The 576,716-nt window shown below is 37.3% G+C and overlaps 11 protein-coding genes and 1 pseudogene across 12 annotated transcripts in view; 6 read left to right on the forward strand and 6 right to left on the reverse strand.

Moving 5' to 3' along the window:
• Nucleotides 1-76,890: 76,890 nt before the first annotated feature.
• Nucleotides 76,891-78,883, reverse strand: LOC140305205 (uncharacterized). The gene is made up of 6 exons (XM_072383955.1): nt 78,830-78,883; nt 78,274-78,606; nt 78,002-78,166; nt 77,659-77,783; nt 77,536-77,585; nt 76,891-77,341 (listed from the first exon to the last, which is right to left on the reverse strand). The coding sequence occupies exons 1-6, from the start codon at nt 78,864-78,866 to the stop codon at nt 76,957-76,959; spliced, it is 1,095 nt and encodes a 364-aa protein (XP_072240056.1). The 5' UTR covers nt 78,867-78,883; the 3' UTR covers nt 76,891-76,956.
• A 3,655-nt stretch (nt 78,884-82,538) lies between these two features.
• LOC140305622 (zeta-sarcoglycan) lies at nt 82,539-387,616 on the reverse strand. The gene is made up of 8 exons (XM_072384569.1): nt 387,345-387,616; nt 222,437-222,646; nt 177,564-177,665; nt 153,829-153,916; nt 134,870-134,992; nt 131,694-131,766; nt 107,389-107,512; nt 82,539-85,250 (listed from the first exon to the last, which is right to left on the reverse strand). The coding sequence occupies exons 1-8, from the start codon at nt 387,381-387,383 to the stop codon at nt 85,044-85,046; spliced, it is 966 nt and encodes a 321-aa protein (XP_072240670.1). The 5' UTR covers nt 387,384-387,616; the 3' UTR covers nt 82,539-85,043.
• Nucleotides 190,825-196,927, forward strand: LOC140305147 (piggyBac transposable element-derived protein 4-like; annotated as a pseudogene).
• Nucleotides 387,617-395,867: 8,251 nt separating the features above from the next.
• On the forward strand, nt 395,868-454,010 carry LOC140305619 (dolichyl-diphosphooligosaccharide--protein glycosyltransferase subunit TUSC3). The gene is made up of 10 exons (XM_072384566.1): nt 395,868-396,002; nt 417,312-417,481; nt 419,682-419,799; nt 423,095-423,235; nt 426,007-426,147; nt 426,485-426,574; nt 437,318-437,381; nt 440,607-440,681; nt 450,106-450,196; nt 453,770-454,010. Exons 1-10 carry the CDS (start codon nt 395,898-395,900, stop codon nt 453,783-453,785), a joined length of 1,011 nt encoding a protein of 336 aa, XP_072240667.1. The 5' UTR covers nt 395,868-395,897; the 3' UTR covers nt 453,786-454,010.
• Nucleotides 454,011-518,961: 64,951 nt separating this feature from the next.
• On the forward strand, nt 518,962-521,239 carry LOC140305623 (T-cell ecto-ADP-ribosyltransferase 2-like). The gene is made up of 3 exons (XM_072384570.1): nt 518,962-519,020; nt 519,225-519,322; nt 520,381-521,239. Exons 2-3 carry the CDS (start codon nt 519,248-519,250, stop codon nt 521,098-521,100), a joined length of 795 nt encoding a protein of 264 aa, XP_072240671.1. The 5' UTR covers nt 518,962-519,020; nt 519,225-519,247; the 3' UTR covers nt 521,101-521,239.
• Nucleotides 521,240-524,209: 2,970 nt separating this feature from the next.
• Nucleotides 524,210-526,521, reverse strand: cbln18 (cerebellin 18). Its single transcript, XM_072383956.1, has 4 exons — nt 526,440-526,521; nt 525,789-525,968; nt 524,626-524,757; nt 524,210-524,511 (listed from the first exon to the last, which is right to left on the reverse strand). Exons 1-4 carry the CDS (start codon nt 526,519-526,521, stop codon nt 524,210-524,212), a joined length of 696 nt encoding a protein of 231 aa, XP_072240057.1.
• A 2,250-nt stretch (nt 526,522-528,771) lies between these two features.
• On the reverse strand, nt 528,772-532,532 carry tppp2 (tubulin polymerization-promoting protein family member 2). Its single transcript, XM_072383787.1, has 4 exons — nt 532,412-532,532; nt 531,264-531,455; nt 530,751-530,904; nt 528,772-529,522 (listed from the first exon to the last, which is right to left on the reverse strand). The coding sequence occupies exons 2-4, from the start codon at nt 531,452-531,454 to the stop codon at nt 529,331-529,333; spliced, it is 537 nt and encodes a 178-aa protein (XP_072239888.1). The 5' UTR covers nt 531,455; nt 532,412-532,532; the 3' UTR covers nt 528,772-529,330.
• Nucleotides 532,533-535,143: 2,611 nt separating this feature from the next.
• ftr84 (finTRIM family, member 84) lies at nt 535,144-538,906 on the forward strand. Its single transcript, XM_072384567.1, has 7 exons — nt 535,144-535,897; nt 536,015-536,110; nt 536,223-536,456; nt 536,744-536,900; nt 536,985-537,041; nt 537,150-537,203; nt 537,370-538,906. Exons 1-7 carry the CDS (start codon nt 535,325-535,327, stop codon nt 537,912-537,914), a joined length of 1,716 nt encoding a protein of 571 aa, XP_072240668.1. The 5' UTR covers nt 535,144-535,324; the 3' UTR covers nt 537,915-538,906.
• Nucleotides 538,907-543,911: 5,005 nt separating this feature from the next.
• On the reverse strand, nt 543,912-544,812 carry LOC140305207 (GPI-linked NAD(P)(+)--arginine ADP-ribosyltransferase 1-like). Its single transcript, XM_072383957.1, has 2 exons — nt 544,759-544,812; nt 543,912-544,649 (listed from the first exon to the last, which is right to left on the reverse strand). Exons 1-2 carry the CDS (start codon nt 544,810-544,812, stop codon nt 543,912-543,914), a joined length of 792 nt encoding a protein of 263 aa, XP_072240058.1.
• A 2,023-nt stretch (nt 544,813-546,835) lies between these two features.
• LOC140305002 (ecto-ADP-ribosyltransferase 4-like) lies at nt 546,836-549,059 on the reverse strand. 2 transcript variants are annotated; one of them, XM_072383789.1, is made up of 3 exons: nt 549,000-549,059; nt 547,932-548,071; nt 546,836-547,751 (listed from the first exon to the last, which is right to left on the reverse strand). In XM_072383789.1, exons 2-3 carry the CDS (start codon nt 548,067-548,069, stop codon nt 546,864-546,866), a joined length of 1,026 nt encoding a protein of 341 aa, XP_072239890.1. In that variant the 5' UTR covers nt 548,070-548,071; nt 549,000-549,059; the 3' UTR covers nt 546,836-546,863. The 2 variants fall into 2 exon arrangements, with proteins under 2 accessions (XP_072239890.1, XP_072239889.1); XM_072383788.1 differs by lacking the exon at nt 549,000-549,059 and having other exon boundaries at nt 547,932-548,184.
• A 4,195-nt stretch (nt 549,060-553,254) lies between these two features.
• Nucleotides 553,255-563,912, forward strand: LOC140305208 (von Willebrand factor A domain-containing protein 7-like). Its single transcript, XM_072383958.1, has 17 exons — nt 553,255-553,678; nt 553,923-554,118; nt 554,827-554,912; nt 554,997-555,090; nt 557,634-557,762; nt 557,861-558,047; nt 558,375-558,544; nt 558,629-558,741; nt 559,014-559,130; nt 559,283-559,483; nt 559,562-559,697; nt 559,819-559,971; nt 560,096-560,185; nt 560,415-560,528; nt 560,835-560,995; nt 561,826-562,149; nt 562,932-563,912. The coding sequence occupies exons 1-17, from the start codon at nt 553,475-553,477 to the stop codon at nt 563,910-563,912; spliced, it is 3,456 nt and encodes a 1,151-aa protein (XP_072240059.1). The 5' UTR covers nt 553,255-553,474.
• Nucleotides 563,913-565,911: 1,999 nt separating this feature from the next.
• LOC140305621 (von Willebrand factor A domain-containing protein 7-like) overlaps nt 565,912-576,716 on the forward strand; it is an 11,124-nt gene continuing 319 nt past the window's right edge. Inside the window, exons 1-18 of the mRNA XM_072384568.1 lie at nt 565,912-565,978; nt 567,319-567,536; nt 567,783-567,987; nt 569,132-569,217; nt 569,335-569,428; nt 569,891-570,019; nt 570,100-570,286; nt 571,098-571,267; nt 571,352-571,464; nt 571,714-571,830; nt 571,985-572,185; nt 572,264-572,399; nt 572,521-572,673; nt 572,791-572,883; nt 573,498-573,611; nt 574,793-574,953; nt 575,883-576,206; nt 576,443-576,716. The exon at nt 576,443-576,716 is cut by the window's right edge and continues 319 nt beyond it. Coding sequence (XP_072240669.1) covers nt 567,330-567,536; nt 567,783-567,987; nt 569,132-569,217; nt 569,335-569,428; nt 569,891-570,019; nt 570,100-570,286; nt 571,098-571,267; nt 571,352-571,464; nt 571,714-571,830; nt 571,985-572,185; nt 572,264-572,399; nt 572,521-572,673; nt 572,791-572,883; nt 573,498-573,611; nt 574,793-574,953; nt 575,883-576,206; nt 576,443-576,716 — 2,764 coding nt within the window. The 5' untranslated portion in view covers nt 565,912-565,978; nt 567,319-567,329. The remainder of the gene's footprint in view (nt 565,979-567,318; nt 567,537-567,782; nt 567,988-569,131; nt 569,218-569,334; nt 569,429-569,890; nt 570,020-570,099; nt 570,287-571,097; nt 571,268-571,351; nt 571,465-571,713; nt 571,831-571,984; nt 572,186-572,263; nt 572,400-572,520; nt 572,674-572,790; nt 572,884-573,497; nt 573,612-574,792; nt 574,954-575,882; nt 576,207-576,442) is intronic.

Consider the following 576,716-nt stretch of genomic DNA (forward strand, 5'->3'; position numbering starts at 1 on the left):
ACACAACCCAGTTGAGCCACAAGTCTTTGCTTCTATTTTCCATAAAACTGATGAGCTTTATTTGAGAAATATTATCAAATAATAATCAAAGAATACAATTGTTTGAATTCAAGATGTTTATTTTACTGATTTCCTTTGTCTGCTGTTTGCACTTAAACATTAAGTTTCTGTTTTAGACAAAACAGGAAAATGTGCCTTTATTGCTTTCGAGTATAACTTGTATAAAGCAATGTGGTTTGATTAGATTAGTCCACATTTTCTTCCCAGTACAATTAAGTAGACTCCATTAGAAGAAAGTGCAAAGTGAGTGAATAACATGGATACTTCACTTTTGAAAAGCAGATATCATCTCTTTTAAAATCAGTTGTACCAGCTGTTTCCCTTGAAACAATGAGCAATTAAACAGTTTTTGTAATGCAAACTGATATCAGTATATAAAGAATCCAAAATACGACATATCCTGTTTAGCAATGCCTGTCAGTTGTCTTGCGTAAGTCCAAAATTAACTCTGTTCTCCTTTTTCTTGGTGCCTGCTAACAGACACTGCCACAAATCCTTCATCTTCACTTATTATGGTTAAACAGCTGGACCACTCCACTGTCCAATAGTTCCCAGCTCTGGGGCAACTGCAAACACTGCTCGGCGTCTTAATGCTGCGTACGTTTGAGGGGCAGCTTGCCAGTGACAGCTGAGCTAAAAGTTGGTGTAGGGGAAGACCTTGTTAGCAAAATTTCTGTTCTGTTCTGCACTTTCTGTTCCTTTCAATGAATATGGGGTCAGGAGGGTGAAGGGCTGCGAAGCCAAAACAGCATTCCTTGTGTTACACTTTGACAGTATTTACTGGTGCGTCTGATATAACCGGTTCAATTTGCTGAAGGTTGGAATTTATTTAAATGTATCACTGGTGAAGGCGAGTGCCTTATTTATTTATTTTTTTGTGTGTATTTCTGCCATTAAGTTTTACACAAAACATGCCAGAAATCCTATTGGGAAGGTTCAGTATGGTTAATTGTCTAAAATAACTTCAATAAAACAAACTTAGACTTAGACATATATTAATTATTACTCAGGTACCATGGAGTTCATTCTTTGATGTAATAAAGCTTGACTGACTGGACCTTTAAATCTGTCGCTGCCCTTCAGTATCCTGAAGGTTTCATACCATTTAACTTTAGAAAGAAGAGAACATAACATGTTCCACTTAACTTTACATTATAATAGAAACAACTTAAACAAGGCATAACTAGATTTAGAAATGTTCTTTAACGCTGTGAAGGGGTACACCATATTGGGGTCTCTCTGCACGGGCTTAAACTAAAACAAGATCCTCAATTAGATAGATTAGTCATTTAATCCATCAAATAGCCCCAAGAACCACCTGCATTATTAAGAAGGACAATAATCATCCAAGACTGAATAATTCTATTATAACTCTTTTGCTCCCTGAAAAAATGGGCAAAGTGGGCCAAAGTGTAGTAGGTTTACATGGGAACTAAAATGTGTTCATGACCAAAACATCAACACATTACAGTGAGTAACTTTATTTTAAGGAATACTTTTTCTAATAATACTTAAATAACCTCTTTGTATTGTTTAGTACAGATAGGATAAAGAATGCCAGTTTTCCAATAATCATCTCAGTGGTAAAATCTAATCAAGTGATTAGATACAAATCAGGCATTTAAAAGCTTCATAATGATAACAAAATGTGACATAAAAAATGTTATCATTTAAGTTGTACACAACAAAGGAAGGGACATTTATTGATTTGAATATATTTATGAACAGTAAAATCAGAATCTGTTCATGAAAGCTTTTATTCTTTATTTCTGCCTTTTCTTCTTCAAAGGGTCAAAGGTCACCATCCAATAGCAGCAATCTTATGGAACAACTTGACTTTTAGAAAAAATAAAAACATTTTATGGGCCTGATAATCTGTGAATTGAGTAGAACGAACATCTTTTTTGGATTTTCATTCTTTTTAATGGCTTGGACTTGAACTTGAATTAATTAGATTTAATTGTGTAATAAAGAATATAAATGGTAGGATTGAATTGGAATGTATTCGATTCAGCTTGAAGTGAACTTGTTTAGTTTCTCTTTATAGTGCCTTAATAAAATTTATTGGTGCTATAATAAACTGAATTTATTTTTTTACTCTGAGAAAGTGAAAAATAATACAGAATATATTTGAAAACAAAGCTTTAATAAATGCATATAACTAATTACCATTTGAAAGTAATATTTATATGGTTGGATATCACTGATGATATTACTTTTACAGAAGGTGCAGTTGTACAACTGTTTTTAAAAATATTTCATGCTGATTTTTTGTATATCACAATATCTGACAGCTGTAATGGTGTGCCCTTATTATAATTTGGAACTGACTGATCATGATGTATAATACACCCAACATTAGTGATGGTGTTACAAAAATGGCTGTTAGTGTTCCAGGGTTAAGGTGTTCAGCTTCACTCATTCCAGAGCAAAGGTTCAGATGGAGAATAGATTGGCATAAAAATACACCTTTATTAAACAAATGCTGGAATGATACAGAAAAATCAAAGGCTATTGGGCCAGTTGTATCAAAATGGACAACAACGAAAATCTCTCATTTATAATAAAGGAGTCCAGCAGATCAGGACTCATTCATTGTGGCTATGTGCAGAGAGTTGTCAGGCGCTATTACTCCCAGTGGCTGGAGAACAATGGTTTGTTATGGCTAACACAGCGTGAGCTAGCTTAAATACTTGGGCTGATGGGATCCTTAAATAAAAGCCTCTTAGGATGCTAAAATGCTTTTGATTCTCTTGGACCTGTAGAAGTGAAGACAGGACAACATAAAGCATGAAGTTTTGTTTGAAGAATTTTTTCACCTGTCCAAAGTAAGTTGAAGTAACAATGGTAGTATATAAACCCTTATTTACATTGCTCCACTCAAACTCAAAGTTCTCTCTCTCACACATACAGTGAAATGAAACAATATAATAAAGGTGATACACTCAAACAAAGAGCACATGAGAAATACTATTTTGTTGAAATCTTATGTCTGAATATAAATATCTCAGTCTGCATTAGTCACATATTTAAATCCAATTTCACTTCACTTAAATTGAACTTATTAATAATGCACCAGCTCACCACAAAAGTAGTCCCAGGGCATTTTAAAAACCAACCAAACAAGCTCAGTTTAAGCTGAAATGAATATAGTCAGTTTAATTCTTGTTCAGTTCAATGAAGTCCCGCTTAGCAAGACAGTTTTCATTTTTCTAAAATGTAAAGTCGAAAAAAGTTTACTAGTTCAGGAAGCCAACAGTTTCCCTTGAATTGTAACAACAATTTAATACTCAAAAATACTGCTGAGCACACACAGGGCGGGTGAGCAACAGTGGAGATGAAAATGTCAAGGGCCCGATACCAAGAATTACACGATATTCTGTTGCACATTTAGTTGTTATTATGGCACTCATCCATCATGGCATCGTTTCAATAAGTTTATGCAATGTCACAAAATGAATTTCCATCCAGAGTTGCGTTCATTTTTCACCAACATCTTGTGTTAATGACAGGAGTGTCCAACCACTGTGTAAAGTATTCTTCAGCATGTCCCAGATTCTTTGTGGGATTAAGGTCTCGACTCTGAGGAGGCAAATCCAGGAGCAAAAACTGTGTCTCATACTCTCTGAGCCACTTTGGCAGAATCTTAACCTGATGAACCCTGGAATCCATCTATCTATCCATTTTCTATACCGTCAATCCGTCGATCGGGTAGCGGGTGGGCTGGAGCCTATCCCAGCAGTCATTGGGCGAAAGGCGGTGTACACCCTGGACAGGTCGCCAGTCCATCACAGGGCCACATAGAGACATACGAGACAAACAACCATGCACGCTCACACTCACTCCTACGGACAATTTAGAGTCACCAATTAACCTGACATGCATGTTTTTGGATGGTGGGAGGAAGCCGGAGTACCCGGAGAGAACCCACCCATACACGGGGAGAACATGCAAACTCCACACAGAAAGGCCAACCCTGGAATTGTCATCTTGAAATATGCTCATGCCAGAGAGAAATAAAAATAAATATTGATGGAAAAACCTGGTCATTCAGCATGTTCAGCTAGTCAGCTGACCCCATTTTTAGGCACATAACTTTGCTGAACCTAAACCTGGCCAGCTGAAGCAATCATAACGCTGCACCAACAGGCTTGTACAGTAGTCGCTAAGCATGATGGGTGCAAAGCTTCATCCACTGCTCTTCTTCCACCAATGCGCACATTATTTGGAACTGGGTGAATCTGGAATCTGGACCTTTTTTTCCATTGCCTTGGGGGTCTTTATGTTAAACTAGTAATATGAAACTGTTTTGATTATTCTCACTGATTTCTGACTAAACAGTTGTTAAGTCCTGATATATGGAATTTTCTTCATATTGTGTGCATGAAAATGCTCTTATTTTGACTGTTGAACATTGGTGGGAATTCTACAGTTGAATTTTTAATAATATTTATCTCAGTAGGCATTTAAGTGATCTCTCATCCCAAGCCTTCAAGATTTTCCTCCAACCACATTTCTTCATCTAAGATGATGGTTCATCCCTTTCCCTCAAGCTTTTAACAATGTTGCCCAGTTTTTAAACCAATTTGAGTAGCTTCAGCAATGCTTCTTATTTGTTTTGCTTGCTTGATGCAGGCCAATAGTTTGACCCTTCTGAAATAGTCACATGTTTTCCACAGTCACAGGATGTGTCTTCAGACATGGTTTTTTAATAAGAAAAGAAGCTTCTCACTGCACCTCTCACTAAACATTTTAATTTACTCAGTTAAACAGTCATGGAGTAAACGAGAGACACTGCTTTACAAGGCAAATATATTTCAACTTAGCCAAACAATAGCCAGTTTTATAAACTTTCTGAGCAGGATCACTCCTTCTGGTCAATTAACCCGTTTTGAGTAACTGACATATGGCTTTGTAACTGTGGACTTGTCTGTGTACAGTAAGATAATTACGGGTTTGGCTTGAGAAAGGATAAAGAAGAAGAACCAGTACTCTGTAAAAAATCTGTAATCTCTTTCAGGTAATAGCTACCTATCTAAGGATCTTTTCTGGTAACAAAAGCTTTATTTTGTTGAAACTTCAAATTATAGGATGTTGTGACTTAATTTAAATGCTTAAAAAAATCATGTATAACCTATTTCATTCTTAAGCATGAGCAAAGGGGAACAGCCTCCTCATTTTCACTTTGACCTACAGTAACTCTGGTAGAAGCAGTGAGACTGTACAACTGGAGTTAATTACTGGACTGTATTACTGAAGTGCCTTGAGATGACATTTGTTGTAATTCGGTGCTATATAAATAAAACTGAATTGAATTGAATTGAATTAAACTGCAGCACATTTCATAATTCTACTGCCAAGTCCCGAAATCTGCGTGTGGCGGAAATAGATCCATTTATTTTGTTTTATAAACTATGCGGGTGCAGCCAAGCATGACTAATGAAAAGAAGCCGAGAAGGATGGAAGATTTTGCCCGATAGTAACCCCGGCGCGGAGATCGAAGGAGGCGGAGAGGTTTGTCCGATAGTAACCCCATCAGAGTATGATGAAGGCAAGCAGCATAGGAGGGGGTTGGTGAACACATTACCTATATTTAACTGCGCACTGCAAAAATATGTCACATCTGTTTGGTACACTAAAAAACTGACTGACTGTCCTCACAGCGCATCCGTGTTGGAACCATATCGGTGTCATATGGGTATTTTAGACAAAGCGGTGTGAGGAGTGACACTTACGACTTTAGTTTTCTATGCTCTTATGTTATATTTTTTTGGTGATATGCTGTGCATATTGCAGAAAACACTGAAATCAACGGACACTGGAAACATTTTGCCCGCAACTATCATGTTACTAACAGAAAGCACAACTCTGTACGCAGGCGGCAAGTGTTTGGTAAACGCTTAGCGAGCTCCTCTTGCCTGCAAAGTCTGGACTTATGTGGCATTCGAGTGCTGTCGGAAGTATGGGAAAGACCCTTGGCGAGGTAAACAGATATTTGTAAACGGGCCAAAATCAGGAAACACACTGACTTTTATTTGTTATTATGCAGCACCTTTAGTAGGCCTCTGTCGTTCATGCAGAATAACCTTGGATTATACATCAAAGCATGATCAAAGTTAAATTGGGTTGTGCTGTAAGAAAGATAAAAATGGGGAAAATGATAAAGAATATGGATTTGAAAATCCAAATTCCTGTCAAATTATACGTGGAATAGACTAACATCTGGATAGACTGCTTTGTCAATCTTCCTTTTATCAAATTTATTTACGACAAAAGGAGGCTTCACTAATCCTGCCAAGGTATTTTGATTGTTGGAACAATGTAGGATAGCTTGAAGGCACCGCGATTTGACCGTGAGTTACCTCGAGCTGCAGCCTTCAGAGAACTGGGTGAAAGGGGAATGATGTCACTGCCTGGCAGAGTACAATAAAGACACGGAAGCTACTGGAAGTGGTTACTGGGCAGAAAGCGACGCAGAAGGGAATCTGCATGTCTGAACACTTAAAAAAAAAAGGAAGAAAAAAAATTATCTTGTGATTCTCAACCTCAATCTGGGTCAAATGTAACAGACACTTATTTTAAAGAGTTCTCCTAAAGAACTTAATAACACAGGTTATTTTCCTCTTCTTCTTTTTCTAAGTGGCTACAATATTGATAGAAAGATATACAAAAAGGTATTTTGAGAATAAACAGCATTGAGTTGCATGTCATAAATAAGGCAAATATTGTGATTTTTTCAAATATTCACAGCTGAAGCTTTCTGGTTATCATAAACTGTATATAGTGCGTCTTTATACAGTGCAGTCTTAAATATTGTAAACTCATTCCTCAGAAATAATTGCATAAAAACTATTAGTATAATCAGATTGACCAGAGTTGTTGCACCCCGAATCCTTTGATTTGGCTAAATAAAAAGTAGAAGCACAAAATATACATTGGGTACAATTTTACACTTTTAATTTTTACCCTTTTGAATAATCTAGTAACATTGTGCTTAATCCTCAGTGTTTGCATGACCTGAATTAAGCGATAAATGCACAAAAAGGAAGAGCCGGACTGTCTCTCACAGTGGTGAAGTGATATGTTATGAACAAAATGTATGTCAACTCCAATATTTTTCTATTTGTTTTGAAACCTTTATTAATGAAATTAATGTTAACACCATTTTTAATCATTGTAGAACTGTTAAGATGTCTCCAGAATATAGAGTTCAGAAGAAACTGAATTAGAGAAGTCTGTGAAGCTTGGTCGGGATTGGGAGAAAAAAACGAAAAAGAATCATAGTCAAATATCTAATGGAGTCCAGGCTGACCTGAAACAATTTCATGTGGGAGTTTTTTGTCCCGACCCTGTGCGCCACATTTAGCCAAGTGGGAGCTTCGTGGGCTAAGGCCCAAAAGGACAGAACTATTAAAAAAACAGCACTGGGGCTTATCTGCTGAGTTTGCGAGTTTTCTTGGTATCTTCATGTTTTTTTTTACTGGTGCTCCTGTGCCTGTTTCCTCCAACAGTCCAAAAACATGTTTTTGTGTTTCTAAAGTGCTCTCGTATTTCTAAATTGAGACGATAGTGCAAGGGTGTCTGTTGGCCCTGGGATGGCCCGGTGACTTGTCCACGGTGCATTCCCTCCTCCTGTCCAATGACAGCTTGGATAGATGGTGCAAACTGTGAGCGTATAAACTGTGTGTATAAAATGGATGGGATGGCTTATTCTAGTGTTCGTCTCACTTACGCACTGTACACATACACGTTGTTCCATAAACAGTGCTATTGCATAAACAACCAGTCACACTGAATAATTATTTCCAGTGTAGCTGCAATGAATCTTCCTTCCCTCTTCAAGCGACCTACATAGTCACAGTTCTTGAATGAGGCCATTGTTGCAGCGCTGGGTTTCAGATATTCTTTTTTTCTGGGAACAATCTTATGAGAATTTCTTCTCCAAAGTCATGTCCTTGTTTAATTTGCATGCTATAATGCTTACACAATGTTCTACTCTATTTTTTGTTTCTAAAAACAAATTTTGGTGAATAAACATAAGCGTTTGTGACCAACGACAGAAAAGAGCTTGTAGAAAATTACAAAATGTTCATTCATACCACTTTATCAGTTTTTTGGTGCATGTGAAAACTCATTAGCTTCATGCAGTGCTTATAGTATGTTTACTAAACTTCGTGATTAGGCCACAGTGTCCACTTTTAAAAGCCCATTTTTGAAAACAACCAAAATGTAATATACAATTCATATGCTAAGTCATTTCCAGAGCTTTTAATGGGTCCATTTGCTTGTGAATTTTCCACTTTCTGTCCCTCACTCTTCCTCTCAGGTTTTGGTTCGAAGCTGAAGGCTCAAGGCTAGACCAGCTACGACTTGGATAGCAAACCCTAATTTCTAAATAATAACGATTAAAAGTTTACTGTTTAATTGTATCCAAGCCAAGGATAAATTTTTTTTAGCCCACAATACATATGATAGCTTATTTTTGTATTTTCTTCACTTCTCAGTAAGAATAGGCCTTTTCCTATCCTTTACCATTTTGATGTGGTGTATTAACAAAGTCAAACATTAATTGAGAGCTGGAAGAGAGTTTTCTAGATGAGAAAAACAACAATCTCACAGTGGAGTCAAAGTCAGGACTCCTAGGCAAAGGTCAGCAGAGTTATCCAAGTCCCCCCAGTCTCAGACTGCCATCTGTTTTATCAAGCTCTTGAACAATAAATAGACTGTACTGATATAGCGCTTTCTCTAATCTAGTTGACCACTCAAAGCACTTTAATGCTACAAGTGATTGGTGGAGAGGCAGGGTACACCCTGAACAGGTCACCAGTCCATCACAGGGCTACAAAGAGACAAACAACCATCCACACTCACACTCGCACCTAGGCTCAGTTTTTTAGTAACCAATTAACCTGCCATGCATGTTTTTTGGGCTGTGGGAGGAAGCCAGGATTTGAACCAGGAACCCTCCTTCCATGAGGCAACAGTGTTAACCACCACACAGGGCATGCAGCCCTCACAAGAACTTGATTAGCATAAAATGTGAGACCACACATGAGACTTGAATTGTGTAAGAAAAATGGAGATTATAAAGATGAATATCATTTATAATTTAGTGACATCCCACTGTTGTTTGTATAGTTCTATTCATAAACATCACCAATTTCTAATGTGGCTAAAATGTTTCAGTGTATAAAACCTACTGAACACATATTACATGAACATAAATGAATAATAGAAGAGAGCTCCATATAATACAGAGTTTAGTGTAGGTGAATGTTGTTAGTTGAATCCAGTGTTGTTGCATAATGTTTGCACACCGGGCTGTTAGTGGGTGGCTACTGTAAACCTATTACCGAGCAGGTCACTGCGTGTGTGCGCATGTGTGTTTGTGTGTATTTGGGATTTACAGTTAATCTTTGGATAGTGTCAGTTTTCCTTAGTTAACTAGCAATGGAAACCAGGTGTTGTGTGTTTTGGTTTTCCTTTTTTTGGTTCCATGTCCTGTTTTATTTTGGTAGATCCGAACCTTTTGTTCACATTTTTTTATGTAATTTACTCAGTGTCCCAACTTTTTTGGAAACTGAGAAAATATTACATTACAGCTGCCAGTTTCTTCTGAATTTTGATCACGAGCATGTCATTCTTTCTAAAACTTCTCTGTGTGCAAATGTGTCAAAGTGCTGACTAACCATCTGCTGCCCTCTGTTCCATATAATACTCAATTCATTTCCAACAGCTGGTGGTCACACTGACCTCTGCCTTTTCTCTCTCTAACTCTCTGTCTGTGGTTCTTTTCTCATCCTGATTATTGAAACTGTAGAAATGTTTTTCAAACTCAATAATTTAGGTGAATTCTAAGATATTAATAATAATAATAATAATAATAATAATAATAATAATAATAATAATAATAATAATAATAATAATAATAATAATGATAATCCTTTTTTTTCTTACTTTGGGAAACATTTATCATCTTTTTGTGGACTTGGAGAAGTTCTGATAACTAGAAACAACCTTGAAAATTCATACCAGTTTAATTCTGCTCTCTGATATTTAGTTTGTTATCACTTGAGAAAAAATACATTTTATTTTCTGAGTTAAAATTACACAAATTCAAGAAATGAACGTGTGTATTTACTTGCTTCTTGTAGTCTCACTGAACAGAATGATCTGATGGGTGGATATCTGTGTGAGTTGCAGTTGTGTTGCTGTGTTTACCTGATAACGTTTGCTCATTGTTTCTGTCTGTTGCAAAAACGACTAAATAAACTACATCAAACCAAAAAAAAGCTTGTTTGCAACACCAGATGTGACCTTGATACACGGATGAGTGGACATGTGGGAATGTTACATGGTGCAATCAAGGATAAAATGTAACAATCTACCAATGTAAAAAAAATGAAGCAGCTGAAACAAATTTATGATGACAGAGGGAGAGTGAGTCTGCCAGTAGAAGCACATTTTAATAATGTTTGAGCTTATCAGGCCTTTTGAAATACTCACCTGTTGTTCTTTTATGCAATAATGCATGATATAGAAATAAAACAGTCAAAATCCTCTTTTTACTGAATTTATAAAAACATCAAATCCTCATTTTTATGGTAACTTTAATGTTTGGTAAGTCTTTCATGTCTGGCCTCAAATGTGTATCTTCGACAGTTTCACCATCTGCCCTAAAACTTTAAGACATTTATGATCTGTGATTGGAAGTAGGTAACATTGCGTTATCCCGTCGTGTCCAAACTCTTTCTTTTGTTCTATTTTCTGCCTCCCACCCCACCATCTGGAATAGTTGTACTACATTTTTCTTTCTCGCTTTCTGCTGCTGCAGTTGTTTTCTCATGCGCGGGCCTCTTTCTGCCTCTGCTGATGAAGCAACATTTTATGTCCAGTGCAAGTTATTCATGCACACACATCAGCAGAACACTGGGAGCCTCATCAACACACCCTTAATGATTTGCTCAGAAATCCCCCTGAGAAGTTAAATGAAAACTTGACCAAATGAATAGTTTCCTAACAGGTTATGGTTGCAGCTCCGGCACTGCTTTTGTAGATGCTGAAACGCTGTTCACTGCTGGTTTTCTTGTAACCTTAAAGCCATGCCACTGTGACGTAAATGTCTCTTGCTGTTAAAATTAGGCCACTGGGTCCTGAACAGACAACATATCTGTTGTTTTTCAATGGTTTAATGTTACATTAAAGCATTTTGAATGTGAATTACACAGCTTAGTTCTTTGACGGTCGGAGACTTCGTCTGCTAATGGGAGTTTTGCCTGAGCAGGCACATACACACACACCAATAAGCACACACTTAGAGCACTCTCTCACACACACAGATTATTACAGAAAAGCTCTGTTGTGGCTCCCGAAGAAAAATCCGTGGCTATTTTGGGCAGTGGGGACGACTTAATACTTAGTGAGAGAGGTAAGAGAGGGGAAAAGGCACCAGAAATGCTCTCCAGACTAAAAGAGAGCCAGGACTGTTGATGACATGGCAAAGACAAATAAGAAATGTTTGAGGAATAATATTTTTATCAGTAGATATTTTTCATGAAAACATGGAAAATTGGAAGAAAAAAACTTAAAAAAACTTAAATAAAAATGATGTTGACTAATTCCTTTAAAATTGTTTCACCGTGTCTGTTAAGATGTTATCAGGGACAAATCCCAGTTGGTATAAGACGTCTCTGTTAATCATAACGAGACATTGCCCTACAGTTTAAACCACTAAAACCAGTTGTATTGTAATATATGCTTTTGAAATAAATGAAATGTTTCTGAGTTGCTCCAGTATTTCTATGAAAAGATTTGAATTTTTTGTAATGCATACTGAGTCACTGTTTAGCTCTGGCAAACAAAGTTTAGCAAGAACATTCACACATTAAAAAGGCAAAGGTGTGTGAGTTTTCTCTCTTAAGGCAATTCAGAAGAAGATTAAGAAAAATAGGGGTGAAGACCCTCGGTGTGCCAACCTGAAAAGGAAAAATAAAACAGATCTAAAAAGCAAAGAGAAGACGAAAAGAAAAGAAAAGTATGACAGATGAGTGAAGCTGGGGAGAGATGACAGAGACAGGGTGTAGCAAACGAGTGTGTCTGCCCCAATAAAGAAGAGATGAGCCTCTTTTACATCCCCCCTCATGTTGCTCCTGCTGCATCCACGTGAGAGGGGAGGGGATAGAGGGAGGAGGCAGGGAAGCTGAGTGGAGGAAAACGAAGAGCACCGTTGAACACTGCTGCATGGCTTGCCTGCGTTTTCCCGAAAAACAGCATCACCTAATATTTCTGGCTTGTACAAAATTGAACTCCATTTGAACATTGGACATAAACGCTTAATTTGACGGAAGGAATGGGAGGAAACCGGCATGTTTGAATACAAACTTCAACCAATAGGAGGGAGGACATTCTTTATAGTTTTTTATGTATTGTATGTTTCATATATAATTTAGTGTAATTTGCATAAACAGAAATGAGAAGATTCAAGAGTATGTCAGTGGTAACATTGTCAAGTGAGTCTCTCAGCTACAGGCTGTAGAAGATGTCGACGAGGGAAGCTCATATCTGGCCTTGCTTTCCTTATAACACGTGTTCTTCTAAGAATTATATGTCATTACTTGACTCTAAAACCAAATCTTCAGATGTCAAGAAATCTAGGATCCCCTACATTTTCAGGTCTTAAAAACATTCATGATGAGACTTATGCTGTTTCCTTTGAGTGAAGTGCTTCCCCCACAGAAAATAACCGCTTGCATGACTCCTAGAGTAATGAGTCACACTGCAGGACTGCTGGTAACTGCAAAAACGTTATACCCATGTCTGTGCATGAATCAGTCACATTCACATTCTCAAATATGACTAAGTTTCATGAGAAGAATTCAATCCAATTTGTGTTGAATTAAAAGAATGTACCAATCAAATGCTTTTCCTTCAGTCAAAACTGAAAATAAGCAGAATTCCATACATATCTATGTGTTCCTTCAGTAAAAATTATGTGGATCAATTATGCAACTTAAGAACTGTTCCTCTGATTTTATGGAGACAGCCTGACTAAATCATGCTGGAATACTGCAGCTGATTTCCCGATTCCCAAAGCCAAGGCCATCACATGACAGATTTATTTATATCCAACTTACAGGATTTGAAAATCACCAATCCAGCTTAATTTGGTTCTCAATAAAACCCAGAGTCCAAGTACATGTGTTTGGATGCATTTTTTTGGAAGCATGTGTGTGCATGTTTGTTTCGTGCCTGGAAACCTGGTGTTCACTTTGTATCTAATTTGTTTTTACCTTTTAGGGCCCAGGAAATATGTTTGTGAAGTTTTGGTTATATTATACAAATGGAATTGAAAGTAGATGGCCTTTAGCTACCTGGGTCTAAGCACGAACAAAAAAAGAAAAGAAAAAATAAATCATCAGTGAACAAATGAAACGTTAAAGTTTTAGGATTTGTTTATCTTTCCCTTGTTTCAACATCATCCGTATTGTTGCCCTCCCTTGGTGTGTAAATGGTTTCCTAAGGTTTTGCTGATTAAGTCTTCCTTTTCCTGTTAGTCAGATGATCATGTGCTCTCACTTTAGAAGTGTTTCACATCCTCCTGAAGCATGTTCTTCTTACAACCTGCAATTTTATCATACTGTTGGTCCACAGTAAAACTCTATCATGCTGTTTCTCTTACAACCTGTAAATGTTCAGTCTGTGTTTACTTCCCATGCTGAAAGTATTTTAGAGTTTTAATTAAAGTTTTAAAGACAGGGACTGTACAGTTTGCTAAGCAACCATAGTATTTTTTTAAATTCAATATGTTATATATATGTGATGGACTGGCGACCTGTCCAGGGTGTACCCCGCCTTTCGCCCGATGACTGCTGGGATAGGATCCAGCCCCCCCGCTACCCAACCGACGGAGTGACGGTATAGAAAATGGATGGATGGATGTGATATTTATCAATCTTGATTCAACAGAAGCCTTCAGTTCAACAGTGAATGTTTTGATAAGTAATCAAGAAATCTGTTGTTTCATTTAAATACACCAAAATCCTCCAGTATACAACATGTACTAACTACACATCCGAATTCCTTTGATCAACCACATTGCATGCTAATCAATTGTTTTAAGACATTTCTTGAATGTTCTGTTACGAAATTAACATTCTTTGACTTACAACAAAATCCTTAACATTGCAAGCACCACCGCCCAAGCCAAGAATAATGATCTCATACAAAAATAACTGAGTATAATCCTTTTCTCCATCTGTGTCTAATGTCTTCTCTCTGCACTGCCCAAAGTAACATCTTAATCCTGTCAAAGCTCTGGCAGTCTTTCCCAACAGTGCTGCTCTAGTATTATGGCCACAATGTCTTTATCTGTTTATCCAGTTTCAGTGCCAGAGGGGCATCAAATCTTCTGTCTGTGAAGAGCAATATTACCAGTCAGAGTGTATACGATTTGGAGTCACTCATTCTGATCTCAATGCGCAGCTATGAGTACAGCAGCATCCACAGGTGCAGTATAAGTACAGCAGCTGGTCTCCACCACCATCTAGTGTACAAACGATGGAAATGCACTTCTGCAAGCCAAAACACAATCAGTTTTCAATTACTTGCTTGGTAAAATAAAAGATTCTAAATATTTTCAACATTTGTCTTTTTGTTGAATTTAAAGCTCACTTGGATGGGTAATGCCTAAAACCTTAGAGGTGCAGGTTGGGACTGGAAACTCACTGATTTGTTTATCAGAAATGTAGGGGGAAAAAAAGTCCCTAAAAATCTGCTGTTGTACTATACACATCTGACTTGCCCCTGAGCAAGGCCTCCACTGCTCTATTCACCCCCTCTTGCACCTGTTTAATTGCTCATGGCTTGTAAGTGTTTGTCACTTACAGATGGGTTAAATTCAGAGGTAAAATTGCTGTCCACGTGTAAAGGGTTCTTCCCCATCCACTCTTCTTTGAATCTGAATGGTCGCCACTTGATTTAGAGAAAACATGGAATTGAAATCAATAGAAAAAAATGTTTCTGCTGGGCTGAGGGAGTTGAGTTGCATGAAGGTGCTGGCTGTTTCAGAATTATTCAATTCAACTATTCAATTCAACACAGACAACTAAAATACACAAAATCAGTAATTTCACTTTTACAAGAATATTTTTCATAAAAAGGCAACACAGTTGCTGACAGTTCAGTGTTATAATGACCAATTTGTTGTGTTAAAAAATGTCTGATCTTCCTGTAGAACCCATAACTCTTTTTTCATTGTGCATCATGCAGCTTAATGCAATCCAATATAGCCAATAACTCCAGCAAATGTCTTATTTTAATGAAGCCTTTAATGTTTTGTTTGTATTGACACAGATAGATTGATTCACATCATGCCATCAATAACTTTATAATACAAGGCATCAAGGAAAACTTCATTATCCCCTAGAGGCAATTTGTTGCACAGGCAGCAGTATAAAACAGCCATCAAACATGAACAATAACGCAACACAACAAACAGATAAATTGATTTATTTTAATTCTTTTTTTAGGCACTAAATACGAAATGGCAAACACATAGACCCTCAAAGGGTTTTTATCTAAGAACAAAATGATGTTTTTAAACTGTTGGTCCAAAAAACAAAAAAAAAAACAAACAAAAGGTTTAATTGAAAGAGAAATAACTGCTGAAGTACTGAAAATTAATTGAATCTATTTACTTAGAGCTGTGCACATCAACAGTCTGAGCAGAATGAAAGCCATTGTTAACCCCTCCAGAGTGGGCAGAAAACAGATGAACATGGAAATTGTAGAATGTTTAATAGATCTTTATTCTGAAGTCTTTTAGTCATGAATAAATAGATAGATAAATGCCCAACAGCATAATGAATAAGTAGGCTTTTTATGGAAGAGCTGCAATTTTCTGAAAGTGTCGACTCACGGCATAAAGATGGACATCTTTCTACCCTCCAGATGAAGACCTATTACCACACATCAGTTTTTAAATTGTAGCTGTGCCACTGAACAACACTTGCAGCTGCTCAACCTTTAGTCTTTAACTGTGAATGAAAACACTTTCCATCTTTGTGACTCTGAAAATAATAGTGTTGTGTGAGGTAGATTACTTATCTTATACCAGAACTCGTTCATTAAAGCTGAGTCTGCTGAGAAGCATTAAAACAGGTAAGACATAATGGAACAGAAAGACTGAACTTTGATATGTTTAACAAAAGATTAACATATTATATTAGTCATTTAAGACTAAATTGTGGCTTGAATTTGGGATTTAGAATTTACAAGCATGTGGTTTCGCAGCTTTTGGTAGTAGTGATATATTTGCACATGCAAATGGTGTGGTTATTTAGCAGATTTCTATTTAAAAAGATGGGCATCCCCATTCATTTGAACCAAAAAATAGAAAAAGTAGAGCTCAAATTGTAGACGACAAAGACAGACAGAACAGTTACGGCCTGAGAAATTTATATCCACTCAGTCTGCAGCAACTAAGTTTGTTATAAGAAGAGCATCACAAGAAGGCACTTTCTGATTTCGTCTCCAGTTTGACTAAAAGTAGACATCTGGTCAAGATGTCGACCAGAGAACCGACAACTTTTGAGTGCCTAAATCCTAAAAAGGTAATCTGTGAAACCTGTGTGGAGTGTGGTTTGACCTGTAGTTTATTACTATTGCATCTGTATATCCTCTGTTAGTGTTATAACATTCAATATGGCTGCCATCACAAGTCATGGGATTGAGAGTACAACAGCTGAATATCACCTTAATGGGAATCCTTGTGACCTAAAGAGTCAGAGGACCACAGACATAAACATATGGCCAGAAATAGGCTTTCCTGATATTCATATGTGCCTTGTTTCTATGCCAGGAAAAGTCACAAAGCAAAACCTGAAGGCTTGTAAAGCCTGGATGGGAAAAAGAAGAAGAAAAATTGAATGTGCAGAAATGAATTTTTCTAAAATATGGTACCTGAAATTACATTGAACAAATTCTTATCTCTCATCTATTGCCCTTTTTGTTCTGAGTTTTCTTTTAGACGTCCTTCTGTAGATGCACCCTCTCAAAATGACTATCAGCTTCAAGAACTATTGTCTATTTGCTGCCATCAATCCTTCATGTGATGATATCGCTGGCATTGACAAGGCAAATCTGGTCTTTGTGGTCTTCTGGTGTTTAAACTCTGTAAAGACAGGTGTGGTAAATGTGGCTCAGCTTTGTCAGATTAAATCCAGCCTTGTCTAGAAAACCTGTCTTTCCAGGTCAATAGATTTTTGTTTCATTGCTATCATCTGACAGGCAATTTGTCAGCTTAGCAGAAGCCACGAACATCACATGTCAGGGATATTTATGAGCTATACAAGTGTTGGACAGATTTTAATAGTTGATTGCATTTTGGATGGGATGTCTGAACAATAGTGTGGAAATTTAATTTTATTAGTTTTCACAAATCAAGTGATGTGCAAAAGGTTATTGTGAATAATCAGAATGTGATGACTGTCAAATTCAAACTTGTTGTGAAAAAAATTAGACTTGAACTTATACTTTAAATAAAAATAATTGTCATTCAGCCAAAGCACATGAAGATCAAAACAAACTTATTAGACTGAAAACATTTAATTAATCAAAATCAGTGATGCGGTTAATTGTTTTTTAGTTGAGCATAGACACTGTAAAACATGAAATAAAACAGAATGCGTACAGGAGAATAGCTAAAATGACAAATCTACAAGAGAAAGCTAATGTACAAAAAATCATTATATCAACATTTTAAATCATATAGAGTATGATCAAATATAGAATTAAAGCACAAATACTGAATTCTACTTGTCATTTATTTTCTCAAACATTAAAAAAAAATGCTTGTTTTTGTTTGAAACTTTTAGTCATATGATACATGATAAATTATTCCTCTTTCAGGAAATGGTTTGAATTTCTTAGCACAAGGTCTGTCAATCTATTTATGTGCAAACTATTTGAGGATATAAATTTAAAAAAGATATGTAAAAAACCCTCTTTTGTTCAGTAACAGAAAGTTTTAGATAAGCAAGATGAACATCTGCAGATAGAAATAGATCACAAATTGTTTCTTTCCTAGCATAAATAAAAAAAAGTGGACAGTTTGGAAATTATGCTCCCTTTAATACAATGCATTGTTTCAGAATGTACTGTATTTCCATTTGTATTACTAAGCTTAATATTGGTTTTCATGCAAAAATGTCCTTTTTCAGTTTGTTTTGGAAATTAAACCCATAAATAAAATTTTAGATTAGGAAAGAGAAAAACTCTGACGTACATTGATGGGATGTCAGTCACTCAGTTCATTTTTGCATAGATACTATTTGTCTAGTTTGTCTCATTTGTCTCTGTGTGGCCCTGTGATGGACTGGCAACCTGTCCAGGGTGTACCCTGTCTCTCGCCCAATGACCGCTGGGATGGGCTCCAGCCCCCCCACGACCCGACCGACGGATTAAGCGGGCATAGAAAATGGATGGATGGATGGACTATTTGTCTAAATTAAATCATATCCCAAGTAAACAGTCTGGATATAAAAATGTCCCCAAGTTTTGGGCTTTGTGCCACAGCTATGATAGATGACTCTGGATGAAAAAGCACTATCACATAAGCTCCACAGCTATCATTGTTTAATTATCCATCTAATCATCTTAGCAGTGGCCTTCATCTCCAAATTAGAGGGTGTTTCACAAAACAAGGGGGAGATGACAGAGGCCAAAACATCCACCTCAACTCTTTTGTGCCTCATAAATTAATTAAACAGATACAGAACATCTATTCTCAGTTGATTTTGGATGCTTTATTATAGATAATGAGCAGGATGTTGGATGGCCTCACCTTTATGAAACATGCTGTAAAGTCAGAGCTGTTAAAGGATATTTATAAATGGACTGTTACAACTGAGGGCAGACACCCCAAATACACTATGTGGACTGTTTGGATGAACCAGCACCAACCAATCCGACCGTTTTTGGTGTGGGGGCTGACTAAGTTAGATGTGGTTCTGGCAAGCTATTGGAAAAGTAAGCACAATGAGAGTGGAGAATCAAGTGGGTTTGTTTTTCTATGGTGTCTAAATTGGCAGATGTGACATGTTCTCTTTGAGACTGCGATAGCAGAAAATCAGACTCTGTTACTCTTTATATCTTCATCCAAAGATGTAAAGCTACAGGAGTGGAGTCAGTTTTCAGTTTGGATATTTTAGTGTCCATAATTTTTCCCAGAGTGGACACAGGTGTATTTATGGGTCACATATGTGACCCAAATGAATAGCTGGGTTTTGCAACCTAACTAATTATATTGTGCAAGGTGGTTCCAGCCATTTGTCTGTGAAACACCACGAGCGGGCTTGGAATAGACAGATAAGTCTATTACTTCGTTATGTGTTTTCTAGCAAGACATTAGGACAGATAGCCCTCTGCTGGCTGAGGTTCCCTGCTGCGAGTCACCAGTTCTGGCTGACTGGGTCAACAGGGAAGAGCAGTGACTTCCTCTGGGAGAAAAAGCTCTTGTGCAGGGCAGTGACTCCTCTCTACCAAGCTCTTGAATTTGACCAAAGAGCTACTGGGTTTGCCACTAAACTTATTATGAAGACTGACACTATTCAAGCCATTTAAGTGAAAGACATTGTGGGTATATGCACTGCGGTAAAAGGATTTTTTCTAATGTGTTTTCTCTCTGTCCCAAAATTGTTCACGATTCACACCACCAGGGAAAAAAAGTCATGACCAATGTTGCCAACTGCTCGGTGGCAAACAGCCCGGTGGCAAACTGCTTGTTTTCCCAGACTGTATGTGCTTTTTTCTCATCTATCTGTGGCTCAAGGTTAAAAAATGTATGGAGAAGCAGGCTTTGTCTGATATGGTGGACATGCACTGTATGCGACTTTTCCCACAGCCACCTCTGGAGTGATGAGTCCAGGGCAGACCCTCTCAAGGATGTTACTAACAATGCTGGCATGGCCCAAGTGCAAGCAGTTGCTGCATCTTAAGTGAAAAGCCCGTTATTGTAGGGCTCAGCGAGTAAGACTTAGTAGTCCTGTCATTATTTTATGGCTGTTTGTTCTTCAGAATACAAGAGTAGCAAAGTGAGATTTGCAGAATGGTAGGAGACTTTGAAGAAATGCTTAGAGGCTGAGATGAGGGAAGAAGTCATTAGCATATTCATAGATCCCCACTAACTGGATGAGGGATAAATTGGAGACTCGTGCCCCAAGTATTATCAAGGCAATGCGAGGTGTTTTCATGGGAAAAAACTTTAACTTATACGATTTTAGGGAAAACAGATGAGTTGTTACATTATCTGGAACTGTTGGAGCAAGGCTTTAAAAGTAAATAACCCATAATCTATTTTCGTCTGATGATGGCAATGCCAGGGTATCATTTGGCTCTGTTTCGTCGAGGGGTAGTAAAAGAGGGCTGGTTGATGTGGGCTCATCTCTACAGACAGAGCTTTGTTACAGTCTAAATGGGATATTTGGGGTGTGTATTACTTGCAGCAAGGAGGTAACAGTGCCGTGTAGCAAAATGATTTAACACATTCATGGTTTTAATGATTATTTTTGTCATTGGACTGGAACTGTGTGAAAAGGTTGAGATTTAAGCACAGAACCATGTGTAATATTACATTTTCATGCTAATAGGACATTTTTAAACAGAGCACTGAATGTAATTGTTGAGGATTCAGTTCAACAATAACATAAGAGTGGAGTATTTGTGAATATGGTTGCTGATTTTAACAACACAGAGCTGGATTTTTTCTCCAATTACTGTGCAGTTTAAGACTTAGTTTAACAGTCAAGTCATACAGGGTTGGACTTGACAGTCACCGGTTTGAACTCACATTACTGCAGCCAAAAGTTGGACTGAAGAGTTTGCTTAAGTGAAACTGTCATTGCTGTAATGGTATCCTCAGAGTGATGCTGTACCACTACTGCAGCTCATTATAGTCAACTGTGAAAGAATGCGATGTTCCAAGCTTGTGGATCTATAAACAGCCCTCATCTTAACAACATGTTGCTGGTTGATAAAGAATTTTCTAAACTAATCTGTTGCAGACATGAGCTGTTTTGCAAACACAATTATTACTTATTTCTTCAGAGAATTGTCTGTTTATACCAGTTCTTAAACTGATACCAATTATATTTCATGTGAAACTTTAAAGAGAAAACAACATTTGTCTGTGTGGCTCTGTGGATGTCAACACTACTGATGCAAACATTGAATTTCCTTTGTCAGTGAACTGATTTTTGTTTCTGTTACATATTATTCATCAGTGTCAGTCACCATGAAAATGGTGTACATCCACACAAACCTCAAAGCTCCATCAAATATTGTCATTCTGTTGTTTCCCCGTAGATGAAACAGCACTGCACATGCAGGTAGAGGTCACTGTTTCTCTATTTTTGAGAAGCAAGAGGGAGCTATAAATATTTAAGAAAGAGTAGATGGTGAAAATATAGCATTCCTAAACTGTTTTATAAACAATCAAGTGTTTTTCCCTGCAGTATGAAAAAGAACCATTACTGAAATTCTGTCTCACACAGAAGTCCAAAAACATCACGGACGTCTGCCCTTCCGATCATGTCCCTCCAGGTTACTTTGTCATTGCTCATATGGCCATTGAAGTCTCCCAGGAGGTGAGCACAACAACATCGACTGTAGTTGGTACTGATCCACCTAACACACCAGATTGGGCTTTTTTCCAGCCAGCAACATGAGGTCCCATGTCCCAAGAACCAGTTTGTGACGCAGGGATTTGGCATGTCAAGGTCGCCACAAAAACAGACCTAAAGCTTCTTTGAGCTGAATCTGGCCGAGCACCAGAAGCCAAAACTCCCTGGTCTCAGGATCATAGAGGGGCTCTTTACATAGCCTGCATGTGTTCAGTGCAAAATATCTAAAGTCAGAGTCAACTTTTTAGAGGAAGTTAGAAAATAGTGCAGATGAACTATAGTAAATCTTGAATGAAATTACAAAAACTGAAATGACTAAGTGATTTTACATATGATATCATAATGAAAATGAGCAGCCAAATAATTTTCTTGTTATCTCCATTTGATAAATTTGCCTTTCAAAGATAGTTAATCAATCTTTGAGAGTAATTTTAACATTAACATGGTATTAAAAGTTGGAACAACACAGATTTCTTAACAGTGTTTGCTGTAGGGACTGCATGCTGGTATGGTGGTGGGCAATGTTGCTTCAAAGGCAACAAGGTTTTTGGCTCAAATCTCAGCTGTGGACTTTGCATGTTCTCCCCATGACAGTACGAGTTCTCTTTGGTTTCCTCCCACAGTCCAAAAACATGCATGTTAGGCTAATTGGTGATTCTATACTGACCGTAGGGATGAGTGTGCATAGTTGTTTGTCTCTGTGAAGGACTGGCTCCTCTCCAGGATGCACGTTCCCTCTTTCTATCTATTAGATGTAATTGGTCCTCCTGCAACCCTTAATAAGTTAGTTAGCATGGAAAACAAATGAAAGTTGCTGTCTGGGTTGTATTTACATTGTTTATCCTAGGAATCAATATCATATGTTATTTGAAAATGCGCACAGGCAGCTGAAGCTGGCCTCTATAATAGCCATTCAACACACAGAAAGTACTCCATTCTGTTACATTTAGCAACCAGCCTGGGCTGCATAAGCTGCATTTTATAGACAAACTGCTGTCCTGAGGGTCCAGCAGGTCAATATTTACCTCAGTATCTCTTGTGCTCTGGTGGCTCATAAACCATCAGCAGCAAGCACTGATCAGAACACTAAAGAAAACCTAGCTGGAGAAATATTGACCAGCCATAACATTATTACAAACTTGCTTATATGAATAGGTCCTCCTCATGCTGTCAAAAATGCTCTGACCAGTCAGGATGTGGACAAAAACATCTGAAGGTGCCCTGAAGTGTTTGATACTAGGGTGTATGAAATAGATCCTTTGAGCTTTGTGGATTTTGAGTTGGGGTCTTTGTGAAATGGGTTTACCTCCCACAGATGCCATCAGATGCTGGGGGAATATCCCAGGCGCTGTTATGCTGTGTGTAAATGATGGAAAAGGCAAGAGGTGTGTTCATATTAAAACGAATGTTGAAATTTCACCCCCACTAAGCAGCACAAAATGAAAGAGTCATGACAAAACAGCAAGTCTGCATAGAAATGGTAAAAATATGAGAAACCGAAACCATTGCTTTTTAGAATAACTTATTTTTCATAAGTGTGCATCCCACTTGGGGTGGGGAAGCACATACATTGTGGAATGTATGGATTATTTTCGCATCTCCTCATCTATTGTCATTAGACAATAATTACATTTCTTTAGGAAATGCTACTTTTTAGCACTGCTCCCTTCTTTACTCTTTCTTATCTGTTTGTTATAAAACAGGCTTTTGGCATAATTTGTTTTTTAGTTGAAGGTTGACATGATGACAGAACATGCACTTGTGTTTACTCATTTTGGGAATGAAATACTCCTCTGTCTTTGCAGAGGATTTAGAAGTTTAACAATCATGTCCAAACACACATGCATTCAGTCTCTCCTTCTGCCACTTCCCCTTTAATTAGTTCAACTCTCTTGTTCTTTTCATCTCTTTCAGTTAGTTTCTCTATGTTCTTTTGCTGCCTGTCCTGCTTTCAAACATTTACTCTGGAACAAATTAGATTTCTCACAGTTTCAGCCTGAAAAAGTTGACTAATCAAGGCATTAATCTTAGCTCATTAATTCATTGGTGTATTGTTGTCTTTTGCCTTTTTCCCAGATCTATTTCTGGGTTTATGTCACTCGATCCCGCAGTGGAAATTACAGTGTACATTTCAGGGATTGGTTTTATTTGCCCCTGTGGTCAGAACTTATGCAGGCAAAAGTACCTTTAGGGTTAATTTGAGCTTCATAATGACTAAAATTCAACAGATTTAGATTTTGATGAATGACGTTGACAGATTTTGTAAAAAAAAGTGCCTCAACGTCATTCAGTAATTTCTCAAGTGTTGCCATAAGGTATTGAAATTTACATTTTTAGCTATTGCTAAAGCCCTCGTGCTGGAAATATTATATCCTTTTTTTGGCCAGGGAACTCAAAGGTCACTGCTTGGTCAGCTGCTGGCAGGTGGAGATGTGGGTGGAGTCTGATTAGCATATTCATAGATCCCGTTTCATTGAATGAGGAAGAAGGAGAGTTGCACCCCGAACAATTTTAAAAGGCTCAAGAGGTTTTTTAATACTTGTAAAATGTGTAATTTGGAGGTACACTAATGAGTTTTTAGAGGATTTATAACTGCTGGAGAGGGACTAAATATACATTTTGTCTGATCATTTTTCAGAATTTTATTCTTTTGTCTTATTATTACCTAGATTTTGATTTACTTGTGGAACCATTCTTTTTTTCTTCAATAATCAAGCAGGCACACAAACATCATCATCATTGTATTACCACTGTCATCATAATAGTTTCCATCATCGCTGACCTTCAGAACGGACTTGGGAACATCTAAAATATGCATATAATAGCCTGCACTCATACACCCACACCCCCACACACAGTATGTCTCCACAAAGTGCACCCAGGTTAGCAGCTGTGGAACACATTGCTTTAAATATTTTACAGGGTATATGCATTCTGTCACCAGCCCGCCTATATTACTGGTTCACTGAGAGGTATTCTAACCAAAAAAGAAGTTCATGATTTAATAATGCATCAGGAGAGGATGCCAGATAATGAATTATGGAAGGAAATGATAAGGATTTGCACACATGATGGGATAATTATTTTGCTTATTAAGATTACATTTGTTGGTGAGTTTGACTGCTTAATTCAGGTTGTGGAGTTTCTTCAATAAACCGATAAACATCTCGCAAGATTTCAGGTCATTTGCTCAAACACATGCTTATTGATGATGTCTCTTTCCCACTTACTTTTATGTACAAATTCTAAATACATTTGGCTTTTTTTTACTTTTGGATATTGGCTAACACAACCAGGACAGAAAAAATACGGACAAGTCCAATGTCTGAGTGTTTCTTGGTGGCAGAAAAGATGAAACCTCCCTATGGTTAATCTGCTAGTTTTTTTCTTTTTTTTTAATTATCTTACATTCAGATTAAGTCACCAGGTTGAAATGGAGAAATTTGCGCTTTAAAGTTATGTATTCCATCTGTGGAGTTAACTGTGTGTGGTGTTACACAATTAAATACATTTCATTAGTAGTACCAGCACATACTATAAAAAGAACTTGGCTTAACCCATTCATTTAGATGCAGCTAATTAGAAGAGCTGTCTGGGGAGAAGGTCCTCACAGGGCCATTTGTATAGTGTATATATGTGTATGTCTGTGGTAGGAGTGTTGCAAGTTTTTCATGAGATAAATGAATGCCGCTTAACAGAGCAGTAAATACAGAGGACTCACAAGAGTATTACAACTCCTGCTCTCTTTGTTTCCTATGTAACTCTCTAACACACACGTTCACTCTAATTAATCCTTTAACTCTTGCTGGCTGTCTCATTTTAGTTTATCAGATAGTCTCAGAGAGATTATTTCAAGATTTGAATTTATTTTCAAATGTCAAACTAATTAACTCCAGTCATTTCTAGTTTAATCAGCAGATGAAAATTAAGTAAAATGGACCAAAAGTAACACTGGCAGACAACATGAAAAGAGTTGTGAAAAGGCTTTAAGATGTGAGTTTATCGATGCAGACACTGTTCACACTGCTCTAAAACTAACTCAATTAATGTAAGAGTTAGTTTTGCAGGGGAAATGGTTTGCACTTTTGTTAATCTTCTGGTTTTGTTTAGTCTTTTGATGCCATATACTTTCATTTACCTCATCACTCTACATCATTGTCATCCATAGCTGTAGGGAGTGGAAGTAAAATGGAGTAGAAACATCTACTGTTATTGACAATGAGAACTTGGATGTTCATAAAGCAAGTAAATCTGTACCAACAGCCCAAACACAAAAATTAAGCCATTAATCAGTGAGATTTGTGTTTGTATTCATTTTAGTCTGCCACTTTAAAAGCTGCCAAAGTTGACAAAGCACTGTGTGAATATAAGCAGCAGTGTCAAGATAAAATGAGTCCTAACGGGGTGTGAAAAAGGGGAAAAAGGAAAAGAAAAACACAAGGTAGAAAATGTGATTTTACTCTTCAATCGAAATGGCAGTCACTTCCTATTTTAATGCTGGGAACAATGTCTACTCACTTTAGTTTCCCATTAAAAATGCAATTGTGCCATCAGATGAGTGACTCAATCAAAACTTCAAAATCAAAACTAAAACTAAATGAAGGGGATTGGAGCCTGTTCTCAGAAAGTGTTCTGAGAACAGGCTCTTTTACACACATATAGAAATTATTTTCTCGCCAGTCCTACTCCTTCAGTTTCATTTTCTTAAGTCAGTAAGCCATTATTTTCATGATTGTGAATCATCAGGGACATGGCACATTCTCAGGTCAACTTGTGTGTTCTGTGAGGAAATTTGGTTGTACAGAAAGAAAGGGCTACAAATGCAACCGAGAGTTTGTCAAGCACATCACTTGCTTTTTGAGCTTGTTAAAAGTTAGGGTTTGCTTTGAATCAGTTGGGATCTGAAATTATTACTGCTGGCAGCTTGCCACAATCAACACTGCAGAAGCTCTTCAGGGAGAAGGTGTTCCATCTAAAGGTGCAATCTGTAAAGTACTGCCTATGCCCACTGTGACTGTAATTTAACACAGAGAAATGTGGTGCTGATCAATGTCAGTAACTCCTCTGTTAGTGGTTGCTGAGATTTCAAGATTTTGGAACAGGCACAAGCTTAAAAGCTTCCCATTTATTGATAAAGACAAAATTCCCCCACACGCGACAAAATGATCTTTTACACTTTAATGTGTAGTATGTTGAAGGTGGAGTAAGGGACAGACCTTTCTGATTAAAACTTTATAAGCTATTTCTTATCAATTGATATTACCTTTACAAATAAAGAATAATGACCTTCTGGCTGAATTGCTGTCCTTTATCTCATGATGAGTTTGTGTCCCAGAGAATCTATGCAACTAAAGAATGATGCTTCGATTCTATACCAGGATTAGGTTATTTTATTAGTATATGTCTAAGTACTTAAAGCACCTAGCAGTAATGTAAACTAAGCATATTGGCAATAAAAATGATTTATTTGAAAAATGATTGTAGTTGATAAGGTTGATGACAGAACAATCTCTGTTGGCATGCATTTGTTTTTTAAACTACCTTTATTGAATTCTGGGGAAGTCCTGATCAAGATGCAAACTACCCACCATAAGAACAATACACCTCCAGTGTGTGTCGCCTTGATGACCACAATGAAGATAGCTTTTGATTGGAAGCTTTTAATATTGCAGTTAAGGTAACAGACATAGCCTTCTTCTGACTTTCCCCTTGTCAGCCCAATGGGAAGCCAACTGTAGCATCATGCTTTCATAGCTGCTGCAGCCTAAACAAGAGGAAAGAGTAGGCTAGAAAAAAGAAGTCAGTGCATAAATTGATTAGCTCATCAATATGACTGACACACCACTACACAATGAGCAATTTGACAATTTATGATTGTGTATTTTATCAAACTGATGTCTATTCATCTGTTTTTTTAATATTCTAATATGGATTTAATGGATATTGTAAATGTTGGGACATAATTTTACACAATTTGGTGAGCATGATACACTACACTCATATATTGTTTTGAAACTATAAAGTCTTTCACAGTTCATTGATCAAAACAACATTAATTTAAAATCTGTAAAACTCAACAGGCACAAGCTTTAGACTAATCAGTCTCTGTTTTAGGTAATATTAACATTTTCCTCTACTGAGAAATCTTTTATGAAAATAAATCTCAGTGAAAGCTAAATGCTACAGTTAAGCTCAGAGCAAGTGATTCTTTACACTGTCCACACAGCAAACAGTTTTATCATTTATTGGTCAGGAGGCAGTGCTTTTGTGTTTTGCTTTCTCATCTTGAAAATTAAGCAACGTCGCCTCACAGCAAAGGTGTTCTGGTTCGATTCCCGTCTGGGGCTTCTCTGTGTGGTTTTCATGTTCACAAGCTTTTACTCTTTTGTGTTTTTGAGTTGTTATGTTTAACATTCTTCAGCTCAGAGAGATATCTACATCCTCACTGCGTATGGCTTGAAAGTTTCTCTTTTGTCCAGACAGAGGGTCCCTTTGTTGAGGTTGTTACCTTGGCTAAGAATATTATTGGAATGAATTTGGTAGCTACTGAAGAAAGTCGTGTGTTTGAAATCAACAGCTTTCTTTAAGAACGTGGTACTCCATCTTTAAATGAAAAAAAAAACTTTCCAAAAGATACCATATTCCAAAATAGCCATATTTTGTGGACAGCGCCTGAGTTTTACACCAGCTACAGTCCATTCCATAACTCAATCTTGTGACCCCTTCGTGGCTTTTCCAATCTTTTGACAACAGACAGCCCTGCTTAGTCCTCCCTTTGACTGACAGGAATTGCAGATAAATATAGATATGACAAGTTGTGATGTGTGCAAGTGAATTGATTGTAACAGTGTGAGACAGCTCCCGGTGGACATAAAGTGGACAGAATTGGACAGCAGCATGGATCAAACATGTTTCCGAAAAATACTGGGGAGACCCAACACCCCCCAGGGAATGCAGCCAGACACTTGGGGGAGATTCATGTCAGAATAGTGTGGCCACATTTTAGAGAGCAGGAATAGTAACTCACTGAGCAGCCAAAGCACTATTGCATTGAATTAGACCGTTCATCTCATTAGATATAAAGCACCACATTCTTAAATAAATCTGAGACAATGCACTTACTGAAATTAAGCTTTAATGATGTGCATAGTCATTGAGAGTTTTAGAAAATAGTGAACATTAATTATCATGTTAGTGTTTTCAGCACTGTCTTTTAGTATTTCTTTTAAATAATTGACTTCAAAACTTCTTCAGTTAAACTTAGAGGGATGGGTGCAAAGGTCCCTTGTTAAATAATATCACAAGGGGAGTGTATGACAGACATTAGAAATTCAAACCTTCTGCAAGTTCCAAGGGCAAATTATGAATTTTTTGATCCTTTTTTCTTTTCCTCTTTTCTGTTAATGCCGTAGTTCTCATTGCAGTATGATTTGTCCAGTCAAACTACATCATTGTCATTCAACTCTGTAAAGAGTGAATAGAGTGGCGTGTACAGATTGTTTCAAAAAGACAGAAAAATGGAGTAATAAAAATCTTTTTTTTAATGCCACCCTTTGCCGCAACTTCCCAAGCAATGTATATCAGTAGGATGTCTAATTTGTGTATCCAACAAGTTTTGTGTGTTTGGCTAGGATCTGGAACTCCTCAAGAAAATTATATTTTAATACAATAAATCATCTCAGTTGGGTCATGATGACTTCCTGACCTTTTTTTTTTTAATAGCTAACCTTAACCAAGTAGAATAGTTTGTCATGTGTTAAACAGCAACAACAACGACAAAAAAAGTTAGTAAAAGGGCAATGAAACAACTGAATGCATCAAAGTAACATTACATGACAGCGGTCAACATGAGAATCAGTCGTTGTTCTTTCACTTGCAAGTTCTGTGTGTAGCACTATACGAACCCTTCCAACATTCACAATTGGACTTTTTTTCTCTGTTAAAGTTGATGCAATAGTCGACATTTCACTTTTTGATGAAAGGCTGTCACATTGTGCTCCTCTATGTATCCATTTTTGTGTACAGAAGCATGAAACAGCAATCCATAGATTTGATAATAACCAGAGTTGTAATGATTGCTTATGTGGCACATCCAGCAACTCCACTGAGGTGGGTTAAAGTTAAAGGACAGACAAAGCCACCCTGGGAATTTCACCGAGAGAATATTCTTTAATAAAACTGTGATTAGACCGTAAGCATAAAAAAGTCCCTTAGGTTTGTTTTACTTTGGACAGGAGATGTGTTCCATCCAAGAATATATTTTATTCAGCAAAAAACAACTAATCAAAACTGCTAAAAATATAGCTGAGGCTAACTCGTGGGGAGGCAGGATAAAAGGTAGGAGACATCTCAAATCACTGTATGGAAAACATAGAATACCCACAAGCAACCCAAACCTGAGGTGCAAAACATGCATCACACTGGAAGGAGACGCCGCCACCAGAAATGCTCCGACCACCACCGCTGGGAGCTGGCAGTGGAGCTGGTCAAAGCTGCCAATGGGCGAGAGGCAGTTACAACCTGGATGGGTCGCTAGTCCATCACAGAGCCCCTAAAAGACAAACAGCCGTGTACTCTCACACTCGGGTCTATTTAGAATCATCATTTAACCTAACATGCATGTTTCTGGATGATGGGAGGATGCCGGATTACCCAGAGAGAACCCGTGCAAGCACAGGAATAACATGCATACTCTACACAGAAAGAAAAAGGATTCAAGCAGGAACCTTAGAAAAATCCTGGTAAATGGTCCTGATAAAAACTTGTACGTATTTTGGAAGTAATGGGTTTGTTTAAACAGGAATTACTCTCTGTTTTATTTTGTTTGTCTGCATTTCTGAATCCAAAACTGCTCTTTTATTCCAGGCCAGTACCCTGAAAATGTGTGCACCTGTGTGTCTGGGTATAGAAATATTACACTGCTTATACAATAGGTCTGCCAGGCAAAGTCTAATAAGGCATGCCTTGGTAATTCAGATGACTATGCCACATTATTGCTCTGCCTAGTTGACATTCAGATTGTCAGGAGATATCCTGAAAATGCTGCAGAGAATGTAACCTGAGTCATTGTTACAGGACCTGGATGTAAAGTCGATTAGGAGACTGGAAGAGAGGTGGGATTGGAGGTTGCCTCTGGGTTGATCTGTCAAGGAGGACCTTTAAAGAGAAGGCTTTGAATATTTTTCTTCTCCTTATTACACTGCTCCAGTTTTCTCTCTTCTCTTGCAGTAATACAAGACTCATTCAGTTGGCATCAATAATCTCTTATTTAACACTGATGCAGTCACCTTTTTTTATTGTTGTACATGTTTTTTGCATGCATGAGCAAAAAAATTGAGAAGAATCTTAAAAGTCCACCAAACCTAATCATCTCATCTAATGTCTTGAAATAGTTTCATGATTTAATCTAAACCCTAAACAGCCCTAAATGGCCCTAAACCCCGCTAACAACATGCAAACTAATCTTATTTCATCCATCATCTTTTGAAATATATAGTGCATCTAAGCCAGTTCCTTCTACAGTTTTCAGACCCTATAAAAGTTTTTTAAAATGTTATTTTTCTACAATACACTTTCCACCTCCAGGCTAGGCAATTGTTGTAACTCAAAGCATCTTACTCACATAGAAGAGCTGTCACAAGTATTTTCAGTCAATCCACTGCAAAACCCTCATTCCTCCCTGTCTATCTCCATCTCTTTTTCCTTGATGGAACATTAAATGAACATTAATCAGTGGATAACAAAGCAATGGTAGCTGAAAACTCCAATTCATGCTCTGTGGAGCTGAAAATGATAGCTTGAGTTAAAATTCACTAGTCACTAGTGGTAATGGAGCGACTTCATGTTACAAAAACGTGAACCCAGGATTTTTTTTCCGTCCCATTCGTCAAAGATGGGAATAGAATCAATGAGTCATCCTGCTGCTGGAAATTATCATGAGGGAAAATTCTTCCAAATGACCAAACTCTGATTATGTTGTCGGTAAAGTTTGAGGTTTCTTATCTCCCTTTAATGCAGAATTTTTTTGTCCATTAAGTTGCACATATTTACTACTTTCTACCACAGTATCTGTCATTAGGGGTAAAATAATGAAAAAATCTCACGATCCAATACTATCCAGCATTTTAAAATGCAGTCGATATTGCATATGGTTCACTGGTCACAGTGGTTGAAAACATAATGCAGATGAATAATAATAAATCTGGTGTTTCTTTTTTATATTCATACCCTGAGTATACTTGTTCTGTAATTTGCATATTTTCATACAACTTGAGAATATTTGAAAGCAACAAGATAGAAAGCCAATGACTTCGGAGTATAAACAATAGACACAATAGACAGCATCATTATCATTAGGACTTGAGCTCTTTTCCACCATCTTCACATTATCATTCCTCTCTCTTATGCGCTTTAACTTCTCTTTTGTCTTTCCCTCACATTCAACACAAACTTTTAAATATTTAATGTGTGCCTCTTTCTCCGGCACATATTTCTTTGTTATAAACTCCAACCTCTGGGTCAATAATAAAACATAATTAGATAGAGTAAAAAAACGTCAGTATCAACACCAATATCAATTTAAATTTTGAAGAAAATAAATAGGTCTATTCACTTGTATTATAATCAAGATGTAAAAAGTAGATTATCAGTTGTTGGTAAAGTGGATGACATGAAGAACAGCAGGATTGTAGAGATTTATTAAGGAGCCGGAGGATAACGTGTAAGATAAGGATAGAAAGGATAAAAATGTTCATAGCATATGAACAATATATATAATAAAATGTAAATAGTCCATATGATACATTATTTTGAGCATGGCTGCTTTGAGTGACAGGTGAGTTACGGAACGGAAATTCAAAGTGCCCGGAGGTTCTCACTGCGATCCATCCAAGACCAAGATGAAAACGACTAAATTCTGAACTCAAAGCTTGCAGTTTACAAACCAAATGGCAGAGGTGGGCTGTCAGGGCCGGCAACACCAAGAATTAGAAAATTAAACATGTCACTCACATATTTTCACTGAACCATTTGCATATTTTACATAGTTCGTTTCAGTCAGCCTGTTGAAAATATTTCATTGCTGCTCTCCTGGTAGTTGTAATGCCTCCAGTGCAGCAAAAATAAATTAGAGGTTTTGTCCAGTCAGATTTCTTTTTTTTTAACCTGCACTTGCTTTGGGTGAAGAAATCTTCCCTAAGGCCCTAGATTTTCAACTGAATCCTCTCTGCTATTAAAATAAATGGAGACAACATTGTTAAATATCTGATTATAGGCAGATATTAAGGATATTCTTTGACATGCTGGTGCCTTCCAGCTGGTCTTGTTGCCTACATTTACACTGCATAGTGGTTCAGCAATTCAGCTGAGCAACGTAGTGAGCACATCACACAGAATATTGTTTCTTTAGCTGTAGCTGTGTAGATTTTGGCTTTTGTTTCTACTTAGCCTTATTGTTTTTGAATATACAGTGGGCATGCAGCTGTGAAGAGTTCAGCAAAATCCCTCAATTCTACTTAATAAATGGTTACTGTCTTTGTAAAGATTAGTTGGTTAACTTAAACGATAAAAGCATATAGTCCCAGCATTGTAACTAGGGGATTTAAGGCCCTTTTTAATTACAGGGAGGGTAGCACAAAAGGCCTGGTTGTAATTACACAGCTCACTACTACCAAACAGTGAAGCTACATCCATATTTTAGGTTACATCCATATTTTACATTGTTCTAACAGCACATCTGCTAAAACACGCTAAGTGTTGTGTGGAGACATGTCAGGCGACAGTTTAGGTTAGTCTTTGCAGTCTTTGCTTGTGGCCCATGATATTTTCACACAACTTGAATGGGTTGAATCTTGGAAAACAAAAATGAAAAGAGAAGTAAAGTAAAGAAAAAAAACAGTATAACATTATTAGCTTTTCTTGAACCAGAGTGGTAGCTTCAGTTCGCCTATTTTTTCTGCATCTTCAGGCCTTCACAAGTGTAGAATTTGAGAATTTTCTTTCATAATGTTTTACCTGCAGCCATTTGGGGATTATAAAGTTACCACAGAAGAATACATAACACACACAGTAACATTTAATCAATCTCCGTTTCTTTATTATTTTTTCTTTATTGTTTTGCCGTAACTCTCTCTTCTTTCAATCAGTCGATCAAGCTATCAGACACTACATCTAGTTCAGACAATAAACTGGCTGAAGAGCTGCTAAAAGCAGAGTAGTAAAACCCTGTTTGTCTGTGCACACACGAGCAGGTGGGGGATGGTGGGGCGCGGTGTGGACCACAACAGCATCAGCTATCTACCAGCCTCTTGAGCAGCCCAGTAAACTCGACCTTCTCTCCTCTACAGTATGTCTAGATCATTGCCAACGACTGCAGGAATCTACAGTTTCCTGTAATGAAATCCAATCTCCACATGAAACCTTTTTCTGTCTCCCCTCTTCTTTCTCATTTATCTTTCCCTTTTCACACCATCGTCTCTCGTTTGTCTTTTTTCCTTTACAGTATGCTACAAGTATACCTAGCTTTTCCCCTAGTCTCTCTGTCCCTCTGCTCCTCAGTTGTTGTCAATCCATGTTATCTTCTAACTTCCATTTTTTTTTCGCTTCTGGGATCCTCTTTCAAATCTCTTTTCCCTCTTTCTTTTATATCACTGTAAGGCCCATGCCCATAGTATTATTTGCTTTTTTTTTCTCTTTGATAAAACATTCCACACCACTGAGCTTGAAAATATAAACAGCCTTTTTCTTTTTTCTTTTTTTTTACTTACCAATATGACTTGTCTGATCAAACATGCATGTGATCATTGGTGATGAGGTGATTGTGCTGCCTGTTAGTTTGGAATATTGACTAAATTCTTTTGCAACATGTCAAAGATTCACTATCTATTATTTTGATATTTGCAGTATCTCAAATTACAGTGAAGTGTGATAAACAACATCATTCAATTATTATCTCTCTCAACTGTTGCAGAATTTATTTACAAGTCTTTCAACTTGTTGTGTGTCAAGTGTCACTATTTCCAGAAATGCTCATGAACCCTCTTAGCATTAAAGAACAAACAGATAAAGTTATGCATTACAGGAGCATGTAATGTTTAGATCAGTTTAGTTCAACGGTTGGACACACCATTAACTCCAATGGTTTCTGTAAAACTCTCTGTTGTGGAGATTTCATTAGCTCCGATGAATTACTTCTGTCACTTTCAACCCCTGCAGAAGGGCATTTTTTTCAATGCAGACAGACAGACAGCCTTCTAAAAAGTTAACAGTGTTTAGACTATAGGCAAGGTCAAGCCAGGAGGGGCAGACAAAAATTGATTTCATTACGAGGAGGATTATGGATCAAAACTGTTAATGAGCAAAGAAGTCCAAGTGGAAAGATAACAACTGCACTGGACAATCACAGTTTTGGTGCAGTTACACTGCAGATGTTGTTTTACGTGGTCCCTTGTTTACTGATTCTTGCTACTTATATAAGATTTTAAAGCTAACAACTCTTACATTGATTTGTAGTCGTGGCCTTGTGCTAGTATTGTGCAAGGGAGGCACACTGCAATTGCTAGAAGATTCACATTAAAGGGCTGCATTTGGTTTGGGATCTTGGGGATCCCATGCAGGGCTCTACTGGAGAATCCAATGTAACCAGCATGTGCAAGGAGCTGCTTTTTTCTGTCGATAAAACAAAATCAACCACTTTTTAAACAACAGTAATCTTGTAACAAGCTTTACAAGTATCATTACCCAACACTATTTCAGTCACCAGCTTTAGTAAAGACATACTAATCTTCTTTTCCCAACAAAGCTGTTAAAAAGCTGATTGTGCATCACGTTCATCAAGATGACTTGTCAAGGTGACATTTGCAGAGTTGAGTTGATTGTGGCTCAGGGCCAGCATTAGAATTGGACCTGTGACCCGAATTTGATAATGTGTCTAAATAGTCAGTAAAGGGTCATTTATCTCAATAAAGACAGCCCTCCAGAAACATTCTTGCTTTGAGACAAGAGAGGAGGTATTATTATTTATTTCTGACTTGATCTTTGCTGAGTGAAAAAGTTGATTAGGTAGATATAAGCTTTTCGAATTACCTGAGAGATAGTAGAGTGGTGTGACTCTGAAATGAAAGAAAGCAGACTTGATAATAGAGTGCATGTGCATGTGTAAAACTTTGCATTGTTTTAAATCTTCAAGCTTGCACACATTTTATTGAACCAGAATGCCAGAGATATGTTCCAAAATTTCCAGCTCTCAGCTTCATATGCTTCTGTTGAAATAAATTAAAATGAACTTTGCTGCTAACACTCCCACACAAACAGAACCACACACAGACTGTGACAAACACAGTGAGAAGGCAAAACTAGTTAGCTGGCAGCAAAAAAGATTCCACATGGACAATGCGCACACAACAGGGGGCATTTTTCATCTAACATGCTGTCATGGATCTAAACTTTCACAGGCAACAATGTGACAGTATATGTGAAACAGAGGAAAATTGTGGGTGTTGTGCTTGGCCCACAGGCGTTTGCATGAGCAGCACTTTATGAAAAGTGAAAAGACACAAACACATTAAAAAATAAAATGTATGAGTAGACTTGGAGTGCAATTTCTGGATTCTTTTAATCTTCTAGTTTTATAAAGCCATCGCAAATCCTTTTCAGATCACAAAGGAAGATGATATGAGGGACTTACAAATACTGCATCACACACAGCTGACACTGATCACACTAAAGTGGCAGCAACATGATGAGCTTGTCAGTTGTCAACCTGCGTATATGAGGGCAAAAGCAGGCCTGCCAGTCATTACAGACAGGTCCTTAGATTTTATTTTTATTTTTCTGAACATCAATCAGCCGGCTGAATACATTAACCCTGACCACTTTGGGGAAGAAAGTCACAAATTCTTACCTTGAGCTTGAGCAGCTTGAACCATAAAAAGCAGGCTTTCTCCTTCATGTCATCCCTTGAGAACACTACTCAATATGGCCGAGCAGTTGTCCTTTTGTCCAGAGTCTCTTTTCCGTTTATAGCATTCACTAACACACAGATCATCTGACACGACATCAATTCTAACCATGAATTCTGTCAGAATAGCCCTGTGGTCTTTTTCATTGCTTTGCTTTTTGTTTGGCTGTAAAATGTGACTGTGTAGAGACAGCAGATAGGCATCAAAACACACACGACTTGAAGGTGAATTAAGTTTGAGTCAGATTCAATATCTTATTATCTCTGTGGCAACACTTTGCTTACAAAACTGCCACAGCAAAGATCGAACCTGCAGGAGACAAATGACAAATACATCAGTGTTAAAGAGTCAAAGGCATACTGCAGTACATCATATGCACAAGGATAATGACTTTGAGCCTGAGGCTCCTTTAGAGTAACAAATTGCAAGTTTATGCAATAAGTAATGACTCAAAGGACGTGCAGCACCTAAGAGTGTAACCTCTCCTTTATGGTCTATCCATCCAGATTGCTCAGTGTGTTTGCGTGTGCTACTTTTGAAAAGAGAACCACAGGGCTGTTATCTGTCCCACCTCAGACTTAAAAGGCTGAGACTTTCCATTTAAAATGAGTGGATCCAAAAGCCTATCTTTTAAAAAAGCAAGGTGGAGTTCTGGTTCAAACATTTGCAAAAGGAAGGAACTGTTCCAGGTGAAGAACTGAGCACATAGGATGAGTTAAACCTCAATAGAAAATCTTTTGGCTCAGTAACAAAGTTTTAGAGACAGTCATCAGGAGATGTCTTTTGATGTGCAGCATATGAAGTCAGTTCTTCACTCCAAGTATTAATAAGGCAGATGGAATTTTTTTCTGAAGGATTTAGAGGTGTTGAAAATATGCAAAGCTAAGCTGTGGGTAAAAAGGGACACTTGTGTTAAAATTATGCAAATTTTAGATCAAATGTTCACAGTGATGGAAAGTGTGTTTGACTGACTTCCATGTACAGTATCCTTATCTAACTTCAGTCTGTTTCATTAGAGAGAAAGAAAAAGAATGATGGAGATAAAACTGATTCTCTCCACAATCTTTGATGGATCTCCTTTTTAACATACTGAAAACAAATTGAGCTGAAACTGTAAATGCAGAAAGTGAAGAGGAGGCATACAGAAGTTAGTATTTGCCAAAGTGCTTGCAGTGTTGGCCTAAGTGAAGTAAGTGTAACAAATAAGGGAGCCATATATCCCACCCTATGACCATTATGGGTGTAAATTTTGTTTTAGTAGTATATTGTGGAACATTGTGAGTCAGTATCAGCCAAAGCCAGAGTGACACAGTAAGGTAGAACCCCACTGCAGCAGAGGTGATTAGATTACTTTACTCAGCTATAAAAAGTTATATAGGATAAAACTGATCTGAATGTTGCCCACCTTGGTCACTGGCTCAGAGTGGAAATAAAGGCAGTTAAATTCATAGTGACAACACTGCAGATGTGGTCCACGTTGTAAAAGGACGTTACCGGCCATGAACCAGGCTTTAGCAAAGGGAGGTTTCACCTACAGGGTTGGTTCAGGGGCTGTGGACTTGGGCAAGTTAAAAGTGCTTCATAAGATCAGGCGATTTTAATAATACCATTAATTTGCTGGAGGATGAGGACATCCATTGTCTTCATCTCATATTATGAAGATCCACAGGTGCTGATCTTGGATATGTACTTGGCTGGCATGTACAGCGCCTGCCTTCTGCCAGCTGTGGAAAACATAAAAATAATATAGAAAATAGAAAAAAAAAAAGAATACCATGGAAAGCCTTTCTCTTAGTCTAAAAACTGTACTCAGAGTTCTTGTGTATGGGTTGATAATCTGTGTTCTTAGATTTAAAAAATGCACCCACATATTTGCATTCTTTGCTCCCAAACAAAGAAGTCCTTTTCGCAGATATAACAAAACTAAGTGCACAGATTGGAAACCCATAGACATGTGTTGCAGCACTGAAGGCAAGATTCATAATCTGAGAGTTTATGAACTTTGACAGGCTTTATATTCATGGATGTTCATAGAGACAAAGTTGTACATTACCACCGCCTTCTGGAGCTATGATTAGGAATCTATGTATTGTGCTGCGTTAAGAGTAGTTGTTGTTTATCTTTATTTTTGTATTTGGAGTATTTTGACATCACTAATAAATACATTCTGATAGGATTTGTTTAGCCTTTACATTTTTTACCCAATGATTAAACTTAGCATTGGTTTGTATTTTTATTTTCTAGCGAATTTACTTAAAATGTTTTGTTCAACAGGAAGTTTAACCAAAAATGACATGATTGTATTCCTTCTTTTCTTGTTGTTTTTATACTGTGGAAGAATATTTCTGAATAACAGGATTTCAGTATTTGTTTCAGCATTACGCATCTTTAATCTGTGATTTGAAACAAAAGCCCAATGAGAGCAGTTTGGCTATTTCAGTTTTGTCCAGCTTGAACAAAAGCAGCGCGTCTGTGTTTTCTCTGACAGTCAAAGTGATCTATTTGATGAGAGCGCTTGTTACTGTGTGTTCTGAGCTCATTATTTTCTGACCCCTTTTTAGTCACCAATTGCTCAAATCCAAGTGACGCATCTGCCTCGTCATGCTGTATTACCTCTGATGGCCATGAGGTGGCAACACAAACTCAAATATTGTGTGACGCTTCTTATCAGGGCCATTTCCTCCTATCTCCCCAGTCTTTTGGTGTCCATGTGTCCTTTGACAGTGTGTCAAAGGACACATGGACTGGTTCATGGACTGGTTCATTTTCATTTGACCAAAAATCCACTCATTCAGCTTGAAAAAACAAAACAAAACAATAATTCAATTCTGATGTTATGGATTAAACCCTAGAATGAAGGCCTTTTATTGAATGCAGTTTCAAAGCTCAAAATCAGATAAAGTGTTTCTCTGAATCCAAAGACCATTAAGCAGGAATAAAGACCATAAATTAGGACACTTGCATGTTTAAGAACATATCCGTTAGTTTAAACTGTTTAGTTCATGGTGGTTTTTCTGATGAAAAGACAATACATATAATAAAAAAAGTCAAAATAAGGAAGATGCTAATGTCTGTGTACACTTACTAATTCAGATTAAAGGAAATGCTTTTCTATATCTGGCTATTGTAGAGGAAAGGTCATCATGCGACCACTGAAACCAAATTTATTGAGGTCATCCAAAGATATTTTGCCACCTCAGTTGAACTGCAGGGAAGGTGATGACACTGAAACTTTCTGTGAGCTGCAGTGTCAGCTTTCCATATAAGACATCTGACAAACACTATAAACATCAAATGCTTACCCCACCAAATATGCAGCGAAAACATATGAAAGTCCCCTCATCGCAGGATTGATTCATAGTAGCTTCTTTATGTTGCTTAGCACCTGCAGCTTTAATCTCCATCTGCAAATTTGAAGAAGATGTTGATCGACATATCCTTAGTGAATTACTCCTACTCACTCCCACATGTGCTCTGCAAACAATCACACCTGACACACCAGATATGTATTTTTTGGAGTCTCATTGGAGCTCAATAAAAAGTCTTCTGTTCCAAAGCCGTTTTCTTTCTTTTTCTCTCCTTTGTGGCAGATTTAATGTCTTGTATGACAGGAAACCAACCTGTAGACACAATACACATCTGCTTTGCAAAGCCATACATATATTTATATTCTCACAGCATTCTCACAATATGTTAATCTCTTAGTCATGTATCCAGTGCATATCCAGTGTTATAAATACACAATAAGTTAACTCAACAGAGGAATTCTGCACCAGATAATAGTTTAAACCCAGTTCAGCAGTGCTGAATTTTTTTTCTTTTGTAAGGGACTTTAACGATGGCTAGTTTTCCTTTATAAACTCTTTACAAAATACCCACCAGCTGAAAAAGTTATATTAAAAAGTCAGCACAGAGAGTATCCACTGCCACAGAGAGTTCAAAGTTTAGAAATGAGGAAATGCAAAACTGGATATGATGAGTCGCAGATGTGGTCACCACATGCTTGTCTAATTTCTGCCTCCTTGCCTTCTCTTTCCTGGTGTCTATCCTTCATTCCTCTGCTCGCATCTTTGGTGGGAGGGACTAAGACACAAATGGAGGACCTGAATGGAGGAATTGAGATAAGGGGCAGGCATATCCACACCTTCACAGATGCAGCCAATCAGAACAACAAAAACACTGCAACTTTGCAAAAGCTCATCTCATTTGTACGATTTCAGTCTCCTCATCTCTTCTGTCCTCTGTTCTCCAGCATGGGATTCAGAAATCACCCACAAACAACTATTCTGATATGTCACTATTCCAAAAATGCATCCAAACAAGAGAGAGAAAGCTTGCTGGAGAAGTTATAGGTGCAGATACACCAGTATATCCTTTATGGAAAGTATTTTCAGCACCTGTGACACCTGTAGCATGTTAAAGGTAAATGCATACTTTTTCACAAGCACATTTAATGCTCATCTAACAGAAATATTTAAAAACAGCTGTGTACTGCAACAAAACAACCACTGAATGATGCAGCTGTGTCACAAGTCATAATAATTCATTAACGTTGGTTTAGAATTACAATCTCAAAGAAAGGGCATTTTGATAAATACCTCTCACCCCTGCTCCTCTCTGCTCATGTCTGTTCTCGACTCCTCTGCTCGCATCTTAGGCGGTAGAGACTAAGATGTAAACAAAGGAGTTGAGTGGAGGAATCAAATGTGTGCAAATTGGGAAATGAGATTAGGGGCAAGACTCCTGCACAGCCAGTGTAATACCAATGCAGATACAGAGAGGCATAGCTGGAATGAAGGTGTGCACAAAGGGATCAAAATGTAAAATTCTTTTATTATTTTGCTCAGTTCCACTTATGCCATAATAACTGTAATATTGAAACATTTGCAGCTTTTTCTAGCTGCAAAACCTTTTCTCACTTGCATTATATTTCTTGTTCTACCCTTTCCTGGACAATCCTCTCTTTTGCTTATTTGTTATTCTCACAAATAAGTATAATTTTCACATATAATGTGCCCTCATAGGCCAACTTTTTCCCTTGCTGAGGTCTTACTTTTTGCCTTATCCATCCTCCGTTGTGTGGTCATGTACAACATGCACAACAACAAAGCACCAGAAGTGGCAAAATAAACAAATTGCAGCCATTATTGATGTAATTAATTAAAACATAAAATGTTCCGCTGCCACAATAAAGGTCACATCACTTATACAAAGAATGATCATTAAATGCATGGGATTTATGCACACGTACACAAACAACAGACCTGCAGTTTGAGTAAGCAAACTTACAGTTATTTCTGTAAATGTATAATCAATTACAATACCTTTTTGTCTGCTACTTATTTGTACTCCATTGACAAGTTGGCATGTAAATGCTCTGCAAACTGAATATCTAAACAGATTCCAGTCTTTAGTGTTGTGAAGGCTGTAGCTATAGAAAATGAAGAAAATTAAAATAAAAAATAAATCCATGTTTTAATAGATTAAACAAAATAACTGGTGAGGGTTTGAAAATAGTTTATTCTGTTTTTTAAAAAAAATTAGCGTCTACGTTCTCTCCAAGGTCTAATCATACAAAATTAATAACATTTCTTTTTCTTCTTCTTTTCAAAGACATGCATACTTTGATGCTCACAAAGACACTCAATACAACCAGTTCCATGTTAACTTGTTCAAGTGATGCCATGTATCTACTATTCCTCAGCCCAAAATAGTTTTTTCAATGTTATTTTATTTCTGTCTATAACCATCCGGTAACCCCCAGACTTTTTTGTGGACCCCCACTGGGGTCTTGCCCCTAAGCTTGAAAATTATTGCTTCAAAAATAAAAACCCAGGATCCTTGATGTGACATTGCTTCATTATCCTGCTTCCGAGGCTTGAGGCTCCGCTGTGAAATGACACAAATATACTCAACACTTATCCTGCCACCCTCACCAACTCCCCACCCCAGTTCTCCCAATTCTTTTTGGGGATCCACATCAGTGAAAGATGTTTCAGATCCCAGTATCTGTAGATACACACATGTATATTACTTAGATTATTCAGAGTAATCATACTAAACTATCATTTTTTGGAAGCTGTAATTTTACATTAAATTTAGTATGTAATCACGAATATAAACGCATAAAACATACCATATGAAATTCTACATTTTCCCTTCTTGTTATCTGTGTTAAATGTGTCCAGATGTTTATGACTCATTTATCTATGTAATTGTAAAATTTTCATGGTGACAGTATGACTCCAGCATTCCTGTTGAGCACAATCTTTTATTTGACACTGTGTGTGAAGGGGGCGGCAGCTAATGTAAAGTGTGCATATGTTTTTTTGCTGTCAACTAATATTCAACCATTTGATTTGAACTGCCAGTCAATCAGGAAGGTTTTAATTGGGGACAGACCTACAATATTTAATAATTCCTAATTGTATGTACTATGAAATTAACTTTGTCATGGGAAATCAAATCTGCATTTGTGATGATGCATATGAGACATGTCTAATTATTAAGGGTCAGAGTCAAACATATTTGGAATTAACTGATTTCCACTGCAAAGCCTATTTTTGGGGGAAAATTGAGAGTGAGCTGGATCTTTCTATATTTTAACTGGAAGCTCATTCTCAGTTGCTCATTTTCAGATTTTTTGTTTTCTTTCTCTACTCCCTCAGAGGCATTTTATGCACATTCCTGTTGCCTTCATTACAAATCTCAGCAAGAGCTGAACTTCTTTTTGATCACTTTTCAGCCAAATCTGTGTCCAATGTGCATTATAGCAGGGATTTGTTTATGCACACCTGTTTCTGAAAGACTGCACTGTTACTGCTTCTCTGTTGGTTGTTCTTCATTTAAACAGGCTCCCATTCCCTTACCGAACCCTAAGAATGATGAATGAAAATGGTCTTAGCCCAAACAGTGTATGTTTATCTGTGTATTTTTTGTCATGTAGGCCCACTGATTTCCATTTTGTAATGTGTTTGTGAATAATTTAAGTGTACTGAGTGTATTTCAAGTGAACGTCTCCTTTTCTGTTGTGACATTTCTCTATGAACAGAGTAAAAGAGAGATAAATAGAAAAGGGAGTGTGAGATGCTGATGGATAGAAATGACAAGTGCCAAATGTCTTCATTAAATTCTCATTTTGAGAGTGTTTCATTCTGTCTACCTCTCTAAACTTTTAATGGCATTTACTGAGTCTCTGCATCTCTGTCTCTGCCATCCACTATCATTTTCTCCATCTGTATCCCCAGAGTATTCTTCAGACTTTCTAAACTTTGTTTCCATGTCTGTCTCCCTGGTCACAGAAACTCTTTTCAGGCCTTTCTGTCACACTGTTTTCAGTTTAGTTTCACTTCTTTTTTATGACAAAGTAGCTAATCATGGAGATAAAACAGTGTTAATAATTTATTTGCAAAGAGAGCCCCTTTAACCGATCAACTCAATAAAGTGTACTTTAGTTTTTCTTGTGGTGCCTACACACATATGCTAGAACAGATGGTCAGACTTAGATATACAGTTTTATACACCAGTTTTATACACCAAAGATGACCATCTTACTCAAAATGAGTGCTTCTACAGTTTTCTGAGTAATTTGTACAGACGGTTGAAATTATAAATAAAGTATATGTTATTTCAGAAGGAGGCCATGAAGCAAAGCTCTGTTCATGTCAAGTACAGTTATATAAAAAGTAATATTCTAATATCTAAATCGATACTGTCCTAACAATGAAATGCACAGCTTTTTTGGTTTATTTGGATACCTCAGATGACCTGTATCTATCAGACAAGTGTCTTTGGTTGGACTGTCAGTTATAATCTGGAATTAAGGCAAAAGTATAGTGTGAAATCTGTCCAGAGAAGGTTGGGTTAGCTAGAGGGTACAACAAAAAGCAACGTCTTTACTTGTTTCTGTATTTATAAGTAACAGGCAGCTTTTTCCCTTAACCCGTCATTATCTTGGTCTAATCTTTACTTGGTAGATTTGAAACCCAAGTCATGCTTTATTATTTACATATTATATATATTTTTTGCTTTAATGAAACCAAACAGTTTTTGTTGTCAAATGCAACAAAATCTCAACCACAGCAGCGGCAGATCAATCACTGCATTACACTATCCATCGACAAATGGAGATGGACAGTTTGCTTTGATCAAGTAAAACAAAGTAAAACTTTTAGTAAAATATTTTAAAAAACATCATTTCCAGCTCCACATCTATCTGCTCACAAAGTGTGATATATTTTCTTTTGGATGTTTGACAGAACTTACTCAAACTATAACCAGCAGTCAGTCAAAAGATTATGGCTGTGACAAATTACGGTTGGCCTCATAAAAGCCGTGGAATACAAAACAAGGGTGGATTAACTCCTGACTCTTGTCATATGTTAAACATAACGTACATTTCTGCTGCTTTGTATTAATGAAATATAATAATTCTATTGTTATCACTGTCACTCTGGTTTGTCTTATAGAGTTCAAAGTGACGGAGAGCTGGCATTTGATTAATTCTCATCTACTTTGATTTATTATTCTGTAATCAACTTATGCTATTTCATAAAAAGAATCCCTATGTCACAGTAAAAAAAATACTCAGAAGTGAAGGGGAAAAAGGACAGGGCTATAGTCCTAAAACGGTTACAGTGGGTTTTGAGTTTGTAATAACAATGTCATGCAGTAACTAAATTATTTATGGAAAGTAGGGGTGAATTAGAATTAGGATTCATACAAAAATATAACCAGTTATGCCCAGTTTGATAAAGGCCTTAGCCATTGTTTCATCAATCCATTTTCTATACCCACTTAATTCAGTTCAGGGTCGTGGAGAGCTTTAATACTATCCCAGCTCCCAGCTGCCATTAGGCAAAAGGCAAAGTACACTCTGGATGGGCTGCTAGTCTATCCAGGGAGGAACACAGCATCACATTGAGACAAACAATCACACATACTCACATAGGTCAATTTAGAATCACCAATTAATCTAGCATGCATATTTTTGGATGGTGGGAGAATGGTAGTGTATCTGAAGAGAACTCACGCATACACGAGGAGAACATACAAACTCTACACAGAAAGGCCCCAGCCGGGATTTCAACCAATGTTTGAAGAAGTGAAATATGTAAGACTTATCTCATTTGTCTACTTGGCATTTTAATTTAATTGTTCAATTACAGACAGTATCGATTCTAGTGGTATGGTTTTTACATTCAGTCATCCATTCAGTGTGACCATTGCCTAACAGTTTCAATGCATTAACTCTCTTCCAGCCCTTCTTCACCAGATGTGTCACCTGACCTTCCTGACCTATACATTCAATACCCATTAGCCAGGTTGTTTTTTCGTGACTTATCATTCAACTCTTCTATTTGCATTTATTAGCTTGTATTTTTCTCAGCCTGCTTTTGGAAATCTCCATGGTTTCCTGGGGCCTAATTTCTACAACAGATTTATGATGAATTTTATCTTAACAGATATCCATATTGTTCAAAGAACATTTAAAACACCAAAAATACAACCACAGCTATCAACAAAATTGGAAAAAGCAAGACCTTTATTGAAAGAAAACACATACAACTGAGGAACTTTACAGGACAGTATTTTCCTGCAATGCTAATTTCTGTCACCACAGTGTCGAGTCTGCTGTCGAGTCAACAGAAGAAGAGGAGAAAACAGTAGCCAGCGCTGGCAGTAGAAAAAGAACAAACTGCCTTGGGGGGGGGCTGGAGCCTATCCCAACTGCCACTGGAGGCGGGATACACCCTGGACAGGTCACAAGTCCATCACAGGGCCACAGAGAGACAAACAACTATCCACACTCACAGTCACTCCTAGGGACAATTTAGAGTCATCAATTAACAAGACATGCATACGTTTGGGTGGTGGGAGGAAGCCGGAGTACCTGGAGAGAACATGCAAACTCCACACAGAAAGACCCCAGCTGGGATCGTAGCATCGTCATCCGAAAAGGAGCTGTCGCATTTGTTTAGTTTAAAACAATACCAAGACATGTCAAGTTTTAAATGCTTTTATAAATTATTTTTTTATCATATTCACAATTGTTTATTCCATGCAAGAAATTTGGACACACATGGGGAAATCCCTACCTTAAGAGTAAAACCAGCTTTAAATGATTTGAATAGTTTAATTGGATTCTCTAGGTCAAGATCCTGTCATTCTTTAGCCTTGCACTTTTTATGCATGGTAGCAAGATTTTAAGTCAGGAAATAGCCACTGCAGGCAAATACTCCTGCAGAAATTCTAGCACTCCCTCATTGTTGCTAATACTTGTGTAACTTCAATTTGAATGATTTCAAGGGTGAACTCATTTTAATTGTGTATGATTTTCAACGGGTTCTGGAAACTCTCAAACATGCAAGACTATTTCAGAGTTTTGCAGCTCAGCAGGTGGAACAAATTTGCATTGTGATTTGTTGGGTAAATCTATTTAATGTATCTAATTTTCCTACTGTGTACTCCACTATCACAGAACAGTAATTAATGCATGCCCAAATTGACAAAACTGTTTCCATATTGTTCTTTTCTTCACATGGCTTCACCAATTATATTTGTATTCACCCTACTTAATGCAAATGTATTAAATTTCACCATTGCAGCATTCCACACCTTTTAATAACACATAAGGCTTTTACAGCCACACACAAATCCACTGCCTAATTGACAGACCATCGTCACAGACACTCGCTCTTCTCTTTGTTAGCGATCAATAGACTAAATTAAACAACAATTCAGGGGATTAGAAACTGAATGCGGGAGGAAAAGAGCGACAAGAAGGGCACACATACATACACCATCATGATTTCCACACTGCAACATACTGTACCCACTTTGAACGCTCACAAAGAACCATCAACTTGTCTAAGCCTCACAGTTATCTTTATTTTGCTGCGGGCAACAAACACACTCTCGTCACACTTGCAAATGGAATAGCATTAAAATGTACACACAGACACAAGCTTGCACAGTTCCCTTCTCTTTCAGGCTAACACACACACCCACACACACTAATGGCCTAGTTTTAAACTGCTGAATTAAGGAGTTTAGTGACTTACAGTCTCTGTTTTGTTGCTTTGTTAGACAGCTGTGTGAGAGCAGATGATCTCTATTCAAAATGTTCTTTCTCTTCCTTTTTTAGTCTGACATGTCCTGTTCAAGTAATTAGAGGAAAAATAGAACCTGACTTATTATTAGCCTCACTGTTGTCAAGACTGCCCTAATTTGGCATCACACCTTCAAGCTACTTTCGGAAAGCAAAATGACATCTTTTTCTATCCTGCTTTCAGTTTAAGAGTATTCTTAATATCTCTGCACAATTCAGTCCTGGGTCTCCTGGGTTCCTGAGGCCTTCTCCTGATGGCAGAAACTCCTCCTCAGGGTGATGTCCAAAAGGCCTCCTGACCACATGCCTGAACCACCTCCACTGGCTCACCCTATCCCTAAGTGTAAGCCCAGTCGCCCTCCAGAGGAAGTTAATTTCCGCTGCATGTACTCACAATATCATTTTTTGGTCACAACTCACAGACTATCTGTGGGCTTAGAGTGACAGCTTTGCCTTCTGACTCAGCTTTCTTTTTGCAGTAGGTCACTCTGTTACTCCTTGCTCCCAAGCTGGAGAAAGCAATCCATAAAAATTGTTGCAAAGAGCAATCAGAATGCCATCACCATCGCAACTTGATTTGATCGCATTAAAAGCACTGATAAGAAAGTTTCTCCTAAAAGCAGCGCTCCTTGTGACTATATGTGTCATTTGTTTTGGGACAAACGGGAAGACATTTACTGAGAAATTATCTTAACATCCTGAGACAAATGCATTTGAAACTCAAAATCAATATTTCAGTGAGACTTTGAGATACTTATGAAGACTGGGGGAAAAACTGGCCTGTGGAAAAAGTTATATTTTTATAATAATTCTTTATAAAAAAAATAAATAAATAAAAAAAACAAAAAGAGCAATCAAGCAGATAATGACTAATGGGGTGCTTTCAATCCAGTGGTACATCCAAAAGTTACAAGCATGATTGCGACTGTGACATGTTCGTACTCATGTGGTCAAAGCACAGATAAATTGGAAAGAATCAGGGGAATATACCCAATGATTGTGCCAAATTCCAATGCATTTTACAATGGAGTTTTAGGGGCTGCCGTAGTCTCCAATGGCAGCAGAAGATGAAGGAGAAAAGGCAAATAGATTATGGCTGCCTAAGCAGCTTTACTGCATGCCCCAGTGTAATATAAACTGCATGTAAAGGAGCCAAGAGTTGTTCTCCTGGGGGTACATTAAGTAGATGCAGGCCAATTCATTCATAGTTATCATTTTTTTACTACTTCATACAGGAAAATATTATATGGCTCACTTAAACATATGGCTCACTGTACTTTACCTCAACAACTAATCTATTTTACTTGAGAAATTATTTTCACTGTGGATACTGATTCATTTGTGCACTGCTATGATAAAACCGATAATAAATGCTGTAATATAGTGCTTATCAACAGTTAATATGAATAGACACCTGAGTCTCATGTCTCATGACTTGTTATCAAATCCAACCTTGACACTGTTATGCTTCGCTTCCTTTTTGTCATTATTTTTGACTCCCTTAGATATACTACGTTAGCCCGTTGTTTGGAAATAAAAGAACTTGGTTTAAGTCAGGAAGTCATCATGGGTGGCCATTAAGATATATAGTAAAATACATTGCAATAGTTATTTATTGCACAACTGTTCTTTTGTCAGCTAAGGAAGCACTGTACGTCCAAAGTGGGAGCTTTGAGGCTTTCTGTTGAGCTTTCTTCTGAGTGGGAACAGGTTGTTTAAAACCTAACATACTAAATATGAAGCTAAAGTCTGACAAAGTCATTTGTCATTTTATGCAACATGGCGAGTGTAATTCTTAAGATGGGTTTGATGAAACAGAGTCAACGAAAACTGAGAATTCAACAAAGGTGTTATTCTATCTTATCATGTTGCACTGGTGGCAACCTGCTGCTCTTTGTTACCCTTCTGCAGACATGGTCTTTGATAGAGGGCAGGCAGAGACAAACAACCCTCTCAGCTGTTCAAACTGAGAGCCGCCAAAGACTGCGATAAAAGATTGCAAAGAGTTCTCATTGATGGATTTGGAACAGGATGTGTTGTGAGACATTACACAGGGTTGCTGACACAGAAATCCCATTCCTTGATACAAACGCACACCACATATACACTCATGTATTCATGGATGCACAGAGTGAAAATGACACCAGCAACCCAGTGCCTTGTCTATCTTGACCGTTAGCTGGAATGGGGAAAAAAATAATAATCTCTGTATATTTTCTCCAAACCAGTGGGCACACCTACAAACTTGAGTGTTTGAGAATCTCTCAAACACAATCCCATACCATCAGGTCGTAACAACACAGCTGTCAACTCAACAATAAAAGCCTCCCTCTGCCTTTTTGATTTGTTTGGATACCATCTGAGCCCGTTATATAAAGCTCTCCTGGCATTTTTCTTTTCAGCTGCTGTCATCTCAGTCTCACCTGCAGGCATTTCCTCAAAGAACAGCGCTGACTGTAGAGGGAATAACCACATCAGACAGATTTTCTCTGTTTTTTTTTAAACAAAAGAAAATGAAAAAACAGCGAGAAAGTTTAAAAAAAAAAGCAACTCTGGGAGTGGTTTGCTTGATCTACTTTTTCATTTACTTTGGAGACCAGTAGAGCAACACCCAAGTGTAAACTCCTTATCTTAAGACTGAATTAGGAACACCCCTCATTTGTCTTTTAAAATGTCCGAAGTCAGGCATTTAAATTAATGTTTTTTACGTAATATTAAAATGGTAAATAGGAAACATATTTTCAACGTTAACAATCAAAACAAAAGCAAGTTAAGTTTCCAATTATTTTAATTGTGAGACACAGCATATTGTTTGAGATGTTGAGACACGTACCTTCATTAGAAAAGACAAGTTTATTTTCAGTCAGTCCTGTCATGGTCTGTGTTTTTGTTACCGCAGCCTTCTCGTTTCCTGTTTTATTTCGTAGAATCTTCCTCCCTGTGTATTAACTGTTAAATTTAACTTCCTTTCAGTGTCACACCTTAGCACTCACCTGTCTTTGATTCCCTCGTCACTCCCTCAGTACATATATTCATTTGTTCTCCGCTGTCAGATCATTGCTTCTTGTTTGCTATTTGCCATCCATGTCCCGGTCACCAATGATCTCTTGTGTTCTGCCATTTCTGTGAATAAAACCTTCAAGGATTCAAGGAAACCTTCTTAGTCTGATATTTGTTTATATTTTCTCAATACAATGAAGTTTCTCAGTGAACACACTAAAATGTATTTATTTGGGATAGTGTCTGTTAAATAAAGATTCAAATGAAGTAGCCCTTAAAAGACCAACAGCCCACTTGCTGGCCAGCGGCTGTTTTCTATACAATTTTGCTTTATTAAGTAGTAAAAGTAAGTGCACATGCTTAATTTTTGTTATTCAGTGGATGTGAAGTATTTTACAATACAGTGATCATATTGGGTACAATCAATGCCAAAAAATAATCAAAAAATCATTTTTGGTTTGACAAGGGTCCTGAAAACCAGTTCAGTGCAACTTTTAGCTAAAAAAAAAAGGTTTCTTTAGCGTACAATTAGAAAATCCCTGAATTACATATTTATATCAAACCCCAGCCACATAGTTTTAAGCCAAAAGTATGTCTGATAAGTTTTAAAAGTAGAAAAACGTTTCTGTTACATGAACATCAGTATTTTCACCAACAGATGTAGGAATTCATTTAAAACTCATTGATTTAATTTATCTGAATATGTATCCTTTGCTCAATTCAAAGACGTACCTCCAAACAAATTAACTAAAAAAGGAACAGAAGAATAAATGGTATGTATGGATTCACTAAAATTAAATATCACTCAATGTGAATAGTTGATTCACAGGAGAATAAATATTTGACAAAAGTAAAGAATGTCTGAAAGCTTTCTTTGCATAATTTTTAATTATATCTTTATTCCTCCGCTGTCTGAATCTTGTGACATTTTCATTGTGAAATGATGCAGAGGAGCTCCTAATTAGTGCCCAGAAATTCACCAGAATGCAGAAAATGAAACGTTGGATACTTATCATTTTATGGTGGTGAGCCCTCAGACGCTACTTAACATTTTTCCACCGGTGATCGAACAATTTACTCATAAATATAGCAGCAAACAACTGTGTGGCATCCTTGTCAGAAAATGAAGTAACACACTGTGTGCATATTACAGTCAGAGATCCTCTGTTCTATTTTGGCTGTTTGGCAACTGTTACATATTAGATCATTTGAGCCGCTCCTATGCTTCTGGAGTCATCTCAAGTCAATCTTCTTTGATTTTTCTCCACCAAATAAATCCTATTTAGACAGAGAGAATGAACATGGGTCTGACTTTGCTGAAGTGGACAACATTACAAACTGGTTAAAGGCTCCAATCTCGGTATTACATTCCTTCATGGTTCTGTTTCTTTTGGCTTGAGATGCTGATACGTCATTGCAATGTCTAAAGATCATCTTATTTGCCTAATTTTAGCCTCCTCATCTCCTCTCTCCTGTGTCATCATGCATGTGACCTGGAAATGGTTTACAGAAATAAGTCTCAGTTCCTAAAATGCACCCCGAGAAGAGAGGATTGAGGTGAGAGGACACTTGCGAGAGTAAGTATAAATGAGAATTCACCAATGCATCATTTACAGAAGTTATTTCAACATCTGTGGTGTCTGGAGAGGATGTGGCATGTTATACCCACATTGTTAACTGAATTTAAAGTAAATATTTACATTACCATCAGCAGATTTTATGTTCATCTGACATATATGATTAAGTAGTGCAGCACAAAAACAATACAGTGATTTGATGATACAGCTGTGTCACTGCTCATATTTAGTTGATGCTGTTTTAAAATGACAACCGAGGCTAAGATTTCTCATTTTGTAAAACGCCTCTTTTTGTCTCCTCTCTCCTTGTGTCTGTTCTCGCCTCTTAAATTTGATTCTCTGGAGAGAGAAACGAAGATGTTACAGGTCCCAGTGCACATACACAGAAAAACAGAAATAAAGAAAAAGGATTGTCTTTTGTGTAATGGTTGGTTGCGCCTTTCTTGCTCATTGAGGTTCAACGGTATTACAATGAAAGCAACATCTCAAAGGGAAAAATGTGTCTTAACACAGCATGTCAGTACCTTCGAGCTCCCCTGTTGAGCAGTTAAATGAAATATGCAAGCTACAAGACCTGATAAGACCCTGAAGTTCCATTTCTGCCACTGATTATGCCCATATAAACTCATCCTATTTAATCAAAATTACATATTTAAAAGTTTTGCCAGGAAAATGTTCCCATCATGACTTTAAATGACTAAGACAGAACTCTACACCTTTGCGTAATTTAGTTTGCTGAAATCTATAAATATGCAAATATTCACTGCCTCTGTGTCTACTGCTTACCTGGTGCAGGAGCATACTGCTTACCTTTGACTCTGCCCAAACTCAAACCTTATATAAAAGTTATAAAAGTAATCCAGTCCTATACAGAAGAACAATTTTTCACTGAAATACTAGCTTTTTATGTGCTGATAATTTAAAATAAACCTTGCTCCCTAAGATCTTGCATTTTGGCTGTTTGTATTATTGCTTTTATGACGTTGTTGTCATCTGTGGCTCCAGGGGGAAAGTGACTATTTGCGTACCGACTGCATATTTTACTAATGTCGTCTGGCACATGAAGTACATCAAATTAACATGTTAATTTTAAAGCATGTTAAAGAACTTGATTATTGGACGTTTTTACAGTTACACTTAGTCAAATTTATATGCTTTAGAGAGAAATATTGATGGAGATGTGTCTTATAAGAACATGCTGGTGAAAATCTGAACAGAATCAAACTGAATTTATTTCAGATGAAAATCAGACATATGCAAACCAGTAAAGTATAAAACACTTTTTTTCTGGACAAAAATGAAATAAAAACATGACTTAACTGCACAATGTGCAAATCAGTAAATTAAAAAAAGGACAAATGCAATATATATAAAATTCAGATGTTTTCAAATCATGAGTGCTAATTTTAAATTTGATGACAGAAGCAGGTTTCGGAAAAATTTGGAAAGGCTATATGCTTAAATAAATGTACAAATATAAGTATCTATGATTGTATGGGGACTCTGATATCCATGGCACGGTTAATTTCCTCATCTGTGATGGTACCATTACTGCTGAAATGAGTTTTTTTTTATATGGTACAGTCCTGATTGATTATTTTTCTTTTTTTTTTTTTTCTTTTTAGCAAGACAGTGCCAAACCACATATCTGCACATATTGCGACTGTATAGTTCTTCAAAAAAAGAGTCTGAGCAGATAACTATCCTGCCTACTATTACAGACCCATTACATGGCGTTGAGAGTTGTGAAGGGAAAATGTGAAGCTAGTGATAAACATATATCTACCCCAACTTTTAAGCTCATATTCGTAACTTAATTCATACTGTATACAAATATCTTGTCTTTATACTATTTGCAGTCAAAGACAAGGTTCAAATTACTTGCAAACCATTGCATTCATTTCAGAGGATCTCACATAGAGTTTGAACAACAAATACCCTTTGTTTCAGGGGATCCTACAGTGCAGAGGACTGCCCAAACATCTGCTGCCGAACTTTTATCACTGCACCATTGAGACCACATTTACATATTACTGTACAGAGAAGTATTCCAGCTGCACTATGACACACAGGAAGAATGTGAAGAGAGTAATTAAAACAGCACAGTGGGTCATTAGACCTCCTCTTCCAACATCCACTTGACCCGTAGCTAGAGACACCCAGGAGCATCCTCAGATGCTCGGATGTTGTTGTATTTAAGTTGTGTTGACTTTTTAGAACTTATTTTCCAATTCCTGTTGACTGTAATTACCATCAGGTAAAAACAGGCATGAGTTAGCTGGAGAAGATCCAGTCAAAGTAACATCTTTATCTTCAATTCTTTCCTCTCCTCTAACTTTGTTATTTGGGTGACATAAGTTTTCTCAACAGAGTTGTGGAAACGTGGAAGTTTATATTAGAGTCACATTAAATCTGCGGTTGAGAATTACTGCCCCTCTAATGAGCCTTCAATGTCAAACTGTGTGAAATTCAGTCTCTCTCACTAAGTGGGAGGGCTGTTGACAATCTGCCGCCCCATCAGAAAATCCCCCGACTCTATCTCTCATTTCAGAATGTGCAACAGATTCAATAAAAAGTCAGAAAATCGTATTTAGGTAGCCTCTTTAGTAAGTGAGATTGTGAGGATATCCAAGAAAATGAGATTAGTGTCCTCAGCCGTTACATACATCAGTTTCTGCTCATCGTGTTATGCAAACATATTTAAAATTATCCAAGGGCCAAAGATAAAATGCTCCTAATCACATTGCTGTGACAAAAGTGTTTAGCTCTCAGAATAAAATTATGCTCACAGACTCTTTATTTGTGTCTTCCTTTCTAAGAACAAGCAAAAGGGTTTTTGTCATTTTGGTGCCTTTACATGTTCAGCATGATCCCTGGACAAAAACCTTTTTATACTCACAGTTGGTGTAGCTGTGGGCTTGAACACCAGTGAAAACAGGGAATGTGTTCTTTTATCTCCTATGTGTGTGTGTCAACAAGGTTGTAATTAAACCAAAATCCATTACATTACAGTGGGGAGTGTTTTTTTTTGGGGGGGGGGGGGGTGGGGGGTTCATCTCTACAAAGGCACAGCTTACACTTCCTCCTCCCTTTTAATTTGATGGATATGTTTATCCATGTTTCAGATAAACTGCACACAATACATCCCTAGTGCATGCACAAATGAAAACTGTAATTAAAAGTGACGCAGAGGGTTTGACTATTCATGACAGCATCTTGTGCCATTTTTTTTTTCACACTAATGTCTGACCCGAGTCAGAGCTGACAGAAGACATTAGTGTCCAGCACTCGTTTTAGTTGAGATTCACCCCAAAGATAACTTGCTTCCTACCAGCCTGACTTTTATGTAGAAACCACACATATAAGCTACATTAACAGGAATTAGACATGATACTCTCCATGTAAATTTAATTCTAAGTAATTTTTCAATTGCAATTAATGTTCCATAAAGAAAATATCCCTATGAATAAATAGAAAAAAAGTCAGAATGTACTCAACTTCAATATCACTGCCACAATACATCGGTGCTCACTGACAACATGGAAGGATGCTCATAATTGCACCCTGTAAAGTATTGCCCCCATTCACGGTAGGACGGAAATAAGCCTCTCCATGTCGGAGCAGATGTCATTCTCAAGTGTTCTGTTTAAGAAGCCACAAAGTCCCCATAAAAAGGAATGGGGTATGGGCTGATGGCAGAGCTATGCACAGCACTTAGAACCATGCACCTTTGTGTGAAATGAGATCATGACATATACCATTTTGCTGGTTGCTTTGGTTACATGTAAACAAATCATGTTACAATGAAACTTCCTGGCTGTCTTTAGGCAGATACCTTTTATGAATTGGTTAGGTTTAGGTATTAAAAGAGCTTAGGTAGGGTTAAAAAGTGACTGTGGTTCATGCTAAAATACATTCTTTACAATGCATCATCCTTATGGATGCCACACTTAAAGGGGTATTTTTAAACCTAGACCTTATTGCTGGCATGAAATACGTTCATCTACTCACCGAGAGCAGTTTGGTGAAAGTTGGCAGCAGCAGCGCGCGTCGATGACGTCATCCCAGTAGACGAGTGTGTGGAAAGCCCTCTATAAGCCCCCCGATAGCCGCCAATAATAACAACATTGCAGCTATGAACTAACAGTGCAATAGTACTCGTTCATTCATTCATTCGTCTTAAAGTATTGGTGAAATAATTATTTAGAGGCTGCATCGTTTATGCCCCAGGGAAAGTTGTGGGAAAGTTGTGTGCTGTTATATGGATCTCGAGGAATTTATTCCGAAGGATGCCGACTTTCACCAAACTGTTCTCGGTGAGTAGATAAACGTATTTCATGCCAGAAATAAGGTCTAGGTTTAAAAATAACGGAGTTCTCCTTTTAAGTTCACATTGGAGTTGCTTTCATGACCACAAGAGGCTTTAAATTATTTTAACATAAGTATAGGTAATTATATATATATATATATATATATATATATATATATATATATATATAATTACCTATACTTATGTTTATATCTAGTAGCAGATATAAAATCATATCTGCTACTAGAAGATATTCATTAAGTTAATAAAGTTACTCAAAATTCTGAGCTCTGAATACATCAACAGTTGAATTCTTCCCAAATAAAATGGGTTTGGAATTAAGCCAAAGTGTGACTATCTGTAACATAATTTTATAGCCTCACATCTGAAAATATCTTAGAAATTTGAGGGTGTGGTTGGTGAAGAAAAAGAAATTACAAGGTAATAAAGCCGGCGTCACAGTTGGAAATGTGGGGCTACAGTGCAAATGGCCCCACTGGAAATATATGATGAAGAACATAAATAAGATAAATCCTTTTGACATGAGGGTGTTTTTAGCTTTTCAGTATTCTCCATTTACATCTCTGAATGTATCCCTTTTTAAATGCGTTACAATGTCATGGAAAATCTGATTATGATTAATTCTGTCTTTTATCTTTTGAATTTATACACTAACAACCATTTGCATGCAATTGGCACCTGCCTGCTATAAAGTAGCAGTTGTTCCTCATTCTTTATTTGGTTTCACTTTTCATCTTTGACAACAAAACTTATCACATGTTGACATATAGATTAAGAGGACATCTGTTGCATGTAAATCCTCTTTATTGTTTATGTTTTCCTAAAAGAAAAATCTTGTTTGCCAACTTCCATGTCAATTTATTAAAGTGAATCTCAAGGAGTCAAGCAAAGGATCATCTGCAGTGTGGAGAAAAAATTAGACAGCAGGGGATAGACATACAATTTTGTGTAGTTTCATGACTAAAACTCAGAAGAAATACAAAAATAAGTACTAACTATTTTCACCAGATTTACAAAGCCATAGATATTTCAGGTTTACTTTTATAAATCTCAGTCATCGTGATACTATCTACACGTGCACAAACCGGATTCCCACTTCATTTTTGACTATGACTGAATGCGGACACTCCTCAAATGAACCTGACCTCGGATAAGTGGAAGATGATGGATGGATAGAAAACATGAAGAAAAGAGAGCATCGGGCCTAAGGACTACAATGAACACTCTTGTGTGGAAATGTTGAGGAGGGACACTGATTATGGACAGATTAAGGTATCTTTGCTGTTTCTATAAAATATTCTTGGACACCTCTATCAGAATTTGAGCTAATCTTCTGCCAGAAAATCTAAACAATCTTGTTCATGTTGTGAGCCTCATTAGCAAGGTGTTGAGCAGCCATTACACACGGCCATGATTGCATGGCTACAGATATTTGCCGCACCAAAAATTTAATTAGAGCATTTAATAAATTTGAACAATTAGAAACAAAATCAGGGGAAAAAAAGACAGAACAGAACAGAACAACTCCATGAAATTGTCATAATAATTATTTTCTAAAATGTGCAACTTTGAACTGCTCTGAAAATGTGTGTAAGCATGGTCTGAAAAATGTACCTTGTTACCACACGTTCTGTCTTTATTATTACCAGTTTGTGTCCAGGAAAAGGCGTACAGGTTTTTTGTGTGGGTGAATCATTTATGCATCTGGCCCTAAGGCTTTAACAAGCAGAGTGGAAACCAGCAAATTGGCTTATGTAATCCCGTTGCCTCTCATCTTCATGATGTCACACTGAGCACAGATCATATTGCATAGACAAAGGTACTGGAGGCTATACTGCATGTTCATATTCAGCATGAATGAACATGATAATAACTATCCTTGGTTACATTTCCATCCATTTATTTTTCTGTGCATCTGTATTTCAAACAATTTGATGGTTGTTAAATAAACCTGCTTCTTCTAGTGCAGAAATAAAATTCCAGTTCCACTTACCATGGACATTGAAAGTACAGAATAAAAAAAGAGTGTGAACGCAAGTAATGGAGTGCTCAAGCATGTGTACGGAAAATAATTGCAATATCCCCTCTGTGGCCAAGGATCTTTTCTTACATCACCCCCATCCTTATTCCCACATTAACTAAGAGAACAACATACTGCATTTCTAAAACATTTTACTCTGTGATAAACAACCACTACCTGCACTGACGAAGCAGTTCACATTTTTATCAGATCATGTTCAGCGTAATCTTCGAGGTAGGGTCTTGCATGGAAGCAGTTAATGGAAGGTAGAAAAAACAGTTTTGATAGAAAAATGACAAACATAGAGAAGGAAGGATGTGTGAGACTGAGACGCAGGTCTTATCTGTAAAGCAGAAATAAATAAAAAAATCTGAATTTGTCACTTCACATAACCCATTAAAAAAATACAATTTACCCTTGAAATAAAAGGAAATTAAACTGTGGTTTCTGTTCTCAGATGCAGGGGGCGTGTGCACACAACAGCCTGGATGACAGCCGTCAGAACTGCTAGAATTAATCACAAGAGTTTATTTTAACTCAAGCAAACTGCTTAGATGTGAAATCCAGAACACGTCCTGCAGATATTAAACAATTTGGCCATCTTCCAGCTGTGGACTAGCTTATCAACACTGTTAAATTATGAAACTTACATTCTCACGGTGGGTGGGCTGCTATAGCAACTAGAACATACCATTCTAGCAGCTAGAATTTATATATATCAGCGTAGCATAAGTGTGCCAGCAGGGGATTGAGAGCCCAACAGTCACAGCATTTTTTCACAGAAAATCTATCCATAGTGTCCACTGACCCCAGCAACTGAAACTTAGGTTCTCTGACGAGGTGTGCTGCCCTCAGACCTCCGCTGTGCACTGCTAACAGTGCTGTACAATGAGGCAATGCCACATTTAACCTTCACTCTTTTCAAATTGAATCAGAATTTTCTGGTTATCATCATTTCTCTGCAATTTAAGTAGACTGTTAGTTCTTTAAATTCTAGATGAATGTGGAACAGTAAGTTAACTTGTCCCTAATCCAAGCCTAATGCAATATAGTAGGCCTCTTTATAATGTTTGAATGTTACGGGCAGGGTTGGCTTTTGGATCCCTTATATACTCAGTACCACTGAATCATGTATTTGTAAATTTAGAGTTGCCCTGAAGATACTGTGTGGGAAAACTGATCAAGATTCAGAAATCAGAATCAGAATCTGAATACAGAACACTAATGCTTAAAAAGTTTCACAGTCCAGCTCCCCAATTGACTTAAACTGAGTGACCATATTACTTGTTTCTATGCAAATATCTGAATTTGCTTTACTCAGACAGATATCAAAGTAAGATGAATCCTTAGTTTAAAATATCTGCCTTAGTTTAGTAATGAAATTATTATACACTGGATTAGAACATGTTAGACTGAACATGCTTTTGCCATGGTAAGCTTCTTGAAATGCCTAACTCTACATAAATGGCCTCAGACTGAAATTATGTGTTTTATGTACCTTTATTTTCTGTACTTCGTTCATTGTAATACTGTTTATTACTATTTATTACTGTTGTGCTGTGACTTTTAAAAACAATAATTTCATGGCTTTAAGCAATACCTTCACTTCACATCTCCATGCTTACAATGTCAGGGAATTAGAAGATTAAAAAAGTTCAAAGTTTGTAGTTGGAAAATGATGTATGACATTGTCAAAGTTGCTGTTGAGATTAGTGTCCTCAGCAACCGCTGTCACATACATGTTTGGATATGTGATCAGAAGTCAGACACATATATGTGTACATAGACACAAACTCAAATTGAGTAAACTTTGTAAGGTAAACATAGTCACATCACTGCACTTGCATTTGGGAATGCACTAACTCCCCTGCACTAACATGCACACTGTCCATCCATACCCAAATCCGCTCTGACTTGTTTGGACAACCCACTGCTTTCCAGTAAATCCTAACTAAGCTAATCCCAGAACATCGACAAATGCAATTTTCAGCTTAGTATAAAACACATGCAAACGGAAGACAACTTATCTGTGCCCTCAATGTGAGACTATGTGAGCAACTGAAAATGTGCTTTATGATGCTGCAGGTATACAACCTGTTCAGATGCTGTTTTTATTGTGGTAAAAAATTTCACTAATAATTTAAACCCTACATAAAATTGAGAGTAAACAATGCTTATTTCTAATCAGATGCCTAACTGCAACATGCTTCAAAGTAGTTGAGACAAGGATTATAAAAGATAGGGAAAGTTGTGTGCTGTTAAAAGAAATACGAAGAAAAAAAAACACCTGGAACATCTCACAATACATAAGCTTATTTAGCCAAAGGTCAATAACATGATGTTTCAGATAACATACTAAAAAAAGCCTTCCAAAGAGAAGTAAAAGATGAGGAGACATTCAAACTCTCCAAAGGTGTTAGTTTGTGGTGAGAATCCAGACATAGATTCAATCGAGGTACTTGCTTTAAAAGAGTTTATTCATAAAAACATAGTAAGTGTCATGGAAGGGACTAACTGGGGCTTGGCAGTCAACAATCTCATAGCGTGTGGAGGCAGCAGGCAGGTGTTTATGGAAGTAGTTACTGAATTGCAGCTGACATCAGATGCACACGTATCAGTGATTGTTTCTGCAATTGAAACACTTGAAAAAGAGAGGGGAGCAGGGAGAGAAAATTGTCTAGGATGAGACAGGAACCATAACAAAAAGACTGATACATTGTGCAACTGTTAAAGAATGATGTTTCAAAAATTTTCCAAAAATTTGGTCATCGACGTGTATTTCATGAAACTATACAAGAAATTGTGAGGGTTCAGAGAATACTTGGTATACAGGGACAAGAGCAAAAACCAACATTAAATGAATGTGTTCCTCATGCCCTGAAGCAACAAAAAAGCTGAAAACATACAAAAATTGTTCAGAATATCATTTTGTTGGTTAAGCAACACTTTTGAAACCATTTGTGAGTGAGACAAAATTCAACTATGGAAAGAAAAAAAACATAAACCATATTCTCTCTCCGGCCCATTATTTTAGATTTTTTTTTTAGAAATCTTAGAAACTGTGATTCAGATTACAGAGGAGAGTGACCAACCAGCTTGTTAACAGCACAGAATTCAAAAGCCAGTATATGTGATGGTAATGAGTGCAAATTAGTGAATAGGACATGAATACAAATGTGTGAGGCCACAACTTTATGCTGTTGGCTATGGAGAAACATATGCTGCCCTCAGGTGATATCTCTTAGAGGGAAGGCTTTGTGTATATAAACTTTTTACTTATTTAGCTCATTTAATTTCAAAGGAAGAAAAAAATACAATAAAGGAGGTCCAAACTGTTTACCAGCTAAGAACTTTATCAAGCAAAAATTTAAAACTTTTTTGCTTTTAAAACTACACCAAATGGTCTTGTCAATTCCCAAACCACAAACTGTGTTTACAAAGTGGTCACTGCCCACAAGCCTGAGAACTATACTGATGTTTAAACATATTCAGCCTGCATTCACAAATCCAAATTACAACTAAAACCACGACAAGTTTGCTAGAGAGAGGCTGAGATGTGAATATAAAAGAAATAAGTCAATTTTAAGCAGACAGTGTCCCAAAATGACAGTAATAGAGAGCTAAATGATGCTATCACATCATTTCTGTTGCCTAAAGCCAATTTTACACATGAATGTTGGAGACTTTTAGGAGAATGCATGGACAATTTGGTCTGGACTGTTTTTGAATTTGCTGCTGACAGCAGGAGGCTTTCTGCTGGACACAGCACAGGATTATTCATATATTTACTAAGGAGTGAGAGAAAAGGTAGATGTAGGTGAGTATAAAGGAGAATAAAGAAGCAGCTCTCTCCAGCACACACACTCACAGGCAGTTAGTGCTTCTAAAAATTTGTTGAAATAGTCATATGCTATTGCTCCAGATTATCTCTTAAGCATTTAAGGATGGCAGTGGATGTGTAAAAACAATTTTACTGTTCTCATATTTTTCTTTTTAAAAACATTAGGATCAGTGTGAGGTCACAGAATGATTTAGGAGGCGTGTTTTAGGGGAGGAGGCCGGAGCATGCATGGGGAGGACACACAAACTCCACTCTGAATGGCCCCTGCTGAGATTTTAACTAGGAAACTTCTCGTAGTGACGATGCTAACCACCACACCACTGTCCCGCCCCTCAAAATAAACAGCTATGATCAACGTGTTAATTGAATCACTACTTTATCAAATTTCTTAACACACAGTGTGGTCTTGCTCCAAAATCCAGTGTAAAATTTTTTTCATGTTTATTCCTATCAAAATTAATAGACTTAATAGACTTAATTAATACTTGTTTGTAAAAACGAGCTGTTAAGACTAATTAATTAACTATGACAAGTAAATAAATACATTTATTTTTAAATAAATTTGTTTTCAAGTTGCCAAGAATTTAAGAGCATTTCCAAAGCTACAGTCTTTGGAGGGCAGCTCTTGCTGGATGTCATCATTGGTTAACTATCTAAATTGCTCTCAAATGGGTGGCACCAATTTGTTAAGAAAATCAAGGTGAATGCAGGAGTCGAATGTAAAATCTGAACATAAAACAAGCTGCTGTATGCTGGTCGTAGAGACTGATATCAGACAACACATGGAGGATAAATGAACTCCAGCAGTTAATGTTAAAATTCAAAGATAATTTAAAATGTAGCAAATGACATTTCCTTCTGTCTTCCAGGCCACAGCATATAGGAGGTTTTGTTTTTGCATTGCTTCTATCCTGTAGTCGGCATTTCATTCCCAAACAAAAACTGAAGAAAATCACATTTCATTTGGACTCCCTGGTTGCTACACTCTGTGGCTGAAAAAAAATATTTTCACCCAGGAGAACAAGTATGTACCAAGGTATGAGCTTCAATATCTGCCCAGATTATATCTACGTGTGTCTGGAAACCTGTGTGCCTGTGCTCCAGTTCTGGTAAACATTAATCATTAGCTTCACTATATGGTGTCCTCACTGATCAAATTCCCCCGACAGGTGGGACTGCAAATTCCACAAAGAAAATACATGTGTCCATGTGAGGGCAAAAACTCTCACACATACTCACACACATTCAAGCACACACACACACAATGGAACTCACAGAATCCTAAAGTCTAACAAGAAATTCAATCTGTAACACAGCTTTCCCTCGCTGCCACCTTTGGTTCGTGTTTGTCTGCAGATGTGTTTTTCCTACTGTCAACAATTTGCAACAAAAAAAGAACAAAAACTAGAGTTGATGTTTCTTTTCCTGAGAAAATGGCTTTGTGCTTTCTGCATATATTGGGTAAGAAAATATTGTACACTGGAAGAAAAATGTCAGTGGAAAATATAAAGTGAATTAATTGAGTGTAGGGGTCACATACAGACTCCTCAGAAAGTATTCACACCCCACTGACTATATTTCATCTACTTTTCTTTTTTCCTAGTCAATATGGAGAGCAAGGATAAGGTTTATACTTATGATACACTTAAACCTGTTTCTAGAAAATAGTAGGTTATGGTTTGTCTCAAACAGTAGATCTGTGTGTGAAGCTCAATTCAGTTTAGTTTTACCTATATAGCGCCAAATCACAACAGTGTAATCTCAAGGATCAATTTCCTTGTCATACAGTCATAATTCCATTTCAGCTCTGCGACGGACTGGCGACCTGTCCAGGATGTTCCCCTACTCTCGCCCAAAGGCAGCTGGGATAGGCTCCAGCCCTCCAAGTCCCCTTAATTGAATTATGCAGGTTTAGAAAATGGATGGATCGATGAATGGATTGTTTCAATTTCAGATCAGCTCCAGGATCCTAGATGAAGATGATGGAGGATCATACATATTATGTAAGACAAGAATAGGCAACAGTTCATAAATTGATTCAGTCAAAAATAAAATAAAGAAAAATATTAGGATGCAAATAAGCTAATTTGGGATAGCAAAGTCTTAAAAAACAGGAAAGATCACTTGTGTGGCTTTTTACCTATGGAAATCTTCAGATTGATGGTAGAGCTGCTTCTTTTCTCTTTGACTGGTAATTTAGCTGTTTACATGTAATTTGTTGCTAAATTGTGGGTGGATGGCATTTGTGATAGTGTGCTCAAATTGACAGCTCGATGTTGCAACTGTTGCACACTGTTCTTTTAAAGCAACACTAGAGGAGGTTGTAATTCTAAAACTTTATGAATGAATTATTAATTTTGGCAAAAGTTTTGGTTTTGTGTAGTTCCTGTTGTGAAAAGGAGAACGTCAATTAATTACAGAAATACAGTAACCTCAAATATCATTAGAAAATCTTTACCCACTTCAGAATTTCTCTATGTACACTTTTAGTCCAAAGTTCACAAGATTTTCCAAAAAGAATTTAAATTTCTGATTAATCTGAACACAGAACTACTTCTACAACACACTCTACTATATATGACTTTGGCCCAAAGAAGACAGTTGCATGTCTGGTTCGGGTTCACATATGGCTTCTTCTCTGTATGATAGAGCTTTAACCTACATTATAGATGATGATTTCTGTTGTGTTCCTGAGCCCATGCAATGATTTTGCATCGCCTGAGGGCCTCCAGTCATGGACATCCATTTTCAGCGTTGTTCTCAATTTTATCTGAAATTCTTTTTGATATTGTGTTCTGTAGATCATGATAAAACTTTGAGTGTTCACAATTTATACTGAAGAACATTATGCTGTTTGGACATTTCACACAGCATTCCAACTCGTTTAGAACTGCGGTTGCATAACGATACATGCATTTGCGAAAGCATAAGAAAAATAAGAGAAAACTTCAATAATTTCCAGACACTAAACCATTTCTCATTTTCTTCATGGGGAAAAACATCTCTTCCACTTTTACACTCACCGCTCACATTTTTAGAGGTGTAGAAAATGCTGCGCTAGTTTCCTGGTGCCTTGTCACAAGTCAAAGCTACTCTGTGTGCGAAAGATGCAGTATAACAAAGTAATGTACATTTTCCTAATGAATCGAATGTTAAAAAGTGCATATTATCATAAAAGAATTAGTCAGTAGTAGACGAGTAACACACATGGTGACCCAAGCTTGAAGACCAGCCGATACCAAATTATAAGAAAAAAAATTCCTAAGTGGAATGGTTTGATGTGGCACATCTCCACCAAGAAAAATCATATCAACCACAAGTATGTTGTAAATGTATTTTAATATGTAATATTAATATTTTATATCAATTATGGACGGTGCTGATTGATAAAGTGAGTCGTGGCAATAAGATAGCATATACAATATAACCTCAAACTAAATGAACTTAATGGAGGGAAGCGGTTTTATAGTTTTAGGTTGCAGCTGTGCTTTTCATGATGTGTGGTCTGTTGAGCAATATGTAAGTGAGCTTTTTTTATGTAAGAGTTTAGTCATTAATTATATCAGATTTTCCATTTGCTGTGATCATAGAAAGTATAGAAAGCATGGCTCCAAGCACGATGATGTCACTCACTGGTTTGTGGACTTCTGTTATGAAATCTCAAATTGAGTTCTTTGTCATTGCCATTGCAGTCCAGTACAATATTTTGCCAGGGTTCAGGGATTGTTTTGAGTTTTCATACAGCGGGTATTTGTTGAGACAGATGCTGTATGCTGTGTCCGACTCTTTCAAATAAATATTATGTCAAAGCTTCACCCACAGGCCTTGTATATCTCAGACATTGTGTCGTCTTTTCTTTCCAATTTCATTTTATTTCATTCGTTATCCATAACAATTACTGTAGCTTTAAACTTTCCATTCTGGGATTAATGAAGTATGATTGAAATGAGCTGAACTGAATCCCAGATCAGAACTTAGCACACGCTGAGAGGCTCTGTAGAATTCACTAGTAAAATCTGAAATCACCTTTCATACCTATTATAAACCACCTATTTCTGAAGGAAATGTTCCAGCAAGAGTTATCAAAAGACTGTGTATGTGCAGCAACCATTTTCATTGGACTCTTTCAACAACCTGGTTCAGTTCAATCCTGGACCGAAGAAACTGAGCCACAAAAGGGCTTCATTCAAACTCTCAGAGCCTGAACTTCAGATGAGAGAAATGTGAGTATTGTGAAATAATTTGTCAGGGTTTACTTATCTATTTAATTTATCGTTTAGCTGTAGCTATAGCTAACGGTTTTAGTAATGTAGATGACGAACACCAACCTCTGAAGAGCTATTGCTGTCACTTTTATGAAGATTAACATTACTGTTCTACCATCTCTTTCTTAATTGACTGTTAGTTGAACGGCTATGATTCCATAATTTGGACAGCCTGCAGCTGTGTGGGTAAGGTGTTTCCAGGTCTTTTCCAACACTGGTCCTCTACACTCGTTGCGTTGAACAACGTGTACTGCTTTCAGTGTGTTAACATCACATTATTGGCATGTTTCTGGTAAAGATGCAGGCCTCCGAGTACAAATATATAATAACATTAGTATGTAGAAAATAGTTAAAGACAGTAATTAAAAGTACACATGTATTACTATTAGTTACACTAGGTACTCCGGCTTGGTCAATTACTGTTGATAAGAAAGAATTGTTGAATACCATCAGTTGCTAATTTACAGCTCCTCTGCTAAACAGTTTCCTTTCATCAATAGAGTATCTATCTATCTATCTATCTATCTATCTATCTATCTATCTATCTATCTATCTATCTATCTATCTATCTATCTATCTATCTATCTATCTATCTATCTATCTATCTATCTATCTATCTATCTATCTATCTATCTATCTATCTATCTATCTATCTATCTATCTATCTATCTATCTATCTATCTATCTATCTATCTATCAGCAAAGATGAACAAAGGTGTCATAAAAGTCAAACATTTTCTCAACATTTTTTTTACTCAACATGTAAGCAGTTATATTCTGTTTTCATTGTGCAACAAAGAATAAATATCTGTGTGTTTGCGTGAGCATACAGAACATGCAGAGTCTGTGAGTCACTGCAGGGGTGGAATTACAGATGTATTTGCGAGTTTCTGTAAGTCTTAAACCACAAGAAAGAGAAATCTGTAATTTTTATATTGAGCTAAGGTGCATCTGAAATTAGTTGTATGTGTGTGTGTACAAGCATGTATTTGCATAGGTGTGATTCGTCATGAATCTTGGAAATGCACAAGTGCATTTGTGGCCTGGCCTCTACCCAGGATTAGTTCAACAGAAATAGCTACAAGAGCAATAACATCCCCAGCTAAGCGGCAAGGGATTCAATCCCCAAGTCATTTTACAAAAGCGTGGTGTGATTGAGTCAGTCTGCCCATTGAATTCAGTATTTAATTTCCTTAAGGTCTCAAGAGTCGTGTCTCCGTTTCCAATTTATCTTCCTCATGAGATCAGGATGGGAAACTAAATGAAGGGTTTTTGCTTTCTTTTCTTTCCTTTTTCACTCCATGGTTTCCTTTTTATTGTAAAACGCTGAATGCTCAGTGTTGGATAGGAGAGGACAGGTTAATGAGTGTCCTTGCTGTAGCAACACTTCCCATTATCACCATTTTTCTCTCCCCCTTTCCTTTACTGCATTTATCAACTTAAATCTTTTTTTTTATTCTCTTCTGGTATATCTCACTCACTGCCGTTTCTTTCATTTTTTTTTTTATATTTGCACATGATAAGTAATGCTTCTCTTGTCACCTGTTAATGATGGCAAAAAATGGTAAAGAATAGCAATATCTTGGCAATTCATGTAGATTTCTTTGAAAAGCTTGAGTATATTTCCACCATTGTGCCACGTAAAATATAAATAAAAAAAGAAAGAATAGAAAATATAAATAAATCATGCTCTATCTAAAATTGTTTCAAATGTCTGATTCAGAAGCGGCACAAAAATCCGATCTCCATCATCAGTAGCCTCCAGTTCTTCACAGCTTCAGTTGTGTACCTGTTATCATTAAAACCACAAATATCAAAGACTAAACCAACTGCTGTCTTAGAGTGGCACTTTATAATAACATTACACCATAAGGTACATTTATATTCTACAGGGTTGTCTTTACCATGGTTTGCTAGCAACCTGATCAAAGAAATATGTATATTTCAAATAGTTTTCCTACTTTCTTTGACATTCTCTTCCTCAGATGCAAGACAAGGATGAATTACGTCAAGAGTAGTAAGGGAGCCCAAAGAAAAGATTGTTGACAAAGTTGTAAAAGCAGGTCATCTAGACACAGATTTGGAGGAGAGGCATTTTTATCTGTGATGTCTTATCATCACAGTTGACCTAACCACTAAATATGAAGCTGAGATATCCAAAAATACCCCAACTTTCAAAAAATAACCCAGAAACGCAGTCAACCAGTTCAGCCCTGCCTTTGAGCTGGATTTGTATGCCTTTAATGAGGTAAAACTCCACAGTCAGCACATTTACATGACACTAGAAAGTGCCTGGGCACTCTGTGGATGCTTTAAAGTTCCATCTTTTAAAAACAGTCAAATATAGATGCATGTTAATACAGCTGAGGTCCCAAAAAAGATGCTGTCTTTAAAAAATGTATCTGTATTTGCCAGATGGTTCATCTAAATTTGCGACTGACACGCAGCTCATTAAGTGTCAACTTGCTGTCACTCAAAGCATCCCAAAATGTTGCTCTTCTCTTCTAAAATCCTGATTTTATAGCAAAATCACCATTCAAGTATCATAGGAAAATGTAGAGCTCTTTGTGCCGGACAGCCACAATTATGCCATAATTATGAACAACATGAGTGTCAGACATCTTTTGCTGACTAATCATTAATGTGTTAAGAAATGTAATGTGTTTATTTTGTTTTCATTTAAAGCATGTTTTACAGGACAGAGGACAGCACACAGATAAACAAACATTTTTGTCTTTATTGAGGAAGGTGTTCTGTGTGCCCCTGGTCGATGGTATTGACCAATTGCCTGATGACTGCTAATGAACTAAAGATGAAAACAAATCACTATTTAGTCACCAGAGGGTGTACTTACAATGAATCACAAACACTTTTACATAGCCAGCAAAATTGATTCAAACTCCTTGGGATACACCTTAAAGTCATTACCAATCCATACACAAGCACATATAATTGGTATTCAGTTGTAATTGGTAGCAACTGAGTTACAAGTGCCACAGAGCCAATTATAACTACATTAAAACCCATGAACAGAGGCCCAAACAAACCCCTTGCTTGGTGAGTAAGTGAATAAGATTTTAATAGCTTTTGCTTTTTAATATCACTTTCATTGTTCTGCTGCTTCGGCACCTGAGAGAAAAGAATACACTGTCACAAAAAAGTAAGCACACTTTGGGCTGTTTGGTTCAGAGCCAATCCCTATTTTATCTTTTATATGACCACCAAGATAGAGAAATCATTCATAAGGAGATAAGAATGTTGGCACAATTTACCCTGCAACCTCTGGGGCGAGTCATTGGGCAAGCCCAGTACTTTTGTATTTTGAAAGACAAAAGTACCAGTCCAATGACAAAATGGATGGATTATTAAATTTTCTACACCAACATGGATTTTTGTTGTAGGGGTCTGTGGTTTCAACCAGCTGCATTAGAATATTGCAACAATAATCAAAGAAAATGAAAAGAAGACCTAAGCTGCTTCCCATGAGCAGTGCTGCATCATTTCTTTTCCACCAGCTGGGAAACAGCAGGTGCTCGCTTGTTCTGTATGCAAATATGAGAAAGAAATGTGAATATAATAAAATAAAGTTGGTTTTGCTCAGCACAGTTATGAATATGTACACTAAAGTTTGTAATTTATGTGGCTCAGGGTACAGAATTTTACCACAATTGTGAAAATGGCCAGTGATGTTTTTGATTATTGTGTGACTGTAATTATTGTAGAGTCTGTAGTGGAAAGATGTCTCCATTGTTTAACACAGCCTGCATAAAGCAGAGAATGTTGAAGAATTTATGAGGCTTTTAAATCATGAGCTTGGGTGTAAAAATACAAAAAAAAAGTGTTTGGAATGGGAAGGTGTGTGGCAACGTATCCAGCTGTGACTCACAATTCTGCTCGTAAATAATCTAAAATGCCAACTACAAGACAGAAAAAATGGCTGAAAAGCCTTCAAAAGCACAAACATTTACCACCTTTTAAATCTTTTCAAAAGCACTGCCCAGCAGTTTGCCATCCAAGTCTGACTCATACAGTGATGGCACCACCTTAAAAAAAGATATACTGTGTAAAATTCACCAGCTTTAACGAACAGATGGCAAAAATGTTCCTTTCTGTGCTCTGTTCCAGGGGGAGCTCTTGGTATAACTTCCTGATCAGAATTCCTCCCTCATTTTCCAAAGGGAGAGCGCACTGACTGAAAAAAGAAAAAAAACACAACGCTTTTAACAGGCAATAAAATGTTTATATTAAACAGGGATTGATATCACAGTTATGACATTAATGCTTTGTCAGTGTATGGCTCCTTTAAATAACCATGTGTTATGTTTATTTTAGAACATGGTTAGCATTTTACACAGTCCATGAGAACATGCAGTTACTTTCTATTTTACACCAGCTCAAAGGAATTCCGCAAGAGGATTTTTTTTATAAAACTGCTACCAATACAGGAAAGCTTATGCTGAAACTAAGCAACCTTCTCTTTGTTATATTACTTTAGTGAAGGTGAGATTAAAAAGCTGGATTAGTTGAGAGAGGACATTCCTTGGGGCAGGCTCATTCTGCAGAAGTTGAAGGGAACCACATTGAGGCTTTGATAGCTCCAAGGATTTGTGTGCATGCATAAAAAAAAAAAAAGAAAAAAAAAATATGAAAGAACAGAAAAAAAAAATCAACCATGTATGAAATGTATAATTGGCTAATGTGTCTCCACAATGTTGAGACAAGGTAATTGGTTAATATGACTTTGAAAACAGTGGGAGCATCAGAAGTGCTACCCAGGGCAGCTTGTTTGTAATTGCTTCCTTTGACTTTAAAGACATGGGCAAGGAGCAGAAACTAATTAGCTTAAGGTGTTTAGATATGGTTGTAACCTGGTCAATTTGATTTCAGAGCAGAGATTGGAAAGGTTTTTAATTGGATAATTGGCCTGTCCTAGTCCATGTGAAGTGCTGTATGACCACATTTTAAGACACAAGTACTCGTCAAAGTGGTGAGATGAAATTTTAAACACATTATTTAAAAAAACACTAAAAAATTTCCCACAGACAGAAAAATATTCCTAGCATATTTCAGCACAGTTTGGGTTGAGCTTTCCATTTATACAGTCAATGGTCTATTATCACAATAGTTAACATGCTGTTATGATGTCAAACTGATTCAATCTAAATTGTAATAATTAATATTTCCTTTGCAGTGACATGTTGTTCAGTCTGTTCTTTACAGAGTTGAAATATACTGATTTGCTTGAGTATGACATAGACTGCAAACAAATGGATTGACTACAGGCAGATGAGTTTTCTGTGCAGTTGAAATAGATTCATTTTGCAGAGTGGTTGTATTCTAGGAGACATTTTTGCAGGTAATAACATAATAAGATCCATTTCATGAGGGAAAAATTGAGGAACTGATGAGGTATAGCATAATCAAACACATACTCACTCCTGAAAAGGCCCAGCTTCTCCCAAATGCTCCAGCACTGTCATAATAGAGCTACCCATGCGGTGTTGCATGTAAAAGAATTATCACACAGAGGAACATTTTGTTCCACCATACGGTACCTGAAATGCTGAGAGTGAGTGTCTGCAGTAAAGCACACCAAACCAGAGTACCTCTACATTTATTAAACACAGTTTGAAAAACCTCCCGCAAAGAACCATGAACTGCTTGAGTTAGTTGCATCTTGGCTCTTAAATTCTACACTGTACTCCACTACAGAGAGTGCTAAAGCCTTATGGGCATGATATCCCGTAGGCTATGTATCAGCCTGATATCTGTGTTTATATTTTGAAGTGTTTCCATTTTATTACTTCAGATAAGTTAATATGGGGATTTATTTTGTGTGATCGAAGCAAGGGGAAGGGAAGCTCCGGCTTGTAAGGGGTAAGCCTCCTTCAAAGGAAAGTGCTTCGAGCAAACTCTTAATGCTCGTTTTCAAGAGCTGTGTTTGTACATACAGTATATGATCAAATTTTCCAGTTTCAGTTCATCAAACAGATGTTAATGGCTGTCATAGTGCACCCGCAGATGTGCTTTCACTTCTTATTAGGTTTTATCTCTTAGGACTGTTTGGGTGTTCTTAACTGAGATCTCACTAATATTACTGTCAGTTCTTTTCAGCGCGTTGTAAAACAAAATTTACTCTGGCGACGTATTGCCAACACATTTGAGAATTACAGCACTTTTTCAAATTAATTGTAACACTTTGAAAAAGGGTCATTCACACATATAGAGAAAATATACTTTCAAGTGCATGTGTAGAGAAAACACATTTACTTTGTCCAGAATGAATAATGATAAAATGATGATCGTTCAACTCTGACTGAACTTTTCACGACTTTACTCATCTCCGTTGAACCGTGTTGCTCTAACAAAAAAAGCAACATCCAACATTATTCTGCAAACTGTGTCAGTGTTGATTATTATTGATGCACCAAATGTGAAAATCAGGGCCAATATCTATATCAAATACAGTAATGTCCAATAGCCAATACCAATTGTTTTTGTCATTTATTTTCCCTTTGATGCTAGGGAAACAATTCAAATATTTTGTGAGAAATAATTGAGAAGTTGAGAAGAAGTATTTCAGCCCTTCATCACTTTATCTTTGAACGAGTACAGATTCATCCATACAAAATGTGTCAAAAATCAGAACTTTTGAAATGATTTAATCTGTAGGCTACATAAATCTTTGATGAATATGTCCAGATGTCTTTTCTGACCAAATAATGATGCTTCCCTTTGTTTCAGGGTTAGTTGTGGGATTTTTTAAATACCTTGTTCAAGTGTCAGACCACTCGATACATTCTACTTCCGGTCACTCCAGGTAGGTTGCAGCTCTTGAACATGGTTTTATTTTTTATTAGTCTTTTGCAGTTACAGTACACTTTTTATTTTCTTCTTTGAGTAACCCCATGACTGCAGGAGGTTGTACCGTGGGTATGTACTAAATTGAAATCTTAGTGTTTTGTGTCTTTTAGTTGAGATCAGCATGAAGTAAAGCTCATAGGTTCACATATAAGATGCTTACACCACTAGTGCATTAACTTTTATAATCGTTTTCCATCTATCCATATTTACTATACCCACTTTATTCAATTTAGGGTTGTTGGGGGCTGGAGCCTATCTCAACTGCCACTGGGTGAGAGGCAAGTCAGACTCTGGCCAAATTGCCAGTCTATCACAGGGCCACACAGAGACAAACACGACAAACAACCACATATGCAATAATTAATCCATCCATCCATCCTTTTTCTACATCCACTTAATCTAGTTCAGGGTTGTGGGGAGCTGGAGCCTATCCCAAGTGCCATTAGGTGAGAGGCGGGGTACACCCTGGACAAGTCCCCAGTCTATCACAGGGCCGCACAGAGACAAACGAGACAAACAATTATGTGCGCTATAATTTTGCTCCATATTTCTCGAAACTTCAAAGAAGCAAACCCAGGCCATGAATGTAGACATGTGCATGTGTATTTATTTGTGTGTTCATGAAAGCAAAAGAGAGAAAGATATGGTTAATCCTTTTCATTTTGCTGCAGAGTGTCATTGACTATCATTGACAACAGAGCAAACACCCGAGGCCAGCACGCTCTTCCCCTAGTGGCTGATGTACACAATGACAGTGACAACAATAGCAACAACATCAAGCTGTTCTCACTCTGAGAGCTTAACAAGAACAGTTTCCGGGGGGCTTTCCTGCTGCCAAAGTCACCTCTGCTGTCTATGTGTGTGTGTGTGTGTGTGTGTGTCTGTGTGACTGTGTGGAGAGATATAGTATAGAAAGACATGAATTAACAGAAGAGCAGAAAACTAACACATTCTAACACTAAAATGTGCATTACTACATGCATCAATCAGTTTCTTAATTTGTATCATTTCATATTATTTTATGACAAGTGACGATTGCATGCAAGAATCTCCACCTCATCCTAAATGGACATCAGTACATCATCAAATGATCCACAGTACGTTTATGCATGGGACTGTGCTCATAAACACATTTACAAAACTTTTTCAATGCAAAATAAACTTGGCCTTCATCAGCAGGTCAAGTTGTGAGATAAAGGGTGGTTTTATTTGGAAGGATGCTTATACCCCTGAGTGCTTTTTAAACTACCATGTTATGAAAAACAAAAAAAATTAATAAAATAACATTTGCAAAGAGTAGTTGTGACTGGTGGTGAGGTTGATCACTAGAACAGCTCATATTGGTGTTCTTGTAAGTCTTCTTCCAGACACAATGGTCAAAGAGGTTTCCCGTCTGTCTCTGTCAAAAAGCTTAGACAGACACTAGGACTCATAACATCCAAAGTCATTCGAAGATGATCACGTTATTTTGCATTGGATTGTTAAACGTGATCATGACCTTGTTATACATTTGGATGTGTCCTGCTTGTAGGATTGAGTCACAATCCAAGCCATGAAATGGCATTCCTCTCCCCTAACACAACTTTCTGTGTATTTCTGTTCACGTGTCTGTGAACTGTCAGTTTAAATGTTAATCTGAGCTGCTGTCACTACAATAACTTCATGCTAAGACACATGCCTGTTTAAGATGAGTACTGACATAATCATCTTGTATGTGGAATTAATGCAGAAAATGACATATTTTGCTCTGTTCATATCAAAGTCTTATGTCCTAACAGATGTGCTCTTACTGCAAAACATGACATGACACAAATTTACATTTAGTAATTCAGCGGATTTTTTTATGAAGAGTGACTTACAAGCGAGTAAAAATGACAGTGAATTACATAAAAAAGCATGCCTCTCATAGTTACCTTTAATGCATTTTATACAGATCCAACACAAAGAAAACAGACTTAATAACACGTCAAACAAACCTTTAATGTTACCAGGTTGTGAGGAAAGTTTTAAAAAAGACATGACCCAAAAACCTCTAATAGATCTGTGCCTTCTTAAACAATAGGTCATCAAAGTAGAACAGTTTAGTTTGTGCTTTTGAGGAAGTAGTTTCTTGCAAACCTCGAAAAATGTATTCAATAAGAAAAAAAGTTGTGAAGAGGTCACCCCGCCTCTCCCCTAACCGGCCCACACACAACAGTTTTTTGGCTTTAGCTGTGATGGCTGCAAATAAACTCCAGATATATATTTCTGACATTTCTGTAATTGAGTTTTGTTTAACTCGTTTGCAACTTTTCTTCCACTCATCTCAGTTTGGCTCATTTCTGGACATTGATAGGGCCTCTCCCAAGCCAACTGTACACCTAAAAAAAATGTCTGTCTTACCATTAAGAGGAAAACTTCTCTCCTACAGTCAGAGAGCTGGATTCCCTCAGTTATGACAAGTTAAGCTTTAACAGTACAGCTGTCCCACCTCCACAATTGGATGTGAAATTAAATATTCTGGGATATTTTATGTTTAATGTCTACCACATATAACGGTATCCTTTTTCAGAACAGTTAAATATAAGAGCAGCATTGAGGGTTTGAGATGTAATGTATTCAAAATTCAGGTAAGTCTTAATGTTTGTCTGGGTCTGCTGATTTTTGACCTTTGCACTCTCTCATTGTCTCTTTTATTGTGGAGTCATGAACAGTCAGCACAGTTACCTACACATTTGATCCAAGCTACGATTAAAGTTTAACCGAGTCATTTACCGCCTTGCTTACAGTGCTTGTCCCAGAGCATGTACTGATGGGCGGAATTGGGTAAAATATTGAAGTATGTCCAACGCTGCAATGCTGTGGGCTGTATGTGAAAACTTTCAGGACATTCTGCCGATTCGATCTTTCTCTGTGAGAGATAAACCACATATTTAAATATAGTACAAATCCCTGCACAGACGTAATCTTTCATTTACTTTAATGGTGAGTTTGTTTGATGATGCTGGGGTTATAAAATCAGGATTTTTTGGGGGCTGAGCGACATTCTGGAAATAGTTTAGGTGACCGGTTGACATGTATTCTTGATTCCGTGATTTTTTTACTCACATTGTTTAACATATTTAGTCATCTGAAAATAATAATAAACAATAATAAGTTATATATAATAATATATGAATGAGAGCCATTTTATTGGAAATTCAACTGTATTAATGCACTGTACGGTTTAGAACATGTGTGCAGTAAGTGGGCCCATTTCAGTCTAGTTGAACGTAGTCAAGCCAAGGAATATAAAAAGTCATTTTCAATGCTGATTGGCTGCATTAGGAATGATTTCCCTCTGTCTTCACGCTCCCCTTTAGGAGGTTGAGCAAAAGAGTACACTGTGTAGCTTAAATGATCTGTGACTCTGGTGTCTGCACATGCACCTTCCTGGACAAAGTCGTAGACGGAAGCTAAAGTTTGGAGATCGGAATAATTTGCATAGGTACTATCTTGGCCAATATCAGTGTTGGCTGTAGAGAGGTGGACAGCTTGGTCAGGTACAGTTTGGCTATGCATGTGCTGGTCTTCAAGTCTGTTATCCTTGTGTTCAGGATCCTTGAAATAGAAAACAATGAGAAAAAAGACATGTTGTGTAAAGTACATAATACAGTCATGTCTATAAAAAACATTTAAAAGTAAAGTGTGAACAGTGTCTCCTTGATGAGGCTGAAACCAAGATTTCTGCCATGCAACTTAGCAATGTTTAAAATGTCATAAAGACATCTGTGTGGTTGGTCTTGCTGAGATCAATTACTCAAAGCAGCTTTGTAAAAAAAAGAAGGTAAGAATAAAAGTAAAAAACAAACTTACAACATGCAGACTGTCATGTGAAGAAACAGCTGGACAACTGGATGCCATTTCTGAAAACATATAGAAGGACAACATTTGTTAATTTTGTTTGTCTGCAGGCAGTTTTCAGATGCAGCTACGTACTGTAAGGGTGGTGTCCCCGGTGGTGTGAGTCTTACTTGGGCGTCTCTTCAAAGTCCTCATAAACTTCAACATGACTATCAGTGAGGTTATGACAATGAAACTCACAACCAGGTATGGCACATATCCTGTCCGAGTGAAAGAGAAAGGAAAAGCAGTGTAAAAGTTAAGCACAATGCATCATCTTTGCTGTTGCAGATCCTCTGATGAACTACGAGTAGTTCTACTAGAGAAAATAAAGACAAAAATCAATTATTAAAAATCATTATTAAAATGTATCTTTCAGCCAAAAAATGTACTAACATAATGACTATAAAGATAATGAGCACATGAGTGCACATCTTACCAGCTCCTTGCTGTGTCGGTGCAGCAGGCGTCGTATAAAGGGTGCTGTACGACATGAACGAATCAGCAGGGATATCCAGCCTTGAAGACGTGGTGCTTGTAACTGGAGCACCATATGTCACTGTAGATATAACTTTGACTGTTTCAACAATTGTCTTGGGGCCTGCTGATTGCAGATCAATATAAGGTACATTATTTACTCACAGGGATATTGTTATTCCTCGACAAAGGAATGATAGTCTGTTGAAATGAAAATGAAGAGCAGGAACTTACCATCAATAACTTGGAGATCCACCTCTTCAAATGAATCCCAACCAAGTCTTTCAACCCCACAATAATATTTTTTGGAGTCTGACATTTTGAGATCAGTGAAAGTCACTAATAAAGCATCACCTCGGTTAGTTATCTGAATTCTGTCCTTACGTTCAGTCTTTTGAAATGCTGCTTTGACGATAATGTGTTTATCTGTAGTGCATGGTGCGTTACAAAGATACTTAATATTTTTTCTTACACTATTCCAAGTTTCAAAGTTTGAACATTCAACCTGTACAGTTTCACCAACACGGCCACTTGCTATTCGAGTCTTCGTCTCCACCATGCTCAGAGCTACAAGCAAAATAAAAATGAACATTTTTAATTAGATTAGATTCCTTCCAGAATGTATTTATTTGATTAATTACACTGTAAAATCTTTATTCAAAAGGTAAACCACTCCAAGAATCACAGAGCGAAACAAAACAAAAAAAATCAAAGAAAGTTGCACAGTATATAAAAGCTACATAGTTTAAAATGGGTGTAAATATGATAAATTAAGAGAACAATGACTCACCGAGGAGAAGATTAGTCCACACACATATTTTGATCATGTTGAAATGAGAAGGAAATGTCATATATTAAAAGAGCAGCAGTTGTTAGGTGACTTTAACTTCCTCTTCTTTTCTCTCTCGAACAGTTAGAAATAGACACTCCTCCTTTTCTCAGAAACACAAGCTGAAAACATAAACCACACAAGTAAACCAAGATAAAAAATGAGAAAAGTATGAGAAGCCTATCCCAGCTGTAAAATGCTAACCAAATATTCAGTCTGTAATTTCTTAAAGCTCTGTTACACTATGTGGTTTTGACATATCATAAAGATATTTGGGATATTACAGGGAGTGACTGTGATAGACCAGATTTCTATCCTCCACTGACAGAGTGATTGGAAGACAAACGACCCATAGTCTGCAGGAAAAGTCATGTTTTATATCTGTTAAATCAAGAAAATAATGACATTAAAAAAGCAGGTCATGGTAACAGAGGGAAACAATAAAAAACAGTAACAGTGAAAGTAAAAGAAACACTGAATAGGACAGAACTATTATGGGCAAACTATCACAGGAAACTTTGTGGTTTGTATGTACTTAGCATGCGTCACAGTTGAGAGTCGAGAGAACCACTCAATTTATTGACTTTAAATGTAACAAGTGAGTTTATTGGATATTAAGTTTGTATTTTTTATGTATCATCTAATTTAATCTTCTGTTCTTTATTTTTGAATATTCTAAAGAAAGGATCCCAAATACCTCACATTGATCCTCTTTGAGTAAATCCTCTGACAACAACACTTCACAAGTCCTTTCTGTCTGTGGCCATCAGACTGTTTAATTCATGTACCTCAGGTCTAGAGAGGGTCAGTGGAAACACTGTGTCCTGAGGCCAAATGCCGAATGTCACTTTACCCAATGCCACTTTATACAATGACACTTTCTCCATATCACTTGTTTTTATGTATTGTTGTTTATTGAGGCTGCTAATTTGCATACTGTACATATTGTATTCAGTTACTTATCTTATTTTATGTTAGCTTTATTTTATTTTAGTACTTTCCCTCTTGTACCATAACTGTTACACAGCATTTTCCCTCGGGATAAATAAAGCTTCTTGAATCTTGAAACTTTGTGGTTTGTATGTACTTAGCATGCTTCACAGTTCAGTTGTGAGAACCACTCAAGATTTTTGACTTTTTAACTATTACAAATGTGACAATTAAGTTTATTAGATATTAAGTTTGTATTTTTTATGTTTAATCTAATTGAATCATCTGTTATTTTGAATACACCTCACATTGCTCCTCTTTGAGTAAATCCTCAGTTCCTTCTGTTTCTTACAAGACAACATTCTCAAAGTGCCATATATCAAACGTGAAATATTACTTAGGCCACTAATTTGAATTTATTTTGATTATGTAAAAGCAAATATGTGCACATGTCGCCGGTGTTAACTTTTCGCTGTGCATTTTTCCTGTGTGTTGTGTGGGAATGAAAAACAGGGACTCGGACACAATTCAACAGGTTTACTGTCAACAGAAATGAAAACAGTGAGCTCCGTGTGTGGGTTTGTGGCTCAACATCAGACACTAAAATGAAGCAAAGGGCCTCATGTTAAAATACTCACTACACCCCTACATTATCAACAAGCAGGAAAAAAGAATCCAATAAAGAATAATAAAACTGGAGTGTTTTGTTGAAATGAAAATAACATTTTTTGTTTTGTTTATTTTTTATAAACTACTACAAACTGTCCACAATTCAAACTGTAAATCAGGGATTTCTGAACACCAAACAGCACTATTTGAGCTATGTTCCCATAAAGAATGAATTACACATGTTGCCACATCTATGCAATGACAATAAGAATTAATATCTCACATCCCAACACGCTCAACGCTTTACTCGATGCAGTAAATGTTACTTTCTGCTTGTGGTAATGGTAAAGTCACAATACTTGCACTGATTTAGTCTTTGCGAAAATGAATTAGTAAACATATAATATAACGACTGAACAATAACAACAATGACATGTGCAGTCTTACTGAGATCAATAGATGTATGCAGCTTAGTATTTACTTCTATTACTAATTAAATTTTCCAACTTAAGCATATATAAAAAAAAAAAACACTCCAAGAGGGTGTAGATTCTAACTTTTTGTTTCTATCAGAGAGAAAATTCATGGAATCATTCCACTTTGTCACTGATGTGCCATCAAGTACAGCAGCTTTAGAACCTGTTTTGAAATCAGATCCGTTTTTGTCCAGTCCATCTCTCTGAGCTTACAACAATATATTTATCTGAACCATCAATGTGTATTTTAGACCCAATCCTAACCTGGCTGTTTAAGGAAATTTTCCTCTCAGGTCAACACTTTCATATTGGAATTGGAATCTCACATCCCAACTCACTCAGTAAACTGAGTCAGTAAACATGTCATCAGAATGCCGAAATGGATGAAACCACACGTCAGGGGAAAATCACTGAATTGCTGAATCTGCTAAGAGTGGACAAAAATAAATCGATAGATTAAAAGATAATTACAGGAAAGTAATGTGTTATAAACTAAAAAATGTCATACTACCGTGAACTACGTGTGAACATGGGCTGTATTAACTTAGAAAAATAATCTAAAACAAAATTGTGATGACATAGATCTTAGCAAACTTTTATTTATGGTATGCTAACATAGATAGATCGATAGATAGATAGATTGATAGATCGATAGATAGATAGATAGATACTTTATTGATCCTGAAGGAAATTCAAGATATGCTGGTCTTAGTATACAAATTGAGGTACATAAAGTCTCACATGCTGTATCTTCCCCATTAACCTTTGAGTCACTGAAGCTCCTATTGATGTGTTATAGAAATGGATCACTTCTTTTATTATGTGACAACAATATGCCTGTAAACAGAATCAAAGGACTATTACATTTCCATTGAAAATATATTTGGTAAACTATTTTAACAACATCTCATTGACATGTCTAGAGGGCATGTTTGATATGTAAAGCTCTCCAGAGATTGTTGGTATTAGACTGCTGAAAACAGTTTTACACTGTCAACAGATGAAAGAAAACTGATCTGCAATATTTGTGTCTGCTTCATGTGGAGCTTTTTCTTGAATTATATCAGTGGAGCAACCGCTTCTGCAAATTTTCGACAAGTAATTTATGAACTCAGTAAAAAACAAAAAAAACACCCCCCAAAAAAACACAGGGTGATTTGGCCTCAAAACTTACCTGATCCCAATATGATCAAGCATCACAAGATGACACCAGCAACTCCCTTCCCCAGGTCCATACCCTAATGAGTCAGAGTGGTTTTAGCAGGGTAACATATGACAGCAAAATGTTAGAAATTGTCAGTTTTAATCTTGTGACTGATCAGATAACCACAGCGTGATGGATGATTTATTGAATCCAGTGTCAACACGAACAGAAATTGATAAACGTTTAATGTTTCAGTCTGTGGAATATCATATTTGCTAAAAAACAAACAAAACAAATAGATATATGCGAATAAGCTAAATATAAAACAATGAAATGAAATGTGGCATTATCAGTGACATCCATGAAGTAAATTCACAAGTGGATATCTGTATTTCCATTGGAGGTTAAAGAAACATAAAAACTGTAAAATGATAAATAATTAGCACACAGGTTGCAGAGATTATCTTTAAAAACAATATTGTTTTATTTTATCTTGTATTTTATTGGTATTGTTATATACATGGCATATTTTGTGCTTTTTTATTATCAAGAATAAACCAGAAGGGAACACATCAGAAAATTAAACTTTAAACCAGGATTGTTTTTTTTTCAAGTGGATATACTGAGAGACCAATAAAACAATGAAAAAAGAAGGGTTGTTGGGAGGGGGGACAGAAAACTAAATACATTTGTAGGTAGGTAAATTGATAATAGATAATTCAGAGACACTTGCAGATGGTCCACTGAGGGTAGTGTGAATCTTCAAACTATTATGTGCTTTTACCAACAGTAGCAAAGGCACCTGTGTTTAGATTTATTTGAATAAAAGAAAAAAAAAAAGAAAGAACGCCTCAGTACCTTATATTAGTAGAGTTCATACACATTCAACCAAAATCCATCCACAGTTTCTTCCAAGGGGATTTGTACCTCACAAATATGCTGATTTCCTATTATTTTCACCAACTGCAGATGTTGGGTGCAAGGATAGCCAGCTCGAGGCCATTTACACGGAACCCTGTGATTAGAATAATGTTTTGGGTCTTCTTACTTTACATGTTGGGCTTCAGGGTATTTGGAAGGTTTGGTGTAAGAATACTGGACAGATATCCTGACATTTAAGTATAGGATGGCAAGACAAGAATAAAGAATGAGGCTATAACAAAAAGGATATGGAAACATCAAGATATGGCATTTGGTTAGTGATGGGTATCAGATGAAAGACGAGATAAGAGGGCAAGACAATGCTTAACTGTTGGAAATAGTGAGGGAAGAAAATCAAAGTGAGTTAAGATGTAAATTTACAGTTGGCATTAACAATTTAATAAGCAATTGGAGACACATAAAGAAATATAAAAAATGAGATACCACAAAGAGCAAAAAGACTGTTTGAAACAGAAGAGCAAAAGTTTGGCAGAAAGAGACAAAGGTCTTTCAAAGATATGAAAATTGTAAGTCTTCTCGACAAGAAACTGAAGGAAACTTTTACGACTTTTATGATTTAAAAAGTCTCTTATCTAGACTGAATTAAGTATGTTGTCTGGCTGCCGCCTCTGCCTGATGGGAAAAGTAGACAAATAGCAAGAATTTACTTTAGCAGTCACCTGAACCTTAATTTAACACACGTTTTATATCTCACATTCCTCTTTATTTTCTTTTATTTGATCTGACATCTTAGCAAAGAAAAGCATCATATTCCCTGATCATGATGCTTGAACTTTTTGAAAATTGCAAACAGAGAGTGAGAATGGGGAAAACCCTGTAGCAAGTTAAAAAAAGATTGGCCCAATCCACTTGAAAGAACTGAAGATTACTGTTTTCTGGATATTTTTATTTTCAAACTTCACTGGTGAAAAAAAAAAATGTATAGGAATAGTGACCTTTTCTTTTTAGTCCAGTGCAAATAGACAGAATAGACAGAAGAAAATGACTGGAGTAGAGAGGAAAGATATAAAATACGAAATGATAATTGAGTATAAAACCTCTGAAGAATAAAGAAGTGAAAAATATAAGCAAAAGGTGTGATCTGAAGGAAAGAAATGTAAAAAGAAGAGCTGTGAAAAATCAAAAAACATATGATGGGGAAAAAGCTGGTGAATACAAGGATGAAGCCCGTTTATTTGCATTTTTTATCTTATGAAAGTGGGGTTGAAGGACATTGTAACTATCAGGTGCAGACAAATGCAGAAGGGTTACATAACAGTGTATAGGTTGAAAGACTGAAGGGCAAGAGGGAGAGGAAGGCCTTTCTGGTATAAATTGGTCCGTTAGGTAGCCTTAGCTTCCCACAAGACAAAACAGTTGTCTGATTTACTTATTAGCTACCCATCGGGCTAAGCCAATGTCCTCACCGATGTCTGTTATCCAACTGACAGGTTAACTAGGAGTTAAGTCCATGCTCCTGGTGGACGTTGCAGTCCATGATAATATCTGTTTGTTCGAACAAAATACAAGAGCATGTTTTCCAGTAAAACTCGGTCATACTGTGAACACACAAAGCAACCCCCAAGAGTAATCCTTGTGGTTTTCAGACACCATTGTGACAGCAACTAAAAAGGGGAAAAACAACCAACTAGGGCCTCAGACTTAGACGTCACATTTATGTCTATGAGAGGTCTCGTTATCAACCCGCTTTTTGCATCTTGTCAAGTCATTTATCTTCTACTGGCATTGACCACTGACCAATCCTTATTCATTTGGTTGGTGAGCTGGCAATAGCCTCACAGGCTCCAGTCTATGTTGATTCAGTCCTTCACTTGGCATTAGTTTCATACCAAGCTACTGTCCATGTTAGTTTGGTCTGTTGGCAACTACTAGCTTCCTGCCAAGCTGTTATCCATGTTATTTGATTACTGAATGTACATAGACTTCCTGCCATGCTTCAGTCCATGTTGATTGGGCCTGTTAGGTTGCATCAGCTTTCATCCAAGCCATAATCCATGTTGATTCGGTCCACTGGCTAGCATTAGCTTCAAACTCGATAGTCCATATGTCCTGTGTGTTTGTCTGCCTCCCATCTTCAGCTCCAGAGACAAAAATTACTGGTGGTTTGGCAAGTAGAGCCTTTCTCAGCTGGGGACAGGTAGAGCTTGCCGTTAGCGCAGGCACACAGCTCATACACAGTCTGTTTGGTGTAGGTAGTCCCTGCAGGTGCCCCTTCCAGTGGGTCTACAGCACTACCGAGGGGGATGTTGCCAAGCTTGATAGTGTTGGCATCTAGAAAGATCTGTGAACACAAAATACAGATGATTAAAATAAGTTTAATTCAACATCCATATCATATGGCTATTAATACATAGAAGCTCATGTTACAGCTGTAGGGATTGAGCTCACAGGGATTGTCCATGCGCCTACAATAACGCCCAAATAAATGGCAATGACAAGGGTAAAGCTATGTTTAAAGGAAGTAAAAATGAGAAAAAACTGGTTCTTGATAAAGAGGGAGTATCGAGTAGATTGCTGTGGGGAATGACAGTTTTCTGTGGTGGACTTGGGGTGTCATCAAGAAAGATCTATGGAGTCAGAAAGGGAATTTCTATTTAGAAAGAGTCTGTTTTGATGAAGAGGGGGAGTGGGAGTGAAGGAGGTAGAGGGCAAACTAGGTGAAGAGGAAAAGAGGGGAATCAGTGGGACTAAGGGGAGGATGCAGAGGCAACTAGAAAAGACACAAGAAAAAAGATGCAGCATGGAAAATTACAAAGGCGACAACAACAAATTGTACATATTAATTTAGTTTGTTTTTGTTTTTAGATTAATATATTTATTTTAGAAATACAGTCAAATGGAGGAGATAATTTTACATGTCCACATTAATTCAATTTGTTGATTTGATAACCATTGATAAAACAACAATCAAGTACCATTGATGATACATTTTATAACGACTGAGTTTGAGTTATTAAAGCTGATGTCAAACCTAAAACTTAGAAATGTTGCAGATGATCATATTTACTTTGAGCAAGGCGAGTGAATTTGACAGATCATGCACCCAGACAGCTTTCTAACAAAATGTGAAGTACACAGTAACATCTTAAGAAGGACAATTTAAATATATTTCAGCAGCGATTGTCCACAAAAATAGTGTGTGTGGGATTTAAATTCTTATTAAATCTTAGATTGATGGTAGATGATGAAGTAAACCGGTGACATTACAAAGTAGTTTATTCACATTGATGGATAATCTTTGGCTAAATAAAAAGATCAGTGAGTTCAATAACACGGTGTTGTGGTGGTTAGCACCGTCTCCTCACAACGAGAGGGTTCCAGGTTCAACTCCCAGCTGGGGCCTTTCAGTGTAGACTTTTCATGTTCTCCCAATGTATACATGGGTTCTCTCCGGATTCTCCGGCTTCCTCCCACCTTCCAAAACATGCATGTTAGGTTAAGTGGTGTCTCTAAAATTGTCCTTAGGAGTGAGTGTGAGTGTGACCGTGTATGTGGTTGTTTGTCTCTGTGTGGCCCTGTGATGGACTGGCAACCTGTCCAGGGTGTACCTTGCCTCTCTACCGATGACCACTGGGATATGCTCCAGCCTCCCCGCGACCCGACCGATGGATTAAGTGGGCATAGAAAATGGATGGATGAGTACATCTCATGTCAAGCTACTTGTCAGCAATGTCATCCACTTACTTATGCACTTACATATTTACTCTTTAGTGTTCAATTAAATTCTGCTCATATTTTCTTATATTTCTTTCTATTGCTCTTTTTCTCACCCACCCAAAGGCTTGAAGGAAATCTCACCAGACATCTGCATGCCCATTATTCATGTTATTCAATTTAGAGATGAGGAGAGTGGAAGTGAAAATGTGAGAGGAAAGTAGCTTTGAGAGAAAAAAGGCAGGAAGGAGAGAGGGAGAGGAAGATCAGAAGGAGGAATGAGAGCAGATGATAGAGAGGAACTGTCATATCAAGTGGTTGACAGAAAACGGTCAGCATACAGAGAGGGAGATTAGATGACTTAAGTAAAAAGGAGGGAGAGGAATGAGTGGTTCAGATAATCCAACAGTTAGGAATCAATTAGTGTAGCTAATGATTTTGCATTTACTGACAGGAAAAATCTCCTTCAGTGTAAAGACCACAGACAAACACACCTTTACATTCAAGTTGCCTTCAAAGATTTTAGCTGGACAATAGCAAAAGAGTAATATAGAAGTGAGCAGAGCCTTTAAAGCAGATTGATGTAACCTTAAGGAGGATGGTGACTCCTCCAAAACTACCTCTGCCACTGTTAGAACTGCTGCTACTTTGTGTTTATTTTATATATTAAAGTTAACTCTTGCACTGCTAGTTTTATTACCTATCAATCAAAACATAGGTATCAGACATCTTAGTAAAAAGACTAAGATGTCTTTTGTCAATATGATGCTCTAACTCCTCTCTATGTGGAGTTTGCATGTTCTCTCTGTGCATATGTGGGTTAATTCCAGTAATCCAGTTTATTCCCACAGTCCACAAACATACAATATGACCCTCGGAGAGAATGTGAATTTTTTTGATGGTTTGTCTCTGTGTTGGCCCTGTGATGGACTGGCAATCTGTCTAGGTGTACCCCTCATTTTGCCTAATGGCAGCTGGAATAGTTGGTTTAGAAAATTGATGTATGGAAGGATGAGGCATTTAGACAGCTAATTAACTTGTGGGCCAACCCCTAGTAAAATAAGCTTTAACTGATAATAAAAATCTTAATCTGCCAAATTTTTACGGGAGGGTGGTGGTACTTTGCCATGCATTTTTTGCATATGATTCATATTTTATCTTATTGTTATGGTATTAGAAGGATTTAATGCCTTCATTTCCCTCTACCCTCACACATTCCATCATTCATTAATTTGTTTAAAATAAAATAAAAAATTCTAAGTCAGTAAATCTAGCTGACAGTGACAGTGTGATCCAATGAGCATTCCTCCATGAATGGTCGCATATTAATCCAATGTGTGCGTGTGTGAGAGAGAAGGGTGAAGGATGAATGTGTGGTGAATATCTGTTGTGAGATTTTTTACTTATTTGATGTGACTCCACTCAAGCATCTGAGTTTCCTTGTTTTCTGACTCTTCAAGTTACACGAAAAAAGAAAAAAAACATTCTGTAAGAAGCAGCTTCCAAAGTATAATTTCCAGAAAAGTTCTTGCTTATTTCTTGTGTATATTTCTGCAGCAACTGTGAACAAAGCAGCTATGAGAACAGGATCAAACCAACTTCTGTACTCCACCTCAAAACCCATGTTTGAAAGGTTGTGACTCTAATCAGACACAAAGCCTTAGATCATTAACTTTTAGTCTTAAATTCCCCATGTTACAAAATCTGTATTGGTCCTTTTATCTTAAAAGCCATATCACCAAATTACTGTCCATTCCAGGTCTAGCGGGAACTTTGTTTCATGAGTAAATGACAAATGGAAGCAAATTAGTCTCTTCTAATACTGCAAAGTCACAAGAACACTTAGTATGTGAAAAATAAAGCAATGATATTTTCATTAACTTTACAGATGAGACAGGCAACTGTAATCGTGGTAACTGTATTTCAAACTGTCATTAAACCAACATTGAAAATACATGAAATCAACACTGGGAAACAGAAATACTGGAATAATTTTGGAACTTTCTTGATACATGTGTACAGTGTTTGTATTCAACTGAATGAACTCTTTATTTCACTGCCAACATCTCTTCAAGAAAATCTTTAACAGATGATGTAATTGAAAGGTATCAATATAACAGTCCTGTTTCAACACAAGATTCAGAAAAAAAGTACAGAAAAATGGGCAAAGCAGTTTCTTTGTGTACATTGGTGTCACAAGGCTGCCATGTCACAGATTTTAACGACATGTCATGACAGCAACAAAAAGGCACTTTAAGAGCTAGGGGAAAACGCAGGTTTGTACATTTCCCTAAGTACAGAGCACAGAAAAATACCACAGTACATCTCAAAATGTGAGGGTATGTCTTTAACAGGTCCCTGGTGATCACCTGTCATCTTCCCTTTTGCTTTCCTAAAAGCTGCAGATCTCCATTATTCTTACAAGAGAAAAACTCAGTCATAGTTGGCGACATAACCCAAATCTGATTTGAAGAATCTGCTACAATAGTAACAGATACCTGAAATTAACTTGATAAAATGGCAAGATGAATTTTGGTTTTTCCCTTTTTTTGGAGAAAAACAAAAAGGCAGGATGAGGGCACTGATTATGAGACTGCAAAGAAGAGAGGGTGATACTGATAACAGTTCAGAATCAGGATATAGCAATCAATGTAAAGGAGATAAGAGGAGGGTGGATGGAAGTGGAAATAGGAATGTATGGTTTTATAACAATAATGACAATACTGGTTGGAGGCGGTCGGACAGACAGATGAGTGGATGGAAAGAGGGAGGAAGAGAGGTGAAAGTAATTTCTTGAAGCTTAAGTTCGGATTAGCAATGACATTCATCTCATATGAAACTGTCTGTAAGCATTAGGTTGGCTTGTTGTTTGCTGTGTACATTGGATTCTGAGCTTGTGACTGTGTTTTTGAAATCAAGGGTCTGTTCTGAAAGATGTCATTTTTTATTTATTGATTTATTTATTTTTAATATAATCAAAAGGTCTGCACTGTAACTGCATGGATGAGTGTTGTTTATATTTGAGGCATATTTTATCATTATACAGTTTATTGTGTTTTTCTACAACTTTCATCTCTACTTTATGAGCCAAGGAAAAAGAAGAAAAGTTGTTTTGGTTTTTGCTAAGATGATAGACCTGGCATGTTCTCTTTATGAAACTGGACTATGTAAGCTTTCATGTCTTGTCCGAAGATTTTAAACTAATGCAGAAGTGGAATCATTTTACTTGGAAACACTGCTGTGTCCCATCAAAAAAAAAAAAGCGTGGACAAAGGCCTGGAGTGCTCATTTCTCAGAAAAGCTGCTTCATAAATTTGACCCATAAATGTATGAAAAGTGCTTTATAAAAAAAATCTGATTGATTGATTGATAAACAGCATGGCTTTGCCACTACAATATATATACAATGCTGTTCTAACCAGTTATCTGAGAGACCCTACAAGAATGAGCAAGCATTTCCCATAAATGCATTTCTTCTGATGTGTTTTAATTTAAGACCCTGGCACAGAGAGCTGTCCACCAAGAAGAACTGCTACACTCATAATGTACTAACCAATAAAATAATGAACATGGCTGCTAACTCTCACTCACTGAGTGCAAAAATCATAGTTTTTTTACATAAGAGGCAGGAACCACTTGTTCAATTTCTGCAACATGTTATTGTACAGTAGTATATTCTTGGGGGGAAGACAGCTCTCCAGCAGAGCAGCTACCCGTCTCTACATGGTTCCAAATTTGACCCACAAAAACAGCTGTATTTTCCACGAAAGTTATTATGAAAATTGAGACACCACAAGCTTGAGAGGGGATCTCTACACCATGTTCTTGTTTATCATTTCTTTCGTTGCTGGAAAATCCATTAACGGCACTGCCAGTAGCCTGGCTGCAGTTTCCTAGCAGTGTCCACCATGTCACCGATTAAGCGCACATTGTGTTCATCACACACAACTAAAAAAACCTGCTGCAGAAGCAGCAGCTGGCTGCGCCCACAACTTCCATGGTATGCCTCTCAAGCCCTGAGTTCTGAACAGATACTGTCTCTTTCATTGGTAGACTGTTGACCCTTGTAGCCCTGCAGTGTATCACTGAAAATTGTCAGATCAGACTTTAGCCTCTTGAACATATTGGTTGTGTGTTACAAGCAAAACAAAAGACGTCCTTGTTAACCCACTGCTTTTCCACATCGTAATTCACACATGTGAAACAGAGGGGTCTCAGCCTCGCATCATTGTGTCCTTACACACATCAAGCCTTGTTTCTAAATCAACTGAGTGGCGACATCATTGTCTTTAGTGTGAAGAGTTCTGCAATGTCAGCTTGATTTGTGTAAGCACACACGTGGCAGGCTTTTTGCCTCTGTTTCTTTCTCTTTTGCTACCTCCGAGGCGATCAACTTTGACCCCTTGTTCTGCAACTGGACTTTCACACCTGACATGATGCTTCATAAAGGTGCATCCATCCCAGCTTAAAAGACATATGTGAAAGAGACTTTTGAGGAAGTATTTAGCGGTTAGGATATGAGTGGCCCCACATTAGTATATTCATACATCCCCATTCACTGAAAAAGGAAGAAGTTAAAGTGTTACATTCAGATCATGAGCATTGCATTTTTTTCATTGCAAAAACTTTAAAGTAAAGAGTTTCTAGAGCATGATTTAATTTTTTTGCACTAAAGTGCTCCTGACTTTGGCTCTCAGCTTTGTGCTGCCTATTGCTTCACAGTCAAATGAAAGAAATTCCTGTCTTGAACACAAGTGCATAGATGCATAGAGAGACTAAGAAACCACACCAGAGAAATGAAAGTCATCTTACTGGCATCAAATCTTCACAGAAAAAATACAGACTTGTCTCAAGTCCAGTCAATCTAATGTATGATAATGTTATCTTCTGATCCATAACCTTGCATTACACATTAAATACCACACTGCTCCCTGTGTACACTCCAGATGAACAGGGCACAATGCATTTGACTGAAATCTCTGTAGCGACTCTGGGTTCAATGAAAAAAAAAACATAACATGTTTTAGTATAACATGTCATAGGTTTTAAACATGTGTTTAAAACCTATATTCCTCCATGAATAAGGCACAATAGACTAGCACAATAATAAAATGGTATAAAATTACTGTATTCTTTGGATCATAAGGCGCACTTAAAATCGCACAAAAATCAACAATGCGCCTTAAAATGCGGTGCGCCTAATGTATGAATTAATTCTGGTTGTACTTTCTGACCTAGAACCGATTTTATGTGGTACACGGTGCTCAAAAATCTGTCAAAATGTTTTAGCACGGCCTTGGTAAGCTACCAACCTGCACTGCTTGATGGTTTGAGCATTACGGCCACCGTAGTCAGGAGCCTCGTGGAGTAATATGATCTGTGCTTCAACATTAAGGTGTGTGCATTCATTCATTCATTTTCTGTACCTGCTGCCCTAAAAATGGCTCCTGTTAAGAGACATGCTGACAAAGCGGATTTCAAACTCAACGCTATCAGTCACACAGTGCAACAAGTGAGTTGAATAAAGTTTGACTTATCTGTTTCATTTAATGCGCCTTATAACCCGGTGCGCTTAATGTATGAAAATAAACCTGTTAGCTGTCAATCGTTGATATTGCGGCTTATAACCCGGTGCGCTTTATAGCCCGAAAAATACGGTATTAGAGGTTATTTTCTAAAACATCAATCAAAACTGTAACAACATAGAATAAATTTGACTGAATAAAATTTAAGTAATCAATTAAATTAATTTCAGTTTTATTTATATAGTGCGAAATCATAACAAATGCCATCTCAAGGCACTACAAAGACACCGCCCAATTCAAGCCAATAACAATCCAGTTCATCGTAATACCGTCATAATTCAATTCTTTCAAATTCATCAAATTCCAAATTAGTCAAATTCATACAAAGCCAATTCAATGTTGCCTAGCTAAGGAAACCAACAAATTCCACCGAAACATAACTCCCGTCCCAAAAATGTGCGAGGTGATGGTGGACAGAGAAAACTCCCCTTTAACAGGAAGAAACCTCTAGCAGAACGAGAATCAGGAAAAGCAGACATCTGCCTTGACTGGCTAAGAGGACAGGAAAGAGGGGACAAGAAGTACCATAACATCAAGTCAGCGATACGTGCTGATAAAAAGAAATACAAGTTAATTGAAAGTAAAAGAGCAGAATGAGAAAAGGTGCGTCATGTGAGATAATAGCCCAAGCCTATAGCAGCATAACTATGGGATGTTTCAGGGTCACCTGAGCCAACTTTCTATTTTTAGATTATCAATCAGATTTTGGAAGACTTTATGAAGCCATAGGGTTATTATTAAAAATTGATGTATCAAAGAAATTACAGATTCTATTAAAAATCCAGAAAGTAAACTTTTTTTTTTAATGCATGTGAACCTTCAGTTTACAGCAATAATCAAATTGAGTTTTCCTGCTTTTAAAAAGGGCATTTACAAATATATGCTGTAGGCAGTGTTCATGTTTTTAAGAAATTATAGAGACAAGTTGATTTATTATAATTGGATCAACCATCACCGTTTTGTGAGGGTCCAGACGAACAGTGAATATACATACATATAAAATTGAAAAGTAAAACAAAAATCAACAAATTAATTTTGTTTCCTGATAATGATCAGTTAGTTTAATTTTGCGATTCATTCCTAAACAGTTAATTGGAGGAAAACTACAATGGATAGTTCATGTTATTTTGTGTGCTCTCTGCAATTATATAGTCAAATAGGAAATTATTTCGCCTTTGTTTGTCTTATAAGAATGTGTCCCGTTGTCATTTGCATAAATGCACAATCCTGTGTGTTTGTGCCTGAAAGTATGCATAAAGCACAGGTTTTTATGTCTGAACCAATCTCTCTCCAACAGCAGTTTGGCAACCACATGCCTCTGGCACCAAGGAGAGGGGAAACATGTGGGGAGTGGCAATTATGGAGGGTCAAAACATTTTTCATGGATGATTTCCTTTGGCACGGTCAAGAAACGCAAAAGAGGGAAATGGGTGAATAGTGAGAAAGGATGTGAGGACAGTGGTGAAAGGCTAACATTTCCTTCGATTGAAAGGTGGAATGAGGTGGAAGGAGGAAGACCAAAACAAACAACAAATGAAGAATGTTTAAAGTGCGTGGTAGGTGAGGAGAAAAAACAACAATGAGTTTGCAGAAGACTTGTTTCAAAGGAAAAAGGAAAGTATGAAAGTGTCCTAGAGAACAGCAGGAAGAGAAAAAAAAGAAAGTGTAGTTTTTCAAAAACACTTTTTCAAATAATTTTAGTCATGTCTCATTGACTAAATTTAACCTTAAGCACTTTTTACAAATAGTAAATGCCAGAGGCGTGAACTTAAATAACATATCACGGTCTCAAGTCAGACTTCAGTCACAACGTTGATGACTTCAGTCTTCAAAAAATTAAACAAGACTCAACTTGTACTTTAAGATTTGGACTGACTTGTTACTTCACTTGGACTTGAGTTTCATAACTGAAAGATATTTGATACCCTTTGCCAGAGGACCTGAACCACCAGGCCGAGGATAAAAATAAATCAATCAGTTAAATATCTTGAATAACAGCCAATAGCAACAGACAATAATTCTGACACTAAATGTTGTCTATCAGTGTAGCTGTACTGGGCTAATTAGAAGCCACCTAGCTTCACCGTCCACAAAATATTACTTCCAAACAGCAGATGACCAAGGGAGTACAAATGAATGAAGGGGGGCTTGGGTGCAGAGATCCTGAGTCTGCAGTGGGGCAAGCAGGCAGGTAGGTATGGTTAGCAGATAGCTGTGGTGTCAACAAGGAATGCTGAGACGAAGTCTTGGAAGCCAGAGCAAGTAAAACAACAGGGAGGACAGCACAATATGAAGTGAGACAATCTGGCGAAGACTGGTTACTCCTGCAGGCTTTTAAGAAGAAGCTTTGATGAGGACAGACGAGGAACAGGTGAGAGAGCAGGAGCTAATCAGATTCTGACCCAAACTTCCTGGAACACGCTCAACCCTACCTAAGGCTCAGGAACCAAAACAAACAACACAGCAAAGCATGATCGTGACAGGTACTACATGGATACTGAAGGGCAGACAGCCTGCGATGTGTTTTTTAACTTGAAAAACAAAAAACTAGGTCGTTTTTAGAAACTCTAACAACAACATATTCAAACAGATAAAAACTGCACTGGTGAACAGGGCCTAATAAACTTTCTCATTTACTGGCTGTCATCCTCTCATCCTGCACCACCTGCAGCACATGTTTCCAGTGAGTCTACATTTCTTGCCTTGTGTTCCTAGTTTATCACTGTAGGATAATGTAGAAGAAATACTTAAGATTGCACCAATACAGCACGTAAAGAAATGCTAAAAGTAAAATTATCTTTGTGAAAAATATCTGAAGTTCCACAGTGAAATATAAGTCTCTTAAAAAAAAATCTCAGGTGAGTTTGTTAGATGTTTGTAAGTTGACAGATGTGAGAGTGTTTCTGATCTCCACAGCTACCACTCCCCAGAGAAAGCGAACAAGCATATTTCCCAATGTCAAAATCTACCAACTCTCTTTGAGATGAGAGCCAGGAACTGAAAAAGACTAGGAAGTGTCAAGTCTTTAAGTGAGAGGTTGGAGGAGTTGAGGAATGAAGGGAGAGACGTATGATGGAGGTTGAAAGGACAGTAAGAGTATTTCAGGGCACACAAGCACATGGTATTTTGTCCACACAAATACACACAGTTCAACTTTTTTGCCTATCTAGCCTTAGCTAACCTTGTCTCCCATTCTTCGTTTCTTGTCCTCTCTCACTGCCCCCGTACTCACACATGGAACACACACGTACACACTTCAGCAACACGAAAAGGTGGGTGGCTGCGAAGCTATCTGAGTGTATTACACACATCATTAGGTTTGTTGAATGGACAGACAATGGAATGGCAGCCGGCAATGGACTAAATGACAGAGGCTGAGGAGAGACTGAGAATGTAACAACCGGCGTGTAGTGTACACATACAGTGTGGACACATGTGGGCACGGACAAACACATTCATAAAAACATGCAGGAAGGCTAGAAAGGAGATTAACAGTCATACAAATACAATAGAACAATAATTGGGGGGAGGGGGGTGGGTTCAGAGTCTAGCACCAAAAAAAAACCAAAAAAAAAACCAACCAGATCAACTATTATGGTGTTAATGCCATGTTTAGGTAAGGACAAAAAGTCAAAGAAGCAGTGGATGAATGTGAGCTCTGTGTTTCTCTCATTTACCTGCTGTTTATGTTTTAAATCAGCCGTTGCATCTGTTGCAAAATATGCCTTATTGAGTGACATTCACAATCACAGTTTGCAGTGGAATTTTTAAAGTGTTTGCATCTATTTTGATTAACATTAAAGATAACTGACAAATATACCCAAAAGTATAAATCCCATTTATGCTGTCCTTAATAAATACTGGTTGGCATTTGGAATAACTTGTTGGTGCTGCAAGGAGTTTACACAAACACTAATGGTTATTCAAAACAACATTACAAAATGATTCCAGTTCTACTATACTTTCATTTGCTGGGGCAAAAAATACAAACTCTCCCTGCTATGTTGTCCTCTACACAAAAAGAAATGAGAGGGAGGGTCAAACATATATTGGGAAAGACATTTAAAATGATGTAACATGTGACTATGTCATGGCTCCGAGGCGCTGGAACAGCAAACCAGTTATTAGGCAGAAACGGCATAGAACTGGCTGTGGCACCGGCCCTGAACCAGCACAGGAACCGCTTTGGTCAAAAAGGGGTAATAGAAAGTGACAGTGCTGTGACAGAATAACAAAGATAAGAGAAAATCTATAAATCTCCCACACATCTGGAGTCTGATGCAGAACTATATCACAAACACATACATCTAGCACTAATGCCTCAGGGAATGTGAAGTATAGGATAATACCTTTTCTGACATAAATCACAGCTTTTGGAAAGTATCCACATCTCCAAGCTATTGGAGAGCATTTGCTAATCTGTTATCTCTTGTTTATGAACACATGCATCGAGATAAAGTCTGAAAAGGTGGAGCTGGATGATGAAAAAAAAGTTTTGGAGATAAACAAAACGGCTCTGGAGACTGAGAGAGAAGGGCGGCTGCTGATGTGTGCTCTGAGTTAACACTATGGAAGTGTGTGTGTGTATGTGTGTTCGTGCACGTGTGAGTGTGTGTGTGCATCTTTGAATAAACATATTAGTGCTTTGTGTGTCTGTGTTTTTAGATAGTTAAGCTTGGTTTGTGTGCAAGTTAGTACATGCGTCTGGAGGCATATGGTGCTTGGAGAGTTGAGTCTGTACTCGTGGATACACTGTGTGTGTGGGTGATTTTGATTACTTACATTTTGCAGGGAGTTCTTAATACTATATGTGAATTTAGATATTAGCATCAGCAAGTAGGACAGGGAGTTACCCCCTGCCAGTTTTCTAATTTACTTACCATTTTGCCTTACCCACAGGTAAAACAGCAAGCAGTGAGGAAAAAACAAAACAGTCCCAGTATACCAGCCTATAACACCTCCAGGCTATGAAGTCTTAATAAACCCTAGCATTGTGTCAACAAACAACAAAAGTCCATTGTAACCTAACTTTGTGAAAAAGTATGTACTTACCCTGATTTCTCTTCAATGAAGTCAGTTGCATTGTGAGGTAAGCACGTATTAGATTATTTTAAAAAGTGCCATAGCTTCAAAGGGGATATTCAGGCCTTTGGTGTGTTCTTTCTAAGTATGGGAAGCATTTAAGTTGGCAGTAACACCTTGTCAAACACTAAGGGTGAAAAAACTGGGTAAACAATATGTATATATGTGTATCTATATAAAAAATATTTCTATATATATTTGTTCTGAATCTCAGCTGTGGTCTTTCCGTGTGGAATTTACATGTTCTCATGCTAGGTTAACTGGCAATTCTAAATTGACGCTAGTAGTGAGTGTGCATGGTTATTTCTCTCATTTGTCTCTGTGTGAGCCCTGTGATGGACTGGTGCTCTGCCTCAGCGCGATGGCAGCTGGCATAGGCTCCAGCCCCCCCCTTGGCCCTGAAGTGGATTGGGTGGATGGAATTTTCTAAGTAAGTTATTGATTTACTTGCTGCTGTTTATTTAGAAAAAAGAGGCTGACTTCAGTCTGACAGAAACATCTTAGAACATCTGTAATATACTGTCATTAGACTCACTGGTAAGGCATTTTGCAAATACAGTAGGGTACAGTACAGAAGTGCAGGCTTTTTTTTTTTGTATGACCTCAGTTGAGGTTCTAAACAAGCAAGGCTGATAATATCTGGTGATGTAGACTACTGATTGGTCAGAGAAAATCCCCTGTGGGCATACACAAAAATAACTGTTACACTGGGTTGCTGTGTTGCTGCTTCTTCAGACTTTCTGCGATAACAAACAAATGATCCCACCTACATCAAGTTGATACTGTCTGTGGATATATTATCTAATTGTTTTGGCTATTATGCATGAATTCAACTACAAAACGGTGGCAAAGGAGTGGCAAGAGGTTTTGATAAGTGGTGTGGGAGGGCCTCAAGTGATCACGTCAAAAAGAATAAAAACCACTATAGGTGAACAGTTTCAACAAAAGAGCTGTACCAACCTCCTTAATGACCATAAGAGCAAACAGAAATACATTACAACTACTGGCTCTGCACAACTCTGCAAGTCATTTATGAGCACATTTTTCTAAGATGACTCAAAGCTGCAGCTGCAGCCTAAGCACACTCATGAACATGTAATTATCAAAAACATTAGAGCCACACTAAAGGTCCAAATGTGTGAGACATTTTATGTTGCCTGAGATAGAAAAGTAAAAAACGCTGGGTCAGATGGGGTTCAAATCCTAGTCTGTTGCACGACAGTCTTCAGTGTTGTAACCACAAGTGTTTCTGTGAATGTTTAAAGTGGAACAGATGAATTATAAAAAAGTTTCATGCAAAATGTAGACATATTTGTAATGATTGTAAAGGCTTGAAAATAATGTACATAATGTAATGTACATTTACAATCTTCAGGATCAATAGTCTCCTTGCCTTGATCTGTCTATGAATCTGCCCTCTTTCTCTTTCCCATTTTGATTTCTTCCTTTTGTTTTATTCTTCTCTTCTTCTCTTTATTTTCATTTTGATTTAAACGGTTAGCCAGTAAAACAACTCTGACACAGAACTGTTAATGCTTGAGGAGATCTGATTAACCATTCATGATATATTGTATTGACTACTGTTTGTTGACTACTATACATGTTTCAGCTTGAGGAAGGCATTTTTTTTTCAGAGATAACTTTTAGATATCAGCGGTGAGTCGGCCACATGTACTCCCCCGATGAATGGACACACAAATCAGTGAGTGATGTTCATATATTTCTGGAAAACTGCAGGTAACTCGAGTGGATAAGATGAGGCAAGATGAATGGTTAGACTTATTAGAAATGTAAATATGAACCAGATTAATACATAGATGGTAACATAATAAAGGTACTCATGAGACTCTTGTTTCCTTCTCCTTGTGTCCTACCGTCTCCCAGCAGGGATGAAGGTCGGATCTACAAAGAACAACACCTATTCAATCGCTTTATCTCTTGGTTAGCTGGACTGAGTGAACCATAAAGGGGCAATCAACCTAGAGAAACATGAATGGTAGAGACATATTTGTAGTTTTGTTCTCACTAACAAGTTAAAAAAATAGGGACCTAAACTAGAAGAATGGAAACCACCCAGAGAGTGAATGAATGTAGAATAGAGATAAAGGCTGATGGAGAGAAAGAAAATAGGAATAGATGATAATAAAAAAAGAGGTAGGAGTACTGTGGGAATCTTGAGAGGACCTGTCAGCTCTTGTTGGCTTTGATTTTAATGGAAGCCAGTGCTACCCTACCTCTAACCCATTTGGCCCTAATTTCACCACTGCTTTCCAAACTTTTTAAACTTTAATGGCCCCTTCTTAAGTGCCAGCTGCTGACAACATTGATTTGGCTTTAAGCCTTGCTGTCCTGCGTGCCTTTATTTTCTCCTGCAAAATCGACTGAAACATCTATTTTCTGCCATCCTTCTCCACCTCCCTCTCATCCGATCCTCCTTCTATCCTGCCTTCATCTGCTTGTCTCTGTTCAATTGAAGGTGTCAGCGGTCAAGGACAGCGCCAATGAAAATTGACGAAAATGAAAAAAGTGACTCTGACCCCTAGTAAATGTTACATGTAAAAATAAAGCATATTTTAATAGAAATATTTGTGTTGTTTGACTCCACTTATAAAATATAAACAATTCCAACATAAAATGTCAAAATTATGGCAATCGTATTATATTCAATTAAATCTAACTCGAACAAATTACGTTCATCCTGATTTGCCCATAACATCCTGTTTGGGCTTTGAACTTCGCGCATGCGCACACACCTACCGCCATTTCATGACCTTGGGGCGCACGGGAAGGTTACCCTACTCACTAGCGTTGGGAAGTTCGACGCTTTTTACTGACTCGGATATTTTACTCTCGGACAGTAAATTGAACGAGTCATTTAGTTAATTTCTCCAGCAGGTGGCGCTGTAGCCATACTGTGGGCGTTGCACAAAAAGGCCATGGTTCTAAACACTTAACACTGAAGGCAACATAGCTTTATTTCAGCTGAGCTGACAAAGTACAAAATCCAAAATGCCACAAACAATTCAAACCATGTGAAAACTTGGGAAAGCAAATACACAGTAAGGTGACTTGTGTCTGTATCCTCCCTGCCATTGTTGTTTAAAGCACAGTGACTTGGTAGCTGTTACGTGATAAATTAATGAACGGGAACGATCTGTTCAGACCTGTCACTGCCCGCAGCAAAGTTCACATCGCCTGCTCCCAATGCAGCCTGTAGTCCACAGCCCCGTAGCTGAGCTGCAGTCACATGACAAATGAACGAAACAACGATCCGCATGAATGATCCGGTTTGTGAACTAACTGTTGTGCCTACTGCTCTTCAGCCTGTCACGTGACAAATGAACGAGGACCCGAGGAATTGAGTCGTGAACGAATCAATACTGTTTCCTGTCTGAGGACCCAAGGAGTTGAGTGAGTCATGAACGAATCAATACTGTTTCCTGTCTGAGGACCCGAGGAGTTGAGTGAGTCATGAACAAATCAATACTGTTTCCTGTCTGAGGACCCGAGGAGTTGAGTGAGTTGTGAATGAATCAATTCTGTTTCCTGTCCTGCTGACTGAGCGTATGCAGCTGCCGCCTGCCATGTGGCGAGGGTGGGTACTGCATGAAAATGAACAAATCACTCACTGAGACTACTTGTTACTCCTGAGTCACATAAAAGATTAGTGCATAACGAACGAAACGTTCGCAAACGACAGATTACTACTACTCACTGTGGACACCTGCCAGGTGAGGTGTTTTAGGTATATGCTAACTACTAAAAAGACAATATCATAGTTCATTAACACCTTAATGAAATATGCAGCTTGTTGCACCAAACAATTATTTAACTGTGTAGTAAACACAAAAATAAATAATTAAGGTTTTTTTTTTTTTCTTTCCTTCATTTGTCTTTGGCATCAAACATAGCTGCATTTAAATCAAATGAGGTAGGCACCTTAAACTAAGGAATTATTCACAAAAAGTTTTGGTCTCACTGACTCAAATATAACACCAACATATTCAGTATGGACTCAGTCAGGACATTTTCTTGCTGAGGTGTGCATGTAGCTAGCTTTGTAACAAAGCCGTCCATTGAAGATGAACGTACTTTTTTAGCACTGAAACGGAACGTTAGAAAACATTAGCATTCCTATTCAAACACATCACTGTTATAATGTTACAAAATACACATGAATAATGTGTGCTAAGGCTAATTAATCAAATCATCATCGCTAATGTTAACGTTTACAACTATCAATATGAGTAAGTAGCAAGTAAACTCTCTGTTTACTAGCCAGTTAGCTTACCAAGAGGACAGTCCCTCTTCACAATCAGCTACAGCAACATGCTTCCTTTTCAGGTGCTCGTGCATCATCGTTGTGCTGCCGTGGAAGGCAAGTTCTGCCTTGCAGATATTGCATTGCACACATTTGTCTTTAGTTTTATTAAAACACTCCCATACTTTTCATGGCCACACTTTTGCCGGGTAGACATGATACCAGAGCCTGTCTGGTTTAACTTTCTGTGACATCACGGCTGACACCGGTTACCACTACTGCGCATGTGTGTCAAGGACAGAAACACAGACGCAGCAGTGGAAGGTGCCGCAGCAGCTTTGAGAGAAAAACAAAGTAAAAAAAAAAAAAAAAAGAATTGTCGACTATTAAATTAGTCGTCGACGATTTTGATCGTCGACATACTCGTGTCTAGTCGACTAATCGTGGCAGCCCTACTTGACATGTCATGCTTCTAGTGCTGCTTGACTGGTCAAGTCAATGGTAAAATGTTTTATTTGTGTCGATTACAGTATATGATAGATCCCAGCATGGAGTCAAAGCACATTACATAATTCCCATAAAACAACTTGATGCAAAAATGTAGTTTGTGTGGATAAATTATTCAAATGTTTCCCTTTTCTCCTATTTACTTAAAATATGCAGGACATCGAAGGAAATTACTTCCAGACAGGCACGCAGAGGTGCACCATTGGCATTTATGTCATCAGCAAGGAGAATGGAGATCCTGGACATTATGATGACATTGGAATTTTGGTTTAAGGAGTGCTCATCTTGGACAACATTGGATCGGAAGCCCAGGCCTGTGCAGTGACGCTTGGACTGATCTACGCACTGCACCTGGCCTACCCCAAAGAACTGAGACACTAATACGAATTCATTCAAAAAGTACTCATGCAAATGGATGGGGAAAAGCTCTCCTCCAGGGTCCTCGGCCTAAAGAACAAAATCATTGTTGGACTGTAGGAATTCTTCAGCCATACTTGTAATTACTTGATGTGGTTGCTTGTTTATTCTGTTAATTGTGAAGGGATGTCTAGTATGATCTCAAGTGCAACTGCAGTAAGTGTTCCACGAAGATGAAAAAATGTTTGTGTACAGGATAGAAGTATTCACACAGCCAGTGGTGAGGACATTAAACCCAACACACTAACTTACTGCTTCTTCCGAGTGTTCTGGCTGTAATGAAGGATGACAGGATATTCACTTCAAATTAATCTTCAAACAAAGCCACTTGTTTTATTATATCTGTTCCTATGAACCTTTTCAGTTTCCATAATGTTCTGACCACAGAGTTAGGCAACCTGTGTTTGTTTCCCAGATGTGGACCACTCTGGTATGGTGTGTTATGTTAAGTCATGGTTATGAAAAGGTCCTAGAGCCCTTGAGACATCTTGTGAAAGTCAAGGTATTTTTATTGCACAGCTTAGAGATTTAGTAAAAGGCTCTGTACAGTGTGTTTGCACATGACTTATTTGAAGGCATAGTACCAGTTGAGTTGGCACAGTGTCTGCATCATTTAATGTCCAAAAAATATTTCACACGAGAAAGTCTCATTGACTCCACCTCTCTTGTCTGCTCCAGGCCAATATTCAACAGAGTGACGGTATTCACTTGAATTCATCTTCTTACACCATCTTATTCCATCCTAATGGTTATGGTTATAATTATGGTTGACAGAATCTGAACAGCGAGTTTCTGCTTTCTCATGTTTTATCTCTTTTAGTAGAGGCTTTTAGAAGATAAGTGTTAAAGTTCAAACATGTATTGTGGTTTGTGCACTTTGCATTTTACAGGTTCTTTACACTTTTACACATTGTACATGTTGGGAGCAAAAGTTGCCTCCTGTCTTGCCTCTGAGCAGGAGACTCCACTTACAATGTATCAGAGTTTGTTGTCTTTCTTAATGGTCATTTACAGAATCAGAGGTTTTTTTTTGTTTCTTTTTTACAAATATATTCATGTATCTGTTACTGTCTATCTCTGCACTTAATGGTGTATTGTGCAATCACCTGTGTTTACAGGTGATTATTGGGTCATTACACTGCTCTGGAATCAGATGTCAAGAATTTTTATCATATTAAAGTTTGTTGTCTAAACACATTTTGTTGTTCTGTGTGGTGTATAATGCTCAGTATTATGTATATATATATTAAAAGTTTAATATATTATTGCTAAAACAATTAATTAGAATAAACTGAATAAAAAGGTTTAGTTTTAAACAATTGAATTGGTTTGAAATAGTACAAAAAATTGAAAAAGCATACATAATGTATTTAAGTACATTCAAAATGGGTTTAATTGGACTTACTGAGGAAATTTAAGTGAAATGTACTCAAAGTAATTGAGGTAACATTATTAATATATTTTATTTGAGTCAACATAAATACTATATCTAGCTTCAGATAATATTATTTCGTGCAAAAACTTGACGAAATAAAATGATGTTCGTTCAACAAAAGATTTTTTTCAGTGAAAGTTATTTGGATAAAGTGTTTTTTGGACAAAAGAATGTATATTTTATATATTTTGTTCTCCCTTTAAACATACTGGGTTGGCACTCAGACAAGTGAACCATTCAAATGTTTTTTGCATGGATTAATGCAATGGTATTTGGTGTTGAATGTGCAAGACAGAGTGGAAATAAGGTACCATGGCTTGGAATAATACTGTCTTGACCTCTCAGGTCTCTTATGCTAAATGTTCAAATTGTTGAACTTGCAAAGACCACAAGATTGTAAAGATACTAAATAAAACAGCATGCCATTATGGCTTTTTTTCTTTGAATATCCAGCTAAAGATCATTCAGAGATTCTGTTGGGTGATCAGTCAACTGTTTTCCACCTGAAAACTTCTATGATGTTAATGTCCATAATAGAAGCTGATGTATAAAAACAAAAACAGCTGCATGCGAAATGCAAATGCTATTTGTAATGACTTAGTGTTACATAAAGCAGGGAAAGGACATAGAGTTATGAATAAAGTGATTGTTAAATGCCAAGGATCAAAAAAAAAAAAAAATCATACGTGCGATGGATTGATGTGGATGTGAGTGTGTCACTGAGGTGATGGATTTTATTTTAACACATTTTCTCTATTTTAAAATGGACGATGCATGATACGGTCACCATGCTAAACATTACATCATCGACCACTACCGTGTTAAAATAACTTCGACATATGGTATGATTTTTTACATTGGCTCTACCCAAGCCACGTTCAGGCAGGAAACAGGAAGGAAGAGACCAGGATGCACCAACATTGTCATCTAGTGTCAAAACTATGCAACATCAAAAGAACCTGCTGCTGACTAGATGCATGTCACATACTAAATTTACCACAACATATCTTTAACAAAATAGAATCAATAGCAAACTGTGTTGTCTTAAAGAACAAAGTAACAGACCATCTTTTACCAGTTGTGAACACCTTAAGAAAGTACCTATATGTGATATAGAATTAACAATTTACCGCCTGGCTACAGAACTTTTGTAGTCTTCTCTATTGTTCTTTTGTACTCTTAGGGTATGCTTGGCACATCTAGTGACTGGAGTTGTTGCCTATTCTTCAGGATGAAACTGCTCCAGCACCTTCAAATTGGATGGGTTGAGCTGGAGTAGGGCATCATTTAATTGATAGATTCTCCACAGACTCTCATTTGGTTTAAGGTCTTTTCTTTCTCAAGCCGTACAGAGGCATACACATGTCCCCTCATAGTCTCACTCCAGCAGTAATTAATCCCCTGAAAACTTGTCCATGTCCCTTAAAATTGCACATTTTCTGCCATGTAAAGAGCTCCTGTTGCCTTAAAATTGCTAAGGAAATGACCATATCTTTTTTACTATGAAATGAGTGAATGGGGATCTGTGAATATGCTAATATGGCCCTGCCCATCTGTCTGCCCACCAGCAGATGACATCACCTGCCCATAAAGTAAGAATCAATTAAAAAAGAAAAAGATTTTCCTTATTTCTATGACAAAATAATCAGTCTGGCATGGAGTCATGTTCTGCCCTCAACACCTTTCCTGAAATAAGATTATATAATAATGCCAGTAATCTTTTCTATGTTGGTCTTGTTCATTTCTGTATTTGGTTCATTTGGGTTTGTCTGAATACATTTGCTCATGCTGATAAGACTTTTCTGGCATTTATGAAGCTGTACCTCAGTGAACAGAGGATTTTCTTTCTGTGCTGGGCTGATGAGTGCTGCAGTAAAGGGTGCAGAGGTTGAGAAGCAGTGCACCATAAATCCTTAATTTTCTCATGCCTTTCATGGTATCAAGCCTTGCTAAAGGCCCACACCGCAAACCCTTGTTACACTGAGCTTCGTCCTAATGTTCTTCATCAAATGGGAGACGTCTATTTGTGCAGAAATGACAGAGAGAGGAAGACAGAAACAGAGAGAGATAATGGATGAACAAAGACCAATGAGACAAAAGCGCATGAAAACAGAGGGAGAGAAAGGAGGAGATGACAGAAAGAGGTAAAAATTATAATTCCCCTCCCCTCTCCTTGTGAAGTGACATCCACATTGATGTATAACCCTGGCAGTGGAAAGTTAATTAGATAAGCTGGGTTACATAGAGATGAAGGACTGAGAGGCTGAGAAGGCAAGAAGGCAGGACGAGTACAAGAAGAAGATGTAGAAGAAGAAAGCTGCACAAAACAATTAAACAGAGTAGGAGCAGGAATGAGATAAAGGCACTTGGACTTAATTTATATAGATTCAGTCTTGTTGACTATGCTATCAGCTACATTCCCGTTACACTTTTTTCCTCTTCTTTTACACACACTCATACACAGATGAAGACATCAGGAGCAATGTAGGGTTTCACATCTTGCCCAAGGATGCCTCAATGCATGGACCAGGGAAGCAGGGGATCAAAATACTGTCCTTTCAAATGACAAACACCCTCCCAGTGTCCATCTGTCAAAACCATTTAGAGTTATATAGGTGTATTTTACTCATTTTACCAGGAAAGTCAGACAGGTTTTGTGATTCCTAGCTAAAAGAAACTTATTGACATGATGAAAGTTTATGAAGAGTTTAAATTTGGCATTCATCTGTATACTTTTGGGCATAAATGTAGTTCCCTATTGCAATACTGTGTATGGAAATGTGAGAGTGTATTTGTGACAATGTGTGTGTGTGACTGACAATGACAGTGAGTGCAGCTGGGGGGGGTGTCATTCTTCTGTTAATTACGAAGTTAATGACACACTATGCTCCAGTGGACAAGCAATATGGCAGACTGACACACACGTACATGCACACACTTACAAACACCCAAAGAGATAATGGCAAAGTCTGGTTTGGTGCTCGCAAAATGTGGCAGGATGCTATGCAAAGAGCTTGACAGTGAGATAACAGGCTAACAATGACACACACATACCAACAAACGCACACACCGCTACAGCAACAACTGACAAGGAACCTCATCAAACCAGCTTTAATGAAGTCACTTCTCTCAAATAGAAAAGACGAAGAAAATAGTGATGAGAGGAGGAGGGGAGAAAAGGGGGACAAGGTCGCCTGGATTGATGACGCTCATTAGCCTAATAAGGTACTTTAATGAAGCTGGCCCAACACTATAGAGTGCCAGAGTGTCTAAAGCCCCCACACACAGTAACACAAACACTCCACTGTATTTTCATATCAACACTACTGTTTTCGGCACCTTCCCCCCCCCATGTAATTCTCTCCCCTATACCCATATAAACCCACCACACAAAAAAAGATAGCAATCATCAAGTCCACACAAATTTCACACAAACACCACAAGGAGCAACACACACAGTAAATAAACAAACACTGACCTCTCCGTCTGAGGACTGCAAGAGGAGATCTTCCCTACAAGACGCTGTGAAGTCACCCACTCCAGCATTGACCTCCACCCCTCTGGGAGCCTCCAGAGTCAGGGTCCGAGTTGGGGACTCCAACCTGAGAACAATGAAAAAAACATTGTAGTCATGTTAAAAGTAGCGGAAGCACTGGAGGAACACACCTGCACAAACAGGTATCGTGAACAGTGGTTTTAGGTCTAAATTATTTTCTGTCTCAATACCTGCAGCCGCTATTGTGATCAGAACTCATAGATGGCTAGGTGATTCAATTTCAAAAGCTCTGAACACCATAACTTTTTGGGCCAAAAACCTTGTGAAACATCTGGCACAAGATGTAAAATTGAAAATGGTAGATTCAAGGCTCTTTTTTGTTATTATCGAACCAGAGGATATCAAAATTCAAGGTGCAAATTCAAAAATTCAAATTCAAGGTGCAAACCCATGTCCTGCTGATGTAGAAAAGGGAGTGTGTTTTTGTCTTCTTTTTTCTAAAGTCAACAATCATTTCTTTGGCTTTGTGGACGTGGAGCTGCTGGCTCGGTGGCATGTTCACAGTTCTCTTGAAAGTTTTTTGGTGCAGAATTTTGCGCTATGGTGACCACTGTATCAAACCTTTTATGCAGACAGTTCAAAATGCATGCAATGCAATTCCTGCTAAACTTAAGTTCAAACCAGCCTTCAAACAGAAGCAAGTCATGAGGTCTTGTTGGATTTGTTCTTAATGTCTTGTCTTACACTGAGAGACGTAGAGGTAAGTATTATATGTTAGTCTACTAATGCTGTATTACTTCATGCGACCGTTGTTGTCCCAGTAATAGCAGCTTTCAATTAACCCTGTTGACAAAAGCAGTTAACTGTGGTTAGAGAAAACAGTTCCAAAGTGTGCCTCGCTGTATTTTGAGGAAACAGATGTCAGTAAATCATCAATTGTTAGTAAATCAATAATTTTACTTTCATTTTGAAAGTCATGACACAGCTATGAAGTGCTCTGGTGGTGGTTGGTGTCTCCGCCCCTGGAGCACAAAGGGTCACTAGCTTAGTCCTTGACTCAGAGTTGAAAACAAAATGGGATGATTAAACAGCTTGGTGGTGTTAGATAAGCACAGGGCTTTGCTCAAGGGCGTGCTGCGAAATGAAATTAAACAAAGAGCTCTTTCAGCAAAGCATACAGAATTACAATTTATGAAGTGGTTATAACACTCAAAACAATGATCAAATAATATAATGCATAGATTGAGGCCGGGCACTTTTCAAAACACTCTTTACCCAGAGAGGATGAGGGGAGAAAAAAATTCAAGCTAGAGGGTACAGCTATTAAAGTCCTGACATGAGTTTAGTCTGTGGCCAAAGAAACACAGAGACAAGCACCAAAGGCAATTTGGCTCAGAGTGACAGCACACAGCTTCCTCTTTTAATGTCCCTCAATAGACTAGAGTCCAACCATACTCTTCACAAACGTTTTTGAGAAGAATTCTACATTTTAGGATTTATTTCTGAAGAGCTATATATTTTGCTAACAAAAAAAAAAAGAAAGAAAGAAAAAGAGAAAAAAAGATTCAGGGTGTGCTGCTCTAGGACAAAAATTCTTTACTGGGAGAAGCCATTTATGTCACTTATAATTGAGACAATTCTATTACTCTTAAATGCAAACTCATTGGACTTTATACACTTATCATGTGACAGAGCAATGAAGCAACTTGTATTGACGTGTCCCTTCACTGAAAAAATAAATGCTTAAAACAGGCTGGTTTGAGAATTAAGTAATTCCCCCTCTGTTAGCCATTGTGGTTTTTGTGAGAACGGTGGAGTCTTTTTCAGACTAAATGGCTTCCTTTTCCATGTGCTTTAATGTTATCAAGCTTTTACTTGCAATTTGGGCTTGCAGAGTGGGATTTGATTTATTCAGTTATCCATTTGATTGTACTTTTTATTAATGTAACCCATTTACAACTGACTTCAATCTATCAGTAGGAAGCAATAGACGTCACCTAGATTAAACTGTGTTTAAATCATAAACTGTGTTTATTCTGGGTTTAAAGTAGACGTGCTGGAGGTGTAAAGGAGTTCTGAGGCGGATTAAGGGTGATGGAAGGTTTGCTGCTGTGCTGTGCTGAGCATCCAAGTGATATCATAAGTGTTCCAAGCAGACACTTCACTTTGCCTCTGACTTATTGATCTGTAAAAACAGTTCATGTTGCTGCAGTCAGAGGTTAAGAACGGGAGAAACAAAAATGGGGACAAGCAGTCAAGCAAACAGATTGACAGACATGTAGATGGTGATATATGATGCAGTTCTGCATATGCGTAAGGAGACAGAGAGTGAGCAGGAGACAGAAAGGAGAGAGAGAGCTTACTGTCCTCGTCAAATGCAGAGATGTGAGGATTCTTCTGCTGGTTTGACAGCTGAGGCAATTAAAGTGGAGCTGCTGCACACTTAAACCAGTTCTGATGGACAAGCACACACATACTTCTGGACTATCTATCACTCTGTGTCTATTGCTCCCTCTCTTTCTGTCAGCGTCACGCTTCCTGTTTGCTTCCACTAATTTAACTCACTTCCCTTGTTTTTTTTTCCTAAAAGAAAAATAAAGCCATATATTTTCTTTCAGTTTTTCTAAATTTAAGTGACCTGTATAGAAACATGGAATCACTGCAAACTATCAGGTGGAAGACTCACATCTCCTGCAGCAGAAGTTTTTTGTCTTCAAACAGGGCTGTAACACTATGTATGTTCGTATGCAGAATACACAGTTAAAAAACTGTCTCTTGTGATGTGGGATCAAACCTAACAAATCTGCATGTGGTGAAAGGGAAATGTGGCTCATATGTAACTCAGTAGAAGACCTATCTAGACATCTTCACACACAGGCAAATCAAGTTTCTGGTCAGGCCTCTGCAAGGTTGTGTTTTTTCATGGTGTAGATAGCAGGAGTCTGCAGCTGAGCTGTTATCTTTTCAATTCAATATTATTATGGAAAATGTCTCCTCTCCCCCTGTGTCTCTGATTCTTACATCCCTCCCCACTCTTCGCTCTCGCATGCCAACAATCCATAGCACTCCCTCTCGCTCATAGATTCGTTTTGACCTTCAGTTGCAACAAGGCCACTTCATACAACATCCATATTTGTCCACACTTACAAGATAAGCAAGATGGTAATACATCAACATGAAATGTTTTTTATCTTAATATATGTCTGGCTAAATCACAGAGGGAGAGGGTGCATTGGTAAGGGTAGGTGGTGGGTAAGAGGGGTATTTAGAAATATTTTCATGTTAACGATTTATGATGTTTTCTGTTCCACTCAGTTGAGAAGCTCTCAGGGTTAGATTTTTTTTTTAATATTGAAAAGCTCTCTAGATTTAATAAGTATGTTTGTGCAAATGATATACAGAAGGCCTCAAGCATGGACAGGATCTTACTCAATATAAAAAAAAAATATATATATATATATATATATATATATATATATATATATATATAATTTTTGGATATAAAGATTGAAAAGATTTAATTGCTATAGAGGTCAGTGATTCCTTTTTTTTTTTAGTTCTGTCTTTGCTCTGCTAATAATAAAATAAAAAAATAAAAAACTTAATTTGGTATTGTTTTTTTTAAAGTTCAGCTGAAAGTTGGGATGTTGAAAATGTTCAAGTTTGGGGTTTTTAGTATGATTTATATTTCCTAGATGACTTGGCTGACATTCATCCTGCCCTTTTCCTTTTCGGCAGTGTTGAAGGCCCCACCACCTTATCGCCTTCCTGCCATTTAGGACGCAAACTTTTAACCTTTTCTCACTAAATGCTCCATCATCTGCTTCAATGCTCCAGTTTCCATCAGGCAATGCCATCCAAGAAACACTTAAAAAAGTTTTAAATATTAAAAAGTGGTGCTGAGTGATGCATTGAGTCATGGCTCAAGACAGAGCAAGTGGCAATCTTTGACTTTTGGAGAGGTAAACCGAGACAAAATGTAGAAAGGTGGCATTTCTAAAACCTTTTGACTTCTGCAGCATGACTGTGTCTGGATGAGTGAGGGTGATGCAGCCTGTTGAAATCGCCCCATGAATCCTATAGGTATGGGGAAAAAAGAGGAGGAAAAAAAGCCTTGGGCTGTTTTAAAAAGTTATATATGAAAAAAAAAATTCTCTGAGTTACTGAGGTGGGACCAGAGAAAGTTAAGGTACATTAGAAATCTGTCTTTGTACAAAGAATGTGTGAGAGTGTGTCTTTGTGTGAGAAAAAAAAAAGAATATTGAACAAGAAAATTCTGTGGAAAACTATAATTTTTTTTTCAATATGTGTCTATGAACACAAATGTAGTATAAATCATAGTATTTTTAGCTTCAGCTGTTACTATTTCAGTTGTCACATATTGACTTCATAAGCAGACACTTCATCCACTTGTTCATGTAAGCTTAAAAAAGGAATAATAAGACCATAAAAAAGTGAAACACAAAATACAGGGACTCAGAATGTGTGTGCTTCCTGCTTTTAATAATTGACCTACACCCTGAAATGATCAAGTTAGACTGACAATATACCCTACAGATCAAAATGTAAATAAAACGAAGCACATCAAATCTGTGATTAATGATTTTATATTTGCTTCTGTGCTTAATTAACTGACTTATACTCATAGATTTTCTATTATCTCCATTTTTTAATTAAGTGTTTGTCTTTGCACATGCATGTTAAAGATCACTGAGCAGTGCTTCAAACAGAACAGCACTGACAGTGTGTTCGAAAAAGCACAATATCACATTTTGTGGGACTCTCTGTCAGCTCCATAGTTATGCTAGGTTAAATTATGCATTTATACAAGATATACTACAATAATAAATGTCCAGATGCTTGGTCAGGAGACCACTATGTATGGAATGTAGAGGACACCCCCATCCCCCATCCTGTAGTAGGCAACAGCAGTAGAATGAATGTAGTCAAGATAAAGAAAAATATTAGTAAAAATATTCCTTGTGTAACTGATACTAAAGGTGTCCATTTCTTTGTGTTTTGTTTAGGATTTTACTGGCTAACATGAACATTAATTATTGTTCATATGGCCAGTATTTCAGCATTGGTTGTTTTTTAAATAGCATTGTACTAATGGTACATTTAGTGACAAATGGGACATCAGAAATTCTAACTTCTGATGAGTATGGAGATTAAAGTCTCTTTGAGCTCTATACCAATAAAGATAAGTAGCCAGGTGAGGTAGAAGTAAGGAACTATGACTCTAACACATGACTTTCGGTCAGGAGCTGGTAGTTTGAGTCCTGTTTGAAAGTCTTTCTGTTGTCATTCTTTCATTTTATTTGCAGGAATTATTTTCAGTTTTCATTGTGATCTCATGTACACACCAGAAAAGAAAATGTTCATAGTTAGGGTTAATAGACACTTTTATACCATTAACCACCTAATCTTAGTCTTTTTGTAAGGAAACTTCTGGTCTCTGTATTTGTTTCCCAAAACAAAACCACAGCTCACCGTTTAGTGACTTAGTAGAATACCCCCAAGAGTATGGTACTGCTTCATCAACTTGTTCCTAGAGGTTTGAGTGTTTGCACGCTTGGCTTTTCATGACATTCAACATCCGATGCGTCCATCCATCTTTACACAACACATTGCCTGAAGAATCCAGAGGTAAGTCATGAAAATGATTTTCCGAAACTCTTGCTTTCCTCCTTGCTGTGAAACGTAACTGAGGAAATGACTAATGGCAAAGTGCACAATGAGAAAAATGTCAAGCAATTTCATGCCTTGGTGCCTTCAATGGAGTTCCAAGCTGATAATTTAATCAGTAGCGAAAGACTAGCTTCACTCTTCCAAACTTCAGCCATTCCATAGTTCACTGACTTGTTTTTGTGAAGAAATAATTTCAGAAAAAAAGAAATTTACATAAAAAGATAAAAGATATAAAGGACATTGCAGGCTGGGTAGAATTTCCAGGTGAGAGGAAAGAAAAGTGTATGTGATGTGAATTTAGCAACATCATGTCTGGTCCAGTGATTAATTTCACTGCACCTTTGGTCACAAAATTACACTTTAATACTTCTGTTCATCTTCTTGATTTATTTCTTGAAATCCCAGCATTTGTAACTCAAAATGGTCTCCTTGTTTTTTTTTTCTCTTAACAATCTTTTGAAACACAATATTCATTGATTTTTTTTTTAAATCAGAAGATATTCAACTTCTAAAGGGTCAACAGAAAATACCACAAATGCTTTTTAGAAAGACAATCAGAAAGTTAGATTACTCTGAGAAACTCTTTTGAAGAAAGAAATGAGAAAAATAAGTTGCTGAATTGTCAAACTCGTCTGACAGATCATTGCAGAGTTTCCAGAGAACAACCACTCTTCCAAAACAAGAAGAAAACACTGAAGTGGGCCAATGACTATTTATGATCAACCGAAGACGGTCAACAACATGCAAACAAAAAAGCAAAAGGACAAACACAGAGAGGTCCATCCAACAAGATGAATGTGCATTTGTGTGTATTTGCTGTGCTTTTAATTTCACACGTAAAATCAGAACCACAACAGGATAGTATTTGCTTTATTAGCATTATGTCTGTATTCAACAAAAGGGCTTGACAGGAAACAGAACCAACCAGAGGAAGAGTAGTGACAACGGTGCATTCAACCCCATCTGTGGTTCACTCAATCTGCCCAGTCTTCTGATGGCATTTTGGCAGTGTACAGAAAACTGAAAAGATTAATAAACTTTTTCCTAGGTGCAACATATAATTTACATTTGAATGAAAGAAGCTTGACATACAGTCGGATGATAGTCATCAGATTTAAAAAAAACAAAAAACTAACACCTGTTGCATTTCATCACCACCAACGATTGCATCAATTTATTTTATTAGTAGTAGTTTAGTTTAGTTCACAGTCTAAGGATAATAGTATATATAGTATAATACAGAGCATAAAGTGTGACCCAACATTTTTGGAATAGTGTTGGAGGTGAAACAGTTATTAAACTGGTACAATTATTTAAGTAACAATCAGCCATCTTTGAAGACTCAAGGCTTGGACAGACAGAGTAATACAACACCCTCTTAAAGAACAATTAATTGCTTAAGTATATTTATATTATCTGTCTCCCATAATAAGACACCTTAACACCAAAAGCTGGCACACACATTTATAAAAGTAGTTTTGGAGTTATTATTCATTTTTTTGCAATTCAGAATTATAAAGATTGTGAATGACTCGTTCTGAAATCGAGGAAGCGTACTAATTTTGGGCCTTCGAGAATATGGAATTTCAGTATAACTGATATGTAACCCATCCTAAGTCCAACTGAAGAAAGTTAAAAATTTTAGGAGCAGCAACCTAAACAGCACAGCCTCCTTTAGTTCTAGGCCTGCCAACAAACCGTGATCAGAAGACCTCAGAGTCTTTGTTTTTATAGCGCTGCAGTAGATCTTTAACATATGAAGGGGTTTAATTATGCAAGGCTCTGAATGTGAGAACAACTTTGAACTGGATTCTGAACCAGACCGGGAGCCGATGTAAAGAAATCAGAACTAGCCTTTTGGATATTTTGTGAGCAGCCAGGCAGCTGGTTCAGAGCAGCACTGCTTAAACAGAACAGAATGAGATAAAACCATGTATAATTATTTCCATCACCACTTGAAAAACAACAGACCTGATTTTGGCAATATTCCTAAACTGATAAAAACACAATTGAACTACACTACATTTATTTAATTTTGATCGAGGCACAAATACTGGCTCATAAAAACACCAAGATTACGTGAAGTAGGTTTGACTAAAGAAGACAGAAAATCCAGACTCTCTCTCACCTTTGGGCTAAAACCAGCTGGAGCAGAAAAAATTACCTGTTTTATCTGTGTTTGGCTGACGATCGTTCTCTGACATCCAGTCTTTTATGGACTTTATGGAGCTCAGAAGCACAGATATCTTAGAAATATCATGAGGCTTAAAATAAACATATAATTTAATCTCATCTGCGTAATGATGGTAGGATACATCTTTAAATGTACTTATCATATAACACAAATGAAGCAAGTATGGAGCAAATAGCACTGGGCCCAAAGTTTCAGACGTGAAATTACTAACATTTGCTGAGAAAGACCATTCAGAAAGATATGAAGAGAGACACTTAAGAGCAGTTCCTGATATATACACCCGCTGCCTGAGCCTATAAACCAACAGAATGTGATCTATAGAATCAAATGCAGAAATGTGGTCAAGAAGCACTGGCACAGAGCAATCTCTGCTTGCATCAAAAGGTCATTAGTAACTCTAAGAAGAGCTGTTTCAGTTGAATGCAGATTAAGGAAGCCAGACTGAAATCTATCAAAGATATTATACTCTGCTGTTTATAAGTGTATATAAGCTGTTTAGTAAACACTTTTTTCTAAAATATTTGCAATAAAAGGTTATTTGGTGATGGGCCTGTCCTTCAGTGACAAGAAATGATCTGGACTGGGTTTCTTGAGAAGGGTTGAGCAGCAGCATGCTTGAAAAAAGCAGAGACAGAACCAGATGTCAAGTAGTTCATTTTATTGAAAGAACATGAGGACCGATAGTATCAAAGAATAGTGTCTTCTTCCTTTTAGTGTCTTGCTTTAAATAAGGAAGCGAGTATGATGTCAAGTGGATTCAGAGCTTTTTGCTTGATACACTTGGAAATTTTCCACAGCTTCCACAGCTACGCTCCCCTAAAGTGACCACAGCCACCCTCTGCATTGATGACATAACTGAGTTGCAGTCTTGCTCTTAAATGTGCCTTGAACTGTTATCTTTATTCTTTCTTTTTTTTCAAAAGATCGGATGGAACTTTAATCATCTATCTGGGAATCTACACCACAGAATAAGATATAGATAAGAACAGAAAAAGATACACAGTAATGAGAATGATTTGATAAGTAATTGCCACAGCACAAGACCCTGGGATCAAGACAACTGATATAAAACGAGTAGATAGCTGTTTTCACTGATAGATTTACAGGTTAAAAGTGTATCAGCAAGTAAGTGCACAGAGCTATTCACATTACTGGTTATATAAATGGAAGAACATATGTTGGGATATTAGACTGTGAATGTTACTCTGCTCCTATAAAAACTGATGAAATGCTGCTGGGAATAGCACCTTGACCCCACCGTTCCACTGTAATCCTCTGCAATCACTGTCTTGACCATACACAGAGTTTATAAAAGAACAAAGCATTGCAGCATTAAGAGTACACTAAAGTCTGCATCGGGCAGCGGGTGATGATGTAAATCATGAAAGAAATAAATCATCGATGGGGAAAATAAAGTAATGAATAACATAGAGGATATAGTGAGTGGGGTCCAGTACCAGGTCTGAGAAAAGTTTTCTCCCTTAATATTATTTTACACTTACAACTAATATTATGTAAAAAAAAACAATTTGAGGACAGTTTGATAGCTTCTCTTTGCTTTTTGGCATTTGTAGCACCTCATATTCTGTGACTGTAAAAATAATAACTTCCATTTGGGCTTAAATCAAGTTTTATTTTGTTCAAGGACAGCTGGGTAAAGGCAAAATTTTGAAAGGTGAAGACAAACAGTTTCTTTATTGCCTGCATTTGTAAACAATAAAAATAAAAACAAAACAAGTTCTAGGGAGCTCTGACTTACTATAATTGTTGATTCAGAGCTTTAACTAACACTTAATAGAGAGAGGCCTTTAGACTGGATACAGATATAAAAATGTTGAAAGATACAATGCTAAGTGAAGGACTGAAGGGTGGAAAAAACAACAATGGGCTGAGAGAAAAATCCACAATTTTTCTGAATCCTCTTAAGAGAATTAAGGAGAGAAAGTAAACAACAAATCAATTCAGACATAAAAGTTAATCTTGTGGACAAAAGGTGGAAACATGAAAGAAAAATTGCTTGAGGAGTGAGACTATGGGGAAGAGACAGTGCTTTAAAAGGTGAGAAACAAAAGCCTGAATAGAGACAACGATCATAAGATCAACAACTGTGCTTCTTTTCATTTCTCTGCCTCATTGCCTGCCCTCCTACAGTCATCCTATCAGTGCTTCTCTCATCCCACCTCCCTGTGTCTTGCCTCCTGGGTGGATTCTTGCTGTGCCCACTTCTCTCTCCCAGCTGACAAAATACAAACAGAGACGTCCTGGAGTTGAAAATACAACAACTTCCCATCTCTGCTGTTTCTTTCAAATGTGGCTGTGTTTACCATGTTCACAACAAGAGTCCTTATGAACACTATGGTCTTGTAGTATCAACAGCTTCATAAGTTTTGAAAGCAGGGGCTCAGAAGTCATGTACAGAGAAGAACAACTGTTCTGTTTCAAGGAAGCATTTATATGCCTTTCTTCCTCTTTTACATATCTCTTTCAAACTTTCTTCACTAACTGCAACATTTCATTGGATATTTTTTTTCCTTTTCTGTTTCTCTTAAAGGAGACATACAGTATTGTGAAGAAAAAAAGCTTGACGCCATGCATTTTTATGTCTGTAGTGACTATCAATTCAAAAACTCTGGAAAAACACACTTTGTTTGGGCCAACTGGTGAGCCAGTAGGTTTTGCAGGGTAATGTTACATCACAGTACCAACTCAGAATGATGAGAGTAAAAATGTCCAGCTTCCCCGTCTTTATCTCCACCCATAGCCTCACATCATGCTGGATTTACTGTACTGTGGAAGCAAAAAGTCAGAACTGTTTGCTATTGATTATTTTTGCATTGCTAATAAACAGCAAATCCTCATCAGCAGTAATAGTGTACTGTACAAGTACTTTCTCCTGTGTTTCATATCATGAATATGACACAAATTACCAGTCAAGTATTCAGGTGTGTGATAGTGTCAGCTCAGTTAACTGTGTATGCTACTCTGATTGTTCATACTATTTTCTGTATATTGAATTGTACTATAGACCTCAAAAAAGGCAGCCTATTTTAAGGGCTGGAGGAAGGAGCTTGTCCCCTCTCCAAAACCTAAAACCTACGATTAATAAAAAAAAAGGGTGAAGACAAGGCTAAAAAGGGAGCAGTGTACCTTTAATCCTGTGATATTTTGACCAAAGCATGTCACTGGAAAATAAAAGGAAGTTGTTAGGCTGTTTGCTACTTTATCTAACCAGTTTCCTGGAGAGTAATCAGAGTAATATTGCTCCAGTTCAAGTTCACAGAAAAAGTTGCACATTTTCAATATACTTATGAGCAAAACAAATTTATGAGCAGAAACTAAATGAATAAACAATAAAAAACTGAAAACCTGTTAGAGATGGAATAACACTGCCATAGGAATGAATGGACAGCTGGTTGACATTCATTTAAAAACATAGGTAGAACTGGTGCACAAGTCATACTAATAACAATGAGAATCAGAAATAAAGGTCATCTTCTAATGACAGCCTGGTACCATAAGCAATTAAACTAAATAAAACGTCTGCCTTTGTTTGAGTAGATATGATAATTTAATCTCCTGTGAGTTTTCTCCCTCTCCAGCCTCATCAAAATAAAAATGTTCTCAAAAAAGCTAAAAAAATACTCCTTGAGGATTTTCTCTACATATCAGTCACTGAATATATTTAACTTAGAAGCCTGAAAATACAGGAAAAAATGTGCAGTGTTCTAAACTGAATCGATAAAATGTGTTTGCAGTAATACCGTTTGTACAAAAAAGTCTTGCCCCAGCAGTTTAAGGTCCATTGGTACTCAGTAACTACAATTAATTCCCATAAAACTGCAATTACAAAGCAGCAGTTTCTCCAAGGAACAATACCATGACTTAATTATTACCCAAAGTTCTAGTACAACTTTTTATTTTACTGATAACAATCTCTGGAACTTAATAAAAACTTTAGTAGCTAACCTTACTCCCATATCAGGATGATTAACTGTACACAGTCCCCGAGGCAGATCATTGTCATTGTAATTTTAATGCATTCTGCAGTGTTTTTTTCAGGAGCTTCAATTTCATGAATTCTCACCATAAATCATTCTTTAAATAATGCTATACAGCTGCTCAACCTTTTGTTTTCATACAAAGCATGAGAGTGTATGGACTTGACTTTGTGTAGTTATATGTGAGTGAGTTTGATGTTTTATTTATCTACTGCGATTCCACTTCCCAAGCCAAAAACAGCCTCTGGCCATTATAATAGTCTTTATCAACAGAGGCAAATTTGGCTCTGGTGAACAGCCTGATATCAACAGTCTTCTATATTTGCAGTCAACTCACACAAACACAAACACTTCCACACATACGCAACTTCCCAAAAATAACAGATGTGTGGCAGTATGGCACGACTGTTTAATATTCACTTGTTCTTGTTGCTTACACATATTACGCCTGAAGATGACTACATTGTGAACCGATGATAAACAGCATGTGATAAATTAAAATAAACAGTAATCAGCAAAGAAAAACATTGACTGAACAGCAACATATGCAGCTTACTGAGGCAAAGAAAGATTATGTCTATAAAATCATATTGCAGATCACCCAATATTAATAATAAACATAAAGAACCATAATAGAACATTGATTACAGCTAATGTAAAGCCAATTTGGTAAGTGTAGCCTAGGTTATTTTCTGTAGTTGGAATTCAGGGAAGTTCTCTTACTTCATATGGAAACTATGGACAAAAAATAAGATATATTTACTAAACCAAAATGCCTCACACAGTGAGTTAGTAAGTGCGGGCAAATAAACAGATATAATGAACTGTGTGTAACTGCTAATAAACATAAAAAGAATAAGGAGAGCTTTAAAGGCAGAATCAATCCTGACAATGGCAGTAGGTAATTATTGAAAGGGCAAGTCACTTCTTATTTGTTGATTTTAACCATGGCCCAAAAGAAGAGGAAAAAAATTCTACTGCATGGATGACAGGCAATTAGACATAAACAAATCTGCCAAAATATAGGTAGCAATGCATTTACTGAGGTCCATTCAGGATACTGTAGGTATCATCAGGGTTGTGTCTGCATAGATATCAGTACTGTACAACTTATTTATCATTATTAACATTGAAATTATTTTCTATAATTTGGTGAATAACAAAAACGTGACATGTTGGGCATTGAAGTGAATGCATGGCAGTATGAGTTTGAACTCCAACGACATAACCTCAAAAACACAAGCTACTTTATTTTTAATATACTTTCATTGAACCTTTAATTGTCCAGGCAAGTCATTAAGAACAAATTCTTATTAACAATGGCGACCTGGCAATGGTGGCGTAATTCCTCAGTTCTCAGTTGTTTTTGAAGCACTGATCTCACTCAGTGAACTGATTGACACTGACTACACTGTTCACTACACTTTGCACTTTGTATTTTCATATGAACCGACACTACTATTCAAAAACCTCCCAATGCTCAGTTCACCTGTCTCCTGCTGTGGCTTCAGCCAACATTGTGCTTGGAATGTACACGTACATGCACTGTTGTAACATCATCACAAAGCCAACTTGTAATCAGTCCAACATAATGTGCAATAATCCATTCATCCATTTTCCATTCCCGCTTAATCTAACTGAGCGTCACCTCATTATAATTTAAATGGGACTGCCATCAGACTTCAGTATGAACAGTCTATGGCGCTGAAATGACCCGCCTGCGCAGAAGTAGACGTGACATCACACGTGGCATGCTGTGTTTATGAAAGTAAATATGGATGCTACACATGTCAGTGTGTCTGTATCACTTCTGAAGTTGTTTTGCAATCGGGGCAAAATTATAAAGATTTTAACCAGGTCTTTCTTTCCACTGACTAGTTTCATCAAGGGTGTCTGCCATGCTTGTTCCGTCCATTGTTTATATTTGATCTTGCAGCGCAGAATTGTGACATCTGTCTCACTTCAATGACGTAAAAAGTCAGATGAAATGCGACATGACCATTCTGACTTTTTCTCAGAACTTAATGTTCTACCATGTTTGTAGTTCATAGGATCATATAGCACTATTTTGATAATAGTAGTGATTTTAATTGATAATGAAACCTGTTCCAATAGCCAAATTAGCTAATATGTGATGTGTTCAGTGGTCAAAGACTTTGCTTCAGTTTGATGTAATGGGCATTTTCCCTGAATGAGAAAGACAGCAATGTTGGCTTCAAGCAGAAAAGACAGCGATGAAAATTTATTAAAACTCTGTGCTTCAAAGTGGCTCCAGTGCCAGCAAATGAATGATGGGCACCTTTCTATGTCCATTTTTATGAAACAGTCTCTTGCGGAAACTAACGAGGAATAAGAAGTTTGACCATTACACCAGGAAATTAATTATCACATCAGACTGTCTCACTGACATTTGTAACGCTTATTTCCAGAGTCATTATCAGGAAGAAAAAATACTGCTTCCGTTTATACAACCAGACTATGTAACACACAAAAACACACGCTGAAGTTCTTATACATTATGGATTGTTCCCATAACCACGCTTGCTTGTTATTTGGCATGCTTTCCCTTACTCTCTTTGTTCTCAATGATTTCCCTCTGTGTCTAATCAATAAGAGACGAAACAGAGCAGGGCAGGGTTGAATGTCCTTGTTGTACCAGAGAAAAGAAAAGCGTATCCAAAATCCAATCACAGGACAGCAAATTCTGAGTTAATGCGCTTTTTTAGGGGCTTAAAGGTTTTGATTCACCTTATGGGTGACAAACTTTAGCGTTTGATAGTTGTCTATATATTGACTCAAAACTAGTCTACATCGTCCTACAATGTGGCTCACAACAGGTCAGCACTTCTGCGATAGAATAGACTTCAAAGGATTCTGATCAAGATAAAGACAACTCCCTGTAGTCATCAAGGTCAAAGACATGAAAAGAAAAGACAAAACATGGAAACAAAGTTTTTCTTTCTGCCACACTTTAAACTGATCCTTGCACAGTGTGAAATAAATAAATAAATAGAAATAAAAGTCAGCATCTGAGATTGTGGCTGAATCAGAATTTCAATGATTATCCAATTATTTTCACCAAAAACTTTTTCATTGAAAAAAAAAAAAAAAAAGAAGAAAGAATTAAAACAAAACAAACAAAAAATATGCCAGGGGCAGACTATTACTTTAGTTTTTTGGCACTAATTAGGTCATGTACTTTGCCATCTTACATCATGTATCTCTTACTGCATTTCTCACAGAAAAACCTTGTATAATCTGGTCTGCGCCATCATAAAAAAATTGCATGATAAGTGGGCCTAATTCAGATCACGCTGCTGTTTCTACCAGAGGACTGTAACCTCAATTACAAGAGAGACATGGAGTGAATATCTCGAATGTGAAAGTTCAAGACAGCGTGGATTATTTCTTCAACCTCTGACTTTGATCTATTGGTCCAAGTTATCACAATAATGCGTGTGTCATGTGGTGGGAACTGATTGTTGATTGCTCTTATTTTCACAATGTACAGATTTTTTGCTAATTCAAATGTGATTTCTATGTCCATATTTGCCACAAAAATGAGAAAACTAAGTAATTCAATTTATTTCCTGACCTCAACATAATCTTGAGTTGTAAGGAAACTAATTTGAGGGCGAGTTAACTGTTGGGAGTATGTTTGAGTGAGCTGAGCAAAACGAAGACCATGGGGGGAATTATTTCCATATCCCCTACTCGAGAGACATGTAAAAATTTACAGACTGTAATTAGCTTAACCTGGAAAAAACCCAAGAACCTGAGGCCACTAAATCCTATTAGAACTTGCCTGTGGATAAATATGTATTACAACTTTTGGTGGCAAAAATGAATGACGTTATTAAAGCTATACATTTAGTAGATACAGCAATGATATAATACACATAGGTATAAAGACTGAAAAGATCTTAGTTCCGTCTCAAATCTACAATAGGTTGCTCTTGATTTGGTTTCTTCTCTATGTGTGTGTTTGGGATCAAGAACCAACATATTCATTATTCTTATGTTCTTGAAATTTAATCAGAAGTTTTACAAGCAGAATGTGAAATATTTAACTACAACAAAACACCAAAAATGCAATACACTACAAAAAAACTAAAACTAAAGCTATAAAACACTAAAATACTTTTCCGAAGACATATATTTTTATTTTTTTGCCCAGTCTAATGCCAATCTATTCTTATTAGACCTTGCTTATGGGGATTTATTAACTTATATTTTGTTGTGTGGAAACTGGTGTGTCTGTTTATCTTTTTTTTACCTTTACCCGGTACTTTATCTGAGGAACTTGCTGCTCAAGCCCTGTTTTACAATTGTTTGCACCCTATCCTACCTAACCTCTGTAAGCCATTCAAATAAAATCCTTTCCCATGCTCTGAGTCTCAAAGGGCTGTAGGTTTCTCTGCAATCCACTTTAACTTTCTTAGATGGAGGCATAGGTAGATATATCAAACTAGAGTGACAGAGTGGAAGAAAGGGCACAGAGCCCAAATCCCCTCTCTTATGCCCTCGTCTAACTGAGGACTAACTCTCCCCAAGGACACTTGACCCCCTGGGCTTGGATAGAGGCAAAAAAGGCACATGGGGAGGGATAAGAGGATGAAAGGGTGGATAAAAACAAGGCAATATTGACTGAAGAAGGCTCTTCCTCTCTGTTGTGTAGCCAATCAGATGATGCTGAAGACATGTGAAGTAACCCAGTGTTATAGCATCAGAATGCTGATTTTGCTATGTTTTTTGATGAGTTAAATGTTGGTTGATTTTTTCCCCTCTCAGTAAAAGTAATGCTCTGATTTGAAAATAGCTGTGCAATGTGTGCAGGACTTGGTGCAAATATCATAGGTGTTTGTGGTATAGATTACTTTTGGCATTACTAGCTTAAATAAATTAAAAAATTAAAAAAGAGCAAAAAGAAAGGAGACCTTAAACTCAAACATCAGAAAATCCAAGAAGAAATATGTCACACGATTGTTTTTAAAGGACAACTGTTGTGGACAATATTTCATTTGGAAATAATGTGACAAAATACCAGAGCTAAACATTGAAGAGAATTTTAGGAATTAGTACCAACATATAACCCACATAGGAATGGCGTAAGGGAAGGTTTCCCATCTGCCAGTTAATCGATTGTCTCTTTGCTACCCTTTCTTCTGAGAATTCAGAAACAAAATTGACAACTCTACCATTGTTGCTAGGTTGCCAACAATGGCACAATGATCAAACAACTGTAAGAAACAAAGAGAGTAGCTCCAAAGTATGAGGTGAGAGAAGCTAGAAATTAATATTTCTTTTTCATGTCTTATTAAAAGGAGTCAAAGTCCAGTAGAGAGCTATCATTTTAGGTTCCTTTTCACAGTGGTCATACAAACACACACACACACATGCACAGAGAATTGAGAAAACACTTTCTAATCAGTGGCTTTTTAATATTTCAAAGACAGGCAAAATATTTTGATTGTCTGTTTATGGCTTGATTTGTCTTTGATTTGGTCACAATATACCAATTAAAAATCCTGATGGATGGGGATTTTGATTAAGACTTATTCAGGCCAACAATAGTACCTCAAAAACATGAAGGGTCCTCATTCACAGTTGGCTCTGTGTGTAGAGTTTTTACAATCCTGTCTGAAATAAGTAGAGACTACTTTGCAGTGTTCAGCAATCATGTCTCATAATCACAAATCAAGGTACGGCGTAACGCACCATTCAGAAAAGGTGCAGAAAAAGCAGTTTTTTCCAAAAAAGGACAACCGAGAGATCAGCTGCTACGTTTTTAATGGTTAATTTATTTCAAACTTTCTCAATTGAAACACACACATTTTCTGAAGAGTGACATTTCTATTAAGACAAATAAATCGGTGACAAAATAAATTCTGATACCGTTATTCAAATTTGTTAAGTAAAAATTTTAATATTATGCTACAGTCCTCTGGATGAGGACGAAAATGAAAATATATGAAAATATAATGAAAATATAATGAAAATATTCAACAATTAGCATATGGTTGGGGTAATCAACTAGAGGGCCTCGCTTATTCATTTTACATATTTATATCGGCAGTGGTCAAATCGGCAGTAGCAAATTTAATCAAAATTGAAAATGAATGGAAACAATTTTCACCTGTCTGATGCAGTATATTGTTGCGGCCTTTGTTGTTGAAATGCTTGTACAGCTGCACGTTGTACTGATAATGAAAATCCGTTTTGTTATCACAATGCCTCTCTGCTTGCATTGGGAAAAAAAAAACAACTCTTAAGTCCCACAATATAATGTGCTACTATCAGTATCTACAGCATATAGCTATCATTTTCTGTTTGTTGTTGTTGTAGTCAGCGTAATACTAAATTGTCTATTTTCCATGCTATGTTTCATAAACGCTTTTATAAGATATTGAGGAAAGCTTCTTAAAGAGATGCCAGGCACAGCACTTTTCCAAAAGTGACTGCATGTGTGTTGCAGCTGCACCCCACATGCTTGAGGGCATTTTGAAAAAGGCAGTAGTGTGAACATGGATCACAGCGATGATAACACTTGAGGCTTTGAAAATGCACCGCAAAAATTTCCTGGAATGGCAAGCAGGCTGCTGAGCATTTTGTTTCTTTATAAAATGGAACTTAACTTCATTCTATCTATGTGATTGCAATGCCTCGACCTTAAATCCATTAACAGTTATTCATTGTTTTAAGAAATATAACTATGAGGTAGAACTTCGGGTCTGGATTCTTTGAATTGTCAATTATTTGCTTAGACATTCAACAAATTTGTCCGTCACCTTTCCTAAGAATAAGCTGAAGTCGGATCAACTTAGAAATGTCAGTGAGGGATAATGAAATGCATTCAAAAGTATTAACTTGTAGAAGTTATATACCCAATAAGTTTAGGTAGAGTATCTTTATTGACAACAATTTCTTGACCTGTACTTTATGCGTACCACTTATCTTCATAAGTTTTCTTCTTTTGCTCTCTCGCAGCCAACTGTTAAACTGTAGGATAGATCATTAGCTTTAAATGGATTTCAGTCCGCTCATTACATGTCCCATTTACTTTCACTGCAAAATGCTCATCTTTTCATAATTAGACTGATAAAGAGGGGGAGAAGAGGATGGAAAGAAGGATTGTACATGTGGGAAGACCTAAACAGAATGATCATGAAAAACAGGAAAGTCAATGTAAAATAATAAGAAAGGTTGTCAACAGAGATTTATACATTTATAGTGGAAAAAAGAAAGACAGCTCCGAAATAAAAAGATTAGAATTTTGGTTAAAAAAAAAAGTACAGAGCCTCCAGTTTCTTTTTGTCAAGAGACCACATCAACAAGTTTAATTTAAAATATCTTAAAATGAATAAACCTCCATTAAAGACATAATTATTACAGCTATATCATTCAATTCACCTATTCATTCAGCTAATTGCAAAATAGAGTATTTGAAGCATGTAATCACCTTTTCTATCAGCATTTGTTTTTCTAATTTTCATTTACCCATCACTGGATGTAATGAATAGGTGAGGGTAATGTCTGTATGTACTGGGTTCACTTTATGCATGAAGATTCCTGTTCTTGAGGTACATTTATAGTTGTACTGATAGTACAGTTGGCTTCATTGTGCAATGAAGCCAACTTCTATCACTAAGTTGTTCAAGAAGTCTCAAGGTAAATGTCCTTTACCATCTTGCCCTTTTGACATAAGATAAGATGAGCAAGTAATGAGTCCAACTGAGGACTACAGATACTGTGCACTCACCAATTTAATGCACACCCTTCTTTATCAGCCATTTCTTTGTAAGTGGCACCATGATTCATAAAATAGACACTGTGTTGTTTTAACTGCTTTATACCTTAGCTATGTCCTTCTTAAAAAATATCCTCAAAAGACATCTCCAATTAATTTGATATATAAGATTACCTTAAAGTTATCTGTTTTAAAATTCCATTTAAATTATAATCAGTTTGTTTAAATTCAGTTGAATTCATTAAAATTGTTCAATTCAATGAAATAGTCGTATCCAATCCAGTCCAACTCAATCCCCTCCAATCAGATGTCCAATCCAATAAATTCAATTAAATTCAAATGGAAAAGCCCACAGTAAGTATACTCGATATATTATAGCAAAAAGGAAGCAAAACAAATTATACAGTCAAACTTCTACCATACAACCTTTTTCATCTGAAGTTTCTAAGAATGGAAACCTTCAACATGTTGTGTTGCTTCTGTGTTCATAGCACAAGTAGCTAGACCTATTAAAGGGGATTTCAAGGTTACTGTATATGTGTTAACAAACTTTCTTGTGCTTATGGTTGTAGGCTCATGGAAGGTTGACTGTTTTCAATATGCAGTCGTTTTTTATTTCTCAGATATGAAAGTGTTTTTTTGTTGTTGTGGCACTACTGATAACCATATAATTTCAAGCAACACTGGTGCATTGGGTGGTATTTAACAGAAATGATGTGCAAGAATTTTTATGTCTCTCCACAAGCCTGTTTATTCTATTAAATGTTTTGAAACTGGTCAAAATACTGTGATTTGTTGTGCTGAATGTTAAGTAGCAGTTATTAGAGTGCTTTTTATCCTCTTTCTTCACCATAGGCATTCACCACAGGGTTCATCGCCTTGCTTATCTCCTCTGACCCATTCATTAACCCAGTGTTCCTACTCCACTATCGTTCCACCCCCATCTAGGCACACAGCTACTTCCATCACTTCTCGGTCTGCATCAAATAATTCCATCTTGTTTTCCTTTGATCCCTGAGCATATATGTTGTTCTATTTATTCTATAACAAATTTTGATTTGCTCTTAGTTATTGTCATATTTTTCTTGGTACCGCTACCTCATACCTCTTTGCAATACTCCTAGAATACCTCCAGTAAATTCAATATTACCCAGTTTCATAGCCATGTCTCAAAGACTTCTCCTTCTTCGCTTCTTTAATTGTAAAAGTGCAAATGGATCGAAAATGAAAATAATTTTAAAAAGTCATTTGTAGAAATATAGAAATATATAACTTAGGATTTGGCAATAACAATATATGAGCATAGGATCACTAAGCCCAGGGGGAACAATTAAGTCAGAATTACATTGAACCTGATTACTTACAAATGCAAGAATTGAGGTGGTGGAAAAATGTGCAAGCCAAAAAAAGAAAAAAAAATGGAGCAATTTAAAATGTTCTGGTTCATGCAGTACTAACCTTGATAAATAACCACTTTTGGATGCTGAAATTCAACCTGAAGAGTGCAATAAACTAAAAAGAATAGTTGCTTCAAGTGGAACTCTCTTGAGACACCAGTGACTGTTTTAGTGCTTCCTGATTAAATGCAGGATTGCTTAGGAAAAATACAAAGCAAACAGACATGCATGTCACATGGCGAGACACTACAGGTATACATATACAATAAGGTAACATTTTAAAATAATAGATATCACCATGAAACTTCCTCAGTTGATTACTCACACAAGTATGAAAAAAAATGTATTTCAAGTTTTTGAAATTTGTATATTTAATTATGCAAATTAGGCATTATCTCATTAAGTGTGCGCAAATTTGCATATATTTCCGGTTGATAGTCCTGAACATATGAAAAAGCCAAGTGCAAAAATCTTTTTTCATTTTGTTTACACACCAGATGAAAAGAAAATTATAGAAGGATTTCACGATATCTGCTTTCATTATCTAGCAAATCAAAATATACTGTCAATAGCCTTAAAAACATCAATTTTCGCCATCTTTTTTGATTATAATGTCACATAAATCAGACCAGGAATGATTTATTAAGGAATCCTTCTGTAAATATCTTCAAAATACTGCTAAGTGTATAACTGGAAGGTTTGGTGTGAGTAGGTGCTACATAGGCTGACATATTGATACTGGAAAAATACAAAAAAAAATGATTTTGAGAAAACGGCATTTAAAGATTATAAATTATAAAGAAGATAAATAGGGGAACTTACATTAGTATTGGAAACAATTACTGAAAAACAGAATAAATGTTGAGGCCCTCAGTAATAGTAATATAGAATATTATTAATATAGAATAATAATATAGAATACAAGCTCAATACAAGATTGCGTATCAATTCATTGAGACGTGCGACATGTATGATCGCCCACTGCTGTGTTGCACAGTCAGTGGCACTGCCATTAACTCCCCCTCGGTTTCCCTTGTGGTCAAATGTGTTGCTTCCCGATGGTTTATCAGCTAATCTAATATATTTTCTTTTACTGAATCTTGCAAAGGGCAATTTTTGCTTTCTTTTCTTTGAAAGTTGCAATGTTAGGGGCATCTTCGGAGATTCCGCGAAAGCTACACATGGAAGTGTCACAGTCTTCCACGTCATGCTTCTGAGCGAATCACGTTAGCAGAAACGAGCAGTAGCCAATGAGATTTTGTCATTAGCTATAAATCCGCCTTTAGACATTCACGATTGGTTACTGATAGATAGGAAGTGCCATTATTTGCCTTACATATCCTTGTGCAGGAGAGTCAGAGCTGTACAACGATACCGCTCTTGACAGACTTCAGTAAACAGACGAAGCTCGGCATGGCGCGTTGGTACGCTAACTTCTTGATAAATTCGGGTGAAACGTACTGCCACAAGTAAACAAAATGTAATAAAATAAACATTTTAATGTATATTTTCAAAGTTTTCTTTATAGCAGGTTGAAAGAACACATATTGACAGAGTAGACTGGCCCAAAATCTCAAAATTGACCAAAAAGAAAATCACTTTTTTTGCCTGCCATGTCTCGCTTTAAACACACTCAAAAACACAACATGTGAGGGGATGAAGACTACCATTACAGAGAAAATCGGTGTAATTTTCTTAATAAAAGCCAGTTACCAAATAAAGTTAAAACAACACAACATTCTATCAAACATTTAATTTAAATCATCATTGCTCAGACAGAAAACAATGGATTTGACTGGCTGAAAAAAAATTAAGACAAACTGTGCAATGCAATTTTGTAAAGACAACAGCACCCTCAGCTGTTTGTGAACTATTGTGCTTTTATAAAAATAGTTCATGTTTTCTCTTTCCACATAGCATGTTACACAAAGTCATGATTGGGTTATTGGGAGGCAATAGGAGGAGGAAAATGATGCAAAATGATCATAATAATAATGATGATAATTACAATGATATCAAATCAATTATTTTCTAAAAGTAATCATGTTTTTATTTAAACTTTAATGCTTCTTGTTTTTCAACAAGATAAATGCTAATACAAAACGTACAAATTGTACAAAAAGCAGGTAGTTGTGCATATCTTAGAGATTAAGGTAATGGGCCATGGGCATTTATATGGGAATTTATAGCAAGGTTAAGCTATGCATGCAGACCTTCTCAATGCGGCAGAGATTATTTATTAAGTTACAATGTTTTGATCCAAATTGGATCTATCAGGTCAAAAATGTGAACAATAGATAACGTGCCCATATTTATATCCACTGGAAACTGTCCTCTGCTCAAATACATCCCAATAGAGCGCTTGTTTATGTCAGCCAAAGCATCCTATAAGAGCTTATAGATGCTCATTAAACATGCACTCTCTAATAGCTATGAAAGCAACTACTTGTGAATTGTAAAAGGGGCATGCATGAAAATGACAGTAGCATTGTAATAAGAATGTATTTTCTCTATAACCATGCTCTTTTCTTACCATAACCAACTAGTGTTCGTGCCTAAACACCTGTTACCATCTCTATTTCCCTCTTGCTTCTTGTGGGGTCGGTACTTTATGGGCTATATTTAAGGATATGAACCAACTACCTATACGATCATATCAATGAGATACAAATACAAACACAGAATATATACACTATTCAGCATACATACATAATAATCTGTAACGTATGTGATTCAGCAGGACCCAGTCCATTATAGCAGTAACAGTATGATATACAACAGTGTAACTAATCTTCCAGTAATGGAAACAAATAGTATGTAAAAAAAGAGAGCTTTTCTATCCTGTACTACATGTGTTCAGTGCATGTATCAGTGGAAGTCTCCACTTGGTAACAGGCTAACCATTGTACACAGAAGCCCAAAAAGCTTTTGTTACCTTCTGTCAGGCCTGTCACACTGCCAGTCTCTACCACATGTGTCTCTGTTGTGTGCTGATAACAAGTCGAGAGTTTCCTGTCTGTGGGACTGGCCCATACCTTACAAAGCAACTTTTTTTTTTTTTACATGTCTATGCATTTTTTTCCTCACCAAAAATTTGTGGTGTCATTGTGAAATTACTTACAATAATAATTTGACAATGACACTTTCTAGTTAATCAATAGAAACTGAAAAAATACCAAGAGGAATTTTTCAGTAGAATATGCCTAATGTGCCAGATTCCCATCTACATCCACGCTAGAAAAATTATTTGGTGTACTTACTTTAGGTCCTGGAAAGGTTCTGCCCTTACATGTGATGTTTCTACAGAATGGCTGAACACCACTCCTTCATTTCCTGTGGAGAGGGTAAAAGGACATTAAAGGAAGAAAAGAGAGCATTAAAAACTTTACCGTAAAACACATCACATTCTTATAAGACACTTATAGGGCTTGAAACAGACGTTCAGATGAACTGTGAAAAGTGTTCACATTTTGTATTTACAGTGAAAGCATGGCAGCTTGTAGTGTTGATGTTAATGTGTTCGTATGAAAACGCGTAATATAGGGGAGGCAAATAGGCCTTTTTCACCTTTGTAACCACAGGTTTACTTTTTTGTTGTGTTTGTAGTATAAGTACGTTTTGACTTGTTATTCTAAATATTTAATCAAGGTCACAAACTAACAGTATTCAGAGTGGTTAAACATATTCATTATTCATGTTGCTAATGTATCTTCATAAAAGCTGTCTCCTGGACCACATTATCTTTCTCTCCAAAATAAATGTTCCTACTTATCTTAAAAAACTGGCTCAGATATGATGTGTTTGACTACCCACAAGCAGCAGCCGCCTCTGAAGCTGTAAACAGATGCTTGGCTCTGTCTCGTGCTATGACTTTAGAGGGTATGTTGAAAGCTCAACACCACAACAAATTTAATACTGTATGAGGGAGTGTAACTCATTGTCAAGCCCACAGATAACAAGCCTACTGTCTGAATTCTGTCTGGTTTAAAACTAAAGCATCAAGTGACAAGTTTGAGTCCAATAGATTTAAGGAGGTCCTTGAAAGCTCTCAGTTCTTTAAAAAAAAAGGATGAATATGTTAGTCAAGGCTCGGCCTTGTTGCATGTTGCATTGTTTATTTGCAACCCTGCACAATGCTGCTTATCTCTCTAACAACCATATGGCATGCCTTTTCCAGCTTGCTTTTGGGTTTCGACGCTACTCTGTTTACAACTGTTGTTTGCATGAAATCTTTATGAGCTTGTCATCCTCTGTTTGGTGACACCTGTCCTAGTACACAATGCCCCAGGAGTTTTCAAAGCAGAGCCAATGCACTGAATTTTTGCTTTCCATCAAAAATTGTGTGGTAATGCCATTCATTTTAAAAATATCATTCTGCAGATGTGTAACATAAACAGCAGCATAGCATGAATAGAGCAGACATCAGTGCATGATCTGAATGACAGTGCTCAAATTTTAATTTGTTTTACTGCCCACACTCTCTTCTTTCACCTCCAGCACACACTAAACGATAGAAACAATCACCTCTAGACCTACAACTCTTTGCCCTCATTTCTTCAGTGTCTCTGATGGACAAATCTCCCAAATTGCATTGAGCTCAATGTGAGTACAAAGTTCACCTTGATTGTTGAATTTGTGTGGTTCGTATGAATACATATTTCTTTTAAAGTTGTGAACAGTAACAGAACTAGACTTATTCGAACAAAAAAAGTTAAAAGTTAAGGCCTTCTAAGCCTCCACTTAATTCTCTCACTTTCACTCAGTGACTTAGAGAATTAATATATCAGATCAAAAAATCATTCTATTCTTTTCATATAATTGCTTTTTGTTTATTTTTCTTATTAAGATTTCTTACATTTTTTATCTTGTATTTATTTTCTCTGGTCCTCACATAACCTTGATACTCAAACGAGATTGTGTGCAGAAACTTTTCACACAAGTAAGTTATTCCCGCTTTGTTGCATTGTACTCGTCAAGATAGATTTTTTTTTCTTCCTTATCGATGTACAAACAATATTCAGCAGTGAAAAAGTAATGGTTTTGGAGTTTAGTTTCACAAATGAAAGACTAAAATACCACATTTAGGTACTTGAAGTATTCAAAAATGTTGTGATGCTAATTATGTTCATCCTACTTCCCCGCAGTGGTCCTTGAGATGCCTCTAGAACCTAATTTGAGTCCATCTGTCTCTAAATGAATTTATAGGGCATAACTGGACATACACATGTGTATCAGAGTGAAAGTAAAGCTTTGAGACTGAGAAAGGTGTTCACTGACTGGCATGACAGGATTGTGCTAACACACAGATTTGCGAAAGGACAGAAGAAAACTCTCAGCAATGCAAGTTCCCAAGAACAGTCTTCATCATTCTGATATGGAAGTGGTTTTTCTCTACTAACAGTTTTCTTAGATCTGCCTTTGCAGACATCCTGAGCAACTGTGAATAAAGGTCCTTGGTCAGTTATCTAAAAACCCAACAGTCACTATATGATTAAGATCCAGTATTCCTGTGTGGATATGAGAGAAATACAACAATTGGTGCACTACTGCATCAATCAGGCCTTTATGGCAGTGTTCAAATAAAATATATCTCACTAAGTGCCACATGACAGTCTACAAGAAACATCCTACCTCAGAGTGATGCAGAAAACCTACTGCATGCATTTGTTACTTCAAGGTTGGACAACTGTAATTCTTTATTATTTCGCTATCCCAAAGATTCTCTTAAAAGTTCCTCAAATTCTGATGAGAAGCAGCAGGAGAGAACATACTTCATCAGTTTTGGCTTCTCTTCTTTGGCTCCCCGTTAAATCGACAATAGAATTTATTCCTACCTCTCCTCATATAAACAGCTCCATTGTACCTAAAGACCTCATAGTTTGGTATTTTCCAAATGGAGTTATTTGCTCTCATACTGCAGGCCTATCTGTGGCTCCTAGAGTTTTTAAAAGTAGAATGGGAGGTAAAGCCCTCAATTATCAGGCCCCTCTCTTGTAAAACCAGCTGCCAATGTGGGTTCTGCTTATAATATATATTACAATGATATTTGATATAGTTTAAATATTTTTCAGTAATATGAAAAATAAGCTGTAATTTGTTTCCTTAGCTCAACAAGGAAACTGATTATTTTAACATACTATTATATATATGTGAGCTGTGATACAGTGCTGAGTGAAGAGAAATAACATGTCAATAAATGGTATCCCTTTGGTTTTGATTGTTAATAAATCAATTAAAATATCAAAACAATCTATTCTTATTATGTTTTGTTAAGTATTGCTGACATGAAAAGATGACTCTTAAACATGAATTTGAAAATGATTTTTGGTGTCTATTACAAAAGAAAAAAATGCTATCATAGCTATTATAAAGCAGTTATAGTCATAAAGCTAAAATTTCTATTACTGCTTGACATTTTAAGAGAAAAAAAAGGTACCTGTGACTTTAAGTTTCTCAGTACCGATGCTGATCTCTTCTTCATCTGCAGAGAATAGAACTGTCTCACCATCAGCACTCCTCACTTCAAACCTCTGACACTGAGCCTCCACCATTTCTGAACCTGAATCAATAGAGAGAAAGAGAGGAGTTCACAGAGTTAGAATGTATTGGTAACATCATTAACAGCACATAAAAGTTTCCATCTAGAAGCTCTTGTTATCCAAAGCCTCTTACAGAGCCATTAATGCTTGAATATTTAGCTTTAAAAACCACAGAGGGATCTCTGCTCTCATAGGCATCTCTAAGTTTTGTCACGCAGTGACACCAGAACCATAACAGTACAGATATTAGGAGCTGTGTATAAGACTGTAGTCCAAAACTAACCCAATCCAAGCTGCTATGACATGTAATCACAAATGTAAGGAAAAGGCATGTCCCACTTACTTTGGATCATTTTGTGATTGTTTAAAATCTTTCTACTAAAGAAAGACATATATGAAAAAAAAATACAGTCTGGTTAACACTTCAGCCTCTAATATTTGAAAAACTCAATTTGAAAAGTGTGAAAATCTAACAATGATTTACTCATAATTTACATTATATGCAGTATGTACTGAGAGAAAATTGTGTCCAAGCGTTGTGCACATACCCACTTTGATGGTGTTTAAACCTTAGAGGTGAATTGTCATTAACTAAGTTGAATTCCTTGTGCTTGGATAATTTTTGTCTTACAACTAAAATCATATCTCCTTTCCCTTTCTTTTAGGGAAAAAAATGTTCTTTGAAAAAAATAAATATGTAGGATGTGAGGACACAAATTTGGAAGGTGTTTAAAACAATACTATTGACCAACTAACATATTTAACAAAAAAGAAGAAAAATAAAGGTATGCATCTGCAAAACAAACGGAAAGTTTTAGTTTAATTTCTTGGCTGAATGTTGTGACAAAGTGGGGAGTGACACCATTTGTCACCAAAGGCATTAAACCTAATTCTGTCTTGACTGAAGTATTTTAGTGTTATTGTATCAGTGGTCAGAGAACATGTTTGTGTTGTTCTTCCTACTTGACCTTTTTTTTTTAGTTAAAATACATTAACATCTGTTAAATCAAGACTCACAAGTATTTAGATAACCGTCTTTATTGTTTTACATTTTGTTTGGTCATATGTGAACTCACCTTGTGTTCCAGGGTCAAAAAAGGAAGAACAAAGGAATCACTTCCTGTTTTATCACCATCATGGAAGAGACTAAGTAGAAGGGTATTTAAATGCTGGACTATTGATCTAAAGAGGGGTTGTGACCACGTGGCTGGGTGCATGTGGTTGTAGTCTTGTTATATTTAGTTGACCAAATTAAGCTTTCAGTTATGCTGTTTGTTTGTAAGTTTGTTTTGTGTGTGTTGCAACATGCATTTAAGAATAAACACCATGGGCCAAGGAAGACATCTGACTGCTGCCGTTTGATTTCCCACTCCGGCTTCACAACTATCTTCCAAATGTGAAGATATTTTAACAGTTTTCCTTCTCCATTAAGTTATCCTTTAACATTGGTAACATAATACAATAACTTAACACAATAGTTGCCTAAGTTGGATAAGCATTTTGACCTTGGAAATATAGCGCAGCTCAAGATATTTGTTTTCTAATTAATGACTGAAGAAGGACTTGTATGTGCCTTCTTAAACTGAACACAAACCAACCATGACGCTTTGTGTTCCATGCTGCCCTCAATTTGATCCAAAACACTTCAGGTACCTCTTTTCACCATTGGAAATAGTTCTCTCTCAAGAGTTGATTTATTTTCTGCAATTGCTTAAATTGTTCAGGCACTTGTCCAAGCAGCAATAAATGTTTTTTTTGTGTAATATCAGTGTTTTATGTGTTCACTCAAACTTTTGATTTGTCAGTAAATGTGTTATTACTTCTGTCAACATGTACAACGTGTGTGGTTGGCAGCCACTGGTTTAAAGCAAGATTCCTTCAACGTTAGCTGTCAAACGTTAATAAGTGCTGAAACAGACAAAACACTGACATTGTTAAGAGAGTTGGAAAGTCTCTTTATATTTATTGCTGATCACTTTTTAAAAGAAAACGGTTATCAGCACTATTTGAAAAGTTGACAAAGCTGCTGCGCAGATAAATTAACCACCACAGTGGTCAAAACTGCAGTTCAAGTTGTTTCTCTTGTTTTGTAATTTGAACAGCGATGTGCTGCTTTTCCATCCCTGTTGAACCTAAAAAAGTCTTTCTTTTGGTCTCCCTATTTCCTTCTCTTACTATTTGGGTTCTCAAGCAATTACAAGAGTCAATTAACAAGCCAAAGAGCCTTGTCAGTCACGATCAAACTTTATTAGCAGAGATCAGTCCTAGAATAAACTCCCTTTTTCTCACGTCTCTCTTTCTTTCTTATTCTGCCAAAGTCTATCCCCTTTCACCCCTCATTCCTACTCACTGTGAAAAAAAAGTAGTTGAGATTTGTGTTGTTAGACATAAATTGCAGTTTGACAGTTGTGAGAAATGTTCATAAAAAGAAGGGACGATAGAGGGTTTAAGTTTTAGAAGGAAATCAGGAGACATAGTGAAGCTGGATTAAATTGGAGTAAATTGCTGTATCAGATTTTTGGCTAATGCTGTTAACTTCTTCAGTTCTTGTCCTATAATACAGCTTGTATTGCCGATTTGCAACATGTGTGAAGATCAGCATATATACAAAGATGTGTACTTTATTCATGTACATTTCTCAACATATCTGCTCAATCACAAAGGTATTCTGAAAGTGCAGAAAATTCTGCATGTGCAGTGCCTGACATATTCTAGACACACTAAAATGTACAGATACACTGCCAACAAGATGTTTTCAGATCACTTTTAGTTTTACAAAAAGTATTGTCCAAAGTGTGAAAAATCTCAAGTAAATGTGAAAGTTCACATTACATTAAGCTCACATAACATGTCATTTTAACCAAACAGATAACAAGTAACCACCACAGTGGGAGGTAATCTGGGTTCAGCATTTTGCTTAAGGATATTTCAGCATGTAGAGTGGGAAGTTGAGGATTAAACAAGCAACCACTCTGCATTCTGAGCTACAGCCATCCTCATTATTATTATTATTGTTATTATAATACCTTTCAATAGCAGAGGGGCATCCAAAAGTCCTTGCTTGATGTTGCCAGAGTCTAGACCTGACACCAAAAGACCTAAAAACAGCTGAGCATCAACACTTCCTGTCTAATCCGGCTGAGCTTCAACATCTTCACCAGGTAGAAAGGGAAAAAAAAGAAAGTTGTTCCAAACTTGTAGGATCATCCCCAAGAAAGCTGCCAATGGCTTTTTAACCAAGAACTAAGTGAAGGGTCTGGATACTTGTTTATATTTACTTGCATGCATTTCAGTTCAATTTCAGTAGGCTAACAAATTCTTGCAAGCATTGTTTTACTTTCTCATTTTGAAGTATTTTGTATCAACTCATTAAAAACATATATATTTTTAGATAGATCTAAAACAATAAAATGTGGACAACTTTAAGCTGTTTATAATTTAAGGTGCATCTTGAGAAACAAAACAAATGATTCTAAGAAATGGGCAATATCAGACATTTCTTTAAGTATTAATATCAGATGGAGGCTAATGCAGCAAACCTTAAGAGTATTAGATTACTGGCATAGAGTGGATTGGAGAAAAAGTTTAAGAAATAGCGAGAAGTAATCATATTAGGGGAGTATTCACATGACCTGCAAGAACATCGCCAGGGGAGTCTAGACAGTTGTGATGATGTTGGTGATAGGTTGAAAAGCTGTCTAAAAAAGTGATGGATGAGATGTGATGCAACACTTATGACTGGACCAAAGTGACATGCACTGAAATGACAGCTGACAGCCGCTAAGAAGGGAACATTTTTTTGACAGCTGCAGGCTTCTGGGCTTGCAGAGATGGTGGCAAAATGCGACTGGTTTAAGTGAAGAACGAGCCCAAATGCACCATAGAAAACTGATTGAGCTTGAATCTGGAAAAGGAAGACACACAGGAAGAGACAGTGTGTGATATATATATATATATATATATATATATATATATATATATATATATATATAAAAGGGAATAAGTATGCAGTTAATCATTTATTATAAAGGAATGAATAAAAACATTTAGTCTTTAAGTAAACCCAGGGATAAAAAAAAGGTAAACATAGAAATTGAGAGCTCTTCGGGATCATCCCAGCAGCAACAACATCAGGAAATGGGAGCCAGAAGAGAACTGCAGAGTGATTGCTGGTGGAAAAAGCTGAGCACTTTTCCTAATGCAATTGAACAGCAATACAGAGTAGCATTGGAAAATGAAGCAGTGGGTGTGCTAAATTTAAACTTTTTTTTAAATTTAAAAGTTTTAATTGAAGTGTCAGAAATCATCTGAACTGTGAAATGCTAGAGATCCATTTGAAAGCTGTGTTTTTTACATGTCAGTTGTTATCTATCAAAATTGACAGCTGTAAAGACAATGCGTTTAAAAGGCATGAAATGACCCTCTGGGGACTCCCATTCTGTATTCATTTTCAAAGTGATACAATTTCTTTCAACATAGGGACAGGGATATTTAAACATGTATGCTGCTGTAAAGCCACATATCAATAGTTATAAAGAAAACCTTAATCTAAGTTTATGTAAATATGTTGCATTTTTGTTTTCCCACAATGTCCACATGTTTCAGTCAGTGACCGGCAGTAACTGAGAGATGATCTGGTAGCCCAAAACACAAAGAAAGGCTCTGTCCAGAAATGACTCTTTCCTTATTTGTTCAGCTTAGTGACCTGCGGGTGGCTAATGTTAATTCTGTGTAAATTTAGTGCTTTTGGACAATTAATTGCCTCCCAGAATTGTCTCTTCCACTGATCACACTTAAGTAATTCTGCTGCCACCAATAACAGTAGGACTCCTCGTTAAGTAGACATAATAACTGATACACTCATTTAAATAATCACTTCCTGACAGGATTTCCTCTGTATTCACAAGTGCCTCCCTCTGCAGGATCCTCCAGCAATAATGATGCTTCAGGAATACCTCACTGATGAGGTGAGGTGCTGGAGGATGGAATGGTGTGAAAAAAATATCACAGTACAGCACACTGCATATGAGTGAGGTTCTGAATCATATCTGGATATTTGACATGAGCCTCAGTCTGCTGAACAAATGTAGTTCCTTGCTACATTTCAGTGCAACAGGGGTGGCCTTGGTTATATCATGATTGTATGCCACTGTATGAATCAAGCTAGACAATACGACTGTATCTGAAATTAGAATAAAAGATATGTCTGTTATATCAGATTTCATCTCAGTGCACAACACAAATATCTATCTAGCCTATGTAATTTGAAGGGTGTTTATTTAAAGCTGCAGAGATCAAGAGTTTTCTACTAACAGTGGGTTCGAAGAACACGTGAAATAGTTGGCTGTAATGATAAACCTGCTTAATGTGTTCACCTGGCTGCAGTTGTCTGCAGTGCTTCAGGGCTTTATAGTTGGATTTGAGGAACACAACTTCAGTGGTCTCACCATCTGTATCTCATCAATGTCAGTTCAAAAGAAGGCTATTTTTTCTTATCACCGAGAGGCAGACAAAGTGAGCAACTAGCTGGTATATACAGGATTAATATATGTGAAATTTATACTTCTTCACAAGAGATCTAAAAAGACCTTCAAGGAGAGAGATTATTGAATTTAAGTAGCAAGAAACATATCTTAGAATGAAGTTGATATAAATTGTACTATGTATGCTGGCTTTAAAGTAAATGTGTAATTATTTATCATGTTTTACAAGCTCATGCTCAGTAGAAGTGCAAGGAATGATGTGGTGTGGTGTTATATAAAGAGTGTATGTTGCCCCTTACCTGAACTTTTTTAAATCCAAGCACATACTTTACACTACTTTTATTAACTAAACACAACTAAGAAATGGAAAAAGTGTCATAATGACATGGTTGGAGGTGAAAACAGTGACTTAGTAAAGTGCGGTATTATTAGTACTATTGTTCATAACCTGGAAGTTTAAAAGGAGCTGTTGGATCTTGCTTTGATGTACTATAACGTATATCAGGCCTGTTTGAAGGAGAACTAAACATGCTACAATATGTATTTAAGAAAATGAACAATTAAAGCCTTTGATTTTATGGATGTAAGTACTTGTTGTTTCTCTGATAGTTGCTTGTGCATTTGTAGGTTTATTTCATAAAATTTTCAATTTAGCCATGCTTTCTTTCAACTGAAGTCCTGATGTGGCAAAAACTTGGAATTCCGTTAAAATTCTAACTTAAACAGGATTTCCAATTTATATTCTGCAATTAACGAATTGCCTATTAAAGAAGTGCCAAAGTAACTTTTACTACTGCACATTAAAGCATAATAAAAGTGAGTGGGTATGCTCTCGCTGAGTTTAATTCAAGGCTTTAAATTAAGGCTTCTAGCAATGAGGGGACATGATGGAAGAAGACACTGTAAAAGGATTGAGGGGTAGGTACAATGAGGAGTGTGGCTAAGCCAAGTAAACACTTCATGCATGGTTGATTTTTCCAAACAGGTCAAGATGAAATTTTAATTAAAATTAGCTTCAGTGCATTTTGTCATTATGCCTCCCTACACCTTCAGTTCTCTGGCTCTCACTATCTTTCACTTACATTCCTGGAGATTAGAGATCATGGGAGTTGCTTAAACAGTATGTGACATTCATGTAAATATTTCTCCTCCAGATGTGTCTTTGGTCTTGCTTATACCGTAAGCTCGCATCTACAGCCATGCATATTTGCATGTGTGAATACTAATACACTCTTGAGCTATGAAACACATCTAAATTTAGGCTGGTCTTGTCCTTTGGCTATGTAGAGAAAGTCAAACATTTTCTGTCTCATTTAAGTCACTCTCCAGTTTTCCTTAGGTTAAAATTCTGGCAATATGCTAAATGCAGCATTAAGGCTTTTAACTAAAAAATGAGGTTATGTAAGTCAAACTTTAGTGCCCATCTGCTGTTTAAATGCAGATTTTATGAATACCTTTTTTTTCTGAAAGTATCTAATACTTGGCTGCTTTTGCTATTTGCTAAATTACTTTTCACTTTTTATGGATTGGAGTACAACATGGTGTCTCCGCCCTTGGCCCATTCACAGTCTAGAGCCCAACATGGATAAAAGTTACTTTCTACAACTGGAGTCACATCAGCTGACTCAAAAGGATTTCTCTAAAATATTGAGTTCTCGGAAAACATATTATTATTTCTAATAACTCTTCAAAAGATGGATGTGTGTGTGACAAATGCTGATTTAGATGACATGTGATATTAAAACCCTCTGGAGTCTAAGACAGCGCTGGCGTATCCAAATCATGTGACCGATTTAAGATGAGCTAGCAGCAAGACACTGTTAATAGGCCAAGGCCAAGTAAAGCCAGACTTATGGTAAATAATTCATGCCATGCTTTCTCCTGAATACTGTTGTCACATTCGATGCAGGAAGAAATGGTAAAAACGGTCTATTCTAAGGAAAATGCTCGCTGTGGTTTTCACAGTAAAAAGATCTTTTTTTTCACAACTTTTTCTTACTCGGATTTTATGGGGTTTTTTTGTATGATTTTAGGTCCAATGTGTTAATACAGTATGTCAAAATGAAAAAGAAAAATACTGTAAAGTCATACATGTGCCGATAAAACATTTCAGTTGTGCTGAAAAAAAATAACACCAAACAAGGCACGGTAAACAGTTTTTAAGGTTAAATATAAAGGTGAAATCAAAAGTAGTCAAAAACATTATGCTCTTAACCCCACAGAGTTAAAATATGTACTGACAGTCTTTGTCAGGTATTTATATTAATAGCTGTCACAAATGGCTATTAAAGTCATTATCTATAAAATCTAGTGTTTAAAAAATCTAATTCTATTACATTTAATCAAAGGACGTCACCCCACAGTGGTTAACTACAGGGTGAGTGCACTCATAATCACAGTGGGGGCTTTCATAACAGCTCTTTGAGCCTCTTTGACACAAACTCCTTTTAAAGACTAAATTGTTTCCTGACATAGAATCCATTATGTAAGTTTAAAGAGTCAACATCTTTGCTATTTGTTTAAGTTTCACATTGGCAATGTTCCTGTGCTCATCCAACTTGTATGTGTTCATACAAATAAACTATCGTTCTTGTTGACCACAAGAATAGTAGTTGGAAACCACTGTATGTGTGTATATCTATGCGTTATATTTAATAGAATAATGAAAAAGCAATGATAAATGCAGTTTAAAAGATAGAAAGAGATCCTTGAATTGTATAGTCATAATAGTCGTGAAAAAAAAGGAAAAGAAAATGAGCTCTACCTCATCTTGGCTCATTTTCCTCACCATGACCAGAGGTTAATAATGCTGCTGAATTACTCAGCTCTTAATTGAGCTCATGTCTGCATAGCATGTCTTCCATCCACCATACTTATTTGATCTAACCTGACTGATACCCTCTGAAAGTGGTCACCAGTCTCAGAGCTGCTGAGAGGGGCAGTGCAATCCTTCTCTTCCTCTTTTTTCCTTCTAATCAAACAAGTTGAACACTGTACATAAGCCAAGTAGTGGATGTGCACCAAGTAACCATCTGTTGAAGAAGCCTTTTCTGTACATGTTGGTGTTTGCCATGCATCTCTCTGGGACCCATTTTATACACCAGCTAATAGCTGATTAGCCATACTGCAGTCCTGTCTTCGCTGGCATTTTCTTTGGTCCCATCTGATTGAATGTTAGTGTTTTTCAGCTTAGAGTACATTTTCAGAGTGGATTACATTTTCACTTCATGACACTTGGAAAATGCCAAAATATATCTGCTTTTTGCTCCATTAAAATGGAAAGGAGTCTCACCTAATTTTTATTTAATTGGACATTCTATTTTTAATAAATTTGTTGAAATTCAAAATTAAAGACGTTTTCCTTCTCTCTTTTTCTTAAATTCTCTGGACTCAAGAAAAAACTTGAGTTATCAATATTAAAGCTAAAGTTTAAACAAAATGCATGTTATGCCTTGGTGCTGCATTAACTGGATGGTGTTCTAAGTAAACCAGTGTAATACTTTTCAAGAAGAAGAGAAGGGAGCAAAGAAAAAACAACTATTTATCTTTTACCCTTTCGACTAAAGAGCAGACAGTATGTCTGTGATGCAATCATAGGAAACAACATAGTCTCAACATCATTTGAAGTATTGCTACCAGTCAAAGAGACAAGAAGGCCTCCTCTTGGCAACATATCTTTAGCCCCCTAAAACATTTTCATCCTAAAATAAACAGATGATGACAAATAAGGAACAACATGTAAAAGAAAAAGCACAGGGGGAATACGGGGGGAAGTGGGAGAAACTGCACTGCCAAGCACATTTTAATTAAACTTTTGAGGTTGCCACAGGTGGGAGTTTGAGATTTGTGCACTTAGGGACAGAAATGGTTTATTTAGCGTTGATTATAGTCATTAATATAGTAAGGGAGGAGAGAAAGAGACAGAGTGAGAGATAAATGAGTGCCATTTGTTATCCACATTAATCAACACCAGCTCTGGTGTCAGTGTTGTGGGATGCAGGAAAGATGAAATGCTGGAATGGCTGATGAAGAGACACACAAATGTGTTTCTATATATATATATCTGTATAATTGAAAGCTACAAACACAGCAAAAAGCTGCAGTCCGCTTTACTTCAATTACTGATTTTGCAGCTTGTGGCACACGCTCAGAGGAAAAAAGAAAATCTTTACTCTATCAGCTGAAAAACAGCTGATTCTTTATGGATATATTTTTAATTTTTGTCATGAGTCAAATCAGTCTAATCTTGTGCATTCTCAGGAATAATTTGAACACTTATTTTCTAGTTTTACCATCTGAGTGAATGCTGTCACTGTGCTTGCATACTACTTTTGATTTAGCATGTGTATGTAAAAACCAGATATGGTCTGGGAACTACTTAAACACACATACAAGAAGAGAGAGCACTGACCTTTTTTTTTCTTTGCAGTGTCTAGTGTTTTAAAAACAACAGCTTGCATCAGTCAAATACATTTGATACTTGCTGTAACAGTGCACATCAGGGATTACAGCTCAGTTGCCAGAATAAAATGTTACCTTTCTGCAAACTATGAACAGGTGTCCACTAAGAGTTTCTGAACAAAGGCGGCCCGGTCTCACTACAAACTTATGAAATACTGACACTTAAACAATGATGTACAAGGCTGTAAAAGGCAGAAACTTGAATAAACAAAGATATTTTTCCCCAATTCATACTATTGAGCATTGTTGATAGTCATGTGTTACAAAGTGCATCTTTTAACTTGCATTTTAACTTGTTTGTTTGGCTTACTGTTTTGTTTTTTTTTACTTCCATCCTTTAGACAAATTTTGTCATGTTAACATAAGTACTCAACGTGTTTTTTAGGTGTAGGTCATGGATATCTGGTGAAACTGGCACGCTGCTTTCAATAAAAGCTCTGTACAATAAAACAGTAGTCAAAGGCATAGACTGGCTGGCGAACACTCCAAAGCATCTAGCATCTTAAGAGTGAGCTATCATCTTAGAAAATGGTAGAGAACAAAATCAGCCTTAAAGAAAAGAGTTAAATTCATCAGGTGGTCGGAAAAATCACCACATATGAACAGTAACGATGCTCTGTTGCTGCTGTGCAACCGCTTGCTAAGATCTTTGCCCTGGCAGCTTTTGTTGATACAGTATGTTAATACTTTCTAAGCAACTTTTCAAAATGGACCAACATGCCATTGTTGTTGTGAGGCTCTCAGACTCTTAAAACCAAGTACTTTTCTTGTTTTACCTGTATATTCCATGCTATAATAACATAAATATGCAGAAATAAAAGAGAGCCTCAAAAGGTTTCTTAATCACATACAGTACATAAAATAGTATAAAAAATATTTCATGTATATTTTGTGAAAAGTTGAGAGACTCATTTATCAGATCTTTACGGCTGTTTTAGAGACTTACATGCGTCTGTGAACATAATTACATTAATATCCCGGAGTCACTTCAAAGTGAAGCAGCATGAGATAATAATCTTGTATTCAAATATGACTTAGTGAGCCTTAACTGATACATTTCATTAACTGACCTTTTACATCAGCAGGAAAATGTCTGGTTGCCATCTTAATGTACTTGCTTATCGGCAGTGTAGTGTCCACGTAACGGGTTATTTCTACTTTTAGTTTTTTAAACACAACATAAATGTCTCACAAAACTTAGCACAGAACATGAATGTTTGTGAAACTTGCAAATGAAAAGATTTGTAAACATTAACATATTCTGCTGTTTGGACTTCTTGAAAATCCAAAAGAAAACAGAGCCAGCTTGGTGTCAGTAAACATTACATGGCAATCGTGCCTTAAGGAGTGTAGTGGTGATCAAAAATTTGAATGCCAATGTAAAGGGGAGCTTGAACATTCTACTCTGTTATCTAAAATGCAAATTTACCGTTTTGTTACAAATACTGAGTTTACAAACAAGCTCAGAGCAATATTGCATCATCTGTCTGACCTTGTGGCAGATTATGTATAATTTCAGACACATGGGCAACACTGCTCTACTATGGTTTGTGTCACCCAGCTGCATATTTCTGAAGTATATTTCTAATATATACAGCTTTATTCAATATCTAATAAAAAAGGCCTTTATTATAGTTGTATAGTTGGATTGTATATCTCCTATTCAAGATTGCTAGGTTTATCAGGTAAAACATAATACAGCCCCCATGATGCGATGCAGCGACAAAGCATGAGCTATGTGAACCTTGTGTTATAACGCCATCCAACAAAGCACCACCACAAACTCTAACATGCAGATTACTAGAACTCTGACTTAGAGCCACTTGGACAATGTCTGAAGAAAGAAAAAAGCTTGAAGATATCAAGATGTCATAGTTTTGTCCAAGGGCTTAACCTTCTATTTTCGTTGCATTAGAACAGATTGAGACAACAGAAAGAGAGACAATCAAGAGTCTGAGAGATATATTTAGATCAACACTGGTGATGGGCACTTGTTTAACAGTTGAAAGTGATTTTATCATTAAACACTTTTATCAAATTACAAAAATTGCTCTTCCTTAATGTAATCATAAGTTCCCAACCTATGAAAGACATTCTTTATTAAGGATGCCTGTAACTCTGGGGGGGAGGAGAGTGATCTCATAGTAATATTACCATACATCTGTCATTTCATTAGTGTCCAACCACAAGCAAACAACATGACGCCAGTTGCTCTCTGGTGCAGAAGAATGACTTTGCATGGTCCATTTAATCTCCTCCTTAGAGCAACGTATGTCTACACATATGAGCAAGTAATAAAAACAGCATTTTCCATAATATGGGCCAAACTATATGTAGACAATTAGCCATGTGCAATTAAAGTGCCATGAAAAGGATCAATGACAACAATCCCAGCAAATCTATGCCTTTATTGAGTCTGCAATGGCCCCCTAAGTGCATTCAAGTTTGTTAATGCACAGCTTCATGTATTTTTAAGTGCCTCATTATAACCATTGATTTGATATTCAAGCTGCAACATAAAATGTGAGAGATATGTCTGAACTTTGCAAGTTGGATGAGGGAGAGACATGTAGAATCATACTACGTAGTATCGCTGTGTTTCTCTAAGCCAGGGAGATCTGATATCAGCTTAAAATATGATCACAGTTAAATATGACTGTTATGTACATCATTTGTTTCTCAGAGGGGGATTTGAAGAAATGTAGATTTATAATTACACTGCGTGTAATGGAAAAAATTTAATTTGGCTTCGCAAGTTCTCACACGAACACTAATCAGAAACCAATTTTAGCTGACATTCAGCTGTTTAACTGCTACAGCAACGCCATGTTTGTGTGAATGAAGGAAAACAAATTATATTTAAATCTCCCATATTTTTACATTTCTACATCCATACCCCAGGAAATGAAGATTCTTAAGTACAGCAGATGAACAAATTTGACTTTATATTGGAAAATCTGTCCCACTTTAAATCAGCCACTATTAACAGTAGCTATTCTTTGTGGACTTTGCTTTTCACTCCCTTAATCTCGTTTCTGTGATAAAACACTTTTTCTTTTTTTTTCTTTAGCTAAATCAGCCAAATGCCAGAGGGATGAAATGGGTGATTCTACTTAGATAAAGGACAACATAATTACTGTGAGGAGGTAAAGATAATGAAGTGATAAATGTTGGCCTGAGTTTAGGAGAAGGTAAGAAAGTCAGCAGACGATGTACTTGTTTAACAGAAAATGGGGTCAATGGAAAGTATGAGTAAAAGATTGCAACAGTATACAAATCAGAGGAAGTTGAGATGGTATGAAAAAAAATGCAAAAATTTTCTTTGACTTTTACTTCATGCAGACAATTCAAACCCCCTTAATATTTATTTAACATACTAATATATATCCAATTTGGAATTTCAGGCCTGCAAAACAAAATAAGCTTAAGAATAAGCTGTTATGACTGTGTAACATTGCACTTCCTTTTAACACACTTAAAAGCATTCTGGCATTGACAATGCAAAGCATGAAGGTTACCGCACCATCCAGATGATCTTTTATCATCTATGTGCTCACACACTAATGACAGAAGATAGAATTTTTTCAACAATGACACAAGATAGCAACTTGAATAAAACACTTCCCAAAATCTCTTTTTGAATCAATTGTCGAAAGCATACAAAACAACTTCTTATTTGTCGCTGAGTGTTTGCTGGTTAAAAATGTCATCGCAGCTTCACTGAAGCTTTAGCTCGCTGTTTCATGCTCCCTTCAGGTCACTGTTGCTCTGCCTATAACTGACAGTTAGTGACAGAACAAATAACTCTGTAACAAAGTGGAAAGCAATATACAGACAAGTATTTAAGATCTTGTAAGCTTCAATCCTTGTAAATTCAAGCTCTTAAAGTTATGATTCAGAAAGGCGTAAGATTATAAATAAATCTTAAGATTTAAGACATTTAAGCAAGGAAGTGGGGCAGAGATGATGCTCTTCCATGAGGAATTTGTGATTAAATCTAAACATTTGTGGGGGCAATACCATTACCAGTATCCATCCTCTTTGGGCTAATTTGTGTCTGTGCAACAAATCTATACAAATAATTTACATTAGCACAATTTTGTTCTTTTCTTGATTCTTTGTTTTCTTGGTCCTTTTACTGATTAAATACAAAATAATAATCATATCTCCACTCCTGTTACACAGCATACCATTTCAGGCAGAGAAAAACCATTTAGATACCATTTCACTGCCTTTAATGCTGAAACGTCATCACCTAGGCGGGTGAAAGGCTATGGCTTAAAAACTCTAACTTCACTCATCATCTTTATGGTCGGCCATTCAGAAGACAAAGATGACAGGTTCTCACTCATTTTAACGAGCTGACAGCAACACAGAAGAAGAGAGGGGGTGAAGGGATGAAAGAAGGAGGGCAATAAAACTGAGATGAGAGGCCCAAGGCCAACACATGCACTCAGAACTTTTCTCTCTGAGATGAGCCCTCAGTAGGACACAAGGTGACGGTGAAGAAGTTGTGAGTGTTTTCTGCAGCATGTACTTAAAATTCAGTGGAAGGCAGAGTGTGTGCTGTACCAATATGTGGAATTTTCATCATGACTGTATGGATCGAAAAGATGCAAATTAGTTCTGTATGCAGCTGATATTTTAGTGGTGTATTCATAGCAAGTGATGCTAAATGATAATATATTTGTGTCTTTTCTGACCTTTAAGATGTTATCTAGACAGTGGTCTGTTCTTTTTGCAGATCCTGTGGTTTTAACACAGCTCTGAGTCAGACTTTACCTTCTGTTGTCCTCTACAGCTCAAAACAGAATTTATTTTAATGTCCAATGTTAAAAGGTGTCAGCGCTCCTGTGTCATGCTGTTCTGTGTCAATGCACTAATTCATACGTTTGTGGGCATTTCACCTTTCCGTACCACTTATCGCGATGATCCTGTGTCTCTTGTACAAGCTAAAGAAACGTGTTACTCTGTTGAGTTTCATTAATGAATACTAATAAGGGGCTTACTGAGGTGGAACTTTTCTGCCTCTGATATAGCAAGTGTCTGGTGAGGAGAAATAACTGCCTTTTTTAAAGGTTTCTGAGATTCTGTGAGAATAGTGAAGGTTAGAGGGAACATCTGAATTTTACATGTCTGCATTCATTCTGGAGCTGACTCAGCACAGGTGGAACAGGGAGAGATAAAGGGAACATGAGAGTTCTGATGTCTGACAGATGAATCTCCTCTAAATGTCATGATCCGTGTTGTTTTGATGTTTTTTGATGTTTTCCATTCTGTTTCTTGTTTGGGTTCTGTCCCTTCCTCACTTGTTCCCTCAGTCTCTCTTCAGTACAGTCATCAGCTCCACTCCCCTCACCAGTGTTCACTTATCCTCAGCTGCACTCATTCACCAATCACCTTCTTCTGTATTTAAACTCTCTTTGCCAAATCCTCACCGTTACTCTCTGTCGTGCTGCTCCTAGCTCCTTCTTTCTTCCTTCTATTTTGGTCAGTCTTCTAGTTATTCTGAGTTTTGATTCTGTTTTCCATGTTTTAGTTTTATGTATTTCCAGCTTTGCCTAGCCTTTGTTTAAAAATAAATAGTTTAGTTTCATTTTTGCCTCCTGGCTCTCGGTCACCTGGGTCCTCCTTCCTTGCCACCACCTGCATGTGACACTAAAGGAGATGTCCTGTCCCATTTCATTTAGTTTCATTCATTCCTGTGTGATGCCAGTCACTGAGGTTTTCAGTGTGTTTATTTTGTTAAAGGTTGTACTTAATGGAGCTCTCACTTCCATGCTTCATTGTCTGAGGAATCTTAAGTCATAGTCATGGCTGCTATGTTGGTCTGTGACTATGTAAGCGTGTAACAAAAATTTGTGTGTAGTTTCTTTTTCTGCACGTGTACAAGTTCAAATGTTTGTCGCCAGTGTATGGCTCAGTTAAATGCAAGAATATATCTGACCAAACAAGTCAGGTCACACAGCACTCTTTATGTCATGCTGTTGCAGTATAACAGGCTTTGCTAGCAGTAAGCGGTCTGGCCATCAAATTTCAGAACAGAATGATTCTGCTGAATGCAAGATAGGCATGCAGGCACAATCATTCATACACACACAAGAATTGAAGTACTTTTCTTGGTGAGGGAAGCAGCTTCGGGGGGTTTTAACAGCAGGAGGTGAGCTGTCAGGGATTTCAAAACTTCAGTGTCAGAGAGTGAAAGTGTGTGAGTAAAGACTCCAGATGTGTCTGGCTAGGAAATGAATATTTACTTATGTGCTGCATTCACAGACCTTTGATAGAGCCCTCGACCAGAAAATACAATTTATGTCACCTGTAGGGTTTTTGTTGCTATCAGGCAAAGACCTATCTCTGAAACATCTTAAAAATACTTACACAGTACAAAGTCCATGCAAGAAGGCTTTTTTGTTTTATTCCGGTCAAAAAATGTCAATGGAAGTGAATTTTTCAATCAATTTCTCCATCCGTTCTCTATCCTACACATACATTTGCAAGAGTTTTTACTAATACATAAGGAAATGCTTAAAAATACAAAAAAACTGTTTCTGTTTCTGGCAGGATTTTGTCCCAAAAAAATATAGGCCATTTACAAAACCAAAGGCTTTCACTGTCCCAGAAAAGCAAGAAAGATGTTCCTTTTATGTCAGAAAACTATTCTGTCTACCTGGGATCTGTGCTTGATCATTTTTGCATGTTTGCATGTCAGAGCTCATAACACACAATAAGAAATTAATATTAAAATATAAGTAATAATTGATTCAATTAATTTAGAAGTAAATTAAGATATAACTGAGGTGAAGCAACTAATTTTTGGGGAGAAACATGTACATTTTTAAACTTGATAGCCCAGTTCTTCCCTCCAGTGCTCCTTCTGAAATCAAAACCTTCAGATTAAGGGATGTGTATCAACATGGCAGTAGAACGAGCGATCTATCTCGTCAAAAGAAAATCATTCCAGCCTTATATGGGGAGTCACTTTTTCAAAATCTAAGCAAAAGTTACATGAGAACAACAAATGCCATCAAATGAACGACATGCAAATGCACTGAGAACCCAAAACACAATAGCGTAAAAAAGTAAAGATAAGTAAAATGAAGAAAAGATTCATTTTAGAAGACTCTCATAAAAAGGTTAATGTCACAGAGCATGACATTTAGAATAAAGCTTCAATCAAAAATTGGTTATGCTTCAGGTTCTATATCTTTGGAGCTTTAAACCACTTCCAAAAGACTTTATAAACTAATACTGTAACAGGAACAACACAGCAAATGACTTTTCCTTTATCTATATGTCAACTCACTGGTTTCAGCTGAATCAATGTGATGATGCCCCTGTTGGGAACCTGTCAGACCTACTGCAGGTGAGAACCACCAACACAGAAAATTTCATATGATCCTGATCACAACAGTGTGACTGATCAGTCCACCCACTGGAACCACAGGGAGAGGTACTCTTGTTAATCTGATGTACCACATGATTCAGCATAAAACCATGTGCTAAGTCCTCCACTGAAATATTCAATGAAGCATTAAATAGAAAGCTGGTGTGTAAAAGGAAACAGCCATTGTTGACTCATACCTGAAATCTGTTCACAGTACAGGCCTTGGTTTGGTCTCAACCTTTTTGTTTTGGTCACAAACGTACAGTTTGGAGCCCAGCATGATAGATTCATGGATTTGATCTCACAAATCTTGCTGGAATCCTATTGCATCACAGGGTAAAGTATCTCATAAATGCTGAGGGTCCTAGTGGAGTTCTGAGAATCCTCTGAATTCACCTTCAATATATAAGCATTCATAGGGCTGTCCTGTGCACACATCCAAATCACTTTGCTTTCTTCCCAGACAGCAGATCATGACAAGAGTGAATTACTGACTCAACCATCAACCCGGATTCATTATTTACCAGCATTATCTGTGCTGCCATCTGATAAGTAAAATTAGGTCTGAAAATGTTCTTGCTCCTGATAACAAATTCAGCAGCAAACATCCCTCCAGCATAACCTTTTTCACTGGGTAACAGCTCAGCATTACCATATGTTGACTCATTCTTGTCATACAAGCATTATATTTCTGCACTTTTGAAAACATTCATATATTGTCCTCCAGTATGTGTATTGCTTTATCGCCTTGTTGTTGAAAAGGGCTGAACAAATAAAATGTTACACGTTCCTCTATTTCCTGAATGTCAAAGATTCAAAGGAATATGTGGGACTTTAAGTTACAGAGATTATCTGCTACAATATGTGTAATATTTGTATCATAATAATAACTATATTTATTGCTATTTGAGTTTATTTCAGTGAATATGTCTGGACGTATTTTGAACCTTTGATTGTGATTATGTGACTGTAAAAAACAATTAAAACCTCTTATTTAGCTAGCTGAACAATGATAACACAAAAATAACTTGGTAGTCCTGAATACTAATATTTTTTTACAATGGATTCACTTATTTTACACAACTAATTCCAACGTGCAAATTTGAATATATGTGATAAAACAACATTCTATTAATATTTCTAATTTTATTTAGAAATATTAGAAATATTTTATTTAGAAATAGGTTTATTTAGCCCTCTAAAATAACTCATCCAATACATCACATGTCCTTTCAGAGACGTATTCTGTTGGACACTGAGCTCTCACTAATCAAATAAGAGCTCGAAAAACATGATTTAGTGAAGAAAACAACAGGGCTGTCAGCCTCACTGAGATACACTAATGAAAACAGATCGCATTTAGCTTGGTAATCACAAAGAGGGGAAATGCATTTAGGAATTTAAGTACAAAGAAAGCCATATATCTAAATGTCTCAGAAATTATTTGGTTTGGAGGTTGTTTCAAAAGAAAATGGTATTGCTTATCTAGTACGTGAGGGCATTTCCTTGCATGGTGCACATGCCTTACCGACAATTAGCTGACCAGTCAGCTGACCCTGATCATTCCGAGCATTGACAGTCACGTTTCTGTCTGACTGGAGAATCAGTGGACTGTCCTATGGAGAGGGAGAAAAGGGAGAAACGTTAATACCAAATGGCAAATTGTTTATTTTTCCTGTTACAAACAAATAATGGACTATAAAATTGCCTTATACTTTCTATCAACACATGCATTTGTGCACTCCAGATCAACATTTCTGTGACTGTGCACAACAAACCAACTATAAGATGCCATGGTTTCCCAAGAGCATAGCTGCAATTATGACAATTTCCTTAATGTTTATATTTTATTCTATTGTTTCAAAATAACTAAAAAGTGAAAGGGCACCAGGCACAGACCCTGCATGAGCAGCACTCCCTTTGGCAAGGATCATAACTTGTACATGTTATTAATAACCAGCTAGAAGTCTTTCAGTTCTTGCTTGGAGAATTTTCTCATTCTGGCTGCGAAATGTCAATATTCTCATGGTTTTGCATGAACTGAACTTGAACAGATTTTTGTTGTATGGATTTTCCTGATGTCTCTTTCAGTTGGTGCCAAGTGGAACAGTAAAAACACATGGAACTTTTCCGAAGGTCTTTGGCAATCATAGGGCTGTTTCATCTGTCTCTGAAGTAGTTTTATAAGCACACATATCTTACAATTGGATATCATAAAATCGCTTGCATGGTTCTTGCATTTTCTTCACTCTAAAATTGTAAAAACCAAAAAACCCACCAAACTTGTTTAAAATATCTAAATCCATCCATCCATTTTCTATACCTGCTTAATCCAACTGTCAGGTCGCGGGGGGGGCTGGAGCCAATCCCAGTGGTCAAATATCTAAATTTTTATCTCAAACTTTAGGCATTTTAGAGATAAGATTCTGCACAAATATTTAACCAGAGGCAAACAAACTTTTCCATACAACTGTGCGGTTAGTTCTCTGCTGTCTTCTCTTTTAACTCTGCACACTATCATCAATTCAGTCAATACTCCATTAACCCGAAAACCAAGACTGTCTTAACTTGCAGTCACTGTCACAGTTCATGCTCGACTCCTTCTATTCTGTGAACCCAACATACTTTGCGACCAATTTGCATAATCTATTCAAAACAAGATTCTGCCGAGAGTGTTTTCTTGTGTGAAATTGTGTGTTTGTGTGTATCTGTACACAAAAAGGCAATCATTCTCAACCTAAATGAACTAAATGCAACTGTGACCCTGACCTCCGCTCTCCTCTTTAAAGTCTGATTGAGCCTCACACTGCCGACATTAGTTTACATTCATTGGATATGCGTTGCCATGAATGCAAACTCGGTCTCTGTCATTTTTATTAGTGACCAAAGTCAATTTAACAACCCACTCCTTCTGTCCCTCTCACAGCCACCTTTCCCTGTCATCTGTCTCTTTGTTTTGACAGCATACATCACTCTACTTATCACTTCTCCTCTTCTTTTTCATTATCGCTTTGTGCTTATATAATTTTCTCTTTATGCTTCTCGTCTTCTTCTCTCTCCCTTCTTCCTCTTAAATTACTTATTTGTTTTGTCTGCATGAAATTAACAGCCCACAGGTGACCCAATTTCTCTGTTGATTTCCCCAAATTAATATCTTGCCGCATTCCCGTCTGAATTCTAAATGAGAATTGTGTTAAAATTGGAAAGTCGTTGATCCGTTGAAATGGAGAAATCCTTTTCCACCCCTTCTCCATCCACTTCACTTGCCCTCTCTCCTCTGCTGTGGAGCTATTTGTTATGGATGGATATTTTCTAGTCTGCTTATGCAAGTGGAGAAAAATTTTCAAATATATCACACCTGTCTGTGCTCTATTTAGGAGCATCCAGTAGACTCCTGGGACAGTGGCCACAAACAAACACATTCCAAGCGTGATGGACAAATACAAGCATGGACACACACATACAAATACAAACTAAATAGATATTCACACACACACACACATATGGAAAAAAAAATTACATAAGACAAACAGGGCGTTAACATTTCTAGATGCAAAAACTCACTCTAAAGTCTAAAGTCACTCTAAAGAGCGCTCAGGTTCAGGTTCACATGCAATCCAGCCACTGTTTTCCAACACAGACACATACCATTCACTCACTGCCAGGTATAGAGCGCCACACAGTTTATTGTGCAAACCTTCTCCCTTCTGTTTCGTAAGGATGTTTGTAGGATTAATCATTTTCAACGGGGCGTGTGATAGGCTTTTCTGTATTGTTTTTCCATTTTGTTTAAAGCAATGGGTGCTTTGTAAAGTATGACAGATATAATGTGCTTCGAATCCTTCCAGCTCAATGGACAGTGTGCATTTGCAAGCCTGATCACATTCACTTAATGCAGGACTCACATGTATTAGCACGACTATAGATGCAAAGTCATATTTGATTAAGCAATAATATGCAAATGCATTGAAATAAGGGTTCTAAATAATTGTTGCAAATTAAACAGTTGTGTTCATCTTCGGTATAGAAATGTTAATTGAAGCCAAACAGTGCCATCGAAAACAATAATGGCTTTTCCATCTTGATGAGAAAGATGTCCAGTATATCTGAAGCCTATAAGCAGTAATCATAGATTCCAAATAAATAGCTCCTTTTATCTTTGGCTGCCACCTTTCATTAAAATAACGTGCTGTGTTCAATCATGCTGGAACAAAATACTTCAAAGAAATCCATCCTGCACATGGTGTAGTAGGATCATTTTAACCGTGCAGTCATCACCATAACTGTGGAGAACAAGGTGATAGATTTAATGATGCACACTACTTCAATAGTGTGTATTTAGTCCAGGACTAAATATTTAGTCCAACTATTGCTATTCATAAATACCTTTATTAAGTTTTATCTTCTATTAAAAAAAACATTGCAAAATTTAGTGATGGTTCAATAAAAAATAAAACCCTTACAAGGATCAAAGCTCATAGTCACTGTATTGAAAAATTCAATGGCGTAGTGATACACTGATTAGCGTATCGCTTGAAAGCATGAATGTCCTGAGTTTGTGTGGGGTTTACGTTCCCAGATGCTCTGGTTTTCTCCTACAGCCTATAGACCTGTGAGAAGTCTTTGGCTTCGGTTTCTGTAAGGTCAGCTGGATCTTTTGAGACATCAGTAAGACACCTGGCATCGATCAGTTTTGATATCCCCAAATTATGGATGTCATGAGTACACAACACAAATCGACGTAACAAAGATGAGTTTTGTTTTTACAGGAAATGTATCATGTAAAAAAGCAGGGCAGAGGTTAAAAAGGACATATCCTACATATTTTAGGCTAACAAATGTACTTTTGTTACACGTTTGTCTTTTCAGAAAATGTATGTTATATGTATGTTGTATGTGCCTCTGTGTCATGGTGTGTTTAATGTACTTTTGGGCTCTTTGAAGTTAGTTTTTGGATTTCAGGTGAGGGGAGCAGCCGTCTGTATGACTGATTAGTGGCTTGCTCTCACTTTTGTTTGTTTTAGCTGGGGATACCCTCTCCTTTATGGGTTTTTGGTTTGTCAAGTATTTATTTGTATTGAACTTCTTTTGAATTGTTGTCGCTTTATGGTGGTCTTATATGTCAAGTTTCCTTTGATTTATTTTTGGGACCAGAACAATGTGTTTCTTGTCAAATTCAATGTTATTCTACACTAACAACATTACAATGTCTCTAAAATTGAATGGAACTTTACTCTCCACAAAAGCACTTTTCCTAGCTATTGAGACGATGATTTTGGTAATTAATACAATCATTGGTCAGCTGAAAAAAATAATTTAGTATGTTCTATGAGAACATTTTATTTATATATCATTTTTTTTGTTTGTTTGTTTAAACTGGTACTCTTTGTTTGGATAATTTCATTATTAATCAAAATTCTAAAGTTAAGTTTAATCGCTTTAAAAAACACATTTGACAGTCTGATTGAAATATTTTAGTAATCAGACCATTCTTGCTACGCCGGTGTGTTATGCATATCACTAAATCAGGCACTGGCCTTGTCCCTGTGTAGGATATAGAAGCGCAAATCACAAAATTATTTGTGCACCATGTGCTTGGCAGTACGATATAATTATAAAAATTGAAAAACATGTGCACATAGTCCATAGTCCTTTCCATCCATCATTTCCCTGTGGCTCTTGTGTTTGCTTTCTCTTTCATAAATATACCATCATCATGCAAAATATGCACTGACAAATAATAAAATCGCACACACGCATCATGGTCCCTCTAGTGAGCTGACACAACATATACTACTGCATCATTAATTTAGTTAATAGTTTAATTTCGCTTTGATAATAAATACTGGCACAGGGCTGCCAGCCTGAGGTAGCCAATGTAATTAGTCAGGTAATAATAAGCTGCAGACTGGTAGCTCATCATTCCAGCCTCAAGTCAGCGGTGCAGATGGGTCCTAAAAACAGTTCCCAGCTCTCCTGTTTCATTGGGTGTGTCACAGTTTGACCAAGTCGGACAATTTTGCCCTAGAGTCAACGATCACATGTGATGCAATTGATTTTTTTTTTCTTTTTTAAAAATCGTTATTACTGTAATAACAACTTTCTGCTTTCTGCAGCTGTCTGTCTCACTCAGACAGCTGCATACATTTTTTCCTAATTCATAATTTCCATCAGCATAATAACAGCTTTTAACTCTACTGACTGTATCTGAGTGATTGCCTTTCTCATCAGCTGACTCTCTAAATGGCTGTGGACATGTGCCTAAAAAGAGATGCATAAAGCTGTCAGTTTGATAAAAAATCTTCCAGTTCCCCATTTCCATTCCTTTACTACCCGGAAAGGCTCCACTTCACCACCTTCCCAGTCTGATTCTCTGCCTAAAGTCAGATTTTTTTTTTCATGACAAATTTAGCAGTTCAATAAAAGACAAGCATGTAACAAAGAAAGACAAATGATAGAAAATAATCAATACTAGAAGGCGTTTGAGAGAAGATTAAAATCAAATTTTGTACGTAAGCGTACGTCATCAAATTCGGTGCTTCTGTCTGTGAAAATTTGAAAGGAAATACCACGGAGAAGAGTGTTGCATGAGTTAGCAAGTAAAGGATTTGAAAAAGGCAGAGAAAGTTGTTTCAGTTTATTGGTATTGTCAACTACATTGTATACTGTGCAGGCTAAAACAGAATACCAATCAAACAGTGTGTGATTAAGTGCCTTTGGGGCTCCTCCATTTCACTTTCAACTTTAATTTAGCTAATTAGCAAGGACTGTTAAATAAGTGATGTGTTTGTTGGTGTATGCTGCTAATTTGTTGTTTTCAATCCCCACAGCCATATAACAACTGAAAATAAACTATGTTGCCCGAGAGAGTACTCGCTGGGTAGTTGGATTTAATATGTTTAAGAGTCTTTATGTGCAGTCAAGGGCCTAATCATATATTTAACATGTGATAAGTGTCCTTTGCAAGCCCTGAGACAACAGATTTTGAGATGAACTAATTTCATTAAAATCTCAAGGTGACAGCTGGAATGAGACTGAAGCAGCGAAGACATGTCAGATGAGTGTGTGCCGATTTCTGTGTATAGTATTGCTAATTTTGAAAGAGGTCAGGTCTCTTCCTGAAATGCTGCAATTATTCTCAGAAATATAACTCAATCACAACACTGCCACAATAAAATGCAGAATAATATTTTATAACAGAGCAAGTACATACGTCACATGGATTTTCTTTTTTTTTTCTTTTGACATCTTAGGAAGAGCAACAAATTGAAACTCTTTGAAATATTGCAAATCAATAATCAAAAATCAATTTTGTATTAATCTGTTGCTTTCTGATGCAGCTATTTAGCAAGACACTAAAAAATATTTAAATAGCTGTTCTGATAGTGTTTTGGAGGATTAAAGAACCCACTTTGTTAGTGCCAATGCCAGAACAACAATATAAGATAGATTTGTACGAGAGTGGTTTAAAGGTGTAAACAAGTATACATATAAAGAAAAAGAAAGAGAGCTGGAAGGGTTGAGTCTGTGTGTTTGGAGTCAAAAGAAGCTACAAGGAAAACTGTGTTACACAAAGGGCAACATAAAGTGGTAGAGGTAGGAGGGGAACTCAAGAGTGATAAATCCTTAAGAGGAGAAAGGGGGGATAGAGATTAAGGCCAGACAAGGGTAAACCACAGAATTTTGTTTAACAGATAGATTAACAGACAGATCCATATACGGAAGCTGTCATGTCAGCCATCCACTTCATGCTTCTTCATCATAAGGTACAGAAAAGTGCTTCAGGGACCAGTAAACTCTGTCACACCGGGCAAGGAAAAATACCAATACTCCTAAGCCATTTTCACACATGAACACCAGAGATGTTCAGGAGACTGTGTGAGAAATTTGATCCAGACTTTTTCCACAGTTGCTGTTCACACAAGCACTTCACAGCAGGAGGCTCTCTGCAGGAGATGGGCTCTCCCGGGGACAGGGTGTGGGAGAACAGGTGTCCAGAGCCCACAGGAAGCAGAACGTGATGTGGACATTATGTTGTGTAAATGTCTGTGTTTTCTTTACAGCACTGAAAAGAGCACAGGAGGCTCCTTTTTGTGTTGATATGAGTGCTGCATGTCTCTACACTTATCCACAATAGCTGGGATCGAGTGGGAAGCAGCATACACGCATGCTCACTTTCTCAGCCACCTCAAATGCTCCATAGTATTTGCTGACACATTCACACATTCGCATTGTCTCTCCCACTGATGTCTCACAGATATTAAAAAGGGGACTGGTGGAAAATCTCCACAAGAGGTCCAGAGCACATGTTGCAGACATTTGCATTGTCACTTGCCACTGCTCCGGAGCGTCTCTAAAATATTTCCGGACTCCAGCACATGCGTGGAAGTGGCTCATGAGATTTAAGTTAAACGAGCTTCGTTTAAAATTGCTTCACAAACTGCAGATTATGTATGTCATTGATGCCTCAGCTGGCTGATACAGGAGGTGGCTACATCCAGATTATTTGATTTGTCTTGTTCTGCCCTGAATCTGAATGATTTCTGATTCTGAAACAAATACATTTATGTATGAAATTAGATTTTTGATTAAGTCTTGTGGTAAATCGCTTGGAGTTTCTTCCTAATTATTTTCAGTTTTTTTTCAAACAATACCTTAGACCTAAGACTTGACATTAAATTCATCAGATTTTTCACATAACATTTTAGCTATGGAATCCATCTCCATATAATGATCTTAAAAATGAGCACACAGTTATTTGTTCAGTGCTAATGACAAAAAGCTTCTCCAAATACTCTGAATGTGGGCTGAGTGATCTGATCTTAATGTGTCCTCAAGCATAAATGGGTAAAAATGGGTTTACATCTTTATTTAAAGCTGTCAACGTCTGATCAGATAACATGTTAATGTGAGGTGTAAACAGTGTCCATGTGTTGTGTTTGGAATGAGTATGTGCTGTATCTAAAGAGAGCTTTGGAATGGAATGGTTAGATGCTTATGAATCCCAGACTGTGGTCTTTATCATGGACAACTTATCTTTTTATTCTTTTGAAATAATATGTAGTGCACATTGGTCTGCAGAGCACATGCGCTCACAGTCAAGGTCATAACACTTACACATGCAACATCATTGCATATCCATACAGGTCATTCAGTAACAAGTATGAAAAAACAGAATTATAATCCTCATTTTAACACAGTGATGTCAGCATGGACAAATACATTCCAGACATATTTTTCCTGTTTGCTGTGGCACAGTTGAGATGAGCAAAAGAGATAAGATAAGTAGAGAGGACCAAGGTGGAGAGCCAAGCATAACAGATAAAGCTGCAATGCTCCATTTGGTGTGAAATACTCCCCCATGGTACAAATACTTGAGAAGAAGAATAAGTTAACTCTGGAGAAGTTTGTGTGTGAGTGTATAAGATCTGGAAGGACACTGCCCTTTGCCTTGAACAATATGCGTATGTCATTTATGCGCATCTTCGGTGATTTGACCTTGTTCACTTGGACATCTCTGAATGTATATATACATGCGCATGTTATTTGTTTAAGTGTATTTATGCCTGCCCACATGAACGGGTCTTGCAACTAATAGATTATTGATCGTGGTCAGCCACTGTGACCTGTGGTGGCACACACAAAACACACAATTTACTGACTTTCACACTCCTGAAACTTTTCATTGGAAACAACTCAAGACAACTACTATCCAAACAGAGTATTGTCTTGTCTTTAATGCGTTTTACTCATTTACTCATCACTCTTAACATGACTGACGCTTTAACAGTTATTATTTGGTCCAAATAGGAATCTTTGGAATGATACTGTAATTCAAAATCTATTTACCATTTGATGCTGTTTGTTACACCTACCATGCTGCTGTGGCATCCCCCTCTCTTCTTATCCTTTTTCTTGCTGTCTCTGTTCAAACCAATTCTATAGGGGTTTATAAGAGATCATTTTTCACTGCTGAGGAATCCATGGGTGTGTGTGCATAAAACTTTTTTTTAACAGCTATACAGACTTTTCTGATTAACCTTATCACTTCTCCAAAGTCAGGACAATCCATCCCATCAAAGCAACATAGATCAGATAGCTATTACAGATACCAGATACAAATAACACTTACATTACTAGCTGCTTCTGGCTAAGGGCTGCAGGTTCCAGCACTAATCTAGATCAGTTATTACTGCAGGGAAATATATGACACAAAAATGTAGCTGTTCATCCATTGCCTTAAAGTTATCAGTTCCGTCTCTGATCTACATCACAGAAACAGTACAGTTGCAGATATTTGGTCATTACACTTCTGACAAAGATGTGGCTTTGAACCCATGTCATTTTTTTCTACCAGTTGCTGATGCACAATGGAAACAACGTGTGGAATTTTGAGAGGCTTAATATACCAACATGAATCCAGTCTAATTCTTCTTCCCCTCCCCCTCACTTGTATCCAGCTCAGCCTTACTTGCATGTTTTATTCCCTTCCCTTATGTTATTTTGAACATTATTTAGTGGGACAACCTTTGTGTCTGCATTTGGTTTTCCAATGGAGGCTTTAATCAAAGCTACTCTGAGCTAATTTGGCTCATTTTCTCACAGTTCAGTATGTCTTTTGGTTTGTTAGAGTCTCTTTGCTGTGACAAGGATTCCCTGGTGTTGGCCTCTCCGCAGAGCTTTCAACCATGTGATGAAATCCCCAGTTGAGTAGCTACCTTCATAATTACTGTGAACGGTTTACAAGGATGGAACATGAGAGACATGAAGTTAATTCCCTTGATTGCAAAACACTGCCTAAAATGAGACGTGGGGATGGTTTACAATGATGAGAGGAGATTCTGAGAGAAACAAGAGGGGACTGGTGCAAGGGATGAGAGATAATGGAGATATATAAAAAAAAGGGACAGGATATGATTTCAACACATGGAGACAAATAAAACCGCCTGGGTCATTCATTATCTTGAATGTGAAATATACATTGTATCATTATGTAGAAGAAAAAGGTAGACCACAGTGAATTTCTGTTTGACATCAAACGACATCAACCAAGAGACCTGCAAGTACAGACTCAGATATCATTCACCCATGATGATGGTTTTGAGTGTGAAGATTTGAAAGAGATTAAAATTATCTATGGGCAGGTCCTTAGTCTGCATTTGTATATAGTGAAACAAACAAACAAATATATGGAAAATACAAAAAAACACTCACAGAACATAAGAGATGAGAATTGGCAAGAAAGGCATGTGTCTTGGAAATAATTATAAATTAAAAAAAAGAAAAAAATGTGGTATTTGATTGAGAGCACCTTCATTAGAAATTTGGCTGAATAAATATAGACTTACACTTTACTTTTTTCACAAACAAATATTAAAAGATAGAAGTTGGAGCAAGTGTGGAGAACCTAGGCCGATTTGAGTCTAGCTGAGCGTATAGATTCAGGACTTATTCAGCACCAGACCTCATTATCTGGGTGTGTTTGTTTAGCTTTGAGAAATTTCATTTTGAACGAGTTCAGGCTCGCTAATATGTTAACATACATTTCAAAAGTCTTGTTTTGGTCTTACGAACACAAAAATCTCTTCTTCTTTTCTTCTGTCACGTAAACATGCTGAGAAACGAAATGTTGAATGTTGTCCAGATGCAAATAATCTCTGTTGCCTCAGTGTAGCCTAAGAAGTTAAACCTTCCTAATCATGGATGGATCTGATATTCCACTTCATTCAGCAATCCATACATGTTCTCCAGATATCACTGTAGAGATGGATACTGAAATGATGGATTCAGTGGAACAATCTCACACACATTAGTGTGTGTGTGTGTATTAGTATTAGTCCCTTTCTGTGCTGCCACATTCTAAAAATACAATACAAAGTGACACTTCTTTCTTCTTTTCATTTTTCTGTCATCGCATTTTCCTTTATTACCTTTTATTGATTTCTACTTTAGGTGCCCTTTCTTCAGCTGAATTTGAAATTTCATCCATCCAGGCAACTGATGAGCCTCTGCTTATTTACATTCTTGTTTCATCTTGCTTTGATCTCCTTTACCTTAATCTTACTTTCTTCTGCTAAGCTACTCACTTTCTACCCTTCACTGTCTATGTATCTGTACCTCTTTGGGAACTGTGCTGGGTTTTTTCATCACACAAGGCATCTCTGTACAATATTGATTACATACACATAAATATGTATCAAATGCATCAACGACTCTTTGTAAATGCTGACTGTTGGACTGTCAACAGTCAGGTTTCTCTCACCGTGGTAATTCTTTTCTCTCTTCTTATAAGAAGTGCACGTTATGTCAGTTATTTTTGGTTCATGTTTTCAGTCTATATTCTATAGTGGTTTAATAGTTGTCTTTAGGTGTTTTGGTTGCCTTGTGACATTCTTAACAAATATGCTTGCCTCTTACACTGTTTATGACAAAATGCAGCCTTTACTCTCAACTACTCTCCTTTAAGAAATATAATTTTGAGCTATTCTTTTTTACATATCAATTCAATCTTCTTTTCAAGCCTCTTTTGTATAGATATAATTCTGTTTTGGAGGTCTTATATCTCTTGTATACTGAAAAGCCTTATGGAACAGATTAAGAATTAGACGCTGCATGCAGACTCAATTTCTCTTGCATTAACACATATGCACATTGAAGAACCATTTGGGTATTGATAATTAAATCTGATGTCTAAACCAGCCACAAGGGAATGTTGCAGAATTCAATCAAATATTAACATGTGCCTTGTAGGCTTTGAAGGGTTGCATTTTAATATCAAGAGCCTCTCTGGCCTCTGATGTCAGAGCACAAGTTAGAAGATCTGTGTGTTGGTGCATATGGAAGGATTGCTAACATAAGCTACCAGTTTTCAGTTTAATCTTCAGCAGGATATTGTCAGTCGGGATGCTGAATTTCCTGAATATCAGCTTAAGAGCCTGATGCTCATAAAAGCTTCCTGTTGCTTTGGTATGATAATTCAGTTTTCTTTTCTCTAGCTGTGCCAAGCTCCAACATCTCAGGGAGAGGAGAGCTTCAGTCACCCACTCATTTGTATCTGTCTGGCATTTGAGAACAGCACTGGATTCCCTTAGAAGCAGATCTATTGCCATGTTTACCTGTGGATGCTCCGTTATGTCAGTGGGGTGTCCTCTCACTGACATATTGTCGCAGATTCTGTTAAGAATAAGTGTGTCTTTGAGCAATCATGTTGCTTAAAACATTCTCTAGTTCCTACTTTTCATTAAAGTTTTGCCACTTATGTTTAAATGAAAGAAATAAATGTCCTAACTCTCAGCATTTCCAGTGTGATCAACAGGATCATGTACATAATGATTTAAGTTAAAAAGTTAAATGTGTCAAAGGACTATCGGACAATTCTGTACATGTAGTGGAGAAGACGATATACGTCAGATTTCTGTTTTTGCAGGAAAACAGGGTCACGGTTTAAATGTATTGTAAATGCTACAAATCTTAACAGAGTCAGGCTGCAATTTCCAAACTTTTTTCAGTACCATCTTTCAAGCCCAAAGGGGTGTACTGAAATTTAAGGTGTTTTGCTGAATGTTTCAGTCTATTAGGCTTGAGTAGTGACATTTCAGCTGGGCTAGCATATGCTATTTTTTTCTTGCATTAATCTGAATAAAAGACAACTGATCCACTTGAATTAACTTTTTTGTCATCGCTCTCTCTCTCTCTCTCTCTCTCACACACACACACACGGACAAATGTGGAGGAGCTGTGCAATATGTAATTAAGGATGATCCACATTGTACCAATGATCTGCACACTGGTTATTTAATCTGTGTGTGTCTCGGTGCAAGCACATGTGCCCTTAAATTCATGTGTGTGAGTGTTGAATGTCATAAGGCCAGAGCAGTGTAATGTCACACTCCTGTCCGGTTAATTAATTCAAATGTCCACCTATAATTAATTTCACACAGAAGATAGTGACCGTTCCCCTGGTAACAAACCCTGAATGCATAATACCTTCAGGTACAGAGTATGTGCTGGGATATTAAAATGCTCAGTGTATTTCAAGATAAATATAGAATTTAAAGTTGTATAAAGGCAGATAATTATACACGAGAAGGAAAAGTATCGCAGTATAGTAGTAAAAGTAGAGCTTTTAAATGTGTTTTTTTACTTCCAATTGAGTGATCTGTTCGCTTATTAATATTCTTATTATCCAGCAATCTGTGTCAGAATCCCTGAATGTTAGAATTAAAAGAGACCTTAATGGACTGGTAGCTGAAAAAAGCACATGGGGTAATCCTAAACTCTCAGCCAAATTTCAAAAACCACGTTAAAATTACCTCTAATAAGAAGCTGTTTGACACTCGACCGACTCTGGCTGTTTTGAAATAAAGTTATATTTTTATATTTATCATAGCTTGAGAGTTTATTCTTAAACCAGCCAGTCTACAATGAAATATATTCAGAGCATTTACAAGCAAACGATAAAAAGCTAATAAGGTATCACGATAAGCACGTTTTAAGTAAATATGAGATTTTAATGTCCATTACATAAAGTTTGCATCAAAATGTTTAAATGAACTTGCTCCTCCACCTCTATGTGAAAATAAAAATAAACTACAGAACTGAAGTAGATCTACTGAGGGAACTTCATGTGGCAATCGTAAAGTCATTTTTTGTGAAACATATTATTCTCAGACTGTTTATTTAACATTTCTATATACTTAAACTTGTTTAAGTGTGATTTTGCATCGTGTTTTATTTCATTTAAGTTATTTTTATATCCTGTAATAACTGTACATTCAGAGGTTGTAAGTTTGTGTCCATAACTATAGGTAAATTCCACCTCCTTACTGTATCTATCTATCTATACTATCAGCAGGAGGTTAGAAAGAAAGAGATTTGAGTGTGTATAGAAAAGAGATTTCATCATAACAGATTAACTTCTCCTTACTAAGCTGTCATCATGCTGTAATGCCATGTGCAGGCCTCCTTCTCATGTCAGAGGAAATATTGTGGATATTTTGTTCAACAAAGTGATTACACTGAACAATTCTTTATGGCAGTTCAGTAATTTATCCATCCACCAATGGGAAGATACACCTCTTTCTTGATTGTCCATTTACCTTGTATTAGCCCTCATTTTCCCACTAATGATATAATTCAAATTAGATGTTGGCTAAAAGATAAATGTCTCTGTGTAAAGCTATCTGCTCCCTGATCACCCACATGGGTGGTAGTCAAAGTTTAATATACAGCTCTTCATACTTTAAATGAAGACCTTACAATGCTTCTTTATGCAAAGATCACAGCTGCCATGTGATAACAGAGGTCTTGAATGTTTCAGAAGGAGATAAGAAGCATAGAGCTAACTTTAGCTTTTGGTAATAAAGTCTAAAATACAACAGCACTCAAGAAGAAACTCAGCCAACTTTGACTGACCCTGAGAGCCTATTGTCCACTAAATCAAATGTTAACTAGAGTGCTGGCACACAGCTTATGGCCTCTTCCTCAGTGGTTACTACAGTTCTATGCCAACATAACAGCATTTATGGATGTGAAGAGTTATGCTGTCTTGAGCCAGGAGTAGTTATGAGGATGGGAGAGAGCAGGTGTTGCTCTTTCAAAATTAGTTTATTAAAGTCAGCATATATTCTCATGGACATCAGTGTGGGGTGGTGTACTAAATGATAGTGAAATAACAATTCTATCCTTCTTTTGTAAGTCTGGCTTAAAGCAATATGCTGGAAAACATAAAGTGAAGGAAACTTCCAATAAGTAAGTGAAGAACTGAGTAATTCAACATGCATCTGTGAGTGTGTGTTGGTGTGTGTGTGTGTGTGTGTGTGTGTGTATAACTTGGTAACTACCTGCTAAAGTAAAACCTATCACCTCCACTTACAAATAGACCCAATTTGATATATGACATCAATTTAAACATTAACTGATGTTCCAGGAGAGCCTTGAACAGCACCAAGGATTTAAAAAAAAATCTAAATAGAAAAGGTGCTGCCTATCTCAGCTTAGTGACTGCAAACCTGGACTGCCTTCAATCATCTCAGGTGTATAAGCACTATACTTTTAGATATACAATGTTTAGAACATCTTAATAATAATACATATTATTATTATTATTATTATTATTATTATTGCTATGCCAATCATGGCTGGATAACAAATGCTTCGGGATGGTTGTGTATCCCTGGGTACATGGTTTTTGGACGTCGCCAAGCTTTACTTTAAGCAGCATACTTCCCATAGAGTGAGTTACTAAACTAAGACTATGTGAAAAACAACCCTTAGCTAGCTATTAACTTTTACCTTAAGGTGGCTTTAACAACATTTTATTATAGATTATCTATTTGAAATGATTTCACATTTATTTCAGTTTTATTGAGGTCCTAATTGCTGTTGAAACTAGTTCCCAACACTGAAGTTATCTCATTTTGTAGAACTCAGAAAACAAAATAAAACAAAAAAAACAACTGTTTTATATCTATCATAAACTGTATCATTAGTAAAATGTATTCATCATTTAATGAATCTTCAAGATTGTATATTGTACGGTGATATCTTTTTCCACCGTGCATGATTTTGCATTCCTATAAAATATTTGGATGGTATAGCTGCACATTTTTATGGCAGGGTTTTTAGTTCTGTGCCTAAATGTCAAACAGGCAGAAGCAGTACTTAATAAGGAGGGTGGAGGAGTATTGTGATGGAGTTCAGGTCAAGCTATATCCATTTTAATGACAGCGTTATTTTTACAATTTTGAATTTAACATGAAGCGACATTATGTGCCCTTTTTCCCCAGTCAAGTTTTGTGATGAGAGGATTTGTTGTGGCTTTCAGATGATGTGACCTCTGAGACAGCAGCTTGAGGGAGAGATGGGATGATCTTTAAGAACAAGGGATTAATATTCCTATTCATTTTGTCTCGTTTCATATCTCCTCACAAGGGCCAATGTGACTTTCATTCTCGTGACATTCTGAAAAATGCTGTTAAATGTTAATGGAGACTATTTTTACATGGGTCGTGACCACACCTGGCACACACTTACATGCCAGACACCCACCAACCAGACATGCAGGAATTTAGAGATCGAGCCATACAGTAAGGACAGACAAAACTTACACACACATGGACATCCTTTCCAGGCCACAGCACAAAACTAACCTTTCACCTTTGACTGGTAACTTACAAAGATAATGTAATCCGATGAAAAAGAAAGAAAAAAGGACTTAATAATAAAAATAAAATAATAAAAATTATTATTTTTAACTCTATATATATTCTTGTCTGAAGGGCTGGCAAAAGTACCAGAGAATAAAGGTTGTGAATTCACAGCTCATGAGAGAGAGAAAAAAAGAAAAGATTGATAGTAAGAAAAGTTAACTGGATGTAGCCTGTGTGAGGCAGCTGCATCTGGAAGAGAGAAATCTTTCTCATCCAGCCTCCTTTGAACAAGGGGCACAACTAAGCACCAGTTAACCTGATCAGGAGCACTTGACAGCAAAGAGGTGAGAAAAGCCCTCCAAAAATTTAGAAAAATGTATATCAAATGATTCACACTTTGACTTGACCCTACTAAGCAAACTTTACTCAGAGAAACCTTTAGTTCTTCCCTCTTAATTTAAGTTTAATTTTACCTTCAGTTGCCGCATCGATTCGTATTTGATCTAACAAGCCCTCTGCATGTGTCTGCATGCAGCTGTTATCATCTGAGAGTTTTCACAGCCTGTTGGCTGGAGAAATTCTCACGCAGAGCACATCACTTGCTGCAGAGAGCCTGCTGTTGAAATCAAATGCACTTTACATTTGTTGTACAAGGAGATGTCACACAGAGAGTGTGTTCTTTAACGGCAGACTGGTGCACCTGCCTTTTATGAGCAATAGGAGATAGAAAATTAATTTTTGTGAAATACCGCTGCAGTTCAGATTGTGCTCATGAACGCTGAGAAAATAAGCTGGTTGTGAACATGTATTAACTATTACAATTCACTGTGACTTCAGGACAACACCAGTGAGACCAGTTATGAATTAAACACATTAACTTTGGATAGATGTTGTAAGGTCTTTCAAAAAATTAATTCCCCAATGCAAGTACAATGATTCACCACACATCTAATAATACTTACTGTAATTGCACCTGAATCACTCTTATTTACATGGCATATCACATCGATTGAGGTTGACATCTAAATCGAATAAAATGCGCCTCACAGTTGGATGTCCTCTTGACATTATGTTCAAATTATAGGTTTTTTTTTTTCCTTGTTCATGAAAGGCATCACCTTGACAGGGCAGGATTATATAAAGACAGAGTGCTCTGAACATAAAAATATGCCACTCTTTATCCTTGATGCAACAACAAATAAAACCAGATGACGTAAAAAAAAAAAAATTTTATTCTGCAAAGAAACCACTATTGTGAGCCATCGGTGACATGCAATTAAAATCTAATAAGCTTAACAGTTTGACTCTGGAATACTTCATTACAAACTAGACAGAGTTGAAAGCCAAATAAATAAGTAAATAATCTTATTCTGTCGAGAAACTTAGAAGCAGGAGCCTTCCTTAAAAATATGCTATGAAAGTTCAACAAAACTACTAGAGTGAGGGTGGTGTTTAAAATTTTGTGAACCCTTCAGTATACATATCGATGCAAGTCTTAAGAGTAGATTACGCAAGATCAATCAAACAAACAAGGGAAAGTATAATAATTTATCATTACCAGTCAGTGAGAGGCATATAGGCAGTGCAAATTACTTCCAGCATTTTACTGAGTGTCTGCTGATGAGATTTGGAAGTGGTTATGCTCTGTGATGGCTGAAACATATGTGGGTATGCTCCATAAACCAGCATAGACTCTGCACTACACCACTGCTTATTGGGTAGCCATTACATGGGATTTGTGGCTTCAGAGACTTATATACAGTATTTACTGCACTGAAGTGGGTCAGACTCTTGTATTGGAAAGATGCAGCTTTTTTTATTTAAAATAGTATCATTTCCTAAAGTTCTGCATGAAAGGGAATTCAAACTGATTTGACTGCTCTGTACTTACTTATGAAAAAGCTGATGTGTGTATTTATATCATAGAATCCAGTTCATTAAGAGGCATCACAATGCATCTTTAGAGGCCTGTCAAGATTCTCAGCTCTACAAACTAAGACACTCCTCCACGGTTCAGTCACATATAATGCCCCTAATCTACACTAAGTTGTGTTTGGGTCTCATCTCTCCACAAAGCACAGATTTTTCCCTCACACCCCAGCCATGCATGATATTGTTGTTCAGTGTTCAGTGATGGTGGCAATAAACATTAACATAGACCTTAGAAGTTGCTCTGGTTTCTTTTCTGAACCCTTTTTTTGTGGTTATCTTCATGGGGAAGATACAGATCCATCCATCTGTATTCATTTGTAACTGTAACTGTGGATTAATTAAAACTGTTTTGAACTTTTGAAGTCCAGAATTGGTTTTTCACACTTTTGGTGTAAAAATCTGTCACTATTTTAAGTAATGTCTATGCAGGAATATTGAAAAGAGTGTCACAAATTTTAAGGCACCACTACACTTACCAGAGCGCAACTGTCTCCCAGCAGTCCAGGAATTAGAACCAGTACAAAGGTGTGCATCTGTTCAGTTACATTAAACTCAGACTGTTTACAGTCCTGCAAAGTCAAAATCAATAGGGTCTGCCAAGACAGGAAGAGCCTAATGTTCCATTAGAACTCTCTGCTATTGAATTACAGCTCCAGAGCTGGAGAAGTTTCAGCTAGCTCAGGTCCCCAGAGGAGAAACACTGAGAAACTATGAGGGAGACAGAAGGAGTAATAAATCTAAAACTGACAAATATAAAGTTATGGCATCCGCCTTCTTTCACTCACCCCCATATTTTTCAGTCTTCTTTGAAAACAAAAAGCAAGATATTGATGGGACAAATTCTGTAACATTTGTTTCTTTTCTTTTTTCTCGTTTGTTTTTTAGTTTCATGTGGTCAACACTATTAATCAATCACCTCCCTCTTTTACAATTTTTCATCCGCTGACTCCACCCACTATTTATTTCAAAGCTGCCATATGATGGAACAATAACCTTTTTTTCTGTTCTTGGGAGCATAAAGTCACAAGCAAGTGTAAGACTCCCCTAAAACATAACCCTGGTATTTTTTTTTAGTTCTCCTTTGTTTGAAAGTTTGTCATTTAATGAGCCAAATCTGATTTTTATTCCAAAAGTAAGTCACCAATTAAGTTTCCTCCACCTCCCCTACCCGCTCACATCCTCCCTGCTAGACTGATGAAGCCAGCTTCTGGTGGAAATGTTCTGATGTTGGCTGTACTGAGGAGCAGGCATCTTACATCTACTCCCAGCTTCAGAGGATATAAGAGCACAGAGGGTAAACTCTATTTAGGGGTTCTATTCTAGAAAGAGTCAGCTAAAGACTGTGTATATGCAGCAACCACTTTTTACTTTTTGACTGTTTTAGAATCTTGACTCAGTTCAACACTGTACTGAAGAAAGTGTGCTGCAAAGATGGAACAGTTCCAGCTCTCAGTGTGTGAACTTCATACAAGGGAAATATAAGTATCTGATAAATAATTCATCAGGGTTTCATCAGTTTGTCAATTTCTTTCATTTACCAGTAGCTAATGCTAATGGCTTAGATAATGAGGTTGGTACACACCAACTTTAAAGGTTTTGGTGTTACTTTTTAAAAGAATAACATTTTTGTTAAGACATTACTTTTTTTTTTATGCTTTCTAGCTGAAAAGACATCTCAACACAGTGCAATATGTGCATCTCAATAAGACCTCAGAAGATAGTATGAGATTGTTAAAAAGGCACAATATGACACCTTTAAATTTTAAATTCCTTATCTTTTAACACATTATAACATACTATCTAAAAGTACCATATCTCTCGTGTGTGTGTAATGTATCATTTTTATTTTTTGTCTCTTCAGGAAGTGAAGCTCATATCTAAGCTCTCTGCAACACATAACTTTGCCTGTCTTCAGGGAGTTAGTATCCCTACAGGACTAATAGAGCAAGATAGACCAAAAGCAACATAGAGAGAAGGCTAGGGTGAGAGAGGAAGAAATGTCATAGACAGGGGGTATAGGGAGAAAAGACCTGATAAAAGACAAAAGAGCTACATGAAAAGAAAATTCAAATCAAAAGATAGAGAGACAGCAAGAGAGCGGAATAATTGAAGTTGTCTTTGGGCCTCCTGTGGTGGTGATAGGTCGTCACAGGGTCCCTGTGGGGACAATTACAGGGCCTAGTAGCAAGAGTCAGTGTTTGTGTGTGTGTAGGCGGACGCCTGCCATCTTGTATGTGTCACCAAGGAAGGGCCTTTTGTGGGAGAGGAAGGCACAAGATGGGATACAGGAGGAGCATAAATGAAAATCCACCAGTCCACCATGAGATACTCGACGAAACCTTATGCTCCTAAAAAGAAAAAATCTGCTTCTGACTTGCAAGTCATCCATCTTCCAAAAAAAAGCATACTTTTATATGCAGTCTATACACTGTGAACATATCTTCCTAATACTGGCTCTAAAGACAAACAAAATAAGATAGAACAAAAAACAATAAAAAGTTGAGCTGTAGAATGCCACAGGCAGCTTTTGAAGGTCATATCATACCTGTCCACCAGGTGTCACTGAATTACCCTCCTCTCTAAATGACCCAACATAATCTGGAAGCACCTCTCTGCACAGTTCACTTGCAAATCTGCCTGATAAAGGATGTTGGAGCCCCCAAAATAATTTATGTTTATGTTGAAATGACTGTGAAAGGAAGTATGGTAGCAGGTCATCGTGAATTTATTTTGAAAACACATGAAAACAACCTGTGCAGGATATCTCAGAATCAAGGCCACCGTATTAAATACGTAAAACACATTCAAAATTCTGAAAAACAAAAAACGCTCAAACTGTACATATTGGGATGAAAAGTCTACCTTTCACTAGTTTGACTACTTCTCTCTCATTGCTTTTTTAAAATATTTTTTCCTGTGCATGTACATCGACTTTTTCTTTTATCTGTTTATTTTTTTCAACAAACCATAAACCCATAAAGAGGATTTATGTTTTACTCTCTTTCTCTTCATAATTACTGTCTTCTTGCCTGCATACCATCTTATCCAACCCACATTGCCATTCCAATTTCTCATTGCCACCGTTGTTGTTTGTTGATGGTTTATATGCAGTGTTCTGTATTTAGCTCTCACTGGGAGTCACACTGTTCCATTTACCTTTCCCATAACGCACTGCTTGGGAATGGCTCCAATTATGCTAAATGTGCATGTTTGTGAGTATGTAATGTTTCTGAGTAAGACATAATACAACAGTGTGGGAAGGGATGTCATTTTCATACTCTTCCTATTTTTCTACATCTCCTATATACTAATATTTGTTTTTTCAAAAATTAAGAGCTTCTTTTGAGAGGATTATCAAAATGCACTTTCAGTCCTGCCATCAGGGATACTAATGTCACAGCATAGTGCTAATTTGCGTCACACATCTGACACTCATGTGACACACTTGCACATTTGTTTGGCAGTTAGGTATGATAATTATAATAAGAATAATGATAATAGAATAATCATTCTCAAATTGATTATTACAAGTAGATTTCCTACTTGCATTCTGCATAATATCACAGACAACTTAATATCTATCAGCAAGTTGCTGTGGCTGAATGTTCCCGTCTTTACTTGCACTTTGATTCTCGTATGTTTCTATATTTCTTTACCTGCCAGTACAATTGTGTAAGAGCCGTTTGTTTTTAGCTCATGATAGAAAGCATTTAATTTAATATGCTCTTTTTACACAACACTCACCATGGAAACATTTTAAAACAAGGGTGCAGCCTTTAATACAAGGGGATTGAATAATTCCCCACTGCAAGAAGCAGCGTGTTTACCTTCAGCATGCTGAAGGCTATGCATGAAGTTTTATTTAGTTTGGATTTTTTTTTTTCTACAAGAACGCAGTAATCAGCCTTCCGCAGGTGGACTGAGAGTGAGTTGACAGCTGCCATGCAGGCATGGGAAATCTGTGAAACACCTCACTTTGTGTGCAAGTTGGTGCTGTTAGTTCCAGAGACACCATGTGAGTCGATCCATCCAAGGATGAAACTATAAATTATTCAATTAGAAGTTTAATTACCAATGCTTCAAGCCTTTTTTGGGTAATCAATTTCAACATCTATTTATTGTCAAGTTTGGGATGCTCATTTAGCTTTTTGCTCGCTGCAGTTTTTTTCCCCTCGAGTTTTACTTAATTTGTCAATACATATGAATCCATTTTTTCAGTTCAAGTCTGTAACACATTCCAAAAAGAGCTGGGATAGTACAGTAATGGAGGTTTTTATCGTGCAAATAAACGTTAAGTGATGAGTCAGTAATTTTTTATTCATTTTCAAGTTACGTCAGTAACCACATTGACATTGCTCTAGACGAAAAAAAGTATTGTACTGGTGTTGCAATTAAAATATTTCAGGATTACACAGCATATGACTTGCATTACTCATTTGTTGTCAAACCACTTAATGTAAGAACCAGTAATAAAAACCTTTGCTAGAAATGGTGGCCTGCATTATGAGATATGAATTCACATTTTGCATATTTCATGAGACAACTCAGAGATAAGTCGCTGATATATAACTTAAATAAACTGAAATCTGTAAACACAACTTCCATGTGCATGAGGGTTTGACAATGCTTTTGCTTTTTTCTCTTTAATGCTACAGAGAAAAGACACTTGATGTGTCAGCTGTACCAGGAGGACAGATGTTTAAAAAGGTTTCAGTTCTACTAGACAGGAGACAGATATTGACCCCTCAAAAGTACTGGGCTGAGTTGACCATATCTATACTTCAACACACAGCCTTCGGTGTCCTGAAACAAAGGTCTCACTTGTCTCCCATTTTTAAGCTTGCACCTGCCTTCCAAATCACCTCTGACTGACAAATGGCAGCAATGAGTTTCCCGCTGCTTCGCTTGGCCCCACACACAACTACTCACATCTCCAGATTGCACTAAAAAAAAGAAAGAAAAAAATCACAAAGGGACAAGCTGACAAGTGCTGTTAACATCACTTTGCTTTCACTAACAGCTGTGTCCCACTTCACTTCTGTTGCCTCAGAGACATTCTGAGTGACAAATAACGGCAAAGGTCCAAAGCTTCCTCACAATTGTGTTTTTCTGCTTGCCTCACCGCCGTTGCCCCGCTCATTCTTGTTGAAGGAAATGAAATAAATCTCCAACGTTAGGTCTAAAGGGTAGATGAGGGAAATAGTCTTGAAAAGGCCCAGTTTTAAGATGAAGGCGCTTCGGTTTCACCTGGAAAAGCCATATAAAAATCTTTGACTTTTTGGATGTTGGAGAAATATTTGGTGTTTTTCCTCTGTCAAGTGAATTTGTAGCAAATAGTTGAAATTTCTAAGAGAAAATTGGTATCAGCCACATTTCCATTACCTGATTTTGAGCAATTATTAAAGTGTGAGTAGTGTTGTTAGATATCCATAGCTGTATTAAAACAACAGAAATCACTGACATCAATGACAACAAAACTCCCAAGAAAAATCATTCAAACAAAACCTGATTCCAGGGACACACATCTTTGGGAACTTCTTTCAGTTTTGCACTTTTGGTAATTTTCTAATGTACTTTAATATTTGCCATATTTGTTTTGTAAAAGCAAGGATAGGTCATAACCTAATAACTACATAGAAACGTCAGTTTGTCCTGTTCTCCCTTTCTTGCCTACCCTTTTTGTTAATTTCTTCATGGTTTTAAGTATCTCTTCTCCAAAGAAACAGTGTAGAAGTGGATCTGTCAATTTATGAAACTTAATTTCTGACACTATCATGAATTCAGAATTTCATTTGGTTTTATTTTGTTTGGTGGCGGGATATGAGAATGCTTTAGATGTAATGTAATCTATTTTGCAACTAATTATTTTGAACTTAATGGCAATGAATTATGACCTTTGTGACAACATCAACAAAAACTGTGAATAAAACAGCTTCAGATTTAGTTCTGAGGCCCAAAAATTGCATTTGCAGTAAATTAAGTCCCACTGACTTATTAGAAGTTTTCCAAGTAAGATCAATACATGAAAAGAGAGTTAGGTTACATATCATGGACTGGCCTATGATGAAAACAATCAAACTGGAAAAATCCAACAGCCCATTATTCAGGATCATTTTCTAACCACTGACACTGGCATATATAAACATTGCGAACTTAAGTACATATTGGCACGTGTTCTTACCCTCCGTGACTGGATCTCTTTGACATATAAAGGCAATAAGAATTCTGACACGCCCTCCAGTCTTACTCCTTCCTTGGTCACCCGCAGAGTCCCCATACCATCCTAAAAAAAAATAGATAAATAAAAAAAAAAAGTAAAAGACAGAGAGAAATACATAGAGTGATTATTCTGGAATAATGTCAAGTTGAATGAAAATGAAAAATCTTCATCTGTTTTTAAAATGAAGGCTTTTCAGATATCCCCAGGATAAGAAAATTAATAGATTTTTCTTTCTTATTTCTAAATCTAAGTCTTCTTTTAGTTATAGTGGTACAAAAATCTGTTACCAAAGACCCCCCTTTTATTGCACCTAGAAACATTCAAGACAACAATGACAGAATTAAACTGCGAAGGTACACAACATTCACAGGGCCAGTTTATCTCTTATATTGTTTTAAGATGGATTAAAAGAAGAAATAGATTTTATTCCCACAATTTTTTTTTCCACTTTTGTCACAGTATTGATTTTAAATTCTTGGTGTAATAAATGAACATATTGATATGTATATATTTCTCTAATCTATTTGAATTTGGACACTAGGATAAAATGAATAATGAATAAAATAAAAAATAAAAATTAATTAATTAAATAAGGATTTACACTGTGGGTCATTTATTGATTCAAAATTTATCAATTTGTATAAATAAACAAATTAACGTATAGATAGATTTAGTATAGTATAGGGCAGAGTTACATAAGTTCTGTGTTTGTAAAGAAAGATGCTACAAAATAAGATCCTGACAATGGAGAACAAAAACAGAAAAAAATGCTTTTAAGGTAGGCTTTATGATCTAACAAAAGGTTTCAGAAATGAGATGCAAATATTTTGGTTTCTTAACTCGACTGAAACTGAACGACATCTAAGATATATTTGAAAATGCAGTGTCAAAGCACCGATGCCATATTATCTCCTGCTGAGATCCTGTAGGGAAACACATCATCACAGCCTGACTTAGGCATAACTAAAGCAAAGCAGCCAGACCTTAAAAATAGAAAAAGAAGAAAGAAAAGGAGGAGGAGAAAAATCATATTCAGCAAGATGAAAATTGGAAAAATTAAATGAAGACTAAAAATAATAAATTTTAGTATTTACCAATCAAATCTTAATTGAATTAAGTGTGTATATATATATATATATAATTCAGAGCAATGATGCTTGTCTACAATGGTTCAGGAAATTAACCATGTTTAAGGGGCTTGAATGATACAATGAGCATGTAAGTCAGTACTTTAGAGACTCACACATTTTAGGTTCTCAAGTTTAACAATCTAAGGTATGTTCAGGCCCTTTAAAGAGCCCAAGACACCAAGTGCTTATTAATCATTGATAGGTATTGTAATATTGATGTAAGATGGGAATATCATGTATTCATACAGGACCACTTCATCCGCTGTCAGATCCTATTTCATAGAATACATTTTTTAAAATGCTTTACCAGAAATAAATTTTTAATGTTAGCATCAGGTTATTATCATCATACAAGAACTGAACAACAAAAAAAAGTGAAGTAAATGAAAAGTGATGTTTGAGATATAAATTCCACTAACTTGATGTTCAGCAACTAAATATCCCAAATCACAGCTCACCTACCAATGTCTCAGCTTTATAATGTTTACAAAAGAGTTATCTTTGTCAAAACAGCAATATCCTGAAACCTTAGAGAACCATTTAGCTTAAAATGCAGACAGAAACCCGAGTAACACATTCAGGCTTGACAAAATGACAGATAAAAGAAAATCCTGTTGACTAAAAGACTAATACATATTAAAAGAATACTATTAATAAAATCTGCAAAAATTTTAAGCATTGTAAAGTTATAAATGCATACATTTAGGTTGTGTCCTTTATATCAAATGGACATTTGTAATATACTGCTTTGATCTGTGTGATAAAAATGGCTTTGTGGTGCTTTGTGATCACTTCTGAAGCATTTTACAGATTCCACATGAGTGGATGCTCAAAAGATTGTTGGATCAGACTAACGTGGTAAGATTGAATTCCTTTCAAACAGCCTTGTAGGGCATTTTGATAGTGGAGGCTCTTACAGAGCAAAGAGGCAGCTACTGTACCATGTCAAATCGGTGCTTAGGAGAGTGACAGAGGAGAGAGCATAGAGGTGTAGCAGCTGCTCTGATCATGGGCTTTGTCAGTGTTCTGTTAGGCTTCTGGAGAATCTAGTAGGCTTCAAAAAAAAAAACAAAAAACATTTATTAAACTTGGGTGGACACAGATTTTAGATATACAGCTTACAAAATATAAGACTAAATCATAAAAAAAGAACGAGTTAGACAGTTAACATTAAGACAAATATAACATAAACAAAGAAATAAAATACGTTCACCTAACCTTTACCTAACTCAACACGCCACCCAGCTCCTGGTCTTCCATCAGCCGAAAAGAGCACATGCCCCCCCTTCGGTTCATTGAACTCCACTGGCTCCCGCCCGCATCAAATTCAGTTTTATGGCACAATCACAAGAAAAATCTGGGACGTGTAAAAATATGTAATTATAACAGTATCAGTGCTATCTTTTTTTAAATTTGTATTGTTGAAAAAAATACTACTGAAAAAAAGATGGCATGGTGGTTCGAATAATTTTCCCTCCGGTAAACATTTTCAGGTTCGAAAAGTTGACACAGGTGCATGGTACTTCTTCATCACTGAAACCAAAAACCGCTTGTGTTAAACCTAAATGCTTTCAGCTGGAATATATGTTGCTCAATGAAAGCAGATTAGTCGTGCTTCCCTAGTTCCCAGCTTTGTTTTCATGATCACAAATATTGATGAAACTGTCCTTGAGGACAGTAATTCTGTGTGGAGTGCTGCAGCTAATTATCATTAATTGTTCAATGCAACAAACCAACAGAGCCTTTCAAAGTGAAATAGAGAAAGAGACAATGAGACAGTGGGGGAGGAGAAAATGGGAGAATAGTATATTGTGAAAACCAGGAGTGGCCATGGGAACATAGTTGCTCACCCACACTTATAACACCAGGGAGGTGGCTGAGGGTGTTCCTGACAAAAACTCCAATGGCAAAGACAAAGCCATAAAGAACTACTCTCTCTTCAACAAGGGAAACAAGAATGAAAGACCTTTGATGGCAGAGTCATGGCAGAGTCAGTCCAGGATTACATCAACATATACAGATCTTAGTCCGGCTACACTACGTAATAGTCAGGTTAGCCTTTGAGTGTCATTTTTTTAACATGAAGAAGAGTCTAATTGACCTTAAATGATTGCTTGAAACAGGTGTTTTGGGACTATAGCCAAATGCTCCCACATAATGAAGGGAAACCTTGCTTCATGAGAGAGAAATGTTGCCCTCCAAAATATGGTTATCATTATGAAAGTGTATCATTCAACACAAACCACAGCTTTCCTAAACTGGAGCATGTGGTTAAGCTTAAGTAAATGGCAACTGAAAAAAACAAAAAGATCAGCTGAAAGTTAAACTTGACATTACTCAGTTCCCCTGGTGAGAGGCACTGTGTTTTATTTCTCTACCACCAAACTCCTTTAAAATTCCAAATCTAAACTTTGCTGTTTGTCAACCAGCAAGATAGAGAGGCAGGTCAGTGTCCTGTACATTGAAAAATTAAGCTAAAGTACATTAAAAGAACACTAATGTCTTCAGTCGACGCAACATTAACAAGTATTTCAAATTGGAATTAGGGTTAGGATGAGTGAGTGACGATTTCTCCAATCTATGTGGTCTATTTCAGGATATTAGTAACCAAAGGGGAAGCAGAGACACTCAAGGCCTCTCTGACTCGAACAACTTCCTCTAACTTTTTTGTAAGGGATCTAAGCTGCTCCCAGGTCAACTGGGAGTATTTATCCCTGAGGCCTCTGCTATACTGACTGTATACTGTAAGCTTTCCTGGAGGCTCCCTTATCACGTACCAGAAACTCCTTAACTGGCTGGAGCAAATGGGTCCACTCTAAAGTCAGATTTATAAACTTCTTACCTGATGTCGATGAGTAAGCTCATTTTAGCAGCTTGTATTCATAATTAATTTGGTCATTACTTAAAGTTTATGGCCTTTGAAGAGGGTCAGGATGCAGGATAAGACAATTAAGAGTTTTGGCTGATGGTTTATTTTCCATTGCTCCACAGTGTTAAAGTACAGTGACAGCATTACGAGTGGATCACACTCAACAGTCTGTATCATGGTCCATTTTAGTTGTGAATAAACCCGACTTCCCGTTGTCCTCATGAGATGGATTCTTCCCTGTTACCTGAGGGCCTCAGAATTGGAGGTGCTGATCTGCATTCCAGCTCACACTCAGTCAGTAACTACTGAAGTGCACACAGAGGCCTACAAGGTATCAGGAGAAAAAAATATCGTCTACAAGAAGGGTGGACGTGTCCTGTTCCTATGCAGAAAATGCTTTTCAGCTATACCTTGATTTATTTTTCCTGTAAGCTAAACTTCCTTTTATAAAATTGGTGCCACAATGGTGACTGTTAAGGATCCACTAGATCAAAAAATCTTTGATTTGACTTTTATCAGATCTCACGGTAATGCAATTTTCTTAGTAAAATGTTTAAGGAAACAAAACATAAACTTCTGAAGTGGTGCACACATACACTTTGGGAGTAAAAAAGTGTGCCAGATCATACAAGGTTTTCAGTATCGTTGCATGTATATTCATTGCACTGGCTAGAGTTGAGCGTGGAGCTTATTCAGTAAGCAAAAAAGAGACGGGTATACATGAGTTATTTTGACCAAAATCCCACTCACTACAAAGCCTGCAATGCCTCTCAAGTCTTTTCCTTTCTCCTTCACTTACTTACTTTGTCTCTCAATTCTGAAAACATGAAGGCGATGATGTTAAAATTAATCAGGTGGTTTTATTCCATCTCACTGCTCCACGGTCCAAGCCTCATTCTGATTGAACACGACAGCATGCACTTCCTCCTTCTCCGTATCTCATACACTGCTCATCTTTTTGTCTCACTTTTAATCTAGCGTGCGTTACTGGAATGAATGGTACATTAACAATGTTGCCCAGAAAACAATTGGAATCTTTCAACAACCACAAAAAGAAAGTCTCTTCATTCATTCACTTATGTGTTTCTTTTTTTTGTTGTTATTTACCTCACTCTCTCCTTTAATACGTTTAATACGTTTATTTATGTCTGTCTATTTCATTCAATCATTTGTGGGAAAAAAGTTTAGATGATGAAATGCAACTAATGTGTGTTCTTCTGGAGGCAGATTTATGAGTTCAGAAAGAAGTGTTTATGAGGTTTTTGATTGTTCATACTTAAATGTTGTAAAGTAACCAAAGTCCAGTACAGCCGCCTTGACCTTTTTTTTTAAGATCATTTCAAAGAGGCCCAGGCATACGTTTTTTCAAAAAGTCTAATCATTTGGTGCTCCCAGCCATATTATTCTAATTATTTTTGCCTTAGTATTTGGTTATATATTTCACTTGCTCAAATTCTTCTTTGAAAGCTTTGCTCTCTACTTTAAGCATTAGAATTACCCATAATTACCCTCCATTACCCATTAGGCAGCCTTAGAATAAAGAGTATGAACATGTTCACTGCAGTGGAGGTACAGACAGTGAATTCAGAAACTCGGACACTGTCCAACAATCCCAAGCCTCACTATTTATTTCATTTGAACTGATATAGCCTTTACTGACATGCTTCTTTAGATTATGTATTGACTGAAAATGCATTCATTTTACCATGGGTTCTGCTTTCATACCACCATCACTCAGAGTTGCTAACCACACACTTTGGAATGATCATACTGCATTTGTTTTTATATTTGCAAAAATAAAATCTTGAATCCTGTGGAAAAATATGAAAACAATATCTAACTGCAAGGGCACATGGAACATCCTGTACTCTCATAATCTTTGCAAAAAAGTTTACTTATCTCAAGGAGGAGAGAGAATCAAAATCTATCTTTTAAGGACAAACATCTTGTTTACATTTTAGTATAAATGGCTTGGGGAAAGATGAACTGACAGAACATAATGTTATAAGTCTCTCCTGATATGCTGTATCACTTCTCCACCAAGTACCTGCACCGAAGGTATCATTTAAGATGACTTTGGTCTCGCAATACTCATAACAACACTAACACATTAACACAGACAGTATCATGATCGTTCCGGTACGGCTACAGTCTTACAACAAAATCCATAGATGGCTGTATGTAATGAACTCCTAACTGCTTATATCGCAGACCACGTGACTGTGCTCACACTAAAACTACTTACATAAGTGCAATAGTGAGACCTGTGAGGGCAAGTATATGCAAACTGCTCATTATATACCATTTTTGCACCAATTGTTTAAATGCATGTCCACCACTAAAGCAAGCCTATTAAATCCTTTTTCATAGCCATTAGTAGCGTATTTAACCTTGGGGCTACAAGTTAACAGTCCAGCATACCTCTGCCTCCCAGGGGGCACTAACATTAGGGATGACATTAAACTGTATCCAACAGACTATGTTTCTAATAATCACAGATCTCTGAGATAATTAGGTTTCTATTATATTTGACTGAACCATAGATGACAGCCCCACAGAGTGTGACAGAGAATAAGCTGCAAGCTGTCTTAGTGATAAGTAAAAATGATCTATTTGTTCATAAGCTGCTGCTGTCTGTTTAAGAGGCACCATGTGAGAAGTCATGGTTGGTTGATATGTGTTTTTGTAAAGTAAACGTAAGCCACGCTCATGCTTCTAGCGTCAACCACAGCCCCCTCAGTGGCAATTAAAATATGCACCTGGGTGTTGTGTTCCTATCAGTGCCGTGCCAACCTGGAACCGATAAAAACTTCTGTCTACTCTACAGTCATTTGATGTGGGACTGAATGCTGATTAAACATTTTCCTGTTGTATTCAACAGCCAGCTGTTAGTGGGTGTAAATGCTTTTTTCCCCACCAGTGTACAAAGGGTGATAGCCAACATTTACCAGCACAAACTTTCTTGACATTGCATTTACTGTACTTTGGAATAACAGATATGGTTTAACTTTTAGTTACAGAAAAGACTTTGTTGTCAAAAATGCCATGTAAACCATACCCACTACAAATTTATCGTAACTTAATCACCTCAAGGCAGCATCCGGATGAGACGTCATGTCACACCAATTCTAAAAAAGTGTGCTTGTGTGTCTGCGAGTTCAATTTGTGCAAGGTCAAAAGAGTGTATGTGCTTGTGGATGTCCTCTTCAATGTAGTAGTTGTAGAGATAATGATGGATTCTCTCATCATGGTGAGGTTAACTGCCAAACCATCACATTAGGTGAAAGCATGCCATATGCAAGGTTATGCACACAGAACAGCCACACCAATCAAAATATAAAGCACGGACGTGTTTATCACTATGACTTTTAGGTGTTCACACATGCATACTCATGCACACAGACACACAACAGGCCTGTGTGTCCCAGTGGTGATGGATAGTATTTTGCAGGCACTCTAATATTCAGGACTGTTGTAATTTTTCACATAACCTTTTGTGTCAGCCAGCAGGCCAAGAGAGAAAGAGTGAGAAATAGAGAAAAACAGAAAGTCTGAGTGGTGTCACATTTGTCAAAGTAAATAAATAGATAAATAATAATAATAATACATGGGGGGGGGTTAAAGAGGTGCACAGTTTAGGAAACTCTAAAACGGCTTTCATGGTCTTTCACCTTTTTGACAATTGTAAGGCAACAAAGGTGGGTCTTTTAGAGAGCAGTGGATGCAAAGTTTAGCTGAAACGTTTTCCTAATAGTGGATAAGTTTACAGTGTACACCTGAAAAAGTAACGGGCTAACATGCATAATAACAAAAACAATCATTTCAAAAGGGGCTACTGCACTTGAAATAGTAATTTTAGAAATTTGATAACTATAATAAGTTATAATAATTGAATATTAGACTGAAACATGGCAGCTTGTGTCAAACTATGTGATCTTTTTCTCAGAGCCAGACCCTAGAGCCAGGCCTGGGGGAGAGGCTATGCGGAGTGTGCCTGGTAGTCGAACCTAGCCAAGCTACATGGGACCACCTTTCTGTGGATCCACCGACTGCAAGAGGTGCTATAAGGGTCCAGTGTGTAATATACTGGGCTGCAGTTAAAGGCAGGGGCCTTGGCGGTCAGATCCCCAGTTGCAGAAACTAGGGACATGGAATACACAGTCTACCGCTAATAGAAAAGAAGACAAGCTGGCATAGAACCAAGGCCAGTTAGCTTTGGCATACCAAAGCAGTAAAAGATTTAGCAATTTGTCAGCCTATGTATGATGGTTACTAGCTTCTCAATGTCTATGTTCAGCCTCTCCATGCTAATGCCCAGCTGTGTTACCATTCTATTCATAAGGTCACCACCTTAGAGATGGTAGTGGTTAGCTAATGCACTCAGGGACATTAGGGGATCTGATGAGCAGATGCTTGAGATGAGTTACCACCCAGGTTGAATGAGATGTCATTCCCTCATTTCCAAACAGGGGTCACTTAGTAAGCAGTGTCCGTTATCATTGGTAGGATCAGTTGCCTCCCATGGCAGGGACATAGCTTCCTGCTATGTGTATATAGTCTTTACGTTTCTTACATTTGTCTCTTTTATCGCACCATAACACCAAAGGGTTTGAAATATACTGATAATACAGAGATTATCTGCTGTTTGGAAAAATCTAAAAATGGTGATTCTTGAAAAAATACCATGCAGCAAATTTAATTTAAAGTAAAGCTGTAATACCCTACATTTCTCAAAGTCTCCAAGCAGTGTGATAATAGAAGAGCATACCAGGTAGTAATTACCTTGTGAGGACACCAGAGTTACTGTCCTTGCTGTGCATTAAATACTAGCTATGGTTGTTGAACTGATAAGGAAACAGGTTTATCTCCAAGTACAGTCCTTTATTTGCTGATTATCCATAGAATGATATTCAGGACTGGCACTTATTGTAAGAATTTTATTCATGACAGAGAAAACATGCACAAAACTCAACAGAAACCTTTAAAAATACAAACAATATCAAAAATGATAAATCAAAATAAAATAAAATGAAAAGGGACACAGTCGTAAAAGCTCTTAGCTAGTTGGGAATCACTTCCATCTTTTTATCAGCAACTTACTTTGGAAGGATCCATTTGAGCCAGCCCAAACACTGAATGGAACAGCCAACTAACACAAAAAAATTAAATAAAAAATAGTAGAAACATTGTTGTTAGACATTGTTGACCTGCTACCATATGCCATGTTAATTTACTGCTGCGGCCATTTACTGATAATGTAAACTCAGCACAGCCACCATCTGTTCCATATTAAAACACTGAGCAGTTCATAGGGCAGAGTTCCCAGTCAAGTGTTGCGTGTGAAATATGAACAATTATAAGCATATCAACAAAAGTATTACAATTCTTAAGCTTCAAACTATGAGTGAGTAAAATCACATTTAAAATATTTGCAAATATTTCATAATTTCACTACAATAAATTAATCCATATTTGGGGATTAGTGCATGAAATGAGCACTCACTTCTAACAGTTATTATGGCCAGAGACTGGGAATAATTTCCCCATATCAAAACTTTTGCAAGGCTCCTTGTCAGCATGGAGATAGAATATCAAAGAGAAGTCTGATCTGTGGCGAGGTGTATGTAATTTGTACCCAGTGTCTCAGACCTTTGAAGCCCCTCGTATCTTCCTGAAGTTTAAGATTTGCATTACTCTGTCAAAGTCTAACAAACGTGTCTACTTAAGTGTCACATTTTTTTAATAACTATCTTAACTGAAATGTTTGTTTATGTGTGGCTAAATTCTGATGCTACTGAGAAGAGATACATGATGTTTCAGTTATCCTAGGAGACAGATATCAACATGTCAAAAGTACCGGGCTGTTTTGACCACATCTACACATGAACACACAGTCCTCAGCGTCCTAAAACAGAGACCTCACTTGTCTTGAATGTTTAAGCCAGTACCTGCCACCCAAATCACCTCTGTCTGACAAATGACAACAATGAGTTTCCTGCTGCTTCACTTGCCCAACACAAACCACTCACCCACTCAAATTGCACACAAAGTCACAAAGGGACAGGTTGACAAGTGCTGTTAACATCACCTTGCTTTTACGAACAGCTGTGTCCTAATTCACCTCTGGAGCCTTTGAGACATTCTGAGTGACAAATAACGGCAAAGGTCCAAAGCCTCCTCACACTTGTGTTTATCTGCTTGCTTTACTGCTGTCACCCTGCTCTAGTACTAGAAAATAAAATTAAACTGCAATGTTAGGTTAAAATTGTCCTGAAAGGCCCAGTGGGCAGATAAAGGCTATTCAGCTTCACCTGGAAAAGTAGTTTAAACAATCATCTAAGATGATGGATGTATGTTCAAGCACCTTAACTCAATTCATGCAAAGGATATTTTTTCTGTCACAACAACTTTTACAGTAAAATCATTATAGAGATGCACAAAGCTGGAATAAAGAGTGAGCGTTCGGCAAAGATCAGAGCAAGAGTACAACATGCATTCCTGAAAGCATGAAAAAAAACAAAAAAACAAAGGAACCTTCATCCTGCTTCAAAACGTCGACCATGTGTTAACTGTTAAGAAAAAAAATGTGGCAAACAAAACCACTGTACTCCAAAAAAAACATTTAAGCAGTGGAGCATGTCTGAAGTTTGTAAAAGAATGTTCCACTGAAAGGACAGTCGAGATGGACAGATGAGATGAATGTTTTACCTTCTGCGGAAAAAAAAAGCACAACACTGTTTGAAGGAAAAACAAAGAAAAAAGAAGTAAAATGTGAAACATGGTGGAGGGAGCATAGTAGTTTCAGGCTGTTTTTGCTACCTGTTGTTTAAGGAAAAATTGTCAGAGTTAAAAGAGCATTAAGTTCTGGGTCAAATGACTCTGCAGTACTTGTGGAGTTTTATTGGCTCGACTGGCACAAGCACAACATTGATAGGAATATAACACCCGTGCTAATGCTCAGTGCTACAAAAGTGGGCACAGATCACGTTTTATACAGAAGCAAATGTCTGTGATCATAACATTTTGCATGGAAGCTTTGAAACTGACAGCAATGACTCTTTGAGAAAAGAAGATGAGATTGAACGATGTTACCTTCTGTTAGATAGCTGGCAGGTCACCATCAGTTCCACTGTGTGGGGCTGACATCTGCAGTCCAATGAAAAAAAATGATAAACTAGCCTAAATATTGTAGATAGTTGTGATTATCAGAAACTGTGGTCCAACGTATGTGATACCATGTCATGCCATCCCTTTGTAGTTACAGGCTTGTCAACTGGGCGGTAGTGCTAAAGGCTACTGGACCAGTAAGTTGTAACCCTCACAACACTGGGAATAAACACACTACTAAAAGCAAAAGGAAAAGATTTATTCATTCAGTTTTATCACATAAAAACAAGCAAGCAAAAAAAAAGTTTAAACATGCTTATTTTGGTGCAAAGACAACAGAGGATAGATAGCTGCTGTATGATGTGGAAAAGTATTTTCAATCAATAAATCCCAGAAATATTGACCTGAAACACTTTTGATGGAAGAAATGGTCCAAAATGAAGTAACTTACAAGGAACATACAAGAAACAGTAAAGGTTGTCGCTACATGAAGTTGACTAACTATGTCTGTTTATCATCATATCATTGAGTATTTGAATTTATACGAGTCGATATCGGTTCCACAAACTGGAACAATTTTGAAACACGATTATAAGCACATAAGTTTGATACATTGTGGATCAAATCTCTTGAATTCTTCACTGCAACAACCCACTTTGTATGGATGAAAAATAAATAAATCAATAGAAGACAGCCGTACTGTTGGATGGGCCATAGAGAGGTGTAAAAATGAAAAGATACTGAGTTTATTGTTTTGTATCGATCTAGATTTGTATTGACAGTAATCATGTATTTTTCTACGTGTCACATGATGCAAAGTAGAGTAACATAATGGCAGAATTTGTAGCAATTTTAAGGTATTAAGAATGACTTCCGTCATTTATTCGCCTTCCGAACATGAATCTATAAGGAATTCTTGTAACTGAAAATTGTGTGCAGTGTGTTACACATACTGAAAATAAATTAAACATGAAACATTCTCATGTCGGTTTATTCTCCGTTGGTTTGCAACATCCCATCCAATTCATACATTACATCAATCCATCAGAAAAAAAGATATAACAATAATTACATTTTACTGGGGAAAGAAAATGACAAACTTTCTTTGAAGTGTAATACATTTCCTGCAGCTCTGATTCAAAGTGGGGGTAGTATATTGTGTGATACAGAGTGATGTTTTGCACTGTTGCCTCAAAGCACAAAGATCCAGATTGACACCTTAGCAGGGTTTGCATGACAGTTTGCATGTTCCCACTGTGCATCGGTGGACTTTTTTCTGGGTACACGCAGTAACTCTGATGCAACATATTAGTAAAAAATAAAGTCATCCAGCATTTAAAAAAAAAAAAAAGGCTGATACATTGTTTGTAGATGATCTGCCTGACTTTCAGATTAAAATTTTATACATCAGTCAGTTTTGTAAGTGTTGATAAGTCTGACTTTTATCTCTGTGCTGCTGTCTTGTCCAGGACACTCTTGAAAAAGAGATTTTTTTTTACCTCAATGAGGCTTTTTCTGGTTAAATAAAGGTTTAAAAAAATAGTAAAGCACTAACAATGGTTTGAGGGCACCTCATGTCTATGGCTGGGTCCCGAACTTTGGTTCTTTTAATGCCTCGTCTTTCGGTGTCAAGATTCGGTACCCAGAGGTTAATCACGTGATTAAGAACTGATAATGCTACCCATTGTTGGGGTTTACGTGTATCTGTGTTGGGAACTGTAGTTGTGTGTGTGTGGTTGAGCTGCTAAATAATGCCACCGAGGTCAAAAGCGTGGCTCCATTTCAGCAAAACTGATGCCAATAATGCACGATACAATATATGTCAAAAAGTATAGGTATACTCAGAGACATGACAACTATACTATGCATTTTTGTCTTGCAGGATTAGAGCATCAGGCAGTTCCTGGAGGAGGGCACAGCCTTAAACCCAAGATTCAAGACAAAAGTGGCCGATGAAGTGTGGACCAGACTAGAAGAGCAGCTGATAAGTTCAATCTCACAACAGGTGTTTATTGTTATTGATAATATTTTATTCCTCTTCCATTGTAGATCAGTTTATATGGCTCCCATAATCCACTGAATACAGAATAAAGGTGTGATGACTCAGGCTCAGTAGATGGGGCAGGAGCTTGAGGAGACAGCTGATGACCGTGATGACAACTCGTCTGATGAAGACTATAAAGCTGCAGTAGCAACACTGGTAAGATAAAAATATACAAAGACATCCCCCAGCCCCCATTTAATTTTCGTAACAAAATTAACTTGTTGACATGTATCCTGATTGCCTTTTTTCTTCTTCTTTTTCTTCTTGTTTCCAGAAGAAGCCAAAGCTCTCTGCCCTTGAGGAGCTATTAGCTGATGAGGACATGGCAGTTGAAGAAAGACAAGAGAACACACTCAGCACCACAGAGAAGATTCAGGAAGAGATACAGCAGTACAGAGGTCTGCCATCTCCCCTAACCTCAGTCAATCCAGTGACCTGGTGGTGGAATGTGAGGGACACTTTGCCAATGCTATCAAACTTGGCAACCAGGTATCTCTGTGTGCAAGCATCATCCACACCCTCAGAGCGTACATTTTCTACTGCTGGAGACACCATCAGCCAGGAGCTCTGTCCTGAGAAAGCAGACGTTAATTTTTCTGAAGAAAAACTGCTGAGGGGAAAGTATCCTCAGTATGTTGGATAGTGTTAGACACCAACCTGTCACTTGTTTGCAATTATTTGTTGTTATTTTTTTCTGTAAGAAAACTGCTTGTATTGGATAAATACTGAGCTGAAAAATAAAAGTGAAGATTAGCACTGTTATGTGTAATGTAATTTCCTTTTTGTTACAATTGATATTATAAAATCGGTATCGAAAAAAGTATCGTTCAGGAACCGGTATCAAAATGAAGATTGATACCCAGCCCTACTCGTGTCTGAACGGGTCAGGTGGTAAATTGACTGTAAGTGTGGTTGTGCATGACCGTTTCTCTCATTTTGTGTCCGAGCAAGTTGAATGATTTTTATTTTTCTAATTATTTTATTATATTTTTATTTGATAACTTTTTTATTTAACGGTTTAGTCGTTGAACATGACAGTCATAGTTTCAAGCACTGCTTAACACTAGATAAGTGTTACAAGAAGCCTTTTCAAAATAAGATAAGTGGGCAGCTTGTTCTTTTTTTTTTTTTATTTGGTTGCTTTCTGTCTTGATGTCTTCACCAAACAAAAAAAACAAACAAGCTTGGCACTGATTTTTGCTTAGTCTCAATATGTATCTGGAGCATGCTCAGCTTTAGTCGACAGTGAAAACATCAAGGAGAATGGCTAAGCAGGGGCAGTACCTACTCTTGAATCTGTTGGCATAACATCACTCCATCTCCTCTAACACTCGTGGAGACTAATAACATTTTCAGCAGAGTTTGCCCCGGAGATGATGCCTCGGGGTCAAAATACTGCAGACAATGCTAATCAAAAAGTGAAAACACATGACCACAGACCAGCAGAGCTTGTGGTTAAAGCATGTCAACTTACTGTAGTAAGCTTGTTTGTAAGTGAGTGGAACCTTATCTAAGTCAAAGTATATTAAATGTCTCCAAAAAACTAAGTTGCATGGATGAGACAACCCATAGTAGATCTGACAACCAAACTCTATGTAGTCTCCCTATTATGTATGAAGACACAACCTGTGTACACACAAAAAAATGTATATCCTATAAAAAAAGTCAAGTTGCTTTTGTTTAAAGTTGCAATAATTTTTCAATGAGGACCATCGAGTCATTTCAACGCCAACAATCCAAAAGTTCATATCACAAAATGCCTTTTGCTAAATCCTCCAATGCAGACTCTCCTGACTTAAAAGAAAAATGTTAAAAATGACTAAAAAAAAAAAAAAAAAAGATTCCTGCATTACTTTTTAAGTAACATTATATCATTAACTAGCCACTTAGTGTAGAGTCACTGTTCGCGCTTCACTTCATTTCGTCTTCACATTCCTCTTGCGAACGTGGTTTATATGATGAAATATGTCATTTCATCCATCCATTGCCAGGAGGTGCAGAGATATCTTCTTCTTACAGTCAAACTCTTAGTCAAATCCAATCAAGTCTGTCACTCACTCACAATGGCAAAGGCAGAGTATGGAGATAAAACGTGTTTGTAATTTAACTTCCTGGTCTCGAGTCATGCTTCAGATAGTGAGAGGTATTACTAGCTCAAAGCCACTGTATTAGGCAGGTAAAAAGGGGACAGCATATTGTCCATTTTTTGCCTGTCTTTTAAAATACTGTTCAGTGTTTGCCACATAATTTGAATCTGTTCATGGCAATAACTGCCAAGAGAGTGTAATGGGGGTGGTGGTGGAAAGACACGTCAAAGTTTCCTTTCTTCCGTTCTGCCATGTAACATTTAAGACAATCTGTCGGTGCTAGTGTTGGAAATGTGATATGATACTGATTTTTTTTCATTAGCATAGTACCACATGAAAACAAAAGCTGCATTTTGATTATTATTTGCTTATACATACGGCACACATCCACTTCTGGTTTGCTATGGTTCTGTACAATAGTTTTGAATGGACAAACCAAATACTGGTCCTGCTTGCAATTACCATTTTTATCAGCCACTGTGGTTCCGCCTTGACACTTTGAAGGTGAGAGAACTCTAAACAAATCGTAGTCTGCAAAATCTTTTTACCTCGATGTCACTAAACCCCACACGCTGGACCTTTATGTAACTTAGAAGGGGAAATATTATGACTTAATAGCCTTTGGTTGAGTCACTAAAATTACAACCACCTGAAAGTCTCTTAAAAACAAAAAAAAAAAGTGGGGAAGTGGGAAGTTAAAACTATTTTGTAATTGCGTTTTACGTTGCTATTAACATCAAATTATCATCAGCTGTAATTTATTTTACTGAACTTAAGAAGGAAATGAGTTTACAATACTCTGCCGGTACTGTGTGTAATGTTTCACAGCCCAAAGAGGAAATATGACTTCTTGAGAATGTTCTTAAATTTTTTTCCCTGTAAGAAGTTGAAGAATCTTAAGAATCTGAATGTAGTCTGAGTGTTCTGCCAATACAAAAATAAACATCAGTTCAAGTTTGCTCATGTGAAGAACAGTTCTTAAGATAATCCTTTTAAAAACTTAAACAAAACTCTGAGGAATGAACTGATAGCAAACTACAGTTTATCAAGTTGGTATGTGACGGAGGAATAACAAGGTGGTTTTTGACTGGGGTATTAAGCAGCCAGCTGGCCCTTATGTTACTCTGTATAGTGTTTAATAAACTCGGCCAGTTAAACAGATGACTCGCAACACGATTGTGCCTTAAAGAGGAATCAGTACCAGCTGTCAGTGGTTAAAGTGCAGACATAGGAAATGCAAGTATTTTTCCATCACGTTCGATCCACCTTTTGTCTGAAAACCTGTTTGTATATCTCTTGGAAGATGTGCTGATTGCTTATTTTGCTTTCAGCTCTCACTCGTGCTCTAAAACCGAAGGCCTCCAAGAAGTTTTTCCATCACTGCTTCCAGTCTTTGGAACAGTCCTTTGTTGCAAAAGTAGTTCCACCATTGGTAATTTCAAATGTAATTGAAAAGTTAATCTTCTTCCTCTTGCCTTTACTTGCGTGTGATGATGTACTTTTGTTAAGTTGACTATTATATCTCTTAACAGAATGGCAGTTTTTATTCAGCTTTGTCATTTTAATTGATCATCTTTAATATATTTCAGTTATTTTCCACTTTGGTTTTATAAGCCACTCTCTTGTTTTTACTTCAATGTGTTTTGATTTTCATCTGACTAAATTAATTTTTCAATATATTTTTCATTGCAGTAAATAGAAAGCCCTTTGTGACATTTTATTTTTTGCAGAATATGCTGGTAATATTTACATTTGTCAATAAATGTTCAGTATTAATGGAATTTAGTCTATCGAATCAGTATTTACTCAATTGTGCTCAATACATCCAACATGAGTGCATGAAAATACAAGTATCTTATGTGACAATGCCTTTCATGACTCACAAGTGACTGTTGACATTTCTTAAACTCCAGGCCAACTACTTGGTCACTTGTCTGCCTGGAACTGATATGACCTGAATATCAAGCAGAGGGGAAACTATGACAGACTGCTGACAGATAAATTCAACTGTGAGTGTGTGTCTGCCCATGTTAAGATCAGGGTGCAATATCTGTGGATTGTGTACTGTTCGTCTTTAGGTAAGGAAAGATAAGAGGCTGCTTAAACTGACAAAATTCTGTCCATCCCAGATCAGGTCAAAATAGAAAATGTTTGTGTCCAGCTTGTTTGACAAATGCACAACCGAACAAACTGAAAGAGTCAAAGACTGTTGTGGTAAAGATTTTCCATTACCCCTGTTTTTCTTTTTCTATTAGTGGGAGACTTGAAATAGTTAAAGAAGATCTATCAAAAATCTTTGAGGATTATGACAGGATTTTCTAGTCTTGGACTGGGGAACCCCATGGATTACATTCTTTTAGATGTCTCCCTGCTCCAACACACCAGATTCAAATGGATGAGTGATAATCTGGCTTCTGTAGGGCTGAATTTTGTCCCAACTCCTCTTCTCTCTCTGCCCCCCAACCTATGATCCAGAAATAAATATTTCAGTGTGTCATCATGAAGTAAGTCTCTAATATCTAATATGCATCTGGAAGAGAGAGGGAGAGTTTGCTGGAGGAGCTAAGTGTGGGAATTCCAAGGTTTGTGCCCTGCAGAAGTAAAAAAGGTCCCTGCAAAATGATGGATAGTTCACACAACATATGGATGAAGCAAACTTAGAAAAGCTTGCACTGCAGCCTTCTAAACCATTTCTCTCGGTGCTCAGTGTGCTCTCTTTCAACTGAAAATGACTTCTCAGGAAAAGTTTTCTGTCAATGAGGTGTTGCCACATCTCTTTGACCATGAAAGTGACACAGAGGAGAATATGTTTGAGAGGTAGAGGATGATGTTGAAGAGGACAATGATCATGAGACATCCTCCTCTGATAGAATGAGACCCTCAGTGTTGACCTCTTGTTGACTCTCAACCACCAGCACACACACTACCTTACAAAAGTGGAAAGTTATTACGCTCCGTCTCCACACTTGAACAACAGGGTAGTGCAGTTATTGTTATCAAAATGGTTCCAGGCCCCAACAGGTATGCTGTCAGCCGTGTCCAAGACATAAAATCAGCATTTGAGCTCTTCATAACACCATCAATCAAAAAGGATATACTTGAGATGATAAATTTAGAGGGGAGGCACATCTATGGGGACAGGTGGAAAGACTTGGATGTCACCCACTTGCAAGCTTACACGGGGGTTGCTCATTTTGGCAGGAGTGTACAAATCAAAAGCATCAGCAAGCTTTTGGGTTACTGACACTGGAAAGGCAATATTTCCAGCCACCATGTCTCTAAACTCATTCCACGTTTTCTCCCTTGTCATATGCTTTAATGACAGAGAAACAAGGCAGGGCCGATAAGAGTGAGACAAACTAACCGCAATATGGGATGTATGGGACAAGTGAGTTAAGCAATTACCCTTTCTTTACTGTCCAGGGCCCCATGTGACTGCGTGAATGTCTGTTGGCATTTTGGTGGCGCTGTTCCTTCAAAAAATACATGCCAAGCAAACCAGCCAAACACGGTATCAAAATACGGGCAGCATGCGATGCCCAGTCCAGCCATCCCTGGAATCTGCAGGTACACTGGTAAATCCCCTGGGGAATCACCTGAAAAAAAATCAGGGGATTATGGGTGGTACTTGACATGGCTCTGGGCTTGACATGTGATCTTTGTTTTTTTACATCGTACGCCCTGGGTGAATAACTGCGACAAAGGAAGGTTACCATGTTGAGTACAGTGAGAAAAAACAAGCCAGAGCTTCTCTCAGAGCTGCTTGTAATGAAGAACAGGAAGGTGACATCTTCAATGTTGCCTTCACTGACAGAGCCGCTGTCGTCTCCTATTGTCCCAAGAAAGGGACAAAGTTCCTGCTGATGAGCACCAGAGAAGACAAAAAAACGCAAATGGTTTTGGACCACAACGAAACAAAGTGAGGGGTTGATAGCGAGGACAAGGTCACAGCCACATACAGCTGCCGATGCATGACTCCCTGTTGGGCTCATGTCATTTTCTTCAACATCAGTGATGTGAGAACCAACAATGCCTTCGTAATATGGAGTGATAATTGTAATAATAAGGACTGGAATGGCAGAAAATAGCAGCTGGGTTACGCGTTGGTGAAACCGCACATCGAGAGAAGACAGTCCCTTCACAAATGACTCCAAGACCAGCAACACCTGTGTGGAATGCAAGAAATATGTCTGCATGCATGCACTCTCTGCCCATCATGTGTACAGAAGTCCAGATGAAAGGCTGGAATGTACCTTCAGGTGCCCTGAAGGAAAAATAATATAAATAATCATTTTAATGACTTTTTGTTTTTTACTATCTCACACAAACATATTTGCATTTAAGTAGTCAACAAACCAACAGTAAGTACCTGACACATAAACTTGGGTAACTATTTGAATCAAAATCATTTTCTGGACGTTTAGATTGCTGGATGGCACGGATAAAAGATGTTTGTAAATGACACGAAACATTAAGAGGCTATGTATTTTCAATTGAAAATGAAACTTCTTGACATGCATGGTAAAAGAACGCGTGATTTTTTTCACTGCATCAGAAAAGCATTGACTGTTCAACACTTATTGATATCAGGTGGTAAAGTACAGCTATCAGGCAAAGTGTCTGTAACAGCATACTGAGCTCTGCCAGATGGAGTGCATGCATGTGTGTGTGGACTTTTCAACAGAAGTGTTTATTGCATGTGACTTATGTAGAAGTCTTTATTAGTTTGCATTTTTTTGTGTGTGTGTGAGTACATGTGGGTTGTGTGTGTGTGTGTGTGTGTGTGTGTGTGTGTGTGTGTGTATGCCTAAAGCCAATCCATCAGCACAGTGTGTGCATGACAGCGTTTAGGCAGATAGGGAAAACTGTGTTTGAGTTATAGATCAGTGTTTTTGCTGTTGCCAAGGCAGTGACTTGCTGTGTGCAAAATTTTACATATCGATTTAAATGTGTGTGTGAGTCCATATGCACATTTAAAGAAATGGCTTGAGTAATCATCTTGGTAAGTGAGACTGTGTGAGTTTGCGTTTGTGTTTGCCTCTGTATCACTTCCCGAAACTCTTGTTTGTATGCTGTCACTCACCGCAGACAGCCACTGGCAAAACAAAACAAGAGGGAGCAATTGAGGGTGCAGAAAAAAGTGAAAGGAAGGAAGATGAGATGAAAGGAAACAGGGAGATATACACATGGGAGTAAAGAGGAAGAAAAACAGAGAACGGAAGTGGGAGACAGGGAGCTGCAGGGAGACAGAGAGAAGGGCACCAATGGTAGGGTGTACCAGAGCAAAAAAACAGAAAGGAAGGAAGACGAGGAGTATAGGAAAAGGGGCTTCTCAAGGGTGCACGCTGTACAATATGAAGGATGACTCATGAGTGTTAAAAAGAAACACACGCACACACATACACTCAGTCACACAAATGTAGAGTCACCTTGGTGCTGTAAGCTTCTTTCCCCAAGGTCTACATGTCACTTTACAAGTGGTAAGCTTTAGTGTAAAGCTGTCCCAAAAGCTGTTTCAAGTCAGCAGTAACTTAGAAAATAGTGCAACAAACTCAGATTTGAAACATTATGAAGAAAAACTACACACACTGTTGAAGAGTGCAGTGTCACAATGCTCCATCTCACAGTTTTACAGGCATCTGGGTCCACATCAGTGTTTAAGTGGTTCTCCAAATTTGTTTTTCTTTCAAAGGGGATTTTGACTTCCACTGGATATTAAAACAAGATTATTGAGAAAAAGCAATCACTGTGCTTCATTCCATCTCACAGTGTTGCTAGTATTTTTTTTTATTGGGGCATAAATCTAGTACACTCCTGGAACATACCGCAGGTATTGCTTTCATCCCACCATAAAAGCCTAAATCTGACTTTATCGTCTTTAGTTCAGCTTGAACTGAAATTATCAAAAGGGAACATCCAATAAACAACAAAAGTGGAAAGGAGCAATTCAACCGCTTGGTAACAATTTGTCCATGTGGTCTAACTTGGTCACGCAACAACTAATTAAAAATTCATGGACACAAAGTATGTGTGGTAGCAGCCTCCCCAAAGAGGAGACTGTATCCCACGTCACCAGAAAAACAAGAACTGAAAAAATGGGTCAAAGAAGTGAAATCTTCAGCATCTCTCTCTCACTGAGAATCTATTGGATGTGTTACAGCAAGTCGAGTCCATTGAGCCCCCACCATTCAATCTACAGTGACCAAAGAGTATGACGGTAATGTCCCTGTGCCAGATATTACAGGACAAGAGGTTCTATGTCCCTCCCATCCCAACCTAAACAATGTTAATCAAGTTCAATGTTGGTAAAGTTGTAACTATAAATGATTAATATTGTAAAATGTGGGTCGACTCCAGAATATTCCAGCATGATAACAATCCACAACATGGTGCCAAAATAGTTTCTAAAGAAAAACTAAACTATGACCTGGCCAGGTATGTCACCTAAGTAGAATCTAATACAATATTTCTGGGGTGTTTTCTGTAAAAAGGTACAGTGACACAACCCTTTAGCTGAAAATAGCTGAAAAAAAATCAATCAAAATAAGCAAAAAATAAGGTTTATAGTTCAAATTGTCTCGTATTTTCTCATGCTTCTCTCTGCATGGTTAGGCAAGCTGGATTATAGTATCATTTAGCATTTACCTCATGACAAGTTTCTGGCTTTATTAAACTGGGCCTCCAAGGCTGTTCAGATGTTTTTGTTCCATTCAACTTGAAATGCTTGAGAATGTAGCTTAATTTCAGCAAAAAATCCTTCAACACTGACGGTATCATCACAAGAAAAAAGTATTATAGCGAATGTCACTTCTCTTAATTGCAGTTAAGCTATATCATAGCCAGAATCAATCCCTCACTTTCAAAAGAACCGAATTGAACTATATCTCATATCATTTTGAAGTGTCTTTACTTGCTTACAACAAGCTTCGGTCGCCTTACTTATGACAGACAAAACAAAACTGATCTTTTCTGTTCCGCTCCCCAGGTACTATAGAATGATTAAATCTTTTGGAATACACAGTCGGGTGAACATAGGAGATTTCTCGAACACAAAACGGTGGCAGACTGTAATTTCGATGTTGGAGGCAGTGTGATCCAGCCTGGTGTCAGTTTTCAGTCACAATGAAACGACATGACAATTACAGCGACCTTTGGAGCAGTAATAAGGAGGGTATTCATAAAGGAGGCGAGAGACACGAGTTTCTCTCTAATGGCTCTCACTGCCTCTCCTTTGCACACAAACAATCTGGCACATAAACGCAGATCGACTGATGGTTATCAGCATACTATAGGCAGAGTTAGAAGCTCCATTTGACCTTAACATCTTCAGTAAGCCTGCAGTATCCCGGCTACATGAATGGAACTGCTTGAATTCTGATGTTCTACATTGTATTGTGAGTGAGGGGATCATCTTAGCATAGTGGCTGTTTTTATGAAAAACCTGATTCAGGGGAAAGAAAGTACACAGGATTCACAGAACCTAAATTAAAGGAAATTTTCCCACATGTATCGTAAAATGAAATTCAAATTCATAAACAGATTTTGCATTTTTAAGATGTGATTCTGTTTTAAGGATAGATTTTAATCACAACCAAAATTCCTAAATACTGTATTTGTGCAGTTTTAACAAAAGGGAGTTTTTCCACTCCACCATGTTTCATGAAATTCAATTTGGTAGTTTTTCCTAATCTTGCTAACAGACCAACACAGGGGCAACTGTCATATTCTTCTACCTTGGTACTCACCTTGGCTGAAGAACTAAGAAAGCTTTGGCAGAGGTAATCGAACAAAACATCTCTCTGCAAACCTGTGCAGACAACAGCCCAGTGGGACCATTCAAAAGACATGTAACTTTCATTTTTCACTGATTGATGTGGGGAAGAATGACAGACTTAAGGCTTTTGCAGAACAAGTTTCTTTTTTTCCCATTTAATTTTGTTGCATGCTAAACATGATGTCAAATTATGTCAGTCCCATTTATATATAGACTCCAAAGCATTTGTCCATCGTTAAAGATGGATGAAAATGTTTGATTTTCTGGCCCAAAGCTCTTTGAGACTTGTTTGACTGCTCATGCAAACATAACTTTCCAAAATGGCATTTGAGAAACTGATTCACTTTGTTTCTTGGGAGAAGACACAAAAAATACAGGGATGAAGAATTTAACAATAGATCGTGGCAGATTATTAAAAAAACTGGAACTTTAAAGGACCGGTAGGCTACTGATCACATAAGAAAGGATGCACAGTTTAGACAGTAGTGATCGCTAACTAAGAGCTATCTAATTCCCTTGTTTTGTATTATGAAAGTTGAGGCCATGAAGAAAATGTCTTGTACTGTATAAGACAAGTAAAGAAGTGAAAGGACCACAAAATTGTCATCCCTGTTTGATGATTGATTATTATTAATAACAGTAGTATTTGCAATATGTGCGACTGATTGATTAATACATTTCAACTACAAACTTTTGTGCAAACTTTTGTAAAATGGTGGATTCAATAATATATGATATATGAACGCATATATATTTGTTCATATATAAATATGTGAACCATAAAGGCTTGGTGTGCACACAGCCTTTAGAAAATGGGAACTTGAGTTACGGACTACGCTGCAATGCTTATTTATTCAGTTCCTTGGGGTCATTTACTCATTCTTTTGGTTTAAATCTGTCTTTTACCTGCAGTTTGGTTTAGGTGACCTGAATAGGTTCAGCTATATATCACAGTCAGGTTTTGATCAGCCATACATGTTTCAAAGAGGAGCAATTTCTCACTCAGATACATTGAAAAGCAAATCATTTTCGTGGAATGCACTTACTATTTTACGTGCCTACCTAATAAGTTCACCACTGATCATGTCTAACTTGAAGATTAAAGTGTTGGTTACTGTGAACGTTACAGTGAATGCACCTAAATTAACTGGTGATGTATACTGTATTTTTCTAACAAATGGGAAACTCGTAAATGATTAAATTACTGTAAACATCGTAAGTGAACAGTAACAAAATACTAAAATAATTCAGTAAATTCTAAAAGAAAATGGATGCTGTGAGAAAATATGCAGCTTTGCAGGCTGAAGAGAATGTGCTCTCAGACCGAACAGGAAAGGTTGTTTTTTTTTTCCACTTCTGCTGCTGTGACTCCTCTCATAGGCACATAATACAGATTGATGACACCAAAGTTTATAAAGCTGTTCATGACTACTGCAGCATAACATCGCTCTTTTTTCCACACTTTTATCTGTCACTCCTCACTAGCTACTGATGAATAATTGTGAAAGAAAGTGATACGTAGAAGATTCATATTTTCACCTCTCATAAAGCTGCAGAGCATGCAGCCAGTGAAGATATGCATTCCTTCTTCTTGGTGGGCATTTCTTTGAGGATCAGTGGTTGTTGTGTCTAAATTAGTATCTCTTGATTTATTTTAGGTATGGATAGTATTCAATAATAATTGTCTTTAAAGACAAACAACAGGTGTATGGCATATGAATATCAAATATAAGATGTTGGTGAAACAGAGCCTATACCAGGGGATGCATTATATGACTGATGATTCCTTGAGAAATACTTAATATTTAGAGTGTATGAAACTAAGGGATTCTCCATGCTATTATATAAGTACTTTGTCAGAAACATAAAGCCTGCATTAAGTCGTGTGCCATTTGCAGTTCACTTGAGTTAATTAAGTTTATTACGTTAGGAACAAAGGCTTCCAGCTGGGTCTGCCGGAAATCCACTGGAAGTTCGTCTTAATCCCTGTTTGTTTTTCCACACTATGCCCCTCTATCTGACAAATAAGCAAAAAGGAAAATAAAGATGATATCAGGAGAGATTCTCCATTGCTTTTCTCTTTCTTGTCTATGTCACAGGGCTTTTTTATCAAAATAATCTGTAACTGTCGCCTGGAAATGCCTGGTTCCAAAGGTCCTTTCCAGTTGGTGAACATTTGGTATGTCCTATAATGTATTACTCTTCAGCAAAGTTAGGATGCCACAGACTATCTTAGGGCCAGATCATTACGGGCTAACTCAAATATTTCACACAGTGAAGATGCTCCGCTGCATCTGGTTCTTATCCGTGCTTTTGAAACAATGAAAGTCCTCTGCCAGAGGATATTAATGTGCGTACAGGCTGATCAGCGGCAGTAAAAGGTCAGGTAGATAAGCAGGTGAGAGGCCATGAAGGGCCCTAAAAGTAAAAAGTAATATCTTAAAATCAGCTCTATAAAATACTGTGAGCTAAAAAATGGTTGTGATGTGCTCATGTCTTTTGATTAGAAGTCTGGCAGCTGAGCTCTGTACATTATGAATCACCAGAATTTGTCTGTTCACTCATTTGCCTCTCAGGGCTTCCATATTATGTAATTAGGGTTTAGTTCCTCATTGACTGAGTGATACGTAAGGTAACCACATAAAGCAGATGAGAAGTCGAGTGGAGGGCATTTCATGCACTGTTTTAAAAGCTTTGGGTTCTCTTCACTTGTTAACTGGGCTTTGGAGTGTGATCACTTTCTGCCTGGGTTTACAAAGAGGCCCATGTAAGACTACTTTTAGAAATTAGTTTCACACACATGGGAAAACTTAGTAATGGTAATAATAAGCTGTAAATCCGCAGTATGCATCTGTGGAGCTGTGTGCGTATTGTATGGGCCTGGTTTTGTGAGCAATACAAAGAAAGCAAAGAGGAAAATGAATACTAAGTGAGTCCAAATCAAATGCTTTGAAACCTCTTCTCTGGATTTGTTCCACTGATACAATAGATGCAATGAGATCAGTTTTACAACTGTTTTTTGCCTGCCCCACTTATCGTTTCACCTTGTATTGTACAGGCATCTTCATTTCCTCTTTTTTAACTCACCCACCAATTACCATTTCCTCTATTCATTGAAATCATTCTCCATGTTTTGATTCTCTTTTCTTTGAGTTAACTCTCTTCTTTCTTTCTCATCTTCCCTTCAATCATGAATTCAATCCTTTTCTTTTTTACTCCTACTTCTCTTTTTTATAGTCTGATCTTTTCTCCTTGCCTTTTATTGTCCTCTCAAAATGCACTCCATTACCTGGGGCCCCTCATCTTTCAGTCATCTTCTCCACCATGAAGAGGACATCTTACAGGGAAACACTCCCATCTCCTCCTCCTTCTTATACACACACACAAAAGACAAGAATGTAGATGGGGATGAATAGCACAGAGAAGAAGATGAAAGACAACAAAAGATTAAGTGTGAAAAAAGGGGGTGCATGAGGGTGCTGGAGGGGAAGCGGGAGGATGAGAAAAAAAGAAGATGAGTGAAACTGGGAAGGGAAATAACTAAGATATGAAGCAAAAGATAGGAGGGTGGAATGCTCCAGGAGGCAAGAGGAGGGATGAAGAATAAACATTTAAGAAACAGCAGATAGCAAAGGGCATTTCAACAAATCGAGCATTGAAAAAAGAAGAAATAAATCATAACCACCGCTTTTGTTTTACACATGGAATCGATGATTCTCTCTTTGCTTAGGTACAAATTCATGAAACGGCAGTTATTACCCTATGGACGGTAGCAGCGCCTTTACTTCTGGTGTATTATGCCACAATGTCATGGAAACCATCGCTGTGCAGAGCAAGCTTAACCACCGTGCAGACTTTTTTTTTTAATCAATCAGTGGCAGTCATCTTTACAGCCAAGTTGCCCACTTAACTGTGCCTCTAATTGTGTTTTGTCAGCCAGGGCCACTTGAGAAGAAAAAGGCTTTATGGGAGGGGAAATGACCTTTTCAGTGTTGTGGACTTCTTCATAACAGGAGTGTTTCTCCTTCAAAGTGTCGAACCACCACTAAAATAATGAAATATATGGCAATGACTTTTTTACTTTTGTCAGCTTAAAGGTTCTGCTTTAAGAATTACTGTGTGTTCATGATAATTGTTAACTTGGGGTTGAGTTTCCCTTTGTTTGAATTACTGAAATGTCTTTGCCTCGTATGGTGCAGCTGTTGTGAATGTTTGCTCTATACCTTAAATTATTGGGGCAATTGAGGGCATTGTTAATTAAATTTGCATGGCGACTGATCTGAGAACCATTCCAACTGTATGTGATCAGAGAGATCTATTGGTCCTTGAACTTGCAGCTCAGAATTCATCTTATATTTGGTTGAAACTCAAATATAGATTTTTGAACTTTTTGAAACAGAATTTATGGGAAAGCTCCTGCAAACAGGCCCTCATAAATGATGTTCCCTTTAAATGCACAATGCAATGTTAGTGATGGTGTGAAGAGACTATTACTAATTGAACAGGCAGGACTACAAATATAAGTTTATGTCAATCTCAGAGCCAAAAAAAACTTCAAATGAATTTCTGTGGCAACCACAGTATTTTATGTACTATATTGTCAGACAGAAAATTAAAAACCAATACACTTTTGGCTTACAAAACATAGTTAAAATCAAGAGTTAAAATCAAAATGACACATTTACTGGATTATCAAAAGTGATAAAAGTGATAAAAGATAAAAGTGCATCAAACACTGATGTAATTTGCAGAACTACAGTAGGTTTGATATCCTGTGGACAAGCTGAAATGTACATTTATCGGAACGCAGAAAAAAAAACTTACAAGTGAGAAACACATTTTGCAGCACTGTGGGGTTCAGTACATTCACCAAAGATACTTCAACATGTGAACTCAGAAAGTTGGCCATTGAACCAGCAACCTCCATCCATCCATTTTCTGTACTCGCTTAATCCAATGTAGTGAAACGAGGGGGCTGGAGCTTATTTCAGGGTTTGCAGTCCATCGCAGAGACAACACAGAGACAAACTAACACTCACTCTTAGGGTCAGCTAACATCATGTCTTTGGACAGTGGGAGGAAGCCAGAGCATCAGGAGAAATGCCACGCATATGGAGAGAACTTTCAAACTCTTCGCAGAAATCCACAGCCGAGCTTAGAGGACAGAACCTTCCTGCTGTCAGGCGACAGCACTAACCACAACACCATACAACCCGTGAACCGGCACCATTCACAATGATTCTCAGTCCACATGAGAACTCATACACTGTGCATCCAGTTTTTTGACAGGACTGACAGGTAATCACATAACCTGACCTTCAGGTAATCTCCACACTTAACCTTTGGTGCATTGCTACTCAACAAAATTCTCGTTGCTCTTCAGCAAAAAAAGTCTTGTTCCCATCAGAGTTGTCCCATCATCTCAAGGTCAGACTGGGTCTGGTCCAAAACTGGTGATGCTGGTTTAAGGTTTTGTGTCAATGGACGATTGTATTATGTAACAGTGTACTCCATAACACTTTCTGTGCCTGCGTTTCTCTATTCGCTTGTAGCTATACATTTATTCTCAAACATGTAAAAGTCCTATTAGCAGGGTACAGCGCTGGCTTGGGAGAGGGTCACATACTTTTATGTTACACTAAAGACACAGTGGCACAGTCTGACGTTTCAAGCGTCAAACCCCAGTTTTCTTGTCCAGACTAAAATGTTAGACTTAGTCAGTGAAAATCTTTCTAAATTGTCTTTTTCAGTACCCAAAATCTGCGATTACATGAGAACAACAGACACACACTCACCTTGTTTGTGTATACAAATTGTGTTGTTTTGCAATTTGGGTTAAGTTATTAATCCCTAAAATGAGTATATCACAACTTTTACCAACTATCAAATAAATCACTCCCACAAAGTAGTCCTACCTCCAGCCTCTCTGTTCAGCAGTTTATGTTTTAGAAATGAATGTGTGAATACTCAGTGGTAAGTGGTGGAGAAAGGGTGATGAATAATCGATAAGAAAATCAAAGTCTCGACTTTCCTTCTGCTCATTTGCAGTAAGAACAAAATGTGCTTTCTTGAAAGCTCGCATGATAAGTACTAACTCATGTGATCAAAGTTCTCACTCTACAAATTTGATGATTTAATTTAAATTTCTCATTCCTTAACATCTTTTCATCCAACTCATCCTTACCAAATAAAAAAGTAGGGCTGTGTATAGATTCCATTACCCCTGAAATCAAATGTACACGGAAAGCTTTCATGGTTTCTAAAACATTTGCATACTTCTACAAACTGTTGGCAATGAAAGATTTACTTTGACTAACAACACAACTAAGGGTATTTGCCAATTTGACAACAGACATTTTCAATCGATGCCCTCAGCCTATCTAAGCATCAAAGTATCTTTCTGTAAAAAGAAAAAAAAAATCAAAGAAAGTAAAAAAAAAAAAAAGGATTACAAATCATAAACTTGCCAGAGAGTCAGACCTTTTTTCAGTGATCATACTAAGTCTCCTTATTGCACTGGAACAAAGAGAGAAATCAAAGGACATAATGAATAAAATATTATGCAGAGTGAGACATGAAAGAAATATAAAACTACTGAATCTGCCAGTGCATTAAGTTGTTCATTCATTTTAAGAATCCCAACATCCAACCTAACTTTGCACCACCACTAATACAGCAGAAATTCAAATGCAGAAATGACTGGCATCGAGCTGAAGTAAGCTACATTAAAGTTTAAACTTTAATATTTTTCAGCATTTCAGCACAATTCGTAATACTGATGACCATTTGCTCTGAAGTGTTGGTTTTCATTGAATGCTTTTATAGACTTCAATATTAACCAGAATTTAATTCTTATGACAGCTGAATATCAGTAGCAAGCCTTTCACAATATAAATGAACACCTATACCGATTAGAAACAAAAGAGAGGAGGAGAATTCAACACGAAATTATAAAAGACAAATTATTGAATGTTGAAATACTTAACAAGTAAATTTTTTTCACAATATTTTACTTTGCTTGTACTGAGCTATATTGCAGGAGCCTTTGGACCATTCTGATTCACACCAAGCTGCGTTCAACCCAGTCAGTAGAATTATTTAGACTGTACATATTTAAACTTGCATGATGTGTGTATTGCGAGAGATGCTTTGATATATATATATATATTTTTTATCATCTTGGAGGTTTGCCCTCAGTAAAAACATGCGAATGATGTGATGTTGATTACGAAATAGACAGATCAGCATCTCGTTATCGTGTTTTTTTGTTAGCCAATTATAGTTTCAGCCCTACACCTGATTTCATACTGCATTTATTTTCATATACATTTTATAGTTTGCCAGCAAATTCGTATAATTTTACAAATCATTGCTTAGTATGTTGAGGTCTTGTATTTCTCTTCTCTGAGTTTCATATCCCATCATTTGCTGATTCCTGGTTATATATTTTCTTATCTGCTGCTGCAACTATCTGGTTTCCCACAAGACATTATGGTCATCTTGTGTTCTCTTTGTGTGTGCATGTGTATTTTTTTTTCTATATACATAAGGATCCTAAAACGAGGAGCTCATGTTATCTGGATAAATTCCAGACTTAAAATTCAGTCATTTATAAGTTACTGTAATGGTAATGCACTGTGAACACATAACAAATGTTAATATTCTAGTTCACTGTCCAGTGTTACTGTAATTTCTAAAGTTAAATAACACGTTTCCCATTCAACTTACTGTTATTGTAAATAGAATTAATATTATGTAAATCTTGAGAATTTTTATGAACATAACTTTGGTGTAATTTATTGTAAACACAATGATTATAAAAACTATAGTAAAATATTTGTCTTTACAGTAATTCTTCTAGTTGAATACCACAAATTTTCCAGAAGACCTATACATTTCTACAGCTAGAAACTGTGTGCTGTGCATCATGGGTGAATTCTGCGTAGGACAGCGATTTAATTACGTGAATAATGGGCCACCATGAGAAAGGTTTCTTTGCTAGTTGGTGATGTTTTGTCAGTGTGACTGTGTGAGAAACAAATCTAAATGCTCATAAAAATTACCTTACTGATGTTGACTGGCCTGGAAGTGTTAATTGAAATACAATCTTCATACCTGGCTTCATCGTTCCGACATTCTTGCTAAACTATTTTAGGTTTCTGGATAAAAACATGTTTTGCAATGACAACAAATAATTGTAAACTCGATGTGCCACTGTCCTTTTCATCTGCTATGATTATTTATAAAAATGCCGACAGATACATAACAAGTCTCAGAGGAGGGTGTTTTTTTCAAGCATTAGCTCTCACCTGACCAATTAAATTTCTATGGATGAGTACTGACTGTGTAAAAGATAATATTAATTGTTGATTCTGTCAGATGATTCATATCTGATTAGACAATTAATAGAATATAACTAGTAGCAATTAAATGATACAGTTAAGTTTTGCAACTAATGAAAAACAATTACTCCGAAGAGTTTTTTATGTTAATATGAATACATTATAATTGTTGTTATTGTTCTCATCATTAATATTGTTTGTGCTTATGTTACATTGATGGGCCAACTCATCTCCCGTACAACATGTATATATTTTCTTTTGCAGAAACTGCTAAATCACAAATAGCAGGTTACCGGAGCACACTCGATGCGTGCTTCATCACGTACTGACTACTTATTCTGCCATTGTACAATAACAGTAACACCATATACTTGTACTGTAAAACACAATACCACAGCAGTGAAACAGTTCCTATTGTAACCAATAACATAACTTTCTCCAAATTCATACCGTTCTATATCCACATACATCACTTTCACGAACTGACTAAATCACAAAAATGCATTGTCCTACATGAACAAATCCCATAATGAACTCGGATTACAGTTTTATAGTGCTTTTAACAACTGTTTTTAACCACTATTTTATCCTTTTGATCAATCACTTCTATCAAACTAAACCCTTTTTAAATAAATGCTTTCCAACATATTCAATCTTAATTAAATAAACAGAAAGTAGTTTACACTTTCTCTGATCACCCAGATAATATATAATACTGGTCTAACCCAAAAATACCTGTTCGGACACGGTTCATTACCGCAATCGCCACGGACTCTGAGTCCGCCATTTTAACTACACACTGCAGCAAATCACCTGTACACGCCCTTACACTTCCGAATTCAATCTTTAGCTTGACATCTATTACATTGTAAGGCACTGGTGTTCTATTGCTACTGTTGTCTATCTATTATTTACAACACAGCTTACCTGCAAAATCACAAAGAAAAGTAGGTTACCGGAGCGTAATCGATGCGTGCTTCATCGCGTACGAACGACTTCTTCTGCCGGCCGGGGCGTCACCAACTGATGCATACGACATCGAGCGCCATCTGCTGGCGGCGAAACTTGTACTACACTTTAAAATAGCAAAATCGATATTAACAGTAGTTTCTCCAAATTAAAGTGACATCAAACCAAAAAATAAAATGGGTGGCTACTATTTGTATGTATTAATTTTTACCGTAGTAAATAATTTTTATTACACAACTTAATTTGGCAAAATGGTGATGAAGGACATATTTAAGATATCTTGTGTTCAGCCAGGCACGTTATCATGGAAAAAAAAAATCCTTTGTCATACAATATTAGTTGTTTCAATCCATCAGTTTCAGTATTTCTGTGAAATGCTTCTTTTGCCAGTTTTTAGCTTGCAATCAAATGATGGATATGTGTGCTTGTTATTACGTGCTGTAAATTCCTTAATGGTTATTATTCAATAATGTAACAATAAATACCTGTGTTGTTGTGCTCAGATCAATTACTCATTACTGTTTCAATTCACAAAAAATACAGATTTGAGGGTTACTGGGAAACACTGTAGTGGTATTGCAGAACAGCAGTTCTGCTTTAAGACCTAATTAGTATTGAGTATCAATACTAGAAAACAAATTTACAGTCTCTATTTGCAAGACACGAGTACAGTATCATACCGCAACACATAATTACAATTGTGCATACAGTATGTACTAAAGTAGCATTGTGTTACTGTGGCTCATTGTAGTAGTGAAACTAAAGGCAGCAATTTTCCCTGAAAATGACTGTAAAAAGGTAACAACTGAAACATAGAAAAATTAAATTTAAAGAAAAATCATAAAAAGAAGTATAGGTCACTCTCTCAGGTCACTCTGATCTAAATATTTAAGGCTTGCATTGCACATGTGCTCTTGATTCTTGACAGGTTGCTTGGATACCAATAGGATGGGTGTTTTCGCCGATCTGAAAAAACACACTTTACCCATATCATTGTTTATATATTTGATAGAATACCAGCCATGATTAACGAGCCTAAAACAGCTGGCTCATGCCAACAGTAAATGTAACATCTCCATCTGAGTGCGGAGACACACAGAGACTTTGGGCTAATGGAGCTGTACAGACAGGCAGCAGTTTTGTTGTTTGTGAGTTTTTGTGTGCATGGTCCTTATTTATCATTGTTTGACATATTGCCAGTGGAAATAATAGGAGTAAAGTGCTGACTGATTCAGATTTAGGTGTCACATATACACCCAGGCTCTTCTTCGTTGTCTTACACACAAAAAAAAAATACCCCTGGGTCCATGCATAAAAAAACCACATCAAAGTGATTTAATGTTAAAGATCTGGCCTCTTACAGAGTTTAAACTGAAAATGCTGCTGACCCTCTAAAAAGACATCTTTGTTCTGTGAAGTGAGATTTAAAGCGGCAATCAAGGCAAGTCATTTTCCCTTTTTTCAGCATATCTGGTGCTGTGCTTTCATTCCTGAAATGGTTTGGGGCCTGTTTTTCTCAGGAATTGTCTGGCCAAGATTGTAAGTGTATTGCTTTATGTGCAGTTAAAATTTGGGTTTGAAGGCCATGCTTCTACAATATATTTGTTCAGGCAATTTGAGAATCACTGGCCCTATAATCTTGTTGATTTCAATTTCAGTTTCAGGGCTCAGAGGAGATTTAAACTTACAGGTGACCTTGATGCTACCTTCACAGTCAGTTTAGGGGTCTGTATATTTTGTCTGTTATATGAAGACTTAATGTAGCATGTAAGTACCTGTACTCATGTTTACAGGATGCCACAGCTATTAATGATTTGAGATCACATAACTTAAAGGTTAAATAGATTTGTAGTTGATTAAAGATGTTACATATTTTGATTCAAATTGTTTTGGAATCTGCTTTGTTAGCATTTTTTCATTACCCTCTAACAGCCTGTTGCCACTATCTGCATTCACCAAACATGTAATCTGTCATCCAAATGTTTCCAGAAGACACTACAGAACTCCTTATCCCTGTACATTTTTGGATTGATAGCCTGTCTGTATATTGTCTCACTTTTGTAAAATGTATCTACCAAAGTTTTTGATCCGTAACACTTTTTCCATTGTGTTTGTGCAATGCATTGTAATGCCATGGTAAGAAGGCAGCCCAGTCTCAAACTATTGCAGTGAGGATAATAATTACAGAAAACATAGTCAAAGTTATTTTACGTTACAGTAGAGCTTAGTTATTAAAACTGTCAAACAAAATCCGTTATATAAACCAGGTTAATCAAGTGGCAACGGAAAATTCCTTTTTCCCAATGCTTAAGCTATAAGAAAATAAAAACGAGTTAATCATTGACAGCTCTCAATATAACATCTAATGTATTTTTTTTCTGAACAGGAAAAGTTATTTTTAAGGCAACTTTGTATCAATCCCAAGTAATTACCTGATTTAATCAAATCTGTTTTCACCTCCAAACACACAGTATAGTGAAATAGTGGACATTCATGTGTGATGGTTAAGTTTAGAGTAAGGGGCTAGGGAATGCTTTGTGTCAAGGAGAATCTCCAGGGGGATATAAAAACAATAGTATGTGTCCGTATGTGTGTGTGCGTGTATGTGTGTACTCTTGTGCTGGTTACCCTGTAAAGAACTTTATTTATATATAAGCACTGATCTTGTCAAAACTGGTCATCCTTATGGGGACCAAAGACAAGGCAGAACAACATTTTTGAGGTTACGGTTAAGGCTATGGTAAGGGTTATGCATGAAATAGTGATGGCTTGTGTTTAGTTTAGGCTGTACACATTCAATGGAAGCCTTTGAAATGATAACATGGACAACTATACAAGTTTGCACTTTTGTGTGTGTGTGTGTTTGCGAAACAGGAGATACAGAGCATTTCATGCTGGACTTCCCCATTACCTGAGGTCAGCACAGTTAGTGACAAAGTAAGAAAAATTGTGTGTAGGCATGTGTGTCTGTATGAGCGATAAACCACACAGTGCAGGTGTGAAAAGCCATAATGATAGTGGCTGGTCTACACAAAGAGCTGAGTGCAGCAAGTTTGGTAGCTCAACGTGGCACATTTTTTACTTCATGCACATATAAATACACACTGTGGTACAGCAATAAACAAAAACACAGTCTGAGAAAACAGCAACCATGAAAACTGTTATGTTCTTTTACCGCAGAGAATGACTTATGGTGGAATTTACAATGCAGTTAAAAATCATTTATTGCTAGTTATAATACACTTAGGAGCATTTACATTTTTGGGGCTGGGGTGGGATGGGGGTGTGGAGGTATTGCCCATTAACCTCTAAATAGTCACTGATCTCATATGAAGCACACAGTAATGTAGGCTTAGAATACAAATTTCCTTTCATTATACAATAAATAACTCTATATGTTACCACTTGTCAACGTGGAATGATGCATTTAATGAAAGGTTTAAACACTGCTAACAAATAGATTTCCAGACTCCTTTTAATTATGTTTTTTTTCCCTAGTTTATTCTTTTTTGATGTGCTTAGGACATTTTGGGTAGCATTCTTTGGCCACTGCATGTGTAGCCACCAGCCAGAGTGTCAGGACAACCGGACAATCAAAACTTGCCAATCATGTCAAATCCCTCTCTTCTCTCTCCACTTTACCATAAATTTGTGAGCGACCAGGAAAGGATGTGGACATGTTTATTCTATAAACTGTAAAGACGAAGTTGATGTTTCTTTCTTGAAATGTTCCATTGAATTTCAAGCTGTCATTCATAAAGATTTGTCTCTACTGATCTTCTTTGAGGCAGAACTGACTATTTGTGGAACTGGAGAGTGGTAATTGTAACCTGATAGGAACTAGTTCATTCAGTCAGCTTGTGCTGTAAAACAAGCCATCAATGAGTTCAACTTTGTGTCACAAATGGAGACACAACTCTGGCTTTGGTGATACAGGGACCTAAAAGTCAGGAACAGCGACTCTGGTACCCAAACCTAAACCTACATAAGCCTTTTCCAAGTTTCCACAAAACACCTGGGGCCTCATGTACAAAGGTTTTTTTTTTTTTAATGTCAACGATCAGATGTATCAAGAGCAAAATGACCATGGAAATGTACGGTGCCTCACGCCAACTTCAGGGCTGTCATATGCACTTTTCTACAGCTATTGATTCTTTGGCAACACTGTTGGGAAACTGTTATAATAAATACATGTGAACACAATTTGTCCTCAGAATGAGTGATGTGCACATTTGAGACACATGAACAATCAACACACCCATGTGTCTGTGGATATAAAAACATGCACAAAGTGTTGCAATGCATACCATCAAAAACAATGGCTGCTTTAGCGGTACTGGAAGACATTGTAAATAGTGCAAATTGGAAGAAAGCGTGTGTTAAGAGACAGAGAGGATTTGCTGGGACATGATGACAACTGGCCCATCAGCCATTTTGAGGGCAATCCTCCTGGAACTGTGTCCAGACCTGCAGCCGGCATTGGAGCGCAACACAGCGAGGAGCCATGCGCTGCTTGTGCCACAGGTGATGTGCACACTGGGGTTTAAGCAACCGGGGCATTCCAGGGGGAGCTGGCCAACTGATTGGGACAGTGCCAGTCGACCCTGAGCAGAGCCATGCCAGCCGAGTGGGACAGAATTATCTGCATCTCAGCAGGTATATCAAATTCCCACAATGCAGTTGAACAGGCCAACATTGAAGTGCAATTTGAAGCGAGAGCCGGTTTTCCTAATGTAATCGGAACTATCGACTGCACACACAGTGCTATAACTGCGCCATCGCATGATGAATTTGTATATCAACAGGAAACATTTTCATTCCATCAATGTACAGATCGTATGGGATGAGCAAATGCTTTGTGGGGGTGGCCTGGTACAACGCACGATTCATACATTCTGAGTAACAGCGTTGTTGGGAACAGACTACAAGCTGGCACTGTACGCGATGGGTGGCTTCTTGGTGAGTAACTTTATTCGTGTAATTGTCCTAATATTATTCCCCGTGACGTGCATTGAGCATGTGCGCCCCCAATTTCTATCCTGTCTTCACAGCATCATAGTTGGTGGTTAAAGTTAGTAACTTGCTGTTTTTTGCTATGTTTTTTGCAAATGTTAATAACCTCATGCGTAAAGTGTGAAATGTCTTAATCAGCCTCACCTTTTCTTCTGCACTAGGTTACTGGATGGACACGTTTGTTGTGAGTTACACAAATATAGGTATTTACCTTGGGGGTAATCAGAGTCACCCACACTCCCACACCCTGAGAGAGCAGTGTCACCCATAGTTGTGCCGAGTCTCTGTTCAAACAGCCTCCCCCGCCTGTTTTTGCCACACTTCGGCGGTGGGCAGTCAGTCTCCGCTTCACATCCACCTTAATACACTTCTTTTTCACCTCTACTTGTGTGCACTTCTCAGACGCCACAGCATTAAAGGCCACGCTCATGCTCTCCCACCCACTCCTCTTACGTTTTCTGCTTATAATGTAGGACAGTGTGCCAAAGAGCACCTTTTTGCAGGCCTCCACTTCAGAAAGTAGCACCTCCATCTCGCTTTCCGTTAAGTTTTTTTTTTTCTCCATCTTATTCATTCTTTTTTCTTTATTTTATGATGTGCAGAGAGAGGAATTGCAGGTGCAAGGCTCATTTAAATGTTATTTGCATATTTAAGTAGGGGCATGGACAGGGAGGACTCGGGTACTCCGACATGTGCGCTCAATTCCACGTTGATTGGAATGTACAAATGAAATGTGCTTGGATTCATGTGTCTTCTGGGCAAAAACTACACTACTCCTCCTTAATCCAAGATTCGAGGATCTGTCTAGATTTTAACTTCTCCATGCAAATTCCAGCAAGACAAGAGGTCAAACAAATGCTTCTGTATTTCAGGACATGTATATCATTAATCTCAATCAAGTAGTTAGAGCAAGTGCAGCACTGAAGCCTAATGTAATAACATTATATGAATTTAGTTTTAATGCATAAACAGTACACAGTAATGTGCACAGTAATTCATCCCTTTTGACAATTAGACACACAACTTTACCCACGACTGAAAACTAGCTCTAAATGTCTGTTACCTGTCTCCTAGAATACAAACAGTAAGTATTGGTGCTGGCCCTTGAAAAAAGAAAAGGCATATTGGTCAGCGCAATCCCTAATGAACACTGTTACACTCAAAAAGCCACACTTCAAACTACACACTACGCCTATCTCTGGCAGCCCATCATCCACTCATTTCCAGTCCACGAGGCAGTGAAACAGACACCTCTCCAACTCCCTAAGGACCCCATAGGCAGAGTAACACAGAGACAGGAGGGAGTAGCTGAGAGTGGATGATGGGACACTATTTAATCCACACACACACATACACACACACACTTGGTGCTATCTCTCTGTCTCCCTCTTTTTTTCCTATCTGTCCTTTTCCATGCATCACTCAACTATCTCTCCTGCTCACCTTTCTCACTCTAACCTCAGTTTCCTCACTTCTCTCACCCCAACCAATGATCTCTCCATATAGTTTACGTGAAAGAAATGTAAAGCTACATCAGACAAGTTTTTAGCAAAAAGGGCAGTGTATTATTAGAAGAAGGGGCTATGTTGATGCAATGGGTAAAAACGTCCTTAAAAAAATACCTTTAAACGGAAACACTTCTTTCAGTTTGCTTTCCCTACTGACTACCAAAGTGTGCTTTATACCACAGCAAGAGTCATACTCACAAATGTACTGTTCTAAATCCTATCAGAAATCATGGTGCTCATAAAGGTTCAGTCCATATCCAACATTCAAAAAGAGCCATTATTCATTTAGCATTTTTCTATTCACATTCATAAGGATGTTCAGAAATCCCTTTTGGAGACAATGACCTGTGGTCATGACGATTATCTTTGTCTCTACACCCCCTTTTATGAGCTCCTCATCGGCTGGATTAGTTTTTTTCCTTTTATATTCTCTATCTCTCTTGTCTCAATCGTTTTATGCTGCTACAATCATAATTGGTAATTAATGTCAGTTATTTTTATAGATCCCTCAGTTGTTGTTTAATCACCTTTTAAAGCACCCTGTAACTCAGATTTAAAAAGTATAACAAAAGTAAAGTTTTATTTTATGCCCTCACTTATTGGCAGCCGATAAGTGACTTGAAATTTGAAAAAAACACACAAGTGTTTGAAGCCAGTGAAATTTTACCAGCATGCACACAACGCCACTGGCAGCTTTAGTGATATTTATCTATTATGTATCATTACTTTATTGCCGTCGCAGATTAGGATTGCACAAAGCGACAGCACAAAGTTTAACACAGGATTCTCTATTCCCTGGAGTTTAGATTGCTCTATAAACACAAATGCTGCTACTTCAACACAGCCTTTGAGAGAAGTTTGACACCTATTTGGTAATAGAGCTGGAATGCAATTCCGAGTGGTGATAAATCACCTTTGCTTCATGATTTCAGTGCGCAACAAATGCCTTTTAAAATTTGTGATTAAGGCACCATGTGATGATTTATACTACAAATCCTGTTTGGAAGAGACAAAACATTGTAAACTGAGCAGGTGTTGAGATGAACCACACACATTGCACACTCTAACACACTCACACACAGACATGGTAGTCAAGTCCAAACCAGGAATTAGGCAGACTGATTGGTGAGTGACAACTGAAATTGAATTTCTCTGCAGAGAGGGCCCAAAGGACTCGGTGAGGACACACACACAAAAGCACAAATGTGGATTTGGGTGCACACAAGTGTGAAAAAGGAATGCGCAGTGAAACATACACACAGATCAGTATAAACAGTTGCTGAATAATTGCTAGCTTGCGCACAAACACCTACACAAAGACAATCTCAGCTTTTCTTCTTCTTGTTCTAACTCTCTCACAATCACACACACACACTCACTTCTATCCTTCATTCCCCACAAGTCCCTGCTCTCCAATTTACTGCCAAAGCTGTCTCTTCAAAAGCAATAACAATGAGAATCTCATCTAGCATCTCCAAACAAAACAAAAAAGTTTGAGAAAGCCTTTCATTATACTGCAGAAAGTTAGATGTGATTTGAATTATGTTGATGGAAATGACAGTCGTGGAGCTGGATTTGAAGTGATTAAAAGGGGAATTTCTGAATTTGTGTTTATGTGTTTGAATGAAGTGACCAATGTTTTAAAGAAGAAAAAAACAGTTTTATGTAGAAACACCATACCTTAAGGATGTAATAACTTCAGTACAGTTCACTAATATAACAGAGAATTAACATAGCTGGATGGTGTTCAATATGTCAGCTCTATGGATGTCAACACTAACTGACCTGAAAAAGATAACAAACTGCAAGTTCACTGAAACTACAGAAGTCCAATGAATGTTCCACAAAAAATACTCTAGATACTCTGTCCATATATTACATAATATGTAATATAACTATATGTTAATATAACACTGTGACAGTTGTGGCCGCAAGGAATTGTGGCATTGAATGAACTGCTCTCTTTCATAAAGGATGGTCCAGATCTCAAAGGAAGAATTGGTACTACTCTCCATAGTATTTGAAGCTAAATGGAATTTTTAAATGGCTGCCAGTTAGATACTTCCAGGTCATTTCACTCAGGTAAAAAGATACCAAAAGCAAAATGGACAAATCTACCCTAGGATGCTGAAATTAGATAAATGAGATTAACCGCCTCTCTTTGTATGAGTGCTTGTGTGTGAAGTTGGTATGATCTGCAGCTTTTGATAGGACATCGTCCACACCTGAGTTTTCCCAAGCTGATAAATTAGCAATTTATCTACTGTGGTTTCTCCTTTACCAATTGCCAAATTATTGTCAAAGCCACTCTGGTAACGCACCAACAGCCAAGTCTTTTTCTGCATGAAGTTTAAGGTTTTTCCTCTTTGAGCTCTGCCTTACCTGATTCATCTTGTTCTCCCTGTCTCCTGAAAAACCTGCCTCTGCTGATCTGTCAACACTGCCTGTCTTCACTCTACATACCCAGTAAATCTATCTGTCAGTCCACCTGCAACCTTTTAGCTCAATATATCAAAGTTACTCAGACTTTGAGTAACTTTTGCATATCTGTAATAGGTCCTTTTAAACCTTCCAGCTGAATCTGAGATCTATTTTGAGCCCTCTTTTCCAGTTCTCAACAATTTCTTCCATTCATTAACTATTTGTGTTGGATCCATACTGTAACATTGCACTGTATCTATTTTGCATTTGTTTACTTCTTCAGATCATAATCATACATGGATATAAGCCTAAAGTGGCTGGGAAAGAGGATCTTGGATAGCTTTTAGTTTTGTGAACAAGACTCCAAGCTAGCTACTGGCAGTGGACTCAGTAAATTGTTACAAAACCAATTTAACTCATTCAGATTTAGGGGACAAGTACATGACCCATGCTTTCAATCCATTATATTCCGTGTTATCCTTATCCTGCGTTTTACCCTCTGACTGGCAATGAATTTAGCAAATATTCAACTACAGATCCTACACTTTTTCATTGTACAATACTGTGCTATACTAAGACAGTAAGAGCATGATGTGTTAACCTTAACCTTTCCAGCTTTTATTGCTAGCAATACACTGCTCTCAGGGCTGTCACACCGTCACTGTCGTTCAAGGTCAATCACAAACTCAACATCTGACCTGAGCTATAAAGAACAGCATCAAGTCATGCATATAATGTCCAGCATCTAATGTGAAGTCACAGTGGGTTTTTCTGGGTGCACACACTGGTCTTTCAAACCTACTGTAAATATTTTGAATACAAACATCCATTTATGTGTTTTTTGGTCATGTATCATATGTTACTGTTTACGTTTTTGATTTTCTCTGAGTTACTCAAAACTAATTAAAGGAGATTTTCTTGTTGTAAATACTGGATATGCTGTATACTGTGTGGTCTAAAAAAACTACAGATTTTATGGTGAGGTGGCATTTGGGAAAATACTTGTATTATTGAACTGCTCTTATACTATTGTTAAATCTGGGTGGGAAGTGTGATCTTTATGTTAGGAAATTTACCAATTCATAACAATTATTCAAAACACAAACGGCCACAATGCCTTTGCCTAAATAACAGCATATTCTCTATCTGGGCTCTGAATGAAAAGAAAGTACACGTGAATAAATATTTTGAGTAATTCTCATGTTTATGTATCAGACTCCAGACTGTATTTGTCAGCTCAATATCCTCTGACTTTGCCTCCATGGAGCAGTGAAATAGAAGGCTTGCTGAGTCTCTAGGAACCTAAAGAGCAGAGGACAGGAGGGAGAAGTTGAGTGTCAGTGTTCAAACAGAACATCTATACCAGATATAGACAGAAAACCACTCAACCATGTCAAACTCTTATTTTCCACTTTAATCACTCTCTTTCTCCACTCTGTTCCTCTTTCCCACAGGCTTCTGTCTTGTCTTTCCCAATCTTTCTCTTAATGTTTTTAACTCCTAATACTATGTTGAGAATACAAATACTTTTTTTTGCTCTGCCATGGGTAGAGTACCAATCAAAAGTTTGAGCATGCCCACCCACCCATTTTAAACAACTAGGTTTAGAAATAATAGTTAAGTATGTCAAAACTTTTGAATACTGAGCTGAATTTTAGGAACCTTGGAGTATGGTTGAGCATATCTATCAAATCTAGGTGTGGATCAGTACCATTTTGGTTAAAAAGTTCACAAAAGAGCACAACCCTTGCCATGGTCAAGGTGGTATTCTCTTCTTGTTTGGTTACACATAAAAGCCAAAAACCTTCCTCAACTGGTCTTAAACTAGATTAAAAATGTAGCTAGTTTGGCCAAGAGGATAGTTTTACATGTGGTTTTCAGTGTATTATTGATCTTTTTGTAGGAACTCTTGTTGAACTTTAAATTAAGCATCTTGAAGTTGAAGTAGCAAAAGCATATTCTTGAGAAAATGCTAGTCTTTTTTTATTTGGACTGTTTTACTGTGTAATCCATTCACTCACCTTTTAACTTTGAGCATTTTGTGATATATTCATGGGATGTTCTTTAATGGTAGATTTTTTTACCTGTTATTCTTTGATATATTACACTCATTCAATTGCAATACATTGAATAAAAACCTGCGGTGCAGTTAAACATTTAATCTTTATTTCCCTCTCAACTTTTCTGGCCTTTAGCCTCTCCTGGTCTGTTTTTCACACGGTACTACATAACATATAAGATATCTTCTTGTCTCTTATGCATAGTAATGGCTGGCTTTCCTTAGGCGTATTCTTTAACCATCCAACCCCCACCCTTCACTTCCATTCTCTCCATATTTTATAGTGAAGTTGAATATAGAAATTATATCAAGATGCTTTATCAGAGGTTTACAGGGTTCAAAATCTTTCTCATTTGCATTCATACTATTACGGTATATTCTCTTCAAGCCGGGGCCAGTGCAACAAGTTATAGTGGATGTATGGATGATATGATGTAATAAACAAATGCATACAGCGATGGGCTTTACTAACATTAATATAAGTGTAAAAATTCAAAATCCAGTGTAAGAGACAGTTTTTTTAATTACTTTTTTTGTTTGACTGATTAACCTGTTATAGGCTACTTTGCAATTATAGGGCTGATAGTCCCCTTAATCATCTGTCTTAGAATGTAGACTCATTGAATAAAAAAAAAAAAAAAATTCTCAATCATTATTGATTAAACACTAGTAATGTAGGGTGGACACTACCCTCTCGCTCTATTTTCCTATTTCTACCCTATTTTGCTACACTCTGGACAGTTTGGGCAGCAACTTTATGGCACCCCAGTACACAGACAGTCTTCTTTATTAGTCTGTTAAGTTTCCTTAAATCATTGGCTCTGATGCTGCTGCTTCAACAGATGGCTGCAAAGATTGCACTCTCAACCACAGTCACCACTTGTAGAAAATATGCAACATTTTGGTGCAGACACTAAATGACCTTAGCTTCCTCAAGAAGCAAATAAAAAAATAAAGCTACAGCTCCTTGAATAGACATCTGAGGTTAGCTCCAATAATGAGTCAATCCCTGCAGAATACTTGATTAATAAATTGATTAATAAATATCGTTTCACTGGAGAAATCAGCAAGCCTGTAACCTCATTCATTTATGGTTTTGATCTCTGTAGAGAATGTGTCCCTTTATGACCATGATAGAGAGATAATCTTAAATTGCATGACTTATAATTGGCTTGTTTTAGCCAAAAAAAGAACATTTAAAATACTGAGCCATTGATATGAAGTCTGTATGACACATGACTTGACAGACAAGCTATAACAATTTTATCTGTAACTGCAAAATGCAATCAAAACTTGATATTTATCAAGAAACCAGAAGACATTAATGATGGAATGAGATTTGACTTAAACTTGAAAAAAATCAACTTGCTATTTCTTATCACATGCATTCTTGTTAAACCCGCGTTAATTTTATCAACACTCACAAGTTTCAATCACTGCCAACTTTTTAAACCATTTCTACCAGCTTTTTCCCCACAAACCCAAGTAACACACACACGGACGCCTCTTACCGGAGTGAAGTTCATGACTTTGAGGATCCAGATGGTCAGCGCCAGATTGACAATCATAGTGACAAGAAGCAGGAGGATGAAGAAGTATAAACATCTCTTCCTCCAGCCGTAGATGCCCACTGCTGGATAAACCTGTGCACCACACACTGATGCCGCTCGCTGGTGGAGGGGATTGGGCTGGGCTGCAAGGATATACTGTTCCTGTGTCATCTGAAAGGAACAGAAAAATAAAAACATTTTGAATGACCAATTTACATGAACTTACATTCACATGAGATTTTCCATAATTCTGAAATATATCCTGTATATCGTTGATCGATTTCTAATATTGAGGCTTAAGTCACAACTTATTTTAGTATGTAGATATGTAGATAGTTTATCTAAGTCATAGCCTGTGGTATTTGGGAAAATGGTCATCATGCATGCTCAGCTTAAAACAACTGTTAAAATAACTGTTTTCCAAATAAAACATCTGCTTTAATATGCTGGTGTTCCAATCTAATGTCAGTTATCAGTGAATAATGTGTTTACTTGAATGTGATTATTGGTTACTGTTGCTTGGCTTGTGTACACTCTCATACTGTGTGAACTTAGATGTAATCACAATGCTTTTGGTGTGTTTGGATGTTATGCATTTTGCCCGCAGCTCTTTTTTGGACCTGGAGTGGTTGAAGACGACCTTTTGCTGTTGGACAGTTATATAAAAGGACAGTAGCGAGGTTTTTTTTTTCTCTGCTTTTTTTTTTCCCAATGACGAAGGAATACAGGTCAGAAGACCAAGGTCTGGGTGTCAGTTTACTACTGCTATTAACTGATTAAAAATGGCAGATAAAGAGGTCTCTCTTGTAATTCAACAACTGTAACTGTTGTAAAATATTATACTGAAAACAAAGACTTCTACACGGACAGGTGGGTGGCTCGCATATGGCATCAAAATATCCTAAAACTTTACTGCATGCACAAAGACAAAGATCTAAGAGAAAGAGGAGAGGGTGAACTTTAGAGTTTTTGGTCATGGATGAAAAAGATGAGAAGCAAAACAATATAGAAAATGAGAGAGCAATTGAGAGTTTTGAGAGTGAGATAGCAGGGGAGAGAAACAGAAAGACCAAAGCGTGATAAAAATGAGATTAAGGTGGAGCCATTAAGTGGAAAGATAGCACAGCTTTGAGTACAGAGAGATAGGAAAGAAGGATGGAGAAAGGGAGAAAGGCCAGATAAGGCAGTTGAGGAGGACAGAGTCCATTAGTTGTAGTGCAGCTGGTGGAGTCATTCGTGGCAAGAGATATGGAGACTGGCTGCAAGGCACTGCTATCTCTGTCCATCTGAATCTACCTCTTTCACTCTCTTTACCTTGCTCTGTGTACCTCAAAGTCTCCCTCCTGCCTCCCAGTATTCTTCCTAATTCACTTCCTATCTTACTTTGGCACTTCTCTCTCTTTATCAGTCTGTCTTTCTCTCTATTTCTCTCTCTAACATGCACACACACACACACACACACATTATGTCTTTATTTGCTGAGATTGCATGACCTTAGCACCTCACCTACTGTTGATTCTTCTTTCCTCCTGCAATGTTTTTCTCCATATTGTGTCACATGATGATACCAGCAAGCATTAATGGGAAACAAAAATGCTGAGTCTCACATTGCCTGCAGGCAGGGAATAAAAAAAGGAAATGCATACTTGGCCTGTTTTTTAGTTTTTTATTCTAAGGGAGAGTCTGAATCAAATATCAAGCTATTATCTCAGTTTCAGTCTCCAGGGGTTTCTAGCTTCCTGTTTCTTATACACAAAATCCAAAGGCTTTGTCTAACCATCAACAACCTGGATCAGACTCCTGTAGATCGAAACATGGTCTTACATCCCCAAATGTTGCTACTAGTCATCCAATGTGAGGGAATTTGCATTATTCATTTGGCAGTTTTCAGATTGGCTGGAGGTGTGGCCCCCAGTTCACCCCAAACCATTAAGAATAGGTGTTCATGAATAATGCAAATATTATGTAAATAGCTTTCAAACAGTCTGGTGGGGCACAGAGAGGAATTTGTAATGTAGGGAAAGAGATAGGAAGCTCTTATAACCTTTGCTGGATTACATGACATAGATCAACTATATTTATTATTATTTATTTATTATATTCCTTATTTGTAAGGAAAAAGTTAAAAAAAACATATCTCCAGTACTAGTTCTCTAACTTTTGAGTTTTGAGAGTTTTGAGATTGTAGTTGAAAGATAAACTGTATTCATCCATCATTCTATCCATGCATTTTTTTAACCAAGTTCGACCTGTCAAGGCAGGAGAAGAAGTTGGTGCCTATCTCAGCTATCTCTGGACAAAAGACCGGATATACGAGACAGATTGCCGGTCATGAAAAATGTAGCAATGAAAGCCAAAAACAGCTTTTAGCAAAAATCCATATCTTAAAATGATCTCAGCCTTTCATTGAAATCTAACTATACCAGTTTAAAGGACTTTACAAACTTATTGTGTTTCAAAAAATGAACTTTTTTTCCCTTTATATACCAAGAGCCAATTCTCACCTGAATTAACTAAGATACCGGGTGACTGAGCTACGATAAGACGAAGATAAAACACATCAAGTCAAGGCGGAAATGCACACAAGATTCATTGAAGGCCTAATCAACCGGAACCTATGCAAAGGAGCATGGTAATATGTTTGGCTGCATTAACAATGAAGCATGAATCCAATCAGTATATCCCATGTGCAATAATTATTAAAACTTAAAAAGAGCAGTGCAGCTGGTAAAATGGACATAAATATCAGATTGAAACAAGCAAATGAGTAGATGTGGTATGTACTGCAATCTGTTTCTTTGCAAAGGAAAGATAAAGCTACTTTAAATGTGCATGTACAACAAGCTTTTTGATTTTTTGATCCAAATGTAATCCAACTAATTCATATGTGAGCACAATCTGGATATGGGACGCATGCTAATCCCAAGTGGAAAGGGGGCCTAATGCTTGTCAAGTAGGCTAATGGAATAATGGTGTTTTTCCCATTCACAGTTAACGTACACTTCTACAGCAATCTCAAAACGATTTATCTGTTTTATTTTCTTAGGGGTATCTGATCACTCTGTGCAGATACAAAGCAAATGAATCAATAGCAGAGCTGTTAAATAGTAGGGCACTGGAATGAGCTGCTGATCATTTTGTCTCTGTATTCAGAGTCCACACTCAATCAATAGTAGAGTTTGTGTCGCTATGCTGACATGTTTGCAGAGTGTGTACTGGAGTTTACTGTGGTGAACTAGAATGCTCATCACTTCCCTGCATGCATCAACAGAGGGAATCAATAGGTGCACACACATATGTTTGTGGGTGTGTTTATGTCATTTTTTGCATTGGTGTTTTTAAAAGGCAACAATGTGAACTGGTCAAAAAAACAAAGATACCAAACCTACAGGTTTGCAGAGGTTTATCTATTTGCTGTGTTTTTTTTTCTCTGTGTGGGTTTCCTACAGGTGCTTCAGATTTAACAGTTCAGTTCATATGTATGTTAAGTGTGGGTGTGCACTGCTGTCTGTCTCTTCTGTTAGCACTGACAGGTAACCTGTCTGTAATGTACCCTGCCTCTTGCCCCAGCTCCACTGACTGAAGTGGCCAGCATGAATAATAAAGATGCTGGATGGATGGAAAAACTTTATATGTATACTCTGAATTAATTGTTAATATGTGTTATGTCACCATCAATTTAATTAAGAATGAACAATTATGGAGTTGCAAAGGTTCCCACATTCTTTCACACAATTTCCTCTCCTGCTTTCTTGACTCTTACTTCATTTCTGTCTTCTTTTCCTCCCTTTGTTTTTAACCAATCCATTTTCCTCCCTCCTTTCATCTGTCTTACACCAATCCTTCCCTCTCTCTTCCAGTGCATTTCTTAGATTGAACTGACAACAGAGTCATCAATCAATCCCATGGTGCACCACAGCCTGGAGGCCCTGCACAGCATGACCTAACTGTATTAACATCATAATGCCTTGACAGCCATAAAAACAAGGCCTACTCGAACCACATTGCTATGGATACCAGCATATAAGCTTTATAGCTCTAGTCATTTCTGTAATTTCAAGGAGTCTACTGAAAGAAAAGTTCTTAATACTGAACTGAAATTAACTAAACAATACTTTATTATTACCTAAGGAGAACATATTTTGTTTCATTATGCAAGAAAAAGTATAGGTAAATGAGAGGAATGAAGACAGAAATATATGACTACATGTGATAACTCCAAAATATGAACAGCTTTCAAACAAAAAGACTTCAAGTCTTGAGTTTTTTTCTTGAGATAATAGATCATGATGTGATTCAAGCTAAACTATATCTAAGATAATGTTATTTTAATGTTGCCAAACACCAGGATTTCAGTTTTCTTTGCATTTACTTTTTTGAATAAAATTTCTCTGCAGGTATGGAAAACTGATAAGCAGTGTCACCGTCGCTCATTATCAACTTAAATAGATGTTATTGCAAGTAGGACATGAATTTGTGAATAACAGGTTAAGTCAGACTCAGCTTGGTGGAATCACCCAAACATGTGTGCTGCCCGACAAGGAATGAGAAAAATAAATGGACAGAATAGTAGATAAGGTTCGATTTGACATGGATGCAAGGGTGGATTATAAAAAGAGGTCTAAACAGATGGACTTTAGTCTTTACATTATTTTTCTTGGTATCATGCTAATGTTGGCTTTACTGAGAACTTTCCTTTTACATTCATCAGTCAGTTTTTCTGTGGTACACCCAGAGTTTATTTATTTATTCATTTTAGATTTTTTTTTCTTTCTCTGAATTTCCCTTTCAGCAGTTCTAAGTCACCAAACAACACAGGTGATTTAATTGTCCAACAATTTTCATTAGATTTAATATCTTAAACTTGATGTTGGCTTAAATTCTACTGTCAAAGTGATCAATCAAACTCTTCCAAGCAATTGCATAGTTAGTGTATCTTTGTTTCACGATAACAGTTGTGTCGTGATTAAAGACATGTCTTACATTTTTCTGTCCTTATTTTCTCTGCTTTATTTTCTTGTAAATACCCTAAACGTGTACCCTTTTTTAATCATGTTTTTTTGGAAATCCCATTTCTATATATACCTTGTATTAGTAGTATTTATGGAGACAGTCTGGCCAAGTATATGTTTAGCTACAAATAAAATCCCGAATAAAAAAGCAGCAACACTGAAAGATGGCAGATTTGCTTACGCATGCTTGGCAACTAACTGAGGGTTTACAAGCCAAATACTTACACATGTAATAAACTCTTGGTGTTTTCATGCATGTATATTTGTTTTTCTTATGTTGGTGTGAGTGAATTTGAGCCAGAGTGATAAAACACCAAGCCATCTGAATTGGAAGTGCCCTCTGTTGGCTGTAGGTTGTTGGTTTAGACAGCCTGCCATTCCTCTATGTCACTGTGGGCATTCAGGTGTTCAGCTAGTGGATGGATCAAATGTGCACGCACACACATACAAACACGCTCACAAAAACATTACAATGAACTCAGGCACACATGGATAACAAACAAAAAAGGCCACAAAAACACGTGTATGGGCAGACAATCACAAAATCACAGTGCGCTTCATGCCCCAGCAAACACACAGGGACTCATAAATACTGAGTTTGCACTTAAACATTTGCAGAAACACACACAAACAGGGCTCCGGTGCAGGGAGGTGTTCACTTTTTGAGTTCATTTACATCATTCTTTGGCAAGTCTGTTGTAAAAAGAGAAGACAACTCTTACTCTGTCTCACACACACACAACAAACACCCACACACCCACATACACGAACTAATAGAAATGGAAAGACAGTACAAAGTAACCTCAGGGAGTTACTTTGAAATGAAGGGATTGTAAAAAGTACCACATGTTGTGTTTTGGCTGTATAGTTTAGTATGGCGGCCTGAGATACATTCAATTAAACACATTTCTCCATTTTAGAATCCTGTAAAAAAACATTCAGCTTAACCAAAATTAGATAGGATAAATGTGCACGTAATATGAAATGATGAAATAAATATGATAATAAGATGAATGTGCACATAAATGTGTAAATAATAGTATGACACTTCGAATAAGCAACAACAACTCAAATAAAGTTGAAGCTCATTCACTTTTGAAGGTGAGTGCAGTCACACCCATGATCCAAAAATAATATCTTTATAGGCTATTTAAACAAGTAAACTCTCATTTTTAGTATAGCCTCTTTAATCAGTCTGTTTTCCTGATCATTTGATGTTTGTGTTTATTAAAAGTCTTCATTGGTACAAAAGGGACTGCCTTACTATCACATCTATTTATAGATGCTCCAGAAAAGTTGTTCTCATTTGTCTCTGTCTAGATTCATCTCCAGTCACTGATGTCTTCCGTTTGTTCTGGACCCACGAGACTAATTAGTGGATGATGGAAATGGAGAGAAAAAATTATGGAAGCAAGACAAGAGTGAGATGCAGTGGAAAAGTGAGGGGAATAGCAGGTTAGGAAAATGAAAAACAGAAATCTTCTCCTGATGTTTCTCAGTCTGGTCAATAGGGACGTTTCCCCACTTTGGAGCAGGTGTCACCTAATGCCATTATCCAATCACATGCAGCTTCAAAGGATATTTGGCTTAGTGGGTAGATGAGGGATGAGCATGCTTAGTGGCTTGAAATAGTTTTAAAATTGATGTCATTTTTTGCCACTCTCCCACAGAGATCACAGAGAAAAGAGGAGCAACTAAAACATTAGGTACACATTAAAGACATGTTCTAGAGTCAGTTTTACTTTTATAAGAGACAGGACTAAGACAAAGCATATAAATGCAAGACAATATAACTGAGTTTAAAATTTTTCAGAACTAAAGTTTATTTTACGTGTGTCCGATGTTCACCTATTTCAGCAGGTCTTTATGGACCTTGTGTCATAGAATCAGACTTGGGTACCCACTAGCCTATCTTTTTATTTGTTAAGATCACCTCCATTTGGATTTTTTCTTTTTTCAAACAACATATGGTAACTTCATTTGCCTGGCTGTGAAATCAATAAAATACCAACACATAATGCTTTGGAGTTTGGTTTTGTCCTATCAATGCCGCAGCATCTGCTAAGGAATAACTAATGAATTATTTTTTTCTAAAATGAGAAGAAATTAAAGGAAACTGATATCTGCATGAGGCAACAGTGCCTTGACAAGCAGTAGCAATGAATTCTAGGTCAACAATAATGACGCTCTTGTGAATTGGTGGCTGGGAAAGAGGCTGACACATTCAAGACCTATTCATCATCAGACTTTATTGAACCTATTGTTGAACAATCATGATAACATTGATCATTTATAATCTCTTTTAATGTCTTTAATCATTTTAGATTATACTGTCAGTGTAAATCATTTAAGTTATTTTGATAGATCCACCAAGTAATAGCCTTGTTTAACAGCCATAAGAATGAAATCTCAATGTCTAGCGTGTTATTTCAGCACCATGGACAGCTCTATAATTTTACACAGTGGTGGGCAGTAAACAGCTTAGAGAAATGCTAAAAAATGATCTATTGCTGGAGACTGAATGTGAGAGATATGCCCAATGTAGTTTCTGACTGTGTGATCATTTAGAAGTTGAATCCCCTATTGTGTTCTTAAGTTAAGTATGTTAGTTTATGTGTTATGCATGGACCTTTCTTAATAAGATGTGCACAGTGCACCCCTGTCTTTTGGTTCCTCTTTCAGCACCATACTCTTTCAGTATTGCTTATGTCTTCACTTTCCCTGCCTTTCTGTCTCTCTGGCAAGCAGACTCCCACTGAGTCTGCGTCTGTCAATCAAAACACAGACACTGTTAAACATCACCAACACCAATAACAGAGCTGAGCTTGTTTTTTTGCTCCTCATGAAGACATAGACAGAAAAAATCATGGAAAGAGTTTGCTGGCGATGCAGTCTTTTTCACCTCTTTCAAAATCACAACAAAAGCTGATTAGAGATTGTTTTGTTTTCTGGTGAGTTGACTGGTCCCAGATTAAATCACACAGCAAGAGAAGGCTCTTCCATGCTAGAAAATCCAGGATAACTTTCCTGAAATGCATGTTTTTAGTTTTTTTTAGTTGAATAAAAAGGTAGCATACTATTTGCTTAGTTAAAAATCAGAAGTGAGCATCTTCTCTTATTTGTATGTGATCAGTCATATGAGAAGTAATTTAATTAAGCTGAATTGCATTAAATTAAGCCGAATAGTACTCTACTAATCCTAAAGAGAAATAGAGAAACTGTGATGTAGTGTCTAACAAAAGAATAAATAAAGGTAAGGTAAGTCATTCATTTCTTCCTAAAAGAGTCCCAGAGAGTCCTTATAAAAGGATATCGCAATAGTGTGGCATGACCTTCTGTAGTGGTTGTTATTGTAGAGGAGGTGAAGAACTGTCCATCTGAAAATACTGGTATTTCATCAGAAAATTGGGCAGAGGGTCTATAGGCTTCTCTATTATGTTTAGCAGCTTGCACTACATTCTTCTCTCTTGAATCAGCCATGGTGACTCCAGAACAGCCCCCAGCACAGAGCCTGCCTTTTTTATCAGTTTGTGCCGTTTCTTTGAGTCACTGGTTCTGATGCAGATTGCACTCCTCATCACAGACTTATAGAAGATATGCATACATCTTACTGCAAAAACTAAATGACCTTAGCCTCATTATCACTGCAGCTGTGACTGATTTAGTTATGAATGTATGAATGTGCTATTTGTGTTTTTTGTGACTGTTGTGTAAAATGCTTTATGGTCAAGGAAAAAAAAAAAAGCACAATATAAATATACTCCATTCACCACTTAACATGCTTGAATGGTAGTGCAGTCTCACTCTTCTCTTGTTATTTGTCAGACATGTAACCCTCTTTGAAGTTTCTTGATCATCTCCCAAATACAAGCCTTTTCATCTTAGCTATACAACCAGTTCACAACCACAAAAACATGTCACCTCACATCTTTTGCTGTCAAGAGCAGTCTCCTCTCGTAGGTTTATTCTTAAACATTAGGTGCTCAAAAGAAGTCTTCAGTGTGCTTTATCACTGTAGAAAGAAAGCAACTGAAGTGCTGACAGTGTTTTTAAAAGGGACACCATACCGCCAAACAGATCAGGAACACAGTGTCAAACAGAGAGGACTACAATGAGTGTGAGGACAGAAGTTTAAACTACACTGAGTAGTTTTTATGACTGTGTGTGTGTGTGTAAGCGGGGGTTACAGTACTGATAAATGTTGTGACTTTGAGAAAGGGACAAGAAAATATCTGGTTCTCCTTCCCGCTGTGTTGTTTCTCAGAAAGGGTATAACAACATTGTAACCCACACTCTGTGTGTGTGTGTTGATATGTATTTCTGAGTACATATGAGATAGTGACACCCAGGAGAGGCTAATACAGGGAGGAATCACATGAAGGCGAGAAAGACAATTTCCAAGGGCAGTCACACTGTGCGGGATGTGATGGACGCCTGCTGTAAGTGCATAACATGCCTGCATATGTGTGTGTGTATGACAGAGAGATAGAGAGGGAGGGTAAATCTTTCCTTATGACAGAATGAGCACAGAGACTTTATGACCCTGCTTAGTGAGCTGGCCTCCTCTATCATCTCCAGCCTGACCCCACCCTCAGTACATATTAATGCACACAACACATTTGCCTAATTTATTTTTGTCTCCATGCTGGCTCTTTGGGTATGTTGGGTCTGTTCTGTTCTGGCACAACATTTACTTTCAAAATTTTGTTTCTGCAAAAAAGCATTCGCTGCACCTTAGAATTAGGAAGTTGAAACTCTTGCTTTTACTTTTATATTAACAGAAATCTTTTTTCAATATTTTTTAGTTTACTTCATTTGGAACTGAGCTAATTATGCCCCATCATTAGTTTGTTTAATGTTTTATATCAAAAGACTAAATCTGACTTCTTATTGGTGTTTATTAATTTTTTTTCTCCCAGTCGGAAGGGAAGAAATCTTAAACTGAATTTCCCCATCTGTTGCCAAATGCACCATCTGTGGCACAACAGCATCCTGCAATTACAAAACCAAACACTAGTTGTAAGGAAGTATAAGGAACAGGAATAGTTCTTAACACTGAGATTTCTGATTTCCAATTTGTCATGACTGCTCCACCTTTCACCATTTAAAACACAAACATTAGTTAAAAGTAACACTTCAACATCTAAATATATAATTTTTTTTTTTGTGAATACGATATCTGATACAGGAGTGACAACATGATTTTTGAATAGATTATAAGCCTGCTCACCCTCTTCAGCCCATTTATCTGTGGTGCTGTGTTTTGACATCCTGGGCCAGTGACTTGTGACACAAGCTTATGCCTAAAAGAGTAATTGCAGCTGTTTCTGGTCAATTGCAAAGCAGGGAAATTAAAGTATTTGAGAATAAAAGTTGGCAGTCAAGTATTTCTTTATGATATTCTTTTTTGGTGTGTGGAGGTGTAAGCTTGGTTTGCTGTCTGTGCTAGTATTTGCTCTCAGGCAAAGAATTGTATCCTTTTTGTAAGGTAATGATGGGCCTCGACAGTTACTTAGTGCAATTTGTGTCTAATTTACATTGGCGCTCAGGTTGGAGTGGGGTAAAGTTGTTCATTCCACATCCTAAAATGAGTTGCCATAAAAAGAGCTGTATTGAAAGCAGAGGTTGCAAAGTCTACCTGTCATATTTTAACAAAAGCATGCTACAGGCATTTCATTAAGACCTCAGGGAATTGTCAAGTTATGGCTCAAGCTCAAATTCATAAACTGAAACTGTATACGACTGAACACAGGATATCGTTTGTGCTAAAATGGAAGGAAGAAACTTTCTCTGATCGAGCTTCTCCTTTCTCTACTTTTTCTACTATTACTGAATTGCATTCTCTCCTCCTTTCTTTTCGCTCATTTCGGTTGCCATTATTCACTGTACTTTCATTTCCCTCTGACCTCTATCCTAATTGAATTGTGTGTTGTCAGCCCAGCAGCCATACTCGAAGCCCCCTTTCGTGGTTCTGACCAAAGAGTATGCGTGAATGATGTATGTGATGTATGTCCAGCAGTCTCTCATGCCCAAGTTGCTGTATGGAGCACTCATATATCAACCTCTGAGCCTTGCACCATATAATGGAATGAGGAGTGACTGGCTGACAAAGTGGGTATGAAGGAGAGTAAGAGAAAAGTGTCAAGAGATAAGAAAATTACTGATGGAAAGACAGGCAATTGACTGTGTGCCTCATATCATGACTTTCATTTCTTTATCATTCTTTCTGCCATTGTTACCACACAGATTCAGTCCAAAAAGCATTTCTGAAAGGCCTCTGCTACTCTTATCACTTGTTATCCTTGCTATATATTCAGCAACTCCCTGAGATGCTCTACTTCTTTTATTTTTAAAGGCTAAATGCTATCAGTATTTTTTTTAATCGTTGTAGTCTCTCTTTTCATTTTTCATTTACAATTCAAATTTCTAGAAATGCCAGCATCATCTGTGAAGTACAATTGATAACAGAAAAAATATATACACTAATTATACACGCACACATACATAGCGACTACACACACACACACACAAATATATATTCATATATAATTATATTTATATTCAACACAGATGCAACATATGCATTGCAGTCGCCAGCATTCCCATCACAAAGAGAAGTCAGTCAATCTTTAGAATAAAATGCTATTTTGATAAGTGTATTCATAGTCATCCAAACACAAACTGCACCATAGACGATGTGTTATATAATACAATCTTGGACCACTACTCTTTTTTTCTCCTTTCTCCAAACTCACTTGTCCTGATCAGTATAATGGGTGAGGAGCTGGGGCCTACCATAGCTATCGTAAAGTGATAAGCAGGGACACAAGGCTAACACAGAAGCAGAAAGTCATGCATGCTCATGCCCATTCCTACACAAAGAATCACAGATTAACCTAACTAGCATGCAACTTGACTATGTGAGGACTTGAGGACAAAGGTAAAACTCATGCAGGCAAAGAGAGAATGTAAAAAAGACATGCTTAATATAAATTGTAGTCATAAATTACATGGAAATAAGTTCTATTATTAAATGAAAATAAATGTTCAAATTACAATTGACCCTCTGGAGTAAGTTTAAGCTAAACCGGCATGGCTTATTTGAGAGCAATTGGCTCAAGACATTATTGTATGAGTTGAACTTCAAACTGGTATGTAAATTGAAACTCTAGAAAATCTAAGAGGGTATAAACAAAACTGGATTCAACTGAGCCAGTCTTAAAGTTTGTAAGATCCACATCAACTTTACAGCTAGCAGTTTTATATCAACAACTACCCTTATCATACTGACAAGCTTTTATTTACTTTTGAACATTTTTACATATATTTTTTGAAGGAAGTCTAACATATGTGTTAGTTTTGTATATCTTGATATACATATTCAAAATATGGGCATCGAGTCAATTATGGTTGCAGTTGTGTTTATCTAAAACCCATATTTCTGAATTATGCTTCTGCTCGCTTGAAGTTCTGAAACAAATCTGAGAAAGTTTGACAAAACCTGTCCCTGATCTCACAAGCCTTGCTTCCAGACGCTGGGAAACACAACTTTAATTAACATGAGCCATTAACAAAATCAAAGAAACTTTCTCTATTCAAATATATACTAACTCAGCTGGGGAAGTGGAGATAATTAGATTTCTAAAAGTGGGCAACAGTGCAGCAGTAGATTCAAAAAGCACACCATAATTGCAGGCAAACTGAATAGGTTGAAAATATCTATATGAGCTTCTTTTGGTGAGAGATAAGTAATCAGCATATATCCCTTGATCGTGCATGGAAACTAGATTATATGAATGATAAGAAAATGTAGATTATCATACAACTTCCTGCCATAAATATCGGCCAGGCTGAATTGTATTGATAGAATCTGTTATTATTTGAAACTGCAATTTACATTCAGATTTCAAGTGTGATGACTTCATATCTTTATGTGTGAACAATGTTTTCTGTGACTTTACTGAGTGCCACATGGAGCACGCAATGATGATAGTATACTATCCACTTATTCCAAAGCACACTGTGCAGCTGAGCAGTAAGCAAACAGCACAAATACTTTAGTACTATATTTGATTATCTAATTTGACATAGTTTCATTATAGATAAAACCTAAAGATTTATAAGAATTTCCCAAGTACAGGTACTGAGTAGCTAAATCTACTGTAACACCCACTGACACACATGTATTCACACACATTCAAAACGAAATGTATTATTTATCAAAGATAACAAACATATACCTCTTCGCCAGCATGCAGCACTGACCTATGCCAGCTGTTACCATGGTGATGTGGTTTATTAATTAGTCTGCCTTTTGATTGGCCTATTAAAGGACAAATCTAATGAGGTATTGTAGATGAGAGAGAGAGAGAAGGATGTGATTTATCACTGATGCCAATCACCCCTCACTCAGACAAACATAGATGAGATAAGCTGTGCCTGTGGAGATGAAGAAACACACACACACACACGCAAAGGCACAAAAGCAATACCATCAAACTGTTGACCCTGATCAAAGCTGATTTGTTCTGTCTGAATGTAAAATCACAGCAGGTGCCCCAGGTTTGTATCTATTACAACAAGATCTGGCTCCATAAGGCCCATCATTTTTTAAAATTAATTAAGCAATAATGCCTGACAGAGGGAAATAATGATCTTCAACAATGTAACATTTCTGAACAAAGGCGGTCTTTTGGACTGTGTGAAGTTTTTGTGTGAGTGGTGCACAGGTTGCTGTTTGCATCACTCATGAGTCTGTTATCTATTTTCTAGTCTCTAATTTGGCAGAATTTGACAATTAAGATAATTAAGCTTTTTTATGTTGAAAATTGAACTGTGGTACTCGCAACGTAAGTTTGGCTGAGGACAGTGTTTTAATTGGGTTGATAATGTGCCACCATGAGATTATGACCCTCTGCACGATTCTTACAAATCACTCGTGTCATTGTTCCACATTCAGTTGGGGGAATGTAAATGTTAGCTGAGGTGAATGACAGAGGTTATGGAGTGGGTTGATTGCAGAAATGTTTGTTTTAAGTAAAAGTTCAGGTTGTTATACAGCTGTATACCAAGCCATAGAGCTTGATGGGCCAAATTAATGAGAGTAAAAAGGGAAGAGTCAGCTATGCAAGATGAAAGACAAGAACTTAGTTTAATTCTACTCCAGCACTGTCAGGGTAGAAATTGCGAGTGTGGCTGTGTGTTTGTGTGACCATGTCAGCCATGTGATCTAAGTTTTTCTGTGTCACTACTCTGCCTCAGCTCTGATAGCAACCCATTCATCATCTCAGCATCTGGTGCCCTTGCAACAACAAACACGCATATGCACTCACACACCAATACACAAATATACAAACAAACTTAAACCTCATCCACATGGAGCTATTTTTGCCTGATTACTATCCTGGTACCATTTATTCCTCCATCCCATCTTTGTTGATTAAACATTATTTTTTCAGTTTTTTTCAGTTTTCTTGTATCTCAATATTTTCTTCTTTGTACTATTTTGTTGATGCTATACATTTATCTTTTCTCCACACCAATGAAACCCAAATTCCCCTTCTAGACATCCTTCTCATCTTTCTTGCCAGCTTCTCTCCATCTTATCATCAATAATCTTACGATAGAGCACAACTTGTCATACCACACAAATAAATTCACACATGCTGAGATACATGAATATACAAACTCCTGGAAGGAAGACGTCCATGCACAAATGGGAAAAAAAAACAATATTGAAGATGACAATAATTACAATTACAATAATAATTACATTTTTTATTCATTAATTCATTAATTCATTTATTCATTCATTCGTCACCTTGAGCAAATTGACAGCAGTATCATCAAATACAGCAGTGTGTGTGGAATCATTTATTTTGTCTTGGTGAAATGTCAGTAACTGGGACACGCACTTGTCTTACTTCAAGAACCCTGCTGTGTTTCTCTATTTGTGTATCTTTTTCAGACAAAAAAAATGCGACATCTTAAAAATGATTTTGTAACCACCCTGGATGTTTCTCAATTATACCTTTCATTTTGCTTTGAATAACAAAAAATTTATGAGATAAAAAATCTAAACATTTGTTTGTGTGCTTAAGCATGATGAGGCATAGAGTTGTAAAGGCTGATTGTGATTAAATTGTACCAATGTGAGATGACGCTGCACGTTTAGCACATGTTTTATGAAAATTAATTTAGGCTCTTACATAACTTTTAATAAGTTTAACAGGATTTTAGACTTTGTTGGTTAGCTACACAGTTACACAAAGGCGTCCACAAAGTGAGGAAATGTTTCACATATGTCTTCCCAAATTAAAAAATCCAGAGGATATCTTCCACACCATTTAATTTTATGAGGTGGAGGCACGAGATTATCATTTATTTTGAAGTTCTCATTTTTCCAACGGGAAAATTAAATGGGAAGATATGTAACTTGAAGCAAAGGGGTCCTTTTGTTCTGAAAATAAGATAGATAATTTCATCCAGACAGTCACACAATGCCGTTTCAAGACATTACAAACTGCTATCAGCTCTATTATATTAAGTAGAAGTACTTTCTTAATGTGCAAATTCATAGGTTATCAATGCCTGTAAGTCACTGCAGTGAGTCTAAATATGACTTTCATGAGAAATAAAAAAAAACAGCTTTTAGGTATCTGTCCCATCTGTCATTCAGTAGTATAAAAAAGACAAGAGTTTGAAAAGTATGCCAAAGTTCTAAAACACATACAAGTGAAGACACACACACACATACACACTCATCGTTTATTGAATGTTGAGAAAACATCATAGAGAGATCTTTATATTTGACAGACACAAGATGCACACATACAAATGTTGCATGATGTGTGTTTCAGTGCAAGCTGGTTGTCAGGGATTCATACATTGTTAATTGTAAGAAATGTATTTTATATTTATCTGAAGTTTAACTTTAAAAAAAACACTTTATAAGCACATAAACCGCAGGATAGCCAGCTCTTCAGGTTTTGGTGCGTGTGTGACAGAGGTTTTCCTGAGACCTTATACCTTTTCATCTGAGGTCTGACGCTGAAGCCTGATCCTGAGGATGTCCTAAAATGTACACCGTACTCAGCATTTCATATGCATTTCAAATAGAAGGAACACTCTCTTGAGAACATCAATGCACACACTTTGAACAGAGAAGACAGATGGTTTAAGAGAGGAGTCAAAGACGCTATCCATGTTACCCTGGAAAGACATCTTTGAACAGAGGTGCTGGTCTCAGGTATCACCTTGCAAGCCCCTACAATACAGCCTTGACTCTCCTCCCCAAGCAGTTTCACAACCATTCACATTTTGGTGTATAGGTCAGTGTGACCAAAACCTGTTCAGGCAGGTAAACAACTCACTGATGAGAATGACTACAACAACACACACAATGGGCAGGTGAGTCTGTGACACACATGTGACCTTAAAGACCCACCTTGTGTAAATGGGCATTCAGCTACTTAAGCCAGAACTCCCCACCAACAAGTTTAGAAGTGAAGAAGTCTTTTGGATGAGAGGTAAAACAGCTTCACGAATTAAGAAAAAAAAAATATTCTCATCTATGTGCCTCATCTTATATGCCTTTATACTACAAGTTTTCCAAGAGGTCAAATCACCATATCTGTTTGATAGGTGCTTGAAAAAGCAGAGGCATGGAGATAAATTATGGAGAGACTTCTTCGTCCACTGCTGTGTTAAAAAGAGATGGATCAGACACTGTAATGGTCATCTGAATTCATTTCAGTTTTATCTTCTTTATTTATTTTTATACAGCATAAAATCACATCTAATGTCATCTGAAGGCACTGCAAAGACACAATTGTTAGAAGCACTATTGAAAAATCACATAATTTTACAATTAACTGGCCCTTTTTTGACACTTGCAAGGCCTTTAAGCCCTTCACTGCAACAGACAATCCCATCGCTGGCCTAAATTACATTTAGGTCAAAACAAGGAACGTCTCAATGAGATCTCAAGTGTCGGAGCAGGGTTCCAATTAGTGTGTTTCGATTGATCAGTGTTAGGGTCAGTGAGTACTTCTCAACTCCTGATCTCTGTTGTTTAACATCAGCCAAGACAGCTGTGTTCAATGCCAGGTAATTAGCACAAGGCGATTAGCATATAATTGCTAACAAACTACTGTAGCTATTTCTTAACCCTTGTGGGTATATTTATATGACATCTGATAATATACAAATGGCACACATTTCCCTCAACACCTTCTCTGAAGGGACACGCTCAAAGATAATATTTGTCTTGTCAATTTTTACTTTTTGACTCTTATTCCACTTTGTATTTTTATCTAAATGATGTTTATGCTTTTTTTAAATAGGTGTATTTACACATATGTATATATGTTGATCTCAATTAGATTTCTTCTGGTTAGATAAAGATGACAGTAAAGTAAGTAATAATAAAGTAAGTAACATGCTGTCAAATAGTCATAATCACCAATTTATTGTCTCACAGTATTTTACACTGGTGAGATGCTTGTAATTAAATATTTTTTTCTATCAGTTCTTAAGATTACTGAAGTACTAAATTAATTCCGAAGAGGATCTGTACATGCAAATTCTAAACATTGCAATCATTGTTTGAAACATTTATAACTGAGGATAAAAGTCCTTCATTTGCTTTTCACTTGCACTGGAAGAGAGTATTTGATAATAATCAACATTAATAAATGCTTCAGTGTGATGCACAAAGCATAACTTGATTAAAATGAGCAGTAATTTTTACTCTTCAAATAATACAAAGAAAACTGGGTTGTATTGTTATCACTATGAACCAGCTTTGCTTGGAAATTCCTGACTAAACAGCAAAAGACAACATATAATTACTTACAAAATGCCTCCTTTACAGTGAAAAGCAAAGACAATATCCAGTCCCACTGCCCCTCAGCCCTGCTCCACATGAACATTGTTAATAATGAGCCCTGACATTGACCCATTGTCTTGGTGTTAGAAAGAGCTTAAAGCATCCTTTTTCTATCTAAACATGATCTTTTATTACCATTAAACATCTGTTTTGCCAATAAAACAATATGCTAGAGGCCAGTGCAAAGCTAGTCAGACTAGTTTCTGCATTGTCAGATACCAGTATGGCAGAGAGATGGCCCTACTACAAGATAGGAGTATTTATAGCAGTGTAGATATTATGGTCTATGAGTTTTATTGTCTTATGGTTTACTTTTTGCTGTTTGATATATTTGTTTCCTGTTTTATTTTGTAGAGTTTACTACTTTGTGTATTCAGTTATCTTTACTTTCTGTGCACGCCTGGTCTTCAATTCTGATTGCCACACCTGAACCTCATCTCTTATCACCTCCCTCAGTATATATTCCCCTTGATTTATCTCAGTGCTTGTCAGATCCTCGCTGTACTTTCCTAGTGGTTATTCCCTGTTGCTCTGTTCATTGTGTGCCAGTTTTAGCCAGTTGGCTCATTTTGTATTTAGTTTTGTTTTCATGGTTTAGTTAATGGACTTCCGGCCCAGCTGTGATTTTGGTTTAATAAACTCCAAGTTAAGTCCACTTCTGCCTCTAGTCCGCTGTCTCACATATGGGTCCTCATCTTACCACCCTCCAATCGAAACAATAGAATGACAATTAGTGCTCTGAAAGATGTAAGAATATATAGTGGCAGAGAGGCAGAGATATAGAATGGATTTCACTTACACTTGTAGATACACACATACATACACTCAAACACAGTTGTCCAATGTTCCAGCTCATTTCAACATAACATCATCTCTCTCATACAGGCTTCACAGCAATAAGAGACAAAATCAAAAGAGCAATTTCTTGCAACTGTCCCCTGAAACATAAACCTTTTGTGTATGTGGGAGAGAAAAAGGACATCAGGCCATAATCATAGTAATGACCTCATAACATGTTAGAAGAGCCTTGCAAGGTCCATCTTGTTTGCTTTTAAAGTTTTTTTGTGTGAGCACAATTCAGTAGAGATTTCTGAATGCTTTCATCCAAAAAAAGAAAAAATCAATGAGCCTGTTTTCAGTGTAAGGTGAAACAGCGACCTTGTCTTTAAAATGACTTATTTTACTTACGTATTTTATCTGCAGGATATGTCCTCTTTCTTGTTGTGTACATTTGTAAAACCTTACTGCAACTACCTTGTATCAACTTCCAGGTGCTTTGTTACAACTTCATTATCTTCATCCTTTCATTCTGAATACCAAAGAGTATCCAGAACTCTTTCTCCTCTTCCCTATGCCTCAGTATATGCTTAATATTCTTTCATGATATTTTTTCAATATTCTTTCATGATGAGAATAATTATGTGTTATTGATCAAATGTGGCTTAACATCTTTCATATTCATGTGTATATTTTCTCTCTAAATCATTAAATGGGGTACAGCAATGTTTTACTCAGTTTTAATAGCATAATAGATAAAAAAAAATGGAAATGTTATCAGTGTCTAGGCAGAATTGCTCTGATCATCATTCTACTTGGAAAAATATTTTTTTGGGGGTAATTAAAGCTACTAAAAGCTAATAAGAATTTGGCATCACATTAAGGAAGGCACAGATAAAAATCCTTAATGAGAGGAGCATAAACAAAGCTATGTCTAACACGTCCGTCTTCCAAATATGTCCCCGTGGGGCATTTAGTCACACTGACCTATAAACAAGTTTGAGGGATATGTGGCTTCTAGTGGTTGCGACAGCAGCTGCATGCTTTTAACCCTGGTCAAGTAGTTTTGATTTCCAGTCCTAACAAAGAGAAGTCTTTGGTAAACTCAGTCAGGAAGTGACCCAGTGTCATTGTAATGTGTTGTGGTCACATGTTACTGAGGGAAACCAGCAAAGTGGCATCCACAAAGGTAACAGCGGCATTGTAAATGAATATGTATTTTTGCTCTAACCATGATCTTTGTTTAACCTCATTCGAGTAATGCCTAAACCCAAACCCAAAATGACAAAGGTGCTTTAGTACAATGTTGTTAACTGAGTGTAAGTCAGAAGTGAAAACCCATAATCATATATTGGTCTTGAACTTGCATCATAAACACAAAAACGACTGAAAGCAGTGCACATTACCAAACTATTCAACCTGGACAGTGCTTTACAGGATGCCAATATGGATTGTATTTAAGGGTATGAGCAAACTACCTATATGATGTTTCAGTTGGAGGACAAAATAGAAAAAAATGACTTCTTAAGGCGCCCCTGCAGTGAAAATTATGATGGAACGTAACAGCTGTACAATGTACTGTGGTATAGTCTCAATAATGAATCAAAGTTCTGGAACAGTAAGAAGTCAAGATAGACCAAGATCAAGATTAAAGATCATACTTTTTTGTGTGTACTCTTGGTAAAATTGCCTTTTGGCTGCAACATATTCGGCAGTTTGATTCCCACCAATGGGAAATGTGTTTGAATAGCATCTGCAGCAACTACAAAACTAAAATGTTTATTCATAGATTAATTTTCACAACCGATTTATCCTTCCAGAGAGAGCACAGCTTTTCACACAAGTGACTAATGTAACCGAATGAAGATGTGATCTCCCATTCATTTGCATCCTCTCTGTTTTCACTATCTTATTGCAAAAAATCAAAAAGTCTCAAAGCTTGGCTGACAGGAGAGAAGGTAGGACCACATGGGTTGCAGCCGGTACCCTGGATGAGGATGGGGCACAAGACAAAAAAGAAGCAGAGAAGAGACATTGAGACAGAACAGAAACTAGTAGATGGACAGATGGAGGGCAAAATGAAATAGTGGCTAAAGGGGGAGAGAGGGATAATGATGATGAGACTTCAGCTGGGCAGAATAGAGCTACTGGCTGGATAGAAGTGAAACTGATTGGGCTGAGAGAGTTATGGAGGGTGAAAACAGGGAGAGAGAAAGAGAAATTGATGGAAGGGATAGGCAACAGATGGGTACTCCCCTGTTACCCTCAGCTGACCACTCATTTTTTTTATCAAACAGAGATTCTTAGGCACAAAAGAGGGACAGAGATGGACAAAAAGTGAAGGGATGGGAAGCAACTATTCACTCTGTCTACACCTCTTTTCCTCCCTATTCTTTTATGTTTATGTGCATTATGGACTCATTAAAACTGTCAACTGCATGTTGAACAGTGTAGTGACACTTTTGAGAAATTTTTAAGATGATTGCCTCTGTTTTATTCAAGGTGGACGAAAAACATTACTTCTTAATACACATTTACTTAAAGAGTTGAGCTGCATGAGGCAGCTCACAATTCCCTTAGAAAGCATTCACAATGTGTAATTTTGGGACATCTCTGTTGGTACACTTGCATGTCTGTCCACATCATGAATTTTGTAAAATAGGTAACATTTGAAGGTTCGTATTTCATATCATTCAACATGGCAATTTGGGCACTTACCAAAAATGGCAGTCACAACTGTTGATCATACTTTTCATACACAGGTTATCTACAACAAGTTAAATTATTTATTATACATCAAGAAAACATGAAATGTCACTGCCTGATGAAATCTGGAGAAAGCAAAAAAGTTTGCATGCTTTCATATGAATAGCCATTTAGATACTACTGCACTGATTGTAGCTATACTTGTCAATGGTAATGCACAGAAAAAGTAGTTCAAATATCCAAAGATTGATTAATTGCCACCTCAATAATAGATAAATGAATAAATATGGAGATGATTCTATCAAATATTAGGTCGGAAAATTACAGCTGGACTCAATTATTCAGTTGTGTTGTGATGTAGTCTCAACCAGAAGGCAATAGTTTTGGGCATCAGAACTAAACTTTTTGGAAAACGCCTTCCAAAGTGAAGATTTTCACTTGCTCTGACAGCAACATTTATATGTGGAGTGCAAAGCTTCTATAGACATTAAGTAGGTGGGACAGCTTTGAGAATGAGATGGTTTTGGCTGTCCAGCTTCTTCTGAGCATTGCAGTGCAGGAAACTGGTATGAGATCACTCAACAGTCTTTCAAAAAATGTTATATGCAGTGTACTAGTTAGCTTCAGTTGTGTCTTCCTATTGGAAATCTGGTGTGTGTGTTTGTACCTGTTGCATCTTGGCTGCATGTATGTATTCACACCACTGACCTTTCCATTGCGGAGATGCTACTCTGCTACCTGCTCTGTAGTTCCTTCTTTTTTTTTTTTTTAACAAATCAATGCCTCTGATTATGGCCACAAACAGTCCGAATTTTGTGCAATCCACTGATGGTATGACTCTAAAAGTGTAACTGACTGTAACTTTAAAAAAAGTAACTTGCAATTGCCAAAATGAACTGAAAATCATTAATTATCATCATCATTTATCATCATAATATTTCAGCTGTATTCCAAATGTCTGTGGCATATTGTCTGCACGGAGAAAGGTACATCATATGAAAAATGTGCCTCTGTGGATGCTATAATTCTTTAACATGGAAGCTAAAATGAAAATCATGCTGTTCAGCACCAACCACATGCATGCCAAGATCTCTGTGTGGAGCTGCACTTAGATTTGTCTGATTGGCGGACGTTCCTTTATTTGAAACTGCTGATGGTCTTTTACCGATCTGACAAGTACTCAATTATCTAAAAAATTCAGCAGCCTTGCAAAAGTGGAAACATTAAGATAAGAGGCAAGACAAATTAGAAATATTAACATTTTGCCATTGTGTCAGGAAAAAAATAAAACTTTGGATGTTTGAAGTCCAATTTCTTCTATTTTTCTATCCATCAAAAAATACTAAATGTGTTACCAAGACAGTTTAAGTTCCCTGTTTTATACTTGGAACAATTGGTTGTATCTATTTTGAGATACACTAAGGAATCAAACTTTCTCTAAAGAGTATTTCTCAGGTAAGACTTCTCTTTGTACCATACAGTCACTTCCAGCTGTTCACACAAACACACACTCACCCTCCCTTTTCAGATGTGTGTATTTGGCAGTTGTCCTGAACGTCTCTCTTTCTTTGGTGAAAATGTGCCAGACTTGACGAGCTCAACCTGTCCCAGGGTCAGCAGCAAACACCTGTACAATACATCACAAACCCCTCTCTATCTCCTTTTCTGTGCTTTATCAGCGCTTGTGCTCCCTTCATCTATCTTGTCCAACCGCTGTCTCCACCTTCCTCCTTTCTGTATCTTTGACTATCTGCTCTACATCACCTCTTTCCCTGTCTGCCCCTCTCTCTCTCTGACTGACTTCTCTCACGCTCGTCCCATCTCTGCTCTTTATTCTTGTTGTTTTGTGTAATCATTCCCTTTGGTTTCCCACTTGTTTCTTGCTTCTTGTTGTTTTTCTCACTTCACCTGGAGTGGCTTCCATCTTACCTCTCTTGCTTAACTCCATTTCTCCCTTTCCTTCTCCTTCTGCTCTTCCCTTTTGCCAGCAGAGCCCCGGGGTTAAAACATGCTGGCATCCACTGGTCTGACAGGTGTGTTTGTGTGTGTGTGTGTGTGTGTGTTTGTATATAGTGAAAGGGGTTACTTCATTACACAGTTGACATCTGCAGTTGATGTGCATGTTATTTCTGTGTCTGATTCATTCAAATGTCATTGACCATATGAGAGATGCCAATAGGCCAGCTGTAAGTTCTCTTCATGGCAAACATGTTGTGTTTGTGTGTATGTGTGTGCATAAATGAGTGCAGCTATGTCATTATGCTTTCAAGATTCAGTCCCCCTTTTGTTTTTATCTCGAACAAGGGTGTAAATATGCATGAAGATGCTCATTCATCCACCTGCACCAAAGATTGACTGATTTACCGATGGCCGGTTGTTTCACTGATCAGCTGTTAGAGTAATAAATCATTGAGAGTTACAATGCACCAGTAAAGGTAAAGAAAGAAAGAAGACTGTCATTGACATAACAATGCAGGTTACACATTTTTAATAAAAATATGCTACCATATATTTTATGTACAGGAAGGAAATCTATTTCAAAGCATAAGCTCACACGTTTTTCATGACTTTTTGACAAATATGACGATTTTCTGATTTCTTCTTTTTTTTATGTTTGACACTTTTTATATTTGAAATGCATTGCTAATACAACCTATTACTCTCGATTTTCAATAGTCAATTTTTTCACCAATTTTTTTAATATTTTTAAAAACTCAAGTCACATAATTTGAGTGCTTGAAACATTTGTTTTTCTAATTATTTGAAGTTTATTTATTCAATGTCCCTTCTCCCCTGAAAAATGATTCTGTACACAAGGCCTAAAAAACTATTCGAGCATCATAGTCACACATGTGTGTTCTCACTTCCAAAGTGTTGCAAACCATCATTTTGTCAAAAACACCCTGGAATCACAAATCAAAGCAGAGAGTAAACACAGTAAAACAGTACATGTCTATATAGGAAGGAATGTGTGATAGGACAAATTTGAATCTCTTCTTCATCAAGTTATTGTGGTGGAAGAAACCTAAGCAAGCAGTTTATGGCTTAAACCTAACTGAAAACTGGTGGTCTCACGATCCAAAGTCCTGTGAACGTGTTGATTTTTAATAAGCAAATATTTTAGTAGGAACATTTACTGTGGGTGGGCATATGGCTGCAGCGGGCAAATCGCAGCATAAACACCTAAGAACACCCTGTGTGTACAACAGCGATGCCTCAGGCTTTGTTTAAATGGCAGCATTTGATGCCCTAGGTTGAGAACAGGTTGAACAAGCAGTCCTTTTGCCTGAGTACAGGAAATGTAAACATGACATGATAAATCAAGATAGTTTTCTTCTCCTGAGTTTATTGGTTTACCAGTTAAAACCTCACTGTGTGTATGCAATAGTGTGTATTTAATTGTGTGCTTTGGTGTTTATTATTGGCCATCACTAGTCGATACGTGCAACATTAACTTACTTATGGCACTCTAGCAGGCATCTGATACAGAACTGTTTGATTATTTAATCATATTTCATTTTTAATGGTCACTGCTTTCATTCCAGGCGTGATAGTCATAACCAAGCAGACATGCTCAATGTCACTGTGGAAACAACAATTCTGAAGCATTCAAAAACACATTAAACTGCTTAATGAATACCATGTCTAAACAATATAATACAGCTCTTACACTGTCAGTCAAGCCAGTTCAGACTGAACTAACAGCTGCCAAATTGGCATCTTTTACTCGTTAATGATCACAAACAGACATGTATCTGCCATCGAAAACTTATTGATACTTTAAAAAGAAAAGACTTTGTTTTTCTACATCAAGAAAAATGTCTCCTTGTGTTAAAACTCTGCCATTGTAAAATAGCCATAAAACCATGTCATGACACACAAACGTAAGGGTAAGCAGACTTTTTACCCAGGTTAAACATTCATTCTCCACACACATATATACTAAAATGCTCTGGTACGCACACCCTTTCACACATGCACATCGTGATTAAAGACCAAGGCCATCTGGCGCAGTAAAATGAGAGAAGGGAAGCACCCTTGTGGATGCTGATGCAAGCCTCGAGACATGTCCTTTATGTCCTCCTCTTCCTTCCTCTGCTCTCTGTTTCCTGTTTGCTCCCTCTCTCTGTGCCTTTCTGCCTTTGTTTGCCCTTCCCTGATTAAACACCACATTAACACCAAATTATCCAGATTTCCTCAAGCTTCGGAGTAAATGTGTGAGATAACCTGTGTACCCAGCAGGTACTGATCTTTCATCCAGCAGCACCAAGCAGATGCTCAGGGAGACTGTTGGTAACAGCTCATGCTGTTGCATTGAGACTGGTTGAAAATATGTGTGAAGCACTCTTTGTGTGAAACAGCCTTTTTACTGAAGTAGCATCCATCGCTGACATGAAACTGTTTTTATTCATATTTGACATGAAAATAACGTGAAATTATTGAAATGTGAGTCTAGTCAAAATATTCTGAAAAAGTAAAGCTTTTAGCTTTAGAACCAGGCACCCCAAAGGTAATGAGTTTATAATCATCATTATTATCATTATTATTATCATTATTATCTCTGTCAACATTTATTTATTTTTTGATAGTAATCATAATTATTTTTTTCAAAATCTCCTCCTAATAGCTGTTTGAGTTCCACTGTAAATAGAAAAAACATAAAAATCCCAGTTCAACTTAGGATGTTTTGTGTCGGCTCAGAAAAATCAATGACTGAATAAGCCAAAATATCTTTCCCTCGATTTACTAAAAGCCAGATACTGACATACTGTTTTTGTCAATGATGAAGAAAGGCCAAAAGTTTGTGCCTAGTGTGAGTCCCCAAAGCTAAAACTCAAGGTAAAAACTTTTGGATTCAGTTCTGTATTCAGGTTTTCACAGCTGAATGAGAGAAAGAAACAACCTTGCTCCCTTCTTTAAATGTAGCCAATTTAGAAAAGCTTATTCCAAGAGTAAACTCATCCTCTACACTCCACAGCACATGTAGTCATCACATGTACCACGACTCACTAGTGATCAAATATAGTTTAGCTTATGTACAACACTGTCATTAAAGCAGAGAATGGGTGTAACACAAGAGTTCAACAAGGAAGAATAGGATTTATCCAACAGCTGTACATTTAAGTTTCAAGACACTGAGAAGATGATTCAACTTTAGCATTCCCCACAAGATAAGACATTGATTTGATCAATTTATTCAAAAACTTTATCCCCAAAAGATTTATGCTCCGAGGACCATTACGTTTGTGTTTCTACCAGTTATGATTCATGTAAGAATAAGAATTCGCATGATTTTAAATGATTTATGAAATCTACAAGATTAAATAAGATTGTACATAGAAAAGATTGTTATTTATGATGTGTTAAAGCTTGTCGTTGTGGTGTCCTGTTTTAAGGGAGTCGAAAGTTGTCAATGCCAATGATCAGAAATCAAACTTATGGGATAGCCATTGTGTCACACCTGCACACACAAACAGTGGATGAGCATCATCTATTTAAGATGACTGTTGAGCGATGGCCCTTTTCTCAACACTCTGATGAAGGCTCGTGAGAGCTGAAAATGTTAGTTTTGAGCTACTTATGACTGAAAAATGTTGATGCTAAGCAAAACCTGTGTGGGGGTCTTTTCCTTGATTTGAAACTATATAGTTTTGGGTTGGAAAGTAGATTGCTTAAATACAATTAAGAATTCTTACAAAACTGTCTTTTTCTTTTCCATTGACATATACTATCAAAATGATCTAAAAATCAAAGTTAATTTCAAGGAGATGTTACTGCACAGATATCACATCTCTAAGTCTGCCACAAAGTGTGTTAAATCTTGACTGGTGTGATTTAAAAAAGCCATTTCAGGGAGGAACCAAAATTGGAGCAGTTCTAAAATACTTACACTCACTTCATATTGTTTCCTATTTTATAATCAACACACAGTATGCTGTATGAAATAAGGATTATAATGTACATGGATAGATGCATCATTTTATATTTTTACTCACATAATTGAAGTCTAAATGAAATCTTCCTATGACTCAATTCATTGTTCACAATATTCTACAATTTTCTGAAAAAAAACATGAATGACAATTATTGATCAATATTTTTTCATATTATATATATATATATATGTATGTGTGTGTGTGTGTGTGTGTGTGTGTACTCTTGTGTTTTCATTGTTTTGTCACTAAAACAAAACTGCCTCAACTGCTACAGCTGAAACTTTTCAATAAGTTAGTTTTTGAGTATGTCCAACAGACATAAGAGCTGCTGAGACAGGATCCAGTTTTGTAAAATAGAAAATTGATTAAATGACAGAACTATTTAGGTACCTTTTGTTGAGATAACAAAAAGACAAATAACTAACTGAAACGTGTCTTTTGTGAGTTCCGGGACTGACAAGAAGCATTTCAGTAAGGCAATCCTCATGTGAATTTTAATAAACTTTTAAGAATATGATTGACATTTGGCATCTAGACTAAGATCTCATCACCCCCTGTGCATACATTTTCTCGGTTTGATTTAGGAATGATAAGTGAAATACTTTTTTGCCTCGGTGCCTATAGGTGGACACAGGAGTGGTGGGGGTACTCAAAAGCAGGCAGTGTGCTGTGTTGAAGGGTAGCAGCAGGGCAGCAGCAGGGCTGGCAGTAGCAAGGATGAGGAAGAGAGCTTTTCAGCTTAAATAGACCACCAAGATTGGAGGGGTGTGTTTGATAAGTGGCATGCAGAGTGTGAGACAGATCACGTGGAAGGCAACAGAGCAGCTGGAGTTGCCTCTGTGAACTAGCTCACAGGAGTTGCTCCATAACTAATAGGAATGTTTTCCATTGTTCTGCTGAGACTATATGAAGCTTAATAAGATGAGGTGCAATATATTACACAGGCCAGGGCATGCATCAGTAAATAAATGAGAAAAACAGTAACAAAAGAAGTCTCTTATGTGTTCAGTTTTGTGTTTCTATTAATCTTGAAGCAATAGGATAAAGAAAAACTTTATTTTCGATGCTTAAAGACCTTTTAGCTAATCTTGTAAATCTGTGTATGAATACTGAGGATGGCTGTCAAAACTATGCTTGAAGGCAGTGACATCTTGTCATCTTGCCTGTTATATTCCTTATATTTCCAGGGTTCCTCACTACAGAATGATGATGTATGTGTGTGACTTAAGGTTTGCAGGCCCATTTCAGACTTCACACTCAAGTCAGTAATGATTTATTATTTGATGACAGAGACGTTTTAGATCAACACATATTCTTTAAGATGGTACTTTGGTGGTCTTTAGGGGTATTTTTATGCTCCTTGTTTCAACTTCAGTAAAACAACTAAATTATTTTATCTTATAAAATCTTATTTTGTCATTTGTGTTGAGGGAGAACACAGTAGACAAACAAGAAAAATGCCTGCTTTGTAGACTGTAAAGATAACTTATTTCTCCCATTCATTAAAACCTTCTCCAGTAGTATCACTAGTCATACTCCCCAAAAGAAGAAAATAGACTATATAAGAGTTATACCACACTACTGTATGTCTGACTAATCTTGGGTACAGTGCTTTTTGATATGCCAACGCCATGCTAATTACCAGGAATGGGATGCCGAACACCTACTTAAATGCAAACCTAGGAACCCTCCATCTGTCCCTGGGGTGAAAGAGGAGGATGTAATTTACATGATTAATTACCAAGCAGTGGCTTGTTGGGGGCTCCCAGGGTTCCTCACTACCGAATGATGATGTATGTGTGTGAGTTAAGGTTTGCAGGCCCCTTTCAGACTTCACACTCAAGTCAGTAATGATCTGTTATTAATGATGGTGTTGAATATTGTGTTCTATGATTTAAAGGAACATTTTCTTTAATCTACACCCACAGTATTCTACCCCCCACACCTCATATAATATTTTCCCTAATTAGCATTCAAGGAAAATATGAAAAGTTTCTTCTTTATAATTGAATTTTTGGTTGTTAGCCTTTAACACTTGAGATCACTTTTCACCCAGATTTAAATCTGGACAGGTTTACAAGCTAGATTTTGAGAAGGAACGGATACATCCAAGGAAATGTGAGTGCATTTAATAATATGGATATCGCGCGGTGTGTGGGTAGATTATGTGATAAATATATTTTAATCTAACTACCATGAAACTGAATATTGAAACAGAAGCTTCAAACTTGCCCCTATAGCTGTAAAGCAGGGTCTAAAGACATATAAGTGTATATGGCCAAATGGTGGCGCTGTAATTATCCCTCGCACACCATCAATGTGTCAACATTTGATGCTCATAGTCTAGGGAAAAAGTATCAAGCAAAATTTGAAATACCAATAATGTACGCCTTTGTACGTGCAGTCTATTCATCATCTTACATCATTGTATGCATTGGATGCTGGATTTTTCAACAACAATTTCATGTTATGCATTGAAGACATATGCTCCACAGGCCAAATACTTGTGATGATGGGAAAGACGAATGTACAAAGAACACAAAAGATGTTTTTTAAGCTATCTGAGCTTCAGGAAATAGTGCAGTTTCCGGTGATATAAAGGACTTTACAGGCCGAAAAGAACTTGGTCTACAATGAATGAAGAGGTGTAAAGAGCAAAAAAAAGTAAAAAAGAAAAGAGGGTTCAGAGGGTTAAAGTAACAAGTCATTCAAACTGTATATTGTGTATATTTTCAAATATAACTAAAGCAGCCGACGATAATAACCAAAGTTACTTCAAAGGGCATTCATCAACACTGTTGCTGACAATCTTTTGAAGCTCGGGACATTCCTTCACTCAATTTTGAAAATCTTTAAAAATCTGAAAAAAAGCTTTGTGGCAAAAAAAAAAAAAGATATATTAAAAAAAAATAGATCACCCTCAGGAAACAGAGCCATGCATATTAGCAGCTTACACAAGGCATGGCCAATGGCACACATTTGTGTGAATATGAGAGTGGATGAGCGGTTTCATGTATGCATTAGACTACTTTAGGTCTCCATATGTGTCCGCCTCCACTCATAAACTTGTGTGCATGTTTGTAATGGACTTCACCACAATGTCAGTATTGTGATTAGGCAGCAATCAGAGGCAGACAAGCTTTGGATAACGCACATCAACACATAAGTTCCCTTGAGGACACACTGTTATATGTACTCATTGAGATGGAATAACATGTTTGCACTGATTCAAATTCATCATAAATCATGTCCATTCATTAACACTCATGCACACTGGCACACATTCATAAGCACATGCTGGGAATAAGCTGTCCAGTCCTGTTCTGTCAAGTCCAGTCAGTGCATGTGAAGAGGATGACAGGAAATAGAAGGAAAACATTGACGAATATTTTATAGGAAATCAATTCTAATTGATTCATTCTTTGCGGTCTGTTGGGAAAATACTAAGGCAAACCACAGAGATCCATATTTAGCTTGAAGCTTTGTTGCAGCAGGAATAGTGGTAATTTGAGGATTTTCAAAAAAAGTAAAATTAAAGAAAATTTGAAGAAAAGGGGTTGATAACTGTATAAATTAAGTGACTAGAGCGAAGAAACTTAAAATCACTGATATATTTCTAGTGAAATTAGCATATGGTTCTCAGTGTTCTGATGGAATCGGGCAATCACGTTGCAATGTGTTAAGTGATATGCAAGATGTCACTGAATTCCACTTGTACTACAACTTTACAAACATTGTGGTATGAGCTGGAAACATCTCATAATGGCGAGATGTTTCGTCCACTGGAGTGCTTTAAAATAAATAAATTCCCTAAGTTGGCCTTACAGTATTATGCATACAGAATTGATTGCGTTATAAAGAGAGTCCATTCCAGCATGTGTGGCGCTACAGGCTGTTTAACATTAAGAAAAATTATAAACACCCCCCCCCAAAAAAAAACCTTCACAGCTTCAAATCTTCATAGTGTGACTGATAGGCCGTAAGATACAACAGCGTACAATGTGCTGTTGCCTTCCACCTTTAGAGTCTACACCATACCTATTTCCTTTATGAATTACCATCAGCTGACACTGAAATCTAGTCAGCTCTCATTGTCTCACTACAGTAAAAAGGCACAGAGAGAGAAAGACAATAAATACAGGTCTCAAGTTGCTGTGTGGGAGTGTGTAAGAGAAGATTGAGACCATACATCATAGAAAATGCAGGTAAGACTGACTTAATACAGTCCCAATACTACAAAGAGATTTATAGGCAGTCTCTTTCATTTCAGTCTAACAAAATATACAAGCAGGAACACCAAACATAAATGTGCAAAAAGTGGAACCCTAAATTCTGAACAACATAAAAAAGGTGTTATTTAAAGACTGAATATAAATACAGCAAGAATATAACCTGTAATAATGAAACAAATGCATGTTGCAAGTTTTATGAAAAATCTGAAATTAGATCCTGGAGACACGATGTGGAAAAACAGATGAGCTATAGTGAATCAATGGCTGCATGCAAAACTGCGTGTATGGGTGAGTAATAAGAGCATGTTGAGTGTTTGGTATGGATTCCTCAAGCCCTGCCAAGCATTAGACCTTGTATTTCTGCCAGTGCCTGCTGTCAGCTCCACCTGTGCCATGAAAAGAAACGCGAAGGCACACGCAGCTTTGCAGCTGTCTCACCTCAGTACCAATGTTGAGGAAAAGCTAAAGCGTGAAGGGTTGAAATTTATTTAAGGCAGGGTTTAATATCATGTGCAGATGGAGAGAAACAGAACTCTTAAATCAGAATGTAGTTCAATGAAAGTATGAATGGTAACTTTTGGGAGTTTTGAAGAGAAATGCCCAGTAATGTTTCTCTTAGTGCCTTTCTTTGTCTTCTTCTTTCTCTGTAAGGAACTCAGATATGCAGATAAGTCTGGGAAACTAAAGCAAAATAATGTACAGGTCTGAACATTCCTCAACGCTATCTCGCCTTATACTGTCTATCTGTCTCATTCTCTGCCTCTCCATTTACCTTGCATCCACAATAACACGTTACTATTCTCTTCTAAACACCCCACTATATCATGTGTGAGAGTGAGGTGCCACTGCATAAAAACATCAAGAAAAACAATTACTTCAGCCTGGCACTGAATCTTGAAGGGAGTGAAACTTTTTTCTCAAGAATCTCTTTTAAAGATTTGAATCTACCAATAAATATATTGTAGTCATGTTTTTGTTGTTGTTGTGTCTCTATTACACATATGAAACACTGTCTCACGTACTTGCATTTCCTTTTAAAACTAGATGACACATTCATATGGACAGGATTTTTGGTATGACACTACCTCCTCAGTTTGACAGGTAATCAATATCCATCTCCTTGGCAAATGCAATAACACACTTACCTTTTGTTTATCCTCATTAGTGTTTCCTCCATAAAGTAATTCATTGTGAGAGATAACTTGTAAAAATCCATTAAGCTAAATCCATTAAGCTTCTGAGCTAAATTGAATATAGTCTTGTTAAACCATGTATACACAAGGCTCTTTTTCAATACACTGACATCTACAGGCACAGATCTGTTTTCTACAAAACATATACCTTAGATCCTGTGTAAACCTTCATTAATACAGTCATGGTATAATCTGATTTAAAATACCCTATTGATGTGCTGTATGAATGAAGTTGGATTGGATTGGATTTCTCCAAGACAACACATTCTAAACGCTCACCGTGGGCTTTAACTGTGACTGAAGATGCTGTTAAGAATGATGAAAATCCACATTCACCCATGACAGAAATGTAACATGATGTTCATTACTATGTTTACATTTGTGTGGAATCTGATGGAAATGTGTTTCAGTTGTCTTAGAAAGATCATTTTACATGTACTGGTTCAAAAAACAGCAATGTTTGATTGTGATGATTCTACTTTGGTTTTGTAAGCCAAACAATTAGCTTAAGAGGCAGACTTTTGTTTACAGTCATACTTACTGTGTATGGATTTGGGAAACCACTGTAAACTATGAAGTTCAAACACAAAAGTGCCCATTGAAAACAGTTTCATCAGTTGTTGAAATGTAATTGTGTCCAGATTTACAAATTTACAGAGAGAGAGGGAGACAGACAGAGAGATGTAATGTGCATCTGTTTTTGTGACTGGTTGTTTGTATGTAAAAAAAGGACAGGTTTATGAGACAGATTTTGATTTTGGAAAGAATCTGGAGCATGCTTGCTGAATAACAGTGCACTTTCCCCAGAGGTGTTGAAGCAAGATGGCTGACTACAGCTGACCTGTTTTGGAGTTCACTAAAGTTTTACATGCCAGCAGAAAGATAAAATCTCGTAGGAAGTTAAATGAATAAATATGATCTAGCTTTCATGTTTGGCTACTATGGTTACGAAAACAAACGTATCTGTTCATGTGACTATTTTTGTTCTACTTCCTTAGGCTGGCACTATCAGTACACAGGGATTTACAGCATTAATTAATTCAGCCTTTCTGTAAGTGTAGTGCCAAAACAGGTGAAAAAGGAGACATATATATAGAAAAAATGTCAGTGGACAAGGATGACAGGATGAGTGATGAAAACAAAGATGACGAGCCTTTGGTCAAAACAGGAATCAAGAGCCGAATACATTTTAATGCAATTTCTGATTTGGTCATTACTTCTGTATATAGTACCCTTCTCATACAATTAGTTCTCGTACATGTCAAATCTGATATATTACACAATAACACTGCAGTAGCAAGTGCAAGTGTTGGTTCCAATATTTTCCATTTGTATCTTCAACAAAAATATGTAGTAGCTCCAAAACTTTGACCACAACGGGTTTGCATCTGTTAACTATACCAAGCAAAAGGAATGCGATTAAATAGATAATTGTATCTAGAATTATGTTGCTGATAAAGCTAATCAAGCTAACTAATCAGCTTGAAATTAGTTAAATTGTTTTTGCCATGATAACAGACATGGAAAAAACTGAAGAATACTGCACATGGTATAAGTCAGCTTAGTTTAAAGGAATGCTTCCTCACAGCATGGTGGAACTAAATGTGAACTCAGAAACATCTTGGAAATTGATGAGCTTTAGAGTTTTCCTCACATCATTTCACAGTATGCTGAGCAACCCAGCCAGGAATTTCTTGTAAAGTCGATATGATAGTTAAGTGCTTGCATCATCAATGCAGTCAAACTGAACAACTTACTCAAAAGCAACTTTCCAATTTATCCTCCAGGCTTGGTAGCCCAGCTCCAAACCATTATCAGCATGGTTTTAGGCTATTCTCTGGACATTTTTGGCCATATAAAAGAAATAGTACCTATAAAAATAGCAGCTTATATTTTGACGTATACTTCTCTGTGCTGTATGATCTTCACTTTGGACACCATCATTACGTAAAGAGGAAATTTAAAAAAAGAAAAAGAAAAGGAAGAATGAAACAAAAGAAAAAAAGCACATTTTTAGAAACTAGTAGAGGGAATGAGTGTTGATCACCAAAATTATTAAAGGGGAGTTAAAGACACTTAAGACAAATAGAAAGTGAGACAGGATGGGCAACAAAACCAGACTCCGATCACCATGGCAACAGCCAGCTGCTGTGCTAGCATCTAAAGTTAGTCAATACCACCAATGTTCACACTTTACAATATATTGTTCGTTTACATTTGATTTCACCCCAAATGCTACACATAGTGCTTCTGAGGCATTTTTTCTCTGGAACATTCATGTTTAACTGAAGAGTAAGGGCTATTTCTGTCATATCATTTTCTTATTCTATCAAAACACATACACTTGTATAATAAGTGCATTCTGCTTTTCTCACTGCAGTAAGCTTAATCCTGTCTCATAGAATACATTGGATGGTAAAAGTAAGGAAGTTTCATTGCTCCCCAAATTTACATGTTGCGGACATAATTTTTGGTTAGGTAAGAAATGTCAGAACCTTTACCTTTGTGGACTTTAGTCCTCAACCCTGTCTTTGCCACAATGCAGCGTTCAGGCTGTCAAAGGACAACCATTCAAAGCAATGCATTTCTCAAAAGCTTCCAGTTTTCAAGTGACATTTTTAGCTTTAATAAGTTATGCTGTTGTTTTTCAGAAATGTCTTAAAAGTCCAGGATTAAAATTGATCTATTAGGGTAGATCAATTAAAAAACAAATGCATCTGCACAGAAAAAACACTAAAAAAAAACCTAAAAAATTACTATTTTCTGTGCATCAATTAAATCCCATATAACTAAACTGTTCAGCTAATTTGAAGTCTTCAACCCTTTTCATTTTTTTAAGGTTGTCTCCTCTAATAGTAATTCCCTCCTTACCACAGGTCAACTTATCAAAAAAAAAAGAAAAAAGAAGGCCATTTTATACACATTTGATGCTTTGTAAAACTCTGTAAAGACTGAAAACCGTCAACAGGTAAGACACACACTAACGTGTTGATGAAGTCAGAAGTAATAACTGAGTTCAATTACGACATGTATAAAAGGTAACACATAAAGCACACCTGTGGGCTTTGCTTCTTTTCACCACTTTTAATTGTTTAATAACCGAAATTGCTCTTTCACCAGATTAAGTCTCAACAGTTCATCTGATCAGAGAGAAAAGAAGACGATAGAGAGAGAAAGAGCAAGAGAGGATTAATGGTAGCTCCACATTGCTAAGTTGCTCTTTATCTCTCTCTATTGTTGCTTTCAGGCCAGCATGAAATGCACACGTAACACATAATGCATGTATGCAAGAACAGACATCCACTCACACACATCTGTCTAAAGACACCATTGAGGATGGTAAGTGAGTCGGCTGCTGCCAAAATGGCTGCCTTTTGTTTACAAATCTCATTATCCTCTTCAGTTCATGGTGGGCGTGATGAGTAATTACTCCACCAGTGTACAAGTCACACGGCTGGTGTAAAATTCACACTCTAGTAGGATGGATAATAGCTCCTTGTAAATACACACCACTTGTTTATGATGAGGCTATCACTCACAATGGAAAGCAGTATGGGTGCAAGAATCCAACCAGTGAATGCAAACGCATATGCAGAGAAAAGTTATTGAATGTGAGCAGTAGTTTTGTGTTAACATCTTGCAGTTATGCAAAATTCTTGCTATGTCTATGAAAAAGATACAGAACGTATACAATTTGAGTATATTCAGTTTCTGAATTCAGTTGGTCCGGAGAGATTAACTAGATCGGCTGTTGTAAGAATGATGTTGCTAGAATACACCCGCTTGGGTATTTAAAGTATGGATTGTTGATACTCATTTCCCAACTGACATTTCCAGAGGTAGTCTGAGGATTTAAACTGGTGGCTTTGTCCAGATTACATCCATCCATTTATTAGACATTTGTATTCAGATAAAGTATATATTTCAGTGCAGGTGGCACCCTGTGGAGATTAACCTTCTAACACTGACAGTGCTAAATCCGTGCTCTGAGCTATAATTGTTCAGGGAATACAAAATGGGATAAATTCACACTTGTTAATCATGTATTTGCAAAGTAAACTCATAATTCTACTCAGTGAGTGTGGAGTGTGGAGTGCCGATCAGCAAACTGATCGAGTGATACCAAAATTCTTGTATCACCCCGACCCTTTAGATTTGCAGTGTCAGTTTATAGTATAATGACTATGTATGGGTGGTCCATTACAGTGTTCTGTCTGGCACTCTTTGCAGTGAATTTATTCACAAAAACAAATTATTTCTGCAAATCAGAGATGTCAAAAACAATAAATGAAGGCTTGTGTCAGTGTGGGTAAAAGTGTAGGTAAAAGAATGACTTGACTAATGAGTGAAGACGGGGTGTTACAGATTGTGCGGTGTGTATGTAAACGCAGCCTGTGTAAAGAACAAAGTTAACGTGACAGCTTGTGTATTTGTTCCATCAGCATAAGTTTGAATAATGTCTCCAGTGCAATCAGCTTATCTGTATAGTCCATTGATGTTTCACAGTATAATGTGCCACTTAATGCACAGTAAGTGGTGCAAAAAAACTCTTCTCTAAATATCTTCTGTTGATGGAATTTCTGTGCAGTAACAGGTGAGAAAATATAATTTAGGCTTAAAGGACATGTCTTTCTGATTATACCTAAAGGGATTACTAACTGTGAATCCCACTGTGTTGTGAATAGAAAATTGAAGCAACTTCAGAGATGCTAAGACACAAATTATGCATAAGCTTGATCTGTAGGTGGTGTGAGAAATTTAAACAGGTACCTGATTTGATCCACATCTGATGCCACAGTCTATCTGTGCCATCAGATGAAATCTTTGCTCTTAAAGATCATAATGTATATTTTCATTTTAACAGGCAATGACCAGTTCTAATCTCAAGCCTTCCTGCATGTATTTTTAACTTGTACAGGGAAGTTTTAATAAGATGAAATGCTACAGAAAAAAAATCTGATTTAGACTTGGACCTAAATTAGTTAGATCTTAAGAGTATTTGATTTTATGTGATCTAAGATATCACTAAAGCACATAGAACCTATTTGAATAAGAATATGAATACAATTTTACCCAAGCTAGCAATGTAGCTCTAGGCATAGCTTTGTCTCTCTATCAGTCAGCTGGTTCATTGCTGTGGTCTAGATTGAAATACCATAAAATCTGTCAGGTGGACTGCAATGAAATCCTGTGATAATATTCATGTTGCCCAGAGGGTGAAAACATCATGACTATGGCGACCATTAGCATACCACCACCAGCAGGTAGAAATATTGTTTCCCTTTGATACTTTGGTTTATGACCACATTACCTGCAAAATTATTGACATTACTATCAGCTGCACCTGTTGGCTCCACAATATTCGAAAAAGCAAACAAACCAAAAATTTTTAATGATAAATAAAAAAATTAAATGTCAGAATGTTCTATTTTTTCTGTAATTATAATTGTACAGAACAATTTGAGTAGACCGCACCACTGCGGACCAAGTACCAGTGCTGTCTGCAGATGAAATATATCCATACAAGTGATATCTTGTTTCTATTGACCAGCAAAACTTCCTTTTGTAATGTATTTTGGTGCTGTGCTTGCAGAGTATTTATTATTCACCACAACCAGTTCATCGCTTCTCTAATAGATTAGTCGTATAACTTGAGGGGAATTTAAGCTTTTAGATTAAGAGGCAAAAAGTTTTAGAATGTGTTTTGTTAAATGTGTTTGTTGCTTTGTTAATTTTGTTACTACTTCATGCATACACATTATAATTTTGATGATAAAACACTATACTGTAAAATGTTAGAGGCAGGCTAATCAAATTTCAGTCTTTTAGTTGCTATTATGTTCAAGGTATTTACTATACCACTAGTGGCTGCTTAGACTCACTTAGCAGGCATCCTCTAATAGTAAGGTGGGTGGTTTGATCCCTGGCTTCCTCAGAAAACAGTTCTACATTGTTCCTGATCCTTTCATCAGTGTGAGAAGTCCTATATAGACTAAAATAAGGGTCTAGAATAGAAAGCCCTTTATGAATATGTGTGTGAAATCCTGAATGTGGAATGGCCATCATTTTGGAGATGGAGTGGTAGTCTTTCCACAGGGTGGTAGTTGGTTTGATTCTCAACTTCCCCAATCTACATCACCCGCGGCGCTACTATTGGGCCCATTTTAGGCCCGGACCCACCCATTAGTTTTCATTCTAGCTGTTCATCCAATACGCAGCCTGAGGAAAGCTTTGAGTCAAAGCTTCTCAACCAATCAGTGGCTTCTACCCCACTTGTGGCGCCTGCCCACAGGCTGCATTGTCACCGGCAAGTGATCCAATGAAATGAATGACAATGGCGCACAAGCTTTTTAAGCAAGCAATGAATGAGACAGACACAGACTATAGCTAATATGACACGTAAGCACTTTTCATATGGCTTCACAAAGAAACACAAGGAAACTCCCGACATATTGAGTACGGTTACGAGTGACGACGAGCTACCATTACGATCCAGCTCGGCCGCCCTCTTCCCATCAAGTCCCCCCCTGGCCACCCCCTCACACCAGCAAGCCAAGTAACAGTTAACATTAACGTTAGTATCTGGCTGTCTGTATGCACATTTTCTGGAGGGAAAAATAATATTGGCAGTAGAACTTATGGTATAAGGTAACTTATGATAGCGTTTTGTGAGTTATAGTCGCTGTCCTCAGTACCGCAGAAAAGCTTTGAAACGGACATGAAGGGGAACCCATTTTTTTTCTGGCTTATTTTAACCGGAGCATCCAGGCACACCCACAATCAAATTCCTGGCGCCGCTAGTGGTCGACATATTGAGGTATTCTTGGGCAAGACACCGAATCCCATTCTGCCATCTCCTGTAAGTCGCTTTGGAAAAATGCATCTGCGTGAACGTGGCTTTTATGATAAAGACCTTTAATGGGACAAAAAAGTCCTATATAAATGCACTGTTTATACGTAAAGCCATTTAAGACTCCTAAGTCTTGAAATTCAAATGAGTCTAAGTTTTTTAGTGTGTGTATGTGATTTCAGCTCATCCAATTTAAGTGTGCTACTTGCACCCTCTTGAAGCTGTCCTGGCTAACATTTCATGCATGACAAAGAGCAAAAAAAAAGAAAAAAGGGACACTTCTGCTCCTTTAGTTTTTTCAACACTTTAACACAGCATCACAGTAACGGAACATTATTACTACTATTCAAAAAAGGCACCTGTGAGCAGAGTTAATGTGAATGACAGCTAATACAACTGATAAAATGTACATGCCTAGCTGTTAAACTGCCAGGGGAAGTAATTAAATAAAGTAACTTCCTACTAGGCAGTGATGCTGGGATGGAGGCATGGGCGGTAAGAGAGGAGGATAAAAGGAAAGTGAGAAACAATATGGAATAGAAAGTAACAACACTATAGGGCATTAGGATGCATATGTGATTCTCAAACAAACACCAATGCACCTCCCATACTAAAAGCATTTGTGCATCTTTAAATCTCATTATATATTTTCTTTGTACTGCATGTGTATGAATTCATTCCTTTGTGTACGTTTGTGTCTGTTGTGTGTGCGTGTTTCCCATCGGTGCCTTCACCATCTCCCGACACTGGGTTGCATTATTGTATTGATTAATTGTCATTGATAACTGATGGCTGCAATGACTTGCTCTCTTGTTCTGTGTAGCGAGTGGAGATCTACTAGAAAATGAAATATGTCTTCAGTAATTGGTTTTAAATGGAAACGCTGACTTGGGTGGTTTGAGAAGTTTACTGCATTAGTGTGGAGGTTATTTTGTGTGTTGGAGTGATTAGTGTATGGGTGTTTGTGTGTGTGTGTGCGCCCTGTATGTCTCATCTTAGGTGGAGTTGAGGCACTCATTAATTGCCTGAGGACTCCATTAGCCAGGCTGATTACCCCTGCATCAAACTGACAGGGTTGAGGCCTGCACACACACAGAGAGACACACACACATGGTAGCTGTGACAATTTCATGGAAGAAATTATATCACAGAAAGTTAGTGTTCTGACTGAGAGACAAGTTAAATGCGCTAGAATTCAACCAAAACTCTTTTCAGCGGGGGGGTCAAAAGGACGAAAAGATTGTGGCAAACCCTTTAAAGAAACACACACAAGCGGAAGAGGACAGGTGGCAGAAAAAGGATGTTAGGAAAAGGATGATAGAGAAGGAAGAGGTCAGAAAGTCATAAACACAGACATTTAATATCAAGAGTACTACCAAAAAGTTTTAAAAAACATGCATTTTTTAAAAAATATCTTTTTACATATTTTGATAAGAAACCGTTAACATTTCTATGAAAAAATCAAAATCCAAGAAAAAGGAGTAACTGCTCAACTTTCCCGGGTGTCAAATACTACTTAACTGTTAAAGGTACCAGGAACACATGTCTGTCAGAGACACCTGACAGAAGAAGACTCTGATTCAAGAAAAACAGCTGAAACTTGTCTATCCTTTCTGTCAACATAAAAGGTTGACTGAAAAGTAGCAACAGTGACACCATCACATTTCTGAAAACATTCAACTTAAAATCAGTAGGGCCAAAGTTTTCACACTCTGAAGAAAGACTGGTTTCAGGTATTATCTTCAGCTGGCAAGTTCACTCTTTACTTATTACAAGTTACAAGCCTTTTTTTCTCTCTCTCTATCTCTTCTGATCACATCCAATTGCCAAGCTGTCCATCAGGAAAGCTCCTGCAGCTCTGAAGTTGCTAATCCAGTACTGTGGCATAGTGAGGTCAGGCTGGAATAGGGATATTTTATACTTCTTTTTTTGATCAACTGAATGTCGCTTTTGTGTAATTTTGAAAAGCTACCAGTAATAAAAGTGAATCTTCTTACTAAAGTGGTGCATGTTTCAGTGATAAGACACATAAAGCAATAACAAAGCAGATACTGATTAACATCATGTCTCCATGGGCTTTTGAATAATTTCTGCAACAGTGACAAATTGAAGAAAATTAAGCTGCATAGCACCAGTTCCTCCTCCCACCATGCTGTGACAAAGCAGCCAATGGAAAACAAATATCCTCAAGAAAATCAGTTCACACACGGCAAGCATACAAACAACATGGGAGACAGGTGCACCATCTTTCCAAACGATTCCAGTTATTTTTATCATCTATCTTTGTCTACCTATCTGTTTCAGAAAAGAAGACAGAAAAAAAAATAGATAAACACTATAAAGACCCAATGTCTAGCTCTCACTAAAAGGAAGCTAGTGAGAGCGAGATATCATTAACTGCATACTAATTAGCCATTAGATACAGGCTAAAAAAATGACAGCAAATCAGCCTGAAACCGACTGACACCAGCTGTGAGCATGTATGTGACTGTTAACTTCCTCGTATAAGTGTCCTGCAGAGGCAGATGATGAACAAATGCATGAGTGAATATGGTGGTCTGCATGAGTGTGGGTGGAAGGATAAGAGCGTGTGTAGACTATATATCCATCTACAGCTATCAGTTATGGACAGCCCATCAGGAATCAACATCAGTCAGTTCTGATACAAATCGTCTCAGACATTGTATTTATTTCCCTCTGTCAAGTTTATCTTTCTATGCCAAACCTTTCCTTTTCTCTCACCACAGGAATGCATAACCTGATAATGGCCATTTTGTGCTTGGTGGCACTGACCCATGAGACTAAGCTCACCTGTGGAGTTGTTAAGCACAAGCTTAGTCGTGGTTCAGACTAAATAGATTTGGACGGCTATTGTATATATATGATTTTTTTCTTTTTCTTCTTTGGGCCGTACTCTTTTGGTTTCATTAAAGTGCAAATCTCGGTTTCTGTTGAGCAGATCTGAGTCAATATTGTAAGAGCTATAGCTATAGAGCTATAGCTCTGTAGCCTTTTTTTTTACAGCATTGTTTCATAATTAAGTAATCACAGTTACTGAGTTAATTGAGAGTTGCCATTTAGAGTTAACTGGAGTTGTCATTCAATATGAGCAATAAAGAGATGGGCAAAACAGAAGCATCTATGAAAACACAAAATGTGGCTGGTTTGTAAAGGCAAACACTGGTTATTTTCAAAGCACCATACATTAAGATGAACACTAAATGCTAGACATGAGAGAAAATGGCACAATCATAATCCCACATAATTCACCACAAGAATCAACCATGTGGTACCACTCAAGAAAAGCTGATAAAGTTCTCCAGAACAAAAGGTTTATATTATAAAACATGATATGTGTTTGAATCTGGTTGTAAAGTAATGTAGGAGGTAACATTTTTAAAGAAGAGAGAAGAAGAAGGGGAGTTCTCATTGCATAAGGAATGAAGTGAAAATTGAGAAGCACAATTTTACACATATAGAAGAAAGCTGAGGAAGACACAGCAAAGAAGGATGTTTACAGGATTTGTCTACAGCTATTCATAGCTTTGATGTATATGCTGCAATTACAGCCTTAATCAGACAAGAAACAAAGCAAATGACTGAACCAACAATATTTAAAACATTATTGATGACAGTGAAATTTTTGTTTGCCCTTTAAATCCCTAACTCATTTTATTTTCCATTGAAATACATCCACTTCAAGCCCACAGCAACAGATCACAAAGGCTTTCTTCAACTTTCTTTTAGAATATAATTACTCATTACACTGCCACCGTCTTGATTTATTGAGCCTGACCTGACTCAATTTGACTTTCCATTGGTAAGAAATCAAATCCACTGCCATAATAACACCTCAGTACATGCTCACTTATTGAATCTACTAATTAAAACTTGCACCGACTTCAGATGCAAGTAAAATAGATAAATGTTTCACTGACTTCTTTTAAGCTATCATACAATTAGCTTGGATTGTGGATTTTTCTCTGTGAGACAAGTCCCTTTCAGTTGTACTGTAACAAGGCCTCAGTCACTGCCTGCTTCCACACTGACACAGAACAAGAATGGGGTGAAAAAAAAGATGGCTTTCCTATTCAGGGATCTACTATAGGGAACAAGATTTGATCTCTTTTTGGAACAAGATTGATATGATGAGCAACTCTATCTTGCAAAGTGGCACTTTGTTGAAAGTACATTTCTTCCCAACAGATGAGAGAAGAATGAGACACGAATTTTCAAAATCTTGTAAAGCAAGAGAAATAGAGGGAGAGGTTGGATCAGACTAATTGATGGATGTATACAAGGAAGTGATGGAAAGAGTAAAAAGTCAAGGAAAGGCAGTAAGGAGTGAGGATAAAATTGAACAGATTTAGAGAGAAAGAAAATGCAATTTGAGGTGTTGCCTCAAGGCAAGCCTGCAATTAGTAGGTTAAGCTCCTCAATTCTTCAGTTGCAAGACCGGTCTCTAAACACCACATACACGCACGCACACACACCACATACACACACCTTTCTGTCTCTAATACCGATACAAACCAAAAGACAGGAAAATCAACATGGGCTTGACTCCCATAGTCTCTCCAGTCATATACTGTGACTGCTGAAGTTGCCAGGTAGGGAGAGTGAAAGAAAAATGGATTCCTGTTTTATTAAACCTTATTTCAGTGTGTATGTCTGCTTGTTTTTCTACATGCACAAGGTCCAAAGACACTTATTATGCTAAAACATTAATCCCCTTATAATATGCATACATACTTGTATTGATGTGATTGTTTAAACTTCCCATTCTAAATGTGAATATTTTAATGGTGAGACAAATAAGACTGTGTATCAAGTGCAGAGTATGTGTGAACTTCTGATACACTGTAAGTGTGTCTAGTTCAGCAATATCATATCACACATTTTCTAAGCATCTGTGAAACATTTCTGTGAGATTTTTGATTCAGTATAAATGTTTTAAATTTTCTTTAATAATTCAAAGGAAAGAACATGAGGCGCTGCTCTCATTAGCAAGATCTAGTGGGGTCCATAGTCCTTGTCCACAGTTGTTCAATAAGCAAGCAGTCTTTTTGGTTGATTTTGCTGTATTTTTTATTATTTGCATGTAAATGACTTGAAGCTCTGTTGATACATTTCTGCATGTGATTTTGAAGTGGGACATTTAAAACTATTTTGGATGGATGTATACCTATTACTTAACATAGAGTATCACTATTTTGTCACACTGCGTAAATGTTAAATGACAACACATCAAATGAACAATATATAAAGCTTATTAGTATGTATCGTTGAGTGTTACATAGTTAATACTTTTAACTATACTGATGTAAGCACACTATGCATGCATTAGGAACACCAGTGCTGTTCCATGTGTGGCAGTGTCTGACTGAAAAATCATGAAAAGACAGTGGTCCCTCCTAGAAGCCCCCCTCTTCAATTCTCTACCCATGGCAATTTCCCTAAATACTTAAAACGTTCCCTCCCTCTTGCTACATATCTCCTTCTCTCTATTGGTGCTGTTTCAGGCAGAGGAGAAAATGTTTTGAAATAATTTCACGCTAATTTTCCACAGCTGGTGTCACTCGATTCACAATCAATAAATGGAGAATAAGAAGTCTCATCTTGATTTTGGGTACTGTTGCCAAATGTATTGCTAAAGAATTGGATTGACAAAGCACTGAGGCAAAGGGTCAGATGGGGAAGTTTAACTGTGTGGATCCATACTGATGAGGGCCTGTCCTAAGGTGATTTGTTCCAGTTTAACAAGGACAAAGCTGTTTGCCCTTCTGGTTGCAGGAGAGGCAACAGTAAAAGAAACAATCTCGCAACCACAACAACTTGTACTGAGCAGGTGTGTGCATTGGTTATAGACTGCACAGTGTGGGCATGGGTTTAAAATGGCAATAAGCCCTACCATCCCTACGGTGATTTGTAGTTTTGTCATGCTTAACCTTAAAGAAACTGTTACGGTCTTTCGCTTTTGGAGATCTTATTTCTATTCCCATTCTATTTTTTCTTCCAAATGGCTTCCGACCAGTTTAGTAACTGGTGCTGGCGTAACTTCCCTAAGGGACTGTTGCTCATCTTGCATTCCCACAGTTATGAGTAGAATGATTTAAATATGCCCCAAGTCACGACAAGCAAACAAGCAGTTTCACTTTTTTTTTCACTGGAACCACAAAATAAAGCACAGATTTTTTTACAGACGACCTCTTGTTTTGGCCAGCCACAAAGGCAAACTTCTAAGATGGGCATTTTTTCAAAATATATTCATTTATCTTTTAATATGCATGAGTTAAATAAATGAGTGAAACTGAAATTAGACTAACAGAGGGACATGTAGGTAAATTCCCAGAGACTAACCAGTGTAGACAGCTGGTAATGGAAACAAGCATACCTCAGAGAGTTTAAAGAGCCACAGTGTACACTTGAGAAGTGTGTCTAATACTTTATGCTTAGGGACTGTTTGTACCTGTTTTAAGCATTAAACTGTGGCATTCAGTGTGACACGTCTTTGAAAGTGAGTATGGTTTTAGAAGGACGTAATAGTTTATTTATAGAACGTACATCTATCCAAGCATAAGTATGTCAATAGGAGAGTAATATAGTGCAGGACTATCTGCAGAACATTTTGTGTCTGTAAATGATTGTCTGAAGGATACTGAGATTAAAAGTTTCCTTTCTTGTGATTACCTCAACAAATGTAAAATAGACAACTTAAGGGGAATAGGAACACCGCCCCGCTTGCCCTCACTGCATTGTTAAACTGATGATAGTGATGCATTTAGAGGTGTGTAAAAATCTGTGTACATTGATCTGTCTGTGTGCTTCAAGTTCTCTTTAGCAGACAGCTATACGTAGCCATGATGGGAAGACACACACATACAAAGGCAGAGGCAGTAAATGAACACTTTGTGTTAACGGTCACAGTTGAGTCATGAGGCTAGTTGCTCTGTGGGTTAAAACATATTGGGGTCTATGGGTCAGCTGGCTCAGCTGGCTCTCTATCAAGGATACCTGTTTGAATGTGATTTAACCAACTTCTGAACAAAAGTAAGGGAATGAAAGACAAAAAAGCAGAAGTATAAAGAGTACATTTAAGTGTAAATTCAAGTCTATTGTGAGGCTATGTTTTGGTTTAACATTTCACAAATGGCTTGAATGTGAGACAACACCATACATTGAAGATTGTAAAAATAAATGTCTCATCTTAGCTAGGTCTGAAATGTCTGACAACCAACTTTTAATGCAGTTAATGCATGATTATCCTTTTATCCTATTCAAGAACGTATCAAACGTCTCCTGGTCTTTATAAGGGATATTCTATATCTTGCTCACCTCTCTTGTCCAGTAGCTAGTTTAGCATTTTCAGTTTTTATTTGTATTCAGGAGATGTGAATGAGAAAAAAATGAACGGAAACAGTAAACACTGAATAAACTTTCACTAATGTGTAAAATAGTGTATATAGTTGCTTAAGGTGTTTTTGTCAGTTTTGAAGGAGATTTAATGCATGGAAAAAACTTTCATATGTAATTTCCAATCTGACAAAGATTGAAATGGCATTGCCCACCAGCTGTTTCCCGTCTCAATCAGCACAAAGCAATCTTGTGCCACTTCCTACATATAATGGCCCAGATATTCTAAGATATTCCAAGAGATGAAAGTTATTTTTAAGGAGGAGCTATCTCCTCTCGCCTGGTCTATGTCCATTAATGTTGTTGTTGCTTTTTCCACCCTGCGATTTGTTTCTGATTTGATCAGTTTCTTCTTCCTCTGAAATACAGCTACTAGCCGACGAGCAACACAGCCAGTATCACCACCCTGTAATTATACTACTCAGCCAAGTTTATTTGCTTTAAACAAACAAACGGAAGCATGGTCCGAGTATGATTTCCTTCCGGTTTGCAAAAAAATATGCCAAAAAAAATGACATTTCAGATAAAACATGGGAATGCCATTTCTAAAACATTATATTTGGTCTGTTTGAGATGAGCATTATCACTTTTACCACTTTCATCCGCACAAGGATTTCCCTGTCATGATGAACTAATAACTAACAGCGTCTTTTCTTAGTGAGACCTCCTACTTTCTGGGACACAGAGTCTCAAATTCTCTCCAAAATGCTGGTGCATCTTCTAAAATTCAATTCACTTTTGAACTTACTTCAAAGATCTTGCATTCACAATGCTTTTGGTGTATAACTGCATGCCTTATGATCTTTCTTTCCAAATTATATGTACGATTATGTGAGTGCTAAATGTCAATAACATAAAATGAGCTATTCAAATTTTTTAGTTGATTACAGCGATGCAGGTAATATTCTGTTGGAACAGCTAACTTCAATACCCTGTAGTGTGATCAAATCAAATTCTTTGTAACAGAAAACGACTTTTTCTGCATTGCCTGTGCGTAACGGCCTCTTGTTGTTTTGTCCACCAACTGTAAATAAAACATACCATAGTCATTAAGTACCATCCGTGCCGCATCTGCTGAGACCAACTGCTGCGTCTGTCTTTGGCTTTGATTAATTTTTACCCAGACAGACACAGTTCACTGATAGACAGTCACACCGCATTACATCATGTCAACACTTTGATAACAAAGTCATCTGTGTTTTGACAAGACCGTCCTACTGTGTGGCTGTGCCTGCTCAGGAGGGAGAAATGATGATGAGCACGAGCGGTGTGTTTTCCTCTAATAAGCATGGCAGCTTGACAAACAACTCAAAAGGAATCCAGCTTGATTTGCAGCGGTAACTGTATCCTGTATAATGCATTAAATTTTTCTTGATGTTGCCATACCATCTATCATACGGTACCACCAAAATTCAGAGTTACTTCTCCATGTGGTCTGCTATCTATTGATAATCGGGAGAAAAATATGTACAGAAAGGCACACCGAGATCACAGGTTCCAGCATGCTAAGTGTATTTCCTCAAATAAAAAACAGAATTCTATTAAAAGTGAGGCCTCTTCGGATGTAGGCACAACTGACACTAAACAAATAAAGGCCAGGCAACTTACCTTGCCTGTCATTACAATTTGAGTGCCAAAGACAAAGAAATTCAAGTATTTTTGACATGTTGTTGTACTCAATTAAGCATTTGTCAGCATCATATTATATTTCAACCGGCATTGTCTGATTCATTCTTTGTGAAGCACTCTGGGTCAGTCTGCTGTTGCATGTTGTATGCACACATATCTTGGCTAACAAACTACTAGGCTTGTAGTTTGTTTGCCTGTTCGCATCTTTGTTTTTCCTAATCCAGTGCATGTGCATACATACACACACATACACATTATATATATATATATATATATATATATATATATATATGTTTGTATATAAATATATTTGGCAAATGTTTGCAAACCCTGTCAATATTAATGAGAGTTTCAATTGGAGTGAATGAACTTCTGATTGATTTGCATATGAATACACAGGTATGCAGAAACAAGGCGTAAGTGCTTGTGAGTATCATTACAGTTTTAGTTTTGAGGCATTAAGAGAAGGCATTGTAAAATCTAAAAAGACATTATGATAACAGGGAAGATTTATGACAATTCTTAGTAACTATAATGAGCTTTAGAAATATGGTCCTACTCCAAATACAACTCCAGTACTCTGGGCAGGTGAAGTTAAAAAAAGACCTTAGCCATTTTCTAAGGAAGCGTAGTAGTTACCATCTGTTTTTTGTAATAAACAAGATTGGATGCATAAATAATTGAGGATGGTTTGCAGCATTTGTATGAATTAAGAGGCCAGACTAAATTAATTTCCTTCATCATCATCTGCTAATCACAAACATTTCCAGGAATGGATTTCCTGTCTAATTATTTTTGGTCTAAATAAGTAGGACAAGAATAATTTATCAACCCTTAGTCACTCTGACAGCGTCACACACTGTTGTTTTGCTAAAACCTTTTTAACGTCAGCTGTAAAGGTGCTGGGTAAACATAAGGAAACAAGGTGTGTCCACATCTTCATAACAACACAAAGCCGTGTATTCTGCACTAGAACACAAGCCTTTCCTAACCTGAGGAAATTTTCATGAGCCTTGGTTTGAATAATTAATTCACACCAAAGTCTGATGTATCAAACAGTGCAATGTCTTTTTGTGGAGTTTAACATTTGCATTATACAACCAACATCTCACTATATTTCCAACTTCTCTTATGTTTAATACTCATTCAGTATTCACTTTGTGCCTCTAGTGAGTTAATAATATATGCTGCCTTTGGTAGCTGCAACTTTAGAATTCATATTTGGATTGATTTTAAATGTGCTGTGCATTCACTGATACAATGTTTTACCTCATTCATGCTCACTCAGATTTGCTTCAGCTGATGTCAAATGACTCCAGATGTGTCAGACAATGTCTGTCATAAAGTACAATTAAAAATACTAACATACCCAAAACGTAAGTCACAGATTTATGGATGAAACACCGTACACAAAAAATGGCTTTATAATGATTGGACTGCTTTTGTAATTTAGTTTATAACTCATTTTAGTATGTTAGCATATCACTGAGAGATCTTCCACAGCATAGATCTGTGGCTTTACAGATCCGTCTGCACAACTGTCTGTCCTGTTCAAACAGAAAATGCATCCAGATGAACAGATCAATAATTTATCACACCACTGTCATGTAAGGAGTGTGCTATTTTATGAAATTCTAAAGGGAACTGGATGCATAGAAAAGTCACCAGCTACACTTACTTGTCACTCTTGAATAATTGATTTTGACATTTCATCATTTTGTTGTCATCTGCATAGTTGAGGGATCTACATTTATGTTATATCATAAATATTTTTTGACACTCCCCAGACAGTCCTTGCTTGTTTTCCTGGAAGTTAGTGATCTGTGCAATGTTTGACACTGTTTACGTGAGGTATTTATGTTATATTTATATTTCATATTCACACATTTCTTGATTTATGTAGGTAAACTCTGATGACAAGAGAGTTAAAAATAGGATATGTGATTTGTAAAAAAATCGACCAAAATTGTAGTTGTAACAGAGCACACCAGACCAACGCACCTTAACCATTTATCTTTTGCAGATATCCATCCCCTTTCTTAAGCACCAAAAAAGGAAGTAAACAAGTAGATTTTGTTCTAATAATTGTATCTGAAAGGTAAAAAGATGCCATTTTTCACTGATGCACGGGATGCTTAGCCAGGATGGTAATTGTTTGATGCATACCATATTTGAGTGCAGGAAATGAGTCAGCACAATTAACTTTGCCATGCTACATTGCCAGTAGTTCGTTGTTGCTATGTCTCACTACTTCCGATTGATGTGGTTGAAACTACATGTTGCAACATTTTCAATCATATGCACTTAAAATTCAATTCAGTACATTTAAATAAAAAATGTAATGTATTAATCACTAAAGGGAAATTATGTGAATGCAGCTGAAATCGTTGTTAAAGATGTACAATTGTTATGGGTATACAACAAAATGAATATAATGAAACAGCTGCTAAACATTTAGTAAGTTAAAGTGTGGTAGAGAGAGGTTTGGTAGAAATCTTTAGATATCATCATGCATGGATTTCGGTTTTGTTTTTGAGGCTAGGCCACAATTTAGTTGATCATTTCCAACTCAGAGACGGTAGATAACACAGATGAACTCTCTCATTAGACAGTGTGGAAAGGAACTTACAGCTCATCAACTGGGGTGCATGACGCTCCTCCTCAGCAACACATTCTGGACCACACCATCTGCTGTAAACAAACACCGTACCCCCCACCACCACCACCACACACACACACACACACACCTCACCTACTTTTGTTACCTCTCATTCTACAGTCTCCCTCTGCCCACATTGAACAAAAAAAAAAAAACTACCTTCCTGATGTTCCGGCTGTGTCCTCATTAGGGCTCCAAGCCCGTCCATTCTACCCAACAGTGAGCTCCCTGCCCATGATTATCAAGGGAAATAACTGGTTAAACTTGCAGGTTTTTGTTCATTTTGTTCCTGCTTTGCATTCTAAATATCACCTCTTTGACTTATCTTGATTTGGGGTATCATTTTAGGCATTACTCAGGCTTTGACAAGCTCAATCTTTCCTGTTGCCATGGTTATACATTATAAAAATTGCAAAAAATAGAATAGAGTCAAATATACTGAGTGAATAATAGTTACTAGCAAAACTAATTCCATCTGCACAGCATCTAAATGAGCATAAAAATGTTTTTCAAAAACAGCTTTTCACAGGTAAAAGCTCAGTAGAAAATCTCAAGAAGATGCAAAGAAAGACATTATGTCCAGCGCTACTGCAGCAGGCTGCTTCCAGTGCAGCATCATTTTAAAACAAACTCCGTATTTCAGAGACTAAAGTTTTGAACAACAATGATAACTGGAATAAATCAGATAATATCATAAATCGACCCTGTGATGAATTGGCGACCTATCCAGAGTGTACCCCGCCTCTCGTCAAGTGGCAACTGGGTTAGGCTCCAGCCCCCCGTCACAGTGGATTGGACGAAGAGGGTATAGAAAATGGATGGATGGATATCATAAGTCTTTAAACCAAGAGCCTTGCTCTTTTTGATCATTGAAAAATGGGGTTAAAGTGAAAAAAAGGAAAGTCTTAGTCATTGTCGATGGCTATGTTTCTATACCTGTTGACTACATGGACCAAATTGTTATGAGAGAAATATAAGAAATGGTCTTCTTGAACACTGCTGTAAATACTGGCACTGTAGCAAATGATTTCAACATATTTCTTTACACATATTCTTTTGTTTAGCAGACCTTATATATAAGGACTAACCTCAGCAAATAATACTACTTGGTTTATGGTTTTCAGGTGAAAGACGTGCTGTTATGATGTTATCAAGATTACTTAGAGTCAGACTTCTTATCCTGGGTACCAAGCAACTGGAAGACAAGCTTCGTTCATGTAGTCTTGACTTATTTTGTGCCTCTACAGCATAGTTAAAAGATATCTAATGATCATTTAACATATTTCTGTCAGGTTCCTATGGACTGGACAGTTCTTCACTCTATTGTGTCGCTTGTGTGCTGAGTGCATTCCCTGGCACCGATATCATCGTGCACCTGAAATGAAATTGAGCAAACAGAGTGAAACTAATGGAACAAGGCACTAAAACCAGTGGGATAAACGGGAAGCTATGAATGGTGTTGACGCTTCAGTTTGTTATCCAAACTGATCTGCTAGGGCACTTGTAAGGGCTTACTAAAGAAGAATGTGAGAGAGTCATGACTGTACAGGTCCTGTCCCCTGGTGATTGTTGGATAGACTGCATCTTTGTTTGTCTATTTGCTAGAGAATACAGTACTGAGCTCCAGAAAAACAGATGAGACAGGTCAGGTGAAACCCAGACAACACCAAGAGAGACAGACAGGCGCTGTCTATGAAGTGTCCTTCAATAACGAAACTTTAACCTTCAACATTTTCTTGTCTCTTTATCTCAGGATCATTAATACAATTAATTAACTGAAATGTTTATCTGATACTTCCTTTTAATCTTGAATGTATGTAGTTGTGTATCACCTCGGTGAGGATTTAAGAAAAAAGCTCAAGTACACATCAAACATTTACTTCCACATAAAGTACAACTCCAGCATACTATAGTGTTTTGCAAGCTGATGATCTGCATGACAAAGCACATTTAACAGCACAGTGTTTAATCTTTAATGCTCTATCATGGTTTCTTAAGTTCAAATTGTGTATGCATTTCAAAATGTTTTATTCAATCTGTTGCATCAATGTGGACACAGAGAAAAGCAGAATGAAATTTTCTTTTTTGAATGAAAAGAAACCACGGCAGCAGTGTTATAAGCATCTAATGTATCTAATGTAAATGTATCTGAATGCATGACAGTAACAAGCATTGCTTGAAAGTACACTGAGTTGGCTCACCGTGAATAACGTTTAATAAGTATCACCTACTTGAACTTCAAGGAAATCTTCAACAATGTCAATTTCACATAAGCTTGCACACATAAAAAGTATCCAAGACAAATAGTGAAGATCAGTGATGGGTTCTATACACCAGCTGTATGATTAAAGCTCTTAGACCTTACTCACCCCCATAAAGTATCCAGGGCAATTACAGGAAGCTATTATTTCACACCTATACAGTGGAAAGTGCCAAAGGCTTCAAGCAGACTTTTTGGGACCCCCTCCAGCTTTTCATTACAGACACTCTTGTCCCTAATGGCTACCCTGGGAGCATTTCACAGTGGCATGCAAAAGTTAAAGAGTTAGGACAACTTAGTTTCTTCACTTGACTCACTGAAAATCTCTGGAACAAATGATTAAGTAGCATTGGATAGTTTGAAAGGCATGTAATCATGGGTATTTATTGTCCTTCATGTAAAGTTACTGTAAATCAAACATATACAGTACTACTTAAAGATTTATTTAAAAGTCTGCAGTCCTGCCATGTTCGGTGTAAGTCAACAGAACACAGTAGTTTCTGCTTACTGACATATTTCTTCCAAAGAAGTTAGAAAGCAGGATTGCAAAAATGTCTGTTGGAGTATGATTTGATATGCAATGTGTGGGATTTAAACAGAGATGAGAGAAACGTGTAAAAAGTAACACGTTTTGAAACTAAGGTTTAGGTTCCAACAAATAACATGTTAGCTTTCCAACCAGTCAATGTTTTTTTCTTACTTTATAAAAGAAGACGTAAGTGTCCCTTTTCTAAAATAAAAAAATAAAGAAAAGAAAGATAGAGAAGAACATTCTTGGCTCATGTTTTAGTCTGAGGTTTGTGTATGTTTTCATATGTAACTGAACATGAGTACAGCCATTACTTAATACAAGGGTATTTTTTAGCATTTGAGGGTTAAAAGGATAAGAACAACATCATGGTGGCAAGTAATCTATGTGTGACCACTAGTAAGCGTTAATGGACTGTGAAGAGCTATACTGATGTGAAGAAACTGTTGTAATTTAACTGCAGGTCCACAATACTGATGGCAAGGTCCAGTGAGAGGGAGATGCCATCCTGAGACAACAATGGCAATCTCTGAGTTTAGCTAAGGCTTTCATTGGGATGGATTCATTCAACACACAAGGCATAAGGGGTGATGATTACAAAAGTATATCTATTGTAGGCAATGTTGTAATTCAAAGGTTGATTTAAAGTTAAGTAAAGATGTATCGTAATACAGTTTGTATCAATGCCAATGTTAAAATATGCAAACAGGCGAAACAAAGCTGGGTATGAAGAATCAAATTGAAGTCTACATGCAAACACACAGCATTTTATAGTTATGTTTCAGTGTTTAATGAGTGCATAGCTGAGACAAGAGGAAATGTCATTATCTGTGCTATGCTATTGTAATCACAACTACAGGAGGAATATCTTCACCCTGTCACAAACATGAATACACATGCATATTTACACACAAATATACTGTGTGTCCAAATATACAGAAGCAGAAAAACACATAGTTACACACGTACTAATTAAAATCCTATCAAACACCCACGCCGCACAGTGATGTGGATACCATTACAGGTTCACTACACCACCAGGCTGATATGAGCATACTCAAAGCTATGTACCCGTTTTCTTTCTGGCATCTGGATTAAAATTTGATACTGTGTGTGTGTGTCTTCTAATCAGTGTAGCCCCATAAACCTCTCAGTGTCTCAGTGGGTGTATTCTAACACCAGATGTGCTTCCTTCATTCATATTCCATCAACCATTCAGTCCCTCCTCCAGTGAACTCTGGGATATTATGAGCAGATTTCTTTCCCTCTCTATATTTTTTCTTTTTATAACGGCACCCACTGATAATTTAATAAGGAGGACAGGGAGAAGGTTAAATATCATTTCTAAACACATTTTGGCCTCAAAGATAACAAGGACCTGCATGTCGTTTTATATTGCGTTTTGTTGTTCTATTTATTTATTTTTTACACTGGCAACAACGTAATCTCGCTCATAGACTTAATCATTCACAACAGTACATGTATTTTACTACTGAACTGTGTCAACATTGTCTCTATAAATGATTTCCAACTTCAAACTACATGGAATTTAATGCATATTAAACTTAATTACTTCAAGAAGTATATCTGTAAAATAGGGGAATTATATGAAGGCATCCACCTAAAATCTCATCTTCTATGACCGATTTTTACTGACATGAATAGATTTTAGGTATCTGACATAAGAATTATTTAATAGATAAAGATTAGGTCACAAAGATTTGGAGTGCATTCAAGCATGGACTTGATAAAAAAGACATGAATGCTCCCAGGATAAGTTGGCTGTTGTCGGTCAAATCTCACATACACAAAAATAGAAAGTCCTTCACACTATGAGTTGCACTTGTGGTTAAATCATTTCCTTTAGTTCACTCGACTTGCATGTGTTCAGACCATGTGAAGGATCTGGACCTCTAAACCTATATACATGAAATTAATATAGAATTTTCAAAACGAGCAGGCTTTACTTGTTGTGGGAAGTTAGCCACAAGAGCCAAAGGATATTCTTAGAAAATCCAAATATGAAGCCATCAGTGCCCACAACTAGGTGAGCAATAAAATAGACAGTAACATTTGCTCAAGTTCCCAAGCAGCAGCTTTTCCTATTTAATATGTATCAGATTGCACATATAAACCGCAAACAGATGACTGCTGTAACATGCAAATACGATTTGCGTCTCTGAGTTACTGACCTACAAGGACATAAGATACTGTACATTACCCACGGATGGGCTGATGCAGAACCATACAGCATATAGAAGCACAGATGATGACGAAAAATGCTTCTCTCTGGACAGTTTTTTCTGCACGCCTCACTGCTATCATCCTTTTTCTGGTCTTTTAAACACCAGTGATGTCATGAGCCAAGTAGAGTCATTGCAGCAGAGAGAGCTTTGAAGCTGTACAGCTGGTCCCAGTGCCTGCTCCCAGTTCTCTAGTTAGACAATAAAAGCGCACAGTAGCCCATTTACAGCAGAAACTAAGGAATATGGTAATATACTTTGGTCATAATGTGACATCTCAGTCTGCTTATGTGTCCATATATGTGAGCTGATGCAAGTATATTTATGTTCTGTTTTCACTGCCTGCACTTGAGCTTTGAGTATGCTTAATATCTCTGGTATGGTAACCTGAAAATCACATATGGATTATTACCGTCAACTGGACATCTTTATATGTCTAGAGGGGAACAGAAAAGCCAGTCCAAAAGTTTGTGGAACACATGAACACACACAAAACACATACAGAAAGACAAACATTCATCTGCACACTCTCATACCAAAATGCCCTGTCAGTTGCCATTACAAATCCAACAAATGCAAGTTACCAAAAAGCCAGTTTCATAGCAGGATGCTCTCATGAGTGAGTTTGCATATAAACACAAGAAAAAACCCCCAAAGAACTTAAATATGTTTGTCTCTCTCTCTTTCAAACACACACAAGCAAATACACCATGTGTGATCAGTCCCTAACCAGCTCTTAAGTAGTTGTGTTTTTCTAGGAACACAATCCATTAGTTTCCAGAGAAACGCAGCTCAAGTGTGTAAAAATGTGTGAGTATGTGTGTGTTGTAAGACAGGAGAAGCAAAAAAGAGCATTAGCACTGTGTTACAGCGATAATGGCGGTGTGTTAAGGCCATAACGGTGTCTCGGTTGCATAGCCAGCCATGCTATGTGCCAGCTACTGTTGGAAACTGTTTGGTTCAGGGACACAGGGAGAGGCCATTACTAAATCCCTTTAGTAAAATATGGACAAGAAGTAGCGCAGTAGAAAAGAGGAAAATACCCTTAGGCTCAATTTACTGTTTCAGGGACATTCAGAAATTGGCCAAAAATAAGTTGGCACTTTAAAGACAGACAAGGGAAAAACACAGACTTTGAACAAAATATATTTAAGAATGTACCTTGTGGCTTTGGATTAAAATGTTTATGTATGTTTAGAATTTGTGTGCAAGGATTAAAGACTTGAAGGTGCAACAGCTCAGTGTGACAATATGGAAAATGTAATGTGTAGACGTGTTGATTCTGCTTTTGGTGCACTTGTTGGTGCTGTAGTTTTTGAGAGATATCTAAGATCCACTAAATTAACCTAGTGGGGACAATATTATTCCCCCAAAAGAACAGCTGGCTTCTCCCATCAGGTTGCTGTCAAAGAAGCAGCAAATGACTTCTATTACACTGACCTGATAATCAGCTCAAAAAATTCCTCCTCAGGCAATGCTAACAAGCAAAGGTCAGATATTTCACATGCACTTTAAAGACGGCAAGTAGCAATGTCTCATATTGTTTTTAAGGTAACTCACATCTTTTCCTAAACTTAATCTTTTTTTTTTCCTCCACCTTAGCCTTACCAAACACAATCCACCTAAATGTAGCCAAACAGTGACTGAAAAAAGAAATAATCTCCAAACCAAACAAACAACTGTGCAAGAACTGAACCAGGGTCTCTTGAGCCTTTGTAGAAGTTCACTTTAACAAAGAAATTTGTGTTGGCTAAGACAAGAAACGATGTGTCCCACATGAGCAGACAATATGTGCTCATTTTAACCAAACCACTGACTGCTGTTTCCATGGTGCTTGCATCAGATTTGAACACATAATGTACCACCTCCAGGTAATGTGTTATAAAAAGTTTGTGTTCATTTCATGTACTTCACATCAATATGCCAACAAGCATATTGGACCTGTCTTTTCATTTTTTTCTGAAGACTGAAGACCGCTACTATGTAGCAGCAAGCGAACTGCAATCAAACGTTTTGCAAAGTAACTTCTTTATAGCTAATAGCTGAACATAGCTAGTTTGACACAGAGCTATTACTGTATTTTCCTTTTAAAGTCAATGAAATTGGATTGTATTTCCGATAGTCTGTTTCAGTTTGAGAGGTTTCTGATCAATTTGTCATTCACTCTCACCCGCATGAGTGTTGATTAGATTGGACATTCTCGTATATATATATATATATATATAAATGTCATGAATGTCATAAATGTCATGAACATATAACTTACAAAAAAGTATTAGAGGAATCAAGGCACTTTACAGTTCAAGAGATTCTTGTCGTTTGAAATATTCAGTTGAGATGATGAAGAAAAATGAGCCGTTTGGATTTCAAATTATGCATTTGGTTGTCACAACTGTTTACTGCTATCTTCCTATCATTACTTTAGTATTTATAAGTTCATACTCAAAGGCTTACTGTTCACCTAAAATATTCAAACATCTAATTACCTGTGAGTTTTTGATGTGGAGAGTGATGGAGTGTGTGTCTGTGCCAAGCCTTTGGATCTCTCATCTCTTTGATAACTTATGGAAGTGAAGGACAGTTTGTCATACTTTTTTTTTTCATTTCCTCTTTGATTATTTTCAAGGTTTACTTTAACTGCCCTCTTTTTTTTGTCTGACGGTTCTAATGTAACCGGTTTAATCAGATGAAACACATTTAAATAATGTGTGCGTGGGTGAGTGTGTGAGTGTGTGTGTTAATTTCAAATCAAATTAGAATGCAGAAATATAATAAACCCATAGTTGATTCACAATAGAACATAGTAAACTTATCAAATATGAATTTTATGGTAACAATACATCTCATAAAGCTAGGACAGAATGATATTCTTCTTTTAACAACAAAGCCAGACTCTTCAACTACAAATCCATGTCGTTGTTATTGATACAGTATGCAGTTGAGTATTGTCTTTCTGAAATATGCAAGTCATTCCCATAAAAATATTAAATTAGGCGCATGTGTTTCTCTAAAACCTGGGTATATCTTTTAGCATTGATGGTGTCTGTCCAGATATACAAGTTGTCAGTTAGATGAGGCATCTGTGATTTATAAAACAAATTCTATGTGTCATGTGCTTTGGCTGAGAGAATACGTTGGCATTAACTCCATTAACTCTAAACAGTTTTAGATGTGAATTGTGTTTACATAGAACTTTTTCATGGCTTAACTTTTGCCCATCTTTACTTCTCAGAGACTCTGCCTTTCTACGATGCTCTGTTTATACCCAATAATGTTACTGTATTGCCACTTAATGTATTACCTAATTAGCTGAAACATGTTCATTCAGCTGTATCTTTTCAGCACCACTTTTCCAGCTTTTAGTTCCCAACATTTTGAGATGTGTTGCTTCCCTCAAATTAAAAATGAGCAACTATTTTTCATGTAATGGGAAAATATCTTACATTCAACATCTAACATGTTTTATATTGTGAATATCATTGTTGATTTATTAGATTTGCACATAATTGAATTACATTTTACACTGTGTCCCAAAATTTTCTTTAAAATTGACGCTTGTTTGACCTACTGAACATCTTCATTGTTATTTGTATGTGTGTAATAATTAAATCAATGTTCAAGTACAACATGAAACCACATATGTCTGAAATGAAAAAGTCCTAATTAAACTTGAATGCATATAAATCTGTTTTTGGAAGATTATCATAAAAGCTTCTTATGGTGGAAAAGCGTTCCATTCTGCTGTGTTAATAAGGTGCTTTTTGTGTTTCTCAGATTATCATAGACTGTAATATTGGATTTAAAGACACAATAGAAACCTTTTACTTTTATTCTTAGAATTTTGAGGCAGCAGCCCACAGCTTCCAAAGTAATTTTCAAAGTTATCAGTGGCACTCATTATTTTTGGAGCTTTGATCCCAATGCTGTGTTAAAAGTAATGATGAGAAACAAATATTAAAGCATTTTCCTGTCCTTAAGTGCTGATAGTGCAGCACACGTTCTGAAGTAGACTGTAACTGTATAGAGAATAGAGAAGAATAAATAGAAAAGAAAAAAGCCTGGATTCTGTGTTTTTATAGGTGTTTGTATAAATCAAAATAAAGGAAATAAGATGGCACTCAACACATCTTTTAAAATATTTTTTCAAATATGTCTATAAAAATGGGGAATTTAGAGTTTCCCGACAAAAACAGAAACAACAAGTAAAATAAATCAAAACAAATGGTTTGTGTTCTTCTGAGACAGTTCAGACTTGTCCCAGATATGCTTGGACAGAAGCCCCCGGATGTCACATTTTATCTACTGGGTTTTAGGTAATTCCTGAAGAGGTTAGTGTAGATTATGTAGCAGTAACAGTTATATCACAACTAAAGGGTATTACTTTATTGAATGAACAGCAAAGAACAACACCCCTTATGAAAATATTGATTATCTTTACTGCATGTTGATCAGTGCACATTTTCAGGAAAGTTTGGATATTTGCTTGATTTAATGTGATGGGCTGGTCTATATCATTTTATTTTCTTACTTATCTGTTGTTTTTTTGTTTTTTTTTGGCCCAGTCCACTCATGAACCCAAGTAAGGTCCAGTAAGAAGGTAATACCATGTGCTTTTGTATTAGTTGTCCAACAAGTATGTCTATTTTAAGTTAGCATTGCATATACTTAAATTCAATATGCACCCACAGCAGAATCTCCACATCCAGCTTAAACTTGTGTAAAAGAGAAAACATACACTGCAGCATTTATTTCTCACAACTGTCAATTTACTGGTAAGAAATAAATTCTATACTGTAGAAAACTAAATTAACCTTATCCACCCTGGAGACACTCATACAGAATATTGGTCATATGTGTTATAAAAGCACAGTTGAATCCATTTATTGAAGGTTTCTAAGCCTGTCTCTTTTAAAGGAGAGATTGGCTGGGGCTGTTGCAATTTCTGTTTGCAACAAACATTTGCAACAAACATACTAACAAACTAAGAATTTTTAAAACAGGTTGAGTAACAGTAGTATCACTGACATAATGTTATGAAAATGCTTTTTATTCGCTGCCTTACTCCTTTACATTTGATTTGTTTGGCCTTTTTCACATAGAGAGTGGACTACTGTAATGTCATTTTAGCTGGAAGTGCAAACATTTCTCTGGAAATCTGGTCTAATGTTGTGGAATCCTGTGGAAAGTATAAAGCATGGTGCAAACAATAAAAACTGTGTTTCTCCTATGTTTGCCTCTCCACATAAGCTTCCTGTAAAATTTAAAATTTAAATTTAAATTAAATTTAAAAACCAGTCAACTTATTTCATAGTCTATGGGTTCTTTGTTTTATTATTGGTGTTGTGTTTAGGATTTACATGTCTTTTGTTGTGTTTTTGTTAATCTTTTTCTTTGAATTTACATGTTGTGTTTCTTTGGATTTCTGTCCAGCAGTCTCTGAATCATGTTTTTTTTTTGCAATCCTGTTTTTTTTTTTTGGAAACCCTGAATTTGCATCCTCTCTGGTTTTTAAAAATGAAAATATTTTAATTCCCTCATCTTGCTCGGCCTTAGTTGTGCCTGCATGTGTGTACTCCATCCATCTCTGTCAACCTTGACACTTTTCAGTTTAAGGATTCAGTAGCATAACCGCACTTTGTCACAGTGGCACTCAAACATTTTTATGTTGTCATAGTGTAATGACAGTGTAAGAAGTAAAAAAAGAAATGTATTTCAAACTAACTTCTTAAATGCTTTCAGAGGTTATTCTTCTGTGAAAAGAAAGCCTGTGGAACCACCATAAGGGTCAACATACACAAAGATTTTATGGATAAGTCCAGAATTGTAGAAATTAGATATTAAGCATATTTAATTAAAGCAGAATGAAATTAAATTATATCTTCAGTATTAAATGGGATTTAACATCCCCACTGCAGCTAAATGAAGTCGGGTGGCCCAGTGATTAAAGAGAATCTCTTTAAAGGATACATGTTCAAAGTCTTGAGTGCCAACCCCCCTCTGTAGTGTCTCTTAACCATCCTTGTGTTGCATCAGACACACTGGACACATGGGAACTCCCTCCAATGTTCTGATCATTAGCTAACCATGATCTCAAATCTTTTTATAATGGGAAACAAATTTCACACAGAAAAATAGAAGACAATATCAGACAGAAAAGCAAAATTGTCATTAAAAATATGAAAATAAAAACCACAACTAAGATAAAAAGGAACCATATGATACTGCTATTTAAGTGCTTCAGTTTATTTTCAGACTTATTTTCAAAATGGTCTTATATCCAAAGTGTGAATTGCTAGCTGTTAAACTTTCTCTAATAAGTGCTCTAAAAAGCTGGTTTCAATAATGAATTTGAAAGCTGAAATTCTAAATTAGATTATGAGGTGAGAGATATATATGTTCATATGTTTCATAAAGGTTTTAATCAAATTGTAAGTCCGCTTTAGCTTATCTGTTGTTTTCTGGGTTCTACATGTATTTCTCAGATGATAAAATCTTAAAATTAATATGCAGTTTGTGGGCTCTGATGGCTAGTGACTCATAGTTGAGAGATGATAGGAGAGTAGGCAGAGAGGGTGAATGACATGGATTCAGACCCGTGCTGATGTAACAAAGACTTTTCAACTACTCTGTGACTGATCCATGGATGGATCTGCTGGCAGAAAAGCAATGTGATGTTTAGAACGGGGATTTGTTAAAGAATCATGCGAAAAATAATCATTGTCGTGTTTTTAAAAGCATAGGAAATGCATTTTATATCCAAAGATAACCCTTCCCTGTCATTTTTTACTACCATGTTACTACACTGACCAGGAGGAAACATGTCAAACATTCGGTCCTAGAGCAGATTACATGAGACTAGGCATATGGATGGCATTTAGCTGGTTGCAAAAGGGATGAATATGTAATTTGATATTTTCTATAGTTGCTTTCTTTTTTTTTTTTTTTGCATTTTGTTGAAGACATGGTAAATACAGAGAAAGCATACTGTATTAAGTAAGAATCTAATTTTCTACTCATCCTGTATAATACAGTGCTTCATTCTTTGTACATTCAACATGCATTTTGTGGCAAGAACCAATATATGTTGTTACAAAAGTGTTATATAGAATACAGCCGGGCCCAAAGATCACTTCCTGAGCAAATTCTGCGTGAGTACATCAACCCCAACACTGATTTTGCTTTAGGCCTATCATTAAACAGACCGCACCATGTAGACCAGTGAAAACAATTTGATGCTGCTTTACTTGGCATTTAAGCAACAGTTCTTGCCTGTTTAGCTCCTTCCTTGTAACTGTAAAAGTCCAAACTACTTACTGACTAAGAATATGTTCCCTTGCAATGCCTTTAAATCCCAATCAAGGGAGCTTTCACTTTTTTCCCAGATAGACGCGTGTACAAAATACAAATACAAACAATTAGTTAAAAACTCCCATGGTGCAATTGAGATTTGATTATGCCATCAATTACCTTACTGAGTTGAATCAACAGGTGCAGTGTATATATAACTATATGTAATTCCATATATGTACATATGTATGGATGTATTTGTTTGCTTGAAAAGTGATCTACTGTATATATACTGTATATTTTTAATTTGATGACCATTGAAGTTCTCATACTGTTGAATAACTATGAAAACAATTTAAGACTTCACCCAAAAAAAAGGCTTGGACTCATTAAGGAACGATGCGTGCAGGTCATTTATAAAGACATGAGATAGGTTCCATAGCAACGATCAATATCCACTGCAGATAAAACGCAAACACACCCAAGCAATCATGGTGAATGAATCATTTTGTTCTAACAAAGGACAGTAAATAAATATACAGTGATAACATGTGAAGTTGATCTCTATTACTGTATGATGTGGACTGAGATGGATGATTACATCTTGCAAAGAAGATTATGTTTCCTCCCAAGTGGCATGTATCATGTCAGTGCTTGACTTCAGTTGCCACTGAGCTTCAAAAAAGTGTAGGAAGCAAGACGTTTGCTTAATTTTCTTCCTTTGTTAATCATCATCCAATTATTCCTACTTGTTTTTTTTTCCCTTTTTTAAAATCATGATTACACATTTTCTTTTTAAAAGTAATTTACACATATCAACTGTCTAAGTGAGCTATAAGCAGAAACATAGCTAAAAGCTGAATTTGACAACCCAAGTGATAACATTTACTGTAATCAATATTACCCAAGCAACATCAGGGAAAACACTACAACCAGTAAGGGAGTGTCACAAACTGTACATTATGATATATTTTACCCACAACCACATTGTCTTTCAGTGTTTAAGTTCCAAAAATGTCTATGCAAGAACTTTTGTCTTTTGTGAATTTATGTGCCTGTGTGTGTGAGTGATCCAAATGATAGCTGAATACATTGTGGATTCCTTCCTGTGAACATGGTGAATACACCCAAACATAGAAAAAGACACGGAGAGAGTGTGTTCAGATTAATTTAGCTGAACAGCAGGAACTGCGAAAGTCAATCATTCCAAAGTTTATTCACTTATACAACAGCCTCATGCACTGAACTTCAGCATTCTTCAAACATGGTTCAGTGGGGAAACTTAAACCTACAAACTAGGCCTCTGAGTTTGCATTAGGACAATATGTTGTTCTTACCTAGGTTAGTTTTTTGTGTGAATTGCAATAAATTTGCTGTTTTGTGACTGTGGCTATGTATGTGTGTTTGTGTCTTTTAAGTGATTAATAACTTTTTTCCTTATTACCCTGGATACGGCATGGTGCTTCCAAGCTTCGCTCACAGGAGTTCAATTACTGAGTTCCCTCTGGCTCGCCTTTTATCACTGAATAAGTATCTCCCCGATAAGTTGTGCGTGTGTCTATGTGTGTGAACGTGTGGTCAAAGGCGCTTTGTGGCGTAAGAATGTGCAACAACATGCTGTGAGGTTTTGACACTCAGCATGTCTAAAAACAGCCAGGCCTGAATGCCTGCAGACACATAGGTTTGTGACGAGGTTTCTAGGGGCATGTTTATGAGCATAAAAGCACAAATATCAATGGTATAGATGCACAAACACATGTACAAAATCTAAGTGAACAAATCAGATTTTTCTTTTCTTTTTCTCAGTTGGTAAAAAATATTAAGACATGTAAGCACGAGGTATTGCAATGCCTTTCAACTAGTTCAACCATAGACATGGGTCATCAAATCTACTATAAATACCTGCAAAAAATATATACTATGTCTTGGTTGTTTTTCCCCATTGTGAAGGTGGAATGTTGATTTTCTCTGAAATAAAAATAAAAATCGGTTTAACTAAGCCACCTGCTGGGAAGAAGTAATTGGAAGAGCCAGCAGTACAAAAGACAGAAAAAGGCTTGTGGTGACTGACATTTATAGTTCCATTTGTCTGACTATTAAGAGTTTGAAACCATTTTCACCTAAGTGAAGTATTTGTCTTGTAAAGTAGCAGCAAGATTTAACATTTCAAAGGATTCACTCTATGAATGACATTTATTGCAATGTCTGTGATCTAAGAAAATGTCAAGCAATTGAAGAAAGCCAAACTTTTATATTTGTCTTTTACTTCAAATGCTGTTGACGTAGCATAGTCAAATTAAAAAATGACTCACTGATTGGAAATACAAACAATGAATTAGGTTTTAAATCATGTCTAACACTAGTGTTCACTGAGTAATGAGAATTCACTCCGTCATATACTTCAGCAATTACTAACAACTTTAAATCAAACTATAATGGGGATGCAAATTTTGAGCAGGAGTTCCGATGTTCAAATCAAATACTGACACCCTTTTTTTCAAGTATTTTGATGAAAAAACAAAGAAAAAACAGTACAAACACAGCTTATACAACTCACAATGACCAAAGTTAATTGTATCCATGGAAGTATATGGCAGTGATCATTACCCAAGGATTAAGCATGTAATTTGCCTGTCAGGCTAAGATATTTAATAAGGTACGAGACAACAAAACAGACAGATAAGGGGGTGATAACAATTAACAGTTAACAGCCCAGTATAAAAATGCAACAACTAATGCAAATTCTGAAAAAAAATGTGTCTGTGCTGGTTTAATGAGCAATGCAGAGGTTTCTGGGGAAGTTTGATGCTACCAGTGTATGGCTAGGCGGTAAAAGTATGAGTTGCTGGTGCTAATAGTTCAACTATGATTAGAATATTATTGGATTGATTTCAAAGTTGATTTAAAAAAAAATATTGATTTTTTTTTTCTTTACTGTGAAGATTTTTCTTTGAGTGCATATGTTTGAAATAGTGTTTTCTCATATTCTAATATCTAATGTGGGTTTTTCTTGGCAATATGCATGTTATAGACTTTCTGGGAGTTTCCACTCCAAACACTGTGTTGGTCCAACTTTGTGCTCTAGCATGTGCTCAGCAAGCAAATCGTTCTGCTATCAACATACATTACCTATACATGAAACGTGCACAATTACATAGTAGAGGACACTAAAAGAAAACTCAGGAGTAGAATCAGGCAGATTGGGAACAGAGGGATGAACTGGTAGGACTGCAGAGAAGGGAAGGTGACAGAGCAGAAGAAAGGAGGTTAAAGAAAGACAAATGAGAACAGATTTCTAAGAAAAGAACCGTTCTGATTCATGTCAGTCAGGCTGCTCTGCATCATCCTATATTCACTAGTTCATGATTTACCACTGCCTTAGACAAATGTGTGTCTTTGTATGCGTGTGTGTTTATGTGTTTAGAAACATGTGCACTTTATATTGTGTCTCTCTGAGAAAATGGTGCCAAGGACTGGATAAGAATACGGTTAACGACAGGTAGATGGGATTGTAAATCACTCTTGCAACGCACACAAACACACAGAGGAACCTCACAATTTGACCTTGACTTCTGCAGCATCCCTCCACCTCTCATGAACATGTCGTGTATTACTCTCCCCCTCCTCCCACCGGTAAAAAAAGCGGTGCTTATCTACTTTACAGCAGATAACAGAGAACATTTGAGAGTGTAAAAGAGAGAAAGGGATGGAGTGATAAGAAAAGATGATGAGATATACAGTGTGAGAGAGAGAATGAGCGGTGTAGAGACAGAGAAATGAAAACGAGAAGGGTCTGAATAATAGATAGAATATCCAAATAATAGATACAAAGACAAGCAAAAGAGGTGCTTCTGCAGGTGTCCATTATTTTTCTTGTATTTTTCTTGAGAGGTTAGACACACATGGCAATCTGATCTATGTACAGTAGGTTTGTGGTATGTATGAGCTGGTGTTTTCTGGTATCAGAATCATCAACTCTGTTCTACCTTCAGTCTGACATGTCCACGCTGAGCAGTTTCCAAATACATTCATTTTTTGTTAAACAATCACTAAATTTAACATGATTCTAAACTGATTAAAGGAACAAGCTTGAACTTGCATGCATGTTTGTCTCATTTGTCTGTGTGTTGGCCCTGCAATGAATTGGCAACCTGTCTAGTGCATACCCTGTCTCTCTCCCAGTGGCAGCTGGGATAGGCTCCGGCCCTGTGTGACCCTGAATAAGATTAAGTGGATTTGCTAAATGGATGGATAGATTAATATAACATCATTTTGATTTAGTGCAGATGCTTTTCCATGGAAACACACTGGTTTTGCTCAAAGAGTGGACAGGACTGCATTGTTTAATTGTGGCAAAATTAAAGTAATTATTTACAAATAAGGAAGGCAGATTATAGAGATTTAATGACACATTTAACCTAAATCTGTCATTTTATTTATTTCATTAAGACCAAAGTGAAACAAATCGACTAATGAGTAATTTAACGTCTGAAGTAATGCTAAAATCACATATCTGCGATTAGAAAACATTGTGCTGACTTTGTCTGCTTTCACAACCAAAACAAAGTGACCAAGTAGTCTGGTCGACAGGGGACCAAGTTCCACTTTTTCAACTGGCACTAGATCAATGTAATCATCTAATCAATGTAAAAAGGCAGGTGGTGGTGTTACATTAGGTTACATGGCTGTAAGAAACAGACAATGGGTTTCTAACTGAAAACAAAACTCCAAGGAACAAAACCAATCACTAAGCAAGTCAAAATTGCAAAGTTGTACGACAAGAGCCTTGTCCCAGCACATCACGTTGTGAAGGGATACATTTCACACCAAAGCGGGATCTTTTCCTCACCCTTACCAAGTAGTTTTGATGACTAACCAGACCATTCCTGCAACCATAACTGCCTACACCTAACCTAATTTACTTAGAGTCTTTTTTTAAAATATATGTCCTAGGTGGCAGTTGGAAGTTGACTTTGTGGTGTGCTCAAGTGGTATTTTATTTCCCATGATGCTGTCTATGTGGGTAGACACCACAGGGTTTCTCTCATTGCCGCTGGTTCTGCACCTCAATTTGTTGTATAAGAGACTGTATAAGTGCCAGCCATTTAGATATCCGCATATATTACAGTTTATGTTACAGCTTATATTACACAAAGGTCTGACTACTTTGGCCATGTTGCTGAGATTTTCTTGGATATGTAAAACCAATTTGCTGAATTGTGAATCTATGTCTATTTTTAGATAGTTTTATCGATGAAGATTTTTGCAGGTCAGCCCTGTGTAACACTAACTTTGTGGAACTGAGCTTTTTGTTCATCAAAAATAAAAGCTTTGGTTTCAAATCATCCATCCATCCATTTTCTATACCGTCAATCGGGTAGTGGGTGGGCTGGAGCCTATCCCAGCAGTCATCGGGCAAAAGGCGGGGTACACCCTGGACAGGTCGCCAGTCCATCACAGGGCCACATAGAGACAAACGAGACAAACAACCATGCACGCTCACACTCACTCCTACGGACAATTTAGAGTCACCAATTAACCTAACATGCATGTTTTTGGATGGTAGGAGGAAGGCAGAGTACTCGGAGAGAACCCACACATAGACGGGGAGAACATGCAAACTCCACACAGAAAGGCCCCAGGCAGGGATTGAACCTGGAACCCTCTTGCTGTGAGGTGACGGTGCTAACCACCACACCACCGTGCAGCCATGTTTCAAATCATAGCATTTTAAATTATATATATATATATATGCCAATTATATCTTGATTTTTGTTTATTTTACTTTAGTTGTTTAGAAAGGCAACTACAATTTTTACAATATGTATAGCTTGTGTCCTCCGAGTGTCCTCCCAATGGCATCATCGACAACCCCTGCCTTCTTACACTCTGCTCTATTAATCACTGCTACACTGGTCCCAGAGCCCTCTTGTTTTATCCAACCCAGAAGACAGGACATTAGTGTGAAGTAAAATGTAAAAGTCAATGTGTCCTTGAGAAAGACACAGAAGCATCATGTAGGATTCTCCCCCATACCTTAAAATACATTTTTACTGTTGTTTCTTGAAGTAAGGGCATTTCTATCACTCTGCATGTCTATTCTGCTTCTAATATAAATATTTGGATAGGTTTCGATAGGCACTGCTGTGTTAACTCAGTGTCATTTAAGAGTATTCATATAAGTACCCAATTATGTGAAATATGAAGTTACTTCCCCTGAGCATGAAACAACCATCAGATGTATTTGACTTGTGCTAGCTCTGTTGTATATCTGTATGTGTGCATGTGTATGTGACTAACCACCTCCTACACCAGCTCTATTATTGAAAGCTTTATCTATTGTGACTCATTCTAGCACCAACTCTGGTGAACTGAATCATACAAATCACACTCACTGAGTAGAAGTTGTCTCACACTTCTAAATATTAACATCTTATTTTGACCTTGTGCAATAGTCCCTGGGCTGAATGTGCAGATGGTTTTCTCAAATAAAGTGGGATTAATTCATCAAAAAAGCAACAGTCCCTTGGCTAATGTAAACTGGGGATGCTCATAGATATACTGATTTCTGTGGAGTTTAGCAGTCTCTTGACCAAATCAGTAGTGCTTTTTTTCTCAAAATACAATTGTGCAGCTCATTAGGACTTCAAAAAGCTCTTGGCTAAAGTTTCCTTACGATTATTGTCTCAACTGAAATGACTAATTCATTCAGATTAGATAGTCCTTTTTAATCCTGTTTTACTAATTGTTTCAAGGTGAAAATTTTCATATTAACTGCATGGACAATTATGTGTGCACAAAAAAATGACAAAGACACAACTAAAATGCATACACACAAACTATGTGTTGCTGACTCTTGGAGATTAGAGGAGAATAATAATCCAATTATCCTGTTGTCTTTCCCCATGTCTTCTATTTCACTTGACAAGAGCTGAATGGAAGTGTTAATGTGTGTGAGTGCTGTGATAGGGAAAAGGAAAAGCATATGAGGTGGATCAGTGTTTCTTTTCTAAAAAATTTTCTTCAACCAAGGGTTTGCAGTATTAACAATCCAATGACGGAATGATGGCAATAAGTTTTAAAAGCAACAGACAAAAGCTAACAGAACAAGCTTTTAGCCACTGACAATGTTTACCATAACAGCAAGAAATGGATAAAGAACAGATAAAATCAAATACAGCAAACACTGATTTACTTAACTAGCAAGTAATAATTACACAAAATAATAAAAGGACTGAGTTTCCAGTCCTGGCTGAGATTTGCTGCGATTGGATTGACATATTTAGAGGCCATGAATTAGAAACTACTAGATGTGCTGAACATATATAGAAAATAAAGTCTGACAGTTTTCTTTCACCAGAAAAGCTGTAGCATTTGTGACCAAGGTTACCCAAGTCTCATCTCAATAAACTTAAAAATCGTTTAGAAATAATACTTCTGAAATACAGTGAGGGAGAATGTAGCTGATACCATTGATCAATTTTCTCATGAATGTTTTGGAAACAAGGTCAATTTAAGTCTTAATGGTCCCTTAGAATCTAACAGTGAGCTCTGAAAAGAGAAGTCTGTGCAGAAGTGTCTTATTGGCACACAGGGAAAACATAGTCAGAGTCAGAGTGCAGCTCAGTATCTTTAGGTTCTCAATCAAACGCCCTTAAAATCAAGATAATGTCTGAAACTTCACACTTAACGGTCTATACATAATATTATGTGCATCTTTTTATATTCAGTGTAGACATGATTGTGATTATAGTGGTTCTCTGTTATCTGGCTTCTTACTGCATTAACTCAGCCACAAACTTCAGCATTAGCATAATTGCTAGCTAAACTACAGACATGTCTTATCACATACTAACAGCCTCACAACGTTACATTTTCTATCAACACAAATACCGCACCACAGCAAACAGAGACACGTAAGAGTCAAACTTTTTCCTACAAGTTTATGACTTCTCAGCAACCACACCTGTAAGTAAATGTCATTAAAGAGTGATAGGATCCATTTACAGTGGTGACACTACCAAGAAGGTTTTGATAGAAAATCTATAATGCTTTTGCCCCCGGTGTAAAAAAGCTGCAAGCATACACCTCGCCAAATTACATCAACTGAATCCCAAACAAGCATGACATGTGCAGAAACATAATGTTCACGTTTTGCCAGGAATATCTCAAGTTCTTCAACTTGCAGTTGGGTTTACTTTACTTTCATGAGTCCATGCATGTTTGGCCTAGGTGCTAATGGTTTAATGGTTGTAGATGAATGTATAGGGGCCATAATGTCCATTAGAGTCAATGGAAAATCAATAGTTGTCATATAATATACTTTTCATGGAATGTTGGCTCTAAATGCTTTAAAATGTCCCACACTCTCACCTCTTAGGTCCAGTCCTTCCCTCTCTAACCTTCATGTCTCACCCTCAGTCTTTTCAATTTGCTATTCATCAGTTCTATGTCTTATCCTGCTCCTCTCGTGGTCTCTGTATTGTCTATTTACTTTTGCAGCTGTATAGTCGTTTGTTAATGAGCCTCGTCCCACCCGTCATAAAACAATCCCTATCTTTTTCTCCAGCCTTACCTCTCTTTTTTTCTTCCATCATCAAGGTCTTTATCTCTGTTCACTACTTGGTGTCCACCAGCAAAACATCATCAATAGGCCTTTAAAATATATGGATGGGGCACAGGCATTAATGGCAGCTAAATTGCCTCATTTTGCAAACTCTCTCTCTCCCTCACACACACACACATATCCAGGCACAAAACAATTACCCTGGAAGGTGCAGGTGGTGATGGCCCAATACTTGACACTTGAAGCTAAGTGTTGACCTATTGCCCTCAAGCGTATAGCTGTTTCTTAATGACTTTTCCTTTCTTTGCAATTTCTCTGCTTCCCCTACCTTTTCTCTTAATCCATCACTTCTTTCTCCTTCCTTTTCTTTGTGTCTCTTGTGCTGTCTGCTGTCATCAGTTCTGACACTATCTCCCATTCTCTTAGTTTTTATTTCCATCCACGGAGCAGTATTTCTCTTTTTGCAAACACCTGCAAAAAACCAAAGCAATTACCAAATGTCACCAGATTTCTTTCTCTGAATGTCCATACATATACTGCAGATTTACTAGCTACACACAAGGCTACACACTGTGAATCAAAATGCATCCATCCACAAATCCACCTATAAACTGCCTGTCAGGTCAAATTTGCACGCATACTTTGGAGATACTTAAAGTTATTTTCTCTGCTTCACCAGAGTTAGTTGAAGTTTGGGAAGTGCAGTGTATGCTGATCAGCTGGTCTGGGTAGTTTTGCTGGAGTGCAATACTTATTTCACTAACATTCATGTAATGGTACTGGGGTTTGAAACCTTTACAAAACGAGGCACCTTCATCATATGAATCCAATTTCCTTTGTGTATTTCATGTTATGTTTTGATTTATTTTTCAAATGAATATACTTTAATGTTCATATATATAGATTATTTTAATTTTGGTATTTGCATATTTATTCTGAATCACAGACAAGAATTTTAATTTTTATGTAACTTACACTTGCTGCTATTCCTGATTGTTACCTGTGGACAGATGTAAAGGGTGACCAACAGAACTAATGAGAAAATTAATGCAATGAAAAATATTACCATCTCATGAAACCTGTGCCTTTTTTATGTCACTATACGATCTGGCCATGTGAAAAAATAAACCTGTTACAAGTCATCTCATGAAGCTGGGCTGGGCAGGATGTACCATGTTTGTTTCTTCCAGCTTCTCCTTATCTGTTTTAATGGCTGGTAATAGTGATTACTCATGTTTTGATTTCAATATATGAGGGAGTAAATGTATTTATATATATATTGATTGTTTTGAATGGTTTGGACTGTGTAAAAGCATGTGTTTACTTTATGCATCATACTGTAGACTGAGTCTATTATAGAGAAAACACGTGGTGGGTAGCAATCCCTACCTCTGAGACAGACAGCAAACATGCATCTGCCGAGTAAACATCAGGTCGCTGGGGCAAACATGCTGTGGTTGTCAAGGTAACTCATCCATATGGGATGTTGGAAATCAGTGACCATATATTAAATAACAGATATTTTTAGTTGTACTGTTGTAATAGATGATTGGTAACTTGACTGTATCAAAAGGCAACACTCATGTGTGTGTATGTATGCTCATGAATTAGTGCAACTGTTTACAGCACGTAAAAATAATTCATTTCAGAGTGCATGTCTGGATGAGGTTATACCTCATCTAATCTATCTGCATTTTTGTGACATTTGAACTCCAGGTATCTAGGGACAGAACTACAGTTTGGATGAACTGTAACTCTGCAGACTTTCCGTTTCCTTCCTACATAAAGTACAGACAGCAGAAAAACTGGGCCAGGGCTACAGGGGCAGAGCAGATGGACTGTCAAGGCACAAACTATACTTTCCTAAAGTTGCTCTTCTTTATAAGTATATATTTTAAATGAGTGCTAATGACAAGGAGTAAAACACCTTAAAGTATTGTAATAAAAATTGATGACTTATATGGAAAACAGAGTGAATAGAATATAAAAAAAGTTTTTATTTGCATATTTCTACAAGGTGCTGTGTTATATATAATTAGACTTAGAAATGTGATGACTGCCAGACTGCTTTATAGAAAGAGAATGCAAGGAGGAGAGGTAGTAATGTGATGTTTGGAAACCAATTATCAACAAACAGTGGTTCCCCTTGAGACAACTTAAAAACTAGTATAGATAGTTGTGTGTTTCTGTATTCATTTGTGCAGGTCTGAAACTGTTTCTCAACAGGGCAGCGGAGACGGTTTAAGTTTCACGCTTCTTATGCTGACCTGTTTTAAAGATTAAGTCAGGGAAGAGAAGAGCTTAAATTAGTTTCAGTGAATACAGGCTGTCAGGTTTCAGAAAGTTAAGATATTCCTTTAAAAGATCGAAACAAAAACTGAAGAATTCACTTTTTTAAAATTTTTATCAGTCTTGCACATGATCTGGGCGAATTCTAGCTTCTGGTAATTTCCATGTTTCTTTCTATTTTGCTGTGTTCAGGGCATTTTTGGTCAACTTTGTGCAGTAGAAATGAGCCAATGACAGCATTGGGGACTAGAAAACAGGGATCAGTTTTTTGGGTGTGGTCGGATCATTGCATTGATCTAATTTCTTGTGTTTCCTAACTTTATTGGCATTAACAATTTCTTTCTGAGGTTGTTAGAAATCTTTTTGTGTGTGGTGACGATCTGACTTTATCTGATTTAAAAAAAAAATAAGACATCCAATCACTCCATTTATTTCAGAGGTCACTCCCAGATATACAGAATGAGATTCTTTTCCTTAAATAAATAACTCTTTAAATCCTTTGGTTGAGTTCTCTTGGTGATTTTTAGATCACCGTTTATTCAGACAGATAAATAATTATAATGGGCTCACAAACTTTCACGCACCACTGTACTACCAGTTTCTTGGCTTTCGTCATCATCTTGTTAGTATTGCTGTACACTAAGCTTTCTTATGGAATTAAATGTGCAACAATAAAAATACATAGACAAAAAGTATTCCTATACAACAACTTTACAGCTAAAGCTATGGATTTTTATGGTGATAAACTTTTTTAACGTAAGCCATAAAAAAGCACCTTAGATGGAAAAACCTAACTTTGCAGTTACGTTTCATTGAGAATGGTATGATGTGATGATGTTTACACAAAGTTTCACGGCTTTATTGACAATCTGTAGTTGTGAGCAGAGGACACAGAGTACCAAACAAAGTCAGCTATATTGGCCAAATAAAATCTGTTTATGAGCTCTATAAACTGACTTGAAAATAAAGCTGAGAGATGATGGAGAAGGTTTCTGTCTGAGCACAAAGTCAACTCGTTGTGTGTATGAGAAACAGGAGGTGGTTTTATTTGTTTGTGCATTAGAACAGTTAAGTGCAACTGTGTGTGTTAAAGATTATGTCTTTGATTATACGTGTGTGCTGGTGTGACACAGTAAATCAAATAAAAACAGAGCTCTGTGTGTGCATCTGTGTATCCATGTGTCAAGATAAGCATAAACGCAAGCAGTAAAGTCCATCCCCGCAACTACTTTGTTGTTTACTGCAACTGCAATTAAAAGGGGTGTGGAGGGATCCCTGAATGGAAGAAAGAGAAGTTTAGGGAAATTAGTGACATAGATACATCAATTTTGCAAAATTTTACAAACAAGACCCATGGGAAAATTGATTTTAGCATAGAATTTCACTAGATGTTAAATTATGGCAACATTATAAATTGTCTTTTACATGGAAACTGTAAATGTCTAGTGTTTTTATAGATGAAAGGCAGTGACTCTGTCGTTAGTCTAGGCTTTTGATTTAAAAATAGCACATCACAACTCTGGATTAGCTTCATGAAATGGTAAATGGACTAAGTAGTTTTCTAGTCTGGTTAACTAAAACTGAACTGAAAGCATTTTTACATTACAAGCAACATTCACCCACTGACACACACTCAGAAAAAAATAACAACATCAACAATACAATACAGCAGCTATGCAGAGCTTTTTTTGTCACAATGATGGACACATCAGAGGCAACATCAGCTTCAGTGTTGTCCCCAAGGAGACTTTGACATGTGGTCTGGGGAATCTGAAATCAAACCACCAACCTTCTGAATGGCAGACGACTGCTCTTCCACCTGAGCTACAGCTGCCCCAATGAGTCTGAACTGAGTCAGAATGAGTCTGTGCCCTCTCACACCCACTGCTTATCATTTGTAATATCCAGAAATTTACATGATGAATTTCACAGTACTTTCTTTCACTGTCCCATCTGACCCGGTCTCACTACCTGCTCAAAACATACAGACACTTAGTCAGCACCTTTTCCCATCCATTTTGAATACACAAAGATCATTTGCAATATTTCCAAGACACTGAATCCCACATTGTACCTAAAGTGCTCATTAGTATGTGTCTATATGTGAAAGATAAAAAAAAGCACAGTAGGTATAGAATAATAAGGAGAGCATGACTAGGTGACTGAGGAAAAACATTGTACAGCACTTTAGAACTCAGCCTAAGTTAATAGTTGCATTATAAGTTATGACAATGAGGAATTTATATATGTTGTCTGAACTTCACAAAGTTCTATTACCTAAACCTAACCAAACAGCAACTAAAAAAGAAAAATAAGAAATATTTTACAATAATAAAGATTTTAAGGCCAGCTGCAAGCCTTAAACTTGAGTCTCATTATTGGAAGAACCACGGCTCATTCCTCCATCACCTGTCTGAATGCAAATGTTGTTGGTCATTGAAAGCATTAACTAGGCAAGCTCTACATAATCAGAGCAGTTGAAAGAAACCAAGCTGAATGGATACCCAGTGCAATTCAAATGTGACTACATGTGGCACCTGTCCAAAAGTCGTATAGTCAGTTGCAGTAACTAATCAAGTGATAGATTTATTTTCAGTGAGTGTTTAAGTTCCATTGAAGTTGCCTGCTTCTCTGTGTGTCAACTTCATGAGTCATTTTACAGATTTTAACAGGCTCATTGATACATTTGCATGTGAGAGGCCAGACAGAGGAACTCAGCTGTCTTCACAGTTGGATTTACTTGTCTTGACATTACTCTTTTCGTCTGTTGACTTGTCAAGCACTTTTTACACTTAATACACTTTTTTACACTTTATAAAGCCTTGAAGTCCTAATGTTTGTTAATTTGCAAGTCTTTCATGCATGGAAAACAAAATACTGTCTTCAGGGAAGACATTAACATCACGATTAATCAGACTGAAGGCAGAGTATAGTCATTTAGAATTCAGGCAATTCGTTGTGTCTTTAAACAATTGCTGTAGCTGAATTTTTAAAATGCATGTGTCAACCGGTAATTGTATGTATGTAAATCAATGACGTTCCATCACATTTATCCATCTTTAAGTATCCGTCTGTGTATTGACCATATCTTATATGAGTGAACATCTACTGAGTTTGTCAGTTTCTGACTGTAGGACTTCATGTTTACTAAAAGAAACTGAGGTAACAGGATTTACAAATGCAACTGTAAACATTGCAGAGGTGTTACGAAGACGTGGATCAGGGTCTCTTGATGTTAAGCCTCAAGTCCTCATCATTGACCTGCCAGTTTTTCACAAATGTGTTTGAAATATGTATGTGCTCTGTGTTCATTTCAATGGAAGGACAATTTATTCATGTGGATATAAACAGACACATGAGTGGGTTAAAAGACTTAATCGCTGATAAGGGGCCAGAACGGGGAAGGAATACAGGTACACTCAAAAGTACAGCTTTTTGTCAGAAAATGTGTGTGAGAGGTGTGGGCAGGGTTTGATTATCATTAAGTTAATAATAGCTCATGTGTCTTTGTTTGAATATCTGTCTGGCAACAGGCACCATAGCCAGGTTGGAATAAATTAGTATCACCCACATGAATTCATTTATGCATAAATCAAGTAAGAATTGTTGGTGGTTGCTAGGAGGAAAAGCTATTTGTAATTTAAATGCTCATATTTTTCAGAGTAAAGGAATTAATTTGTTTTTATTTCTGCTTCTTTTGTTTCTGTTACCAACAGAACAGTACATGTACAAAAGACTGCCTATTATGTTTTATTTATTTTCACATCTGACTGTCACCAACTTATAAGTTATCTGCCCATTAAACTGGTATAATCAGCTTTTGTCAGCCCTTCTCAATGTAAATTAGGTTATATAAAATGTGTGCTGGATGTATAGTGTCAAAAATTGAATTTTTCAGTTTGAAATGTTATTATTGGCTTTGTTCTTAGATATTATGTATTCATATTCTATATTTCACTAAATAATCTATGTTCCTATCTTGTGCTTTTGCACACTACTCATACTACATGATGTATGTCCTTGAATGGTCCAAGACTTTGAGACAGCACAACTAGACTAAATAACTGGTTCAGATAAAGCGTCTCTATCAGGTCAGATAGGTCTGGTACATTAGATACACGCCTGAAACAACACACACACACGTTGTTTATCACATCCAAACAACATGATGTGGACGGTGGTTGGCCTGCTCATGTCTCTAATAATTGGCCAGTTATACTCAATTATGCTCGCGTGTAAGTACAACCTCTGTAAGATAAACGTGAAGAAGATAAATATGAAATATTTCCAGATATCGGGGCTTGGGCTGACGGCTTTCCTGCGGGAGCTCTGTCCCTGCGAGTACAGCGCTGCCATACTTTACCTGTGACCACTAACAAATACTTTGTTTAACTTAAGATTTCTCCAGCTTGTTCTTGGGCTTCCAATGAAAGAATTGGGCTAGCAGAAATATGTTCTCCTTCGAATCAAGATGATACTCAAAACTATCCAGTGACTGAAAACAGAGTGTAAAACAAAGGTAGAACAAAAGAAAAACAAAAGCAATATGAAATTCCCCAAATAACAGGCAGTCTCCTGAGTGAAAATGTGAACTTAATAAAGTTATGTTGTTGACGGAAACAAACCAAAAAGCATGTGAAATAGAAAACTAAAATAAATCAGAGCTCTAAATAACCATGGTTCTGTATAGCTGAGAACCTATCCTGTTTGGTGGTTTATGGGGTAAACATGTTGTGGTACACAAGCACAACTCCACACACTGACTTTCTGTACTTGCATGTGATAACTGCCCATTCAACACCTTTTCAGTTAAAGAATGACAGCTCTTGGTCACATTTATGGCAGCTGTTTAATAACATCTTAACGATGTGATAGATAATATGCTGGGGAACTAGGACAAAGCTCTCGTATATCTCATATATCTGTTTCTCCTTTGTTTGTTTCTCCTTCTCATATCTAAGGTATTGATAAAGCTAACCTTTTGTTGAAAAGCTTTGATTAAATATTTGTGCAGTATATGTCTTATTACTATATATTTATATTATTCCAGACTGCATTCGGAGTCAAAGTACCTGCATGTATCTGTATATTTGTACTTTTGAAAGGAACCACTATGGTAGCCTTTTCAGAAATAATATCAAAGCAATAGCAGTCAGAGACTGCATAACTATAGGAAGGTTAATGTAAAATTAGAAAAAAGGTTCTGCATCCATACGCAGCTCAGGATCAACTCCGAAGTTAATCACTTCTGAGATAGTTCATGTCCCACATCTGGTAGCACTTATCAACGATCAATAAATCTCGAGTGATCCTACCGACTGACAAATAAACAATTAAAAACATTAAATTACATGTCCCTGTTGGACATCTTAGATTCCATTCATTTCAGCTAATACTTAAAACCTATTTACTCTGTTGGCATGATTTAAGTTGGTAATATGAGTTAAAAAATTAAATCAATTTAGATTATTCCTCTGATATCAATATTAGTTTCAGCTGAGGCGTTCAGATTGCTTGCATTGACGCGATTGGATCAGCAGCTAAATCGCAATGAGATTTAAACGAAAACAAACCCCAAAACTCCTGAGTCTATATTGTATTTGAATGAAAGGAGCCCTCGGAGTTGTTACAAAGTCACAATTTGGAGGTGGGCCCAAACCAGCCTCCCTACTGGCTTGAAAAGAGACACAAACCATAAAAAAGCCAGTTGTCAAGTAATGGAATACAGGTTTGCCACATCTGATATGATCTCCCGTAATTTTTTAATAAATGCTTACAGATAAAACTGTGATAATAAAGCTTAATTACAGTGAAGCTGTTATCTTTCATCTCCTGTTAGTGCTACTGCTGGTGCAAACATTTCTATAAACTCAGTGGCATTTCCTGGCTTGCCTGTAACACAGATGTTTATAGGCTGTCATATTTGGCTTCATTTAGGAAGCCCTGCATGTTGGTAACAATCTCGCCTTCCATTTGTTTATCCATCTGTCATTGACTTGAGCTCTGTGTGCTTCTTTAGGACTCCACTCTGTGTTCTCCTGTGTCAGGATCTTATGTAATTTTTCAAAGGATCAGACAAATGTCCCAGAGGTAAATGTTGCAATGATTTTTTTTTTAAATTATTTCAAAATTCTACATTGATCACCTATTTCTGTAAAGCAGATGTGTGTTTGGAAGCATTGCTGTTATATAATGACAATAGACACACAGGTCTCAGCCTCACAATGACTACCCAGAAAGAGACAGAATAACATTTTATATTACTATATTGACATCTATATATACACATGTATATATAAATCTATATGAAGAATCAATATTAATAATCAGTAAATATTTATTGTTCATCCAAAAAGGACATTTTCTTTTCTTGTTTCATCAAACACAGAACAACAACATAAGGAAGAGACAAGCAATTAGAAATAGATCCAAACTCAATGTTAGATAAGGCATTAAAAGAGTTCATGTGAATTCCTGTGGTCTAAACTCCCCCACGATCTATTGTGAATACTTAGAGACTTCTAAATACTTTCAGGAGTTTAAAGACTCCAACTGGCAGAAGAAAGGATAGAAGCTAATGCTCATCTTGTGTTTCATCCTTTCAATGAAAATGTTGGTGTTTGTCTTCCTCTTGGGGCTACAGGCTAGATTTTTACACAAAGACTTGTGCAGAGACCACTGAGGTAAACTTTGGAAACTGTCCAATTTGGCTACCATGCACTGTTTTAAACCGAGCCGCCTTCAGGAAAAGCTTGATAACAATGGACCTGCCAGAAAATGTTAAGCCATGTCAAGCGGGTTGGGCCATTTGCATATAATCAAGGCTAGATCTGTGATCCTGAAAGATGAAGAGCATTTTTGAATGTTCACGTACTGATGTACATTTGACAAAAGGCTTGTGTCTCTACGGGTCTGTCTATGTGTATCAGCTTGTTTCTGATTTGTCTTCTGAAGAGACTAGGATTGTTACCACACAGTATACCCACACATCCACATGCAGAGATGATGAGAAACTGATTTACCCACACACACAGACACACACACACTCAGCGTCATACAAAGTTGCCTGGAGTCCTCCAATTATAGCAGATGGTTTTTACTCCACCTGTCCTTCCCTTTCTCGTTGTTTCTCTCTTACACACTCCCCTAATGTCTTTCCTGCTTTTCTCACTCTCTGTTTTCTTTAGTTTGCCCATCTGGTGCTGTGTGTTCACCCAAGTAATCTTTCTTTCTTATCTACTCTCTTCTCTTTCACTCCCAAGCCCCTATTTCCTCCAAATATCACTCTATCTTGCTGTTTTCTCTCTTTCTCCTGCATATGATTTGTGCTTTGGGGACTCTGTGTGTTTCCTGTGGGAGGTTACTTGAGTTGACAAGGCCACTAGCAGTGCCATGCCATGCCACCTTGATGCTGTGCCAGTGCGTGTATTTTTGTGTATGTGTGTGCCCTCTGGACTATGCAAACATGAGAGGTGTGTGTGTCCATCGGAGTGTGTGTGTGTGTGTATAATCAATTTGACAGGGTTGGCAGTAGGCCCTTGGCACCTTATGTATATGATAGCTTTGTGTATGGGGCTTAGCCTCTTTCAGTGTATCATTTTCAGGCAGGGAATTGATAAAGCTGAATTTGATATGAAGTCTATCTATCTATCTATCTATCTATCTATCTATCTATCTATCTATCTATCTATCTATCTATCTGTTTCTTTTTTTCTTTAGTAATCTTCTCCTAACTTCTAGCAATTTCATCATTCTCATGGTGAAAAAATTCTACAATTGTTTCAAATGCCTAAAAGATTGAAGCACAGCAGCAGAAAATATTGGAAAATGAGGTGTTAAATGCTGGAGCTAGCGCCTCGACTGCTGTACTGTCAAACTGCATTTTCTCTGCTCTCACATTCTGTCTTGTCACGCTTTCCTAAAATATAACACAAGGAGTGAACCAACCAAAATGGCTCCGAGCTATGGAAAAAAAAAACTCTGAGGCTTCTTCTTTTCCTCTGCCACTTTATTCCCTATCTGCCTCCCACCCCCCTGCTTTTTCATCTCTTCTTCCTTAAAACTCCCCTCTTTCAATCTACCCACCTTTTTCTTTTCTCCCTGTATCTTTGCCTCCTCCTTTCTTTCCCACCTGGCATCTTTTCTCCCTATCTTCCCTATTCATCCTTTTCATCCTCCCTCTGAATCATTAATGCCTGCCATGTCATGATGTGTGTGGATGTGAGCTGCGTTCAGAATGATTATTCCTTCTTACTATGTTCTCTTGATCTCCAACTTGCAGCTGCATACAGCCTGCACACTCTCAACTTTTGACTCAGTTTATCATCAGATATTCCCTAAAAGCCTCAACTTAACCCTATAATGGCATAAAGTTGTACATAATTGGTGGTGTTGCACAGATTTTCTTATTGTTTCTATCTTGCTCTTTTCACTTTTAGAATCATATCGCAGGTATTCTGTGCAAAAACTTAACCCTAACCTTCACTTCATTTTTAAGTTCTTGTGTGCATCTTTAATCCTTGCCAAAGCTGAACCATTTTTAGTTTTACACTGCAGCACATTATGCAAAAGATAGCCCACATTCTCTGAACTAACTTTTCAAATCAAACAATCTCTCCTCTCTCACTCCTGGTTGCAGCAGTGCAAAGTATTTGATAGTCTACAGTACATTTATACACAACATTGCACTAAAATATTCTACTCTGGATATGAACTCAATATACCAGCAACCTTAAACAATTTACAAAGACTACTTCACAAAAGCAGTTATGCTGCTAGCCTCTTTAATTAATTATAGTGGAGGTTTTGTGTTGCTGCAGTTTAGTGTAGCTACAGCTTTACTCATTACTTTACTTATTAAAATGACCAGTGATACAGCAGTTAGACAGGAATATCTGCAGCTAATTAATAACAATTATTAATGTGCTCACCAGGTCGCTGACTGAACAATCAATGTCACTGAAAAAATTAATCGCTCTGCCAGTTGTTTTTCAACAGTGTAAATACTCTTTTCTTGATCAGCTGACAAGCTTCAGCACATAAAGTCCTAGTTAAATTTATAGGAAACTATAGGAAACTTTTCTGACCATCTTCATTCGTCAAACTCAGCCCTTTAGTTTAAAAGTCACTAATCGGGGGCTAAGATTATATGGATGAAGTAGTTTCTGACAAATCAACTAGGAAATTCAGTCAACTTTTGTTATTTTAGTCATGAAAATCTGTTGTACTCAATAACAGTACATTTCCAGATTATTGCAGCAGGTTGTGCAGATTAATTGGCTCAACCTATTTAATGGCGATGTTGATTATTTGAATAGTTACAATGATAAACTACAGGAATTCCCTCGGAAACAGTTGGTCAGGAATTTAAAATGAATGAATGATGACATCTAAACTTGATTCATTAAGACCCTTTTAATAAGCACGTAAAACAGGAAGTGGAGTAAAATGGTAATTGGACTGTATTTACATAGTGCCTTTTTATTCTAGTTAATCACTCAAAGCACTTTTACACCACAAGCCACATTCATCCATTCACACACAATCACAAAGCACATCTTCATATTTATAATGTTAGATGCTACACAATGCTTTTTCCTTCATCACACACCCCAATAGTGGCATCTGTGAGACTGAACGTTAGGTTGAGTGTCTGAGCATTTATACATGTGTTCCAGGGAAGCCAGAGTTGAATCGTTGACTTTCCGATTGACAGACAATTGCTCTTCTCTGGATATTAAAATTTGACAGGAAAAAAAAAAAAAGAAATACAAACTTACACTGAGAAAGGTCTATAAATGCACAAAATGAACAATCACTTGTTCATCCATTTCAAAGCCAACTGTTCAACAATCATAATTTCTGTATTTTTATTTTATCCTGTTCTCTCTCAGTTTAAGCTGATGAGCTAATAAGGCTACATGTGAATTTTGAAGCAGCTTCTTCACCTGTATGATGTGAATAGGCTGTAGTGTTTGACAGGTTTGGCTCCTTAATAAACAATATCCATGCAACAGTAATGTTAAGATTGCTAATAGGTCATGGCAGGAATGTTCGTTCAAATCTGCTATTGCACACATGAACATATGCACACACTTCCACAAGTCGGGTTGAGCTGCAGTCTTACATAAGACATAAAAACATCTAAAAGAAACCTCTGCATTGTGCTGCCGAGTGGCTGGTGAAGATAGAGGAAAAGAAATCAGAATTAAGGAGGAGAGAAAGGGGCATGTATGAAGCTGAGGGACTAAGGGGGAGAAATGACAATGTGGTCATTCAAGCAAATAAATAAAGTGGTAAGATGAGGAGTTAAAATCTCACGTTACATTTTAGTAGGATGCTAATTCTTGATGGTTACCATCTTGATAGAGATGGTAAAAAAAATTGCTGACACAGAACAAATTATTAGTGTTTTTTTGGTAATGTCATCCAGTTTTTTAAATGAACTAGTCTTGCCTGCAAAACCCTGAACATTCACTTTTCTTAACCACAGAAATAGAAAGCTAAGGTGAGTCTTTGTGTCCGCCATAGCCTTCATTCTACTGTTGACAGCTTTCCACATCAGGTAAATATCCCAACATCTTCAAATACAATGTGAATGCAACATTGGTGAGAGTCATAAATAAAACAGAGAACCATGGTGTGGGTAAAGGAAGGAGTAAGGGTGGACAGAGATGAGAAACAGGGGTAACTGGAAAAAGTAAAGAAAAAAAAATGGCGGGACAAAGACCAAGGCTGGGGATGAGTCATTAGTGTGGAAAAACTTTTACTACAAAGAATAAGGGAAGGAAGTGAATGAGAAAGGTGTTTGGAAAGTTTAAAATAGAGAAGAAGAAAGACAGCAAAAGACCATTTAAAAGGTCTTTAGTCTTTGGTTGATTAGGCTTAGGTTTTCACTACTGAAGGGGGGTGGTACTGATCACCTCCTCATTGTTTTAGAAGAAGTCCCTTATTTTACACATTCATTTTGGGTGCACTCTATGGTCTGCTATCTTAAAGGAGCAGTGTGTAATAATAATGTAATAATTTATTTATTAACAGAAATGGAATATAATACATATAACTATGTTTTTAGTGCTATATAGTCACCATATGAAATAAGATGTTATATTTTTATTACCTTAAATTTCCCCTTTCTATTTACATATACCGCGGTCCGCTCTACACAAAGGGTTACCCGCAAGGACACCACTTGCAACGCCATATTGATTACGGTGGCTTAGAAGGGACAAATGGTGGCACAAGTGCGAGTTGCTGCTACTTTGCAGATGATCAGCTGATCTGATTAAACAAACGTAACGTTTTCTCCGTGTCCCTGTTGAAAACTGTTGATTCACGTGAGTTTATGCAACAAAACTACCAAGTAGCTTTGTTAGCTGGACAGAAATTATACAGCTTCATGTTACGGAATTCAGAAGATTTGAATCAAAGTATAACGTGATACTAAGAGGCTTTGAAGATAATGTCAGCCAGATACAACGTGTTGCCTGCTGATGCTATCCCTCTATCAGATTAAATACAAACAGCCCTTAGTCTTACGTAGCTAATATTAGCTTTTATTACCACGCAGGTCCACAAAACACCAATAGAATGCAGAACAACTAACAGTGACATTCACTGTTAGTTATCTTTTCACAGAATATCTAACCAAATGTAACATCTATTTTTAATTTATATCTCTAAAAGTAACCTCAGAACTTGAGAAGGTGGTTTCACTCAATGGAGAAGACATTGTGACACATTTGAGTGATGGGTGTGTTGACTAGTTTTGGGTAGTGTGCTGTACACAGCGTCAGGCCACCGTAGTTTCTCCGAAGCGTGACAGAATCTAATGAATACCATTGAAATGCACTTGGAATCTGACGAACAACAGACAATTACACAATGCTCCTTTAAGTACCGCAGCTTAAAAATTGATTTTTGGCCCATTGAAAAGTTGTGCTCAGTGACTTTTATAGTCTTTCCAGTGTATTTTCAGATTTCAGCTGGGTGTTGGCTTGATGAGTTACTTCATGAGAAAAAAATATGGAAAAAATGCCTTAACAATAGTAATAACATTTTAGGGCGCTTTGTGTGTTGAATGAATGTGTTTTCCTCTGACTGACATCCAATGAAGCTGCTCATTTATTAGCTGGTCTTAGAGTCTACTATACCTTCAAACTTCCTATAACATTTTATATACCGTCACTTGTTTGACTCAAGACAGCAGCTAACAAGAAATCTTGTTTCCACGTTCTTTCTAGCTTTTGGATCACATTTTTCTCAGTCTCTACACAACTTCGATATACATATTTAAATCACTTGTTGTGCTCTGTTTTACATGATGACAGCATTTTGCATTGTGTCCTCTTTTTTTCCCAATATCTCTCTGTGAAGATGATAAATATTTTCAAAATTAGTGCCACCGTCAAGTTAACACCATCCTTTATTAAAAGGCGGCCTCTCTTGTAAACCGCTTCATCTGAAACCCTTATTTACACACTGTTGTCAAAACAGATCTTCAGACTGAAAATTTAGTGCATTCAAAACCATTCTGTTGCACCACAGCTGGTTTGTTGTCCCTTAGGCTTTTTATCATGAAACCCAACCTAACTTTTTCATTATTATTGATTTTTTCACTCTGGTTCCCTTTTGAGATTATCACAAATGACAACCAATTACTAAATTAGGGCAGTCAAACAATTTCTAATCATAATAAATTACATGACTGTATATTGTACTTAATCATGGTTACAAATATATATTATGTTGTAATCTCTCGATATTTAAATATATAATTACTGGCAGAGCCCTCCACTAAAGATAATTGTATAGTGGCGTTGTTTTCATGGGGAAGTCATCGTCATAGGGAGTATAGCAAATGCATGCTAACAGAAGGGATTAGATTTCCATATTTATTAGCAAGTTAAATTAAAGATTGGCCCAGGTTCCTAAATAACGTATTGTGTTCAGTGCCCCCAGCATAATCTTAATTTTACCTTGTCACATATTGACATTTGGTCTTTTTTCAGCCCTTTACCATCACTTTGAGGTGCATGAGGAAAGTTAGTTATCCCTCTGCATGTGTAACCACTGGCTCCACTAATAGAAAACAGCAATAGGGAAATGTAATTCACTGCTGGATTATCAACAATCTGCACAGACCATGTAAAAAGATCAGAGAGAAGAGGGCTGATAGACTCTGACCTCCCGAGCATGGGACTGTTTGACTTTTAATTTTAACATTGCCATTTTTCACTTTCATTTGTTTCTGTCTTGATTTTGTCTTTCTATGCTCTACTGATGTACTATAATGTTATGCAGAAAAAAATCAAAGTTATGATTAAAAAATAAGTTGATTAGGTCTCAAAATACATAATGACTTACATCTGATAGAAGAAAGCTTTGCCAGTATTTTCTTGTTTCCATAACAACATGTCCAAAACCTGTTACGATACCAGCTTTGGAAACCCTGCATGTCAAAAAGTGACACTTTGGGTGCATCCCTTTATGTTCAACACCAATAAAAGGGACTCCTTACCCAGAGTCAGAATGTGAGAAGTTGAGTGCAAGAATGGGTTGTTCTCTCAGAAGTAGAAATGAAGATGTGGTTTCTGCAAGATTACACAGCTTTCACTCTGCCCCCTTACCAACTGCAGTTGGTCAAAAGAGTAAAAGCAGCTAGTTAGCCACAAAGCTATTTTTGTCCCAAGTGTTAGAGGAGTATTCTTCCGGGAACAGCAGGAACAGCGACTAGGAACAGCAGTTTTTGCAAAGATTGCAGTACTTAACAGTATCAGGTATTGTACCTGGAGCCTTACTCTTAGTTTGACCATGAAGGTTGACCATGACCATAGTCTGTTGCATATTACCAGGATTAAGTCCTGGTGTTTGATGTGTGCTCAGCTGACATGCAATATCCTATATACTTTAGTGATAGCTAAACTCACAGATTTAAATGGTGTAGAGAGTTTTATTTCTGTCTGATAAGTGTGTTGACTGGCAAACAGTGCTGCAATATGTATGGTCACAGACTTTTCATCATGAATCTAATTATACCCCTCTGTTGTGTTACTGGCAATATTTGTTTCCCAGGGAGTTAAAGTGAGATTGCATTAATGTATTATTAACTCATTAAATCTGACAGCCCACATCTAAATCCCAAATATGGCAGCACATATTGTGAAACGATCTGTCTCTCTGAGTATAGCTTTGAAAGATGTAAGGAGGGTACATATAATCTGTTAGGCTAATTATTTTCCCCCAAAAAAATTGTTCAACCTATTAAGATTTCACCAAACACTGAACTAACATTAAAAAGGAGCAAACTTTTGCACCATCTCCATTTAGATGTTACTTCTAGATGTTACTGTGTGCCTGCCCACAAACTTACTTGGCTTCAGATGCAGTCATGTTTGTTTCACTAAACTACTGATACAGTCATCAGCAACTCATTCTTACCTCATGTTACTCATCCCCACTTCAAGCACATATCACAGTTCAAGTCTACCAACTCAATTGCACAATCATTGTGACTCCTTTTCACTGGCTCTCCTTGCTCACTCACAAAGGCCAATTTATGGTTTTAGCTCCATCACCAAGAATTTACTTCCTTTTTCACTCTTGTTGCCTTTCTTTTGCTTGAACCTTTCACTATTTTCTTTCATATCAGAGCTCTCTTATAATCTGATTGTTGTGCATTCATGTGACAGGTTACTATTCTCACAGAGTTGTGTCTACTCAACTGTACAATATGCGAGATAATGGCCAGGTTTGAATCTTTCAAAGAGGATTAACTGATCTTCTTTAGTCCTTCTAATTTATTTATTCACTCTGTGACCTCGATATTTCCTATTAACACTCTCATACAAATAAAATACATTGCCAGTCACTTGACAGAAAATGAAAATGAGTCCTAAAGATCCACCAAGGATCATTAAGAGGAGAGTTAAATTAGAGACATTTTTCCACTACATTTATGTCACTGGAGGCAGATGTCTTGTGCACCAGTTGGCTATCTGGAGATGGGTTTATAAATTATCAATCCTATAGGAATACACATATGTAGAAAAGAGACATTAACCCTGAAATTCTGGAGCTGATAATTGTAAAACTTTAGCTTTTTGTCTCATATCAACAACTAAAAAAACACAGAATCATAATTATGTAAAAAAAAAAGAGAGAGAGGTATAAAATGTTGGGTGTGTATATTACAGCACCTAACTTTAGCCTTGACATAGACATATACCAAATGTGATGTCATACTTTTATTGAGCTATTGTGATACAAAGGGAACAGAAGGTGTTTTTGACTTGTATACCAAATGTCTACCTGCTATTATGACACTTCACTGTTCCTGTTAGAAGCCGAATGCAAACAGAAAAAAATTCTTTGAATGTATGCATTATCCTCATAGAGGGCTCCTAGAACTCTTTCTTCTAAAGTACCTGCAGTGTTTGCAGGCACTTTTACAGAGGTAAGTAAGATTAAGTGACACTCAGTACTTTGAAGTATTAAACAAGACCATTTCTCACATGTACTAATTTCCATTACTCTGCTGGCAACTGTTGGTGTAATGTGTGAATTACCCCCCCTGGAGCTTTAACATTTTATCATGACAGTCTGACTAGATCAGGTCTGGTTAACACGTACATAATATTTTCCACACTTCGCAAGTCTGAGCTCCTTAACACACATTAAATCACATTAACAGACAGACACATACAGCAATAGCGAAATTATTACACTTTTTGTCAGCTGTTTAGATGTCTTCAACATAGCGAATGATTTAAAAAAATTAATAGATAAACAAAGCTATGTCTATGTGGAGGTTTACCCACCTGAAGTAAATTTCATGTTTTCTCAAGACGACGACAATCATATCAATGTTAACACCTGCTCAGCAAGTTTAAACATGTACAAAAGGGTTATTTTCAGCTGCTTCCATTCATTAATATCCAAATTCAGCGTGATACAGCCGGTTGTGAGAAAAATCTGACTCTGTAAAGACTATTATATTAGACCTGACTTGATGTTCTCTCAAATTCATCATCAGTGGCATATAGCACAAGCACATTGGACTCTTCCCATTACTTTCACAGGCACATCTGAATGAATCTTGAGGAACATTTAGTGAAAAGTGACCAAAGTCTGAATGACTGAATGCCATCACTTTAACTAGCTGAAGTGTGTTTTGGGCAAATGGGATAACATTATTATACATTTAGAGTACGTTTTGTGTCTGAAGATGTTTGCTCAGCAGCTCATTATTTGGGGCTTCATACCTGCAGCTCCTAAACCTCAAAGTCTCTTCAACTCAGCTTCACTTTGTCTCCTAATGTGTTTCTGAAGAGGTCCCACCCTTTGTATATACATTTTTTCCGATTCTGTGCAGTCATTTTCTTTGCAAACTATCACAGCACTATGTTAATATATATCAGGTATGAGATTATTTGTTATATTATTGGTTTTTTGCTTGTTTTAGCGCTAATCTCAAGCGTCAACTGTTTGATCATGATGTCATTCTTAGGTGTGACTGTCCTGTCCCGATATGGAACACGCCATGAGTGAAGACCATGGACATTCAACCAGATGGTTCTTGATAATTACAGCATTGCAAATTGAAGGTAAATTCCAGAAATTGTACACATGATGAGACATAACTCTGTGCTGCCTGATGTCAAATAATCTCCTCTGTCATCACCCCTCAGTCTTTCCTCCTGTGCAAGAGAACTGTCTCAGCTGGAAAGGGATCATCAGGAGGTAAATAGTTGTGCAGCTTTAGCAAAAGATTTTTGGCTCAGCTGCTGTCCAGCCAGAAGAGATCATTTTTGTGTGCAGTTCATTGCAGTCAGCACTGAGGAAGGGTTCACAAAATCACCCATATGGTCAGTTTCAGAAAACTGTGCTCAAATCAAAATAAAGTGAACTGTTAACTCACCTTCGAAAGTACTTCTAATAGAAGTCAAGTGCATAATGTGGAAAGTAGTGAGTGTGTGTATCTTGACATCTCTTGCTGTGTCAGGGGCCCCTGCTCTGATCCCCTTCTTCCTTCTTCGAGGGAGCAAGGGAAGGATCACGCCTTCTTCAAAGTTTCCCTTTCATCTATAGCCCATCACACTATCCTCTGAGGCAGGAGAGGGGGAGTGGCACAAGCAGACAGTACTGGCTCTTTCTACTTTCCCCTTCTTCTCATCCACCGTTCATCTGCATGTTTATGAGGGATTGTATAATTTAGTTTTCAGTGCTTTCTCCTTGGGCTGCACAGTGGTGTGGTGGTTAGTACCGTTGCCTTGAAGCAACTTCAAGCAGGTTGAAGCAGTATGAATCCTGGGGCCTTCCTGTGAGGAGTTGGCATGTTCTTCCAGTGTATTTTCTCTGTGGGTACTACGGGTTCCTCTCACAGTCCAAAAACACGCATGTCAGGTTGTTTGCCTTATTTGTCTCTGTCTCTGTGTGGAGCTGTGATGCTGTATCCTGCCTCTCGCCAAATGATACCTGGGATAGACTCCAGCCAACCTGTTACCCTAAACTGGATTAAGCAGGTATACAAAATGAATGGGTAGATGGATGTTTTCTCCTCTTACAGTGCGGGAACTTTGCTCTCCATCTTCCCTGTCTAATCGTCACACATGGCGGATTCAGCATTAAAACCCATAAACTTGAAGAAAACAGTCTAATTACCTGCTGTATATGCTGTATTTGCTTATCCACAAAATGATTAGTTATATTGATTATTATATTCAAAAGCCTTGTAGCATTGTTCCCAGCATTAATTACTTTTGATTATTTGGGCAAGTAGCAGTATTTAGCAATAACACCTGTTTAATCACTTCATTTTTAATAACATCTTGTCTCTGGAGTATTATTTTGCATCCAGACACAATTACTGTACATTTTTATGAATTTACGATTCAGATGAAATTTCAAAGACTCAATGCTTTGGTCTCAGGGTAAGCAATGCTGGAGACATGTTGGTCTAACACATAACAAGAAACACTGCAAAGTATGGATGGCAAGCTATTCTCTAGAGCCTCCTCCCTTGATGACTGAGCTGTACATGCTTCCAGTCCCCCCACCCTCAACACATCATCCTTCCAGCCTTGTTTCCCTTGCTTGCCACCCCTTGGGGCTGAATAAATGTGCTGCTTTTAGTTCCCAGGAGTTTGCAAAATGTTGTTCCAACAGACCGCAGGGATGGTTAACGCGCAACTCTGGGATTTACACACTGCATGACCCCTTTACCACACAGATTATACACACACTCACGTGGCTGTGAGATGGTGCCAGTCTCCTTGTTCTCCAAAGGGATTTGACTGGGATTAGTGTGTAAAAGCCAACATCCAGTTTATAATGGTTTATACCTTTTTATGGCTATTCTGTTCTCACTGTCTTGATGTGGGAGAGTGTGTCCATGTCCTTTTGTGTCACTTTTTATTTTGGCCACCAGTCAAAGAAGGTACTTTGTTATCTGCAAGCTACCTTTCATGTCATGGAAATCTCATTTAGCTCTCACGTTCTACTTTGATAATGTTGTTTCCACTTTCTTAGACTGACTGTTTATGGTTCTCAATGAGTAATTAGATTTTTTTGTATTTCTCGGATGTATATCTATTATAAACTGTTAAAAGACAAGATTTGAAAGAAGATAAATGCAACATCTTATTATATATTGTATTATACCTGAAACTGAACTATTTGGCAACTAGTTATCCTTTAGTCATTCCATGAAAAATGATCGTTCAGTCAGAGCTGACACATATCTGAAGATTACTACAGGCAATTTTCGGCAATTTATATCCATTCTTCAAGGTGAATCGATTGAATAAAAATAGTAGAAAAAAAAATGAGAGTATTTAATCATACCAAAATTGTCTTATAGATATGGAAATGATCAATATGAATGTACAATGAGCACAATTTGTTGAACATACAAAACAGAAATGAAAAATAGGAAATTAGCTTATCATAATGCCTTTTTAAACATTGCGTTTCAGCTGAGATTTATCCACCTTCATTGTGATTTGGTGTCATGTGTGAAAGTATATAAGTGGAATGGGAGTCAGAGTTGATCCACCACTGATAGTCCCCTGAGCTGAGAGGGGAGAGAGTCATAGAGTTGCAATGGTCTATGTGTGTAGGGAAAAGTGGCATCACAGAACACATTGCTCTAATCATTGAAGCTGTTATCACTCAACTGTCTCTGCCACGCTGGATTGCTTAGCGTAAGCACACACCGATGCAGCTGATTTGGCTGTTTGGTAAGTGTGAGTTCTACAGGAGGGTTAACATGGATGTCGTCTTCGTACAAATACCAATGAGTAAAAATGCCTGTTGATTAGATTAATCATATTTGAAGCTCTTTAACTTATACTTTATCAGACCACTAATTTTAATACAGTTAGCTACAAAGATAATCAAACTATGATACTTTCACTGATATAATTCTTATTAGTTTCAGAAATCTGATGTTTGATAGCCTCCTTGTCCACATTCACAAGAGTGCTGTGGTGAGGGAGGCTCAGTCTGGAATTACAAAATGTAGAAAACAAATAGGACACTCTGTCCTTAAATTCTATCATATATTTTGGCCCTTTTAAACAAGCAGTTTGTCATATAATCTTCATTGTGGATGTTAGGAGTAGAGAAAAATGCTATGTTTATGTATCAATGGTTACTACTGAATAGAGCTATTCAAAATCTTATAATGTCATCTATCCTCAGAAGCTGGTAGTTTTGTGAAGCAATTTACTCAATAAACTATTCATCAAGAACCTTACATATTGAAACTACTTCTTGTATCAGGTTCAGTCCTTGCCCAATATTTAACAGGTTTTAATGCCATTAAGTGTTTGATGATAACACTTGTAAAGGCTGTGCATGAGCCACATATTCTTCATGGCCACAAAAATCACTAACAATTATTCTCTTCATTAATTGTGCACTGAAACCTAAAAAAAAAAAACATGTCTTTCAAATCTTGAAAACAAGACATTTTGAATGAATCACAGTTGAGTCATTTTTCGTTAATTCTATCTTGCCAAGAGGCTTCTGCATCAGCCAAATATGAAAACTTATTATCTGTTGTTTGCAAAAAACAATGAACTGCATCTGAAGTCTGGGTGTAAATGACATCAGATGTCGCTGTTGTTTCTCTTGTGAACTGTTGAGACCCAACCAAGACAAAAAAACTTTGTGAAAACACAGGTTGGTTGATGGAAAATTCAAGTATAGATAGTATAATGTAACCAAGCTGTCATTTTAGAGATCCCAAAATTTCTGTGGCTGAAAAACAAATCTCATTAATTTATTGGAGCGCCTTTTAATGTAAAAAGACTGCCTTTCATGAAACCCACCAATTTACCCTCACACAAGCACAAGTTATTTTAATTTCCACTAGGATGTCTTGCCAAGGTGCATCATGTCTGTCTGCCTCTTTCATCGTTTGGGATTGTGCTTTCCACAGGTAAGCCAAAGCCAAGGGCTGTGCTTTAAATTCATTATCAGCTGTCTTAAAGATGAGAAGCCAATCTGTCTGAGAGGTGTCTAGAAGGCTGTGTAACACCGTCATAACAGAATGAGCTGTAGTGAAATGCCAATACACTCCCTGGAGTGTGCTGTGTGTGTCTCTGTATGAGTGTGTTTACGAGTACGAGACACAGACAGCAGTATGAGTATGAGGGCAAGAACTTATTGTGCGACAGTCCGTTTGAGTTGTGTGATGAGTTTTTAATGTCAATGTTATAGCTTTGGCAATGTCAAGAAAAGCAATATTTTGACTGCTAATAAACAATAAAACTGAACAAATTGAGAAGCTAGGCACAAGATTACAACAGTTGTACTTCATGTCATAAACAGTGCACACACTGTGTTAATACAGTTCACCCTGTACACATTTTGCTCTTCAGGTACAACACGTTCAGTTTGAAACGGAGTCATATACTGTTTATTGTAAGTATACATTGTTTATTCGCCATGTCTTAGTATTAACTGCATTAGTTTTACATTAGTGTTGAAAGACCTGTTCCTTTATACAATAACCCACTGAAACGTAAGTCAAACATCAGTGTATGTGGCTGCTTTCAACTGTTGAACAGCTATTGGCCATATGCAAGCTTTTTGAAACAGAACACAGGTGCCCACACATGATATTGGTGTGTAATATAGTGCTGTTTTCAGACAACCTATATCTTCCATGTTGTTCTTTCTGTCGTGTTATCACACAAACTGTGATAAAGCACAAAACCTACTATAAGATTTTTTTTTTCTGGTTTCACTTTGAAAGAGTTTATGGATATACAGAAGGTCCAGTTTGGTTTTGGAAGTCTCCACAATGACTTAAATAACCCAGCTGTGTCTAAAAGTACCTGAAAGGTAGCCATGATAAGAGCTAGTCAAATGCTCTAAATTCTAAAAAGAATTAGCCTTCTTAGATTTCTTTGTTATCTCCTTTAGCAGAGGAAGCAACAAACTATACTTTTTGGAAGAAAAATAGTTGATTCTGTCACAGCATTCTTTACCGAAGACTTACAATGATGCTTAATTGCTTTGTATGCAGTCGTACCTACTGGGATTCATATGAATAAGTAAAAGACAGGAGGGGGTTGTGAGCAGCCAGTGACATCTTTCACTTTAGTTGCTTTTTCTTTCTTTTTTGAATGACCAACTTTAATTATAAACTATATTTAATCTTTTTATCCTTCCATACTAAGTTTTATTTAATAAAGCCACTGTGAAACAAAGTGATAAGAAGGCATTAGCCAAAGTACTTAATACTCTTTTTGTGGAATACTTTGAATTTTGAACAGCTGTAGGTTAATATTGTAGACCCACAGCTCAGGATAAGTGTGGTCGGATTCTTGCAGCATTGTGGTCATCTTTTCTTAATCCCTTATGAAGTAAATTTAGAACTGAGGACCACCCTTGTTTACCCTCTTGACATTTTCAAACAACCTCAAGGAAAAGTGCTTCGGAAAACCTAATAGGATATTATTCTTTTGACTATTGAGTAATGGCACTAACTTGCCAAGACTCAAACATGGGTATAACCCCCCTCAAAGCCTGAAATCAAATGTTGCATACATTATAGCATTAACATTTAAGATTAGTATGTTATGTAAACATTTGCCTTTAAAAGTATATCATATTTAAATTTTTTACTTTTAAAATCGAAGCTACGTGGCCCATAATATCTCTTGAAAAGTGCTCATTGTATGATCAAAGTAAATCCAGCTACTTGTCGTCCTTAATAGTTATAGTTCTATCATGCTCTTTATGTTGCACCAATTTAGGGCACGGCTTGTTGGGAATGAATGTACCCCATTTTTTCACATAAAACACGATTCCAGGAAGATGAAAATCATGCCTATCCTTCAGACAGTTATAGATTAATCTAAAAAGAGGGGATAAATATGTGTATTGAACATATGCAACATAAACAAAGCAGACAGAAATTAAATGTCACAAATTCAGTTGATTTAGCAGTGACTTTAAGTGCAGTATCACAAACAGCCTCCAAGAACTGAAACATCTTTGGTTTTAATAGACCTATTAAAAAAAACATCAAACTCTGTCGTTATATATTCAATTAATAATTCTTTCCAAACAATTTCATGGTGTCATAAGCAAGATTTGCTCCTGATCAGTTTGCAGGTGGTCTTTCCAATGCCTTTAAATATTTGTCCTCAAAGAAACTTACTATTGTTTAAATAATATTGCCAAAGTGAAGGCATCATCGGTTAGAAGTTCACAAGTTAAAGGGTGACATTACACTTGTCCACAATTAATTTTAAGTTTATGTCACTCCATTCTTTCCTTTGTATTTTACAGCTCTTGTACACCAAGCTGACAATCAATCTTTATGAACATCTGGTCGCTTGTGAATGTCTGTCTAACTTGTCCATGTGTAAAATGCTGCTCTTTTTTTCATCCAGTTTATAAAGCTGAATTTGCACCGGGTCTGTCAATGAAAAAGATAGTCCAGACTCACTGTTCAGCATAGGTGGCAAATCTATAATTTCATCCACTTAGTGCTATTTCAACTTATTTTTCATCGGTGCCTCCTACTATCCTCTTCTACAATCAACGGGTCAGACGTTGCCAACGTCACTTCCGCAATAAAGTCCTCTGTAACCATATCCTTGAATTATACATCAAGCTTCTATGATTAGCTAAAAAGAATTGTAAAGAACACTGCTTTGTTTAGGATTTTTTTATGCTGTCTTCCAGTTTCCGTTGTTGAATACCACAAGACTAAGTGCTGAAGAGTTATGTCCTGTTGTGCAGACAGATTTGGTACGTCCGAGATGGCAGCTGGACATGATCCCATGTGTGCTAAAGAATGCTTTGTTTACCCACATGAGACCTATCAGGGGGCCCTTTCATTCAAGTAAGCACTCAATTAGCTGTAAACCAACTTTCATGTTTAAATCAACCAGTTTTGGTGAAAATGCTTTGAACTTTGTGACATAGACTGACACCAGTCCATTGTACAGGTGGTTCAAAAACCCATTGTTATACTGATGTCTGTGATACTTTGGATTGCTCATTCATGCCTTCAATCATCATTAATTTTATCTTGCTGGAAATCTAGTCCTTCCATCCTGTTAACAGTTTACCTCTGCTTTCTCTCTCTCATATATTTTACCGCAGCCATCAATCCCTCTGCATGCAGTGATTCATTAGTCTTTCAGCAGGGTAAAAAGGGGAGAAAGAGAGTGAGTGGGAGAGAGACACAGCAGGCAAAATGACAACTGGCTGACAAAATGACACTCTCAAGGGACAAAGAGAAAGGGGGATTGAGACACGTAAAGAACGACAGGCATAGTGTAATAAGAGACTGACAGGGCATGGAGGGAGGGGAAGAATATCGAGGAAACAATGAGGTGCAGAACAAAAGAGGGAGAAAGATAAAAAAATGAATAAAAAGAGAGATTTGTCACTTAAAAAGTGTTTTTATTTTTCTGTTTGAAACAAACAGCATTATGGAACTGTAATAACACCATAAAAACAGCCTTTCACAGCATGATAGTTGATTGTGTCATACTGTGAGTGTGTGTTCTCAGCGTATTTGTTTCTGCAAGTAATTAGGCCTATGTCTCGCTAAGCGAATGTGTTTGTTGGTATTTCAGTCTTCTAGCACTTTCATGGCCTTTCACTGAACACACACAATTGGCATCACTCATGTAGTGTTTTGGAAGATAGAGGATTTGCAGGGTTGTGTCTTTCTTGTGTGTCCATTCACATAGTTTAACTTGGGTTAGAAGAAGGCGCAAGCTGTCCAGGGACATGAGGCATTCTGAAACTGTAATGTTGTAAAGGAAATGCAGTGGTCTGTTCACTGAAATTGAAATAGATAATCTAGAATTATTTAAACTGTCATCGTGTGTTTAATTATGTCTTTTTCTGAAATCTAATTAAAGATGCATGACTATGCTCAGCAAAAAGATGTGTACTCTAAAATTAGGACGTAGACGCCTCTAATGAGATTAGACTGATTCATTTTGTCAGTACCAGTACCTTAAAAGACTGGTATGAGGGCCAGTAAAAGACAACATATTGATGCATGTGGACCTGATAAGATTGAAAACTTATTTCCCATTGTGTTCCATTTAATTCCATTTGACGAACCTTTTATAAATTGACATGATCCATGACTTGCAGCAGTGAGGCATGTGTTTCTTGAAGTTAATGAGCTGCTAAAATCCACACTGGTGTCTGCAGTGTGGGATTAGTTAAAATTGGAAAATTAGATCAGTCCAAACAGCCACCTGCAGTGTATACAATGCCAAGACTGATCAGATGACATTAACAGCTAGAATTTTATACAGAGATTGCAAAGTCTTTTCGGAGATTTTAACTATTAGATATCAAGATGTGCACAAAAATTTGGGTAATTTGTTAATGTTGGCGTAACACTACATTGCAATGCATGATGCGAGTTGCTCCTGGTTTTTCTGACTGATTTGCTCAGCTGGTTGTTAAAGAAAACTGGCATTTTCCCTCAGCAGCTTCTCTCTTTCTACTCTGTAATGTTATTGTACGCTGGAAACACTAAAGAGTTATGGCTGTTCTTAGCAACATTAAACATTCACCTCAGCATCCTGAGCCTACTGATAGGATTTCAAAGATGTGTTTCAAAGATGACCTTTTTGAAAATATCAAACATGCAAGTTATTTAGTCAGAGACTGAGACATATCTGCAAACCTTTCAGGTCACACTTTGGAGACTTCACACATAGTGATTAGTGACTGTCTGAGATTATTTGTCTCACATGGAAATTGGACTTAAAAAAAAGACCCAGGATTTACTTAAAAATGTTGCAGAAATGTTTGAGTAGGACATGGTTGACATACAAAATGGACATTGTGTGGGTTTATATGAACCCACAACATTGTTACATGCTCAGCTGAGATGAATTTTGGTTAGCGCTTGAGTTGGCCATCAATTGGACCATCATTCTTCTCCTAGCATACATGCGCTGGGGAGCCACAATCACAAGTACCATTCTCTAAGCTTGATAATCAAGCACCACCATGGTACACCAGAAACATTCTCTTATATGTATTTTATACTAACTAGTATAAAATCTCCATATGAATTACTGGAATAATGAAGAATTCTTTGCAACAGTCGTGCTACATTTAGTGAATTTCAAAACAGCAGTTTTACTTTGGAGCTGCTCCTTTTCAGAAACTATTGAGATAAGAAAAGCATTTTTGTGGTGAGTCACCTGAATTACCTTGAATTTCAATGAGATTCAATATATGAGGTTAGACAATGGGAAAATATGGTAGAATATTGTGACGATTGATAATGCATACACCCACACACACACACGCACACACCCGTCCTTACAAATACACACTAACTGCAGAGAACTTACTACACACTCCTGAATCCGCCACCTTTACTAATGCAGAGTGTATGACGAAGAAGGGAATGCACACTTTGCTTTCTTTCACCCCAAGGTGGAGAGGACATACCTTTTTATACCCGGTTAGCTTTTGTATACGTACACATACAGACCAACATACAAACACACTTGGGAAGTCATACTCACAACTTGAAATGAAGTGAGTGGAGAATATCGAAAAAGATCCTGTAATGTCAGGTTTCTTTGCGGAGAAGATGAAAGAAGGAAGATCAAACAAGCAGTGAAACGTGATATAGGAAATGTCACCCCCACAGACACACACACACACACACACAAAACAAAACTTAAGCATGGACAGACATATGAACACCAGCAAAAAAGATGATGTTGGAATATCTGCAGGTCCACTTGAGAGCAAATATGTGTCAGCTAATCCATGTTTGTGCACACGCTTGCAAATGTGTATCCATCCAAAGTTTAATGTCATTTAATGTCATGCATGTTGTCTTTGTAGTAATTAATCAGCAAACACTCAAAGCAGCTAAATAGGATAGCTTCAGCAGTCCATAGGACTATTGGGACCCGAAACAAGGTCACAACAATAGAAAAAATAATTCTTTGATTGCGCAGTCAAAACACTGCACTAAAGAAAAACAGTTATAGACTATATAACCCAATTTTATGGCGAAATATACATACAAATATTTTCACTGGCATATTTTGCCCCACTCTACATTTCAGAACAGGGGTCAAAATAAAAAGACCCTATAAAGGAAGTCAATATGTTTTAATGTAGTGACTGTTTGCTCTTGAAAGTGATTTTGACAAACACTCAACCTTGAGAATTCCCTTACCAATTACCTACAGGATGAGGCACATAAAAGGAGAGATGTGTTGCTATCATCAAAGAAAGAACACAGATGGTTTCAAATACTTACAGGCAATGGAATGGGTTGTAGCCACTACTTCATTAGAAGTTCCAGTGAAATGGTTGGTGTATAATTGCTTCCTTAAATTAATGTGTTTACTGTATAAACAGAAGCTAGGAGGGTAACCTCCCTACCGAAAAGCACAGTCTCAACTGGTATCTGAGCTCCACAGGCCTGAGCAGGTGCTATTCACCAACCAGGATCAACTTTGCTGTTGTTGTACAAAGTATATTGCTCAAAATAATAATTTTGATAATAGAATTTTGCACGGATATAAATGCAGCTCTTGCAGACAGTCAATGAAGCATTTGATCCATGTGTTAAACATAGACTATTGCATTACAGCACCAGTGTCAAAGGTGTGAATCTCAAACACATTTTTTTTTTCAATTATCAGTACCACCCTTTTTGAGGAGAACCAAGCGACTCTTCTGTAACCATACAAGAAATAAATCTCCAATGAGATGCTGTTCTATGGGCTAAAAATGTTCATGGCTTGCTCTAAATGAAAAATTAACTTGAGGTGTCCATATAATTGTTCAGAAATGAGGATCTAAATTAAATATGTAGGTGAAAAAGTAACACGGAAGTCTATGATGAAAAGCACTTTATGCGTTGGCAAATAAAACAGTTTTTTAGATTGAAAAGTGTACAATTTGTACCTTCTGAAGGATTTTTAGTAGATGCTTTAAAGGAACTTTACCATATTTTCTAGAGTTAGATTGCTCACACTTTCATTATATATATTATACAAAGGATACCTGGTTTATCTGTTGTTGCATATTTTGCTTTTCAAACCACTTGGGGAAAAAAATTTTTTTTTTTCAATTTAGTGTTTTGCAGTGTGTGCATGTAAATGCAGCACACATCTCATTTAGTGAGCTTAACCTGCCCATTATATAACTGAATTTTACCCTGAGGCTTTGTTTAATCAATGTCACCCACCTTCTTCATTTGATGAATTAATCACATCTGCTTTGTTTGTTGAATGTATCTCTCCTCCTTTGTTAGATACATTTCTAGCTCTAGACATGCCATAACCACACAACTTCCACTATGCAATCACCAAATCACACATGGCTTTCCATTATAAATGGCCTTCTTTGGGAACAGGTAGGGGGTTGGAGCACTTGACTCTCTTGACTTACTTTGACTCTGAACATGAACATATGGTAAAGTTACCTTGAATAGTGAAGGAGCACATACATCCTTAAGCATTACCCCTGCAGTCACTCAAGGTCACATGCACAACCAAAAACAATTACAGCTTCATACTCATACTCCATGTGGCATGTGTCTATGGTTATATGTACGAAGTGTCAAAGTCAAAGTGTCAGGTAGTCTCATTCAGCATATTAGAGTTGTTTTCAGTGCTGAGAGGAGAGAGGAAGATGATCTCGCAAGCACAAAACAGTTCTTTACATGAAAAGGATTCTTATCAAAATTATGTATAATAATTAAAGAATAAGTTATGCCAAAGCTTTTTCTTTTATTGGCATCAGACTGTGATTTTCAGATGTATTCCTTTAGACAGGCAAAACATTCAATTTAAATTAAATTAAATCAAATTTATTTCTATTGCTGGCCAAATTCCTTCTCTACACGAAGTCCCTGAAAGCTAGAGTATAGTATACTGTGGGTAACAATATTTCAGGAAAAAAAAACTAATGCTTTTCATGGTTACTGAACAATGTGAGTGAAACAAATAAAATTTGATTCACCTCCACTGGATTGATTTAGTAGCAGAAAAAAAACCATCTGAAAATATAGACATGTACCAAGGTGGCATACAATGGGATGTTAGGTAAGTATATAGTAATGAGTTAAATTACAGAAAACAATCTTAAGGATACAAATAAAGAAAGAGGAGGAGTCAGACATCACAAATGTGATCAAAATGGCCTTCTCTCATACTCGTGCTAATCTGTGTCCTTTAAAATTAGAATCAGCAAAGTATGATAAATGATCATTCAATGGCAGTTGAGTCACTGCAGCTTGAAAAGGTCGCCCCGATCTCTTTTTAAGTGCAAGAATGTTCTGCTCATATCTTGATTGTGAATTCTTTCTGTCATTTAAAAGCCATTGTACTCACTGTCCTGTATAGCTTCTGTGCCACATATGCAGAGTTTACTGTGTTAGGTCTAGTCTGAATTATCAAGGCCAGCTCTTTGACTAAAAAGACTAAAATGAAAGCTGTGCATTCAGTTTGCTCAGATCATGAGATAGCTGTCCTGACCTTTTCTTTTGGATCGATAAGCACTTTCACATGGCACGAGAGAAATATGAATTATTGGGTTGAACCAACTAAAACTTGACTTTTAAGTTTAATCTGACTGTTATTGTACAAGCTTCTCCGCTACTACCTGGACAATCCGAATAAAAGTTTTATCTTTTTGCATCTTTTTGTAAAAACAGTCAAATTTAAGTACGTATTGATGCGGCCAAATTCCCAAAAAGATTACTTTATTCACACATTTTTCAGTTTAATTTGTCAGACAGCAAAACAAATAATGGCTGGAAAGTAGCCTTTTAACACTATGTGGCACCGTGCTTGTCACTCTGCTCTGATAAAATCTTGAATGATGACTTTGCAGTGAATTTGGCCATAGTTACAATTATGATGATATCCCATAGAAAGAGTTAGTCGCAACAAAATGTCCTCTGTGTTTTCTCACACTGTCAACATAATTCAGTAAATAACTCACTTCTGTTCTGTTGCATGTACACAGTTAGAAGCAAGGTGCTCAAGTTAAATGGTCCTATTGTGCTGTAAATGTGACAATACTGGGGGTTGAACATCAGCATTACGAACAGCTGGTGATCCCACACTATAAGTATTGCTGACTCTTGTGTATTTGTCCTGGTCTGGCAATTACTTTGTATGCATATTTATCCATGGTATGTAAGAGCTTTTAGGTTGATAAATACTTGAATTGCAGCTTTGCTCATCAGCATTAGAAAAAACACAGACACGTATCTACAAATATATACTGTATATACAAACACAAAATCTCATGCCGTCAGGGGTAAAAAGTAACTTCTGTTTCTGACTATGTGAGATGAAGCACCAGGCACATCATTGTTATTATTGGTTTGTGTGTGGTCATGTGCGAAGCCACATCCCATGGAATCAATGAGATACATAACAATAATGGGCTCATGTGTTTTCTGGTTTCTTCACAGAAATATTTGACAATCTCGATACATTTTAAAGCAACTTAGGGTAGTGCTTTTAATCTTTGGCTATCTTCAAATTCATTTCAATCTGTTTAGCTGCTGACTGACCTAATCCCACCTGTTTTCTACTGATGCAAGAAAATCTTTCAGGTTTCATGTTCCAAGTTTCCAAACCGTATGAGCATGATTTTGAGGTTTTCACCATGAGGCTTTGTTGGCAGCAAAGCTTTAAAGGTAATATAACAATTAAGCCATGTTACCGCTCTGCTTCTAACTATGTTTTCTACATGTTGTCTTCCATTTGACTTATTGTTCTCATAATAGGCTATTACTTGACAAATATCATTGACATGGTCAGCTGGTGAATATCCCATAATAAGGAACACAGTTAGCAATATAGTTATGCTAGGTGGCTAATTTCTGTTTTAACCATCATTCACATAACAATCTAAGTTAGCAAAACAAGCACTTTAACACTGATGCCGAGATTCTTATCCTATGTTTAGATCTCACCTATTAATTGGATGGTAATTGCAGTTTTCTCTCTCAGTATGGCATAATTTTTGTTTCTACTGGTAATTTGGACACAACAAGATGGTAAAATACTAGCAGAGGTTTAAAAATGTCATAATATTCCCTTTGAAGAGTCATTCATTTTAAGGCAATTTGTTTAAGATTTTAAAAAAGAGCATTATCACCTTTACCTCCTGAGAGGCCACCACTGGTTTTGAGGATTTGTTGGAGCAAAAAGGGATAGGTTCAGTTGATGGCATAATTTTGACTGATGAGTATTGTGGATTTATTGGGAAATCTTTTACGTTAGTGAGTAAAATCTCCGTATAGTTTCTGTGGTTTCATGTTGCTATTTCTGTCCCTTTTCATTACATTGTATCTTTATTTCTGTAATTGGAAAAGGCCCATGTTAATAAATACTCTGATGGAGGCCAAAATTAAAATATGGGCATAGCTGTAGTGCCATTACATCACATCTGGCACCCTCTACTACCAGCCATTCATCATTTGACATTGACAAGGCAAGGGGAAGAGGGAGAGGCTGGAAAAGCAAAAGAGAGTTTATAGTTGTGTTTTATTAATTGTTGAGGCTGGTGGCTAAAAGGATTGCAGTGGTTGAAAAAAAAAAGAAACAACCGAAGAGTGGATGTGTGATGAGGGGGATTTATTTAAATGTAAACTGGCAGGCTTGGCCGGTGGCAAGGACTTCTGGTAAGGGGCAAGAAAATGGATGGGGAATGGAGAGGTGAATAAAATGAAAGGAAAATTTAGAAGAAGACGAGGGGACCATTGTTGAGAAAGATGCGGAGGTAACAAGGAGAGAGGCAAGGCTGATAGTGAGACAGTAAAAAAAATCAATAAATGAAAGAGAGAATGGATACAGGAGAGGAAAATGTGAGAGGATAAATGAGGGAACAGGTAGGGGGATGGGAGCATGTGCTGGCAAGATAAACAGAGATTGCTAAATAAGCAGATAAAGCATTTGGGAGACAAGACAGAGGGTAAGAATGAGAGAGATGTGAGAATGGATGAATCAAAATCAGTTTTTGAACACACGGGGTACCTCCGAAGCATTACTTTTTGATATGCAGGGTCTCTTGAGGTTGTAATGTAACTGTCGGACGGGTTGCCATGGAAACATGGAAAAAGTCAGCAAAGCTTTATGCAAAGATAATGTGTTTTATTGTGTTGGCTATTTTAAATCTGAGCCATGATGTTGTCATAACCTTACCCAAATATTTTTAATGCGCAATGAAGAATCACAGCAGTTTAGAAAAGACGTGAAATTAAAAACAGGAAGCTTGGGCTCAAACACAAGTATCATGCTTGGTAGTCGAGTATCTATTCCCCTACTCTCCTTAGAGCTCCTTCCACGGTCCATACTGCCATTGTCATTTACATTTAATGCACATAGAGCTGCAGAAAGAAAAGTGACTTTTGTGTAACACCCTGAAAAGAGGTTACATCACTTATCACATATGCAGCTGTAGAGAAGTTCCCTCTATATCACAGAGTGAGAGTAAAGGGGTACTTTGTATGTTGAAAACTCACGTGAAAAGCTCTTGACCAAAAGTCAGAATGCAATGAGTTGAAAACTAGAACATTGAGGGAAAATGAGGCCTAAAGAAGGTTAGCGATATCAAGGCAAAGACTGAGAGGAGCAAAGGAAAAGGACAGAAACTTTTGAGGGTGGGTGATAGGTTCAGTTTTTTTTTTCCAGGTAAAAAAGCAAGACTGACTGACATAATCAGTTATGTAGCTCAGTCTGTCTTTCCTGTCGAGGGGTCAACAATCTCAAATTTATAAGATTTATAAGAACTAACACATAATGGGAAAAAAACAACGAGTCTAACATTGATTTACCTCCAACAGTGTGAAATCAGGTCTCATGTGTCCAGACATTAAATCTCAATCTAGTAGAAAAGGGGATTATCATGATCATCATTAATAAGCAAAATGCCAGGAACACTAAGACTCCTTCCATCTAATAAATCCTCCCTGATCCACACAGGAGCGTAATTAATATGGACGGCAGGGGGTAGGAGGTTAGTGTCGACTGAGCATGAGTTGATAACAAGGTAGTGAAGGAGGTCTGAAACTCTCCCTCCTCCAATTTGAGCTTTTTCTATTCTGAGATACTGAAATGTAACATTGCATTGAGTAAACAGTATGACCCAGTGGTATTCATTGACTGTCCATTGTACCTCCTAAAGGAAAAGAAATGGCTGTTGATTGGAACATTTCAATTTGAGAGATTATTTCTAGATCTTGGTCTTAAGTGACAAAATAGTTTCATCTTCCACAAGGACCAGGGGAACTGGAACTGTTTCGTGCACAACTGACTGGGATGAACCAGAGAATGGAAAAGGGCCATTTCAAAATGTTAATTGCACAAGACCAAAGGGAAAAAAAAGAATGGCACAGCTTGCAAATTATTCCTCTTGGCAACCTTGATGGAAGAATAATTGTATTTTGTGCAAGGATGTGCATATGTTTGAGTTCAACTTGTGCATGCCCAAGTGCATAAGAATCAGAAATAAAGTAATGTGTGTTAACTGATATTTGATGCAGTTTAATAAACAATAGTAGTTAATTGCCAGTAGTTAATTTAAAATGGATTGTAGTCCATTTAAAAAAAAATTACTACAGTATTTAGTCATAATGAACCAAGAACAATTTGAAATTTGGAAGAAATAGGTAGATATGTTGAGCCATTATATTCTACATTTGTAAAATACACATATACATATCTTTTCATGCAACGGCAAGTATATTACATCTGATATATTAGTGTCCATTTCCTTTGAACGTACTTCAGTAATGTAAATCTTAAGGACAGCCCATCCAAGACTCAAGAGGTGCTACATATAAAGAAGAACTCTTGAGTAAATGCACTTCATTCCATATTTCCTGGAGAGAGATTATCTGATTAATTTTAGTCCTTTTTTAAAAAAAGAGAAAAAAACATCCACACTGTAGTGTTGACTTTGACACATTTAAAGATTCTTTGGTAGTGAAGTCCACACTCTTTGATTGAAATCTCTACTTGAGTAAGTTGTCCCACATTTTAGCAGAGCTGAAAGCAAAGGTGAAGTTGCTCTCTGTATTTTAAGGTTAAAAGCTTGTTGTATTAGGTTTGGACAATAGGGGTCACTTTTGAATATTTCATGTATTTTGTTACACAGTTTTAGATTTTCAAAGTTTAATTGAAAAAATATATATATTAACGTCTCATGACACTTTAACTTTATCGTTCATGCATTTTAGCAAGTGCTACTTCACCCTCCGATAAGTGCATCAGCAGAATAAACATGAACGCTTACAGTAGATACTGAGGTTTCACATCAGAAACTCATCAGCTATATTTATATATTATCAGATACTGTTGCTTTAGGTGTATCTTAGTGATGGGAGAATATGGTAGGGGTTAGGGATGCTGCCTGTGACAATGGTGCTGACAGGCTGTCAGTTAAACAAAGTGGTTTAATGGGTCTCATGAAAGTAACGCCTGGGCTACATACATTTTAAAGGGGAACTCTGGTATTTTTAAACCTAGACCTTGTTTCTGGCATGGAATACGTTTATCTACTCACCGAGAACAGTTTGGCGAAAGTCGGCGTCCTTCGCGTCCTGAACGGGGCAATGATGATGCAGCCTCTAAATATGGCATTATCTGTCTGAAGATAAACATTCTTGTTACAATTAATTAATTAATCGAATTAAACCTACTGTGCTGTATCTTTGCAGAGCAATTATTTGATGCTATATTAATGGTCACTATCTTGTAAAAGTTTTTTGCTGTAATGGTGATAGAGAAGTCCTTTAAGTCTGGTCAAGTCTTTCAAAAAAGAATGTAATGTAAAGAATGTAAACTCTGAGTGACAACAGAATGGGAGCCAGTCATATCTTCTTTCCAATGCCTCGTATTTCCAGGTCTGTAGTCTAAATTTCACAGATTGCTGATGCTAAATAGAAAGAAAAAGTTACAGGAACATTTTCCTGTAAGCACTGACAGTGCAAACTTTGTGATTTCAGTGCAGTATGATGTTACTTCACATACTGTAAGTACTGTGCCAGCTCAGCATCGCCAATTGAGTTATATATTTCCAAACACCATGGGCACAAGCTCGGTACAGCAGCACGGTATTTAGTGAGGGATATAAGTGCTGCCTCTATGAACATCTGACAGTGTTTATCTTTAAACGCGCATGGATATAGAGTGTCAAGCTTTGTGCTTAATAATCATAAATATCCACTAAGTGCTCAAGGGTTTACTACAGCTAAATGGAACAGGAGGAACAAGAAGTAAACAAGACTTTAGACAACAAAACATGACCAAATGTAACCCTTATTGTGTTATAACTTAAGCAAATCTTGTTTCTTCATAAAATAATTCCAAAATAAAGTGAATGCATGTAAAAATGTATAACTCCTAAATATTGGAAAAAAAAACAAGTAATATTCTACACAATGTAATAATTATCACTTATATCATGTGAAACATTTATGGTTATAGCAAAATGATTTGCAGAAGAAGCAGATAAAAATCAATGCATTTTTTTTTCTATTAAACAATATAAAAGGTAAGAGGAGAGGTCAGATAGAGTTTGTTAGAAAAAAATTGGTTTTCAGTCTACTGTGGTGGGCCCTGGAGAAGATCCCAAACATGCATATGTCTTGGAACTATTAGTATTGAACCAGCCCGACACAGTAATCTTTTCTCTCCCAAAGAGCCAATCTTGGGTCACACAGGACTATTTGCTTCTTTATCACTAGTGAGAGAAGTCGTAATGTTTCATCACAATACCCCAGACTCTATTGCCAATAACCTGCACCCACATGCACAAACACTCACCTCTACAAACCCACCTGGCTCACTGAGAGCCTTGATTAAAATTTCCTCCATGTTTCTGCTTCAATTGGTGGCATGGTGACTGATGCATGTCCACACACAGATGGAGCTGTCTCACAGAGACACACACAAAAAACACACAAACATACACTGACACACATGAGACAGAAATCTTTAGGTGAGTCAAAGTCCTCATTTGCATGAGAAAATAGGAAAATACCTTCAATGAAAATGTCTTCTGTTGTCTACTGAGCTGTACAGAGACTATGGAAATCAGCTTTTTTTTTTTTCACAGACCAGTTGGAGGGAGAAAAGAAAGATGACTTTTGTCCGCTTCATGTTATGATGAGTTTTAAAAAGCATCATGGTAGACTAGAAAAGCATGGCCATGAAATGGGAAAAAAAGCAAATGTGCTAATGTACCACCAAAATTACTTTGGGAGGCAAGGAAAAGGATGATTGTAAGTTTAAGATTAAATTACCTTAACGAGGGAGGAAAGCTTGGACTATGCTCTTGTTTTTTTAAGTCAAGAGTTATGATAAAAAAAAGAAAAGGGTTTGGAGATTCCATGTGTAATGATTAAAGGAAAGTAACTGAAAAATATCTATTACCAGTTTGCTGTGAGCTAGGAATCAGGGCAACAGAAATCCCAGAGGACAAAAATGTTCAAAAAGGTGTAAACACTGTGTTAACTGAGCAATGTGGAGAAATCAACCATAAATGCTGAGAAAAAAAAGAAAGACATAAAATAGAATGTTGAGACATATAAGCAAATGACAAGTAAATTGTGTGGCGTGGTGGTGAGGAAGGACCCGGATGTAGATATTTCAAAGAAAACACTTGATTTATTCCAAAATAATCTAAACAAAAAGCACGGCTGAGCCAGAATACAAAACCTAAACTATGAAAAAACTTAACAAAACAAAACCTGACTATGACTGTGAGAATCTGAAAAAGACAACATGGACAAACCTGATACACATGAGTGACAGTGGCATGGATGGCAGTGAGAATCTGGCCATGAACATGAACTAACCTGGAGACTAAATACTGAAGAGAGTGATTATTGTGTAGCTGAGGGGAACACACCTGAGGGGAAAAACACAGGTGACATGAGTGAAGCTGATGGCCGGTCAGAAGAAACTGATGAAAACATGGCAAACACTGAAAACAAATCGGGAACATAAAACATGACAAAACCACAGACATGACACAAACATTGTTTTGTATGTTTTTAATCTTTCTAAATATATATATATATATATATATATTTGTGCATATGTACCTTCTATAGCAGAGCTGGCTATTGGAAGTTGCCATGAGCAATTGTTTCGCCAATGATGAGACACAGCAGGGGTGTCTGCTTATGCCAGTTGTTCTTGGCACACTAAGCCCTCAGGCTCCGTTGGTACAAGTATACTCAGATGTTGAACAAGTCCTTTTTAGTTCAACTTCATAAAAGAAATCTCAGTCGCATCATCTTCAGACTACTTAAAGTACATGCATTTTGCTTGTGGTGTGCTATAAGCTGTCTTCTCTCTGTAGGTTGTTTTTTCACTGATGATAATCTTTGTTTTTTAATTTTTTTTTATTGCAGTTGTTTTTAAGCATATTGTTTACTCAAAGTGTTTTTTTTAATAGTTGCTAGAATCCAATACAAGTTACAAGTTTTTTTTGGGTGGGGGGGGTCTTCGAAAGCAATTTCTAGCTCAGTCACACAGAATAGGGAAATATAAATTAATAAACAAGCAAAGAAATAAAAGGAACATTTGTCCACATCATGATTCGGAGTCAAATATTTGTTGAAATGTTGAGCTTTCATTATTAACTGCTATATTTGAAGTCAAGGAGAAACGTGCTGGTGGCTCAGCTGGTATAGAAGTCTTTTTACAACTGGAATGTCAGCGGTTCAATCCTCAGCGTGTCCATATGTTTTTGAGTAAGACATTAAAGCCCACATTTCTCTCAATATGTTAGTCCGTGTGTTTCAGAAAAAAAAAACCTGTACATAGAGTGCATATAGTATATAATAAGAAGAGCTTTATGAGTGTCTTTGTGAATGAGTTACACACGGAAAACTCTTTGAAGAACCTTGATAAGATTTTAAAAGGCACTATATTCTGGATCTTTTATGACACATTCTTGATCGAGACTGTGTTGGAAATTTCTTTGAGACATTCTTTTGCTTTGGTATTTTTTATTTCATTAAATAAGGAATTCATTTATTAGTTATGTGGCTTCTGATTTGATTGTTGCACCTTTCACTGTGACTACAAGAGATGATCTGCTTTAGACATTAAGAAGATTATCAGACTAGCAGAGCTCAGAGTACACGATTTTATCTATGATTTTTCTCACCTTGACGAACCCTCTGATTGTGGGCAAATCTCTATAAGGGTCGAAAAGGTAAAAGAATGCAAAAAAAAAGTTTTGATTTCATTAGATTCTATTGCTTGGATTTTTTAGGAAATTTCTCATCAGGCATGTGGGTGTAAGTATCGCTTAAAGTTTCCCTCCCACTTGTATTTAGTGCATCCCATCTGCACTTAGTTCTGTATTTTACCAAAATGTCATGAAGTTATATGATACGTGACAGCTGGCTGAGGTTAGCGTTACATCTCTGTGGTTGTATTTTATGTCAGATATGAAAATGAATGGAGCCTCTGTAAAGGATGTATCAGCAGATCAGGCACAAAGCTGGATGAAAAGGGAGGGAAAAGAATGATTGGCTGAAGAGTTTCAGATGAGCTTTCATGTTCTATTTCTCTGTGTATGTCATAATCCCTCTATGTGTCACGTCCTACCTTCTCATTGAGTAAGTTTCATTCTAAAGTAATTGCAGTAGCTTCACTGCCCATGTTGCATTCATGTTGTGCTACATTAGGCAGATTTCATCCATTCTCAGAGCATGTTCAATGTCAGCTCGTGTAAGCCAGGCTAATATAATATTTAAGTCAATAAAAAGTGGGAAAAAAAACTTGAAATGATGTTACAGTGTATCATAAACCAACTGAAGCTATATTGTAATATTCCCAATAGCTAAAGGAAGAGCAGTTAGCCAGATAATATTCACTGCAGTAGATCTAATGCCTCATCATGAGGCAACTCATAACATGCAGATACAGAGGCTGCAATCATTAGATAACATTTCTATTAATGGATTTCCTCTGCTTCGCCTTCACTTTCTTTTCCTCTGTCTGTTGTTACTAAGGGATAGAGTCAAACTCCCTCATCCCTCTGCCCCTTCACTCATTTTTTTTCTCTCTGATTATTACTATTCAAGTCACAACCACAAATTCTGCATGCCTCTGATCATTTTGAAGGAATATCTGTCTTCCAAAAGCAACTTCACACAGGAATACAGCAATGCTGTTTAGTTAAGCTTCAGAATCTAAAGAGTAGGTCTAAATTAAAGTTTATACTTAAAAAACAGTATTTGGAAGGTTTGGGATTCAGATATGTTGAATTTGCAAAAAAAGATTTTACAGTTCAAATACATTTAAAGTATGATAATGCTCTGCTCAAATTCAATGAGTTTTATGCCTACCTCACTATTTACATAGAGAAATACCTGAAAAACCACATGAAAAGGTGCTTTTAAATCTGATTGAGACTTGATTTCTAAAGATGTATCTCATTCCAGATGGTCTCTTTCATCCGCATCACTTGTAATATGGCCTGGTTTTATGAAAAATGTATTAGTAACACTGAAAGCCATATAGTTTTGCAGATTTTTTATGTAGGATTTGATATAAATAACCTATTTTGCATCTTTGTTTAAATTGTAATAAATATATTGTGAAGGGGTGAATCTCTTCTCTGTACTTTTACCGTAAACATAGTCAAATGGTGTATCATGTAAATTCAATTAAAAGCATGGATACAAAACTTAAGATGTATATAAATCACTGACAAACTGTGCAAGAAAAAGCATGCTCTTTCAGCGCAATGCCACGAGAATGCAATGAGATATTCAGCAGTAATATGAAATCCAGAGCAGTGGCAGTGCTGTCTATTATGGAGGACAATAAAGGGAACAACAAACTATGGACAGACTGTGAAATACACCTTCTGCTTGCTCACAACGTGTTTTGGTAAGAAAAGAATGAATAGGCAAAGCTGTAAGGAACCTTACAATTAGACAGCAATTTCACCAGCATAGCTCCATAATTATTCTCACCTATTTTACTAAAGCAAGCCATACAATTGGATTGGTGGTGTCTTGATACACAAATCCTAGAAAGGTTACTTGTCAGTAGTTTTTATGACCGCTTCTCTCAACCCATGTTCATTTCATATTTATTTTTGGTTTTAAGATTTTTTTTCAAATGGTTTTATTCTTTGGTAAAAGGTTCCTTCTTTGCATCATCTATTAAACCTATGCACCATATGTCCTTGTTTCAGGAAGTTTATTTTTTTCATTATATTTTTTTCTAAAGCCTGTGTGGACAAGATTTAGCAGCAAACATATTTCATGGTAACCTGTTGGTTCGTTTGAGAAGGCACCGCTTTTGTGCTGAGCTTCCTCAAGGTTAGTAAATATTTAGTCCCGTGATTCTGCAACACAATTGCTTAGAAAACGAGAAATACTTAGTCAGGTTTCCCTCAGTATAGTGCAGATCATGGCAACTGCCAATAATTTAACTCGAAGCTTCAAAATAGCAGTTTCATTCATTTATATAGTCTGGGTAAATATGTAACATGCCTATATCAAAACAAGTAACATTCCAGTTGATGGATACACAAGGGGAATACAATCCGAATTTTCTTTCTGAGTGAGTGGATGTGTTGAAAATAAAGATGGAAGTACAGTACTTGGAGAATTGAATGATGTTAAACAGAAATTATCTGAGCCAGAAAAGCAGCTCCACTACTTTCTGTTTTCATTGCTCCATCAAATTTTTACCATCCAGGAAGCATTTAAGCACACACACTTACACTGAAACCACAGTATGAGATTAGTTTACCCTAAAAGTAGCTGCCATTAGTTTATCTCACGACACGCACAAACACACACGCACTGTGAGTCACAGATTACTGCCTTACTGAGGCGTATAAGAGTACATCTCTATCCTCCCACCCAGTTAGTTGGCATACCGTTGCACATCACAACAGCCCGTGTCAAAACCACAGAAAGGCCTCGAGCTGCCTTATAGCACAATAATTCCTGTATGTGTGTGTGTGCTCACTGCTTGCTGACGCTTTAACTGTGTCACTGCTGGCACAGCAGCTATCAGTGCTCGATCACAGCGTGCAGTTGAGCTTTTTGTGTGAAGGATGATAATTGTGTTAAACTGAATGCTGAGTTTAACAGCCCCCTTTCAGGGCATCCTGCCACCAAACATCAGTTAATGTTAATAAACTTCAGAAACAGAAAAGAACACCTGAGTAAAAAATAGACATAACATCACAAGCATCAAATCGTCATGTGACAGGAGTGGAAATGGTACTGGTAGTACAATGGGAACTTTAGAGCACTGATGAAGGGAACTGTAGTCATTTTATATCTTTTAGGCTTATTATGAAACTGCAAAATACTGTGTCATGGATCAACATAGATATATCACAATCTGACATGAGATTGCATTCCCAGTTTCCTTCTGAAGTCCATGGACATGCAAGTTAGATGAATTAGTGAGCCTTACTAGTGTTCGTGTTGGCCCTGTGATGGACTGCAACCTGTTATCAGGTCCCATCTGGCCCTGAACAGTGTAAAGTGGATTTAGAAAAAGGGTAGATGGGCTTGGCTAGAGTGAGATTTGGGTTCAGGGTAACCAAAACATTAAGTGGGAGTATGGACAGGGAAATGGTTAGAAAAATATGGTTGTGGCTATAATTTGATATAGTGGAATCAGGATGGTTTGTGTGAGTGTCTTTATCTAGATCCAACCATATGTTTTGGCAATTATCCATTCTGATAAAATGTCCTTGTACAAAACACTAAGCCAGTTACAGCTGCCTGCGGGGTGCTGCCCTGCAGCAGATCTTGACTCTTGACCTTCTCGCTGAGGTGTGCAAATGAAAACATAATTTGTTTATTAATTTTCCTGTAGGGATTTATGTAGAAAGACATTCATCACTCTAATGGCATCTGTGCAGAGTTAAACCTTTGAAACCATTTGTGATTCCCACTAGTCAATCTGGTAAAAAATAAAGTAACAAAGACACAAAAACCATGCACGTGATATTGTTGCTGTGCTTCACAGGTGTTGCAGCTTTACGACTGCCACTTTTGACAGTGGGCATTGCACACAGCTGTAAATCTGGGGAGCTTCTGTGGGACTTGATTTTATTTTATGGTCTCTAAAGTTTTCAAGGGTATATGTGCAAAGTTTAACAATTAGAGAGCTGATCTGAAACACACAGCACACAAATTCCTGTTGCCAATAAAGTGAATAGTTTCAAAATGCTTGAGGATATTTAATAGCCAAAGCACATTCCATCTCACTTCAGTTTAAGATGAAAGCATGCGGTATGTATGTTTTTGAGTTGGTCATATTCCTTTAAGTGACATTTTGGGTTAAATTCATAACATATAAAACAATCTAGGAGCATTCTTAAAAGGTTGAATGTACCATGCAAGTGTGATAAATCCTTTCACTTTCCTAAGAATTGCAAATGATTCATGAAAAAATTATATTGCAGAATTCTGACAAAATATGGGAAATCTGTTTAAACCTACGCCTTCAAAACTTTTGATGATGAAGGAAAAGGTAGCTAATTATTGCCCATTACAAGAGCTGTTACTGAGGTAAAAACTTTGACAAATACCACTAAACTCATCTTTTCTCTGACTCTACTTCAGATGGTAAAATATGACAGGATTGAACTCACTTAAAACAGGTGATTTTATTGAAGATATAAATTGTTTTGATTCAAAGTAAAACACACAAAATGGAACCTTTCAAATGTCCCTTATTTGAGGGGTCAAGATCAAAACACTCTTATGTTTGGGACAAAATGGTAATCAGTGAATTCCAATCCCGAGTGGCTGGAATGTTTCAGTTAAAACTGACATCATAATGACAAAACAAATTGGCAGCATTCCTCAATGATGTTGAAACTATTGTAATCAGAGCAATGCAATATACCCTTAGATATAGAAGAATTTTAATGTAGTATAACCTTCCAGCTCTACCTGCTGCGAGCCCATCTACCTCACAGCTTCCATGTTGTCAGTGATTAGTGCTTTCCATGTTTGTTGCCAGCAAAGACGGCTGGTTACTAAGAAGTCCAGCAGAGGGAAACATCTGGAGCTGGGTTTCCAGGACGACATGGGAGTGCAGATCAGGACTTCTGCAGCAGTGGCATTGACACAGACAGGCATTCACAGACCACAGAAGGAAGTGTGTGCTAAATTTCTCAAAACATCCTTGTATTGATCAAACACAATGTGATACCACTTTAAGGAATAATGCCTTCCTTTCCTTTCGTCACAGTGGTCTAGTCACTGTTAGCAAGTAAGAGGACATAAAGTGAATGCCTGAAGGCCAGCATGTAGAAACACAGTCATTAAAACATAGCTGTAGGAAGCAAAGTGGTACTCAGTCCATGACATGGGCAGTGTCCCTGGGGTGTGTTTAAGGAAGTAACAGAAATAAAGTGAAGCAAAGCAAGAGATGATGGAGAATAATAGCAAACTTCTACTGCAATCTAGAACTCTAAATTCATCCATCCATTTTCTATACGCGCATAATCCATTGGTCAGGTCACGGGGGGGCTGGAGCCTATCCCAACGGTCATCGGGCAACTGGCGGGGTACACCCTGAACAGGTCGCCAGCCCATCACAGGGCCACCCAGAGACAAACAAGACAAACAACCACACACGCTCACACTCACTCCTAAGGAAAATCTAGAGCTACCAATCAACCTAACATGCATGTTTTTGGATGGTGGAAGTAAGCCGGAGAACCCGGAGAGAGTACGTGGGAGAACATGCAAACTCCACACAGAAAGGCCCCAGCTGGGAGTTGGAACTCTAAATTCATGGCGCCATATTAAGAGATCTGAATTTGATTCTGGGAAGCTGTAGCTCAAGCCCCCTTCCAGTGAGGCTTGGCACATTGATTTTCATTTTCTGCTTAAGAGACCAATATGTACATTTTTTGAAAGGCAAACCGGGAGGACATTTAGAGCTTTACCGTCAAATTCCACTACAGCCAGTGAGCAAATACTTACTGTGAGACTCCTCACTCCTTAAAGGCTGTCACTCTGCCCATTCCACCGTGTCAAGAGGAAGCCTCCAAACTCAAGTGATGGCAGACGGAAATTTGAGAGTTGACAGACTCTCTTCCTCATGTAGAGCATTTAATAAGTGTGAAATTGGGAAGCAAAAACCTCAGTAAAAAACTGCATGGTTCTCCAAGGTAGTGCCTTATTTTTACAAGAAAACAAAATAGAAATATGATAAAGATCTGGTGTGGAGTCCCTGTCTTGATAAGATTGAGCATTTTTTTCTAAAAGTTAGTCATGGGGAAAGTTGCATTATTGGTTTGTCCAATATAGTGGACCATTACAAAATCTATCAATAGCTCTTTTTTTTAGAACTCACACAGGCAAAAATTAAGAGAAAAGTGATTTCAAGACATAAGTTCTTTGTACAGTCTCATCCAAAAGGATCATTTATGTCATTCTCACCTGGGAGGTTTTTACCTGTCTCAAAGAACATGTTTTGTTCACAGGATCCAAGGTGCGAATGGTTGTGAAACTGCCCGGGGAGGAGAGACAATACTACATTGTAAGTCCTGGGAAGGTGATACCTGGGACCACCTCTTCTGTTCAAAGATGTTTTTTCCAGTTCAACATAGGAAGATCACAGACATCCAGTACTGACATCCACAGATATGTTGCCAGATTCTCTGAACCTTTTCATAACATGCACTGTAGGCCAAATGATGGAATGTTTGAAGTATTCTCAATAGCGTTTAGGAACATTATTCCAAAATAAAATCTCGACACCTTTTTTTTTTCTCAGGTTGTTGAACCTTAGGTCGTCTCAAACGAGACTTTCTTTGGTTCTTTTTTCACACCGAACCACATCACTGACCTGTTACCAGTTAATTATTATCTGATTACTTGCAACATGTTCCTCCAGCCATTTATTATCAGTAGCAATTACTTTTCCTTCCTTTAGTTGCTGTGGTGACGACTTTTAAATATGTGTTGCTGTCATGAAATTCAAGATGAGTTATTATTTTCATGAAACAGTCAGTATAAGTGTGTCTTACTTTCAACATTTAAATTTTTTTCTAAATGTTCTTCTGTTGATAAAATATTGGTTCATGAGACTTTGGCTGTATGTCAATAAATATTCTTGATTTAATATGTTATATTCAGAGGATATCAAAGTTTTTGGAACCTTTTGTAGAATTTTTTGAATTTTACAATCTTGAAGAATCCATAATATGCCATTTCTCCATCTCCCCACTCAGTTTTACAATGTTCACTACAGTAGTTCTGTAGTTTCTCAACAAGACAGATTGCCCTCATCCCAAGAACATCCCCAACGGGCATTTGTTCATACAGAATGATGAAAAATTCATTTTAGTTCTAACCTCGATGCTATAATTTAAGCCTAATCAAGTTGTGTTCTCTTTTCTAATCCTAAAGAAGTGATGTTGTAAACTCAGTTCAACCAGGAAGTAACAAAGTTTTCCCCTAACAAAATGTGTTTAGTTGTTGCTATGGCAACCAGTTTACGTGTAACTAAGGCAAGAAAAATAGTGTCTGTGAAGGTGATGGTCCCTTTTTCACAAACCTAGGCTTTCCAACCCCCTCACATTTTTCATATCTAATATTTTTGTCATTGCTGCAGTAACACACTAATCCCACAGGACTAGGTTAGGTACCATCTGATTAGTGTAAGACCTATTTGGGACACTCTAAACAGTATGACAAATTAGAGGTGATTATTTTCTTAAAAGGGGCCCATAATGAAAATCTTTGTTCTTTGTTCTTAAAACATCTACAGTTTACCCATATAAACTGACCACCTGTGATATACCTGAATGTCTTAATCCAGACACAAAAGGAGCCTCTGAGGACAACATACCTCTCTCAACACAGGATGTAACCAATTATGTTCATTAGACATCTACAGGTCACTCAAAGAGTAGGCCCAGAGGGGTGGGATGTATGGGATGTGAGAGAAGAGAAGAAAATGATAGTGAGGTGGGGATATTAGTTGGCTTATGTGTCTCAAAAGAGGTGTCTGAGGAGATGAGGTCATCTCACAAGTTGCAAAGCAAGAGAGGGGCGGGGAAGGAGGACTGTGAACAGGAATCCATTATGCCATTCAGTAAGCTTTACTCTCTTCTCTGCTTTCTGTTGGACTCTTCCCCTGACACATACACACACCAACTGACACACTCCAACATTGTAACTTTCCCTGAGGATTCAGTAGACCAATTCTCTGTATTGATTTTGATAGAGACGTGAGCAGCTGCTAAGAAAGACTCACTTTGGACCAAGTGGACCTAAGCTTTAACACAGGCAGACATGCAGAGTTCGCTCTGTGTCTTTGTGTCAGGGTAAATACAAAAGAGGAGAAATCAGAGGCTTCTGTCCTGTGTGTGCGTGTCAGCACATTTGTGTGCGTTTGTGGGTTTGTAATTTCTCTCCTGACACACAGCGACAATTGTATTAAAGTAGAAGAGGAACCCAACAGTGTCTCTGTGTTAAGTGAAGTCAGTGCCATTTAAACAGGCAGATGTGACATTTGATACAGGGTGGAGGGGGGCACAAGTAGGCAAACAGACACACACTTGTAAGCTTCCCTCAACACAGACTGCAGACAGGAGTATTTGCACATTTACAAATGTGACATTTATATGAGCGTTAGGAATGAATGGAAACAGATATAAACTACAAGGGAAATATTATTCAGCAAAGGAAACACAAATGATTCCCCACAATGCAATGTTTTTTGTTTTGTTTTTTAGATGAAAGCACCAATTTGGGGATATTTCTTAAAAACATAACTTTAAACAGATAAAGACAGATGCAAAGTCATGCAGTGTGCTCACACATGTGAAGTGTCCAACTAATGGCCTGGTAAATTATCCAAATGTATGGTATGTTCACTGGTTTCCATGATATACACCTAAATTTGCAAGCTGAAGTTGAACTCCCTCATGTGAAAGATTTAGCATTTCCAGGAAGGACAAGTATTCACAGATTGTGAAAAGTTGTGGAAGACTTAATATAGTGAAAATTCAAGGGAAAATTATTCTGAAGAGGATAAACTAAAGACAGTGAAATGATTAAGACAAAAAGGCTAAAGAAAATCTTAAAAACTGCCTCACTTGAGGTCACAAATATGTATGCAGTTCACTCAGACAACACAGTCGCCATTTTATCTTTGTTGTACCCAAAAAACGCACTGTTAATTTACACATTCCAGACAAAGGCACTTCACCTCTTTTTTTTTTTTTTCCAAAATAGTTGTACAATTTCTGCACCCTTTCTGTGCCTTTTTCCTGTTTCTTTTTTATTTTGAGAACACATGCATTCCTGACTTTGAGCTCAACAACCAAACCTCAAAAACAAGCAGCTATTAGAAGGTCAACAGGAGTGTCCTGTCACTGCCATATATTCCTTTTATTTATTTATCTATTTTTTTCTTCTCCTATTTTTAGGGTTATTATTAGAAAGTTAAACACCTGTTTACAAAAGGAAATAAAATACCTGGTCATGGTTGGAGAAAAACACGTCTTGATGTTAAATCCCAGTCTTGTCACAAGGAAAGAAGGCAGTAGGCGTTTAAAAATATATACACAACCCATCCAAAACACACATGGGATATATTTTTAATATTGAGAAACTCATAAAGGCAATCTGCTATCCTGATGACTGGGCTAAGTCCGGACACTATGTGAGATTTACTCCAGCATGCCTATTCCAATGATCCTTGTGGGCCTCTCTGGAATAAACTGAGCAGGCTTAACACAGACTGCTCTGAAAAGATGGGGAAAGCTGGGGCTCAGGAGGTAAAGCAGTCGACTGCCAGTCATAAGGTCAGCGTTTTGATGCCTGACTTCCTCATTCCACATGTCTAAGCATCCATGGGCAGGACACTGAACCCTACATTGCCAGTGACACATTCAGAATTTATATAGAGAATATATTAAGAAATGTTGTGTGAATGACTAAATGTGGCTTTTAGTTTAAAAATGCTTCGTGCACAACAAGAATAAAATGTCACTACATAAGTGTAGTCTGTTCACTATCACAACCTGAGAGCTTGAGATTTTTCTCTTCTTTTTCCTTTCCTTAGCAGTGAAGTCAGAAATGCACTCAGGTAGATGCCTTATTACAATACAAACCAATTTACTAAATGTAAATCAAGATAATGTCCAAGAAAGAAAAATTGGCCAATGAAGGAGGAGGCAAAAATAGGAGAGCAAATGGCAAATGGATTGTATTCATATTGTGCTTTTCTACTCTTATCCAAGTCTAACACGTATGTTGCTCCGACCTCTTCTAAACTTTTCTCTATCCTGTTATCCCCCAAAAAAGTTCCAACTAAGATACTACTTACTAACATGACTTTGATAAGATTACTAGTTAGCTATCTGTTCACATGTGATTTTACCATGAACACATTTTAAGTACCTATCACACTATATGGTGGCACAGAGAAGTCAGGTGTTACAGTGAGTTCTGATGAGAGAAAGCCAAGCTATTGAGCCAGCTGGCCTAAAAGCAAAGTCTGACTTTAACTATCATTTACAACACGTGACTTAATCCAAGCAAATAAATGTATCAAACAGAACACATTTGCTTCATGGGTACAGTAATGTTATAAACTGAGGGAGACGTCGAGTCAAAACCTTGTAACTACGCTTGTTAAGATTTTGGGAAATGCTTATTGAGTTTGTGGTCATTTTAATATTACTGAGAATATAATTAGAATACTTGAATGGACATTAGCTTTATAGACATCAATGCAGTAATGAACATGGAGGGATTTACTGAAATAGAAGCTCAAATTAGTAGCAGATAAAAAAGTATATTTGTACCGTTATTTAAACCCTTAAAACTCTGGTGATTTTATGTGGTTCTTTAAAGTGGTTTAATAACTTTTAAGAGCTCACTCAGCTTTTCCCATTTTCTGTTCTGTCATCTCCTGCAAAATGTAAGACAGTTTTTACTACCGATCACCAGTCTAACAGCAGTATAGGAAGCAGTGTAGTTCTACCAACCAGGCAAACTCAAAGCGCACCGATATACGGCAACTGTTAAACATGGGAAACAAGTGTCAGTATAGCATAATGTTAAAGACAATGTTTAAACTACTGTACAGCTAGCAGGAGCTGAAAATCCTTAGCCATTTAACAGATACTAATACAAAAACTAAGGTTTGGTAAAAGTTATGTTGGCTTAAAACAGTACATAAATTAAATGAGAATACTATAAAGTGAAACACATGAGGTAAAGATACCAGTGACATGCATCTAACTCTATAAAAGCTGAACTGACACAAAGCTTATTTAGGTTTTGATGTAACTTGCGACAAATAAAAGTCAATGAAATTGAAAGTGAGCAAAAAATTAAAAAAAATAAAAATGTATTCTGTATCTCAGTGACAACTTTTTTTAACCAACAACACTGTGATTGGCGTGAGGTTGAACCAAAGAATAGCACAGATTGGGACTGGTGGAACAGTTGTACAAGCCAAAGCTGAACACAGTAGTCCACAACCTGAACCGGCCAAAATCAGTCCTTCTTAGAAGCAGAAACCTTCAGGCATTGAAGCCGAGCGACCAGGAACCAGACAAGCGACGAGCAGGGAGAGCTGTCAGGCGCAGGCAGGGTCGAAACCAACAACACAATCCAGAGAAAACTACTAGAAAGCTTTGCATGGAGCTAATACAATCAGGCAAAGACTGAGTGAAAGGAGTGGGTATATATCTGGTGAGGGCGCACAGGTGAAGCTGATTGCACTGATGAGGTGGGAGTGGCAGGCAGGTGAGTGGAAAAGTACTGGTGAAACTGGCAGTAGGAAAAGAAAGCTAGGAATGGATCATGACAAACAGTTGTCTCTAAATGCATGTCAAAGCTAATTCAATATACTCAAAACTAAGGGTGGGACTTTGCCAGAATAAGAAAAAAAAATACAGGTGGCCTCAAGTTGGATGAACCTCAGATGGAGTTTTTCCGTCATCGCTGAGAGAAAGAAAAAGACCTCAAAGCGCACCATCATTTCCAGCTGGTGTTTCATGTTTCAACTAAGCACCTTGAAACAAGCGAGTAAGTGTAAGCTGACAAGAGAGGACTGTCGTTCATTTTCTGAGACACCCTGCAATGATCATGACAGCCAATGAATGTCCGCATTCACCTCTGGGACAACCAATCATACACTCCACCCTGGGTCTCAAAGGGGGCAATGGGCCTCTAAAGAGCCAGGTATCAATAAAGTTGCAAGGCGGCCTCAGGGTGAGTGATTGTAGTGGTGATTAATGAGATCGCCCTTTAATGTGTTACTGACAGACTATTGGCTGAGCGTCAGAGAGGAACTCACCAATCACTGTGGAGGTTTGTGGGTACTTAGTCTCATTTGTGACCCTGATAAGACAGGGGTCGGAGAGATAGTGGCAGTGATTAAAACTCAGACTGTTTTAAAATACTCAAACAGTAGCGTTTGAATTTAAGCTCTGAGTTCTACACCAAATATAACGAAAAAGGACGAATATGATTCCAGTGCACACAAGGTGATAAAAGATAAATCATGTGTCTCTGCAGTACACAGAGACATGCATGCTTATATGAGAATTCATCTTCATTCCTCGGCTTACATTGAGCTCACACTTTCCTAATTTCTTGTGAAAAGTTCATACAGTCTGTATGAGCAGAGTCTGCCTCTCTGCACGGATCTGTGTACAGTTGCTGTGTTGATTGTACATGCAGTGTGTGTCTGTTACTGTAACGCTTCCATGTGTGTTTGTGGTCCCAGTTTAACTGGCCGTTGTCTTGTATTCTATTTGAAGTTGTTTACGCTGCCTGGTTAAAGTTTGATGAGACCTCTAAATGAACATAGTAAGGGATTGGGAGAGAGACGCATTGCGGAAAATACATCAAGTATGTCTGTGTGTTTGTATGTCTGTGCATGTGTGTCCACCATGATGTCAAGTTTTGCCCCAACTTTAAAACAAGCTGAACACAGGTTAGTCATTGGTGTGGAATAAGTTCTCATGTGGCACATGTGTGCATCTGGGCATGAGCAATTATGCATTTTGTCTATGAACCCAGCATAGGTACAGTATAGAAGTGTGTTTGTGTGTGTTTTTGTATGTCGATGGAGGAAATGAGAGTGTGAGATTGGCATGTAATTATCAGACTGTCAGCTCAGTGATACTCTACAGGGTCATTCATCCTCTGTCTGTCATCACTCCACATCCTCTTGTAGCTATTCTGAGAGTTAGAGTGTGTGTGTGTGTACACTCGAGCATGTGTTTGTGAACGTAAGAGATACATTCCTCTACTCTACAATTCCAATGAGGGACGAGAGGAGAAAAAGAAAAAAAAAAACATTATTGGTGAAGTCAATCATTACTTCAAAGCTTCCAATGTGCTCGTGTGAAAAAAATTGTTGAAGAGTCTTTTGACTCGCATTAGAAAGTAAACACGACAAAGTCTGTGAAGTCACAACACACTGAATAGGAAATGATGTACCATTCTTAAGCAAATATGTTGCAGCATGAAAAAAACCATCAGTTACAGTTTGAGAAAAACAATTTTCTCTCTTAGAAATACGTTAAATCATAGAATGACTTAACTTGTACATTAACTTAATTGGACTTCAACTGGAAGTTTGCACTCACCAGGCATGGGAAATTCCAGTCAGCTTCCATCCTTTTAAGTAAGACGTTGTCCTTGAATTCAGGAAAGTTTATCATGTTTTTGTTTTAGCTCTTCTGGCTAAGAACATCCCCATAAATCGTAAAACTAAAGTGGATGAAACTGGATGTAACCCAAAGCTCCATACATTTTAAACAAATGAAAAAAAAAAAATCTGCCAGAATGAATTCTACCTTATTAGTATTTCTAAGCAGTGCATCGACTTCCAAAAACTTCCATTACTTCAACTCCCTTCCTAAAAGCAATCATTGCAAATACAATCAGGTCAAAAGGACACAGAGTCACATCTATTGGTAATCAGTGTTAGTTATTTGGTTATTACAATTGCTATAATTGCATTCTAAAAGAACAACTCGAAGGAGATATGCTATACCTTTCTCTGCCTGGCATTATCTGGAAATCTATTTGGAAAATGTGTCCTCACTCTCCATTTTGTTCTTGTCTAAGTTGCACTTTCCAGTGAATACTATAAAATAAAACAAAATCAACATTTATACAGTCATCGGACATGACAACCACACTGAATCTTTCATTCTGCCAGATTGAAAAATGTCATACATTGATTTTAGATGGATTCTAGAGGTCTTATAGGATCTTAGTATTAAGTTTCTGCACAACACAGTCATGAGCACGCATCAGCAACTCAACCGTCTACAATCGATTGTATAAAAACTGCAAAAACATCATAAAGCTGCAATAATAAAATACATTGATGAAGAGACACTGTATGTAATTTGCTTTTCTGCTGCAGAGAGATGTGTAATCACAATGTGAATCCGACTCCATCAAGTATGAAATCAGGTGATCAGCAGGAATCCTAAAGAAGCAGATAAGGCTTGTTTTCTTATTTTCCATCACATCTGTACAAAAATAAAACATATTTAATTCACAGAGAAGATGAACTGTAAAAAAAAAAAGAAGAAACAACATAACACCAGCATCAGTGTTTGGTCATTATAATTATCATATCTAACATTTCATGTTCCAACCATCAACTAACATGCACACTATCTGGTACTGTGAACTGTGATGAATGAGTATTTACATGAAAAATGTTGAGGTATCCATAAGAAAGATAAACATATTTGTTGATCTGCCAAATAAGAAATGGCATCATCAGCCATTGTGAGAAATAAACACTTAACAATGACAAAAGTAGCTTTTGACATTAAGATATTTACAAGTTCATTAACAAGTGATTTAGTTTCTAGAATACAAACTACAGCAGAAGTGTAAACGTTGCAGAATAATAATTAACTATAAAAAAATCACAAAAAATGCCAGCTGGTCTGTATAATCAAGCATGAATGAAAGGTCGTCAGCTTTCTTTCATTTAAATCATCAATTTTATTAGCTGGTGTTTCAAATGTAGTCACACGAAGCAAAATTGTTGTCATGCTCAATGAACAGTAAAGAAAAACTAAGCAGAAATAGAGCAAAGTTTCAGTTAGCTGACTCTTCTGTCTTATGTGTATTATTCAAGAGTTCTTAGACCTACAGTATGTAATGATATTTGATGTCGAGAGCTACCTAAGAAAAAAAAAATTCTATTCCTCTGTGTCCTAAATCACAAGTGTTTCAAATAAAACTCTTTAAGTCTCAGCAAGAAAATAAGTCAGATGGGGGCAGAAAGGATCTGAGTAAAAGGCAATGAAACTTAGAAAGAAGGCAAAAACATCAAAGATATTATAAGAGAGAAAAGAAAGAGGTTGAGACATGGCAGCCATACACCACATATCCCAGTCCACTGGTTGATTCAAAGCTGTCCAAAGCAAGAGAAAAAAATAGATATCGGACGAAAGTATTAGTTGTTAAACTTGGTAAATGTTTATTTGTAGTGAAGGATATGAGGATGTTCACTGAGGCTGATATTTCTACTTTTGTAAATCACGCCTGCTCGGAGTTCATGCATGAGGAGGATGTAAACACCTCAGACAAACAGCTTCTGCTCATTAGGAAAGGGAGTAATCATTTTGGAGGATAGCTTCATATTTTATGAGAACTCTCCACACATAACCTCAGTGTTTAATAAAGCATGTGTGTCCACAGTCATGTACCTTCTGTATCTTTCTGTATTTTGTCCTTTTAGCCTTAAAAGGCAGGCATGTTTTTCATGTATTTAGGATCGATGTGTTATTGCAATTGTGTGTCAATTAAATATCCTGCTTTTGCTACTGTCAAATCTTTCATTTGTGAGATTTATAGAGTATCCAGATCCGGCGGCCTTAGAGATATGTTAATTCACAATTATTCTGCTATTTCTCGCAGCAACCTTTCATGCCATCTTCCCCTTTAACAACATAATCACTGTGTTTGAATTTGTGCTTTGACACTTTAATTGTTGCGAGCAAAATATAATAATAATAATAATACAAATAACAACTTACAAACATCCTGAGAAGAGTTTTTTTCTCAATATTTTTCATGAATGAGTGTCAGTAACTTAAAATGAAGCCACATATTTAAATCAATTTAAAGCAGGAACATAACTCTACTGAGCCATTAACAAGAAAAACCTTTGGTAGGAACATGTTAGCTTAGTGGAGTATACTAATTATCTTCTAGAATGCTGTGTATGCCAAAATGATGGCAATCAATACCAAGCAAAAAAAAAAAGAAAGGCTTTGGCAGAGATAACTGTAGCTGCAAAGCAATAGAGTGCAAACACACTGCGTATTACTCCCATCTCTTTAGAGGACACCACCTTGGCTTGCATTATTTGCATGGAGACTTCCACTAACCATAACAGCCACTTAGCTGACCCCAACTCAAAAACTAATACCAAGCTTTACCCAAGCCTTACTCAAACTTCTTCCAAATCTTTAACTTGAAAAGGATTTACATCTCAGAGCACAGTATGATCATGTAAACAGATTGATGCCCCCACACCGAGCATGCAAAAATTGTGATTTGCACACTCACACACCCGAGTGAAAGGATGTTTATGGTTAATGTGTCAGAGTAGCAGTGACTCGTTCTTCCATTATAAACCATCCCTAACATCAGCATCAATAGGCCACACAGTGATTTATCTCTGCTTGCGTCCATTTTAAATAATGCTGGAAACTGATGGCAGGTAAGGGTACAGATGACAGAGGATGAGAAATGTGATTAAAATAAACAGGTGAAAAAGGAAAGAGGAAAATGAAGGTCAGACAATGTGGAAAAAATGTTCTTGCTTCTTTCCTTGTAGTCTTTCATATAATCCTCTGTGTTATCCTTCCTCTACTCGTCTGTATCTCCTCTCCCTCTCAATTAAACACTACTGCTGCAGTTGCTCTATCTCAGCGTGCGCTCTCCTCCCCACACCCCCCTTCTCTCTGTATCCTCTCTTCTATTCTCCTCATGTCCCTCTCCTCCCCCCTCAATCCACCTCTCTTCGACTCTCCTTTCCTCACTGCCTCTCCTCTCTGTCTCATCTAATCTCCTTCCATTGCTCCTCTCCTTCTCCCTTCACCTCTCACTGCAATTAATGACAAGCTTGGCAGGGAGGTTTATGCCTGACTTCAGGGTGTTTTTAGTGAAATTAACTTTCTGTACTGGCAGATCACATTGCTCATCTTAATGAATTTACCACATTGTATGTCAGCGCCTGAAATAATCAACAGGAAAACACATTTGTTTGAAGTGGGATACTGCAGCTCAGGTTTGTAAATCCGAACATGTAATTTTCAAAAATAACTTAGTTAGATTAAAGAAATATTTCTATCAAAAATGTTTTGTATCTTTCTAAACAGCACTACATATGTGGATGTTAATTTACACGTACCATCCTCGAAGCCTTGCAGCCCAACCCTACCTCAACTGGAATGACTGATTAGAAACAGCTTGAGGAACATGACAAAGTGCCCAAGGCGTTGACCCAGCCTTCAAATGCCTCACCTCCCAATCCAAACTGAAACAAGCCCAATCCATGGAGGCTCTAGCCACAACCCACAGGATTCAAAGGAGATGCTGCAAATATCATGGTGCCAGACATCACAGAGCACTCCAAGAGGTGCACCAGTAAATTGGAGTTGTTCTGATTGCAGGCGGGAGACCCACAAAGTATCAGCTCATGGTTTTAGCTTTCTCTCTCAGAATCTTTATCTTATCAGTGCAAAACAGATTTTTTTTTAAATAGTCTTTGACTATGTGAGAGTCAAATCTGACTAGGGCAGGGCTCTACCTAGTTTCAAATACTACACTTAGTTTCTTATCAAACGCTGTCATCAACCAATTTGTTTTAACAATGAGGAGAGGAAGCTCTGTTTCGAAAGAAAATATTTAATGTATCGAGTATCGGGTGTCCACATGTTCAAAATGTTGTTGTTTTAATTAAGGTCGCCGAAATTGTGAGACGGTAATATTTTTGTGCCTGTTGTTTTGTGTAAGTGTTTAAGTGATGTTATGCCAACCCGTAACTGGGTACATTTTCATATTCAAGTCAAACGCTATGTTCCCTCCTTATAACTGTTTTTAACATGTTGAACATGTCATTACTTTTGCAATATTTTTTTTGTAATGCAAAACATAACCACTACAATTTGCAAGCCAAATTTTGGCACGTAGCGTTAAAATATGAGTTTACAATTTTTTTTTTAGCAAATGTGACACTTGTGGTCATGGTTATGATTGTGAAAGGCAGACATTTGGATAGATTGACATTGTAGTCCAGAGGGTGTGGTCATTTTTACCATTTTTGAGCCTTGCTCTTGACCAATGATGCACCGTCGACCAATGTAGTTTTTTCACTTTCTGGTATAAGACTGCCATGGAAATGGAGTAGTGATGGCATATTCTCCAACTTCAAAACAACTTTTAGTATGTAATTTAGAAACATTCAGCAGTGCATACAGGCAAAGTAACTAAATCTGCTCTAGTATAGACTTAAGGGATTTACAGTCAGTGTGGAACAAATCTATTCCAGTCTCATCCTGCACATACCCCCCCCTGTCCCATTTCTTTTTCCCTTCATCATTTGTTCTCCACTCAGCAAAAAGGGCAAAATCCTGGCTGGCCTTTGCTGTGCTTGGCCAGTTATGGTTTCCTGCCACAAAGTGAAAACTAGAGTGGGTATCGCCACTCTTTTCAGGGATGTCGAGCTATGAGCTTCGCCAGTCTAACTCCGTTCGCCTATTTTTTTTTTTTTTGCTTCCCACTTTCCTCCCATCTCACTGTTATTCAGCAGCCTTCTAGTCCAGGCAGTATAATCAATAGAAGAGTTCTTACTGGAGATCTTATTGATGCACTGAGGCTCACTCTGCTCATCAATAGGACCAATGATCACTGGGGGGCAGGGAGATGGAGTGAGAGAAACAGAGAAGATACTTTCTAGAATCTTAAGGTTTTTGTTTATTCTTTCTTTTCTTTTGAGTACAACCTTGGTTTTGAAAAATGCAGCTTTGTTTACCTGATCGGATAATTATACTTCTTCCCAGTCTGGCTGAAAGTTTCTAATTGCCTTATAAAAGCAGAGGATGGAAATTGTTTACTCAAGAAGTAGAAGTCAAGTGGAAATATGATACCCAACTAGCCGTGTACAATCTAATTCATACAAAGGGAAGGGAGTGCAAGAAGTAGATTGATAATTCTATCATTGATGCTAGTCTTGTCCTTGCCAATACTGATGAATGAGCCTTAAAATAACTGTTTTTCAGTTTATCACTTGGTCAATACTCAAAGTATAGGAACCAGATTAATCTATCAATAAAAACAAGATACAATGGCCATAGCTAAACTGGTCTGAAAATACTTGTTTTCTGATGCTGCTCGTATTAAGAACAACAATCTTTGTTAACATGTCTCCCTAACTTGGCTACATACACATATGCCTACAATATAATCACTCACAGCCTCAACAAACGTCCGCAGTAACACTTTTCTTTGTTAATGTAAAAATCTAAATGATGTCCCTTCCAAAAGAAATGCTTCACTCCAGTCGTATCCAGACATATCCGTTAAGCAAGCAGCATGTTTAGGGCTTACTTGCTCCATAATAAAAGAGGCCTGTGTGTAAGTGAACGTGAAGACTAGTTACTAGTGGACAATACTGGACATTTCTTAATAAAACTTATTATCTGTCAAATTCCTACCAATTTATTGCAAAGAGAACTTCATCTAATACTAGTACAAGGGCAATCTTTTAAAAAAATATTTAATTTAATTCTTCCTTCTTACAACATTTGCATGTTGAATCACACAGGACAAGAAAGAGGTCACCCAACAAACAATTTAGTCCGGAGCAGCAAAGGTTCATGATCGGCAGGTAAATGAAGGAGGAACATGAGATTTAGAAAATATTGCACTAAACTTCTTATAAGGAAGGTTTCCATTGCCATTTTATAATCGCATCAATAGTCATGTTTCCATCCAAAAGTGATTCAAATCATTGGGGAATGTGCATTAAAAGAAATTCGAATCATGTGTGTTTCCATCAAAAGTATGGACTTTGGTGAAAACTACTAACTCGCGAGTTTTCCGCAGATTGGCATGACAACCAGCCTGTAAACGTTTTACTGGCTTCCCGACCCGGGGTTCTTGGTATATGCTGGCATTTCTCTGCTGTTTACTGTCAAGGATAGCGGTTATTTGTTTCTCCTTAATTAAAGTTAAAAACGCCACAACTTCTTCCTCCGTCCACACAAACCTTCCGTTGTCAGCCATGTTTGTCTTATGAGACTTGATGCGAACACAGCTGTTTCTATCCCTTTCGAAGCAACCCAAACCCAGTGCCAGCGAGCGTATTTTCATTGTGCGAATCAGGGGATTTTTATTCGAATTATGGCGTTTCCATCATAATTTTCTGATGCGATACTTCTCGATGTGCATCTAAACATGCTGATAGAAACGCACCTAATAAGATGTGAAAAAGAAAAGGTGAATGAAAACTGTAAAAACTGGCAAAAGCTTCCAATGTACAAAAAGGTTTATATGCTGGTTTGAAGGGATTTGTTTTGTCATCTTCAAGAAGAATTTATGGGGGGCGTGGAAACACTTTCTGTTCATGCCTTACCTGCCAAAGACCAAAATCACATGACCTACTAACTCTTCCACGTATGAGCTTAGAAACAATGACCTGAGCGGCCTCCACCCAGGTATCACAGATATTTCCAGAAATTTAAGTAATTCCTGAAAAGGGGCTTTCTCCATATCCCTTATGTGGATGTACACCACAGTGTTGATGATTTTTTCCTCCTTATGTTTTGTCTCTTGAACAACTACTTCTACTATTGAATTACTACTATGAGCACTGCAGCCTAGTTTATTTACTTCAAACCAAGACATGGAAAAGTATCTGATGTAAATCTGTATTAATGTAATGAACTATTTTTTTTTTTTTTTACACACAAGCATGTACAGACTAACTATAATTAAAAGATATATGACTATATAGATAAATGACAGCAACATGTTTTTAGCCCTTTTCCTTTAGCTTGAAGAGAAGTGCAATCAAAATCTCCTGATGAAATGTATGATCAAGTTTTGCAAGTCAGAGTAAAAGCGAAAGGATATACACTGCATGTGTGCAAGCAAGAGAAAGCTTAACCAAGGGCTCATTTCAAAGAAAACATATAGAAAACCTGCATCAATGCTCAGAGTCCAAGAGCTGATTGCCACATCAAACACACAGACATGCTCAAACACTCTGGATCCATATACAGTGTAGCAAGCTGTCACCAGTAGACTGTAAGTAATATGCTGAAGCTGAAACCAAACAATAGTTGCATAGTTTTGTGTGTGTTTCGTATTACTGAGTAGCCTGTAGAGGCCGAGGCATTTGCCCAGTCCACTGCTCTTTCTTCCAGTCTGGCAGGCAGACAAGGAGAAGTGAAAGAGATAAGTTAAAAGGAAAAGTTCCTGGAGTCAGCGTATGGGCAGGATATGGTCTGATTAGGATAGACACAGACTGATTACTATTTGGACTCAGCTTACATCATCAAGTCAGTCTCTGTCTGCGGTCAATTCAATCAATCTGAAATACAAATAAATTGCCACATAGGTAGGAAATGATAAATAGTCAACTTTCAAAAAGAGATACATTGAGTGTGACAAGACAGGCAAATGATCATAATGAAGTCAAGTATGAATCTTATCAAACATCATTTTCAGACTGACTGTAACCCTGATGAAATGTATTTGGTTGCTTTTTGACAATCTGTTTGATACTAGAGTGCATCAACAACCAGACACCTGTTACACTAATAAGATTGAGGGTATGGACGAATCCACAGCCTTTACGAAGTTTGCTGTGTGGAAGTCTACACAGCTGATACATAGCAAAAAATTACCGTAATCATTGCCCAATGAATTTTCTTTGGAAGCCATTTGATGTCACGTGACTTGTTTGTCCTTTTTTGTGTCCTTTTCATGACAGATGTGACACTGCATAACTACTATATACAGTTACATTCTAAAATCTTTCTCCTAATTACTTTGCATGTGGGCCTTGAGCCAGTAGTCGAGGTTGTGATTCAGACATTCACATATTTCATTGGCATTTTCTGAACGGTGAGTAATTTAAACTAATGAGGCAAGTAGGCTGAGCTCATTGGAAGGAACCACATGAGGGCATGTTCCGGGTTGCTTACTGAGTCACGTAAAAATCATGGGGCCCAAAAAAAGACGTTTTTTTTGTAGTCCTAATAGCATGATTCTGAATTCATGCATATTTTAACTGAGATATGAATTCTTCAAAAAGTAGTTTCAAGTTGCATTTATTTATCTCTTTATTTCTTGTAATGGGAATCTGAGCTGAATTAGATTGAATTAGCAATTTCTTTATATGCCTTTTGGAGTATTTTTGCAACAGGGCAGGAAGGAAGATTATACTTATACTTTACACAATTAAAACAGGACCATATCTTCAAAGAAAATTTATTAGTATAACAATTGTATGTCCAGGTGCTTGACTGCAGACACATTTGGGAATGTACAGTGAATAAGCATATAGTGTTCAGCAGTGTGTCATGATGGGGATAAATATACATAATTTTTGTTTGCTTGGAAGTCTTTTCTACGGTATGATTCGTGTTGACAGAAAAGGCAGCAGTGGTGTGAATTCATCAGCTAAACTGTGGAAAAAAACAGTATGAGTAAGTGAGCCCACGGGTGCTGTGTGATCAGTGACGGGTGAAAGTCTATAATCTGCAATACATACAGATGAACTCACAGAAAAACAGACAGACAATTTTAGAGGCATTACCATATGTGAATATTCAAGCACACATGCAAACAATATTAAACCAAAGACATGCAAACACACCTGGCTGCATAACTCTAAAAACCTTAACATTGTAATAACACACACACGCATTCCAAATACATTACTTGCACACAACTAACTACAGACACACGTTTAATTTCACACTGAAACTATGCAGTCTAAAAATCAAGACTCACACATCACACATTGAGAAGAGCCCAGTTCTGAAGTTCCCACTCCAGTGTTCCACACGTACGGGCTGGGAGGGGGGTTGGGGTCTTTTCATGTTTCACATTCTCCTACAGAGCAGATCAATTCTGAGGTTCCACATCTTTCATCTTTTAGGAAAAAGTCAAGTCCCAGTGAAAGAAAGTGGTCCAAGAAATAGTTCATGAAAGCAACGTAAAATGGAAAAAGACATTCCTCTTTTCATTCAGCAAGTTTTCTTTTTTGTCAGTGTTGTTTTCTCGTTCACCTTCTACAACAGTATTGTGTGCAGATGTGTGGGGAAAAACCAAGGGATTAAACATGACAAATGTTTAAAGCAGAGCTGATCTAACTGACTCATTCATTTTTAATTTTTTTTGCAACAACATTCATTTGGAAGTGCTTTGTTTGTTTCGTATAAAGCAAGAAAGATGTCAAGCAAGAAAGATTCAGTATTTGAATGTCATAGATCAGATCATGTTGGAAGTCAACATGATAAAAATCAATTTAAAAAAGATAAAGGTATTTGTTTTCCTCCGTCGTTGTGGGTGGAGGGCCTTGATCCTATTTTAAGTGGGAGAGGATGAGAAGGACTGTAGTCCAGGCACGAAAGTAGGAGGAATGTAGAGGTGAATAATGGAATAGAAACGACGAAAACAGCCTCACGAGCAGGAAAAAAATGAAACCTTCTATGACGCATGCTGCTATCAAGTGACTACTTCCTTCCAGTGTGGAGGGAAGTCGTTTAAACGAAATATGGGTTCACTTTATCATTTGAAGCCATATCCTTCTTCATTATCCCTCAAACAGCACTCCACAGACTACATTGAACCCATTTTCACAAACAAATTTATCCTTTTGTCATCAGATGCTTAAAATTAGTTTGACAATGAAAAAAAAGACAAAAAAAAGAAGTGATTGAGGCGTTGGCTGTGCTCCGTTTCCTCTAACAAAACAACCTGCAACAAAAGCATGCTGACATGCAGTTTGCACAGTTAATTAAAAAAGAAGGCATTTCGTGATGAATGTACTCACTACCTCATGAACTATCTCCGAAGGACTCTGAATTAATGTGTCCTCCTTAAAGCTGAAGACCTTAGTCAGCAGCTGAGTTACACTGTTCCCCTGTGTCCCCTTTTACACCACAGACTCGGCTGTCTTAATCAGGTGAAGGCCGGAGAGGAAGCTGCATCTTCCATGTCAACATACAATCCCTAAAGAATGCCAATTTTGGACCACAGCTTGATGTAGGTAGTTTGAGTGAGGTAGTTCACTGCATCAAAAGGAATTCTATCTTTCCCAGCTTTAAATGTAAAACAGATGTCCTACTTTAGAAATAACAGTGAAAGTTATAATTGCAAGTTTATCCAAATATGCTCCAACCTATCAAGGCACCCTGCATGTTACTTATATTTCTTAAAAATTAGACACTCCGAAAGGAATGTAATGTACAAAATACTGCAAACATGAAGTTTTCCAGATTTTGCGGCTTTTAAGGAAAAACACCCTTTCTTTAAAGGTGTTGAAAAATATGTTTAAAACATAAAAAATTAAACTACAACAATCACTCGACATGGGGTTGACATCAACTTTGTACAACTAGACGGGACAAACACTCTCAGCTTTATTTACCGTGCCTTAGCTCATCAGTGTGTTTAGTTTTTTAGAGTTTTGTGTTGTATTTTTTATGTATGAGCTTGGATTTTCTGTTTTGGTCTATACAAAGGATAGAGCCGAGGTGGTTATATGTTTTGTATGTTTTCAGCAGTACTTTTTTGTTTGTATATCTTTTCAGCAAGATTACACAAAAGCTAGTGGACCATTTTCTATTGATAAATGATGGAGAGGTGGAACATGGGCTAAGAACTTCTTAAAATTCAGGGTACATTTATTTTTCTTGATCTCTATTTTTTTTTTTTTTTTAAAAAAGCACCACGGAACATCCCCACCGTTTTTTTTTATTTTTGTTGTTGTTTACAAAATAAATAAACTAACAAGCCAAAAAATGTATGCTGAAAATATTTTAAAAATATTTCCCTTTAAGTTACTTTTTATTCACAATGTATGACAGGAGGACTAATGAATTCTGAAAACATTGCTTGAGGCTTATTGTAATTAAAAAGCATACTTACAGAAATGAGAGGTAGAAGCTCTGTCCCAGAGGAACAGAGGGAGACGGAAGAGAATGAGGAGAAAAGGGAGATGAAAGCCAATATGGATGAGAGGCTGGCCCTTGAGATGCCAAATTTCAGACTTGATGATTATGGTCTCATGTGACACACACACACACACACACACACACACACTCACACACACACACGTGCAAATACAAATACACACAGTGTCAAGGTGTACAAATGTGTCCTTGTTTGCGTGCTGTTGTCAAGATGACATCATCACCAGCAGACAAAGAAAAAAAAGGGGAGGGGCTGAAGGAGCAAGAATGCCTTAGGCTAATCTTTGAATCTTTCTTTAACAAGGAAGGAATGAAAAAAAGACTATGGGATGCAGAAGCTTCAGCGCCTTGCATGAGTGTATGTGCATGGGAAAGTGCCAGCATACGTGCATGTACCAGTCATCAATAATTTGGAACGTCATGTCTTATTTCAACAATCGCCTTGATCAAACAGCTCATCTTTTCCTCAAAAGCGTCTTTAATGGAGGTCTGCAGCAAAGAGGAGAGTCAGGAGAGAATAAGGTCAAGAATAACAAAGGGCAAGATGTTTGATGTTTTCAACAACATAAAGCTACAGGGTGGAAATGCTGTAAAAACAAAGCACTCTTCCATAAAAAGTAAGTGTAACTATTGAACATACTTAAGTGACGGTCTTTGTTTCCAATCTTCACAGAATTCTCTGACTGGTCACATTAGCTTAGAATGTGTTCCTAATGAAACACCCACATCATCAATGTTAAATCGTCTATTAAAGAAGAGTTTGCACTCACGTTAACAATTAAATAGAACATTACACAATTTTTGCAGCAGCTCCTGTCATAAAGTGTGAATTTTATCACCATTTTATTTCAATTTTGACCCTTTGAACTCATGGAGGTGCTTTTGAGTTATTCTTAACTTTTCTGATTAGGTTTACAGGTTGAGTGCTGACAATTTATGCCAAAGGTATTGGTCTGAACTGTTTTCATTCCCTAATGTAACAGTGTTTATATCTCAGATTAACCAGATTCTCTTTTCTTTTTTGATGTTACGAGAAAAAAAACCTTAAAAACCTTAAAGCAAAAGGCTGGATATTTATCTTATAACTACAAAACTCTTTTAATTGTGTAACCACTGTTGTGTTCATAAATAACAGTAAAATATTAGGTTGACTTGTAGCTAACTATTAGTCTTCCAGAGTTGACATGTTCACTTGTAAAATATATCTTATATTATAAGTATTCAAATTGGAACATATTTATTTAAATATCTGCCATGTCTTCAACAATTGTTATCTACATTCACCTGAAAGAGAACAAAATGAAAAATCATTATTTAGCACCACATATTGTCTCATCTGTTTTATTTTTTTTTAGCTGTTAAGTTTTATGTATATTCTTATATATACTCTCTTTATTTTTTCATTTTGTTTCATTCATTTAATACGATTCATGCTGAATCATGCCAGTTTAGGGATCTATTTTATGTTTTGCTTGCTTATTCTTTTTGTATCCACACATCATGCTGTGCAGCATGTGTAAATACAGATTAATGACAATAAAAGAGCTTGCTTTGACAGTTGTTAAGAACAAATATGTCTGAAAATGAAAAGCTAATTGGAGGAAGGAAGAAGAAAATCATGCAGTTGAGTATAGAAGAGAATTAAACAGAGAGTAATCACTTATTAATGTCATTACAATGTCAATACTGTGGACATACAAGTCCTCTGAACTAAATAAACAAATAGATTGTTTGTAATTACCCACATGAAGCATGAGAATATTTGTCATTCCTCACCAAATAAGAATTTGTATGGCTGTTTGATTAATCTGTCATGTGTTGTCAATGTTTAATTGAAGAAAGAAAAAAAACTGTTGCAAGAAAAAGAAATGTGAGCTACTGTCCTCCGTGTTCAGATCAGTCTTTGTTTTAGTCTTGAGTTTGTCTTGTGGACTTTTTTGTTTTGGTTATACTTTCTGTTGTAGCTTGAAATTGATTTTCTTGTGCATTCTGTTGAGTTTTTTTCTTTCCGTTCTCATTTCTCACCAGTTCCTCTGAGCTAATTGCCACAACTGCACACTGATTGTCATCATCCCCTTCAGTATCTTTAGTATCACACATCCTTTGTTCGGTGCCATTCCATGTCTTTATTTCCAACTTCAGTTTTTGTTTCTACCAAGCCATTCTTTGTATTTTCTATCTATCTTTACAATACTTCTAGCCACTAGAACGTATTTAGTTTCAGTTGCAAAAAAAAACAAAAAGTAATTTATTTTCCTTAGTTGCATGCCTCCTGCCCATAAATCTATATTTGGGTCTTTCTGATTGTCAAGGTTAGTCACACAGCTGCAACAAGTGATTTCAAAGATAAATACAGACAGTTTGAATCATTTGAACTAATGGTCACATCCTTTTGTCAAAACTAGTTGCAGTGTCCAAACACATTATATGTGAGACAGATGTGTGATTTGCTCACACAGTAGCCATTTGATAAGTCAATTTTCCAAAATTCATGAACTCTTGCCTCAGTCATACTCCACCACCTGAACATCACTTTACATTTTCTGAATGCTATTCCGTTTAAGTGACTCAACTGTACAAGCTTTACATATAGTTATAAGATATCTTCCTGTTTATATTGCAATTTTCTTTTTTCTTAATTTAATTTACATGCAATAAAATAGGAAAATAAACTAAAATGATGCAAAATTCTGCATTTTTGAGTAGTTCATCTTACATGTTGTTAAACTAAGTGGGAAAAAAGGGATATTCTGTGATAAATTTGTGATTTGAATAATGATATTCTCCAAAGATAAAAGCCAATAATTTATCTTCTCAGTTGCTGAGATTTGAGGTATTGTGGAGATTGGAGTGATATTTTGAGATGATATTAAATATTTGTCCAAAATATGTGTCCTAAACCCTGACTGAGCAGTTTTGAAAATGTGGCTTTGGTACTGAACTCTGTTGAAGTGAACTGTAAACAAGAGATATTGACAGAAAAGATGAGCAAAGAACCTAAAGGCAGCCTCAGCTAAACAATCATGCCAGTGACATTGTAGAAGTGAATGCTGAGGGGAAAGACTAAGAAAAAAGTTGAATACATCTTTTTGCCAGAGGACGGCAATGAAAAATTAGAAATACCTAGAAATAGACTCCTGCCTTTGAGAGAGAAAGTGGGTGTGAGGAGGAAAAAGGGAGACAGGCCATCTCAGTAGGATGTGAACGAGAGATGGAGGTGACAGGAGGTGATGAAGACAGTGATTTAGAGTGAGAAAAATAAATTCACCAAATGGCGAGTGGCCATGGGGGAGGAATATTGGGAAGGGAGCTAGCACCAAAGATAAGTAAAGGAAGGAGAGAGGGGGGTAGGGCTTGATTTACAGACTGAGAGGTGGATTTGAAAAATGTTAGAACAGAGAAAAAGAGGGGAGAGAACATGAAAGCGTAACAACAAATGCAGGATGCAGTAAGGAAAAGATGGCGGTGGAAAGCATAAAGGTGTGATGAGGCAGAAGAAAAGTGAGTGAGACGGAGAACAATTGTGCACTACCGACATATTGATCTCTACAGCGACCACCCCCTTCTCCTTCCAAGGATCCCAGCATGGATTACAGTGACAGGCTTCAAAACACACAGGTTACTGTTCACTCAAACACTACAGCACACTGTAACACATGTGTATACACACAAAGTTGACAGGAAATATGTTAGATGCACTTGTTTGGGCAGTTCAAACAAGAAGCGCACGCACACACACGCACACACATACTCGAACTGATTTCTAGGGGCAGTGTGGGACACCATTCTTTGTGTTCATTGATCCAGAGCAAGAAAAGTCAGACCACTCAAACTGTGAAAGAAGCTTGGCTTGCACACACACATATATATATCACACACGCACATTCTTGGCCCTCCAGTCACATCTCTGTATGTTCGTGTGCTGTGAGCAGGGTGGGGGTGGGAAGACAAATGGATGACAGGCAGGCAGCAAGGTGGTGGAATGAAAGAGAGAGGTGGAGGAGAGGGCCAGCAGGTAGAGAGGGCTGGGGTGCAAAGGCAGACACAAGGATGAACTAGAGGGGAATAGGAATAATAAAGTCCACAATGGATGAAGGGAGTGCTATCTGAGAAATGGAGAGCTGGAATGGACAGAATAGTAAATGAGAGAATGGAGCAAGAGAGGAGCACTGCCTGACATATTTATAGGATAAGACAAAATCGTCTGTCATGTCTAAATGCATGCTAGATTAAAGTGGGACCTTCTGTGTGTGTGTGTGTGTGTGTGTGTGTACAGTCAAACAGCAATCCCTACTCAAGGCCAAACCTATATAGATCATATCCCAATCATCATATTATTGCCTTCAGCTGAAGTTAGAAGAAAGAGAGAGAGATATGAATTCAACAGTTTAACTGCCTCACACGTACACACACACACACACTATTTACGTTTAATCTTTTTATCAGCTGTCTTCTTTGTATCCTCCTGCACTTTCTTATTTTTTATTGATGACTGTAAATCCAAACATTTGAGTCCTTTTAAGAAGTTGAGCTAAAATTCAACCCTTTGCAAAACTCACCGTAATAAAAAATAATAACACAGGTGCTTTATAAAAGCAGGAGGAAGCACACAATGGTTGATGAATGGGATGATTTTTATCTTTGTACCGGTTGTGTTAGAAAAGAATTTCATTAACCAACAATAAAGAATATAGGATGAAGATGAAGGCAATTTCACAGGAATTCACACAAGATAAAGCATCTTTATTGAAGAACTATGTGTAAAAAACAAACATATTTCACATATTTGCCATATCTATTATTGTCAGAATTTTGAAAAAGCTTTTTTTACAGTTTCTCTGCAATTTGTATGGGGTTTGTGATACATTTATGGTATTCTTCCTTTTGCATTTTCTCACATTTATGTATTAAATAAATCTAAAATCTTGCTTTAAAAAAAGAAGGAGACATTATGTAATGTCTGTGTATGCCCTCTGGAACAGCATGTAGAAACACCTTCAGATGTCTTAAGTCCTTTTCACATATGAAATATATAACATGATATATATATAGTGATAGTAAAGTGTAACTGTCAAGTAAAGCATCGTCGTGGCATATGATATAACAGTCTTTGCAAAGCCACTGTTTTCTCCCAACAACATGACATAATCATCTTAACATCAGCATGATGAGTGTGCAGTGGTCATGTAGAACATAGCTGAGATAGATGGAACTGTAATATAAGTGTTATACTTGTAAGGGGTGCACTGCAGTAACAGAGTAGTTATTGAAACTCAAGAAAAACGTGATGTTTATTTTGCTTGAGGACAGTTTCTGCACCCTAATGCTGGTCGTCAGCTATGAGGCAGAAGCACCACAGAAAACTGTCAGTCCTAAAGAAACAGGATTCTCAGAGTAACATGTTGTTCAGCCTCAATAATTCACACCACACTATCAAACTGCATTGTGCTGAGCAGTGTTGGAATGGAGCAGATGAAAATATTCACATATATTCAGACAGAAAGCAGAAGCTTCAGCTCAAAAAGACATAAACTATTTCTCTCATTTTTGCACATATGATGTGAGAAAAAGTGCTGCACCTATAACACAGCTGTTATTTATTTAATAATGTCATCTGTCAGATTCCTCTGAATAGCTGATCACATATCAAATGAATCCGCCACCGCTGTATATGACTGCTGCAGTTCACACTTGCGTCATCTTGATGAGTGTTATGGAAACACAGCCGTAGTAATTCACTCATGACAAAAACACTCTCAGTTGCCACCTGATTAATGGAAATCAGTGGATGTGTGAAATGAACTTTATAGAATGGCACAATTTCTCTGTGCCCTCCAAGACTGTTACAATTCAGTTAAGAAGATAAAAAATATTAAATATATTCTATGCCCAGACAAGGTTATAGAGGTGGTCCAGAATGACTTGGATATATTGAGAAAAACATCATAGTTCAGTTAAATAATTGAATTCAAGTTAATGTAGCTTTATTTCATATACTGAAGCGTGATCTTCTGTTGACCCTATCATTCCCTCACATTTTCCCTCTCTGGGTTTTGCTCTTTAATATCATCACCTGACTTCCTCCTCTGCTGCTACCATAAAGATTATGGCTATAAGAAGGTTCTATCACTTGAACATAAAAAATATTTGTCATTTTGGGGCTCTTCCTCAAATACCTGATGCTGTTAATCTTCTTGGCACTTTAAAGTAATCAGGCATATGGCCCCAGAGGGTGACACACAACAGTGGTTGATAGCATATCAAAACAGCCAGGCATGTTGCTGCTGTGTAGGCTCACACACCAGCGGTGTCTTAATACGGCTTGATATGCTTCAACACACCAGGATATGCCATCAGCTGAGATCAAACAAGGACTGACGTGCTCAGGATGGTATGGCTGTAAGGAAGGATATGTCGTATCTGTGTCCTGACATCAGTGTCGTTCAGTTATTTAGGAAAGCAGCAGATGTATTTGTGGTTCATCTCAGCTACTTTACTGGCACTCTTTCTGTCTGAATGATCAGAGAAAAACTGAGAAAAACAATTTACTTTCTTTTCTTTCTTTTTTTTGCTTCCTCTTCCCAATAATGAACTCCAACAGTTTCATTTCCCGAAGAATACATGCCTCTATTACGAGCCAGTTATCCCTTAGATAGCATTGATTGACAGAGGTTCCAGGGATTTAGAGTTTTATGCTTTCTGTGGGTAATGTCACCCAACATATTTACAAGAGTAATAATTGGCTATTTATACCATGAACCATGAAATATAAACATGTAATTTCAACATCTTCTGAGAAAACCAGCAAATAACTGTCTGGTATGAGGTTGGCTAGATCACTGGACTTTTGTTCTAGAGACCTGGGTTAAACTCTGGTGTGACATGTTTGGTTTTTCATCTTACACATCGTGGTTGGAGTCTCTTGGGAGTTACGTCAGTTTTTAAACTGCACAAATTTCAGTTAGAATTAGAAAAAGATCATGACTTATGATGAAATACATCCTTTCAAAAGCTTTTATGTTCCACATAAAGCATCACTTATGCCAGAGTGGGGAAACTGGCTCATTGGGCTGAGAAACACAGAGATGATCTGTATCCAAAAATAGAATAGAAACTTTTTACTGCCAACACTGGACCAAATAAGACATAGAGCTTAACAATTTGGCTGAGACATAAACAGTTAGCTTCCTCTTCTCCTTGCTGTCAGTGAGGAAGCAACTTGACTTTGTGACTACTGCTTAAAAAATATCATATAAGTCATAGAGTATGTAAGTGGCATTGGAAAATAAAAGTAAGTTATATCAATGGATATGGCAAAAAGAGAAGGGTGACATGTTTGCATCAGTTTCTCCATCAGGTTTCAGCCTACAGGTGAAAAGTTCCTATTTGCTTTTTAGTGTATCTAACAGTTTTTCGGTTTCACGTTCTGTGTTACAGTAAACAAACACGATGTTCATGACATCGTGTTGTTCACGTCATGTTCGCTGGTCAGTAATTGTCAAGTTGTAACCCAGAGTTGGCCTACAAAGGAAATCATGCCAAGAGGCACCAAAAGACTACAGCTGGTCCTGCCAAACCTTCTTTTCTTTTTCTCTCGCCTCCTATGGTGACACCAACTGTCTCATAGCAACAGGATGACACTGTTCCTTACCGTCTGGCAACAGACACAGGGCATTATGTTTGCATGTATGCAGCTCCTGAAGACTTACTCTGACCTTTGCCGTGACTACTACCTCCTTAAGACTAACTCCTAAACAGAACATGTCATGACCTTAAAACTAAATGATTATGTGTGGAGAGCTTCCCTTTTTGTCCCAATATGAAAAATAAGTCCCACCACATGAATAATGCACACACACATAAATTTGTGTTTACATCCATTACTGACTAATGCCTTACATACATTTTATGTAAACTTATCTAATCCATGACCACTACTTACCTTTTTACTTTGTGAGGCAGAAGGATTCTCAGTGATGTCAGTGATGACAGCTTCTTGAGAATTTAGTGTAAATGCTGCCACAGTATATTTGAAAAAGAGAAAGTGTTTCTCCTTTAAAAGAGACTCAATGTAAAACAAAAACATATTTTCTTTGTGAAAAAGATTCCTTCATTCCTCTCCTGGACTGACTTCAGCAAAGGTTTGGTTTTATCAACAGGCTCCAAGATGATGGTCTGATTGATCAAAGCTAGCCAGAGAGAGCTGGTAATGCAAAAATCATTCAGTCATTTACTAAGTATTAATCTTTTTTCATGATCTTTCTAGTGAAGAATTCATAAATAGTTCTGTGTAACAAACCCTCTAGCTGTCATAAATAAACACTTGCATGTGTGTATGAACATCAAAATAGTATACCTTTATAAACTATAGTGTAGGGTAAATGTCTATGGATTTACCAAAATTATCGACATCTATAGCTTATAGAGAATTAAGTGCCACCTCGGAGCAGAATACTATGTCTGAGCTTGATGAATTTTCATGTATGCTTTGTGTGTGCTATTGGCTTTAAAAAAGACAAATGAATTCACTCAGCTACAATCACAGGGTAATGAGGCTTTTTACTTTGATTTTCTATCCTCTTCACACATCTAGTCATCAGCACTGTTCTGTACCCAGACCTTGGCCCCTGAGTGGCGAGTAAAGCTTGCCGCTATGATCAATGCTCCTTCGTGACAGCCAAAGTTGAAATAAATAAATAAATAGAAAGAAGCCTTTTTAGGCTTGTTCAAAGAAGCCACTTCCTTTCTTGTGGCATTACTTTCAAATGGAAGGAAAACGGTGAAGACACCCTCTTTACGTGAAATCAAATAAGGCTGTTTCCGTGATAGACAGAAGAATCAGGAAGTGGTGCATGCATGAGGCATGTAATGCATGTATATCGAAAGACATACACTGTAAATGCACATTTTCAAATCAAGTTTTACACAGCATCAAGTCTTTTTGGAAATACAGCTGTGTTTGAAACTGACAGTGAAATAAATAAAAGGGGAAATTAGTGCAGAAAAGTTATGGCAAGAAGAACTTCCTTACTTAAGATTACTTTTTTGTATAAATTATGTCTTTGTTTCGTCAAATGTAAAAATATTTTCTTTATTAGTTAATGTTTCTCTAAACTCATGTTTAAAAAGTTTGTTTCTTGTTGGTTTTCATATAATGTGACACTGTTTCTGAAAAGAGCTGACCTAAGTTGACCGTGCACACATTGACTGTTAAATTCACCATAGAAAACCAGGCCAATTTTTCATTTTTTCACTAGAGGCTAATAGAAAATTGTCATCATTAGCCAGATTTGGATTGTAACAAGGATAATATGGAAAATGATAGCGTGAAATCCATAAGCTCCTTCCCACGCTAGTGTCTGTGTGATAGTGGTGGCGGGAAATAAATAAAATGGAGGAGACATATAGAGAAAAAATATATGTCATCAAGTGCAAGTATACTGTCATCCTGTGCAAACGCAGCTTGCTGTTTATACTAAGGATTTTCTGTCTTTTGAATTCTCTGGTTCAGTTCACCACAATATGTTCTGTCTTGAATTGTAATGTCTAAGTATAATTTTCCTCTAAGTGATACTTGTTTGCTGCTGAGAAGAAAAATTATGTGGTTAAGGTTAAAATGACTGTGTGATGAAGAGGGCTACAGTGGTAGCGTTCTTCACTGCTGAACACACATAGTGACTGCTCGCACATTTTGATATGAGAATACCTGCTGCTAAAATTTGTTTGTGGTTTGCAAGGAAAGGATGGAAAGGTCATCAGACATAATGAAAAAAAAAGAAAAAAGCCAATTTATACTCAACCTAACAAACAACTGACATCAAGCCATTCAGATACAGGTAGGCTGTCTTCTCACAAATTCAAAAACACACATACACGTAGTTTCACACTGTCACACACAGCTACACACTGTATGGACAAATGCATCAAAAGAAGGTCTGAGGACAAGATCAAGAGAATTTCTACATTAAAATTAAATAGCATCCCAACACAATATCAAAATAAGTCTCTTTCATGTCAAGAGGAAAAGGGAATAAGTTATTTTTGCCACAACACACTTTTCATTTTTTGTAATGAAAGGCACATGAGCTACCCATCTCCTTTTATGGCACCAACAATATGTAAAGCTGTTTCAAAGCAAACAAGTGAAGAAGTAACGCACTTGAGCCGCCGCACGTGGATCAGCCTTCTTGCATCTTCACAAACACTTCTCAATACACTGAATGAGCTTCTGAACTGTTTTTTTAAAAAAAAAAGAATTTTATGTCAGACTTTAATGATGTATTGAGGGAAAATGTATAACCATAAATCTTTACACACACGCGTTCTGCACTCTATGAAGTTGCTAAGTTGTGGGTACACTTGTTCTCAATTAGACCCCTACATCATCACTCATGTCCCAAATATAGATATGAAAGAAAAAAGAATATAACGAGACTAAGCACATGCCAGTGCTTTGCGCAGCTGCAATTACAGGCACAGGAGTGGCCTTTAGCTTATGGCCTGACTGAAAATGCTGACGTTAAGTAGAGAAAGTGTTTACCGCCTGTCTTATGTGCTGGCTTGCTAATATGTTCCAATTAGCATCAAATACAAGGTACAGATTGGGACCATCATTTTTTATTTTTTTTGGCAAACACTGTGTGCGTAAAATATAACTAATTTAATGATGATGCTACAGGAGGAGTCAAGCAGCCTCCAAAGGACTTTCAACTCATGGAATGAGGGACATGAATGTTAGTCAAAAATGACTATGCCAATCCATTTGAAAGTTTAGATATTTGCAGCCCTGGTTCCCCAGAAAATCTACCATGTGTTTGTTAATTGTAAGATGGTAAAATAGTTGTTTCTGTCTGGCAGCATTAATGTAAAATGGTAACTCTATTGATGCATTAGTATCAAAATGTGTAAGTCATAACCATCTAAATTTTTTTAGCTGTCAAATCATGAATTTGTAACATATAGATCAAACTTTGTACTTTTATTATCAAACCATTGGCAGTCTCAGGTAAGACTGCAGTGAAAAAATAACAGCTGAACACATCGTGCAGAACTAGTCTCAAGCTGTTGATATCTTGCACAAACGTCTGTACTCGAACTTGAGCGCCTCCTGTCATCCACTCCTTTCTCCTTAGAAGTGTCCAGTAAACATCAGTCAGATGTGAGAATCGGTTATCAAATTAAAACAGATATTTAGACACAGTCAATCGACATGCCAATGAAGAAAATTAACATGCTGAAAAATTCTAACTAAAGCCACATTTATGTAGATTAGGAGTAACAAAGTAATTGCATATTTTCTAAGCATTTGTTGTGGCACTGCACCATTTTGCACAGTGGACCAAATTAGGTATTTCAAATTTGTCACAAGTTAAGTGTTTTAGTTTTAAAAAAAAAAAAAACTGTTGATTTAATGTTAGGTTGGTATGGGCTCTACTCCCTGAACAGCACATGCAAAATGAATGCTGACTGTTAATGGTCAAACTAGCATTTTTGTATTTTTAACAAGCTAATTAATATGCTTGTTTGTAGTAAGAAGAATTTCATGCTTATATTGAAAAATAATAAAGAGACGCAAGAAGAAGTTACCACAGTGCCATTCGAATATATGTCACTGCCATGCATTAAATCCTAATCATAGGTCATGTGATATGCCTTGTTATGTAATTTGATTTGCATGTGAAATGTAATTAGTTAACTATGAAAACAGATAAATTAATTAATATAATTCCATCAAGTTGTTACAAGTATGTAATCTCAGTCCTCCAGTTCAAGGTTGTCGGATCTGTTGCCCAGATTGTGTCCTCGCTGTGTTCCCTTTTGTGGTAAAATATGGCCTTCTGGGTAGAAGGCTCAATCTGAAATTTTCCAGCAACAAAATAACCCCTGCATCTGTTCATATCAGTCATCACCCTTTCCCTCATCTACAGACATGCAAGTGTTATGTATGTACTTTCTCTTTTCGCCTTCAAGAGACCATTTAAGAAGGAATCTGCCATTTCCCCAACCTACTGACAGCATAATTCTTGCTAAAATAAACTTTGATGACACCCAAATCCACCCGCTGCAGCATCAACTTGACAAATCATATTCCAAGACCAAATAGAAACAAAATGCATTTTGGTCACAGTAATAAGTATGGTTTAAGACACTTGCTTATGCTACCTGTCAGTTTACAATGTCTCGGTCAATTTACCTGATAAAATCAACCTTCTGTCTGGCATGCTGCCCGGGATGTTTTTGCAAACCTCCATCGTTTAGGTCAGAATGATGAAAGCAGCCAATTCTGTGGCAGCTTAATAGTTTTGCAAGTTTGATCCTTTTATATTTTCACTGTTGTGGACCTCTACTCTATTGTGGTCATTGTGACCTTTACTTTCTTATTGTCTTAAACACCTATTAAGGAACTCAACTCTGACTTTCTATAAGCGTTCTACAAGCTGTTCTGTACGCTGAGCTTATCTAATTCACCCTTTCTTTTGCTGTTTTCTTGCTTCCTCTCTCCTCCTCTCTCTGCCCTCTCTCTGTTGCTGCATTATCATCACTCTCCATCTGCGACTCTCTGAGGCGAAACACAGTTCTCTGTCCTCCTCTTCATCACTCCATCTCTATCTATCCTTCACTCTCTCACCTCTGAATTACGGGGACTTGCAGTGACAGGAACCTTGCCTCATTCTGGTCCATTTCTCTAACACAATCACTCTGCCTCTTTGTGAGGATTTTTTTCCCTCTTCTTGTCCTCTTCTGGTCTGATAGTTCATATCTTCATTTCCTTTACCCCTGTGTCAACCTTTTTATTCAGAAATAATTTACAGTCTTGTTGATTACCCTATATTCCTAAGCAGATATAAATTCATCTAAAATGCTTTAATCACAGGTTTGTTTTTCCACATAAAGTTCCGAGTCTCTGTACAGACTGCATCAATATATATCAATATTCATGTGTGGTAGCACAGTGGTTAGCACCGTTGCCTCACAGCATGAAGGTTTGAAATTGCTGATTGGCTGGAGGCTTTTGTCTTTGGAGTTTGCACATCCTTCTTGTGCTTGTTTGGGTTTTCTCTAGTTCAGCCATAAGTGTGAACAGTTGTCCGCTGGAATTGAGCAAAAGGTAGGGGACCCTGTGACCCTAAAGAAGATACAGTGAGTGGCTTTAATATATTCAAAATTAAGTAACATGGGAAAGCACCAGACTTCACAATGCTGCATGTGTGAGCCATTTTAAATGTGTTCCTCATCACTTTTATGGGATGTGACTTACATACACAAGAAAAAGAAAATCCAGTTATAATTAGTTTAGTTGAGGCATGTTTTAATGTCAGTGGATAATGTAATCCAGCTCAATTAAAGGCAAAATGTGACATATATAGCATAAGAAGAGGCAAAAAGTATTTTTGTTTTACTCTGTTTCTGCAGTCTGACTCACATTCTCTGTAAAGGAAATGATTGTCTCTCCTAGGCAGACTGTGACAGGCTGATGCACAGATAGCCTGTTTATACTCAGTTATACACAGAGCTGTAGTTGTTCTTATTATAGTCCTCTGCAGGACCAATATAACAGCATCAATACAAAGAGATATTACACTTATGTGCACTTCAATTCAAGTCAACGGATATGTCTGTGCAGTCATGACAACAGGTTATCTACATAGACTCCTTAGGCAGAACCTCTGATGACATTTATATCACATGTACCCCACTATGCTCTCACGTCCTAAAGGATTTACTAGAGTGAGTTTGATCATTTCTGTGCTATTTATAAAGATCTAACACAACAGTTTTCTTAATTTCATTCCCTACGTTTTAATGCCCCCCACAACTTTTTTTTTTCCTTTCGTCTCCTTCTCATTTTGACTCTCAACATCACTATGAGCCCTTGTCATGCCCCTGAAATCTGACACCCACTCGCCTCAGTGGTGTATAGCTCCCCTCATCCTCCTCCACCTTGCTCTGGTGTTCCGCTCCATCCATCCCTCTATTTCTCTTCTTTTCTTCCTCTTCTCCTTGCCACTCTTGCTTCATTTGCCTCATGATGAGATGACTCCGTTCTGTCCTTGAGTGGGCGAGAATCCCCTCTGACAAAAAGTGTTTGTTTGTGCGTGAGGGATTCCGGCATGTGTGTAATATGACTGCATGTCCCTGCATGGAGTTGTATGAGTGCATGCATGTGCGAGTGTGTTCAGTATGTGTGTGGCCTAGGATGCCCTGTAGAAGTGACAGACTTTAGAATTGTGCTGTCACAGCAGGTGAAGAGATGATTTACTTGTCAGGGGGTTGAGGGACAGGAAGGCAGATACAGCTTACAGATAAATGTACTCTGCTGCTAGTGGAATACTGTAAAAGATGCTTGCAGATACTGTTGGGACATATATAGAGTGCAGCTTAAAAGGACTTGTGGTGCAGAGTGAGTTGAGCCTTCATTGTCTGCCTGCGACATTCATTTTTGTTTCCAATCATTATTCATATTACTCTGCAGCTGTCTCAACATGATTTCTAACTGTCCTTCACTTTCCAACCTGTGGGGGTAAACTTTTATATGATTCTGTGATAACGCGTGACAATGTAAAACAAAGCCGAAGTATCATTTGTCATCAAATGTATACATTTGGTCTGTGTTTTTAGCATTGGGATCATCCGTCAAAATTGATAATTGTATGCTATTCAGTAGCAGAGGTTCCTTCGGTTCATTTTATGTTGTATGCTGGATGAGAGCATTTAATGGGAGGCATGCTCCCTCAAGTCACCATGCTCAGACTAAAAACATTTAAACAAAAAAATTACATTGAACTTGTTGGAGAAGCTGAGAAACATGGTCCAACAGATAAGAATGAGACTCAAAACAAGTGGAAATTGTGTAAAACTACTCAAGATCTGTTTGGTTAAAATCACCAGATAGAACAAAATTCCATCCAGTTTTGACATGAGATGGTTGTGTTATCATACAGTTTATTTTGAACATTTTAGGCGAACACTGTCCAACCACCCTGTCCACGTTTGAGCACCAAATATCACTGATGTAAATGCAGAGTCCTTCCTCATCCCACTAGAGTCCCAGGTTGTATCAGCATCAAACACATCAGACCATCGATAAGTTGGAGCCAGGTCTCCACACAGATGTGGGGTGAACAATCTCTGAGTCTCATTTCATCCATTCTATTCTCCTGCTATCAGACATCTGACAGCAGAAGGCTGGATAGAGGAATAGTCGAGCTGATAGCTCAATTGGCTCTCTTCTTCTCTCTAGTCTGGATAATTAGAGAAGACTGGGAGCTGAGGTCATGTGATGGTCTGCTGCACTTAATTCAGTCCCTGTGTCACCTTTTCCAATGCTGATGCATGTACCTCTGTCTTAATGGTGTACATTATATGCAATGCATGATTAAGTAATCCTCAAAGAATAGCAACACATTTATTTATAGTAAATGAATAAATGATATAAACATGTACCAAGATTGTACCACGGTTGCACCAACACCTATTTTTGGAATGGCAGAGCAACATTATCTTGGGATTTTGGTGACCATTGCTCTTAAAAAAGAAGATCCTCCTGAGGCTAATAATGATGAAAATTTTATTTTTGTTCAGTAAAAGCAGAGCTTAAAAGTAATCAAGCTGGCTCAGATGACATGACACCAACAGGACACCATTCAAATAACAGCTCCCATGGCAAGTTAGGACCGAGGAGGGAAATGAAATAAATACCCAAACATCCTCCACTCTACAAATAGTTTTACAGGGTTACACCTGAAAGTAGGTCAGATCTGTCCTGAAAAAATCTCTATGGAGAAAAGGAAGCCCATCATGACTTTCTGAAAGCTAGTGCATGCGCTTTGGTTTGTATAGAGACAGAACTGCTTCAGCTGAAGAAAGAACACAAAAATACTCCTACATATACATAATCTATCTATCCACTGAGAGGTGCTCACGGTCAGCACATATGACCGGAAGCAAGTTGCTATGCCAACTATTCTGGGTTTGGTAGAGTCATTCCATAAAATGCTGATCTTCATTTAAGGCAGTAACAGTACTAAAATGAGATAGGTTATAATAAGAATACTAAAAAAAAGCTTTTTTTTCTAAATTCCATAAACTTTATGAGAGATTTGATATTTTTGTGTCTGCCACGCTTAAGTAAATGATCGGAGGTATGCTGAAAATGTATGAAAAACTGAAACAGGACTGGATACTCTACAGCTACACCTATTTAAAATCTTGCATGAACCGTTAACAATGCAAACACTTGTGGCTCAAAATCCTCTCATCTTAATATTTCCTTCCAATTTGATCTTGGGTAAAGTATATGTCATAAGTGCAAGCAGTCTGTGCTTTGGGAGGTAACAGACAGGACAGGAAGGGCTTCTGAAAAGTTGAATATTAGCCTGTCATTCCAGTGTCACTTTCAAAGTCTCCGGAAATGATATCCGGGATGTGGCACATCACAGCTGGTATCTGGAGGGAAATGATAAATATACTGCTACTGGGATGGAAAGGTTTTACCACATGTGAGAATTAGAATTAGGTGACAACACATTTATCTTCTTAAAATGTATTGAACATTTACTGTGTTTACATCTGTGTATTATTAGACTAAAGGTGTACAAAAGTAAAACAGTTTCTTATCTCCTATTCAAAGTGCCTTGAAATAAATTGGTTTAGTATTTGGACATTGTAACTTAATAACCTAAATCTAAATGTGCCCCTGTAGCTAAAAACATTCACTTGCATTTATAATCAGTGTTAGATTTGTTGCAACAGCTCTAGAGTCTAATCTACAGCCACAATAAAGAGGCAGTGATTTGTGCAATGGACAAAAACACAGGGGATCATTAGCCTGTCCTAGCTGGATCAGGGAATAATTACCAGGTCCTTATTACCTTGTCATTGTTGCATAATTCAATTTTGAATGAAACTGGTGTTGACAAAGCGAGTCATATTGCAATAATCTCCAAGTGATAATGCCAATTTGTGGAGGAGAATTAAATGAATGGGGCCAGTAACAAATGTGAGTCCTGTTTTGGCCCCACTGTACAAAGCTCTCTCTTAAATTGTCATTGCTGGACAAAAGGGTATCACCCACAGCAGTAGACATGATGATGGATATAATCATTCTTTCAGGGTGGGATACAGCTCATATTGAAATTTTATATTTTAATGATGGACAGGCTTGTCGCAAGGACAGACATTTAGACTGCAGCTGATATCATTTTAATCTTAAGGTTAGAACAAATCTATCAGCATTTGTCATTGGTATATACTTCTGAGGGGGCTAATGTGGCAGGAAGAGGAAAATGCTCATGTCAGGGAAATCCAGCAGTACAAATGCATATCCTTTATCTGTAGCTTTAAGGGAGTTTTAGGAGTGAGAAAAACCATCTGGGTTATACACATAGCAGGCTAGCTGACATAAGCATTTGCACATCAATGGCAGAATCAGAGCAATTAATCACAACAAGACCAAATAATCAAGTAATTTGACACATCAAGGATAAGTTTTACCATAAACCTTGGGGTGGAGTACTGATTGTTCTAAATTTAGCATAGATATGTTACATTATGATATAGTATTTGGCCATAGATACTGGATGCTGTTGCCGTATTTCTTATTTGCAGCATCCATAGATTATACCATTTGTAGTTACTGTATGTTAACAATTCACGCAGGTACATTGTGTTATGTGATGCTTGAGTTTTTTACACACCAGCTACATGCATGTGTCACTCAGTTTGTGTACGTCTTTACTTAATGCTAAAACTAATAACCTATCATCCGATGGACTGACAATAAAGTTTGAACAGATTCCACCCAGAGGATAAATCCTAATGACTTTGACAATGACTTCCCTTTTCTTTCTGCAATGATCCACTGAAATTTTCAGCATTTTACTTCATAAACAAGCTCAACTATTTGTTTACAAATGACGTATTCTTATAACTTCGGTTTTCCCTCCGCTTTCTATCATAGAAGTTTAGGTTGGGGCTGGTTATCACTGTCACCTCACAGCAATAAGGTTCCTGGTTCAAATCTCGGCTGTGATTTTTCTGTGTGGAATTTGCATGTAATCCCCATGCATGGGTACTCTCAGGGTATTCCTCCTTCCTCCCACCATACTTTACTGATTATTTAGAGACATTTATATAAGTCTGAGTGTCATTCCTGAAACAATGCATTTATCTTTTTGTCATTGAAAAAAAAAACATACTGGATTAAAACATATACCTCTAAGTAATATCAGCACTTATGTGCCTTAAAACTACAAAGGAATGTTGGTCTCGGTAAACTTCAGTCAACACAGGAGACATAAAAAATCATTAAAAATTACCAGATGTAATGTTGCTTACCCATGCTCATCTGTTTCGGGTGCTTGCTCACTATTGCAAGCAAAGTGACAGATAATATTTTACTCTCAAGTTTTTATTCATTCAGCTGTTCTGAGTTGCAGTACTACATTGTGATTTACGTGGGCAAGATGGCTCTGGTTGTACATCAAAATCTTGCCTACTGTAGCTACCACATTTCTTCATGCCAAGCTGAAATGACCGATTTGGGTAACTTGTTTATTCAAGCAACAATAAATATACCTGCAGCAGATATTTCAATGAGACAATGAGAGGAAATTGCTCCTTCTCCTTCCAAATGTGTAAAATGGATTATCACATTTGTAGTTATTATAAGATAAGATAAGATAAGATAAGATAAGATAAGATAAGATAAGATAAGATAAGATAAGATAAGATAAGATAAGATAAGAGCAGAGCAACTTTATTGATCCCACAGTTGGGAAAGTTCACTGTTACAGCAACTCAAAGAGACAGGGGTATGAGAGCAGTTTAGATTTTAAATGGTATATACAATATAATTGTACAAAACAAAAGATGCACTACAAAAATTATGCAAAAGATGACATGAAATCAACATGAAATTTGGACAGATTATTGCATGTATGTATGGTTACATTATACAGTCTGATTGACGATGGAGGAATTGACAATAGATTATGCTGTCAGCTGGGAGATACACATTGAAGGTATGTTTGCTACGAGTCCATATACGTATAATACATAGACTTCCTGAACTTTCTGACAGTAGGGAAAGTCAAAGAAGAACTCAATGCAGATAGGAAGACGAAAAATCATATAGCAAAAAGAGAACACTCTTTCCCCAGTGGGTGCATTATCTGGGCTCTAATGCTTCTGCATCAATAAGCAGAGCAATTTAATTAGTAGTTTGATTACTGTATATACTGTAAATGGAGACATGGCCATACGCTGAGTCCGTGGAGCCACACATTTTTTCACTCCTCCTCATACACATACAAACATCAAAATGACTGCAGAGCAAGAGGGAAGATGTAGTTGCAGGAGCAGAGCATGAAATGGACAAAGTATTCCCTCATGTCAGGGTTGGCAAACATTGGAACTAAAAGTCACACACAACAGGCAGAAACACACATCGACACTGTTTGCCACGCACCCTAAGGCTTACAGGTTGAGTGGCAAGTAGCGAGGTAAAGCATCAGTCATTGTTAAGACTGATCGCTCGTTGGGGAGATTCAGGTTCCGTGGCGATTGATGTGTGTTTGCGTGATTACTGTCATGAGTGGTGATCAGGGGCCAAAGCACAGAGTAAATACAGCTGAGGCAAATGCATTTGTATTCACCGCTGTAACTTTCCACGAACACGAAGGGTTATATGTTAATGTATACACACATTTCTCCATGTAAGTTATTATTAGCAGTAAGTGATGGTCTGCAGGGCTGCAGAAGTGTGTCCTGGTATGTGTGTGCAATTATTATGACTGTACACTGTTGTGGACCCTAGAGTCTCCCAAGGGCTAAGTTCAACTCCATCATGTTTTCTCTCAGCTCACAAAGCACCCCTGCATTCCACTCAGTCTTTACTTCCCCAGGTAACTGCTCCGAAGCATTGTGTGTGCACACCTTCCCTTGTCAAGAATTTCTTTCCTTTGGGTTTGAAAAATACCTCTGTCAGTATTTGTCACTCAGAGTATAGTCCATGTGTCCCTGAAACATTTTGGATGCTTGAATAAATTATACTTGAATGTGGTCAGTGTTCTCCATGTAATTTCATGCAGAGTGTGCTTAGCTTGCAACACCATTTGCTTGCAGAGCACACAGCTTAACTGGCAGCATTTATTAGGTTCTGTGAAAACACTTGCTTGGTAGTGCCAGTACCTCTAAAAATAATGAAATTTGCTCTATTTAGTAAGCAGCTCAGTAACCTTGAATTTAACCCCCAAATCTGCCAAGTTATACTAATAATGGCAATATAGATAGCATGAAAGTTAACATTCTTCATGAGTTTTTTTTCTTTTTTTTGTCTTTATAGAATCACACTCACCTATGGAGTTATGTTTAACCTGCCTGGACTCATAGGCTTTTTACAGCACTGTTTTGGAAACAGTTAACTGTACCAAGCCTTAGGAACTATATCCTGAGGCGTGCCATTCATAAATGCATGTTATTCATATGTGGATCTGGATGGATCGTATTAGATCAGGATCCAAAATGACCAGTTGGCCTCTCCCTTCTCTATTCAGCTCAAGCTAGCTTTTAAACTAATAAAAGTTAGATAAACAATAGACATGCAACATTATCTTTAAAGCTTATGTTAGCTTTTTTTTTAAGAGGGCTCAACTTTCCATCTGTGGGTGCTGAGATCAATGCCGACACCATGAAGATATAAAACAGTCAAAAAAGTGAAGCCATTTCGGAATTACATCAAAGTGCAATACCATTGATGACGGCCAGGCACTGGCTACAGAACATTTCTAGCTTTAATGGACAGCCATTCAGAAAGCCTCAACTTATATCATGAAAGTGATTGACACAAGACATTGCCTTTACAGCTCATTTCATTCCTTTTCATCAGTATGCTTGTGATATATATACACACCGGTCAGCCATAACATTATGACCACAGAATGTGCTCTCCTCATCCTGCCAAAAGAACTCTGACCAGTCAAGGTATGGTCAAAGAACATCTGAAGGTGTCCTGGAGTGTCTTGTGCCAGGACCGTAGCAAGGGACCCTTTGGGCCCTGTGGGTTGTGGGAAAGAGATCTTCATGCATTGGGTTGCCTCCCGCAGATGCTGTCAGATGCCATCAGAATAGTATCTGGAGACTTTAAAGGACAGGGGAACACCTCAGACTCTTCAACATGCTTTTTAGCTCTTCCTAAGCTGTTTTTGCAAGACTCAGTGCTGTCCTTCTGCAGAAAGCTGCTCTTTAGAGAAGTGATGTTGCCATACTGTGTGGGGTGATTGGTCTGCAGAAATGTTTAGGTGGGTGTCAAAATGAAACCCATGTGGGTCCCAGGATGCAGATTTCCCCAGCAGAATATTGCATCAAATCAAGATGAGAAGTGTTGCTAACTTTACCTGTCGGTAGTTTTATTGTCATGGCTGATCGGCGTATGTACTCCACTGGGAGTGACTAACATTCTCTTCAGGGAAAAATGAGTAGCATGCCAATTCTTTTGACTGGAATTTTGTAATGAATACCCAGTCAGCAGTAATGATCTCTAGTGTTTTGTAGAGAAGCAAAGCATACAGCATGCCGGTTATTATCATAATTAAAGTGAATTATGGATGCATCCTGCTAGCCAAGGTAGTGCTACTGTAAACTGATAACTTAGATCTCCTAGGTCTCATAAAAATGGTTATAAATCCAAGATGACCACAACCAAATGTCTACACCATTGCACAAAGGTCTTGAGCCACCCCTCATTTGTTTGCTTTGACATTTGCTGCTTTTCAATACATTTCGAGTACAGTCTTTTTATCTGTCCATTTTCGGAGGCCTGTGCTTTTTTTGTTCCTTATGCCACTTAAAACTGACCTATGAATAATTCAAGCACAAAAAAGGCTCCTAAAAAAAGGGGTGAACCATCATTGTGTTTACATGTATCAGACAACTTAGCAAAGAACCACTTAATTCTGGCAATATACAGAAAAGCACTGGCTCCTGACTTTTCGCATAGTACTCTGTATGTATTCTTTAAATTCTGCTGTGTACAATACAACTGGTTAAGTTTACCTTCAGCCACCTCATTAAGTGGAGTGGTGGGGCGCTCGTATGTAGACAAAAAGGCACGCTCACACAACTGCAAGCAATGTGAAGGTGAGAAGGTTCAGCAGAGTGAATTACTTTACTCTGCAGCTCAGCAAACATAACAAAACGGCCCTCACAAACATGAATATGTATGCACACACAGAGACACACATACACACACACAGTCTAAATACTGGAATTTAACCTTTAAAAGGCCAACAGTAGCCCCTTGGCTATTAAACCGTTAAACACTGCTACTTAAGATGAGCACACAAAAATGCACTCATAAATACAGGGAAGAAGCAGTCACAAGTAGAGTTATTATTCTTTGTTTTTTCCATCGAACACTAACAGACACAAACACATACACACACATACTTAAACACACTTTATAATGGAGGCGGACTATCTACAAGAACAGATAATTAACTGTAAAACTGACAACTGGACTGGGTAAATTACATTAAGTACAGCATTCCCATGCCCCAAGGTCTGTGCAAGTGTGTGTTTATGTGAGTATGATAAAGTAAATGATAAGCATGCAGTTGTGAAAGAAGAATAGAAAGTCCAGAGGTAAGTGGTATGATAGCCAAATACTGTGAAAGAGTTACAATTTTCTCTCTTTCACCATTTTCTTTGCTTACTACAGAAAGCAAAAGGGGAGACAAACTTTTATTTGTAAATCAGACATGTTTAAGTTCAGTATCGAATAAGAATAACTAGGATGTTGTTTTCATTGTGCATTCAAAGAGCATACTCAGTATTTCATAAGAGACAAGATCAAGACAAGATTTCAACAGTGAATACCAGCTAGTTGGTAAAGCATTTCCACTGTTACAGTTTCAGGTGATTTCCAGTATCAATATTCTTGTGTTGATTGAAATGAAAGCATAGTAGTAAATTATAAATTTGCCATCACTGGTCATCACATTAGTCACAATTGATGTCTTGTCAGTCAATGTCAAATTAGTCAATAATTTGTCAATATCTAAGTCAAATGTTTCGAAATAAGTTACCTTGAATTCTCAGATTGTTGAGTCCCAGCATTATTTCTCAGTTAATCGTAGCGACATTGGACATGCATCAGTGTGTCAGCAATATGTAGTCCCATCTCACATCTTGAGAAACTGCCATGTAGTCAAATTCACATGCAGCTATCAATACTTTCATTTGGCAAACAGCGAAGGCTCAGTTATCAATTCAGTGCTGCACTCAGTTATCTTAATGCATCACAGCATATCAGTTATGGATTCAAAAATTTAATGAGCATGCATGCAAATGTTTGGGAAATCTCCACTATAATAAGAATCAAATCTATTTGTCTCAAAGTGAGCCACCCACTTTTAAAATTCTGCAGCTGTCACTTTGACGGCTTCAACAAACATGACTCCCAGTGCAATATGATGTTTTTCACCCTGGAGCACATTAAATTATCACTTTGCATGTGTTTTTTATACTTGTGCCATAGATTAGCTGAACTGATGATACACAGATGAGGAATCGCGCTTGCTTGAAGGTTAGAGAAGCAGGCGTGGGGGCAGGCTGGCTTAAATGAATGAGTAATGTTCTTCCATCCCTCAGCACCTACTGTTGAAGTGCCCTTGGAAAAGCCACTGAACCCCAAACTGCAAAGATCAGGCTGCTCTGTGGCCAGAAATGCAAAACTGTTACTGCACTGGTTGGTTACCAAATGTAGTTGAGGATGAGAAAACAGTCACCCTGCAAATGCAGGTGCCAAGTATTGTACCACCGTGCCAGCCCGTTTGGCAGGTAACTTACCTTCATTTGAAAGTTCTCATTTATCTTGGAAAACTAGCTGGCCTGGAAAATAGTGGAAGGATTTAATAAACAAGTCTAGACTGGAAACTATAAGCTAGCCAACTATGATTTAGAGGCCTTAGTCTAATTTTAAGTCTTTTTGTTGGTTGGAATCATAATTCAAGTGCCCTGTTGTTTACCATATGTCTGGCTGTCACGATGACTCATCAGTGCAATTTTTCATATCTTAAATTATAAGAATATGGTGACATAGGATTCAGTTGATTTGACCCTGCCTAGTTATATTACAGTTTTTGTATTCTCTTGCACTTTCAAAGTTAATCTACTCTTTGCTTTTCTAATGTATGCTCCAGTTACAAGTCAAAAGCCTCTGATCTAGAGGGTCAAATTCAATCTGACCGCCTTTATTATACTGCATACAATTTATGGTGCAGCTATTACTACAGATCAATAGCACTTAAGCTGCTCCATTGATATTGAAACCTGCACTGATTTACAAGCACTTCTTTTGGTAAAATCCAAACAAACACACATGAAGGAACAAACAAAAATATATATACCGCAGTCTGTCCAGTGTCTTTTCAAAGGTCCAATGTTGTCCTTGTATGGTTTTGATTATTGGGATTGTTCTTTGAGACCCGCACTTGCACACTCTTAAATATAAGACACACACTTATATAACTGAAAAAAAAGCTTTTTATTAGATTGGACTGCTGAGTATATACCTCTTTGTCACCAGTTTATTTTCATTTTCAAGGTCTGAAACACACATGCACACAATAGGTTGTGAATTATTGGTTTTCACCAGGATAGATAAACATGTTTATATACACACACAAACAAACAAAAAAAACAAAACAATCAAACACACACACACTCCTGAACCTCACTACAAATAGAGAACACAAAGTGTGTGTGTACTGTAGAGTGCCTACAACTGATGCACTCAAACCTCCTGGATTGTCTGCGCTTTCAAGGATATGACTCCAGCTCTTCGGAGAACAACTACCAGATGGATGAAGAGATAGACTAGCGGCTGAGAGTAAAAATCCTGTAAACTAAATGGTCAGAGGGATGCAATGCAATAATAACATCAAGGAAGAGGTTTGATTGGAAACCATAAAGGGCTGTCATTTGGTTGGGGGCCGGGAGTGAAGTCGTAAGAAGCGTTGCTGTTTTATGTTTCTAGAAATCAGGGACTTATATCATCTCAGCATTTCTAGTTAGAAGATCACAGAGTCTCTCACATCCAATTACATTTTGATGTTTGGTAAGGGACAAACAGTATTTTGAAAGGCTGCATTATTACCCAAATAATTTCCTAACCAACTATGTAAATTAACAGGGTTGAGGGGACAGATCTCAAAAAGAGTTTTTCTTTTTTTTTTCTTTTTTGGACTATCATCCTCTCCTAGATGTACACCACCTCTCACCCAGTGTCATCTGGGAATCTGAGATTCCCAGATGACTCATGAACCTGAGTTAGATAAACTGGGCATAGCGAATGGATGGATATGCTGTTAGTAAGATGCAGATTGTCTTTTTGGAACAAGTCAACAGACAAGCAACACCAGACAAGTTTGTGAACCTTAAAATAATGTACTCCGGTCTCGTTTTGAAGTACATTTACTTTTAGAATACATATTCCAGGTCCTGAAGCTGCCCTGGAGCACCAGGGGCTGAGATACCATGTTCACAACTCTGGCTACCAGCCCCACACTGTGCTGTTTTGCTAAAAAGAAACATTGGATTAACATTACAGAAATGTGTTTTATTTAGTGAATAAAACATTTGCAACTAATTCTCAATGAACCCGTGATTTTGGAGGCTACTGGTTATTTTCAAGGGAAAATATAAAATTCAGTGGCTACGGATAATGACAGATAAATAACAAATAATTGTCTATACATGTATGCACAGAATGGATGCTTTTCACCTTGGCTAGCATGGCCAAATATTTCATATTTATTTATTCTTTTATGTTTAATCAGAATTTAACAAGACTGAAATGTAGAACATTCATCTGCGTGATTTTTTTTTTTTCGTCCTGTACTGGCCTTCACAGTTATTTCCTGGCACACACCTTCCTTTTTTAAAGATATTTTCTGTAGCAAAGTTAGAATAATAAAAAAATTCAAATTCTAGTTTAAAAATCTTTTAGAAAACAGGGTCCAATTACAGCAGAATGAACTTTGTCACAGAAGTATAGAAATCATGCTAATCTCTAAGGAGATTTGTTTTTTTAACGTAACCAGGCAGCCACCAACACTTATGATACAGCCTGTATGACACAAATCAGAAATGTTTCTGTTTGTTGCAGGAGGTAGCTGTTTTTTTTTTTTTAATTCTGATGTCATTTTCGTTACTGCGGCTATTCTGACTACAATATGGGGGAATACTGGGTTTCAAAGTTTGTTGTTATTGTCTCTATAGGGTACGCCTATATAGTTTTTTTTGTGTGTGTGGTTATACTTTCTGATACAGATTATCAGTGCACACTATGTGGCAAGCAAGTTGTATCAGACATAAATATGTTCAGAAAGAAACAAATATTCTGCACTGGCCACAGTTCTGCAGGTCAGCTTCACTGGCTAGCATTGGATTTTCATTCATTATTAAAACAGAATGTCAATTTCCATCTTTTGAATCTGCAACCAGCCAGTGAAGTGAAAGTCATTTTTGTGCTCAGTTTCAACGCACCATCAAGGTCCCCTTCCAAGAAATGTGATCACATAAAATGCAACTTCAAATGTCAAATCACTAGGGAATCTCATTGATTTGCCGATTTATTCAATCACTGGTTAAGAGTAGCACATAGAAAAGAGACATTTCTACTTACAATTCCTGTTCATGTTACTTGCTCTATTGAAAAGTCAGTGTGACAGACTCGCAATACACGTGGTACAGGGACCTTTCCTATCTGTTTGACTCATGTCACTTAAAAAGGCCACATGTGATCCAGACTATGAAGTTAAAGCAGTTTTGCTGAGGTATGCTTCTTTTATTTTGCCCCTAAAAAGTGTGTCCATAAATTCTTTGAATGGCTTCAAGTGAAAACATAGTGGAAAAGGTGTGTAAGCAGCGACCCAGATCTCCCACAGTTCACATGGACTCTCAGAAAACTGACTCATATAGACACATAGCCTGCACACATATGGACACAAACGCACCTAGGTAGAATACTTAATTCTTCTGTTGGCATTTTGGAAATGTGGACTTTTAAACCGGTAAGAGTCAATGATGTGGCGTTAAGAATTGAAATGAACTCCACAGACGTGGCAGACAGGTGATAGATGCAATGACAGGTCAACATCGTCCTGTTTCCCCCTTTTCTGAAAGACCCCTCTGCACAGTGGATGCTGCACCGTCAGACAAGATTAGTTCCGTTGATGTAGTGTCCCACTAACGCCCACAACAAGTCTCCGTGAAAGCAAGGCACAGTGAATTTTGCCACACACAGACATAAACTGTCGATTCCATTTCCTTAACCGACATTGTCTGTGCTTAAAGCCTACATGTGCATATGAGACAGAAAAGAAACGGACAGCTGAAAAGGTTGCCTCATGACGTTAAAGACCGAGTTTCCCTCCCAGCATCCAAAAGAACCCGTAATTACCCAGAAAGCCTACCAGCGTCACCCTTCACCTTCCATCAGCCATCCACTTGCGGATTAATCCAACCAACCACCCGAGACACCAGTCACTCATCATCCCCAGTCACCCAACGTGCCACCCATCCAGAGGGGTGCTGCAACTCACTCTGCCAGAGTAAGTGCGCGTCTCCCGCCTGTGAGCGTCTTACCTTGAGCGCTTCTATATCCAAAGACGTCGATCGGTCCATGACTGATACTGAGGGGCTGCAAATCAAACAGAAGTCCCACAGGCGGAGAGGATGAGAGGGGAATAAGATTAGAAACGGAACCTCAAAAAAGTTAGGAGCTCTCTAGAGTCCCAAACTCTGCTGCAGCGTCCCCTGGGTTGCTGTGAGAATTGGGATATTAATATTCCAGTAGGTCGACGGATTTTCTCAGTTTCAAGCCTCCCGGTGGGTCGCTTGGTAAAATCAGGACTCCACACCATTGAAGCCCCCCACCCCACCCCACCCCACAACCTCCAGTCCCCGGTCTGTCCGTGCAGGGAACGGAGAGAATAGAAAATGGAAAGAAAGAGAGCACGATTACCCGTGCGTAATGTTTCAAAGCTGCGGCTTTTTGCGCACTTGACGTCCGGTTAGGTGTTTTGGTGTTGTTACATCTGAGTGAGAAATATCCCCCCCTCTGGTGGAATGAAGCCGAGATTTAGACTCTCTATCACTGCCGGTCAGCGGATAGATGCCGTTGTGTCCCGTTGAATCCCGGCAAATCTGAGTGTGATGTTGTGTCTGCTCTCGCAGTGGAATGGCAACTGGAGAGAAGAGGTCCGGATCAGAGAGATGATATTCAGCCTAGCCTGGGCGACTTCCATGCGGCAAACCGCCAGAGATGTCAGCTCCCCCCGAAAGAAAAAGAGAGAGAGAGAGACAGAGAGAGAGAGAGAGAGAGAGAGAGAGAGAGAGAGAGCGAGAGCAGCTGGAGTTGAGACGGGAGAGGAGAAGGAAGGAAGGTTGCTGTATATTATTTGAATGACTGACGTACCAGTGTGTGTTCGTGTAAGCTGTGCGTGTTTGTGTGCGTGTGCTCGTGTGTATGTGACAGGGAGGGGGTGCGCTCTAATCAAGTAGATGAATCGACAATGCTGCTTTGCCACTGAAGTCAGGAGAGAGATTTAAATGCAGGGGCTGTTGGGAGAAGGATTTTGCTGAAAGTCAGGGGTTGCTGTACTGCGTGTGCGAGCGCGCGCACATGAGAGAAAGAGAGAGAAAGTGACATTGCTTTCATAAACACGTTTTAGAGGCAGTAAAGTGGCAAGTTTGCCTCCGTGAATATTAGAGCTGTGATCTTGCGCCAGTATTTTGGATAAGAAAAAAAGATGAGCAGATTAATCATATTTAGCAATCAACAAAACTTTTATTTTATCCTTTCGTCTTTGTCATGACTCAAACTGTCCTAATCCTTCTCCTGCATAATAGTGTCGCCGCCTGCCGACCACCTTGGCTTTTCATTATCTATAACACATCTTTTGAATAATGTGTGTGAAGTGTAATATGAAGTGTAATGTGGAGACAAAGTAATAAAAAAACGAGACCAAAGAAGATTAATAGGGGAGGAGGTGTAAGAAAAGAGTGGAAGGAAAGTAATGATACTAAATACATGATGTGATGTGATTTGATACCTTTGGTGACAGGAAAAATATATCGCTAGATGTTTTACATCTGTGTTCAATGTTTACAGAATAAATTTTACCGATATAAGACTGGAGGCAAGGAGGGGGCATTGTAGAAGGTTTTCATGGAGTCAAACCAACATGGTGCCACAAAACACAAAATAGAGTCATGTGAAAAAGAGAGTACACCTCAGATATAAGGCTTAACCTAGAGTATAATCCAAAAAAAAAAAAAAAAAAGATCTTTACAAAGTGTTAGAATTAGGTATATACAACCTCAGATTGACAACAACATATCAAATATTACAACAAGTCATCAATTAGTTAACTAAAACTACATAAAAATGCACAAGCAATGTGTGAAAAACTATTCACACCCTTACTCCTTCCACAGCACTTAAGGGGGGTAAATAGCAGCCAGGTGCTGCCACAGCAAATACACTTGATAATGAGCAAATTTGAGAACCTCTATCAAAGGAGAAGTTTTGGCATTTTGCTGTTTCGGCCATTCAGGTTTATGTTAACAAAATGCCACGGAGGAAAGACATCAACAATGATCAGTCTGTAAGGTTTTTAAGGTAATTTTCAAACTGTTTGGAGTCTATCATTTCAAAGTGAGAAAGATTATTCACAAGTGAAAAACATTCAAGGCAGTTGCCAGTCTAAACAGCAGTGGACATCCCAGCAAGTTCATCCCAAGTTCCGAATGTGCAATGCTCAGGCAAACTTCAAAAAACCTACATCTCACATCTACAAAGAGCTACATCTCAGACTCTACAGGCCTCAGTTATATTGAATGCGAAATGTCTTGACAGAATAATTACAGAAAGGCTGAACACGTTTGGTGTTTTCAGAAGAGTTTCAAGGAGAAAAAGAATATGGCAGCATTAATCTGAACAAACCACAAGACCTTTGGAACAATGTCTTTTAAACATAGGAGACCAAAGTGGAAATGTTCGATCACAATGCATAGCATCAAGTTGAAAGAAAATCAATTACAGCATATCAACACTAACACCTGATACCAACTGTCAAGCACACTTATTGTGTGTGAGGCCATCTGTCCAACAGCTATGATATTGGGTTATATAACGGGACAATGAGCCCAAACTCATAAGAAAATCTACAACAGATTAGTTGTAAATAAAAAGAGTCAAAGCGTTACAATGACTCAAAGTCCAAACCTCAATTCATGCTGAGGCTGGACTTCGAGAAAACTGTGCATAAATTAAAGCTACATACCTCCAAGGGGTTGTACAAGCTTTTGAATTATGGGGCAATCTCAATTTTTGCACTTTGCTTCTACAGTTTGCCTTACTTTTTGTCAGTTGAATAATCTCATGGTAAGATATGTCAAGTGTTGCTGTTGGTTTTATTTATCTAATAGCAAGACCTGGTAAAGACCGGATGATTTAGTATTATATCCTGAGCCTTAGAATTAAAAGAGGGTGTGCATTTTTTCAATAGTTTTATACATAATTTTAATTCAACAAAGAATATTCGAGAGAAGCTCTAAACCAACACAGAATGGTTGTGATCTTCAATGTGGTTGTTGGTTAATCACTGCATATACTGATTAGAATTACAGAAAACTTTTGTTTGTGAACACAGTTGCTTCATACAATGTGTCACATTCTGCCTCATCTTCCTGCTTGCCAAGGCAGTCTCTCCCTTTCCCCTTCCCCTGTCTCTTTGTTTATTTAAAGATGTGGTTCTGGTGTGAGGGTGTTGGTTTCCAGCTCCATTTACCCCTACTGTATGTGTTGCTGGTAGATTGCATATTCAAGTTATTCAGTTAGTGACATGGCAGCCAGCGCACTTTGATTTATTCACCATGTCATATGTTTTGCCTAACCTATTTTTCTGTCACTCTCAACCAGCCAGATGCTTTGGCTCATTCTAGATTCCCCTTACCAGTGTCTTGAAATCTCTGGCTTTTTTTATTTAGTGGGGCTGGAAACCTCAGCCCTGCTCTCTGTTCCAGAGGGCTGTACTGCAAAGTAAGAGACTTCACAAGCTATGTTTAGCTGAAAGTCTGAATTTTCAGTGTCACCATGGCGATTTAGGCAATCAATGTACCAAACATAGATGTCAAAATTTAGCAGTTTAACAGCCAGATTTAATAAAAAATACAATGTTGATTTGATATACAGTTTTTCATTATTTAATGTATGAAATATTTGATCCACAATAAATTTCAACTAAAAATCAGTCCTTTTGACCAGAGCTCATTAATAAATTGCAATGTAGATCCTCAGCTGAAGAAGCAGTCTACGATAAACATCCAGCTTTGGCTTTGGCCTTAGAGTAAAAAAATGTAAACATTGGGACGTTACCATGGAAACCGTGGTTTCAGTTGGGGAATCTGAGTGGGTAATATATGTTTTTGTGTCTTACCCCGATAGTCTGCTGCTGACATCTAATTAAACACAAATAAGGAAACAGATGAGTCCAGGCCACCATTTCAGAGAATACTTCATTAAAAAAAGTTAACAGTTTGAAAGCTTTATGGGTAGCTTTCATGATATCAACTGAAGACATGTATGAACTTACTAATTTGCGCAATCAAGAATTTTCTGTTAGCAGTCCCCAATTGTCTTTATTGCAGCAAATGTTTTTTTATTTGATCATTTTTGTATTTTTTACAAGTCCCCATTGATAAAACTTGCTTTTCTTTTAATTGAAGTATTTTGGCGTAATTTGTGCAGAAGAAACAAAAAAAACCCACATTTTTGTGAGTGTGTATAGAGCTTGAATGTAAAAGCCTGGGTTAACTAAGAAAGTATATGACTGTCGTTGTAGTACTTGTTTCTATGTTTTGTCAAACCTACTAACAATAAGAAAGTGTGATAATATATAATAACCCTTTCAGATCTTGGATTTAGCATTATCTTCAACTCAAATCTGATCAAGTGGAAGTTAAAATTCTGCCATTCAAAGAAAAATATATGAAAAAGACAAAAAAGAGATACTTGGCCTTCTCCATGTCTTCTCCATGTCCCAGCAAATTCTAGATGAATTGATGTAAAATGGGAAACTGTGCTCTAATTTGACAGATTTAAATTTTAAGATCATATCATAAATAATGGACACTGTATCCTCTAGCCTGGTGAGCAGAGGATCCACCCAGCTTGTTATCAGTACAGAGTTCAAAAACTCAAACACAGAATAGTTTGCAGTTGTTTTTCTGCACACAGCTGGGTGACTTGCTTACAATAACATACATATTATACAACTTTTTAGGGTATGGGAAAAAGTGTCTACTCATTTTGGTGGACAAATCTACTCAGAAACAAACTGTAAGTACATTTTCAGACTACATTCAGCCAGTTTAAATCAAAACCCACTTGCCTTAAACAGTCAGCCTGCGCACAGTAGATCTGCACTTTAAAACATTTTCAGTATTTAAGAGCCCCTATAATTCACAATATTGTAATGATGAAAAGGTTTGAAGTGCAGCAGGCTTGTGTTCAGTTTAATGGATTTGTCTATGACAGTAACGCGTACACATGTATGCAGTCTGGCTACTTGATGAACACCTACTCTTAAGCAAACACACACAAACTCTTTATCTTTTTCTCTCTCTCAAACACACACACACTTAGAGCCATAGACCCGATGAATGGCACACGAGAGAACACAGGAACACTTGTTGAGGGAGCGGGTCAGTGATAACGAACATCACTTTAATGAATGCCTCTCATTCTCTGCTCCTCATTCTCCGTTTGTCTGAATCTTTTCTTCCTCTGCTCTCTCCACAAATGCCACCTTCTTAAACTTCTATGCATCCTCCTTGCATGACTCTTAGCCTACAGTTCTAGTCTGTATCTTCTCCATAACCACAGATTGTCTAACCCCCCCCCCTACAACCATCACTGCCCCTCTTTCTTTCTATAAACTTTGTGTTGTCATAATCATTTTTCTTGTGGCTTCTTATTTTTAATAGGGGAGTGTCTGACCTCAGATATGGGCACCCGGTACAGAGCTTGCTGGAGATGACATCACCCACCTCTCCTCTCTTTCTTTCTCTCTGCCTCCGGTCAACATAAATAGTTTTCTCAACCTCCTTTAAGGTTAATAGAGTTAGGCACTGAACTAAATTTTCATTACAAAATTGTATACTAGATTTTCACATAACATTTCCTATAGTGTATCTTTCAGATAGGCACATGCTCTTTTTCACATTTTACCCTTTTGGTTCTGTGAAGCTCCCTTGAGTTCTTAATCAAGATCAGTTGACTACACCAAAGTCCATCAAAGTATGTCAAGTGGAAGCATACCTTCCCCACCATAAGGAACCATTTTGTGTCTTGCTTTTTTCCATCTTTCCCTGTCCCTCTGCACACTCTATTTTAAAATGCTCCTCTGGGTTGCGATCAGCTTTATTCTTTCACCTAAATGCAAGGCACAGCTGTTTGGTTTACTCGCTGCAGAGAAGGCAAAAGCTCATGGGAGGGTCACTTTATTTTTGCTGCCACAGTGCACAAAGTTTGACAGTACCTCACTTTTCTTAAGTACCCTGAACAACAGATGAGTTGTATAACACCATTACCTTAGAAACACTCTCATATTTGATTTTATTTATAGGCCTTTTATTAACCGCCTTGAAGATAACGTGTTGCTATTTTATTGACTGCTTTGCGATTCACTTTGACTTGAAGAGGAATGTGTTGTATTCCATTCATGGCATAAATTCTTCTCTTCTTTCATTGCCAGTCTTACCAACTCATCCACCAAATACGGTATGTTGCTGCATCAAAAATACTGTTAGGTTTGCACATCTTCTCTTCTGCCTGCAAAACACACAAACTAGAGTTACATCTTAAAATGGATACCCACATGCATTCAGCCATGCTGTGTCTTCATTTATTGACAGCAAAATGCTATAAGTCTTTGCTTGAGGCAATATGCAGTGCCGCTTATATATCCATAAAAACTTGAGAAATTGCTGCTCTACACAATAGCAACGTATTGTAAGTCCATGGGATTCGTTTTACAACCAACCCTACAAAGTATTGGAATTCTTCCACAATTGAGCAGAGGGAATGAGCTGTAGTTTAACAGGACTGCAACATGTCCTGACTGTTTCATGGTGCATTACTTTTAATATTCCAACATGGATTTCATTTCATTAGTAAGGTGTGTGTGTGTGTGTGTTTGGGGGCGATGCATGAGAGAAAGAGAGACAGAAAGAGATATAGAACATATACACAGAATGGACAAGTAGACATCCTTATTTATACATTGTTAAATTAATTGATAATATTTGTGTTGATGACATGCTTTACTTAATTTAGCATGCTATTTCACTTCACTCTAAATGCACTGCTATCATTAGAAGTTAGTTTTTAGAGCATTTCATACCTGTTGGTTAGGTTTAGAAAGAATCAAATACAATACAATACTTGATTTAGTTTAAGATGAATAGGTAAATTAGTTCACTTTCAAAGCTGTTTACCTCCTGAAAGCACCTCCTGAAAGCACCTCCTACACTGTCAAACTGTCAGTGGTACACCTGAATAATGAATGCAGGTAAACTGGATTAACCACTCCCTCCACCTTTCCTCTGGATAGGAGAATTACATTAAGTGGCAAGAAAATTTAAGGCATGTTTTCAGTGTAATACAATTGACATAACTAATCAATCTATTTGTTTATTTGTTTGTTTATTCATTTATTTGTGGAAACTTGTTAAGGTAATGGGGCTCTACTGTCCTGCAGTGTTTTATTGGGTTGCTAAAAACTGATTTGTTAATAGCACCTGCCTGCATACAGTATGTCAGCTGCAGTGTCTAAAGTAGGACATGCATTCACTACAGCTCCATGAAGTTTCATGTTTTCACAGAAACGATATTTATTGCAAGACTAATGCATTGCATTACATTAGTCAGAAAGTGCTCAGGTGTAATTTCATCAGTAGACAGGGAGACATGCTACCCCTAGCGATTTCACATAAATCCTTTCCCCCCTCAATTAACTTTATCAAGTGGCCGCAGCAGTTTCCCTCCACCCATAAGACACAAAAGAGAGACTGCAGTGAGACCAACTCTGCAGACTGAGGTTCTGACATCATATGCTTTCATATTTTTGAGAAATGGCAGGTTAAGATGCGTGAGGAATATTTCACTCAGCTGTTCAGCCATCTGACTATTTTAAAGTGTTCTGTGAAATAAACACTTTCCCAGTTGAGAAATGACCAGACAGAATAAAAAAAACCCATATAATTAGATTATGGTTATATTTAGTTCCTGTATTGTGACTGGCAGCAGTAGTTAAGGGATAGAAAGAGCTATCTATATGTTCTCTATCTGTACCTCCATGGGTTTGCTCTTGGGATCTCTAACCTCTGATATTCTCCCACAGTCCAAAAACATGCATCTAAAGCTTACTGAGGATTATCAATTGTCTATAAGTATGAGCGCATGCTTGGTTTTCTGTCTCTCTGTGTTAGCACTGTGTTGGGTTGGTGACCTGTGACCTGAGTGTAGCCTGCTAGTAGCTCTGTGATACAGTCCCGATGGCATGGGCGTAATTGGAGGCCGTGCTGTGCTGGGATAGGCTCCTGTCCCAGTGATATCCTAAAAGGGAAACAGCAGACATAGAAAATTATTAGATTTGTCTGTTTTCTTTTAATCCAATACACTTTCATGCAGAGACTGCTATTATAGTCACTAGATTTGAGCACAGTTTTAAACCTTTGAATATATTTAATTCCCAAATACTTTTTTTTTTGCATGTAGGCTAGCCTTTGTCCATTTGATTGCTCATTCATTATAGGCCTACCAATACACAGCATAAAACATAATTCAACAAACATCTTCCCTGTGAGCAGCTCCATGGAAAAATGTTAAGGCAAGTGCCAGAGTACAAGATACAAGTAATTAGGACTAAATCCAATAATCAATAAAGACATAGCTTTTTGGCAATGCCTCTCTAATGTTAATATAACAATAGAACTAGAAATGTAGTCTGACCAACTCGAAAACTACAAAACCCATAAACCTCCGTATTCAAATCCCTTAACGCTGATTGGTGAATTTGGAAACCAATCTCTTGGCAGAGACGTGTCTCGCTACCAGAGCATCCTTCCGTCATGGCGTCTGTTTGGGCTAAATCTCATGTTAACCTGCAAATCTTTTGTGTTGTATTCCTTCTGGTGCTATGTCTGCCATCCGGAGGAGGACAAAAAAAGAAAGAGGTAACACTTCAATAATCAAAGTGTACTGTAACATCAATATTGCCGTCTTCTTTGTGAAAGGTGGTTCGCAGGTTGAATGTACCGGTGCTTTTAAGCTAGTGATTATTAATGTCTGAGAGAAGATTTGGTGAATCAGTCATGTTATCGTGCCATAAGTAGCTGTTGCATGGTGTAAATGAAAGTTATAATACATTTAGTAATGTCTGGTGTACGTTTCGTAGAGGACGTTGTCTTGACAGAACCAGCTAGCTTCGGCTTATAGCAAACGCATTTAAGCAAGCTAATGCAGTGAATTTAGACTGGGGTGATGCAGTATTCAGTAAAAAGCTAACTTGGTCAGGAAGTAGCACTAAACTACCCTCTGTATTAGCGCTAATGCTCTGTGATACGTTGAGTTTTTTCCTAGCTACAGCTAAACACTCCCGCTGTTTCGCAAGCATGGACTTTATTTTGGAGATCGTGAGTGAGGAAGTCTTTATGCTTCACTTTTGCAAAGCTTAACAAAATGAGGAAGTAGTTGAGTATGAGGTGCACCGGATCGGTCGTGTACCGCTGCTCCTCGTCCATGGTTTTGCTGCCATGCTGTTATTTTGATAAGCCATTCACAGAGAAAAGGAAGTGAGGAGGACATCATGGCTTATTTGCAGTGATTTGTCACTGCGTTCATAGGTTGATGATCTTGATTTCCAAGATGGTCATCAGCTGTGTATTTATTATGCTTAAGTGATTCATAGTCACTTGGCTATACTGATAATACTTTATTTTATAATAGTAATAATAACGCATACATATGTGTTCTTGTTATGATTACTTGTAGCTTTCTAACATTGACAGGGGAGCAAACATTTTTATATTAAGGCCTAAAAGAAATCTCTAGTCATCCCAGTTGAAGCACAGTTTGATCTACCCCTCTGTCTTTTTAAGAAATATTCTGGGGGCCCATCAATGGTCCGGTGACTTTGCATCTGGATACCTCTCCTGAACGGTCACTGCCAGAGGTGGTGGCTGAAATGGTCATTGTATCGGCTGTGAGGAAATGCAGAAATAGGTGTCGGCTCATGAGTAGTTTGGCTTGTCAACAATACCGGAGCTGTGGTACCGTGGTAAAAAAAAAAAAAAAGTGTGAGGAAAAAGTAAGTCACACATCAAAACGTTTTGTATCCCATCCGTTTTCGTGTCATTAATAGTTAGGTTTGCAGTGAAATAACTTAGAATTTCCAGCATTTTCAGTCAACCAGTGCATTCCCTGTTCAAACTGAGCTAAGTACATAGCCTCTAGTTTTATCAGACCCTGTTTGGCCCTAACCCTAACAGAAAAGCGTAACCTCACGTTCAAAAAGGTTTCTGTGAGACACTGTGAGATTATTGGCAGTGTGGTATTTCAAGTCCTCTCTCTGAGCTTGAGTTCAGATAATCATCAAGAAATGATTCACTTGCTGCATCTATGCCACGTAATTTGATTTTCCACCATTCTTACTCGCATACTTTTACTGTTTGAGCAAAAAGAGCTGATAAAGACAACTGAATACTGGGAACATAAATTACTTTTTACATGGCTGCAATGGTACCCTTTAATAAAAGAAATATGTACTCTTTCAAACAGCATGAATGAGTTATTGTGTTACAGCTTGCATTATACATACATAAATAAATATATTTTACTTTAGATGCACAGACTTTTAGAAAATACTATCTTTATTCTATTACTAGGGGCATCAGAGCAACTTTAAAGATATGTTAGTTTTTAAAATTGCCATTATGTATGTGATAAACCATCAGGATGAAGAGTTACTGTGACATCCTCGTCATTGTGACAGCCTGGGGTGGTTTTGTCCAGGGTGTCCTCTCCCTTTCTTCCTGTTGCTGTTAAGCACTCTTACTCTTTCATTGCCATTTGAAGTGTTAGTTACGTTTTCAAAAGTACCTTCAGAACCTCTTATGAGGGTACACAACCGATTTCTCAAAAAGCGCAAGAAAAGGGACACACACTGTGTGCCATGTTTGCCAAAAAGAAAATAAGAAAAGTGGCACACACAGTGCTTGTGGCTGTAATGTTAGAGAGAAATGATCAGTCTTTACTGCACTTTCCTCTCTCAGTGGAGCCCAATATTTGTTGAAAAACTAGTTTGCTCAACTTTGCTCAACTAGTTTGCTCAACTTCAAACTAAACACAAAACAATGTGTTATTATGAATGCAGTGCTAAATTTTGTGCCGGTGCTTTCAGTAGCAGCTTCTTTTACTAGCAGCCCCACTGCCACTAGAGGCACTGCCACGACTGCTAATTTGTGGAAAAAGTTTATTCAGAGCCTTATTATTATGGACTGGGGACTTAGTCAGAGGGCTCTTGTAAGTCTATTGATGTACCATCTTATCGCCTTTCTTTTGGGGTGACTTTGCATATGAATTAAAAATTAATTGAACAGATTAATTGTGGAGGGAGTGAAAGAATGGATGTATGGAAAAACATGACAAGTGAACAGGTATTTGAATGAGCAAAGAACTGAACGTGTCAACAAAAGGATGATCAAAAAGCTGACCAAGCAGAGGATTAAATGATGAACAAATAGACAGATTAACTGCTGATTGAATAGCATATGAATAAATGAGCAATTTTATGAATAATTGAGAGTTACATATTTGCCCTTTTCTGTTATCTGAGAGACACGCAACCATGTGACCTATTATGAAAGTCAGTCTGCACTGAAAAAACAGGAAACGTGTTAATAAACCGCAGGAACCTGATATGACCTCCAAGTAATGGTTAAGTGCAGTGTGGACATTGCAGGTTAATTTTGGCAGTCGCATTGCTTGCTCAGGTCCCAGGTTACACAACACATCTGTTAAAGCAACTGCATCTGGGGCGATCCTTGCCTAAAATATTTTTAGTTATGTATGCAGTTTGGTCTTTCATGCCTTTTCAGCAGCACCGACGCTAGAGAATAATCAGCTTGGCACTTTGATTATGTGTGGGACGCATAGTGTTCGATACACTTTAGAACTGAGAATTTAAAGTTTAGAGAGTATCAGAGAATAAGCTGTAACTGAAACAAAAAGGAACAGAAAGACAGACGGAGGAGGTGGGAGACTGATTAGCAATTACGAACTATAGCATACAAGTTTTCTGTAAGTTATTCACAATGATACACTGTCCTTGTTATTCTGACAGATGCTTTGCTGCTTTTCTGGACCTTATGCTAATGTGATTTCAACGATGCCATACTTTTTCCTTAACTACATCGAGGAGCTGCACATCAAAGCCACAGTCTCCCATTAAAGCCACAGACGGTGCAGTTTTGGTCATCTTCTAAGTTCACTGCAAGTCACACTGTGCAACAGGCAGTGACCTTGGCTACGATGTCATCTTTTATGAGCTGAAAGACTGCATTGTCTACTACCATGTATTCGTTAGTTTGCTGGTTACAATCAAAGAGAGCACCGCAGTTCTGTAAAGTTTGTCATCTTTTCTCTGGGACTGCCGAAAATCAAAGGGTGTAGCTCTCTTTTGGCGCTGACTAATTCAGGGACACCTCCTTCTTACCTAATGATTGACACAGGATCATTCACACACCTAGCTAAAATGTGTCCAGCTGTTATTCATCTGTTTCTCTGATATTCAAGCACAGCTCTATGAAATATTATGGAAAATCTGAGGTTGAATACGGACCAAATAGTGAAAATGGGGAAACTGCACACACATGCGCGCGCACACAAAATCTCACAGCCAGCCAGCTATATTGAAGGGTTATAATGTGAGAAATGTACTCTCACAGTTGCCTGCCTGGGGCCACGACAGAGGAGGTGGAGGAGACAGAGGGAGATCTTATTTTGCTGGAAATGGACAAAATGGTGATGCAGCACTTTGTATTCATCTCAGCAGTTTCTTCTCTCCCTCGATGCCCTTTTGTCTGGCGGTGGCTAGTGTACGCTTTGACTTGAACAACAGGGATGGGTAACACTTAATGCTAAGTAAAGATATTCTTAAACCTTTCGAAATTTGAATGTCTTTTTGACTGATAAAAAAAGAGAGAGAGGACACAAGGACTGTAGTGCCCTTTTAGATAAATGGATGCTCATCTGAATCAGTAAAACGTTTTCTTTACACAGAAAAACGCAAAATTTTTGTTTTGACTGCTGTCTGGTAGTTTGGCATTTGCCCTTGATTTCTTAAGTGGCCTTGTAGTAGCCTTACATTTCTCATAACAAGATCTACTTTATTTACTGAAAGCCTAAATCTGAACAGCTCGTAAAAGGATATGTAATCATAAACAAAACTTAAATATATATTTTTTTAATTTCCTGAAAAATGTCATTTCTGGACTACAAGATTTCCATCTGACCGTGACTGCATGCAGTTACCCATTCCCAGCCCCTGGAAACGCTGTTGGCCCTAACACACACACTTGCTCACTTCTTTACCTGATACTGTAACTTTCAGAAAGCCCTCTTTATCGTGTTGGAAGTGTTTGGGGAGGGCCTCCCCGTAGCTATTCTTTGGACTGACCTTAAATCTTGCAAAATACTGCTTTTGTCAGAAAGGAAAATAGAAAAATTCATGAGAAAGCTGAAAGAATGACAGAAATCAGAGTAAATTATGTTGCTATATGCCCCTTAGGCAAAAAGAAAACCCCTTCAATATGCCCTCGTACGTCACCTCAGCTATTCTAGATATTATAGGTATTACTGTGTTTCTGTCTTAAGGCTGACCACTGCACAAAGAAAGAGTCCATGTAAGCACTTCCTGTACCTAGGCATGTGGAGTCATGGGAAGTCTGGGACTGTAGGTTTGAAGCAAGAAGAGTAATATCCAGAGAGTTATATGTCCAGAGAGATCTAGAGATTGCAAAGAGGTGTGCTTGGTCCCACCAAGGGATCTGTCTAATAAGTGGATCCAAATAATAAAAGCTGCCTACCTCTGCACACAGAGGCCCAATAAAATAATGTGATAAGCCCCTAAGGGCCACCTGCAGACTGGGGCCCATGAAGCTAAACACTGTGTAAGCACTTTTGACTCGTGGGGTTTCTTACCGACCACTTCATCTGAGAATAAACCATCGCTCAGTGATTTTGTATTCTGCAATGCATCTTTGTAGAATACCAAAAAAAAAAAAAAGAACAGATTTCCACCAGTATTTCTCTATATTTATTTTTGACTTCTAAATGCATGCGCTGTGCTCATCTTAAATGGATAAAACTCACTTCATGAAATGGTGAAAAAAGAAACGGCAAAGGGGGAAAACTTGTTGCTGATCGTCATTGCCGAGATATCAGTCACTTTTACTTTAGGACTTCCAACCCATACTTGCTAAAGATGTTCCTGTACACTATTCCAGCACCTTGATGATGTTGGTCTTGTCTGCATCTTACACCCTGCTGCAATCAGCTGGACTGTCTCAGCGGCCTCTCTGAACAGCCTGCATCTTGTCTTGTGTGGTAGACCCCGGCCTCTGATGGGCCTGTGCTCAGTGCCTGTTCTTGTGTTGCCATGAGAAGTAGCTCAGTATTGTCTAAAAGCATTTTCTCGCCACAGATAGCGCTTGTTAATATCAGCCACTTCCTTAGTCTGTCGATGGTCCATGCTGTGCAGGGGCTTATCCTTCCATAATGGTCCCTCCTCTCCTTCACTGGGTTTCAGCTGCCTGAGGCATTCGCTCAGCAGCTCATCACTGGGTCCATCTTCCTGATGTATGATAGCTGTAGCAAGTATGTGTTGGAAGCCCGGATAATGGGCCTCTATGTTTGGAAAAAAGTTGGCATTCTGTTATATTTCAAGTTTCCACAGTATGCCAACTTTTTTTACAATTTTGGTTGTACAAGATATTCACCGATCATCTCCTGATAGGAAAAAAAAAAAAAAGACTGGAGGAAAGAAATTATGTTAAATACAGAATACAACCTTTAATTTCCGACTGATAACCACACTGTAAATGGTGTCCGTTTCCGTGCTGTGAAGTGAACATGGATTTAGTTTCAGTCTTGCTGGTGAGGCGCTGGTGTCACTGTGTGAAGTTTAACAAAGTTAATTGTGTGTGAATGCATATTTGTAGAAGTTTGTCAGAATCGTTTATCCAATTCCAGAGACCACGCTGAGTTTGATTTAGGCATCGTGGAGTCGTCATCTGCATACGTCTGTTGTGCTCCCGCTGTTTGTCACAACCTCACAAAGATAACAAAGTTTCCTTTTTCAACCTTGTTACCAGTCTTTTTTTTCTCACATCACAGTATTTGTTCATTTATTTGTCAAGAATCCTTTTGGTAAAACTTCCCCCCCTTTCACTGTTATCTTATGCATGCACATATTCCAGAGCTCAGTCTTGGGTGATAGTGCACGTGTTTCCCAGATGAAGAGAAATTAAATTTTTCTCCGATCCCCCTTACGCCACTTAAACCCCAGCTGTGGCTAAAAGCTATACTTTGCACAGGAAATGTTTCACTGTTCTCCCAGTAAATTCAGGGGGTGATTTGTTTGGATCTTGCTCATTAACCGTGGTTATCTGAATTATTGATGCACTTGTGTCAGGCCTGCTTTCCCATTGACTGATGGCCTGTGTTTCTGTGTCATTTTCCTTCTCTGTTATTCCTCCCTTTCCTCCTCCTTTTCTCCTCCCCTTTTTATAATCTATAACTAGTTTTCTGAGTGACAAAGGGATTTCCATCTCGTGCTCCCCATACCCTAAACCAACCCTTTCCCCTCGTATGTCAGTTCTCCTTTATTTATTTTTTTAATGAACAACCGTGTGACATTTAGATGATTATGTGTTGACGTGAAATAATTTCTCTCTTCCATGTTCTTGGGGCTTTCCTTGTCCCTGCCTCCTAATTATCCTGTAAGGTTCCTGGCATTTTTGTAGCTAATTCCTTGGCTAGTCTTTTTAGATTTGAGAGGTGTAGGGCATTTTACTTGTTATAGTAATGTTTGTTTCTCAGTGCCATTAATCACAGATATAGGCATTTTCTGAAATTTGTTTTTCTTCTCTTTCAGTGAGTCATGTGTTTTCCCATAAATCTCTGTTATCGAAGCAGTAACACACCAACTATTCAGTCAGATACGCACAGCTTTCCATGAATGGGGTGGCAGCTGAACGGCATTTGTTGATTTTACACATGCTCATCTGTCCAGAGGTGCGATTGCATCATTGGATAATATTTTCTCACTTTTGGGTGTTGCTTATGATAATTAGCTCCAGCACCCAGTTGTTTTTCACAGCATCTGAGCCAAATGAAGTTTAAAAGTGTCCAAACTCTAGCTGAAGCTTGTCCGCTCTGTCTAATTATACAGCATATCAATATTTTCAATAAGCTCCATCCACTACTTTTTTAACATAATGCTGAGTGTTTGTTGCCTTTTTGTGTTGTGAAATGTGAGAAAATTGACTCGGTGTAGAAATGGGCTTCGCTTGATTTACTGTCCTTTCTGACGTGAATGGAAAATACCTCGAGCACAACTTGGCAATCTCAGTCTCTTTCACAGGTATGTCTGAATGAAGCTATGAGGAACATTAATGGAGAAGCAGCCAGTGTCTTAAAGACTTAATGACTTATGAAGCCATTATTGGTGATTTGAAAAGGACTTGGCATTACGTCTTACTGTAGTTGGATGCAATGTCCGCGGTATGTTGTGTCAACCAGGAACAAATCTTCACTTTCACTTTTTTCAAATGATAACTTTGCAAGGTGGAAATATCCTACCTGTATAATAAAAATAGGGTTTATAGTACAGATGCTCAGCCTTAATTTGAGGTTATATACATTTATATTGGCTGATGAGTTTTTGAACAACGATTCTGAATATATAGACTTATTTTTAAGCGGCTCAAATTTAAGTATCACCTGTGCTTGGAGATAAATAATGTACTCATCCTGTTCCTCAGCCTTGGGTTGGGTTATTTTTTTTCTCTGGGGTAGTTCTCACCTGGACACGGCAGGCAAAGTGGTGCAGTGGTTAGCGCTAGTCTTTTTCTGGCTTGATAGCTTTTTTCGAAGTTCCCTGTAATTGACCATTGGTATGACTGCAAGCATACACGGTCATCTGTCTCTTTGTAAGACCTGTCAGGGACTGACTGACTGATCCATTTGAAGATATAAAAACTGCGTCACCTGGGACAAAAAATCAGGAATTCAGGAAAACTAGTGCTGATAGTAGGACCTTTTGCATACCAGACAGACTTTTCAGCAGCTAATGTACCTGTTCTGTCATTCATCCCTGAGTTCCTTCCTCAGTCGTTATCTTAACATGGCAATGTTGTCATGGAAGTCATCTCTCCTTTCCCTCCACCCTCATCATCTTTGTCGTCTGTGTCAACCGTCCTCTCATTCCATCTTTCATTCTCTTTATTCCTCAACCCCCCCACATCCCTACTTCTCTTCCTTCCCCCCTCAGTCACAGGCTATATAAACAATGTGAGGTGGCATATTATCACACTGTGCGTGTGGGTCTCTGGGCTTGCAAATATGCGTTTTTCTGGCTTGTGGCTGATAAGGTGTCACGCTCTTATCCTCGCAGACAGACCTGTGTCACAATAACTGTTCAAAGGCTACATATACATTCACTTGGAGATGCATTCATATACGAGCTGTGACTCTTTGTTTGCCTCGCGATTCGATAACGAAACTATGCAATACATTTAAAGATGTTTCCTTTTACGATGAAAGTGTCAGAGGATGGGACTCCTTTGAGATGAAATACATAATCTGCCTTTTCGTTTGTTCTTTTTATGTTCATTTTTATTAAAACTGCAAGAATATGATTTACCTTTGGTATTGATAAAGTACTCAATTCAGTCTCAGTGCGTCTTTGAGTTATTCTCTTATTCAAGTTATTCATAGATATAAGCAGTTTGAATTGCCTTTTTATTTCGTTCGACCTCTGCACTGTGCATACAGTATGTTACATAAGCCTCTGAAGTCCACAAATACCTCTGTATACCTGGACGCTAATTTGGCTCCAGAGTGCAGGTAGAGTCGTGTCTGTCATCTCTTCTGCATTTCAGCTTCACTGAGGTGACCTCAGATGTCTGCTTTAAATGTTTTTTTCCTCCACTTTATCACCCAAAACGTCACAAAATTCTGGCACAATTTTCTTTTCCTCTTTGGTGTTTTACTACATTTGACTGAAACCTCACGGTGCATTCGACTTTATAGTTCTGCCGAGGCCAGAAAGTTACCTTTTATAAGTTATAATTTTGTGCAGCTTTAAATTTCTGATCATGTTCCGTCTCTCTACATCATTGCAGAATCGTTCACGTGAGCATCAAGATGCACCTTTTAAATTTTTTTTTTCACATAGTTTGTGAGATGGAGGACCTTTTCCTAATGCTGGGGACCTGTGGCTGTCAGAGATATCAAATTATTCTGTATCTTTATTATTAAACTCTTTCTGCTTCACTGGTGGAAAGCTCAAACAGCGTATGTGTACAGAATAGAAACGGCCATAGTCGCTTATCATAAGAAGGTGTGCATATGAGAAACAGACTGAGGCAAATTTCTGTTTTTGTTTTGCCTTATTTGACTTGAGGGCAGCAGGCTATTCCCACGACCAAAGTCCTTGTTAGGTAAAACTTAGGAAAATCAAACCGTTCATGAATTATTGAATTATGTTAACCTAGCCTTTTCAAAGCATTTATTTGTCCAGGGATTGTCAAGAAATCACCATATATCCCTCTGGCACTTCTGCTGCTTATCATTTTCTCAGTCACACCTGGGAGTCTTTGGAGCAATATTGTAAATGCAGCTGGAGGAAGATGCGGTGGGTGTGGTTGCGGGTCAGGCGTTGACTTCAGTGATTATTAGAATTCATGTGAAAGTGAGACTGCGGAGAGGAAAAAGATAGAAAACTGCTTATTTCCCTCTACCCAGATGCATTGTGATTTATTAGGAACTGCAGTTGTGTCAAAGCTTGCAACTCCAACTTTTAGGTTATTTATGGCCCAAAAATAAGTTATTAGCCACACACATTCACACACACACACGCATGCTGACACGCAGCATAATACCTTAATATAATGTGATGAACTGACACAGTTTAGCATAAAGCTGTAGTCAGGATAAATGCTAAATGCCATCAAGTGTCAGACTTGGTCCCTTCCATCCTTTTTCAAATTTTACCTTTTTATGGGTTTTCCACTTTTAACCCGCTTTTCTTTTTTTTGTCTTTGCTGTTTAAATTCTTTTGGAAAGTAACAAATTGGGACTTTAGGTATCTACGATATCTACGGTTACCACAGCTATTATCCAAGCTTACAGTCCAATGCCATCCAATACTTGATCAACATTGGGATGATACAGGAGCAGGAAACTGTAAATCCACTGGATGTGTGGTACACAAAGCTGCAGCTGGGATGCAGAAGCTTATGAAAGCTTGTCTTTAAAAAAAGAAGAGAGTATGGGAGAAATCCTTGCACTGTGACCGACGGCTCATATCTAATGAAGAGTTTGATTTGTGTTGATTGTTGCATCCCTTGAATCACCTGAGCAACTGGTGGTCACTCCTCTTCCCAGCTGTTCATATTATCGACCAGCCAATTAGTCTCACCAGCTGAGCTCGGAGCACGGTCTGCTCAGTGCAGTTAGCTTACCATCTCCCTCATGAGACTGACACCACCACTTTGCAGTTGGCTGTAGGACAGCTGTAGCTTACTGGGCTATGAGAAGGACACCTAGATTGTTTTACATTTTGAATTCAGAGAAAGTGAACGGAGAATAAAGCTTTATTAAATGCATTTATTCAAGGCTTTGGAAAAAGGTTCTGGACTGCAAGTTTTATCTAGTGGCATGAAGAACAGAAATCCTAACAAAAGCGATGCTAAATTTCAGTGACAGCTTTGATTAAAGCAGAAGTCATCTTTTCCTTCTTTAGATTCGATTTTGCAAGAAATTACGTAGTAGAAATATCTTTTCAGCCTGGGTTTTTTTCTATTTGCACCCCTCACGTTGTCCTTGCTGACCTGGTGACCTCAGTCACAGTTCTTTTTTAATGATGTGTGAGCAACCAGTGTTTACCTTACATCCTGAAGCTTTTTATACCCCCTCGCTGTGGGGGTGAGAAAAACTTGGTTCTGTGAGGCATTGTGCTAATTCAGTGTGTCATTGATCAGTTGTAGCTTGCTTGTAAATGGAATGATTATCATCAATTAGATTATTTACAATGTCACAAAAAAGTACAGGTAGACTTTGAAATAAAGCTAAGTAAATACAAACAGAAAATACAAAGAGAGAGTATGAATCCTGCCAAAAAGCAGCTTTTTTTTCTGGATGCTCATACTTCCACAAATTAAATAAATTATAAAATCTGATGTCTACACATAGCAGTCTCTTTATTGTGAAGGTAATTCTAATTCTATTGAAAGGAAATCTAGCTGGAGTAAATTTCCATTTCAATGTAACTTAAAGTACTGAGATGGTTAACCACAGTAACTCGCGTGTCCCTGTGATATTTTTGTTTTCAGAAATGCTCTCAAACCTGCTGTATCTGCAAGTGTAATGGGTTTGTTGAGACTGACATAAAAACTGCTTAGCTAAGCAAATGCAAATAACAAATTGGAGTAGCTTATGAGGCCAATTTAGGAGCACATTATCCTCTCAGTTATTAAGTGCTAATACTGGCGTTTGCCTGCAAAGGCTAATGGGGTAGCATACTAGGCCAATTACACTTGTTTTTCCAATATGATTCTCTGTTTATCATGTTCTTGACCCTGAGTGCAACTATGAAAAAATAAAAACGGCTGAAATATTGGCATTGTCTGCATGCTGGACAAGTACATAGAGTTAGAGGACACAGAGAGAAGAGCAAATGGCAGCTTTAGAGGTACTAAAGGTCACACGCTACACCTGGGAAGCAGAGAAGAGAAAGACGACTGACCTGATTGTCAGACAGGCTTGCAACTTCATGACCTTTAGTTTGCCCACACTTCTCACTTGCACATTTTTCTTGTCTTTTGCCATACACATAAGCCAAAAGTTGGTTCTTTTGTCTCTCTCCTGTAAAAGTCTGACTCACCAGAATTCCGTTGGTATGAGCCTGTCAGCCAATTGGCTGCTCATTTCAGCAACCCTCTCCTTCCACCATCTGAGTGTAAATGTTATCAAATTTTCCTTAGCTGCAGAAATAAAGAGCCACAGAGCTTGAATTTATGTGCTGAAGATGGCAAATTATGATTGCATGATACAGCTGGCGTAGCTGTTCATTTTTCATGGAGATCCACGAAAATTGTATCTGAATTCGCAGTCTAACAGTTACACTTTTTCCCACCAAGTTCCTCTTGAGATGGGTGTGTCTGGCTTTATTTTCACTCTTTACCCCAGAATCACAAGGTGGTTTAGACAAACCATTCACCATTGCTCACACAGTGCTGTAGAGCTGGATCTCATCAAGTGAAACTACACCATTCCCTTTAAAACATGAACACGTATCTGTTGCCACATAAATGTTTCACCTTTACATGTTTTTTACTCTTGAATAAAAGTGACCAGGTGTGTAAGTTTGTTAGATAGGCACAAAAGAAATATTTCTCCGATCATCACACACGCTTTTGTTTGACATGTTGAAGTAAGGAAACCCTGACATTATTCTTTATATTCGACTTGATGCAGTCCTTAGCTTCATAGTATCCACTTCAATGTGAATGGTACATTTTGTGTGCTGTGACTGTCACCGCATATGTCTGAATGAAGCTAAGAGGGGCATTAACATAACTATGCCCGAATGATAGCATGCAGTCACTTAAACAGACTCATGAAGCCATCAGTCAGCACAGTTACACGCACAGCTGTGTCAATCTACAGTTGCAGCTCAACTTGGCAATTAAATCTAACCACCATCCTTGACCCACAGAAGCAAAATCAAGATATTGACTGTAGTGTGTTCAACACTGATGCTGTTGACTGTGAGTAAATGTGCAAGACATTCTACGGCTTGTAATGTGCTCTATAGGAGATCATCATTATTATAGGTGTAGCCAAAATTCACTGCAAAGATGTAATCTCCAACTTACTTAAATGATGATGATTTTGTCAGATGAAGCTGTAGTTATAAAATCAGGATTTTATTAGAGCAGAGCGACAGTCAGAACGACCGAAAGTTGAAACAGTCTTATTGTGATGAAAAATATGTGCTTGAGAACAGCTTGAATGGTAATTTTTCTGTGTTGATTTACATATACACTTTTCGGTTTTTGCAAAAGACAGAATTTTGGAGCATTTGTGGTGAGCCGAGGCCCATTTGAGTCTACATGATCTTGGCTCAGTTTAATATTTTGATATTTTTGTCACTTTTGTCTTAATCCATCTCTCAACCCCCTTAAATGACCAAATATTTGTCATGCCCCTTCAGTGTTCAACTTGTCCTTCTTCGTCTCTGGTGCACTTTTAGAGGGTCAGATGGTAATGGCATCCTTTAAGCACTCCAAAACCTTTTAAGTTAATCACCTTTGTCGTCCTGCGTGCAGAGTAATTCCGACTCTTACATACTCTGAGTACATTTTTTTTATCCAAGTAAAAAGTATATAGAAGAGTCTGTTAGAAGAGTCATATAGTCTGTTGATGAAATTTTGGTCCGTTTTTTCTTAATTGTTCTGTTTTTTGCTTAATCAAACCTTGAGACCACCCACAGCTGAAATAACCGAGTTAGCACATTTAAAAACTTCGTATTTTTTTCCTACTTTGAATCATTTAGTCATTTCATCACAAAACACATAAATGTTTGAAACAGCCACAGTGAAAGTGTGATTACTCAAAAGCTCATTGATCATTTTGTATTAAAGGTTTTTTTTTTATTTTAGAAAATCAAGAAGAGTATTCTTAACCAAAGATAAGAAGGCACAGAAAGACTTGATGGTGGTATGTTCCGTACATCGTGATAAAGTAGCTAACTGCTAGAGAGATGAAGAGATTTGATCTGCTGCCGAGGGATCTGTTGATTTGTTGTTCATTTGTATTATTCCCAGTGGTTTCCAGACTTGTTTTAGAATATTATTTCTTTATTGACATTAATGCCCTGGAGTTGCTTTAGATAGTTTTATTTCCATCTCCAGGTTTAGACTGACTCAAGGTGTATGTGCGTCCTTGGAGCTCGTCTAGATTTCTTCTTTCCTTTTTATGATAATAGGGAAAAAAAGTGACAATTTGTATTTCCTCTTAAGTCTTTGTAATCCTTTAAACCATGTAAGACCTTCACCATTGGCCTTTTTTTCTTTGTATTTCCAACCCAGACGGACAGGCATACAGCTAACAATGCATAAGCTCTATAGGAGACGCTATTCATTGATAACTACAGCAACGTCATTACAAAAAGGATGAATTGCTCAAAGCAATAAGTAGCAAAGAAGCGCACACAAGAGCTGTGCTGGACAATCTTCATTTTCTTAACGTTTGGTTACACTCCACCACAAAGCAGACCTTTGTCCACTTTGGCTTCTGTCTTTTTCACAGGAGAGCAAAGCTGAAGGACCAACAGCAGCTCTAACACAACTAAGAGCTGGCCACAGCTCAGACTGCATAACATATTTATTAGACTGACCCCAAGTGGTAGCAAAATACTATACATAAAGATTTGGGTTTCTGGGACACCTATGGGGATATATTTTCAGCCCTTCACAGCTTTCACCAGACGAGCATGTGTCTGGCTCCCCATTGCTAATTAGCATATGCACCACCAAACAAATAGCTAATTAACATATCATTACATATATTAATCTTTGCAGAGGGGAAATCATGTTGCGTTTGAAACTCCTACAACTGATTTCGACATGGATTGTTTTTGTTGTTACAGCAGTTGGCAGCTGTCCTCATTTGCAAAGGTTGACTTCAGCAGATAATTCTTTAGCAATGACATTGCTTTGTATATATGCACAGTATTCAAATCACAGGACTTCCAGTGTCTAATAAGTCAAATGAACTTAAGGAAATCACTCTAAACCTTTAGAACAGAAGAGGGGGAAAAAAACGACTCCCAATTTTCATGACTGATCCATAGTAGATTTGCTTTTTTGTTTATTTATTCATGTATTTACTCATGATTATTTATTTATCATTATTGAAAGATAATATTACTCACACAGCTGCCACGTCAGCATTTGCTGTGACAGTATTTATCATTTTTTAAACCCTTTAGCAATTTTTTATTTTTTTTTTTCAACGACAAAAATTAGAAAAGATCCTGTTGATGCAGAACTGTAATGATGAGAATTTGAACATTGCCCAAAAATAATGCAGACCATTCTTCCCAAGTAGAGGTTTCAGCAGACCTAAATGCAGATAACTAAAACAAAGTCATTCTACAACTGCTTCAGGACATGCATTAAACACATAATACACATAAATCTAACCAAAAAATACAACGTTATTTTGAAATTAGAGTAGAATTCAAAGCCAAAAATGGATACAATTTCAAAACGGGATTACATTACAGTTGTTAGTGTTCTCTGAAAGGGTGTATGATAGTATATATCCTCCCAAGCTGACAGTTGGATAACAAGTTTAAAAGTTAAGTTGTTTAAACTTGCATTAAAACAAGCGCAAAAGAGGTGCCTTAGGGAGAGGAAATGACAGGAGATTTAAAATGTCACCCTGTTTGCCTGGGAGTTTTAGATTGAACCTGTAATCTGGGAGCAACAAATTTTATATACTCTATAAGCATCACAGAGAGACACAACCTCTAGCACTAATGGGGAAAGATATGAAATAGAATCACTGGGGAATGAATGATGGCTGAACGCATGAACAAAGGCAGGAGAAAAATGCATTTATTTCAAATAATGGTTATTTGACAGATAAGCTGACAAATCCCCACCCACAGCCCCTCTCGTGACAAGTCATGATATTTCTGGGAATCACAGATTATGTGCTGACAAATGTGGACTTGGCAACATGAAAGCTTGTTGGTTTGATTCACTGCAGGTGAGAGACGGAAAATGATACTGTACCACTGACAGCCAGTGGAGTCACAGACCTGGTTTCGGTCTGCGTTGGTCCGTGGTGGCACATCACCACATGAACTCTTCTTTCTCTAGTTTTATGGAAACAGAAACACGCTCACATGAGTTCAACTCCAGTGGCTTCTGTTTTGTGTATGTGTGTTGCAGAGAGTTCTGCTTGCAAAATGTTAGAGGTCAGTTGCATCAGTTTTGCAGATATTTTACAGACAACTATTCTCAACGCATGCTGTGGTTGTTTATGTCCACAGTTTTGTTGGGGTACATTTTTTTCAATGCCTGTTTGGCTGCATACTATAAACCAGTATTTCTGAAAGATGTTAGTCAGTATTTTTTTACAGTGTAAATCTGCTTCATATAGTCTCGCAACGTCTTTCGTTTCATGGTTGCCTAGAAACCTTTTGTATAAATAGTGAAACATAAGTGTATACTACCACAGCCAAATAACCAATTAAGCTTTTCTTCTTTTGTCTCATCTTTTGACATTTAACACAATATAGTCACTGAAAAACAACCCATTAAGAGACTACAACTTCTTGTAGCTTAAAACATTTCCAGACTGTCCCTCTGCTCTTATAAATTCCTGATTTTATAACACAGCATCAGCTCAGAAAATGATCTGTGAAATGAAAACCTCTGTTCAGTGAATTTGACTCTATTTACATGTATGATAATCTTCGAGAGAAAAAGTTAGAGATGGAAAAATAACTTGAACGTTGTCTTCTATAAGCCACAGTATTGTGGCGTCGGACATACTTTGTTTAAGAAGTCTATTCCACTTCTCTGCAAAGGAGAGTAATCCAGTGAATTGGCAAAGTCATTATCTCTAGTCAACAGTGCATGTAAATGCATCGAGTGATGGAGGAGGTAAAGACAGATTGAATTTTCCCACCTGTTGATTATATATCAGCTATTAAGAATTCATTAAATGTCCATATCTAAAAAAAACAAAAAAAACACAAGCTTGCATTGCAGTTGTTATAGAAAGAACTTGGTTACTTATTCTAATGCTTACTTGTCCGCATCCATAAACATTCTGTCATCCTTATGGTCCCATCTGTCTCCTTTTCCATTTTTAAAAATATATTTTCTTTCCTCTCCTGTGTTTGCTTGCCCCTTAACCTGGTCCTCAGCCCCTCTTCTTATTGCTTAATAAGTAAAGGAGCATAAAAACCTGCCACCGACTGCATAAACCTCACACTGTTGCTCAGCCACCATCTTATAACAAAGCCATAACTTTGTTCTTGTTGAAAATCACGAAAATGAACCCCCCCCCAGTTATTATCCACAGTTTAACACAAAACTAAAAGTCTCCAAGTTAACAGGCACAAGTTGTTTTTTTATATATGTGTACATGTCTGTATATCTTTCTGAGGACGGTGTGTGGAGTTATCTATGCTTGGGTTTGAGTCGGAGAAAGAGTGAGAGACCGTGAGAGAGAAGTCTTTGTTCTTTGTCATATGAAGCCAATTTCCAGTAATCCTTCCTTCAATCAGGGGAATTGTAGGGAGCTGTATAGGAGGATGATGGCCAAAGCCAAGACCCATTCACTTACAATAGACCCCGCTTAAGACCGCCCAGAGCAAGGGATTGTTCATAGAACAAATACTGTTAGCTTTTCATGTGAATGGCTCGCAGATCAAATCCCTGGCTGGCTGTCCCCATCCATTTCTACAAGGTAACCCATTTCAGCATTTGGACACTAATGGCTCCGTATAGGGATGTTACGGTTCAGCATACAAATGCAGACATGCAGGAAAGTCTTTGGATGTTATTTCAGTTAAGTTTTAAAACCATAGCGGGTTGGTGAGGGGGACACAAACCTCCCCTCCTCCCAGAGAGTCCATCATCATCAGTCCATGTCTCTCATCAATTACTATTCACATTAATGCATATATGTATATGTAGCCAGGAGCCCCTTATAAAGATGTGAGGGAGTTTATCAGAAAGTATTTAAATAGCTTATTGTATTATTTGGTTTAGGTTTGTTTTAAATACATTTATATGTATTCAGTAGTGTTTTTTTATTTATCTTATTTGGTATATATCATATTGAATCAATGAAACTTTGTACTTTGACCACACATTGCTCTACATAGGGTGTTGGATGCACAGTCTTATGCAATGCACTCTTAAATGAGGCAACTGATATAGGTTATTTAAAGGCCAGTGCCAGGTATAAAGTAAAAAGGGCAGCTGTTGGCTTACATTTGAGGTTGATATATTCCTTTTTTTAATACTCTTAGATGGAATATAACTAAATAGTAACATAAGCCACAGCATCACTTAACTTAGAATGACATCATTACTATTTTAAGACTGTGTTGTCTTCATTGTCTGATCTTGTTAATCTAAATATACTGTATCTAAAAACTTGTCAACTGAGTCAAAGTCCAAAAATGATCGAAACAACAAATTCTTATGTATTTTGCCTCAGTGGTAGACTGTGGGCTCACCAACATTAAAAAGCCTAACAATTAGCGAGAGTGTGCTGTATAATTCATTATGTAGATCATTTTTCATAATGATTCGCCACAGTTTTGATATGTTTTGCGATGTTAGATGTTGTAAATGAGCCGTAAGTTGTCACAGACTCCATCAGCACCAGTGCAAAACTGACCATTTTCAATATTTTTCATTGTAATATGATGCCACATTTTATCATTTCAGATGATTTGTTAGACGCATCTTGAGTATTGAATAATATGCTCTGTTCCACTTTATTATGAGCAAAAAATGGAGCCCCATTTATCTGTCCTGCAATAATTCTTAGCTCCATGAGGGTCAAAAGCAGTTTTATGTCTAAAATTGTTTCCGTGTGTTTTTAACCAGTAAGACCAAGTTGAAAACTGAATACACCTCTTTCTTCATCATCCAGAAAAATCTTCTCTCATCGATGGTTTCATCATAAACAAAACTATGAAACAATCATGACGGAGGATTAATATGCAGACTTTGACTGTAGCTTGCACTGGTGTCACAGGTCTGCCGGTTTTTGGTGAAAACTGTATAACGCAGTATTGCAGGTTCAGAGGAGTCAGGCTGAGGAGAACATAAGACAGCTTGCAAACTAAATGATTTATGATTTTAAAAAACTATGTGTTCAGCAGGGTTCTGGTGGGCTGGAGCTTATCGCAGCTGCCATCGGGTGAGAGGCATGGTACACTCTGAACGGGTCACCGTTCCATCACAGGGCTAACACAGAGACAATCATACACACTCACATTCACTCCTAGGCTCAGTGTAGAATCATCAAATAACCTGACATATATGTTATTGGACTGTGGGAGAAAGCGGGAATACGCAGAGAGAACCCTTGCATACACTGAGAAAGCATGCAAACTTTGGAGGGAGCTAACATTCTGTTTGCCAGTTATACATAAAACACCTTTTTGTTTTCTCTCAAACACTATTCCATCCAGTAGCTTAGCATGGCTTCCAGTTTGAGAGCACCTACCTCCCACAAAGTGGTCACCACGGAGATGGGTGCTAACATTGTTTCACAGCAACCACACAGACAAAGGGACAAGCCTGGTAGCACTGCACACGCATCAGTGTTCCCCTTTTTTTGCATAGTGTCAAGAAATAATTGGCTTTCCAGTGCCAATTTGGACAAAATGGCAAATCAACAGTAAGATTGGGCTGCCAGTCACATTAAGTATTTGTATTACAGAAGTCATAAAGATGTTTGCCCAATGCGGCCTTGGCATACAATGATAAAAATTAAACAAAAGGCAAACATTAAACTCCAAAAGATTATGCTTTTATTTTTATTCTTGTATTTTGTATTCATATAATCTTATTTGATCAAATGAAACACTTAAGAAAAGCTTTTTATTCAAAGCATAGTTTTTATTGTGACAAGTACTCTCCAGCTGCTCTGTGCTCAGTTGTTTTTCAGGACCTTTATCATCTCTTGTTCCTTCAGATAGTTCTTCTGTAAGTTTTCAGCACTTTTGTTTGTGTCTGTATAAGAAACACAAGTCAGACAGTGCATCATTACTGTCAGTGTGATTGACATTCAGGACTGGCAGCTCTCCCTTTGGGGCCGCAGACATGTGGGTCAAGACTAGGTAGATGATGTACAGAGAGCACTTTTTACCTCCTCTGGACACACACAGGGATCTGTGCATTTTTGTGTTGGCGTGTTGTATGACTTTGTGCTGTGTCTCTGTGAATCTACTCCCCTCATTATACATGGCTCATTAGAAGTGTTTGTTGTCTAAAACTCCCAAACAACACAGTGTTGACTGTTGCCTGTCTTCTATCTGCCTTATCCTCCTCCACCTTTTAGTTTTTGTTTGCCTCCGTTGATCTTGTCCCCAGGCAGTTTACTGGAGAGATTTAATGTGCAGTTCTATAGCCAACTCCAAGAGCTGATGTGTTTTGTTGTAGATGTGTGAGAGAATGAGGTAGTGCTCGATTAGAAGTTGGAGAGAAGTGCAGTACTAAATTATTTAACTACCGTCTACTTGATCCAATGCTTGCTAACTTTAGTGCAGAAACAGTGCTTGGCAGAGTCAGATTGAAAGTTTCTGCATATAGTTTGAAACTCCCCTTAAAACCAGTGTTTTTAATGAGATTCAATGGTGCATGAGAGTCTCATTCTAGGTGAATCAGCCTCTCATGCATATGTTTACTGCAAGCAACCGAGAGGAGGAATTATGAAAAATGTTGTGCAAGTCTGCACACTCAGGTGTCTCAGTTGGGAAAACAACTTGATGACAAATTGATTGGCAGACAGAAGTTTTTTAAATTAAAAATGCATGACAAATGGCTCAGATGTAGCACTGTCTAGTTCAAAACCAGAAAAATGCTGTGCAGATTGTTGTAAATGAAAGCATGCTTCTTGCTCAGATTTTTTCCTGTACAGTTTGATCAGCAGAGGTTGGAAAAACAAGTGTTACATCAGCAGGTTGGCTGTTTCATCATTCATCAGCCCAGAGCTGAAGTCTGGGGAAGATGATGCTGGCAGGACCAAAAAAGGGTCCTCTTTAGAACTAACGCTGGCACAGTTATACAGTAGATTTACAGAGTTTTGTACCATGCACACAAGGACGTTCAAGCCACACATATCTACTGGACTTTCTTATTAAAAGCAGTTCCTCTTTCAAAGTCACTAGCTGGTATATTTTTGTACTCATTTCCAGCAAGTTGCTCATCTTCAGCATTGTCTCCTCCTAAGATCCAAAATGTTTGTAACACCATAGAATTTAAGAGATAATACCTATGATAGACAAGTTTGGTAAGACAAGTCACAGAATTTGATAAGCTTTAATGTGAACTTAGGTAAGTTGGGTAATAATATTTATTTGTTGTGGAGTTAGTGACCTTTTTTTAATGATCTGAAAATCTTAATCTTAAATCCTCTCTCTGTGTGCTCAGAACCTCCTGTCGGAGAAGGTTGACCAGATGATGGAGTGGTCCTCCCGGCGTTCAGTCATCCGAATGAATGGGGACAAATTCCGTCGTTTTGTCAAGGCTCCGCCCAGGAACTACTCTGTCATCGTAATGTTCACTGCTCTGCAGCCTCAAAGGCAGTGTTCTGTCTGCAGGTATGTACACTTATAGAAGGATTCAAAACTACTGCAGTTACCACAAGCTGCCCAAAATGTAATATTTATTGCTTTGTGAGTAATGTTGACATTTTGATCATAGTGACTCCCCCCAGTCATACTGCCAAAAAATGAATAACTTCCACAGGATATGACCAACAAGACTTACTTACCCACTTCCTAACATAAATGATTAAAACAATTTGGAAGATTTTACATAAACACAATAGCAAGCTTCGAAATGGCCTTTTTATTACAAAATCAGGCTTGTATTTCAGTACAATGGACAGCTCTGCACAAAAAACCCTGTATAGAACTGATGTTAGCCATAGCTGTGGATCTGTCCATGGTACTGAATGCATGGTTGGTTTAGCCAGTGCAATAAAGGTGCAATATCAAGCCTCTTATTAGATTGTTATATTTCAAATGCCAGATTGATGGACATACTGCACTCTTTTTGCTCTGATTTAAATGCAACTGACTGAAATTGCAACATAATAAGTAACTGGTTGTAAACTTATAATCTGCTGCGCAGTATGATACTTTTCTTTGATATTTAATTTATTTTCCTGTTATTTCTGTCTTTCATCCTTTCTCATTTATTTATTTATTTGTTTTTATGGTCATTAAATCCATAGATGTGTGGGTGACCTAAAAGCAGTGGCTAATTTGAGTTTTAGAAATCACTGACTCAGTTTGGAAAGCATGGTTTATTATTGTCATTATTTCTTTATTATTATTCTCATTTTATTTTTTTGTACATTTGGAGTAATTGTTTGCTCAGGTCTATAAAGAGAAATGTCAGAACAGAGCATCTGGTTTGTTGTTGAGGTGTGGATGGAAAATAACTGAACTTACTCAACATTGTCACGTTGCTTAGACATAAAATATGTATAATCTTTTTTCAGTCTAGCCTGTAAGAGAGCTCTGATCCATTGTCTCACTGTAGAGTAAAGCTAACCAGCAACTTGTGTCTCTGTAGTACAATCCTTATATTTGGCAAAATTAAACACTGGACTAGTTGATGAAAATCAACATTGACCTTGACCATTCCTGACCTGACTTTTCCCTCTAATCAGCCATACTGCTGCTTCATCAGTTGCTTGATTAGATAAGTTATTCATCACCCAGGTCTGCACCACAAAGTATCCAGATAGACCAGACTGACACAGTGTTTTGATTCGTACTGGTAACACGGCCCATTTTCTCTTCATATTTTGTGCTCTATGATATAAATCCAAAAAGTCTTTTTGGTAGAAGCATAATTAGATAATGTATCACCAAAGCAGCTCATATTTTAGGTTTACAATTGAACTCTCTCTATAGTTTTTTTTTTTTTATCTTATTTATAAAAAAAATAAAATATTCAGCCCTTTAATTGTGCACTTTGTTGAAGTATCTTTTACACAAGTTAGACCTTTGAAAATGATTCTTTGGGTACAAATTATAGCCGTCGTCTTTCTCAAACTAAATCTTTGTTGTATTTTTTTTATTTTTTTTTATCATTTCCTTTTTTTTCCCCAACAATAATACAATACTTGAAACTTACATGTTATGTTAAATCAGCATTATCTTATATTATTTATGAATGTTTTATGCTAATATTCAAAGATTAACACAAAAAATAGACAGACTTCTTGGCAATAATATTTTTCCACACCACCCAGTAGACAACTACTTTACAGGTTCTAATAGCACATTATGGGTTCAATTCTTATACATACAGTATTATCTCACCTAGACTGGTCTGAAAATATCTACGTCTGGCCATTTTCCTCAGAATGTGTGGCGTATAATAGCTTTTGATGATAGAAAATATGATGAGAAACTTTCCTCAGTTGCCATATTATGAATAAACAATGAACGAATAAAACATGTCATTAGTGGATTTCAGTGACAGCTAAGTGTTACATACTTTTAAGAAAGATGGACACTTCAAACAGAATAACCTAACATTAGCTGTAAATATTACAATGAGACATCACCACATATTGCAAATCCTGACAGACGATTTCTCACTTAAAGCCATCGTAAGAGATGGCTGACTTAAGACACACAGGAAAGAGACATTAAACTAAGGGGGAGTAGTTAAAGAAAGCTGTTCTTATAATTTTACACCTACAGTCAGCTCAGAGACGTATCGGCTGCAGATCACATCAATAACTTTTGTTCTGTTTTGTGTTCTATTGTTATTTTATAGACAGGCGAATGAGGAGTACCAGGTCCTGGCAAACTCCTGGCGTTATTCATCTGCATTTTCCAACAAGCTCTTCTTCACGGTTGTAGACTACGATGAGGGAGCCGATGTCTTCCAACAGGTACGCAGTTTCTTCTTTTTACCCAAATGTTTAAATGTGTGTTTATTTAAGAAATGGATACTTTTGCAGAGTGTTTTTGTGACTACATTCTAATTCCAATGCTAAAAAATGCTGTTTTATGAGTTTCCATATTCAAAATAATCAAATAGTAACAACAGTAAGAAAAGTTAAGTTCGCTACTTCATAAAACAGAGTAGAAAAGACAAATGTGTATATTTTAATGCCATGACAGAGCCTTTTAAAAAACATGTTCTTAGTCTTCACTAAATCAAACTTTAAAATGGTAAATACATTTATTGCAGTGGATGCTGGATGCTAAAAGTAAGGAATGAATACAGTGAATGTGTTTTATGTTGGAAGTACATGTGGTGAAGCCTTAATGACCTGCAGTTGGTTTTCATTTGGATGCATTTTAAAACTGGAACACCCCTCCTGCACACACATGAACACACACACACACACACACACTCAGACAAAAAGAACTCACGATGTTAGAAGACCGACATCAAAGTACGATTCATTTTCGAGATATTTTTGTAACTACAGAAACTGTATTTTTGTTTTATTCTGGTGGGACTTAAAAGTAAATCCTCTTTTTTTTTTTTGTCTTACATGACTCATTAAAGATCTGGATTTATTTTATTTCTTACTTCTTCTTATTTTCTTACTCTTTATTTAGATTCAGGGTAGTTAGTGAAGAGTAAAGTCCACCTCTTCGGTCTTAATTGTTTTTCTTACTACTTTGCTTGTCCATTTTTCTTTTAACTTTCCTTCTTGTCCACTAGCTCTCTTGAGTTGTTTTTTTTGGTAGTTTTCCTGTTGGGGGGGATTGGGGGTGTCATGCTTTTTATGACTGTCCTCTATATTTCTTGTCATGTAAATAGTTTCCAATAAATTTGAAATCATGCATATCTGCATGTATGTGGGCTGGATGTTTTTGTATTTGTATTCCTTACGTATGTTTATTTATATATTCATATTCATATATTTGTTATTTGTGTGCACATGGATCCTACTCATAATTCACCTTGATCCTTTAAAATGTGACCAGAGGAGTAATTTGAATTGTAATCTTCTACACTGATATTTTCCTCCTTTTCATGTGCCGGCCATTTTTCTAGCAGAGTCTGGGGAAAAAAGGGAGAAAGTAAACAGTCAACTTCACTGTTAGCTATTGATAGGAAATATGCTGTGATCTATAGAAAGGAAAGGAAGAGAATGAAGAAAGAGATGAAGCTGCCTTGCTCCACCACAGCCAGGAGCGTGAAGTCACTGAGTTTGACCTGATCCAGCCTGTTGGTTGGGAACTGCAGTGGCTGTTGCCTGTCTCAGCGATCACATTCTTCCTTGTGCCTTGTTTGCCATTTTGCACTCAGGCATCAAAGGACCCAACGGATAGATGACTTCAAGCACAGGTCATAAAACTAAAATGCTGTGCAATTCAAAAAGTACTAAACACACTGTGAAGTTTGAGGAAGCTTCTTCGTGGCTGATACCTATCATTGAAACACTGAAATTCTGATGCATCCATTTTCTTTGTTTAATATTCTTGTATTTTGACCATGACCATTATCATGCAGATGAATATGATTGAATGTAATTCCCAAAATGCCATATGATGTTCCCAGTTCTTCTACAAGAGCTTACTCACTCACATTATTGGCTCATTCACAGCCACAACACACTAAATGATATGTAGAAGTTAATGGGACAGAACAATTTTACAGTGACATTGTAAAGCTGCTGTGCAAAAATGTACCAATACAGGTACAATTTAAGAAAATGTATAGTGCGGTGTGATATATTTGCATATCTTATTTAAGATTTATGCTTGAAACATGGTCCAATAAAAAATGCTACAGTATGATAGTTTGGGAACATTATAATAATATGCATTCAATTGTACTGTAAGTGGGTATGTTGTGTATCACTTAATGTATTCTTATATACCTTTAGCCTGTAAAATATTACATACAAAAGGGATATTCATATCTAGAGGGAGGAATAATCAACTTAAGTTTGAATTTGCTGTTTTATCATTTGTCTTTTCAGATGCAATTTGACCAAATGTGCACAGCACTTTAAATCTTGACTACCTCTTTCGAGGAACTAAATAATTTCCTCAGACTGTGGTTGTCGGTTCCCCCCTGCTATCTAATGTACTAGAAAAATATGACAAATTAGCCTGCTAAATAGCTGGAGGAATGGTTTAGGACACAGACGGGGAAGACTCTGTGATAAACTGTAAGTGTGTATCAGGTGCAGCCACACAAATCTGAAATGTAATATCTACCTGCAGCGCTGTGCTCAGGTGTGAGTGTTTTATTTGTTCTTTAGAATGTAACCACTGTGAAACTATGGTGAAATATTGCCTTGTTTCTCTGATCCGCTGCTTTGTCCTCACTGTCGTTGCCTCCCTCATTAAGTCACCAGCATACTTGACCAAAGTCCTTAAAATAAGTATGAATGGCTGTGATTTAATGTTGTATTTACAAATAGTTGCCACAATTCCTGCAATAAAGTTGAGAATTTATGAGCTATGGTGAAGATTGGCCGTGGGATATCAGAGACACCCCATGTTTCTGTAGTGGAGATGGATGTCTGTGTGTGTGTGGCAGGGAAAGTGTGGACAGAATCTGGACAGCTGCTTTTTTTTTTTATTCTGAGCATGAACAAAATAATCAAGTTGATATGCATTATTTAGCTGGCAGCAGCACTTTAGTGGTATGAGACACCTGCAAACTGCTACTGATATATAAGCAGAGGGAACATTTACAGCTTTCCTCTCTGATACTTTGTGGTTGTAAGGATATCTTCACTGATACCGCTGGCTTAGATTTAGTTGTTTGAGTCACTTCAGTGATCACTCACTCATAAAACTGGTGGAAATCGATTCCTTCTTGCACATGATTTAAATAGATACAACCATCAACACCGATACCTCTTTGAGCATTGACTGACATGACAAAATTCAAAGTTTAGGCAAGAAAAAATTAAACGTTATTCAGTACTAAATATATGAAAGGGTCAGATATGCCTTATTCAAACAACCAGTTGTTGAATATGTAATCAAAATCAGAACAACATTAACATCAATTTGCACAAGCTCTGTTCTAAGTAGATGCACTAAAGGAGGTCAAACATCAACATTTTTGGCCAATATTGTTTGAGCCAAGTTAAATGACTAAGATAAAGAAATAGATGAATACATATCAATTTGTTTAGAATATAAGGATCTATGTTTGACATGTTACTGTGTGTGTTTTATCGTTTTGTGTGCTCTCTTTCTCTGCAGCTGAACATGAATAGTGCTCCAACCTTCATGCATTTCCCGGCAAAGGGAAAGCCAAAGAGAGCTGATACGTTTGACCTGCAAAGGATTGGCTTCGCCTCAGAGCAACTGGCCAAATGGATTGCCGACCGCACAGATGTCCAGGTGACAAATAGGAAAACCACTGACATTGACACATGCATATTTACAAAAAACAAACAAAAAAAACACATGTTTGATATAAACGCAGGAAAAAAACATTGATGATTCCTTGTAATATAATAGTGTGAATGGGTTGCTTAAACTTTGGTCATTTGATAATTATAACGGCCATAAAACAGTAGGTTAGCTGCAAGTACAGCGCACCATATGAAGGAAGAATGTCCTTGATATTCATTTGTCAGTGATTTAATTTTGAATGTAGGGCTAAAATGATAAATGCTCTACAAATCCTTGGATATCCAAGATCATCTGTCTGCTTAGAGATAAAATTGGCATTATCTCTACTCCAAAAAAACAGAGTTTCATCCTCCAACCATAAAGCCCTAAAGGCAAAACTACATCAATTTCACAGCAAATCGTGTTAACAGGTTTTGCAGAGTACTATTATTAAAGTTTTACAAAGCTTTCGTGGTTCTCAAGGGAGTTGCACAGGGAGCTAAACAAAAGTCAGTATTGCTTGCGGCTGAATACAACAGATTTGGAAATGAAAAAATCTGGAGGTGTGTTGTGAGCTCACCAGACATCTGCTGTCCATTGCTGCTGCAGGCTTGTGACTTTTGTGGCTTGACATCAGCTGCTAATAGCCAGCCAGCAAATTGCCTTAATGGTTAAGTAAGCTCCTGATTTTGGCAACGAAAGAGGAATGTATAGAATACAAAACTTGATTATCTGTTGATACATGAAAGGCTAAATGCCAGCTTTGACCAACTGCAGTTTTGTTGTCTCTATACATGTCCCGCTGACATAGTCCAATATTCCACTGGCATCCTGTTGATAAATCTGTATTCAAAAGCCTGCCTTATAGAGAAGGCAAATGGAAGCACTTCAGTGCTACTTTTTAGAAACCTTTATTGCATGAATTGAGAATACCAAAGTACAATAATAATATGATAATAATTAGGATGAAAAAGAGGTTTCTACGTTTGTGTGATTGTGGACCTCAACCGGACTCAAGTTAATAAAGATTGATTTTTGTTTTTTTTCCACTTGTATGTCCATTATTGATATTAAGGATAATCATGAGATGATCTTTGACTGTTGGACTGTAAACATATTCATCGTTTTCATTGTCATAGTGGTTCAAATCAGAGGTGACCATCGTGTTGCTGATCTCATTCGGACCCGTTTCAAGCATGCAATGTAGAGTCACTTAAATAAAGCTTTGCTAACATAATTAGATGCACATGCGGTTAATGGCACGATTTAGATCATATTTTATTCCCCGGAATCTTATTTGCAGCAGATGGTAAACAGATTTTCAACGATGCCGTAATCTCTGTGGGCGACACATGCATGTTCTGTTCTATGGATAAATTTAACCTTGCATCTGTTCATAGTAGACGCAGCATGCAGTGTGTTGGGCTTTTCGGTCACACAGACACACAAACTCAGAAACAGAAAGATCTTAATACAGTGACCTGAGCTATGATGACTGAATGCCATTACATTACGTTTGGAACCTATCTCCATATGGAATATAGCAAAACAGGAACACCTTGTGCAGTATCTCAAAAATGTTTTGGATTTTAAGTTGCTTTTGTTTTCAAATGAAAGTGTAATGTATTCATCTCATGCATAACTGACAGTGTAGATAAAGCAGCATAAAGCAAATGAAAAAATAAAAGTCATCTGTGGCGGGAGGGCGTCTCTCCACAGATTGCGTGAGACAGCGGTCTTCCATTTTTCAGTGCGATTAAATCTGTCATCAAAAACTAAAGGGGGGACTCGCAGAATGTTGAATGCATAAATAAAAGAAAAGCAGTGATGTGATGTAATCCTGACATAAAGTTTGTTTAAACATGATTGATTGAGTAAACTTTTTTTTGTCATCACATGTTTAAGAACTTATCTGGTGAGACTAAATGTGTGCAACCTGTCCAACATTTTGATTATGAAAGAGTATTAGGACAAAATAGTCATGTTAAAACTGGGAACATTTTATTGTTACATGTTAAAAGTAGCGAAATGTCTGTTTGAAGTTGTTAAAGGAGCAGATTTGCTATTGTGTTCCATCCCCTCCTCCTTAGACAACCTAACTGAGAACACTGATAGTTGTCGTCCTTTTCTAATCTTGTTTTATATGGGATGTAATCTACCCCAAATTATTGCACTTTTCACTTCATAATGTACCAAATCTTTCAGTAGGTAACACGTCTTGACTGTCGGTACGCTAGTTTAGTACCATGACCATTTTATTACCGAGCCATTCCGTTATGTGCAGGACGGGGTGTAGTAATGACATGCTCAAACACGTAAAGCCCTTCTAAAAGAGGACATAATCCAGATGGGAGCACACAGTGTGTTGCACCAAAACCTGCAGATAATGTTCGCCACGAGCGGTGCCTTCACAGATGTGACATTCCCCGTGCTGTGTGCACTAATGGACTCCAGTGCAATCAAGATGCTAGATTTTGAAACGTGCCCCTCTCTGAATTCATCCCTTCACTGTATGTGTTGGACATAGATACTTTAATGTAGTCTGTACACTTTTGTAAACCTGTGATGTAAAGTATGTAAAGTGTTTCTTTGTTTATATTTGATAGACAATATTTTGCAAATGCTTTTTAAAACATCCATCTGTTTTTCCTCAAAGCACATCGTTCAGGAGGTTTCACATCTTCACTATTGTAATATAAACATATGTCACAGTTTCATTCATAGAGTCACTTATTTTAGATTAACGTGTGTCTTTCTCTGTGTTTTCTTCTCCTCAGATCCGTGTCTTCCGTCCTCCTAATTATTCGGGGACTATCGCTTTGGCTCTTTTAGTGTCTCTGGTTGGAGGTCTGCTGTATCTGAGGAGAAACAACTTGGAATTCATTTACAACAAGACTGGGTGGGCCATGGCTGCACTGGTATGAACACACACACATTACCTCACAAACTAGTTTGAGCTTTTAAATCTACTACATTCAGTACATTTAAATTCACTTGTAAAAATCAAATATTAGTAAATGACATGAAATGATGTAGCACTTAAAACCAGATGAGTTATCTTTATCTCACCTCGTAAGTGGATCTTTTTGCCCTTTAGAATAAAATAAATCTTTTGTGAAATGGATTTATTTCACACACTTACTCAGCTGAAATCTTTGTGATATTCCCACTTTTTTCATACTCTTTCAACTTTTTTCTTCTCTCTGTGTTGTCCCCCCCCACCACCACCACTCCCGCTCCATCTGTCTACTGTAGTGTGTTGTTTTTGCAATGACTTCCGGTCAGATGTGGAATCACATCAGAGGTCCTCCCTACGCCCACAAAAATCCACAGAATGGACAAGTGGTATGAATACCAATTTTTTTTTCTTCTCTAATTGGGGATTAATATATTGTCAATCTGTTTGTTTTCTCTCTTTTCCTCAATGCCTTTGTCCTTTTCTTCCATGCTTTATCCCTTTATGCCCTCTTATTTTCACAGGTTTATACAGGTTAAAAAAAAACTGCTGACATCTGCCTTTTGAGTGAAATGTGAAAGTGTTTATTTGGCATTCAGCCTCACGTCAAATGACTGCAGGAACTGCTCAGTTGCACACTACTGGGAGCACATCATGTGCACACAGTAATTTTCAGCGATGATGCTGCAAGTGGGGCAACTCAAATGGGCACAGCTCACTTTTTCTTTGCAGACTCGCGTCTGTGGACTGTAATAGCTGGCTTTGAAACTGTCGGAAAAAAAAAACTCTCCGACAGAATTAGACGATGTTGATCGATTTTATCTGACTGCAAGATGGCTGGCTGCTCACTCTCAGTCCTGCTGTGTGGGACTGACGTCTGCAGTCCAGTCACACAATATGAACCTTTCCTACTTTTCTGAAAGAGCCGTGTCATATAGTGTGTGAACAGAGCTACTGCACTCCCTGTTTAGCTGCATCTTTATCTGAATTTTAGGACACAAACACAAGTCTTTCACAATTTAAGGATACCTAAAGATCTTAAGTATTCCACATTCTTGACACTTCTTTCATGTTGTCATAGTTACAGGCATGTCCCTTTCTAGTTGGACTGGTTCCGAATATACTTTCACCACCAGAACAATGAGAACACATTATTACTGGTATTGTGGAAGGATTTTTTCATCTTGTCTTATCAAGTGTTCTCACGTTTAAATAATAAAGAAAAAAAGTTTAAACATGCTGATTCTGTTGTTAAAACGGCATTAGTTTTGCTTTTTGTCACTGGTCTTGTCTTTATACCTGCTAGATGTGTTTTCCCTCTTCGCCTGAAGGAAAATGCACTCCATTAAAAAGCATTAAACTCCATTAAAACCTGCTCGCAGATCAACGTCGGAACAGGGTGTGTACGTGGAGTACGAGTGTCATCAGCGGCATCTATGAGAAGTCGTGTCTATCGGTCTATCTCTTCTTGTCTTTCATTTCTTTAAAGTCTGTCTCTGTATATCTCGCCGTGTCTTGTCTACTTTTGCACAGACACAAGTATTAGGTTGTTTTATTTCATGCAGAGACTGACAAAGATCGGTAAGGCCAGGTAGCCAGTACTCAGCACAGAATGCACGAAGTCGCAGTACAGAGAAATATACATGCTGTACTCCTTCCTTGACATTTCTATACACCTCCAGTCTCTGCTTTTTTCTGTTTTATTGAGGACTGTCTTCTGCAGTTTTTGAATGATGCTAGGAATGAGAATTATGATCTCTTGAAAATTAATTCAAACCCATTCATATTGAAATTGAAGACAAGAGGCACTTTTTAGAGGTGACAACGTCGAAATTCTCGTAAACATCATGACTTCCACCTCTACTTTGCACCGTCCATTGTTTATGCTGGTCCCTCTCTTCGTTACTTTACCCTCCCTCTGTGTCCTCTCCTTTCACAGTCCCTCTTTTCTCATCTCTGTCTGTAGTCATGTTATGCAGTAGCCTTCAGAAGAATGAAGTGCGGTAAGCTAATTTGAAATATTCCTGCTTGATGGTCTGCTGTGTCTTCCTCGCTAAGAACAAACTGAGGAGAGCGATGACGGCAGCATTAAGTTTAAATTAGTCAAGCATTAAAAGAGCATTTAAGATATAGACAGAAATTAATTCAGTAGCTTAAGGTAGCAGTAGCCATAGGCATATTATTCAAAATGCATGTGTGAGCAGGTCATACAAGATTTATTACTGAGCATGCAGAAACTAAATTAAGTGCAGCGAGGCTGATGAGCCAGTCGTGGATTACTTGAAGAGCAGAAACATTTTAAAAAAAACACCATATCTAAAGGCTGTGACAAGTTCTCAAAAAGGCTTAGAACAGCTTACCAGCGTCGCCAAATTTTAGAGAAACAGTTTGCTAATGTAGCTAAGAGATTAGTTTTTTCTCTTTTTTTTAAGACAAATGGTTCCCACAACAAATAAGGATTTAATATAGTTGACATTTAGTAATTGAGTTGTTTGAATGCGTCATTGCTATTAATCAACCACAAAGAAACAGTGTAGATATTCACCTCTGGGAAAACTATAAAAAGAGCTTTTATCTGTGGCATACACAATGTAATTCTGTGTATTAAAGGGCAGCGTTCACAGGGATAGGAACATTCATTAGATCATGGGGATGTCTATTAGCATGTTTAGACCTTAAGTGGTTTTCATTTTATCACGTTTGGGGTGATGTTTTCTTCCACCATTTATCTGTGTTACAGTATCCTCTGTGTGCTAGAACAAGTGAAGGTGTTGGTTTAAGGCCTGCCTCATGAAGCTTTCAGAAGTTCACCACTCATTTGAATCCCCTGGATTTTAACTTTCTTTTCTGTAAAAAAAATAAAATGATAAACTGTATAGTGTTCATGGACACATTGGCCATGCCTTCACTATTCCAGGTTTGCTTGAAATCAAGGATCGATTGCTACTCTGGAGCCCCTTAGTCAGAGGAGTTGTGTGATAGTTACATATAGACCTTTCCCTCTTGCTCTCTCACTCTTCTGAAAGTGAATGGCTTACGTTGGAAAGATGAGATTAAAAAGATACTTGTCTTATCCTTCCTGTTCTCCTTCCCAGCTTTTTTGTCACTTATTCTCACTTCTTTCTCTAATCCCCTCGTCTCCCCAGACAGTGTGATTCCTTTGAAATGAGCGAGCGAAGCCAGGTGGACTATATTGAAAGGATTTGTCAACTGGCAAATGGCACAACGAAGCAGATGAAACTCTGTTTGACTCACTGTATAGACAAGAAAATATTGCTCATTTTTTGCCTACATGCACACAAAATGGGACATGAACGCAGCTGTGCTTTAACAAAGCTGTGCAAAAACTTTGACGAGCACATATGTGGATTCACAATTCTCCAAATACCCAGAGCCACAGACTTGTGTGTTAGAGGCAAAAGAACACCAGAGTAAGGAAACAGAAATAAGAGATTTTTGTTTTTTTCCAAAAAAAAAGGTGCTGTATCCTACTATGAAAATTGTTTTTAAAGTTAAGATATGTGTGTCTTGAAAGAATTGAAAAGGATTTATATTTTATTTTAGGGCCGCGTGTCTCTCTTTATTTCCACAAAGATCAACCACCTTAACTCTACACGATTGGCTGATGACATTTCCATATTCCCAGCTGATTTCCTATGAAAGATTGATTGGCTTTTGGCAAGAGTCAGAGGTGGCCTTTTTTTTTTTTTGCATTACTGGTAACCTTTCATAATTCATAGCAATGCTGCTGTCAATTTTATTGAGTATCTGTAATGTATGTTTGACTTTTGGCCTCCAGAGGACATCGGTGTGTTGTGTAAATGCTACTTTATGTTTGATCGATAGCTGTAACATTTCCAAACGGGAGGACAGAATAGTCGGATGTTAATCTCTGTGTGTTTTCAGATGAAATGGAGTGAACAGAATAGTCTCGTGATCTGGTGAAGCAGATTTTCATTCATATATAAACCTATATAAAACATGCATGTTGGAAATAAGACAGAAAGAAAGGTAATATTTAACAGGCCTTTATTGGGTCGCTTTCATCTGGATATGTGGTTAACTAACTGAGTGGTCACTCATTAGAAGAGATGCTGTATTTTGACTCATTTTGTTGTTGTATGGACATCACAAAGAGCAATGCTCCAAAATCATCTGATATTAGTGATGACGTACATAATCAAGTTTTTGTAGTTTGTTCTCTATTATATGTATACTTATATATTGTGTGTCAACTGGTTTACCAACAGCTAAAATTAATTCTAAATTAAGACATTCTTAATAACGACACTTAAATCTCAGTTAAATGGTTGAATTTAATCCGTTAAATCAGTTTTTTCACTAGTTTTTTTCACCAATTCAGGATCAGACAGATCACATAAGTGAGAAAGAGTATTTAAGTCCTAACATGTAAACAAATTAGGGAAAATATTTGGAATTACACAGCATATGTTTCACAGTTGTGGTCATCTGGTAAAGTTGTATTTCTCTGCACTGAGTGACAGTGAAATTGTAGACAATGGTATCACAGCCACAAAAGTTATTTTTTTTGTCCTTTAAAACATAAAGTAAACAAATAAAACATAATTTGTTGCATCATTCCCTCTACTTAGAAAGTTTTATTTCCATCAGACATCTCAGAATGATGTGTCTTGTCAACCGTTGTAATTACATCTTCTTCAGACTTTTCAATTATAAATAAATACTAAGGAAAATACTGTATGTTTTTCAGACAGCAAAACAGGTTTTGCACCAGGTGCAAAGCCGTTTTCCCTTAGCCTAGTGAGGAAATGAGAGCTCACCTCACTGTACTGACAAAACAAGTCTTAAATGGCTTTAATTGACTCCAGAGTAATTAAACTGAATTCTCCCAGGAGTGCATAAACACTGAACTGCAAAAACAGTGAGTAGATGATGAGATTTTATAGCATTACAGGAATCCCTGAAGTAGACTAATATTCGTGGTTCAGTGAACCTGCCTGTGGTCCTTCTGCTGCTCAGGATAAGTCACCCCCACAGATGCTGCATATCTGGTTGCTACGACTCTGTTATTGATGTGTTGCAACATATTTCTAATTTGATCAATGGTTTGATATGATATTATTTGAGCTGTCAGTCCAAGAAGGAATGACTGTTTTTGCCAAATACATGTCGTCTTTCATTGTCTTTTAAATGTTTTTTCTCCTCTCTTTCACTTTCATATTCTCAAGTTATAGGTTCTATATTTAGCAGACCGTTAACTTCAGAAATTCACAAGATTCATTTAGATATTTGCCTCTTAGTGTAGCCATTTGTGACATTACAGATTCTATCATTATTTTTTGTGTAAACAAAGTCCGTATTTCCAGCCCTATTTGACTCATTAGTTAATCTTTCTCCGCACTCTGCCTTCTGCTTTGTTGATTTTCCATTTATCCCTCTGTCTGTCTCAGAGCCTCCTGACCTTTACCAATCAAAACACAGATTCAGACACGCACTGTACACACAAATAGATAATATAGGATGAAAAGGGATCAAAATGGTTACCTGTAAAGGTTATCTGCCCCACATTTATTAATAGCTGACACTGCAGTGGTTTTGTTTGGGAGAGAAGAAATACAGGGAAGAGGCAAATATTGTGCATTGTTCACATACTTCCAGTTATCAGCATTGATGTAGCTTTTAACTGATGCCAAGCATGAAATCCATTTAAAATTACATTTATTGGCACTTCTGCTCCCGTCCTTGTATGTTTTCATTTGAATGTGACACATTGTGAAAATCATTGGCGGCTAGTTGTCAAAGTGTGCTTTCAAGCCTAGTGAGATGGCTGTGGCCTTCCTCTGTAAATGCAGACAACTAATCTGCATCAAAGTCTGAAAGACGGGCTGTTTTATGTCATTCTTATAAATCATTTGATGTCAGTTAATTTGAATGGGAGCATGAACACAAGGACACACGTTGCGTGGATCATATTCTCTAAATGTTGACACATGATCCCCAATATTTCAATTAGTAGAACAAATTAATGAAAATACAGTTTGTTATCTTCATTGAAGGGGATTGATGTGAGAGGTTGTCTGTTTTGTTTTTTTGTTTTTTTTTTTAATATGCTTATAAATTCATTACAAAAGGTGTTGTTGGGTAAAATAAGTGGAGGGTTTAATGTCACATGTGTTCCCAAATAAAGAAAACAATTAAATGCTTAACAAATTAATCATTTACTTTATTAGAAGAATAACTTAGCTGATGTTCCAAACCTCATTTGCCGGCGCTGTGATTTAAAAAAAAAAACAAAAAAAAAACTAATCCATCAGATTAATTGGAGCAATTGGAGACTGAAACAGACAGCTCCCCAGCATGAACCTGCCCAGTCAAGGTGAGTTATTGGGAGTCTAGTTAAGATTGAGAAAATGCTTGTGTAAGCAGACTGAAAGTCCATGAGCGACTCTATAATGGTCGTGTGACAAAAGCTATGAAGGACATGTTTTAGTTAACTAACTCCTAACTCTAGTTGGCTGAATTCTTTTTATTGTGTTTGTGTCTGGTTATGAACAGCATATAGAATTACTTAGTCTTGTTGTTCCGTTGCATAATCCAACACCAGTTTAGTTGGTGGCACTAGATAGGTTAATCTCCACAGTTTGACCCTTTTTTTTTTCCATCCATTCTGTCTCCACAGCAAACGGCTTGATGAGTTTTGTATTGTGACACGCAGTCGGTCGTGTGTGCGGCAGTGATCATAGTTACAGTTTTCTCTTGTCTGTCGTTACAGGAACAAATCACTTATTTGTTGTGACCTTACTGAAGCATCTTTTTTTTTTTTTTTCACTCCATAGCGTAATCAAACACCAGTTACATCTCTGCTCATTATGTAGCATTATGTTGGTAGCATGTAAAGCTTAAAACACCACCTTACCACCATCTTAAAACACAGAGTCAGCTGTTCTTAAAGACTAAGGACTTGTATTATTGTGGTCTTGTACAACAACTGTGGAGAGTAGGAAATTGGAATAAGTAGCAGTGAGATTCAGATGGATTTAATCTGGTGCTCCTCCTTGCTCTTGCCCTTGACAATTGGGTCGACATTGTAGTGAAGGTCTACGCAACACACATGCTAATGAAGACTAGTTCAGCTCAAGCATTTATTGTATTGATTATAGCACTTAAAGACATGGACTAGATGATGTTTTAGTCGCTGTATTTATTATAATTATTGATATATTGTATACCAGCCTCAGCTGGTCAGACCTTTTTCTGAGGTGACGTTATCTTACCTTATGATAATGGCAGAGATGGGGAAAGCAGCCATCACATTACACTGTTTTAGGAGATTTCTTTTTTCTAGTTCACAGAAATTCCTTCAGACAATGTCTATGTATTTTCTGCACTAACATTTTAAACATAGCTTTGTTTACAGGTGTATTTGTTGATTTGTATAGTTAACTTCAGTGTTAGATTAAGGAGGAAACTCAAGCTGCTGAATATTTCTTCTTGGTTAGCTCTTGAATTCATCTCCATGTCAGCTCAGCAAGCAGTGGCTTTTACTTCCAGACCACCTCAATAGCCTATTTCCCTAATGAACATGCACAGTCCCACTTTGCTCAACTGGAAAAATTCTTCCTAAACAGCAAACATTTACCTGCAGCTTTTCAGTAAACATATACTTATGTGGATACACTGAGACACGCACATTCTCAGCTGTGCACACTAATGAATGAAACTCCTGCGTTCTAATCCATCAGATTAATTGGAAGTGCTGGGGCATGGATTGAGGAATGTTTCATCCCTCAAGTGCAGCGCTGCTCTTGCTTACTTCCTCTGCAGTTTCTTTTTATGCTGAGGGTGTAACATGCTGAGAGCTGTGTCTTGAGAAACTGTGTAATTTTTTTTCTTAAGTTTACATCATGAAATTTACTGAAGAATTATGTAAAACAGAATCACTCACGGTTATTGACATAGTTATCAGTCATTAGTATTTGATCCCTTCAAGTCCTTCGGGAGTTATATTGTCATGTTATTTGTAATTTACTTTGTCTTATCTGCTCTAATAAGACTGAACCGCATTTATCAGTAATTCTTTTGTGACTGTAAACCATCTCGTGAAAAGACAATTGAGCCGGGCTCATTCTGATTATACACAGACACACAGCTGTGCCAAGAACCAATCTGTCACTGCTCTGCATTTACATACACACTCGGTAGTTATTGGTCATTGTGGTAAGACATGTTTGCTCTTTGAATTTGAGATAAGTGGAGGTTAGTATGTGGAAAAGCCACATCTCAAATTCAGTTCCTCTCCTTTTGTTTCAGAAAATTGACGCTCACCATGTCAGATTAAATCAAAGTTTCTCAGAAACTGTTGACTTTGTCCACTTGATGTCATTTGATACTTTAAAAAACTTTTAATTAAAGCATTTAATTCAACTCTGTGGGTATTTTGAAACATATTATCAATGTGTATTTTTAGATACAACTGCATGTTCTTGTTGCTTTTGACAAATATATTTTAGGAAGAGGCAATGGACTATTTACTAAATCAGAACGTTTCACAGTGACGCTCGTCCATTAGCGTTCAAGTCATTCATTAAATCTGATGTGTTTTGGCCAAGAGTTTATTTTGCTTAGTTTAAGTGCTTATTTTCTGGTTTTCCACAGTTGTCAATGGCTAGTGTAATGTTATAATAAGGTGTTTCACAGAGTTAGTATTATTTAAACATCCCTCAGTTTAATTTGAGAAAAGAGAGAATCCTTCACATTACATTATTGATCTTTATGTGCCAGATTTTATTATTATAATAAGCAAAAATCCATTTCTGACCCATTTCTAAATTAAGCTTAACCAAAACAACCTGTTTTCCATTCTGCTCATAAAGGAGCCTTGACTAGTCAGTCTATCAGGGCGGCGTCTTGTATTCTTTTTGGAGAAAAAAAAACGAGTAATTCACAATAACAAGTACGTTTAAGTTCTGCTCATTAACGTTAATAAATCAGCTGCCCATTGCTTTACTGTGGGTGAAACAGATGGTCATGATGAAGCCAATCTTTCTGGATTACTCCTCCGTGACTTTGTAAAAAGTTTGAAAGGAAAATGCTTTTATATTACCTCAAATAAAGATTTGCATACAGTAACAAGTTTGTGATGGAAACAAAGAGATCCGTTTCATTCTTTGTCTCCCTACGTCTGCTTTCAAGTGTGAAAATTCTTCATTTCTCTCCACTGAAGCAAGACAATCTGTCCACCCTTTACTCCACCTCCTTTGTCATCCCCTATTCATTTCCCCATCCTTACACCCTGTGCCAGTCGAGTAGAAAACCAGACCCTGTGTATCATTAACTAAGATGCTAATAATCTTCAGAAAGACCTTTTTTTTTTTTTTATTACCTTCGGTTTGCTTCATTTCCACATGACCGCTATGTTGTTGTTTTTTGTCTGTCTCTCTGCTTTACTTTCTGACAGATGTCAATCACATAAGGGCTCCTAACCATTGCCTGTGGAAGGCTACGTGTAGTAAATCTCAGCAGTGTGTGTGCTGAGGCTTTATCATCAATCCCTTCAGAGAGCAAAGTGGCAAATCAGTGGTATTTATTTGTAATACGCAAATGATTCTGTTCATACATTTTCTTTATATTTTACTTTCCCGGTACAGGTAGTTTATGGGTTATGTCTAATTAATTTTTCATTACCGTGGTTACACAAGCTAGTGTTTTCATTAATTAAATGACTCTGGTTTAACAAAACATAAGCAGGCATTGCACTCTTTACCCATACAAAGTGACAACTCATCCAAGTCTTGACTATTCATGAACTGATATTCTCTGTGATAAAATTGTTTCTGTTTGAAGGAACAAACATATTTTCATCCTTCAAATGATTTCAAATGATTTTCACCCTATTCAACTTTTGTGTTATCTTAATTCTGGGAAATGTTGTAATTTTTATGTTTGTTCAACTATTTTTGTGGATTTTGTGCTCTAAAAAGATTTGGAAATAACCTGAAAGCACTTAAAAAAATATATATGAAAATATGAATGTAGCCGTAGCAGTTTCCTTTAGAAATTGGGCTTTCAGATGTTGATACAGTCAGTTTTGTCTGTGTGAGGTTGGGGCTGACCTCTCCACCCAGTAAGTAAAAAGAGAGAAATAATACTCAGATCTAATGTTTGTGGTCGAGTTAGACACACATAAAAGAATCTTAAAGCCTCCACGTTAAATGTTCTGGTTCCCCTGTATCCATTATGATGTAACAAAGATGAGACAGAAAATGAAGCTGGCTTCAATGGTTTGGCTGCGACCAAATCTTACGTCAAGGCCAGGTATGTCCATTTATCTCGAACTGAAAAGGGATATGTTTCAGTCTGCCTGTCAGCAGAGTCTCTACAAGGATCTGATAAGAATAACATGTAAAAGTCTAAGATCTCTGTAAATTCCTCCCTGCCTTATTGGTTAATTTTACAAAAGCTTTTTTAAATGTAAGTTTTCAGCTTTTTAGACTTCAGTGTCACTTTTTTTTTTTTTTTTTTTTTTTTTTTTTTTTTTTTTTTTAGTAAAAGCTGTGGGTTTTCAGTTTAAGGAGGCAACCAAAGGAAAGGTGTGATAGTGCACCTTTCAGGATGAAAGTTTATTTTAAACCACAGAAATAGGCTAATTGATTTACACAAACCCATCCACTGCATGCAGTTAGTTTTAAGTCCATCTGAAAAAAATATGAATGAATGGATAAAATCCATGTTTAGGATTAGTAAATTATAGCTATGGTTACAGCCAAAATTAAATCTAAGTCTTTCCATGCTGCAGAACTATTGTCTGTCTCAAAAATGGTAGTTGGAGAGCTGCCTCTGCTTTTCTTTCCAAATATGATAGATAAGATGTTTTCCAGAAGACCCACGTGTCATTGAGTCTTAACTACAACCAACGTAGTCTCCATCATAATGCACAATGCATCATTCTTATTTTTTTTCGCCTTTTATGGGTTAGAAGAAATGCAAAAGCTGTTGTGAGACGGTGTTGTGTAAAGTGTCTCTAAAATCTTCCAGAAATATATTTCCACTGCAAACTGTTTGACATTTTACAGATTAAGTGTTTAACTGAATGAGTTTACTACTTGAAAAGAACTAATGAGTCTCTTTCTCTCCCTTTGTTTTTCTGACAGAGTTATATTCATGGCAGCAGCCAGGCTCAGTTTGTCGCTGAATCTCACATCATCCTTCTTCTGAGTATCCTTTTATCAATGTGGTTGTTTTTATGTTTCGCAAAATGCTAATCATTCAGAGCAGTTTAAGTCTCCACAAAGTGTTCACCGGCTCATCTTGGCAAGGCGTTTCTTTATTGTATCGTTTGCTGACACAAAGCAACATGGAATTCACCTTCTGTATGTCTGAAACAACATTAGGTTTGTTTTTTATTTTACTTTTGTCCTCTCAACACGAAAGCATTCTCCATTTGTGTGCATCTTCCACGAAGACGCTGCAGCTTGACTGAACAAAAAGCCAATACAAAGACAAAAGATTGTCCTCCTTTAACTTCTGCTCCTCGCCTGATTTGTTCCAAAGTCAACCCCTCATAATAGTGTGTGTGTGTGTGTGTGTGTGTGTGTGGGGTGTGTGTGTGTAGGGTGTGTGTGCGCGTGTTTGCACACGTATGTGTTTGCTTCTGGACTTGTTTGGAAGGATGGATTTTTCTGTGTGTATTTGTCTACTTCTCTGTCTGCTTGTATACCCATGTGTACTTGTGCTATTGCTTTTGTATGTGTGTGGGTAACGATACTGTTCATTCCTAACTGTTGTGTGTGTCCCCATTGGATATAACAGGTCCAAGGTCGCACCTGCTGCAGCGAAATATTTGTCTGCTCACACTCGCACCATTTACTTTTCCTTTTTTTTTTTTTCGTCCATCTGATTATATCTAGAGGAAACTAGCGTACCTACTGAAACGCTAAGACACCTACCGTTGTTGTCTGTGCATCTTATGAGCCACATCCAGGCAGTTTCTGCATGGGTCGATGTTGCCATGTTTAATTTCTCATACTCATTGGTATATATATACTTTTTATTTTTATATGAGGAAATTGCTTCGGTCTTTTATGTCCTCAGGTGGTAAAAAGTATGCAAACTGCTAATATTAACAGGTAATTTCACTGTTATATTAAATTGTGGTGTTTTCAGTTGGTGGGATGACAATTGAGTATGAATGAGTTCTGTTTCAGTGAAATAACAGGGCTGTATCAGAATCTGAATGTCACAACACGTTTGTGGAAGTTTATTATGGCATGCATAAAAGATCGGAGGACCTATCGTTTACGAGTTGATGATGCTTGTCTGGTAGGAAAAAAATTACAAAAACATGTCTAAATAGTTAAGATTCCAACAGACTGGATAAACAGCAGAAATTGACAGGTACAGTACAGCTAACAACAGTAACAGAAGCATCATTATACACTTCAAGAATAGGTGTTTTCAGCCCATCTGTGAGTGTCATCTGAGACAGAGCACATCCTGATCAACACTCCTGGATGTGTTGAAAAAGCTCCACCCATTTAAAGAGTTAAAAGTGTATTGTGAGATCAGAGCAGGCAGCTCTTTGCACAAAGCCACAGCCGTGCGTTTTGTTGATTTAATCTGGTTTCAGTTTAAATCATCTCTTACGCAGATCAAATCTTCTCTGAGGAAAACACTGACCCTTGTGTTAGGATGACTTTAAGAAACCTATAAAAGTGAGTGTGCAGGATTCCTGCAGGCTCAGAGACCATTTAAGAACAGTTCTGAGCCTGTTAAGAATAGCTAGAATTCAGTGCTATTGCATGTTGTCTTAATATGTATTTGGAAAGGTGTTTTCTCTTTGACAAAGCACATATATCTGCCCAAACATTTGTGGTTCAGTTTTTATACTCTACATGGCTTTGCATCATGTCGGCAAACTCATGCGGTTTGCTAGAGCATCAAGACAATGTTTCGGTTTTGGAAATTGAAAATTGCACTGTTATGAAATATTAGGACAGTCGTATTGTCGTATAGCAGTAAGAGCAGGACAATATATGTATTTATCCTGAAGCGTCCAAACTCTATCTACACAATGACCAGTAATTGCTCTATAAAAAGTAAAAATGTAAGCAAAGCTCTTCCATTTTGGCACCAAGACACTTTTTGTTCATTGGGTTTAACATGGAAGCAGGGTCATATCACGGAGCTTGGTAGTAAACATGCACCAATTGTAGTAAGCAATCTATGAAGTTCCACTCTCCAACAAGGACAGAATCTTTGACTTCTCAGCTCACACTAAAAGGTGCAAATTCCGATGGCAAGTTTTTTTAATTGGCTTTATAGTCAATGCTGACAAAAGAGCGAAAAATTGTGTTCTTTTGTGCAAAGTCTGAAAGCCAAAGCGCATTTTGGGCTTTGATGGTTAATTAAGTTGTCTTATCAGTATAGTGCACTGTTTTTGGTACACATTTTGCTTTGTAAGCAACTCTTCTCAATTCTTGAGTCTGCTGCCATTGACAGCATGCTGTCAAAGTGCCTTAAACTGTTAGGGTAAAAAAAATGGAGACAATCATTGGTGAAATTTGTGTACTGTTACACCCATATGTTATTAAAAAAAAAAGAAAAAAAAAAAAAAAAAGAAGCCCCTGACTGTATTCAACAGTTGGGCATGTACCCTGCACCATGCTGTCTGAACAGCATATAATTCCCCCTGAAGCTTCTTGAATAAGTTGTGCAGGCTACACCAAAATATAGCTTGTGTTTATTTTTGTATTGAAATGCAAGAAAACTTTAGTGTGCGTTACTGTGAGTCCAAAAAAGTGTGTTTGTGTTTATCTGTACCCTGCGCTTTGTTAGTTTATCTCTGCAGAGTTGACATCGCTATACTGTGTGGGCTTTTGGAAAAATAATCGAATTGGGAATTCATTATGATGTTATCCTTCCAATGGGAAAACAACCACTGCAGTGTAGTACTTCAGACTAAATTCAGTAGTTTGAATAAAACTTAAGCTTTTGAACAAACAAAAAAATGCACCCCACTGCTTGAGTTCTCTCTCCTTTGTTTTTTTCTTTTCTTTTAAATCTTTAGTTAGTGTAATTTCCTCTTTTACTCTGTCTGCTGTCACATTATGTTGTGAAATGTAATAAAAATCACTCTCATCAACAGTCTTCAAAATATAGTTAAATTAACTCCACTTTGGCACAATCTCAACAGAAGATGAAGATTATGTTATTGAATTTCTGGAAGGGCAGTCACATGGGATTGCTTCATAATGTGAAGTATCAACTGTTATTGACTACACACCCTTTATATGCACGGCAACTCTTTATAATATGTGCTGCTATTCACTTGTGCGTATATATATGTGCTTATCAGTAAGTGCATATGTCCAACAGTCAGTGTGCATTTCCAGCTTCGCTGTCCCTAGCATGTGTCTTGTTTCCTTGACAACCTTGTCCCAGATGCTGCAATTACCATGGGAATGGTTCTGCTCAACGAAGCCGCTACCTCCAAAGGGGACGTTGGCAAGAGGAGAAGTAAGTAGATTATTGATCATTTTCTTTTCTTTGTTTAAATCTTTATTTATCATATTGTGCTGTTTTTTTGTTTTTTTTCCCATTTCCTTGACCTTTTTCTTCATTATGAAGCATTCTGTCTGTCAGAGGTCTGTCAGCTTAGTTTTTACAACCACTAAATATCTAAAATGTAAGTGATTAATTTTGTAACAAAGCGTATGCATTCAATATCTGTTTTAAAAGATAACTGATGCTGGAGAGGTTAAAATGCTCGAAGCAGAATCGTTATATAGAGCATTCATTCTCATAAATAAACCATGAAATATGATGTTTTGAGTAGAGAAAATACAAAACAACCATGCAAAGTTAAATCCAAGCGATAGAAATAGATTGTTTTGGCTGCTGTTTGGAGTTTGACATGGAGGGGCCTGCAAAAGTTTGGACATTTTGAGAGCTTTTAGATAACAATTACCAAGAACTAAGGTTCGATTACCTTGTTAGGACTGGATTGTTCTTCCATGTTGGAAAATGCCAGATTATGCAAATTTTAATTTGAAAAAGTGGATGTGTCAAAAACAATATGTCTTGCTGAGATAATGGGCGTTGGGCAACGATAATGGGCGACAAAGGGAGTTGAGGAACAGCTGAATAGCTACAGGGATAAAGGGAGCCCTTCTCCTCTGTGTCCTACAGCCCCAACAATGAAGTCTGCTTCCTGAGTGGAGTCACTCAAATAGTGGAAACAGCATGTGTGAGGGATTCTTTAAAATCCTGTGAGCACATTTCACAGTCTGCTTTTCACTTGGGTGAAGAGGGCTCATAACTGGATCTGCAATGATTTTGAAGTAAACTTTAACTGTGTTCAGTAGGCGGTTTGTGTTCTGCAGATTGATGGCTTGAAACCAGCAGAGGAAGGAGAAATAATAATGCACCGATTGTGAAATTCTGGGCCAATAAAACCTTTCACCTTTATCCTTTTTTAGCTAGCTCAATTACTTTTCCACTGTTTTTGTATTCCAACAGAATTGTCAGTTTCAGGGTAAAGTCAGTGCAACACAACTAGAACGCACCTGTTAACTATAAGCTGCTGTTGGTTGATGTTAAATTCTTTGCTGATGTGCTGATTGCACTCAACAAGCAGAGTATCAGCTGATACCGATGTTAGGCTGATATATCGGTCATCCATATAGAACCTTATAGATTATCATTATGTGTTCATTGAAGGAGTAGTGACATGTTGTTAAAATGTCCTTGCTTGCTTTAAATTTAAATTCGCTATTGATATTTCCTGAGAATCTCTTTTCTGTTCGAGGAAAAATTCAATCTTTCACTCAATCAATTAATTTTCAAAAGGTTATCAAAGATTATGCCGAGGTATTTATGGTCCTCTGCAATCTTCCCTTGAATGGAGATGGTGACTGCCTCAGCCAGTTATCTCTCTTTCCTGGAGAAGGTCACAATCCTCTTAGTTTTATTCACGTTCAGCTGAAGGCAAAAGTTTTTACACCACTTTACAAACTCTTACAGGCCTAAGCTGTGATTCTATGTGAGACCTAAAAGCAGAGACTCGAGGACTGTGTCATCAGCAGATTTCACCAATTGACAATTTAGCCGTGTGGACCTGCAGTCATCGGTGTAAAAGATGAAGAGAATGGGCGAGAGAACACCGCCTTGTGGGGAGCCGGTTGATGTGAAGATGTTGTCAGAGAATGTGTTGTTAACTAACACTGTCTGTGACCTGTTATCCACAGGATGAGCTGGTGGTCTTGGTGAGAGCGTGCGATGAGTTTTTTTGTTAGAATGTGTGGCTGCATGGTATTGAATGCTGAGGAGAAATTTGCAACATGTCTAGCTGTGGTGTTTTGTTTTTTTTTTTTTGTTTTTTTTAGATGCTTGTCGATGGTGTCCAGGAATGATTGTTTATATTTTTATCTTCAACCCTCCTGCCGGCCCAGTATGAAGCCATCAGTGAGTCGAAATGAGTCTGAAACCTTGGTGATGTGAGATTTTTTTTTTATGAACCTCTTCATGGCCGTCGTAACCAGACAGTTTCGTGGAGTGCTTCCACACTTTGGGGACTGTGCTGCAGGTATTGGAGCACAGAGCAGAGTGCTCAGCACTTAAGCTTGGGAAATGCCCATGGATGTTGTCTATCCCAGGAGCTGTTCAGTTCTTCTGAGCACTCTTCCCACCGCCTATGTGTTAACGATGAGGACCGAGTCTTCAGGTTTGACTTAAGTTGTGAGCTGTTCTCCCTCTCCGATCTGGTGAAAAAAGGATTGAGGTCAGGGTGTTGGCTGTAAACTGCACGGGCTTCTGCTTTATTTTTTTAATGACATCTTTGTTGACCTCTCCCTTTTTTAACCTCAGAATCAATGAAGAAAATTCTCTTTTTTTGGTTGAGAATTTGTTTTAGTTCTTTAGTTACCCAGAATGTATTATTAGGGAAAATTGGAACCTCTTTGGTGGGACTCTTGTTATCCACACTGAAGAAGATTTATGATGACACCGTATCCACCTGCTCACAGTTATTACATGAAGAGGATATGAGGTTATTCCAATTCAGTGGTTTCGAAACACCCCTGCAACCTCTTAGTGCTGTCAAGTGTCTACTGCTTGATGTTTCTAATAACTTTCTCTGTCCTCTTCATCACTGGCAAGTAGACAGGTGCAAGAAGCAGGCTGTGTGGTGGTTTGTAGAGCAAAGAGGATGGAGAGCGAGAGCTTTTTGGAATATTCACCTGAACCATACTATTTTCCCAGTGTCTTTCCTGGATGGGTGGTACAGGAAATGTATTGATTTCATATTCAGTTTCTGTTTTAAAATCGTGAGATATATCCTGATCACAGAAAAAACAAATGCACTCAGTAGTATGTTGCTGGTGAGTGTTGTGCTCTTGTGACCGTACAAGATTGGAGCTTGTTGTGAGCTGTAGTCTACGCTCACCTAAGTAGAAGAGCTTTTTTGATGATGTGATGGGAGAAAGTACGTCTCCCTGCCCCATCGGCTGTTCCTGCCAAGAAAATACATGCATAGACACACACCCTAAAGGTAAGATGATCACCCAAAACTTCTTTTCGAGATGTTAAAACTTGGCTACTTGGTCCAGTATCAGACTCAAGACCACAGATTCATCCATATGTTGTGCATACAACACAGATTATATCTATGCTTTACAACTTATGACAGGTCTCTCTAGTCCTTTTTCAGCTGTTTCAGTGCAAGTCACCTCTATAATTATGAACTGCTAATTTGCTAAATAGAAGTAAACCTGTTCATACTTACTGAAAAATGCATCTTGACGTGCAAGTTACATAAATTCATCATAATGTCTCATTTATGCTCAACATTAAATACGCAGAGGCATACAGACAGAGTCTTCTGTCCATCCTCTGGGGGGTAGTTTTGGGCAGTATAGCTCATATGCGACCAGTGAAAAGAACAAACAAAAAGAAGACAAAAACAGAAATGGTGGAACTCTGTCCACATGCCTCTATACTACCACCGTCTACTGTGCTGCCTCTTTTTTTGTCTCTTTATGTTGTGGTGCAGTATCACGATCTCCTCCTCCTCCATTGTCATGTTTGTTAATGTCTGTAATTGATGTCCGAACTCGGAAGTGAACTCTGAACTGTGCACTGCCCTTGGTGGATGTATTGCCCAACAACCATGCCAGCATAAAGCACGTGTGGGAGTAGGTGGGCAGTGACGCTTGACCACACTTGAAGCGAATGTACCTTTTTAAGTACGTAATGGGAGTGTAAATGACCCTTAAAGGAGCACAAAGAATGCTCATCAGTCTGTAACAGACTGAGGATTAGGCTTCAATGTTGGTGTAATCAGTGGATGTGGGAGATAAATGCAGGTAGAAGCAGTCATTTTCATACCACCAAGTGCATCTTCACAACATTATCAGCTGCTGCAATGGAGAGCTGCATCACAGCACAGCATTCAGTAGTCAGTCTAAGTCAGCAAAGGAGTTAATTGTACATGTAAATGAACTCACTGAATATACAATTCATATATAATCATTGAATTGGATGTGCAAAAGGAGGTTGACGGAAGACTGGGAAAGAGATTGAGACTTGACAAAAAATAGAGAAGAGGATCTCAAAACAACAAAAAGAGTTTTTTTAATCCATCCGTATGACATACGCCCAAAGCAAATTCTTACTCCTCCGACTCTTAGCTCCTCATAGATAGAAATTCTAATCCACCTGTCGTCCAAAGAAAAAAGCCACGTAAAAGGCAAGTTTATTTGTGTAGCACAATTCAACAACAAGGTGATTCAAAGTGCTTTACAGAGACATTAAAACAGTAGAGATAGAAAGCGTGATTTGAAATTTAAACAAAAAAAAACAAATAAGAACAATAGATTAAATCAGAGGAATAAAGATAAGATTTAATAAAAATGTAAAATATGCTTACGTTTTTATTTGGAGCTTTATTTAAATGCAGCTGAAAATAGATGTGTCTGAGGCTTTCTGGGGAGTTTGTTCCTGACATGTGGAGCATAGAAGCTGAATGCAGCTTCTCCATGTCTGGTTCTGACTCTGGGAACTGATAAGAAACCGGATCCAGATGACCTGAGGGGTCTGGAAGGTTCATTCTGGGTCAGGAGGTCACTGATGTATTTTGGTCCTTGACCATTCAGAGCTTTACTGAAAAGCGCTGTCCTTCTTTTTAATATACTTCTCTCTTTAACAATTACATTAAAGGAAATGATTAAGAACAGATTGCTGTTTCAAGTTTAATACAAGATCTTCAGTGACAAACTATAACAACTTAACGATTTTAGAAGAAACTTGAAAAGCTAAAATATATAGATTTATTTCTTTTCTATTTGGTGTTCCCTCGTTTGCTTTTAATGACACTTGACCTGCATGAAAACAGCCTCTCCTTGTTCTTCTTTGACTTTCTCGTGCTGCTTGCACAGTTTTGAGGTGCCTTTGGACTCATTATCCTCCTGAGTATGAACTGTTCTCCATAAAGATGCAAATCAGTGGGTGTCGTGCGTCTCTCAAGAATAGGCAGACACCTTTCACAGGTCAGAGTGTGTGACTCCAGAGTAGCAAAAGAAATGCAGACACGGATCTGTCTGCTTCCATATTTAATTATGAAGCACCGTTCCCTATTTGTTGTCTGCTTAAGTCTTAATAGCATGTCATCAATCTTTTGTTTTTTCAGATTTTGTCCAAATCCAAAAGTCATACATTCAACTTTTTTTTTGTTTTGAAAACATTACTTTTATCTGATCTCAAACTTTTGGACCCCACTTTATTTTCACTTTATTTTCACTGTTTGCCATGCAGGCACCCCATCTCATCTACCCTTTAATCTCTTGACACACACAATTGCGCTTGCATACAAAAACTTTAAAGTACCATATGCTTAAATGTACATAACATTATCAGCAAGTTATTTTACATAAGTATGATACGGTTGAGAGAACAAAACTCCGAACAGTGCCGGCCCTTCTCCATTTTAAGACCATATAACCATGAGGAAGGTGTTTATATGTACTTTAAGATTTGGGAGGGATTTGGTTTAAGTGGGTGTTATTTGTTTAGCTTGAAACCTTAAACATTGTAGGGTATCTTCACAGTAATAACATTTAAAGAAATGCAATACGCATTTTTTTTGTCTCTTTTTGGTGTAAAAACAAAGGCCTGTGAATGGTCATATATAGACTGGCTCATTTTGTATTTTCTGAAGACATTTGCTTATCAAAGATTAAAATGCAACGAACCGTTGTGCGCCAAATCTATTCATACTTGTGCTCCTTATTAGGTCAGCTTAACCTAATATGTATTGGCTTTCTCTTGTTATCACCGGGCTAATATATCATGATTTAAAACTGAGTCAAGTCTTTCAGTCAAAAGAGGGATAACCACCTTTGTCTGTGAGGGAAATTATTAGCTTAAACAACTTGTCATTTCGCCAAGGTCATAAATCACTTAGCATATTGGCATGCTTAGTGCGTGTGCTTTTGGGAGTGTCACTATCCACGCAGAGACTGCTGTCATAATTGATGAGGTAAGGGAAATACGCCTCTCTATACCTAATGAAGATACTCACACACTCTGGCACTCACACACTCATACGCGCATATGTCAGTGTAGCAACCCGTGAAACACAGGGGCAAAAGGGCTCTCTGTGGGCACACACTCTCAAATTCACATTAAGTCAATCAGTGTAACAGTTTTGTGTTTCATATACTTGTCAGGACATTTTCTTGAATCAGTTGTTGTATAGCATTTATTTGACCCAAAATGTAGCGTCTCAAAGAGGATTTAGTTTGAATAAAGAATGACTAATTTACCCGTGTGTTTGATGCCTGCAAACGTTTGTGCCGTGCACGTTTCAGAACACAAGAGTGTCTGTGCTCCATGGATTAGCACTTGAATGTCATCTCACCTGCTGTGCCACACACATCCACGCAGCTCTGTCACAGCACAAACCCTGAGACGCTTACGTTGAATTGTAAATGTTTCTCTATGCTTAGAAAGTGAAAGAATGAAAGCGAAGCAGTTATGGAGCAGCTGACACTGAGGGATGGTAGCGAATGTAATTTTATACTTGCATGCGTTAAAGACCACACACCCAAAGACACACAGAACACACCAACCACCAGCACATTCACACAAATCGACACTAAGAATCCATCTTACAGTTTCTCAGCCAAATCTTTTGTTCTGACACAACCACCCCCCTTTTTCTCACACACACACTTTCTCACACACAAAGTTTAGAAGGATATCTGGCTATTTAGTCTCCAGAAGAGGTACTCATCCTAATCCCTGATTAACAATATCAGTCGGTGGTGACAGTTTAATTTAACACAGTGCCTCTCAAGGATTAGAAACTGCATGAGGGTGAGTGTCCATGCACTCGTAGACCCACGTATGCAGGCACACATAATTCCCCTGCAGACTAAAGCTCATGTTTGTGTATATTTCACTTTAGAATGGCCACAGAGGAAATAAGATCATAATGGCTTCAACCATAATTTTCTGCATCACGGCAGGGTTGATGACAGAGGCAGTATCAGGTACTTTGAAGGATTGTTTAAATAAAGGTGAATGTTTTGTTGGTTTTTTTTTTATTTTTTTTTATGACTTGTTTGTTTTTTGTGACTATGAAAGTCACCATGAGTGTTGTTTAAGATTTTTATAGATCTGTTTTGCACTGATAAGCCACAACTTTAACAACATAATGGCATAATGTGCCGCCAAATCAGATTTGACCCGTCGGGGCATGGCCTCATGTCCTCATGTTCTCATGGAGTATTCTGTGGTGTCTTGTGATAGGAGTTTGGAATCTTGGGGGTTGCCAAACCATGGGCTGGGGCCTCTATGGATTGGGCTTATTCTAGTCCGTCCAGTCAATGCTCGATTGGATTGGGATCTGGGGAGTTTGGAGGGAAGGTCAATATTTTGAATTGGGAAGGGTGTTCTTTGTCTACAAGAATGGTGGATTTCTAAGTAATATCAGCATGAATGCCAGCATCCATGCTTTCCCAGCAAGAACATCCCATTGTAATGTCACTCTCGTCACCTGTCGGTATATGCCAGCAGGCCAAAGAAAGTCATCACCTGCATTTAACTAAGCAAATGCATAAATAAGAGTCTCCTATAGTACTACAGTGATTAATGTGTTTCAGAAAACAAAAAACCTAAGATTGCTGAAGCTATTTAAGTCAGGTTAAAAATGTTCCCACATAAAATCCCACTAAAACCATGAAAGATGGGAGAAATAAATACTTAACTGATAATCAGTTAAACGTCTGGTAAAATCCTATAGAAGAGAGTTCACAGTCGAACTCACAGCAGCTAAAGTAAGAGTAGTACCACGTGCACAATGCAAAGAGAACTCAAAGTACTGCGACTACAGAGCTGTCAGCTTGAAGGGAACCACTTATCAGTGAGGATCATTGGGGAAAAAGGCTTCAGTTGGCTTGGGAGCACAATGAGCACAAATTTTCACTCTGAAGCAAAGGGGAAAGGTCATGTGGTCTGGTTGGTCCAGATATAGCCTGCTCCAGAGTGACGAGCGCATGGGGGGAACAAAAGCAGCAAATTTATTTAAGTATGTGTTCTGGGCTGTGTAGTTTTATGTTTCTGTGTCTGAACTACCAACATGAAGAGGAGAGGATGACTTTAGTGCGTAACATGCTGAAACTGAAAGCACATTCAGTTTGAAAAGAGATCAAAGAGAGTTGCGTCAGTGTTTGAAATGCGAATGAAATGGATGAGATACAGTCTGAGATAAAGTATTCTCACAGGCTATTGTCTAATAATTTATGTATGAATAGGTTGGTCCAACAACATACATATATATATATATGTATGAACTCAAAAGAATAAGATATAGATGTTGGGGAATGTAAAAGAAAAAAAATCAAAGTTTTTATTATACCTTATGCTGGGCTTACACCAAACGATTTTCACAGTCCCAGACTAAAAACTGACAGTCTTCAGGAGTCTAACTGGACTCTCGGCGCGTTCCCGTCTTCTCGATCGTTAAGTTTAAGGTGGTAATCTGCGGTGCCCATATTCTGTGGCGTTTCCTCTTCTTTTTGTTGGGTTTTTCACTACAAACCACTGCGCAGACAAGAGTAGCTGTAGCTAAAAGCTGCTTCTCCTCCATTTTTGTAAAAGTTCTGCTGAGCATGATGGGAAAAAATTGCATAATGGGAAAAAATCTAGTTGTAGTCTTGTAAATAGTGACCCTATAAGATTCACAGTCTTTTTAAAATCTTTAGTCTGAGGCTAGTCTGGGACTAAAAACTCTAAACACTAGTCTTTAGATGTCCTTAGAGTCTTTTCAAAGTCTTCTGGTGTGTGGGTAGTATTAGTTGAGTTTCATTAAGAAAGAAAAAGTAAACATTCTACAGGATGTCATTAGTCAGTAAATGAATGGATATTTTTTTCTTTAAAGGGTGAATAAAAAAGATAATAATACAAATCCTAGAAATGCATTAGTTTAATGGACTCTTGAGACATCTTCTATCAGTTTAGTCTGCCAGTGCAGATGTTGTTCGCATTCATCCGTACAGTGCGTGCTTAACGGAATAAGATTCCTATGTGCTGGCACACTGCACAGTAACAGAGCCCAAGGACTTTAATCACGTGCTCATTCTGCTAATCAAAACTTTTGGGCATATCATGTTGCAAATGTTTCTGTAACACACCCAAGTTCAATTAAGCTTTTTTTTTTTTGCAGTAACTTAGACCTCAACATACAGACAAGTATTCACATATTTTGCATAACATCCCAGTGAATTAAACCCATCATTCAGGCAGTGAGGATTGCCATTCCAAATGAGCAAGCTAGCCTGGGTAACCTCTCTAGAACACGCGCTGCAGCTAAACTGTAGGTGCTTTTAACATTATTGTTTAGATTATGGAAGCTAATTATCTTTGTATGTGTGTCTTCTTGCAGTCATCTGCCTGGTTGGCCTTGGGCTGGTGGTGTTTTTCTTTAGTTTCCTGCTCTCCATCTTCAGGTCCAAGTACCATGGATATCCCTACAGGTAACTATAGGACCAGATTGTTTTATTACAGCTCATTAAACACAATTAATTTGTTTCCCTTGGTCTCGTCATTTAAAAACAAATGTTTGATTGAAAACACAATATTCAAATAGTTCAAAATCCAGAGATACACTTACAGCTACAGCTACAGCTTTAACAGAGATTATTGTTAGGATGTTGTCACTTTATAGTATGTATGTCATATTTTGACATACATATCATGTGTTTTCACTTAGTTTTAGACAGATTATTTGGAGTCTTGCATCCATGCATGTTTTCTAAAGGTTGTTATGTTGTGATGTGTGGACACTAATTTCCTTTGGCTTAGTGAGCCAGAAAAGCAGCAATTTGGTCCCACTTTTAACTAAAGGTCACAACTTCATAAAAAAAGATTTAGTTTGACAGAAAATACAAGTCTGGATCCAATTCATTGCCATTTGGGCTGCTGTAGGATATTACAACACAAAACCATAACTCCCCAATTGCTGAAGCACACCCCTGGAGCTGGGAGAGATTCAGAATGAGGGCACTTCAACAGGACTGATGATTTATTGTGACAGGGCCTTGCACCGTGTTCTGTGATTTTAGCACCAAATCATACTATCTCAGTAAGGGAAAGTCTTTAAAACTTAGCGATTGGTCCAAAGGAATTCCATGTAATATGTACTAATTACTTGAAAAAAAAAAAAAGATCGCTTAAAGGAAACAATCAAAGTTAATTATCCAACCATTCGTTTGTGTTTTTTGTTGATGAATAAAAGTGTATCATGTGAAAATGCTTTATGTTTACTGAAATATTTATCACTGCCAAGGTAAGTAGATAAGGACAATGTGAGAGAAGCCTCAAACTTAAGCTCTTCTTACAAGCTGCAGTATTTTAAGTTCAGACTCTTTGCTTGAGTGCCTTCTATTCTTCCGACTCATTTATCAATTAACCTTCACAAAAACAAGGTTATCTATAAAACATCAAAGTTGTTACTAAATTCAACCAAGATTTTTGTTGCAATTTGTGCAAACTGAATTGTGGTTTGAATCAGGTGTGTATCCAAACATTCAGCTCTATATGACATTTTAATATTTAATTTTTATATATTTAATATTGTCTGCATAGACTATTATTTTACATTACTTTAGGTAGTTTGCCCCTGTCCATGTTGTCATGAACAAATAATGCCTGAAGTGAGTCTCTAGAGAACAGCAGCTGTATGCGTACATCATCAGAAAGGAAAACGAGCACATTTAAACATGCCGTCGGCAGTCACAGGACACCATCATTTAGAATATACTTTTATGAAAGCATTAACCCAACCTTGCTCTGTGCAGCAAACCACCCGGCTTCTCAGAAGTCGACTTAGGAAACTTTTTGGAAAAGCTCACCCACTTTGAAAATCACACTTTATCGCAATTATGCATCAACAAAACAGATCAACAGGGAAGCGGTTGGTGTCTGAACCAGTTTAAAGTCAATGCTTTACTTTCTTATGTCCCTAGCAACACACACACACACACACACACACACACACACACACACACACACACACACACACACACACACATTTAACAGTGCCTTGTGAAAGTATTTACCCCCTACTGCATTGTTCCAGTTTCGTTGATAGACAACCTACTACTTAAATGGATTTTTGTGATTCATTGGATCAACACACCATGTCTACAACTCTGATGGTGCAAAATTGAGAAGAAAATAAGAAATAAGACCAAAAACAGTTGCCAGTATGCGCCAGGTCCTTCAAGCTGGGCGTGTTCTGTATAGGAAGTCATATTATGGACTCGCAATCAGGCTGAGCTCTTTGATTTGACAAGAAAATTTCAAGATATTTAAACAAGCCATCTAAAGCTTGGTGGTGTTGCTTTAGCAGTACTCTTACATTATCATTATGAGGGTTGAACCTAATGCAAGTTTTCCTTAAGACTGTAATCTGAATAAAAAATGGTTGATGGTAATTTCTCTGGTGCTGCTGATGAAACCTTAGCAGGGTTAGTATGGTTCTATATTCTTTCTCCTTTTAATAATGGATTTTATGTTGCTCTGAGGTACATTCAGAGTTTTGGATGCATAGATTTCTTATTTTCTAGTCTTACTTTGCACTTTTTGAGAACTCTGACCTGTTTTAAGAGCTGCCTGGTCTTCCTGCTACTCCTGCTTGCATAGCAGTATTACAGACTATGGAGCCTGTCACAGCTGCAGTGCAGATGTTCAGACTCATATGATACTTTGGCTTTATACACAAATGGTTTGGTTATTTTTACATACACCTATTCTTCTGTGTTTGTGCCTATCGTTCACATGCATACACATCTTTGAGCCCCTGAAAATTAGTCATCTTAAAAATGCTGGCCAGTGTGGAGACGTTTACAGGTTCTGTTTACAGCATTAATATGTAACAGGATACGTGGTCTTTTTGCTTGCCATGCCAGATTGTGTGAAGTCATCTCCTTGGTGGGCATTAGAATATGCCTCAGTCTCCCCTTTGATGACATGGCAAATTTGTGTTTGCATATGTAATGTTATTTCCTTGCCACACTGAAGACAACCGGTATCTGCATGACCTGCAGGCGTTGCTGCTACATAACTCAATGTTGTATTCACCGCAAGGACAAGGCCCGATCAGACTTGAGTGAGCTGCTTCACCCATACTTTGAGACGGTTGTAATGAGTTCACCCGTCATCAGAAAAGTTATGTACACACTGAACTATTATGAGGTGAGCAGAGGTCATGCAGAACAGCAAAAACCGTTGCTTTGTCACCAGATGTGCTTTGGAAATTAATAAGGAAACTATGTACCACTGCACCCTGTTTACAGTTGGCTACCCAAAATGCACTGCGCTCTACATCACTTCCTCTCTTTTGTTCGCCGGATAGTCCGTTTGCATTTCCCACTGTAAGCGAACCGCACCAGGGTTCACTTGCAAGCAAAGTGAGAGCCACGTTTTCATGGAGACCAGAGTTCGCTTGTTTGGTCTGCACCAGAGTTCAGCTGAGCTTTCACACCTGCCCATAAATTAGACCATTTATTTTAGATAATTTCCCTAAACATGTCCATTTAAAATGCAAAACAAAAACAAAAACACCACAAGGGGAGGTGAATCCTTTCATGAGACACTGTATTAGTGAGATTAGATGGTGCACTTTACTGCTACTTATTTGGAGTTTGAAGCTGTGCCATTTTAAATTGCTGTTATTGATGTTTGATTGTGGCTTCCTGTGTATGATTATGGTGCATGTTTTGAATTTGAATAGCATATAACCTCGAAGTGTTGTGGGGCGAGTTTGATGCTCCTCGGTTTTCTTTATAAGCACAAATGTATCCTCTGCAGGTATCTGAGCAATTTTGCCTGATTACATGCTTCCACAAACTGTTATTTGAGTATTTTTTATAAATATTTTCCAACAAGATATACAGCCAAGTTTTTCGTCAAACTTTGTTGTGTACATAGATGTATTGCCTCTAACTAAAAGGATGTTGTTGTGCAACCCAAGCCACAAACACTTTATTTATATCCTTTTGTTTTTCTTTCTCTCCCTCTATGTATAATCTGCCTCTTTCTTGCAGCTTCCTTATTAAGTAAAAAAGGCAGGAGGAGGTCAAAGGATTGGGAAGAGGCAGTATAGGTGAAGAGAAGAGGAGTCCAGAACAAACTTGAAAAGCTGGAGGGATTGTCACTGTTGGGTCTGCATGGTGGGCTTTTTTTCTTGTGTGTGTTGCTTTTTATTCTCCATCATCACATATTCAAATGTAATAATTCTTTCTTTGTGCACTGGAAAATAAAGGCATTTGGCAGTTTACTGTATAATGGCTTCTTAATAATTCTTGTCAGTGGATGAGTATTCTTTGTCATTTCACACACACAAAGTGGGCAAAGACATTTTTTCCTTTTTAATTCCTGTATTAAAGCCTATCTTAAAAAAAAAAAAAAAAAAAAAAGTGGTGCCACAGGTAAGGCAGACTAACAAGGTGTAAAAATTAAATTAATCTTTTAAAGCGTTTGACACAGTTTGTCATTGTAATGATATATTCTTCAAACTGGAGAAACCTTTAGAAAGATTTTATTATGGACCTGATAAATTCCGGCACTTCCATTGGATTTTGGTTTTATTCGGCCTCAAGAGGCAACCAGCTTCTGTTACCATTTGTCTAAAATATTTTTCACTCAAACATTAAACCACACATTGATTCATATAGGCACACTAAAGAAGTGCATAATGCATAAATCATATGATTCATTACTGTAGCTGCTTCTGAAGTTAAGGCAAAAACAAGCTCAAAGTTTTCACAGTAATTTCCTTGAGCCATGACAGAAGAGGCTCTTCTCCCATCTTCGCTTCTATAGTCTCACATTGCTTTGTTCATATATGAGTTAGTAAGATGTTGACAGCTGACATGTGAATTAATGTTCATATGAGACTATTAAAGTCAATTTGGATCCAAAAAGGAAATGGTTTTCATAACTGGCATTTAGTAAACATTAGTATAAGAATAGACTTGCAATGAAATGGGATGCAAAGCCCAAGGTGTGATTCTCAAACAGAAATCTGTATTGGTGTCCCTTCTGTTACCCTTTGCTACAATAAACTGACAGTCGCCTCCATCCTACACCGACACTGAACTCCAATCACCGATGTAAAAAATAGTAGCACATGAGTTTACTATAAACCGTTGCGAGTGGGGTTAACATTTCTGACAGGATGTGCAAGCCATAGGTCATTTAGAGAATACATGCATTTCTATTTCTTGTGGACTGCCTGCTGAAACACCGAGTGGGCTGAGCATTGCAACCGTATTATATAACCTGCGATGCGTGGGCAGACAGAGGAATGGGACTGAAACATTTTTAAAAAGTTTGGGCAAACGGATTAAAAATATTCTCATTCTTGTCTATTTTTATTTTGAACCACTGACAGAGTGAATAATTGCAAAGCAAAAATTCACAATGGCTGGTTTAATAACTATGCAAACCCGTCTTGCTAAATTTCAGCAACACCTTTTCTCTATTTGCTGGCAGGAAAATAAGTTCCTCTTGTGGAGTAGAAGAATCACCAGCCTCTGCTAATTGATTGGGTCATTATTTTTAAGCATGTACAGTGTCTGTCTCAAGCAAAAACTTCCTGTGCTGCAATATTCTTGAATGAGACAGTAGAACAATGCTGACCATCAGCACTGAGAGCACAATTTCCCATCTGTTTTCCCCCAGCCGTTGGCCTTTTCCTGCGTAGGATGACAGCAGAGCAAATGTCATGTTCATGGGGGGGATAAGTATTTGCAGACGGAGGGAAATCAATGTGGAAATTTGACAAAGGACAGTTCTAGAGCTAAATACACAATGACACGCACACTCAAAATTAGCTTAAAATGTTTTATAAGGGATTAAAGTGTTTCAAATTTCTTTACCTGCACCACATGTTGAGTAGAGCGTTTTTTTTTTTCTTGAATTGTTTGAGTTGTGCACAACCAACAAATTCTTCTTGTCAGCACCACAGTAACATCAAGAGGTAGCTGCAGGTTTTTCATCTTTTACTGTTGAATTTTTTTTTTTATATGATATTGGATTTTTAGGGGGTGAGCCCGCTGTGGCTGTTTTTTTTTTGTTTTTTTTTCAGGACGGCACCTTGTCCGTACCCCTCCACTGCCTTGCATCTTGTTAGATGACATTTTCTACTCTCTTAAATGCAGAAATTATCTTCATCAGCCTTTGAACGAACAGTACATTTCTGCTCAGTCTTTCTAACTCTGTGTAGTTCTTAGAATTTGAGCATCTTTGCAGCCACTGGTGCGTCTTCTCTCAGTGGTGGAGTTGCAAGCAGCCATCAGGTCTGATATAACTTTGTTTTCTGATCTTTTTCTCTGATCTTTTTCCCTGTCTTGGCCCTGCTGTGCCATAACCAGCTCTGAAGAAACTCTTCTACAGCATTTTTGTTCAGGGTTTGATGCCACCACGGTGCGGACCAACCTCGTCTTTGATAATCGACAAACGTTTTCTCCAGGCGGCCAGATCACACACACAGTAATTATCAACAGAGTGCAGCTTCAGCTGTTGCTGTTGTGTTGCATCAGTGTTTGTGCATGTGGATGTCAGTTTTATGTGTTTACATTTAAAAGAATGTGTGTATATGCCTGAGTTTATCCACAATTTATTACATTTTTAGATAATCATTTTTGACCATATTTGGCTATTTGGTATTGAACTCAACCTCAGTTTGTAAAACTCCTTGTAGAAACTAAAGCTGTGTATGCACAAATGCAATAATGTGCAACAAGATGATTTTGTGTTTTGGGCACGGTCTTTTTTTATAAATCTCAAATTTGCATGAGTTTTTGATCAATTAGGAGAGTGTTCACATCCATTCATGGCTAAATATGGAATGACAATCAGGTTAATGCAAGTGCATACAGTCTCTCAATGACTAAGATCTGTAATAGAGAAACACACACAAACAGCTTTAAAGATCTGTCTAAAAGGATGTCTTTGCACATTTCTGCCTTTGTATGTACACACAATTTTAGTCATGAGTCTACAGTTTTGAGCATCTGGCCCAAACAATTTCTTTGTGTCTAATGATCAGTTTTGACTCTGTTCAGCTGTTATTTTTATGTTGTTGTTTTATCTCATTTTTAGGTTAGATTTTTCTTTGTGTGAGTGACAATCAGAAAAATAACCATCTTTATTTTTTCTTTATTTCAGCATCTTCATTTCTTCATAATTAATCACATTTAAACAAATCTATGCTGAATTTCCTACGAAAGACTATTTTATTTTCTAACTTGTTTGTTACAAAATGAAGGTTTGTAGAAAGTTTTCATAAGCCATAGGAATAACTACTTTGCTTCCACTTCTGTCTGAGGTTTTGCATTATCTCAGGATAAAAGACATCTGTCCTTGATGTGCATGAAAACTCATTTATTTCACTGCAATATCTTTGAGGGTCTGTGAACACCCTCTACAACTTCCTACATTAATCACACCACTGATGAGAAAAGACACTTAAGGATACTCATTCCTGGACCAATAATTCAGCAAACATATTGTCTTGATTTCCACCTCCAACCCTTCCACCAACACCTGCTTGAAGATAAGTCCGTATTCGCCCTAAAACATAATCAAAACGATTTATAGCAATCACAGCAGCATTACCTGAGGGAGGGGAGGGCACAGAGAGTGAGAGTCACAGAGTCTGTTCAGGGAATGAAAAAAGCCCAAATAAAATGATAAGTTTACAGATATTACTGGATGAGACTGGCATGACAGCTTGTGATAGCAACATTGGCTTCAGAAGAGGATTCGAGCACATTTCATATTCCACATAGGTTTGCAGAAGAAGTCATTTTCAGCAAAGATATAACATATTTTCTGATTAGAAAGAAAAGAAGAAAAAAGTATTTGAGTGTGAAAAATCAAAGAAGATAAGGTGCAATGTCATCTTTTTTGTAAAAAGCAATTCTTTTATCTGCAACTCTTCTCAAAACTTTCCTATCAGGAGTTTTTTTTTTCCAGCTGTTGTTCTTTTCTCAACAGGCAGTCATGTATTTCTTACTTCTTGGATGCTGACCAAACGCTTGCAAATTTACACTCCCATCAGTCTCATTGGTGCTTTGTGTTTAGTGCTAATCAGCAAATCTTTTCATGCTGACATTAACATTAACCTCAAATACCGGATGTGTGGAGTCACCTCCACAACCTCCTTAATCACTGGCTGCCCAACAGATAGATCCATTTTATGGCTGCCGGGGTTTTTGTCTGAGCCAAAGGTTAGCAACACAGGAGCACCACAGGGGGACCATCCTCTGCCCTTTCATCTTCTCCCTGCTGCACCTCAATCTGTCCAGTCACCTTTGCAGTTTCCAGATGATTCTGCGACCACCTACTCTTTGATGTGGGCAAGACCAAGAAGATCTACTAATCAGATGTTTTTAATGCAATATTCATTGCTCTTATCTACTGAGAGGGCAGCTTCAGAGCCAGACAAACTGATCTGGAAACAAGGGAGAAGGTTGCACATGCTGTTAAACATCATGCACTCCATCCACGACCTGCTGGACAAACAGCAGAGCTCTCCACAGGAGGTCATTCCGGAAGCTGCCAACACTCTGTCCAAAGACCTGCCTTGGAGTTTTTCAGAGGAAAAAATCAATATGTATTTATATCATACATTAATGAGATAAAAGAAACACATTAGGCAGCTCATATTCACAAGGAATCCTTTGAAGGTTTGTCTATATAAATAACACATGGTCAAAATACAAGAAAGGTACAAAAACTGTGAGTTGGTAATATTTTCCCTATTGTTTTCAGTAAGGTATTGAAGAATTTATTAATATTTAAGCCTAATCAAGCAATATTTTCCAAACCACCATAACCAACCACAACAGACATCAAAGTTAAAAGGTTGGTGGACAACATTTGTCCTTGAACTTTGTTCTCCGGTGGGACATTAGCCATTTTGCTTATTAGAAAGCATTTTGTCATTAATTTTTTGCCATTCATTTTGCTTAACACAAATTAATCCAATTCAGGCAGGCCTTTATTCGTCAAACTGTCTGACTCACAAGTGTATTTTTGACTGACAAGCAATACTGATCATTATGTTATCTGATCTGCTGTTGTAAAAAAGGCTTAAAGGGGAACTCTGGTATTTTTAAACCTAGACCTTATTTCTGGCATGAAATACGTTTATCTACTCACCGAGAACAGTTTGGTGATAGTGGGCGTCCTTCTGAAGATATTTAGATTCCTCAAGATCGGCGTATATCCATATAAAGGGAGAGAACGGGGCATAGACTAATGCAGCCTCTATCTACACACTTGTCTACTGAGATGACAACATCGAAGCCCGCTGTTGCAGCACAGATCTTTCACTCCGGTAAGGACGTCCATCGTACTCAAAGTTATCGTCCACATTGTCAAAATCTGATAAATATCCTGCCATGTTGCACAAAACTATCAGTAGCAAACTACGTGTGAAGTTAGCCGACTGTCACAGAGCACGGAGTAAATAAGCTGTGTTGCAGCAGCGTGCATCGATGACGTCATCCCAGTAGACGAGTGAGTAGAAAGCCCTCTATAAGCCCCCTGATAGCCGCCAATAACAACAACATTGCAGCTATGAACTAACAGTGCAATAGTACTCATTCATTCATTCATTTGTCTTAAAGTATTGGTGAAATAAAGACGGATAATGCCTTATTTAGAGGCTGCATTGTCTAAGCCCTGTTCACTCCATTATATGGATCTCGAGGAATCTAAATATCTTCCGAAGGACGCCGACTTTCACCAAACTCTCGGTGAGTAGATAAACGTATTTCATGCCAGAAATAAAGTTCTAGGTTAAAAAATACCAGAGTTCCCCTTTAAGGGCTGAGTGGCTAATAATTGCTGATTGCCTGATTTTTTTAAGAGATATAAGATTTTTCTGACATGGCGGGACGTTCTATAGTGAAACTGGGAGTGAATACTTTGAGCATGCATTTCCTGTTCCTTCATCTATGACATGAACACATTATACAGAACAGTCATGAGGGCTCTTATGCTTCAACTTTTTCAATCTGAAACCAGCTTTACTCCTCACATCGCCATCAAACACTATCAAGAGACAGCAGTCGACTTCCTCAACAAGCCTCAAAGTTTCCCATCACAGAGATCTGAAGAGCTGTTGTCTCTCCCTGCATCCTTTAAGACCACAGCACATCTCCATGGAAACCAGTTCCTATATCTAGCGATGAAGTGCTCTCCATGAGTACATTCGAGTTTAAGTATGCCGGAATATTTTTAATAGATGTACGTGCGAAAGATGAGAACGTTGGAGGAACAGCAATGTTATCGTACAAACAGTCTGACCAAAAAACATTTTTTCTCTTCTCTGTTAAATTTAGCTAATTATCTTTGCAGTCAAAGCAAGGCAAGGCACATTTATTTGTAGAGCACAATTTGTACCCAAGGCAATTCAAAGTGCTTGAATTGCAGACAAAGACTTCAGTGGTGTAGTTACGATTTAATCTCTGGCGGTAAAGCTATACTTGTTCTGAATGCACACATGTATTTGCTATGGTAGGAAAACTCTTAAGCATCTCTTAACTGACTGGATTTGTGCAGACGGGATCAGTCTGAGAGCAGTATAGCTGTTAATGTTGAATCACCAAAGAATTACCAATTCAAACAAACTACATACTTATCAAGAAGTTTTTACCAGTATGTGGCATTTATTAGAAACTTAATAAGAGAAGTTTCCAAAAGTTGAAATCTAGAGAGTCTCAGGTAGAGTCTGGATGGGTAAATAGATAAATCGGTCTTTCTGGGATCATCAACAATGGGTGGAGAAAACCCCAGCAGAGCTCTTTGGGAATTTCTAAGTTTCTTTAAAGGCAATAAAATGGAGCTTTTAAGGAAAAGAACACCCAACCTACAGTAAAACATGAAGGAGGTTATGTCATGTTGTGGGACTGCTTTACTGCCCATGGTGCTGTGGGCACTGTATATGAACCAAAGGCACTCAATTATGAAAACAAATAGGAAGACATAGGCTGTTTTTAGGCTCAATAGAAAACAATTAGATCTGAAATCAGCCGGTGCAATTGTTTCCAGAGGTTCTCAAGTCAAATCTTTATGAATCCTGCCAAAGGTTGTGTCCAGGGTACATTTAGTGTTTTCTCTTTTTTTTGCTGTTCAACAAATTTGGATATTAGGTTATATTCATTTTAATATGCAGAACAGGTTCATGTGCATGTAGTTCTCACTAAGCATAGTCAGAATCCTGTACTAAAAGTTCAGTGGGCTAATAGAAAAGATTAAATATCTGTGTAAATTATCAGTCATCCAGGTCATGGTAAGCCTAAGTGCTTGAATAGAAGTTTACAGGGCTTCTTTTCTTGGTTCTTAAAGGTGTCATTCAAAAGGCATATAAAAAAAGTTCTGACAAATTTTATGCTGTAAGCTGCTGTTGGGACAATCATACTTTAAAAGTCCCTGAGGTCATCTGTGTCACTGATCCAATCTGTTGGCTGTTTAGGTTAGTCAGAATGGTTATGTGCACAGCTGAGTCGACCAACAGCTACAGCTCAACTTAGCCATTTAAGTTTAAACTTGCCCTTACACATATGACTTGTTTCACCTGTGTTATACCCTCCCTTGCCCCCTCAAAAGCTGATCAACTTCAACCACCCCGCCCATGACACTGCTGTACAACAGAGGCAAATCTGCCCCAGTTTTAAAGTCAATATGTGAAAAGCGCTAAAGGCAGTAGATCAATTAAAACTGCATAATCAGTTTATAACTGTAGCTCGACTTAAATTTGAATTTAAACTTACTGACTGTCAATCATCCCTCATCTCTCCCACAAAGGATGCGAAATAAGACAATAATCACATCTAATCAAATCATCATCAACTCAGAATTAACAGTATAAATGTGGATAATTAATAAATTGATTAAAGCACCAAGGCAGGAACCAAACAGAACCATAATCTCCCAGAGGACACAAAGCAGCTGTAACTCACATAAGCCCCAACACATGCACACGCCTCCCTCCATAACTTCAAAGGGAGGAATTAGATAAGTTTGTGGCTGTCCTGTGAGAGAGCAGCAAGATCATCACCAACTAAGATCATCACCAACATTAGGTCTTTATAGGGAAGAGCTTTCTTTTTTCTTTCTGTTTGCTGTGCAGTGGTTTGGAATTGGGAATACGAGCCCTTCAAAGAGTAGCTTTCAAGGGGAGTTTTAATGATTTCATGGAGACTATCAGTCTGTTGTCATCTTCCCTCGTTCTTTTCGCTCTTTCACCATCACTCTTTATATTTTCCTGTCTCTCCCTAAGAAAAAATCTTCCAGATTTGGATGAAATCAGGTGAAAATTAAGTTATCCTCAAAATTTGTTTTCATGGCTCGTGTGACCGCCACCACAACCTCCGTCTCCCTGCGTCTCCCTCTGTCTCCCTCACATACTAGATTCACTTAGAGCTAGGAAATTGTACAGTGACACAGAATGAGTCTCAGTTAAATTAGTTTTTGTTTACTGTTATTATGACTATTATCATTCTGTTTATCAGTTCTATAGGTGTAATCAGTGCAGAATTTTGCCCTTGAAATGGGCCAGTATGCATCTGCTGTGCCTTCTGGTACATATTAATAACTCTGGTACCGACACGTCGCCTGGGCCCACAACAAAATGGAATTCATTAACTTTACAATAGCATTGTTAAAGAATTGGAATTTAATCCATTTTTTTTACCTTAACTCAGTAGTCTCCCTTTCTAATCCCCACCAGGAAAAAGTGTCAATCAATTCCAACGTCAATCAAGTAGCTGCAAAGTTCAAGTTGCAGGTGAAACAAAAATCATTAAAAGAAAGATGAAAATATTAATAAAAAGCAAAGATTTGAAGAAACTGTTGTTGTATCGTGGTCTTAAACTGGAGGCCCACAGTTGAAAGGGCTGGTTCATGTGAACCTTTGCTCTGCTGATGTGTATTCATGATTGTAGGCAGAGAAGGTATCTGATGGCTTATATGTATGGGAATGATGTTTGTAGATAACAAGAATGAGTGATCAAAATTACCCCAATGTAAAAACAGCACTTCAGCTGATTTTGAAAGATGACTATACAAATTGGATATCTAGATTATATATATTTTTGTCCTTATTTAAAAAAATATTTAATAGAAGAAACATTTTTCATCACCTGGTGAAACATGAGCAATTAACACACACAGTTCTCTCAAATTTCATCCAAAATTCTTCATTCAAGTGTCTGTATGTTGGGGATTAAAATTTTTATTTATGTTGTGTTTTCTTTTTCATTTTTGAATATATTTCTATTTTATTTCAACAATAGCATTTCTGTCCATGTAGTCAGTGCTTTCAGTTCAGCTGAAGGGAAATTAAATAAAAAAATTAACATTAGTTTTACTGTAAGTAAATTATTTGCGAACAGGTTTGGTCTTAAATTGAGGCAAACTCATATTGAATTATGTTTTGCTTTACACGGATTAAGTGTGAAAATGATAATGGGACGAAACATAGTGCATATTTCAGTTGCCCAAAGGCAAAAGCATGAGCAAGGAGCTCAGCTGGGAATGCGACTTCAACATTATTTGTAATTTCAAACCATTTTTTAGTATCTTATCTGTATGCATGTTTTTCACTCTTAAGTAACTACTAAATAAGAAGACTCACCCCTCTCCTGCTTTCACTTGCCATTCTACTTGTCTACTCCACTATTAGAAAACATCTCTCAACTCTTTGACACTATTCCTTCTTCCCAACCCCCTCCTCAGATTTCCCGAGAGACACCATCTCGTCAACCCCCTGACACCCTGGTATAGAGGACAGCTGTGGTTATGGAGAGTGCATCTACAGCACAGTTAGATGCTAAACCAAAATAGATTATGCCAGGGTAGTCACATCTGTTTTGGCCCAAAGTTTCCATGGTTACAGGAAATCTAAGGTAAGTTTAGAATTTGCATTCCACCTCTGTCATTTCTTTTTAATGCTGATGAGGAGGGTGCTGCCTGCATGAGCTCTCTGCTGCTTGGCAGAATCACACAGTCATCTTTCCATCATTTCATCACTTCAGAGGACACCATCTTGACCTATAATAATATCCAAATACCTTTCCCGAGCTATTACCTCTTTTTAACTGATCCTAACTCCAGCCCTTCTTCTGAATCTAACATTACGAGAACTTGAATTTCCCCAGAGTGACGACAAAATCACCACAAAAGCCAAGTTTCCATATTCCATATTCAGAATGTTCAAAGAAATATTTGTAAAGAATATTGAGCTGGACAATCATGTTGTGGTTATGTAAGACATACACGTGGTGGTTTGATACCTTAGGAAATATTGCTTTTCTACACGTTAAATCTTTTTTTTTTCTTATGACGCAGTGTGTTGACTATCGTCATGGCTGCCTGTTACTTGTTGCAGTTTGTATGTTTGAGACAGAGAGGCTGGAAATGTGGCATTGAAAAAAGGAAAGCCTGGGGGGTGCAAAATGTAAACTGGATTCTTATTTATTTATTCAGGGACGGGAAGTGTGTTATGCCTCTGAAAATCAGATCATACACTAAGCGTGCCTATTCTTTTATGCACCTGCATGGATTTCAGATCTGTGCTATGTGGTGGTGTCTTTTACAGAAAAGTGACCTGAGCTATCATTTTAGACAAGAAGTTGAAACATTTAGTTGCTGTCAGTTTATGGAAATAAGTGCATGTCTTGAAGGGGCATGTAGTTACAGTGTAACTAAAGTTATGAACCTTTTCACCATGTTAAGAAAATGAAGCACTCAGAGAGAGCCACTTAAACTCTGCACAGAAAGAGTTGAAGAATTCCCAAGAAACCATAAAAAGTGGCCTCATCCTAACTTTAATATCAATTCAAGTTCAATACTGTCTTTGATGATAAAGATAGATGTGTCCTTGTGTGAGTTTTTGAACCTGCACTGTATCCATGTGCGTACTGATTTAAACTTGATTGCATAAGCTGCTGTTATATACTCTCAATGGTAAAAAACATTTTCCATTGCTGTCCCTCAAAATAAATTACCATGATTTAAAAAGTTACATAGAAACAAAAATTGCAGTGGACAAAAAAAAGAACATTTTGCTTAAAACTTGTGAGAATTTGTCTTTGAGTGACTCAGTAACTTTTAGTCAAGTGAGTGTTGAAAGCACACGATGTGAACCTAGAAAAGGTTCACTGATGCTATTTTTAATTCACTAAGTCACAGAGGTTGCCATAGCTCTCTGCCAAAAGAATCATGAAATCCAGAAACAAGAAAATCACTCGACATTAAAATAATTCCACAGCAACATGTTCATCCACCCACATTCAAACACAAGCATTATATACTGTAGACATACCATCAGCATCCTAGTCAAGCTAAAAATTAATTTAAATTACATATAAAATTCATCAATATGATAATCTTAACAGCAGAGAAATACTCGTAAACACAACATGTGCTGACCCACTCTGCATTTCTCACCCACATACCCACACTGGTATATAAATACATACATACAGACTCATTATGAAGTGAATAGTGCCACATCTTCTGACTTCATATCATTCTCATTAGTTCAAATATCAGCTCAGTGACCAGAATGGTAATTGGGGATTGAGTAGGGAGGTGAATGTTAGATAAGAATAAAGTGAGAATGTGGACAGAAAGCAAAGGGTGAAAGGGACCTGAGAGAGAAGAGGAAAAAATGGAGCGAGTAGATGATATAGCTCCTATTAGCAGCTTTATTTGTGGTAAAGAATGCCTGAGACGGACTTTTTTTTGCTTTTGTCTAAGCAATTTATCTAATTTATCTAATTTGTCTTTAGCATATTTATCTAAGCAAAGGCAGCTGAACTTGATTGAGTTTCTTGTCGATTGTTTACTTCTCAATCAAATAAGTTGGTAGGTGGCCAGGTTTTTTTTTTTTTTTGAGGTCTTGAGTGCCCTTAGCGTTGTTGATTCCAGTGAGTCCAGATGTGAATGAATGTTAAAAAAGTCCGTGGAGGAGGCTCAAGACTGAACTATAAGTGGTTGATGCGTGGTGTTATAGACCACCTACCATTTTGACATAGTTAGCTCTTTCTCTCCTCTTTAAGACCATCAGTCTTCGTTTGCAAGAAGTTATCTTTTCTTCTAGACATATGAGACAAACTGTTGAGTCCAGACCCAAATAGTTGGTTCCATGAACATGCATAAAGTTTGTTTTGTTCTATAAAACTGTTCAAATTCTACAGCTCTGTACATTCCTTGCTGTCCACACTAAACCGACATCTTCATGCCTATATTTTCTGCTTTAGGGGGTCAAGCTTGTGCCTCAGGGTGTGTCCTTGTACAGGGATGCAGCCAGTCTGGATAGCCACACTTTTTTACCTGTTTGGCTGTTGTGTTTTTGCTCATTTTTCTCCATCCTCTGTTCTTGTGGACACAAGGTGTAAGGCTTTGACGTCTCCCAGCTTGTGGTCCAGTGGGTGGTGAGAGCTCAAAGAGTAAAATTTGATCTGTGTGAGTGGATTTCTCTACACTACTGTTTTGAGCCTTCTGTCATCTCCAGTGTACATCACACAGTCAAGAGGTCCAGACTACTTCCCATGGCATCCTACCGAGTCAGCTTGATCTTGCTGTCCACTGCACTGATGTGCTCTGTGATGGCTTCCTCTTCCTGTGTTTTGGTATTTTGACTCATATGTTCTCCACATAGCTAAACTAGCAATTGGAAGCAGCTCCAGAGAGCTAACTCTGATCGTTACTTCCACTATATAGTGACTGGTTCCACTGGGTCAGTCCATAGCATCGCCATGCTTCTGTCTGTACAAACCTTCTTTGTTTTGGAAGTAAATGGTAGTAAGGCAGAGGTCATGCAGGGCAAATACATGGTCTGTGGTGGGGTTTGATTCTGCAGTATTTTTATTTTACTTTCTATCACCTCTGGAGTGTGAATGCATGTGAAGAATGAAGAGAAATTATGGGAAACCAGGTTATAATATGAGCCCAGTTTTATATGTTGAACCTTGTTGGCAAAATCTTATGTTGCTAAAGAGCAAAGATGGTAGAAAAAGGGGGAAGATTACTATAAAAGCATGTAAGATGGCTGTCTCAGTCGAATTGATAGTCAACAAAGACATACTACTTTTCAATTTCTTTTTTTTCCTGGCAGTCTCAAACATCATCTTCCAAGTGACAAAATTAGATGCTATGGAGTTTCAAGCCATATAAGCTGTATAGGCAATAGTTTGAATAAACTGCATCAATAAGAGAGAGAATCTCTAAGTCTCACATATAACAGTCATTAGATCATTTGGTTTTCAGATTAAGCTATTTCAGCCTCATACATGTAAACTGAAAAATTTGGAGATTTTTCTTGGAAAAGAACGGATAATCCTGATCAGTACTCGATCTAGTTCATATTCTTTCAAACAGTCTAGAAAACGCAAAAAAGATACTCCTTTGTGCCTGTTATTTCTAAACAAATATGAGTGCAGAAATTATGCTTTGAAGTATACATGGCATAAATACAGTACCATTAGAAAAAAATGTATTTCTTGTGAAGGTGATGATGTGAAGCAATGATTACTTGGCAAAGAACTGCCCACAGTGGCACAGTGTCTCATTATGGTTCCCAGATTAGCACATTTCCTTTTCATTACATGTTTATCTTCACAAAGAATCTCAGAAATTTTGGGGAATTGTTTTGAAAATGTTCATTTTAAATCTAATAGGCAGCAGTGCTTGGCATTTGAATGAGGAATGGAGTTTTCAGGTATAATCAGGTTCATTAGGTATTCCATCCTTGCTAGTGTACTTGGTGTAACTCTGTTCATTTGGAAGTGAGATGAAAAGTTTTCACACCATCTGTTGGTATGACACCTTTAGTTACTTAGTTTTAAACAGCAGATCAGACGTCACTCTTGACAATCAGCTTTAGCCACTTTTGTGAAAGCAGATTAGAGGACTGTTGCAGCTTTCTAAGATACCTTGAATCATATGAGGGTGTCTGGTTGCACAGCTATTTTAGTGTCTGCCCAACAGATGGAAGAAACACTTTAAATGTCTAAATGTCATCTTACTGTTTGTCATTTTATGACTCATAAAATTATAATTATGGAAGGAATTATAAACAAATATCCTTAGATATTGAATCAATTCCATAATCTTTAATAACTTCTAAAATATTCTTTTTTAGTTTTACTTGGATAAAAAAAAAAATGGAGAAAGTGATGACAGCCCAGAAATACATACTGCATCATTGTAAAAGGCAGTTTTTTAAGATGCTCAATTTATAGCATGGAAGTGAAAGTCGAGACAATATCTCCCAGCGATGGACAACCATTTCCAAAGAAAGGCCAGACATGTGTTGTTCATTACGTAGGTATGCTACAGAATGGAAAAAAGTTGTACATATACAAATATATATATGTACAGATTGGATATGTAAAACTTTTTTCCGTTCTTTACATATATATATATATATATATATATATATATGTTTGTGTGTGTGTGTGTATGTATGTGTTTAAATACAGTAATGCTCTCCTTCTTCTGTGAATCCGCTCATAGAGAAAATAATCAGTAAATAAGCAAATCTGCAAAAAGTACAAAAATCTAATTTGGAAGACAAAAAGAAAACATAGTTAGGAAGGGGGATTTTACAGGTTTTTTCAAGTTTGTATGCTCACTTTGAATTTGATCACATTTACATGCTACAATTAATAAAATTTTTAATGTCACCCCGACATTTCTGGAAAGTTTTATGTAAACACATAGCCGTAAACATTTTGCGCATTAAAGTATTATGGTGGTCATTTATAATTCCCTTTAATTAATTCTAGTGATTTCAGATTCTCTTTTAAAGTTATAAGAAGTTTCTTCAATCTATCATCCATTTCTCAAACTCTGCTCCCCACTATGTTCCTTTTTCCTCTAACCCATCCCTCTTTCAGCTTCTTTCACTTTTCTCAAGTACTGAAATTTCTTTCTGCCATTTGGTCTTCCTCACCTCTCGTCAAACCCTATGGCTTGTTGTTGCTAGCTTTCTTTGTTAATATTCTGAGATTTCCTTCAGTTTTGACCTCAGGGCAACCGTCTGAAAAAGAATCTCATTTTGACTGGAAGCTACCAATAATGCCTTCAAAATGTTGTAAAGCAGGGCCAGTCAAGAAGAAAGAAAAGAAGAATAGCTCAGTTATGCTCCACATAAAATACAACTGAGATACAACTAATTACACATTCATGTAGACACATTCATATGTCACATCTTCAGCCACTTGAGACAGAGAGCGTGAAAAGGGTGAAAAATGATGTCTCTGTAACATTAAAGGCAATTCCGTTAGCTCTTTATAGTAAGTACAATTTGTGGTTGCTGGCACTAAACATAATTTATTAAACAATAAACCAAATGATATATCAACATATAATTCTTAAGAAAGCTCAAGCATTAAACATGACTGTTTCCTGCTGTTTAGCTTTGGCCTACATGAGGAATGAAGAACAATAACATCAAACAAAATGTATTTTTCCCTACTGGTTTCTGTTGTTATTGCCGCCCTCCTAAAAGGCCTCCAATCCTGCATACAAATGCTGACTGGAGGGTGCTTGTTTTTCTCCCTGAACACATTGTTTAAACATGTAGCATAAGAAATACCATTAGTCTACATTGTCATTGAGTAATTGCAATAGATTATTGATTTAAGAACTTTGCAAATGGGACTGAAAATGTCAAAAAAAATATTGTCTGGATAGTTACAATAAATTATGATGTGTGTGTAACCTTACGTGTGCATTCAGGAAATCGGGCAGCCAGTCCATTAAAAAAAATTAAGCTGTGCTTGATTAAAGATAATTATAAAAGTAAAAAATGAAAGCATGGATTCAAACTGCATGTCTCTAATGATTAACTTCTTGCCACTGACAATAATCTGCACAAACACTGTCCTGTACTGACCAGAATTTAAAATGACTTGAAGCAAATAAATCTGAGCAGGACAGATTCAATCAATGTTTCTTCTTCTTTGCTTCCTTTTTGTTCAATGGGGCACAGTAAGAGGGAGAAAATAACAACTACTGTGAAATCGGTAGAATCAGAGAATACATCTTTGCCAAAGCCAGCTACTGAGCTGTCCAATGATAAGCTGGCACTACTAACTGATGGGCCAGCAGAGGGAAATGAAATGCAGACTGCTCATTTGTTTACCAACCAGCCAACATCAGCTTGTAGCCTTTGAGTTCAAAGTGACCATACAGCCAACTTTCAAGTCAGCATCAAATTAATTGCATGACTGCAAATTCCCCCATTTGAAAAGTGGTAGAATGACCACTTGATAACTTGATAATTAATAGTGATGTTCTGTGTGTAAAAAAATGCGTCTGATCATTTTTTGGTCAAGCATCAAAGTATTTCAGCTCCTCATCTATAAAAAAAAAGAAGAACAAATCCATAATCTCTCTATATATCTACAACCAAGGATTGGACATTAATATATGAGTTCCTAATTTAGTGACTTAAAATTTAAAATTTGTAAGACAACAGGTAGCTGAAGCTTTTAAAAAAACGAAAGTTGAATATAAATATATTTTCCTCTAGGTGTAGTGAAGTATGAAAAAAAGAATAAAAAGGATAGGTTTCTCCTGTACTTGCGTGAATCATATTGTTTTTTTTTAATTATTTCCAGTATTCAGCACAATCTCGTACATGGTTTTCAGTATTTGATGTCATGGGCTGAAAACGTCCTCTGGATGAGAATACCCTGCAGACCTTCCCAGGAAACTGCAGGAAATTACAGGCAAGTATAATTGTTATATTTCTTTAACGTGCTTCATGAATACCAAACCCCAGAGCTGCCTGGTTACCAAGCCTAAAAACTTTGTTTTAAATATTATCAAACTTAACACCAAGTGAGATTTTACTTTGCAATCACTATAACACAAATACATTGTATTCACAATAGCTGAACTTTCAATGATTTTCATTGAGCGAATAGCCTGTAGGTTGGTTTACAATATCACAGAATCCATGTGTGGGAATTTAAGCACCAAATGAAAATTTTCTGGGAAGGGGAAAAAGTATTAGAAGTAAAAAAACTGAATTGGAAATATCTCAATTTAGTTTTCATTTCCACAGTGTGCCTGATGATATTCAAATGTAGCCGCATGCATGAACGGAAGCATCTGCAGGGTGACGCCATGCATGTGCAATATGCCATCAGATCCATGTGGTCACAGTTTGTCAGGTGTGTGGACACTGTGCCAACTGTCTGGCATTGCATATGCCTAACCCACTGATTATAATACCTGTACAACTCGCTCTAAGCAGTGTTGGAAGCCAGAATAATATGAAGGCAGCAATGTTGAATGTAGGTTCGGGTGGATGGGTACTCAACGAAACAAAAGTGGTTCAATTATCAATCTCTAAACATCACCGTGAGGTTGTTATTGTGATTTTTCGTTCTTCCCACAACAGTTGGAGCTGAGGTCGATGAAAGCAGCCCAGAAAGAGTAAAATTATATGCTCTAACACCAAATTCTCCAAACATCTGAACGACACTCTGGAGTTGGGTGAACATTTTTTGGAGCAACAACTTTAACATTACACAGAATCATTTTTCCCAGTGTTATTGTGGATCATTGGGTAGTACAGCAGTAGGCAAGACAGATATTTGTACCATTCAGCAGCCAAAAGACAGAAAAAGCTGTCACCGGCAATGGAAAAAACAAAATCCTCCCAATAGCTTTTTTAAAAATAAAGAAAAGTCTGGTTTTTGTAATGCATATTGGACCAATTTTGTGGCAGTCAATTATATCTCTTTGATGAGATGAAAAATAGAACAGAGAGACCAAAAAAAAGCAAAGACTCAGTTATAGTGAAGAGGGTATTCCCATTAAGTCTATTGTGTGATGGTAGGACATATTGTGGGAAGAGACAATATGTGTGTCTGCATCTCTGTGTGTGAGTGAGCATTCACATGGGTATCACTGTAGGCCATGAAGGCTTGGGCCGTTTATTTAAAGAGCCGCTATAAATGTTGAAGCCGCGATAATGGCTGTGGGGCTGAGGGATGACATTTTGACAAACACTGCTTATTACAGAAATGGTTTTATCAATGTGTTTATTGCACCATCCAAGTTGCAGATTGTGTGTGAGCCTGTGTGCGTGTGTGTGTGTATGGAGAGCATTTAAGTAGAAATGCATGTGCTGAAGTGTGACAGAGTATCTTAGCCTGTATGTGTATCTTGCCACTAGACCTTTGAATTGCTAGACCTGGGGAGTGAGAGAGACAATAACCACTAAATGTGCTTGTTTTCTCTCATTTATTTTCTGAAGTGGGAAGATGGAGGGGGAGGAGATGGAGAGAGCAATCTAACAGCTAAACACAAAAGACAAAATGAGGGAGGAGAGGAGGAATGGAGGAGGAGGGGATGGCCAAGTGAAGCACTGTAACTTTTAGACATCTTGTTTTTCTTTCTGTCTGCAACTTTTCCGCTCATGGTTTTTGATGCAACCATGAGCATCAACCATGCAAAGGCTTCAAAGTCCCACAGTCCCATACAGATCCCATCCTCTCAGACACGCTTCAACAGACATGCAGCTAGTAATGTTCATTGATACATAGCATGGATCGCCCAATAACTGCTAAGGTGACTTAAATTAGGTTAGTTTGTTCTGTTAGGTAGAATGTATTTTTAGTGTTGTCTATGTGTTTATGAAAGGTGTTGCAGCAACACTCATGGGTATTATTAACCATGGAATATTGATTCCATGGTTAATAATACCCATGAGTGTTGTGGCACACAGAGCTGTTTTAACATTGTCAATAAGGTCTCCAGAGTTCAATGAGAGAGCCCATAATGTAGCTGTACAAAGGCAGTGCTGAGGACTAAAATGCAGTGGCAGAAAAAGTCAAAAGATCAGAGAGAACAAATGGCTGGCCTTCCTGAATGCAAATACCAGCTTTAAACAGCAACAAAGCTCTGAAATTCATTCCAATATGTATATATATCAGCCTCTGAAAACAACAGCAGAAAACAAAAAAAGACTTTTCATTGAAACAATAAGCTGTAGCTTAACTGAGTGACTGAAGAAAAGAAACATGGTAAGTTCTCCTCATATGATCCTATTTCATGCAATGTACTTGTACAATAAGGTTTCCGATCAGTTTACTATGCATGACCAGGCTACCATTCAGATTCTCCCCTCATGCTTCTTGTAACAAAAGAGGGTGTGGCAGGCAAGTATAATTGACCTTTTTTTGCCACTTCTTCTTTGTGTTTCCATGACCTTGTCTGACCATAACTTTTCATATTGTGTTTGTAGAACAGATTGTGTTATCACTAAGAAAAACTGAATAGCGGTACCACCACCCACCTCATCAATTTAGCTCATCATCTTTGTCAGACTGCGAGAAGAATGAGGCAACAAATTTTCGGAGTTTAATGGCTCACACAGATAATAAAAGAGGATGTGCAATGCAGATAGAAATCAGAGTGAGACATCAAAGAGAAAGACATCAGACTAAAACCCCCGTTTATTTGTCAGAAGAAGCTGAAATATGTAGCCTTCAGCAAAGACTGAGCTAATTACTTAGTTATTATTTTGTACATTTGTAAAAATACAAAAAAAAGTCAATTTTGTGCTAATAAAGTAGTCTTACTAATTTGCGTGTTTAGAATTAGGCCGGCATAAAAGTTACGAGGTAGTAGAAAGGGTTATCCCATTTGGAGCATTGTTAACAGTTAAAAAATAAATATCTATCCAATACTGATCTAAACTGAAAAACGTAATATTTCACATTATCTCAAAGGGAAGACACAATCCATTCTTGAACATTGTCAGTTTTGTAGCCAAACATACTCAAGCTTTAACACTTTCACTGCATAAAAGAAATTCATTTTCCAGAGCTGATTGAGAGGCACTGATAAGAGATTCTGTTTTGCAAATCAGGGAAACAAATCAGAAAACTTAATGTGGAGGTCTTTCTGAGATATGCCCCTCCTGAACAGTATTCAGGTTGGCTGCTTTTATGATTGTGTAGTCATAACGTGGCTTTCACTTAGTCCAGAGGCTAGTAAAATTGAGAGTGACTGATAACATTTATGGAACACAGTCGATAAAAAGATAAATTTCCCATTAAGGTTGTGACACTACCCAAAAATGAATAATGAACTGATGGGCCATGAACTTTGGAAGAAGTTTTAACAACTTAAAAAAACGGAACCCAAAACAAATGTTTCTTGAGGTGAAGTCAGGCATACCAGATATATTAGGTTTATGTGGTAGATAAACTGAAGCAAGCCATGGCACAGTGCAACAGTTTTAACATGCTATGCCAACATTTTAGGAAATATTGATGTTTAGATTCTTGCTTATCATGTTGTCTTATCCTCTTATCATTCCTAGAGCCATCTGATTAGTGTCAAACTAATGCTGCTGCATAAGTAGTACTCTGCGTACCCATGGAGTCTCATAGTCAGATCTTTTTTTTTCAGCACCATTTAGCCGACCCAGGGTTACATGAAGATGTAATCCAAACAGCCAAAATACACAGATCTGTGGTGGGTTCTTTGAAATGATTGGAACAACCTACCTCTAAAGAACATTGAACCACTTTATGCAAGCTTGCTTGTTGTACAAATAATAAAACATGAAAACAAGTTGTATGACATTATCATTATAGCTATTACAGACAACTTAAATTAGTAAATGGGATCAAATTTAAAAAAAAAGGTAATTTATTTAGTCTGGAAAACTGTACAAAATGAAAAACGTGTGAGTAAGAAAAATATATGATTTCTTTAAGCATCATTTCCACCACAGGAACCTTTTCCTCATCCCCCTCCATACTTAGTGCATGAAAAAGGACATAAAAGACGAGGGGAGAAATTTCAGGCCCAAAAAGGGCCCTGGTAAATAGGCAGTACTTTTCAGATTACCTTGAACCTTTGGGATGGACCTTGCAGTGCAAAACATTTGTGATTGATTGAGTATTCCAAACATTTTAGTTCCACCTCCCTGTCTCCACCTCAGGTTTAATATCCACAATATTTCATAATCTTTGCCACAGGAATAGTTGTTGATGTTTGTGAACACAGCATTAAAACTCTGGCATTCATTTTAGGAGCTCCTGAAGGAATGAGGACACAGAGCTGAGATTGTGATTGCTTTTTCATGTAAAGCACTAAAACATTTTGAGCTACACTTGTTTTGAAAAGTACTTTATGAATAAAGGTGACTCGTTTGACAAAAAAAGCAGTAAACAATACAATGTTTGTTTCTTGTATTATCACAGTGGCTATGATCTAAGTAACTAATAAAACCACCTAAACCCCACTGAAATGTGTAACATGGACAGTGGGGTAATATAAGGTATTACAGCTGATGGGGTGCTCTGATCCGTGGAGCAGTGTTGCCTCCGGTGGACAAACGAGGGAGCAACAGTCTTTCTAGTCAAAGTCAATCTAGAGCGATACAATGTTAATCTCTGATTGTTTCACACCAGTTAATCTCTAAGGCATACATAAGACAAAAAACAAACATGAAGTGTGGAACATGGATAGATTTGGAGTTAATACGTCTTGATTTTACTGCACTTTCAGGTTTTACTCTATGCTCAACAGAACACACTTCAGCTGACTACATTTTTCTGATCCATCCTCAACCTTAAATGCAACAGAATCAGGGGTGTAATGTTCTAGCTCCTGGTAATGCTTTTGATCAAAATGCACCCTTAGTATCTCGTGTGATCAGCTTTTGTAATGATGAGAAGAAATAAACATGTCATATCAAACAGGATCAAACTTTTAGCCCTTTTTTTAAAATAACTTTTTATACTTTGTGATACTTTTGTGTCCCTTTACATGATCTGAGTGCTGCAGCTCCTTCCACAATATTTCTATTGAATTAAGGTTTAACTTGAACTTCCCAAAACATTAACTTCTATACTTGTTTTGTGGAATACCTTTTAGGCCTGGGGCTATTGTTCTGCAGCATGAATCATTACAGATTCAGTTCATGGACTTTCCCTTTATAAGTTCCTTGTATAATTCTGAATCTATTTTTCAATCAGTGAAGGAAAGCCATCCTGTCCCTGAGGCAATAAGACAAGCTTGAATCATGATGCAACCACCACCAAGTTCCACAGATGGAATAATGCTCTTCTGTTTGAATGTCATGTTTTCTTTTCTCAGAGAAAATTATTATTTTTTTTTTAATCAAAAAGTCTTATTTTGGTCTCTGTCTAAAAAACAGCTCTATTGTTCGTCCCTGTGGGTTTCCTTGTTGGTTTCCTTGTGTAGTTTGCTATATAAACTACTATATAAACTACATGAGCAGCTATATAATTAGATAAGAGCATTATATTTCACCAGAATTCCAGTGCTCTCCTGTTGGTGGACTTATGAATATTAACATTAGCCAAGAACTATTGTAAACTTTGCTTTTTGAGTGATAGTCATTAGTCAGCCATTCTTTGGGAAGGTGCACTTGTGCACGATCTGTCTACCTTTGGATTTTGTATCAATTTACAATTATTCAGAGGTGTTCTTTGTTCATGCCACCATAAACGTCCACAGACATGATGTGGAGCTCAGATATTGATAGATCTGTATAAATGTAACAGGACACACATTCTCATATGTGAGTAAAGAACAATAGTTTTCAAAAGTTGCCAAGATGTTTTGGCTTTGACGAAAAGCTGATGAAATTAAGAAATGTATTCAACTTTAGAAACATTACACTCACAGACAAGCATGGTGCTTAGAATGTACAGCCCCAATCAATAAAAGGTTTATCTGCTTATGTTCAATCTAATGGCAGCAGCATATCTAAAGAAGATGGGACAGATTAGTTTTTACCATTTAACATTCCCTCTTCTTTTACAGCAGTCTGTAAATGTCCATCAACCGTGGAGACCAGTTTCTGGACCTTCAGTAGAGGAATATCGCCTTGGCCTTATCTTGTCTGATATAGGTCTCTCGCACCTCTCAACAGTCCTATGTTTTCCATGTTGTATTTTATTTTTTCATGATGTGACAAATGTTTTCAGTTGGTGAAAGATCTGAACTGCAAGCAAAATATTGTCTCTTACAGCGAAGCCACACTATTGTTATAGATGCAGTATGTGTTTTAGCATTGTCTTGCTGAAATATGCAATGTTTTAAATATGTCTTCTTTTAAATAAAAAAGAAGTCATCTGACTGGAAGTATATGTCACTCTAAAGCTACACTACTAATTCTCCCCCATACTATCAGAGATGAAGGCGTTTGAACTAAATGCTGATAACAAGCCAGATGGCCCCCTTCTCTTTAGTCCGAAGGACAACTCAAAGCCATGAGCAATTCATTTTTTTCAGCATCAAAATCTTTAATGAAGCTGAAGGGAAGAAATCTGTGTAAATTATCATAATGAGAATATCATTATAAATATATCACACTGAAGTGTCTGCTACATGCTAAATTAATAATGTTAGATTGAAACAATATTTTGGTGACTGACCTCTTTCAACAATAACATTTAGTACTGGAACTGTGGACACACACTGCAGACAAGGCAATTGATCATTGTCTTTAATAAATACCAGCAAGTTGGGGAACAGGGAGAGAAAGAAAGAAGTATCTGTTTTGTTTCATGGGTGACTGCAATTCGCCTTTTGTTTCCTGCTCTGAGCCCAGTGAGTTGGAAACACATTTTCACCCAAAGTCTGCAGCTCATCCCTGAAGGCTCAGAGGCGAACAGACATTCACTAACACTTGTGAACACACTGTAACACACATACAAACTCACTCGACTGACCCATACACACACCCTCTTCCAGCTCTGTTTCACACAAACACCTAAGGCCAGTGGTAAACTCCCATTTGCATGGGCATGGCATCTTGATAATCAACCTCTTATCAAAGGTTTATGTGATCGTTAAGGATCGTTAAGGCTCATTAGGGCTTGTTAAGTGCTGATTTATACACTGTGTACCTCTGGTTCTAACCCACTACCTCATATTCATGGTGACATTAGGAGATGGGTATTAGCATTAGCATTAACATATCACTCCTGCATTCACAACCCTGTTCATTTGATATATGTATCTGTGTGTGTGTGTGTGTGTGTGTGTGTATACGTGTACAATCCTCCCTTTTTCCTCAACAGCTTTGTGTCAAATGACAAGCCTGATCTTATCCTGTGATTTTCTGATTACCATAATCATGGATGACATTGTGAAGGTAATCCCACACATATGAACACATCCACCGAGGTCTAATTGCCTCAAGCCACTTGATTGGATATTCATGATATCTTAATATCCTTTTGCCTGAAATTACGCACGCATGAGGTTTAATCAACTTACAATAGTGTTTTGTGTGTTGTTTACAAGTTCCAGTTTACATTATTTCGAGCATATGTTAGATTTTACTTGAGTTTATCACAGGGACACAGGTGAAATTCGATGACACATAGAGGCATATGCATTTTTGTTCAGTAGTAAAATATGATTTCAGATTAAGAAGACATGCTTCAGACAAAGTGACCCAGTCAACACACTTTCTGCTTTGAATTTCCAATCACAGTTTAGAGGAAGCGTGTTCGAACAAGAATATTTTGAAACAAAACAACCCATCTGCTGAGCAGAGAGGCAAAGGAAACCCATGACTGCAAAATGAGCTGCAGGACAATTTGGTTTGCGCAGGTGTGGCGCCGTCTGTTTCACTCTGCATGGCTGCACAAACAGGGTCTAAGTAATGTAATAAGTGGAAGAGTCACCAGAAGGAAATCTTGTGACCTCATCACAAAAATCAATGTCTTGAGGGAGCATGCAAATCCGCATCTGAATGAGCCAGACTCATTGTTTGTGTATCTGACTTTTTCTATAACCTTCATTTGAATCAACCTTTCCTGATTGCAGACCTTAAAATGCAATGCATTGAAAACTGTGATTTCATTTGAACTATAAAATGCAACTTCATTGAATAAATATATGTTTTGGACAAAATCTTTATACATAAGACAAAATGGAAGAAGAGAGGCAATTGTTTTCTTTCCAACTCTTTACAAATCTACTTAGATGCTCATATATAGATTTGCCTTGTGTTCTCAGCTAACATCATTAGTTGTGATTAGAACAAAATGACTGCATGCCACTGCACAAACTCTCTCGATAAAACTGATTTGTCAACTCTCTGAGGCAGTGATTGCTTTGAGACATTATGATGCTTCCCAATTCTGAACCAGTGGTGCAGAGAGACAGCCAATGAAATCATTATGCTAATTACAACTGCATATTTGTCCTCAGCTTGAGTGCAAACGTCATCAAGCTATAAATATAGAAGTAAATAAAAAGAATTGATAAAAGAGTGTGATGAATCTTCAAACCTCATCAGCCATGGGCTCTGACTTCTGACTGAGGATCTAGGTTTGACCACAAAATTGAAAGCTCTAAAGAACAAATCAACACACTTCCAGCTTAATGTGTGAAAGAGCAAGGAAACCTTTAGAGAAAAATGCCCATAGTTTGAACAAACTGTAAAAGAGACCCAGCCTTATAAGTGTAAATAATGCTGCAGGACAATTAGCTGAGACAGGTGTGGTGTTGTTCCATTTCAAGGATGCACAAACAGGGCCTAGAGTCATTAGAAGGAAACCCTCATCACAAAAGTCATTGCCTTGAGGGAGTATACAAAGCAGCATCTAGATGAGCCAGACTCATGTGAGATTAAATTGAGCTTTTTTGCCACAATCCTAAAAGGTATGTTAGAGGAGAAAAAGCATTTGATGAAGTAAGACCTTGCAAACTGTGACACATGGTGGAAAACAACGTTCTGTGTTGGCACAGTGCTGTGGCTAGTGGAATAGTAAACATGGAGTTAACCGAATATCAGCAAATTTTCAGTGGACAGATGAATGGTGACAGTTTCTTTGAGATGAAAGAGACATCCTCAGAACCAGATGATATGGAGAGCTCATGTTTCATTTCCTCCAGTATAGAGCGTCTTTGCCCCCAACCCATTTTGATAGATTTCTACTCACATCGTTTATCAAATCGGGGTCTTATTTGGACAAAACTGTGCATTACAGTGCTTTCCAGGCATGTTACTCAGCAGTATGTCACACATTGTGAAGCACTGATTGGTCTATTCTATTGCAACCAGAGGCATTCTTGGCATGTACCCATCAGAAATCGAAAATGAACTGAGAGGCTGCAAACTAATTTTGCCTGAGCACGTTTGTCTTTCAATGCCACAAACAGCCAAAAGCAAAAACCATGAAAAACTGCATATGTGTAACTTTACAGATTGGGCATTCATGCCAAATGCTGATTTTTCTGCAGCTCTTGCTGAACTTTTATGCTCTTTACACTTGTCAGCCTCATTAATGGGCTTCATCATGAAAACAACAATGAAATCACAAAACTGAATTACTAAATATAGATTAAAAAGAGAGAAAAAAAATAAAGGACTTTGTTATAACAGCATTAGTGTGAACCTAACATTACAGCAGCTATTTTTGGAAACTTTTTTTTCTCTTTTAAATCTCTTTTGGGTTTTGACAAAGACTGGCAAACTTAATGCTAACTGATGTGTGTCGCATTGAGGCTTGGCCAATGCACTCAGGGGTGCTTAGCTAATGGCCTTTTAAGCATAATGACCTTAGCCAAGCAGAACAGAATGTTTATAAACCTCCCATTTATCACTGCAGTTTATTCAGCCACTCCTAATGGCAGTCTTCTAATGCCATGCTAAATGAGGTGGTGGTTCCTTAAATCTGCTGGTTAAATGGCAGTCACATCTTAGATTAAATGCAAAGTGATGGAGAATTTGTTTTATTCATTTCCCCTGTTTGTTTCTCCTTCCATTCATTTATCAGCAAGACGTTCCTCAGAGAAAGTAAGTTTTAGATGCAGGTGAGGACAATCCAAGATGGATCAAAGGGAGAGCAACCCTGATGTGGGCTCACAAGCTGAAATGCAAGAAAAAAGCATTTCAGGAGTATGAGCTGAGCATGCCAGCGCACTTGATATCATTAGAGATCGGAAACACACAACAAAGATCAAAAAGTTCCCTGCTTGTCTTCAAGAAGGAGGACTTTTACATATTTTTTCAAGTGCACACTCTTTGGATTTGAGAGCAAAATTCCTTCTTTCAGGACTCAAAATTTAAAAAATGTCTCAAGTTTCACAGCTCTCCCACAGAACTCTGCTCTCACTCTCAGAAATTCCCTGCTTGAGTGCAAAGATACTCTGTTTCAACTCAAAACAATGGTTTTGCTCTCAGATTCTCTGTTGTTTGTACAAATGTCCCGCTCTCCACTTTGAGCCCTTCTCCTTGCACTCAGGCGTCTTCTATGTAACTTTGAAACTACTTCTCATTTTTTGATGTCAGATTGCTGTAATGGAAGTTTTAAAATCTCAACTGACATGCACATGTTTTACTTCACAACATTCTCTCCAAACATGTTTTGGCTAATTGGGATCAGCAGATCATAGATAATTTAATTTTATTTGAATTTATTTCAGTTTTAATTATATCAACAAAAACTTTAGAGATAAAGTTCAGTTCAAGCCCAATTGTGTGCAGTCTAACTCATTATAATCCAACTCAATTAGATTCAATCCAATTAGTTATGTTGTTACCTCTATTATCTGCAAGCCAGTGTACGCAGTGGCAAAAAAAAGTCAGTGAAGTAAAACAAATCCAGTTGTCACAAATACTATTCCAGTTCATGCACAGCAAAAATCCTAGAAATATGTACACATATATGAAAGCTCATAGTTCTTTCTGAGTTTGTTAAGTGTGCAGAGGAAAGACATTTTAGCATTTTGCTTCATGTAATTTTAAATTGATCAAATTATTTTTTTACATGAATCATCAAAAAGAAATTCACTGATATTTGATGCCTAAAATTCTTAGAATTGGCTTAGATTAATTTGGGAAAAACAGCTAAACAAAAATTAACTAACAAGTTACAGAGGTGAATTGTAGATTAATTTAATAATTACTTTACTTCATCTGAAGGGGACACATACACGAGTAGGCAGTGAAGTCAGCATCATACATGACCTTGTTTTGCCTGGCTCTTATTTACAGACTTGTTTCATAGCAGTCTGAAAATTAAATGTGAAAATGCAAGAGAGCATGTTTTTCAAGCACACATAGAATACCTGAATGCAAACCAAACCAGAAAGCAGGACATTTGATCAAGCAGCAGTGAATCTGAGTGCAGATACACAGTTTTAAGGTAAAGGAGATCATTTCTGCACTAAAGCAGGAACTTTTCAGTGTTTTGTGGTAGAGCAGTAAAATATCAGAGTATGATGACAAAGAATCCTGCTCTCACATTAAATAGAAAGTATGCTCATTTACTCTAGTGTGCAGTCTCTTCAATGAGCAGCAAACAAGTCAGCTTTCTTTTTTTCTTTTAATAGGGTTTCAAACAAAAAGAAAATCAAACAGGAAAAAGTTATTTTAAGAAACAGAATGAATAAACAGTTAAGGAAAAAGAAGTACCAAGTCTTATTGGGTGGATAAATCATTCTTTCTCTTATTGCTTTTCAAGAGAATTTTCTTTTACCTGTGTCTATTTGTGAAAACAGAATGACATGAACAGAGCAACAGAAACATGGATAGGGAGTTACATAAGAAATTCCATGACTCCAGTCTGTAATGAGGTGTAACAGCTCCCTTACTGTGCGGTCTCTGCCTCCACCTCGACTTGTCTGAGCGTTCCAGTCAATCAGCTGCTGTATGATTTTGCTGTCTTTGCTTGACACAAGTGTTCAGGTAAAAAGACAAAACCAACTGAAAACAAAAGGAGCTGTATTGCTTCTGTCTTTAAAAACAGTTTTATTTGCATGATTTGGGTCATTGTAATATAACATGGTCATTTATTTTTCCACAGCCCTGATGGAGAAGAGGCATCACTAAAAACCGAAGGTAGTTAGCTACCTTTCATCTGTATGGCTTTAATTGTTACATCTTGTTGATGTGCATACACTATCATGTATTTGTAGAGTTTATTATGACCTTGATCTAAGCACAGGTTTATATTAGTATTCATTGTGTTTCATGAACTTCAGTCAGACCTGTCAGTTTTGTGCATCATCTCTCAGCCTCTTTGTGCCTTTGTACTACTTGATCATTAAGCATTCCAGCCATCTTCATTTCTAATCTATATTCTTTGTTTTTCTCTCCTTCCAGATTTTATCCTGTTCCTACCTTGGTCTCTGTGAAATCCTATTTCAAAACTTTTTTTTCTAAATTTTCAGCCTTGTTGAGGATTTTTGCTTTTGCAGGCATCTTTCTGGGTTTGTTAACCATGTATAAACTGCCTGACAGTGATTTGAAGCTGTTATATGCTTCCTGTGCCCTGAAATTGTTTTCCACCCTCTTTGAACCATCAAAAGTGTTGTCATCATCATCTCTTCTATAGTATTATCTCCCATAATGCCGACATTGACTAATGGTTTTCAGCGGCTTAAGCTTTTGAACCTTTTAATAAAGGTTATTCATTTGTGAGGCATCATCTCTTCCACTGAGAATATGTTGAGAGGATTGATTTTTTTCCCTCTTTAATCTTAATTTGTTTGGATAAAGATTTGTGAAAAAGTTTAATTGGTTTCACTCTGCTTGTAACTAAAATGTTATAACCAAAACCATCACTCAGACTTTGTAAAAAGTCATAAAAATATATGTAAAAGTGAATTAATGGTCTGGTAGAAATATTAAGATGATGTGATGTTAAAAAGATAATACTGTTATAAAAAACTATTTGTTTTGAAAGGACGTCTAAGAGCTGTAAAAACTCTAAAAACTGAAAGGGTTTAAATGTATGGTTCTTTTAAGAAATTATTTGGGTTTTTTTGTATTCCTTTTTTTTCAAAGGTGATACTAAAGTAGTTCCAGGTTCGATCCCTGCCTGGGGCCTTTCTGTGTGGAGTTTGCATGTTCTCCCTGTGTATGCGTGGGTTCTCTCCGGGTACTCCGGCTTCCTCCCACCGTCCAAAAACATGCATGTCAGGTTAATTGGTGACTCTAAATTGTCCGTAGGAGTGAGTGTGAGCGTGTATGGTTGTTTGTCTCGTTTGTCTCTATGTGGCCCTGTGATGGACTGGCGACCTGTCCAGGGTGTACCCCGCCTTTCGCCCGATGACTGCTGGGATAGGCTCCAGCCCACCCGTTACCCGACAATGGATGGATGGAAACTAAAGTAGTGTTATCATGGACCAGCAAAGTAGCCTTGACTTGCTAGTCTGCAATAAATTGATTTATTCTCCAACCTCTGAGTAAGAGGAATACCTGTGATAGCCAGATGAGGTTTCTTGAAGTGGTGAAGCTTTCCGGTGTCAGCAATGTATATCCATTTGCAAAGCACCTGACAAACCTTTAAAATGTCTGTATTGGGAGAGAAGGCTTGTTTATGCTTGTACTGAGATATGCACCTGCGATACTGTCACCAAGGCTAGACTAGGATAGTGAGTAAGATCATAATATTACTGATAAAGATTTGAGAATGTATTTTTTTTCTATTGTAAACTTTGCTAACCTCTTAAAGGTATCTTCCTCCTATAATGGGATGTATCTCTTAACCAGGATAGAAGTACATGTATTTAACATTGTCCTCACATATAACATAGATTTTTAAAGAGTGCAGAGAGAACAATAACATCTACTATTCCAAAGTGCAAACCCAAGAGATGAAGGTTGCAGAGGTTTTAACAAGCTAAAGCTCAGAATACACAGACATGTAAACAAACAACATATTATATGTGTAGCAAGGATTACGATTACAGATTACATCAAATGTCCTCGATAAACTGTTTAATTTATGTCTCTTGAGATAAAGAGCATGTAGACTTGAAGCCTTCTGTTCTATCCAACAGAACAGCTGCTTATTCAGTTCTTGCAAACTGTAGGACAGACTGGAGGAGTCTGCAAAAATTAAAATAACAAACCTTTAAAATATTATATATGTAATAATGAAACAACTAGATTTATCTCAAATTAATATTTGCTTAATGTAAATACTCTTTGTTTCATGTCTTAATATGGGTAACTCAAATAACAGTCGTTTTAATTAAACGATTACTATGAATAATTATTATTGCCTCCTGTCATCATTCATTTTTGTTAACAGAGTAGTGTTGCACAGGTAAAGGTGGGTTAACAGTGCAGACCTAGTTGATGGAAACTAAGAAAAGGGTCAATTAAACCAGAAAAAATGTTACCGTGTACCTGTTGATTAGTCACCAAAAGCCATATTAAAGTCCTACAGCTGTCTGTCCCATCAGGATCATGCGCAGGCTAAATGTGGCTAGTGATAATGCTACTGCCATGCTATGCCCTGGCGATAATAACTGAAGGCAAAGCAATAAATTAATAAAGAAAATCAACCGCTGTTTATGTTCAGCAAATAAATTATGGAGTTAGCGGCCTCTGTTGCCAGCTGTCAGCATTAATTTGATGAGCCGTGGAGTCAGGCCACTTACATGACGAATTTTTGGTCTATGGTCTGATCAATGACGACAGACCCATGTACAGTCCTCCAAAACTGGTATATATGCTGTATAACAAGCAGAGATGACGCTACACGTAGGTTGAATGCTGACTAAAAAGATTCGCACTTGACAATCTTAATCATTTGAATTCTTAATTTCACTCCATCACAGAGCAGATCTTTGTCCACTATGACTTGTTTTCAACAGCAGAGCAAAGCTCAAGGAACAACAACAGCATCAACACAACCAAAAGCTCTGATTGCTTCACCTGTTTCGAACACTGCCCCAATGGGTGATTAATTGTCAGAAATGCAATGATATATCTGGATATAATATAGGTCCACGCTGGAAGCCTCGAGTTGGGACTTTTATCTAAAACTGCCTTTTCCTATTCAACACATGCTTCAGAGATTCTCCCATCTATCGTGGTTTCCTCATCCCACATCATTATCTCCCTTAGGAAACATGAGCTTATCACTACTGAAAGTACTGATGATTTCTCCTCATTTGTTTATGTTGCCTGTATTTTGCACTGTACTCTGTACAACGCGTTTGCAAAGATTTTTTTAGCACTGCCTACTTTCCCAGCCTTTTGTTTCCCCTGTCCCACCTTTTCAGGGACATGCTGCTGCTGCCATCAATTTCAAGATGGGTACATAGTTTCTGATGTTTTTTTTTTAATGTTCTGTGGTGAATAAAATATTGGTTTATGAGATTTGCAAACCATTACATTGTGTTTTCATTTAGCTTTTACAGAGCATCCCAACTTTTTTTGTCAAGAAGAGCTTACCTTAAGCTTTAAACTAAAAAATTTTCAAAATTTTAATGAAATCATCAATCCATCCATCCATTTCTACACCTGTTTAATCCAGTTCAGGGTTGGTGGGTGGGGGTTGGGCTGGAGCGTATCACAGCAGTCATTGGACGAGCCACAGCGTGACTAATGAAATCATGTGCACACAATTGTAAATGTCAGTTGAAGCTATAAGCTTCCTGGTAGTATTGAGGAAATTAGGGTTGTATCTCAGAGCACTTTATACTTTTTATATGTTTGTACCTACATTTTTTTTTACATATTTGAGTAAATTCTTTCATTGAGTAAACCCGATGTTATCACTCAGGGATTATTTCTTCTCATTTCTAAGCGGCACAATGACTGCATATTCCCATTGTTGTCAAAAGTTTCACCGGTTATGTGAAAGAAGTAACTTTTATTCCTGTAAAATGTGTCACAATATCAGGATATCTTTAAACCTATGGGTCTGATTGAGCTGTGAAACGTCATATCATTAATAAAATTTCTAAAATACAAATTACCCTGGGCACTTTGACATTTGAAGGCTGCCACAATACAGATTATTCATTTAAGCAGCCGGCAAATATTGTAGGCATTAGTAACTGCATCATACATTATTTATCTCATACCTGAGTGACAGTGGTGGCATTTTGAAAGCAAATGTGATGCTGCTGTTAACCTCCTTACTTCGTCAGTGTTGCTTAGTTTTTTCACAAATTACATTACAGGTGTCATTGTGCCCTCCTGTAATGGATTGTGTTTTACAGTGATACAGGCCTGTGCTGGGAGGAAATTGCTTTTAAAAAGACTTTCATCAAGTACAATTAAGGTCAAACTCAACTTCTTGTCGTTCGTTCTTTATTCTTTTGTTTGCATTTCGTGAGTAAATTTTACAAAACTAACATTTTTGCTTGCAGAGTCACTCACTGTAATGTTATATTCAAAGACATAATTAAACATAAATATGCACTCTATATCGGGCTATGTTTATGAGAAAAGTCTTCACTAGGCGTCATTGACGGTGGGAGGAATATCTAATAGATTGAAGCACAATTACAACTCATGAGATTAATTGTATTACTTTAATGTTTCTCAGTAACACAAGAGAATTTACTTATCATTCAACAGACTCCCATCTCTACAAATTGATTAAAATCTCTTTTATAGTCATATGTAGTAAATATAATTAATTCTCTCCCGCTCACTGCTATTTCGCCTTTTATGTAATAAAATTGTATGTGATTAATGCAGAAAAGTTTTCTTAACTGTCCTGTGTCTGGGATGCTGTTACCCTGAGGAAGAACATCCTTTATCATCTCTATAACTTTGAGAACATCTGTGTAACTGAGGAAAAGAAAGACTAAGGCTGGTGAATATACAGTATACACAAAAATACCACAACATTGTCTTTTTTTTATGTTGTGTGGTCTTCATCTCTTGTATCCATTGAGGCTTGTCTCTCATGAAATGCTTGCCAAAAAGTTTCCCCGTCCTTATATGATCATCAGTGATCTATGTGCATTTCATTGCCCCAGTTTCTGCTATGGACCAGCTGTCCAACTATCCATTCCCACTGTGTCTCATTCATTGTGTTTGAAGCAGATAGAGCAAACTTTGTTCTTCCAGAGGGATTGATTATCATTCATCTGTTTGACCACTAAACCATAGTTTAGTATGCATGTATTGGTATGTAGTGCTGTCTGTGGATGCTGTGCGTTACAAAGCGAACTGATCAATACATGCGCCAAATTAAAAAGTAAAAGGGGGTCAGTCTTGTTAAGGTATAGTGTGGTGGAGGCAATGACATTTAGCCAACCTCGACCAGATAAGCACCCTTCACCTCAACCTCCCCTTCCAATAGTTTCCTTTTCCCAAAAATAATCCCTTGGGTCATTTGTTCATGCAGGCAGAAATCCCATATAATTGCATTAAAAAATTTAAAAAAAAACCTGTAACTGCATTTAAAGAATGCATGATCTCCAGTTGCCGTGAGAGCAACTGCATGTGAAGTGTAAATATGGCCCACACTCCAGTTACTACTCTTTAACTTTCATTCAGGTTTCTTCTGTTCTGGCACACAGTTCTCCTCTAGGATTTACAATGCTCGCATGTGTATGATTCCTAACCGGTTTGAGCACATGGATGCAGATGTCTTGTTCCAAGCCTGAGCAAGTGTGCATGCTGGTAAGAGTTACTGCCTAATTGTCTTTTCTGCTGACATGTTGCTTTCCATTCCAGACCATTGTGGATAGGATCTGATACATGTTAAAATTATATCATCACCCACCACTCCTTGTATTTCTAGCTGTAAGAGCACATCTCCAAAAGAAAATCTCCTACTAGAAAGTGCTTGTGTGGACAGCTGCTGCGGAAAAAGTCTGGGCCAAATTGACAGCACATTCTCTCTGAGTGAGTGAAAACGACTGAAGATGGTCTCTGGTTTTGATTGCTCGACATCCCTTTAAGACAGTGGCTTCACCTGCTACAGGAAGGCTTCTGACTAGAAGCTTGATTTCAGGAGGAGACAGTGGAAAGTAGATTTTCTTTATTCATACCTGTTTGAACCTCTTGTCTTATCAAGGCTCTTTGACTACATATAACTGTTTACAGACATTAATGTTGGAACACCACTTCAGAATTAAAAAACATATTTGTCTTGTTGTGATGATGTTGTCAGTGAAACAAGGAGATAAGCTGAGAATAAGAAGATGGACACAGTAAAGGGACATCCACTACCTGAATCATAATTTTGTCATTATAAGAGGCTGCAAAAAGGTCAGCACACCTGGAGATGGGATTGTTCACATCACTGTAGACTGCTGTGTTTTAACACTGCTGGAAAATGTCAGGTCATTTACTGTGTGCTTTGGTGGCTTATTAAAAAGTAAATTCAGTCAGTAATAATTGGACTTTGGGTATGAGAGGCACCCTGGACTTTTATATATCATATATTAATAAATTGTGGCTGAAGCTCAAATTAATAATCGTACCTAAAGAATCTGCCAATTCAGTCAGAGTTAGTTGTGATTTTATTATTTTTATAACACAGATAATGTGCTACATATTCCCAGGAATATTAAAGAATAATATAAACATGAAAGATAATAATTATGCTATAGAGGTAAAATACAATCCAAGGTGATCTTGGCAAACGAGAAATAATTATAAGATTATTATAATGTCTCTCTGGTATTTGTGATATCAATCAGAACTTATATATTCACTATTGGAAATTCTCTTAAAAAGATTATTTCCCACTTTGTGTTATTTTACTTACCTTTGAAATAAAGAAGAAACAAAGTAGACATCTGTGGTGGACAGTTGCCATGATTGCAGAAACATCTTGACTCAACATGGAAATTATAAACAGGAAACTAAAAGTAATCTATTTGTCTATTGTGAGTTGACGCAGTCTAAGTGCAGTGACGTGTTCTGTCTCAGGATGACTAATGTCTCAGGATCTAACATACATATAAAACGTTCGTAACATTTTTCAGATATACTCATAAAGCCTCACTGTGTGTGATCTCTCAGACTTCCCTATCAGATGCAAGCTAAATCCTTTAGTATGATTCATATTTGTCACCTTGTAATACATTGTAGGTCACACAATGTAAGAATTGTCTTATAACTCATGGAAATGATGCACATGATTATTTTGTTGTAATTCGGTGAGAGTGAAAAGAGAAACAAGCTGTTTTGCCAATTATATTCCATACGGAAAATTCATCTCTTACAACTGACTTTGTGCTCGTCTACTCCCTCGTCTTTTCACCCATGACTCATTTTACCCAAGATGAGGTTTGCAATATAATAACATAAATCCATAACACAAACAGTTGTTAATATATTAACTTGCTGTCTAAGGGACTGTCGGGTTTCTTTCTCAAAAACAGTATGTTCTTCAAGTGTTTGTCATAAAAAAAAGAGAGCACTTCAGTTTTTAATAAACACTAACTTTCTGACAGAAACTTTAATTACTTGTTTACCAAGTTGCAATGTTGTACATTTCTGCATTTTCTTTGTGAGTTTGTGAAAAAGATCTTCTTTTTCAACCCTCAGCAGCGGGAGTTGAGTGTTCAGGTTACTGGGTAGAGAGATGTAGCGTATGCATGTGGCACCATGACTATGTGAATGCATACAAATGTGTCCACAGTCAAGGGTTTTACGGAATAATAATGAGTTTTATTGGCCTTTAGTGGCCAATAGGACTATTTCCACTGAACTTTTGAACTTTTCCACTGAATCTATATTGGCTACTTTCCACAACATAAAACAACAACTTGTCTTATTTATTTTTTTGGCCAAAGATTAAATGAAGTGTAACTGTGAAAAAAAAATTATTGCTGTGTCTTTCAATCCACTTTCAGTGTTGTGCCTTAATGTACCCTATAAACATAACTTTTGACCAAGTGTTAATCATTTTTATTCAATGTTTGTCCCTTTATAAAGCAATAGCAGTAAAAAATTAAAAAAAAACATAAAAAAAACTATGTCTTCATTTGGCCACAGATTAAAATAAGAAAATGAACAAGTTAGCCATTGCTTTGTATGCACTGAGCTTCCCATACATCACGATCAGGACAAAAACATGGGGATATTTTCTGTAGTTATAAACAGAGAAACTCGGGCTGAGGGCAGTCATTGCTGCTCATCATAGTGCTGACCAATTGGAGGTTTTGAAGAGAGCAGGTGATCGACCAGTAATGGTAATTCTCTATAGTTAGAGACTGTGCAAGGAGATGGGACATAAAGAGAGAGACCCTGTCCAACATTTGTACTTTGCTTTCGCCCCTCCCCTAGTCACTTCCACTCGATCTATGCAGTAGGGCTATGAGGAGAGTGAGTGTATAATATTAAGTATGGGGACTGAAATGCGATGCAAATCTGATGTAAACATATTTGAGGCTGAAATAGAGCAAAACCCCAGATGATTTTGAAATTTCAGCCGGACACAATTTTTTTGTTCTCAAAAAGAGGACATGTCCAGGTTAAGGAGGACGTCTCATCGCCCTAAATTAACACCACTACAAAAGCATACTATAATCATGAACCACTGCTGTCTTCTTTGGTCATCCAGTATATTTCACCATTATAGAGCTTGAAAGTGTGTTCTTTTTTTCCCTCAGAATTGACCAAACTATTAATTTGGTCTTTCCTCACATTCCTTTCTATCGCTTGGAAAGATTCGTTTTTGGTTTTGTAGCCTAAGGATGTTCTGTTCATTTGCACTGAGAGCTCATTTGACTGCATGCTGTTCTGGAACATCTAGCCATGTGAAAAACTCTCCAGGAACCATGCTGTTATGTATAGAATCTGGGTTGGTGTTGTTTGCTGAGATTAGCAACACCACCGTGCAAACCGTAAAAATATATATATATTAGAAAAAAAAAACACAATCTGGATGGCAATTTATGTTGTTTCAAAACCTGTATGTCTAATTCATCACTGATGATACATGCCTTCATGGAAATACAAGTCACCCCTGCCACATGCATCATTAATGAGCTCTTATACCAAGCAGGCCTTTAAAAACGTGCACTTGCAACAAGCTGAACGGTCCCTCCTCCTTAGCCAAGAGGATCCATTATCCATGATTTCATAAAAGAATTTCAAGTTTTAATATTACAAATTCTCTCCAGGTACTCCGGCTTCCTCCCACCATCCAAAAACATGCATGTTAGGTTAATTGGTGACTCTAAAATTGTCCTTAGGAGTGAGTGTGAGCGTGTGTGTGGGTGGGTGTTTGTCTCTGTGTGGCCCTGTGATGGACTGGCGACCTGTCCAGGGTGTACCCTGCCTCTCGCCTGATGACCGCTGGGATAGGCTCCAGCCCCCCCGCGACCCAACCGAAGGATTAAGCGGGTATAGAAAATGGATGAATGGATGAATATTACACATAACAAGATGGTTTTCAATTACCCTTAGCACCCCTTAAATAACTCAGATAACTTGCATTTTTAATGCTACAACAAACTGTATTAGTTGACAAAGGTTTTTAGCAGAGTTCTTGTGCTCATTCAGTCAATGAAGTGAATGGATTCTCTTATTAATAGAGTGCTGCTTGAGGGCCAGGTGTCATAAAACACTGTGTGAATAACATGCCAAGATGTGATTGCTATGTAAATTGCTTTTTATGTGTCATTTTCACATCATGTAGTCTTGCTTATGCCCTGACTTTTAAAAAAAAATGTTTTGCTTGTGTCAAGCCCAGAGTAAGCATATAATATTTAGGGTACTTAGGGTCAGCATCTGACATGGTGCTTTTGTACTATTTCAAGTTGAACACAGGTTTAAATTATTTGAAAATCATTGTGTTCACTTTATATTTATATCTGCAGCGCCTCAGCATTTTTGGTATATGTTTGAAGCACCAAGAAATTACAACGTAATTTTCATAAAAAATCCAAAGATACTTGTTTACATCAACAAATGGTTACACAGTTGGAACAGACTGTGGTACACAATGGATGCAGAGCCACACAGTGAAACTCAGTAATCACTGTGGCGTAGATCCCACAGGGGTTTAAAGAACAGGAAACAGGAGGCAATTGATGAGATGTGAAAAATACATGATTGAAATGACACAAGATGCTGTCAGGTACTATAAAAAAAAGGAAGTGTTTATTGTGGACAGAATAATCAGCAACAGCAGCATGAGGCTGCAAACTCAACCAGTATCACACAGCAGCAATCAGTGACATGAAGGAATAGACAGGTGAAAGGCAGAGCACATTCTAAGATATCACATATTGGGCTTTCATAGTTTTATTAGTGCAACTAACAGAGTTCAATTAATTAGATGCAAGTTCTCTGTCATCTAAATCAGGTATCCATATGTGGTAACTAATTTACGTGATGAATGTAAATACCTGCATGATGCATTGTAAAGTCACATGTTATCAGTTTGCATGTGGGTGTGGTATTTAATGCAAATCAGTGCATTTATTCAGTCATTATACTCAGTCTACAGTAATAGTTCAAATAGAAAAAAACATCTGTGTGTGTATCAATCTTTGTGAGGACCAGTTTTAAATTTCAATCCTTTGAATGTGATTGAGACATTTTAGCCACAGCTGACTCTGATGACCCTTCAAAGAGATGTAAAAGGAATAAGATTTAGTTTCAGAGCATAGCTTAGCTTAGTTTGTCTTGAGGGTTAAGGTTAGGGTCATTATTTAGAGAATTTATTATGTCCATTAACATCTTCACAAAGATAGAAGTATAAACATGCTGTGATATGTGTAATTATTGTTGATGAATTACAATTTGTTAGTTTTCCATTGAGCATCATATGCATTGATTGTGGAGGATCTCACAAATACACACACGTGTACACGCACGCCCATCAGGAGGGTTTCTACACATGTGAATCAGAGAAAGCATTTGCACCCTGCAGACTAATGAATTGGAGTAGGAAATCATGTTACCATGTTGTTCTCAAGCCAGTGGGTCGACATGCCCGTTTGTAGCCTCCATTCAAATTCTGAGATAGGGAAATTTTCCTAGCAACAGTTACTATGCCTGCAAGGCTGCTGAAGAGTCATCAAAGTCCTGCAGACCCACTGGTTATGCAGAACTTGAAGACAAGTTCAGTACAGAGATCAAATTGAAAAGAGCAACCTAAAGTCAATGATAGATCTACCTGAATCAATGAGAGAGATGAAATAAATAATTTCATCCCTGCTGAAAGAAGAAACAGAAAGAGAAGGAATGCTCTGAACACCCACTAAGTCCAGATACTTCAGGGCAGAACTGGGTGTTCTGTCTACCTGTTTGCATCATGCAATATGTCCTTTGTGGATAAATTACAACTATTTAATTTAGCTTGCTTGGGTGCCTCTGTGTATGTGTGTTGCCAGTTAGTGTGGTGGAGAGGAGGGTGAGCCATATGCTAGGCCATATGGGTCTGCAGGGGATCTGCTCTGTCTGCCTGGGGTAAAGTAAACATGTCTGAAATACACACAAACACACAAGTTTGTAGCAAGCCAAGATGCTTCTGTTGATGACACCATTTGATAAATCCTTCCAACAACCAGAGAGGTTGGGAGGGGAGAATTGGCCAGAGGCTAACAATGTACTGGCTTGCAATTACAAATGTGTCTGCACCACATAAACGCAAATAATCATCGTGCTACATAGACACACAGTTATGCACAATAGCAATACATGCACACAATAATTTGCATTCTCAAATTAAATCAATACAACACAAATAGCTGCATGAGGGGCAAGATTAAATTGTGAGCCATTATTGGAATAGTATTATGTATCATAGAATAAATCAAAGGTAGCATTATATATATATATATATATATATATATATATATATTATCTCTATTTATTATTTTTCCCTCAGTGTGTTGGCTCTACCAGCCTTTTTACCAACAAGTTGAGTTGTAAGTAAAACGCAGCCCCTACACTGTTACAAATTAAGACTAGTGGGATCTTGATGAAATAAATATGGTAAATGGGATTTTACTGGGTATCACAGTAAATATAGTACCTAGTAAAACTGTCTAGCTGTCAAATGCAAATAAATCTCCCCATACTGCTTTGAGGTATCCACCAAATTCTGAGAAAATGTTTAGTTCTGAAACTGTTAAATGTCCAAAAGCCTTCATCAACTGTCTGTTCTGTGGTGCTTGCTTAGGATGAAAAAAATTACCAAAAAACAGCAGGTTGGATTTTGGCTTCTGCTTTATGTTTGTGTGTCTCAAAGTGAAACAGATAAGATCTGTGGTAAGTCAACATTGTTTTCTTTGTCTTAACCAAAATGAAAGCAATATGCTATTAGGTTCTGAAAGGTTTTGTGAAGATTAGAAAAATGACATTTGATCATTTTCCTCAAAACTAGTCAGGCATCAACAAAAGCCTGTATTCAGCGCACCATGCATGTCTTCATTAACAGATGTTTTACTCATTTGCTTAATGTTGTCCTGAGTTTCACCTTTGTGAAGTGAAGTCAAATTTTTTTACAAGAATGCTGGCTACCTTCCACATTTCTGTCAGGATTTCACAAGCTGCAGATGCCTCTGTGGCTGTTTTATAACCACTGCTGTGGTAGTCTGCCAGCTGACATCTTCTTTTTGGCACAGTTTGAGTTACAATCATTGTGTTCCTTTCATCAGTGAGATGTTTTCAGTTTTGGGCTTAGTAATGTCAGTTGAGGGGTAAATTATTTGTCCATAAGTTTATACAGTGTTCACAACTGTCCAGCATACTGTAACAACTTACAATACGTTTAACAATTCCAAATAATGACAGTGATCTGGCATTGAAAGCATACTGGCCTAAATGCATAATTTTGTGACGTTTGATATCTTTAAAGGCTAAGCCACCAATAATGTCTACAATTCTTATTGAAAATCGTAGTAGCTCTTTCATCAAGACTCACTGTACAAGTTATCAAAATTTAGAATCTATTTGCACTGTAGATAATTTCTTTCTTTCAAATTTGCGGTTACCATGGACATTTCGTCCTCAATTTCAAACCAACCTCGACCTCTCAACCCATAATTTCCAATTACTAATATATTTCAACACAAAAACACATTTTTCTCCTGTCTTGTATTAAAGAGAAATTTAATATAGTTTTGATAATGCAACCATATCTGGGGAGTAATGTCATATGAATTAGATTAAGAAAGCACAGAAACTGATATTAACAACCAAACCTCTCCACTTCTTTCCATACTGTTACCCTGAATGGCATACCTGGATGGGACAATTGATCACAATGGGTGTACAGCATGTTTTCATATTTGTGGCTAGTTTGCATGGACTTATATTTACATCCACATGATTTCACAAGCAAATCCATCTTTATTAGAGGTACTTCTTGAAAGAGAGGCTCTCTTTTTTTTGCTTTGAAACTTGTGCCGTTGTTTTTAAAGCATATGTGCGGGGGTGTGCACTCCCACGTGCTCATGCATTTGCCTGCACATTCATCTGTGTGCCAGTGTATTTGATGCAGATGCTCGTATCGATCTAGTGCGTCAGGCACTTGTAAATGCTTCAATGTAGCTGATCATTGTTACAGAAAAACATGGAACCAAGAGTTTTTTACAGATTTGATATACGTGTAAATCCAACATGCAGTGCTTTGCTCTGTATTGAAATAGTCTGTTCTGCCAAAGTTGAGAGAGGCACCATACATACTAACATGTGTGTTTGTTATAGTGCACTTAGAGAAATGTATCAGATGAAAGAGTTTGATATTTTACTTGCCACATACCCCGCAGTGATGTGCACTCCAACACAATGTTCTCCAAATCTTTTCTCTCCCTTAGCACGTAATATCCAGTCACATTATCATTTCTCTTCACGTATCACCCGCACAACTCTCCACCTCTGTTTGAAAGCATGCAGCGTCCACTCTTACATTTTTTTCTCTGATTAAAGCTCATACTTTCCAATGGTGATATTTCAGAGCAACTGTGATTTGACTGACTCCACTGTCTGCCACTCAGACGCAAATAATGTGTTTTTTTCTGCTGCACTAAACTTTATATTCATTCATTTTAAAGGCAGAGTTGCTGTGGAGACAGTTATTCTGCAGCCACTGATGTAACCTCAGTGGGTGGGAATAGAACCACTGACACGTTTAAAAGCAAATAGAGTTCACAGTATTTTAAACTACATAGATAAGTTATTCATCTGAGGTTGTGAGAAAGTAAGACTATCTGAAACACAGACATTCACAATGTGAACGCATAGGTTACTCTTTCTGTGTTAAACAAATGAGGTTTAACTTTATCTAACCCTTTATCTGTGCTTAACCACATTTCTAATTCTTTACTCATTTTAATTCGTTACTCATTTTAGGCCATGGTATGAAACAGCACCTCAATCTATGTAAATAATGTAGCACTAGACAGATGCATCTAGCTTTCTATGTTCACTTCAGTTTTTTTTAGTTATGTGCATGTTGTGTGCTACTGCAAGAAGAAAAAATTTATAATATTATTGCCAACAAAGCCAAGATAAGATGAAGAGTTTGTCTCTCGGTTTGTCATTATTAGCTTATCCTTACAAATAATAACGGCAAGCTTTTATAAGCAAACTAATTCACAAAAATAGGTTCATTTCAAAGCTGCTCTGTCACACGATACATCAGAAGCTGTATTCTTCAGTTTCAGAACCAGTCAGGTAACTGTGTCCCCTTCATCCAGAGGGTTAAAATCATACCTTCTGAGTCGAATACCTCTCTAGTCTTACTGTATGAGTCACAACATGAGGTTTGGCCAGCAGTGTAAATACTTTATGTCCGTATATGAAGTTGGAATAGTGCCTGAACACCTAGACACCTGACATGGCGATGAGAATATGAGGAGAACATGTAACGTTTTCAATGATTAATTGATAATCTACACATAATGCAGGTTTTCACTTATGTTGCACCGTCAACTTTCAACAATAGCTCAGAACACAAAAGAACACTGGCTCTGGAGTGGATCTCAATGTAAATTCCATAAAGTACAGCAGTCAGTTATAACATTAAAACTATAAAGGTAGCAGTGAGTAACAGTGCTCATCTTAGAATGGATGTTACAATATTAGCCTACCTCAGCAAGACCATCGGCATCACAAAAAGTGTCAAGGAAGGGCTAAAAAAAACCACCATAAACAATCTGCAGTGTTGACTGACTGTATAGGCTAATTTTTATTACATGTGTGGAGGACAATTAGTCCTTCAGTTGAAACATCCAGATATGTAGTCTGTTAATACCCTCGAATATAAAGTAATAACAGCATTCTTTAATGTACTGCAGGTGAGAAATACAGCTCATATAAGCACTTCTGCATCGTTGCAGGCGTTATTCTCAAGTCTTTACCTTAACAAAAAGCCAAAAAGTCATAATGAGGAAGAAAGACGGGGGTGGATGGCATAGTTTTGCACAGCACGTTCAACCATGTACCTTCAATTATGGGAGACGTGCCAGAAAAACAACTTGTGAATTAAATTGACTTTTTTTTTTTTAATTTCTGAGTCACAGTCTGTCTAGAACAAAACAAAACTTTACTAAAGCACTTTTGTCACTTCCTGGTTGTCTTTAGGGCATTACATTACTTGGTTGGGGCTATGAATCAAAAATACTTTGTTAGGGTTGAAAAAAGGTGTTGGTTAGCTCCAAAAACATTTTTGTACTTTTGTAACCCTCACAGAGCCTATTTTGCTGGTTGCCTTTGTTGCATGTAAGCACAACAAGACATGGTTGGCATTAGCAAATAACATCACTTGGTTAAGGATTAAGAAAAAAAAAAAATTGTACAACCAGATGCCTTTTCTACTCTTCACTTCTCTCATCTCATAACCACTTGAGGTTGAAAAGCATTCAAGCATTCACCTCATGGACATGACCACATATTGAGGAGGAGGCCAGTCTGACTTTGAGGGACAGCAGTATAATATCTGAGTGTGAAAACAAAGAATAATGATGAAATATACTATCTTGATTAAAAATAATAATGACAATAATGATACCCCCACTAATGATATGTTAATTTATCACTAATATTTCCCTCATATTAGAGACTTCATATATGAGATTTCAGTGTTACAAATAACGCTTTTCTAATTTAAAAGTGTTTCTGACTGGGGCATAAAGTGGAAAGTGGTTCATGAGCATCTTGGTCTCTTATGACTGACATGGCCAACTGATAAGAACTATCAGAGGCAACTTCATTTGAACCACTCTGCTTTACTTTGATACAACCCCAACCAAATGTCAAGGAAACCTTTCAGCTATTATTCCAGAGCAGATGTAAAACGTTTGGAAAATAAGTGCAAGGCGTATATAATTTCAAAGCCATAACTCCTTGAGAGATCATCAAAATTGTTATAAATTTGATGAATACCTGTCAGAGAAAATGGAATGCAAATGAAATTAATTGATCAAGGACCACAGAACATTCAAAGCAAAATCACTGACTTCATCCTTGACATAAGAGAGAATTATTCAGATCATATTTGATTCTCATTGTTTTGCAATTGATATAAAAATTCCTTGTAAATAATTACTGCTTAATAACTGCATTTAATGGTGTTTAAATGCCATGGTCCTCATGACATTATGGTGGAAATGTAACAGCTATATCCAAGAATAGTGCAAAGCAAAAAAATAAAAAAAATGACTGAAAAGAATTAAAGGAAAAAAAATTCTTTGAAATGGCTCTCTTTTGCTCTGTGTCAGGTATTTACAGGGTTCTTTGTCCCTTCAGAAGTTTATCCTCTTTTCTTGCAGCTTTTGAAGCAGTAAATTGGTGCAATTCAAAAAAGAAATGTGATAGAAATGCATGATGAATCTGCTGCACTTTTGAACCTCAGAGTCTGCAAATACATTAAACTTAGCAGAAAATGAGGGAGATGGACCAAGAAAAAGTGTCAGAGAATGACCAAGTAAAAAGAAAAGAAAAAGAGGAAACTTCATAACTGTGGTGCATTGTCAGCAGAAGGAGGATTGTGATACATCATATTTAGGTGTGAGTGTGTGGTTGGTTGGTTTGATTCAGTTTGGTTTTAATTGTGATAGTTATGGTCAGGTTAAAAAGTAAAATTTCTCCTAAAAATAGAAATAAAAACATGCATGTAAATCCCAAATCCCAGTCATGAAACATGGGTTACTACCAGGGAAGAGTGGGAGATGATGAGAGGAAACAAATGCACCAGGTGATATAATTTATCAGCGTAGATAAGCTACGCTATATGTGTCTGTGGATGTGCGTGTTCTTACATCAGTTTGCAAAAGAGAGTATGGGATACAGCATTGAGTACACACCCAAACACACTGATTTGATTTGTATATATGTGACGAATACTTTGTCATTTGGACAAATACTGTAATAACACATGCCTTGCCCTGCATACTTACACACACACACGCACATGCACACACACACACACATTATGACTATTAACAAGACTTGTAGTTGATGTTGGTCATCACTTCAGTGCTGTCTCCATTACACTTTTCCCATGAACAGTTATTTCATCTCCCACTGTTTATTACATCACCACCCCCTCCACACTATATTCTCTTCCTATATAAGATTTTCACCACTGAGCCCCTCCCCTCCTCTTTCAGTTTGTCCTTCTAAAACATTTTGTCATGATCCATTTCCTCTTCTTTTCTCCATGTGGATCTGGAATACTCAACCTTACCAGTCTGTGTTCGTACTAATACTTGGTTGGAAGCCTCATTTCTGTTTAGACGATGATCAGTTGCTATCCTGCCACTTTTGGTGGATAATTTACTGTCTGTATTTATTTTTTAAATCAAGAGTTGTTTTCCTGGTACTGGAGCAGAAATTGGGACTACAGGATGGGTTCATTAAACCTCTTTCACTGTACATTATTGTGGAAATGTCCATTGTCACAAGTTTTATTCCAATGCATTAAATGCTCTGGGATTTAAGACTGAATTTTGTATTGTATAACTAAGCAGACCACAATTCACACGAAAGAAAATGTCTGTCCATTTTCTGTGCAATGTCTATGCACCCTTGTCTCCTTGATCTCACACAACTTCAACAAGTTTTATCCTATCAAATGTACATTATTGGTATCACACTGACCAAACTTCACTTTCTAGTACTCCAAATGGTTTTTTTTAAAACTCGATTGCCTACATAGCCTCATATGAATATCATATGTAAATCTCTACAGATGTCATATTGTGAAAGATTTAATCTAATCTAAAAACACGTAATCTTTTCCTAACCCATATTAACTAATTTTGTTAAATCCGATCAATCCGCATTTAAAGCAAAAATCCAAAACAAAAGTCAAACCAGTCAAATATGGGAAAATATCACTCTCATAAGCGGACTAACAAGCAATGAAACACTTTTTCTACATATTTGGACTTCCTTGATTTATTTGTAGTATCGTCGTACAGAGCCAATGAGGTGTACAGGCAAGGCAGTAGCCAACATAAAAAGTTACCATTTGATGATGGTCTGCAGTGACGCACCTACCACAGGGGGTTAGGCTGTTGGCTTCTGTACATGTGCTTTGTCTTATCTTGTTTTATTTCTTTTTTGTTTTATTTTGTTATCCAGCAAGCATGTTATCTTGTACATATGCAGGAAAGGTTTTGTTCAAGTCTTGTTTGTGTGTTTGTTTAATTGGTTGTAGCTGTCTGGTTTGGTTTGGGCACAAAAGTTACATGGGTCAGCAGGTTATGAGTTGACCTAAAACTAAATTTCACAACGTTGACACTTCAGCATCAAACTGTGAGTCTGTGACATGTTGGGGGTGATCATGTCTTCTTTTCATTCAGAGATCTTGAAACTGTACACTGTTTATATGTAGAGGACACTGATTGGTTCAAACGTCTCTGTTTTGACCGTAAATTATAGCAAGGATTGTTGCAAGATGAATGACGATGAATGATCTTGAACATTTTGTAGGAATCCAACAACCTCACAGGGGTAAAGGAGAAGAGCTCCTATAAGCCATGTTAATGAGAGTGAAAAATATCCAATTACGAAGCTAACGTTGAAGCAGGTGCAGCAAACTAATTATAGCACTCAGAAGTTAATTTTAACATATTCAACCATCAAAGGTATGGCATCACTGACAAATGTTAAAACAAATATTACAGTCTTTGAGTTTGCTTAGTTAATCAAATGGGTGTATAGTTTAATTTGATCTGTTGTTTTGTTTTTATCAAGTCAAACTTGTATGTGAGTAACCATTTGCAGAGAATTGATGAATAGACCCCAACATTCCCTGCCACACCTTGACTCAACCTCATACATGCAAAAAAAAGTAAAACAGTATAGCTCCTTTTTTTTCAACCCCCTCTATCCAGACACAATGCAATGTAATCAATCCAGTTCAGTATATTATATATTATATGATATTTTCCTTATGACGAGCATGAATCCAGAATGTGTCTGCTGAGGTGTCTGGCATGCTTTATGAGAAAAGTTTTATGTGTGGATGTGGGTGTGCAAGGGCATCTTTGCTGAGCGTGCCTGAATAAATGCACTCAAGTGTGAGTATCTCTTTTCAGAAGCGATAATCTGCAGGCCATAATCATTATTTCTCCACCCTGAAATTTGAGCATAAAGTGACAGAGTCATCTCAAAGACAATTAGAGAGAAAGTGAGCCTGTGCTCTGGTCTTTGCATTATTGTTTCTCTGTGTTATTGTCTCTATGTTATTGTGTTTGAACCCACATATGAGAATAAGTTTTGTGTGTGAATGAATGTTGAGCCATAATGGCTCCATAAGCCAGCAGATTGTTGGTGACTTTGTACTGTCTTATAATATACCTTCAGCTTTGATGAATATTATTCTCTTTGGTCATTTTTATTTTATAGAGAAGAAGATCATTGTGCAGATCCCTCTTTCTTTCTGCTATCAAATAGCAAATCTTTATACTCAATGATGCAACCGCTTGTAAGTCAATAAACTCAGAACATAGCTGGATGCTTTTGGACGAATCACGATTGTTTTGGTTTATCAACTGAGCCAAAAGAAGGGGTTCAACTCGGGAGATTAAGTTTTGGCACAATACTGACTTGTGATCCACAGATCTTGCATGCAGCCACTGCAGAACTTCTTATTTACTGACTTGGATTTGTAATACCAGCACACTGCATCCATCTTCTCAGTCCAGAAACACAATTTACAATTTGCAGAAATATCAGAGCATGTAGTGAATCGGGGTCAGTAATCCAGTCCATTGAGAAATTAAGTTATTGCTCTTCCCAGGATGTGCAATCACACAGTTAAAAGTTTGTTTGTCTCACAACGAAATCAAGCCCTGGTCTCCAAGATGAAAGGTTTGCAGTATAGCCTGCTGCCAGACCTATAGGCTTTCTATGAAGAGTTTGTTTCTCTTTCATAAAGCAATACATAAAGCAATTCATGAAGCAAAAATAATTCCCTTACACCTTACCGTGACTATTCATAAAGCAATACCTCAAATATTCCCTCTGTCAGAGCGTCACAGCACTGATGCCAAACGAGACCTTGTGCACACAGTATCTCAGAGACACTGACAAATGACAAAATAGCAGAATTTGAGGCCTTGGAATTGAGAATAGTTTGGAAATGCCAAAGGCATTTTGGTGTTTGTGTATGTATATTGATATGTCCCATGCTCTGTAAACCAAGGGTAATTAGAGTGCAATAGATTGCTTGCACTGTCAGGAGTGAGGCCCATGTGTGTGGACTGGCATGGTTAAGTTTTGCAATACTGACCCTTTCAAATATGAGAAAACAGAAAAAGTTTCAAGGTCAAACAGAGGAGCTACGGGGGTTCTGTTGCATCAATAGTTTTATCATCATGCAGTGTGTTCATGTCATTTGAAATCAGAGATTCTCTCTCTGACTCTGACTCTTCAGAGTCTGGAGAGTGTGTCACTTTCGATCAACGCACTTTTCAGCACTACACCAATGCTGTTGACATTAATTCTAAATCTGAAAGAGGTCCATGTTTTATAACAGTGATAAAAGATCAACAAACCCGCTTTAGACTCTCTCTGGTTGTCAGCCCAGCTCTGTTCACTGTTGTTGATGAAGCTATTATTGAACATTTTTATTAGAACTTCACTCCTTTCTTATGAAGGTTTTTATCAAACTGCCTTTGATATCACCTGGATACACTGAAAAATGACTGTTTCGTTTCTTCCCCTTTGTCAGCTGACCTGGTTGCCCAACAATAAGACACACACAAACACATTATAAACAATGGTCGGAGATGCAACACCTCTTACCTGAGCTGAAGCCTATAAATTTGGTTTAATTTTCTTGGTACAGCAGTATCTGTAATGTTTAAATAGAGGGTTTTACAACAAACCAGAAACTTTTGTGATATTTGACAGCCACCTATCACGTCATAAGAGAAGGCAAACAAAAAAACATGCTTGACAGTTGACTTTTTGGCACACGTTATTATAGAGATTATGTGATTTTGGAGCCACTATTTTTGGTGTTATTTTTATTACCACACAATCATGCTGATAATCCTGCTGACCTGAAGCTGTGGTGCTCACCGGTCACAGCATCTATGTTATTGTGTAATCACACTTTGGTTTCCTAATTAAACCTTAATTTCCAAAGTACTTCAATATCTATCTAATTACGCAGTAATTAACTCTATGTTACTATATTAGATCTTTAACAATTATGAGTCACAATCTGAAGATATGAAGGTAAAAGTACATGGATTTAAAACTATTTAAAATTTAAATGAGTTATCCAGAAATCCATCTCAGAAAGGGAAGATAATTAAACATTTTAGGCCAAAGGGAAAAATAGATTAAAAAAAAAGGTTGTGAATGATGAAATCTACTTAAAAATCACACATACACGAAGTAATTAACTCAATGAGGAGTGAGATGATGGGAAGGTAAAGAAACAAGGGAAGTGGAAAACCAAATGAGCATGTATGAGTGCTTGTTTCTTATGTGTGTTTGCGTTATGTATGGCATACTGTTCTCATTTGGTTTTAATGGGCAGGTGCATCATTTTGTGCCTGCAAATTTAGTTACAAAGTTTGCACTTTTCTTTCCTGGACATAATTCCCTCCAGCCCGTTACTCCCACACATGCAAATCTAGGGCAAAGAAAGCAGCTGTAATGTTGTTATATTATGATGAACACTGACTTGTAAATATCATATGAAGTGAAAAATGCTCCTGGATGTAGGTTTCTAAGAGTTCACCTCACCCTGAGGTTTCCAGAGGAGATGATACAGGCTAAAAGTTAAACAAAAGTTTACTTATTAGAAATTTGCACACAAAAAACACCGCTTGACTTTTTGCTTTAGAATCACAAATGCAATGAGAAGCTCAGATGTATTTAAAAAACTCAGCATACTTCCTTTTCTTTCAGGTCCACTTGTCATAAATTCACCTTCACCCTCTATTTCATGGGTTCTTTCTCAAAGCATATTGTTTTGAATACTTTTAAAGCCATCAAAAATGTGTTCTTTTATTCATGTGTCCTCACCTTCAACTCAATCTCAGCCTTTAGATACAAGGTATTTCCAGCACTTAGAGACAGGCTTTACTTTGAAGTTTCTGGTAATTATGGCACTGTAGTACTAAATTCAAAGATCAACTTTAAACACAGAATTGTTACTACAAATCAATACACAGACCTGGGATTCTAAATCAGTGACAAAAAACAAATAAAAAAGAGGAAACACTATATCTACAATACTGTAAAAATATTTATATGTACATATACACATATATATAAATATATTTTACCATATTTCTAAATATCTGTCTATCTTCTGTGATGAACTGGCGACCTGTCTGGGGTGTATCCCTCCTATTGCCCAGTGACAGCCGGGAAAGACTTCAGCCCCCCTTCCAAACCTGATTTGGATAAAGCAGGTATAAAAATTGGATGGATAGCTCTATCTTGTCTCCTCATTGCTGTGATGGATGAATGGATATATTGGAGTAATTCTGCATGACCATTTGTACTTTGCACGTGTTGAAGAATCAACAGAATATTCGGAACAATTTTCCTGGTAACTTTCAATCGACTTCTGTGAGTTTGTACATAGCCTGAGGTGTTAAAGGCTGCATATGTGTTTTGTTCTTCACGTCTTTATTTGATACATGCTTATTTTCTGCTGTTCAAGAAAAAAGTTCTACTCAATGCATAACTGCATGGGCCTCTGACAAAATTAGCATTTTCTGGAAGCCAAGCATCTGGGCTTTGTGCATACACAGTGCTTCTATTTTGATACTCTGCTTATTATGAGCCTGAGGTCTACACTGGTGTTGCTTTGTCAGAAATTAGAAGCAGGAAAATTGAGGATGTGTGTGTGCCCATATGTGCATGTGTGTGTGTATAAGAAAATGTATGTTTTTGCAGTGTTATTACTCATCCCTGACTAAATACTAAATGTCCTCTAAGTCAGCAGGGTGTGCAATATAGGTGTGTATCTGAGTGGGTGGGTGTGTATATATATATATATATATATGGAAAAGACGCTGTTATAACACAAGCTGTTCTATGCAGATTTACTCTGCAGTTTCCATTTTGTGTGTGTGGATGTGTGTGTTTCACTGCGGTCTACTTGACCTCTTCTCCTCCTCATCCCTAGTCCTTCTGCCTTCAATACCATCAGCATACTTCACGCTGCTGCCGCCTACCCACACACTGTATATATAGGACACAACACACACATACACATACAATAATGGTATGACATGGAAGGGCAGCTTTTCTCTCTGTTGGTCACATCACCCTCAGTGATCCAAGGATATTTAGACCACCTGCCAACATGAATGCTGACTAACTAATTACCCACAAACTGAGGGCAAGGGAAAAAAGGAGGAATACGGACTGGTAGCAGGAAGAGGAATATGATTTAATAAAAGTAGAAGAAGAGCAGAGGATCAGACTGATGGAGAAGATTGGTACAAAGAAATGAAGAGAAATATGTAGAGATGAAAAACTGGCTCGTAGTCTACAAGAAAATATTTTAGATTTTCTAAAACTGAATCAATGAGGTGAATCAATCATTCACAAATTTATGCTGTAAACTATACTCAGATTTCAGGGCAGAAATCCAACTCGCTTTAGACTAATTTCCAGAAGTCTTTTTGTAGAATTAGATAAAACGAGAAGACAGTTTTATATGCACACATATATATATATATATAGTGGCATCATGAGATACATGACTGATTAAAGAATCCTTACTTGAGTTGTGATAAACACACACAAATGTCTGCTAGAATAAAATGGCAAAGTGATGACATTTTACATCCAAGCTGTCAAAGGTCAAGCCCACACAGACAAATACTGTTGTATAAGAGGACACACAGATAATTCTAGATTTGATCCTTATTTGTCCTGTCTTTCTCTGCACAGCTAAATTGATTATGTGTGTGCATGTGTGAGAGTGGGTGTACAGATATGTATTGTGTGTGCTTTTCTTGATAGTAACAGATGAAGTGTGGACAGCGATTCCCATTAACCTGCTATTTCACAGTCCACAAAGTGCAATAATTTCGGGCCGAAGAAACACACACACACACACACACACATAAAGATGCTCCTTTAACACACTGAAAAGGTGTAAGAGGTGATTGCTTTGACTACACCTGTAATCACACCACTTTATGGGGCCTCTGAGGCAGTCCAACACACACACAGAGAACACTATGATCTTTCCCTCTGGATACTGTCATTATATCACATTACATCTAATTTAAGTTATTAAAGACCAGATGCCTGATACCCTCCAGGTTGTGATGGCCATTATAAAAGTAAGTGTTATAGAACCTTGAAGTTTCAGGAGAGTGTGGATGCATGTGCCCTTTTTGTTTGGGCACAGGCATGGCTGAGAGGTTCATTACTTGTCTAACATATTGTGAGCACAGATTTATCCCTCTCTAAGTTACATTTTCTGCCTCTTCTGTCAGGCCATCAGTTAGCTCAAGTTACTTGTAGTTTCAGTGCCAGTCATAAGATAAAGACAGATTTAATGCCAATTTGAGCATTTTTTGTGTTTGTTTGGAATCCTCTTGCACCACCTGTGCTTGAGTAGCTTAGAGAGACTCATATTCTCAGAGAAAAGAAAGAAAGCAGCTTTGGAAAGAAAGAGAAAAAATCTGTAAGATATAGAGAGAAATGAGAAGGATGAGAGAGATGAAATGCGATGTTAGTGATTTTGCAAGGAGCCCTTGCACTGTACATGATGTCAGTCAGCAAAATTTCACATTCTGGGACGTCTTCCAAACCTAACATCCAGTCACTCTCTAGGGACACAGTACAAATATAACACATCAGTTTCCAACATGGTTTTGGCTTTGATAGGTTTTTCTTCTGGCATTGATCAAACATAAAGAATTTAAGTAGTTTTAAAACTTATTTTTTTTGGAGGAGAAATATTTATGACGATAAAAAAAAACACACATGGGCTAACAATATGATATGGGTTTCAAATATGGGAACTATGGATAGATAACCATCAACATCCCTTAAAGTTCTCCACTCCAACATCCTCAGTGAGGACATGAAGGGGATGTAACCAGCCAATGTTCCTTTTTTTTCCCTAACATTTTAGATGATGCCTAACACCACATAATCCCAATGGTAGATAGAAACATGTTACATACTTACTGAATAGAGAACTTTTGGTTACACTGGTTAACCGGGAAAGGGTTCAGAATTATTCCATACTTTTGGTCCAGCATCCATATTGGTCCAGCATGAAATACCATATGATATGAACTATGCAATATTTTACTCCAGTAGTGCACTTTCATAGGGACATCCTACCTTGCTGTCCCTTCTTTGGCTCAAGCTCATCCTTGCAGAAGTCTTGATTTTGTTCCTTTTGTAAAGACACCAAGCTGCAACTGGTTGGCACAAATTACAGAATTAAATTTTCAGTGTAATGATCAGAAAATCACGGAGTTTGGATAAATTGTTGAATTGTTTGTGGGACCCAAATACGTTAAACACATCCTTTCTCTTAACAGATTTTCTCAGCAGGGCGTTGCAGATCCATTCAAAGAAACATGACAGATGATAGATCAAACTTAGTATTTTCCAAGCCACCCGCCCAGCCCTGTGGAAATATGGGCTGTGAAAAACACTTAACACACATCCCAAATAAATCGACTGGACTCTTTCAATAAAACTGCAAATCCCAGTGGTCTCTGTCAAGAAAAGCATGCTGACTGTGGGGCACATTTCAAATTAAAAAATAGTCAATACAGTCAGATGAGAAAACACTTTTCTGCTTGATAGTAGAATTTCTTTCTAACAGCACTCCACAGAAACCAATTCTCAGCATGCTCCGGTTCCCCTGCTGTGCCACACAGCAACCAACCTTTAAAATCCAGAGGAATCATATTGCAGATCAGACCAAACAATGATAAAGTATAACATGAAAAACTGAATTAGCATGAAAACTATAATCTCATGTAGACATCAGAGTCACAAACGTATTACTCATTGTGCATATTCCTAACAAAAATAATTATTAAATATATCCAAAAACAGCTGAAACACTTGATACATTTTATAATCTTCTCATTGAATGTTAATCTTGTGGGGACACATATATATAATCAACTCTTCATATATCAAACAATAAACTTAATTTTTTACCTTTCCCCTTCAGCTCAATGTAACTTTGTATCACTTATTTTCAAAAGGCTCAGTAAAGGACATCTGATTCAGTGCAGAGCAAGCTGTTTTTTTGTTTTTTTTTTACTTTTTTTTCTCTTTTTTACTGCCCACTGTGTTTTCATTATTTTTCAAAGAAGACTCTTTGTTCTTTCTTTTTAATGATAGTTTTCACATTTGAGTGACTCTTTAAATACCAAGGACGTCCACATCTCCAATGATTTATCTTAACAGTAAAAATTAGGTATGGTATGAAAACATCTCATCAAAATCCAAATGGCATATCGCCTCTCAATCCAAAGCATCTCCACTACCATTGAGTAATAGTGCAGTACAAGCTTATTGAATTTAAAATTCAGTCATCAGAGCTAGGATGTCACACTTTCAAATAAGGATTAATTCCAAACGTAACCAGAAACTATTTGTGTGGAGCCAAGAAACTATGAAAAGAATTTTAAGCTCTGTAAATCAAAATAATCTCCTAAACAGTAAATCTGCTCCAAGCAATCATATTGAGATCTTTCTGTTGACAAAAGAATATTGCTTCTGTCACAACCAAAATCAAATTTAGTAGTAAAACTCTAGGATTTAAACATACATCAATAAAAGGAGCATAAATATCCTTGCTCTGCTGCTGTTGAACACGACCAGAATCCAGCTACTGCTGGCCACAAGCCTGTAGCACACTCCCCTGAGATACAGTGATAGGACATATATCAATTAAATACAAGTATTGCTGTCTTGCCGTTCTGGGGGGTTGGGTGTGTGCTGGGGGGGACTGGGGACTTCAGAGTTCTTGTGATCTCTCGGGTTGTAGGAGTCTGATTGGTCATTGTGAGGGAGCTGTGTATCTTGCTTAGTTAACGGCTTTGGTGACTTGCAGGTGGTGCTGACTTGCAGCAATAGGTGGGGTCACTGAGGGGCCCTGTGGTGATGGCTGCTGGCTCTGGGCTCCAGATGGCCAGACTGCTCTGGAGTGGGTTATGGTGTGAGGTCTGGGCCCTGTTGTCTGGGTTGCCTCGGGCACATCATAGTGTGGGTGGGTTGGTGTAGGCCTGACCGGTTGCTCTGGGGCCTCTGATGTGTCTGCAGGTTTTTTTTTTAGGGTTTTTTGGTGGGTGGTGGGTTGGAGTGTGGTGGTGGTGGTGGCGGTGCTCTCCCATACTGGAGGAAGTTTGGGGGGACCGGGGGATGATGGGTCTCAGACTCAGACTGCTGCAAATGATGATATGTTTACAGTAGTTTTTTTTATTTATTTTTTTTGCAGGAGTTGCGGGGGGCTCTGGGGTGGAGCAGGTGGATGCTTTTCTGGATGTGTACTGGCTACCTGGAAGCTGTCACTGCAGGCCCATGACCTGGTGGACATCGGGCAAATGTGTTTGGCATAACACACACTTCAGATTACAATTCTGCTTGCCATGATGCTGGACAGGACAAGGTGAAGAAGACAAAAATCCAATACAACTAAGGCCAAATAGTTAGTACATGAATGCACATAGTGAACACACAGAAGCACAGATAGTATGTTATGTTTGAATACTTGCAGAACATATACATCGATACGGTGATTAGAGAGTAAAAATAGATTTAACTAAAAATCCTGCAATATAAAACCACTAAAAATCATGCAAAATTAAGACACAAAGCTGACAAAAAGAAACTACTTTAGAATAATTCAAAATGACATCCGTTAGTTTTAGAAAGAAGCAGGGAGTCATGTTATGAAAATGGCCAAAATATTTCAGTCTGCTGTTCAGATAATTAAATTATCCAAATCAAAGTAAGAGACTGTTTGTTGTTTGTGGCATGTCAGTACTTGTTGAGTAGATTTATTCAGGATTTGTTCTGGATTTGCTGGTTGACCCACATAAAAAGCCAAGCGAATCAACTGGAATTATTGTTCCAACTGACTCCTGGGTAAATGTTAGCTTGAGCATTATCCACATGAAGACATTTTTTCCCCCAGTTGTTCTCACATTACTCCAACAGAACCGTTAAGTTTTTTAAAAATATCTTATATTATACTTTGATTAACTGTAAACACTGTGCATGGGACACTTTTTATCAAAAGTCATCTGTTTTGAAAGAGAACTGTAACTATGTCCCATCTATTTGTTCCATCAATTAGTCACTATCCATGTTTTCTGTGGTCTGAATGTGGCATGTCCTCATATTAATTTTCCTCATCTGCAAAGCCTATTCAGGATGACTCTGCTTCCACTTGCTATTTTATCAATCTTTACCAGTATGTCTGGAAGAATGAGCTGAAGTGCACACACACTATGGGATACAAAATACACACGCAGTATGTGTGCATAGTGCCATATTTTCGGAATTTTCAGTGTGACTCCTGACTCCCGACCACTGCTACCCTCTGAGCAGTTCATTTAAAGGACAGCAGGAAGTAAAAGTGATAGCACGGCACTGGGGACTGCCGCCACTGCCACTGACGCTGCATGCTACCTGATAGTTAGGTAGGAGGAGAAATTAAGGGCGAGAGAGACAGTGGAAAAGAACACAAAACAGGAGAATAAAGTGTGGGGGAAGTTAGTGCACAAATGAGATGAAAATATCATAGCATGCATGTTGCTTGAATAAGGATGTGTTTTTAGGAGTGGGCTTTAAAAGACTGACCGAGACTGTGTTGTAATGCAGCACAGTTGCTAATGTGAACAGCTTGGCAAAAGAGCACATGTTTTACTTGGTCAAACTACTGCTGCAATTCCACATCTGGTTGGTTGATGAATTGGAAATTGTACCATCTAACATTACTGGTTTAGAGCTGCTCTATAGTTAGAAATCCAGTTTTCAAGCTCATAGATCTATTATTCAAAATCAACTTTCTGCAATGTCTCATATGTACCTAAAAGTACATGTTGACTAATATCTCACCTTAATGTAAATGTTATGCATTCATTTTTTTCCAACAGATACTAAAACACGGCTAAGAAAGAGCTACACATTATCCCCACGATGAGTAGGTTGTTCACCTATATGATAAACCTCGGCACAAGAGAGTGTGTGAAGTGTGATACCTTGTAGGTAGAGTACATGCAAGTATGAATCATTTTCTTTTTCTTTTTTTTTTTTGTGGGGGGGCATCTTTAAAACAAAGCCAACAGGGTCCCTCTCTTCCCTCTTCTGCCAGTCAATCTACCAAGCTTGGATAAAATGTCGTCTGAATTATTTAGACTACATTTGCATAGTCCTTTTTTTAATCTTGTTGACTACTTAAAACCTTTACAGTACAATTCACATTCACACTTACAATCCTGCACAGTTGACCTTTTCTCTAAAACACCATGTGGGAACAAATTTCTGTACATATTTTTTTTTAATGTATCCTCATTTCAGTGTGTTTCCTGTATAAAGCCACGCACAGCTCTCTGACCACCTTTCAAATCCACCAAATTTTAATTTCCATCAATATTTCTTCATCTAATGCATTTCCTGACCATGCTTTTTACCAAAGTGTGACTCGATGATGATGAAGCCTCCCCAGGGTTTTCATTGTCCATTACCATCTGTCCCTGGTTTAGTTTTTGACCTGTATTCCTGCTATTTGATATATATTGTTCCACTGGTCAATAGGAGTAAATATCCTTGCGGAATAATAAGAAATAAATGAAAAAATACTCATTATACTATATGAAATCTAACACTGTGTGCCTTTTTATACACAAAGCTAGCTTTACAGTTGTACCAGTGGTGGTTTATATCAAGCTAAAACAAAGATTCACAAAGTCAATAAATATTATGATTCACATTCAAATGGAGCTTAAGAGAATATGTGTTTGAGTGGAGAAGGGAAAAAATGGAAAGGGGAGAAGGATGAAGGAAGGTATAGAACGTATAATGGGGACGTGGGAAAGCAGGATAAGTTAAGATGAATAAAAAGGGGGAAATAGGGAGGAAAGACGCATGAGAGAACGAGGAACGAGAAAGAAGAGTCTCTCCTCACCTACCACAACATCTGTGCCCTGTCAAAGATATTTAACTCGTGTTCCATGCACACACATGCACTGTTTTCAAATCTGTTTGAAATATATGATCCACCTGAAAAGGATACCTTCAAACTCATCAAACATATCACCCCTTCGTATCTTTTCTCTCCTGTTTTGTTCCCTCCTACCTCCCAGTCCTCGCATGTCCCTCAATTCTCAATGCAACGACCAGTTCTGATTAACATAAATGGAACACTTCCTCCATTTTGCTTTTTGCAGTCCCCATCAAGACTACTCTGAACAATGCTCCTTTATGTTTTTACCTCAATATATATGAATTATTTCCTTTTTTAAAATCAACCTTTCTTTCATCCCCTTCTCTATTACTGCGTTATTTCTCTTAGCTTGAGGGATTACTTCGATTTATTCTATTCCATTCATTTATGCTCTTGTGTAAAGACAAATCACAGTGCTCTCATAGCTTTATAAAGAATTGCCCATCCTCTATACAGAAAAACATATTTTCTGTATGTAAAGCAAATTCTACATATTTAGAAATGAAACTACTTTTGCTAATCTCTTTCATCTCCTGTTTCTCTTCCTGTCATTCAGTGTGTCCTATTTTCCCACCCATCATCCTTGCTTCTGTCAAATGGAGGAAGTCCACCAAAAATATGAGGAAAATATCCATCTTATCCATGAAAAATATCCATCCAACACAGGGTGGCAAATCGCTGATATCTCTTTCATATGCATGCCTCTACTCTGTAACATGATCACATTTTTTCCACTCAGCACTGCATGTGTCCATATTAGATCATCCTTCTTCAATGAAACTCAAATTTTCTCCAAAAGTCCACAATGTGCCTACTTATAATCTCTATCATTCTGTTTCACTTTTACTTGATCTTGTTTTGTCTGACTCTAATAGGGTGGACAGTGAGTTTTTAGTTTTTTTTCTGAGACTGGTCCAGATGATGGCTTGCCATAACATTTCCTAACCTACTTGTCTTGACATTACTCTCATACATGATTCACCTCTACATACTAGTAAGACGTGCTTATTACAGCTGTTTTTCTCTCAATATTCAGGGAAAATTGGCTCACTTTTTTTTCCAGCAAAAAGAGAGTCCAAAACAAACAACATTGGGAGCAGGTGATGTGACGGGTTTTGTAGCATTGACCTCCATAGGGCTTTTTGGCACCTCCACTCATTATATACAAGCAAGTAACTTTACATTAATGTGTACATATGTAATACGTCTTATTAACATTGTTAGCTTAGGCACTATCTTGTCTAATTTCAACTGCAACGTAAAAAAGTTCATAACACTCTATACCAGGGATGTCAAACTCCTGCTCTGGCTGCTGTCCTGCAGGTTTTAGATGCTTCCCTGCTTCAACGCACCTGATTCAGATCAATGCATCATTAGCAGGCTTATGCAGAACTTAACAATCTTTCGAAGAGATCCATTTAATCTGGATCAGGTGTGTTGAAGCATCTAAAACCTGCAGGACAGCGGCCCTCGAGGACCAGAGTTCGACATCCCTGGTCTATACTCTGAAGTCAAACCAGGGAGATTGAAACTAGAAAAATAGAGTTCTTTACATGACAGCAATGAAAACAGAGCTTTTTGAATACCTTCACCCTGGATGGACTGGGTGGAAATCAATGTGGCAGCCTTATATCCATGCATCCTTCAATCATCATACACCCTCTGTAGGGGCACATATGGGGAGACTAAGTAGCTTGATGATGGACACAGGTCATAACACTCTTTCTTTTCTCAACTGAAGAATATTTTTATATTTTTCTACAACCTTTATTCATTGTATTATATTTTGCAATGTAACACCAACCTCGCTCTCTTAATGTAATGACTCTCTCCACTCTTGTCCTAACAGTGAGAAATGCAATTGGTTTTCCAATTTTATGTCTCTTCGGTCTTATTCATGCCTCCCTGTCTTATTTTCCTTTCATCTCTCTCGTGATTTCTCTCATGCTTCTTCGTTTCCCTTTACCATTCACACATTTTGACTCTTCCCTCCCATTCCCTGCATTTCTGTGCCTTCTGCGTGTTAGATTTTCTGTAATACTTCCTGGGACTGATGTTTTTCCTTCCCTCTGCTAGAATTCACAACAATCTTCTCTCATGGCAGATCTTCCCACGCTTCTTCTCAGACAGATTTTTTTGTGTCTGTCTTCTTGTTTCTTATATCTACTTCTCAGAGCTTATTGCTTATGTTATGCTCCTCTTTACTTCCCTACTTAATTTCTTTTATTCTGGCTGCTAATCTCATCCCTAACTCTTCAAACAATTTCCCAGATTCCTCCTACCCTATCATCTTCCCCTTTCAATTTTGTGCGGATATTCCTTTCTTTCTTTCTTTCTTTCATGTTTACCGTTCCGTGCTTCAGTGTTTAGTGTGTTTTTGTTCCCTTCTCCCTTCCTCCTTTTCCATACTCGGCATTTCTTATCTTCATTCTTTTCTCCTCTTTTCTATCTCAGCTAGGAATGCTAGAGTAATTCACTTAACTCCACACCTTCCCTACCCACACTCTTACTTACTTTTCTTTGTATACTTAAACTCCACTGGGTCTATTCTCTGGTCTACTGTCTCTGCCTCTTTGCTGTTTTATTGCATTCCCATTCTGCCATTCCATGCACCAGCTAAACCAAGAATCTACTTCTCTCCAGTTCCTTACAGCTTCTTTTACATTCCCTGTTTGTTTGCTCTGTGAATTCACTCTGTGCTAAGACTGTCTCCTTACCAGGCTCTATATGACTTTCTCAAATCACGACTGTATTCTACTCTGTGTCAACCTTTCTCTATTTATCTTGTATCTTCTCGTTCCTTAAAAAGCAACTTTCAACCCACACTTAATCTTGGTCTTTTTCATTTATCAGCACTCAGAGTCAGCTATCTTGCATCTCCTCATGCTGCCTGTTTTTTAAAATTCACCAACTCCCTCTGCTCAATTTCCCACATCTCTCATGCCTTCCCTCATAACCCTTTCACACCATGTCACTTTCATTAAGAGTCAAATCACATAAAGAAAATACACGTCCCGACACATTCATCTGCACAAACATAAATCCACCAACTCAAAAAGTTGAGTGTTAAAGCATCCTCGACAACTCAAATATCACAGAACAAAACACTATACAATACTGCCATCTGCTGGAATTTTGCTAAAAACATCAGGGCTGTGTCTGTTCTCTGGAATGAAATGTGTTTCCCATGTGACAAAAGTCAGTGTTTACCCTGAAAAAGACCAGTTTAGGAGAAAAATTTAGTGCAAAAACTATTTCATAAGGCCCTTCAAAATTACTTTGTGTTTACGCTATCAATACAGCTGGTTGTAATATCTTTTTAAGGGACTTTTGTGGCCACACGGTCTCATATTCAAAACTTTCTCTCCTGACAAAGCCTGATATGAGCAACTTGTTATTGTTAACAACTTCATTTAACTGAACAGGAACAGTAACGTCATGGGGTTAAAAACACCTCTCATTTAAACCACAGGTGCAACATCAATGCTTATGTGCGCATATTTTGCTTTTCTACTCTGCTTGATTTTCCTATATATATATATATATATATATATATTATTTTTTTTTTTTTTAAATTAATAAAAAAAATTTACCTATTGTTTGTATATGTAGTATTCCTCTACCCTTATAAGTGTTTAACTAACAGATTGAGCCACTGGAAAACTCTATTATTTATTGTTGAAGAAACTAGATTGACAAAATAGTAAATAAGCAGACAAAATATGACAGTATTTGCATTTGAGAACTGCATACAGGCTGGAAACACAAACTTATAATACTATTATACTCCCTTATCCTCACAAGCTAGATAACTTCGCAGCTGCTTGCTTCTTTTGGAAAAAGATACATATCATAGCAGTAACACCAAGCTAATGCTGTATAGGTTCACACTATAAAACCAAACTGAAAAGCTCAGTAGAGCAACAGCTAACTAAAGCTGTCATTTATATGGTTTAGATAAAACTAACTTTCTTTAAAAGAAGATAACATGCTAAAGCGGAAACCTACCCATGAGAAGAACACGTACACTCTCACACCCTCAATTGTGGTCATTCGCAATGTGAATATACAATGTCTTGTGTGTGAGAAAATGTGTGCAAGTACAAGCTTGTAGATTTGGTGACCTGTTTAACATGAGGAAGGATATATATATATATATATAGAGAGAGAGAGAGTTTATAAAGTGAAAAACAATATAAGAATGCACACATTTTATAACAGCGGATAATAGAATTTAACTTGCATGATAAAAGAATGTGCAGCGCAGACCATAGACGTTATCAATTTAGCTCGTCAGTGATGGCCTGAAAGCAAATTATATATCTCATAAATAGAAGAGGCACAATGACGGTTTTAAAAGCACAAACCTGCACAAATGGAGCACTAAAAAAGTAGACCTCTCTGGTTTGTTTTGGAACACCATGGGGGGGGGGATGGTGACCTTTGGATGACCTAAAAAATCATTCTTAATATCTCAGAAATGAAAGCAGCACAAACAACAATTTTAACGGCACAAACCTGCAGAAACAGACCATTAACCATTCAATCTATTTGCTGGAATTTTTTACGCGGGTGGGGTGTCAGCTTCACTCAGCTTGAAGAACAATGCATCAAATGTATGATACCGAAGATGTGCGCTTCACACAAGGCACATGCGCGCGACGTAACCTTGGCGTTTACATCTAGCTCAGAGTCAGAGATCATACAAAAAGATGAATAAGACTAATAATAATAACCAATAATAAAGGTTGATCGCAAGGCTCGAGTCGAAGTCAAGTCTGAAGTCTTTTGAGATCAATGCCTCATTTGTTGGTTTGTGTGCAGAATTGAACAATCTTTCGAAGAGAGCTATTTAATCTGAATCAGGTGTGTTGCAGTAGGGAAGCATCTAAAACCTGCAGGACAGCAGCCCTCGAGGACTGGAGTTTGACATCCCTGGTTTAGTGAAACTTAAGTGCAACTCGAGAACAAGTCGCAATCCGAGTCCCCAGCTCTGTGGTGAATGGAACAGGACTTTGAATTTCATCCATTGAAACATAATCTGTCTGACTGTGGATCGATGAAATATGAACTTCGTTGTTGTGGCTTTTATCAACGTAATGACCATCAAGGACTGTTTTCCAGTCCTCAGAAGTATCCTGTTGTTGTGTGATCTTCCAAAAATATATTTATGGAGAATTAGAGAATATTAAAGGACTTTTCTGAAGTACCACCATTGCACGACATGTTGGTTTTGTGTCTGTCTGCACAGCTGCTGTTTGTGGGCTCTAACAGGAAGCACACTTTTTTATTCTTCACAAGAGATGTTTCACACATCATGCATCATCAACACGTTGCATTGTGTATATACTCATTTTAATAATCTTAGTTTGAGTCTAGACTATGATCAATTTTAGGACCATTTCATCCCTATCTTATGATGCGACTATTGCTTGGTTTTTAAAACAGGAATATTTGTAATCTTCTTCGTTTTAGACAGTGAGAAGCACTGCTCACTGACGCTCTTTAACAAGGCCCACAAGCTCTTTGTTTTGTAATGTTGTAATGTTAACTCTAATAACAGTTCAGCCTTTACCTTGATATACATGTTTTGGTTTTAGTAGCCAGACACTGACATACTAAAGGTGTCATTTATATGGTTTAGATAATCCTAACTTTCTTTAAAAGAAGATAACGTGCTTAAGCAGAAACCCACAGTCTGAATAACAAGTACACTCACACCCTCAATTGTGGTCATTCACAATATGAATATGCAATGTGTGTGTGGGAAAATGTGTGCAAGTACAAGCTTGTAGATTTGGTGACCTGTTTAACATGAGGAAGGATATATATATATATATATATATAGAGAGAGAGAGAGGTCCCGGCCTGTTACATTTATCTTTTCCGAGCAGCGCAAAACACTTCACTCAACAGGACCCTGGTATGTTGACATTTCAAAACCCTTCCTGATTTTTGAAAATCTGAGATATGATTCAAAATTATTATTACTATTAATAAAAGGGGAGGGGTGGGGCTTTTAAAAAGTTGTTGTATAGTTACACAATGCTAGTGACTACTATACTATATGTGCACAAATATATGTTAACTGATATCCAAAACCTTTTGTGTATGTTTTTAAATTCAGAATCAGTTGGCAGAACTGCAGAGATGAAGGCTAACATCCTGGTTTTTGCTTTGCTTCGTTTGCTGTTTTGCTGCATGCATACCTTTGGCTCCAACAAGGTGAGTGGGGCATTGTTCAGATGGTGCTACAAAGTATACTCATCACATCTTGACAAAAAATAAATAAATTTTAGTTTAGAGATCAAGCATGTGAGCCTTAATAAATCCCTCTTGAAATTTACATTTACAAGCTGCATCCTCACAGCGCTTTGTTCTTAAATCACAGAAAATCAGTTCTCTTTTGGCTCATTTTGATCGGAATACTAATGAAATATTGTCTTACAATTATAATTTGTTGTAAATTACTATCATCGCTGATGACCACTGAAATCTACAGCACTTTAACGGTCACAATGTTGTTGCTTCAAAAGTATTTCTGCGCTTTTTTTTCTTTGAATAGATTTTTATGTTATATTCACTCTATGATGGGTAATACATTAGGATAATTTGAGTGTTTTTTGTATGTATGGAAAATAATTGATCATTATAACACAAACTAGAAGTGTAGTGTCACTTGCGGTCATGAGTCAGAATTCCAGTCAAATTCCACAAGCATCCAGGAAAAGTATCAGAGTAGGACTGAAGAGTGACCAGCGAAGCAAGCATAGCAGGATATTCAATATTACTCAGCATATGAGCAACAGTATCATACAAATAAATTGAGGGAAGTGATTGCGCTCAAGAAATAATGTCCCGATTAGTAATATCACCAGTATGTGAAACAAGATAATCAGTACAAATAAAGTACAGTGTACCTATTGAAGAACTGCTTGTATCCAACATTAAAGCAAATGCATTTTTCTAACAGCTAACTTTTCAGATTAGGATTTTACACAAAACAGTTCTGACCAGCAGCAACATTTAAAAACTAATTACCAGTTAACAGCATATTCATGCCTTGCTGAGAATAATCCAGTTATTCAGTAATGTCATTTGATTTGAGGCAAGAACATTTTGCTATTGATGTTGAAATTCTAAAACGTTGTAAAGGCTGTTTTTTGCCTGCATATGAACATATAATGCTGAACTGTCTGAACAGTTCTTCCAAAGGTAGAAAACAGTACAAACTGCATTTAGTTCTTGACTTTTTGTCTAAACTTTTTTTGCTCCCTTTCTAGATCAGTCGCATCTTCCCTTCTCGAGATGATTCATTTCCACTGAACATGGCAGACAATTCTGTTGATGACATGTACTCTACCTGCAGTAAAAAGATGGAAAAGATTGTCAAGGAAAAGTACTTCAAAAATGAATTGAAGAATGAAGTATTTAGAAATGCATGGGCAAATGCAAAGAATTGTTCAAACAGGAACAAAAAAACAAAAAAAGACGATAAGGCATTAACTGATAATCACATGCATGCAATTTGTGTTTATACATCTGGTTATAAGGGGTTTTATGAGAAATTTACTGAAGCAGTCAGGACCAACAGAACAACCTATGACACCTTCTTCCCATACCACTCCTTACATTTCTGGCTCACAAGGGCAGTACAGATCCTCAAGGAAAAGTGTTTCACAACTTACCGCAGGACCAAAGCCAAGTTTACTGGAAAGGTCAATCAAACTATTCGGTTTGGGTCTTTTACCTCAACATCTAAATTATCAAATCTGACACATTTTGGTGAAAAGACCTGCTTTAAAATTAATACTTGTTCAGGTGCATACTTGAAAGAATACCCACATCTTAGAGATAGAGAGCAAGAGGTGCTCATTCCACCCTATGAGAAGTTCAAAATAACTGTGAAAAGTAAATCTAGAAAAATCCTTGACTGTGAGATGGTCTATGTTCTGAAGAGTGCAGGAGACAAAAGCAATTTAGACTGCCATGTTGCAAAATAAATCAAATTTCAGTGTGTCCTCGTCAACTGAAGGATAAAGTGAAATTTTACTCATTAAATTATATGCAAATAATAATTTTCTAACTTCAATCTTTTAGCATAACAAGGTCACTGTATTGTGCTTACACCCCTGGTTCATAGCTGGGTGCAAACTATTGCTGGCAATAAATCCAGCATTTGTGGGATTACTATTGTGATGATTACTGTCAATGTAACCCATTGCTTTAAATGGGACTGTACTACATTGGTTATGCAAGATGTACCTGATAAACTAGTTACTATAGTCTAATAAAGGTGTAGATGTCATGGAAATAAGCTAAAGAAAAAATGTGTGGCATATCAAGGACAAATTGTTTTCGGAGATGCTGTTTTTTTAATGCATCAATATTAAATGCAACAAAGCCATTTACACGGTTTTGGGTGTGTATATGTTCACATGATTTTATTGTATGAATAAAACTGTAAGAAAGAGTGACAGGTGTTATAGAGGATTGGCTCTAATAAGCAAGAAAAGCACGAAGGGAATAAACTATTTCTTGAAAACTGACTTCTGGATATGATGTGCAACAACCTGGAACAAATTATCAAATCTGAAAGTAGAAGTTAGTGGCTTCACACAGGAAGTTAGGGTACTTTTACCAGACAAAACCCCCTAGCTTCACAGAAATGACAGATGTCTGCAAACAAACTGACAGCTCAACACATTTATCAGCAAGAACACCATTTTGTTGATTTGTCATATGTAGTACATATGTATGGGCCTGTAACATTGGGTAATGTTGGGTTGGGACGACACTAACAATGTATTGCACTGCTGGGGAGAGCTCAGAGTAAAAAAAAAAGAATGACAAACAGGTGCAGAGTTTGCTTCATTATTGATTTGTAAGTATAAACTGAGGAGCTCTGTTGCATTTACTGTGTTCTGACGGTAAACATACGGGTTTATAATCATTAAAAGAATAAAGCCAAACATTTCTCCTTCCACTGTGTGTAGACTGTAAATCAGAGGAGGTTGAAGCTATGATTGATTCCTATAATAACCCATGTTTATATAATCCAAACGTTTACATCAGTGCTCTGTATCATACCTAATGGGAAATACACATGTTGATATGTGTTGATATGTGTTATGTTATTCATCAGATTTAATCTCTGCCTCACAGATGAAGCCATCTCAATTCCATGTCAAACTTTCAAAAAAGGTTCTTATGTAAACAATATTTGGTCAGTTTTTGCAAACTCAAACCAAAGTCTTGAAGTTTGCACATGCACTGATTTCACACGCACTCAGCATTCACATGCTTCAAAAATCCAAAGCAGAGGACGCAAACAGTACAGATCAACTAAAGCATTTTTATTTACTTTCTACGCTTTATTGTGAGATGAAGAAACAGACTGAGATATGATTTTAGAAGCTGATCCTACAGGCTGAATTTAGAATTCAGGGTCACTACACACAAAAAAACTTTTGCTTGAAAGCAAAACCACATCTAAACAAACCAAAGCATGATGTCAGCTTCCAGTCTCTATTCAGCTTTGATGTGAAGGGATAGAACTTATCTTAGTTCTTCCCTGCATAGTTCACAGTCTCCTTAAGCATTTCTTCTACCTTTGGTTTGGAATCTTACTCAACAGGACTGCATACCCTGAGCAGTTCACTTCACAGGGAACTACTGGGCTGTTTGAACACACCTAGCATATGTTACAATCAACGTTGGAAGACCATTTCCACTGTTGTTTATCAAACAACAAATTGTGAAAGAACTTACTCTGTAGATACTTTACGTACTTGTTTTATCATTACATGGTACTGAATGGAACTGTGGATATGCAAGTTTCTGGGATAATAAAAAGAGAAAGTTAAAGTTAATGTACACCTGCTCTTCTGACAACATATCACGGTGTTAATTTATTTTATTTTACATTTTCTATACCTGCCTAATATAATTCAGGGTCATGGTGGATACCACACGTTTCCAGGTGTGTATTACGCTTCCAGATGTTCGCTTTCAAGTAAATTATCAAAAAATTTAATGGAAATAGCTACTTGGTCAATTTACAGCCCAGATTTAAGGTTAATACATCAAAACTGTCACACAAGTATCCAGGTAAGGTGGCTAGATAAGAATGCGGAGCAGTTGTCTGCCAATTAAAAGGTCATTGGTTTGATTCCCAGCTGATTCCCACATGTTGAATTGTCTTTGGGCAAGACACTGAACCCTATGTTGCCTTCTACGCATTCATCAGTGTGAATGTGTGTGAAAAGGAAAAAGGAAAAAAAAGCACAGTGTTTCCTGTAAGACTATAGACTAAGAAGTGCTGTATAAATGTGTGTATGAAAGGGTTAATGTGGCTTGTACTGTAAAAACCCTTTGAGTGCTCAGCTAGATTAGAAAAGAATTATATAAATCCATTCCATTTACCATTTATGCCCTTGGATGTTTCGCTTAAAGTAATATTACCATGAAATGAAATGGATACAGTTTGCAGCCCTGGTCCGTGATTATTACATGGAAACAACCACTCAGTCAATTCTTGTTCCTCTCGATGGTAGGTTAATGTAATTTTTATGATGAAATTAGAAATTTTCCATTTTTGACAATTACTACCTCAGTGTTGTTTACTTACTTACTGATATATATAAATAATAATATAATATATATAAATGCCTGGTTACTACTTTGGCAGATATGTAATGATTACCAAATAATTACCTCTTTTTCATCACACTGTTACCCCAATTATCAATTAAACAATTAAATCATAAAACTTGATTTGAATATTAAGAGTTTTAATACAGTCTTGTGGAAAATGTAACCTGACAATATTTCTGAATGATCTTACCTGATATTTCGATGTTGGTTGTTTTCCTGATTTCCTTATTTCACTATATTATTTTACACTACAAATATATGAATACAAATTTAAAGTTACATTTGAGTTTATTCGCATTTAGTTGCATTTGAGATATCATACATTAACATGCTCTAAATTAGGTATCTTATTTTGCTCTTTGTTTTCCTGTGATCAATTTGAATTTATTTTTAAAAAGAAAATAAATCTATGAAATCTAGATCAGATTGTTATGGCTACAGTGATACTAATTAATATCAAGCAAGATGGGGATAAATTAAGGAGCCAGAGAAGGTGTTCAGGCCCTCAGCATTCCCACATAGCTGCCTGCCGCTCAGTAGCTCTATGTACACCTGGCCTCCCTGCTGCAATGGCAGCAGTATTGTCTGTGAACTACTGTCCTCTAAATCCTCTCTGTTGTCCTCCCAAGTTGAGGCCATCACCTCTCCGTTTCTCACGAGTTGTACTTTGTAGTACATTCTGTCACCTGCTTTTTCCAACTTGGAGTAGACCGAGAATGAGAAGGAGTAAAGTCCGGAACAAGGAGCTGTGAATATACCTAAAAGAATAGCATTTTTTAACTGTTATTTTCAAAATTTGTTCTCAGATCATCTTTAAGATGCATTTTAATGTCAGCATTTAAAATGGTGGCTTAACTGTTTGTGTCACTTACCCAGAGTAGGGTTATATCCACTACCTCGGTTGAGGCTGATGATATCATAAGCAATGGGACTATTTCTAGTAAAAGGTCCAATGCAGTTGGCTCTTTGGCTCAAGGACACTGTGAATGCAACCCCCGTCCCTCCTGAGACAAAGGCAGGTCACCAGGAGAAAGAAAATAGAAAAGCTTTAAATGTTAGGTACTGAGGACTTTATATAAATTTTAAGTGAAAAAGACAGGAAAAAAACATTTTGAGCTTAATTCTTGTTCTAAGTAGAAAAAAATACCTCAAAAAAGCAAGAAACAAAAGCAAAAGAAAACAGGCTTGGCCTCACAACATATAAATCCCTTAGATCAAAGAAAAAAAATGAGGACATAGTGGAGGACCCAAGGGAATTACTGTGCCCTGATTCTCTGGCCATGGCAATATTAGACCCTGACGACAAATGCTTCGAAGTTATTCACAAGTGGTTGATTAAGAATAATTTAATAGAGGGCTGGAACAGAGATAGGTAAAAGTCACAAGACTTATAGTCATAAAACCTATGTTAAAAACAGTTTAGGTTAGTTCTCCTTATTTCACTTCTGGTTTTCTGTTTCCTTTTCCCTTACTGTTTACTCCCAGTTTCACTCTTTCACTCTCTCTTTGGTAATTGTCAGCCATCAAATGTGCTTATTTGGTTTAGGAAATTACTGTTGTTTAGTTTTGTGTATGGTGCTTCACAATATTAATCCAGCACATTAATTGATGATGTGAAATACACTGCAATACTGCATCAATCTGCTACTCTGAAATTCTATACTTAAAGTCTTGGTCTGCCTTAATGGCAGCTTAGTTGACTAATCTGTCCAGAGTAGGTCCACTGGATGCTGGTTGAGGCAGATCCAGGATGCTGAGGGTTTTCAGAGATTTTCCAGAGAAGAAAGAAAATGTGAATAAATCATAACGTGCTCTAAGAGTCTGGACAGCCACACACAAAATTGAAAGTGACATTGCAATTGGATCTCATGTCTCTTGAATAGCCCTGTCAGGTCAGACAGTTTTGTCGGCATCCAATGTTATTTGGGCAATTCCATAATCAAATAACAGACTAAAAGCTGCACAGTTTCTTAATTAGAAGCTATTAAACAAATGTAGACTTTTTAATGGCATATTTTAAAACGTTGCCCAGTACCTATGACTTCAAGGATGCTATCATCCAGCTGTGACATGCTGTTCCACAGGTCAATCATTCTCACAGAGATCTGATCCTCCACTTCTTGGAGCTCAGGGGCTCCACAGCAGCAGCCTCGTTGATGCTTAAATGCACATTCACAGTCCCACTTTCTGCATGGCAACTCCCCCTCCCACGCAACTGTGAATGCAGAAAAAAAGGAGTGTGTTTTGAAATAAGATGCTATTTTGGGAGGCAAAGGGAGTGAGGAAAACTAAATACACTGGGACAAATATATGACTCCAATCATGATACTTCAAGGCTCTATAAATTTCTATATCAACATTTATACAACACACTTTACACAAAAAAGCCACAAGGTTCTGTGGATTTGATATAGTGTACAAGAGATAAAAAAAACTATATCAAACTATATATGCAATAAATCAAAACATGTTGCAAATCTTTACAGATTAATTTGGGCTAAATTTGGTGTTTCATAGACATATGACGAAAAACATTTTCACTCTTGGTTATAATGGGGACATATTTATCTATTTGTCTTTCTTTGTGTGGCTGTTAAAGAACTTTTGTCACCGTCCTGCCATTTGTCAACTCTCCAAATGCTCAAATGTTTTGTTCAAACAATACTCAAATAACAGTCTAATTTACCTGCTGCTGCTTGTAGGGTGCTGATGGCAGTTTTGGCTCTCACGCCCCACAGAAAGCCCAAGACAAACAAAGTGCCAGCCATAGCTCTCATCTCACGACTCAAGGTAAAGTCTGTAAATAGAGGATTTATTTCCCAATGCCAAAAAGCAGATGATAAGACTAAAACTGCACATTTTTTACAACAGCCATACAGACAAAAACCCAAAATTTAACTAATGGACTTTTTGTCCCTCTGTTTTCGTAAGTCAGCGGATTCTAGATTCATTCTAAATTGATCAATGATAATTGTCAAGAGAACAGTTTTACTTTATAGAAAGAAAATTAAGCTTTAAAATAACATGTACTTTAGCTTTGCAAAGTGTTGTGCAGATTTGAGTTTTGAGCAGAATCTAAAAGAGAAACGCTTGCCAATTCATTCATATAACAACAGTTTGACTGCCAGATCGTATTTTGTCCATTTTTTTATCAAAAATACGCTTTGACTCACAGAGATTTTTTGAGAATCTCATCTTCTGTATCCGAGTCCACAAAAAAATCTGAACCCCGTAGTCCATGTAGCATGAATTATACCATGAATGGCTGCGCTAAAAGCACAAAACAGCAAGGACCCGCAGTTACCTACACGATGACAGCTTGTAAGAGATATTCCTGTTTCAGGGCTTTTCTATTTTTTCTAGATGGGAGGAGAGGTCTCTCTGTCAGGTCAATAGACAATAGTGTTTGAAACAACAATATCCTTAACTTCAGTCCCTTCCAAAACCCATCTCCATGTCAGAGCTCTTTGAGACTAAGTGTACTTGGTGAACTGTGAGGACCAAGTATCAGCTGGGACTGTTCTAAAGATCTTCCAAATGCATAACAATGAAGATTTAATCGTATCAAGCCTGTGTGAATTACTAGGTTATTAGGTCAGTAGTAGCAATGTTATTTAACCGTATCTGACAGTGTACATACAGGTCATAGTAGCTGAATGATATGTAACGTGCCTCATTGTGAATTATCAAGGATCTTTTAATATGCTCAGTTTGGAGCTTTGGAGACTTTTTTTTGCAGATGACTCTGTGTGTAGGACATATTTCCCGGCAAATTGTGATATTTTATCAGCCCCTAAGCAAGTCAGTTTGGTGCCTAAACCCAATCATGATCTCTAAATTTTAGTAACTAGCAAGTAATAAAAGAAAAATAGGTTCAGAGTTACAACAAAAGGACAAATGTTTGTGATAGTTTCATTAAATACAATGAGACAATATGCCTGTATTTAGTCGTCTTTGTTACCAGGTACATGTAAAAATTGATAAAGAAAATATAAAGGACATAAATAAATAGATCACATTTTGTGACAGTGTGACAAAATTAATCTAACAGCTATTAATACAAAAAGTAGATAATTTTGCTGTTCTAATGCAAGATACACAGCAAAAAAAGAATAAAAAAAGTGGAGTAAACATTGTACTTGACCTTATCGTGTGAACAAAAGCAAGCGCCCTGGTGGATTGTACTGCTTCAAATCAGCAGGATGTGTGGATAAAAAAAAACAAGAATGTTTGAAAAGTACCCATTTGATAATAATATTCACCTCTGATAATTCAAAGCTAGTTTTTGTTGTTCCAAAAATGCTTAACCTGGGTTTAAATGCTGTAAACAGCAATAAAAAAAAAACTAAAGTGGTTCTGAAATAAGGAATTCAGTGACTGTAACCAGTATACTGCTCTGAACTGATGCTTATCTATTCTTGTCTCACATAAGGGAGAGCTACCTTTAAACATGCTCCCAATTCAATAGCATTGTAAAATGGCTTCTATGTATCCTATATAATTGCCACGAGTATTACATTACAAGGCAGCACTCCCCAGGTACTCTGACGTCCTCCCACCATACAAAAACATGCATGTTAGGTTCATTTAAAATTGTCCCTAGGAGTGAGTGTGGGTGTAAATGGTTGTTTGTCGGGTTACGGTGTGGCCCTGTGGTGGACTGGTGACCTGTCCTGTAGAAAATGAATGGATGGATGTTTAATCGGTCTAAATGCTGGTTTAAGACGATGATGTAGCCATATCTAAAACACACCAGTATAGATATATGCACACATAATATTCAATATTTATTTTTTAGATAGATAGATAGATAGATAGATAGATAGATAGATAGATAGATAGATAGATAGATAGATAGATAGATAGATAGATAGATAGATAGATAGATAGATAGATAGATAGATAGATAGATAGATAGATAGATAGATAGATAGATAGATAGATAGATAGATAGATAGATAGATAGATAGATAGATAGATTACAATTAATAGTGTCTCTGCAATATTATTCAGGCGGGTCACTGACATTAATTTATTCATTCAACATATACATACATACATAACAGGACCATTAGGAATCACAACATGATCAAAATAAAGGAAGAATACAACATATTTTGATACTCTATACATTCTAACATAGCTTCATTTGTAGAGTTTAATTCAGTGTTCTTCAAGGCATGTTTATTCTACAGAAAAAAACAAACATTTTATTGTGAATTCATTCCATAACTAGATCAATGAGGGGCAGTGATTGGTCATTTAGCAAAAGCTGAGGTTAGCAAGTGGTTACTGAAGTAATTTATCATCCACTGTATCAAGATAATTTTAGTGCAACAATATATATCAGTGCATATACAGAGGTGGCTATATGCAAAGTAAGGCACAGTGTTAATGAATAATGCAAAGCTGTTATACCATAGAGCAAATACTTCATTTTGGCTCCTTTTAAACAGGAAATATACAGAAAAGCATTAGTTTGTACATGCTATACACCATTAAACTGCCGCTTTCAAGCATTGCTATTGTTAAAATGGAGTGGAAAATACATTAGTTTTGAGCAATTATTCAGCATGATCAAGCATCTTTAACTTTTTCATCATAAGTCCCACTGCCCTTGTATGCTGTCACATAGCCACTGGTGTCTGGGATGTCCTCGCGCCCACCCTTTCCCTTTCCTTTGCCTGACTCGTCAAACCGCTCCTTGTGTGAACCGGTGTACTTAGAAGTATCAGTCAGTCTGTCCACCGCCGCTGCCTTTGCCACTTTCTAAAAGCAATGGAACATAAAAGTTGAGGCCAAAACTCCAACCGCAAACAAACAATATCTAAGTGTGGCATATTGAAGTAGTTATAGTCATCTATGTGTGACACATTGGACAATGAAATTGACGTATGGGCTCATCCTAGCAGCTTTTAGATACTTATATAAAATTCATCATCAGAGAAAGCCTTGCTCTGACTCCTAAGCTCATGGAACAGCATTTAGCTAACTCTTATTGACAAATGGTGTTTTTTTTTACTCTTCTGGAAAATATTCATTTTTCTTGCTATGACAAGTTTGTAGGAGCCACCAACTTAGTGTTTCTTGATGGTGTACTAAATTAATATTACATAATCTTAATTCAAATTGTTCCAGGGGTACAAAAGTGGCTTAACTTCATTGACCTTTGTGTAGTGCAGAGGAATGTCTGTCTAAAGATAGAGTGTTGAATATGACAGTGGCGCCATCTACTACTATAACAGTGAATTACACAGAGGCAAACAATCACCCAGATCCTAAATTAAATTTCAAATTTTAATTTGGGGCTGTAAGAGGCAAAAAGATTCAGGAAATAAAACAAAATGAGATGTGGATAACCTACCACGAGTCTGTTCGATTTTGTTGGGGCTCCTTGGTGGGTCATTAACAACAAGGAACAACAAGGACTTTATTTAAATCAAGAGAAGGCCTAGACCTAACCAAACAGCATATGAAAGCAAAAGGAAACAGCCAGTGATCAGTACCAGAATCATTATGGAAGTATGTAACAAAATAGCTGTTCCAAAATGGTCTCGATTTTAGGTGACATGACAGAAATAACTGGAAGCCCTCTCTACTGTACCCCCTTCCCTACGCTGTGGCTCGTTAAGTAAAGTAATACTCCAGAATGACACTGGAGTGTTTCTCTCTCGCTGTCCAGTATGGCTGTGAACAATGTCTAACAGTTTCAAAAGATATTTTGGGCTTATGCTTGAAATGGTTGACAAAACTATCACAAAGACTTGGGAATGGGAACATGATGATCTCATTCATAAATATAAGTCTTAAACAAAACTGAACCAACAACTTTCATCAATACATAAACCAATGTTACTCGTTCTATCCAAACTTATCCATTTGAAACTATAAACATACTTGTATGAAAGTAGGTCAATCAGAAGTCTATAACAAAGTTCCAAGACGCTGCACACTTTTGGATGTGTTTTGGATTTTGCTATCACAACACGATACTCACAGTGACCCCAACATTGGCAGGTTCCTTCCCAACAATGAGTCCATAGAGCTGCTGAAGTGCCTCCTCTTTGCTCTTGCCTTTAAAACGCTTAGGAGCCAACTCAGTCAGGGCCTGGTTGAATTGCTCAAACGTGATTACACGAGCTGATTTTGCCCTGAGAAAACACAAAACTAATGCTTAAATAATAAAATAAAATAACAATATTAGACAAACAATATCCTATACCTGTTTGGATATATACACAAGCCACATGTCAGAGAAGGAGATATCTTTGGATAAAACAAATAAGCACTACTGTCTGGAGTTAGCTGTATAAATTATGTTCTGTCTAAACAAACCTTGAGAGACAAAACCAAATGGTCAGGTAGGAAAAATTATTTATTGCAAAAAAGTTAACTCAATTATTAAAAAGGCAATGAGAAACTGCAGACTGTACACCTTTGTTGGCTGTGAAATATTTGTTAAATTAATAATATTTTGCCTATTGAAGGTGAATCCTGGCTTGAGTCTTACTTGACTTTGCTGAAAACTATGTCAACATCTGTGGTGGTGACATTCTTGCCGTCATTGATGCGACAGTCTTTGCAGAGCTTCGAAAAGTTCTTGCCGTTCATTTCCTTCCCTGTGGCTTTGGTGTCCCCGTGGACAGCAAACTTCTGGAAGGAGCTTTCAACCTGTGCGACAGACACTGAACCCTCGGCCATGCTAAAAGATGCACATAAAGTTTCTGGTCAGTTTAAAGTGTGTTGCTGATAATCAGCTGATCGTGTATGAGCCATTTCAATGCATTAGCTACATGTTGTTACACAGTATGAACTCTAAATCAATTCAATTCATTTCTATTATTGAGACAGCTTGCAAAATGGCAGAATTTAGTCAAGTTGATAATGACCCCATTAGTCAGTTGCCTGCTTGTCTGCCAATAAATGGCGACCATAATGATCATTTGGTCTCTTGCTCTTATATACACACATGCAGATACACCCTTTTACATCCATCATAGTGTTAGTGTTACTGAAGCTGCTTTCAAGCCAATTTAATTCAATCAACTCACTTTCCAAATGGCCTCTCTGCTCTTCAGAGAACAGTGAATGACCAGAAATGTTCTTTCACTTTCTCTTATGCTGTTACTCAGCCTCTGTCTTACAGACACACACTACAGAGCACAGATTTATCCATCCCTTTAGACCTGTTACATTCATGTATGTTGGTATTAAGTAAGTCTGGTTATCAAACAGTGATGTAAAAACATGATCTAAGAGTGGATTTTAAGGTGGACAGACCTTACAAAATAGTTCATCAGTTTTTAATTGTAAATCTACTATAACTCCAATTTTCACGCTTGCAGGCAAGTGGTTTTTTTCAGTTCTAGAGAAAACCCGTTCATGAGTAGACATGGGAACAAAAATAGCCATTGAGTACAATGACATACTATGATTAATATTACAAAGCTACATGACATTGTTAGAATAATCCTGACTGTCTTGAAAAAAAATCACCAATACTTGCTATATCTTTAAATAAACATTTGTGATTTGTCAATACAGTAGCATAACAACTAGTCCTAAGCCTTGTTAGCCTGTTAAGATTATTTATTCTTCTTTCTACCCTTGCTGCAAGGACAACAGTGATGGTGTAATTTCTCGTAACTTAAGACGTACCTGCTGTCATAAATTAAAGGATGCTGCTGAAATGTTTAGGAAAATCCTCAATGGGTTGCCTGTTGTATCCTTCCCCTTTGTTCTCTGGCTCTCCTCCTTCCTGCCACTCCCTGGCTTTTTCACAGTGATGGCAAAGATGGAGAAGTGCAGAGAAGCAAGAGGAGAGAGGGAGGGGTGAGATGGGAGGAGGGAGAAAGTACCGACCAGCACAGTCAATGACATCATAGGTACTCAGACCCACTTGTGTCTCTTCAGTCTCATTAGCTCCCTGTTTCTGTTTAGTCTTGCATCTATGGAGGGATCTATCATGTTTTATGTCTGATTTTATTTCACTCCATTATTAATCTTTGTTCACATTTACTTTTTCTGGGAGGGTAGACACTTGCACTTCTTATAACTCTGAGCGAGTTGTTCTCATTCTTTTATCGCCTCCAAAACATTAAATTCAAGTCTCAGCTATCTGCCATGTCCAGTGTGCATCTATCAAGCACCCTCTTACTGTCTCTCTTTCTCCCTTCAACTGTTGTCCTTACAAGAGTCCTGTTGTTTGGGCAAAAATGAGAATGGCGCTTCATAGAACAAAGAGCTCTAACAACACAAAGCTGACACATTACAGAAAAAATAACCCTTTACCTTAATATCCTTAAAGCATCATTACAGTATTTGGCAGTTTTTTGCTTATTGGCTCCTTCTACAGTTGTGGGATATAACACCCTGTCATTTATGCTTTAGAACCAGGCAAAATACACCACTAGAAGCCGCAAAATATGTCAAGAGACATGGAAGGGTAATATTACAGGACCTAAAAAGGATACGACGAGACATTTTTTTTATCCTATGGTTGATAGTGATTGAATATTAGCAGTGCCAATTCTGTATCTGATACAGAATATGAATATAATTTAGAAAGTAAACAGGAGTAAACAGTATAAACAAATGCCAATCCCAATGTCCAGATACTATGAAAAAAAATCAACTATATTTTTGTACACATATACATATATATATGAAATAGAGAATTAGTAATAGAATTAAAAGAGTAAAAACAAACAGTTCAAGTCCAGTAAAATACAGTCGAAGAGTAAGATAAAAGAAAGAGTCTGTGCATGGGGCTAATATAACCAGTAAAGAAGAAAATGTATGTTATGACTTAACATGATCACAAAAAGCTATTTTTCTGATACAAAAAAATTGTAAGGATTTATTTATGTTTCCCCCAACTTGTAATGGCAACAGTGTTTTTTTTTTCCTTTTCCTTTTTTTTCAGTACCAGCAGGAAACCCAAGTACTGCAGTCCAGTATCGCAGCTACCAGGCGCTCCTGGACACGTTCAGGCCTGGGAATGTGCATAACAAAGGTTGTGTAAGTCAAAATGAGTCCCGAGCTCAGGTGAGAAGTTTTAAGGTTAAAAACTTCTATAGTATTGCTTTAAAACTAAATATTTTTCCCAATGTCATTCTGCAGCATGGCAATGACCTTAAACAAACTCAGCTTCCAGCCATGGGGAACAATCTTGAGTAACAAGAATAACAGGATTAGTCAGTTTAAAGGCCACAGAGCCCTCAACTCAACTTTATGGAATGGAAGGGACAGAAGTTAAGCGTGAATTTGTTGTGAGTTGAAGGTTTTTCCATAGCTCTAACTGAGTACGAACCTAAACCATCCATCCATTTTCTATACCCGCTTAATCCATTGCTCGGGTCGCCGGTCACCTTTTACTTGCTTAGCTATTCACAGTGAGAAATTTTCATCAGGGGCCCGAATGCTGGCACACTGTGTAGCATAATGTAATGAGATGAGTAAATGTAATAGGATGAGTAAATATGGATGATATTAAATAAATCTATCATTAAAGTGTTTTCAGTAACAGTATTCGAAAAATAATACCTGAGCTTTAACTGTGGTGTTGTGTTATTCTTTTAAGTAGAATACATGTCAATCAATTGTTTTAGAGGGATAACTTACAAATACTTTCCTTTTGCTTTTTAGTGTGTTTGGATTATTATTTCATAATTTCTCTCGTAATTGCAATAATTTCTGAAAATCTTTATTCATCTGTTGATTAATTCTATCTGATTTTAAGGTTTCAAATATGCTTCAGTGGGAACCCACATGTTCTATGTTTTGTTGACAATACAAACAGTACAGGTTGTTTTGACATCAGGCACATCACGAAACTGCTCAGTCACATGGGTGTGAAGGACTGTCTCTCCAGTGTATGAAATTCTCTCCCATGAAGAGACAACTCGCAGATTTGCTTTTTGTCCAGTATGTTATTAGAGTTGCCAAGCAGCTTGAGGTGATGTCTCATATGATGAAATCTAGATATTTGAAAAGTACAGACAAAAAAAAATACAGCCGGGAGAATTCCTGCTTCTTAATAAGTTATGATTTCTGAATACAAAAAAACATAATAATTTTGTATTCTTGAATCTTCACACATGAATAAATGATGGCACGTTAGTTGAAATCAAATGTCACGATAATGCAGCAAGATTTTACAAGGTGTTGTTCATAGGTGGTGAAGAGTAGTGTAGCAGTAGTTATTTTGCTGACAACTTGACCTTACTGTGTGAGTTCGCCTGATATTCTTGCTTGTAAGCAGATTTCATCTTGTATGCAGACCTCAGTACTTTCACTCAAACAGACAATTGTGACAGACTAGACAACAGATTGTGTGGGAAGGCATCACCTTACTGCTTATAGTAGAAACAAAGGCCTTACCTTTAAATATCAGCAACAGACTGCAATGTGTGGTCAGAAAAGCAGTAGTAGATTCAGAGGAGCCAGTGGAGGGACTTTTGTGGAACTTTCAGACTTCCTACACTTGACTTAATGGACTTATCAACATTTTGAAGATTCACAAACTAAAACTACTCAGTTTTGTTTCTCATATTTACATAATTTGGCATCATGGCTGAATCTGATTTCCCTTTACCACCAGATTCATTCTGTCAACTGTGTGCGGATGGACTGAGAGACCCAGTCACTATTCCATGTGGTGACACTTACTGCCTGGAGTGTATCAAGATCTACTGGGATCAGTTTGATCACATGGGTGTGTACAGCTGTCCGCAGTGCCGTGCGACCTTCACGCCACGGCCCGTCCTGAGACGCAACCTTCCCGATGTTCACCACCAGCCACGGTCACAGCTTCCAGAGCTCAGACCTTTTCCCTACATGCATCGTGACTCCTATTGTGATTTCTGTGTTGGCCGTCGCAACAAAGCTGTCAAGTCATGTCTTATGTGCCTGGCTTACTACTGTGAAACGCACGTCAAGCCTCATTATGAGTCCTCTACTTTCAAGAGGCACAAGCTCGTGGATGAGACGGGCCACCTGGACAGGAAGATCTGCCCCCAACATGAGAAAGGCCTGGAGTTGTTCTGTCGCTCTGACCAGATGTGTATATGTGTGCTGTGTACTGTCAGAGAGCACCGCAGCCACAACATTGCTTCTGCAGAAGAGGAGCGCATTGAGAAACAAGTGAGTCTTACTTATTTGGGGCAATTACACAGAAAATTGGTTGAAACTAAAATGGCATCCTCTTCCTCTGAATGATTTACAAAATCCTGACTTGTTGTCTTTGTTTTATTCCATTAGAAAGTCTTGGTTGTCACCCAGTCTGAAGTACAGCACATCATTTCAGAGAGGATGAAGGAGCTGCAGGAGCTCAAGCATAATGTGGATGTGCTAAAAGTAGGATAAGGACTAACCCAACATAAAAGCCTGCATCTCTACATTACAGATTGTAGTGGTGTAATTCTGTTTGTGCCTAAAAGCTCCGGATAAACTGACTTTACTTTTTCAGGGTGCTGCCCACCGAGCACAGACAGAAAGTGATAAGACCTTCCATGAAATGCTGCAGGCGGTCGAGCGCTGGAAGTCTGAAATCAATCAGATGATAATGGCCAACATGCAGGCAGCAATGTCACAAGCTGAGGGCTACGTTGAGCGCCTGGAGCAAGAGATAATGGAGCTGCAGCGCCGAGATGCAGAGCTACGACAGATCCTTGAAACAGAGGACAATATTCACTTTCTGCAGGTGCTCAAACAGAATTGCAGCAACTAGTATTAATTTAATTATCTTGCAAAATATTACACTAATTTAAAAGTTATTTACAAATCTCTTTTAAATGTGTCTTTTTAATTAGTTTAACATCACTGTAGAATTGTCTTAAACATATTTTATTAGCTTTATGCTTATCAATCCTATATTATTTCTCAAGAGGTAAGAGAGATGTGCTTTAGCTAAATTTTCAGATGTTGGCATCACATGGGCTTGGTGGAAAATATAATTTTACAAAATTATGGCACTTCTTGTTAAAACAGAATTTTCCAACCCTGTGTGTTCCTCCTGAGGCCATGGTTCCCAAAGTGCTCATCAACCCCCAATTCTCCTTTGGAGAAATAAGCAAAACAGCCACAGATATGAAAGACAATCTGGATGACATCTGCAAAAAAGAACTGAGCAAAATCTCCAAGATAGGTATGTTCCTGATATGACGTGTATATTCTGAGTACTTTAAAGTGATCCAGAGATCAGCCAACCTAATGCTGAATATCTCTACAGTTAGTGAAACTCCTGTCTACATACTTTTGCCAAGAAATGGAGACAAACGGCTCAAAGGTTTGTAAACTGAATCCTTAAATTTCAGTTTTGGTCATATAAGAATAAGCAATTTTATGCAATTTACTGAACAATAATTAGAAAACCCACTGTTTTATGTCCAACTAGTTCCATCCAGGGTCGATTTTCAGGAGCCAAAATCGAGAGCAGACTTTTTGAGATGTAAGTAAAGTTTTTAGGTTTCCGTCCATATGCTGATTTTTTCATTGACTTGTTTCTATACAACAGCAAAATGTATTTTTCAATTTTACAAATCCAGCATATTCTGACATATTTAGTTGTTATGAGTAAATCATTAAGAAATGTATGCCGTGGTTGTTTTGCTTAGATTCCTGCAAGATGTCCTTCGATCCAAACACGGTGTACAAAGAGCTTGTCTTGTCAGATGGGAATCAAAGAGTCACACGAAAGAAAACAATCCAGTTTTACCCAGATCATCCAGAGCGCTTTGATGGTTTCTCCCAAGTGCTGTGCAAAGAGTCTCTGGCTGGTTTCAGATTTTACTGGGAGGCTGAGTGGAGCGGGGAGTTCTCCGTGGGGGTGGCCTACAGGAGCATCAGCCGCAAGGGCAAGAACTCACAAAGCCTGCTGGGCTACAATGACAAGTCGTGGAGTCTCCTCTGCTCAGACTCAGGCTACTCAGCCTGGCACAACAAAGTAGACAGCGACCTTCCTGATGCTCCAAGGGCCACACGAATAGGTGTATACTTAGACTATGCAGGCAACACTTTAGCCTTTTATTCAGTATCAGAGAATATCCAACTCATCCACAAATTTAAAGCTCAGTTCAGTGAGCCTTTGTATGCTGGTTTTGGTGTGGGCTCCTCAGTTACCCTCTGCCAACTGAAGCAGAGCACCCTGCCTTACACTTAAAAAACAGAGTGTAGAACTCACACAGATTGTTCCTCTTCAGCACATTTTGAAAATGAAAAGTTTCTACATGATTTAGCGTTCTTCACCTTAACCTGCTTCGAATTCAAGTAACAGATAACACTGTATCATATCTTTGTATCTGTTGTTCTTTTACAGCTCTTGCAGAACACTGTGAATAATTTAAGATTGTGTATCTTGTACAAAACCCACTCTCTTTTAAATCAGTTTGATCTTAGCTTTCTTTTGCTGTCAAATGCTAAACTATGATCACCAGTCAATGCATAACTGTGTTTGTCTGCTGTTAAATGCTGAGCAAAAATTAACAATGGAACTATATAGTTTATCAGAAAACTGTGATGCGACTAAAATGTTTACATGGATGGAGTAAACCAGTAAAGAAAAGTGAATGCATTCTCTAAATATGATGAAAGCTCCAGATTCAGGGAGTAAGGTGTTAAATCACTACACATTGCCTCAATGTTTTTGCGTTATTTGTCACAATATGCTGTACTTTTTACATTGTCACTTAAGTGATGAATATCTTTCCTATAATCTCACATATATACACCCATAAAACATTATTTATGTTATGATATATTGAATGTTTGAGTAAACATTTTCAGTCAATCAAGAAACATGATCGTATTGTACTTGGGCATGTGTAAACTTTGTTTAAAAGAAAAGCTTCACACTAAGGTCAAGCAGTTTTCAGATCCTTCTGATTAAACCTTTTATGTCTAACCACACCCTGCCAGTGGGGTTGGGCCAGTGTCTTTCTGTGTCTGTTCATCACCACGTGTTAGTTCATAAGTAGTGACAATTCTCTTTATTTTATTTTTCCCTTTGAATTCTAACATAAAATATCCAAATTGTTTGTGTGAAAGTAATAATACTGAATTATGTGACTAAAATGTGTCTTCCCAGCTGAAGCATAATGGATTTCAGAAACTGAATATGAATATAAACTCCTTGTTGGTGTCCATCCATCCATCCATTTTTTATACCTGCTTAATCCATTTCAGGGTCATGGCGGAGCAATTCAGGGTCACCCAATGGAAACTGGAAATTCAAAATTTTTCGAGATTACAAGTGAAATATCTGAAGATAACCAAGTTTTTTAGTGATAATGGGTTAATTATGTCATTCTTTTTAGATAACAGGGACTGTTTTCTTGAGATGACAGATTGTTATATTTTGTTAGTTAGGCCTAAACACTATGATCATCTGAAGTGCAGCTACAGACTGAAGCAGAGTTGGTCAAAGTTATCTTTGCCCACAGATGCCACTGTTTGTGCTCCGGAGCATACATTTAGTAAAAGTGCAACAACACAGTCACACATGCTAAAGGTCTTCCCCAACTGCTTTAACATTAGTAAACAGTGGAAATAGTTTTTAACATAAAAAGCACTTATATTCAAGTCACTTGTATTCAAACCACAATCATCTCGTGATTGAGAAAACAAAGTTAGTTTTCTCATGATTGCAGGTTACGCTGTGCTGATTTCTTGATGAAGTAAGATATATCAGCTTGTTATCAAATGAAAACAAGCTTTGTTATCTATGATCAACTTGTGATATCGAGATAACATTATGTATATGCAGCATTTACAGTCGGTCAAATCCAATTCCAATCTCAAAAAAGATAATGGTACAAAAGTTCATAAGAATCACACAGAAAAAATTCACAAGATTAGTTTAGCCACCTTTTTTAGAAAGAAGCACTAAAGCACCCTAAGAAAATATCAACATGAATGGGTACAAAAGCAGAGTGCAGTACCCACCTTGTCCTAAAGTGAAAGCAGCTTTTTACAGTGTTACAAAACCATCGCTCACGTGTCTATATAAATTTAATACAACCAATAAAAGTTCATCTTATTAAATCAAAACACATGTAATATGGACCGTTCCATTTAATGAGCTTGCTGGAGCTCTTCTTGTCACTTTTGCCGAAAGTGTTATTTAGAGCAACTTCTATAATGACTGGTAGGAAAGCCTTTTTTTTGTCCCATGATTTGGAAGACAAATGACCAAAAGGCACAGAACTACTTTACATGTTTTGTTTTGCTTCAGAACACAACATAGCCACAGTCCTGTATGCAAACTCACAGATGTTTTAGGCATTCAATCATCAACCAGATTTAGTTCACTGAGTCCAAAAGCGGTTGCTTATAACTCTGTTGTTAAGTCACCTTATTCATATATCACGACTCTTAATGTTTTGTAATATCGTATACAAAAAAGAAATGCATAGCTACAGAAATAACAGTGAAGGACAATCCAAGAATGACCAGACAAATGCATTTAATATAACATGAAAACTACAAAAATCTATTCTGTTGTTAACTTTTTACATTTTTCTGTGGTTCCACAGGTAATGAAAACTATTAAAGGAAGCTTGTGACTTAATCTTGTTATTCCACTGGATTCTTAAAGTGTTCACAAAACCCTGCATTTCCACCCAACCTCCAACTTGGAGCTACTTAACTAAACAGAAAAGTATTTTCCTTAATAGTGTTTAATTTTTTTAAACACCATTTCCCTTTCTATTTACCTTCACTACTTCTTCATTTATTCAGTTGTATACATAGAATACACAAAAATAGTATGAAGCCAATTGCTCTGTAGGGGCTACAATGTCTTCTTAAGAAAGGAGCACCTCATTTGAATTAATAAAACTTTTTTTTAAAAGAATACATAATACTGTGTCAGGCCCAAACACAGAGAGATAGTAAACTGCCTAACCAAGAGATTATAAAAGTTTGTATAAGAAATGCCAGGTCCTCACTCAGTAAAAACAGGTTTAGCAATAGTATTGAGTCAAAAAATTTGACAGCGATTAAACATTTAAACTCATATTAATATCATAAAACAGAGGTCACACTGTGTATATGCTTTTCTTTATAATTACAGTATCTATTCTATTTATAAGGGATACGATGTGAAACTTTTATTTTCACTCAAAATGCAGCTACTTATTTGTATCATCTTATGCTGAAATATGGTATTGATGGATACCATGAGCAGTCATAAGACACAACTTACATAACTCACTACAGACGCAGATATGAGTATGTGTATTACTAAATGTCCACTGACATTTTCTCTGGAAATTAAGCCAGCATCACCAGAGGTGTGTGTGAAAATAGGAATAGAAGATATGTATAGAAAAATTGGAAACATGTTTTCAAGCTAATGTTTTTAACATGAACATTTTTAACTCCATGAAATTAGCCTCCTGCAGCCTTTCTATTTTATTTACACATTTTTCAGTGTATTTAATTATGCCAACAGTGAGCCAGGTTGAACTAGAAGAGTCTAAAATAAGATGATCTGATTTATTCATCACATTTTGTTGCATTGCATTGATGCTGAAACACAGTGGGATACAGGATGGAGTCTGAGTCTCCACTCGCAAGTCCTGAATGGCAATAAGGTAGCTGTCGACATGAAAGTCATGACACATACAGCGGTAGGATAAATAGGATCAGGTTTGAGGCAGGAGGACAGAGCAGAGGCTGAGCCAAAGAGAGGTTTGATAGATACTGACTCCATCTCAACGCCGAACTACAGACTGTTTTAAATACAGCTTGTCAAGGTATTAACACAGAACTTCGAATCTTCTCTTATTTGCTGATTGACCAGAGCTCCATATTTCCCCAACAAGTGGATATTCAGGATTGTGTTTCAGATTGAAGGTATGGCATTTTAATTATATAGTGCTTTATCTACTTTGTATCAACCATAGATTTCAGATTTGGATCTTTGTCTCTTTTGTATTTACAGACACAAAATGAACACCACTGTCGCAGAGAACGGTTCTTCAACCCCCACCGAAATTATTCAATATCATGATACAACTTTTGCCATAATCTCAGCTGCAGTTAACAGCATTGTGAGTCTTCCTTTAAATGGTTACGTCATGTGGCTGATTTTAAGAGGACCCAGAGGGACTTTAGCAGCAGACTTCTTTTCTCTGAATGTGGCAGTGTCAGAGATGCTTTTCTCCTTGTGCAGCTTTTTCTACATTGTTTATGTAAAACAAAAATCATTTCTCTGTTTTCAAGTGTTTATCTTTTCACTTGGCCTTCTTTATACAGCTCGTCCACTCTTCCAGTGTTGCATCTGTGTTGAGTGTTATGTTGGGGTTGTTCACCCTGTGATTTTTCTCCAGTATAAACACCTGAGGTACAAAGTGGCCTCTGTCTGTGTTGCAGAGTTGATTACCTTGGTGTCATGTACCTATCATATGCACACTTTTTTTAATTATTTGTATCTTTATGGATTTTTCATCCAAAATGTGTTCTTCCTCCTTGTAATGCTCTTCTGCTGCATTACCGTTGCCAGGGCTCTGAAACACTCAGGACCAGGGGAAAAAGTCAAGAGGAGGAAGAGGAATGCAGTGAAGAGAAAAGCCTTTAAAATAATTCTGCTGATCATGATTTTCATGACCATTAATTTCTTTTCATATGTGGCTGTTATTCCATTGCAGTGTTGCATCAGTCCAGTAGATTTTAATAATGCCTTGATCATTTGCACAGGCTTAGCATTAGCATGTGGCTTTGTACAGCCCCTCCTCTACCTCCACCGGAGTGGAAAACTTATTTGCCTCCGAGGGCTTTAGGTATAATCATCTATTTTTAAAAGCAATGTCAATTTATATCTAACATGTATTGGTATGTTCTGATTTTGGTGTGGTGAGACTGTATTTAAACCACTGTTGTATTCTTTTATACGACTTGTCACTGTTGATAGTTCTGAATATTTGTTACAAGTTTGGTAAACAATGTGAAATTTGTGAAAATTGCATCATCTGATCAATTTAACACTGATCTTTGAGCATTGACGGCCCGCTCGGTCTTTTACAAATCGTTATGATTACCTGTTGATGCGTGACAGACACTGCATGCGTGTGATGATCGTTTGCATGCGAAATCATCAGCAGTTGTGCAGCTGACACTTTACAAACATCAATGCTTCACATCTCACATCTCTCGCCATAACCCAAATAAGACAGATTTGATTGGTTTTCAAATTTTCATCTTGATAAAATTAAGTGCTAATGTTTGTAACTCTGGTTGTATCATTAGTGTCGCGTTCACTTCTGAGCTCTATGTTTTTACATTCTATGTTCAGTTTTAGCAGACTTTCCAAAATCCTGTGAATTTGTTTAAAGTACTTTATCCTATTTTTAATTGAACTTCATGCTCCAATTCCATGATCTGCATCAATGTTTTGTCCCAAGTTTGCCTGTTGGAAATTATAGAAAATTAAATTGGAAAAGTCTGAACATTTGATATCCAGCATGATGGGACTCAGTACTTATGAGATGATACAAGGTGGAATTTGATGGTAATGGTGAACCAATTATCCATCACAGAGACACACAAACACCTTGCTCGCTCATATTCCTAGGATCAATTTAGACCTTCCAGAGAGAACCCATGAATACAAAGGGGAACCATGCAAACTCCACACAGGCACCAGCTGGGATTCAAACTGGGAATGTGCTTGCTGTAAGGCGACGGTGCTAAACACCACCAACTTGCTGCCCTATTTCACTTGTTGCAACCCTAAACTGAATAAAATGTATGAATAATATCAGGAAAAAAATCTTTGGCATCTTCTTTATTTAATTTATATAAGTGCTCATTCGCGAGGTCATAGTGATTTAAGCATGACCCACCTGCCCAGTGACACATCATGTAATCAGCAGGTCCCAATAAGCCCCAACTGAGTCAAGTCATTAAGTTTTATAGCAACAATATAGTCAGGAACTAACAGGAAAATATTGGAAAAGCATATGTTGTGACACCCCCACTTCTAGTAATGGATGCACATTTGTTCAATAAAAAGTTCTTTAACATGTGCTATATCGAACTAAACTTGCCTATTGTATGTGTATATCTAGGGAAAAGTCAATAACTTGTCATGTCCAATTAATAATGCTAATCCAAATTCATCTGACCAATATGAAGTTAAAATGTTGTGAAAAATGTGTCAGAATAGAAAACAATTTAAATTTGAAAGCATTTTCCCTGTGCTCTTCACTTTATAAACAAACTCACATGGCAGGTTCCTCTGTTCAGATCTCTTTTCCATCTTTGTGACTTTAAAGATCTCATAAGGAGGAATCAGGACTTCTCTTTCGGATTCTCCAAGCTTAGAGTACAGTGAGATGTCTGCTCCAAAACATGTGTAAATCTCAAAGCACGTTTTTTCACCAAATTTGGCAGGACGAGGGTACCAACCCATTGAGCTGGAGGTAAAAGAGCCGAAGCGAATCTGCTTGTTCAGAGCATCTTCCCTGAAGTAGCTGTTGACTCTGCGAAAACCAGTCAGGCATCTTTCTCCTTGAGGTTTATGCGAGTTGAGAGTCTGCAGGGCATCTGTGAGGAAAAAGTGTAGTGTGTGATATTTGAACGTCGTCTTGTATTCATATCTTTGTGTTCGAACTGCAATATTGAATTCTGGATAGAGTTCTGGTTTGTCAAGAGTGTAAGCATATATAGCCATGATCTGTTCTTTCCTCAGAGTACCAGATGGTTTCTTGGCATGTTTATGATTCCATTTCTTGTTGTAGTACTTCTGTGCATCATTCCAAGCCTGTGTGAAATTTTTGTCCTTGTTTTTCTCATTCAGCAGAAACTCAGTCTTCACTTTTTTCTCCATTTTGTCTTTACAACCAGCATACATGTCATCAACAGAGTTTAGAGCCATATCCAGAGGAATAAAGTTCTGCCAAAAGTAAAGCAAATAATGAAAGGTGGAAGCGGAGAAAAAAAAATAAAGAACTGATATCGGTGCAGAGTTTACTGTAAGCAAGCTTCAACTCAACTCATATTACCTTTGCATATCCCATGGAGGCTCCAAATATCATCAGAACTGGCCAAATGGCCATGTTTACTATCTTGAATCAGCACACAATCCTGCACACAAAAGTACTTTGTTGATAAATTCACAGAAATTAATTTTTAGATAATTATATGTTTTAACTCAGTAAATTTATCAATTTTGAAATAGAGAGATACTTTCATCCCATTGGGATCATTATTTACTCACCTATTCTCACACATCAACGCCATAAGATATTTTTCAGCTTTATTTCCATGCTGGTTTCAAACCTGAAATTGAACTAATTTATGTCTTTTATTGTATCACTAAAGCTCAGTTCTCATGATGTGGTCCTGCTTCTAATGATGTGAAGGCAGGCACGTCTGCTTGTCTTTTACCAGCTGCAGGTCATTTCAATCAGGGCTGGGACTTTTGTACTGAATTGCAAGAATCTATTAGTTTGCAGATGATTCAGTTCTATCTGATATATTGAGACTTTTTAATTAGTTTTTGGATCAAATGAGTCATTCTATAAAGGTTTCGAGAAGCAACAGTATGAAGAAAACATAGCACATTGTGTTTTTTATACAAGTCCTCCATTTAAAATGACTTAGTAGGTTGTTTTATTCATCCAGTTCAATAACCCATAGGGGCATTCTCTAAATTATCATCCCTACCAGCAAGCAGGAGTAAAACACAGGTGTGTGCTGTTACAAGTAGCTCTTTCAACAACGAAATGTGAGTTGATACTACAGGTACTCTTTTTCACCTCTAGGTTACATTGAGTGAGTAACAGGACGACACTGGCCACTTTTTCATTGGATAACAAATCATTTAGGTTTAGAAATCAAAAATTATTGGTTGTGGTCACAAAATATAATTGTTACGGCAAAAATGCATTCTTTGTTTGATACTCCCTTCACCCATAGGGTCATTTTTACCATAAACTATCCCCCTGACAAATTTTCATACATCTCTCATTGGAGCACATTTGGGGTAATTTGTAAAGATGGATCATACCACCACTTGTGACAGTCCAGCTGTGACAGCTTTCTTTCTTGAAATCATGGAAAGGTTGTAAGGACATCAATTTTGTCCACATTTTTTTTTACTGTTATTTCACTTTTTCTGATGGATTCCAGAGTCCAATGCAAGAGTCAGTCTGGACACGTAGAAGCCCAGGCCACTGATCCACTGAACTTCCATTCCCATCACTTTGTCGCAGTAATAGCCAACTGCCACCCACTTATCTAATACTGGGCTGTCAGAAATAATTTGAATTAAATTAATCTGACAATGTCAGAGATAAAGAGAAGCCTTACCTGAGGCGTCTGAAGAACGTTGATGAAGAGCAAAACCAAGAAAAAAAAAAGAAACATTTTTTATTTGATCTTTTTTTAGTTTTATTCAACACATTTCGTAAAATACGAAAAGAAGACGAAAGAGGGTAAAATCTGATAAACAAAATATGATGGGAACTGAGGGAGAAATTTTCTAATTAAGCAATCCAAAATTATTTCAATTAGCTCAATGTAGTTGTTTTTATAGTCATTGTCTTTATCATTAATTGTATTCAATATACTTTATATTACCAAATGGATACATCTAGCAAGACAAAACAAAAACATAACCTACTATTTGCCACTAGATGGCCCTGTTCCCTCCTCTCACTTTCTTTTTTCAAAGCAAATTGCTCTATTGAAATCCGTATCTTTTACTTACTGTCACCCACTGTATTACTAAGAATCAAACATTTTGGAGGAAAGCACAGGAGGAATCAGGGCTTCTCCTTCTGACTCTCCAAACTTAGAGTAAAAGGAAATGTTTGCTCCAAAGCATGTGTAAATTTCAAAATAAGTTTTGTCACCAAATTTGTCATGACGAGGGTACCGAACCAGCTAACAGCTGGTAGCTCAGTTTAATGTAAATCAAATGGTTAATGGATTTTACATGTCATACAACAAATATGCAGTACAGCCAAGGGAAAAAAGATGAGTGTTGAGAGAGGACATTGACAGATTTATAGAGTACTTCCTCCTTAAATTCCAGATGTCATTTGGGCAATTTCTCTGTGACGAACAACAAGTATCCCGCCTTCAGGCCTCTGTGCTTAACAAACTAACTCAGTAGTAACACAGTAATTATCAGCACCAGCAGAGTACCCAGCACAGCAGTCACAAAGCATATCTGCTTGCGTTTTACAAGAATGAAAGAACTTATCATCATCAGTATCACACACAGAGACATTACAACACTGCCTCCATGCACGTCTGTTAAACCACCAATAGCGTCGCCATTGTTTGTTAGTCTTTGACTCAGTTTGCAGTTTTGGTCTGTTCTTGGTATTTTGGTGCTCTGTAGTTTATAGACCACACTGCACCATGGGTCATTTGTCAGAACGTCTGTTATTTTGAAAACCTCATAGGTAGGAATGAGCACCTGTCCTATTTGGTTTGTGCTGGAGTAATAAGTGATATCAGCTCCAAAGCATGTGTTGATCTCAAAACAGGAGACGTTACCATTGAACCCAAGTGTCTGCTTGCTGGAAACTACCCAGGTGAAACCACCAAAACGCATGCTTGTGTTGATGATATTTTTGTCAAACTGTTTCCTCGTCCTGTGATAGGTGGTTCTGCACAATGTCTGATTATTATGCAGCACCTGAATGGCATCAGTCAAGTAGAAGTAGAAATAGTGAAACTTAAATCCAGCTGTGGTGTACTTGTGTTTTCCTGTTTTCACTGCTTTGTTGAAATCTAGTTGGATTTGTCCCACTCGTGTGAACATATACAATGCTATGGCATGGTCTTCTTTAAGGTGCTTGTGCACTGGTTTCTTTGCAAATCTTTCCACAAAAGCCCAGGCAGAACTGAAGTTTCTGTTATAATGCCACTCAAACACACCATACTGGTCAATCACAGAGGCGGCTTTCGATTGGCAGCCATCAAACATGTCATCAATGGAATCTGTGGCCATATCCAGAGGTAAAACACCTGTCTTAGTTCTCTGCAGTGACAGATAAGACATAGCTGTCGTGAGTAAAATCCAGAAGTCAGGACTATCAAATGAAACAAATCTGAAAGAACATTTCTAATTGTGACAAATTAATGAAAATGTCTTCAGCCAAACATATCTATGAAACAGACAATTATTTAGTTCATGCAAAAGAAAGAAGTGTAATCTCACCTCTGCAGGTCTTTGAGGCCACCATAGTATTAGAAATGGGTCATTATACAGCAGGAGCACAACCACCAGCAGCACACAAAGGGCTGCCCAGTCTCTCAGGAATTTCCACACAAATGCTGATCGTGTCTCCGACTTCATATCTGAATGAAAAAAAACATCAATTATTGGCTTACCTTTATATTATAAGTGTTTTTAGCAATGGCATGATATTCCTTTTAGAGAAAAAGTCAGAGAAGTGAAGAGGGCTGACTGGGTGTTGTTTCACAACAAGGAAGTTTTACATTACAGGACTTACAGGTATGACTGTCCCTTTTAGACCTCTGTGCACACCTTTGCTAAAACATAACACTGGCCTCATGTTACATGTTCTGCGTCTGTCTAACAATAAGTAGCTTTTCAACTATTTCAACATTCTGTACATTTCTAATTGTCAAATTACTGTTTGATATTTGTGTGGCATTTGCATACTTTAGTCAGATCTAAATGAAATTCTTGCTCCACACTGACTGTGTCATGCAAGTATCATTGTTTGCACAGTCAGAGGGAGGTTCCACAGGTCTTATAACTCGCAAATCCTGTTTGATAGCAAGCTTGGCAAAAACAAAAAAGAGTCAGTCAGCTGTAAAACACAAATGCAAAAGCAGGAGACATTTTGTAAAAGTACTTCCATCAAAGTGCTGCTCAAGGTAAGTCATAAAGATGTCCAAAAACAGAAAATCTTTTTTCAAAATGATTGTTGTTTTCCAAATGTGACTTTCTCTCTTGCCATGGCAACATGACCTCTTTGTGTGTGTGTGTGTGTTTTGCTGACAGTAAAGAAGAGTCAGTAACCGATAGCAAATAACTTTGAGATGCTTGTGTAGCATCAATGTCCTATTGAGATTGTGAGTTATATCTAACATTTTAAAAACATGGTGAAACTGTAAGTGATGAATTAAATAAGGCATTAATGGTGAGGTTAGAACTTTGGCAATCAAATAGAGTTTCCAGCAAAAATGAGATATTTACCATTCTGAAACTGCACTGCTGCTATCATCCACATCTGCAAATTAACAAAAAGAATAAAACCTGAAACGATGCAGTCGAGTAGCACAGGTGCAAGATATCCTATCTGCTATTTAGTTTGTCTCATACTCTGGTGACTTCACAGTTTCAAAGCGCGAGATAGATACAGAGATATGACACCAGCTGATGAGACACCTGCTCTCCTGTACTCTTACAGATTTTTTTAGACCCATTTGTAAAGAAGTAAACCCAGATTGACAGTCAATGTTACAGAGTCTCTATAAAATCAACAATGAAGTCTTGCAAAATTACTGCTAACATTTTAGATTTACACAATTACAACTTTGATGTGAAAAATCTCACCGTATAGGAAGTACACTCAAACAGACTTTCCGTGAGGTATTTCTAACATTCCAGGATAGGCAATTTGAAAACCAAACGTGGACAACAGCTCTGGTTTACTTGAGAGATTTAATTTCTTCCAGATGCACCATGCCCACCATACAACGGAAAAAACATCAGAGAAAAACCTCTGTGTGCATCATTACTTCTGCCGTTCTTTTGGAGGGACTCTTGATGTTTGTCATAATATATTCATCAATCAGCTGGCAGGATATAGCTGAAAAGGTATGTGACACTTCATATTGTCTACAAACCACACTTCCAGAAAAGTGAAACAACAACACAAATTAAACATTCAGAAATTGAGGAGAGTCATGTTTACAATCGTATAACACCCTTCTTTTACTGACACTTTTAATATTGCCTGGAAATCCAAGATTTCAGCTGCTCAACAGTCCATGGCTGCTGTCTGATTCTTCCCTTTGTGATGCTCAATATGTTATCAATAGGAGATAGTTCTTGACTTCAAGCCGGCCAGTCAAGCACACACAGCCTGTGTCTATGAAGCCACACTGTTGAAAGCCATCCAGAATGAGCCCTGGTATTGTCCTGTTGAAATAACTATGCACCTCTCAGGAAAAGATGTTTCCTCCATGGCAGCATGTTTTTTTCATCTCAAGCTTATGTAAGACATCTTAGACACCACGACACCCCCATGCAATCACAGCTGCTGACTCTTGGACATTTCTTTAATTACAGCCTGGATGATTTTTCTCATCTTTGGCACATATAATCAGAAGTCTATTTTTGTTTTAACTAAAATAAGCTGAAATGCAAACTAATCTGATCACAGATCATATATGATTGTATGCAGAGAACTTGGTGTGACTGCAGATTGATAAATGGCTTCATACTTGCATTATACAGTGTTGGGTTACATTTCTAGATGCAGCGGTGGAATGTGTTGACGGAAAATAGTTTTCTCCTACAGTGTCACCTGAGAGCAGGAAGATTCCGAGGGTTAAGCTGTGGTCCTTGGCCTTTATTCACTGAGATTTACAAACTCCCTAAATCCCGTCACAATATGCGCTGAAGATGTTGATAGAACAAAGTTCTTTGAAATCTTGCATTGATAAGTCATTTTCAAACTTAGTTATGATTCTTTGACAGAGTTTTGCACAAGGTGGTGAGCCAAGACCCATCCTTGCTTGGAAAGAATAACTTTTTGGTGAATGCTTTAGTCTTTACCCAATTCTGACACCCTCATCTGTCACCAATTAATCTGCTGATTCCAGAACTACATTAATTTATATATTCTATCAACATTTCTCTTTCTTTGCTTCTCTCCCTTTTAATTAGTTTACATTTCATAAATACATTGATGCAGGACACATTAAAACCAATTCCTTTGGACTTGTGTTTGTCATATACAAATGTAAATAAAAACAAATTATAGATTTAAGTTTTTATTTCATATTAGACAATTCCTTTTCTGGAGAGGAGTTTTGTATTACATAGGCCTAAGATATTTACAGACTTTTAACAATATAATAATACAGACGACTTCACTGTTATATCAAAGGCATAACTCAGGATAGTGTTAAGATAAAACAATACTTTTTTCAGCCAGTCTAAAAGCCAATGTCTGTTTGACTTTAAGTAAGCTCTTCTAGTGCTGGTTACATAAAGGGAAGCCAAAAGCGTTGGCGTCATTCTGTGAATTAATAGGCGATGTCAATTTATTGTGTTTACGCCAGTGTTGCATTTTTTCAACATTCAGAAAAATCAACTGTCACATCTTACTATCTCTATCTCTAAACATTAAAATAATAAAGGAAGAAATCTGCAGTCAATCGCTTAATAGGAAAATTTTGAAAACTGATCCAAAATCAAAAGTTGAGAATGTTAGTGGCCATTTGGTTGAATTTTAGATTGTACTGTATCATTTCTTACACTATTCAAATAAAGTATTTCCAGTAAATGGCATGAAATTGTTTTGTCTACATACATTCAGACTGGCATACTTGCACAGTTTCAAATAAATGTTGCATTTCCTGAACTGCAGGTGTTATTTCTGCTTATCGGGTCTCCATGGCTCCATGTGAGACGCTGCAGCACAACCTTTTTCTTGTGCAAAGAATATTGATCACATTTTCGAAGGAGGAAGGAAGAAAATAAATGAACGCTGGAAGCCATAGTTCAGGAAGTGCCGTGGTTGTATACCAGTTATAGGGTTCATATTTCAATCCCAGACTTTCGTCCACATGTCCTTACGCAAGATATTGAACCATGTTTAAATGTGTGTTTGATAGGAATATTTTCTCAGTGTATGTAATTTGCTTGTAGCGTAAAGTGCTTTCAGACGTCAACAAAACCAGAGAAGGGCAACATAATTTTGTCCACACACCAGTTAATACGTAAACTCCTCTGAAATATTGTATAAAAACTCTTAAAAGTGAACATTAATGTTTCAAAGTATATCAATAAATTTTGAAGACAATTCTGGCAGCAGTGTCTACGTGACGATGTCTGATTCTGATCCAAATCCTCACTGTTAGGCTGCTGAAGATGAGTGTTGGTTTGTGCTGTTTGTGTAAGCCAGGGGAGGGTGTGCATTAGCATGTTTTGGTGTGAAAGAGATGAATCTTATTTATCGATTCAATTATTTTCCCAAGGAAAAGAGTAGGATGCACTATGGGAAGAGATCCTTCTATGGCAACAGCATCTTTAAGCTAGTAGAGGAATATGATACTTCATGCTGTGTCTTCAAGTATACCAATAAGAGATGGGTTCAATGTGTGCATGGAGTCAAAGTTAACAACCTGATAAATGACTTAATGCTTAACACCCTTCAAAATCAGAGATGATTATTGTAAAATCTGTGGGTGAATTCAGAACTAACAGGATATACTGATTTACTCTTCATGACATACGCAAACTTCAGTGTTTGCAGTTTGCGTAAGACTTCCTTGATGGAATTCATGATAGGTTTCTCAAGATATTCAAAGGATATAATTATAAACCAGATGAGTCACACAGACTTTTCATTGCGTGAGAAATCCTGTTGGACATGTTGGAGTTTTTTTGCTCTAAGCTGTAAACGGTAACACCCGATAGGTTCCAACAGATGAATAATACTGGATTGTGAAAGAGCAGAACACACAGGTAAAACATAAATTCTTTAATGTTTATTTACTATTTATTGTTATTAATGATTAATTTCGTTACACATTGTAACATTTGTAAGCAATTTAGTTCTTTTGTTATACTGATTCCATAAAAATGTTTTAATTGGTATTGTATGTATGTATCTTAAATATGTTTGATTAGTCAGTGTCTTTCATAGCAGGCTAAACATATATTTTCATGAACCTGATTAGCTTAGGAGCTGATGAGATGTTGTTGATCCAAAATCATTTTTACGTTTGATAATGCCAAAAACTATGAAAGTAGCGGGTAAGGCCACTTCTGTTCCACAGAATCTTTTAAATGTGCCTATGTCAAACCTTTCATTGTTTAAAAAAAAAGAATTATTGGGAAATTGCTAATTTAGTAATTACACAATTGTACAAGAAGAATCAAATATCCAGATAATTTAATTATATACTGTATATAGAATAAATGGATGGCAAAAGATTGACATTATCAACATTATTCTTCTGTTTGGAAGCCAAATTGCCCAAAATTTCAGAATTGGCCAAGACGGAAATAATTATGTCCGCCCTTGTGTGAACCCTACCCACATGTTGTCGAGGGGTCACTTAGTTAGAATGAATAATTCTGATTACATTATCATGTTTGACACATCAACAGCAAATCAAACAAATTGTAATTTAGGCAGTTTTTCTCAGGATTTCATGTAGCTCTATCTCACTGTTAAATTTGAAATCTAAGCAAACAGCATTTCATCCCTTTCTACATGGTGAACTGATTTTCCTTTCTTCTATTTTCTCAGGTGTTTTTACTTGCCACTTGTTGTCTGGTAACAGCTGTTTTGGATCCAGTTAGTTTTGCTTTAATACATTCAACTGTTTATGGGTGTTTGTTTTATGACAAATGACATATGAAGACAGAGAGGGAGGGAAAGCGAAGAGCAGAACACAGACGGGCAAAGAGAGAGTTTAACAAAGGATCTTAACAGGTTTTGTGGCTATATCAAAAATCCAAGATTTCTTCATTTTTCAAGTTTCTCCATCATGACTGCCAGACAGACAGAAAAACTCTTGGTGGTGGTGGTGATCGTGTCCTTGCTGGATCTCACCAACAGTTTTCAATCACTCAACTCATTTGCTGTAAATTCCACTTCTCACATTGACATTACACAAATGGCAGTACTCCGAAAGACAGCTGAGATCTGCCGAGACATTGCTGCATCTGAGGGCCGAAAGTTCAGCCTGAATGTGAGTTGAAAATTCCATCTGTAACAGGGAAGGGCGATGCATTAAGTATTCATTTGTCACTGGTTGAAAATACCTCAAATATTTTGAAAGCTGTAAAATATAAACAGTTAAATCAATTATACATAACAATTCAAAACTTTTCCAAGAGCAAGTGAACTGAAATGAAGTGATCGTGAGAGGGAATTGCTTGTGTTTACTTCCAACATGCACCAGCTTATTTTTTTTTTTATATTTTTGTAACCAGATTGATAACAGTTTGTCAGCTGATGAAGTGCAAAGGGCTTGTTCTTCTGGAGATACGTCCTCATCTCTCCTGTTCCAGAATACAATTTCTCTGATGCAAATCAACAATGCAAAAGTGGATTTTGATTTTCAACGAAGTGAGAAGCACCATTTTAACAGTGAGACCTTTCTGACAGGCCGGCAAGTCATCACAGCAGGTAGACATCAATGATGGAAAAATTAAATGGATAATATATCATTTTTTCATATACTGCATGTGTAAGATCTTGCTCCACAAAACATTAGGACACTGTCTAAAGCACAAATAAATGGGATGTGAACAGTTGCAAATTGTTCTAATTATAGCAAATAAAAGAAATGTGTCAAATACTGAAGCTATAGAGCTGTAGAAGCCAGGATGTATCCAATAGAGAATACAGATCCACAATGTTTACCTGCTATAGGGTAATTGTGCTATAATTTTTTTTCTGCTCATTCTGACAAATTCTAAGGGTGAGAGTCAAAGTTCAGTGCAAGGTCTCATTACTTTATTCTAAATGGCATAAAATGACTTTCAACATCACCTGATGTGTTCTAATTTATTCACTATTTCATGACATTGACTGCCAAAAAAATACAACAGATTTTCAACTTTTAAAGTTGTGATTTTGGTTCTGTAGTTCTTGTATAAAGTGCTTTGATCGCCATGATAGATAGATATTGGTACCGTTCATGGTGCTTTTATATCCTCTGTTTAATGTTAGATTTAGGTGTCTAAAGATAAGTGAGTCTTTTTACAGTTTAGGGCATACTACTACTAATCCTAGGACCTAATCTAGAATTAAATATATGTAATATAGATTTAAAACATTCTCTACAATCAGCTTAATGTAAACTGGGCCTAACTGTTATATTTTGATATCGAGGTGTTGCTACTGTGAAGTCCCTCATTAACATGGATCATTTGGATGCTGCACGACAGGCTTTAGGACAGGTCTTTCACACACTACAGGTGAGATTGGAGTGGGGTTAGAAATGCATAATTATTCCAGAAAGTAAGCTTTTTGATCTAAGTTGTTTTTTCTTATTTACTTAGGACTTTTACAGCCACAGTAACTGGATAGAGCTTAGAAACAATGCTCCATACAATGCATTGATCAGACCAGACCAACCTCTCGAAAACTTGGCAGGTAGGAAAGTCCCTTCTGTGTGTGATAACAGGGACTGGCTAGTGTAGTGGTGTTATTGCCACCCTTCATGTGGAAGACCTGGGTTCAAATCCACTGCATGAAAAGTACTACCACCAGTAGGTATCCTTAGGCTAGACTCCTTACCCCATGCCTACCTGTAAGTCGCTTTGCATAAAAGTGTCTGCCAAGTGCATAAACACACACAAAATTCTTGTAATTTGTGTAGCAAACTCAAGTGTAAAAACATTGTAAACTCAATCTTTGGGAACCCTCAGCAACATTCCTGTGTAGTTGGTTCAAAAACACAGATGGGCATTTCCACATCAGGAAGTGAAAGACACCATCGTCTATTTACCACAACCTTTGGAGGCAATTTAAGAGACTCTCTCCCACCAGACTTGACCCATAACTTATGTGGAAATCATTAATGTCCTAATGCCGACCAGTGAAACTTTCCCTGAACAAACAAAGGAACCTCTTTATGTTAGAGTCGGGGGGAAAATCAAGACCAAATGTTTCTTTATCCTTATCTGGACATGTAAATCAAAGGTGACACCTCTGCTTTTCTCTAGCAAGACAAGAAACAGACCTCCCACACCTCCACCAACTGTTTTCTTCAGATTCACTTTCAGTTGGATTTTTAGAAATATATTAAATGTGTTTTATATCTTTGTACAGGCTCTTCAAGGATTTCAGTGATATCACAAGCTGCATTTCGATACCTTTCTCATGTTCGTACTTAATATAATAAGAAAAAAATCGTTATTTAGGAAAATGACTTTTCTATGGAGCCACATAGGCAATGGTCTGTAGGTCTGTAGCACTGAGTAGTTAAACCTTAATTAATTCAGTAACCAGACATTTATATTCTGGAAAACTCAGGTAGAAACTTATAGGGATATATTCAGATAAGCGCCCCTTTGATGGCAGAAATGATGTAAACACCAGTGCATCAAATAGTCTCAGAATGGGGAAGTGTTGAAATTGGATATGACTCTTACTCATGTTGCTATCCTGCATAGCAATCTTACTAAAAGGAACAAGAACAGAACAACTATGATTGCTATACTGAACTAACACCAAGTCAAAGCATTTTAGAACACAATTAAAGGCAATTATTGCACAACCTGCAAAGCATCATGGAAACTCCATTCATCCATTCTCCAGTACCCTAAACCTGAAGTAATTCAACTGTTAACTGATGTTCCCTGTTGTTTCTTTTCGTGCTCCATTATTAAATGCAGGAACATAACATTGTTCAGTTTTTCGTTCATATGTCGTAACTTTACAGATATCCATTTGAATTTGAAGCGTATTCAAGATCCACACATGTAATCCATATTATTTTAGTCTTTACCTTTATAGCTTAACAAGGTGTGGTGTTTTCAGAACCCTCTGAACAAGTGTGTGTTAAGACAAAAGAAAAGAGAAATTGAGTTTCCTTTGAAACTCTTAACACTAGAATTAAAACTTCTACTTTAAACACCCAGGCAAATGACATAATGCCTTAACTGAAAGATGAGCCAAAGCCTGCATCAAGCTCCGCCTTCGCGACTCAAACTCGGAAAACCATTCATCTATTTTCTATACCCGCTTAATCCAATTTAGGGTTGCGGGGGGGCTGGAGCCTATCCTAGCTGTCATTGGGCGAGAGGCTGGGTACACCCTGGACAGATGGCCAGTCCATCAGAGGGCCACATAGAAACGATTTAGAGTCACCAATTAACCTGACCTGCATCTTTTTGAACAGTGGGAAGAAGGCCAGAGTACCCGGAGAAGACCCATGCATACATGGGGAGAACATGCAAACTCCAAACAGAAAGGTCCCAGCTGGGAAGGGAACCTGGAACCTTCTTGCTGTGAGGCGACAGTGCTAACAACTCGGAAAACCGCCAGGAGTAAATTAGAAGTGAATGAAAAAGAAATGAAAAGGAGAAGAATGAGAAGGGAAAAAAAGAACAGAAAGAAGAAAGCAGAATGAAGTAATAGAAAGATATGCGTTTTTGTTTTTCGTTGGTCCATCTCTTTTATCTCATCTCCATGTCTGTTTTTCGTTGGACGTTTTAACCTCAGCTGCTGCATAAGTTACCACATAAAATTGTTTTTCCAGCAAAGAAAAGCTTGTCAACTTTTTGTTAATATTTGGTCCTGGTGTGTTCACAGCTGACTGACTGGGCTAAGTGCCAACCAAAGTAAAGTCTTCTTCTCCCTTTTAGACGGTGGTATCAAAAGATTTCTCTGTTAAAATGATAAATGACTCCAAAGTTGTTAATTAGTGACTAAAATTAAGACCATTTCTCCATTTGCTTGCCCCTTTTCCAAACTATAAAGTGTTCTCTATACCGCCATACACAGTCCACGCATTTATCCTGTTTGTCCTTTAGGATTCATGTTTTTGGTTTCATCTTTCAATAAATAGTAAACATATATTTAACAAGACGTTGTTGAATGCTTCTTTATGTAATTTTGGTCAATTCAAACCAGAACTCATGAATGTATATACTATATGTTTATTTTAATTTTATTTGATAAATTTGCCACAGAACCAAATACTTTGACATGCAGAAACTGCATAGGGGAGAACTGTAACGACAACCTCCTGCCTGATCTGCTGCAGCAGGGTCTTCTCACCTCCGGCTACTTCAGCAGCAGCTCTTCAGCAAAACCTTCAGGTAATTTTAAAAGTTCTTCTGCATTTGTTTTGCACTGCACCCTTCATATTTGAGACTGTTTGTGGGTCATGAAATAAAATGGTTCTCTCTGCTTTAAGGTAAATGCAGCCATGGGGGATTGTTTGATGAGACAAGCAAGCAGGATCCAGTAGGGGGTATCAGTAAAGATAGCGTTGGTTCCAGCCATGGTTTTCTTCATCACCAAGCAGCCGAAATGGCTGTGGATGCCACTATGGAGCTACTGGAGGACATCAGAATAGTGGCAGGAAACAAAACCTTTCTGAGGTATGGACCAGCTTGATTCTGGCATAGTTTGTGCCATAATAGGCTACCACACAAGAAAAATAGAAACCATGACCTAATAGGACTGCAGGCAGAAATACTTTATTTTTTACTACTATTATTACTGAAGAAACAGTACTTCTGACATATAACTGTTCTGTGGGGAAACAAATTATTTTGTTTTGCATTTTCTGTGCTGCTTCTGCTCAATTGTGGGCCATACAGCAATGTGATCATGAAAAGTAAACGACAACGAAAGCAGGATTATCTCAAGAAAAGGCATACAAATGATGAAGTAATTACATTTTTCTCTCCCTCTTGTTTCTGCAGATTGATGGGCCTTTTTCAGTCACCTGTGCTGTGTTTTGTCATTGACACCACAGGCAGTATGTTTCTTGACATTTTATTTGCGACTTCTGTTGCTAATTCCATCATTGACAGCAAGAGGGGAACCCAACAGGAACCCTCTGCCTACATACTGGTACCTTTCAATGACCCGGGTAGGTAATTCACAGGGAGGTGTTACAGAGGAATAAACACAGTTATTGATTGTAATTCATTTTAGTTATCTATTGGATATGCAGGTGTTGGACCTCTGACTATGACAACCAATGCAGATGTCTTCAAGGAGAGAATCAAGAACCTGAATGTAGGCGGAGGAGGAGATGCCCCAGAGTTGTCCTTGTCTGGGTTGCAGGTGTTGAGAACAACTTGTTTTTCAAATCTATTAGATTATTAGTTTTATCTCAGGCAGCAAAATTTTGTAAAGCAAGAACCTACAATATAAAGACATATTAGTAATATTAGTTACTGAAAAATAAAATGCAACTATTTCCCTCCTGTTGTCCAAAAGAGTTGCATGGTAGAATGGGCGGGCATGTCACTTCTCAGATATATTTTCTTAGTTATATTTTTTTCTCACTTTTGATAAATATATATATTTTTTCCTGACTTGTCTATGCTTAACAGCTTGCACTTACAGCAGCACCCCCATCCTCTGAGATCTTTGTCTTCACCGATGCTCCAGCTAAAGATTTCCAGTTGAAAAATACGATCATTGGTCTTATAGAGAGCACCAAGTCTGTGGTATGAGTTGGCCTTTAACCATGCTTGCTCTTTATTTCTATATATCCCATGAAGAAATGATGGGATATATAGACTGTACATCATTGTGCTGTACATCATGAGTCTGTTTCTAAAGTTTTATTTATTCTATTTTCTTCCCGTTACACTTTTAGGTTACTTTCATGTTGACAGATGTGATAGCCAGACGTCGCAGGCGCAGGAGCTCTGGTGTGTTTCGGCGTGCAGTGAGTCAGTCAGATGCACAGCTGTACCGAGATCTCGCTCAAGCCTCTGGAGGTCAAACCATTGAAGTAGCCAAGATAGACCTCCCTATAGCTACAAGTGTTATTGAGGATACATTAGCCGGTGCTGTGGTACGACACTAAACTACAAAAAGTATCTGGCTAAAGAGGGTGCTGTAAATTTAAACTTTGTCCTCCTTCCTTTTTCAGGTGACAGTATTTCAGGCCATCCAGAATCCTGGAAGGCCTGATAAATTCACTTTTATGGTTGATGGCTCATTAAAGAATATCACCATTTACATCACAGGAGCCTCATCTCTTACTTTCAGTCTCAACAATACTCAAGGTGGTTGTTGTCACTGTTTTTTCTTTCTTTATCAGGTGTTGACATCATGCATCAACACCAACTAACAATATCTTGAGACTGGTTTGGGCTGGTAGACATGTAACATTTCTCTGTCCTCCAGGTGTAACTCAGAGTTCCAGCCTGTCAAGTGGTCCTTTGTTCTCCCTCATTAAAGTAGGAAATTTGCATCGTTTAAAACTCAACGCAGAAGATCAAACAGGATTGTATCAAATCAGTGTTGGCTCAAATAACCCCTACTCTGTTAAGGTCATAGGTCAGTGATGTGATGAACAATTAGCCACCGAGTTTTCATTTCTTTTTACTGTTATTATCTTTCTAATGCTACACACAACACATCATCAACATCTATGGTTCATGTGTGTGTGTGTGTTTGTCAGGTCAAAGTTCTTTGGACTTTTTTTATTACTTTGTGGAAGAACACGAAGGAAGTCATGGGGCCAATGTAAAGGAGGGACGTATACTTGCCGGTTAGATCATTTATAATTATAGAACTTCATCATTTTAGTTTGTACAGTACACTACTTGTCTTTTATTCACAACAATCTCAACGCCATCTTTGCCAACTTGTCATTGTCATCTGTATTTTAAATTTCTGAATAATTATAATAGCTCTCTACACCATGATCTACCTAAACCTAAACTACTTCCTTTACTTGATTATGTTGTCATCTAATCTGCTCATGTTACAACTTTCAGGTGGTAATGTCAGCGCCTTGGTCTTTTTGACAACAATTAACACAGTGAGGGTCAGAGAAGTCACTCTTTTTGACTCGTCAAGAGTAACAGAGGTCAAAGGATCACTGAAGGCATGTCACATGTTACACTTGGCAATCTTGAGGTCTCAGCAGCTATTGTCCTTTTGGAGTATACATTTTCACATCAATGTTTAACATTTTACATTCACACATAGAAAGATTTTTTTGTTGGTTGCAGCTGTTACTGTGTTTTCTGGCAGCTGCTTTTCAATTCTTAAATACTAGAAAAACAGAAAAACAACATACTTTCATATTGATGCAAGCATAGAATTTTATGTTGGCAAAATCTTGTAGTTGAAATTGTTTGTTGCTGTCTAGCATGTGACAATACTTGAATATCTTACTTTTTCTACACAGTCAGTGGGAAGAGGCATTTACCAGGTGGATTTTACTGGAGTACCTGAAGGTGAATTTGTACTTCGACTGAACGGAGAGGATAGCAGCTCCACATCCAGGTCCACACTGAACACATTCCAGAGACAGTCCACCCTAAAGATCAAGACCTCCACCATCTTTATCAATGTGAGAACAATCACTATATATATGTGTATGTATTAAACATAAAAATTATTAACATTTTTACAATCATGGAATGATGATGATCATACATATAAACATAAATGATCATTTAAAATTGTACTTTTGTTTTAAATGTTTTCAGAGGGTAGTTAGGTCTTGACAGCAGTCTATTTGTATTACAGAGCCTTTTTATTGTAATATATATGAAATATGGTTTGGAATTATCTTGACAAAATAAGCAAGGCTGTCCAAACCCAACTAAAAGCACCCTATGCCATCAGCAGTCAGATACAAGGAAGACACAAGTGCTTAAAAACATAATTCAGTATCAGTTTCCAGCCATGTTCCTGATTTAAAGATATTTCTCTGTACTATCTGAATGTTAAAGCAGATCCTGCTGCATTTTTTAAATACGATTTTGTTTCTTATGTATTAGCAGTTAAAGTGACTTTCCTGATCAACCAAGAGTAGAATAGTTTCTTTATGCCTGTGTTTTTTTAGAGAGATATCTAATCATTTATTCTACATTGTCTTTCAAAATGTTATCAATTTTCTATATTAACATACTGGAGACTCTGCCTCTCAGGGATGCTTTTTTATATATATCCAATCATGCTGATCAGTTGCTACCTAACTTACTTAAATCTCCAACATTCCAACTTTTCCTGTCTACTATTGCTCTTGTCGCTTGTTTTTTGCTGACATCAGATTCAAGATGAGCAAATATAACAAAATGTTTTCAATTGAAATGACATGACATACTAATACTTATCTGGGATAAGCAGATCTTTCACTTTTACTCTTAATTAACTCTGTTTTCTTTGCTTTGCCAGCGCGAAACCAGTGCTACAAACATAGAGCCCGGGTCCTCCATCTCCATCCCTTTCACAGTCACCATGACCATCAACGGAGTTGTTAGCAACTCTGCAGCTGGGATGTTCACTGTTCGAGCCAACAACGACCGCAGCTATGCGACCACTTTCCCGAACACTGTCACAGTTGAAGCAGGCAGTGGAGGTAAAGCTAACGGCACTGTGACCATGACAGTTCCAGCCAACATTACATCTGGAACAGATGTGACCCTCACCATTGAAATACAGGACTCAGCTGCCACTGACATCAACTATGCTGTCCTCAGGTTTTCTGTGGTTGAAAGGGTAAGAAAATGGCTTAAGAGGTAGTTTTGTAAAAATTCAAATAAGATTTTTTTACGCCAAGCATTGCTTTGCTTGAAAATATTATTTACAAACAAAGAGCTAATTCACAATATACATCCATCCATCCATCCATTTTCATCAGAGGTCAGGGCACGGAGGCAACAGGTCCAGGAGAAAAATATACCTTTTCAGTTATACGATTTTACAAATCAGAACATGATAAAAAGAAACGTCTGGTCCTTACGAGGTCTTTAAATGAAGTACAACCTAAGATGAACAACAACACATGGCATGATAAACCATGTCATTATTTAACAAAAAATAAAACGGAGAAGAAGTGTCTGAAAAACTGAATACACTCTCTGCCTGTTTGATGCACCTGTATCTAAAACTGCATCTATAAATAGAAGAATTTCAGCACAATATTTGTCAACAAAAAATTGCTTTGACTCTGTCATCTGCAGCACATAATATCTTTAAAAAAAATTCAAAGACTCTGTAACCAAAAATAAATATCGGAAGCCCTTCGGGTATTCTTATTAACTTATGCTTCCATCCACATGTCATCTTTAACAGGAAAGGCTTTGCATATTTCAGCAAGGCAGTGCTAAGCTGCTTATTGCATTGGCAACAACAGCATGGCATCATAGAAAAAGTCAGTGTGCTGGACTGGCCTGTCTGACTTATTACTGTATTTGTACTATACCCAGTCACAGTTTTATTGCTTCACATCTACCAAACATCAAACCTGCACATTCCCATTCTTAATTTTTTGTATCCAGGTGACCGATATTGCCAGCCCAGTGTGCCACGAAGTCAGCACAGCAGCAAACTGTTCCTCCTCTTCATCGCTCTGTGCTTCCTCCCAATGGGAATTCATTGCTAATTTCACTGATGGCATCAATGGAACAGGCATTGAGAGCATCTCCATACGCATAGGAAACGGTACTCTGAATAAAACTAAAGTGATCGGAGCAGGGGGCGAGAACATTACAATGGTCACCTACAGCGCTTCCTGCTGTTTTCTGAATGTGGAGCTTGTTGCTGTGGACAGAGTGGGAAATGTGGGGAGATGTGTGGGACAAGTGAGACAATCTACTACAGCAGCCCCTGTCACTACAGCCATCACTACAGCAGCCCCTGTCACTACAGCCATCACTACAGCAGCCCCTGTCACTACAGCCACCACAACAGCAGCCCCTGTCACTACAGCCACCACAACAGCAGCCCCTGTCACTACAGCCACCACAACAGCAGCCCCTGTCACTACAGCCGTCACTACATCAGCCCCAGTCACTACAGACGTCTCTACAGCAGCCCCTGTCACTACAGCCATCACTACAGCAGCCCCTGTCACTACAGCCACCACAACAGCAGCCCCTGTCACTACAGCCACCACAACAGCAGCCCCTGTCACTACAGCCACCACAACAGCAGCCCCTGTCACTACAGCCGTCACTACATCAGCCCCAGTCACTACAGACGTCTCTACAGCAGCCCCTGTCACTACAGCCATCACAACAGCAACCCCTGTCACTACAGCCGTCACTACATCAGCCCCAGTCACTACAGATGTCTCTATAGCAGCCCCTGTTACTACAGCAGCCCCTGTCACTACAGCCGTCACTACAGCCGTCACTACAGCAGCCCCCGTCACTACAGCTGTCTCCATAGCAGCTCCTGTCACTACAGCTGTCTCTACAGCAGCTCCTGTCATTACAGCCATTACTACCACTATTTTACTTAATTTGGTCTACTTTTAGTGCTTTCTTTCAATAATATACAACCCAGTGATGTTGTGGGTTTGATCGATCCACAGGCCTTACTAAATTTCTACAATGATATAATTTATTCTTAAGAATTGTGACAGTAATATTTAGTGACAGCATTCTGCTATATGTATTGACTATGAAAATGAGAAATCAGGTACATTTTGTTGAAGATCTTATAAATCATAAGATGCATTATACAGACAGTCATGATGAATTAGTTACCGTAAATTATGAAATCATGTGTTGATTTTGAGTTTACTCGCTGGGATATTTTTTGTTGTGTATATAAGTTGTTATTAAAAATAATACTATATTCTAGCTTTGATATGTGTTTCATGTAATCACGTCTATTTTTTATCTAAAATTACCCTGTGACTAAATATAAAATAAAAAATCACCTTGACTGAACTCTGAAACAGTAGTTAATATAGTAGTGGGGAGATGTGTGGGACATAAAAGGAACTGTACTAAGGAAAGTCCTATGGGTTTTTATGAGGTCAAGAAGCCTTTCTGTATTTATATGTACAACAGTTTTATGGAGTAGAGGAGTGGATACGGCTGATCAAGGAATGAGAACCTATCTCTCTGAGCGTCAGTGCCCACATCATCTACTGCAGGGTTACTCCTGGTCCTCACAAGCCTTTGAAGTCTGGCTGCAGGACATTGTGACATGCCTAGTTGAGGGCCACTTATTTGCAGTGAATTCAGCACCACTTGCATATATGTTGATCTACCACAAAGAAAGTTGGAAATGGCAGAATGTCGTGAACATACACTCCACGATTTCGCTTCCAAATATGTAAACAGATACAATGATGGTCTAATTAAATGGCCCAGTCGAGCTGTAACCATAGTTCTACTCAACTGTGCAAGTAACCATGCTGAATGCATATTAACCAAGAAATTGAACTCATGTAACTTCAATAATGGACTGCATGGTGGTGTGGTGGTTAGCACCATTGCCTCACAACAAGAGGGTTCAATTCCCAACTAGGACCCTCTGTGAAGAGTTTGCATGTTCTGCCTATCTATGCATTCTCCCTATCAATGCTTCCTCCCACTGTCCAACATGCATGATAGGTTAATTGGTGATTCTAAATTGTCCCTGGGAGTGAATATAAGCATGCATGGTTGTATGTCTTGTTAGTCTCCATGTGTCCCTGTGATGGACTGGTAATCTGTCCAATGTGTACCATGCCTCTTGCCCTATGATAGATAAACAAGCTCAACTGCAAATGAACTTAAGGTACAAGAACTAACCAAGAGCACTGGATTTCTTAATAACTGATAGAGGACATGAACACTCAATGACCTGGCAGAAATCCAGGCAGATTTTTATTATAACAACAACTGAGAGCTATTAGGCAACAGAAACCAGATGTGACAGGGGACATAGCGAAACTTAAAGAAGTAAAAAAAAGACCAAGATCAATCAAAATAAAACAGTAAAATCGCATAGCAAAACTAAGAAAACAAAAGTCAGAGTAAAATTAAATGACTAAAATCCACTGATCATGACATTGTCAGGCTTCTCATAACACTTTATAGTAAAAAATTCTGATCTTAAATTTTCAGAACAAATATAACACAATGATCTAACATTTTACGTTTTGAAAAGTAGTTGGGGTATTTTCAACAATGGGGAAAACTAGATTTAAAGTCTCCCTAATGTTACCACTCCTTATGCTACAAGCTAAACATGCCCTGACTCCACATTAAAGTATAATGTATTGGTAATATCAGAAGGTTCACCCACGCCTAGCTTCTTACTCAAATACTTACATGCATGAGTGCCAAAAAAATGGAGTTTGTTTGGGACTTCTATTCATCATTCTGATTACTTAAGAACTGCAGAAAAAACTAAATGAGAAGGGAATGAGCTCACACACCAAGCCTCTCAGATAAGATCTCAAACACATACACACACCCATCAAAATTCCTAATAACAGGAATGACACATATGACTGTATTTACTGTAATCCACCTGAGAGCAAATCTTGAAGCCTGACATTGTAACTCTCAAGAGGTGCCAACAGCTGAGCAAGACTAAAGAGCAGGTAACAGTACAATGCTAAATTAAGTGTCTGTATAGGCAATTGTTTTAGTTCTTTTATGTCATTAATATTGTCATATTTTTGTAGTTTATTATTATCATATCTTTATATATTCAACAAGTCAAACCTCACTTTCTTTGAATGTTTAATTATGTTCAATTTATAGAGGTAGAGGGCAAGCCTGTGTTTTATTTTCATGGCTAGAAACATTCTAGTCGCCAGTTTTCAACTGAAAATGGTTTTTTTTATTCAAAAAAGCTGCTCTTATAGACAGTGTCGGTCATCTTACTTTTAAAAAAGTAATTAGTTACAGTTACAAATTACTTCTCCCAAAAAGCAATTGAGTTAGTAACTCAGTTACCTCATTGTAATTAGTTACGTAGCAAAGTAACTGTGATGTTATTTCTCATGTTCTATACGCTATTACGTTCTATAACATCTTTAACTCAAAGATGTTTATATTAACTGATTGAAAAATAAAAACACTATATACAGTATTTTAGAACATTTGGTATTTACTTGAACTCAATAGATTGCAGCCTGCCATATGACATGCATAGAAATAAATGAAAAATGTAAATATTAAAAATGAAATTCAAGTGCAATGTTAAGAAACACGTGTAAACTTGGGTAAAACGAAACAAAGGAAAATCTGGCCATTAAGTAGTGCAAATCTCTGAAACTGTATTTTAGGTCTATATTTGGGCTTGGGCTTGGGTTAGCAGCAGCAGCAGCAACAAGTGTCATGTTAGCATGTGTTGATGAGGTGCTTCATAAGATTCGAGTTGTTTGAACAAGATTTGGATAAAATATTTTTTTGTGTGGCCAAAACCTGACACTTAGCTTCATTCAATCAAATTGTAGTAATGCGCCACTTCACATGCTCAGTAACGGCAGTGGCGTTGCAACGATGGGAAAATTATTGAGATTCATCGTTACTGAAAAAAATAATGCCGTTTGTAACGCCGTTATACTCTAACGCTGTTATTACCAATACTGCTTATAACAGGAATGCTAAAAACATTAAGACGATACAGGTTTATATTTTCTAAAATATATCACCATAAAATATTATTATTTTGGAAGTCCAGAGGACCACAATTTCACAATTTATCAGTGCATAAAAAATTAACACTGTCATGTGAACCTGGTACTCAAACATTGCCTAGATTGCAACAGACCATTAAGTATCCTTGAAGATTTTTTATTATTCATAGATAGACGATACGGAGATAGATGCAGAAGGAAAGTGAACAACAGAACTTAAACAGGTAGAAAGAGAACTAATCAAAGGTTTGAACAGTTTTTGTGGCTATATCCAAAAAGATTTCTTTTTTTTTCAGCTTTCTACATCATGACTGCCAGGAAGACTGTAAAGTTCTTGGTGGTGGTTGTAGTGATCACCTCCCTTCTGGATCTCACTAACAGCTTCAAACCACTCTTCTCATTTGCTGGAAATTCCATAACTCACCGTGACATTACACAAATGGCAGTGCTACGAAAGACAGCTGAGGTCTGCCGAGACATTGCTGCATCTGAGGGACGAGACTTCAGCCTGAATGTGAGTTGAAAATTCGCCCAAACATTTAGCAGAGATGCATTCAAATAGAGAAACTAACTTGTCATTGTTGGATAATATCTAATCAAACATTATGAGGTGTGGAAATTCAAATATTTACATTATTTTTGATAGAATATAAAAATATATAACTCAATAAAACTGTGCAAAGTACATGAGAGTGACGTCCTTGTGTTAATTTATTTTCAACATGCACATGCTTATTTTTTTTTATGATTTTGTCTCCAGATTGATAACAATTTGTCAGCTGATAAGGTGCAAAGTGCTTGTTCTTCTAGAGGTACCTCCTCATTCCTTCTCTCCACAATGTTCCAAATTTCCATTGCCAATATGTACTTCAGCAATGCAAAAGTGGACGTGGCTCTTGCTCTAAGTGAGGCGCACCATTTTGACGATGAGACCTTCCAGGGAGGCAGGGATGTCATTACAGCAGGTAAACATTAACAATGGCAAGACGGCTGTGAATATCAAATTTTCTCATATATATGTATATAGTCTATGCTGCATTGATTAAAATGGGAAAAAATGGCAAACTGTGTAATGAAAATATGTAGATCAAATTAGATTATATATTATCTTGTAAACAACTTGTCAACTTTCGGAAAAGTAAGGACATGAGCGTAAAAAACTGAGACAGATTTTTTTTAAAATGTTCTCAACTCTTTCAAGATTGAAAGACACTATATAAATGACTTTAATATACTACAGCAAATTACATTTTTTAGTCAGTTCAGATTTACATTTTACACAGTGCTTCAGCATTTCTTAAAAAACCAGGTTGTACACCAAAGACAATACAGATTCAGAGCAATACAATACAGTGCAATTGATAAAAAAATTAAAGAAATGGTCATCATGGAGAAGAGCTGATAGAAACAATTGTTTAAAAGGCCATTTCTGCACACTGTCGGTGTGTACAGTGACAGGCAGCAGTGTCCATAACAGCTATCTTGTTTAGTGCATCACATATTTAGAAATTGTCCTCCTCCAGAACCTTATCGTTTTTTTCATGCAGGCCAAATAATAATTCTAATGTTTTCTGAAAACAGGACTGCTATTGGTGATGAAAGCCACTGCTAAATGTGTCATGAAAATAATAGCTGCAATGAGATTGAGGATTATGTTGTAAAATTAATGTATATTAGCACAAACCACAATTTTTCCACCTTAACCAAGTGATGTTATAGCCTAAACCTAATCAATAAGTGAAAGGAGCTAACTTAAGTTATCAAAAGAGCCTTTTACAAACAAGTCTAAGACTTCCTCTCATACAGCAAACTCCGTGACCCAACTCAGTCTGGCTCTGAATGGAAATAATATTTTTGGAAAGGAACTCTTTCAAAGTTTTTGTATGGTATGTTTTGATACCAAGCCCTGTTAGACTGTTATATCCTCTGTTTTTTATTAGATGTGAGAGTGGTGAAAATCAGATGTAGACCCTCACAGTTCACTCCACCACCACTTACACATGATAGGACTTGCTCAAGGATAAACATTAGGTTGTTTTCTGGTTTAAAACTTTTTTTTTTTTACATCATACCTAAAGAAGTTGCGTAACTATTGTTCTTATTTATCAGGTTTGTCTGCTGTAAAGGCCAGTGTGAAGCTGGAGAATTTTGTTGCTGGAAGGACGACTTTAGGATGCGTCTGTCACACTTTACAGGTAAAACTGATGATCATTTGGTCACTAGTTTTAGGGAAGGGTTGTTGAATGATGGCAAAGCATTAGTAATGCAAAAAGCAAAGACTTTGACCTCAGTTTTCACGTTTTGTTTTTTAGGACTTTTACAGCCACAGTAACTGGGTGGAGCTTGGAAACAACGCTCCATTCAGTGCGCTGATCAAACCAGACAAACCTCTTACCAAACTGGCAGGTATCCATATTTTTTAGATTTGATCTGTTTGTCACATACAAGAGGACTGTGGACAAGCTGATGTTATAAACTTTAGAAAAAAAATACAACAGCCGCATTGTTGCTTTCATGTCACATATCTGTCAACAAATCCCCACCCTGGTATTCAAAGCATGACTCTTGTACGTGATGTACATGGACACACACCCTCACTTGAACTAGGTACATTGTTACGCTATACTCATATTTCAAGCTGCGTACAAGACAGACCATAACTTATCATCCACTTTGAAATTAATCCAGTTATGAAGGTAGTTTTAACGTGTATTGTTTTAATGTGTGATCTAAAGATTGTAGAACAGAATTTTACTTAAATCAAGAACTCCAAATCTGTGGGTAAATATGTTGCTCGCAGTTTTGATTTTGTTTCTTTCACTTATATCAGATTGTGTTAACTGTTCTTTTTTGCTTAATTTGCAACAGGACCAAATACTCCAACATGTAGAAATTGTACAGAAGGGAACTGTGCCAACAACCTTCTGCCTGATCTGCTGCAGCAGGGTCTTCTTACCTCAGGCTACTTCAACATCTTCTCCTCAGCAAAACCATCAGGTAGTTTTTAGAGACTTTTTATTGTTTGAAACTTTATGTACTCTAAGTCTTACAGCAAAGAATATTCTCTCTGTTTTAAGGTAAATGCAGCCATGGGGGATCATTTGATAAGACAAGCAAGCAGGATCCAGTAGGGGGCATCAATAAGGATGATGTTGAGTCCAGTCATGGTTTTCTTCATCACCAAGCAGCTGACCTGGCTGTGATTGCCACTATGGAGCTACTTGAGGACATCAGACTAACTATAGGAGACAAGAACTTTCTGCGGTATGGACCAGCTTTTTGACCCAATAACTGGCACATGATAATGAGCACATGAGGGATAAAAACATGACCAAACACACCTGCAGGTAGAAATGTTCTTATCTTGTCATGACCTCAATGAGCGCCTTCGAAATTTATCACACACACAAATTAGTACATCATTTGAAAAAGGATGGAAATAAAGCAGAAAGGAAAGAGGAAATGAAATACCATGCATGCAGCAATGACTAATCATAGATAATCCATGCAACAAATAACAAAATGTAAACTTCTTTTCATTGATTGAGAATTATGATCAATCGAGTCTTTACATTAACCCAACTCAAGAGAGACAGGAGATAGGGGGAAGAGAGAGGGGGAATAACAACACCCCACTGTAAAAAATAGTCAAATAACAAATAGAATTTTAGGCCCAACAATTTTTTCCTAACAATGGGTATAGTACATATGTCCGTATGAATTAGCCTGGCTATGGCTCTGAACCCACACATTATACACCATATGCTTGACGCAGTGGCTTGGATTGTAAAAGCGCTTTGGGTGGTCAACCAGATTAGAAAAGCACTGTGTGAGAACAGTCTATTTATCATTTATCTTTAAAGTACTGTTGAAAAATAAATTAATAAAAGTCTGCTTTTTCCAGACAGAAATTAAAACCATTTTTCTTGCTATTCACAAACTTGTATGCTGGGCTGTCACTAATGAATTATGTCCTTAAAAGCTGTGTGATCATGAATTGTCACCATTGAGAGAAAAAAATGTGTTCACAATTGACAAAATAATAAAAAACAATTTCTCCCTTTTGTTTTTGCAGCTTGATGGGTCTTTCTCAGTCATCCGTGTTGTGTTTCGTCATTGACACCACAGGCAGTATGAGCGATGACATTGCTGAGGCAAAGAAGGTTTCCTTTAGCATCATTGACAGCAAGAGGGGAACCCAACAGGAACCCTCTGCCTACATACTGGTACCTTTCAATGACCCTGGTAGGTAATTCACAGAGAGGTGTTATACAGGAATAAACACAGTTATTGGCTGTAATTCATTTTAGTTATCTATTGGATATGCAGGTGTTGGACCTCTGACTATGACAACCAATGCAGATGTATTCAAGGAGAGCATCAACAAGCTGACTGCAAGAGGAGGAGGAGACATCCCAGAGTTGTCCATGTCTGGGTTGCAGGTGTTGAGAACAACTTGTTCACAGTTAAACTTTCAAATCAATTAGATTATTTTAGATCGAGCAGCAAAATTTTGTAAAGCAAGAACCTACAATATAAAGACATTAGTACTATTAGTTACTGAAAAATAAAATGCAACTATTTCCCTCCTGTTCTGGTAGAATGGGCGGGCATGTCACTTCTCAGATATATTTTCTTAGTTATATTTTGTTGTCACTTTTCATAAATATATATATTTCTATGCCTAACAGCTTGCGCTTACAGCAGCACCCCCATCCTCTGAGATCTTTGTCTTCACCGATGCTCCAGCTAAAGATTTCCAGTTGAAAAATACGATCATTGGTCTTATAGAGAGCACCAAGTCTGTGGTATGAGTTGGCTTTTAACCATCCTTGCTCTTTACGTCGATATATATCCCATGAAGAAATGATGGGATATATAGACTGTACATCATTGTGCTGTACATCATGAGTCTGTTTCTAAAGTTTTATTTACTCTATTTTCTTCCCGTTACACTTTTAGGTTACTTTCATGTTGACAGATGTGATAGCCAGACGTCGCAGGCGCAGGAGCTCTGGTGTGTTTCGGCGTGCAGTGAGTCAGTCAGATGCTCAGCTGTACCGAGATCTAGCTCAAGCCTCAGGAGGTCAGGCCATTGAGGTCACCAAGTCAGACCTCTCTATGGCTACAAGTGTTATTGAGGATACATTAGCCGGTGCTGTGGTACGATACTAAACTACAAAAAGTATCTGGCTAAAGAGGGTGCTGTAAATTTAAACTTTGTCCTCCTTCCTTTTTCAGGTGACAGTATTTCAGGCCATCCAGAATCCTGGAAGGCCTGATAAATTCACTTTTATGGTTGATGGCTCATTAAAGAATATCACCATTTACATCACAGGAGCCTCATCTCTTACTTTCAGTCTCAACAATACTCAAGGTGGTTGTTGTCACTGTTTTTTCTTTCTTTATCAGGTGTTGACATCATGCATCAACACCAACTAACAATATCTTGAGACTGGTTTGGGCTGGTAGACATGTAACATTTCTCTGTCCTCCAGGTGTAACTCAGAATTCCAGCCTGTCAAGCGGTCCTTTGTTCTCCCTCACTAAAGTAGGAAACTTGTGTCGGTTAAAAGTCAACGCAGAAAATCAAACAGGATTGTATCAAATCAGCGTTGGCTCAAATAACCCCTACTCTGTTAAGGTCATAGGTCAGTGGTTTGATGTGTTGATTTATTTGAGCAGTTTTTATTTTTCTACTTTCACATATCATCATCATCATCCATGCTGTATGTGTGTGTGTGCGCATGGGCATGTTTTTTTTTCAGGTCAAAGTTCTGTGAACGTCATTTATAACCTTTTGGAAGCGCATGAAGGAGCCCATCGAGACTTCAGTCTAAAGGAAGGGCGTCTTCTTTCAGGTTTTACCCCTTCTATAATTTTTGTCTTGATTATTTGTAGATTGTACATGGCACTAGTGCTTCCTACAGGCGATAAAGGTGGTTGCCAATGGTACTATTCTTGTTCACCTTTAATGATTTTCTTCTGAATTAAAAGGAGGCATTAACATGTAGACTTTCATTTGTCTTTTTTATTTGCCTTATTAGATGTATTCTTTAAACACAAGGATTTAATCAAAAGACGAAATAGTCAGTTGATCTCTAATTCATCACTTGATTGTAAAATATTGTCAGTAATCTAAAGTGTTTTGTATATAGTTTTTTTCAGTTATTTAAATGTTCTTTTCTTTGCTTACTGATATACTTCTTTTAAAAGAAAACACTTTTTACAATACATTAAATCACTTATATTAATTATATTCATTAATAATCATTATTCTAGTTTTTAATTTCACCTGGTACCAGTGGTGACGTTTGTCTTTACCAATGGTGACTTTAATAGGCCCTATTTTTCTTTCCAGTACAGGTCTTCTTTTTAATCCATCACAATCTTCCTTGCCCGTGTAAATTATGTTCACATCCTAAGAAGGAGGATATTGTACTCATAAAATCTCTGCTCATTTTATAACTTTCAGGTGGGAATGCCAGCCTCTTGGTGTCTGTGACAGGAAGTGAAACAGTGAGAGTCACAGAAGTCACTCTTTTTGACAGCTCGGGACCAACAGAAGTCAATGGATCATTGCAGGCATGTCACATTAAAGGATACAGTTTTACACTATTGTTTGATGTTTTCACACAAGAATTCTCTCTCAAAAGACGCAGTTGGTTCTAGTTGTCAGTGTTTTCTGGCAGCTGGTTTTCAAACCTCAAATAGTATAAAGCTAGTGATGGCGTTCATGGTTTTTAATCCTACGGCCATGAAAATACATTGCCATTTTATGTTTCTGTAAATGGCCAAAGCATACGTTATCTGCAATCCATATATTGTTATTTTACATTCTTTGTTAAAATCGTGTGCACAGTTTCTACATCCCTTATGTATTCATTTTTTTTTTTTTTTTTTTTTTTTCCAGTTAAACATGAACATTTGCGTTATCGACCGATAAATTGGGCTTTATTAGGAGGCTAAGCTGCACTTTCAGCAGACAGACTTGTATTTGACTACACAAATCCTCCAAGCGATACAACCATATATTGTCATAAATTCCTTCATGAAAGTACAACCCTGAGCAATCTGTCAGTATCTGTGGTGCGGAGAAGGAAGGACCCAGATTCAGACTTCAAAAATGTTTATTCCAAACAAAGGGCACGGACAAAAAGCACGGCGGAGCCAGTTATGAAAAATACTAAACTGTGAAACAAGCAAGACAAGACAATACTTTGCGGCAAAAACCTGACCTGACAATTGTGGCGTGAACGTGGAAGGTAAAAGAAGGGTTTCACAATGACTTATAGAAACCTGGAAACTATAGACTGCGGGAGGTGATTAGTAACAAGGTGCAGCTGTGAAACAGAAAACAGGTGACTTGAGTGAAGCTAAGTGACAGGGGAAAAAACAAGACAAGAAACCTAGAAACCTGAAAACATAACAAAGACCAGAAAACAAGATAATCAAAACATAATACGTGACACAAACATATAAGTGTTACCCTTTCACTGTTGACCTGGCATTAAAGCTCAGTTGTCAGAAAATAAGGCATTAGACAATGTGCAATTAGACAATATGTTTAAAAACATTAAATAACTACAAGTGGATCATACATACTTTGCAAATTTTTGGCTACAAGAAACACATAATGGCAACGTATTTTGCTGGAGACTTGCCTGAGGACTTTATAATGTTGTCAAAATCTTGTCATCTTGATATAGTGGCTTGTTGCTGTCTTGTATGTAACTATAAATAAAACTCTTTCTTGTGTTACACAGTCAGTTGGAAATGGGAATTACCTGGTGACATTTAGTGGAGTTCCTTCAGGGGATTTTGTGCTTCTCCTGAAAGGCGAGGACATAAGTTCCCCATCCAGGTCCACACCGAGCAGCTTCCAAAGACAGGCCACCACTCGGATCAAGACCTCCAGCATCTCTGTCTCTGTGAGAACAGTTTCATTTCTCTGTGAAAAATTATGTGCTTCAGCATTTTAAATAGAAATGTTTTAACATCCAAATTATTCCCAATTTATGATTTTTGACAATTAAAGCACAATTATGATAATACATATAAACCTAGTTAGCAAAACATAGAGATTTTATTCTCTTGTTTAAAATATGTTCAATGGTTGGATAGGTTTTACATTATCTTTTAATGACAGAGCCTGGTTAGGAATTGTCTTGCTAAAATAAGTAAACCAAAAAAGTTCATATTGATTGACAGATGTGCAAGTTACTCACACCACGTATTGAAATGTGCTCATGCATCTCATGTATTTAACCCAAGCTCCTCGCAGTGCATCAAACAGTGCTGTCACAGATACGTTGGTTGATTCATGGACAAGTACTTGTGTGTTTTATGGAAAAAAGGGAGCACACCAACACCTATGCAAAAACAGCTGATTTGTGCATTTTGAATAAAAATGCCATCTCCTGTGGCTACAATCACTCTCTCCATTGAGGCCAACAAGCATATGCCCAGCCCTAAATCAAACAACAGTGTTTATGTCTTCATAAACCACTTCACTCAATTTACTCAAATGAGGCAAATGAGCTCTTAATGAGAGGAAAGTAAGTCTCCTTCAACAGATATTGACATAAACTACATTTATATCCTCAAAGATGTAGGATACCTCAACTGACTCACTCACCCTCAAGCTGATTCAGTGCCAAAGAATAAGCACTGTTTTATCTCAAAATTTTAGAGCAGCCCAGTTATTAAGGAATCAACTTTTGCAACTAGCATACATTCTTCTGTACTTTTTTTTCTTTAAATATAAACTAATTTAAATATCTATCAGCACAATTAGAAACTTTGTAAAAACTAAAATGATAACTTAATCTTTCCCATACTTTCCATGCTCTACTTCAAGTCCCAAACCAACATTACCAACATAGAGCCCGGGTCCTCCATCTCCATCCCTTTCACAGTCGCCATGACCACCAACGGCGTTGTTAACGACTCTGCAGCTGGGACGTTCACTGTTCGAGCCAACAACGATCGCAGCTATGCTTCCACTTCCCCGAACACTGTCACTATTGAAGCAGGCAGTGGAGGTAAAGCTAACGGCACTGTGACCTTGACAGTTCCAGCCAATGCTGCATCTGGAACAGATGTGACCCTCACCATTGAAGCACAGGATGCAGCTGCTACTGACATCAACTACACTGTCCTCAAATTTTCTGTGGTTGAAAGGGTAAGAAAAGATCAAGAGGTGGTTTGGTAAAAATGTAGATAAGTTGTTTAAATCCTGATTTGATTTTCACATTTGTTAGTATCATGAAAAGCAATATTGCAAAAATAAGCAGTTCTTAATAACCTGTTCTTAGCCTTTAACTTGTTATAATTTGTATGATACCCAGTCCCTGTTTTATTACTTTACATCTACTCTACATTCAACTTCATTTCCGTTCTTCCCCTTTGTGTCGCCAGGTGACAGATGTTACTCGTCCCACATGTCGCGAAGTCAGCACATCAGCTAACTGTCCCTCCTCTTCATCGCTCTGTGCTTCCACCCAGTGGGAATTCATTGCTAATTTCACTGATGGCGTCAATGGAACAGGCATTGAGAGCATCTCCATACGCCAAGGAAACGGTACTCTGAATACCAGCACAGTGGTCGGAACAGGGGGTGAGAACGTTACAGTGGTCACCTACAGAGCCTTCTGCTGCTCACCAAATGTGGAGTTTGTTGCTGTTGACCGAG

This window comes from Leuresthes tenuis, unplaced genomic scaffold (genome assembly GCF_036924035.1).
Source record: "Leuresthes tenuis unplaced genomic scaffold, fLeuTen1.0.hap1 SCAF_4, whole genome shotgun sequence".
NCBI lineage: Eukaryota > Metazoa > Chordata > Actinopteri > Atheriniformes > Atherinopsidae > Leuresthes > Leuresthes tenuis.

Excerpts from the sequence above, each read along its gene's own strand:
- LOC140305205 (XM_072383955.1), bottom strand. The coding sequence starts at position 78,866 with ATGATCAAAATATGTGTGTGGACTAATCTTCTCCTCG. Across the intron at positions 78,167-78,273 it reads GGATCTCCAAGTTATTGATG|CAGGCCCCAAGACAATTGTT; the intron begins GTAAGTTCCTGC and ends ATCTGCAATCAG. Across the intron at positions 77,342-77,535 it reads CACATGACAGTCTGCATGTT|ACATGACTGTATTATGTACT; the intron begins GTAAGTTTGTTT and ends TGTTTTTTATAG.
- LOC140305622 (XM_072384569.1), bottom strand. The coding sequence starts at position 387,383 with ATGGACCGATCGACGTCTTTGGATATAGAAGCGCTCAAG. Across the intron at positions 177,666-222,436 it reads AAGTCATGAACTTCACTCCG|GATGGTATGGGGACTCTGCG; the intron begins GTAAGAGGCGTC and ends ATTTTTTTTTAG. Across the intron at positions 153,917-177,563 it reads AAGAGATCCAGTCACGGAGG|GACAGTCCACTGATTCTCCA; the intron begins GTAAGAACACGT and ends CCCTCTCCATAG.
- LOC140305619 (XM_072384566.1), top strand. The coding sequence starts at position 395,898 with ATGGCGTCTGTTTGGGCTAAATCTCATGTTAACCTGCAAATCTTTTGT. Across the intron at positions 423,236-426,006 it reads CCGACCGCACAGATGTCCAG|ATCCGTGTCTTCCGTCCTCC; the intron begins GTGACAAATAGG and ends TCTTCTCCTCAG. Across the intron at positions 437,382-440,606 it reads TCACATCATCCTTCTTCTGA|ATGCTGCAATTACCATGGGA; the intron begins GTATCCTTTTAT and ends ACCTTGTCCCAG.
- LOC140305623 (XM_072384570.1), top strand. The coding sequence starts at position 519,248 with ATGAAGGCTAACATCCTGGTTTTTGCTTTGCTTCGTTTGCTGTTTTGC. Across the intron at positions 519,323-520,380 it reads ATACCTTTGGCTCCAACAAG|ATCAGTCGCATCTTCCCTTC; the intron begins GTGAGTGGGGCA and ends CTCCCTTTCTAG.
- cbln18 (XM_072383956.1), bottom strand. The coding sequence starts at position 526,521 with ATGGCTGGCACTTTGTTTGTCTTGGGCTTTCTGTGGGGCGTGAGAGCC. Across the intron at positions 525,969-526,439 it reads CACCCTACAAGCAGCAGCAG|TTGCGTGGGAGGGGGAGTTG; the intron begins GTAAATTAGACT and ends CTGCATTCACAG. Across the intron at positions 524,758-525,788 it reads TAGCATCCTTGAAGTCATAG|GAGGGACGGGGGTTGCATTC; the intron begins GTACTGGGCAAC and ends CCTTTGTCTCAG.
- tppp2 (XM_072383787.1), bottom strand. The coding sequence starts at position 531,454 with ATGGCCGAGGGTTCAGTGTCTGTCGCACAGGTTGAAAGCTCCTTCCAG. Across the intron at positions 530,905-531,263 it reads ATAGTTTTCAGCAAAGTCAA|GGCAAAATCAGCTCGTGTAA; the intron begins GTAAGACTCAAG and ends GTGTTTTCTCAG. Across the intron at positions 529,523-530,750 it reads CTGCCAATGTTGGGGTCACT|AAAGTGGCAAAGGCAGCGGC; the intron begins GTGAGTATCGTG and ends CATTGCTTTTAG.
- ftr84 (XM_072384567.1), top strand. The coding sequence starts at position 535,325 with ATGGCTGAATCTGATTTCCCTTTACCACCAGATTCATTCTGTCAACTG. Across the intron at positions 535,898-536,014 it reads AGGAGCGCATTGAGAAACAA|AAAGTCTTGGTTGTCACCCA; the intron begins GTGAGTCTTACT and ends TTATTCCATTAG. Across the intron at positions 536,457-536,743 it reads ACAATATTCACTTTCTGCAG|AATTTTCCAACCCTGTGTGT; the intron begins GTGCTCAAACAG and ends TTGTTAAAACAG.
- LOC140305207 (XM_072383957.1), bottom strand. The coding sequence starts at position 544,812 with ATGGCCATTTGGCCAGTTCTGATGATATTTGGAGCCTCCATGGGATAT. Across the intron at positions 544,650-544,758 it reads CCTCCATGGGATATGCAAAG|AACTTTATTCCTCTGGATAT; the intron begins GTAATATGAGTT and ends TACTTTTGGCAG.
- LOC140305002 (XM_072383789.1), bottom strand. The coding sequence starts at position 548,069 with ATGAAGTCGGAGACACGATCAGCATTTGTGTGGAAATTCCTGAGAGAC. Across the intron at positions 547,752-547,931 it reads GGCCTCAAAGACCTGCAGAG|AGAACTAAGACAGGTGTTTT; the intron begins GTGAGATTACAC and ends CTGTCACTGCAG.
- LOC140305208 (XM_072383958.1), top strand. The coding sequence starts at position 553,475 with ATGACTGCCAGACAGACAGAAAAACTCTTGGTGGTGGTGGTGATCGTG. Across the intron at positions 560,529-560,834 it reads CAAAGGATCACTGAAGGCAT|TGGGAAGAGGCATTTACCAG; the intron begins GTCACATGTTAC and ends CTACACAGTCAG. Across the intron at positions 560,996-561,825 it reads CCTCCACCATCTTTATCAAT|CGCGAAACCAGTGCTACAAA; the intron begins GTGAGAACAATC and ends TTGCTTTGCCAG.